The 560,755-nt window shown below is 47.6% G+C and overlaps 4 protein-coding genes across 7 annotated transcripts; 2 read left to right on the top strand and 2 right to left on the bottom strand.

The window, feature by feature from the left end:
• Window positions 1-76,881: 76,881 nt before the first annotated feature.
• On the bottom strand, window positions 76,882-328,551 carry cdc42se2 (CDC42 small effector 2). Of its 3 annotated transcripts, none has more exons than XM_038804717.1 (6): window positions 328,367-328,551; window positions 213,562-213,658; window positions 149,640-149,947; window positions 98,195-98,299; window positions 84,963-85,083; window positions 76,882-78,842 (listed from the first exon to the last, which is right to left on the bottom strand). In XM_038804717.1, the coding sequence occupies exons 3-5, from the start codon at window positions 149,691-149,693 to the stop codon at window positions 84,982-84,984; spliced, it is 261 nt and encodes an 86-aa protein (XP_038660645.1). In that variant the 5' UTR covers window positions 149,694-149,947; window positions 213,562-213,658; window positions 328,367-328,551; the 3' UTR covers window positions 76,882-78,842; window positions 84,963-84,981. The 3 variants fall into 3 exon arrangements, with proteins under 3 accessions (XP_038660645.1, XP_038660646.1, XP_038660647.1); XM_038804718.1 differs by lacking the exon at window positions 328,367-328,551 and adding an exon at window positions 220,380-220,518; XM_038804719.1 differs by lacking the exons at window positions 213,562-213,658; window positions 328,367-328,551 and adding an exon at window positions 150,140-150,472.
• Window positions 209,452-209,786, top strand: LOC119969898 (prothymosin alpha-A-like). Its single transcript, XM_038803876.1, is given in 3 exon segments — window positions 209,452-209,518; window positions 209,521-209,727; window positions 209,730-209,786. Coding segments are annotated over 3 exon segments (330 nt in total). The 3' UTR covers window position 209,786.
• Window positions 328,552-439,073: 110,522 nt separating the features above from the next.
• On the bottom strand, window positions 439,074-461,665 carry lyrm7 (LYR motif containing 7). 2 transcript variants are annotated; one of them, XM_038804716.1, is made up of 5 exons: window positions 461,552-461,665; window positions 460,709-460,781; window positions 447,719-447,789; window positions 444,137-444,218; window positions 439,074-440,863 (listed from the first exon to the last, which is right to left on the bottom strand). In XM_038804716.1, the coding sequence occupies exons 1-5, from the start codon at window positions 461,588-461,590 to the stop codon at window positions 440,790-440,792; spliced, it is 339 nt and encodes a 112-aa protein (XP_038660644.1). In that variant the 5' UTR covers window positions 461,591-461,665; the 3' UTR covers window positions 439,074-440,789. The 2 variants fall into 2 exon arrangements, with proteins under 2 accessions (XP_038660644.1, XP_038660643.1); XM_038804715.1 differs by lacking the exon at window positions 461,552-461,665 and adding an exon at window positions 461,270-461,404.
• A 16,227-nt stretch (window positions 461,666-477,892) lies between these two features.
• Window positions 477,893-483,490, top strand: hint1 (histidine triad nucleotide binding protein 1). The gene is made up of 3 exons (XM_038804714.1): window positions 477,893-478,076; window positions 479,154-479,258; window positions 483,154-483,490. Exons 1-3 carry the CDS (start codon window positions 477,966-477,968, stop codon window positions 483,316-483,318), a joined length of 381 nt encoding a protein of 126 aa, XP_038660642.1. The 5' UTR covers window positions 477,893-477,965; the 3' UTR covers window positions 483,319-483,490.
• The last annotated feature ends 77,265 nt before the right edge of the window (window positions 483,491-560,755 follow it).

Here is a 560,755-nt window from a genome sequence, read left to right as displayed (position 1 = left end):
AGAAACATTTAAAATTATGAAGGGAATAGATAGGATAGATGCTGGCAGGTTGTTTCCACTGGCGGGTGACAGCAGAGCTAGGGGGCATAGCCTCAAATAAGGGGAAGTAGATTTAGGACTGAGTTAGGAGGAACTTCTTTTCACCCAAAGGGTTGTGAATCTATGGATCCTTGCCCAGTGAAGCAGTTGAGGCTCCTTCATTACATGTTTTTAAGGTAAGATAGATAGTTTTTTTGAAGAATAAAGGGATTAAGGGTTATGGTGTTCGGGCCGGAAAGTGAGCTGAGTCCACAAAAGATCAGCCCATGATCTAATTGAATGGCGGAGCAGGCTCGAGGGGCCAGATGGCCTACTCCTGCTCCTAGTTCTTATGTTCTTATGTCTTATGTATAACCCACCCACCCCATGCCGCAACCCAACCCCCCCCCGATGCCGCAAACCCAACCCCCCCCATGCCGCAACCCACCCCCCGATGCCGGCAACCAACCCCCCCCCTGAAGCCGCAACCCAACCCCCCCCCGATGCGCAACCCAACCCCCCCATGCCGCAACCAACCCCCCCCGATGCCGCAACCCCAACCCCCCCCCGATTGCCGCCACCCACCCCCCCCGATGCCGCAACCCAACCCCCCCGATGCCGCAACCCAACCCCCCGATTGCCGCAACCCAACCCCCCCGATGCCGCAACCCACCCCCCCCGATGCCGCAACCCAACCCCCCCCCCGATGCCACAACCCAACCCCCCCCCCGATGCCGAAACCCAACCCCCCCGATGCCGCAACCCAACCCCCCCCCGATGCCGCAACCCAACCCCCCCCCCCCGATGCCGCAACCCAACCCACCCCCCGACACTGAACGGCGTCAACCATCATCAATGGTTGACGCCGTTTTAAAGCAACTTTGATTTGCGCCGACGTGACCCGTGGCCACGTCGGCGGGACTTCGGCCCATCCGGGCCGGAGATTTGAGGTAAGTGAAAAAAAATTGAAATCCCACCGGCGCCAGCTGTTTTCAGCGGCTGCCGGCGGGATTTGCACAACGCCGGTTTTTGGCCGGTGGGAGATTTCAAAACCCTGCGGGAGCGGAAATAACGCCGCTGCCCGCCGATTCTCCGACCCTGCGTGGGGTCGGAGAATCCCGCCCCCTGTCTGGTCCTCGTGTACAACCCCTGGCACACAGTCCTCTATCCTGGTGGCCAGGATTTTTTGCCAGCACCTTGGCATCCACATTGAGGAGAGATATGGGCCTGTATGAACCACACTGCTGGGGGTTCCTTGTCCCTCTTTAAGATTAACTAAATCAGCGCCCGCGACATCGTCGGGGGCAAAGTCCCCCCTTCCCACGCTTCATTAAGTGTCCGCACCAGCAAGGGGCCCACTAGGTCCACAAACTTCTTATAAAATTCCCCAGGGAACCCATCAGGCCCCGGCGCTTCCCTGACTGCCATCTGCCCGATCCCCTTAACTAGCTCCTCCAGCTCAATCGGCGCCCCCAACCCTTCCAGCTGCTCCTCCTGGACCTTCGGGAAATAAAGCCCGTCGAGGAACCTCTCCATTCCCCTCCTCTCCACCATTGGCTCCGACGGTACAGTTCCCCGTAAAGTCCTTGAAGACCTCATTCACCTCTACCCCCTTCCGCACCACATTCCCACTCTTGTCTCTCACTCCAGCAATTTCCTTAGCCGCATCCCGCTTGCGGAGCTGATGAGCCAGCATCCTACTCGCCTTTTCACCATGTTCGTACACTGCCCCTTGTGCCTTCCTCCACTGTGCCTCCGCCTTTCTAGTGGTCAGCAAATCAAATTTAGCCTGCAGGCGCACCTCTCCCCCCAACAGTCCCTCCTCTGGTGCCTCTGCGTCCCTCCTGTCTACCTCCAGCCATCTTTCCCACCAGTCTATCCTCTCACTCCTCTCGCTCCTCTCCCTGTGTGCCGGATGGATTATCGGCTCCCCAAGAATCACTGCCTGATGAACCATCAATCGAACGAGAGACGAGTTGCTGTACAAAGTTAGCTTTAATAAGCTAGAGGTTAGCCCTGCGGTCAACTACCAGTAAAATTGGCCGACCGCCGGGCGTTCGACTATTTATACCTCGGTATGGAGGCGTGGTTAACTCAGCCTCTCGACCAATCGGAGAGCCGTCACATGACTGGTCTCAACGAATCGGTCGAGAGGCACATGACTGACCAGGGCCAATGGTAAGCCGGTGTTCTGCACCATTGGCAGACAGCTATGCAAATCATATCACCACACTGCCTTCAGGGCTTCCCAGACCATCCCCACCTGGACCTCCCCCGTATCATTCACCTCGAGGTACCCCTCAATACTTGCCCGGACCCTCCTACACACCTTCTCCTCCGCCAACAACCCCACATCCAACTGCCACAACAGGCGCTGGTCCCGCACCTCCCCCATCCCCAACTCTATCCAATGCGGAGCGTGGTCGGAGATTGCAATGGCCGAGTATTCGGCCTCCTCCACTCTCGGAATCAGTCCCCTACTCACCACGAAGAAGTCCATCCGAGAATAGACCCTATGTACGCGGGAGAAGAAAGAGTACTCCCGTGCCCTCGGCCTCACAAACCTCCATGGATCCACCCCTCCCATCTGGTCCATAACACCCTCTCAGTACCTTGGCAGCCGCCGGCCTCCTACCCGTCCATAGAGCTGGACTGATCCAGTGAAGGATCCAACACCGTATTGAAGTCCCCCCCCCATAATCAGACCTCCCGCCTCTAGATCCGGGACCCGTCCCAGCATACGCCTCATAAAGCCCGCATCGTCCCAATGTGGGGCATACACACTAGCAAGTACCACCTTCTCTCCTTGTAGCCTGGCCCTAACCATAACATACCTACCCCCCTTATTCGCCACCACCTCAGATGTCTCAAACGACACATTTTTCCCCACCAGAATCGCCACTCCCCGGTTCTTCACATCCAACCCAGAGTGGAAAACCTGCCCCACCCACCCCTTCCTCAGACGGACCTGGTCCGCCATCTTCAGGTGGGCCTCCTGAAGCATTGCCACATCTGCCTTTAGCCCCTTCAGATGAGCAAGTACCCTCGACCGCTTCACCGGCCCATTCAATCCTCTCGCATTCCAGGTGACCAACCGGATCAGAGGGCGTCCCGCCCCCCTCCCCCGTCGACTAGCCATAGCCCGTCAACTGCCCAGCCCCAGGCCAGCACCCCCTGCCCGACCCAGTCCCCACAGCGACAAACACCTCACCACTGTCCCCCGGCCCCCACCAGCTCCTTCCTGACCCTGCCAGCAGCAACCCGGTATTCCCCTTTTCCCCCCCCCCCCCCCCCCCCCCCCCCCCCCCCCCCCACCCCCCCAGGCTAGGAACCCTCCTAGCCGCGAACCATCCTCCATTGTACTTCCGTGGGTCCAGCTAACTTCTGCTGACCCCGGAAACTCACGCCAAAACCCGACCCCCTCCCAAAGTGGGATCATCCCCCATCCTATCCCTCCTCCAGGCACCGCTCCAGCACGGGGAAGAACCAGTTATGGCCCTGCCCCCCGTCATCATCTCCACACCCCCAGCCCCACAACGCAGGAAACCAGAGGAAAGCCCGCACTTTCGCACTGCCCCACCACACCCTTCTGACACAGCTCCCAAATACCAGCCCCACTCCATACCCCCAACCCGATATAGAATACAACAAACCCCCCCCAACCCTCCCCGCAAGATACAAAACTCAAACAATACCCCACAACAAAAAACAAACAACACCCAATAAATAACCATATCAAAATTACAAAAGTACAGAAAAAGAGAACACAGCAACAGCAGAAACCAGCAATAAAGCATTACAACCGACCCCGCAACCCCCAACCCCTAGTTCGAGTCCAGTTTCTCCGTCCGCATGAAGGCCCACGCCTCCTCCGGGGAATCAAAATAATAATGCCGGTCAAATAAGTACCCACAGGCGCGCAGGCTGCAACATTCCAAACTTTATCTTCTTCTTGTCGAGCACCTCTTTCGTCTGATTAAACCCGGACCGCCGCTTAGCCACCTCCGCACTCCAATCCTGGTAGATCCGGACTACCCCATTCTCCCAGTTGCTGCTCTTCACCTTCTTGGCCCAGCGCAGCACACACTCCCGATCACGGAACCGGTGGAACCTCACCAGCACCGCACGCGGGGGTTCATTCTCCTTAGGCCTCCTGGCCAGTACCCTGTGGGCTCCCTCCAGCTCCAGGGGCAGATGGAAAGATCCGGTCCCCACTAGCGAGTTCAGCATCGTAGCCACGTAGGTTGTCAGATCCGACCCCTCCAGCCCCTCCACAAGGCCCAAGATCCGCAGATTTTTCCGCCTCATGCGGTGATCAAGCTCCTCGAAGCGGTCCTGCCACTTCTTGTGGAGTGACTCGTGCCCCTCCACCTTACTCACGAGGACCACGGCCTCCTCCTCTCATTCAGTGGCCTGCGTCTGCAATGCCTTGATGGCAGCACCCTGGGTCGTCTGAATCTCCGAGAGCCTTTTGTTCGTTTCCTGCAAAGAGCTCAGTACCTCAGCTTTGAAATCTGCAAAACAGCGCAGGAGAGTAGCTTGCTGCTCCTGGGCCCACTGCTTCCACTCCTCTGGTGCTCCACCGGCCGCCATCTTGGATTCCTTCCCCCATTGTTTCTGGGGAGCTGCTGCCGTTTTTTCCCCCTTTCCACTCCGAGTTCGAGTCATGAAATGCGGAGAAAGGCAATCAGCACACCTCCCACCGGGAGACGTCGAAAAAATTCCGTTTTGGGCTCTAAAAAGAGCCGAAAAGTCCGTTTGAAACGGGAGCTCCCAAATGTGCGGCTTCCTACGTCATCGCCGCCCGAGTCACTCAGAGACCACATTTTGATGCTCAGAGTCGGGGAATCAAGATTAGCAATAGGCTTCATTCAAATGACACTTCTGATTATATTCGTAAAAGTGGCTTCTCAGCCTGGAAGTGAAAAGGATTTAGCTTACCGTTTTAGGCTATAAACTCTGGGTGCTGAAGCTGGACTTCCAAAGGATATTGAGTGAAGTCTTCGGCTCTAGTAATACCCCCACGCTTAACTTCAAGATTCTTCCCTCTGTAGCCTTTCTGACAAATTTCCTGAGTGTCTGGAGCTTTAATTGGATGCTTCTTTCAGTTCAGAATATGTTGAAGATGTCCCTTTTTGTAATCTTCCGGTATTCCTGTCGGGATGAGAGTTTTTAATCTGGAGTTGTCACTATGTTGCGATGGTGTTGGCTGCAGCATGTCTATGAAAGTAGTCTTCGTAGTTTCTGTATGTTAACTCTTTATGAGCTGCTTGTACCTAAATACCTGAAACAAATACAGAGTAAAGGGGGCAAGAGCTATCACCACCTTAGGTCTTAATATGCCTCTGATCAACAAATGCACTCACCCTAGATCTCGGGTCATGTGCCTTCTTCCGTCACTGAGTGGTGGACTCAGTTCCACTTTAGCCCAGTATTTACCAGGCTCTTCTATTGCTCTTTGAGAAATCATATTTAATATGGTGAGGCAATGTCAATGTCACAGCTCACCAAACATTGGAAATTTCTGTGTGGGACCTGGTTACCATAACACTTGGAGAGCTAATGGTTGCCAGCAATACAGTACACCTCTTTCCCTCTCTTCCTTTACTTCTGCAACTATGGTGCATAGCATGTTAAAACCCCAAACATGTCCATGTTTCAAAGTTTCCAAAGGAATTTTGCAACTCTGGGGCTTTGTGGTTTCTCGGGATCTTTCATGGCGATAACCCCAAAAAGGTAGTTCCAGTACCCAATTATTCCAGCAGGGAACATTGATCATTGGGGAATTCTAAGCTATGTGCCCACATTCAATGAAATATGCCATTGTGAATGCTGCTCCTCTGATGTATCACATTTCTCAGGCACCCTCAAATGAAGTTCTTCATTGCAAATAAGACAGGCTGGAAACTTCCTTAAGTTACTTCCCATAACATTGTTGTGACAATAAATCCTTGGAGACTTTCTCTCATGACATGGGGTTGCGGGTGGGCTTAGAATTTCTGCATGTGTGTCTCCCACCACAATTTGCCGAAGATCAGAGGACATCCCAGCACAATGGTGTCAATGGCTGTTTACCTTTCTTTAACCAGACTTCAGCAAATCTTCCACTGAAGGTGTCGTGGGAGATTGGGATTATAACTGACGTTAGAGAGTTTTGCACCCAGAAATGATTTGATTGTTTACTACAAGTGTATCAGGGTTGCCAAAGCAACCAGAACAAACTTTCTGTAATCAAACCCTTATTGCTGCAATAAAGTCAACATGTAGCAATGTGCGTAATCATGTGATTGCATGAAATCTTGAAACAATTATTTTTTTAAATTAAAGTAAACTTACGTCTTTGTAGTACTTTCAGGGATGTGGGGAAATTTATCCGTGGAGAGGTAAAATAGAAACTGGACTGATTTTGTATTGTTTCCACTGTTGCAGGATTGAACTTTTATGGCAGTGCTCTTTTCATTAAACATACCAATAAAAATATTTATCATTCCTTAACACCAAATGCTTTTTGTGAAACGAAGAACAGAATATAGCCTTTGTATGAATTCCATAAGTACAAGCTAACAGAGTTCTTCATTCATCCCTCTGTTACACAGCAAGATAAATCAAACTGAACTTTATTTGGCACTTCAGCAAGAAATTTTATCTTGAAATGATTTCCCTTTTAGGCAGCCCATGCAGATGCCTCATTATAAGTGGGATATATTATTTTCCAAAACAGTCCAATTTGGTAACAAATTCCTCTCGGACCTTGCCTTGCACCACTACAGCAGTAACTACATTTCAAAAGTACTTGGTTGGCTATGGAATCCTTCGACACACCCTGAGGTTGACACTGTCTGTTTTATAGCAATTTCGATCGATCAGTACAAGGAGGTGACTTTGAGATACATGGGGGGAAATTCAACTTTGGCTAATCTGTTGGTAGGCATGGAAACGTTCCATGGAAAGGAAAACAGGTCTAAAATGGGCATCTGATTGCTACATGTCTTCTGCGTCCCACCAAAGTTAAATTTTATTCCTCATAACTTCCTAACAATTTTGTAATCAAAACACAATGCCCAAATCATAAAATCTACCTGCTTCGATATTGCTGGTTTCGGATGGCAGAATCTTGTATCGCAGGAGATTAGGGCACTCTGGGACGATTGACACCCCAAACCACACAAACACGCTGGTGTTCTGATGACAGGAGGCTCATATCTGACTTGCGTTCATAGGCATGTGCCTTTATCCACCCCACTTTGACATTTGTGAAAGGCCCGAAGCATTGCCTAGAAGCTTTCACCAGTTTTGCACAAGCCTATTTGTCGCTGTGTCATCAGATAATTGCCAATGTTCTATTACCCAGCAGATTAAATCATGGGAGGGGTTACTTTTTCATCACATGATGCTTCTCAGCCAATCTCACCCTTTCAGGAAAAATAAGCTGCTCAGTCTTTCGCCAAAACAGAATATCAGAAAATAGCAGGACAATGGTTGCTAAATTTGGCTTTTCACCCATCGGGCTATAGCTGAAGTCATCGATCAAAGATCATAGAATTTACAGTGCCGAAGGAGGTCATTCGACCCATCGAGTCTACGCCGGCCCTGAAAGAGCACCCTACCTAAGGCCACAACCCCACCTTATCCCCGTAACCCAGCAACCCCATCTAACTTTTGGACACTACAGGGCAATTTAGCATGACCAATCCACCTAACTTGCACATCTTTGGATTGTAGGAGGAAACCGGAGCACCCGGAGGAAACCCACGCAAACACGGAGAGAACATGCAGTCTCCACACAGACAGTGACCCAAGCCAGGAATCGAACCCGGGTCCCTGGCACTGCGAAGCAACAGTGCTAACCACTGTGCCAACATGCTGCCCCTTCTTGGGCTGCAGCAAAACAGAGAGATGGAGCAGAAGGGAGCAGAGAGAAGTTGTGCGTGGAGGGAGGAGGAGGAAAGTTCTCAATAGATAACCTTACCCATCTAGAATCTTCAAAAAGTGCTTCTCACACTTCCACTTCAGCCAGGAGCAGTGTCTGAGGTCATAAAATTCACCAAGGAGATGATCATTGATTTGCAGCCACAGATCGGGGCAAGGAGAGAGCTACCACTCAGGCTACCATTGTCACTAGTTTGTAGGTGGAGCCCGTGAAATCACCAACATTTTTCTGTTTGACGTTCATCGATGCATCAAGTAAGGCTCTGTGCGCAAGGTGAGGGGTGTTTATTGTTTTTGTCAAAGTGAAGAGAAGGAGGGAAAGCAGGACGTGGCTTTGCCAGGGAGACGGTCTTCCCAACGATGTAAGGAGACATCGGTTGCATACACATCATTGTAGGGATACCACATAGAATCATAGAATCCCTACAATGTAGCAGGAGGTAATTCGGCCCATCGAATCTGCATCTTAAAGAGCATCCTATCTAGGCCCCCCCCCCCCCCCCCCCCCCCCCCCCCCCCCCCCCCCCCCCCCCCCCCCCGGCCACAAGCACCTCACCTTCGGACACAAAAGGGCAATTTAGCATAGTCAATCCACCTAACCCGCATATTTCTGGACTGAGGGAGGAAACCGGAGCGCCTGGATGAAAACCACGCAGACACGGGAGAATGTGCAAGCTCCACACAGACAGTCACCCAAGGTTAGAATTGAACCTGGGAGGGACTTCCGGTGGCAGCATGTAGGAGGAAGTCACACGTTGGGTGGCTCCTGCTCAAGGCTTGATTTTTTAGAACTTAATGCCCGGTCCCAGGGGCAATTTTTAAACAAACAGGTGCAGGAAAACATAAGGAGGGAAGGGGATGTCTAAAACTCAGAAGAGGGCCACCGGGACAAGTGAAGCTTCGCCATTGACAAAAGGGTCAGCCCAGCAGCAGGAAAGATGGCGGAGGCTGGGTCTCCGGGTGGGGCCGCACCGTTCATGGCAGAGAAGACGACCAAGGGGATGGCCATGGAATTTGAAACACAGTTTACTTCACACATGGAGATGATGAGGAAGGAAATGATGGCGACAATGAATGTACTGTGGAAGAGGCGATTGCCCCAATGAAGGCAGCGGTGCGGGAGCAGGGAGAGAAGCTAAAGGTGGTGGAGGAGGCTGTGTCGCAGCATAGTGACCAGTTCACCTCGATGGGTGAGGAGCTGCGGACGGTGGTGGAGGCCAACAAACGTCTGAAAGCGAAGGTGGAGGATCTGGAAAATAGATCTAGGCAGCAGAACTTAAGAATTGTGGGTCTCCCCGAAAGGATGGAGGGCCCGAGGCCGACTGAATACTTTGCAAGATGTTGGCGGAGCTGCTGGGGGGAGGGGGACAAACCCTCTCGGCACGAACTGAATCGAGCTCATCGGTCATTGAGGCCTAAACCAAAGGCTGCCAAGGGCTGTAGTAATTTGTTTCCACAGGTACCATGTGAAGGAGAAGGTTCTGAATTGGGCGAAACAGAAGCGGGAGGTCCATTGGCAGGAGCAGTATATGTATATACCAGGACTAAACCGTGGAGCTGGTGAGGAGGCGGGTGGGCTTCGGACCATTGAAGGCAGCACTGTACAGTAATGGTGTGAGGTTCGGCGTGGGTTATCCAGCGAAGTTGAGGGTGACTTACAATTGAAAGGACATTTACTTTGAGACAGTGGAGGTGGCAGAGGCTTTCGTGAAGGCAGAAGGACTGGGGCAGAAATGAGAAATGGGACTGAGGTTTGGTCTTGGACCGAGGGTAGGGGTGGTGGCAGGTTGTATACAATTTTGGTTCTCCTTTTTTATTCATGGTTAAAAGGTGGGAAGGTGCCTGTTTGGGTAGGGTAGGAGTTGGGATTTTTTGCGATGGCGGTTTTCTGGGGTTGGTGTGTCTGCACTCACTTTGTTGTTTCTAGGGAATTTCTTTGTTTTTTGGTACTGGGCATGGGGAAGGGGATTGGGGGGAGTGGAGCCTGGTCAGTAGCCTCCACACTAGCAAGCATAAGTTGGCTAGTGAAAGGGAGTGTGGTAGGGGTGGGGCCGTGGTCATCGGAGCCTGGCCAAACAGGTTTCGATGTGCCTGGGAGGTGTGAAAAGTGGGGGGAGGGGATCAATACTGGGAGATGTAATTTTGAGAGGAAGTGGGTGGGGGGATTCTGGGAGGGGGGAGTGGTTTAATGGCAACAAAGGAAGGGGGCGGGCCAGTTCCAATGGGCAGGGCCTGGGGTTATGATGATGGTAGATAGGAGGGGCAGTTGGGGGGGTGGGGGGGTGGGGGGTGGTGAGAGACTCCCCGGTCAGAATAGTAACGTGGAATGTGAGGGTTTTGGGAGGGCCAGTGAAGAGATCAAAGGTGTTTGCGCACTTAAAAAGGCACTTAAAGACTGATGTTACCAGGTTACAAGAGACCCACCTGAAGGTGAAGTACCAGATGAGGTCAGGAGGGGCTGGGTGAGCCAGGTATTTCATGAAGGGTTTGACAGTAGGGGGTTGCAGTGTTGCGGGGTAGGAGGGTGAGATTTCAGATGGAGAAGTGGGTGGCGGACCAGAGGGGTAGATAGGTAATAGTAACAGGGGTGTTGGACGGGAGGTTGGTAACGCTGACGAGTGTATATGGCCCTAACTGGGATGATGCACGATTTGTGAGAAAGGTGCTAGGGGACATCCCGGACTTGGACTCACAGGAGCTAATAGTGGGAGGGGATTGGAATATGGGGCAAGAGCCGAGGATGGACAGGTCGCAGCTGCACTCGCTTGCCCAGACGGGGCTGGGCGGGGGTGGTGGGGTGGGGGGGGGGGGGGTGAAGGTGCTCTCCGGGCTCATGAGGGAGATGGGAGGGGTGGACCCATGGAGGTTCCTGCACCCGAGGGAGCGGGATGGAACATAGGATATCCTTGTACGCGGATGATATATTGTTGTATGTTTCAGAGCCGAATATGTCAATGGGGAACATAATGGCCTTCTCCAAAGAATTGGGTCATTTTCAGGATATAAATTAAATTTGGAGAAGAGTGAGTATTTTGTGGAATCCCAGCCAGAAGTGGGGATGGGAATGGGGTTGGGGGGGGGGGGGGGGGGGGGTCTGCCATTTTGCAGGGCAGCAAACCACTTCAGGTATCTGGGGTGCAGGTGGCGTGGAATTGTGGGGGGCTTTACTAGTTTGGTGGGAGGGTGAAGCAGACTTATCAAGGTGGGCAACCTCCCTCTGTCATTGGGCCCTTAAAATAAATGTGCTGCTTCGTTTTGTTTTATTTCAGTGCCTGCCGATCTTTTTACCGAAGGCATTCTTCAAGGAAGTGGATAAATTAATCACCTCGTTTATCTGGGGGCAGGGGGGGAAGGTAGCCAGGGCCAGGAAGGTGGTCCTGCAGAGAAGGCGACAGGTGGGGAGGCTGGGTCTCCCGAATTTACTATACTTTTAAGAATAATAATAATGATAATCTTTTATTGTCACAAGTAGGCTTACATTAATACTGCAATGAAGTCACTGTGAAAAGCCCCTAGTTTCCACATCCCGGTGTCTATTCGGGTACACAGAGAGAGAATTCAGAATGTCCAAATTACCTAACAGCACGTCTTTCGGGACTTGTTGGAGGAAACTGGAGCATCCGGAGGAAACCCACGCAGACACAGGGAGAATGTGCAGACTCCACACAGACACTGACCCAAGCCGGGAATTGAATCTGGGACCCTGGCGCTGTGAAGCAACAGTGCTAACCAGTGTGATACCCTGCTGTTCAATTATTGGGCTGCGAACGCGGAGAAGGCGAGGAGTCAGGTTTTGGGCGGGGGGGGGCGGTTGGGCCCTGTGGGTTAGGATGGAGGAAGGTTTGTGTAGAGGGTCGGGGTTGAGGGCGCTGGTTACAGTGCCGCTTCCGTTGGTCCAGGCAAGTACTGTGGGAGTCCGATGGGGATGGCAACACTGAAGAACTTTTAAGCTGGGGGCTGGGTCAAGGGAGATGCCGATCAGGGGGAATCACAGGTTGGAGCCAGGGAGGCTGGATGGGAGGTTTCGGAGATGGGAGGAGAGGGGGATCAATGTATTCAAAGATCTGTTCCTGAGGGAACGTTTTGCGAGGTTAGAAGAGTTGGTGGAGAAGTATGGACTGGGGAAAGGGGAAAGGTTTAGGTACCTGCAGCTCCGAGACTTTGCAAGGAAGAAGATTCCAAGCTTCCCGATAGTGCCGGCCACCTCGTTGTTCGAAGAGGTATTGACGGCAGGGGCATTGGAGAAGCGGGTGGTGTCGGTAATCTATGGGAAGATTCTGGAAGAGTTGGGGCTGATACAGCTGAAGGTTGTATATAGGGCGCACCTCACGAGTGCGAGGATAAGCCGACTCTTCGAGGGAGTGGTGGATTTCTGTGAGCGGTGTGGGAGGGGTCCCACAAACCATGTACATACGTTTTGATCCTCCCGAAGTTGGAGACGTATTGGACAGAGGTCTTTAGCATCATCTTAGGGGTACTACATGCGGATTTGGAACTGGGTCCTGGAGGCCATTTTTGTGATGTCGGACCTACCTGAGCTGCAGGCGCAGACATTTTAGCCTTTGCCTCACTGATGGCCCGGGGTGGGTCCTGCTGTTGGGGACCTACTTGAATTCTGACCATTGAAAAGGTGAAATTTGAGCTAAGGGAGGGGCAGGGGGTGGGGGGCGCAGTGGGGGAAGGTAGCCAGGGCCAAGAAGGTGGTCATTACTGCGTGGGTTTCCTCCTCCCACAAGTCCCAAAAGACATGCTGTGAGGTGATTTGGACATTGAGTTCTCCCTCAATGTACCCAAACAGGCACCGGAGTGTGGCGACCAGGAGATTTTCACAGTAACTTCATTGCAGTGTTAATGAAAGCCTACTTGTGACAATAAAGATTATTATTGTTAGGAAGGGAGGAGACATCTGACACATAATCACAGTGGATAGGTTGAAAATGTCCCAGATCACAGTTCCCCCTATACTATCCCAGCTTTCCAACCCTCTATTATTGACCATTACAATATCCTCTGTAATTTTCTCCCATAATTGGTTAAATTCAGATCACAACAAAATGTCTTTTTGGCTCAGCACACATCCAGTATAAGTTTAATAAATTCATAGAGGCAGAAGTTCCTTTAGCAGAATGCCTTTTATTTACAAAACCAACAACCAGGTCCATTCAGTTTGCTATCTGCACTGGGATTGCAGAAGATCTGACACTCCCTGTTATATACAGAGAAAGGGGCTCCCTGATTAGTGGCCACTCATCAGGGAACTCGCATTCTAATTGGCTAATCTCAAAGGCCTGGCCTAAATCATTACACCAAGTCAACCTGCAGTGTCATATGATCTCAAGACAATCAAAGGTAACACAGATAGACTGAATACCAGCCCAGGAAGCTAGTTTCCAATCAGGAAGAATCTCAAGTTTCCCCAAATATGGACCCCATGATGTCAAAGGGGATAGGTCCAAGGAAACTGATCTTCCTAACTAATAATAGCCAAAGGTAGGGGATGGTTTTGAGTTATATCACTCAGCAGCAATGATCTGTTCTATTGCTTTCTGAAGTAACATTGAAAACCTAAGCCCTCTTCAGACTCCTGAAAGTTGGCAAATAAGAATATATTCTGAAACTTAGTTTCAGTTACAGTCAGGAGTCTGATCCAAGGGTATAATAAACATTTTATGGTTGTGAAGTACAGTCCTTCAGGGTCAACAAAATAATGATGAGATTCTAATTGTTTCAAGCTGCATTTGGAAGCTTCTTGCTAGCTTTGCATCTTGTACCCATACAAAATTGGTTCTAGCTTATGGGAGAATTGAGATACTTTCAAAGGTGTAGCCGTACACGAGGCAGCCATTGGTAAACATGGCATACATAAAGCCTCACTAACAATTTATAGTGTGAACAAGAGGAAAGAAGATACATTATCCTTTGTTCAGATGAAATCACAATTAGTGTAAGGTAATAGTATTGTCAGCTGCGTAGGTGTGTAACTGGTCAGATCCAACAGTATTTTAATCGGTTACTAAATCCAATTACTGTTTAGTTGATGCTGTTGGATGAGCAATTACTGGCAATTCCCTAACCTTTGTAAATACTTTGTAAATTATTTGCTTTGAAGAGTCAATTTGAAAGACTTCCTGTAACCCAAAATTACAGTGATCAGAAATTCACCATTGATTATAGAACCAAGATTTGGTACATAGCTGTCTGATTAGGAACAAACTTTCAAGCAAAATCAGATCAATATTCGGATGTATGTATGTATTGGAGTAGCCATGATGTGGAGATGCCAGCGTTGGACTGGGGTGAGCACAGTAAGAAGTCTTACAACACCAGGTTAAAGTCCAACAGGTTTGTTTCAAACACTAGCTTCCGGAGCGCAGCTCCTTCCTCAGGTGAACTTCCTCGCGTGAGTGACGGACCCCGTTGACGGATGAATGGACATCGCGCGACAATCGGCAGGTAGGAGTGTTTCCTTCCAGTCGGGAAACACTTTAGCAGTCAAGGGATTTCAGCCTCTGATCTTTGGGAAAGCGTTCTCCAAGGCGGCCTTTAGGACGCGAGACAATGCAAAATCTACCGAGCAGAAACTTATAGCCCAGTGCCGCACACATGAGTATGGCCTCAATCGGGACCTTGGATTCATGTCGCATTACATTCATCCCCCACCATCTGGCCTGGGCTTGCGAAATCCTACCAACTGTCCTGGTTTGAGACAATTCACACCTCTTTAACCTGGGATTACCCCTCTCTCTGGATCTGCAAAGACTTTGAATGCTCGCATTCAAAGCATTGTCTTGCATCTTTGAATTTGTCTATATATATGTTTCTGGAACAGACCTCTTCATTCACCTGAGGAAGGAGCAGTGCTCCGAAAGCTAGTGAGTTGAAACAAACCTGTTGGACTTTAACCTGGTGTTGTAAGACTTCTTAATGTATTAGAGTAAGGGTTGAGATATGGATCTAAAATGAGAAACTAGGACAATAAAATTGGGTTTAAATCCTTAAATTTGTCATAAAGTCACATTTTATTTCTAATAATTTTAGTTATGATGCCAATGCAAATTTGCAGGGAAATTACAGAAGGATGCAAATATCTGTAATGAGGGGAGGAGGAGAAATGTTATCCTCCTATTCTAGACTGGGATCGTAACAGTATTAAGGACAGAGAGAAGGTAGAATTTCTGAACTGTGTTCAGCAGACTTTACTTGATCAGTTTGATTCCAGCCCAAACAAGAGGGAGGCATTGCTGGATCTGGATCTGGGGAATTAGCTGGGTCAAATTGACCAAGGGTCAATGAGGGAAAATTGAAGGACAATGACCTTAATAGCATAAGGTTTAGATGAGTTAGGGCGGCACGGTGGCACAGTGGTTAGCACTGAGGTCTCGGGTTTAATCCCGGCCCGGGGACACTGTCCGTGTGGTGTTTGCACATTCTCCCCGTGTCTGTGTGGGTCTCACCCCCACAGTCCAAAGATGTGCGGGGTTAGGTGGATTGGCCATGCTAAATTGCCCGTAGTGTCCTAAAAAGTAAGGTTAAGGGGGGGTTGTTGGGTTACAGGTATAGGGTGGATACGTGAGTTTGAGTAGGGTGATCATTGCTCGGCACAACATCGAGGGCTGAAGGGCCTGTTCTGTGCTGTACTGTTCTAAATCTAAACCCAAAGATGTGCAGGGTAGGTGGATTAGCCATACTAAATTGCCCCTTAATTGAAAAAGAAAGAATTGGGTACTCTAAATTTACAAAATAAAGGTTTAGACAAGCTATGGAAGAGGTCAAAGAGCAATATACAGTAAAAAGACATCTTAATTGAAGGAGGGCAAATTTTAATGGGTTGAGACTGGGTCAGTCCCAGGTGAATTGGATTGAAAAATTGTCAGGCAAAACTAGCATAGAACAATGATCTGCCTTTAAAACAGAGATAGTTCAGGTACTGTCAAGGTACATTCTGACAGGGGGAGAGGGAGGGCGTTAAGCCTCGAGCTCCCTCGATGATGAAAGAGACAGAGAGTGAGAGGAAGCAGAAAAGGGGACATATGACAGATGGCAAGTTGTTAATACAATTGAATAGCAAGCTACAGATAGAAAGTTCAGAGTGGAAAGTAAGAAGGAAATAAGAGCAACAGAGCGTATAAGAAGAGGCTGGCAACCAACATAAAAGGGAATCCCAAAGTCTTCTATCAGCATAGAACTAGTAAAGTGACAGTAAGAGAGGAATATATGTGATGAGGGAACAAAAAGGAGACATAAACTTTGATGTTGAGGACATAGCTGAGGTAATAAATGAGCACTTCGCTTTTCTCTTTACCATGGAAAGATGCTGCCAAAGTCATTGTGAAAGAGAACTACTTGAGATACTGGATGGGCTACAAACTGTATTATTGGGGTTGCAAGCCCACATGGCGGAGGTATGCACCTTTACCTTTTTATAGCTAATTCATTTTCACTTACATTGCTTTTGGTGATTACAACACTGACTAAGGTAGTCATCCTGTGAATGGTGTCGATATTTTTAGGCTTGTGAAATTCAGATGTAATTTTTACAAGTATCCATGGAATCTGAGAATGGTCACAGCACAGAAGGAGGCCATTCAGGCAAACCTGTTTGGCCCAGCTCTCTGTGCTTAGCTAGTCCCACTCCCCTGCCTTTTCCTTGTAACCACGGTTGAATTTGCCTCCACCACACTCTTCAAGTGTATTCCAGCCCCGAAGCACTTGCCGAATAAATAGTTCTACCAGATGTCGATGTTGCTTCTTTTGTCATTCACTTAAATCAGTGTCTTCTGGTTCACAAACCTTTCGCCAATGGAAACCATTTCTCTCTTTCCATTCTGTCCAGACTCCTGATGATTTTGAACACATCTATCGTATCTTATCTCAACCTTATCTTGTCGAAAGAGAACAGCCCCACTTTAGCCAAACTATCCACATAACTAGCCTCTAATCCCTGGAATAATTCTCATAAATCCTTTCTGCCCTATCGCCAATGCCTTCACATCTGTCTTAAAGTGTGCTGTCAGAAATGGACACAATACCCCAGCTGAGGTGTCCTCCCCTACCTAGGAGGGTGTTGCAGCTTTAGTGAGTGCCAGCACCCTACAAAAGAGGACAGGGCAGGAGTGCCAGAAAAAAATGAAATACCTTCTTCACACAGGCAGATTAAGTCTGCCACCTGCTGTTTCTGCCTGTACCCCCTCCCCTCGTCCACCCCTCGCATCTCCAAGGTGATCGCTCACCCAGCCAGCTCACAGATTGCCCACCTGTCATGAGACCCTCTACCCCCTCAATCCCCACAGTGCCTCCCCACTCTGAACTCAGCTCCTCACATTCCCAATCCCATTCCAGTCCCACGCATGCCATTCCTCATCCATCTGAACTAGCAGGAGTCCCGCCTACAATCTGCCCATTTGTCTATCCGCAGGTGAAAATAGAGCGCAACAGTGGTGAGAGGGCACAGTAACCCGGAGTTGGCAAGAGTTCCGACCTCTCACCCCATATGAGAAAATAACTTTTGAGATGGTCAGAGAAGAACAGGACTACACCCGTATGGATGGAGAAGTGGGGACAGCGAGCAAAAGTGAGAACCCGAAGGACAAATAGTCCTTCTCAAGCCTCATGTAAGTAAATATTTTGGTTCATTTACCCCCCTGATGCACTAATGCCCTTCGCTCTCCCCTTGCAGGGCAATCAGGAGAGGAATGCACCCTGGGTACCACTGATAGGGCAGCACGGTAGCACAGTGGTTAGCACTGTTGCTTCACTGCGTCAGGGTCCCAGGTTTGATACCCGGCTTGGGTCACTGTCTGTGCGGAGTCTGCACGTCCTCCCCGTGTCTGCGTGGGTTTCCTCCGGGTGCTCCAGTTTCCTCCCACAAGTCCTGAAAGACGTGCTATTAGGTGATTTGGACATTCTGAATTCTCCCTCTGTGAACAGGCACCGGAGTGTGGCAACCAGGGGCTTTTCACAGTAACTTCATTGCAGTGTTAATGTAAGCCTACTTGTGACACTGATAAAGGTTATTATAACCCTCTTGGAGGGGGAGCTCTCAGACATCACCGTAGAAGAAATATCACATCTGTCACCCGCGCTCTCCGCCAGCGCAGATACTCACACCTCGGGGGGTTTAACTTGTAGGCAGACGTCTGGGTCACTCACTAGCGAGCACCTCACACCTGATAAGCCACAGCAGATGGAGGCAGGGACAACCCAAGGTCCAAGCACACGGAGGGATGCTGGTTCCCAGGGACACTGCTGAGCCTGGGCTCAGTTTATTGCAGAGCTGCGGGAGCTGCAAAGGCCGAGTCCCGAGCATCACAAAGGGATGACAGCACCTCCCTCAGACTGCAAGGCCAACTGAAGAAATCCCATCGTGATCTGTCTGAGGAGATGGTGCCATCACTCCAATGCAACAAGGCCAACACTGCGAGGGTGGCGTCTGCAGTGGAGACATTGGAGCAGGATGTGCACTCCATGACGGGGCATGTCCAGTCCATGGCTCCATCATGACCTCCATGACTGAAGGCATGAGCTCCATGGTGCAGGGCTTTAACAGCACGGTGCAGGCACTGGTGGGAATCTCGCACCAGCTGCCCCTCCAACCCACGGAAGAGCACAGGAGCCCTCAGGCACCCAAAGGGAAGAGGATTGGCAGGAGCGCAGCCCGAGGCCCTTCACTCAGTGGACCCTGGGAATGCCTAGCCCATCTGACACACGCCCCCTTGTGAGCGATACACCTCCAACCCCACACACCAAGGAGAACAGCATTGCAACACCCATGTTTCCCGAATGTGGACCCAGATTCCCAAGGTCCAGGTCCCCCAGGGACACCCACCAAGGTCATCTCAGGCAACAGGACATGGAAGGTAGCAGACCCCCTCAACCTCAACTGTGGACCCTGGGGATACACCTATACATAGAGGGAAGGTGAGGAAGAGTAAGAAACAATAAGCACCTTGTGGGCACAGGTGAACATTGGTACTAGTTAAGACAGGTCACCCTCACACACAAACATTATGATAAGTTTGACTACTGTGTTGAAGAAGGCCTTGGGATGTAGATCGGGAAGGTTCTGAACAGGAAGAGGAACGTGGGCAGTACGTTCATTTGATTGTCTGCACTTTCCCTGCCAGCGAGAGTAGGGAATGCGTCCCCCCTCTGCAGGTACCTTTTGACTTCCTCCATCAGACTCGTCAGGTTCCATTTTTGGATCAGTATCCAGTTGTGGGCTATTTGGATCCCCAGGTAGCGGAATTTGGTTTCGGCTTGTTTGAATGGCAGTCCTTCCAGCTCTGTCCCTCCTCCCTGCAGGTTCACAGGAAAGATCTCACTTGTGCTCAGGTTGAGTTTGTAACCCAAGAAGACTCCGAACACCTTTAGAAGATTCATTATCCCTTCCATGCTGGCCCAGGGGTTTGAGATGTAGAGAAACAGATCATCTGCATAGCGAAACTCAATGCTCTCTATCCTCCTCTGGATACCTCTCCACCCTTTGCTGCTCTGAAGGCGATCGCCAGAGCAAAGAGATTTCCACACTAAACAGCAACGGGACAGCGGGCAACCCTGCCTCGTGCCTCTGTGCAGCTGGAAGTATTCAGAGCTGCTGGTGATAGTCCATACGCTCGTCATTGGAGCATTGTACAGTAGTTTCACCCAGGAGGTGAACCCTGGCCTGAACATAAACTGTTCCTCTATAAAGTACTTCCAATCGACTCTGTCAAAGGTGTTTTTTGCATCCAGGGAGATGATCACTTCTGGTGTTCGCTCCCTGGATGGGGTCATGATCATGTTCGGTAGGTGCCTGATGTTTGATGCTAGCTGCCTTCCCTTGACAAATCCCATCTGGTCCTCCACAACTACCTCTAGCACATAGCTCTCCAGCAGCTTTGCCAGGGCCTTTACCAGGATCTTTGCATTTACGTTGAGCAGTGAGATGGCTCTGTAGGACCCGCATTCCGTCGGATCTTTTTCCTTTTGGGTATCAGCAATATTGAGGTTTGTGACAGTGTTGGTGGCAGGGTGCCCCTAACTAGCGAGTCTGTGAACATCTCCTGCAGATACGGGGCAATGTTGGTGCAAAGTGTTTGCATCAATGCCATCTGGCCCCGGGGCCTTCCCCACCTGCATGAAGTTGATACGCTCTATGACTTCTCCCAGTTCTAATGGTGCTTCCACCTCCGGTCGGCCCACAATATAAAGGTGGTACAATCGATTTTCTTGGTCCTCGCCACCTCAACACCAACCTTGCCATCTCTGTCTCCACTGAGGTGATCTGCTCGCTCTGGTTGGTCGCAGCCTTCTTCAGCTCTCTGGTCATCACATCCTGCGTCTCTAGACGCCGCGCTGTCCTTTCCAGCACAGCTTGCAGCGTGACCAGCCCCTTCGCTACCATTACTTTCACCGTCACCACCATTTCAAGTTTGATGGCGTCCTTGACCTCCTGGAGTTCCTGTGTTAGGAATCCCTTCCATTCGTTCATGCGGAGGTAGCCAGGCATATGTTCTGGTGATCCATTCCATTCAAGTGTGGCTGGGACCTCATTGCCACGCGTGTTCGCCATCGCCTCAGTGTTTCTCTTCAGGCTTTTACTCCCTCTGCCGTCTCTTCGGCTCCTCGGGTTGTTGTTTCTTTCGTTGTGGTCAATTTTCCCCCCTGGCTTTGGTAGGCTATTTAGGGTTAAAAGTGCCTAAATTTGAGATTCCAGGAGGAGAGCCAGCTTTGCTGCGTCCGCTCAGCACATCCCCGTCACCGTAAACCCAACAGTACTGAACTTTAATGTCCTGGCTGCCTCCTTTAATTTTTTGTTTTAAATGTATTTTATTACAAACGTATATCAAAATAGGTTACAGCGAATAAACACCCTGGGAAACATACTTCCCAGCAATCAACTATATAGTCTGGGGGCAGCACGGTTGCACAGTGGTTAGCACAGCAGCCTCACAGCGCCGAGGTCCCAGGTTCAACCCCGGCTCTGGGTCATAGTCCATGTGGAGTTTGCACATTCTCCCTGTATTTTGCCCCCACAACCCAAAGATGTGCAGAGTAGGTGGATTGGCCACGCTAAATTGCCCCTTAATTGGAAAAAATGAATTGAGTACTCAAAATTTTTTAAAAACTGTACAGTCTGTACAGATTTTTCCCCTTTTTCATCTCTCCCCCCCCCCCCCCCCAACGATGATCAGCCCCTCGAACACGGTCACAAACATCCCCACCTTTCCTCAAACCTCCCTGAAAAACCCTTTAACTCATACTTTATCTTCTCTAATCGCAGGAGATCGTACAGTTCACCCAATCAAGCTGCTACCCCCGAGGCCAACCACCACTCCAGCAAAATTCGCCAGCGTGCAATCAGAGAGGCGAAGGCCAAGACATCGGCCTTCCTCTTCTCCATGAGCTCCGTCTTCTCTGAAATCCCAAATATCACCACCAAAGGGTCCGGGTCCACTCCCTTCTCCACTATCCTGGCTAAGACCGCGAACACGCGTGCCCAGAATCTTCCCAATTTTTCGCAACCCCAGTGATTCACTGGCCCCTGCCTACACCTCTCACACTCATCTGCTACTCCCTGAAAGAACCCACTCATTCTCGCCCGAGTCATATGCAGCCTGTGCACCACCTTAAACTGTATCAGGCTCATCCTTGCACAAGAGGAGATCCCATACCCTACGCAGTGCCTCACTCCATACTCCCCAATTGATCTCCCCTCCCAACTCCACTTCCCATTTCTCCTTGATTTTCGCCACCCTCTCGCCTACCTGCTCCCCCAGCCACTTGTATATATTCCCAATTCTTCCCTCCCCTTCCACGTCCGGAAGCAGCAGTCACTCCAGCAGGGTGTATCCCAGCAATCTAGGGAACCCCTTCCAGACCTTTCGTGCAAAGTCCCTAACCTGTAGATACCTGAACTCACTACCCCTCGGCAGCTCTACCCTCTCCCTTAGCTCCTCCAGACTGTTGAACCCTTCCTCCAAATACAGATCCCTCAGCTTGACCATCCCCACTTCCCTCCACCTCCTGTATACACTATCCATCCCCCCCCCCCCCCCCCCCCCCCCCCCCCGGCTCAACCCATGATTCTCGCACAGCGGCGTTAGCACCGACATCCCTTCCACCCTAAAATGCCTCCTCAGCTGATTCCATACCGTCACTGTGGACTGCACCACTGGACTCCCTGAATACCTACTTGGGGCCATTGGCAATGTTGCCGTCACCATAGCCCTCAAACTAGACCCCTTACAAGATTCCACCTCCATCCTAACCCACTCTACCCCTTTTCCTGCCCACCACCGCCGCACCTTGTCCGCATTCACCGCCCAATAATAATGAAGCAAGTTCGGCAACGCCCCCCCCTCCCCCCCCCCCCCCCCGCTGCCTCTGCCTCTGTAGCAGGGTCCTCCCCACCCTCGGCACCTTCCCCACCCATACAAAGTCTGAAATGACCGTGGCCACTTTCCGAAAAAAAGCCTTTGTATAAAGATCGGGATAAACAAGAACCTCGGCAGAATATTCATTTTCACCACTTGGACCCTCCCCGCCCGGGTTAAGTGCGGTGTATTTCACCTATTAAGATCCTCCCTGGCCTCCTTCACCAGCTTTGTTAAGTTTCACTAATGGAGCCCCGTCCATTCCTTCGCTACCTGATATCCCAAATACCTAAACCTATCCCTCGCTACCGCAAATGGCATCCCCCCTAAGTTTTTTTTTTTATAAATGTTTTTATTCAGTTTTCGTATTTTATATTGAACAAATTACAAATTGTTAGGAGAGAGAAACAAAAAAGAAAAACAGACAAAAACAAACACGCAAAAATTAACATACATATTTACAGGTAAGCATCTTCGTAGTAGTAACTGCGCCCCCCCCCCCCCCCCCTCCCCCCTCAACATGTTTATTTAGCTTGGTTTTGGGCCTTAGCTAGCCATCGAACCCCCGTAACGAACCTGTAGCCCCCCCCCCCCTCCCGCTACCTTCCCCCGACTATTCTTCCTCTTGTACATTGGCCACAAATAGGTCCCGGAACAGTTGCATGAATGGCTCCCACGTTCTGTGGAAGCCGTCGTCCGACCCTCGGATGGCAAATTTGATTTTCTCCATTTGGAGAGATTCCGAGAGGTCGGACAGCCAGTCCGCAGCTCTGGGCGGTGCTGCTGACCGCCAGCCAAACAGGATTCTACGGCGGGCGATCAGGGAGGCAAAGGCAAGGGCATCCGCCCTCCTCCCCAGGAATAGATCTGGCTGTTCTGAAACCCCGAAGACCGCCACTATCGGGCATGGCTCCACCCTCACTCCCACCACTTTGGACATTACCTCGAAGAAGGCTGTCCAGTACTCCACGAGTCTGGGGCAAGACCAGAACATGTGGGCGTGGTTGGCCGGGCCTCTTTGGCACCGTTCACATCTGTCTTCCACCTCCGGGAAGAACCTACTCATACGGGTTCTTGTTAAGTGGGCTCTATGTACCACTTTTAGTTGCGTCAGGCTGAGCCTTGCGCACGTGGAGGTGGAGTTGACCCTATGCAGTGCTTCGCTCCAGAGTCCCCACCCGATCTCCATCCCCAGGTCGTCCTCCCATTTCCTCCTTGTTGCGTCCAGTACGGTGTCGTCCCTATCTACCAGTCGGTCATACATGTCACTACAGTTCCCTTTCTCTAGGATACTTGCGTCCAGTAGGTCTTCCAGTAGTGTCTGTCGTGGCGGTTGTGGGTACGTCCTTGTCTCCTTTCGTAGGAAGTTTTTGAGCTGCAGGTACCGTAGCTCGTTCCCCCCAGCTAGCTGAAATTTCTCTGTCAGTTCGTCCAGTGTTGCGATCCTGTCGTCCGTGTATAGGTCCCTGACTGTCAGTGTCCCCCCGTCCTGCCTCCACCTTTTGAAGGTGGCGTCGGTCAGTGCTGGTTTGAACCTATGGTTGTTGCAGATGGGAGCCCTGTTCGACATTTTGGTCAGGCCAAGTTGCTGCCGCAGTTGGTTCCAGGATTGGAGGGTGGCTGTCACCACTGGGCTGCTGGAGTGTTTTTTGGGTGGGGATGGGAGTGCTGCCGTGGCGAGGGCCCGGAGGGAGGTTCCCATGCAGGAGGCCTCCTCCGCACGCACCCACTCAGCTTCTGGCTCCTGGATCCATCCCCTTACTCGCTCGGCTGTTGCTGCCCAGTGGTAGAATTGTAGATTCGGGAGGGCTAACCCTCCCCTGGTTTTTGTTTTTTGTAAGACCTTCTTTGGGATCCTAGCATTTTTACCCCCCCATACGAACGCCATGATGAGTTTGTCCAGCGCTTTGAAAAAGGCCTTGGGGATGTAGATCGGAATGGATCTAAACAGGAAGAGGAACCTGGGCAGTACGTTCATTTTGATCGTCTGAACTCTCCCCGCGAGGGAGAGCGGGAGTGTGTTCCGCATCCCCCCTAAGTTAGCCCGCTGTGCCAGCTCATTCACCGGGAATACCTCGCTTTTCCCTACATTTCCCTATGGCCAGCGCAAACAGCAGCGGCAGCAGTGGACACCCCTGCCTCTTACCCCTGTGTAAATCAATGATCAGTGAACTCATATCATTCGTCCACACCCTCGCCCTTGGTGCCACATACAGCAACCATGCCACAAATCTCAGCCCAACCCTTTCCAAAACCTCGAACAAATACCGCCACTCCACCCGATCAAATGCCTTCTCCGTGTCAATGGACACCACCAACTTCGGTACCAGAGCCCCCGACAGATTCATCACCACATTCAACAGCCATCTTATATTATTCACGAGCTGCCTGCCCTTCACAAAGTCTGTTTGATCTTCTGCAACCACCTCCGGGACACAGTCCTCCATCCTCCCGACCAACAACTTAGCCAATACTTTCACATCCGTGTTCAATAGTGATATGGGTCTATATGACCCACATTCCGCTGGGTCCTTCCCCTTTTTCAGGATTAGTGTGATTACTACCTGTGTCATCGTCTCCGGCAAATACCCCTTCTCCAGTGCTTCATTAAACGCCCCAACAGATGTGATGCCAGGTCCATCGCAAATTCCTTATAATATTCTGCCGGATACCCATCCAGCCCAGGGGCCTTCACCATCTTCATACCCCTTGTCTTGTTACCAGTGTGGTAGGTAACTCATACTACTCAATCCTTGGTTGATGGCGAGGTCTTCTGAAACTCAATGAAGAAGACTCAAACTCGTCCAGTAACATCAAAGGTTTATTGAATAACTATAACAACAAGTACATGAGTTCTTTACTTTAACTTTGATACTAGTGATGAGGTTAATAAGATCTAACTAGAATAACTATACGTAACTCCATTCGCCATCTGAACTATTCTGATATTGTCCTGGTCACAGTGCACCTGAGAGAGAGAGAGACTGAGGGAGACCAATGTGGTTACTTTTTATACCCGGTTGGTCCTGCCCTCTAGTGATCTTGTGGTGCTGCTGATTACACATTAACCCCTTGTGTGCATGCACATACAGAGATCGCTACATCCCCCCTTTTTCCTGTGTTACATATTTTCTGTATGTTGTAAAGAAAATTGAACAAACATAATGGATGCAGTTTGCTTGAGACAGGTAGACAAATAACGCTGTGTACAATTTGTGATGATATTGATGATTATACAAAGCCAATTAATATTTATGAGTCCAATCTTAATTTAAAAATTTGTGAGCCCAGACTTTATGAATTTGTTCGGTTGAGTTGCTTTCTTCTTCTGTTGTTGAAGTGGTAATGTTGATGTTGTTATTTCTTTGTGAACATCGTCAGTGTTCCTGTATTTAAGTAACCAAGAAATCATCAACGAGGTGTTTGAATGGTCGAATCACTTTGTTGTCTGACCTGGACTTTTTCCTGTGCTTGTGGTATTGATTCTGTATGTCATCTTTCTTGAAAGCTGGTTCGCTTGTTTGTTGTGGAGCAAATGTGAATTTGTGAGATTTGCTGCCATGCCATGGCATGTTTGCACACTTGTCATAGTTTTGGAGTGTAATCTTGCATTGTCCTTCATGTGCAGAATTGTACCATGTTGTACAGGTCGTTGTGTAATTGACGTTTCTGTCTTTGTTGTTTTTGTTGTCGTTCGTGCCGTTGTTTTTGTCGTGCTTGTTGTTTTTGTTGTTTTCGCCGTCATGCTTGTTGTCTTTGTTATGCTTCTTTTTATTTTTGTTGTTGTGCTTGTAGTTTTTGTTGTTGCTGTGCTTCTTGTTGCGCTCAATGAGTGTTCCGTGTGGATAATTTGAGTAATTGTCACAGTCATTGGTGTCAGTGTCCTTTGTGGTGTCTGTTACAGTGAGCGTTTCTTCTTGAGAATTGTGAGAATGATCTGATGTTGTATTGATGTTGGTGACATCAGTCATTTGTGGTGGATTTGATTGCTCTTCGTTGTTTCCTTGGTGCTCCTCTGCTGGAGACATTTCCGGTACATTTGAATCATCTGTGATCTCTTTATGCTCCTCTTCAGGAGTTATTTCTGGTTCATTTGAATCACCTTTGGTTTCTTGGTGCTCCTCTTCTGGAGTCAAAATCTTCAAGATTTCAATTGACATGGTCTCACTGGACCCAAGAATAGTCCTACTCTGTGCTTCTGTACAGACGAGCTGAGATCTGTCAGTCTCGCTGTGATCCTGCACACTCTGTATATCGAGTATGATCACTTTGTCACTGTTTTTACATACAGTAGGTAGACATTTAATGTCTTCTTGTTGTTTACATGAGCTGGGTGGACTTTTATAGTCTGCTGCTAGTTGCTCATATAAGGCGGATAGACCTTCGTAGACTTCCTCGTGCACGGTTGCTGCTCCGGAGTCTTTAATTGCGTCCATTCTGGAGTCTGTCAACAAGCTCGCTGTGGAGGCTTGTAATACTCTCTCTGTGGAGTCGATTTGTGCTCTCTGCATGGCGTTGCCTTCTTCTTGGGTATTGCTGTCATCCAATGTATCGACGATCTGCCATGGCATCATGGTATTGGATTCATCTACCATGACTAGAGTCGTGTTGAGCTTTTCAACCGTGTTGCTGATGCAATGATCATCAACTCCGAATAACTCATCCATGTCTGAGCAGTAGTCTTCAATGAACAAATCATCTCTGTTTGTTTCGGATTTGTCATTCTGCTCTCCATATCCAATGAAGAACTCAGCTTCTGAGTAGTAATCATCAATAAACAAATCTTTTGCTCTGGATTTGTCATTGTGCTCTCCGCTTTGGGGTGTTGCAAACTGCTTGTTCCAGGGTGCTGCGGGGGTAATCTTTAACTGTGGGTGGAAGCTCGGGCTTCATTCTGTCATTCGAGGAAAAAAATTGTGTTTTGTAGCTTTAAAATTCTTATTTGTAATTTTCAGGCATTTCCTTTTTAAGTGGCCATCCGGGTCTTCTAATGTCATAATGTCAAGCGTAGGAATTGAGTGCACATGCGCAATTTGACTTTCCTTTACTGTGCACCCTTTTTGCATCTGGGCATGTGTGAATTCTCGCGCATGCACGCAAGTGTATTTTACCGTTTTGTTTCTTTTTGAGAAGTACGCATGAGTGTGTGCCACTTCCAGGTTCGCGCGCGCGGGATTACCGGTGGAGGAACACCTTCTAGATTCCTGGGCACCATTTTGATGGATCCAACCTCGTGGTGGAGGCCTTGTTCCCGGTGAGTAAATTGTTCATACTGTGCATTTCATGAGCAGAGCATTTTTGAATGGCCATTTCAAGGATCAGGGTCCTGTGTTTCAGGAGAGACTTTCTGAGTCCCTCATCAGAGATGCCACTGACAATTTGGTCTCTGATGAGGGAGTCACGGAGGTTTTCATAATTGCAGGATTGGGCCATCAGCTTTAAGTCAGTGACAAAACTGCTGAACGGTTCTCCTGGTTTTGTAGCCGCCTGGTGAATTTAAAGCGTTCAAATGTCTCAGTAACCTCAGTTTTGCAGTGGTTGTCGAATTTTTTTATAGTTATGTCCAGTTTGTCCTTGTCCTCCCCTTCCGCTAAGTGAATGAATTATATATCAATGGCCTCTTTCCCTGCCGCATATAAGAGATAGGCAATTTTTTAAGAATCTGGCGCAGCGGTCATGTCCTTATTTCAATAAATAGATTAAATCGTTGAAGGAATATTTTCAATTATACTGGAAATTACCAGACGTTCTGAGTTGCTGCGGTGCTGGAAGTGAGTACATCTTACCGTTTTTTTCTTGCCCGAGAGGTCCGAGTGCTGCGAAGACTTCCGTCGTCGAATATCTAACCAACCTTTTCTTCTCTTGTTGTCTAAACTTATCTAACTAGTTATTTTAAAGCCAACATACCTGGTACCATGTTTTGTTACCTGTGTGGTAGGTAACTTGTGCTACTCAATCCTTGGTTGATGGTGAGGTCTTCTGAACTCGATGAAGGCTCAAACTCATCCAGTAACAACAAAGTTTTATTGAGTAACTATAACAAGTGCATGAGTTCTTTACTTTAACTTTGATACTAGTGATAATGTTAACAAGATCTAACTACAATAACTATACATAACTCCACTAGCCATCTGAACTACTCTGATATTGTCCTGGTCACAGTACACCCGAGAGAGAGAGAGAGAGAGAGAGAGTGACAGTGATCATGTGGTGCTGCAGATTACACATTAACCCCTTGTGTACATGTACATGCACATACAGAGATCACTACACCCCTGATACTATCCAGCACCTCCCTCAGCCCCAGGGGCTCCTTCAACACCTGCCTCTTTGCTTCCTCCACCTGAGGAAATTCCAGCTCATCCAGAAACCGCGCCATGTCCCCCACCTCTCCTCGGCTGCTTCCTTAAATGAGGAAAGGCTCTGAAATCTCCTGGTTCCCATGCGTCATTGATGAAATCAGAAAGAGCCATAAAATATGAGATGCAATTGCTGTTTTAATCCCTCATTTAATGCCCTACCTCATCAGTGTCAGACTTGATCCTCGTACCTCCACGATCCGACTCCTGCTAAGTACTGAGGCAATGTTACTACGCTGGAATCCCAGACAAACGATCTCCTGTGCATTTTACAGTCCCTACCTGCATCTGAACTTGTTCTTGGTGGGCTGTTAAAATTCTGACCAGTATTTGTGCTTTCAGATTCCCAAGAACTACCATATAGCCAACCACCTCAGGAAGAAGGGTAAGAGTTACACCAGACTTTTGATGAAGAAGCACCATCACATACTCATAGATATTAGTTTATGCACTGGCACAGCATATATCTTAGTGGGCAGCACTTAATCAGGACCTGCATGTGATAAGTCATAGGGCACAAGTTGGCGATAGCCAAGCCGGGGGAAAGACGGGAAAGATCGTTCATGTGCCAGCGGAACTTCCAGGTGGTGGGATTCCCAGGCATCTGCTGCTCTTGTCCTTCGAGATGGTAGTCGTCGTGGGTTTGGAAGGTGCTGTCTTAGGAACTTTGGTGAGTTACTGCAGTGCATCTTGTAGATGGTACACACGGCTGCCGCTGTTCGTCGATGGTGGAGGGTTTGAATGTTTGTGGAAGGGAAGCAATCAAGCAACTGCTTTGTCCTGGATGGTGTTGAGCTTCTGGAGTGTTGTTCGAGCTGCGCTCATCCAGGCAAGTGGTGAATATTCCATTACACACCTGACTTGTGCCTTGTAGATGGTAGACAGGCTTTGGGGTGTCAGGAGGTGAGTTACATGCCGTAGAATTCCTAGCCTTTGACCTGCACTGGTAGTCACAGTATTAATGTGGCTAGTGCAGTTCAGTTTCTGATCAATAGCAACCCCCAGGATGTTGATTGTGGTGGATTCAGCAATGATAATGCCATTGAATGTCAAGGGGCGATGATTAGATCCTCTCTGGTAGGAGATGGTCATTGCCTGGCACTTGTGTGGCGCTAATGTAACTTGCCATTGTCAGTCCAAACCCGGATATTGTCCAGGTCTTGTTGCATTTGGACATGGACTGCTTCATTATCTGAGGAGTCACGAATAGTGCTGAACATTGTGAAGTCATCTGCAGTTCAGCTCATGAGAGAACTCAGGTAAGGACTTTGATGGGCACTTACAGGAGAATGCTATTGAGCATGAAGACTTCAATGCTGAGTGCATTGGCAGGCCTACCAAACAGCTTGCAGTCAGTGCATTGAGGAGTCCATTGCCAATTTGTGTAGACACCTGGGGTGGCCACGTCCCGATTCCAAAATGGACACTCGCAAAGAGTGCAGGGAAAAATGGACAGCGCTAGAAAACAAGCAGGTGCAAGGTTTTCTGTGGATTAGGACTTGCAGAACCCAGACAGAACTGAAACCACTAGCCATTAGCATAGTAATGAGCTATCTCCGGGGACAAAAAGACACCTTGAAACAATCGGTACCACGACAGACTTCCCGGCTCCAGTGGAAGCTAAAACAAAGGCAGGCCAATGGTTACATAGAGCCCGCCCAATGATCAGGGAACAACCCCGGTATTGGAGAAAATCAATACGAACGATTGGGACATGGTCCAATTAATTGGGACCAAGTCCGGGGTCCGCCCAGGGGGGCGCAAAGCCCCTGGGGGCTAGAAAACAGAGTCCCCAAGGTCAGTTCACTCTCTTGGAAGATTTCTTGCTCCTCTTCGTCACCTTCACCTTGGCATTTGGCTCTCAGCGACGAGAGGCCCGCCAAGCACCAACCAAGTAAGTCTAAGGTCAACGCACGCTACGAGATAGGCGCTCCTAGCTACTATCCTATCCCAGTTCGAAGCCAGCAGTATCAGAACCGGACAACGGCCATTGTTCCTCTGACTGAGTGGGCCACTCGAAGCTAAGTAGAGGCTTTTAGTAGTGGTGGTAGTTTAGCCAATAGAGTTTATGCAAGAGTAATAATTGACTGTGTGTGTAAATAAATGTGTATTGATTTCAAACTTACTAACTGGTGTATTGAGTCATTGATCAATACTTGGCTTTGAACCCTGTGGTGGTATCAGAAAGATACCTGGCGACTCTTGAGCAAAGGTAATTAAAACAGAGCAAATTAAGGGAAAGCATAACGAGCAACATTTGGCACAGTGATGCAGTGTCTGGTGACCAGGTTTCCAGTTTCCATTGAAGCACAGATAGAAGCCATCCAATGTTTCAATGCTGCAATGACAGCTCAGACTGAGATCACAAGAGCACACCAAGATGACACAGGCTGTTGCCATTATGGTTGCGGACATCATTGCTAGAGTCGTGAACACAGCCCAGTCCATCATACAAAACCACCTCCCATCCATTGACTGTCTACACCTCCCGCTGCCTTGGGAAAGTGGGCAGCATAAACAAAACCCCTCCCACCTGGGTTATTCTCTCTTCCAACCTCTTCCATCGGGCAGGAGATACAAAAGTCTGAGAACACGCACTAACAGATTCAAAAACAGCTTCTTCCCCGCTGTTACCAGACTCCGGAATGACCCTCTTATGGATTGAACTGATCTATCCACATAACTTCTCTACTGAGAGACTTCCGGTTGCGGCTATGACTAGCTAAGCCGCACATTTGGAAGCTCCTGCAACAAAGGTGTTTTTGGGCCAATTGGAGGGCCCCAACGGCGCTGAAAAAACGAATCCCGGTGGGGGAAGGTCCCCTGAGGAGAACTAGACCGATTTTATGGTCGGTACCCGGAGTGGAGCGGCAAGAAAAACGGCAGCAGCTCCCCAAAAAAAGCGGGGGAAGAAAATCAAAATGGCGGCCGGCGGTGCATCGGAGGAGTGGAAGAAATGGGCGGAGGAGCAGCAGGCCGCTCTCCTCCGTTTTTTCACGGAGCTGAAAGTGGAGCTCCTAGAGTCCATGAACGCGACGGCCACCAGGTTGGTGGGAGCCCAGGCGATCCAAGAGGCGTCGATTAAAGATCTGCAGCAGGAGATGACCGCGAGGGAGGAGGAGGCCACAGTCATCGGGGCAAAGGTGGAGGTGCACGAGGCACTCCACATGAAGTGGCAGAGCCGCTTCGAGGAGCTGGACACTCGGATGAGGAGGAAAAATTTGAGGATCCTGGGCCTGGAAGAAGGCCTGGAGGGGTCGGATCTCCCGGGATATGTGGCGGAGATGTTGAGCTCCCTGATGGGGGAAGGGGCCGGTCCGGCGCCCCTGGAATTGGAAGAGGCATGCCGGGTCATGGCCAGGAGGCCTAGGGCAAACGAGCCCCCGAGGGCGGTGCTGGTGCGGTTCCAGCGGCTAAGTGATCGAGAGAAAGTCCTGAGGTGGGCAAAAAGGGAGAAAAGCAGCAAGTGGCAGAACTCGACGGTAAGGGTGTACCAGGACTGGAGTGCGGAGGTGGCAAAGCGGCGGGCCCGGTACAACCGGACAAAGGCGGTGCTACACGCGAAAAAGATCAAATTTGGAATGCTGCAACCGGCGCGCTTGTGGGTCACCTACAAGGACCAACATCATTATTTCGAGTCCCCAGAGGAGGCCTGGACCTTTGTACAAGAGGAAAAGTTGGACACGAACTAAAACCTGGGAGCACCGGCGGTCGTAGCCGCCGGGGGACTCTTGATTGAGCAAGTGGCCCTTTTCTTTTTCAGGCCAGGTCGGAACTGGGTAACAGTTTCGTGGATTGTTTGGGGTGTTTTTTCTCGAACGGTTGACTTTTCTGAATATTTTGAAGGTTTCGAGTTGTTGGGTGTTTCTGTATATTTGTACTGTTGAAATCTCTATTGTGGGTCGTTGGCTTCTTATGGGGTGTTTCTTCCCGTTTCCAATTTCCCTTAGTTATTTACCCCTCTTACCCTTTTTCTTTGGGTGCTTGGGGGGGTTTTTTTTGTTCTTTTTTTTTTTTTTTCTTTTCGGGTTATGGTTATCTGCGGTTATTTATACTGTTTGATGGAGGGTGATGGTTGGGCACACTGTTAGTTGATAGCTAGTTAATTATTTTGTTATTTAAGTATGTAGTTAAGTATTTATGTATTTAGTTGCCATTGGGTATTTATATCGTTAAGTTGGGGAGACGGGGCGGGGGGGAGCGGGTTGATTATGCGGGTCTTTCTCGGGGGTTTTAAGGGGATCTTTCACGGGCGCAGATGGGGTGAACCGGGAGGAGTCGGAATGTGGCAGGAGCAGCCGGGTCAGCGGAGACCAGCTGACTCTCGGGAGTACGATGTGGGGTACATCGCGGCTAGGAGGGGTCCTAGCCAGGGGGGGGGGGGGGGGGGGGGGGGGGGGGAGGGGGGGGCTGGGGGGGGACACCGGGTTGCTGCTGGAAAGACCAGGGACGAGAAGGGGAGAGCCGGGGGGGTGGGGGGGGGGGCCATCGCTATGGGAAGCGGGTCAGAAAAGAAGGGATGACCCGGGGCGAGCAAGGGACAAGACATGGCTAATCGACAGGGAGTAGGGACGGGTCGCTCTGCGACCCGATTGATCACGTGGAACGTAAGGGGGCTGAATGGGCCGGTCAAAAGATCAAGGGTCTTCTCACACCTGAAGGGACTGAAGGCTGATGTAGCAATGCTGCAGGAGACTCATTTGAGGGTAGCAGATCAGGTCCGCCTGATCAGGGGGTGGGTGGGACAGGTGTTCCACTCAGGCTTGGATATCAAGAACCGGGGGGTGGCGATTTTGGTGGGAAAGAGGGTGTCGTTTGTGGCGGCAGAGGTGGTGGCAGACAAGGAGGGCAGGTACGTGATGGTGAGGGGTAGGCTGCAGGGAGAGAGTGTGGTACTGGTAAATGTGTATGCCCCGAACTGGGACGACGCGGGTTTTATGAGGCGCCTGCTGGGCCTCATCCCGGGACTGGAGGCAGGGGGCCTGATCATGGGAGGGGACTTTAATACGGTGTTAGACCCTGGGCTGGATAGATCGAGTTCCAGGACGAATAGGAGGCCGGCAGCGGCAGAGGTGTTAAGGGGGTTCATGGAGCAGATGGGAGGGGTAGACCCATGGAGATTTGGTAGGCCTAGGGCGAGGGAGTATTCTTTTTTCTCCCACGTCCACAGAGTGTACTCTAGGATCGATTTTTTCGTATTGAACAGGGGGCTGATACCGAGAGTGCAGGACACGGAGTACTCGGCCATTGCGATATCGGACCATGCACCACATTGGGTGGACGTGGACATGGGGGAGGCGCGGGACCAACGCCCGTTGTGGCGCCTGGATGTAGGGCTGTTGGCGGACGAAGAGGTGTGCAGAAGGGTGAGAACGGGCATTGAGAACTATCTGGGTACGAATGACACAGGTGAGGTGCAGGTGGGGACGGTCTGGGAGGCCTTGAAAGCAGTGATTAGAGGAGAGCTGATCTCCATAAGGGCACACAGAGAGAGGAAGGAGAGGCAGGAAAGGGAGAGGCTGGTGGGGGAGCTCCTAGAAGTAGATAGGAAATATGCGGCGGCACCAGAGGAGGGGCTATTAAGGGAGCGGCGTAGCTTGCAGGCCAGGTTCGACCTACTGACCACTAGGAAGGCGGAAATGCAGTGGAGAAGGGCGCAGGGTGCGGCGTATGAGTACGGGGAAAAGGCGAGCAGGATGCTGGCACACCAGCTTCGTAAGCGAGATGCAGCCAGAGAGATTGGGGGAGTGAGAGAGAGGGGTGGGGACGTAGTGCAGAAGGGGCAAGAGGTGAATAGGGTCTTTAGGGACTTCTATAGGGAATTGTATAGGTCTGAACCGCCGAAGAGGAGAGGGGGAATGAAGAACTTTCTCGACAAATTGGGGTTCCCAAAGGTACAGGAGGAGCTGGTAGAAGGGTTGGGGGCGCCGATAGAGCTGCAGGAGCTAATTAAAGGGATAGGCCAGATGCAGGCGGGGAAGGCGCCGGGGCCGGATGGGTTCCCGGTGGAGTTTTACAGGAAATTTGTGGACTTGGTGGGTCCAGTGCTGGTGCAAGCCTTTAATGAGGCGCGCGAGGGGGGGGTTCTGCCCCCAACAATGTCGCAGGCCCTGATCTCCTTGATTTTGAAGCGGGACAAGGACCCGGTCCAGTGCGGGTCCTACAGGCCCATCTCCCTCCTGAATGTTGACGCCAAGCTGTTAGCAAAGGTCCTGGCAACCAGGATAGAGGACTGTGTGCCAGGGGTAGTCCATGAAGACCAGACGGGGTTCGTGAAGGGACGCCAACTTAACACAAATGTCCGGAGATTGTTAAATGTGATTATGATGCCAGCAGTGGAAGGGGAGGCGGAGATAGTGGTAGCGCTGGACGCGGAGAAGGCATTTGACAGGGTGGAGTGGGAATATTTGTGGGAGACGTTGGAAAGGTTTGGGTTTGGGGAGGGATTTATCAAGTGGGTAAAACTGCTCTATTCAGCTCCAATGGCAAGTGTGGTAACAAACGGGAGGAGGTCAGAATATTTTGGGCTCCATCGAGGTACTAGGCAGGGATGTCCCCTATCTCCCTTACTCTTTGCATTAGCGATTGAACCGTTAGCGATGGCACTGAGGGGTTCAGGGGGGTGGAGAGGACTGACAAGGGGAGGGGAGGAACATCGGGTCTCGCTCTATGCGGATGATTTGTTGTTGTATGTGGCAGACCCGGAGGGGGGAATGCCGGAGGTAATGGGGATACTAGCGGAGTTCGGGGACTTTTCGGGATATAAATTAAATCTGGGGAAAAGTGAGGTCTTTGTAATACACCCGGGAGACCAAGGGGAGGGAATTGGGAGGCTCCCCTTCAAAAGAGCAGTTAAAAGTTTTAGGTATTTGGGGGTGCAGGTGGCAAAGAACTGGGGGACCCTCCACAAGTTGAACTTTTCCAGACTGGTGGAACAGATGGAGGAGGAGTTTAAGAGGTGGGACATGGTGCCGCTGTCGCTGGCAGGGAGGGTGCAGTCAGTTAAAATGACGGTCCTCCCGAGGTTCTTGTTTTTGTTCCAGTGTCTGCCCATCTTCCTCCCCAGGGCCTTTTTCAAGAAGGTAACGAGTAGTATCATGGGGTACGTGTGGGCACATGGCACCCCGAGAGTTAGAAGGGTCTTTTTGGAGCGGAGTAGGGATAGTGGAGGGCTGGCGTTACCCAACCTTTCAGGATATTACTGGGCGGCAAATACATCGATGGTACGAAAGTGGATGATGGAAGGGGAGGGGGCAGCCTGGAAGCGCATGGAGAGGGCGTCCTGCGGCAACATAAGCTTAGGGGCACTGGTAACGGCACCATGGCCGCTCCCTCCCACGAGGTATACCACGAGCCCGGTGGTGGCGGCCACCCTCAAGATCTGGGGGCAGTGGAGGCGACACAGGGGGGAAGTGGGAGGTCTGATAGGGGCACCACTAAGAGGGAACCACAGATTTGCGCCGGGAAACACAGGAGGGGGATTCCAGAGCTGGCAGAGGGCGGGTATTAGACAACTGAGGGACTTGTTTATAGAGGGGAGGTTTGCGAGCCTGGGAGAGCTGGAGGAGAAATTTGGGCTCCCCCCGGGGAACACGTTCAGGTACCTCCAAGTGAAGGCATTTGCCAGACGACAGGTAGCGGGGTTCCCCGCGCTCCCCGACAGGGGGGTGAGTGATAGGGTGCTATCAGGGGTCTGGGTCGGGGAGGGGAAGATCTCGGACATCTATAAGATTATGCAGGAGGTGGAGGAGGTACCAGTAGAGGAGCTGAAAGATAAGTGGGAGTTAGAGCTGGGGGAACAGATAGAGGACGGGACATGGGCAGACGCCCTGGAGAGGGTCAACTCGTCGTCGTCATGTGCGAGACTAAGTCTCATTCAATTTAAGGTACTGCATAGAGCCCACATGACGGGGACAAGGATGAGTCGGTTTTTCGGGGGTGAAGACAGGTGTATTAGATGTTCGGGAAGCCCTGCGAATCATGCACATATGTTTTGGGCATGTCCGGCACTGGAGGAGTTCTGGAAGGGGGTGGCAGGGACGGTGTCGAGAGTGGTGGGGTCCAGGGTCAAGCCAGGATGGGGACTTGCGATCTTCGGGGTTGGGGTGGAACCGGGGGTACAGGAGGCGAGGGAGGCTGGAATATTAGCCTTTGCGTCCTTGGTGGCTCGGAGGAGGATCTTGATTCAGTGGAGGGACGCAAGGCCTCCAAGTGTTAACACCTGGTTAAACGACATGGCAAACTTCATCCAATTGGAAAGGATCAAATTCGCCCTGAGAGGGTCGGTGCAGGGGTTTTTCAGGCGATGGCAACCCTTCCTGGACCTCTTAGATCAGAGATAGAAACTGAGGCCGTGACAGCAGCAACCCGGGAGGGGAGGGGAGGGCGGGAGGGAGGGGGGCGGAGGGGGGGGGGGGGAGGGGGGGGGGGAGGGGGGACAAAGACGAAGGAAGTACGGGTAGCGGTGGTGGCACGGGCAAGGCCTGCCCGAGGACGCTGCTAGAAATGATAAGTTGGTCTGACTGTCGGTTCGCCGGCGGGGGGGGGGAGGGGGGGGGGGGGGACGCGCGAGTAGGGGGGGGGGGACTTTTTTCTTTTTCTTGTTAAGTAGGGGGGTTTGACTTTGTTTTGTTATAATTTAAATGTAAATGTAGGGGGGGTTAAAATGTTTGTATTTTGAAAAGTTTCTTCAATAAAAATTATTTAAAAAAAAAAAAAAAAAAAAAAAAAAAAAAACTTCTCTACTGAACAGTCCTAAACTCCATGGCCGGGATTCTCCACTCCTGCTGCCAAATTCTGACGCCGTCGTGAAAAGCAGCGTCAACCACTCTGGCGTCAACGGTCCCCAATAATGGGGAATGCTCCCCTTCCTAGGGGGATAAGTCAGCGCTGGAGTGGGCCCCGCAGCTCCAGCCGGTGCGGAACGGTCGGCGCGATTTCGCGCATGCGAGCTGTGGCCAGCGTGATTCTGCGCATGCGCGGAACGGTCGGCGTGATTCCGCACATGTGCGTGGGTTCCCATCTTCATGCCGGCCCCCCGGGCAATATGGCGGAGCCCTACAGGGTCCCGGCATGGAGGAACATAGGCCCCCACGGAACCAGACCGCCTGCCGATTGGTAGACCCCGATCGCGGGCCAGGCCACCGTGGGGCCCCCCCCCAGGATCGGATCCCCCCCCCTCCAGGACGGCTCCCGCAGACACACTTTCCAGGTCCCGCCGTGTGCGACCTGAGTTGGCGGGACTCAGCCGAACTCGGCGGCCACTCGGCCTGTCTGGGGCCTGGAGAATCGCCGGGGGGGGGGGGGGGGGGGGGGGGGTGCGCTTCCAACGGCCCCGACCGGCGCGGCGCCGGTCCCGCAGGCACCCGAGAATCGACAGCGGGGAATAGGTAACCCGGCGTTGGGGCACAATTCTCGCGTTCCCCCGGGGATTCTCCGACTCAGCGCGGGGAATCCCGGCTATATTCTTCACCCGATGCCTGTGTCCATGTATTTACATTGTGTATTTATGTAAGTCCTATGTTTTTTCATGTATGGAACGATCTGTCTGGACTCTACACAGAACAATACTTTTCACTATACCACAGTACAGGTGACAATAAATCAAATCAAATCAAGTCAAATCAAATGAAAGAGTCAGTTAACAGTCCAGAAATTAGCCCTCAGATTGTCAGGGTGGCTGAGGCACTACCCAGTTGGAGTGCCAGTCTGTCGTGCACAAACCTACTGCTCTGTCTCAGGATGACAGCATTCATGCTGCCAACACTGTCACACCATCAGTGAATCATTGAATCATAGAGTCCCGACAGTGCAGAAGGAGGCCATTCGGCAGATCAAATCTGCACCGACTCTCTGAAAGAGCACCGTAACCTACGCCCACTCCCCATCCTATCCCCATAACCCAGTAACCCCACCTCACCATTGAACACCCTAAGGGGCAATTTAGCATGGTCAACCCACCTAACCTGCACATCAGTGCCTTTGCTGTTGCATTTTAGCCTACCAGCCAACACAGCGGGTGCCCATCCTGACGTGCTATATTCGGAAGATGGGCCCCTAATGCCCAGAATTCTCAAGGGTATCCTGTAAGGCCATCAGCCATGGTAGCACTATGGTGGAGCACGGGACCAGGCCATCATGATAGCACTATGGTGGAGCTCTGGACCAGGCCATCACGGTAGCACTATGGTGGAGCTCTGGACCAGGACATCACGGTAGCACTATGGTGGAGCTCTGGACCAGGCCATAATGGTAGCACTATGGTGGAGCTCTGGACCAGGCCATCACGGTAGCACTATGGTGGAGCTCTGGACCAGGACATCACGGTAGCACTATGGTGGAGCTCTGGACCAGGCCATAATGGTAGCACTATGGTGGAGCTCTGGACCAGGCCATCACGGTAGCACTATGGTGGAGCTCTGGACCAGGCCATCATGGTAGCACTATGGTGGAGCTCTGGACCAGGCCATCATGGTAGCACTATGGTGGAGCACGGGACCAGGCCATCATGGTAGCACTGTGGTGGAGCACTGGACCAGGCCATCATGGTAGCACTATGGTGGAGCTCTGGACCAGGCCATCATGGTAGCACTGTGGTGGAGCACTGGACCAGGCCATCACGGTAGCACTATGGTGGAGCACTGGACCAGGCCATCACGGTAGCACTATGGTGGAGCACTGGACCAGGCCATCACGGTAGCACTATGGTGGAGCTCTGGACCAGGACATCACGGTAGCACTATGGTGGAGCACGGGACCAGGCCATCATGGTAGCACTATGGTGGAGCTCTGGACCAGGACATCACGGTAGCACTATGGTGGAGCACGGGACCAGGCCATCACGGTAGCACTATGGTGGAGCACTGGACCAGGCCATCACGGTAGCACTATGGTGGAGCACTGGACCAGGCCATCACGGTAGCACTATGGTGGAGCTCTGGACCAGGACATCACGGTAGCACTATGGTGGAGCACGGGACCAGGCCATCATGGTAGCACTATGGTGGAGCTCTGGACCAGGACATCACGGTAGCACTATGGTGGAGCACGGGACCAGGCCATCACGGTAGCACTATGGTGGAGCTCTGGACCAGGCCATCACGGTAGCACTATGGTGGAGCACTGGACCAGGCCATCACGGTAGCACTATGGTGGAGCTCTGGACCAGGACATCACGGTAGCACTATGGTGGAGCACTGGACCAGGCCATCACGGTAGCACTATGGTGGAGCTCTGGACCAGGACATCACGGTAGCACTATGGTGGAGCACGGGACCAGGCCATCATGGTAGCACTATGGTGGAGCTCTGGACCAGGACATCACGGTAGCACTATGGTGGAGCACGGGACCAGGCCATCACGGTAGCACTATGGTGGAGCTCTGGACCAGGCCATCACGGTAGCACTATGGTGGAGCACTGGACCAGGCCATCACGGTAGCACTATGGTGGAGCTCTGGACCAGGACATCACGGTAGCACTATGGTGGAGCTCTGGACCAGGCCATCATGGTAGCACTATGGTGGAGCACGGGACCAGGACATCACGGTAGCACTATGGTGGAGCTCTGGACCAGGCCATCATGGTAGCACTATGGTGGAGCACGGGACCAGGCCATCACGGTAGCACTATGGTGGAGCTCTGGACCAGGCCATCATGGTAGCACTATGGTGGAGCTCTGGACCAGGCCATCATGGTAGCACTGTGGTGGAGCACGGGACCAGGCCATCATGGTAGCACTGTGGTGGAGCACGGGACCAGGCCATCATGGTAGCACTGTGGTGGAGCACGGGACCAGGCCATCATGGTAGCACTATGGTGGAGCACGGGACCAGGCAAAGCTACCTGCAAATCACCTCAAGAGTTTACTGCCAAAATTCCACCAACACATCTCCTGTTCCACCAGGGACCCCAACATCCCTGACCACTGCTGCACAAACATCAAGGGTGCTGACTGATCCATCCCCTGACCACGCTTCGCAATATTGGGCCACAAGACGGTGCTCCTTCTCCCTGCAGACAAGCAGAAATTTAAGCAAGAGAATCCGGTTAAGAAGGTCATGCAATGCTGATCCGATCTACAGAAGAGCTCCTGCGCGACTGCTTGGAGTCAGTGGACTAGTCCACATTCAAGAACACAGCGGCCAATCTAAATGAGTATGCTGCCACCGTCACAGACTTCATCAGCAAGTGTGTCGAGGACTGTGTGCCTAAGAAGGTAGTCCATGTGTTCCCCAACCAAAAACCATGGTTTAACTGAGAGATTCACTCCCTACTGATGGCCAGGTTTAATGCGTTCAAGGCAGGCGACCTTGACCTATACAAGAAGTCTAGGTATGACCTCCGCAAAGTCATCAGGGATGACAAGAGATAATACCAGACTAAGCTGGAGTCACAGAAAAACAATACAGACTCTGGTCGGTTGTGGCCAGTCATAATATCACAATGGGCTACAAAGCAAAGCTGAGTAGAATCTCCGGCAACACCCCTCCCCGATGAACTCAATGCAGTCTATGCTCATCTCAAGCAGGTAACCAACAAACTGTTATCAACTGCCACAACAGCCTTGGACACACCCATACTTATCATCACAGCCTCCAAAGTCAGATTGGCCTTCTTGAGGGAGGGAGGCACTTAGGTAAATGCAGGTGTGGGATTTTGCAAGGTTTCCGGTGACACCACCCTCCTGGTTGTTGAAGGGAATGTTGTCGGTGATGGGGTTGGGGTGAGGCGGGTGGGGGCAGGCAATCTCGGTGATTTGTGGGAGGATTTTGGAAGAGGATACATTGTCTTTGGAGAGTATTAAGGCCAAATGGGAAGAGGAGCTGGGGTGGTACTCGAGGAGGGGCTGTGGTATGAGGTGTCGCGGAGGGTGAATGCCTTGACTGCATGTGCGAGACTGGGGTAAATACAGTTAAAGGTGGTACACAGGGCACACCTGACGAGGTCAAAGATGAGCCGTTTGGGGGTGGCATGTGGCGCAGTGGTTAGCACTGGGACTGCGGCGCTGAGGACCCGGGTTCGAATTCTGGCCCTGGGTCACTATCCCTGTGGAGTTTGCACATTCTCCCCGTGTTTGCGTGGGTTTCGCCCCCACAACCCAAAGATGTGAAGGGTAGGCGGATTGGCCACGCTAAATTGCCCCTTAATTGGAAAAAATGAATTATAGAACATAGAACAGTACAGCACAGAACAGGCCCTTCGGCCCTCGATGTTGTGCCGAGCAATGATCACCCTACTCAAACCCACGTATCCACCCTATACCCGTAAACCAACAACCCCCCCCCCCCCCTTAACCTTACTTTTTAGGACACTACGGGCAATTTAGCATGGCCAATCCACCTAACCCGCACATCTTTGGACTGTGGGAGGAAACCGGAGCACCCGGAGGAAACCCACGCACACACGGGGAGGACGTGCAGACTCGCACAGACAGTGACCCAGCCAAGAACCGAACCTGGGACCCTGGAGCTGTGAAGCATTTATGCTAACCACCATGCTACCGTGCTGCCCGCAATTGGGTACTCTAAATTTTTTTTTAAAGAAAAAAAAGTAAGGATAAACAACAACACCTCCTCCACAGTGGACCTTAACACCGGGGCACCACCAGGTTGCACACTTAGCCCCCTACTATACTCCGTATACACACACAACTGTGTGGCAAGATTTGACTCCAACTCCATCGAGTTTACTGATGACAAGACCATAGTAGGACCTCGAACAATGATGAGTCAGAGTACAGGAGGTAAACAGAACACCTAGTGGAGAGATAACAATCTCTCCCTCCAGGGGGAGAACCATAGGAGCGCGCAACCAGGGGGGGAGAGAGGGGAAAAGGCTGGAAAGACACAGAAGGGAACAATGTGGAAGGGAGGGACCATACGCTGAGCCAGAGGGAGGCAGAATGTAAAGAGGGTAAATTCAGGGAAGGACAAGACAAACCTTTCTGTATAATACACGGCCAACAATGTACATAATTGTTTATAAGTTTTGAAAATGCCAATAGAAAGATTTAAAAAAAACAATCTCTCCCTCAATGTCAGCAAAACTAAAGAACTGGTCATTGACTTCAGGAAGCAAAGTACTGTACACACCCCTGTCAGCATCAACGGGGCCGAGGTGGAGATGGTTAGCAGCTTCAAATTGTTAGGGGTGCACATCACCAACAGTCTGTCCTGGTCCACCTACGTCGACGCTACGACCAAGAAAGCACAACAGCGCCTATACTTCCTCAGGAAACTAAGGAAATTCATCATGTCCACATTGACTCTTACCAGTTTTTACCGATGCACCATAGAAAGCATCCTACTTGGCTGCATCACAGTTTGATATGGCAATTGCTAGGCCCAAGACCATAAGAAACTGCAGAGTTGTGAACACCGCTCAGTCCATCATGTGAACCCGCCTCCCATCTTTGACTCTGTCCACAACTCCCGCTGCCTTGGGAAAGCGGGCAGCATAATCAAAGACCCCTCCCACCCAGGTTGTTCTCTTATCCAACCTCTTCCATTGGGCAGGAGATACAAAAGTCTGAGAACACGCCGCACCAATAGATTCAAAAACTGCTTCTTCCCTGCTGTTACCAGAATCCTGAATGAACCTCTTATGGACTAACCTGATCTCTTCATGCATCTTCTCAACTGAGCAGCACTGCACTCTGTATGCTTCACCCGATATCTATGTATTTGCATTGTGTAATTATTGGATGTCCTAAGTTTTTCATGCATGGAACGATCTGTCTGGACTGTAGGCTGAACAATATTTTTCACTGGTACACGTGACAATAAATCTACATCCAAATCCAATAAAGGTACAGAGGTGATGCCATTAGATAAAGATTTATAATGTTATTTTCTTGATGTCTTTCATGTTAGGATTTTGGTGAAAAGAACACTACGATAGTATGTAACAGATGGATTGAAAAGTGGGGAACTGTGGATCAATGGGAATGATCAGATATCTTCTTAAGGGAACAAGGGTTTCAGGGGCCACTCACATACAGCTCGTTTGAAGAGAATGGGTTGCAGATGCCTCCTCATTGTTTTCTTTTACTACTCTTTCTCCTTCAGCCTTGGTCATTCATGAATTCCTGGTGGCAAGGGCTGAACCTTTATGATAGTGAAGATGTGGATGATGCAGCAGATGAACACAAATTTGGACACTGCCTCTGGTGAGCTGGCCAGGCAGCAGAACCATTGCTTTAGAATGATGATGATTTGCTCCATGATCTTTGTTGAAGCTTTGTTAAAGGTGCAGTGTCCTCATATGGTCAGGTCGCAGATGGGCATCTTGATCCAGGTTTACAGAGAGTATCCATTGTCATAAAACAGCCAGCATTCGGTTCATTATGATGGTCAAAGTCGGCAGGTATGGATTAGCACCTCTTATGATTCTCGCATGTATCTGCAAAAACATGTGGAGCTTTCAGAGTCACATGTTTGCAGTGAATGGTTCTCTGCACCATTCGGAATCCTGCCAGTCTAACAAAGTAACATGTCTGTTCTTCCTGCTTCTCTCTGGAAAGAGATTTGATAAGAAAGTATGCTCCTGGTCTACAGGGTCTCTGTCTAGTCCCTAATGCAGCAATGGACAGCAAGCTCTGAATGTTGGCCTCTGTCATCTGCTCCTGCCTGGAAGGATCCACTTGCATTGCCGTTGAAGGTGGCCGTGATGCACTTGTAGCAACACCTTCTCCCTGCTCTGTGGCTGGACGTTCTGTTGAAAGAGGCAAGACAATTCCATGAACACCTTTGGCTGAATTTTAAAACCTCAAGCATTGCTGCTGGCTGAGGTGGAGGTAGGGCACTGTGGCCAGAAGACCTTTGGTGGTCAGGGCATTCAGTTGAAAGCTCACCTCCTCCTTCCTCTACACAGTGTTGCCTCTCTTCTGCCAATGCTTCATGTCTCCAAGAAGAACTGAAAGCACCTTACCTGCAAGTTTTTTGTCTTTATAGCCAATAGAATAGAGTATAAAAGTAGGGAAGTGTTGCTACAATTATACAAGGCATTGGTGAGACTGCACCCGGAATGCTTTTGGTCCTCTTATTTGAGGAAAGATGTAGTGGCAACAGAGGCAGGTAGAGGAAGTTCACTAGATTGGTTGCACAGATGATGGGTTTGTCTTATGAAGAAAAATTGAACAGTTTAGGCTATACTCTCTAGAATTTAGAAGAATGAGAGGAGATCAAATTGAGGTTTACAAGATGATTAAAGGTATTGACAAAGTAGAGGTCCTAGTTTTAGGATAAGGGGGGCGCAGATTTAAAACTACCCCAGAGTATGGTGGATGTCGGGACCTTGAGTAAATTTAAGGAGCGGGACAAATTTTAAAGTAGTAATGGGTAGAAGGGTTACGGAGAATGAGCAAGAAAGTGGAGTTGAGGTCGGGACGAGATAAGCCATGATCATATTGAATGGTGCAGCGGGCTTGAGGGTCTGGATTGCCTATTCCTGCTCCTAGTTCTCAATTTCTTATGATCCTTTAAATAGTGTGAGCGTGGAGTCCCTCGTGCTGCCGAGATTTTTAACTGGGCCCACACAGTCCAAATTGGCAGGAGGTATGACTGGTCAGACTCAGAGACTATTGGACATTAAAGTCTGCTCCCTTTCCATGCTCCTGACACATGCATGGCACGCATGTACTGTCACCCTCACAAGCCCTCACAGAGGAGATGGGGGTGAAACCCACGCAGACACGGGGAGAATGTGTAAACTCCACATGGACAGTGACCCAGAGCCGGGATCAAACCTTTGTCCTCAATGCAGTAGGCAGTAGTGCTAACCACTGCGCCATCGTGCCACCCCAAGGAGGTTATTTGGCCCATGAGACCACTCTGGCTCTCTGCAATAAATATTCAGCTATTCACTCTCTTCCATCCTTTCCTCATAGCCCTGCTTATTTTTTGCCTTCAGGAACTTATACAATTTTCTTTGGAATACAATTGAACCTGCTTCTGCCACGCCTTCAGCGAGCATTCCAGATCCTAACCTTTCTTCATTTCGCCTTTGGCTCTTTTGCCAATCACCTAAAATCTGTGTGCTGTTGTTCTTGACAATCAGCCAGTGGAAATCGTTTCTCTGTACAAATTCTGTCGAGATCCCTTTATGGTTTTAAAAGTTTCTATGAAATCTCTTCTCAACAAGGATAGCATCTCCAACTTTTCCAATCGATCCATAGAACTGAAGTTCCTCATTCCAGGATCCATTCTTGTAAATCTTTTCTGCACCCTCTCTGAAGCCTTCACATCCTTCCTGAAGTGTGGTGCGCAGAATTGGGCCTAGTACTCCAGTTGAACCCACACCAATGTTTTAGAAAGGTTCATCATAGCTTCCTTACTTTTGTACTTTATGCCACTATTTATAAAGCCTGGGTCCCACAGGTTTCTTTAATCACTTTTTCAACACACCCTTCCACCGTCAACATGCACCCCAGGTCTCACTGTTCCTGCATCCCTTGGGATTGCACTGTTTATTTAATATTGTCTCCTGTCATTTTTCCTGCTAAAATGTATCATCGCACACTTCTCTGCATTAAATGTCATCAATCAGCTGTCATCCATTCCACCAGCCTATCTGTGCCCTCTTGAAGTCTATCACAATCATCCTCAAGGTTCGCAATACTTGCAAGTTTTGTGGCATTTGCACATTTTGAAATTGTGCCCTCTACACCCACGTCTAGGCCATTAAAAGCAGTGGTACCGATTCCTGGGAAAGACCACTATACACCTTCTTCTCGTTCGAAAAACATTCATTCACCACAACACTCCATTTCCTGTCACTCAGCCAACTTCATATTTATACTGGCACTGTCCCTTTTATCCCATGGGCTTTCAGGAGGATAGTGTAGAATTTCAAAACAACATGGACAGGTTGGTGGAATGGACGGGCTGGTGGCAGATAAAGTTCAATGCAGAGAAATGTGAAGTGATTCATTTGGTAGGACGTACACACAGAAACAATATAAAATAACGGGTAAAATTCTAAAAGGGGTGCGGAGCAGAGGGACCTGGGTGTAAACGTGCACAAGTATTCGAAGGTGGCAGGACAGGTTTGAAAGTGGTTAATAAAGCATGTTGACTCCATGGAAATGAGACCTGAGGCCCAACATCAGGGGTCCCCAATTGGGCCACACCAACGGCCTGCAGGCCTGCATCCATTTGCTCCACATGTGCCCAATAATGAACGTACCTGCATTGCTTGGCAAATATTTGAGTCCGTTCCTTTTTATCTCCAATTGTAACTGCAGCCATCCACAACAAATTGCATTTTTTATAGAACCTTTTAAAACAGAAATCATCCCAAGGTGGTTGTTATCCTCCTGCAACAGTGTGGCCCAGATTAAACACTCAGCAATGAGAGCTAGTTGAACCTGCTCTAACCTATAATGCACCACTCGCCAAACCCATTTTGCAACGTCTTAAAATGACGGATACCCTCTCAGATTTCCCAATGGCCTATAAAAAATGACAATGAACATCTAATTTTTCACTTGAATGGAGTTTATGTGCCAATCTATTTACAGCTGTGTTACTAAACTAGAACTATAAAGTTTCTTTCAATATTATGTCTTAAACAGAGTACAGATTTGTGATTGATGTCAGAAGAATGTTAAGATTGCTACATTTATTTTGTTACATCACTAATGCCTTCACTGCTGTTATTACAGACTCAATGCAGGAATTCACAAATGTCCTTTGGGGGTAATTTTAACCTAACTGTCCCAGCAGGAAGCTGCTGCCTACTTTATGCCCTGTCTGATTATATTGATATACATTTTTCATCGGGAAAGTGAGGTTAAAATTAACCCCAATGCGTCAGCTATTTTGATAAAAATACAGCTGTGATATTAAGGTCAAAGCTGTACAGTACATAGTGGTTGAGAGAGCATTTACAGAACATTGGCATCATTTTTGGGTGATATTCTGATGGAATAAATCTCTGGCATGTTGAAGAACATCACACTGTTCTTTGTACCCAGACAACTTCCTTTTGTAGAGCAATTTATGGAACATGCAGCAAATGCTAACAAATTGAGCTACTCTTTCTAGACTATACTGTATTACAGTATGTTTCCAGACATATGCAGACAGCAAAGCCTCTGTATCTGGTTGCTGATTGTTTGCTCCATCTGAGCTGAAGAGGTGTGGGCATTGCTCCTCTGCATCTCGGATTAGTTTTTAATAAGTGACAGCCCCTTGCCCCAAACCAGCCTGACACCAAAGAGAAAATGCTGGAAAATCTCAGCAGGTCTGACAGCATCTGTAGGGAGAGGAAAGAGCTAATGTTTCAAGTCCAGATGACCATTTGTCAAAGCTTAAAGACAGAGAAAGTGGGAAATGTTGGTACTGTGGAGTGAGAGAATGAAAGATGAGTGATAGCCACAGAAACCAAGGGAACAGAGTGCTAATAGCCACAGAAGCCAAGGGAAAGAGTGCTAATGGCAATCCCCAGAGAGAACAAAAGGTGTGAAAGGCCAAACAGCAGAGACACCTGCTGTCCTGGTCTTGAACAGGGAGGTGATTGAGGATTGGCACCATATAAATGTGGGTAACTCCCAGGAAACTATGCAGAGACCCCCATTATGTTCTTCGACCCTGCATTTCAATGGTGAATGAGTGGAACCCCTTGCAGTTGATGTGCTTCAACATATAGACATGTGGGTCAGTCAATTATGCTCTGCACCCAGGGTGTTCCATCATTTGTTGATGCAACAACAAATGCATCAATAAGATTAAATAGGTAAAGCGTGGCTGAAAGATTGGTGTGGGAGAATTGGGTTCAAAGTCTGCAAATTGTTGCTAATACCACATGTTGCAGCCTGGAATAACCCTGAGATTTGGGAACTCAGGGTCAGGTGAACCTTCAAAGCCACAAATAGGATTGCTAACTCTGAAGGAATTCTTGGATATTTTTTCCAAATGACCTCCTGTCTCCAAATGTCCCACACACCTACAGCTATGCCATTGATCACCCAACATGTTCATAATCATAGAATACCTCCGTCGCAAATCAATTGGAAAGTGAAAAGACTCTTTGATATCCAGTTATGATTCCTGACGATCAGTCAAACAACCTTTTAGCCTGTCTCCAATGAACAAAAATGTGGAAACAAAAAGAAAATAAGACAATTATTAACCTGCACTTCTACTTTCTCCTTTAACTTTTATTTTCTAATTTTCCAATGCAACAGAAACCCCGCCTCCCACCCGCTATTTAGTTTCAATCCCTATCTAAGTCCCTCGTTTTGCAATTCTCCAGGACTCGGGTCCTGGTCTGATTCAGGTGGAGCCCGTCCCATCAGAATAGCTTCCTCCTTTCCCAGTACTGGTGGCTAATGTTACATGACTTTGAACCCATTTTTCCCAACTTTTCAGCCACGCTTGACCTCTTTAATCTTATTGACCCTGTGCCAATTAGCTCACGGCTCAGGTAGTAATTCAGAGATTACCAACTTTTTTGGTTCTATTTTTTAGTTTAGCCCCTAGCTGCTCTTATCTCCTCAGCAGAACCTCATCCTTGTTGTACCTATTTCGTTGATACCTTTATGGACCACAACAACTGGATCTTTCCCCTCCCACTCCAATTTCCCCTGCAGCCCAGATGTGATATCCTAAACTCTGGAACCAGATAGGCAACATAGCCTTTAGGACAGAGAATAGTGTCTTTGCCTTTAACTATGCTTTCCTCGATTACAAATAAATTTTTCTTTATTCCCCCCCCACTTGATTTGCTCCCTTTACCACGGTGCTGTGGTCAGTTTGCTCATCCTCCCTACAGTCGCCGCTCTCATCCACACAGGAAGCAAGAATTTCAAACCTGTTAGACTGGGCCAAGAGCTGAGGCTCCTGCAACTCTACCTCCTGGATCCCTCTACCTGCCTCACTCATATTCACAACTCCCTGTCCCTCTCCACTGGCCAGAGTGTCTAACCTGATGTGATGCTGCAACAGGTGACATGTTGCATCACAGGTGAAGCAGAGATCACTATGGAGGCATAGTAATGTTGTGCATGAGGCCCTGGGCAAAAGTTAAGCTGCAACTCCCAGAAAATAGCTCTGTGCAATTTAGAAACTCTGCTGGAGCAACCAACACACATGCAAATTGACCTACAATTCCACAAGCAGCCTTAAACAATAAACCAGAGATTTAGCTGACTGCAGCTCAGGATCTTTTTAACTGTTACTGGCACAGCTCTCTTTCCACCTCTTGTCACCAGGAAATTCAAAGCAAGTTTTAAAATTAATAAAAACAGAACACCTCACGTTCAATTTGACACAAGGTTCTTATCAAGGCACAGTGTCCTATTGATAATATTAATATTTATTAAGCCGCTGTTGCTTTAAGGCTGGTTCTCTGGACAACAACAAATTATATTTATATTGCACCTATAATATAAAAAAATGTCCTTCAGACATTTTAAAGCAAAATTAAACATTGAGCTGCGTAAGATGATACTAGAGCAGTTGACCAAAGGTGTGGTCAAAGAAGAAGGATTTAAGGAGTTGTTTTTCAAACATTTTTGTCAGGGACCCATTTTTAACAACCGGCCGACCTTCATGACTCAGGTCACCCAAACTATGCGACCCAGCCACCCGATCTTCACGACCCACCATTTTCGCTTACCTTTAATGTGACAGGTGAGCCTGCTTGGACCTCATGAGAGTAATCCTTGGTTGAGGAAAAAGGAAGACATCTCAGAAGTTCCATTGTGGATGGCGGTTTTGCAGACTTTGTGCTATGACGGAGTGATTTATGACTGTGGGAATGGTCTGCTCTGGGGTGTTGGGCCTGAGTGTTAAAGATCACAGTTTGGTTTTGACCTTGTACATTTTGGTAAATGTGTCTGAGGCCATCCCGGGCTCCACAGGCAGTCAGACTGCAATAATGTGCAACTGCCCTGGACACATTGCGCTCCATCTCCTCCTCCTTTTTGGAAGATGTTGTGTGAACTGCAGCATCCTTCTTGAGCTCTAATCTTCTCTTCATGTTTGCATGGTACAGCACACTACCACCATTCTAGGTACCATTGCTGGTGCATACAGAAGGGACGTCCCAGATTTGTCAAGGCTCTGAATCTCAAGTCAATGGCTTGCTCAGCGATCTCCCTTGTGGCAATGTAACTCCTGTTGTACCGCTCCATGGCATTATTAACAGAACACCTGACATGTGTCATCAGCCAGTTCCTCAGGTGTTAGCCCTTCTCTCAAAGGCCACACCCTCAATCTGACCAGAGATATAAACAACAATAGATTTGACTAGCACAGGAGGCAGAAGTCGTGGCAATATTCAATAAATCTTGCACATACATGATGATAAACTCATGCAATTGAGCTGCACATTGAGGGAGTGGGATTGTTTCTGGTTAATGAATACTGCTCTGATGGCACATTGATTGACAGATGCATGCACTCAATGATCCCTATTAGGCAGCCTTGACAAACACAGCATCTGTGAATGAGGAGATGGTTTTGTGAACTGCAGATTCTGAGACACTCTAGATATCCCCAACTGGTATTTGAAAGGGGGCAAGGGCAATGAAATTCTGGCTTGTGGAACCTTGACAGCCATTGTCAATGCATGCTACCTGGCCCTCATGAAAGCAGATCTTATACGAAGAGGATGTAAATGTCAGCAACCAGCTGACATGAGAGCTGAGGCTCTGTTCCTCAGTCAAGGTAAGGAAGATAATGTCTGTACACCTTGTTTGGGGGAGGTCCCGGCCCCGGCCCCGGCCCCTCAAACTGGGGTCTCTGCCTTGCGGAGTGGCATATGGCAGTAGAGAATGTCAGCTACTATTGGCATTGTTGCTTCTGCTGCTGCTGTTCGTGCTGTAGGCTCTTCTGTTCCTCGTTGGAGCTCAATATAGTGGCTGCATAAGCTGCTCCCATTCTGCAGTCAAAATTGAGAGTAATTAAGGTAAGTAAAGTGTAATGTAAGTCAAATAATTTCCAAAAAATTGTTCTTGTCCTGTAAATCAGGGAAGTTACTCTCAATAAAGGAATACACACCTTTCCCATAGGCATGGCTGCAGTTATTCAGTTTCACTAATTAAATAATCAATTTAAAGTATCAATTTTAATGCTTTCTAGAATCATTTGTTGATTAATTATTTCCTGCTATGCTCTCGACTGGCAAAATGCACATGGCTTGGGAACTCTGTGTGCTGACGACAAAGGCCAGGGAGAATAGAAGCTTAAGTTGCCACTTAATTGGTAGTTAATGTATTGAACTATCTAACCCACTATCTTCTAGGGGGTTTTCCACCCACTTTCAAATGGGACCCTGTTAAATGCGGATGAGAGTATTAACATACCAGATTCCCCGCCACTTGTCGGGGTTTTACCTCCCACCCTGAGCCTGCTCACCCCCTCACTTTAGGGTATGCCTACAGGTCTTTGCAAAGTGCCTCAACTCTCAGTAATTGCTACTTAATGTGGATGATCCCTTCCACCCTGCCTCTTCAAAATTATATTGCAATGTCATCCAAATTTTATAAACTGACAATATATGTCGGCTTTTTACTTCACTGCAATTCTGCCTTTAAAATTTTTATGGACAAATACTTACATGCTGCATGAAGTACCTATCAGCTCAGGGAAATATGCAAACACTTCATACCTCATCCTAGGAGCTGGTCTGAAATACAGAATTGTTAACCTCACTTGCCTCCAGAGAGTTCTTTTTACCAACAAGTTCCAGAGATTTAATTTCAGAATGATTCAACAAATGTGAAATTTGAGTCATTTATTGGTAACATGTGATAAGAAAATGAACTCAGATTAGATCCCCGTAGAATATTTAAAGGAACAAGTTAATCCATGATTTCATTTTATAGCTTGAAGCTCAAGCATGCTTTCAAAGTCCTTTCAAAGACATTTCAAAGACTTTAAGAACACTTTCAGGGATACAATGAAATTAAAGCTTTGAAGCACTGCCAGTTTTTTTTGTAAAAGCAGCAGGAGGGCTTCATAGTTTAAGTAACCTTAAAATTCTACACTCTGATTTTGCAATTGTTAGAAATGTCCCCAAAATATATTATTTGATTAGGAACTTCACATCCCCTGAGGCATCTGACTTCAAAATCTTTGACCAGATAGTGAAATTGGTTAAAGAATATTCCAGGGCAGCACGGTGGCACAGTGGTTAGCACTGCTGCCTCACGGCACCGAGGTCCCAGGTTTGATCACGGCTCTAGGTCACTGTCCCCGTGTTTGCGTGGGTTTCGCCCTACAACCCAAAGATGTGCAGTGTAGGTGAATTGGCCACTCTAAATTGCCCCTTAATTGGAAAAAATGAATTGGGTAGTCTAAATTTATAAAACACAAAGAACATTCCAATCCAAGGCCCTTGATTACCCCCCAATGTTATATCTTTAACCCTGCAGTAAATGACCATGAAGAGCCTGTCTCCGCCTTCATAGCCAGGCTTCCCCAACATACCCAGCACTGAGAGTTTGGGACCGCGCTTAGCGACATGTTGCACAACCGGCTGGTTTGTGGTATGCATAACCTTAAAATATAGAAGAATCTTCTTGCGGAGACCACAGTTACGTTGGAAAATGCGATTGAGATAGCTCAGGTGATGGAGTGCACTGCAAAAGGCACCACTGAGGCTCCAAGCATGGCTGAAGGGGAGGTTAACCAAGTATGGGGTTGGTATGGCCGCAAAGTGGGATTAGCAGGTACAGCTCAGAGCCAGGCACAGTCCTTGGGACAGGACCTGAACCCAAAGAGCGGAATAGAATCGAGGCATCTAACTGAATCTGTGGACTTCTATCATTGAGGGCGGGATGGGGAGGGGCAGCATCCCCAGGAGACCTGTCAAGTGTAGGAGTTTGTGTTTCCATTGCAACCAAAGGGGGCATATTCAAGCACGTTGCCACATGAGGCAAAGTGAGCCAATGCAATAAAAACCAGCAACAGCAGCAATCCACAGCGCCACAGAACATAGTGGACAAGAGCTCTGGAGAAGAGAATGCATCTCTGGAGAAGAGAATGTAATGTATCTGTTGATTGCAATCCAATTGAATAAGATGGCTCTGTTCAAATTGTCTTAAGGGGAAATGGTCGACCCGTTAAAATGGAGGTTGACACCAGGGCTTCGGTGACTGTAATAGGTGAGTAGACCTTCCAATTCCTGAGTGCAGGAACACAGTCTTTAAGCTTGAAGTGTACTACAGCCAAGCGTTTGACATACACTGGGGAGATTTTGACGGTACTCAGGACAGCCAATACCCCAGTGGTCTACAGAGGGCAGGAAGCTGAACTACCCTTGGTTATCGTGAAAGGACATAGACCCAGTCTGATGGGAAGTGAGTGGGTACAGAAGATTAGGTCAATTCACTGGAAATTTTCAAAATATCTGACAGTGTCCTCCAAAATGTCTAAGGAGGTGATGTACTATCAATTCACTACAAGACGATGAGAGCGAGTGAACATAGGCTTTATTATCCAAGAACTTGCCTGCCTGTGACTGCTGCAACAAATGAGCGCCGCCTCCAGGCAGCCGGTCTATCTACCATCTGGGGGACGGAGCCAGAGGCGGAGCCCACCAGGGTTCCAGCACAATACATGGAAGGAGATCATATTACTATTCCTTGGCCATAGGCCACAGTACTGTACAGACAATTTATATTATGGTGAATACATTTACCACATTCACCCCATGTTAAAAATGAAGTCTAGCGGGGGTGAAGTGGGGTCATCATACGTTAAGTCTGTCTGGAGGCTGGATTGTTCTTTTGGACCTCCTCAGCTCTGGCAGTGCGGCGGGTCCGGGCGTTGTACAGTAGTCCCCCGTTATACCGCGCTCTGCAATACCACGGTTCGCTATATACGGCGGGGGGGCTTATGGACCCCAAATCTCACCTTCCCTCTCCGGATCAAAGTGAGCCGGCGCTGAAATTGACACTGCGGCTGATTGGAATGAGATTCAGTGAGAGAGGAGCAGCGTTCCTGGTAAGTTTCTGTGGGTTTCCTAATATGAACTAAGGGAACTAGGTGGTGGGTTATTCAGATTCTATTCATATCCAATATCCACTGCTGCATATTGGCTCTGCAACTTTTCTTTTGGACCGGAAGCATTGGATAAAACCTTCGATCAGAGTTCTGAGAAGAACTTACTTTAGTTGACTGCAGAATTATTACATTATGCTACCATAAGTTAAATATAAGTTAAAGTAAGAAAGTAGCACTTCTAAATTTATTTAAAAATCTATGCATGCGCTTCCCATTGTGAGTCTACTGGGGGCGGGGGGAGAGATCAGACCCCCGTAGACTCACAATGGGAAGCGCATGCATAGATTTTTAAATAAATTTAGAAGTGCTACTTTCTTACTTTAACTTACATTATGCTACCATAAGTTAAATATAAGTTAAAGTAAGCGTTTGAGGGCCTTGAGGCAGTGGGAAAGGGGAAGTTCTATGAGAGGGCGCATGCGGTCGGGGTCGGGCCCTAGAACCCCGTTTTCCATGACGTAGCCAAGGATGGCTAGCCGGATTGTGAGGAAAATGCACTTCTTGTTATATGTGAGATTGAGGGATTGGGCGGCCTGGAGGAACCTCTGGAGGTTGGCGTCATGGTCGCAGATGGTAACATTGTCCAAGTACGGGTATGTAGCCCGCAACCCATACTGGTTCACCGTCTGGTCCATCGTTCTCTGGAAAATCGAGACCCCATTAGTGACGTCGAAAGGGACCCTGAGGAAGTGGAAGAGTCGGCCGGCTGCTTCGAAGGCAGTGTAGTGGCGATCTTCCGGGCGGATCGGGAGCTGGTGGTAGGCCGACTTCAGATCTACCGTGGAGAACACCCGATACTGTGCGATCTGGTTGACCATCTCTGCTATGTGGGGAGGGGATACGCATCAAGTTGCGTGAACCAGTTGATGGTCTGGCTGTAGTCCACAACCATCCGATTCTTTTCCCTGGTCCTGACAACCACCACTTGGGCTCTCCAGGGGCTATTATTGGCCTCGATGATCCCCTCCCTCAAGAGTCGCTGGACCTCCGACTTCATAAAAGCCATGCCTTGTGCACTGTACCGCCTGCTCCTGGTGGCGACGGGCTTACAGTCGGGGGTGAGGTTCACAAAGAGCGAAAGGGGGGTGACCTTAAGGGTCGCGAGGCTACACACAGTGAGGGGGGGTAGGGCTCCGCTGAGCTTTAGGGTCAGGCTTCGGTGACTGCATTGGAAGCCGAGTCCAAGCAGTAGGGGGGTGCAAAGGTGAAGGAGGAAATGCAGTTTAAAATGGGCGTACTCAGCGCCCTGTGTCGCGAGGTTCAAGACACAGTACCCCCGGATCTGTACTGAATGGGATCCGGAGGAAAAGGAGATTGTCTGGGACGCGGGGTAGATGTGGAGGGAGCAGCGCCTTATCGTGTCGGGGTGGACAAAGCTCTCTGTGCTCCCAGAATAGAAAAGACAGGGGGTCTCGTGCCCATTGACCCGGACGGCCATCATCGAATTCTTCAGATGTTTTGGCCGCGACTGGTCGAGGGTGACTGCGCCGAGCTGCGGATAGTCAGCGTGGTTGGAGGTATCGGGGTCATAAGATGGCGGCCCCCACGGGTCACACATGTCGGGCTGAGTTGAAGATGGCGGCCAATATGGCCGCCCCCACGGGTCGCACGTGTCAGTCTGAGTTAAAGATGGCGTCCCCCACGAGCTGCACGAGGTGGATGACGTGCGGTACATTGTGGGGTCCGTGGGCCTGTGAGACCGTGGATCAGGCCTGGTACGCTTTTGACTTTGGGGCTTTGGACCGGGCCAGACAGACTCTGGCAAAGTGTCCATTTTTGCCACAGTCGCTGCATGTCGCGGTGCGGGCTGGGCAACATTGCCGAGGGTGTTGGCCAAGCCCGCAGAAGTAGCAAGACAGTCCCCGGGCTGCAAGGGCAGCTGCGCGGCACAGGCCTGAGACATAGTCGTGTCTGGTGAAGACTGTCTGTGGTGCCCATGAGGGGTTCGCTGGGTCTGCTGGGAACGCGCTGAGGCTCTGGTAGGCCACCTCCAACGAGGTGGCTAGTTTTACTGTGTCCTGTAGATCAGTGGCCCCGTTTACCAGCAGTCGCTGCCAGATGTAATTAGACTGGACCCCAGCCACGTAGGTGTCCCGGATCATCAGTTTCATGTGCTCATCGGTCTTCACATCCCTGCAGTTGCAGTTGTGGGTGAGCAGAGTCAGGTTCTCTCGATACTCGTCCTGCAATTTCCCCGGTGCGTTGATGGCGGGTAGTGAGGAGGTGACGCGCGAACACTTCGTCCACGGGCTTCACGAACTGTCTCTTTAGAATCGCAACCGCCGCTTCGTATGTGGCTGCGTCCTCAATCATACCCGAGATTCAGTGGATCACCCGGCCGTGGAGGAGGCGCAGCTTGAGAACGTTGGAGAGAGGCATTTCAAGGGAGTCAAGGTAGTCCTCAAAACCGCAGAGCCAGTGGGAGAAGATTTCCTTAGCTTCTGCTGCTCGTGCGTTGAGTTCCAGCTTCAGAGCGGCTTCCAAAGTGATGTCTTTGGATAATAAATTGATGTACCATCAATTCACTGCAAGACGATGAAAGCGAGTGAACATCGGCTTTATTATCCAAGAAATTGCCTACTTGTGACTGCTGTAACAAATGAGCGCCGCTCCCAGGCGGCCGGTCTATATTCTGTCCAGGGAGGCGGAGCCCACCAGGGTTCCAGTACAATACCTGGAAGGAGATCATATTACTATTCCTTGGCCATAAGCCACAGTACTATACAGACAACTTATATTATGGTGAATACATTCACCACAGGAGGTATGAAGACGTCTTCCAGAAAGAATTTGGCCGGATTAACGGCGTAAAAGCCAAGGGACTGGATTCTCCGATCGGCGACGCCGAAATCGCATTCGTCGATTGGCCAGAGAATCCCTGTTTATGGCAGAATCAGGGGGCAGCGCTGTTTTTGCGATGATCCGCCCTCTCAAAAATGGCGTACTCAGGGAGTATGCTGCACACCGTATGGACAGCCTCAGGATGTCACCTGAAGCCCTCCCCCGATGGTCTGCCCACAATGGGCCGAGTCCCCGACGGCGGCGCTCTAATATGCTCACATCGTTCAGGGACCTCGCATGGCGGCTGCGGACTGAGTCCAGCGCCGCCACAGTGGGGGGGGAAGGGGGGGGGGCTGTTCCACTGGCAGTGGGGTGGCTTGACAAGTCTGGGGGGACTGGTGGGGGGTGGCGAGACTGATTACGGGGGGTAGTGTTTGGCAGGCCGGGTCCTCGCGCGACCAGCACCATGTTGCGCAGCGCAGCCACCGCCATGCGTACGCGTAGCCACAAACCTCACCATTCTCCGGCCGTATCCGTAGGTAAAGCTGGCTTTACACCGCACGGCTGCTAGCCCCCCACCGGATGGAGGATCGGTGCGGGGGTGGAGCGGACATAGCCGCAGGATCGGAGAATCCAGCCCAAGACACATGTCAATCTGGATTCGACACCCAAGTTCTTCAGAGCCAGACCAGTGCCATCAGCTTTGCATCAGAAGGCTGAAGCAGAGCTAAAGAGATCGGAAGAGCTGGGTATCATCAAGCCGGTTCAGTTTTCAGAGTAGGCGGCGCCGATAGCCCCTGTCCTTAAACCTGATCAGTCACAGTGACAATTTATGGGGACAATAAGCAGACCTAAATAATAAATCAAGCTGACCGATTCCCCGAATTGAGGACCTCTGTGCCGAGCTGGCAGGGGGCCTCACCTGTTTAAAGTTGGACCTCAGTCCCGCCTCGAGTTGGATGTGGAGTCTCAGAGGTTTGCTCCAGTCAAAACCCACAAAGGCCTCATCCAGTGTATCAGACTGCCGTTCAGCATTGCTTCAGCCTTCGACATCTTCCAGCGCACGATGGAAAACCTCCTCCAGGGCATTCCTAAGGTGATGGTTTACCTTGATGATGTGCTAGTCACTGGCACTACATCAGAAGAACACATGGCCAGCCTTGGCCGATTCTGGAAAGTGTTAAAATAGATAAGTCCTCTGGGCCGGATGGGATTTATCCTAGGATTCTCTGGGAAGCTAGGGAGGAGATTGCTGAGCCTTTGGCTTTGATCTTTAAGTCATCTTTGTCTACAGGAATAGTGCCAGAAGACTGGAGGATAGCAAATGTTGTCCCCTTGTACAAGAAGGGGAGTAGAGATAACCCCGGTAACTATAGACCAGTGAGCCTTACTTCTGTTGTGGGAAAAGTCTTGGAAAGGTTTATAAGAGATAGGATGTATAATCATCTGGAAAGGAATAATTTGATTAGAGATAGTCAACATGGTTTTGTGAACGGTAGGTCGTGCCTCACAAACCTCATTGAGTTCTTCGAGAAGGTGACCAAACAGGTGGATGAGGGTAAAGCAGTTGATGTGGTGTATATGGATTTCAGTAAAGCGTTTGATAAGGTTCCCCACGGTAGGCTATTGCAGAAAATACAGAGGCATGGGATTCAGGGTGATTTAGCAGTTTGGACCAGAAATTGGCTAGCTGATAGAAGTCAAAGAGTGGTGGTTCATGGGAAATGCTCTGACTGGTGTCCAGTTACTAGTGGTGTGCCACAAGGATCTGTTTTGGGGCCGTTGCTGTTTGTCATTTTTATAAATGACCTGGAGGAGGGCGTAGAAGGATGGGTGAGTAAATTTGCAGATGACACTAAAGTCGGTGGAGTTGTGGACAGTGCAGAAGGATGTTACAAGATATAGGACAGATGTCAGAGGTAGGTTCTTTACTCGGAGAGTAGTAAGGGCATGGAATGGCCAATTACAATGGAAAGATCATTTTGAATCCACAACATTGGTGCCATTACATCAGCTATTAAGGAAGAATCAGCGGTGGCAATGTAGGAGCATCAAGATAAGCTGCAGAGCTGGGCTGGCAGGTGGCAAATGGAGTTTAATGCAGAAAAGTGTGAGGTGATTCATTTTGGAAGGAATAACAGGAAGGCAGAGTACTGGGCTAATGGTAAGATTCTTGGTAATGTGGACGGGCAGAGAGATCTCTGTGTCCATGTCCATAGATCCCTGAAAGTTGCCACCCAGGTTGAGAGGGTTGTTAAGAAGGCGTACAGTGTGTTAGCTTTTATTGGTAGAGGAATTGAGTTTCGGAGCCACGAGCCATGTTGCAGTTGTACAAAACTCTGGTTCGGCCGCATTTGGAGTATTGTGTGCAGTTCTGGTCGCCACATTATAGGAAGGATGTGGAAGCATTGGAAAGGGTACAGAGGAGATTTACAAGAATGTTGCCTGGTATGGAGGGAAGATCATATGAGGAAAGGCTGAAGGACTTGAGGCTGTTTTCGTTAGAGAGAAGAAGGTTAAGAGGGGACTTAATTGAGGCACACAAAATGATCAGAGGATTAGATAGGGTGGACATCGAGAGCCTTTTTCCTCGGATGGTGATGTCCAGCACGAGGGGACATAGCTTTAAATTGAGGGGAGATAGATATAGGACAGATGTCAGAGCTAGGTTCTTTACTCGGAGAGTAGTAAGGGCATGGAATGCCCTGCCTGCAACAGTAGTGGACTCGCCAACACTAAACGCATTCAAATGGTCATTGGATAGACATATGGACGATAAGGGAATAGTGTAGAGGGACTTTAGAAGGGTTTCACAGGACGGTGCAACATCGTGGGCCGAAGGGCCTGTACTGCGCTGTTATGTTCTATGTTGAGGGAGTATTAAGATTTTGTGATGCCTAAAACACAAAAAATGTACTTTTTAAGCCTCAGAGGTGACTTGCCCAGGATTTTGGGCTGATGCGATGGGGATGCACCCATTTGAAGAAAAGGTTCCATGGTTCTATCGATAATTTCTTTCTTTCTGTAGGTCAAGGTCATATGGATGTCCCTGCACCCAGAAATCTTAGTGAGCTTAAGTCCTTCTTTGGCATGGCCAATTACAATGGAAAGATCATTTTGAATCCACAACATTGGTGCCATTACATCAGCTATTAAGGAAGAATCAGCGGTGGCAATGTAGGAGCATCAAGAGGCAGCCTTCCAAGCCCTGAAGCAAGCATCACGGTCCTCAAACCTCTTGGTGCATTTTGATCCGGGGAAACCATTAGTGCTGACATATGATGCATCCCCTGAAGTATAGGTGCCATTCTTTCCCACAAAATGGTGGATAGTGCGGAATGCCCTATCGCCTTTGTCTCAAGGACCCATTCTGAAGCAGAATGAAACTACACCCAGATTGAGAAGGAGTTCTTAGCAATTATATTCGATATTAAGAAATTCCACCAATATGTGTAGGGTTGACTGTTTGGCATAGTGACTGAAAACAAGTAATTACTGGGCCTGTTAACGGAAGATAAGCCCATACCCTCGGTGAGGGTGCAGCGTTGGGCCCTGCTGTTGGCGGCTTTCATCTTTGCACATCCATGCTTTTCAGCACTAGCCTGGGGCGCAAATGACAAATGCAGATGCATTAAGTTGCCTGCCCCTACCCAAGAGCATTCTGCCACCACTGGCAGCCCAGGTCATTCTAGACACTCTGCCAGTGTCCGCGGAGCACACTGGCAGCTGGACTCAAAGAGATCCTAGTCTTTCAAACATGAAACAAATGGTGCAGTCTGCCTGCCGTTACCAAAAGTCTCAACTTAGGCTCTACTTCAGTCGTCAAGCTGAGTTGACATATTTAAACGATGTGGTTCTCTGGGGATCACAGGTGGTCGTCCTGCCTTAGGGTATTTCAAGAGTTGCACAGCACCCACTCAGGGCAGACAAAGATGGTGGGCATGATTCTCTGGAAAGATTTCTCAGTGTGGTAGCGAATGAGAAATGCCGCAAGCTTCCCCGTGCTCGCCCAACTTTAAATGGTCCACTAAACGAGGCCCCACGGGCTTCTCACCGCAAATGAAGGCTCGCCAGCCATTTCACTGGCACAACACTCGCCAGCCCCCTGCCAACAAGGTCGAGCAGCACTTAAACAGCTCTTGCTCAGCCAACCCCAGCAAGCTCACAATAATGGCGCCAAGGTGACCGGACACATCGGCGGGATTCTCCGACCCCCCCCACCGGGTCGGAGAATCCCTGGGAGGTGGCGTGAATCCGCCCCGCCACTCTGACGCCAGCTGCCGTATTCTCCGGCGCCGTTTTTCGGGTGGGGGCTGGGACCATGCCACGCCGGTCGGGGGCCATTGGCAGCGGCCCCCCCGGCAATTCTCCGGGCGCCAATGGGCTGAGCGGCCATCATTTCCTGGCCTGAAATGGACATGGTACCACACGGTGGGACCTGGCTTGGAGGCCGGCTAGGTGAGTCCCCCGGGGGGGCGTGTGTATGGTGGCCACCAGCTTCCCCAAGTGCCACCCCTCTGATGAGGCCACATCTCAAAGTCAGCACACAGGACATGGTGGCATGGCTGTACATGTGCCGTCAGAGTGCACAGGGCTCCTCTGGCCCCAGAACACTCAGAAGATGCCCGCCAGGGTCATCGAAGGCCATGGGACCTGCTAAGCAGCTGACTGCCTCCACCTCAGTGTGAACCCTGGGGACACACCTAGACGTGGCGGTAGAGCAAGGAAGGTTAAGCACGTTGAGCATTACTGAGGACATCGAGGGAGGGGGGAGTGGGGAGAGTGGCTCGGCACCATTGGGAGAGTGGGGCATTGTTGGACAACTGTGACACATTAAAAACCCTTGACCACAAGCAGTATGACGCCTCTGTCACTTTTATCCGCTATGCGGACTGACCTCTGAACCCTTAGTCCATCTCTCAAGGCACCCCCCTTCCCGGTAGCACTCACCCACCCTCCAGCCAGAGCTGTGTCCCATCCCCTGGGTGTTCGGATGTTGTGTGTGTGGTGTTGCCTCCCGTAGTTCAAGTACAGTGTCCAGGCATCAAGGTGTGATTGGGATGCTGGGCAATGACTCCCAGATGCTACATGGCCCACCCACCCACGGGAATCCACTTGGGATGTGTGAAATGCTCGCTTAACCATGATTGTCGATTCCCTATTAGCGATAGCCTTCAGTTGCACGGCCAGAGGCCTCGACAGTCGGTCGGGGGTTATGGGTGATCGATGGGGCAGACGGGCAGGGGCTAGGGTAGGGGTAGTCCCCAGAACGGGGGTACACATGATCCAGGGGTTGGCATGGTGGTGCCATGCGCAGTTATCCGCACCCCCCGCAAGCCTCCATTTCTCCCCCACCACCCCCATTGAGCACTGGGGCGGCAAGGACAACGCCCCCGGGCGCTTTGCCGACGAGCAAAGGTGGCTACTCACCTCCTTGGCTTCCCACAGAAGCCTTCCGCCCGGTTCATGTCTTTCAAAAGGTGTACTAATCAGCACAGTATGAGCACTTGCTGAAGAGGCCGATGAAAGACGGGAGGCCATTGGATATGGGGTGGCTCTTGTTAATTGTATGGAAATAGGGGTTAAGTGGTGATAATTCGTTTCTAACCACGCTACGGCGAGATCCCGATTTCGCCTATCAGAGCCGGCCGGTTGCATCACCAACTATTTGGTGCCTGGCACGGATTCATTTTTCTGGCCTCTCCCACTATTCACTGGCCTCGTTTCGCTCGAGCTCGAGCATAACAAGGCCGGAGACTCATGCCCAAAGATATTGGCACGCAGTTACATCTACAGCCAGGCATAGACAAAGGCATTGAAGAATCAGTATAACAGTGCCACCCTTGCCAATTGCAGCAATCTTTGCCACCTTTAGAAACCCTCACACTTGGGAATGGCTAGGTTGCCCGTGGACCAGGGTCCACAATTATTTGGGCCTATGTGTTTTTGGTGGATGCCCAGTTGAAGTGGCTATCAGTTCAAGAGACAGGGATCACTACCTCGACGGCTACTGTAGATGCCTTCTGCTGACTATTTTCCATTCACAGCCTTCCTGAGTTTATTATTTCGGACAATGGCACTCCTTCACCGGCGATAATTTCCGGAGTTTTGAGAGAGAAAATGACTCACGACACACAAGAACAGCCCCTTACCACCCAGCGTCAAACGGTCTGGCTGAGAAGGCCTTCAAACCTTCAAGAATACCAGGATAAAGCAGTCCTCTGCTTTATACAATTTTTTCATTCGGATTTATAACTGGACAGAAAGTAGGACCAGTTTTTGCAAATATACAAAACTGAATAAATGATGCCTAATGTTCCAACACACCTTTGACTGGCTGTGGATCAGGAATTTTGCTTTCACCCAATTTGCAAAGTGCTACAAGCTAAATTCCAAGGACAAGTTTTCCATGTCTAAGTAACTTATTCAAAGCAGGGGGTGAGAGAGAGAGAGAGAGAGACCCTTGCTGGAAAATGCAACATATGACCCTGTAATATCCTGACAGACGAGCAACCACCAAGTCGATTAATGGATTATTGTTTATTGAAGTAACTATATAGAACGTGAGATACAAGGCAACCATGTTCCAAGACTCCAAACACCCCACTAATTGGAAAACCAGTGCTCAGCCCCAGGTTTCATACGCTCAGGCATGATTGGTCACATGACCTTCTGAGACTCCTGGGAAAATTAGAAAGAGTTTTTCGCACCTAATATTCAGTTGTAAAGAGCTGGATTTAGTAATGTGGCAGGTGTGAAAATTATAGGAATTGTGAAACAGATACAATACACACTTAATCTGGATAACCAAGGGTCTTATCGATGATGTTCTTTGTCTGATATTTTTAGAAATGGTTGTTGTTGAACTGCATACAAACCAGTAGTCCAAATCTCAGAGGAAGGAACAGACTTCAAAGGAAGGGAACTATTAATGAAATGAAATGAAATGAAAATCGCTTATTGTCACGAGTAGGCTTCGATGAAGTTACTGTGAAAAGCCCCTAGTCGCCACATTCCGGCGCCTGTCCGGGGAGGCTGGTACGGGAATCGAACCGTGCTGCTGGCCTGCTTGGTCTGCTTTAAAAGCCAGCGATTTAGCCTTGTGAGCTAAACCAGCCCCTGTAAGTATTAATCTGTAAGTAGAACAGTTAGGTCGCTGAGCATTTAACACAAGCCGAAAGATTCTCCGTCAGCTGATGCCGGAATCGGGAAACACGATTGGGCGGAGAATCAGTTTTGACATCAAAATCATTTTGGGTGCAGGTTTCACGCCAAATCGTAATTCTCCGGTGCCTTGACAGCGACATCAATGAGTTTTACTCTGCACGTACAGTAAACACCATTGCCGTATCATTAGCGGGCCTGACCCTGTATTCTCCGGAGCCTCCACACTGCTCCCCCTCCACGGGGATGAATTCCCGATGGCAATGTTCACTTTGATTTAAAAATTGTGAAACAGGTGCCTTAGCTGCTGAGGGAAAGAGATGGGGTCTGGAAAGTGTCGATATCGCCATAGTTTGCTGACAGTTGTGCTGCTGGCCAGGAGGAGTGGCGGAGGGTGACCAGGAGGTGGGATGTGGGGTCGGGTGGACGGGCACGGAGCCTCATTGCTGTGGTCTGCAAGGCAGCTATGCAGCTGCGCATGCCGCAATGCATGGTCCCAGTGTCGCATTAGCTCTTTGAGTGCCTCAGCCTTTCATGTTCAGTGCTGGATGAGGCCACCAACTGTGATGCAGCTGGCATCCATTCCATGCACCTCTGTGCCCTCAGTGCCAACTGACCATTCAATGTGAAAAGAGCCTCACTCTTTCTGTGCATGTTGGCATGCTGCTCTTGCTTCCACTCAGAATAGTATTGCATATGGCTCACCATGAAACTCTCAATGAAGAAGGGTTTGGGTTAAATCCCTAAGATGTGGACTATAGATCATAGATATTCGCTTCTTAGATATCTGTACATATGTATAGATATGTGCTTTATAGACGCCTGCTATACCATGCCATGGTTCTGCAATACGTCGGGGATCTCCGACAATATGGATCTCATCTGCCTCTGATGCTCCTGAATGACCCTCCTTGATTGTGACACTGAAGGTCCAGCATCTTCACCCTGTGGATTATGACTATGTCTGTCTTCCACCTTCTGAAAGGGGCTCCCTCACCCTCCTCCTCCTGCTCACTTGCGATGTGCTGTCCTCCCATTTCTGTTGGCCAAATTGAGATGAGTGTATTTGTATTAGTGGATAGTATGGAGGTGGGATATGACATTATAGGCTGTGTGCAGTGCCCCTGACCCTTCTGAGGAAACCAGCAAAGTCTGTGCATTGTTCCACTTTGAGAGTCACTGACTGCAGGCCTGGAGGACAGCAACAGGAAAGGTGCTGATGAAAACTCAGCAGGTGATTTAGCACAACTAAATCCATAAATGTCAGCACACTTAGAAGTCTCCTCCATGCCACGGAGGCATGGTGGCACAGTGGTTAGCACTGCTGCCGCATGCCACCGAGGACCCATGGCCGATCCGGGCCCTGGGTCACTGTCCTTGTGGTGTTTGCACATTCTCCCCGTGTCTGCGTGGGTCTCACCCCCACAACCCAAAGATGTGTAGGGTTGGTGAATTGGCAACTCTAAATTGACCCTGAATTCGAAAGAAATAATGAGTACTCTAAATTTTAAGAAAAAAATAGAAGTCTCCTCCATGCCCTTTCTCTGAGGGCAGAGCTGGCAAATGAACTGCTCTTTTTGGCTTCCAGCTGGGTCATCCCTCATGGCCTACCATGATGGCACCACAGCAATGCCAATTGCCAACTCCTTCATGAGTTGACATAGATCTGGCCCTCCCCCCTCCTGTTCACGCCATCTCCTGGGTCTTTTGTGCTCTCTTCTGCTGAAAGATGAGGAGTAAATGATGCACGAGTTCACTATTCTTCCTCAATTCTCACATCATGAAATTAAGTTGTGCTGTTGCACACCTCAGTGATGCCCCCTTCTCATTTGAGCCCAAATATGAGGGTGGCTGGCATCTCCGTGATGTGAGGGCACTCACTCTGACAATGTTGGGGACCACTAGAAACACGCAGTCTGCTGAGATTGTGGACATGCTGCTGTATACAGTGTTAGAGGCCTGTCACCAATGTGGCGCCTGCCACTCACCTTCTCATTGAAGTGCTTGTGGCATTTGACCCTTGGGCAACTGGTTACACTGTCACTGTTAACCTTCTCCACCACCTCCAATCATGACCATTTGGCCTTCAGGGAGCGTTTTTCCAGCCAGAGGCAGCATTAAGATCTCCCGTCCCTTGACCACAGCCTCACTGTGATGAATCCACAAACCCTGGGACAGATCTATTTGCTCCTTCCAGCATCGGCCTGATCCTGATCGTCTCCCCATGTAGACATTTCCACAGGGAACAGCAGGCCCAGTCATGGCTTTTCAAAAAGCCTTGTTCATTCTATGTTGCTACTCCAGGCTGCTCCCAGCACTGTCAATGAGTGAATCTGGAGCAAGTCAAGGTCAGGACCAGGAACTGCACCACCAAGCAGGTTCCTGACCCACAATTGAAATTCCAGTCCCATGGGTCAAATGCCACAAGCACTTCAATGATCTCCTAAAGTATGAGGTGGTGAGTGGCGGGCCACACACTGGGCTAAATCACTGGCTTTGAAAGCAGACCAAGGCAAGCCAGCAGCACGGTTCGATTCCCGTAACAGCCTCCCCGAACAGGCGCCGGAATGTGGTGACTAGGGGCTTTTCACAGCAACTTCATTTGAAGCCTACTCGTGACAAGAAGCGATTTTCATTTCATTTCATTTCATTGGTGACAGGCCTCTTAACACTGTATACAACGGCATGTCCACAATCTGGGAAAATCCAGAGCCAAAATGATCACAGACGGGAAGAGAAATTCTAACACTGAACATTGCAACATATGCCAGCTGTAGGAGATTCAAAACACCCAGGCTGCTCGAAGTGTCAGGAACAGTGTCAACTAGAACATCAATATACCAGTGATGTTTCTCAGGACAGATGACGGATGTTGAAATCTAAAAATAGCACAAGTTCATGTTCTTATTGACACTTTCAAGAAATTGAAACATTGTAAAATCCATGCAGTTTACTTTGTTGCAGCCTAGTGATATCTGTTGAAAATATGGCAGAGTTGAGTAAACTTTCCTTGGAGATCTCTCATTCATTTCAGAAGTTCAGAAAGATAGAATGAGTCATGGGTATAATCAAAAGTGGTCCTCCGATATAAGTTATACTCAACAGCAATTAGTTGAAATGGCCTAATCCACTAGAGTGACAACATTGGAATAAATTCTCTATTGGATTTGGGGTGCTAATTGAAAAGGAAGCTTTGTTATCCGAGCAATAGGAAATGTCAAAACAACTAAACGTAAACAGGATGATTACCTTGTTCATATGGGGAGGGAAGGTGGCCAGAATTAGAAAGGTGCTTCCACAGAGAGGAAGGCAGGCAAGGGGTTTGGGTCTTCTGCACTTGATGTACTATTACTGGGCGGCAAATGTGGAAAAGGGGTTGACTCCCAATGGGTCAGAATGGAGGAGAGTTTGAAATGAAATGAAATGAAAATTGAAATGACCAGTGAAGAAGGCAAGAGTCTTTTTCGCATTTAAAGAGCCTGAGAGCCGATGTGGTGTTGTTGCAGGAGACTCGTTTGAAGGTGAAGAACTAGGTTCGGCTTATGAAAGATTGGGTGAGCCACCTATTGGAAATTCTCCACCTGGAGAAGATCAAATACACCATCCAAGGGTCAGACGACGGCTTCCACAAATCATTTGCCAGCCTATACCAAGACCTGTTTGAGGCCAATAGCAACTAGGAAGTGGGGGTGGGGGTGGAGGAAAAACAAAGGAGGACACACACAGTGGAAAAAAACAGAGGAAGGAGAGGGAAGAGAACCCAAGAGAATCACAGAACAAAACATGGCAAAAAAGGGAACGTGTAGTGGTGCTGGCGGATAAGAGAGTTAGGTTTCAGATGGAGAAGGTGGTGGCAGATCAGGGGGATAGCTACATAATATTAACGGGTGCTTTTGGAGGGAGAATGGTGGTGTTGGGTAGCGGGTATGCTCCGGTTTATTTGGGGGTGGGATTTAACACATGTTGCATCTGAAGATGGATCAATCTAAGCCGTGCTCATTGAATCCTTCGGAGGGGGGGGGGGGGGGGGATGGCTGGGCAAGGATGTCAAGCATTTATGAAGTAGATGGGGCGAACTGATCCGTGGTGGTTCTTGCATCCAAGGGGTAGACAGTACCCCTTTTTATTGCCGGTGCATAATGTATATTCGAGGATTGATTTCTTTATTATGGGAAGATTGTTGTTGTAGGTGGTGAGGAAGGCGGAATATTCTGTGATCGTTAGTTCAGATCATACTCTACACTTGATGGATGTGGCCTTGGAGAAGGGGCCTGTACAGAGGCTGGCGTGGAGGATGAATGTGGGGCTGCTTGCGCATCCGAGTTTTCACGTGAGGATGGCAAAAGTGATTGATGATTATGTGGGGTTCAATAAAAAGTGGGAGGTCTCGCCATCGGTGGTATGGGAGGCGCTGAAGGTGGTGGTGAGGGGCGAGATGATCTCGCTTCCCTATCCACATGTGCCTTAAACAAGAGGAACGGCAGCAGTTGGTAGATTAAATTTTGGAAGTGGATGGGAAATATGTGGAAGATCCCGCTCTGGAACCTCTGGCTAGTAGAAAGGAACGGCAGATGCAGTTTGACCTTTTGTCAACAGGGAGAGCGGTACGCCAGGCGAAGTAGGCGAAAAATGTGGTATATGAGTGCGGGAAGAAGGCCAGTCACTTGCTGGCTGGACAGCTCCGACGGCAGGTGGCCTCCCTGGAGATTGTTCAGGTTCAGGATGGGTTGAGGGAGCAGGTGGTTGCTCCGGAGCAGGTGAATAGGGCATTTGAGTTTTGTAAGAGGTTGTATAGGTCGGAATCCTCGGGGGATAAGTCGAATATAATGGAGTTTTTGGAGAGGCTGGAGTGTCCCGCGGTGGGAGAGGATAGGGCAGGGTTGGAGGAGCCAGTGGGGATTGAGGAGGTTCAGACGGTGATAGGGAAAATGCAAATGGGTAACGTACCGGAGCCGGATGGGTTTCCTGTGGAGTTTTGTAAGAAGTTTTTAGAGAGGTTGGTGCTGCCGTGGGTGGAGATGTTTGAGGATGCAATAGCTAGGGGGGCACTTCCGGAGCTGATGGGACAGACATCTATTTCGCTTTTGTTTTAAAAGGATAAGGACCCAATGGAGTGTGGGGCATATTGGCCAATATCTCTGTTGAATGTGGGTGCCAAGATTCTTGCCAAAGGTTGGAGGATGCCCTCCACAAATGGTTTTCCTCAAATTTGCGGAGTTTTAAAAAATGTGGTGTTCTCCCCATCAGAAGGCGGCGGGAAGGAGAATAGGAGATGGTGGTGATACAGGGTGCGGAGAATGCGCTTGATTGGGTAGAGTGGAATTATTTGTTTGTGTGTTGGAATGGTTTGGGATTGGGCCTAAATTTGTGGCGTGGGTGAAATTGCTGTCTAAGGAACCGAAGGCGATTGTGCGTACGAATGAGGTGAACTCGGGATATTTTCAGCTGCATAAGGGAACAAAGCAGGGGTGTCCCATGTTCCCCCTTTTATTTGCATTGACAATAGACCCCTTGGCCATTGTGTTGAGGAGCTCGGGTAAGTAGAGGGGCATAGTTTGCATGGGGGAGGGGGGAGTGCTAAATCATAGGGTGTCCTTGTATGCTGATGATCTTTTGTTGTATTTTTTCAACCTGGTCCTGCGATGGGGGATATAATGGGGTTGCTAAAGCGATTTGGGGCTTTTTGGGGATACAAATTGAATTTAAAGAGCAAGTGCTTTTTGGTCTTCCCGCCAGGGACTAGAGCTAGCTTGGGGAGGAAGATTGCCATTTTGTGCGGCGACTACTCACTTCAGATAGGTATGTGAGGATGCAGGTGACTCGGGATTGGGCCCGGCTCCGTAAATTGAATTTTACAAGCCTGATGGACAGGGCCAAGGTGGGTTTGTTGAGGTGGAATAGCCTCCCCTTATCATTGGCATGCTGTGTGTGGGCCGTAAAGATGAATGTTTTGTTGTCGTTTTTGTTTTTATTGCAATGTTTACTGGTCCTCTTGCTGAAAACTTTTTTTATGGGGGTGGCGTTATGGCAAGTAAGGCAGTGAGAATTTGGAAGACGGTGCTTCAGAGAGGGCCACAGCCAGGGGGTTTGGCTCTGCCGAATCTGCTTATAATTATTAGGTGGCGAACGCAGAGCAGAAGTGAGGCTGGGGTAGGGAACCGGAGGCAATGTGGGTGAGGATGGAGGAAGGCTCTTGCAGGGGGTTGGGCATGCGGGCGCTGGCAATTGCGCTGCTTCCGTTTGCCCCAGGAAAATATTCGGGTAGTCCAGTGGTAGTGGCCAATCTGAAGATATGGAGGCAATTTCAGCAACATTCTAAATTAGGACGGGGTCGAGGTTGATGCCAATCCGAGAGAATCATGTGTTTGAGCCGGCGGAATTGGATACTGCTAGGTTTTCGAGATGGGAGGAGCGGGCTGTGGTGAATATGAAGGGCTTGTTCTTGGAAGGGTGGTTTTCGAGTTTGGAGGAGTTAACAGAGAAGTTTGGGATTTCATGGGGGCAGGGGGCACTTAGGTAAATGCAGGTGTGGGATTTTGCAATGTTTCCGGTGACACCATCCTCCTGGTTGTTGAAGGGAATGTTGTCGGTGATGGGGTTGGGGTGAGGCGGGTGGGGGCAGGCAATCTCGGTGATTTGTGGGAGGATTTTGGAAGAGGATACATTGTCATTGGAGAGGGTTAAGGCAAAATGGGAAGAGGAGCTGGGGTGGTACTGGAGGAGGGGCTGTGGTATGAGGTGTCGTGGAGGATGAATGCCTTGACTGCATGTACGAGACTGGGGTTAATACAGTTAAAGGTCGTACTCAGGGCACACCTGACGAGGTCAAAGATGAGCCGTTTGGGGGCGGCACGTGGTTAGCACTGGGACTGCGGCGCTGAGGACCCGGGTTCGAATTCTGGCTCTGGGTCACTATCCCTGTGGAGTTTGCACATTCTCCCCGTGTTTGCGTGGGTTTCGCCCCCACAACCCAAAGATGTGCAGAGTAGGTGGATTGGCCAGGTTAAATTGCCCCTTAATTAGAAAAAATTAATTGGGTACTCTAAATGTATTAAAAAATATTTTTTAAAAACTATACAGTTTGTACAGGTTTTTCTCCTTTTTCACACACCCCTCCCCATCCCCCTGCGACAAACAACTCCTCAAACACGGTCACAAACATCCCCCACCTTTTCTCAAACTCCCCTAAGTCCCTCAACTCATACTTTATCTTCTCTAACCGCAGGAAGTTATACACGTCACCCAACCATGCTGCTACCCCCGGTGGTGATGCCGACCGCCACTTCAGCAAAATTTGTTGCCATGCAATCAGAGAGGCGAAGGGTATTTCATCGGCCTTCCTCCTCTCCATGAGCTCCGGCTTCCAAATATTGCCACCAAAGGGTCCGGGTCCACTCCCTCCTCCACTATCCTAGCTAAGACCGCAAACACTCCTGCCCACTTTTTGCAGCACCACGTCTGCGATCTTGCGCGAGGAGCCCAATCCCCTGGGCCTGGGGGCCATATTTGGGCAGCCGGACGTGCCAGAGCTGATGATTGCTCGCAGGCGGGTCCTGTTGGTGTAGAGGTCAGCTTCTCTGCCCTGTGGCCTAGTGTGGCTGGGGGACCTGCTGGAGTTTCTGTATCTTCAGAAAGTGAAGTTTACATTGAGTGGGCGATTGAGGGGTTCCATAAGATATGGGACCTACTTATTCTTCACTTTAAACAGTTGGTTATCATTAACTGCGAAAGGGGAGGAGTTCGGGAGGGGAGTTGGGCTGGGTAGGGTTATTTTTCGAGTTACATGGGGTTGGTGGGTGGGGGGATTTTTTTGGTTATTCTTTTCATTAGAGGTTGTTTTATGTAACCGAATAAAAAAAATTTCAAAAATAAAATCTTGCAGCATGGTTGCTATGCATTGCCAATAGCTGTCAAAGTCATTGTGGCTTTGAACCTCTTCGCTTCTAATTCCTTCAAAGGATCAGATGCAGATCTTATTGGCATCTCATAAACAGATGCACACCAGTTCATCTCAACGTTAACTGATGCCCTCTTTGCCAGAGCTGGACACACGTTCATGTAACAAATACAGCCTAGCAAACTAGGGCATTAGTTTCCACCTTTTTTGCTGGTTTCTGCCAGGTATAAGGCATCAGACTGCACTTATGTGACCATCAAATCACCCAGTAACTGGCCAGTAAAATCTAACAAAACAAAAGGCTTCCATTCCATCAATGTTCAGCTGGTCTGGGACCATGAAAATAATTTCCTTCATGCTTTCCTGGCAACTGCCATCACTTCTTCATCCTCCACCAGTCTGATATTTACTCCAATGCCTCATGCCAAGGAATGTCTCTTGAAGACATGGCACCTGACCACGCTAGCAGAACTCCTGACAGATGCGAGACAACCATTGCTACGTTCTCAATAGAATAACTATTTAACAAGTCAAGTGGCTTCTGGAAATGCAATTATGGTGCCTTGCTTGGTCAGGTGATGCCCTCCAATACCTTTTGCAAAGGTTGTGGTCATTGTGGCGGTCTGCTTCGCTCTCTGTCACATGACCCTCCAGAGAGGTCTGGACTTTTGAGGACAATGAGGTCCTGGCATGGGATAGCTCATTGGGGAGGGAGCAGGATCAGGAAGTAAGAGAGGCAGAGAAAGAGACAGCGGAGGGAGCTGATGCTAGACGGGGTCTATGGCCCACTGTAAGAAGAGAACCTCCCTCCTCTCCCTTATGACATCCAGCACTAGATCCACGTCAGCATTGGTGAAGCGAGATGCCGCTCTACCCCAGGTGCCAAGCCCCCGGCTCTCCTGTGATATCTTGTTTCTCTTCAGTGGAAGACTTTGGCACAAACCATAAGTCTCTCCTTCAGGACCTGTAAAACTCAGTGATGGCTGCTGTAGGAGTATAATTAAATCCCATATTTCAACTATCCTGCCCCCGACTCTGTTCCTTGCCCCCTTTGCCGAAGTGGACAAGAACTCCATCTTCATATCAATTCATGGTTCATTGTCCTGAAAAGTTGAACTTTAATATGTTTCTTCCGGAGGCAGGTTTCTAATCCAAAAACAGAACCAGCTCCTGTTTCCTCATCTCCTTGATGAAGGTGCAGCCCGATGTCCCTTTCACCATTACTGTGGCAACAGAAGGCATGTTGGGCGTTTAGGCACTGAAACTTAAATAATTCACAAGAAACTTTAAATTTACATTTAAAATTAACAATTTAACATTGGAAATCCCAACAGGTAGTTTTATCCTCATAAGCCCATACTTAACAAGAAACTTCCTTTATTCTGGAATTGGGACTTTTATTTGATCCTTGGGTGCAAAGGCTTTCCAGTTATTCTGGGTGAACTCAGCATGTTAGACACAAGTGTAATACAGTTGCCATTTTCACCCTGTTCTGCTCCCATGGAAGTATATTTTGCAGAGGGCAACTTTCCCACATGACAATCAATTGGAAAGCAGATCTGTCAACTGACCTGGAGATTTCCCTGTAAATAAATTCTGGAGAAATGCAGAAAAAGAGAAGGAAACGGAATGTGACATTGGGAATGATGGTTTACACTGTTCTATAACAACTGGTCAGAGAATTCACAAATGGCATTGAAGCAAGAGCAGCAGACAAAAATCTTTTTCAAACATGTTATGCAGCACGGTAGCATGGTGGTTAGCACAATTGCTTCACAGCTCCAGGGTCCCAGGTTCGATTCCAGGCTTGGTTCACTGTCTGTGCGGAGTCTGCACGTTCTCCCCGTGTGTGCATGGGTTTCCTCCCACAATCCAAAGATGTTCAGGTTAGGTGGATTGGCCATGCTAAATTGCCCTTAGTGTTCAAAATTGCCCTTGGTGTTGGGTCGGGTTACTGGGTTATGGGGATAGGGTGGAGGTGTGGGCTTGGGTAGGGTACTCTTTCAAGGAGCCGGTGCAGACCCGATGGGCCGAATGGCCTCCTTCTGTACTGTGACTCTAAAGCCACTCAATAAAAGCCCTGTGCTAAATGTTTGGGAAGATGTTTTATGGTTCAGTGGTTTGCATCGGGAATGAGCGAGTGTGTATTATTTTTTCATAATCTTTTGTCCCAAGTAGGCTTACATTAACACTGCAATGAAGTTACTGCGAAAAGTCCCGAGTCGAGAAAGAATTCAGAATGTCCAAATTACCTCACAACGCGTCTTCGAGACTTGTGGGAGGAAACCGGAGCACCCGGAGGAAATCCACGCAGGCACGGGGAGAACGTGCAGACTCTGCACAGACAGTGAACCAAGCCGGGAATCGAACCTGGGACCCAGGTGCGGCAACAATGCTAACCACTATGCTATGGTGCCGCCCATATGAGGTGCTTGGGGACAAAGCTTAGCCCCTGTAGCTTGGATTACAATAAATTTATCAGTAATTTATGAAACAAAAATTACCAATGAACAGACGTGCAAGAATTTAGCCAATAGATTTGAAATTCATCTTGAATACTATGCAATATGGATGAAAAGCAATGATTGTTCGAATATGGTTAGGTAAAGATAAAGTTGACATCGACCACAGGCTGCTTTCCCCTTTGACAGGGAGAGCTGACTGGTGGTGATTTAACTTGAGGATCAGCACACCTCAGGCAAGGGCAAGGTTGAGAAGATGGGCCCTTCATGAATAACCTCAGCCGGTGCAAGAATTGTACCCGTGCTGTTGGCCTTGCTCTGCATCACAACCCAGCTGTCCAACCAAGTGGGCTAAACCGACCCCCAATATGGTTGCTACTACCATTGTTGATCAATGAATGCTTTGAATACTTACAGGGCTCTGAGAAAACAGCAGGAGTGCGCTACAAATTGGACAGATCATCCAAACATCAGGCAGAGACACCGTCGGCTGAAAGATCTCAAATGATTTCACAACTTACTGACTTGAGCGGCAGTACATTCCAGCCAATCAGAAAATTTAAATACTAGCACCATACATGAAAATATACTGCATTACGCTTGTGGAAAGAATTAGACAATTAAACCTAGTAACAGGTCTTTTGTGTTTCTCACTGTTAAGCCAGGTGTAGCTTTACCCCATTAAGAATAGTTTAAATGCTTGGCTTATCCTTTGGTGTAATAAGCATATTTACTAAATAAATATATGCAATGTATATTTTCCTCCTCTCCTGAATCTCTCATCCTCAGTTAACCAAAGTACCTCCGAAGACCAGAACCAAACATTTCAAAAAATAATAAATAAAATTTAGAGTACCCAATTAATTTTTTTCCAATTAAGGGGCAATTTAGCGTGGCCAATCCACCTACCCTGCCTATCCACTAATCCACCTATCTTTGGGTTGTGGGGGAGAAACCCACACAGACATGGGGAGAATGTGCAAACTCCACACGGACAGTGAACCATGGCCGGGATCGAATCTGGGATCTGGGCGCCATGAGGCAGCAGTGCTACCCTCTGCGCCACCGTGCTGCCCTGACCAGAACCAAACATGTCATCGACCACCATGATCCATGCCTGGCCAATTAATTGGGACACCAATGTCTTAAGGCCTGTCTGTTGTGGATGTGGGAATATTGCAGGAAAATAATCACTTTCCCATATGGAGCTCAGCCTATCATCCATCCATTTATAGGTTTGTGAAATTTAGTTTAACAGCATACATTTGGAGCCTGTAAAGTGGTGCTGAAGTACATAGAACTCCTTTCATTTTAATATTTGAAATATTAGAAGTCTTCCAGAATTTTGTAATTGGCTTGAGAGATAGAACTATAATAGGCTTCAAAAAGCACATGTCAAAAAACAAACTTTCTGAGGATGCTCAGGTTCCTCGTGGAAATAAATCTGTTGCCTCCAGTAACATAACCTCCTCAATAATTTCTAAATCTACCAATACTGCAAATTAAACTTGTGTATTTCAAGGGGTTTCCCCCCCGCTGGAATTGAACAAAACATTGGAATATTGGCTTAAATTATGGCAAGCCCACATCCGACAGCACTTTCAGCCTAACTCCTCTTCTTCACAAGTCACAAGGCCGATATTTGGCTGACCAGCTGATCAACTATTGCTCATTTTTTTCATGTTGGCATTTATGCTTCTATAGTGTCCACGTTCGTGTGTTGTCCTTCTGAATGGGTTCACAAAGCTCATCAGTTTAATTCCTGAATACCGAGCTACAGTAGAGTTGGAGAATTATGTTACTGACTTGCATTCTGTCGTGCCAGTGAGTCTGTTACTCAATGTGGGTCCTAGACTGACATGCAGGCCAATGAGATCAATTAGTGGACAGTGTACAAGAGATCTGCAAGAGCAAATGACACCTTTATTTTAATCTGAAGTCACTTTGAAACTATAAGCCATTATGGACTAAACCAATTTCACTCAAGAATGAAGAACCTGTACAAAATTGTATGCATTATAAAAATATGCTAAATCAACTTTTCAGTTACGCAGCTGACAAAATTATTTGCCTGCATATGAATGATAAATTATATTTCAATTAATGGCTTGGCTATGGCAGCACTAAGTGATGACAATTTGCACACCCCTTTACATAACATTTACCACAGACAGCTTAGAGGACCAGTACTGGGATGCATTCAAGTCAGTCATAGCAACATATCCCAAAGGCAGGCAAGCCACAGTATCCAGCTAATTCATTCAAGTAATTATTATACTACTCATTCATATTTCAAAAATACTTTATATCTTGGTGTCAGACATTCTGTCACAATTTGTACTGCACTGCTCCATGAAATAAAAGTTTCCCTATTCTTTACACATACGCATCACAGTTTCCTGCAGTTCAGTACTTAGCAAATTATTCTGGGTTCTGATGATTTGGCACTAAAATACTAGCTCTAAAACTACTTAAAATATTACTTGAGTCACATTTCACAGAGTACGTTCTTGAGTCAAGCCAATGTTTTGCCTACTGAAAACAAAATTTTGATGCAGCTCTGCTTTTAAAATTACCAAACCATGCACAATTAACATTATTATGAAACAGTGCAATATTAGTACATCGTTATGAGTGGAATGGGAAAAAAATATGCCTTTATTAACCTGAGCAAGATATTTGCTTTCTTATGCTGGAGAACGAAAGCCACCCTGTTGGACAGAATTTTCTCTGGAGTTTGTTCAGACAGCTCACAACATTGCCTGTGGCAACTTGCACAATTCCATATTGTACCCTCCCCTCCCCCAACCCACCCCGGAAAAAGTTTATTTTTTGTAAAAAGTTTGATGTTCACCCAAAGAGCTGCAGAGAAAAGTCTACAAAACTGTACAGAAATTGATGTGGACTGCACTCTGGGGTGCTAGGTTTAGAAATTCAGAATCCAGGCATTTTTTTTAAAGAAACAGCTGTTGTAATACAACTAAAGGGTGCTATGCAGAACACTACCACATCACTGAATTGCCTGTGTAACTGGTCTGGTTACCTGCTCATGGTCAAATGCATTTTTAAAAATTCTATTCATATAAAATGCAGGAGTATGCTGAATTGCACATTTACCACAGGCCATCATACAAAAATGCCAGTTAATATTTTCAATTCTTTTTTAAAACAGAAATTAGATAAACTGAACAAATATAAAAGTATGCAGGCAGCTAGGCTGAGAGGAATGAGACTTGGCAGGGAAAGAAGCCGGGCATTTGGCAAAGCTGGCATGCTGGGGCTAGAAACTTGTCAGCAATAGTATCATCATTCCGCTGCAACAAATACTTTGGCATCAGTGAGCCACTGGACTGAGCTACATTTCATGCAGTCATCTACCATGCTGACCTTCTTAGAGGGAGCGCAATAATGTAATTGTGCTTTCAGGTTCCAGACCTTCAGACATCCTTAATAATAATCTAAAATTGCAAACCAATAAAAAAGCTGCAACAAAAAAGGAAAAAATGCTGCATGATTTGAAAAGGATGGACAAATTAAAAAATATACAGTAATGCTTTGCTCTGGCGCTTGTAGACCTTGAAGAGAAGACCATGCTAAAATTCCATTTGTATTCTTTTAAAAAAATATGAGAAGCTATGTCGATAACTTCGGCAAAGGCCAAATCCATGCAAGTCACTGAGGGGCGGGGCAGGGCCACCTCAATAATGACATCTTCAGAGCAGAACACGAGACTCCAACCGATGAACAGCCACAGAACAAGTGATGGGTTGTTGTTCGGCCTTTCTCATCATGAAGAACTCAGAGAAACAGTCACCAAAGTTAAAAGGAGGATGAGGAGGAGGAAATACATGAACTCAGAAGAATCTGTGGAAAATAAAACATACGTTCTGTTAGAATATGTATCACCTGATTCTGCTTTGACTCTTTAGGCAGACAAGATGGATTATTATAATGTTAGGGCATTAACAATGTACATTTATACAGTAGCACTGCTGCCTCACGACGCCGAGGACCCAGGTTCGATCCCAGCTCTGGGCCACTGTCCGTGTGGAGTTTGCACATTTTCCCCGTGTCTGTGTGGGTCTCATCCCCACAACTCAAAGATGTGCAGGGTAGGTGGATTGGCCACGCTAAATTGCCCCTTAATTGAAAAAAAAAGAATTGGGTATTCTTAAATTTTAAAAAAACATTTATATAGTAATAAAAGTAAATTACTTTAGATGCTGGAAATCTGAAATAAAAACAGAAAATGCTAAATAACTCAGCAGGTCTGGCAGTATCTATGGAGAGAAAAAAACAGAGTTGACATTTCGAGTCTTTATGACTTTTCAGAGCTGAACTGGGCTAGAAATGTGATGGATTACTTAGTTGGACAGGGAGGAGAAGGTGGAGTAGAATAGAAGGTCAGGGATAGGTGAGAGCTCGAGAGAGAGATTGACATGGGCACAAGACAAAGGGAATAGCAATGGCAGCAATAAAGACTAAAGGTGTTGATTGTGCCATAAGAGTAAAATAGCGGAATGTGTTAATAGGAGAACAAAGGTCAGTGTTCAGTGAAACCAAAACTACCAAACAAGTAACAGATGACTCTGTGGGAGGGGATGGTGTTTGGTTTGGAACAAAAAATACAAAAAGGGGTCAAGATGAAGAAGATAATTCACATTCTAAAGTTGCTGAACTCAATCCAGAAGGCTGTTAAGTGACTAATCGGATGATGAGGTGTTGTTCCTCTAGTGTGCTTAGGGCCAAAGACAGAAATGCGGGCGTGAGAACAAGATGGTGAGTTGTAATGGCCAGGGTCAGAAAGGTTGGGGTCATGCTTGCAGACTGAGTGAAGGTGTTCCACAAAGCAGTCACCTAGTTCGCGTTTTGGCTTCCCAGTTCAGAGGAGATCGTATTGGGAGCAGCGAATACAAAAGACCAAATTGAAGGAAGTTCAAGTGATATGTGGCTTCACCTGAAAGGAGTGTTTAGGGCCTTGGAGGTGGAAGAGGCTGGTGTTACACTTCTGTGATTTAATGGGAGGGTACTCTGGGAAGGGAATGACAGGTTGGGGATGATGAAGGAGTGGACCAGGGTGTAACGGTGAGACTGATCCCTGCAGAACGCTGATGGGGAGAGGGGGCGATGTGGGTGAGGAGAAGATGTGTTTCATGGTGGCATCATGCTGGAGTTGGCGTAAATGGTGAGGGATGATATTTTGAATGCGGAGGCTGGTGGTGTGAAAAGTGAGCACAGTGAGGGGGACCCAATCATAGTTCTGGGAGGGAGGGGAGAGGGTGAGGGCAGAGATGAAGGAGATGGATCAGACAGAGTTCAGCACTCTGTCAACCAGTGGGGTGGGGGGAAATCATGGTCGAGGAAAATGTGAAACATGCCAGAAGTGCTATTTTCACCGTTGGCATCATTAGAACAGATGCAATGGCAGCAGAGGAACTGGGAGAATGGAATGGAGTCCTTGCAGGAAGTGGGTGTGAGGAGCTGTATTCGAGGTAGCTGTGGGAGTTGATTGGTTTGTAATGACCATCGGTGGTCTTTCTATCGCTGGAAATGGGGACAGAGAGGTCAAGGAAGGGACGTGTTGGAGATGGATCATGTGAACGTGAGAGAGGGTGGAAATTGGAAGCAAAATCAATAAATATTTCCAGGTCAAGACGAGGGCATAAATTGACACCAATAAAGTCACAGACGTAACGGAAAACGAATCATGGGAGAGGGCCAGAGTTGGACCGGAACACAGATGTTCCACATACCCCACTAAGACGGGCATAACTGGGGTCCATGCGGACACCCATAGCTACACATTTTGTTTGCAGGAAGTGAGACAAGTTAAAGAAGAAATTGTTGAGTGAGAGAACTCTAGCCGAGAGCACGAAGAGCATTTATATAATGTCTTTAATGTAGAAACATTTCTCAAGGCACTGGGTGTGATCAGATAAAAGTGGAGTTTGAGTCGAAGAAGGATAAGTGACCAAATGCTTGATTCAAGGGGAGGGTCTTGAGAAGGGTGTTAAAGGAATTCAGGGAGGTGGAGGGTTCCATGGGAAATTCCAGATTGTGGGACTTAAATGCCTGAAGGCATGGCCAATAATGGCGAAGGTGTGGAGGCTGGAGGATGCACAAAGTGCCAGAATTGCAGTAATGTAGCTGGATGGAGTGGGTTGAGGGTAGTGTGACTAATGGACGTTATAGAGATAGGAATAGGTGAGAACATGAAGGAGTTTGAACATGTGGGTGAGGATTTCCACAAACACAAATGTGATGGGCAATTTCACTCATTGCAGGCTAAGACATGGCCAACAGAGTTTGAGATAAACTGAAGTTCTGGAGAGTTGAAATCTGGCATGAAGGTCCTAAAAGGCATGTCTGAGATTTTTAGCAGCACATAGACTGAAGTGCGGTAGAGGAGGGAGAAGTTATAGAACAGGGAGTAGTTATAGAGGGGAAAGTACAAGTATGGTTTGTTAAGGAAACAAAGGTAGTTTTAAGGAATTTATATCTATATGGGTAAACATTACAAATAAGGTCTAGTTTTAGGTGGGTTTTCTTTAATGTTTCTGTGCCTGAAAGAAACTCATAGTTAGATTCCATGCTGGATAAAGCTGTTTGTATGTGTGGTGGTTAGTTTCAGTTCCAGCTGGGACTAGATTACATTTAGAGAGCTGCTGCGTGAAAGGTAAACATAGTTGCTTAACAACTAGGAGCCCTTACTTTGTTCTTTAGTCTTAGCTGGAAGCTACAGCAGTTGGAGACAGGAACAGAGCGAAAAAGCAGTGCTCATAGCTCTGCTCAAGCAATAAAATGCAAGACTGCAATCTTCAGAGGAACTAAAGGACGGTTGGTTTTAAAAACCTGGAAATAGAACAGGATAATGTTCATGGGCAGCACAGACAAAGCTGAGAAGAAATTGACTGGTGGGGAGATAATTTTCTAAGGTTTCTAAAAAATCCTAAAGGTTTCATAAGTGATTCTGAGGGTTTCTAAAGTAATCCTAAAATTTGGAATGTCTTAGTACAATTTTAAAGTATTTGGGAAGACCGTATTGGCTGGATATCAGAGTTTGTGTCAACACTGGAAGTCAGTCAAGACTAAGAAATCCTGATAGGTTGGTGTAAAATCCTGGACTGGATTCACTGGAAAAGGGGTCTTACAACACCAGGTTAAAGTCCAACAGGTTTGTTTCAAACACGAGCTTTCGGAGCGCTGCTCCTTCCTCAGGTGAAGAGGAAGGTGCTGCGCTCCGAAAGCTTGTGTTTGAAACAAACCTGTTGGACTTTAACCTGGTGTTGTAAGACTTCTTACTGTGCTTACCCCAGTCCAACGCCGGCATCTCCACATCATGGTACAAGGGGAGCAGAAGCTCTGTTCACAAGAATGTTTGGAAAACATGGACTAGATTTCGGAACGAAAACCGCTAATGGAAAGCACGATTAAGAGAAAAGATTTTCATGTGTGTTTGGAAACTTTCCCGGGACAATCATCTGGGGGGATTCTGAGGAGAAATCCACAGATACTAACTTAGGTTCACATTGGAGTGTGCACCAGCCAATCTGTGTGCTTTAAAAAGGACTCTATGTTCAGGAGAACATTGCAGCTTCAAATATACTATGTCACTGCTATTAATTTTAAAATCTGCGTGTAATCGTTAACCTAAGGGGGTGTAAAGCAGTATTGGATTATATCACAATCTTTTCATGTCTAATAAAATGTTTTGTTTGTTGTTAAAACTATCAGCAGTCCTGTGACACTGTTCCTCCACGTTTGATTAGAAGTACAAGTTATGGTCTTTTGAGTCAGGGTTCCATTCTGGGATCTTCCCGTCCAGTTATAACATTAACTGGGATTGTAAACAGTTCAACACGAGATAGTGGCTAGGGAGGGGGGTGGAACTGGTGGTGAGAATACAGAGCAAAACAAATGATGACTTTAGTCTCCTCACTGTGGAACTGCAACTCATCTAAGGCTGTCAGACAAGGCAGAGCAGTGGATACATGGAAAGAGGGGGCGGGAAAGGTCAATTGGTGCTAGAATTCTTTAATGTTCCAAAAAGGCATGATTATGTCGGAATGCTGACTGTAAAATTAACCACCATCAAAAATGACACATATCTATGGGTAATCCCTGATTCCTTTTTTTCTTTGTCATTTGTTTATGTTAACAAGCGGGCTGATATCTGGGCATGGTGGGAGGATGGGATCGTTGTTACTGTTATGGGGTTTGAGATATTTGTTGTTGGTTATTGATTGTTGTTGGGTGTAAATTTGGGAGAAAAATTGTGAAAAAGTGGAATAAAAATATATATTTTTAAAAATGACATGTCAGTAGAACGCAAAACTAAATATTTTTCAGCAACACCATGTTCAGCATGATTTATGGTGACCAGTTCACTATGCATCTCCCTCAATACAATCACATTATTAAATTTTTTGTGCCCCTCCTCCTCTCTGTATTGTTGATTACCAACTAGCATCCTCATCCAAGGAAGAAGATTGGCAGCCTCAGGGATTCTTTTATGCCCAACATTAATATTACTCAGCTGTGGGCAGTAAGAGACAGGACTGAGTAGGGCAGGGCTAGATAGAGTTCCACTGCCTGAGACTTTCAGAGAAACCAGTGGAAAGGAGGAGAGAAAAATCTGTAATTGATGACTTAGTTGGGTATGAACTGTCCAATGTCATCCTCAGGCATATCGACCGGCAAGGTTGGGCCAGCACGGTAGCATGGTGGTTAGCATAAATGCTTCACAGCTCCAGGGTCCCAGGTTTGGGGGGGGGGGGGGGGGGGGGGGGGGGGGGGGTTGTTGGGTTACGGGTATAGGGTGGATACGTGGGTTTGAGTAGGGTGATCATTGCTCGGCACAACATCGAGGGCCGAAGGGCCTGTTCTGTGCTGTACTGTTCTATGTTACAGGTTAAATTCCTAATGTGTGCTAAACTAGTTGATCTCATCTGTTAAGAACAGTAGGAGCATTATAATTGGTCTTAGTGTTCCTCAGCCAGGGAGGAGAACATTCAGCCAGAGTTCCTCCTTCTGATCATCCTCCAATGATTTCTCCTGGAAGGTTCACAGGTTTTGGCATGGATCAAATATAGAATTCAACTTTGTGACAGTTCTCTCGTTTAAATAGTCCGTCCTGTATCACTATCAGGAATTTTACACCCCTCCTTAAGCGTACAGCATGTCCATAGGGTGGGGACACACAAAAATCAGGTGGGATGGTAGGGGACGCCATGCCTCTTAACAGCTGCTCCTCCTGTCACAATCACTGGTAAAATACCACAGCCTGGTGTTGCCCTTGCTACGTGGTAAGGTTGCCAATTAAATCCTAGTGGCTGGGCTATGGGCTTGAAAGTACTCCCCACTGCTCAGCACCCTGTGCCCAAAGGAGGGGCTCCCAGTCAAAAGGTCAGCCCTTATTTGAAGCTCCACCCTTGGCCTCCTGATCGCTGCCTCCTCACCCTCATTGGGGCGCCCCATTTACCTACACTGACTGCAGTCCCAGCAGTGGCCATTGCTCCCAGTGACACTGTTGGGTCTAGAGAACTGCCAGCCATCTGATCAGATGGAAGGTCGTGGAGGTGGGACATCGCCCCTCACTGGGGTGGAAGCCACAACATCAGAAATTAACTGCTTGATTACCACAAAATAGCGTTGTGGCTTCCTGGCCCAGCGGAGATGGACACATCCCTGACATTTAGTTGGTGGACGGGGCCACTGTCTTTATGTAGAAGACTATAAATAACAGCAGTTAGAAAATGTTCCTGGATCTGCAACCATGTGAGCGAGCGCAGCGGAGTTCAGTCCCAAGCAACCCCTTGTTAAATTGTCTTAGACGGTGCACTACAGCTTGTGTGTGACATGTTTATTTCAGTTGTCCTGCTGAACCATCAGGTTCATATTGTTTATGTGTCCTCACAAGCTGTGACATCCTGTATTAAATGAGGCATTTATGTTCATTTTGGGAGCCGAAGCCTTTGTACTTACCACAGGTTTTATTTAAATGTTATCCAGCCTTTGTGTCCACGAGCTGCATCTGAACATTAACTGCTCTGGGAGGACCTGCATAACCGCCCTTGGACTGCATTTGGTTTTGAATTGAGCTCACCTACAGATAGAAACAGAAGAGGTCAGATGCAAATCGGCTAGTTTTGACAGCACTCGACTACCACATCTGCCCCTTGCGTGCTGTGAGAAGATGCCCATCAGCGGGCTCACTGAAACTTTCACATACTTCTTACTGAGCAAGTGTTCCATTGTCAGATTGCAAGGGTGATGCTGACAATGACTGACTGCTTTTGTTCCCATCTCACATGGTTACAGCTGAAATCTATGGCACAAAGGCGAGAGATTTCATTAACCTCTGCTGAAGTCCTAGAACTTACAATTGGTCATTTTGAGACAGAAGATAAATTGAGTGCCTTGAAGCTGATGTATTCTGCTGAGTGCTGAGGGGATAATGTCTGCCTTTCAGATGATATCTCCACATTATTTGGGGCTTAATTTGCCCTTTGACGATCGAAGGACTTTTTGACTTCCTCACAAGTGAAAGAACAAAATGGAATGTGAAGTCACCTCGTGGAATAATCTGTTTACTTTAAAAGTTGTTATTGTTCATCTCTGAACATGTACCACAGGAGATAATTTGCATGGATTTAATTTGGCAATTAATTAACTGTGGAATCAGGGCGGCACAGTGGTTAGCACTGCTGCCTCTAGGCACTGAGGACCCCGGGTTCGATCCCAGCCCTGGGTCACTGTCCGTGTGGAGTTTGCACATTCTCCCCATGTCTGCGTGGATCTCACTCCCCCAAACCCAAAAAGACGTGCAGGGTAGGTGAATTGGCCGCGCTAAATTGCCCCTTAATTGGAAAAAAAGAATTGGGTCCTCTAAATTTATTTAAAACATTTAAAAAAAATTTAACTAAGGAGTATTTATAAGTGTATGATTTTGTTCTAAATAAGACATTGGCTTTGCTTCTAGTCAACAGAAGTTATTTTCATTTTCAGGGCACCCTTAGGCAAGAATACATTTTGCAGTTACATCAGGATTTTCTTCTTCTCACGGAGCTATTACATGCAAAAATTTGCATTCCAAATTTGAATCACCAAACATCTCATTGGACAAACCTGCTAATTAGTACTTTAACTACTTGAGAAGAGCATAAGAAGCAATATCTGTATTACAGGTGTGATGCGATTTCCCATTTTCCTGTTATTTCTGCTAACCAAGCTGTGTTTCACAAAACAGAAGAGCTGAGCCAGCTGTTAAAATCTGTACAAAAAGGATTATCAATCTCTTCTCTGCAAAAGATGAAATGTCTTTAAAAAAAATCATAAAACTTCCCTCTTTTTACCAGAGTTATCAGTAACTGTCGCAGTCCAGAAGGGGCATTTGATACCAAGTTCATCTGTTTGCTCATTAACCATGAGTATTACCAGCCTATCAGAACCATTCTGTAACCCTTCTTGCATCTAATAAAAAATAGCAGTGAGAAATCTGCCTTTTGCGAATTTGATGTTTTACAAAGGTTATTTTTCCCACTTTGGGGTCTCGACAGTGCCAAGCACTATCCCTAATCAAAAACCTCAGGCAGGATAGCTGCTCCCAGGCCTCAGTTTTGACATTCTGGAATAAGGTGTTAGGTGTTTGCAGAAGCAAGCCTTGGTCAATTTCCCATCAGACTTCCACTCTTGTTTCCCCAGATTGCTTGGCCCATTTCTCTTACACAAGCCCAGGTATGACAGGGAAATGCACATCCTAACACTGCACTGTAGTACAATGCACTGTATCTTCACTTTGCATAGTTGCATCGTTAGCCCCAGTGCGCCAAAGAATGTTGTTGAAAGACTGCTGCAGTTTGAAAGCTCAGGCAATAAAGTGGATCACAGCCATAGTAAAAGTGATGTTTCACTAAAATGCTGCAGCCTTCCCAAAGACTATCATTTCGAACCACATACTATTCGTAAACTGAAATTACATCTCAGAAGTAGTTTGGCTGTGCCTCCTGCTTCAAATTTACTGGTTGTTCTTCTAAGCTTAGGAAATGTTAAATGCAAACATGAAATCCTTGTTGAGACAGCGCACTGCTTTTTACAGGGCAAATCAAATCCAGAAAAACTATCTAAGACCAACGTCTTGCAAGTTTTATCCAAAAAGGGGAGAGGGAATGGAGTTACAAATCTAATAGCAGATGAATATAATTTTCACAAGTTATTTTTTTCCCACAGCCCTTAATAATAAAACCAACCAACGTCACCTCTTTACATGTGTGTCTTGTAAAGAACAGAGGGCACCATGTCCCATATTCTTGAGCCAGGAAAAACAAAGCAATATTTATTGAGTGCACAGGGAATGAGATTCTATAGCTCTGTGGGTGTTCGTACTGGACACTGGGGTCAAAGCTTTGGCTCGCTTTTCCGAGCATGACCAACACAAGCCCGATCAAAACTAAAAATCAACTTGCTGGCTTTTTATTATTAAATCCTCGCAAGTTAATAACTAGTTAGGGCTTCACAGAAATATGACAAAACACTTCAAAATATGCAAAAATGTTTTGCCTGTTTTTAAAAAAAAAGAAAAATCTCAGTTCTGCCCACTAGTCATTTGACAGGTCAGTCAATACATTCTGTAGGAAAAGGGAAGCACAGAGTTCTTTATTGACTTGAAATTATACTTTGAATCTTTGTAAACTTGAATATTTATACTGTGGCTGAATTTTAGGAGATGCCAAAGAAATGTCACTCGAAACAGAATCCTGACATTGTAGTAGTTTTAATGTTATATTTTATTTTTGCAAACTTGTGTTAACTGGACAGCTGATGTCTTGATGATGACTGAACACTTACTGTTGATCCCCAAGACTGCATATGACTATTTTAGCTGAAACATATTTTGTTTCTTATGGTTAAAAAGTTACTGCATCTCCTTGGGGATTGCTCAAAAGTGGCATAGCCTGAGGATTGGAGTGAACTGGAACGGATGCAGGCCAGACCTAACGAATGAGATAGTTACTGGCAAGGGAGGAGAGATAAACTGAAATCCTTGTACCCTTTCCCTTTTTGCCCATAATCAATGTGTTTTTTGGAGACGAAAATTTGTGCGGTTCTTCAATAATTGGACTAGCCAGCAGTAGATGGTTATGGGTTTAAATAAAGATGATTATTCACACATTCAACCTGAAAGTCTAAATGCTATGACAATCACTCCCCCACTTACACAAGAATGGTGCCTAAAGAAAGTAGAATACTTTACAAGTTGTAACCTAAAAGAATAGTTTATAATTCACGAATTGGGCTTTTGGTAAAAGAACAGTCGCTGAGGGCCCAAGAAAGCAAGGAGTATTTTTTCGCTCTTAAATTGTAGTTCAGATGAGTCCAAAGTGCTGAGGCTGGATAACAGAATTATTGCAGGATTTTGTCGAAAAGTGAATGTGCAGCAGCAGGTCACAACGTTGGGCACTTGTGGGTTTTCATATCAGGGAGTCCAATTTCTTTATAGATAAACTTGGTGTTTTAAAATAAGGCTGGGAGGCTTGTTTTAGATGTACATCTTCCATATTGTTAAAGGCAAAGATGACACAGCTTTTTGCTGCTGTCTCGCTCAGTGTTTTCTGCAGACTGAGCAGGGCCGGGATTCTCCCCTACCCGGCAGGATGGGGGGTCCCGGCGTATTGGAGTGGCGTCAACCACTCCGGCGTCGGGCCTCCCCAATAGGGGCCAAGCCCTCACATTGAGGGGCTAGGGCCGCGCTGGAGTGGTTGCCACTCCGCCGATCGGCGCGAACGGCCTTTGACGCCACGCCAGCTGGGGCCGAAAGGCCTTCGCCGGCCGACAGCAGTCCGCTCATGCACCGGTGCGTCAGTGGTGCGCAGGGGAGGGGGTCTCTTGTCATAGACATAGAATTTACAGTGCAGAAGGAGGCCATTCAGCCCATCGAGTCTGCACTGGCTCCTGGAAAGAATACCCTACGCAAGGTCAACAATTCCACCCTATCCCCATAACCCTGTTACCCCACCCAACACTAAGAGCAATTTTGGACACTAAGGGCAATTTATCATGGCCAATCCACCTAACCTGCACATCTTTTAACTGTGGGAGGAAACCGGAGCACCCGGAGAAAACCCACGCACACACGGGGAGGATGTGCAGACTCCACACAGACAGTGACCCAAGCCGGAATCGAACCTGGGACCCTGGAGCTGTGAAGTGATTGTGCTATCCACAATGCTACCGTGCTGCCCCTGCTCACCATGGCGGGGCGGAAGAAAAAGAGTGCCCCCACGGCGCAGGCCCGCCTGCCGATCGGTGGGGCCCGATCACGGGCCAGGCCACCGTGGGGGCACCCCCTGGAGTCAGATCGCCCCGCGCCCCCCTCCCACCAGGACCCCGGAGCCCGCCCGCGCCACCAATCCCGCCGGCACCAGAGGTGTTTTGATTCCCGCTGGCGGGATTGGCCTGTCAGCTGCGGGACTTCGGCCCATTGCGGGCTGGAGAATCGCCGCGTGGGGCCTGCTGACCGCCATGATTCCCGCCCCCGCCGATTCCCGGGTGGCGGAGAATTCGGGCCACGGCGGGAGTGACGCTGGCGTCGGGCGATTCTCCAACCCCCCGGGGGGTCGGAGAATTCCGCCCCAGGTCTTTGTAGGTTATTTCCAGTCAGTTTCAGCCACTTGACCAATATTGGTATTGTTCACTTGGCCTAGATGATAACCATTGCTACACAATGAGAGAATGGATGGGTTCTTCATACTTACTCAGGATGATTTAGTTTCTGCCCATCCTTCATTCTTAGGTTTCCAAGTCATAGCCATGGGCCGGGATTCTCTGAGCCTCTGCGCCACAATGGCACTCGGCACAAGGGCGTAGAATGGGGCGTCGGACCCATGATCGGGTCCGATGCCTTTCCGCGATTCTCCTCGGACTGGAGAATCGCCGCCAGTTGCGTGATCGACGTGGCGCTGAGCGGGGGCCATTGAATGAGGCCCCCGAGGCAATTCTCCGCCGGCAGCTAGCCGAGTTTCCACTGGCGTGGTTCTAACATGGTTCCACCCGGCCGGCACTCAAGAGTGGCGGCTGCCCTGGTTGGGGGGGGGGGGGGGGGGGGGTGGATCCGTCACCTGGGGTCCTCCAGGACAGCCAGGGTTCCGATCGGGGGCCACCGATCGGCGGACGCGCGCAATCTGGGGGGGGGGGGGGGGGCTATATTGTTGGGGCCGGCTTGCTGTTTGGGTCCACCCTCTTGCGCAGGGCCGCTGCGCGCATGCGCGGATGCCGGCCACAAGTGCAGGGCCCCATATCAGTAGCCGGAGCTGCGCGGAGCACTCCGGCGCCCTGCTGGCCCCCTTCAGGTAAGTGAATCGCTGGGCCAAGGGACCCGTTGACACCGGCGTGAAAAGCTCCGATGTTTACACTGGCGTCAACACTTAGCCGCCAGAGAATTCCGCCCATGGTGTTTGGACATGCGATTTGGGTAAATTTCCAAACAATAGCAAGTGTGAATTCCACAGATAGTATTTGTCTTGATAAGTCCATGTTCCCACCCAGGGTAACACAATTAGGAGCTTTCCAGTCACTTCAAATAGTCTATGTTGAACTGCACTGGTTATCTGACTCTGGATGGCCATTTTAACAGTTAATCACTCTCCGTTTTATTAACAAAAACAGTTGCAGAAACTTCTAAACGAACACAGAGTTGATATTTAAAGTTATGAACATGGCATACCTATACCTGTACTGGGCAATACAGAGATAAATATATTGTAAAGATATCATTATTTTGCCGATACACATAATGAAATAGCTTATCGAGCACAGCATGTATTGCCATTTATGATTCCCAAAGGCATTTCAATATACAAGCATACCGGTACTAAAAAACAGCCTGAAGAGAGCAAGTATAAGTATTGTCATGGCAAACAGGAATAAGCCAGCAGTTGTAACACCAAAAAAACACGGATTTGAGCTCTTTATTTAATAAAAGCCAAAAGATGAATATCATAGTCCTCAGCTAACTTGAAGCAAAAAAATCCTAAGTTCACCTATAGCATATTCTATTTCCAACACCACTCAAATTGGCAGAAAAACGTCTGACAGAAATCAGCTTGATACCAACTTTCAGGAGTAATCTGTTTTTTATTGGGAGGTAGTCCTTCACATCTGGCTTCTGTGAGAAACAATTTCATATTCCAGTGGTAAAATACAAGAAAAATCAGCATAATTGTAGCTTAGATCCGATGTAGTCACATCAGTTTGTTCTTAATCTAGTAGCGCAGGGCCATCTGAAGGAGCTATTCTCTGTCGTGCTCGGCTTTGTACTGGATGCAAAAATAGATCATTAATTGCCTATAAAGCTGAATTAAAATCATGAGGCAGTCACATGTACAGCATTGATTCTTAGGATACAACTTTTTTCAGAAAAGAGCTGGGCCGGGATTCTCCCCTACCCGGCGGGGCAGGGGGTCCTGGCGTAGCGGAGTGGCGTCAACCACTCTGGAGTCGGGCCTCCCCAAAGGTGCGGAATTCTCCAAAACCGACGCCAGCGGCCTTTGACGCCCGCCGCTCGGGCTGGCTCGGGCGGTTCGCGCATGCGCTGGTGCGTCACCTGCCGCTGACGTCACCACCGGCGCATGCACGTTGGGGGATTCTCTTCCGCCTCCGCCATGGCGGTGGCCGTGGCGGAAGAAAAAGAGTGCCCCCACGGCACTGGCCTGCCCGCCGATTGGTGGGCCCCAATCGCGGGCCTGGCCACCGTGGGGGGAACCCCCCGGGGTCCGATCGCCCCGCGCCCCCCCCCCCAGGACCCCGGGGGCCCGCTCGCGCCGCCAATCCCGCTGCTACCAGAGGTGGTTGAAACCACGGCGGCGGGATTGGCCTCTCAGCGGCGGGACTTCGGCTCATCGTGGGCCGGAGAATCGCCGCAGGGGGCTCGCCGATCGGCGGGGCATGATTCCCGCCCCGCCAATTCCCGGGTACCGGAGAATTTCTGCCACGATGGGGGCGGGATTTTCGCCGGCCCTGGGCGATTCTCCGACCCTGTGGGGGTCGGAGAATTTCGCCCCTGGTTGTTCAGAAAAGAGCTGTGGGGATCGTCAGTTCTTTTCCTACACTTTGTATTTATTTACATTTATATCCAGAGCTGTCTTTTATTAGAAGTCAACTCTGTGGTGTCCCTAATGTTCCAGAAATATCTCCAGTGCCAAACCAGCACATATAGTATGATAAACTTTATCAGTTTTGAAAAATAAGGATTTCTTTTTCTCCCCCCTGCCTTTTCTTCACATTTTAAATGGTGCCCTCCAGGACTGATGGCATTAATCCCTGTTTGTATCAGTTACAGCTGGGAGAATTGCTCACAGCCTTTATAAATTTGGGAATTAAATGAGCACTGCCAGATACAATGCTGATCTACATCCCTTTACAATTATCAACATAGATATTGGCAAATGCAGTCTTAACTCTGGCTATTGAGTCACATTTCAGTCTTTTTCATCGTAGCCGACGCCAAAATTGCGAAACGTGATTTGGTGGAGAATCAGTTCCAACGCCGGAATTGCGGCAGGCGCCGATTTGACACCAAATCGTAATTCTTCCTCACGGAGGGGGTACAGAAAGTGTCCAACGTCGCCATACTTTGCTGACAGTTGTGCTGCTCGCCGGGGGGCTCCTGCGAGGGCTGGAGGAAGTAGCAGGGGGCGGCCAGGAGGTGGGCTGTGGAGTCGGGGTGGACGGACACTAAACACCATTGCCGTAGCCGACAAAACAGCCATGCAGCTGCGCACCATGCTGACAGCCCACTGTGCCCTTAGGGCCACGGGTCGTATAAGTGTCCCCCCAGGTCACCCCCAGGTGCCCTCTGGCTCCAGCCGACCCTTCAGCTGTGTGGATATGCTCCAGCACAACCAGTGCCATCTTGTTGGCTGGGATGAGTGTGCGTGGGCATTGTAATGTTTTTGTGCGGCTGCAGCTTGTCAGCCTCCTGGGTGTCAATCACTGACCCGGCGAATCCCGCACTGGTTTTCATTGGAATAGATTGTGTTCCATGCTGGCCGGTGCTGGCCCCTTAACAGTAATGGAATCAGTTCAGGTGCGGCGCTGGTTTTACTGTCATGAAAGTCCACGAATTTTGTGTTGGCGTCAACACTTAGTCTTAGCAAAGGAGAATCCCACCCACAGGATGCGAGTCGGGGTGGACGGACACAAAACACCATTGCCGTAGCCGACAAAACAGCCATGCAGCTGCGCACGCTGCTGACAGCCCACTGTGCCCTTAGGGCCACGGGTTGTATAGGTGTCCCCCCAGGTCACCCTCATCGCCCGGGGCCGGCGAAAATCCCACACCCAGGAGCAGGAATTGCTGCAAGCTACCCGGCACTCGGCCCAATGAGGCCAGCAAGGCTATTCAACGTTAATTGGTCCACTTAACGAGGACTCATGGGCTTCTCGCCGCAAATGAAGACTCGCCGGCACCATGCTCGCCAGCCTCCCGTGACTGCAGTGGAGAGCCTGGTGCACAACGTCAACGCCATTAGTGAAGGTGTCCAAGGCATCATACAGTCGGTGATGGCCCTGGCCGAGGGTCTCGACAGAATGTCCGACTTGCTGGGGGATGTCACCCAGTACAGGCTGTCCTGGATGAGGTTCTGTGGGGCATGTCCCGTTCTCCGATGGGCATGGCCGAAGCGCTACGGAACTTGCCTAGTTGAGGTACAGTAGAGCATTTTCCAGTCACTGAGGAGCAGCGCCGAGGGCATCGACACGATGGTGCGGACCATGCGGAACTGCCAGGGCTGGCAGAGACAGACTCTGCAGGGACAGCCAGGGCTTGAACCAGCTACCCCTCTGTCCCAATGCAAACCCAATGGTCCTATAGACACCTTCGGGAGACTGCGGAATTGTAAAACACAAAAAACACCCTTGAGCACAACCAGTAGGATGCCTCTGTCACTCGCCTCCGCAATGCAGGCGGACCTCCGAACTCTTGCCCGTCCACCACATGCAGGTGATGGGTGTGAGCGAGCATTCAGCCGGGATCAGACTACGGCATAGATTGAGGAGCACTAGCACTCAGCTCTCTGCGGGTTATCATCACCCCCCTGCCCTTGATAGTGACCCACTCACATTGCCGACACAGTACCCTGGAGTGAGGTGTCACATACCCTGGGATGGTGGGTAATGGGAGAGGGGGTGACGGACAAGGCCATGTCCTACATGAATCAGGCGTGTACGAGGGCCTCCCTGGTGCTCCGGGCTTGCAGGACCCTCGGCGGTGTCGCCTATCCTGCAATTTCTGGCTGGTCCTCAGGTTCCTCCCCGGCCTCGTCCTCCAGGCCCCGGCCCACCTCATCATCCTCCTCCTTGGAGGTGGCCACATGTTCTTCATCACCAAACTCCAGCTCGTCGCCCTGCTGCTGTGCGAGGTTGTGGAGGGCACAGCAGACCACCAAAGCGGACGACCCTCTGGACTGTGTACTGCAGGGCACCACCGGAGCATTCAAAGCATCGGAACCGCATCTTGAGGAGTCCGATGCACTGCTCGATCACACCCCGGGCGGCCATATGGACTTCATTGTACCGGCTCTCCGCTTCGGTCACCGGCCCCCATACTGGTGTCATTAGCGAGGTCCTGCTCAGGTATTTGCTCAGGTATTTGTTTTGTTGCTTTGTTTTGCCCCTTGTTCCACACTGTAACCAATCACTGTTTGTCGATGTACTATTTGTCAATGTTCTCTGTTGATTATTCTCTTGAAAAATGAAATGAAATGAAAACCGCTTATTGTCACAAGTAGGCTTCAAATGAAGTTACTGTGAAAAGCCCCTAGTCGCCACATTCCAGCGCCTGTTCGGGGAGGCTGCTACGGGAATTGAACCGTGCTGCTGGCCTGCCTTGGTCGGCTTCAAAGCCAGCGATTTAGCCCTGTGCTAAATCAGTCTCTCTTTGTCTACTATGTACGTACCGTGTACGTTCCCTCGGCCGCAGAAATTTTTTTTCACTGTACTACGGTACATGTGACAATAAATCAAATCAAATCAAAGCGGGTACCCCTTATCCCCTAAGAGCCAGCCACCCATCCTGAGGTGCTCCTCAAAGAGGCCGGGGATGACCAACTGCCCCAGAGTGTAGCTGTCATGAAAACTCCCCGGGAACCATGCACACACATGCATTATCGTCATCTGGTGGTCGCACATGATCTGTATGTTCAGGGAGTGGAACCCCTTCGGTTAACGTAGGGCACCCCCAGGTGGCCCAGCGAGCGCAGGGCAACAGGCGTGGCATCTATTACCCCCTGGACCTGGGGCATCACGGCGATGTTGGAGAAACCTGCTGCCCGGGCATCTTGTTGGGCTTTGTCCTTCTCGATGATGTAGTTTTCCGCCTGGGCATACAGGGCATTCGTGACCTATCAGATACACCTGTGGGCTGCGAGATACCACACAGGTCCCCACTCAAACCCTGGAATGATCACGAGGTGTACACGTTCAGGGCTGCGGTGACCTTGACGACCACCGGGAGCGGGTGTCCTCACCCTCCATGTAGTGTAAAGTCCGCGAGGATATGCCACAGGTGTGTCACCGTCTCCTTGTTGAGGTGGAGCCTCCTGCCGTCATCTGTTCAAACGACCAGCGACGCCTGTACACCCTGGGCCGTCGGGGGCCTCCCCCTCTGGGTTCCTCCCTGGCCTGACGGGCAGCCCCTGGTTCTTTGCCTCCTCAGCTCCCCACAGAAGCCCTTCTGCCAGGTTGACGTTTTTCAAAAGCAGTACTAATCGGCGCCAACGTGACCACTTGCTGGGGAGGCGGATGAATGAAGGACGGCCGTTGGATAAGGGGTGGCACCCATTAATTGTTCTGCAAACAGGGCTTAAGTGGTGCTTAAGTGGTGATTATTAGTTTCTCGCCACGCTACGGCAAGATCCCAATTTCGCGTACAGGAGCGGGCCGCTGCATCGCAAACAGTTTGGATTTGGATTTGCTTATTCCCACGTGTACCGAGGTACAGTTCAGACACATCATTCCATACATGAAAAGAAAGTACATAGGGCAAACATAAATACACAATGTAAATATATAGACACAGGCATCGGGTGAAGCATACAGGAGCGTAGTACTACTCAGTAGAGAAGATGTGTGAAGAGGTCAGATCAGTCTATAAGGGGATCCTTTGGGATTCTGGTAACAGCAGGGAAGAAGCTGTTTTTGAATCTGTTAGTGCAAGTACTCAGACTTTTGGCACCCGGGCACGGTTCACTTGAACCGGCCTCTCCTGTTGTTCACTGGCCTTTTCTCACTTGAGCGAGAGCGAAACAAAGCCGGAGAATTGCGCCCCAATTGTCAGGTTGGGTGAGTTTGGCGGGATGTTTCCTGCCAGCTTTTTGGGTGAAATCTAGGTCTGGATTCACCCACACTTACTCATTTTTTGGGACTGAGAGAGTTTCTCCCCGGTGTAGCCCACACTTAGGGCTGGTTCTTCGGCCGCGCCTGCTGCAAGATCCCCACAGATGGGATGGGGTCCATGTAAACGTCCGTTGACCTCGGGGGGAGGGGGATTTCCGGTCATTGGGCGGGCGTGGTTAAAGTATCCCCCACCATAGAATTTTTTTAGGCAGTGAAGAGCGAGGCAGGCTCCTCAGAGATCAAGGTGCCACTTTGAAAGGGTGCCCTGATCGCTAGGCGAGCTTGGGGGTCTCCCATACCCCCCACCATGGACAATTCCACTCCCTGCAGACATGGCATTGCCCCCCTCCCCCCAGCTCCATGTGAGGGACATCCCCCTCCCCAACCTTTGTGATGCACCTTCATACTGCCTCCATCACCCCTATCCCACCCTTCATAACCCACATTAACACCCCTTTCATGGGCATGGCCCTTCAGGGCCGATCCTTGGCAGTGCCAACTTGGTTCCCTGGCACTGGTGTCCAGGAGGTTCCCCTGGCACTGCCAACCTGGATGGTTGGATTTCAAATATCAATGATTTTTCAAAATAATGAAAATTAATGTATTTCACCTCCTCCATCATGGCATGTGTAAGTCCCAATCTTTATTTTGAATTCTGTACCATAATTAAAATGTGAATTATATTCCCTGTTTTTTACTTCCTGTTTACGGGAATCTTTCAATCTGATTGGCCGATCAGCCAGCTTGGTTCCTGTACTGCTTTTGGGTGCTGCAAGTGGTGCCAAATTCAAAGTTACATTGGAAAGGAGGATGTCCAAACACGAGAGCTTACTACAATTTTGTATCAAGGACAGCAGTAAGTGCTTGGCCTTTGACACTGACTGTAAAATGTATTGATAAAGGCCGTGCTGCAGTCATATGAAATTCTCTGGTCCAACTATTTTTCAAAAAGCAATAACCCAATCAGAATAAACACATTAATACTTTCATTAAAACAGCATGGATGTTTATTGCTAGCATTACACAACAAAATTTCAACCCAATCAGTGGGGTAAAGCAGAGTTGGTAAATACACTGCCTTGAATGCAACTGAGCAATGTACACCCGAAAGGGAAAAGAAAAATACTGCGGATGTTGGAAGTCTTAAATAGAAAACAGAAAATGTTGGAGAAGCTCCGTTGGTCTGGCAGCATCTGTGGTGAGTCTATATGGCCCTTCTTCAGAGCTGAAGAGTCCTACCGATTCAAAACAGTAACTCTATTTCTCTCTCTCCACAGATGCTGCCAGATCAGCTGAGAATTTTCAAACCTGAAAGATCCTTTGTTTGACCCCCGGCCTGCAGTAACTTCACTGATCATACTCGGGGAAATGGTAGGATATTGGAATTTCTCCCAGTGATCCCAAGCAAGTGAAGAGAAAATCCACAAGGATTTTGATTGCTAATCACGGTGGAAAGTGATTAAGGGATACGGAGCAGAGGTAGGTGACTGGAGGTGTGGTTCAGGTCAGCTACGATAATTGAGTGGCCAACAGGCTTGAGGGGTTGAATGGCTTGATCCCTTTCCCATGGATGTTGGGTGAGAATAGGATAGAAATTGACCAGAAAGAGAAGATAGGTGAATTACTGTAGAGGAGACAATACTTATGGGGAGCACATGTCCTGAATATGTCTATATTTTCACGGAGGAGAAAATTAGAAATGTAGAAAAGAAAGGGACAAAACTAAAACACATGAAGATGGTTAGATAAAGGACTGTGCAGCCCAAAGCCAAAGGTATCCAACCAGTTTTTGTAACATTACTTCAAACGGAAATGTTTGTACTCACGGAGTTCATTCCACTATTGAAAACATCGCCTGATCCTACATGGGCCGTGTGAACAAAGTTTGTTGGCTCTCCTATCATGCTTCGGTCAATCCGCCGTCGCCTTTTCTAAAAGGGAAGAAATCAGAATTATTTCCTGATTACACAAATTAAAAAATCACAACAAAAAAAAACCGCGATCTTCCCAAAAGGGAACAAGTCCCTGAGCGGGCGTGTTTAGCTGCATGTTTCCCGGCAATCGGCATGCTGAGAAACACATGGCGATTCAACGCGACTCACTTTGAATAAGGGACCTGAACGGGGAACAGGTGGCCGAGCCCACACATCGCCCTGTTAGCGAGAGATCGGGATGCCATTTTAAAATGGCATCCCGATCTCAGAGACCCCGGAAAGAATCCCCGACCTACCCCTCAGCCTGAACGCAAGATGGGAGGGTCCCTGCCGCTACTCACCCCCCAACACACACAACAGGCAACCCAATCGTGCTCACACAAAAAATTCCAGCTTGGCACCTTGGCCGTGCCAACCTGGGACCCTATCAGTGCCCTTGCCAGCTGGTAGTTATAGCTGGGCACTTTGGCAGTGCCAGACTGGCACCCAGGTGGCACTGCCAGGGTGCAGGGCTGGCACAGTCAGGATACCCAGGTGGCACCAGTGCCAGGGTACCACCCTACCCAAAGGGCATGCAGCTGGGGGCTACCGACCGCCTTGGAGACCCCCACGAGTGCCCATTCTGTCTGATCCCCGTTTGTGGGGGCCAGTATCAAATGACGCTCGCCTGAGGTCCCCGAGGTGAAGGGATTGAATCCCAAAGCCTCAGGTACCTCGGGAATAAGTCCACCCCCCTCACTCTAATATGCAGATTTGCTAAAAGGTTATTCTGCTCATTGTGGGCGGGATTCCCCTTGCAACGTCTCAAGAGATTGCGTTGAATCTCGCGAGACGTTGCAAGCCGGGTAGATCCCAGCTGTCACCGGCCACACTGCGTCACGGAAAGCTGCTTTTCTGCGCAGCGTGGCCAGAGGACCGCGGCCATTCTTTCAGTTTCCATTATAAGTATAGTTGCTATCATCAGGCAGGGACATGAGATTGTTTCACCACCTTGATAAACAAACGCGTGCAAGTGTGTCTGATATTCAGTTTGAATTCTGCAACATCACAGAAATGTTGTGTTAAGTGTTGTAAAACCAAATGGTCTTTGACTTATTAATGGCGTTCATTCACATAGTGGCAAAAGTATATAAACCAGCACACTGGGCGGGATTCTCTGATCCTGAGACTATTTCTCAACGGCATCAACATGGCCTCACAAGCAGCAATTCTGACCCCTACAGGGGGCCCGCACGGCACTGGAGTGACCCACACCGATCCAGCTGCCGATCCCGGCGTCAGATGGGCGGCGCGAGTCTGAGTATGCACAGTGCGGCCGGCGCCAACGCGTGCATGCACAGTGGGACTGGCGCAAACACGTGCATGCACAGTGGGACTGGCGCAAACACGTGCATGCACAGTGGGACCGGTGCTAACGCGTGCATGCACAGTGGGACCGGTGCCAACGCGTGCATGCACAGTGGGACTGGTGCCAGCGCGTGCATGCACAGTGGGACCGGTGCCAACGCGTGCATGCACAGTGGGACCGGTGCCAGCGCGTGCATGCACAGTGCGGCTGGCGCCAATGCGTGCATGCACAGTGGGACCGGCGCGATTGCCGTGCAAGCACAGTGGGACACCCGGTGCCAACGCGTGCATGCAGAGTGCGGCTGGCGCCAATGCGTGCATGCACAGTGGGACCGGCGCGATTGCCGTGCAAGCACAGTGGGACACCCGGTGCCAACGCGTGCATGCACAGTGGGACCGGTGCCAACGCGTGCATGCACAGTGGGACCGGTGCCAACGCGTGCATGCACAGTGCGGCCGGCGCCAATGTGTGCATGCACAGTGGGACCGGCGCGATTGCCGTGCATGCGCGGTGGCTCCCTTCTCCGTGCTGGTGTAGGGCTAGAGGGGCCGGCGCGGAACAAAAGAGGCCCCCAGCCCGAGAGGCCAGCCCGCCAATCGGTAGGCCCCGATCGCGGGCCAGGCTGCAGTGGCAGCTCCACCCCCCCCCCCCCCCCCCCCAAACCAGGCTGTCCCAGGATCCACTAACGCCGAGGTCCAGCCGGGTAAGACCAGGTGTGAACGGCGCCGACGGGACGGCGTCGCGCAATTCGCGCCCGTCCCGTCGATTCTCTGGCCTGGCCTGGGCTGAAAGAATCCCGCGTACTATTTAGTGGTTTGTATTGATGCATATGTTGGTACAGTACAGGATGACTGAGACTGCAAGAGAGGAACCCAGATTTTAACTTGGAGCTTATTTTGGACAACTGAAAAAACTGGAAAAGCCCAATTAAGAAGTTAAGTGTGATGCTCGAACCAGCCTGGCGCAGTCCCGACCTCCATTTTAATAGTTCTGAACTGTCTCTCCTCCACCCTTCCCGCACCAAAGCCAACAGGAGGGACACAAAGCTGGAAGGAGGGAACATGAATTTACATTAAAGCCGGACTCCACTAGTAACCATTGAAATAATTCGCCTGCATAAAGTTAGTGCCATTGAGAAGAGGCTTCCTAACAACCGCTGCTGAGAATGGCCGGGGCCGAGAAGCCTGTGTGGTCAGCGTTCCTGCTCCTCACAGAATCCAGCAGAGAATACTTACATTTGTTACTTCTGGCCACACTGTTGCCCCACACACCACATTCTTAACATTCCACCGTCCCTGTTTACATCAGCAAGGTTGTTAAAATCAGGCCTCACAGGGCCTAATCACGCTAATGAAATTCTAAATCTACCATTAAACCTTTCAGTCAACTCTGACAAGCAGTTACACACTCTGGGCGGAATCTCCCAATAATTTTTTTTAATCAGAGTGTGTCAGTTTCAACGAGAAAACCGGCGTGTAGCTTGCCAGCTCCACAGCTGAGTTTTCTCTCCAGATTCTCTGTGCACAGCGATTCACGCGATTTCTACCCTCAATCTGGCGTAGGGGCCTGATAGAGTCGGCAACGCTCCACAGATATCGGGCTGCATCTTAATCTGCATTACAAATCTTCTCAACCCCCACCCCCTCCGGGGCTCCCCAGAGGGCCCACCCTTGGCAGGGCTAATCGGGGACAGTGCCAGAGCACAGCCCGGGCACATCCTGCGAGGGGTGGGGGGGGGGATAGGCAGGAAGCCCTTTAAATACATGTAATTTTATTTAAATATATTTAAAGGAGATTCTCACCCATGGAACATCACTGCGTCACCAACAAGGGGCAGGGAAAATCAGAGAGCGGGATCTTGCTGCCGAGATTCCTGCACCCGCTGTCCCGCAGTATTTTGCGCCAGTGTTGCCATTTTCGCCTGCAATGAACGGCGACTGACAATTCGCCCCCTCCCCATTATATTGCATTCTACCATCAGATCAGGCAACATTCCTTCGTGATTCCCAGTTAATTGTGGATCAGTTGGTAGTCTTCTCACCTTGCAGTCAGAATATTACAAGTTCAATTCTCATTCTAGGGGACAAATATTATGAAGGGAGGGGGTAGTCATAGGGTGCTCACGCCCTCCCTTCCCCCACAGAGAGAGAGAGATGGGGCGGAATTCTCCGACCCCCCGGGGCTTCAATCCCGCCCCCGCCGTGTCCCGAATTCTACACCCCCCCCCCCCCCCCCCCGAGATTTGGCAGGGGCAGGAATCGCGCCGCGCCGGTCGGCGGGCCCCTCGCGGTGATTCTCCGGCCCGCGATGGGCCGAAGTCCCGTCCCTGACAGGCCTCTCCCACCGGCGTGGATTAAACCACCTACCTGACCGGTGGGATTGGCAGCGCTCGCAGGCTCCGGGGTCCTGCGGGGAGTGGGCGCGGGGCGATCTGACCCCGGGGGATGTCCTCACGGTGGCCTGGCCCGCGATCAGGGCCCACCGATCAGTGGGCGGACCTGTGCCGTGGGGGCACTCTTTCTTCTGCCTCCGCCATGGCCTTCATCATGGCGGAGGCGGAAGAGACCCCCTCCCCTGCGCATGCGCCAGTATGACATCAGCAGCCGCTGACGCTCCGCGCACGCGCGGACTTACGTCGGCCGGCGAAGTCCTTTCGGCCCCGGCTGGCATGACGCCAAAGGCCGTTTGCGCCAGCTGGCGGAGTGGAAACTACTCCGGCGCGGGCCTATCCCCTCATTGTGAGGGCTTGGCCCCTAAAGGTGTGGAGAATTCCGCACCTTTGGGGCGGCCCGATGCCGGAGTCGTTCACGCCACTCCGATACGCTGGGATCCCCCCGCCCCACTGGGTAGGGGAGAATCATGGCCCTGGTCTTGAGCACGGAAACTTAAAAAATGTAATCTGGGAGCAGTTTTAACAAGGTGAATGTGGACTTGCATCCGTTGGGCACAGGAAATCCTGCCCTCGGGAGCTGCTAGCCAATCAGATTGGCTAGCAACTGAGTAGTCCCATCCAAGCCAGAATGCAGTCATGGTCACTGTTGGGACGACAAGGGAGTCCAGAGGACGATTTAGGGCAGCACTGTAGCATAGTGGTTAACACAATTGCTTCACAGCTCCAGGGTACCAGGTTCGATTCCCAGCTGGATCACTGTCCGTGTGGAGTCTGCACGTTCTCCCGGTGTCTGTGTGGGTTTCCTCCGGATGCTCCGGTTTCCTCCCACAGTTCAAAGATGCGCGGGTTAGGTGGATTGGCCATGCTAAATTGCCCTTAGTGTTCATAAAGGTTAAGTGGGATTACTGGGTTACGGGGATAGGGTAGATAAGTGGGCTTGAGTAGGGTGCTCTTTGTAACGGCCGATGCAGACCCGATGGGCCAAATGGCCTCCTTCTGCACTGTAAATTATGTGATCTATGATACCTACCAGACTTAAATAATGTTGACGAGTGGCAGCGTTCTGTTGGTACCTGTGAAATTCTGACCCAGTTTTCTGGGTTGTGGTTCATACTGAAAGGTGGATTCCCGCTGGCCAAGAGGGAGAATGTCACTGCCCAGCCATGACGTCTTTACAGCAACTTTACAGGGGGGCTATGAAGACAAATACTTCACAAATAATTCTAAATTGTTGGACTACTCTCCACTTTTATGGTCAATTGATTGTTCCATGTATGTAACATAAACACTTACAATACCTGACATGTAAATACACTGCTGGATCTAAAGGTTTGTTTGGCATAGTGTTGGCCCCAATAACCACATGGTTAAATTGACAGCCCAGTGGGGGTGCTGAAGCCATTTAAACCAGGAAGATTCAATTCTCAATCTGCACTTGGACAAAATTGCAGAGCTCGTGTAATATCTAGCCTCAGCAGGCCTGATCTAGTTAGTGCGACGACAAAGCAAAATTCCTGGTTGCAATTGCTATTTATTAAACTGCTGCTGGAAAGGCTCGAGTATCCAGACACTTGGTGGGGTGGGGATACTCAGGTTTGGAGTGCTTTCGTAGTTGTATATTACAGCACAGATCCATCTCTTCGGCAGAGGAAGGAAAAAGGACCTATGAGCAACAGACAAAAAGAAGCCCACATCGTTACTTTCCTGCTACAGCCACGGGATGACTACAGCAAAGCACATTTTCCTGAAGTGAGCACTCTGGAAACTGCTACAGTTTATATTCAACTATATCTTAACGGGTAGATCATAAAACTCTGTCAAATCTTGTACAAATGCAATACAGATGACAAGCTTGTGCATAGGTCTTTAATTAGGGAATAAAGAATTCCAGATGGATTTTTTTTTTTTAAAAACATAAACACTAGCCCAGAAAATTGAAGTGCAACTACTTACTGCAAGTGGAAATATGTATTTATTTGGATTCTGTTTAGCCTGTGGATTCCATTCACAAGTGATTTCATAACAGCTTTCCTTGCAACCGCAAAACTGTGAATTTTGTCCTAAACCTCTTGAATAGTAGAAAGACCTTTTTTCAGTTCTCTGTGATGGCTATATGCAAGAATGTTGGTGCCGCATCTGAATTTAAGTTTTTTTTAAAAACGTTTTGAGTGCCCGATTTTTTTTTCAATAAAGGGGTAATTTCGCATGACCAATTCACCTACCCTGCACATCTTTTGGGTTGTGTGGGTGAGACTGACACAGACTTGGGGAGAATGTACCAAACTCCACATGAACAGTGACCCGGGGCTGGGATCGAACCCAGGTTCTCAACGCTGTGAGGTAGCAGTGCTAACCACTGTGCTGCTCTTGAATTTAACGTATTTGAACAAAAATATTTTGCATCAGAATATTGAGATGAACTGCCAATTGAAATGGCAATAAAATAGTTGCACTGCCAAAAATGACTGACACCCAGCGAGTCCTTGACCTTTGAGGGTCAGAATATTGAGATGAGCTGCCAATTGAAATGCCAATAAAATAGTTGCACTGCCAAAAATGAAGTGAAATGAAATGAAATGACCGACAGCCAGCGAGTCCTTGGCCTTTGAGGGAGACTTGCCATTTCAAGCGATGCAAATCCAGAGCAAAACCAAAATGGAAGATTTACTTTGTTTACTATTTATACCAAAACCGAGGCTAGAATTTCTGCCAGATCATCAGCGCAATCTGAATGGAATTGGCTAAACCCGAGCAAAAAAATTAGGGAATTTTAAACCCAAGTTACAGCCCAAATTACTTATATCAGTGTTCTCCATGGCTTCCTACACCAGTTTGAAATTAAATTTACCTCGCTCAGGTCCCACCCACAAAATTGGCCACACCTCTGTTGAGATAGGACTTAAAGAATATGCAAATGACAGACGTGTCATGGAGGAACCAGGATGTTGAGCAGTATGTGACCTGCAGACTGCTGTGAGTATTGGTGGTGGCAGCTGTCGTCTCCAAAAGTACATGTGTTTGTTGCATTCCTGTGGAACCTGTATATATATATATATATATATATATATATAGACGCATGTCTGCATTGACTCTCACAAACTTGTGCGATAGAGAGCATCCTATCCGGCTGCATCACAGCATAGTATGGCAACTGCTCGGTCCAAGATCACGACAACCTGCAGAGTGTGGTGAACTGAGCCCAGCGCATCACACAAGCTTGCCACCCCCACATTGATTCTGTCTACACCTCCCGCTGCCTCAGGAACGCTGACAGAATTATCAGAGACCCCTCCCACCCAGGCATTGCCTTCTTCAAGACCCTTCCATCAGGCAGAAGGTACAGAAGTCTGAAGACCCGCACATCCAGACATAGGAACAGCTTCTTCCCCACAGCTACAAGACTCCTCAATGACTTCCCCTTGGACTTATCTGTTCCCCGTAAGAACACTATTCACGACACCCTATGCTGTTCTTGCTCATGTATTTGCTGTGTTTGCCCCTTTTGTTCCGCACTGTAACCAATCACTGTTTGTCGATGTATCATTTGTCAATGTTCTCTGTCGCTTATTCTTTTGTCTACTATGTACGTACTGTGTACGTTCCCTCAGCTGCAGAAAAATACTTTCACTGTACTTCGGTACATGTGACAATAAATCAAATTTTTCAAATAAATAGAACCTATTTATAGTTTACCAATGTGTGTGATTGGTGAGTTTGTGTGAAGAAGCCGAAACGCAATCACCACAAAGTGACATTACAAGATTCTGCCAATTGTGATATTTCAGGAAGGCTGTTCAAATGTTGGCCATTTGTTTTCATTTTTAGATATATAAAAATCAGTAGTTAATTTTGTAAAAAAAACATATTTACTAAAAAAACTAACCAGCGCATGCCAATGAGGGGATTAAATTATTCAGTATTTAAAATATATACGTTTTCAGTGATTTTAAATCAGGTTACCCCCAATTACATTCTTATTTTAAAAAAGCTAATTTGCTTTATCAACTAATCTTCAGCTGTATTAGTAAAACTATACCAGGTTACCTATCTTAAATACATTGAGGAATATATCTGAATGGGGGAAAAAAATAAATTATGTGATTTGTACTGATTCGTGGAAGATTTGCTGTGGGCTGAAGCAGGCTATTCACAACTTTGTTGTTGCCTGTGACCTCAGTATGAACTTCAAATCGCATGTCTGTTCCATCACTAAAACTACCTATTCCACCTCTATAATATTGCCTGACTTGGCCCTATCACAGCTCATCTTCTGTTGATACCCTCATCAATGTTTTTGTTACCTCTAGGCTTGACTATTTTATGATTTTATGACAGCCTCCATGGTTTACCTTCTGTAAACTTGAGGTTATCTAAAACTCTGCTGCCTGTGTCCTTATTGCAACAAGCCTATTCGCCCAACACCCTTGTGCTCACTAATTCAACTGGTTCCTAGTTAAGCAATGTCTTGATTTAAAAATTCTCATCCTTGTTTTCAAATTCCATCATGGTCTCGTCTTTCTCTATACCTATAATCTCATCCAGCCCTTCAACTTTCCGCAGTATTGGTGGTGCTCTTCTGATTTTGGCCTTGTGAGCAGACCTATGTTCATCGCTCCACCATTGGTGGCCTGCTTCTTGAGTTGCGGAATTCCCTCTCCACATCACTCCACTTCATTCTACTCTTTTAAGATACTCTTGAGAGCTAAATCGTTGACCAAACTGTTGATCATCTGCCCCAATATCTCCTGATGTGGTTGGGTGGCTTATTTTGTTCAATAATGTTCTTTCTGAAGAGTCTTGGGATATTGTGTTATATTAAAGGCAATAGGGAGGTTGGTTAGCTCAGTTGGCTGGGTGGCTGGGTTATGATGCAGAGTGAGGCCAACAAGGTGGCTTCAATTCTCTTACTGGCAGAGGTCAACTCTGCCCCTTGCCTGAGGTGTGGTAACCATCAGGTTAAAGCACCACCAATAAGCTCTCTCTCAAAAGGGGAGACCAGCCTATGTTCCTTGGAGACTATGACGACTTTCATTTCACATTAAAATTTTATTTAGTTGTTATTTTCTGTGATTATTAAAATTAATTTTAGTGGAAACTTGAACTGTAACTAAACCAATGCAATTTCAAGTGCATTTTGGGTGCAATTTCACAATTGTGTCTAAAGCAGAAACTCTACCCCTCATTTGTTATAAGCAGTTACAATTTCACTATAAATAGTGACACAGGAACTAAATATATCTGGGTGCGTGGGCTTTGCCCCACCCTCCTGTGACCAGATGGCAAATTGAGATTATGATTATTTTTGTTGACTAAAAAAAACACTTTTGCACCCATTGTATTCTTGCAATACTTGCAAGATGCATGAACAATTGAGCAGCGCCTAACCTTATCCTTTATTGTGCTTATCGTGAAATCTGCACCCTTCCTCGCTGGGGACATATTTATTTAATCAGGAGCATGATGAACCAATTGGATTGTTGTTAAGATTAAGCGACAAAGATTAGATTAGACCAGTTAATATAAACTACCAATACAAGATAAACACAACTCAATTCATCCAAGTTTGCATACATGTAATTGCAGAATAACCGTGGAACTATTTTGTTTTTAAAAAATGGTTGAAAAAAATACTTGAGTGGACAAGTAGATACTTGCGTTCCACTGCGACATGTGGTGCGGTGCTCGGACTAGGTTTTTGTGCAGATCATTGGTAATATATCTTTTGGTCCTTTGGATAATCAACCCATGGTATCACATGAGCAATGTTCAGTGGATTCCAACAGAGAACAATCTGTCGGAATCCACTGATTTTAAAATTCTCACCTTTGCTTTCAAATCCCTTCATGGTCTTGCCCCTCCCAGTCTCTGTAACCTCCTCCAGCTCTAGAACCCTCCAAGAGACCTGTATTCCACTAATTCTGGCCTCTTGCATATTTCTCCTTTAAATCACTTGACCATTGGCAGCCAAGCCTTAATCTGCCTCTGCTCCTGGCTCTGGAATTCTCTCCCTTAACCTTTCGACCTCTCTAACTTTCTGTCCTCTTTTGATAAGCTTCTTCAAGCCTACTTCTTTGACCAAACTTTTAGTCATCTGACCTGATATCTCCTTATGTTACTCTGTCAAGGGGCAGTAGGGTGGCACAGTGGTTAGCACTACTGCCTCACGGTGCCAAGGATCCTGGTTGGATCCCGGCCCCAGGTCAGTGTTCATGTGGAGTTTGCACATTCTCCCCGTGTCTGCGTGGGTCTCACCCCCACAACCCAAAGATGTGCGGCTTAGGTGGATTGGCCATGCTAAATTGCCCGTAGTGTAAGGTTAATGGGGGGATTGTTGGGTTACGGGTATACGGGTTACGTGGGTTTAAGTAGGGTGATCATTGCTCGGCACAACATCGAGGGCCGAAGGGCCTGTTCTGTGCTGTACTGTTCTATGTTCTATATCAGCCCAATTACAGAGTCTCAGTTCGACAATATGTTTCAGCACTGCATACCAATCTCATATCAGGCTTTTACCATTAGATTATTGGCATGAAGACACACACCTTACAGCAATATAAAATAAACAAAACACTCTACCGATAAACGGTTAACCATTGAAGCAAAATGCACTCACATTTCTTTCCTATGGCAATACCTTGAGTGGAATTCTTATGGAGACTGCAGTGTGACTGATTGCCCTCCTACACTTCTGCTTTTTCAGGGGTTTTGCATCATAAGCACTCCTCACTGCAGAAGAAACAGTCAAATCTCCTAATGGCAGAGCCAGCAATAATGCCAAAAGACAGCAGTATGTGAGTGACTGCACAATGTAGTCGTAAGCTGGATGTTTCAATATAGAAAATGTTATTTCTAACCTATAAGCAACACAGAAAAATTTATGAATGTTGAAAACATTCATGACGACCACTGAAAACAAATCTCAGCATTGGTATTGACTTTCAAAGCAAGGAAATTAGTCAGAATGCTCTCCCATCTCAACAGTCATGCAAGGTGATTATTGAGCAGAGTGGTCAAGTTTAATAAGTATGGCACCCCTGACGTCATCTCCGCCGTTGTTTTTAATATCGCTATAATTTTTCCAGAATGGCTTTTGGTGCAATTCTCTTAAAACCACACAGAAAGTGCAATCATTGTCAATTACTATGTACTATTAAACTCAGTTTGAACATACCTAGAATCAAACATCTTCTGAATATCGCAATTGAGGACTGCACAAAATTAATGATCAGTTCACAGCAACACAGAACAACCTTAGCGTCAATGAATGATAGTCCCAAGGCGTATCGGACTAATAACAAACATTAGGAACTAACTCAATTATCCAAAACATGCATGTCCAACCAGCAGAAAAGCTCAGAGCTGCAGAATAATTTATTGGAAGTGTAAAGATAAATGGGAGTTCTCTGCTCGCACAAAGACTTTACATCTTTCCCGTTTTTGACAGTAAATTTTATACACAACTTGTATTTACAGAATTTTGCACTGAAGCAGCAGGCAACACCTTATTTAAATATGCCTCGTGTGTGTACACAACACTGGAGGCACATTTCAAGCATTTGTGTAGGAGGGCACAGGGTGCTGAGCCTCTGAAATATTCTAGAATGCACCTCAACGGCTTCTTTTAAAGGTGGATTGAGAAAAATCTAAAAATGTTTCAATATGTTTGGAGGTGCAGGCCATTTCTGAGAGCCATAGGTGAACCCCATCATTCCATAGTCATTAAGCCAAGGTACCTCTTCAATGCTCCACCAAATTGGAATGAAGAGCAGGAATTTTTGGATGGCGAGGTTTCCCCACCATTAATTGGCTCAGGGCGAGACTTCCATCCCCATCTGGGAAGAAGTCCTGCCTTAAGGAGCTGCTAGTCAATCCCAATTGGCTGGCAGCTCTGTTGTCCCAGGTTTGAGCGGTGCCTTGCCAACTTCTGGGATCGCAGCCAGTCCCTGAAGAAATGGAGCGATTGGAGTCCAGACTGAAAGTAAGTCCAGGGTGTCGGCAGGGTCTGGCTTGTAGGTCCCAGCCGGGGAGTGAGGGGGTTAAAAGGGGATAGGATCTTGTAGGCAAGGGTGCCTCCAAAGCGCACAGGAGCCGCCCCAAAGGAGGTCATCCCCACCCCCATGTCTGTCACCCGCCCACACAGCTAAAACTGCCAGGCTACCTGCTTAGTATGGGCCTTGCCCTGCCGCAGGTAAAATAGTGGCAGAGGCCTGATGAAGCACGTAAGTGGCCATTAATTGGGCAAGTCGGCAGCAGGCAGGCCATGTGCTGTATTTTATAATCCACTAGCAGGGAATCGTAAAATTCCACCTGAGGAAACTACCCCAAACAAGGCCCTTCAAATATTAATAGGAAGACTCGGACCCAGTCCTCCCAGCACACTCTCACAGGAGAGAAAGTGCCAGAAAGGCCTATTTCATAGATCATTTTGATAATTTGATTGACAAATTTAAAAAATTTTAACGACCTGAACATTATTTCCTGGTATATTTGCTCCACTTAGAGATATCAAGATGGCTAGGGAAAAGACTTTCTTTAATGGATAGATTTGGCAGACTGCTTATCTTCGAGTTGTCCCATGATATGTGCTTATTAGTTTTTTTTGTTGGTTGGATGTTAAGAGATTAATTTACCCACTTTCCTTATGCATGGTTCATATATTTCCCTCCTCTTCAGTTGTATTATGAAAATGAAATTTGAGCCAATCAAGTCAGATGCAAACTTTGTCCATGGAGTGTGATGCTGAGCATTGAATGATCAATCGCATGGTCCTTAAAAGGGACAGCTGAAGGCTGCTTGCAAAACGTACAAACAAATGCAGTGATTATTGTTAGGGCTCAATGGACGTGCGTGTTCCTCCTGTCCCGACTGAAAAGATCGCAACTGCTGTCAATCCTTAAGTGCTGCACCTAACATCCAGTGCCCTGTCCTTTAAGGTCCGCGCCCAGCTCTGCTCTGCTGAGGAGCTGCTAGATCCCGCGTCGTCCTGATCAGCAGGATGTGTCTTACATTCCCTCAGTGCTGGTAGCTCACTGATAAAGTTCCAATGGCCTCCAATGAAAATTGGACCAGCCTTGTCCATGCAGTCGGGCTTGCAACCTCTGGCGGATGGAATCGGACATACAAAAGTTCAACACCTCCCCATCCCCCACTGGTGCATGTTACAGACGGAGAGCTGGAGACAGGCAAATGATGCAAGGATTTTGGAGAAAACACTTTGGTCACTCTCTGAATATATTAAGCATTATGGCACAGTTAAAATGACCAATACGCCAGCAAAGTATCTGCCCTTGTATATTTCCTGGAGTGTGGAAGGTGTGAATCTGTTACTGACACTGTGCAATGGACAATGAGTCAAGGACACTGTACCGAAAACAGGAAAGGCCTATAATCAGAAGGCCTCAACTCTGATATACATTGCCACATATTATTTAGCTGAGCATAGTATTTGCCTCTGCATGGAATGTCCCTAAATGTACTTTCCTCGTGCTGGTGAGGTCAATGTATGATGAAAACATTCATGCGGAGATTCTTCTTCCTGTTTAATTTCAAATGGTAAGTGGAACTTCTCAAAAGTACACACGTGGTTGTCTGCCTCACCGTGGTTTTTATGGGTTTGGCGCTGGGGGAAAAAAACAAAGGACCAAAAGAAAAAAGAACCCAAACAACTACAATTGCAAGCAACTCCCAAAATCAGCTTTCCAAACAGACTAGATCCCCAAATGTTTAGTGCGATCCGGCTATTGCAGATTCAAGACATTTGCTGAGAGAATAAAGCTGCAAGGATTCCAATATCTATCCTATATCTAATATTCCAGGTTAATGCGAGGTACATGTGAATTAACAGACTAACTGTGGTCAAACACACCACATTTCACAATCAATGCAACCATGAAAGATTCCACTGATTTCTCAATAGCCTACCCAGACGTCAATAAACACAAGAGTCAACCAATCTCGTTGAAACTCTTGTCTCTTTCATGAGGGATTTCGATCTTTGCCTTCGAAGAGCTCGCTTTAGAACTCTCTTCAAAAGTCGCTACAAATCGGACTATGTCAAAGACCGCCCACCATGCAGGATTTCGCTCTCATCTCCCAAGACTCCATTTCCCTGGATTCACCAATCTGCATTCCAACGCCAACTCTCAAGCACAACTTCAGTTCTTCAGCTGTGCCGAGCAGAACATTACTGCACCAAACATTACTCCATCTTAACGGCCCGCAGCAGGGTGTTACCAAACCTCCGACGTTTCCTTAGATCTTCAGGACCTTTCTCCAAACTCCAAAACTTTAAATGTGCCAATCACAGTCCTTGATCAGCTCGGAGCCCTTTTCTCTGTTCCTCTCTCAACTTAACCAGGACCTCTCCCTGTCCACTCTGCCTATACCCTGTCAGTGACTCTTCTTTTAGGACCTCTCCCTGTCCAATCTGCCTATTCTCTGACTGTTTTCGATATCGTGCTTCACTGTATGGTCATTATCTGGCATTCATGCAGTTTTCTTTTTCACAGGCGCATTGGGCCAGTCCTTGCTCCAAAGAACTACAAAATGCTGTATTGCACACGCACTGCCTGCTTCTGGTCCAAGCATGTGTAGAAACCCCCGAAGCCTGTCAGAACTTAGGTGTTCCAGGCCCCCGCTTGCTGATAAGTTAAGTTTTGATCTCGTAATAAGCTCTATTTGCTTCTCACTGAATAACCCAGCTTTGAGTAGACCGCACTGGACAATACTCCCAGTTTTATGTTCTGGGGATGCTGCTGGAGGCAAGAATCATTTTATTATCTTTTCAAGACATGCTTCTGATAGTTTTACAGTTTGCAGGCAGGATTCAGGCCCTTAATTAAATAATTCAATTCAATTGAATGTATGGCGTTAGCACTGATGAAATCTACGATGAGCTTTCTGTTGCTTTCAATAATTTACTTTTTAAAAATGAAATTAAATAGTCCTATGCTTTTCCTATTCCATCTTGACTCAGCATCTGGATTGGTCTCCTGTTTGTGATGACTGTAAGATCGTAGGAATATTGGATTCTATAGATTGGGCAATTAAAGGGTTAAACGTCTGTGGTTACAGTGTGTTTGACTGCAATGGTCATGTTTGTTTAAAAATAATCCTGTTTTGCAGGGCCTGGGTGCTTTTTAGGTGCACGTGACAAAGGAATATATTTTTCAGTCTGGACTAATGAATTGTGGTTTGACTGGGAAAGTCCCTGGGGCATTAATGTGCATTGTAGCCTGCAGAGACAATTTGTTCCTCAGCTTGGGGAGATGAGGTCATTGCTGAGCAGAATGATTGATTGCAGAGAGCCATTTTGAAAAACTTTAGAGAGGCAGTTTTTTGTGGAGAAATCTTGGGAGAGATGAGTTGAATTCAGATCTGCCTGATGCGGAGTCCACAATTCTCCCACAGTAAATCTTGTTGTTTTAGTGGGAAATTGAGCAGTAGTGTTTAAGGGGTAATTGTAAGCTGTTCTTTTTGGGTGTGAAGTTAAAAAGTAAAATATTGGAGTCATAATAAACTTTTGTTTAAAAAATACTGAAACCTTATTTCTTCATGCAATCACTCCGGGAGTGAATCATTCTTTCCGCATAATCTTACAAATAAAATATTGGGTTTGGTCCAGTATCCTAGCCACTGTTGGGTCTGGGATCGTAATATTTTTCTGTGGGAAAAGAGTGAGCCTCACATTGATAGCACTGAACCCCCTCAACTCCCCACCCTCCCCATCATGGATGCAAATTGATTTTCAATGGCTCCACAGCCTATTGGCTTAGCGTGTCAGCTCAATGCACCAAGCCTATTACACTCATTTCATAAAATAGTCTAGTTATTTGCCTGTTCAACTAGGCTGTGAGAAAACACAGTATTTGCTCCACATTCTGTGGACAATCTTTGCAGGCATTGAGAAACAGTGAAAAGTTTGCACCATGTAGTTTTACATGTTTAGGCAGAACCAGGTACATTTTATTATTGGGGTTTCCATGCCTTTCTGGGGAAAGAGGGGAAATTGTGTTTTCCAGCACTCCATATTCACTGCAAGTCTTACAGGTGAAATTGTGATTTAATGACTACAGGTAACGGAATCTCTCCATAGTTCCAAAGTAGGCTTCGAACACAAATGCTTGTGGCGGCAAGGTGGTGGAGTGGTTAGCAGGGTTGCCTCACCACGCCGAAGTCCTGGATTCAATCCCAACCCCGGGTCACTGTCCATGTGGAGTTTGCACATTCTCCCCCTGTCTGCATACCCCCACAACCCAAAGATGTACAGGGTAGGAGGATTGCCCACACTGAATTGCTCCTTAATTAGAAAAAATAATTGGGGACTCTAAATTTATTCCAAAAAAAACACAATGCTTTGCCGCAAGGAGTGGTTGAAGCAGGGACCACCGAGTCTTTTAATGGAAAATTAAAAGCAAATAACTGAGGTCAAAGGAAGATATGGGGTTATGGGAAGAGTGCAGAGCAGTGAGATTGTTTTAGATTGTACTATCAAAGAGCCGGCATTGACAAAGTGGGTTGAATCCTTTTCTTAAGGCATACGGGGCTGTTTAGCACAGGGCTAAATCGCTGGCTTTGAAAGCAGACCAAGCAGGCCAGCAGCACGGTTCGATCCCCGTACCAGCATCCCCGAACAGGCACTGGAATGTGGCGACTAGGGGCTTTTCACAGTAACTTCATTTGAAGCCTACTCGTGACAATAAGCGATTTTCTTTTCATAAACTTTGTTGCTTCAATGGCTGTCTTTCTATGTCTTTGCAAAAATTGGTATCCTTCCCAGATCTCAGCCAGGCAAACAGAAATGCCACAAAAACAAGAGAAGATAAGAGACTCAGAAAAGCAGCAAATAAGATGTCTCTTACCACTTTAAAACATGTTAATGTTTTTAACATGAGGCCATGTCCCTGGTACATGGTTTATGACTGAAAATCTCTCACTCAAGATCTGTCCAATGTTAACAGTTCAAATGAAACCAAGCTGGAGACACTGCTGGGTGCATCCTCAAGCAACTACAGCTCTGGTAACTTATAAACATCAGTGCATTGTGCTCGACATGCTTACACACAGTCACAGCACAAGCTTGAATTTTATACTGCCTAAGGGGATGGGAGTCCCACAGCATACAGTTATACAATTCTCAAACAGAAATATGGTTATTTCAGTGTAATTCAAGTCTGAGGCCACCATGCTGAAATGGTATAGTGTTCTGATCAGGCTGTGGTTTGAATATTGCATTCAGTTCTCATTATAAAGATGCAAGTAAGATTATCCAAGTTTAAGAATGGTGCAGAGAGGGGCCAAAGGACTTTGCTCCTCAGAACTAGGTCCTCTGGCACTAGTGCAGGCTAGAAAAAGTAGGATTTTTCAGTCTGGAAAGAAGACAAAGTCTAGACGATCTTGCAGATTTCTACCACATGAAATACAGAAAGGTTAACCATGAGCACAAGTTCAAGTTAAAGGTAAAAAGGTCCTTTACACTAAAGGTCAAGATGACATTGGAACTAACTGATAAAAGCCAAATTTAAAACTGAGGTTAGAAACATTTATTTGTGGAAAGTGTGATTCATACCAAGAAGAGTCCTCCAGGTAGGAGATAGGGAGCGAAGACAAAGATTCAGTTCATTTAAAAGGCAGAGTGATGTTATAGTGGGTGAAGTCACAAGTTTTTGTAGGAATCATAGAATCCCTACATTGCAGGAGGCGGTTATTCGGCCCATCAGGTCTGCACCAACCCTCTGAAAGAACACCCTACCTAGGGTCAGATCTGACCCTATCTTCGTAACCCAGTAACCCCACCTAACCTTTTGGACACTAAGGGCAATTTAGCATGGCCAATCCACCTAACCTGCACATCTTTGGACTGTGGGAGGAAACCGGGGCACCCGGAGAAAACCCACATAGACACGGGAAGCAAATGCAGAGACTGGAATTGAATCCTGGTCCCTGGCGCTCTGAGGCAGCGGTGCTAACCACTGTGCTGGGTTTGATGGGCCAAATGGACTTCATCTAAACTTAACTTTGTAAATGTTTGTCACAGTTATATGTTTCAAAGGGACCTAGAGCCATAATCCCTTTCCCATGTGTTTTAAATCATCGCCTTTTAGAGGAAACGGCAACAGATTCTCTTGGTAGGACAATAAGTTCCTAAGCCATGCAGAGCAGAAAGATTCCAGACTGTGCCAAGTTGGTCTCAGGCAGCCAGTTAAGAATGATGTCACTGGCATCAATGACCTAGGGTTCCTGGTCATCTTATCACAGCATGGAGCTAACACTTTTGAGGAGCTAGAGAAAGCTAAAAACTGGTGAGGAAGAAAGATTCTGTTCCCCCTGCCCACCCACATATTGTACAATTTATCCATTTCATAACATAACAATAAAATGGAGTTCCTTTCTATCACTACCCCCCACTGTGTGCATGTTGGTGCTGCTTCATAAAACTCACATAACTATTTGATTTTATATCTGGGAGACTCCTATGTTCCCACACTAGCTGCCAAGCCTGTAAGTGTGCTGTTCTGAAGCTTAACATATTGTTTTTCTGTGAAGAAATCTGATTTATATTGACCCTGGGAGATGTATGTGTGTCATTTAGATTTATATCAACTTTGTGAGGGGCCTGCATTTTCTTCCAGCTGCAGCAGGTATAAATATGCGGAGCCCTGGTTCATAACAGATGCTGGAAAACAATAAAATCACTCAGGTGCTTGACGAGATTCAGCTATTTTCAAAATGAAACAGTGGAAATAGTTGGGGGCCGGGGGGCAGGGGGGGGAGGTGGGAAATCCCTCCAGACACGGAATATGTTGAATTAATTATCTGCATACTTTATGTATGAGAAAGAAAAAAAAAGGTAATGGGAGCAAATTCTTGCCCCAATTTTTGAGGCTTAATATATGGTGTTAAAGCAGCTGACTGAAACCTTGTATAACAGACAGGTCACAGCTAACAGTTAAATTTAGCATGATAAATATGTTCACCAGGGCACTGGATAAATCAAAGCTGTGATTTTGGCTCCATGGGATAAAGTAAAGTTGCCATAGTCCCAGTTGACCATAGGCTGCTTTTCTGGCTGAGGATAAGCATAGCAATGGAAACAAAGCCGTCAAAAATCGCCTTGCCTCAATGGAGAGGGTAAGTTTTCCAGTGCCTCAGTATCAGGCAGAGTAGCCACTGCTTATATACATGGGGTGGGATTCTCCGCTGGTGGGATTCTCCGCTGTGCCGGCAGTGCACCCACACCCCCGGGTTTCCTGGCCGCGTGGGGTGGCAACAATGGGAAATCCCGGAATGGAGAATCCCGCTGCCGGCGAGGGCGCGTTGCCTAGGAAAACACAGCTGGCCGACTGGAGAATCCACCCATCGTTTCGGTGTATAATTCACACTAATTGGGAATAGGCTGACAGCAATTGTTAACCATTTCATACAGGAAACGTAGGGGGCTTGTGAAGAATGATTGAACAGCCTTTAACATAGCTCCATAAACAACTGCAGGAGTCTCATTTTGTAGTGGGATGGAACTCTGGGATTGTCCTTTCTTTTGAAATGGAAATATGTATTTGGCCATCAATCTATTTATGTATTTAGAAGGGCGGGGGTGGGGTGAGAACTGCTTGAACATTACTGCTCAGTTACTGGATATCTGCACTTACTTTTAGCATCAACTTGAAGCATGATTTTACGAGCAAAAGCATGAACAAATGATGGGTACAGGATGAGTTATTCATTTTGGATTTCACTCGTCGGTTTGTCATCAGAATCCCTACATATATCCAAAATCTTAATCAATATGTTGCTATGAATCGAACCTCATCTATGTATTACTTTTGTACCTGGCCTGGTCAGAGATGCATTGCGCCATATTAGTTAGTGATCATGTCTCACTGGCTATCAAAATAGTAACAGAATGTTTTACGAAGAAATAGGCTGAGTCAAAAAAGGTTTAGTGATATCCCGGACACAAAGAGGTTAGGTGTTACATCAGCAGAAACCAGACTAAATTCTTCCACCCCTAAAGGTTTCCTTGAAGTTGACCAGTTAGCGACACTGTTAACCAGGTTGGAGCAATTTCTTCTGCTAAGTATCTGTAACAAAGACTTTGGGCGGGATCTTCCGACCTCCCGCCGGGTCGGACAATATTCGGGGGGGGGGGGGGGGGGGGGGGGGGCATGAATCCCGCCCCGCCGCTCTGATGCCGGCTGCCTTCGGGCGGGGACGGGGATCGCGCCTCACAGGTCGGGGCAGTTGGCAGCACCCCCCCGCCAATTCTCCGGGGCCCCGATGGGCCAAGCGGCCACCCGTTTTCGGCCAGTCCCGCTGGCGTGAAATGGACATGGACCATCCCGGCTGGATCTGGATTGGAGGGCGGTTAGAGGGATCCTTGGGGGGGGCGTGGAGGGATCTGTCCCCGGGGGGGCCCCATGGTGGCCTGGCCTGCGATCGGGGCCCATCGATCTGCGGGGGGCCCCGTACCGTGGGGGCACTCTTTCCCTCCGCGCCGGCCTCTGTAAGGTTCCGCCATGGCCGGCGCGGAGAAGAAACCCCCTGCGCATGCACAGGAAACACGCTGGCGGTCCTGTGCATGCGCCAACTCACGCCGGCCGGCAGAGACCCTTCGCCGCCGGTTGGCGCGGTGCCAACCCCTCCAGCGCCGCCCTAGCCCCGGAAGTGCGGAGGTTTCCGCAACCTCCGGGCGGCCAGATGCCGGAGTGGTTCATGTCGCTCTTTGGCGTCGTTACGGGCCGCCTCGCTGATTCCGGGAGAATCCCGGCCTTTGTGTTTCAAATTAATTTATGACACAACTAAAAATAGACAATTGCAGCAAACATGCCACCAGGTTTAGGGTATTCTTAACAGTGTTCTCAACAGGAAACCTCCCAAATATCACCTTAGCAGCCCTTTTCTTGTTATCAAATGACCATGAGATAAAAGCAAAGCCAAGTCTCCGTTATTAACTTTTATGAAAGTATAGTATACTGATGAGATTTATGTTGCCATAAAACCCATAGAAACCTGTATTGCTTTCTAAAGAACTACAGTTGCTAAATGATCTTGGATGCACCAACGTTTTCTCACCTCACAATCTGAATGAAATAACTGAAATTTCAGATGAACTATTTCTTCTGTGATACATCCAGTAATCCTCAGTCATTGTTCATATTATTATGCAATATTTCCCATCAGAATAGAAATCAATTTACCATGATAGATATATTAGTACTGTGAGGACTCTATGGGCAGAATTTGGAACTCTTACTCCCAGTCTAACAAGGCTTAGAGGTAACGACAGACGTGTGATGCCTCGAACATAGATTGAGAGTTGTATAAAGTTTAATGACTGCATTAGGATCAAAAGGATCATCACCCACAGGAACATCTATCATTCTCTCACTTCCCTAGCATTCACCTGTACAGCATCCTTCTGACTAATACACCTTGTCGCTCAACATATCCTTTCTTTCTAACCTCCTCCTTGAATCTCCATCCCAACAGGCACCCCTCACACTCGCAAGAAACAAGGAATTGGTGATCGGAATGATGTACATATGAGCAGCAGTAATATCCAGAAGATGTCTACAGTATATCATTGGAGGGAGCCAGAGACAAAGAAATTCAGTGTTCCGATGACCCTGATGACCCCTGACAATGAATGCCAACCAATCCTCTGAGAGAAAGTCAAGTTTCAGGAGGCTGTGGATCAGTGTTTTTCAAGCTTTTTTTTCCGGCGACCCACTTTTACAAAATGACAGTCTCTTGTGACCCACGCCACGTTTGCAATAGATTCTCCATAGTTACTTTTTAAAATGTCACATTTATTGTTGTCATTTCTATATTATTAAATGTAAATAAAAATATATTGTCTATTTTTTTTGTCACTCGGAGATCTAAATAACTTGAACTAAAAATCTCCGAACAGATGGATTTTCCCCTGACTGGGGTGAATGGAATTCCCACACCCGTTTCCCCCAAAGCAGAGTTCGGATTGGGGCAAACATCCGTTTTATAACAATGGACGAGGTGAAAGGTGGGGAGTTCCCCACAGGAGACACAGGAATTATCTGCTAAATCTTGTAGATGAAAGACTTCTGGCTACGAGTTGCTAACTGGGGTGCTTGTGGAAACATAGTCCAGTGAGCAGTCATTTGGTTTTGAGTGGGAGATGCAGGCCTGGCCAAAAAGACGGCAAAGCATTACTGGAAACTAACTTTGTGCAGGCGTGTCTTCAGGAAAGAAATTTAAAGAGAATTGATTTTTGTTCTTTTAAACTCTTCAGTTTTGAAGGCAGCACGGGGGCGCAGTAGTTAATAATAATAACGAGTGACGTCTGGTGGTGGCTATGGAGGAGTAAGTTGCACATTTGGTGGCTCTCGATCCGGTCGGACCTTTAGACCTTTGCCCCGACTTTTTGTACTTTTGAGTGCTAGTTCGGAAGGCATAGGCACTGACTCCAGACACAGGTGTATGGAATTAAGAAGCAGAATGAATCGCAAACAGTTGAAGCAGTGGGCAAACAAGGGCAGTGTAGAAGCCTGCTGCTGAGGACAATATGGCCGATGTCCAGATGCCGGTGCAGACAGCCCAGCCAACAACGGAGGATCTTGTTGAAGGTCATCCAAGAGGGCTTTGAAGCGGGACAGTTTAGACCCAATTCAGAAGTCTATCGAGCGCCTTGAGCATAGGCTGGATGCCCAGGATCGTACGATCCAGAAGCTGGAAAAGGTGCTGGAGGAGCAGGAGGATCACCAAACGGTGGTGGAGGTGGAGAGGCTGAGGGACCAGCAAAAAAGGCTCCTGTAAAAGGTGGAGGACCTGGAAAATAGGTCTCGTCGGCAGAATTTGAGAATTGTTGGTCTCCCGGAGGGGGCTGAGGGAGAGGATGCCACAGCGTACGTGGCGGGCATGTTCCAGAAGCTGTTGGGAGATGATGTCTTCCCACACCCGGTGGAGGTGGACAGGGTGCTCGGAACCCACTGTCCATGTTCCCCAGGGCAAACCGGCGCCCTTGCCGCTCCCGCCGGCATGGTACTCCATCAACCCTATAGTGGTGGCGACTTTGCGAATCTTGGGCCAATGGAAAGGGCATGCGGGGGAAGTGAGAGCATCGGTTTGGTCGCCAATTTGCGACAATCACCGGTTTGCCCCGGGGAACATGGACAGTGGGTTCCGAGTATGACGGAGGGCTGGGATTGAGAGGATGGGAGATTTGTTCTTGGAAGGGAGATTCCCGAGCATGAGGGCACTGGAGGAGAAATTTGGGCTGGTGAGAGGGAATGAGTTCAGGTACCTGCAGGTGCGGGACTTTCTACGCAGACAGAATCCGTCCTTCCCACGCCTGCCACTCAGGGGGATCCAGGACAGGGTAGTGTCCAGTGGATGGGTGCAGGAGGGGAGGGTCTCGAATATATATAAAGAACTTATGGGAACGGAGGAGTCACAGACTGAGGAGCTGAAGCTCAAGTGGGAAGAGGACCTCGGAGGTGAGATAGAAGAGGGCTTATGGGCGGAGGCGTTGAGCAGGGTTAACGTGACTGCAACATGCGCTAGGCTCAGCCTGATTCAATTCAAGGTCGTCCACCGGGCCCACGTGACAATGGCCTGGATGAGTAAATTTTTTGGATTGGAGGACAGGTGCGCCAGATGTTCGGGAAGGCCGGCAAAGCATGTCCACATGTTTTGGCGTTGTCCAAAACTCAGGGGGTACTGGCAGGGGTTCGCGGACGTTATGTCCCGAGTCCTGAAAACAAGGGTGGTGATGAGTCCGGAGGTGGCTACTTTTGGGGTTTCGGAGGGCCCGGGAGTCCAGGGAGAGGGAGAGGCCGACATTCTGGCCTTGCTTCCCTGGTAGCCCGGCGACAAATTTTGCTGGCATGGAGGGACTCAAACCCTCCAAAATTGGAGACCTGGCTATCAGATATGGCGAGCTTTCTCGGTCTGGAGAAGATTAAGTTCGCTCTGAGAGGGTGACTGAATGGGTTCGCCCAGAGGTGGCAACCATTTATCGACTTCTTCGCGGCAAATTAATCGCAGCGGTGGGGCGTGATTGTTTTTTTGTACACTGTTTTGTATTATTGTTGTTTATTGTGCCAAAATGTCTTAATAAAATTGTTTATCAAAAAAAAATAATAATTACACTGCAGCCTCATGGCGCTGAGGACGGGGGTTCGATCTCGGCCCCGAGTTTGCACATTCTCCTGTGTTTGTGTGGGTCTCATCCCCACAACCCAAAGATGTGCAGGGTAGGTAGATTGGCCACCCTAAATTGGAAATAAAAAATTAGGTACTCTAATTTTTTTTTAAAAACTCATTCAGTTTTGGTTGCAGGTGCTGACTAACCTGGCTGATAACTGTAACAGTGACCCAGGGAGGCAAGAAAGTCTACGTTACCGGCTTCTACATCAACCTCATGTGATCGGATGCTGTACTACAGTGAGAATTTAGCCTGGGGAAAATCGAAAGAAAATGGTCAAGTAATCTTTGGGGATCAATTTTTGGCAACTTTTTGCTGACCCATTTTCCACCATCCTGCGACACATCCACGGGTCATGACCCCCACTTTGAAAAACACTGCTAAGATGTCTATCATGAGCAACCGTAATAGCCTAGGGCCCTCTGAGACATTGTTGCTCAGACATGATCAGGAAGCCGCCTGCACACTTTTGGCTGGAGGTTTCACCTCCTTCGTGCCGCAGTTCTGTCCATCCCCTCTGTCCTGTGGAAAGGACTGTGGAGAAGGCAGTTGATGCTGGTGTTGCCGCTGTTCCTGACGCTCCTGTTGTCCTTCTTGCAGCTGCTGTTGTGCCTGCCCCTCCTCAGAGGACCAGGCTGCTGCTGCTGCTTAGGTTGCTTCCATGCTGCAGGGAAGGCCGGCAGCAAGGAAGCTGAAATGCCGATAGTAAACACTGAGCCATTTGAAATAACTCCACAAAGAATTGTAAACGGCTCTGACAGAAATGACCCCGACAACACAAGCCTTTGTGGCTAGCAACAAGCTACAGATTTCAATCTTTATAGACTTCGCAGTGCGACAACTTCATTAAGCAATCACTTCCCACTGTGCCCTGGCCTCCTACACCCTGGTGAGATGCAGACAGATTGTTGAAGCCATGCACTGGCTGTTAAGAGTCAGAATGCGGGGTAAAGTTAGACTGAACAAAATAAACCCCTTGAATATTTTAATTAATTTCCTGACAAATGCTTGGGGGTTTACTCGCTCGTGTCTAAACCGGCCCAGATGAAACCCACAAGAGGGTAGGATGACTTTACGTTCCCAATCTGATGTCACTTTTTAGGGATTTCACTCTGCTGCCTCCACTTTGCCATTCAAAATTTTTGCTACGGATCAGCTGTAGGCAGTTTCAAAGCCGAAGAGCCAGTAGAAGAAACTATCCTGACAGTGTTAAAACTAGCATGTTCACCAGTGGTCCTCCTGTTACTACAAATAGTTCATCAAAATACTGAAACCTAGCCAACGAATGTGATTTTTAAAAAAATATGATTTTACATGATTTGTTTCCAACCATTTCCTTGAAAGATGATTGTGCATTCATGCTTGGCTCGTTTCATTCCTTGACTTAAGAATTCTTTGGACTAGATTTTCAGACTCCGTGTGTTTTCCAAAATGGCGGGTGGATCTGGGAGTCCTGCCCCATTTCCAATGGATCTTGTTTTTGCTGGTAGTGATCAGCAGGATCATTTGAACCCAATGTGGAGTTAAAACTGACCCATTTTCACTAGAGCAAGGGCCTTATTCTGCAGTGTGGGAGCTATGAGTCTTTAGAGAAGTCATAAATATGCTTGAAATTGGATAAGGTCCGTCAAACTGTGAAGTTATTTAAATGACCAGTCCATACAGAAATTGAAAGAAAAACTGTCTGCCTAGGTCTTTGATAGTTGAAAAAAAAGTTGGTTCTTGCAGTTTCAGTAAATGTTTGTTGACATAACCCTCAATGTTATAATTTAGCATTATTAATGCCTGACTGCTTTCCACAACCTATCATTACCACAGTGTGGGAGGGGGTGGTTGGAAGTTCAAAGTTTGATTGACAGCTCAAAGAGGTTAATAAGGGATTAGTTGCTTTCGATGGGGAGTCATTAATTCACATGTTTGTTTTTATAAAGAAATAAGTACTTCAGGCAATTTAAACGTATTGTATGGGCTTCCATGAATGGGGATGTATTTAGAGTGAAGTCTGTAATAGATACTTAGATTTTTATTTCATCTCAGCATGGTTTCCTATGGTGAATACGGAAGGAGTTGGCATGGAGGGTGTAAGCACAAAAAAGTGCTGGGTCACAAGTTAGCATGAGGGTGGGTGGGAGCAGGTGTTGACATGGAGTGGGTGAGGGGCGTGCCACGTCAGAGGGCCTAATGTTCAACTAAACAATAAACGTGGGCTATTTAAACAGCCAGTCTAGGTACTTGGCAGCCCATGGCTCCTTCCGATCTGCATCAGGGGGCGACAGTATCCATCCGTACCACACCGACTGTCCGGAACAAAGATACCCCCATTTCAGACACTCTTTTCCCCAAGAAGCAGGTGCAGCAAGCTGGGAGATTTCCTGACTCGAGTTAACTGACTCGGGAGTGAAGACCATTCGTCTGTCTTCTTGCCAGTCTTTTGTTTTCAGTCTCTTTCCTCTTTTTCTTTCTGTCATCTCTTTTCCCCTCAATTTTGTTCCCCTCTCCATTCCTCCAGGTGGTACGTAAATACAAGTTGTTATTGTACTCTTCTCAGTTAACTGAAAAGAGATACAAAATGCAAGCACAAATAGTATTCAGCTCAAGTTGCGACACAAGTTCTTCAATTCAGTGCCATTCTGCTTCTCTTCTATTGATTGTGGCGTTGCGGAGATGATGAGTTGCTAGGGATGGCTTGATTTCTTCATCTTGGCAAGTGAAGCAGATAAGCATTTGCAGCATGCAGCGCATAACTGAAAAACAAAAGTCTTTAAAATTCTTTTCCCATTTTTTCCACTGTGGGGGGAATTGACCTTTGGGCATTTATGGCCTTATAAAATTCATGGTAACTGGACTGATACATGTTGAGCAAAGCAGAGTGGCATTCTGTGCCAACAATGTTGGCATAGATCCTGACACATCAGGTGGGGTATTAAGCTCTTTACCTAATAGGTCAACAGTTGAGTAGCTCTCCAGTAACTCTAGCCAACTGGAACACATTTTTGTTTTGTTTATTTAAATATTTTTTATTCTCCTCCTGTTTCACAATTTCTCCCAAATTTACACCCACCAACAACAAACAATAGTCAGTAACAAATCCTCATATCAATAACAACGATCCCATCCTCCCACCAAACATTAGCCGCATGTTCACATAAACAAATGACAAAAAGGATTCAGGAATCACCCATAGTCGCCATTAACACAGACCGCCCCCTCCCCCCAAAACCTCCCACCCAGCGCCCCCCCAACTAATGTTTGATGTTATCCAGTTCTTGAAAGTGCATGATGAATAATGCCCATGAATTGTAGAATCCCTCCATCCTTCCCCTCAGTTCAAACTTCACCTTCTCAAAAGTCAAGAATTCCAACAAGTCCCCCCGCCACGCCAGTGTACAGGGTGGAGAGGTTGCCCTCCATCCCATCAGGATCCGCCTTCAGGCGATCAACGAGGCGAAGGCTACAACATCTGCCTCCGCACCCGTTCCCAACTCTGTCTGGTCCGACACCCCGAAGATGGCCACCCGGGGGCCCGGGTCCAGTTTCACGTGCACCACTTTAGAAATTACCCTAAAAACCTCCTTTCAAGGCCGCATCGTGCAAGGGCACCAGTCTGGCAGCCGTGGTTATGGTGCCCCTGCCGCTCCCACCAGCATGGTTCTCCACCAACCCTATCGTGGTGGCGACTTTGCGGATCTGGGGTCAATGGAGAAGGCACATGGGGGAAGTGAGAGCATCAGTTTGGTCCCCAATTTGCGACAATCACCGGTTTGCCTCTGGGAATATCGATGGTGGGTTCCGAACATGGCAGAGGATTGAGAGGATGGGGGATTTGTGGCAACGAAAGAGACTCACGGATGGTATATTACCTCCCGGGTGCCAGGGTCCGTGACATCTTGGACCATGTTTTCAGAATCCTGAAGGGGGAGGGGGAAAAGTCACAAGTCGTGGTACACATCGGTACCAACGACATAGGTAAGAGTAGGGACGGGGATTTAAAACAGAAATTTAGGGAGCTAGGGTGGAAGCTGAGAGCCAGGGCAAGCCATATTGTCATCTCTGGTTTGTTGCCAGTGCCACATGCTAGCGAGGTGAGGAACAGGGAGAGAGCGCAGATAAACACGGGGCTGCAGGGATGGTGTAGGAGGGAGGGTTTCAGTTACGTGGATAATTGGAGCACATTCTGGGGAAGGTGGGACCTGTACAAACAGGACGGTTTGCACCATCCGGAATAAGGTATGTGAACTTGGAGCGTGGATTGGTACTTGGGACTACGATGTTGCGGCCATAACAGAGACATAGTTAGAATAGGGACAGGAATGGTTGTTGGAGGTTCCGGGGTATAGATGTTTCAGTAAGAGTAGGGAAGGTGGTAAAAGAGGTGGAGGAGTAGCATTGTTAATCATTGTTTAACGGCTGCAGAAAGGCAGTTCGAGGGGGATCTGCCTGCTGAGGTAATATGGGCTGAAGTTAGAAATAGGAAAGGAGCAGCCACTTGTTAGAGTTTTCTATAGGCCCCCAAATAGTAATAGAGATGTGGAGGAAGAAATTGCAAGGCAGATTATGGATAGGTGTGGAGGTCTCAGGGTAGTTGTCATGGGTGACTTTAACTTCCCAAATATTGATTGGAATCTCTATAGGTCGAACAGTTCAGATGGTGCAGGTTTTGTACAATGTGTGCAGGAGGGTTTCCTGGCACAATAAGTGGAAAGGCCGACAAGAGGTGGGGCCACATTGGATTTGGTACTGGGTAATGAACCGGGCCAAGTGTTAGATTTGTTTGTGGGAGAGCACTTTGGAGATAGTGACCACAATTTGGTGTTTTTCACTATTGCAATGGAGAGGGATAGGGCCATACGGCATGGCATGGTTTATAATTGGGGGAGGGGTAATTATGATGGGATTAGGCAAGAATTAGGGAGCATAAGATGGGAACAGAAACTGTCAGGGAAAGTCACAAATGAAAAGTCAAGAATCAAATACTGCGTGTCCTTGTTAGGTATGTCCCTGTCAGGCAGGGAGGAAATGGCCGTGTGAGAGAACCATGGTTCACAAAAGAGGTTGGATGTCTTGTCAAGAGGAAAAAGGAAGCATATGTAAGGATGAGAAAACAAGATTCAGTTGGGTTGCTTGAGGGTTACAAGGTAGCAAGGAATGAGCTAAAAAAAAGGGCTTCAGAGAGCTAGGAGGGGGCATGAGAAGTCCTTGGCGGGTCGAATCAAGGAAAACCCCAAGGCTTTTTACTCTTATGTGAGAAATAAAAGAATGACCAGGGTGAGGTTAGGGCTGGTCAAGTGGGAACTTGTGCATGGAGTCAGAAGAGATAGGAGAGGCGTTAAATGAATACTTTTCTTCAGTGTTCACCAAGGAGAGGGGCTATGTTTTTGAGGATGAGAGTGTGATACAGACGGGTAGGATGGAGAAGGTAGATGTTATGAGGGCCGCTGTATTAGCAATTTTGAAAAACCTGATTGTCGACAAGTCCCCTGGGCCAGATGGGATATATCCTAGGATTCTTTAGGAGGCAAGGGATGAGATTGCAGAGTCTTTGGCTTTGATCTTTGGGTCCTCACTGTCCACGGAATAGTGCCAGAGGACTGGAGAGTGGCGAATGTTGTTCCTTTGTTCAAGAAAGGGAATAGGAATGACCCTGGTAATTATAGGCCGGTTAGTCTTACTTCAGTGGTCGGTAAGTTAATGGAAAAGGTCCTGAGGGGTAGGATTAATGACCATTTGGAGATGCAGCTTAATCCGGGATAGTCAACACGGATTCGTGAAGGGTAAGTCTTGCCTCACAAATTTGATTGAATTCTTTGAGGAGGTAACTAAGTGTGTGGATGAAGGTAGAGCAGTTGATGTTGTATACATGGATTTCAGTAAGGCGTTTGATAAGGTTCCCCATGGTCGGCTCATGAAGAAAGTAAGGAGATGTGGGATAGAGGGAAATTTGGCCAATTGGATAAGTAACTGGCTATCACATAAAAGAGGGTAGTGGTGGATGGAAAATTTTCAGACTGGAAACCAGTTACCAGCGGTGTACCACAGGGATCAGTGCTGGGTCCTCTGCTATTTGTGATTTTTATCAATGACTTGGAGGAGGGGGGCTGAAGGGTGGGTCAGTAAATTTGCTGATGACACCAAGATTGGTGGAGTAGTGGATGAGGTGGAGGGCTGTTGTAGGCTGCAAAGACATATTGATAGGATTCAGAGCTGGGCCGAAAAATGGCAGATGGAGTTTAACCCTGATAAGTGGGAGGTGATTCATTTTCGTAGGACAAATTTGAATGCGGATTACAGGGTCAACAGCAGGGTTATGAGGAATGTGGAGGAACAGAGAGATCTTCGGGTTCATGTCCACAGATCTCTGAAGGTTGCCACTCAAGTGGATAGAGCCGTGAAGAAGGCCTATAGTGTGATAGTGTTTATTAACAGGGGCCTTGAGTTTAAGAGCCGTGGGGCTATGCTGTAACAGTACAGGACCCTGGTGAGACCACATTTGGAGTATTGTGTGCAGTTCAGGTCACCTCACTATAGGACGGATGTGGAAGCATTGGAAAGGATGCAAAGGAGATTTACCAGGATGCCGCCTGGTTTGGAGGGTAGGTCTTATGAGGAAAGGTTGAGGGAGCTAGGGCTTTTCTCTTTGGAGTGGAGGAGGATGAGAGGCAACTTAATAGAGGTTTATAAGATGATGAGGGGATAGATAGAGTGGACGGTCAGAGACTATTTCCTCGGGTGGATGTAGCTGTCACAAGTGGGCATAACTACAAGGTTCGGGGTGGGAGATATAGGAGGGATATCCGAGGTAGGTTCTTTACTCAGAGAGTGGTTAGGGTGTGGAATGGACTGCCTGCTGTGATAGTGGAGTCGGACTTTCAAGTGGTTATTGGATAGGCACATGGAGCACACCAGAATGACAGGGAATGGGACAGCTTGATCTTGGTTTGGGACAAAGCTCGGCACAACATCGAGGGCCGAAGGGCCTGTTCTGTGCTGTACTGTTCTATGTTCTTAGAAGGGAGCTGCCTGAGCACGAGTGCGCCAGAGGAGAAATTTAGGCTGGCGAGAAGGAATGATTTCAGGTATTTGCAGGCGCGGGACTTTCTACGCAGACAGATTCCATCCTTCCCACGACAGATTCCATCCTTCCACGCCTGCCACTTAGGGGGATCCAGGACAGGGTAGTGTCCAGTAGATGGGTGGGGGAGGGGAGTTTCGGATATATATAAAGAACCTATGGGGGCAGAGGAGACGCAGACCGAGGAGCTGAACCTTAAGTGGGGAGGAGCTCGGAGGGGAGTAGAAGAGGGCTTATGGGCGGAGGCGTTGAGCAGGGTTAACGTGACCGCAACATGCGCTCGGCTCAGCCTGATTCAATTCAAGGTCGTCCACCGGGCCCACATGACAGTGGCCCGGATGAGTAAATTCTTTGGACTGGAGGACAGGTGTGCCAGATGTGCAGGTAGACCAGCAAACCATGTCCACATGTTCTGGGCATGTCCTAAACTCAGGGGGTACTGGCAGGGATTCGCGGACGTCATGTCCCGGGTACTGAAAAAAAGGGTGGTGATGAGTCCGGAGGTGGCAATCTTTGGGGTTTTGGAGGACCCGAGAGTCCAGGAGGAGAGAGAGGCTGACGTTTTAGCCTTTGCTTCCCTGGTAGCCCGGCGACGAATTCTGCTGGCATGGAGGGACTCAAAGCCCCTGAAGTCGGAGGCCTGGCTATCGGATATGGCGAGCTCTCTCGGTCTGGAAAAAATTAAGTTAGCTCTGAGAGGGTCACTGTCAGGGTTCACCCGGAGGTGGCAGCCATTTATCGACTTCTTCGCGGAATCGTCAGCGGGGGGGGGGGGGGGGGGGGGGGGGCTTAAGTGTGTCGGTGCAGACTCAATGGGCCAAATGGCCTCCTTCCACTGTATGTTCTCTCCGGAGCACCTCACACCAGGACTCCTCCTCCATATCCTCTCCCAACTCTTCTTCCCACTTTGCTTTGATCCCTTCCAGTGGTGCCTTCTCCTCTTCCAAAATAGCTCCGTAAACCTGAAGTGTTGGCGAAACTGCCTCCAAATTCTCAATGAAGCTACCGGACTCCCTGAGTATTTCCCCGGGGCTAACGGGAGCTGCGCTGTTGCTAGTGCTTTCAATCCCGACCCCCTGCACAAACTCTCCTCCATTCTGACCCACTGGGAATCAACCCCTCTGACCCAGCTCCGCACCTTCTCCACATTCGCCGCCCAGTAGTAATACATCAGGTTCGGAAAACCCAAACCCCCTGCCTGCCTTCCCCTCTGTAGCAGCACCTTTCTAACTCTGGCCACCTTCCCTCCCCATATGAATGAAGCAATCCGTCCCTCAATCTCTCTGAAAACAGCCTTTGGCAGGAAAATAACTGGAACACATTTAACTACATTTTTACACAGCGGGAAAGCTCATGTCGTTGAATAAAACGTAATAAAAATTTATATTATTTACCATTTTTGACAGTATCGTCATTTGCACAGATTGCAGAAATCAGTTTGAGGTGTTACATTTTCTGTTTCTCAGTTTTGTACAGAAATGTGACAGTCAGGAGATAAATCGCTGTTCAGAAATGAGCTCAGAATAAATAAAAATAGAATGATAATTCACAGACCATTTTGTACTGGAATCAACATTCAGATAAAATCAGTTTATATTAAATGTTGGTACAGGTTTTTGGACAATATTGACAATGGGGTTTTGATTCAATGTGTTAATGTCAATTACATAGAAGACTCATTTCTTGCTTGTGCAACAGACTGTTTAAAGGGACCTTATGAAGTTAGTCTCTTGCAAATTAAATTTCCTGTTAAATTAATCAATTAAGAGCTTGGAATAAGAGTGTTCCTGAAGCTACGGGTCTGATTTGTTGCTGGCAGGCACACGGAGCCAATGCATTGGGCAGCATTAATACTTATTGACCTGTTTTCACTCCCTGCCCCCGATGTCTGGGTTGTGACCATTTTGGTCAGGACCTTGAAGTGGGCTGATGAGTTGTGGTAGGGTGAAACATGCAGGGACATTGTTGGCCCTGTACATCAGTGGTCTGTAACGTAAATTGGAACATGATCTCATTTTGACACTTCAATAGGTGGAGTGCGATGTCTCCAGGAAAACAAATCTTGAAGCAGAGACCTCAAACTGGACATCTAATTGTTTACGCAAAGGAATATCATCTATTTCTGCCTTGGGTTAAGCTCGCATTTTTTGTTACCCGATGCAACAGGTTGTGCCCTTCTGTGCAAGGCCTGTCCACCATAACGTGACCCTAGCAGTCTAGGAAGCACCTGTTTGGTTAAAAACTTCTGGGCCATTGTGTCTCATGGTACATACAATGGACTAGTGGAGGGGCCAATGTGAGTTCTCTACTTTATCGACATGTTGAAATTCAACACAGGGATTCTTGTACTTTAAAAAAAATTGAGTAGGGAGAAGACTCACAAACATTCCAATTTGACCGCTTCTCTCAGAATTACTTTAAACTCAAACACAGGAAATGATGCAAATTTAAAATGACAGAAAATTTAAGCAGCACAACAGGATGTCGCCCAATGCACATGACCACAATTTTTCCTCTTACAGCAGAAAACCAGATGCAAAACAAGTCATGTTGAAAAAAAACTCCATCAGTTCATACACTGGTAGAGATGGACATGTCAATCTATAGTAGCTATGTAGCATAATTCTAAATGCCACTAAGAATTTTAGCACATATCTTGAGTAGCACAATGATTAGCACTGCTGGCTCACAGCGCCAGGGATACGGGTTCAATTCTGGCCTTGGGCGACTGTCTGTGTGGAGTTTGCACATTCTCCCCGTATCTGTATGGGTTTCGTCCCGGTGCTCCTGTTTCCTCCCATAGTCCAAATATGTGCAGGTTAGGTGGATTGACCGTCTAAATTGCCCCTTAGTGTCTAGAGGTGTGCAGGTTAGGTTACGGGTGATAGGGCTGGTTTGGCGGGGGCGTGGGCCTGGGTAGGGTGCTCTTTCAGAGGGTCAGTGTGGGCAAGATGGGCCAAATGGCCTCCTTCTGCACTGTAGGGATTTTATTCTATGATTCTATTTAACTGATTGTTTCTGCTTTGAATAATACTCCACCCAAATAACTTCTCTGGACTTAATAATGCAGTTATTCCAGGTTAAGTTACTTTTCTCTCTTCATGTCCCTCACTGATCTAGAGGTTGGTGATCAGTGATCACCCATGTATGGGTGGATTAGATCAGCCTTGATGTTTTACCCACCCCATCGATTAACCCTGTCCTTTATCTGCCTCTTGATCAATTATCTTCAACTTTTCTAGACAGTAGCAACCTTCACTGCAATGCCTGCATAAATAGCCCACGTTTTGCCACGTTTTTCTTGAACTGGTTTCAGAACCTTTTCATTAGTCATTCTTCTTATCCTACTAACTTTCATAATATTCATATTAATATTCATTCATGAAATTGCACTTCCTCAACCGTGCCCCTCACCTGAGATGTGGTGATCTTCAGGTTAAATCATCACCAGTCAGCTCTCTTCTTCAAAGCAGAAAGCAGCCTATGACCATCTGGGCCTATGCGACTTGACTTAGCTAACTTTCAACACAAATATGTAACATCATATAACTGAGAACCCTCTGGTCTTTTTCTTACTTTTCTGTTCCAGATACAATTTTTAATCAAATTATATATGTGTATTGTACTGTACGGAGGTTTATGGTGTAGACAGAGGATCAAGAGTGTCACTCTGCTGTGACAACACCAAAGTCAATGGAAATAAAGGTTGGAAAGTCTGTAACAAAGGCTGTCCACTCACAATCACCAGTTTTACACTATCATACAAGCCACAATCTAGCCCGATATTCCTCAATGTAGTTATAGTATGAGAAGCTGTTGCTCACAGCAAAATTAAGAAATATAATGACTGAATTCCCGTAGCCATTGCAATGGCCTACAATAACAGTTTGTAAAAAAAAAAGGCTAGGACCAGGATACCAACGGATTCCACAACTGAGAATTCCTGATGAACCTTGGAAGGGGACTGATCTCTGCCCACAGGTTACGGGAGAGAATGAGACATCCAATGTTGGGAGTTCCAACTTTTCTGGTGCTTATGCGGAGGATGATACTCTGGTATGCGGAGGATGGTACTCTGGTAAGCATATACAAGCATATGAATTAGGAGGAGTCGGCCATTTTACCTCTTGAGCCTGCTCAGCTATTTGATAGCCAGCTGATCAGATTATGGCCTCAATTCTTACTTTTCAGCCTACCCCCATTTCCTTTGACTCACTTGTAAATCAAGATTCTATCTAACACAGCTTTACATATATTCAATCACCCTGCCTTCACTGCTTTCTGGGGAAGAGAACTCCACAGACTGTGGTCTTTCCGAAAAATGTTTCTCCTTATATCCGTCTTAAACCTCTTATTTTTAAACTGTGCCCATTAGTTCTAGTCTCGCACACAAGGGCAAACATCCTTTCAGCATCATCCTTCCATATCCGCTCAGGAGCTTATATATTTCAATAAGGTCACCTCTCATTCTTCTAAATTCCAATGCATGCAAGCTCAACCTGCCCAACTGTTTTTCACAAGTTTTTCAGGAATCAGTTGAGTGAACCTTTTCTGAAATGCTTCTAAAGCAATTATATCCTTAAGTAAGGAGTCTCACTCCGGCCCTGTACAACTGTAGCAAAATGTCCTTACTTCGATATTCCATTCCCTTTATAATAAACAACACCAACATTAATGTGATTCATGTACCAGGGCACCCTGATCCTTACCACAGAGCTCTGAAATCTCTTCAAATAATATGCTGCTTTTCTATTCTTCTTACCAAAGTAGAAAAGTTTACATTTTCCCACAATATACTCTAATTGTAAAATTTCTGCTTCCTCAATAACGTATCTATATCCCTTTGCATGTCCTACTCAACATACTCTCCTACCTTTGTGTCATCAGCAAATATAGCAACCACACATTTGATCCCTTCAGATTTATATAAATTGTGAATAGTTGAGGCCCCAGCACTGATCCCGGTGCCTCTTTCCACTAGTTGCCGCTTGCCAACCTGCAAATTACTCATTCATCCCGACTCTTTCCTTTCAGTTAGCTAACCAACCCTCTATCCATGCTACCACTAAGCCATGAACTCTTATTTTGTGTTGTAACTTCTGATGTAGCACCATACCAAATATCCTTTGGAAATCCAGTACACCAGACCAACAGGTTCCCATTATCCATGTCGCTTGTACTTGTTCCAAGAACTCTGGGATATTAGTCAAATCTGTTTTCCCTTTCACAAGAGATTTCATAGCAGTGCCCTGCTACAACCTCGGGAATAATAGATTCCAGCAATTTCCCAACAACAGATGTTAAGCTAAGTAGTCTGTAATTTCCAGCTTTCTGTCGCCCTCCTTTCTTGAATAGAGGAGTTACGTTCACTATTTTCTAATTTGATGGGACCTTTCTAATCTAGGGAATTTTGGAAAATTGCAACTAATGCATTTACTATCTCAGTAGCCACTTTTTTTTAAAGAACCTGGGATAAGATCCATCAGATCCTGGGGACTTACCAGCCTTTAGTTCTAATAGTTTTCCAGTACCATTTTTCCCTGATGATAAATTCCTCCCTCTCTTTCACTTCCTGATTTACAAATATTTCTGGGATGTTATTGGTGCCCTCTGCAGTGAAGATAGACACAATGGATGGAATTTTCCAAAAATTCATCAGGGTGTCAGACTCTGACTGAAAACCACATGTATTTCTCCAGAAATATAATCGGATTTTCAGATCAGATTTTCTGGCATTTCGTGCACGGAGAATTTGGGAACGTGATTTACCCTAGCAGGGCGGGACCTGATAGAGCTGGCAAGGCTGGGATTGGGACGCCATCTTTAAAGGACGCCTCAATTTGTGTTTAAAATGTTAGTTTTCCCAATGGACACTCCCCCATCACAGAAATATCGGGTGCACTCTTTCCACCTCCCTGCCCCCCCTTACATCACGACTCAAGTATCAAGGGTCACTCACCCCCTCCACCACACAATTGTCGGGAGGCACACCCCTCTCCCCTCCCCCCCCCCCCCCCCCCCCACCACCCTGGCAGTAACACGGGCACCCTACCCCTTCAGAGCAATTGCTCCACACCCCCTTCATAGGCATCACCCCCCCCCCCCCCCCCCCCACACACACACACACACACATAATGGGACTCCCCAGCGGGCCCACCCCAGTACCACCTCATGGCAAAGGCTGGCACTGCCAGGTTGGCACTACCAACTGTGCTGGGGCAGTATCAACCTGTGTCAGGGCAGTGCGGGGGCATGTCTCTCTCCCTTCTGTAGTCATATTTACCTTGGTATCCCTGGCAGGTTAGACTCGACTGATTCCCATTTTAATATAGCTGTTGTAAACCTCAATCATGGGGGATCAAGTGGCTGGGTTGGAATTTTATTTAATGTATGGAAATTAGGTTCTCTTTCTGGCAGGAACCTTGTTATGTCACTGGCGAGGGTTGGGGAAAATCGGGAAACAAGATGTCACCACAAGGACCTCGTTTCCCGACTCTCGCAGGATTTTGCGCCAAAATACCCACTCCAACATATCTGCTAAATCCTTCCACCATTTCCTTATTTTCCATTATAAATTCCCCAGACTCGATCTCTAGAGGACCAATATTCACTTTAGTTACTCTTTTCCTTTTTAAATGCGTGTGGAGACTCTTCCTATCTGTTTATTATATATTTATAGCTCGCTTTCTCTCACACTCTAATTTATCTTTCCTTATTTTAGTCTTTCTTTGCTGGCTTTTAAATTCTGTCCAATATTCTGACCCGCCACTAATTTTTGCAGAATTATCCGCTTTTTGCTTGAAGTTGATACAATCTTTAACTTCCTTATTTAGCCACAGACGGTGGATTCTTCTCCTCAAGTCTCTCTTGCACTGGAATGAATCTTTTTTAAAATTTAGAGTATCGAATTAAGGGGCAATTGAGCGTGGTCAATTCACCTACCCTGCACATCTTTTTGGGTTATGGGGGTGAGAGCCATGTGGACACGGGGGGAATATGCAAACTCCACACACAGTGACCTGGGGCTGGGATCAAACCTGGGTCCTCAGCGCCGTGAGGCAGCAATGCTAACCACTGGAATGAATCTTTGCTGGCTGTTACAAAATAACTCCTTAAAACGTCTACCACTGCATCTCTACTGACCTACCCGTTAATTTGCTAGTTCACGTTAGCTAGATCTGTCTTCATACCTTCAATTTCCTTTATTTAAGTTTAAAGCTCAAGCCTTAGACCTACCTAGAGGCACCATTACTTGGAGATCATTAGTTAATCCTGCCTCATTTGTACACTAACAGGTCTAGAATAGCCTGAACTTTGTCTTTAGAATAAGCTGGTCTCGGAAATTGTCCTGAGAATGCACCGTACCCCAGATAAACAAAAGTGGGTCACATCTAGAGCTGGAGGATGTAGGAAAGAGAAAGGGTCTGGATCTCTGAAAATAGTGAGTTGCGTCAATTCTTTGTATGGGTTAACCCCTTTATACAGAGAGCTGCGAGATGTAATGCATGGGTTCTCGAGGAGTAGTGAAGAGTAAGGGGCACCTCCACCTGATTGTGACCTAGTGCCAGGGTTTACAAATGCATAGGCAGGCACGTTCCTGAGATGCACTTGTCATGACATGGGCATCAATGGGCCCCATACAAATCTATTAATCGCATCAGGTGGAGGATACGAATTGGGGACTCAACTGTGCTACAAATTTGACTTCAGTGTTCTCTCATTGCCTGGCTGCCCAGATTTTCACCATCCTCCCAAATTGCGGCAGGGGCCAGTGCAGGAGGACACCTTCAATCCCATATTACTTATAGGCCTGTCACATTTAAATTCCTCTCCAATCCAAAAGATGTATAGGTTAGGTGGATTGGCCAAGATCATATGAGTGGGGCTAGGGAATAGGGCGGGGGAGTGGGCTGAGGTAGAGTGCACTTTTGAAGGTTCGAAATAGACTTGATGGGCCGAATGGCCTGCTTCTGCACTGTAGGGATTCTATGGAAAGATTACTGACTGGGTTATAAGAAATTATTTGAACACATTTGTACACAATTTTAAAACATGAGTTTTTTTCTTTAAAATTACTTAAGTAATGACAATCCTGTGAAAAACATGCATTTTAAAATATATTTAAGCAGAGAAGTTCATGTTAACAAAAATTAAGCATCATATAGTACATACAGGCTTTAAACCTAAAGCAGTTCGGAGTTGGCTGGGAATCCTCAATACCTTCCAGGGTTGAACTGTTCTGGATTTCTCAATACTTCTTTACTGGAAGTTCTGGGACAATCTGACTTATATATTCGCACTGTTCTGTGAGGTTTCATGCCACATTGTGAAGATAAGACAACGCTGAGCGAATGATTCAGTAAAATAGAACAAATCACATCAGTGGGTCCTGTATCTAAGGAAGGATATGCTGGCCTTGGAAATGGACCAGAGGAGGTTCACAAGAATGATCCTTAAAAAGGCTATTTTAATGTAAATATCAAGACCCAGTTTTAATACCCATTTTAAAATGAGGATTTCAGCATTCATAACCTCAGGCCATGACAAAACACACAGCTTCAACAGAGACACAAAAAGCCTGACACATACAGAAACTAATTGGAGATAAAAACAACATTTTCACTAAGCAAGATGAAAACGCTATTGTTCTAATAAACATATTTTCAAAGACAGTTTGACATTAAGAAATGAGCAGCACCAGTAATCAGATCAAGGCCAAGTAAGCACCATAGCAATATGAAGGCAACATTGTCCAGTATGTGGATAAAAGCAAAGTCAGCAGAAAACCAGTAGAAACCAGTCTTGATAATAGCACAGAATCGCATTCCATAGCATACACAAATATTCAAACATGAAACATTCGGAACTTATGTTGCACATCAAGGATTGACAGTTAACCATCGAGATTCTAACCCAAACCAATTAGGACGACATAGAGGTGTAGATAGATGGCTCAAGACTGATAAGATTTCCCTTAAACATGATGGTCTGTATGGCCATCTTTATTCCGGGATCATCCTATACTTTGCTCTAACTATTCGCTATCTCTATTTTTCATATTTTCACTTTTCCACTCTAACTCTTAAAGTAAATGCAAGCTGTTTTGCATAAGCAAGAAACCATTTCTGTATTATTTTGAAAGTTAAGTTGTTTATAAGTTACTTCTCTTTAAGTCCTCTTGCTAGCCAGACTTTATTGAGAATAGATTTAAATTTCTCCTAATTGTAATCAAATAGAGGCAATAAAGATTCTTGTTTGCATCCGAGAAGTTTAACTCAAATTTCTACTGAGTTTTAGTGTCGCAAGACTTCACTAATTCCCCATGGTAGATCTCACCTGACTCCTAGAATGAAGATCTTGTCATATGAGGAGCTGTTGAGGACTCTGCATCTGTACTTGATGCAGTTTAGAAGGATGAGAGGGGGATCTTATTGTAACTCACAGGATATTGAGAGGCCTAGATAGAGTGGACATGAAGAGGATGCTTCCACTAGTAGGAAAAACTAGAACCCGAGGGCACAGCCTCAGACTGAAGGGATGATCCTTTAAAACTGAAATAAGGAGGAATTTCTTCAGTCAGAGGGTGGTGAATCTGTAGAACTCTTTGCCGCAGAAGGCTTTGAGGCCAAATCACTGCGTGTCTTTAAGGCAGGGAAGATAGGTTCTTGATTAATAGGGGATCAGGGGTTATGGGGATGAGAAACATATCAGCCATGATTGAATGGCAGAGCTGACACGATGGGCCGAATAGCCTAATTCTGCTCCTATGTCTTAAGGCCTTATTATTTATTTAAGATTCTCACCCAGTTTAATCATTGCTATCAATCTAAATCAGATTGACGCATAGTTGGGGGATTTCATATTACAGGTTCCAGTGAATGATGTTGTATTTATGCACTGTAGCAAATACAACCTCAGATGAAGCACGCAGGGTAACATGCTGTTTATTCGGCATTGCTGTAAAAATATACTTACGCAAATATACATCTGTGGCATGCCCAGGTAGTGCTACATTTATTCTCCCTCCTCCCCGCCACACATTTCAAGGCATTTAGCAGATGAAGCTCATGTTGCATTACTCAGAAAGTATGGAAACCACAACAACTAGCTGCACGAAATTTAGATGATACACCCACCATAACCATAACCACCATCCTACTTGACAGAAAGCACTCTGCAAATGGTTGAATAAGCAGCACTTGTAGCAAAATTAAATTTATACCCAAGATAAACATGAACAAAATATATATACACAACTGTCACATACATACAGGGCCTCAATATGCAGAACTACACATCCTAGTCTAAAAACGGATGCATTCTCTCTCTGAAAAACATCCATTAGAATTTCTGATGTACCAGAATTAACAGAAACCTTCTGCCCTGATCTCACCTATTTTTTAAAAACTCAATAGTTTACCAATTAATTCCTACTCGATACCACCCATTTTACACCATCACAAGACAACATTACCTCTCATTCATTTTTAAAATAAAGTGAACCTAGACTGCATAATGTCTGTGCATCCATTGGTGGGCACTTGCACAAAAACAAAACCAACTGGGTCTTCATTCCTGGCTGTATCGTTGATGAATGTTCATACATAGGAATGATGCATTTTTTTCTCCAAAAAAAAATCAATAGAAATGAAAATTGGCAGAGATATGAGACATGTAGTTGACTCACCATCATCCATTTTACAATATTACACCACCAGAATTACAGGTGTAAATCTACTGAAAAGCCAAATCTATTATTATGTTTGTGCACAATAAGTAGTAACGTTAAATCCAAGCAGCTGGATCTTCTAAAATAATCCAAGCAATTTGAGTTATTAAACAAATTAAGAAGTCCAATTAATTCCCACTGGCCTACACTATTTTCTCCCTGTCTCTCCTACAGAGTGTTGGCAGCACTCTCGTACCCGGTGACCAACTGAGTATTTGTGTGCAAATCTAAACGAGTGGCTATTCCACTATTTCACCAGGTGCAGGAATCAGGTGTTGATATCAGCCGTGGAGCTGTTTTATCCTGTCTGAGATTAACTTAAATATGGGATATCTGATCCGCATGTAACACTAGGTGGAGGAAACTGCTGAATCATATTTTTAGGGCCACAGCCAAATGGTAAGAAGCATGTTCTTATGCATTTTATCAAATAATACAAGCTGCAAAGCTCTCCCCGTTGCAAATGTTCTCTCATGCTTTTAAAGTAACCACAAATATCTTCCAATTAGGCGCTCAAGTAAACCAGGACTGAAAGCAGAATGCATAAAATTTCCATTTACCACCCCCTCATTTCCTCTAGCTTATTTTAAGCTGTATTTATGTAGATTTTTGCTTCTGTATCACCTCAGGTAGTTCTAAACACTAAGACGACAGGTTAGATTTCCCGTGGTACATCCCTCCCCAGATTAGTGCTCCAGTTTGCTTTCTATCTCATGATAGACACTCTAGTGCAGGCATGTTGCAGCAACACTGGCATGTTTTATAGTTAAAATGCTGCAAGTGGAAATGTTCCTTACATATCCAGAGGGATTTAATGGCCTAGATTATTAACCATTCATCCTGCATGTCAGGACTTTTATGCAACAGAAATGTTGCTATTTTGATACAGCAGTTCACCAATTCAGCCCAATTCTCTCCATTTAAAATCCAATGACACTTCCCCTTTCAGGGGAATTTTATAATACACAGCAAAATTCTTCTTAATGCAGATAATCTTAATGAAGAATTTGTTTGCAATGGAATTAATAACAAAATGATTCTACCTATAGGGTGCGATTCTCCGCTGCCCACGACGGGTCGGAGAATAGCGGGAGGGCGTCCCCGACATTTTTCACGCCCTCCCGCTATTCTCCCCCCCCCCATGCCCGCCCCACGACACGAATCACTGCTCGCCGTTTTTTACGGCGAACAGCGATTCTCCCCAGGCCAATGGGCCGAGTGCCCAGGCCTTTGCGACCGTTTTTACGGCAGCAAACACACCTGCTTGCTGCCATTGTAAAAACAGCCGCAACATGCCTGTTCTGGGCATCCAGGGCCCCGATTGGCACGGCCGCACTCTTTCTCCCTCCGCTGCCCTGCAGGATCAGTCCGCGGGGCGGTTGAGGGAGATGACGGCCCCACGCATGCGCGGCTGACGTCATCGTGCGCGTCAGCCGGCGTGACGCTTGGCGCGCGGACTTAGTGACGGTCGCTAAGTCCGCGATGCCGTGCTTTACGGGGCCCCGCTCCTTGCCCCGCCCGGGGGGGGGGTGTGTGTGTCGTGAAACACGGCCCGTTTCACGGCAGTCTTTACGATTCGCCGCATTTGCGGAGAATCGCGCCCATAGTCTCGCAGGCTAAGCTAATATGATGCATCATGATTATATTTTTTTTAAATTTAGAGTACCCAATTCATTTTTTCCAATTAAGGGGCAATTTAGAATGGCCAATCCACCTACTGTGCACATCTTTGAGTTGTGGGGGTGAAACCCACGCAAACACGGGGAGAATGTGCAAACTCCAGAGCCGGGATCAAACCTGGGACCTCGGCACCGTGAAGCTGCAAAGCAGATTTACCAGGATGTTGCCTTGAATGGACAGTAGGTCTTACGAGGAAAGGTTGAGAGTGCTAGGCCTTTTCTCATTAGAACGGAGAAGGTTGAGGGGCGACTTGATAGAGGTTTATAAGATGATCAGGGGAATAGATAGAGTAGACAGTCAGAGACTTTTTCCCCGGGTGGAACAAACCATTACAAGGGGGCATAAATTTAAGGTAAATGGTGGAAGATATAGGGGGATGTCAGAGGTAGTTCTTTACCCAGAGAGTAACCCATGGAATGCACTGCCTGTGGAAGTAGTTGAGTAGGAAACGTTAGGGACCTTCAAGCGGCTATTGGATAGGTACATGGATTAGGGTAGAATAATGGAGTGTAGATTAATTTCTTCTTAAGGGCAGCACGGCAGCATTGTGGATATCCTCTCCGTGTGTGCGTGGGTTTCCTCCGGGTACTACGGTTTCCTCCCACAGTCCAAAGATGTGCAGGTTGGGTGGATTGGTCATGATAAATTGCCCTTAGTGTCCAAAATTCTATGATTAACCTAGGACAAAAGTTCGGCACTACATCGTGGGCCGAAGGGCCTGTTCCTCCCTGGGGGCAGCACGGTAGCATGGTGGTTAGCATAAATGCTTCACAGCTCCAGGGTCCCAGGTTCGATTCCGGCTGGGTCACTGCCTGTGCGGAGTCTGCACGTCCTCCCCGTGTGTGCGTGGGTATCCTCCGGGTGCTCCGGTTTCCTCCCACAGTCCAAAGATGTGCGGGTTAGGTGGATTGGCCATGCTAAATTGCCCATAGTGTCCTAAAAAGTAAGGTTAAGGGGGGGGGGGGTTATTGGGTTACGGGTATAGGGTGGATACGTGGGTTTGAGTAGGGTGATCATGGCTCGGCACAACATCGAGGGCCGAAGGGCCTGTTCTGTGCTGTACTGTTCTATGTTCTATGTATATGTCTATCTTAAACACTCCACTCTATATCCTCAGACTATGACACCTGGTCTTTGACAACCCAACCATCGAGAACATTCTTCTTACATCTATTCTGTCTAGTCCTGTTAGAATTTTATAGGTTTCTAGGAGATCCCTCTTCATTCTTCTGAACTCCAGCAAATACAATCCTAGCCGACTCAATCTTCCCTCATACTGCTATCCCAGGAATCAGTCTGGTAAACATTCTCTGCACTTCGTCTATAGGAAGAACATCCTTCCTCAGATAAGGAGACCAAAACTGCACACAATATTCCATGTGTGGCCTCACCAAGGCCCTGTGTAACTACAGTAACACCTCCCTGCTCCTGCACTCAAATCCTCTCGCTATGAAGGCCAACATACCATTTGCCTTCTTCACTGCCTGCTGCACCTGAATGCTTACTTCAGCGACAGGTGTGTATGGACACCCAGCTCTCACTGCACATTCTCCTATCCTAATTTAGGCCATTAAAGTAATAATCTGCCTTCCTGTTTTTGCTACCAAAGTGGATAACCTCACATTTTATCCACATTATACTGCAGCTACCATTCATTTGCCTACTCACTCAACTTGTCCAAATCACACTGAAGGGCCTCTGCATCCTCCTCACAGCTCACCCTCCCACCCGGCTTTGTGTCATCTGCAAATTTGGAGATATTAAATTTTGTTCCCTCATCCAAATCATTAAATGTATTGTGAATAGCTGGGGTACTGCACCAATTCCCGCAGTATCCCACTAGTCAATGTCTGTCATTTCAGAAAAGACCTGTTTATTCCTACTCTTTGTTTCCTGTCTGCCAACCAGTTTTCTATCCATCTCAATACACTACCCATAATCCCATGCGCTTTAATTTTACACGCGAACCCTATCAACACATTCTTCTGTTCCTTCTTCCAATCTGTACTTAATCTAGCTTCTCCTTCAAGGTACCTGTGCTACTCACCTCAACTATTCCATGTGTTTGCACATTCTCATTGCTGTCTGGATAAAGTACTTTCTCCTGAATCTCTAATGGGTTTATCAGTAACTATTTTGTAATTATAACTTCTACTTTTGGACTCATTTACAAGTGCAATAATCCCTATGGGTCTACCATAACAAACCTGTTAATAATTGTAAAGACCTCTCTATTAGGTCACCTCCCAGCCTTCTCCTTTCTAGATCCCCGCCTGTATAATCTTTCCTGATAGTTATTACCACTCTGATAACAATCCTGCAAATTTGGGAACGAGAATTGTGCACAGTATGACAATATCACAGAACCTGTGGAAATATATCCCAGGGAACGTGGGGGGGGGGGGGGGGGGGGGGGGGGGGGGATAACAGATATGTTAGGTGAATTTTCCAGTCATGATTTATTTCAAGCCTCAGATAATGGGCACCCGAACCTCGATATATGATTCAGCCGTGCATTTTTTGGCACTTATTTAGTCTGAATGGCAGTTGCCCATTTACTCACTCCCAAGATGGGCCCTGTAGAATAAGGGAGCTGGTCTTCATAATGTAAATATAAATAGCTGATGCACCATGATGCTACCGATGATCTGTTTCACATAATGTTCTCTATAAAATAAAACTGATAACAGATTGCACGAAAACTGATAAGAGTCATAGAGCAATACAGCACGGTAAACACCCTTCGGCCAATCGAGTCTGTGCTGGTCAAAAACAACCACCTAAATATTCTAATCCCATTTCCCAGCTCTTGGCCCATAGCCTTGTATGCCCCCAGAGCGCAAGTGCACATCTAAATACACAACCATTTCAGGCAGCGAATTTCACACTCCACATCCTTCCCCCCCCCCCCCCCACACACACAGTCTCCTCTGCTCCAAGGAAAATAATCCAGGTCTATCCAATCTCTCCTCATATGATGGCAGGCATAATTTTCAGAACACTTCTGGCCTCCTCACTATTCAATGCACATCAAAATTCGAAGCCATACAGAAATCTATCTGCTTCATCACAATTCATAAAAAGAAACAAATGATTACAACGCTAAGACAAATATGCATTGACATAAAAAATTCACTATCTAATTCACATGAACACCAAGACATCCAATCTTAGGTGTTCAATTCAACATTAATCACTTGAGTTTTCTTCTCATTGTCAAGCACATTATCTGCACTCTTTCATGATTACTGGCTTGTAAGTCATTTACCTTTCGGAATCTGCCCATCAATGGTTATTTGAGATGCAATAGTATGAGCATTATTCAGAAGAACAACAATTTAGCATCAAAGTATTTTCTAATAATACACTACCAACCAGGGGCAAATACAACAAATAACTTCCAAAATGCCATATTTTTTTATTCCTCACTTTTAAATAAAGTACACGCGAGTTTCAGTTTAAACAAAGTAAAATTGATGACTGTAAAAACTTGGAATATCAAGATGCTACATCCCAGAATGCCAGTATATGTTTACTTGCTTGTGATTTCCTAAAATCCTGGTTTACTAGCTAGGATTAGTTGTTAAATGATAGGGACTATAATCTGATTCAGCGATAATAATCTGATCCAGTGTTGTAACAGCATGTGGAACTTTTAACTGAAAATATTTAATGTAAAATTTCAAAAAGGTAAGAGGTCTTGATTTGCATTAAGGATCTCAAATTTTGAGGAAACAAAATAAAGCCACAAATACTGCTCATTAAATAACTTTCTGATGCACTGTATTTTTTAATACATGAATTTCAAAAATAATGAATTGTGTATCTTTTCTACTTATTTTAACCCATCACATGTTATGGCAGCAAAGTTTTGGATGTATTTAAAAAGTTGCCAGTTTTCCCCGTGTCTGCCGAGTCTTGCCCCCACAACCCAAAGATGTGCCAGGTGGGTGTACTGGCTATGCTAAGTCATTCTCCCCAAAGCAGGCACCAGCTGCCTACCCAATGAGGTAGAAATTAATTGTCCACCTAAAGGTGTCAATAAGCCTGAGGGGTTGGAACTGCCTGATGTATTTAGCACACCGCTGCGTGCACTGCATCCTCCCCCTCCCTCCCACGAGGACAGTTTGAGGGTTGGGCAGGGAGGAGGCAGGCAAGCCACAGCTGCTTTAGATGGCGCCACACCACCACCCTCCACCTTTGAATACGGTAGGGTAGTAAAACTCATCCCTAGATTTTCAAATCTAAAAAGTTGAGGAAAGTTTATCACAGATAATGATTGTTGCAAGCTAGATGTTGCAAATATTTAAGGCTCTCCCAAGCACAATTTGATATATTAATGATGAAAGGGATCAAGCATGATTTACAAAAGTAGGCCACATTTGTTCTTTTGCCTGATGTCTATAGTCGAGGCAAAGAAGTGCTCAGTGACCAGGGAATTCCCAGAAGCAACACCCTCCTCCAATTTTCCCTCCAGCCTCTGCACAGTGTCTCCCAGATAAATAGCTGGGAGCTACATGCAAGAAAACTGGAACTGGGATTGTCAAACGGTACAGGACAAGACATGAAATCTAAATAAAAATGGACCCATCAGTCTTGAATCAATGTAGTAAAACTAAACCCACACCACTCTTCCTGTTTCAACATGAGACAGCAATGAATGTTGAGCAGGAAGTCCCTGAGAAGTCTAACATCAAAGCGATGACAAATATATGTTCAGAAAACCTCTATATATTTGGCTCACAGCACAACAATTTAAAAGCAACGCAGGGAATTATTTTTATTTGGAATGGGTCTAAAGTTACATTTTGCAGAACTTTAAAATGGAACGTTTTGCTTCTCTTTGATGCTTTCTTTGATAAAAGAGGTGGCACAAGGAGTTATCTTCACCACAGTGACAAGATGGAAGGCGTGCCGGGGAAGCGCAGTTCACAAGAGGTCACATCGGATGCAATGCGTGACAGTCATCTGACTAATTTTATTCATCCATATTGGCCTTAATTAGAAAAGGAGTGTCTAATTAAGGAATGCATTTGTTAAAAGCTTACTTTTAAAAAATAGACTCAGTGCAGTCTTGAGAAACCAGTTTCTGAGAAGATATTTTAGTAAAGATCTGTGCTGTGTCATGCATATTGCCATAGCACTAATTTATGCCTTGTATTAACAAGTATCAGTGCAAATTCCAGGATATTATATCCTCCAGTTAGCAAGCGCTTCATGGTATGAAATGATAATTTCAGATGGTCTGCTGCTATGATTTACATATTACAGTAATTGCTTTACTCTTTTCCCACAATTATCATTTGCTTTTGGCCATTGATAGACACATGGAAGTGAACAAATCAGACATTAGAAGTAAAATTCTGCAGGTGGCAAAAGTTAAAACAGAAAATTCTGGAAATATGTAGCAGATCAGGCAGCACCAGTGAACAGAGAAGTTAATGGGTGGAATTTAATCCAGACGATGGAGTTGCCAGCTGCAGAGTGCCCTGTGTAACCTCAGCTGGGGAAGGTCTGCAATATTATGCACCCATCAGCCACTTAACTAGTCAGCAACAGGCCTTCTCAAGAATTTAGGACCCTGGAGCACAAATCATTGAATCCCTAAAGTGCAGAGGGGGACCTTTCAGCCCATTGAGTCTGCATTGACCCTCCAAAAGAGCACCTCATCTAAGCCCAATCCTCCACCCTATCCCCGTAGTCCCACCTAACCTTTTGACACGAAGGGACAATTTAGCACAGCCAACCTACCTAACCTGCACATCTTTGGACACACACACCCCACTCCAAGAGGTACAAGACAATCAGAGATTGACCGCTCCCCAATGCCATCAGTGACACTGGGAGCAATGGCAGCTGACAGCAATGTACCCAACAGAGACCGTGGATTGCATGGGGACTCAGATATCGTTGACTGCAGGGACCAGCAGGGGAGTTGGAGGAAAAGGCAGCAGAGAGCCTCACAGCGAGACCACTGCCTCTTCCCAATGCCAGCTCCCTTGATCAGGCACCAAGTACCTTTGAATAAGAGGCCCCTCTCGCCCACCCCCAGGAGCCTGCCAGGGTTTACTTTTGGGTGTTCCACATGGCCAAACCCTTGCCCGCCATTGGTTGAATACCAGTGGTGCTGGGATGAGCATTAATTGCCCACTTATGGGCCTCAATTAGTGTCCAGGCAGGAAGGCCATCCATGTGCGGGGTCGGGATGTTGGCAGAGTACCTATCCTGCACCTTCCGGCCTGATTATATGTCTCCAACAATGCCTGCTGAGGAGGGGTTAAACGAGTACAGAAATAGGGCGAGGGTGAGTGGGATGTAGAAAAGGGAAGGTCTGTGTTGGTGGAAGGCAGCAAAGATGAAATGACAAAAGTAAAGATGGTACAAAGTAAAATGGAATGGTAATGGGATAAGGGAAAAAAGATAGGTCCAGAGGAGGTGTAAATGGAAGCAGCAGAATCATCAACGACTGCCATCTAAAAGAATGGGGGCAGAGGTTATAACTGCTTCGTGGTTAAGGAATTACCATCATTCTTTTTGTCTGTTAGCATCCTCTTGCCTTCCAACTTACCATAGACCTTCCATTTTGTTCTTTCTCTGGGCTCCTAACCCATTTCTGTATTTACCTTTCTAGTTCTGACAAGAGATTGTAGAGCTGAAATCTTAACTCCGTGGTTCTCTCCCCACAAATGCTGTTGAAAATTTCCATGGTGGCATAGTGGCTATCACTGCTGCCTCACAGCACCAGGGATCCGGGTTTAATTTCCACCTTGGGTCAGTGTGTGGAGTTTGCACTTTCTCCCAGTGTCTGTGTGGGTTTCTTCCGGGTGCTCCGACTTCCTCCCACAGTCCAAGGACGTGCAGGTTAGGTGGAGTTACGGGGATAGGGCAGAGGAGTGGGCCTAGCCAGGGTGCTCCTTCAGAGGCTCGGTGCCGACTCAATGGGCTGAACGGTCTCCTTCTAAGCTGTAGCGATTCTATGAATTTTCCGTATTGAGTCTGATGTCAAGTCTATTGTTTCCTCCATAGTCGTTAATTATGACATTTCTTGTTCAATATACCTAGAGCAGCCCATGTATTCACCTGTGAATGAATGACTGAAGTATAGGGAGCTAGTAGACAGACCCTCACTTTATTAATGGAAGCAAGAAATAACAATAACAGTTTGTCACACTGCAGTTCTGAATTAGAGCATGTTCAGTTGAAGAAGATTTTCCCTCACTGAATGTCCAAATGTCACAGCAAAACAAATTGAATGTAGTTATTGAGGATAGTGATGTTGGTTCTGACAGGCTGGGCAGAATGTCACTCCAGTGATACCAGGTCAATGTGACCTTAATGCAGATAATGATGATAGGGGAGGGCAGTGGCAACACTGGACAAGGGTGAGGTGAAGAAGCATCTCTCTGGGAAATGACAATTAGGGAAGCAAAGACAGTGTTTCAGACAGTGATTTCAGGCAAGTGCAAGAGGAAATGTTCCACAGACAAGTGATGCCAGATGGCGGAGGGGAACTTCACAAACGCAACAGGATGCACATCAAGTGAAAGTGTAATTCAGTACAAAGGTCTCCTAAAATGGAGCTTGCTGAATGACAGAGAGCCTTATGGAGATTGTTCTGACCCACCAAAAGGCAACATACTGACACATATTCTAATGCATGCTCTACCAAGTGACAGCTAACGATTTTCTCAAACAGGAGTGCAAAGGAATAGTTTCAAATGATGACACTCTAAGGGAAGAAAGTTCCACAGCACTTAAACTAGAAAATCAGAAGGATGCTATGTTCCTCCCCACCAAATAAGACTTGTATTATAATATAAAATGACAAACCTAACGTATGTTGACGATTTCTCAGAAACATTTGTGGCTCCATCAATTGGTTGGGGAGTTTATTATCAAAATGAAACCTTTCATTATCAGAAATAGGTCACACTTACCGGTTGAGGTTGTTCTGCAATACAGCAATTGAAACACAACCAGAATTCACTCATGATTTACAGTCCAACGCCAAAATGTCACTTCAGTGGTACAGAATCCAGATTCTATATCCCAGTGTAGGAATATCCACCTGTCCTTCACCGGGCAGGTTAGCGTGTGCAATACTGAGAAAGCGAAGTTCTTCCTGGAGTAGGCAAGCAGCTAAAGTTGCAATGGTATGGCTGTGGCAACAGGCCAGCCGGTCCGTACTGGAAACCTCACAAAAGGTGGCTTTTTTCACCTAACCTCCAGGGCTCAGAACGGTGATCTGCAATAAATTAAAACAAGAGTGAGGATGAACAAAAGAAGCGATTAAGTATTGAGTATTACCGGTATGGGTCATCATGAGCTGTCAGCAGTAGCTGCCTGTTACAGACGCTGTGGCAAAAAAGACAGATTTTAAAAAACCACCACTGGGCCAGCTTGTCTAAATTGGTATTTTTGTTGAAAGCACAATTACCTAATCTTCTTGGCTGCTCCACGCGTAATCTGCTCCTGGTTTCAAAACATCAAGGCAGAGCGAAGGAAGAGAGAGGCAAGTTGATGCAAGTGAGAAAATGGCTAAAGTCTGGCACTGAACATTCTTTTACCACAACCCTGAGACACCTTTTTCCTCACTCGGTTTGCCTCAGGAAATGGTCCAGGTAGGGAGCTTCCCTCTAATTACTGACGGCAGCCAGCCTCCTGTGAAGCTGGCGAACCGGGGAGGCTGATGATCAGTGCGATGTGGGTCTCCCAGCCAGTGTGTTGAAGGGAGGAGGAAGGATGGTGACTGCACTGCAGCTTGCGCGCCAAGAGAGAGAGAGAGGCACACGGCAGGTGGGCGGGGAAGCGCAGGCATTGTGCAACTCCACATACCACAAAAGAGAAATTAGCTCAAAAGAGGCTGCAAAGAGAGAAATCTCACTTTGAATTTGAAGGCAGACTGCTGCAGTGGGTAAATTTGAAGCGGTCACTCTCAGTGAGCCACACACGCTACTGTCATGAGCCTGTTTAACTGCATGATCCCTCCCCCACGAATCTGCTTCCTTTTTCAATACGGCATCTCTAAAAATAAAAGTACCCTGTGCCACTGATGAAAACATTTAAAGATTTTTAAATGATTTTTATTCCATCTTCAACGTCGGAAATGTGAAATTATTTACAGAAACATTTTATATTTTGACACTTAATACTGGAGAAAAGGGGCTTGGGCTTTGCAAGCTACCAGCTGTTGACTGCCGCGCTGTTGAACAGCGGAAATGTTCTTATCAGGGAACAAGCAGAAGATCCCTACAATCATCGTTAACCACACAACTGTTTTTGTTATTGTTTTTGTGAATCTATAAAAGATTGTTGTTCTAAGATGTGTTCTATTGTAAATCCTTTCCAATTTCTACTCCAAGCGACAACATTGTAGCGTTATAATATAATTATAGCAACTCGGGTTACAAAAATAAGTATTTCCATGTTTAAATCTTATTCTAGCTTTGAATTACTGAAACCCAGATGACTTATTCTATTTCTTCCGTTGATTATATAAATTATAGATTTTTGACACACCTTTCATGCTTTTCAGAGTACACACAATTTGCTCCACCAATCCAACTCTCTTTGCTTTGTCTCCCTTATTAATTTATCTGTTAATTTGGCAGCATCAAAACCTCCTGCTCATAAGCCTTCTACTTCTAGTAGTGTTCCCAGATTGTTCTGTAGCCTGGTTCTATTGCACAACCAAGTCCAGTTCTGGCCTCCACTTGCCCCCTTGCGTATTTTTGGATGACTGCTACAGGATCTTTCCTTCCCATGATGAGAGGTACTCTTGCCAGTACATGATTGATTTATTCCTGGAGTGTATACGAGATTCTGGACCAGTACGCTGAGGAACCAACTATAGAACAGGCCACCCTAGACTGCATATTGTGCAATGAGAAAGGAATAATTGGCAATCTAGTTGTGCGTAGCCCCTTGGGGATGAGCAACCATATAATATGGAATTCTTCTTCAAGCTGGAGAGTGACATAGTTGATTCTGAGACAAGGGTCCTGAATCGAAATAGAGGATGGTATGAGGCGCGAGCTGGCTATGACGGATTGTGGAACATTACTTAAAGAGATGATGGTGGATAGGCAATGGCAAACATTCAAAGGGCGCATCAGAGCACTGCAACAATTGTTTATTCCTATCTGGCACAAAACGAAAATGGGGAAGAAGGACAAACCATAGGCTCAGAAGGGAAATTAGAGCTAGTATGAGATCAGGAAAAAGCATATAAATTGGCCAGAAAAAACAGCAGACCTGAGAACTGGGAGCAGTTTAGAGTTCAGCAAAGGAGGACAAAAGGATTGATTAAGACGGGGAAAATAGACCACAAGAGTAAGCTTGCGGGGAAGGTAAAAACTGACTGTATTAGTTTCTATAAGTGCCTGAAGACAAAAAGATTGGTGAAGACAAATGTATGTCCCTTACAGTTAAGAACAGGAGAATTTAATAATAATAATCTTTATTAGTACTAGATTTATAATAGGGATCAAAGAATTGGTTGATCATCTAAATACATACTTTGCTTGTCTTCATAAAGGAGGACACAAATAAAGTACCAGAAATATTGGGGGATGCACAGTTTAGAGAGAGGGAGGAACTGAAGTATTAGTAGGGAAATGGACTTGGGGAAATTGATGGGATTGAAGTCTGATAAATTGCCAGGGCCCGATAACCTTCATCCCAAAGCACTTAAGGAAGTGACCCTAGAAATAGTGGATGCATTCGTGGTCATCTTCCAAAATTCTATTGACTCTGGAACAGTTCCTACAGATTGGAGGGTAGCTAATGTAACCCCACTATTTAAAAAGGGAGGTAGAGAGAAAACAGAATTATAGACCAGCAAGCCTGACGACAGTATTGAGGAAAATCCTAGAGTCCATCATGAAAGATTTAATAGCAGAACACTTGAAAAACAGTGTCAGGATTGGGCAGAGTAGGCATGGATTTACAAAGGGAAATCATGCTTGAAAAATCTACTGGAATTCTTCGAGGATGTAATTAATAGAGTTGATTAGGGGGTTCCAGTGGATGTGGTTTATCTGAACTTTCAGAAGGCTTTGACAATGTCCCACATAAGAGATGAGTGTGTAAAATTAAAGTGCATGGGACTGGGGGTAATGTATTGAATTGGAGAGAAAACTGGTTGGCAGTCAGGAAATAAAGACGAGGAATAAATGGGTCTTTTTCCAAATGACAGGCACTGACTGGGGGATACCGCAAGGGTCGGTGCTCGGAACCCAACTAATCACAATATATATTAAACATTCAGATGAGGGACCTAAATGTAATATCCAAATTTCAAGATGACACAAAGATGGGTGGGAAGGTGAGCTGTGAGGAGGATGCAGAGATGCGTCAGTGTGATTTGGACAAGTTGAATGAGTGGGCATATGAACAGCAGATGCAGTATAATGCGGATAAATGGGAGGTTATCCATTTTGGTTGCAAAAACAGGAAGGCAGATTATTATCTGAATGGCTATAGATTGAGAGAGGGGAATGTGCAATGAGACCAGGATGTCCTTGTACACCAGTCACGGGAAGTGAGCATGTAGGTGCAGCAGGCGGGAAAGGCAAATTGTATGTTGGCCTTCATACGAAGAGGATTCAAGTACAGGAGCAGGGAGGTCTTGTTGCAATTATACAGGGCCTTGGGGAGACCACACTAATATTGGGTGCAGTGCTGGTCTCCTTATCGACGGAAAGATGTTCTTGCTATAGAGGGAGTGCAGTGAAGGTTTACCAGATTGATTCCTGGGATGGCGGGACTGATGTATGAGGAGAGATTGAGTCGATTAGGATTATGTTCGCTGGAGTTTAAAAGGAGGGGGGATCTCGTAGAAACCAATAAAAGTCTAACTGGACTGGACAGGGTAGATGCAGGAAGGATGTCCCCAATGGTGGGGGGAGTCCAGAACCAGGGATCACAGTCTAAGGATATGACCATTTAGGACTGAGATGAGGAGAAATTTCTTCACCCATATAGTGGAGAGCCTGTGAAATTCTCTACCACGAAAGCAGTTGAGGACAAAACGTTGCATGTTTTCAAGAAGGGGTTAGATATAGCTCGTGGGCCTAAAGACATGAAAGGATATGGGGGTAAAAAGAGTTGGATGATCAGCCATGATCATAATGAATGGTGGATTAGGTTTGAAGGGCTGATTGGCCTACTCCTGCTCCTATTGTCTATGTTTAAGTGCAACAGTCACTCCCAGATCCACCATGTGTTCTTGCAATGTGTTTTCTTGCTTTCTGCTGTGCTGTAAATATCTAGTTCGTTGTTCAAGTGAATATTTTAGAGGTAATGTTTAATTCTGGGAAGACTATTGTTGTAAAGGTAAGGTAATTAAAATGCTGGGCTTTAGTGATTGTTAGAACACCAGAAGATTGGCAGCATAGTGGCACAGTGGTTAGCACTGCTGCCTCATGGCACTGAAGTCCCAGGTTCGATCCCGGCTCTGGGTCACAGTCCGTGTGGAGTTTGCACATTCTCCCCGTGTTTGAATGGGTTTCTCCCCCGCAACCCAAAGATGTGCAGGGTAGGTGGATTGGCTATGTTAAATTGCCCCTTAATTGGAAAAAATAATTGGGTAACTCTAAATTAAAAAAAAAAAAACACCAGATGGTTACCAATATTTATTTAATTGAGTCAGAATAGAAGAGAAGGAGCCATAAAACAGCAAGTGGGCTTTCGTACCTGGAGAAATTGTAAATGACAGATAATTAGCTTAAAGGTCAATTTGAAGTTCGCCTAGAGCAGGCTACGTTGTCATGGAGATGAGTGGAGCTTAGGAATGCTCTCTGGTTTTAATTTATGTGAATATTTACTGAGAGAGGTTTTTAGTTGCAGCTTGGACCTCATGTGGTTTTCAGCTCACTGGAACAAAATTAGCTAAAGTTTACAGATAGACTGGAAGACGGGTGAGGCTTAGTCTCAGTTTGAATCTGGTGAGAAATGAAGCTGGAAGATTGCCTAGCTTGAAGCTCGCAGGGAATCTACAGTAGGCCTCAGAGTCTCCTATTGCAAAATAAAGTAACAAGGAGATAAGTTTGAAAGGAGCAGAAAAGTAACCAGAACAAGGGATAAGGCTTCCACAGTCATGCAAGGGCAAATGAAAGATTCTCTTCAGAATAGCTGGAACTGAGGAAAATTCTCCAGAGGACTGTTGCATACCTATGGGTGGTCCCAACAGGAAGAAATAACTTTAAGATTGTTGTGTCTTACAAGGGAATTCTTGGGGGATGTAGGAAATAAATCTGAGTGTACAACATGCACAGTTGTAAACCATACTGCTAAGTAAATAGCGCGTGTTTAAGTCATTTATATACAAAACAGTGAAATCTTGTGTAGCTCTATTGGTTAAAACAAGGCATTCAGATTTTAAGAAAATGATAACGGTCTCTGACCTCATTTTGCCAATCCACCTCTTGTCTATCATCTTGCACATTTAGCCAATGTTTGATCTTGTCAGTAGCTTTCCTTGCTCTCCCTACAGTAGTTGCATTCCTCTATTCACTGAATCCTTCTGGTGTGTACATCACCCAATTACTGACTCTGGGCAGTTTCCTTTGGATATGATGGCCCTGTTCTGTATGTTGGTATCACTCAAGTCTGCCGCCATCCAGATTCTTAACTACAGTATTCTGTTGCCCATAACTGTTAACCAATGAGTGTATGAAGTCCAGGGTACCTCATCATTTCCTACTCATTGCTCAGATTCTGAAAGTTGGTAATCAATCCCAATTAACTGAGACAAATGGGCCTTAATAGTTTAACTACCATGCTGGAAAACTACCATCTTCCCATCCGACGCTATCATCTTACCCAGATCTTTCCACTCTTCTTGACCTTCACCTTTAGAGTTCATCTCGGATGACTTCATGCTCTCAACTCCCTGAATTCTGCCTTGAGCAGGCTTCCTGCACGCAAAGCATTCAAGTGTGCAAAAAAAAATTGATCTAATTGTAGTCCCTGCCAGGGCTTGGGGGATAATCACACAGCACAGAAGATATTTTGGTTATTGATGGCTATGGCCTCAACCATTTGAAGCAAATTCTTTGCATGGACTGTCCAAGCCAGGGCAGTTGTTAGCTTGTAGTTTGGCTGGTTGACTAAGAACGTATGAGCATCGCGTTGATCATAGTGCGACTTTTCATGTGATTTTTCCCAGAGTATATTGCAAAAAGGACCTTCAAGTTGGTGTTCATGACTACAATATTTGTATTTTCATACATGTCCCTGAACTCATCATTGGCAAATTCCCTCCCATTGTCAGTCAGGAATTTAGCCGGTGCTCCTAGTCCAGTCCCTATCCCTTTTTTCATGATTTTATCTACAATCATTCTTTTATCTATATATGTATTACTGCAGAAAGACTGAATTTGTTTGCCATGCTAATAAAATGTAAAATAAAAATGTTTCTATCCTTATCCCACCTCTTTAATGAAGTAGTAGCCAGGTATTTTAAAGTCTGGTGCTAATGGCAGGATCAAACCTGGGACCTCGGCGCCGTGAGGCAGCAGTGCTATGCACTGCGCCACCATCTGCCCCCAGAAAGATTTTAACCAATCTGTTCCACACTGCTGAGGTGCAACCACTATCTACACTGGTACAATTCAATGTATTCATGAGTGGTCCACTCATTACCAAATTAAAACGTCTCGTGACTGATACAATTCCTTCTGATTGATCATCGTCCTCAATGTCCAAATTCTCTGTGTGTCACACATTGCTCAAAAATACTGCTATTCTACTTTGGGCAGTTAATTGCATGTGTCACATCTGAAGCACCCGTTAACAGTTCCTGGCACATTCCTAGGGTCTATTATTACTCCTCCAATCTTGCTGTCAAAATCTATGATATATTTCTCTATGGAATGATCAAATCTTTCAAAATCCATCAAAGTTTGACCGTAGGCACTTAATAAATCATCTTATTTTTAAATAAATTTCCTCCATGAAGCTTAGATACCAAACCTACATTGGTATCCAACTAATGGGCACGGAGCTCACAAAATATTTTGCTTCTGATATAACTTTTGTTTGGAACTGACAATGCCAAGTTACTTTGGTACGGGCATAATCTGTGTCCACATATACACTGGACATAAGGTTCAGGTTCAGAGAACATCGGTGGTAATCATTGCTTGGCAATTTACACTCGCTTTCACCCATTTGTTAATAATCTTTATTGTCACAAGTAGGATTAAATTAACACTGCAATGAAGTTACTGTGAAAAGCCCCTGGTCGCCATGTTCCGGTGCCTGTTCAGGTAGGGAGAATCCAGAATGTCAAATTTACCTAACAAGCACGTCTTTCGGGACTTGTGGGAAGAAGCCGGAGCACCCGGAGGAAACCCACACAGACACGGGGAGAGCGTGGAGACTCCGCACAGACAGTGACCTGTGGTGATATGATTTGCATAGCTGTCTGCCATTGGGGCAGAACACCGGCTTGCCATTGACCCTGGTCGGTCATGTGCCTCTCGACCGATTGGTTGAGACCAGTCATGTGACAGCTCTCCGATTGGTCGAGAGAATTAACCACGCCTCCTTGCCGAGGTATAAATAGTCAAACGCCCGGCGGTCGTCCATTTTATTATAGACAACCGCAGGGCTAAGTTCTAGTTTATTAAAGCCTAACTTTTGTAAAGCAACTCGTCTCTCGTGCAATTGATGGCTCATCATGACCCAAACTGGGAAATGATTTACAAAGGTTATTTGGATTACAATGTCGGTCTTAATTTTTTTTTCTTAGTTTCCAACCTTCACCTTTTAGGCAACCATTCTCCGATTAATTCGGAAACCAGATGATGAAGTAGGAAACAATGCACTAATCGTATTACTTAATACTAGATTTATTCACAGTAAAATATTACGGGGCTATTCTCCGAGCCCCGCACCGGGCCGGAGAATCGCCGCAGCCGAGCCACGATGCCCTGACGTCGGCGTGCGATTCTCCGAGGTGCGGAGAATCGGTGCCATTTGCGCCGGGGCGGTTGGTGCGGTGGCGGCTGCTGGAATTGGCGCAGACGCTGATACTTCGGCCCGGATGGACCGAGCGGATACGACAGAATCCTGCCGGCGCCGTTCACCCTTGATCGCTGCCGGCGGGAACTCTGCGTGAACGGTTGGGGGGCGGCCTGTGGGGGGTGGAGGGGGCTCCGTCCCCGGGGGGGGCTCCGATGGGGTCTGGACTGCGATCGAGGCTCACCAATCGGCGGGCCAGCCTCTCCCCCCCGGGCAACCCAACTGCACATGCGCGGGTTGGCGCAGCGCCGATTTGGTGCCAGGAAGGCAGGCTGGAGCGGCGTGACCCAGCAATGTGCTGGCCCTTTGTGGGGGCCAGAAACGGTTGTCCCCATGCTCGCTTTGCGTTGTTGTGAAACGCGGCGGCGTTCACGACAGCGCGAACACTTGGGCTCCATTTGGGAGAATCGCCCCCTACATGTGAGTAATTTAACTAAAAAATAGACTCTGTTCTGGGCGTGAATAGCGGGTCCGTACAGGCGACGGAATGAACCCTTATCTAATGGCACTTTAGGTTTTTTCGTTTCGCCCCACGGGATGCGCCCCACCGAGGCCGTACTCAATCGCATTTCCAGTGCAGGAAGAGATCGGGGCACCATTGTAAAATGGCACTCAATCACCCAGCCCCCGATGCAACCCCCAGATCCCCCAACACCAGAACTCAACAATGACAATTCTGTAGAGTTCTTTGAGGAAGTTACAAGGAGGTTAGACAAAGGAGAACCAGTGGACGTAATTTATTTAGATTTCTAGAAGGCCTTTGACTAGGTGCTGCATTGAAGACTGTTAAATAAGTTAAAAGCCTATGGTGTTAAGGGTAAGATCCTCGCATGGATCGAGGATTGGCTGACTGGCATAAGGCAGAGAGTGGGGATAAAGGTGTCTTTTTCAGGATGGCAGCCGGTGACCAGTGTGCTGGGACCACAACTTTTCACAATATACATTAATGATCTGGCGAGTGGAACAGAAGGCACTGTTGCTAAGTTTGCAGTTTATACAAAGATCTGTAGAGGGGCAAGTAGTATTGAGGAAGCAGGCGTGCTGCAGAAGGACTTGGACAGGCTAGGAGAGTGGGCAAAGAAGTGGCAGATAGAATACAATGTTGAAATGTGTGAGGTTGTACACTTTGGAAGGAGAAATGGAGGCATAGACTATTTTCTAAATGGGAAGGTGCTTAGGAAATCAGAAGCACAAAGGGACTTGGGAGTCCTTGTTCACGATTTTCCTAAGGTTAACGTGCAGTTCAGTCGGCAGTGGGAAGGCAAATGCAATGTTTTTTTTTATAAATTTAGATTACCCAATTATCTTTTCCAATTAAGGGGCAATTTAGTGTGGCCAATCCACCTACTCTGCACATTTTTGGTTGTGGGGGTGAAACCCACGCAGACACGGGGAGAATGTGCAAACTCCACACGGACAGTGACCCAGAGCCGGGATCGAACATGGGACCTCAGCGCCGTGAGGCAGCTGTGCTAACCACTAAGCCACCGTGCTGCCCTGCAAATGCAATGTTAGCCTTCATGTCGAGAGGGCTAGAATACAAGACCAGGGATACATTTATGGGGCTAAAAAAGGCTCCAGACCCCATTTGGAGTATTGTGAGCAGTTTTGGGCCCTGTGTCTAAGGAAGGATGTGCTGGCCTTGGAAAGGGTCCAGAGGAGGTTCACAAGAATGATCCCTGGTATGAAGAGCTTGTCGTATGAGGAATGGTTGAGAACTCGGAGTCTGTACTCACTGTCGTTTAGAATTATGAGGGGGGATCTTATTGAAACTTACAGGATACTGCGTGGCCTGGATTGGGTGGACATGGAGAGGATGTTTCCATTTGTAGTAAAAACTAGAAGCAGAGGACACAATCTCAGACTAAAGGGACGATCCTTTAGATGAGGAGGAATTTCTTCAGCCAGAGGGTGGTGAATCTGTGGAACTCTGCTGCAGAAGGCTATGGAGGCCAAATCACTCGAGTGTCTTTAAAACAGAAATAGATAGGTTTTTGATCAATAAGGGGATCAGGGGTTACGAGGAGAAGACAGGACAATTGGGATGAGAAAAATATTAGCCATGATTGAATGGCACAGCAGACTCGATGAGCCGAGTGGCCTAATTCTGCTTCTATTCCATATGATCTTGTCGTCCTACAATAAGGGGGTCCTGAAGCCCCTCTGCACCCCACCTCATACAGGCACGGCACACTCAGGCACAATCCCAGGTACTGTTAAAATGCCAGCTTCGCACCCTGTCAGTGCCAGGTTTATATCCGGGTAGTACTGACAGGGTGCCCTGCAGCCTGGTAGTGCCACGTTGCCCATGTGGTACCAGCATTGCCAGAGTGCCAACCTGCCCGGGTCCACCCGGGGCAGCCTCTGATCGCCTGGCAGATTCCTCCACCCCCCCCCCCCCCCCCCCCCCCCCCCCGCAAAGTACTGTGGCGCCTGGTCCCCGTTTGTGGGGTCCAGTGTAAAATGGTGCCCGGGTTGGGTCTACGTAGAGAGGCCGATAGATGCCCTGGGTGGAGTTCATCGGCGAGGCTGATGAGTGCCAGGTAGCCATTCGATCCAATGTCAGCACGGTTCCGTGAGTTTTTAAACTCACTTAATTATGTAAGACTGGGTCCCGTCCATTGAGGACTCTCCCGGGATCTACTGTCCACATCCTGTCCCGATTCGGTGAGCTGTGGCCTGTAAATCGTGCCCCATATGTCTGCCTCTTCCCTAACCAATATCCAATATCACAGAAGTCTTTCATTATACTCTTTTAAGAAAAACAATAATGAATAAATTAAACAAAAATGACAGGGGTGACAACCTCTGTAACTAATATAATACGTCAAAAGGAAACTTAAGAAATTTAATGAAAATATTATTCCCAGGATGATGATGCACCACAGTCTCCACGCAGCCCACTAGTTGTGAAAGGCCTGAAGCGTGCCAGTGGACCCCACCTGCTCCCTCTCCAAGGCTACCTGCAATGAACATAGCCGCGGTAGAGGGACAAGTCTACTTTCAAGATATTTGATCAATCAATGCCCTTCACCTGTGTATCCTTAACCTTGACAGCACAACATTCCATTAATGTTGAACTTGAAATCTAGAATCGCTCCACTGCCTAATCACATGACCTTCAACAGGAAAGGTTTATTGAATTGGTCACACAAACACTTTCTTTTAAAAACTTTAAGCTGCTCAATGTACACAATGTCGAGAAACTGACGTCAGACACCATACATGGGTAATTCATGTGTCAACTTTTTTTTAATAAACATTTTATTGAGGTTTTTTTGGTATTATAACAACACAATAAACAATGTACATGAAACTATAAACATAGTGCAAAAGCCGTCTCCCTCCCTTACAGGTCCCACCTTTATTAACCCCCTACTCTAAGCTAAACTAACCCCCCCCCCGTCTGCTGATTTATTTTCCGTGAAGAAGTCGACGAACAGTTGCCACCTCCGGGCGAACCCTAACAGTGACCCTCTCAAGGCAAACTTGATTTTCTCAAGACAGAGAAAGCTAGCCATTTCCGATAGCCAAGTCTCCGACTTTGGAGGCTTTGAGTCCCTCCAAGCTAATAATATCCATCTCCGGGCTACCAGGGAAGCAAAAACCAGAACGTCTGCCTCTTTCTCTTCCTGGATTCCCGGATCTTCCGACACCCCAAAAATAGCCACCTCTGGATTCAGCGCCACCCTTGTTTTTAACACCGTGGACATGACATCTGCAAACCCCTGCCAAAATCCCCGAAGCTTCAGATATGCCCAGAACATGTGGACATGGTTCGCTGGTCCTCCCGCACATTTTGCACACCTGTCTTCCACCCCAAAGAATCTGCTCATCCGGTCCACTGTCATGTGAGCCCGGTGAAAGACCTTAAATTGTATCAGGCTGAGCCTAGAACATGTTGCGGATGCATTGACCCGACTCAAGGCGTCCGCCCATAGACCATCCTCTATCTCTCCTCCCAGCTCCTCCTCCCACTTGTGCTTCAGCTCCTCGGTCTGCGCCTCCTCTGACCCCTTAAGTTCATTGTTAATGTCCGAGACGCTCCCATCTCCTACCCACCGTCTGGAAACTGACCCTGTCCTAAATCCCCCTTAGCAGTAGGAGCGGGAAGGTTGACACCTGTTTACGTAGGAAGTCCCGCACCTGCAGATACCTGAATTTGTTTCCCCTCGCCAACCCAAACTTCTCCTCCAGCACCCTCATACTTGGAAAGCTCCCCTCTATAAACATATCCCCAATCCCTGCTCTCCGCCATATCCGGAATCCCTTCATCCGTACTTCCCGGGGCAAACCGGTGATTATTTCAGATTGGGGACCAGACCGATGTGCTCCCTCTTCTCCCACATGTCTCCTCCATTGCCCCCCAGACTCTCAGGGCCGCTACCACCACGGGGCTGGTGGAGTACTGTGCCGTTAGGAACGGCAGAGGCGCAGTTACCAACGCCCCCAAACTGGTGACCTTGCATGAAGCAGCCTACATACGCTCCCATGCCAACCCATCCCCCACCACCCACTTCCAGATCATGGCCATATTCGCCGCCCAGTAATAGGTACTAAAATTTGGCAGCGCCAGCCCGCCCTCTCCCCGACTCCACTCAAGCATTACCTTCCTTACCAGCGGGGTCTTGCCCGCCCAAACAAAGCCAGAGATCACTTTGTTGACCCGTTTAAAAAGGGACCACGGAATAAAGATGGGGAGACACTGAAACGCGAACAGGAATCTCGGGAGGACCATCATCTTCACCGTCTGCACCCTCCCAGCTAATGACAACGGGAGCACGTCCCATCTCTGAAAACCGTCTTTCATTTGGTCCACTAGCCGGGCCAGATTTAATTTATGCAGCCGGTCCCATTCCCGCGCCAGTTGAATGATTAGGTACCTAAAGCTTCCCCCTACCACTCTAAATGGCAGCTCCCCCAATCGCCTCTCCTGTCCCCTCGCCTGGACCGCAAACATCTCACTTTTCCCCAAATTTAGCTTATACCCTGAAAACAAGCCAAATTCCCCCAGAATCCTCATGATTTCTTCCCTCCCTATAATGGGTCCAATACATACAGAAGTAGGTCGTCTGCATAGAGCGAGACTCTGTGCTCCACCCCCACCCCCCACCCCCCCTCCACCTCCCCACACCAGCCCCTTTAGGCTCTCAGAGCAATTGCCAACAGCTCTATAGCTTGCGCGAACAACAGTTGGGAGATGGGGCGTCCCTATCTCGTCCCCCGGTGCAGTTTAAAATAGTCTGATGTTGTCCAATTTGTCCGAACACTTGCCACAGGAGCCTGATACAGCAACCTGACCCAGTCAATAAAGCCCCACCCAAATCCGAACCGTCCCAGTACCTCCCACAGATAATCCCATTCTACCCGATCAAAAGCCTTTTCTGCATTCATTGTGATCACTACATCGACTTCCCTACCTTCTGGGGGCATCATGATCACATTTAACAACCTTCATACATTGGCCACCAACTGCCTACCCTTAACAAACCCCGTCTGGTCCTCCCTAAAAACGTCCGGAACACAATCCTCAATCCTGGAGGACGAAATTTTGGCCAGCAGTTTGGCATCCACATTCAACAGGGATATCAGCCTGTAGGACCCACACAGCTCCGGGTTCTTGTCCTGCTTCAGAATCAGCGAAACCGTGGCCTGTGACCTCATCGAGGGCAGCACCCCTCTTTTCCTTGCCTCATTGAACATCCACATCAACACCGGCCCCAATATCCCAGAGAATGTTCTATAAAACTCCACTGGGTACCCGTCCGGCCCCGAGGCTTTACCCGCCTGCATGGCCTTCAGACCCTCCACTATCTCTTCCAACCCGGTCGGGGCCCCCGAGTCCTTCTACCAGCTCCCCATCTATCTTTGGGAAATTCAGCCCCCCAAGAAGTGCCTCTTCCCCTCCGGCCCCGTAGGGGGTTCCAACCTATACAGCCTACTGTAGAAATCCCTAAACGCCTATTCACCCCTGCTGAATCTCCAACCAGGTTCCCATCTCCGAATTTTACTTTCCCTATCTCCCTGACTGCCTCCCCCTTTCTAAACTGCTGTGCAAGCATTCCGCTGGCCTTCTCTCCATACTCATAGATCGCCCCCCTCGCCTTTCTCAGCTGCTCCACTGCCCTCCTTGTGGTTAACAAGCCGAACTCCACCTGCAGTCTCCGCCGTTCCTTTAAAAGCCCTGCCTCTGGGGTCTCCGCATACTTCCTATCGCTCTGTAGTATCTCCTTTATCAGTCGGTCCCTCCCTTCTCCCTATGGGCCCGTATCGAGATCAGCTCCCCTCTGACAACCGCCTTCAGTGCTTCCCAGACCATCGTTGTTGAAAGTTCTCCCATGTCATTGACCTGCAGGCAGTTCTGAATACATTTCCTCAGCCGCTCACACACCCCTTCGTCAGCCAAAAGTCCCACATCTAACGTCCAGTGCGGGCGCTAATTACTGTCTTTACTAACCTGCAGGTCAACCCAGTGCAAAGCATGATCCGAGATTGTGATTGCCAAGTACCCCATGTCCACCACCCCTGCAAGTAAGGCCCTGCTCAAAATGAAGAAATCGATCCGGGAGTACACTTTACGTACGTGTGAGTAGAAGGAGAACTCCTTCACCCTCGGCTTCCCAAATCTCCATGGACCCCCCCCCCCCCCCCCCCCCCCCCCCCCCCCGCTCCATGAACCCTTTTAGTACCTTTGCCATTGCTGGCACCCTGCCCATTTTCGAGCTGGACCGGTCCAAGCCAGGGTCAATAGCTGTGTTGAAGTCCCTTCCCATGACCAACCTGTGCAAGTCCAGGTCAGGTATCTTCCCCAGCATCCTCTTTATAACTCCACATCATCCGAATTTGGCGCATACACAGTTACTAATACCACCTGCACCCCCTCCAGTTTCCCACTGATCATAATGTACCGACCTCCCACATCCGAAACTATTCTTCCTGCCTCAAACACCACCCGCTTATTGATCAGGATCGCGACCCCTCTAGTTTTTGAATCCAGTCCCGAGTGAAAGACCTGACTGACCCAGCCTTTCCTCAATCTGATCTGGTCAGTTATTCTAAGGTGTGTCTCCTGCAACATTACCATGTCCGCCTTCAGTCCCCTAAAATGCGCGAACACACGTGCCCCCTTGACCAGCCCATTTAACCCTCGAACATTCCAGGTGATCAGCCTAGTTGGCTGACAGCCTCATTGCCCCCCTTCCAGCCCATGCTCCGTGCAACCACCGGCCCACCCCCAGGCAGCCTCCACCCCAATCTCCTCTCTGTCCCTTGGCCCAAGTCCCTCCCTCGTCAGCAGAACATTTTCCCTCTTTCCGCTCCCTAGTAACAACACTCAGTAACCCAACCCCTTTGATGAACCGAACATATGCACCCCCCCCACTGTGCTTCCGTGAGCTAGTCCGCCCAGCTAGCTTGGTGGCCCCCATCCCTGGCGCCGGATAGTCCCCCACCTATTGTTCCCTCCCCACCCTCTGCCCGCTCATAGAAACATACTCCAACATCAAACAACCCCCACACAATTGCCCGACAGAAACATCGAAATCTAAACAAGCACACCTCCATCCCCCAACAGTGCAAATGAAAACCTTAATTCACTCAGCTGTGCCACTGGTCCCAAATCAATACAGAAGGCAGTACAAACTGCTTCCACAAATGAAAAATTAGAAACTTTTTTTTAAAGAACAGAGAAACAAAAAGAAAAGAAAAATTAACGTTGCAGCAAAGTTCAAAAGTTCTCAGTCCTCCACCAGTCCTTTCCTTTTCACAAAGTCCAGCTCGTGCTCAGGCGACTCGAAATAAATGTGCTGTTCCTCGTATGTCACCCAGAGACGGGCCAGATACAACAGTCCAAACTTCACCTTTTTCTTAAAAAGGATCGACCTAATCTGGTTGAAGCCTGCTCTTCTCCTGGCCACCTCCACGCTCAGGTCTTGGTAGACCCGTAGGATACTATTGTCCCACTTACAGCTCCATATCTGCTTGGCCCACTGTAAAATGTGCTCCTTATCCAAGTACCTGTGGAATCTCACCACCATTGCCCTCGGGCTGGTCTCCCGTTTGCGGCTTCCTCGTGAGTGCTCTGTGAGCCCTGTCCACCTCCAAGGGTTGGGAGAATGCCCCATCCTCCTGCAGCTTCTCAAACATATCTGCGATGTATGCCCTAGCGTCCGCTCCTTCGGACCCCTCCGGGAGCCCAACGATTCTCAAGTTCTGCCGGCGGGACTTATTCTCTAGGTCCTCCACCTTCTCCAGGAGCTTCTTCTGCTGGTCTCTCAGCATCCCCACCTCCAACTCCACCGCAGTTTGATGTTCCTCCTGCTCAGCCAGCGCCTTCTCCACCTTCTGGATCGCCCGATCTTCGGCATTCAATCTAAGCTCCAGCCGTTCAATCGACTCTTTTATCGGGTCCAAGCAGTCACATTTCTGCTTAGCAGAAACTGCTTAGTTCCTGAATAACTTGTATCAGCTGCTCCATTGACCACTGGGTCGACAAACCAGAGGTCGGGTCCTCCGCCATGCTTCCTCCCGCTGCAGCTTCAGCCCAAGCCTTCTCTGTCTTTCTGTTTCTGCCTTTACGAGCACTTCTAATCCTTCTCTCCATGCACCGATGTGGGAATTCAGTGCACAATTGCCTCTGTCTTCAGTTTTACAGTTCAAGTCCGGTAGAAAATCGGGGGGAAAAGGTCCAAAAGTCCGACCCGAGCGGGAGCCATCAAATGTGCGACTTACTCCTTCATAGCCGCCACCGGAATTTCCAAATGTGCGACTTACTCCTTTCATGTGTAAACTTTGCAAGTACTATACTTCCAGTCTTCTGAGTACAGTAATGAGACTGAAAGGGACATGGTCATTTTTTGGACATAACATGGAACAAGGTTTGATTTTGTGAGGAAAATTATTTCTCGGCACTGAATAGTAAATACGAAAACACTTTGTTTTGGGCTACTTCAGAAAAGTTTGAGAGATTTCAAATTTGTGATGACACATATGAGGCACATAAATATCTTAAGATGTCACTATTGGTGATGTCACTACAGTGTCATTACTCCGAGAGAAAGGTTACTCAGTTTTGTCCGAATAATAATTCCCTTTAAAATATGTCATGTGCCATCCCGATTGTTCCACATCAGCATCGCAGATTGTATAAAATAGAGCAAATAGATTTGGAATGCTGGAAAAAGTGCTGTCCAGTCATACTAAGGAAATCAATTTGCGTTGGAACATCTTAATCTCCTGAACTCTGCTTCCACATTTTAATCAGTTCTTGAAATCAAAGATTAGCCCTTTAAGCTGGTCTTTCTGAGATTATCCAGAGAGATATCATTCCCAAAAAACCTGGACACAATTGATCCCAGGAACTGCACAGGGATGTGCATCCGTCAGGACTCTTCAATGTTGATTCTACCTATGCAAGGTCATTGGGAGATTTAATTAAATTATTATCAGGCTTTGGAGAGGCTGGAATTCGGGAAACACACGTTCCAAATATGTCCCTTCTAAAAAGAGAGAATGTTTTATTTATTTATTTTTTTTTTTTTTACAAATTTAGAATACCCAATTCATTTTTTTCAATTAAGGGGCAATTTAGCGTGGCCAATCGACCTACCTTGCACATCTTTTGGGTTGTGGGGGTGAAACCCACGCAAACAAGGGGAGAATGTACCAACTCCACACAGACAGTGGCCCAGAGCCGGGATCAAACCTGGGACCTCGGCACCGTGAGGCAACATGGCTAATCCACTGTGCCACCGTGCTGCCTAGAGAGAAAGTTTTACACTCAAATGGCGCCTTTCACAACCACCAGATATCCCAAAGTACTTTACAACCAATGAAGTACTTTCAAAGTAGAGTCACTGTTAGACTGTAGGAAATACAGCTGCCAATTTGAACCACCAAACTCACACAAACAGCAGTGAGATATTGACCAAATATTTGTTTCTGCAATTCTGATTTAAGGATAAATACTGGCCAGGACACCATGGATAACTCATCTGCTCATCAAAATAGCACCAATGGATTCTTTATGCTCATTTGCAAAGGCAAAGAGGTCCCTGGTTTAAAGTCTCATCCAAAACACTGCACCTCTGACAGTGCAGCACTCCCTCAGCACTAGCTTAGAGTTGTGCTCAAGTCCTTCTGACTCAGAGCAATAGTTGAAAGTACCCGAATGACTGTGTAAGGAGATGGAGGTTCTGCTCCTTCCAAAGCTCCACAGAGAGTGGCACATGCAGACGTGTTTTTTTCTCCATTCCGCCAGGCTGTGGTAGGACAGCGCCTGGACTTCTGCTCCAATCCAGTAATTCAAAGTTCAATGGAACTACACATAGAAATTACAACACAGAAATTACTTGCTCAGTCCTAGCTGTTTCTTCTCCACATGTGAATTAGTCTTAATCCCATGCTCCCTCCAACCACCTTTCCTTCTAAATCAGTAATATGAAAATCTGAAGGCCCACTTGCCACCATTGCCTGAAGCGGATTTTGAACAGGATTCAATTTGGACAGCCAGTGTTCCCATCGAGAATAATCAAATATTTGTTGAAACATTTAAATAAAGGTGTTCATGTGCATGCAGGACTCCAATACCATTTTATCTTTCATTAGGTTGCAGCATGCTGTGTAATAGAGTGGAGTTTAAAGTCTACTCAATGAGACAACTGGAAGTTGCTCTGAAATATTAAGGGCGGAATTCCCCCCCCCCCCATGCCAGGTGGGAGTCCCGCCACGCCACCCCGGCACCCGCCCACGATTCTCTCACCCCCACAAACCGGTGCGGCGAGATTCACGGTTGGCCGCTGGAAGAATCGCCGGTCGCCATTTGTAATGGGCGAGCAGGGATTCTCCGGCCCGGATGGGCCGAGCGGCCTGCCCAATACGACGGGTTCCCGCCGGCGCCGTCCACACCTGGTCGCTGCTGGCGGGAACAGCGCGGGAACGCTGGGGGGGGGGGGGGGGGGGCGGCTGTGGGGGAGTGGATCCAGCACCGGGGGGGGGCGGCTGTGGGGGAGGGGGGGTGGATCCAGCACCGGGGGGGGGGGGGGGGGCCTCAAAAGGGGTCTGGCCCGCGATCGGTGCCCACTGATCGGCGGGCCGGCCTCTCTGAAGGAGGCCCTCCTTTCCTCCGCCGCCCCGCAAGATCCATCCGACATTTCTTGCGGGGCGGCCACGGGAAGGACCGCAACCACGTCATTTGCACGGCGGCGCCAAGGCCCGGCGCACGTAAATGACACGCCGCCACTCCTAGCCCCCCGGGGGTGTGAGAATAAGGGGCAGGGAGCGGCCTCTGACGCCGGAGTGAAACACTACGGTTTTCACTCCGGCGTCGGGACTTAGTCTCCCGATGGGAGAATTGCGCCCTACATCTCGAGCCCCACAGAAATCATGTCACCTGATGGCCATCCCTTCACCCTATAACTATATACCCCCCCCCCAACCAAATGGGAGGTCAGCTGGTTAGAAATTATTTAGTACCGACAACTTTCCGAAATGAACCTAGACCATAAATGTGGATTGGGCCTCCCACCAGTGACATTGGGTAGTTCAATCACTCCACACAGGAGGCCCATCCAATGTTCACACAAGAGAAAAATCAGCACTTACCAACCCCTTACCTCACCTCATTTCTCCCCTTCACCTTGAGAAACAAATGAAAAGTAAACTGATGTTCCTTAGTTAGAAATTGTTTAAAGTCAGTAATAATCAACAGATTAAAGCCCAGGTCATTCTGAGCTGTAACTTCGTTATTACGGACCAGACCCCAACGTTTGATAGGATATCGGACAGGGACCTCAATCACTTTATTTGTTAATTTGTAAAACTGTGAGGAAAGGATACTTTGATCCAGGAGTGATTCCACACACAATTAAGGATGTGGTATATTAAAACAAACTTTATTATCAACACAGTATTAAATTACCTTTAACAACACAGAAATATAGTTTACAAGTCCATGCCTCCACCCTATCCCAATAATCTGACCTAACCTTTTGGATACTAAGGGGCAATTTAGCACAGCCAATCCACCTAACCTGCACATCTTTGGACTGTGGGAGGAAACCGGAGCACCCGGAGGAAACCCACGCAGACACGGGGAGAATGTGAAGACGCCATACAGACAGGCAACCGAGGCCAGAATTGAACCCGGGACCCTGGAGCTGTGAGGCAACAGTGCTAACCACTGTGCCACCGTGCTGACCTAATTGAAACATGTAAAAATTCTTCAGGGTTTGACAGGATAGATGCTGAGAAAATGTTTCCCTTCCTGAGGAACTTGCGTACAGGATCACAGTCTCAGAATAAGGGACCAGTCAATTACTAAGCAAAGCTACAGTTCCCTCTTCCTCAGTCTCACCTTCTGACTAAAAGCAGCACCCACCTATCCTGCCCTTCCCATATTCTTTTCCGTTGTTTTGCTTCCATCTCATCCGTCACATTTTTTTCAAGCTTTCCAGCAGACCAAGCACTTGTTCACAAGAACCCTTCCCTACTCAGCCCCTGACCACTCAATTGGCTTTCTTGGCTACTGCATTTGCCAACATCGTGAACGCTCCACTCCAACTACTTCTGCATTTAAAACATTTTTTTCCAATTAAGAGGCAATTTAGCGTGGCCAATCCACCTACCCTCCACATCCTTGGGTTGTGGGGGTGAGACCCATGCAGACACGGGAAGCACGTTCAAACTCCACATGGACAGTGATCCGGGGCCTGGATCAAACTCCAGTCCTTGGCGCTGTGAGGCAGCAGTGCTAACCACTGCGCCACTGTGCTGCCCAACGTCTGCATTTCTAACCTATGGTTTCTTCTAAGGTCTTGAGATATACAGTCAATGCCAGATCCAGGTCATATCTCCCAATATCCCCTCTCCAAATTCCTTCTATCTGATTCCCTTCAACCTCACAGCTCCCAGAGTATCCTGGTCAAATGACACCCTCAGTGATTTATTCATTCTTCTTGGGTGTCTTAACATGTCCATTGCATTTTGTGCTCATCAACCACATAATCTTTTTCAAGCACCTCGCCTCTATTGTCCAGTTACATGCAACTCTCCTTACATAGTTCCCCAACCCTAACCTGTCTGAAACAAAGCCACCAAAGGCTCTCTGTCCATTTCTCATGGTCACCTCCAAGTATTGTGAAGATATATCCATGACCATTCTCTGCTTCCTCCCTTACATGCCACACCTTACCCACAGAAAAGGGTCAGCTTCCATATATTGTTAGGCCTGGTCCCCAGTCGAGGGTCCTCAAATGTGTTATCGGGGATGAGATCCCTCAATTTGTTAAGTTCCTGATGGGATACACCCAAACTGTTCTGTCCCGGATGAAGAGGGATGAACTGGCTCCCTTTCTTTATTTAACCCGCTTGGTTGATCACTCAAGGTTAATTTCAAAATAATCCCTTCTCTTGTGGATATCTTTACACAGCCAAATATATTTCTGTTTTAAAAGGAGCAAATTTAACCAGCCTTTTTTGAGTTAAAGAAAGAACGAGTGTCCAGGGAAGTGGGATAGAAATTTTCGGAGATGGGAGGAGAAAGGAATTAGGACACTAAAAGATTTGTTTCTTGGGCGTTGGTTTGCAGGATTGAAGCCGCTGGGAGCGAAGTATGGGCTGGAGCAGGGGGAAATATTTAGATACAGGCAGGTTCGAGACTTTGCCAGAAAGGAGATTCAGAGCTTCCCAGTAGAGCCGGCTTCCACATTGCTGTAGGAGGTGCTGATAACAGGGGAACTGGAGAAGAGGGTAGTGTCGGAGGTTTACGGGGCTATTTTGGAAGAGGAGAAGGCACCGCTGGAAGGGATCAAGGCAGTGAGAGGAAGAGTTGGGAGAGGATATGGAGGAGGGGTTCTGGCGTGAGATGCTGCGAAGGGTGAACGCCTCGACCTCATGTGTGAGGTTGGGGCTGATACAGCTGAAGGTGGTATATACAGCACACCTTACAGGGGCAAGGATGAGCCGGCTCTTTGAGGGGGTAGAAGATGTATGTGAATTTTGACGGGGATTGGGGGGGGGGGGGGGGGGGGGGGGGGGGGGGGGGTCACAAACCACATTCATATGTTTTGGCCCTGTCCAAAACTGGATGTTTACTGGAAGGAAGTTTTTAGGGTAATCTCTAAAGTGGTGCACATGAAACTGGACCCACTCTCGGGAGGCTATATTTGGGGTGTCGAACCAGCCAGGCTTGGAAACAGGTGCAGAGGCAAATGTTGCAGCCTTCGCCTTGTTGATCGCCCGAAGGCGGATCCTGTTAGGGTGGAGATCAACCTCTCCACTCTGTGCCCTGGCGTGGCAGGGGGACCTGCTGGAATTCTTGACTCTTGAAAAGGTCAAATTTGAACTGAGGGGAAGGATGGAGGGGTTTTACAATTCATGGGCGTTATTCATTATGCACTTTCGAGAATTGGATTACATCTAACATTGGGGGAGGGATGCTGGGAGGGTTGGGGACTGTATGTGTTGTTTTTTTTTTTTGCGGGGGGGGAAGAGAGTGGGGCGGGGGGGGGGAAGAGAGTGGGGCGGGGGGGGAAGAGAGTGGGGCGGGGGGGGAAGAGAGTGGGGCAGGGGGGGAAGAGAGTGGGGCGGGGGGGGAAGAGAGTGGGGTGGGGGGGGAAGAGAGTGGGGTGGGGGGGGAAAGAGAGTGGGGTGGGGGGGAAGAGAGTGGGGTGGGGGGGGAAGAGAGTGGGGGGGGGGGGGGAAGAGAGTGGGGTGGGGGGGGGGGAAGAGAGTGGGTTGGGGGGGGAAGAGAGTGGGTTGGGGGGGGGAAGAGAGTGGTGGGGGGAAGAGAGTGGGTTGGGGGGGGAGGAGAGAGTGGGTGGGGGGGAAGAGAGTGGGTGGGGGGGAAGAGAGTGGGTGGGGGGGAAGAGAGGTGGGTGGGGGGGGAAGAGAGTGGGTGGGGGGGGAAGAGAGTGGGTGGGGGGGGAAGAGAGTGGGTGGGGGGGAAGAGAGTGGGTGGGGGGGAAGAGAGTGGGTGGGGGGGAAGAGAGTGGGGGGGGAGAGTGGGGGGGGAGAGTGGGGGGGGAGAGTGGGGGGGGAGAGTGGGGGGGGGGAGAGTGGGGGGGGGGGAGAGTGGGGGGGGGGGAGAGTGGGGGGGGGAGAGTGGGGGGGGGAGAGTGGGGGGGGAGAGTGGGGGGGGAGTGGGGGGGGAGAGTGGGGGGGGGAGAGTGGTGGGGGGGAGAGTGTGTGGGGGGGGTGGGGGGAGAGTGGGGGGGGGGAGTGGGGGGGAGAGTGGAGTGGGGGGTGAGAGAGTGGGGTGGGGGGGAAGAGAGTGGGGTGGGGGGGGAAGAGAGTGGGTGGTGGGGGGGAAGAGAGTGGTGTGGGGTGGGGAAGAGAGTGGGGTGGGGGGGGGAAGAGAGTGGGGTGGGGGGGAAGAGAGTGGGGTGGGGGGGAAGAGAGTGGGTGGTGGGGGGAAAGAGAGTGGGGGTGGGGGGGAAGAGAGTGGGTGTGGGGGGGAAGAGAGTGGTGGTGGGGGGGGGAGGAAGAGAGTGGGGGTGGGGGGGGGAAGAGAGTGGGGTGGTGGGGGGGAAGAGAGTGGGGTGGTGGGGGGAAGAGAGTGGGGTGGTGGGGGGGGAAGAGAGTGGGGTGGTGGGGGGGGAAGAGAGTGGGTTGGTGGGGGGGGGAAGAGAGGGGTGGTGGGGGGGAAGAGAGTGGGGTGGTGGGGGGGAAGAGAGTGGGGTGTGGGGGGGGAAGAGAGTGGGGTGGTGGGGGGGAAGAGAGTGGGGTGGTGGGGGGGAAGAGAGTGGGGTGGTGGGGGGGGGGAAGAGAGTGGGGTGGTGGGGGGGGGAAGAGAGTGGGGTGGTGAGGGGGGAAGAGAGTGGGGTGGGAGGGGGGAAGAGAGTGGGGTGGGGGGAAGAGAGTGGGGTGGGGGGGAAGAGAGTGGGGTGGGGGGGGAACGAGAGTGGGGTGGGGGGGAAGAGAGAGTGGGAGGGGGGGGACGAGAGTGGGGTGGGGGGGACAGAGAGTGGGGTGGGGGGGGAAAGGAGTGGGGTGGGGGGAAGAGAGTGGGGTGGGGGGGGGAAGAGAGTGGGGTGGGGGGGGGGAAGAGAGTGGGGTGGGGGGGGGAAGAGAGTGGGTTGGGGGGGGAAGAGAGTGGGTTGGGGGGGGAAGAGAGTGGGTTGGGGGGGGAAGAGAGTGGGTTGGGGGGGGAAGAGAGTGGGTTGGGGGGGGAAGAGAGTGGGTTGGGGGGGGAAGAGAGTGGGTTGGGGGGGAAGAGAGTGGGTTGGGGGGGGAAGAGAGTGGGTGGGGGGGGGGAAGAGAGTGGGTGGTGGGGGGGGGGAGAGAGTGGGGTGGTGGGGGGGGGGAGAGAGTGGGGTGGTGGGGGGGGAATGGAGAGTGGGGTGGTGGGGGGGGGGTGGAAAGAGAGTGGGGTGGTGGGGGGGGGGAAGATGAGTGGGGTGGTGAGGGGGGAAGAGAGTGGGGTGGGAGGGGGGAAGAGAGTGGGGGTGGGGGGGGAAGAGAGTGGGGTGGGGGGGAAGAGAGTGGGGTGGGGGGGAAAGAGAGTGGGGTGGGGTGGGGGGGGGGGAAAGAGAGTGGGGTGGGGGGGGGACGAGAGTGGGTTGGGGGGGGGAAGAGAGTGGGTTGGGGGGGGAAAGAGAGTGGGTTGGGGGGGGAAGGAGAGTGGGTTGGGGGGGGAAGAGAGTGGGGTGGGGGGGAAGAGAGTGGGTGGGGGGGGAAGAGAGTGGGTGGGGGGGGAAGAGAGTGGGTGGGGGGGGAAAGAGAGTGGGTGGGGGGGAAGAGAGTGGGTGGGGGGGGGAAGAGTGGGTGGGGGGGGAAGAGTGGGTGGGGGGGGGAAGAGTGGGTGGGGGGGGAAGAGTGGGTGGGGGGGGGAAGAGTGGGTGGGGGGGAAGAGTGGGTGGGGGGGGAAGAGAGTGGGTGGGGGGGAAGAGAGTGGGTGGGGGGGGGAAGAGAGTGGGGGGGGGGGGGGAGAGTGGGGGGGAGAGTGGGGGGGGGAGAGTGGGGGGGAGAGTGGGGGGGGAGAGTGGGGGGGAGAGTGGGGGGGGAGAGTGGGGGGGGAGAGTGGGGGGGGGAGAGTGGGGGGGGGAGAGTGGGGGGGGGGGGAGAGTGGGGGGGGAGAGTGGGGGGGAGAGTGGGGGGGGAGAGTGGGGGGGAGAGTGGGGGGGGAGAGTGGGGGGGAGAGTGGGGGGGGAGTGGGGGGGGGAGTGGGGGGGGAGTGGGGGGGGAGAGTGGGGGGGGAGTGGTGGGGGAGAGTGGGGGGGGAGTGGGGGGGGAGAGTGGGGGGGGAGAGTGGGGGGGGAGTGTGGGGGGGGAGAGTGGGGGGGGAGAGTGGGGGGGGAAGAGAGTGGGGTGGGGGGGGGAAGAGAGTGGGGTGGGGGGGGGGAAGAGAGTGGGGTGGGGGGGGAAGAGAGTGGGGTGGGGGGGGAAGAGAGTGGGGTGGGGGGGAGAGAGTGGGGTGGGGGGGGAAGAGAGGGGGGTGGGGGGGGAAGAGAGTGGGTGGGGGGGGAAGAGAGTGGGGTGGGGGAAGAGAGTGGGGTGGGGGGAAGAGAGTGGGGTGGGGGGGGAAGAGAGTGGGGTGGGGGGGGAAGAGAGTGGGGTGGGGGGGGGAAGAGAGTGGGGTGGGGGGGGGAAGAGAGTGGGGTGGTGGGGGGGGAAGAGAGTGGGGTGGTGGGGGGGGAAAGAGAGTGGGGTGGTGGGGGGGGAAGAGAGTGGGGTGGTGGGGGGGGAAGAGAGTGGGGTGGTGGGGGGGAAGAGAGTGGGGTGGTGGAGGGGGAAGAGAGTGGGGTGGTGGGGGGGGAAGAGAGTGGGGTGGTGGGGGGGGGAAGAGAGTGGGGTGGTGGGGGGGGGGGAAGAGAGTGGGGTGGTGGGGGGGAAGAGAGTGGGGTGGTGGGGGGGGAAGAGAGTGGGGTGGTGGGGGGGGGAAGAGAGTGGGGTGGTGGGGGGGGAAGAGAGTGGGGTGGTGGGGGGGGAAGAGAGTGGGGTGGTGGGGGGGGGAAGAGAGTGGGGTGGGAGGGGGGAAGAGAGTGGGGTGGGGGGGGAAGAGAGTGGGTGGTGGGGGGGGGAGAGAGTGGGGTGGTGGGGGGGAGAGAGTGGGGTGGTGGGGGGGAGAGAGGGGGGTGGTGGGGGGGAAGAGAGTGGGGTGGTGGGGGGGGAAGAGAGTGGGGTGGTGGGGGGGAAGAGAGTGGGGTGGTGGGGGGGGAAGAGAGTGGGGTGGTGGATGGAAGAGAGTGGGGTGGTGGGGGGGGAAGAGAGTGGGGTGGTGGGGGGGGAAGAGAGTGGGGTGGTGGGGGGGGGGGAAGAGAGTGGGGTGGTGGGGGGGGGAAGAGAGTGGGGTGGTGGGGGGGGGGGAGAGAGTGGGGTGGTGGGGGGGAAGAGAGTGGGGTGGTGGGGGGGGGGGAAGAGAGTGGGGTGGTGGTGGGGGGGAAGAGAGTGGGGTGGTGGGGGGGGGGAAAGCGAGTGGGGTGGTGGGGGGGGAAAGCGAGTGGGGTGGTGGGGGGGAAAGAGAGTGGGGTGGTGGTGGGGGGGGGAGAGTGGGGTGGTGGGGGGGGAAGAGAGTGGGGGTGGTGGGGGGGGAAGAGAGTGGGGTGGGGGGGGAAAGAGAGTGGGGTGGGGGGGGGGAAAGAGAGTGGGGTGGGGGGGGAAAGAGAGTGGGGTGGGGGGGGACGAGAGTGGGTTGGGGGGGGGGAAAGAGAGTGGGTTGGGGGGGGAAGAGAGTGGGTTGGGGGGGGAAAGCGAGTGGGGTGGTGGGGGGGGAAAGCGAGTGGGGTGGTGGGGGGGGAAAGCGAGTGGGGTGGTGGGGGGGGGGAAGAGAGTGGGGTGGTGGGGGGGGGAAAGAGAGTGGGGTGGTGGGGGGGGGAAGAGAGTGGGGTGGTGGGGGGGGAAGAGAGTGGGGTGGGAGGGGGGAAGAGAGTGGGGTGGGGGGGGGAAGAGAGTGGGGTGGTGGGGGGGGGAGAGAGTGGGGTGGTGGGGGGGAAGAGAGTGGGGTGGTGGGGGGGAAGAGAGTGGGGTGGTGGGGGGGGAAGAGAGTGGGGTGGGGGGGGGGAAGAGAGTGGGGTGGTGGGGGGGGAAGAGAGTGGGGTGGTGGGGGGAAGAGAGTGGGGTGGTGGGGGGGAAGAGAGTGGGGTGGTGGGGGGGGGAGAGAGTGGGGTGGTGGGGGGGAAGAGAGTGGGGTGGTGGGGGGGGGAAGAGAGTGGGGTGGTGGGGGGGGGGGAAGAGAGTGGGGTGGTGGGGGGGAAGAGAGTGGGGTGGTGGGGGGGGGAAGAGAGTGGGGTGGTGGTGGGGGGAAGAGAGTGGGGTGGTGGGGGGGGAAAGCGAGTGGGGTGGTGGGGGGGGAAAGCGAGTGGGGTGGTGGGGGGGGGAAAGAGAGTGGGGTGGTGGGGGGGGGAAAGAGAGTGGGGGGGGGGGGGGGGGGGGGGGAGAGGGGGGGGTGGTGGGACTGTATGTGTTAATGGTGACTATGGCTGATTCCTGATTCCTTTTTGTTATTCGTTCATGTTAACATGCGGGCTAATGTTTGGGGATTTGGTGGGAGGATGGGATCGTTGTTATTGATATGGAGATTGACATTGCATTCGTTACTGATTATTGTTTATTGCTGGGTGTAAATTTGGGAGAAAATGTGAAAAAGGAGAATAAAAATATATTTTTTTAAAAAAGGAAAGAATGAGTGTATAATTACTAAATTAAAGAAAAATCATAAAGCACATACATACACATTTTGACAGTATAATTGAAAATGAACGGTGCCTGGGAGGCCCGGCCAACCAGGCCCACATGTTCTTGACATGCCCCAGACTTGTTAGGTTCTGAACAGCCTTCTTCAAGGCAATGTCCAAGGTTGTGGGGGTGAGGGTGGAGCCGTGCCCAAGAGTTGCAGTATGCGGGGTACTGGACCAGCCAGAACTACATCTGAGGAACAGGGCTAATGCCCTTACCTTTGCTTCCCTAATCACCCGCTAGAAAATCCTGCTCAGCTGGCGATCAACAGCACCACCTACAGCTGCAGACTGGCCGGCAGATCTGTCGGAATTTCTCCACCTGGAGAAGATCAAGTTCACCATCCGAGTGTCTGAAGATGGCTTCCACAAAGTGTGGGTTTCACGACTTCCGGTGGCGGCGATGTCCGAGTGAGCCGCACATTCGGCGGGCTCTCACTCCGGCGGGTGTTTAGGGGCTGATTCCCCGCGATAGCGGGACCACGGAGCTGAAGGAAGGCGGCAGTGAAAGTGCGGAGGAGCGGGCTGCGGCACATGGAACAGCGGGAGTCCAGGAGGCAGAAGAAGAGAGAGAAAAGGGACAGAGACAAGGAGCTGAAGAAACTTACCTGGAACCTAAGATGGCGGACACACGGACCCTGGACTCAGCAATCCAGCAGGCACTGGATAACATGCTCCAGGTAATGAAATCCAGTTTTGAAGCGCTGAAGCGGGACAGCTTGGACCCAATCCAGAAGGCAGTGGATCAGCTGAACCAGAGGCTGGATGCGCAAGATGTTAAAGTTAAGGAGCTGGGAGAGGCGGTGGAGGAGCAGGCGGATGCGCAGACGGTTGCGGCGCTAGAAGTTGACGGGTTGAAGGAGCGGCAGAGTGGAGGAGCTGGAGAATAGAGCCTGCAGGAACAACCCGAGGATGGTCGGCTTCCCGGAGGGGGCTGAGGGAGCTGATGCCGCAGCGTTTTTTAGCAGACCTATTGATGCAGCTGATGGGGGCCGAAGCCTTTCCGTGACCACCGGAGCTGGAGGGGGCATACAGAGTACAGGCGAGTCAGGGGCGGCTGGGAGTACAGGCGAGGCAGGGGCAGCCGGGCGGACCGCCCCCCCCCCCCCCCCCCCAACCCCGGCCCGATGGTGATTAGGTTCCAAAGGTTCATGGACAAGGAGCAGATGCTGCGGTGTCCTCCGCATTTACCAGGACCTAAGCCAGGAGGCGGCTCGGCGGCGAGCAGCCTTTAAGAATGTCAAGGAGGTGCTGTTCAAGAAGCACGTGAAGTTTGGTCTGCTGTTCCCGGCTCGTTTATGGGACACGCACCAGGGTCAACACCACTACTTGTCCGAGCCCGAGGAAGCGATGGACTTTGCGAGGGATCAGGGGCTGGTCCTGAAAAGAGGCCCCACGGGCACGAATTAGGGCCCGAGGATTACAGTGGGAAGGTACGCCGAATGGTCCTGGACTGCTGTTCAACGGTTTGCTGGGTCAAAGGTGCCAAGCGGAACATTTGGGACTCTTTCCTTTGTTCATGGACATTGGTTTGGGGGTTTTTTTTGGGTTTTTTTCTCTTATGTTTTTGTTTTTTCCTCTTTTTTCTGTTTTTTCCATTTCGGGCGGATTTTTACTTTTTGTGCGGCTCGCGGAGGACACTGGAGCCGGCACGGTAACGAAGGGGGGCCGATCAGCAAGGGGGGGCCAAGGGCGTGGGTTGGGGGGTTTTTGTTTTGTTGATGTCCATGCCTTCCTGTGCCAGTGAGTTTGGTCCAGTGGGTTGGAGAGGGGGATGGGGCGCCGGGGAGTGGGGAGGACGGGGAAACAATGGGAATGAGACTGGAGGGCACCGGAGTGATGAGTCACCGGGCTAGCAGATTGGCTAGTCAAGGGAGTCAGGTGGGGGGGAGATCACAGGCAGTGGATGGCAGGGGTGGGGGATTTTGTTAGGGGGGGGGGGTTGTTCTGCTGACATGGGAGGGACTTGAAATAGGCACTGGAAAGGAGGTCGAGGGTGGAGGCAGGCAACGGGCGAACCAGGAATGGAGCGACGCACGGGCCGGGGGCCGGCCCGAGAAAGGCTATGGCTGGCCAGCGTGGTGGTGGGGTTGTGCCCCCCGACCAGGCTGATCACTTGGAACGTCAGGGGACTGAATGGGCCGGTTAAGAGGGCGCGGGTGTTCGCGCACTTGCGGGCTCTGAGGGCGGACGTAATTATGTTGCAGGAGACACATCTGAAAGTGTCTGACCAGACCAGGCTAAGGAATGGCTGGATTAGCCAGGTCTTCCACTCGGACTTGAAGTCCAGGGGGGTGGCAATCATGATTAACAAGCGGGTGCAATTTGAGGCGGAGGGCATAGCCGCAGACATGGGGGGCAGATACCTGATGGTACGGGGCAAACTGGAGGGGAGAAGAGTGGTGCTGGTGAATATATATGCCCCGAACTGGGATGACGTGGGCTTCATTAAAAGAGTGCTGGGGAAGATCCCGGACCTGGACTCACGCAGGCTAATAATTGGGGGGGACTTTAACATGGTCCTTGACCCGGCTTTGGATCGGTCGTGTCCCAGAACGGGTAGACTCCCAGCAATGGCATGGGAGCTGAAAGGGTTTATGGAGCAAATGGGGGCAGTGGACCCCTGGAGAGCCAGACAGCCGACAGGAAGGGGCTACTCGTTTTACTCGCACGTCCATAAAGTATATTCTAGGATAGATTTCTTTGTACTAAGTAGGGATTGTATAGGGGAGGTAAAGAACACGGAATATTCGGCAATTACTATCTCAGACCATGCCCCGCACTGGGTAGACCTGCAGATCTGGGGGGTGTACGAGCATGGGGAAAAGGCTAGCAGACTGTTAGCGCAGCAATTCAGGAAGAGGGAGGCGGCCAGGGAAATAGGTAGAGTGAGGGATGGGAAGGGACGCAAAGTGGAGGACCCGGCAGGATTGAATAAGGTATTCCGGGACTTCTATTGCAAGCTGTATACTTCGGAGCCGCCGGAAGAACCGGAGGAGATTAAAAGGTTTCTGGACGGGTTAACATTCCCAACAGTAGGTGGGGGGCGAGTGGATGAGCTGGGGGCTCCGATTAGAGTGGAGGAGGTATTGGGGGGCCTAAAGGCCATGCAGTCGGGGAAAGCCCCGGGGCCGGATGGATACCCAGTAGAGTTCTATAGGAAGTTCTCTGAGCTGGTGGGCCCGGTCTTGGTGAGGGTTTTCAATGAGGCAAGGGACAGAGGGACCCTGCCGCCGACAATGTCGCAAGCCACTATATCACTGATATTGAAGCGGGGTAAAGACCCGGAGGCGTGCGGGTCCTACAGGCCAATCTCCCTGATTAATGTTGACGCCAAGCTCCTGGCAAAGGTACTGCCGGTTAGAATGGAGGACTGCGTACCGGAGGTGATTGGGGAGGACCAAACCGGGTTCGTGAAAGGTAGACAGCTGGCGGCAAACCTGAGACGATTACTTAATGTGATAATGATGCCCCCGGCGGGCAGGGAGGTGGAGGTAGTGGTGGCGATGGACGCCGAGAAGGCCTTTGACCGGGTGGAGTGGGACTATCTATGGGAGGTGCTCAGACGGTTTGGGTTCGGGGAGGGACTGGTGAATTGGATCAAATTATTATATCAGACCCCAAAGGCCAGCGTCAGGACTAACAGAGAAGTGTCGGAGTACTTTAGACTGTACCGAGGGACCAGACCAGGGCTGCCCGCTCTCCCCGCTGCTGTTTGCGCTGGCCATAGAGCCGCTGGCGATTTCGCTGAGAGCCGCAGAGGGATGGAAGGGGATGGTGAGGGGCGGAGTAGAACGTAGGGTCTCTCTTTATGCAGACGACCTGCTCCTGTACGTGTCGGACCCAGTGGCCGGGATGGGAAGTATACTGGGAATGCTGAGGAAGTTCGGCCAGTTCTCAGGATACAAATTAAATACGGCCAAGAGTGAAATGTTTGTGGTGCAGGCAAGGGGCCAGGAGAACAGATTGAGAGGGCTACCGTTTAGGCTGGTTGAGGAAAATTTCCGGTATTTGGGAATCCAGGTGGCGCGAGACTGGGGCAGGCTGCACGGGTTAAATTTGGCCAGGGTGGTGGAGCAAATGAAGGTAGGCTTTCGGAGATGGGATGCACTCCCGCTGTCGCTGGCAGGGAGGGTGCAGACTGTAAAGATGACAATCCTCCCTCGATTTCTGTTTGTTTTTCAGTGCCTCCCGATCTTTGTTCCACAGTCCTTCTTCAAAAGAGTTAATAGGATGATCATAAGCTTTGTTTGGGCGGGAAAGTCTCCGCGGGTGAAGGCGGCGATGCTGGAGAGGAACCGCAGCGAGGGAGGGCTGGCTTTGCCGAGTCTGATTAATTATTACTGGGCGGCCAACATTGCTATGATAAGGAAGTGGATGGTGGGTACGGGGTCTATTTGGGAGCGGGTGGAGGCGGCTTTATGCTGGTGCTCCAGCCTGGCAGCCCTGGTCACGGCTCCTCTACCGCTGCCGCCGGCCAGGTACTCCACCAGCCCGGTAGTGGTGGCGACCCTGCGGATATGGGGCCAGTGGAGGAGGCATGTAGGGGAGATGGGGGCGTCGGTTTGGGTGCCAATCTGCGACAACCATCGGTTTTCCCCCGGGAGTATGGCTGGGGGGTTTCGAGCATGGCGGCAGGCGGGGGTGGGAAGGGTGGGCGATATGTTCCTGGAAGGGAGCTTTGCGAGTTTAAGGAGCTTGGAGGAGAAATTTGGTCTGGTAAGGGGAAATGATTTTAGGTACCTACAGTTGCGGGACTTTGTCCGTAGACAGGTCCCATCTTTCCCATGCCTCCCGCCAATGGGGATTCAAAACAGAATAGTCTCTAGGGGGGAAGAAGGGGAGGGTAGAGTCTCTGATATTTATACGGTGCTCATGAGGGAGGAAGGGTCCCAGACGGAAGAACTGAAACTTAAATGGGAGGAGGAGCTAGGCGGGGAAATGGAGGACGGGCTGTGGGCAGAGGCCCTGAGTAGGGTAATTCGACCGCAACATGTGCCAAGCTCGGGCTGATTCAATTTAAGGTCGTTCACTGGGCCACATGACGGTGGCTCGGATGAGCAAATTCTTTGGGATAGAGGACAAATGCGCTAGGTGCGCGGGAGGACCAGCGAACCACGTTCACATGTTTTGGGCATGCCCTAAGCTTAGGGGGTACTGGGAGGGATTTGCGGGCGTCATGTCCCGAGTGCTAAAAGCAAGGGTGGCGATGGGTCCAGGGGTGGCAATTTTTGGGGTTTTGGAAGACCCGGGAGTCCAGGGGGAGAAAGAGGCCGATATTTTGGCCTTTGCTTCCCTGATAGCCCGCGACGAATACTATTGGCGTGGAGGGACTCAAAGCCCCCGAAGACTGAGTTGTGGCTTGCGGACATGTCGAGTTTCCTGGGGATGGAAAAAATTAAGTTCGCCTTGAGGGGATCTGTACAGGGGTTCGCCCGGAGGTGGCAACCATTTATTGACTTCTTTGCGGAAGAGTGAGCGTCAGCAGGGGGTGGGGGGTAGAGTAGAGTAGAGTAGGAGGGATAAAATGGCGGGTAGTACCGGTGGGAGAGGAGCGGGCTTGTGCAGTATGTTACGATTGAAGTATTGAATGTACGTGGATGTTTGCACATTTTTGCCTATTTTGCTTTCTTTCTGTTGATGTCTGTAACTGTTTACAAAACCAAAAAGTACCTCAATAAAATTGTTTATTTAAAAAAAAGTGTGGGTTTCACCAACCTGCTCCAAGGCCTGTTCGAAGCCAATAACTGATAGAGTGGGGAAGTGGGAGGACAGGATCACAGAAAGCAGACAGAAGCAAGAACATAGAACATAGAACAGTACAGCACAGAACAGGCCCTTCGGCCCTCGATGTTGTGCCGAGCAATGATCACCCTACTCAAACCCACGTATCCACCCTATACCCGAAACCCAACAACCCCCCTCCCTTAACCTTACTTTTTAGGACACTACGGGCAATTTAGCATGGCCAATCCACCTAACCCGCACATCTTTGGACTGTGAGAGGAAACCGGAGCACCCGGAGGAAACCCACGCACACACGGGGAGGACGTGCAGACTCCGCACAGACAGTGACCCAGCCGGGAATCGAACCTGGGACCCTGGAGCTGTGAAGCATTTATGCTAACCACCATGCTACCGTGCTGCCGAAGGTGGGGAAACATTGTAAAAATGTAAAACATTAATAAAAATATATTTTTAAAATGAGAATCGAGTCCAAAAGTTTAAAAAAATACAAATCAGTCTTTGACTTGTCTGTGAAGACTTGATGATGAAATGTGTCAGTCGTTGCGATTTGTGACTCTCGTAGCGCCGACTTCAGCAGGTCAATAGTCGGTTTCAAAATTCCAGCGGAGAAGTTGCCCTGCTTCCTTGACTTGTTTCAGAGCAACAGAAAGTTACCTGCAAACATTTTCAGGATTCTGCTGCTATCTTTCCTCCTGTTTCACAAGCTGACTAACTTTTACAGATAGCTTTTATCCCAGTCTTTGTGTATGCCTGGAAGGTGAAAATCCAAAATCCGGTCTGCGACTTTGCTCACAGGACATTACTTCTGCGGAGATGATGATAATCATCTCCCATTAACTCCACAGGAGATGGCAGTTAATTTCTGTATAATGTGTCCTTGCCTGGAAACAAGATATGGCTCCATTGTCTCTCTCTTAGTATCACCCACCAGCTCATGACTGAATTTACATCCTCAGCTTTCTTTGGTTTGTATGTTCATTTTTAAAACCACAGGTTTTATTTAGAAGTTCAATATGTCCGCACGTAATTCGGGGTTTTCCTCCACCATCATGACAATATATATATTGACATTCAGCTGTAAATACAGCACTTTCCTCAACCTCATAATAATCTTTATTATTGTCACAGGTAGGCTGACATTAATACTGCAATGAAGTTACTGTGAAAATCCCCAAGTCGTCACACTCCGGCGCCTGTTTGGGTACACTGAGGGAGAATTCAGAATGTCCAATTCACCTAACAAGTACGTCATGACCTCCTCCATATTGATACATTGTCTGAAATTAATCTACAAATGATTCAAAGTTTGATCTAACTTATCAGGGTGAATCAACCCATAATTTTCTACACATCCCAAAGTCCTATTCCTTTGTCATCAAATCCAATCGCCTTCTTGTTGAGCTGCTGAGGCTGTGTCAGGTTGTCAACCTTGACATTCTGCTGGATCCATAACTGAGTTTCAAACCTCATATTCTACCAATCAACAAGAATATTTATTTCTGACTTCAGCCGATCTCAACCCCAACAGGTTACCGTCACCTCCAGAAATCCTTGTATAGGGATTTGGACACCTAAGGGGACTTCACGACTGCTGGCAGTCCAGGAGACATTCCTGCCTCTGCTGACCAGGGCACAGAAGTTTCCAACTGAAGGCCAGTTTAACACAAGGCTGGGATCCCGTAGAATCTGCTGACTCCTGCTAAAAATTCTGTGGGAGTAGATTAAAATGGCTACAGATTTTGGGCCTGAATTGTTTACCACTTTCTAACTGAACTATCAGCAGTGGAGTTGGAGCTCATTGCCTTTATATCAGTCATGTTAAAATATAGCTACAATGAACTAATAGTGAATGTCCTCTTTGTCTGACTCTTGCTCATGTTTCACAATCCTACCTATTACAAGTTGGAAGGGTTTACTGTCAAAATCAAGGAAGTTTGCCTTCAATTCAGGAGTTTGCATTAAGAGGAGCTCAGAGGAATTAAATCCAAATGCAGTCCACACCCCGGATATGGTGAGTAACTAGACACTGGACTTCAGGCCTGTGCAGGGTAGACAGACTATGCAACTTGCGAGAGATTAAATAATGCATCAATCGCACTCACTCACAGTCAATCACAGGTTTTTCTCTTAACATATGGATTGTTTCTGAAGAATGTAGTTGCCTGGAGGGATGTAAATGAATGGGCCGCCTGCTGTACCTCAGGAAAACGTTTGCCTGCATTTACTGCAAAATTTGAAGTGTGTTTAATGATGGTTAGAAATTTACCAAAGGATTAGCTCAGACGCATTGGATGTCCCTGTGGTTGCTAATATTCTGACAACTGATATGTCTTCCTATTCAATACCTGCTGTACAGCTAACCTTCATTTTGAAAGTAGAGGTGGCGATTAGCAGGAAAATGATCAAGTCGTGTTTTCCTCTGGTGCCTGGTGCTAATCCGAGCAGTCTTGAAAGGGAACAATAGCCCTGTTCACAATGGTTCGAGAAGGGTAGGTCAGATCATAAATGAAGTGCTCTGCACCATGGTCACAAATAGAGGTTTGCATGTTGAGATGAATATATCACAATGCAAATGACTACTTCTATGCAGCATTCAGTATCAAACTCAAGAGTGGTGAAAGGCCATCATTACCTTGGATAATTAGGTATACCCAATATCAATAAAAGCAAAATGCTGTGGATGCTGGAAGTTTGAAAAATAAACAGAAAATGTTGGAAAAACTCAACAGGTCTGGCTGCATCTGTGGAGAGAAACAGTGCTAATATTTTGAGTCCAATATGACTCTTCTTCGGAATGCTGGAATACCTCATACAAGTGGTGTAGGTCAGCAAATGCGTATCCGTAAACTACTGACCTCTTTCACTTTATAATGTGCCACCCCACTTTACTCACTTACCAGCAATTTCAACCAAACATGACACAGACATCACATTCGTAGGCTCATCACACCCTCACACACTTCGCACTGCTGCAAGTCTCATACACATCTCTCAACTTGCACACATCATCAATCATTCAACCATGACAGGCATATGGCCCAAACGCATTGCACCACATTCACTGATACCCTCCCTCTTGCAGAACAAGGTGGTGTCCAACTGCAAGCAGCAGCTAACCGTCTGCATGTTGTCTCTGATGGATGAGACGGTGCAGCCACGACTAAGTCCATGACTAAAGCTGAAAGCACAGAAGATGACAACATGCTTATACCCAATTCTCCTTCTCACATCCCATTTTGCCCTCATCACACAGTTTCTCATGATATACAGGTGCAGATGGTGTTCGCCATCTGCCCATCTTATCACTGCTCCCCATAACTCTGTCTTTCTCCTTTCAGATAACCAAGAGCTGTTGTGGTTGAAAAGTAAGAGGCAAAAGAGGAAGAAGTGACTGATGATGAAGAGGTAGGCACTCACCAGCTCAGATAATCACACTGTGCATACTTTATGGGGGATGGCTAAGATGGGGGAACTGCACATGTTGAGAAACCTGGCAGAGAGGGCTGTAGTCAGGACAGGAGGAAAAGGTCACACAGGTGCCAGCTTGTTGGAGGGCGAGGCCACACACAAATTCTGCTGCAGTGGACTCGGGTGAGGGCTTTGATGGAGCATTGTACAGAACAATGAAAAGAAAAACCAAACTTGCATTTACATCAAACACTTTTCCTGACTACCAGAGGTCTCAGAGTGCTTTACAGCCAGTGTGGCCGCTGTTGTAATGTAGCAAGTGCCATCACCAGTTTTCACACACCAAACTCCCACAATCAACCTGACCATGATTCTTTTTGTCATGTCGATTCAGGGTTAAATATTGCTCAGAACACCAGGGATAGTAGCCCTGTTCTTCTTTGAAATAAGGCTATACGTTCCTTTCCATCCGAGAGGAACATAGGGCCTCAATTTATAGTGTCATCTGAAAAATAACATCTCCAACAGTGCAGCACTCATTCAGTACAGCATTAGAGTGTCAGCTTTGATTTTTGTGCTCAATTCCTGGAGTGGAACTTGAACCTGGAACCTTGTAACGCAAAGGGCAGGAATGCTACCAGCTGAGCTACAGCTGGCACTGGCAAGGAACATGATGCAAAGAGGTACAGGCCACTTTTACAACTATTGGCAATGCTACGCTCACAGCCTCGGAGGCTGCAGGTGTGCTTGCCACAGGTACAAATTTCAGTAACACCGCCTTTGCAAGGTGATGATGGCACGTACAATGTTCCTCATTGAGGTTCAGGTAGGACAACTGCTCGCTGAAGGTCTTTTGCGGCGGGGGCTATATATGGTCACCTGCGAAGTGCCCTTTGTCGCATTCTCCTCCGGCTTCCTTTTGGGGAATGTCTCTCTTTTCTCAATCATCTCTCCTTGTTCTCCCTGGCATACTGCATGTAAGCTAAGGGTGATTCAAACTACAACACACCATGACTGGCAGAAAGTGTTGGAGCAGAAATCTTGAAATGAGTCCAAGACCTTCACCATGTGCCACACCACTCCCTGAAGATTTCATCACCTTGAAGTAGCAGCACAAACCACTAATTACTTCTACTAACTCAGCAACTGCCAGGAGAAATCATTCAGCAACTAACCAGGGAGTAGTTGATGATCCCTTTAAATCAGGGGTTTGGTGGATGTTCTTCTTGCTGCCGAATGCAAATTCAGCTGCGTGAGATTAAGAGTTAGCGGGAGCGTTCAGGTCGAAAGTGTCTCTATTAACAATTAAATTACCATTTCATACTGACTGTCATCATGAGATGCCACTGCACATTTTGTGCACAAGGTTCCAGCACCTGTGTTAATGACCTTCCCAAAATGGCTTCCGACAATGCCATCACCACGCACACGCATCTCGGATGCCACGTTCGACTCAAAGCGGTACCTGAACGGAGATAATGCAATCCAATTTTACTGCCCGAGTTGCTTCTAGAGATGACAAGCTATAGTGCATTTAAAGTTTTCCAGTTAGAATCAGATCGCAACTCACTAGCTAGATGTGGAAGGTTTTGTGCGTGCAACCAACTTTAGGTAACATACCTCTCTGGATAGGTTTCATACTTAGAGTAATTTGAAGCTGGAAATACAGTCTCAACACTCTGATGTCATAGTTCACTAACTCACACCTGAAGCTTCCAGAAGTCACAGTTACTGCTGGTTTACTTTTTCATCCCCTGCTGTGCCTCTCCTATTTAATCAGAATCTGAACAGGTTATTTTACTCTATATATGGTAGTTAAAAATACAATACTCAACCCCAACTTCTGATATTGCTTGTTTTTATGGTTATGAAACGCCTGCATTTAAAAACACATAAAAAATACAGGAATGTACTGTGTGATGATGAACGGTGTCTAGACATGGGGGACAAATTTGCACAGATGCCTTTTTCATTCAGGTCAGCCAAATGCAAAGCTATAATTAACAATCAAATATACACAGGGACCAGTGTCTTTCCTGTCGGTCTTTTGATTTTAACTGTTGTTTAAGTAAACTAACTACAAAAATATTTTAATGGCAAGCTTTTAAAATCTGACACATTTGGCAAGTTCTGTGATTATTCAATTCTCAGCTGCTCGAAGTTGCATCGTGACGAACAACACTAAAGCTCTTGTTCCCTGTCTCGTGCGCTATGATTGCGCATGCCAGTAGTTGGAGGAATCTCATTAGTTCTAGGCGAAGGCCATGGGGCACAGAATGGCATTCCAGTTTCATCAGGGAAAGCAAAACGGCTGAAAGGGTGCAAAAACACATTCCGAATTATTCTTTGTGAAGGTGTATAACCAGGTTAATAGCAAATTGCTTCAGAACCTTTCTAGTTTTTCTTTCACGGGTTGTGAGTCTCACAGGCTAGGCCAGTATTTGCTGCCCATCCCCAACTTCCCTTAAGCAAGTGGTATGGATTTGCCTTCCTTAACTGCTGCAGCCCATGTGGAGTAGGCACACCCACGGTGCTGATAGGGAGAGTGTTCCAGGATTTCGAATCAGAGACACCGATGGAACGTTGATAGGAGGGCGCGATCTACCCAATTGGGGACAGAGTCCTATAGCGTGTGATAAGCCAGGTGTTTTTCAGAGCGCCAAGAAACACCCCGCTATCTAATGCCCACCTGGGTAGATTGGGGGCCTCAGCATGGAATGCACGCCCCCTGTGATTCTCCGGCCCACAATGGGCCGAAGTCTAGCCGTTGTCAAGCTGGCGGGACTGGCAGCGTGGGCGGGCTCCGGGGTCCTGTGGGGGGCACGGGGTAATCTGGACCCAGGGGGTGCCCCCGCGGTGGCCTGGCCCCGCGATTGGGGCCCACCGATCGCGGGCGGGCCTGTGCCGTGGGGGCACTCTTTTCCTTCTGCCATCGCCATGGTCTTCACCATGGCGGAGACGGAAGTGACCCATTCCCCTGCGCATGTGCGGGGATGACGTCAGCAGCAGCTGACGCTTTGGCACATGCGCGGACTTACGCCGGCCGGCGAAGTCCTTTCGGCCCCGGCTGGCGTGGCGCCAAAGGCCGTTCACGCCAGCTGGCGGAGCGCCAACCACTCCGGTGCGGGCCTAGCCCCTCAATTTGAGGGCTTGGCCCCTAAAGGTGCGGAGACTTTGGGGCGGCTCGACGCCGGAGTGGTTCATGCCACTCCATCACGCTGGGACCCCCTACCCCGCCGGGTAGGGGAGAATCCCGGCCCACATTAGATCTCATCTGGCGTAGTGAGCCGGGTAGATCCCAGAAGTAGGATCTCTTGGCCTCTACCGGCTGTACCACGCTGCTCTTTGAGCACAACACGGCTGGTAGATCTCGCGGCATTGTTCTAAGTCAGGATGCTGTGTGGTTTATAGGGGAATGTGCAAGTGGTGACGTTCCCATGTATCTGCTGGAGAATAATCTTGTTGGAGCAATCATCAACTCGCGTTCCACTCTACTCAGTTCCTGATTCAAATGTGCGGTACATAAAAATGACAAGTGGCGATTATAATATTTTTAAAATCTGGAAAAGAGAGTTAAATCTCAATAGTCCTTGGCAACGCCGTCCAGTGCATGAAAGAGGCATTGCTGGCACTGAAGAAAAAGCATCAAAAAAATGTACCTGAAGATGAAAGTTTTACAAATGTTCAACCTTTCAGCTCAGTCCATTCTACAGATTATAAACAGTTAGGCCCAGTTCCAGAGCTGAAACATTTCTGTGAAGTCAGTCACATTGGGTGTTCTCTTGTGGGCTGAGTAATGCAGACCATGCAGTGACATTGTTGCAAGTTACATTAATCAGGACTATTCACATAATTGTACTTATCGCCGGACTGCAGCTCATAGTTACATTAACTGCTGACTGCTTAGACTTAGGTGCATATTGCAAAGGTGCGCTGACAGTAAAACCAAAATCAATATGTTCACAATCAATAGTAACAATTTAGTCTTTGAAGTCAAATGCACCATTTCTAAATATGTGGATGACACCAAATTGGGCAGGATAATCACTACTGAGGACAAGTGTAACAAATTGCAAGAATAAACTTCCAGATAACTGGAAAATGAATTTCAACATGGATGACTGTGAGGAATTACATTTTAGTAAGAAAAATAAGGAGGTCACATTACTTGGAAAATAAGAATCTAAATAGGGCAGAGGAACAAATGGATCTAGGAGTACAACTGCACAAGTCAGTAAGTACAAGTCAGTAAGGCCATAACCAAAGCAAACCAAACACTAGAATAGAATTGTAAAGTATTGTAGATATGTTAAATTTGCATCCAAGTTTGTTTAGGCTACACTTATAAAGTACCCAGCACAGTCTGGTCATCAAATTGTAACAATAGAGGATTTAATAGGATGATCTCCGAACTTTAGGATTTTATTCATCAGGAATGGATGAATAAGCCGAGTCTCCCTTCTTGAGTTGTGAGAATTGACCGAAGAATAAAAGTATTTAAAACGATGAAAACTTTTTGTCAGAGTCCACATAGATAAGAATGTTCCCACTTATAACAATGGTATTCACTACATAGGCCGCTTGCAGTCCTCACGTCTCTCCTGTGGCTTGTTCTACGCCTCTCTCTCACTTGCAAAACCTCCCACTCATTGTCTCCCTCTGGCTTGCGGCCTCTCTCCAGATTGCTGCCTCCCGCCCATTTGCAACCTCCATTCCAAATTCTCTGAACTCACAGCGAGGGTTTGGGAGAGGGCAGCGGAAAGCGAGAGAGGGAGGAGGAAAGCGAGAGAGGGACGGGAAATTGAGAGAGGGGAGCTCGGTCCCTCGATCAGGCACTGAGTGCCTTTGCATAAGGGACTCTCACTGGGAGCCCACAAGCAACCCTGCATGGATTTGTTTGTCATATTCCCCACATGGTGAGTCCCTCACCTGCCGCTGGGTTAATACCAGTGGCAGTGGGATGAGGCTCTTAGCTGGGCAATAATTGTCCATAAAGGCCTCAATTGGCAGCGGGGCAGGACGTCTGTCCACAGGCCTTCCCTCCATGGGCTTAATCAGGATGATGTGGAGATGCCGGCGTTGGACTGGGGTGAGCACAATAAGAAGTCTTACAACACCAGGTTAAAGTCCAACAGGTTTGTTTCAAACACAAGCTTTCGGAACGCAGCTCCTTCCTCAGGTGAATTAATCTTTTATCATTCACCTGAGGAAGGAGCAGTGCTCCGAAAGCTAGTGTTTGAAACAAACATGTTGGATTTTAACCTGGTGTTGTAAGACTTCTTAATCAGGATGGGAATCCTCCACCAAACTTGTCACAATAGCGGGCACAAGATTTCACCCTTAGTGAGTGGGAGAGGCGAAAAGCTGGACAGAAGCAGCAAAGAGGAATGGGGTAAAGTGGAAAGAAAGAGTTAGCAGATTATTAAACACATTAATAACCGTACTCTTGGCTTATATCTTCAGTTACTAATGTATTTATCTTTTATATCTTTTATGGAAGAAGTCCGTCACAATAAATCAGTAAGTAATTTTTAATTCTGGTTGCAGCACAATTTTACATTTTCCAATGTTCTAATTGGCCCCACACTAATTACCTAATGAATACTATTGACTTATAGAGAAGTGCAAAACTATTAATACAAAAGAATCACCGAGAAATCAAATAGGAAATTCAGAAAAACTCCTTGAGCCAGGGGGTTGGGAGAATGCAGAATCTGCAACTGCCTGTAGTGTGGTTCAGGTGAATAGCTTGGATGTCTTTAAGGAGAGGTTACATAGACATATGAAAGAGAAGTCAACAGAGGATTACCCTGTTCGGATCCCGGCCCTGGGTCACTGTCCGTGTGGCGTTTGCACATTCTCCCCGTGTCTGCGTGGGTTTCACCCCCCACAACCCAAAGATGTGCAAGGTAGGTAGATTGGCCACTCTAAATTGCCCCTTAATTGGAAAACATAATTGGGTACTATAAATTTAAAAAAATTAAAATTAAAAAAAACAGAGGATTACCCTGATGAGAATTAGATCAGCAAAAATAGGAAGAGAATCAAGTGGAGTATAAATGTCACCATGGAGAGGTTGGGCCAAATAGCCAGTTCTGTGCTGGGATACAATTCAAACGGCAGTTATTTTGAATTTATTCCTGTGTTAATTCATTATTCTATTCCTTTGCAACATAAAAACTTGTTTGAACAATGTCATTCCCATTCACTGGGTTATGGCCCCAGATTCCTTGGAGAGCGTAAATTCTACAAGATGACAAGATCCCCACTTGTTAGGCGTGTAAAGCAATTTGTCCAGATGGTCGGCGAGTAGTTGTCTGAGGTGGTAAGTTAGGGAGGGACTCTTTTCCATAATCATTCACTTGTAAAAGGCCTCCCGATAAACATGCTGCTCAAAACCAAAGGTAAATATTTAATGAGAAACTTCCTGAATCTAGCAGGAAACTGTTGTGTACTTAAAGCGCATTTAGGAGCCCCTCAATGAAACTGTATAAATACATAAACCAAATGGATGTTGTTGGCTTTTGTTGGCTGGGTGTACGAGATTTTTCACCCAAATTTATTCCAGTCAACAAAGTAATAATAACAATCTTTTTCAAGTGTAACTCTTACTGCTAATTTCAAAAATTCATGATCTAGAATGAATCTGTGTAATGTACTAAAATCACTTATGTGAAATGATACATCTGAGTTCCTCCAGCCATGGCCATATCTGTGTTTACCTTTTATTCATAAACAGTCCAAATAGTGTTGTTTTTTTATTATTCTGATGAAGACTGACATTTCATATCGCCACATTTTCCAGCCTTCTTTGTGACATAAATTATGAACTATACCCATTTGTCTTCAGGCACAGTCACTTGCCTTCTGGAGAGTTGTCATTTCCAACTAGCTGATCATTTACTTATTTTTACTGAACACAGGGTGTACTGGTGCAAGGAATGCAAAAGGTTAGCATGCAGGTGTAGCAAGCAAATAGAAAGGCAAATGTTGGCCTTCATTACAAGATAGTTAGAGTATGAAGATAAAGAAGTCTTGCCACATTTGTAAAGGATTTTTGTGAGACCTCATCTGAAATAGTGTGTGCAGTTTTGGTCTCCACATTTAAGAACGGATATTAAGCACTGGAGGTGGTTCAGTGAAGGTTCATTAAATTGGTCCCTGTGATGAGGGTGTTGGTCCTATGGTGAGAGGCTGATAAATTAGGTCTATTTTCTTTGGAGTTTCGAAAAATGAGGCGATCTCATTGAAATCTACAAAATTCTGAAAGGGCAATTGTTAGGGTGGATGCTGAGAGATTTCTTCCGTTAGTGAGGAGTCTAAGGATAACGGGCCAATCATTTAGGACTGAGATGACGAGAAATTTCTTCACTCAAAAGTTGTGAACCTTTGGAATTCTCTACCCCAGAGGGTTGCGGATAATCCATCGTTGAACATAGTAGGCCAATTTCTGGTCCCTCAGAGAAGTAACGATAATGGGGAATGAATGGGAAAATGGAGTTGAAACCCAAAATTAGCCTTGATCATACCGAGTGGTGGAGCAGGCTAGAGGGGCTCTGTGGTTTACACCTGCTCCTATTTCTTATGTTCTGGATGGAAAGGGAGGTGTGCCTGCAGGGCTAGTGCCCTTTCCTAGTTTCAAAATGTTCTGCAATCTGTTCTCTGTTTTAGTGGTATTTCTGGAGTGTGCAGCTCTAGAGAGGCTTGCTGATCTGAACAAAAAGCCAGCTATCCCAAAATTAAAACAAGCAACCTTTGAACAGTTACAGTTGGCCATTGTAGCATGTATCACATCAATGGTCAAGGTCACCATCCCTGGGTATGCCCTGTCTCACCGGCAGGATAGATCTAGTTCAAGTGGCGGCACAATGGTATACAGTCAGGAGGGAGTTGCCCCGAGAGACCTCAACATTGACTCCTGTGACGACTGGAAGACTTTAGGAACATTGGATTCTACGTATTGGGAAATTTAAGGGTTAAAAGCCTGAGGTTACAATGTGTTTGACTGCAGTGGTCATGTTTTTTAAAAAAAGAATTCTCTTTTGCAGGGCCTGGGTGCTTTTAGCAGCCAGAAGGAGAAATTGAGAATTAATGTGTTTTTCAGTCTGGGTTAATTGACTGTAGTTTGACTGGGAAAGTCACTGGGGAATTAATGTGCTTTGCAGGCTGCAGAAATAATTTGTTTTTTAGCTTGGCGAGATGAGGTCATTGCTGGGTGGAGCCAAGGAATGCAGAGACATTTTGAAAAGCTCTGGAGAGACATTTTGTGGAAAAATGTTCGGAGAGAGTTGAATTCTGATCAGCCTGACACTGTATCCACAATACGCCCACAGTAAGATAGATTGGGAGCTGTATGTCTTTTTCTTGTTGTTTAATGGGAAAGTGAGTAGTAGTGTTTGAGATGTAATTGTCAGGCAGGTGTTCTTTTAGGGTGCAAAGTTGAAAGGTTTACTATTGTATTCACAATAAAGTTGTTTTAAAAATAACAAAGCCCTATTTCTTCCTGCAATCACTCCTGGAGCGAATCATATATTGGGGGCGGAATTCTCCAGTCCCCACGTGGCGTGGGAGAATCGTGGAAGGGCCTCCCGACATTTTTACGCCCCCCCCCCCCCCCCCACCGCTCAGAAAAATCGCCGCTCACCGTTTTTCACGGCCGGGAAAGACGGAGGCCCGCTCCTAGCCCCCCGGGTGGGGGTGAATTAGGTGCGGGGAGCGGGCCCCGAGGTCGTCGTGAACCTCGGCCGATTTCACGACGACCATCCCGATTTTTATCGGGAGCGGAGAATACCGCCCTGGGGTTTTGGTCCAGTATCCTAGCCACTGTACTTTTGGGGTCTAGTCTTGAATCTCAATACTCCGGACTCCATGAAATGGGGAAAATTACCCAGGTATATCCGGAACACAAAAAGCAGGACAAATACAACCCGGCCATTTACCCCCTATCCATCTACTCTCAATCATCAGTAAAGTGATGGAAGGGTTCATCAACAGTGCTATCAAGTGGCATTTACTCAGCAATAACCTGGTCGCTGTCACTCAGTTTGGCTTCCACCAGGGTCAGCTCCAGACTGTATTCCAGCCTTGGTTTAAACATGGACAAAACAGCTGAACTCCAGAAATGAGGCGAGAGTGACTTTCCTGGACATCAAGGCAGCAATTGATCGAGCCTTAGCAAAACTGAAATCAATGGGAAACAGGGGAAAACTGCACCGGTTGTGGTTGTGGTTGTTGGAGGTCTGTCATCTCAATCTCGAGACATCAATGCAGGAGTTTCTCAGGGTACTGTCCTTGGCCCAACTATCTTTAGCTGCTTCATCAATGACTTTCCTTCCAGGTTAGATCTAAGGTTAGATGTGGGGATGTTCGCTGATGATTGCACAATGTTCATCACTATTCGCGACTCCTCAGACATTTAAGCAGTTCATAAGTAAATGCAGCAAGATCTGGACAATATCCAGGGTTGGGCTGACAAGTGGCAAGTGACATTCACACCACACAAGTGCCCAAGCAATGACCGTCCCCAATAAGCGAGAATCAAACCATCACCCTTTGACATTCAACGGCATTACCATCACTTAATCCCCCACTATCACCATCCTGAGGTGATCAGAAACTGACTGGACCAGTGCATAAATACTGTGGCTTCAAAAGCAGGTCAGAGGCTGGGAATCCTGCGGTGGGTAGCTCACCTCTGTCCGCCATCTATAGGGCACAAGTCAGGAGTATGATGGAATACTCTCCACTTGCCTGGATGAGTGCAGCTCCAACAACACTCGAGAAGCTTGTCACCATCCAGAACAAAGCAGCTGCTTGACTGGATCTCCTTTCATAAATACCACCACTGTGCATCCACCACCAATGCACAGTAGCAGCAGTGTGTACCATCTACAAGATGCACTGCTGGAACTCACCAAGGCTTCTTAGACAGCACCTTCCAAACCCACGACTACTACCATCTAGAAGGACAAGGGCAGCAGATACCTGGAACACCACCACCTGGAGGTTCTCCTCCAAGTCACTCACCACACTGACTTGAGCAATATAGTGCAGTTTCTTCACTGTCGCTGGGTCAAAATCCTGAAACTCCTTACCTACACTGCATGGACAAGAAGACAGCTACCACCACCTTATCGTGGGCAATTAGGGATCGGCAACAAATGCTGGTCTAGCCAGCGAAGCCCACATCCAGTAAAAATAAATGATCATAAATGTAGCAACTATAGTTAGAGAGGACAGAAAATGGGCAGCATGGCGGCGCAGTGGTTAGCATTGCTGCCTCACGGCACAGAGGTCCCAGTTTCGATCCTGGCTCTGGGTCACTGTCCGTGTGGAGTTTGCACATTCTCCCCTTGTTTGCGTGGGTTTCGCCCCCACAACCCAAAGATGTGTAGGGTAGGTGGATCGGCCACACTAAATTGCCCCTTAATTGGAACAAAATGAATTGGGCACTCTAAATTTTAAAAAAAAGAGACGACAAAAAGACCTGTAGTACTTTGATCACAACCTGGCCATTGGCATTCCATTCAGTCGACTTTCTGGAACCAGGGGCAAATTCCCCCCTAACCCTGTTTCTGGTGAGTTCCTGCATTTGTAGAATTACATCCCCCTAACTTCCCATTCTGGGGAGGTGAGAAAGTCTGCTGAAGACTGGAGGACACCAAAAGCTCGGAGATGCCACTCTGGCCCTCTTTGTGGGGGTTGACAGAACAATTCAGAAGACTAGGCTGCGCTCAAGGCCAGATCCCTCAAAGTGCACCACACATTCACTAGTTATCATTGACTGCTAGTACTCCTTTGGCCTGACAGCCAGGGCCCTTCCAACATGGGTGATCAAACCCATGGCTTGGAGTCCTTGTGCATTAATGGTTTGTTTGGGCAGCAGGAGGTACTATCTCTACAAAGTCAGACAGAAATTCTAGTGCAGATCAAATGCCATATTTACATTTTATGCAAGCTCAACAACAAAAGATGACAATGAAAAAGGGCATCACTGATTTGCTCCTATTCTAATTTTCCTGTAATTCACACTAAAAATACATTGTGTTCATTTGTGATGGAGACAGGGATGGGACGAGCTGTGATGTGCCATGGTTGAACATTGAATAACACTCAATGTCTGATTACATCAAGAAGGGACACGTGGGCAAAGTGTTGCTGGCACGCAAGGAACCATATGCCAGCATAAATTAGCACCTTCAGCAAAGGAAGGAAGAAAATGTTTGGCCTGCATACCAATTTACACATTATTTCAACAGTAATTCATTGTGTGAAGCTCTTTGACACATTTTGACATGTAAATCTTTCTGAGCCCCTATGCTAGCTGACATTACAAGTAATTCTACCTCCTCAGGTACTCTGCCTTTCAAAACTGCCATCATCATCTCTTCCTCAAAAAATATTTTTAATCTGCCTCTTCTTGAAATCTATTTTTCCTTCACCAACTTCACTTTCCTCCCAAAAGTCACCGAATGTATTGCTGCCTTTGAGATCTGCACCCATCTCAACACTGCTCTCCTTTTGATTGTCTCTCATTAGGTTCCTACCCACTTTCTCAATCAAGATCAGAAACAAACTTCTCCATGAATACGACAATGCTGCATTAGTTTTCCTTGTACTCCTCAACCTCTGACTTGGTCCTGTCCCAGTCATCTGTTTCTAATGACTCTCTTCCATTGTCTGACATTTTAAAAATTCTTTCAATTAGGGATATGGGCACCATGGCTAGGCCAGCATTTATTGCCCATCCTTAATTGCCCTTGAGAGGGTGGTGGTGAGCTGCCTTCCTGAACTACTGCATCCACGTGGTGTAGGTACACACACCGTGCTCTTAGCGAGGCAGTTGCAGGGTTTTGATCTATTCGGTTTGTTCTCCTTTTCCCATCCATCTGTCAGAAGAGCATCCCAATCAATGACTTCTCTTCCTGACCCGTTCTGTTACACTCGGAGCCCGCTTCTTCAGTTAAAACTGAAGTCATCATATTTAGCCTCTGCCATAAAATGATTTCCCTTCATCAGTTTTATTATGGAGATAAATGGTCAATGTTCAGTACATTGACCTGGAAATCAGTTAAAAAAAGACATGCAAATAGATTTTAGATGCTAATTTAGTTATTTAGACAAGACATTTAACAGGTATGTGGATACCCTTGACTAGGCAATCAACTGTTCATCACAATCTTGGGTGAAATTCTCCCCTACCCGGCGGGGCGGGGGGGGTCCCGGCGTAGCGGAGTGGAACCAACCACTCCGGCGTCAGGCCTCCCCGAAAGGCCTTCGCCGGTCGGCGTGAGTCCACGCATGCGCCGGAGTGTCAGCAGGCGCTGACGTCACCACCAGTGCATGAGCGGTGGAGGGGGCCTCTTCCGCCTCCGCCATGGTGGAGGCCGTGGCGGCAGCGGAAGAAAAAGAGTGCCCACACAGCACAGGCCCGCCCGCCAAACGGTGGGCCCCGATCGCGGGCCAGGCCACCGTGGGGGAACCCCTCGGGGTCCGATTGCCCCCCCCCCCCCCCCCCCAGGACCCCAGGCCCGCTCGCGCCGCCGGCACAGAGGTGGTTTAAACCACGTCGACGGGAGAGGCCTGACAGCGGCGGGACTTTAGCCCATCGCGGGCCGGAGAATCGGCGCGGGGGGCACGCCGATCGGCAGGGCGCAATTCCCGCTCCCGCCGATTCCCGGGTGGCGGGGAATTCCGGCCACAGCGGGGGCGGGATTTACGCCGGCCCCGGGCGATTCCCCGACCCTGCAGGGGGTCGGAGAATTCTGCCCGTTGAAAGTCTATCAGGGACCTACTAGACCTACATCAATTCACAAAAGGATATTTTAAACTCCGGAAGGATAGAAAATAGTCATAATGCATATAACAATGATTCAGTCTCATTTGGCTCTGCATATCAATTGATCTGTAAGTAAATCAAATCATGGTGTGTACACAGCAGTCCGTCACTGTGCTATGGTGGTCTTTCAAAGGAATCATCATGCCATATATTGCAATTATTAGGTAATTAGTCATACTGGGGAAGCTACTTCACACGTAACATGTACAGGTTGCAAGTTTTGAAGACACCTTTTTGTAGCGAAGGGTTGGGGAAAAGCCAGAACTGAAACAACTGGGGGCAGGTAAACATGTTTCCTTTATCTAACCTCTTCAGCAAAATCTCCCAACGTACCTTACAAGATTTGTATCAATCAAAATTTGACAACAAACCACAGAAGGATATACCCACAGAAGGATATACCACGGCAGATGATTCAAAGCTTGGTCAAAGAGGTAGACATTAAGAAGGGATGGTTAGGCCACAACTGGAGTATTGTGTGTTTTTCTGGTCACCACATCATAGGAAGGCCGCAATTGCACTGGAGAGTGTGCAAAGGAGATTTATCAAGATGCTGCCTGGGCTGGAAGGTCTGAGCTGTGAGCAAAGATTAGACAGACTGGAGATGTTTTCCTTGGAGCAGCAACGGTTGAGAGGGGATTGAGTGGGGAAGAGAGAGAAAGAGAGAGAGAGATGGTGTCAAGGTCCACTTCAAACAGGGACATTCATGAAAGGAATGCATTAAAGATGCAAAATGCTGGACTTCGATCAGATACTGATTAGACATTCAAAATCCCTTGTGGAAGACAAAATAACCCCATCTCCTGTTGATTTATATCTCAAAATTTGTCAAGAAGATTTGGAGATGAAACATTTTAAAACTAATTCCGGAAATAAGTAGAAATGAGTCTAAAACTGGCTCTTACAAACAGAGAAAGACAAGCAGAAAGAAAAGAAGCATGATAGCCATCTGACAATGCTGCAGGAAAGATCTCTCGCGCTCTCTCTCCATAAGCAAAACGTGTGTCTTCATCAGAGTGCAGACCTGAACCAAGCCAAAGGAGCTACAACAAAGTGCAAACCTGAACAATGCTACCTCTAGTATTCTACTGGAAACCATCTGAACTTCAGCGACTGCAACATTCCACAATCTATATCTCACGGTAAAGCAAAAGATCTGTTTGTATATTCTTTCAACTTTTATTTTAGACTCTTAACTTTCTTACTTCTGGTATCTGTGTGTGCATGTGTTGCCATGTCTTTTATTACCTTTCTTGTGTTTTAGTAACTATTAAACTATTCTTTCTTTGATTGACTTCTTGGTGAGAAGTAAATATATTTACTGGAAAAGATATCTACAGGGAAAATAATTTTGGCAAACTTTGAGACACAGAAAAGCAATAAAATAAAGTTGTACATGTCTACTGCAGACTTTATTTTAAAAACTTTAATTCATAAAAACGTTAACTACAATTTTATTGCTTCAACTACATAATTTATGAGGTTAAATATTTAATTCACATGCATTGTCCCTAACAAAAAAATGCATTGGAATTCATTATTCCACTTCAGAGTCTATGACCACTTATAGCTGTGACCCAAACGGTGAAATGGCAGGCACCCTACTGTGATAACAGAAGTTTGTGAAAGCAATCATGCAGCACAATCCAGTAACGGTAGCCCTCAAACTTCAAAAGCATTTTTTAAAAAACACTTCAGACATGCAAGTATTAAAGGGTTGCTGCTATAAATTCCTTGAAAGTCTGATAATTAACTTTGACAGTTTATTTGGACACATCAGTTGCCTTTCACAATTCATTTTGATATTGAGTTTTGTGACACTTTTCAGTTCCAATGAGCTTGACAGATAATGACTATGTATTTTTATGCACAATCACGATTACATTTAACAATCCCAAGTTGCACCTGACTTCCCCAAAGGGCTTCTGACCTCCTCCAAATGGTCCTGGGATCATATCAAAAAGGCTAACGTACCTCTCCAAAAGGATAAGCCATCTCATCAAAGGGCTCCATACCTGCTCCTACCAGGTTACATGGTTCACCAAAACTAGACATGCATGGAAGTAGCTGCTGTTTTATATGGGCAGCTGTCACCACGAAATGCGCATTCGCAAATCCTGACCCAGGCCCATTGCGGCCCATGCAAAAATGGTCAGTGGAGGGTTCGGAGACAGGATGTCTTTGGTCCGTTCTGCCACTTACACTGATAGAGTCACGGTTGCAAAAATTCAGGTCATTGTGTCCCTGAAAATTAAGTGAATATTTAAGGGAGAATATCCATCTGGGAACTGGGGAACAGGAAGTTGTGGTAAAAAGAGAATGGAATCCCAGAAGAGGGAATGACTGTTGAGGTAATTTTTGGAGAAGTAATAGAACTGCATTCTACTTACAGTTTTTTTAATCATTAAAAATCTATGAATTGTGAAGTAATTAAACCAGCTGTGGGGAGAAGTAATATTTGAAATGATGTACGATTTAAAATGTCCCATCTCACAAGAACCTTTGCATTATTATTTGAGCTAGGAATCCAAACTTTTCACAAACTTAATGTATCGAATGTCTTTGGGATTAATTTTTCTTTAATAATTCTACACATCCAGCAGAATGACGAGATCACTGATATTCACTGGCTCAAAAATCCTTCTACTAATCTTAATGGCTTAACATCACTTCATATCTTGCTGATTCTTAAATTATTAACTCCTCCAACTTGCCTCCAGCATGCAGCTTACCACCTCCAGCTCACTGCCTCTACCAACTCACCACTTCCCTCCCTGATCCTCTCACTTGCCGCCATTCCATCTCACTGCCTCTCATGTACACACCTCCCTCCCCTGAAACCTTGCTGTGAGGGTGGACCTGGGACAGCAGCAGTGAAAGAAAGGAAGCAAGTCAAAAAAGTTGCATGTGGGAGTGTTGGAGAGGGAAGCGACAAGCTGGAGAGTCAGGGAAGGAAGTGGTGAGCAGGAGAGAAGCAGTGAATGCTGATATGGTTTTGGGTTCTAGGAACTGACATGGAGTGAATTTTAGCTGTTAATTCCAAATGAATAGTCAGGTCAGGCTTGGCTCCAATGTGGAGAAGTTTACCAGTTTTTTCTGATGCGCTACAGCAGCAGTAAATTCGGGTGTGATTCTCTGCCCGCGTTGCGATCAAGCGAGAGCACAACACAGCCAGAGAATCCAGGGAGAGCCCTCCAGCAGGCATTGTGGCAGCCTCTGCACCTCACAGGATTTTCCCAAGTCCTGCGAGGCGTCAGATTCAGAACTCCACCCAAAAGAGAAGGGACCAAATTACGCTCGCGGAAGTAGGTCTTAAACCTACATAAGTCCTCCTGACCCAATATACACTGGTCTCCCTCGATTCACTGGCCTATCCAGGGAGGCTGCAGGGTTATCCTGGCCCGTTCCCTGGAATGTGGGTGCCTTGGCACTGCCCAGCTGGAACCTTGGCACTGCCACCCTGGCACTGTCAAAGTGTCTGGGTGGTACTGCCAAGCTGGCTGAGTACTGCCTGGGTGCCAGTGCAAGGGTGCCCAGGTGCCAAGGTGGGCCATGCCCATGAAAGGAAGGTGGAGGGGGGGGGGGGGGTTGAAGGATGGGGGTGTGCAGGGTAGATAAGTAGAGGCCTCGGGGAGGTTGGGGATGTGACGGGTGGGGGTCCTGGAAGGAAGGGGGTGCTGTAAAGGGGCTTGGGGGGGCATGAAGAGGGGGGAGGCAAGGATCCCATAGAATGGTGTCCTCACTTGGGAGGTGTGGGGTAGTGCCCATATTTGTGGGGGGTGACATTGCTCATGGGTGAGGGATGTTGGGGACCCACAAGCCCACTTTGAGTTTGGGACACCCTTTCAAAATGGCGGTCAAATCTCGGAGTTCAGATCCCCAGTGCTAAAAAAATTCGAAGTGTGGGCTAAACTGGTGAGAAACTCCCCGCGGTCCAAAACAGCGACTAAATGTCATTGAATAGCGGTGGGGAACTCGTGGCTCCTGAAAAACCCGCCACAAATGGACTTAGAAATTATTTGGCAGAACCACGCCCTTCATCTAACCATCAGGACATGTGCAGCTCTAATAATCAAGTGTGTGGCACTTGATGAACAGTTCATGACCACGCAGCTTAGAGACGACACTGGTCTGGAGGTAAAAAAGATTTTAGATGAGGGTTTCAGCAGATGTGCAGAGGGATGGTCAGAGTCAGGTGATGATACAGAAGGGGAAGCAGGCAGACTTGATGTTGGAGGGGATATGTGGTCAGAAGCTTATTTGAAGGTCCAGCACAAAAACAAGTTCTGCTTCAGCTTCAGATAGTTGCCAGGGAGAAGGATGAAGATGGTGGTCAGGAAATATAGTTCATGGCAAGAGGGTTCAGATATCAACAACTTGAATTTTCTTTTTAAATTTTAGGGCATTGTGACAATTATTCCAAAAAATTAATGAGAAGCAAATTAAAAGCAAAAAAAAATAACCCTAAAGGCCTTGCATGTATGGCCGCTTGTCCTTCTTAGCATCCAAAAGGTTTAAATCTTGGCTGAATTTAATCTTTCCTTTTGATCTAAACACTACCATGGAAACGGTGCAATTATTCAGTCTGCATCAAAACACACAGGCAGGTGGCTGAGCTTGTTACAAGTAGCCTCAATGCAAAGATAAATTACATTAGAATACATACTCCAAAAGGGAAGTGCACAACTGTCTACATTACCTGAACCTGAACTGTGTAAACCTAACTTGCAAGGAAGCTGCTATCCTTTACATAAATCATGAAAATCAAGGGAGAATTACTTTGGAATGACAACGCAGTTACAGTCTGTTTGATCTACGCAATCCATGCTGATGTTTATCCTCAATATAAGCTACATTCTTTATTTAATCTGTCTGGCATGTTCTCGTGTCCCTTTATTCCTGATATCATTAACCAACTATTTAACCAATTCTTAAAATACTGACATCGCCTCTGCTTCAATCATAACTCTGGTAGTATATTGCATAGCCTCATAATGCTGTTTAAATAGGTTTTGCCATCTCAAATGTCTTGTATTTAATTTTACATCAACATCCCCTTGATCTATCCCTCACAAGCAGTCAGTTCCTGTTCAGTGACCCATCCCTTCATAACTATAAACAAAAGTTATCAATTTTTTTCTTAACCCCCTGTTCTGTTTTTTTATACAAATTTAGAGTACCCAATTATTTTTCTTTTCCAATTAAGGGGCAATTTAACCAGCACATCTTTGGATTGTGGGGCTGAAACCCACGTGGACATGGGGAGAATGTGCAAACCCCACACGGACAGTAACCAGGGCCAGGATTCGAACCCGAGTCCTGAGCGCCGTAGTCCCAGTGCTAACCATTGTGCCACGTGCCGTCCCTTCATCCCGTTCTAAAGAAAATACCGTTTCAAATCTTCCTCTGAATTTGTAGTTCCTCATACCAAGCAGCATTGTGATGAGTCTGTGCTGTTGCCTCTCAACATCCTTTCCATCACTAGCAGCCCAAACGTTAATGCAGGAAACAGCTATGATATTTAAAGTTTTATATAGATTCAACATTACACATCAACTTTTATAATCTATAGTTCCTGCCACAAAACTCAACATTCCATTAATTAGTTTTGACCTTACCCAGTGACAGATCAGCATTTTACCTCTTGGATACCAGAAATCTCAAATCCCTCTTCTGACTTCTATGTCATTGAGCTTTATTCATATTGGTTTACTTAAAAAAAGTCAAATGGACTGCATCACATTTAAGTGGCATTGACTTTCCCCCATTGCTCCCGCCCACCATGCTTTCCATCATCTTGTTAATATCCCATTGCAGTTTCCCTTTGTCCTCATGGGCTTCATATTTGAGTATAGTCTGTAAATCTGGTCACCAGCCTCTCATGCCTATATACAAATTATCAATATGCAGAGTGAACAGAAAAGTTCTCAGAACTGACACAGTGGGACACTGCTACGTGCTTAGAACTATTGAGAATCTGCTCTCAACTCCAACTCTGAAAACTGTTAGGGGAAGAAGTAATGTAACTTGTTACCCTCTCATTATTTCTTTACCTCTTAACTTTCTCCAAGTCTCCCATTAACTATTTGCCTGCCCAGTTAAATAACTGATGGTTATGGTGAATCTTTTGCTTTATTAAATTTGATTTTTACTATGTACCCTTCAGCCATGTTTTTATTGTACCTGATGCTTCCATATAGAATGGATTAGAACCAACTTGAACCTTGGAAACCTGACGCTGACCCTTGAGAATGCTTATACGCTGATACATTCCAAGGTTTACTGGTGTCAGTTACTCCTGTAAACGGTTTGAACCTATTTGTCTTATACGTGCTGATAATAATAATCTTTATTGGTGTTACAAGTAGGCTTACATTAACACTACAATGAAGTTGCTGTGAAAATCCCCGAGTCACCACACTATGAAACCTGTTCAGGTACGCGGAGGGAGAATTCAGACTATCCAATTCTCCTAATGAGCATGTCTTTCGGGATTTGTGGGAGGAAAGCGGAGCACCCGGAGGAAACCCATGCAGACAAGGGGGGAACGTGCAGAGTCCGCACAGACAGTGAGCCAAGCCTGGAATCGAATCAGAGACCCTGGCGCTGTGAAGCAATGGTGCTAATTATTGTGCTACTGTACCATGCCACCCATTTCCATGGTCCTACATTAATCTGTATAATAGAACAGTAAGAAGTCTTACAACACCAGGTTAAAGTCCAACAGGTTTGATTCAAACACGAGCTTTCGGAGCGCAGCTCCTTCCTCAGGTGAATGGCGAGGTATGTTCCAGAAACATACCCACATGGAGGATTCATATTGGTTTACTTCTCCACATCTCCACATCATGGCTACCATCGACACCGCAAACTGCCGGCTCAAAGTGGAGAGGATCTCCAGGAGTATCTCCACATCATGTATAATAGAAAGCCTGGGGATACCTGAACCGGATGTCTGTGACTTTTGCGCAAGCATTTCTCCAATGGGGCCTTGGGTTTGTGTTGGGGGGAGGGGGGAAACACAACACAAATTGGCATGGGGAGAGGGTGGGGATGATGACGTGTGAAGGGTAAGGCTAGAGGGCCTAATATTTAACAAAAGAACCGGGACAAAGTCCCGGTTATTCACTAACATCGAACTGCCTTGTTGCAGCATTGTTATTTAACAAGTTAGCAAGTGTTCAGACTTTTAACTTAAAATCTGCTTTGTAATTCAATTTTTGCAGGAGGATCCATTTCAGCTTGTCAGTCGTCATGCGTGACCTGACCTGAGTGGAGTTGTATGGGTGTATCTTAAACTGGCTCATTTCACCTGCTTAATTCCATGAACAAATTTATATGGCCAAGATAATGCGAGACATGTATTTCTAGGCTGAAAAATTGAAGCTAACATCTAGTGCAACTCTATTCCTAAATATGCATTTATTATCTTGAAAACAGGCTGAGTATAGACCTAAACATGTATTTTGGTGTTGAAGAAATACGGGTGTCTTTTATACCAGAACAATGTATATGCCACGATCCATGGTATTTCCCTTTTAAAAGCTTTAATAGATTTGGCTTTCACTGTTGTTTATGGTAGGATATTCCAATCCTAACAACCTCTGCATTAAGAAGAATATTTTCTTTGCCTCTCCATTTGTTCTTTTAGTGATGATTTGTAAGTTACGTTCCAACGACCAGCTCACCGGCCAGTGAAAGTAGCTTCCCTCCCACTTCACAAAAAACTCTTTAAAATGTTGAACTCCGGGCGGCACGGTGGCGCAGTGGTTAGCACTGCTGCTTCATGGCAGCGAGGACCCGGGTTCGATCCAGGCCCCGGGTCACTGGCTGTGTGGAGTTTACACATTTTCCCCATGTCAGTGTAGGTCTCACCCTAACAACCCAAAGATGTGCAGGGTAGGTGGATTGGGCACGCTAAATTGCCTCTTAATTGGAATTTTAAAAAAAACTTTGAACTTTTTTAGAGTTTTCCCTGCTGCAATAAAATAGCCTGTCTTTCCTTGTAACAAAAGTCTCTCTTCCGTCCCATTGTAAAGAAAGTCATGTCATTACATAGTGTCTTTAGCAACCTCAGTATGTCCCAAAGTATTTCAATGTCAATTGATTAATTTTTAATGCAGTCATTGTGTTTTTATATCCTGCGGAAATTCAATGAAGCCAGGTATGGTGCCCGTGGTCAGCCATTGTGCTGACTGACCCATAAAGAAAATGCTCCTGGTCTTCACGGAACAGATCCTCAATAATTGTCTGTACCATCAGGAGTGAATGGGAGAAAAATGGGAAATAATAGGAGAATAATGCAGTGGGACTGAAGAATCATCTCCCCCAAAAAAATCTGCTTCATGCTCCATTCTGTTTCAGAATGGGGCCTCTCAATGTTGAATGGACGTTGCCCATGGTAAGCATCGGAATTATGCAATCCTAAAAGAGCAGCAGCAGAAATCCTTCAAATTTTCCTCAGCAATCCATCACAACCAATTTCAGCCAAATAATCCCTTACAGTACAAAGACACCTCCAGTTCTACATTCGTACAACTCTCTTATTTGGGATTAGCAATCAGCTTCAACTCGTCTTATGACTCAAGTTATTGGCCCATGCCAGCAACTTGTATAAGGCTCAATCATTTCACAAAGGGCCACTGAAGGCAGCAGACAGCAATCTTTAACCCCATCATGTGAATTGGAGACAAATACAAGACTTGGAGATAAGAGCACATTCGGCTCATTTACTTCAAAACTTAGCTTAGTTTAATAAATAATTTTAATAATGTCTTGTGTCTTCACATAAGTGAAGCAGAGAATTTTCAAAATGAGCAATACTGTATAGCCTGATTAAGAGAATTTGTACTGTCTATGTAATGTCTGTCCACACCCATATGCTTCTGGACAGTCAGTCGTGCATCAAAATGGTATGTCAAAGGATGTGGGATCTGACAATGTCCCCAATGTTTGTTGAAATGAAAAAGGGACTAATTCTTTGAATGAAAAGATGGAGTCTGCCCCTTTATCATTCTGTATTATGTAGACTGAACTGTCACATTATAAAAGGCATCTTTCTTTCACAATTTATTACCTACAATTCAGTTATATTACACAGATTATTTTGTTCTACTAAATGATCATTTAAGATCTAACTAAATTTGTACTTAGAGGACAGGAACTGCACTCAACTCTACAGTTTAAAAGATGCACCGATCACACAATGACCTACTGTACAGAAACAGCACAGTTAAGTAACTTGCTTTATGCTATTCATTTGGGAAGTAATGGGCAGCTAAGAGTCTGAAAGGAAAAAAAGGCAACGGCAAAGTACTTCATTATTTAAGTATTTAAGCAGTAAATCTAAATGGAGATAGAGGCCATTTAAAGCACATGTCTAGTTTCGCCCCATCTCTGCAGAAGGCAGGGATTCAGAGGCCCACATTCTCCAATATTATCTCATAGGAACATAGGAATTTGGAGCAGAAGTAGGCAATTCCACCCCTGGAGCCTGCTCTGCCATTCTATCAGATCATGGCTGAAATCAGAAATATATCTATCTCCTTCTTGAAACCATTTAATGACTCAGACTTCACCGCATTACGGAGCAACATGTTCCACAAATTCACCACCCTCTTACGAGAAGTTGTTCCTCCTCTTCTCAGTTCTAATGTCCCTTATGTGTAATTCTAAACAATGAACCTCAATCTATTTTACAGTTGATCTTAACGCACGGCACAGTTGTTAGCACTGTTACCTCACAGCACCAGGGTCCCAGGTTCAATTGCGACCTCAGGCGACTGTCTGTGTGGAGTTCTCACTTTCTCTTCGTGTCTGCGTGGGGTTCCTCCAGGTGCTCCGGTTTCCTCCCACAGTCCAAAGATGTGCATGTTAGGTGGATTGGACATGCTAAATTGCCCTTTAATGTCCAGGGTCTTTCAGGTTAACAAGGGTTACGGGATTGTTGGTTATGGCCATATTTACATTGTTCCCAGCGCCGGCTCCACCAGCAGCAGAAGCAGCAGCTCTGCTCTCCCTCCCTTTCTCCAACACCAACCATCCACACCAACAGCTATGTCAGGCAGCAAGTCAGGCTGCAAAGTAGAAATAAGTGTCGAGCGAACCCTGAAGGACTTGAAAAAAACTCAAGGGTAGAGCCGGAAAACGGCAAAGGTGACGAACCAGCCAATGGAAATGCTGACAATGAAGACAATGGAGAAGACGTTGAAGAGAATGCAGACAAAGTAGAAGATGAAGAAAGCAAAGATGTTGGTGAAGATGATGAGGAGGAAGAGGGTGAAGAAAATGAAGAGGGTGATGATGAGGAATGTGAGGGCACTGCAGAAAAACGGTCGCTGAAGATGAAGAGGATGATGTTGCAAAGAAGCAGAAAACAGATAAAGAATAAGCTGTATATTGATCACATTTTCCCGATTTTTTTTTCTGTTGGAACAACTTGGTCGTCATCATTAAGTAGTGTACACCAGTGCAAGACAACTGCAGAATTTTAAAAATAAAATTACCAACACTTCATGGCCCTACTTCTTTCTTAAAATCCTAAAGGAGAATTTGTTTGTATTTTTATTTACATTTTCTATTTGTGTACATATGTTTAGAGGTCAGCCAATTTAAACAGCGATCTTTAGGGACCAAACAGGGCTTTGAAGTTCTTCTGGAAAATTGACTGTGGTTTGACCATGTCTTGGCCACATTATCTTAAAAGGTAATCTGTAAAAATAAAATTAATTTTCAGCATTCCAATAACTGTTTGTACTTTAGCTGTACTGGAAGTAGCTGGTTTGTAAGAGGTGGAAAGGCCAAAGATCAAGGATTTTTTTTGTCTGAAATACTGTCCATTATGGCCTGTTGTATGTGTGAAAAGTTTGTTGTCCATAAAAAAGCGGAATTTTTTTTTGCTGAGTTTTTCTGATGAAAATAAAATTTGGGTTACAGGGATAGGGCAGGGTGGTGGCCTAACCAGGGTTCTCGTTCAGAGGGGCGGTGCAGACTCAATGGGGCGAATGGCCTCCTTCTGCACTGTAGGGATTATATGATTCTAAACTCTGTTGATGTCCACTGTTCATATACATGAGGCAGAATTTTCTCAAAATTGCAGAGTGCTGGATCAAGCGAGAAAAGCTGTGTGAAACTTGCCGGCTTCAGTAATGCCTTTTCTCACCTGATTAAACAGCACTCTGTGCAAATTCAGAGTGCTGGCAAAGATGGCAGGGCTAAGTACACTGCTAACTCCAGGATTCTGAGATTGGACCGCCAATTTTAAAGGACGCCTCGATCTCAAAATTGAATTGAATACCCCCCCACACAAACATAAGGGAACCCTCCCCCCTCCAATGGGGCTCCCCAGTGTGCCTGCCACTGGGACTGCAACCCTTGGCAGGTTGGCACTGCCGGAACAGTGCCCTGCCATGTCTTAAACAACCCAGGAGCTGTGTGCCCCAGGCATGGTAACCATGACTGATTTTTGATTTTGAAAACCAGTAATGATTTGCACCGGTGTGGCGTTTAGGCGTGAACCTGATTACATCATTGGCAGGGGAGGTAGGAGGGCCAGGAACTTTGGCTAAATTTTCTCACAGCACAGAAGTCAATTCTAGAGCTCCTGCTATTCTATCAACTGCGACCAATTAATTCAATATCGAGCAGACAGCAATTATGGGATCTTCCAGGTTTCGAAGGTTCAGTTCCACATGCAACAATAGCAAATCCATCAGATCAATCCTTCAGGTGCTCCTTTTCTTTAAAAAACGGTAAATTTTAGCCATTTCCCCAACTTGCCTGAAGACTTGACTTTTTACTAGCAGACTATTCATCTGCATAATCATCTCAGTTAAGCTGGATCTTATTAGGGCAGCATGGTGGCGCAAGTGGTTAGCACGGTTGCCTCACGGTGCCGAGGTCCCAGGTTCGATCCTGGCTCGGGGTCACTGTCCATGTGGAGTTTGCACATTCTCCCGTGTCTGTGTGGGTTTCACCCCCCACAACCCGAAAGATGTGCAGGGTAGGTGGATTGGCCATGCTAGATTGCCCCTTAATTGGAAAAAATGAATTGGATGCTCTAAATTTATTTTTTAAAAGTTGGATCTTATTCTCATGTAACATTTCCATGGACAAAATTTGGTGTTGAGGCTACTGCACTGAAGCCATATGAAGAAACCTTACTATTGTTCTCGCTGAGATTAGTTAATTTATGTAGAGTATCCTTGTATCCCAATGATGTTGCAATAATTGCACCTTTACTGCAGAAAAACATCCCAAAATGCTTCAGAGGTGTAAACAACTAAAGGACGGCAGACACAAGGAGTGAGGCTTGAAGGATTGGACAACAGCTTAGTCAAAAATAGGATTTGGAGGAAGCTGGACAGGTTTACAGAAGGGACTCTAGAATCTAAAGGCATCGCTACCAGTGAGAATGGAAGGATATAAAAGATACCAGAGTCAGAGAAGACAGCTTTTGGTGGAATAATTAAAAGCAATTTATAAGAATAATCTTTATTTGTGCCACAAGTACTCTTAGCACTGCAATGCAGTGCAATTTTGCTGTGCAAATCCCCTAGTGCCACACTCTGGCACCTGTTCGGGTACACTGAGGGAGAATTCACCAAACAAGCACATCTTGTGGGGGGAAAATGGAGCACCCGGAGGAAACCCACATAGACACGGGGAGAATGTGCGGACTCCGCACAGGCAGTGGCCCTAGCCGGGAATTGAACTTAGGACCCTGGCGCTGTGAAGCAACAGCACTGTGCTACCGTGCCACCCATATTTAAACACACAGATGAGAATTTTAAGTATGGGGAATTGGGAAACTAAGAGCCAATGTCGATCAGCAGGGTCAGTGCTGATGATTTAAGGGGACCTGGTGCGGGATAGGATACAGGCAGCAGGGCTTTTGATAAGGTGAGGGAATGGAAACCAGGGGTCACAGCCGGGGCTCGTTTAGCACACTGGGCTAAATCGCTGGCTTTTAAAGCAGACCCAGGCAGGCCAGCAGCACAGTTCAATTCCCGTACCAGCCTCCCCGATCAGGCGCCGGAATGTGGCGACTAGGGGCTTTTCACAATAACTTAATTTGAAGCCTACTTGTGACAATAAGCGATTTTCATTTTCATTTCACATTAGAATAGGTAAATCTGTAGGTGACCCGCAACAGATAAGTTGAGGTAGTTGGAGGTGGGTAATGCCACGGAGATTGAAGCAGGCACTCTTTGTAATGGGAAAGATATGAGTTGAAAATTAAAATCGCTTATTGTCACAAGTAGGCTTCAAATGAAATTGCTGTGAAAAGCCCCTAGTTCGCCTGTTCGGGGAAGCTGGTACGGGAATTGATTGGAGCCTTTACCTGAGTCGAATAGGACATCAAGGCAATAAACCGTCTTAGTAGAAGTGTTGTATTATTCTTAGCACAGCCGACAAATGGGCAAGTAGCTTTGATTTCTTATTTTGGTTTGATAAAAAGCAAACAGGCCATGGATTGTTTTGCAACCTCCAATGTCAATAGCGTACACAGAGGGTGGATGCCATGCATTCATCAGATGAGGTTGCGTTAGTATTTTTACCACATTCAAGGGAACCTCAAAGATTATCCCACTGAGTGAGCAAACTCACCACCTACAAGCCCAGATGATGCTACATACAACTGCGCAAGAATAACTGTGTTTAATTCCAAGATTACTATGCAGCGTAATTCCTGCTACTAGTAGTGTAATGCAACCCACCTCGTGACTTAATGCCCAAATTAATTTTGTGATCCAGTTGCCACCATATTTGCATCTCAATTCTGAGCAACTCCAACAAACCTCATTCTCCTCAGATCCCATCTCCGCAGTGTTTACTTAGTTCTGCATATTCCAGATTGCACACTCAACTTTATAGGCCAAGATCCTTTATGAGTAACAAGGATGCAACTAAATAATAAGCTGATTTAACCACCATAGTCTCTCAGTTCCAAATGAAACACTGGAGACTACGGTTTCTCACCTCATCCCCTGAAACTGAACAGATTTCTGTCTACTCAAGGTTGTAAATGGGATGGTGTTGACCATTAAGTTTGTTAATAAGTAACGTATTTAGCGTCTGTAATAAATGTAGGCATGTTCGCAATTAGTTTCTGTCAGATATAAATAATTAACTTACAGACGTATATGTTCTGATGTGAAAACTTACCGATTCACAGGTTTCAATACGCTGATTGGACTGTTTTTACACGGCAGTAATTCTTCAGGAAAGGGTCAAAATCCTGGACTCGAATTGCTTCGGCTAGCTGAGGAAAGAGAAGTAAAAAGGTAAGTTAAATGAAAGCAAGCAGAATACAAAAATAATTCTTTGCAAGTGTCATGAACACAATTATGTTGATTGCTTAAGAAATACTGATTGGGGCACAATGAGGATGTGATGCAGCAAATGCTTCAAACAACAGGAATTGTGCATTCTCCTGAAAAGTAATGCTCACAGAAAGAGATTTCTCCCAAAGAATCACTTGCAATCAATCAGCCGAGCTAGGCAGTCAATATTGCAATGTAAATTAGCAAAGATGGCAAACATTTGAAATGTCAGCAAAATTGAGCATCTGAAAATGAAAAGCTTCTGTTTATTTCTGTATTGTTCTTATAATCTCAATGGAAAGGGGCAAGTTCACAGCCGCAGTGGTTCTACCGATCTAACCAGACAGATATAAAACATTTAAAAACAAAACTGGATATATTCTTGAGAAGGGCGATAGGGAAAGAGGAGGGAAGTTCACAGCTCTTTTAAAGAACTGGTACATGCACGATAGACTAAATGGCCTCCTTCTGTACCATATGATACTAGGTTTATTGAAGAGGCTTCCACCTCGGAATGCTCCCAGCGCACCTTGTGTAATGACGATCCCCAACAAAGATAATCCAATCCTTGCTTTGTCCAGGGAGTAACATGTGCAAAAATTACCAAATTTAATCTAACGTTTATGAACTTATTTCATTTTAGGCTTCTCTATTTCCTCAACAAGCTTCATCCTCCCCACTCCAAAGGCAGGATAGACTAATCTAAAGATTGATCTTGAAATAGGCCACTGGAACAGGCAGACTGCTTCACAAGAAAGTAACAGATGAGAGATCTTGCACTGATCGTGACAAAGTGGTCAAGCCACAACAGGAATAGAAGATTACTTCATGTTTTCCAGCCAATATCAGCACCAGGCTGTCCAAGATCACAGATTAAAAGCTAGGTAAAGTCCTATTACACTGCATCAATAATTCACTGTAACATTTCCATATCAGCCATTTTATGAGCTGTCATAATCAATTTTTAAGAATTGCTGCTACTTTTGTCCATATAACACCAGCCACTGCATTTCAAAGTAATTAGTTACATGTCAAGTGCTTTGAGATTTTTGGAGAGATGCAAGAGGAGCAATATATAAATGCAAGTCTTTTATATGTACAAAAAGCATTCAGAATGCAAAACAAACCAAGGCAAAAGTGGAAGAACCTCAGTTGTCCCAAACTTTTATGGTCTTTGAAGAAAGGTGCCTCGCTGGTAGTGTGGCTGTAGTACAAGTACTGCCTGCCATTTTAAAAAATAAATTTAACATATCTAATACTTTTTATTCTAATTAAGGGGCTATTTAGCGTGGCCAATTCAACAACCCTGCACATCTTTGGGTTGTGGGGGTGAGACCCACTCAGACACGGTAAGAATGTGCAAACTCCACACGGACAGTGACCTGGGGCTGGGATCGAACCTGGGCCCTCAGCGCCGAGAGGCAGCAGTGCTACTCACTGCGCCACCGTGCCACCCGTAATGTCTGTCATTTTAACATTTCTTCAGCCCAGTGAGCAACGCTCATTACCAAACAGAAATCTTAGCAAATGCTCAGAGGTTTAAACTACAACTTCCTGTTTTTATGATAGATTTTTTAACTATCATTGGCAGATTTTCCAAGATATTGCTCACAGAGAACTGGGAGAATTGGCAGTGTTAGAATAGTAAGGACTAGATTTCACCCCCAGTGGAAAATCGGCAAGGAGGCCTATCATCGCAATCCCACCGGAGCTACGTTTTCCTATCATTGACCCAACAAAGAACTCAAGCGGGTGGATGCCCCTTAACCACCCAGTCACTTATAAATGCAAGAGGGCAGGGCCTGGAAGCACAGCTTTCTGTGACTGCTGCAGCTAACTCCATGGGAGAGTGGGTATCGACAGTGGCAGCAGAACAATTCGGTTATCACTTCCTCCTTCACAAAGACACCAAACACTGATCACTTGAGTCCAAGGCTAAAATTGAGAGATTTTCTCAAGTAGTTAGGATATTTCTGCCATTTTAAATTCCTTGTTAAGACACTGCAGTGGGTGTCCAGCTAGAAGTCAAGGAAACATGTTGAGGGTTGGGCAGCAGACAAAGCCATGTCCTGGTGTCCCTCCAGCAAGAGGAGGAAACTCCGGCATGGCCGAGTAAGTGTGGCATTTACAGGGGTTGCATAATAAACACAAGACTTTATTAGATTAAAGGCACATAGAAAATATTGAACATAATTTGTTGTGTCGACTTTGTATAGAAATGATCTATAATAAACAGAAATTGAGAATTGTCAATTCATGTGGGTGTCAATTAGAATGAAACTGCGGGATTGGAAGGATGATGGTCAGCAGGAGACAGAGAAAGTTTGACTGAGGTGGCAAGAGATGTGAAACATTAAAAGAGCCAATAGTGATAGTGTAGAGAGGGTGATGGTGGTGGCAATAATGGAGGGGGTGGGGGCACTGTAAAGGGTAGAGTGGAGCTGCTAGAGCTGGTAAGAATTGACAGGAAATGATGAAAAATTACAGAGGAAAAGGGGGAGGAAAATTAGAAGATTTAGAAAATTTGATCGTGGCCAGTGGTGAACGCAGAATTTGTTAGTGGGAGGGGATGAGGTTTGAATGGAAAAGTAGGAGTTGCGATATGGCAGAGAAACAAGTCTTTTGGGACTTGTGGGAGGAAACCGGAGCACCCGGGGGAAGCCGATGCAGACAAGGGATGAACGTACAGACTCCGCACAGTGACCCAAGCCGGGAATCAAACCTGGGACCCTGGCGCTGTGAAACAACAGCACTAACCACTGTGCTACCGTGCTGCCCAATTTAATTGCCTGACCTTTTTTTTAAATTTTAGAGTACCCAATTCATTTTTTCCAATTAAGGGGCAATTTAGCGTGGCCAATCCACCTACCCTGCACATCTTTGGGTTGTGGGGGTGAAACCCACGCAAACACGGGGAGTGTGTGCAAACTCCACACGGACAGTGACCCAGAGCCGGGATCGAACCTGGGACCTCGGCGTCGTGAGGCAGCAGGGCTAACCCACTGCGCTACCGTGCTGCCCTCTTAATTGCCTGACTTGAGAATTCTTCTGGTTTGAAGTACATTGTTCACTGGTGCATTTATAGTTTCATTTAACCATCGTTATGCAGACCCAATATGTATATGAACACAGGGAGAAAGTGTCTTGCAGTTTGGGAATGACATGCTGTGGTGACTTGAGAAACACACAAGTGCGAGCCCAGCATGGCTGAAGTGAGGTTTTAAGTGCTGTTAAATGTTGCGGCGGGAAACTTGTGAATCGGCCAACTGTTGGACAAGTAAAAATTGCAACTATTGCTTGCGATTGATGATCAGGATACTGCAGTGAGGGCCGCTGACAAGATTCTAGCATTTCACTTACAGTTGTCGTTGTAGTCCAAGGAGGAGTATCACTTTAGGGATGGAGCAAGTTACAGGGATGGTGATGGATGAGACTTTGGATTTAAATACAAGAATCAGAGCTTTAAATTGGAGGCAATGGGAGACCAGGAACCAATGTAGGCAAATTTTGGATACGGTAAGGACAGTTTGGACTAGCTGACGTTTATAGAAGACAGGAAATGGGAGGTTAGCAAGGCTTGAGAGAGTGGCTCAGGATCAAAATGTATTTTTATGATTAAAACCTGAACTTTATGGTCGGGCTATGGGTGAAGATGGAAGACATCGATTCAGATCCACAACAGCATCACCTATTACTGAGGGGCCTGCACTGAATGATAAATATACGAGTGTCTAGGCATTTTCGGCAGGACTTACCACAGGCATAAGAAAATTGCAATGCAGGAAGTAAGCTGTCATAAACAGGAACTGCATGCAATGTCACTCTTACATAGCAGGCAATATCGTATTGCTTACGATTTCAGCAGATGGTGTGTTTTACTGGGGTAGCTGACTCCTCCCCCCCCCCCCCCCCAAACAACCCCAGCCACAACAAATTTGCATCTGTCAAGCAAAGGCAGGACCAGTACAATAAAAAACAATGCGTGCATGCTCTAGTGCAGAAAAGAAAAACTTGCAAGCATTTCTCAGTAGGGTTGAAAAAGGTTTGGGCAAACTTGTAACATTGCAAATGATTCATCACCCTGCAAATGTGGGGCGACTACCTGAAGGTAACCAGTTTGTATCCATGCATTCCAGTAGTCAACTGGCCAACACTACCAAACATTTAAATAAGAATAATAATCTTTATTGTCACATGTAGGCTTACATTAACACTGCAATGACGTTAATGTGAAAAATTACCTCATGAGAGTAGATTACATACTTCACAATTGCTATTCCTATCACTTCCTCAGTGTTCTAGGACCGCTCCAGCCTAAGGCAGTTCTGACATCTTCCAAACCCATGAGCTTTACCACCTGGAAGAGGCAGCTGGTCCAAGGGTATACCACCAACTGAAAGCTCCTTGACAAGTCACATGCCACCCTGATTTGTAACTTTATCGCCATCCATTTACTGTCATTGAGTGAAAATTCTGGGACTCCTACCTGAACAGCACCGCACCCATACCTACAGTCCGATACTGTAAGGACTACAGAGGTTCAAGAAAGTTGAAAAGTTCACACCTTCCCACGGTCAATTAGAAATAGCAATAAATACTTGCCTTGGTAGCGAGGACCACACCCCATAAGCAAATGAAAAAAGTGTTAATTCTGAACTGTTGTTTATCTTTTCTTCGACCAATCATCTTTATTCAAACACTTATCACCACAGTACACCAAAGAAGGAACTTTATTTAAGGAAAATGTAAGAATGTAAATTACTGTCCCTAAAGATTGGCACAGAAAGGTGTTGATTTAATTAGGAGGGTATTTTGAGGTGAGTGTGGGTGTGAGACAGTGCCCCCCCCCCCCCCCCCCCCCCTCCTCCTCTCCCAAACTGAGAGTTTGGCCTGAGTCCTGGGTAATTTTGACTCCTGGAGCTCATTTGAATATAAAACAGGAACATCCCTCATCTGAAACCAACAGAGATGATGTCAGGACATGTGAGCAAAAATTGTGCCAGAAATTCAGAAGTTGCCAGGGACCCAAGGGAATGGCCCCTGGGTAAGGTTGGAGCCTGATGTTCGGGAAACCCAAATGGCATCTGATGAGAACTTCACACTCAAAACACTAGTCTCGGCTGCCAATGTATACTGTATTCCAGGTTCCCGTTTACCTCAGACTTTCCTTCGCTCACCTGCTCTGATGTTATGCCCACTGATTTTGGACAAGAGAATGTCCATGCTTTATTCAAAAGAGGCCCAGGAGTTCAAATAGCTATGCTTTATCCATATAGCACCCCCTCTCACCCACCTTATCACACCCCCAGTCCAAATCAACCCCACTGAGTCCGGAATTCGAGATATTCCAGAAGAGAAAGCATGTGGACAAACTCACAACCAACTGATGATAATTATGTTTGAGGCAGTCACAACTGTCCCTCTGATATTGATCCATTATTGCACAATGTATTAAAAAAAACTAGCCATGACACTAAACCTATTGTACTTGTAGTGCTTCCTGTATATACTCTTGACAGGAATCAAGAAGGTTCATCTGACAACTAACAGAGGCATATGCTACAGCAAGTTTACAGAATCATTAACATCTCCATTAAAACATACAAAATCCATACTCCAAAATACTGCCCAGGGATTGAGAGCGGAGGTTTATTAAGTTGCACTTTTCTTTCCCAATTTTCAACAATACAGCAAGTAGATCTGTGTGTTGAAACGTTTTCTGGCCACATGCATACTACACGTTTCCTGCTTTATGCCGCTGACACTTCATTTTTAAAGATTAAATGTCACTGACGTTGGTGTTCAGAAATTAGACACCGAAGTACAAACTCATAACCAATGTAAGGGCTCATCACTTCATATTTTATGACATTAAGGCTACTCTTTGTGAAGGAAATGTAAATCTACATTTAAAAAAAAATGAAAAGAGAAAATTATTTCAAAAATAACACTGGGGGATAAATTAAGTCATCTGTTCAGTTGCCACCATTTCCTTTCTTTGCTTTTTTTGATTTTTTTTGATGACTGAAAGCTGTTTCACTCTACTAGCTTTCTTCGAGGTGGCCAATCACGTTATCTCTCCTTTAACTGGAAAATCATTCTCAGTGGTTTAACTCTGTGCCATTTTAAAGGAAGTCACTTCAACTGCTGTGTGCATCTCCTTCTGTGCACCTAAAGCAACATAAAATTTGAATAATGACACAGCAGTTCCTTTCATTCGGTGCTCCTGCAGTCAGCTGTCTACCCAGACCAAACCTTGGCAGGGAAACAGCACGCTGCATTAGGCCTCATGAATAGACACTGGCCCGTCCGGCCTTCCCCAGAGTACCAATCAGCTATCTCATAAACAATATAAATCGGACAAATAGTTATTTCTGCATTATGTATCCCAGTGGTCTTGCACAAACTACGAGTTTGAACAGAAACAAATTAGGTGAAAAGTGTCATGGAATCTGAAGCAGTAAATACTCAGAATAAATCCACACTCAGAGCCTTCGGATTCAAGGCAATCTGGAGTAAATGGCAATTTCTGTAAGAGTTTTTTTACAAGAAAGAAAAGATTAGCAAGAATAACTCAGCGTAATTTCCTTTTGGTAAAATGTAAACACACACACACACCACACACGTGTCAAAATTATGAAGGGATAAAGATAGTTCTACCTCAGCTTTTCTTCTGTACACCCCTGATAACACCACTTTTTACATTCAGTTTCATTTACTTGGCTGTAAATGGGACAATCACCAGCCTTGTTTGAAGAGCTGCACCAATTCTTCACTCCTCGGCCCCAGTTGCCAGGGTTGCAGCTGCCGAGCTGATCCTTGTCAAAATGCAGCCGTCAGGACAAAGGCCTTTATTATCTTCCTTCAGTCCACACAAACAGCGAGGACAGTGCACACCCGTGACAAAATGTTCAAACATGCTCAGCAACTCCATCAGAGTATATTTGCATATCAATTGCCCAGAGCAGGGTTGTGTGAACATTACCCAGACGTAGACATTAGAAGGGTACATATGCATCATCAGTCACTGTCCCAATTGCTTTTCAGGTTTTAGTTTTAATAGGGGTAGAATAGGGAACGGGCATGTTGCCAGTAACATGCTATTAGTCAATTTGAGAACAATTTTACAAAGTATTATTAAAGATGGGCTTCACCACTACAAAGAATTGAAAAGAGTGAAATATGTTGACTTTAGTTACAGATCTCGTATCCAGTATGTGTTATATTCATTATAATCTAGGACAATTCATAAAAATATACAAAAGTCAAAAACTTCTAAATATGCACAGATGGCCATTTCTCATGCAAAGGAGAAGAATTATTGCTTTTAATGTAAACCTTCACTGATTCTCCTATCTAACATGCTGACTCACTTTTCTTCCTCAGGTGCTGTCTGACCTATCATGCATTTCCAGCATTTGTGGGATTAACTTCTTTTTACCTGCAAAATATCTAAACTGGGGCACAGAAGTGAGCAAATCCGTGAAAATAAACCATCTGGGAATAAGCCAGTTGGCATTTCCAAAAATGTACAGTGGACATTAATTAGCACGGCCAGTTGAAAGAAAATGATAGATGCCACAAAGTGGTGATTGTCGCACAGCAGTGGATTTTAACAACACATCCACACAAATGACACCCTGAATAATGGTTATCAAATCTCATTTGTAGAAAATTAACATCTAATGACAAGTTACTGACAAATGTATAGATTTGAAACACCAAGCTACATTTATATCAGTAGGAACAAGACTTCAGAACAAGCCAAGCATCTCCATTACTGTATAAACAATTTGGACAGTGGTGTACGTGTTAGAAAAAAACTAATGGGACCTGACTGGAATCTGTTTTTTTTAAGTCATATTGTACCTTAACATGTCAGGCTTTCATTTGCTCATTGCAGGAGATGAATGAAAATATTGGCTTTAACCATGTGATACTTAAAACAGGCTTGTAAAAATTACCAAGCTGAACCCAGATGGCCTTTCAAGCCAACAAATTTAATTCCTATTTATATTATTTTTTATTTTTCAAGCTTGTCTTGGTTTCATTACTGTAAAGGTGTGAAAACACCCAAGCTGAACATTGTTGTCACAAATAGTGTCAGCTATGGAAGCAATCTCGCCTCGGAGTCAGAAGATTGCAGTTTTAAGCCCTATGCCAAGGACTTGAGGACATAATCCAGTTTACACTCCAGTGCATATCTGAGGGACTGCTGCACTGTCAGAGATCTTAAATCCAGACTCTGTCTATTCTCCAGGTGTAAGCAAACGTTCCCACGATCGAGGGTGTTATCCCCTGGTGTCTTGGCCAATATTTATTCCTCAACCAACATTACCTAAATTAGACCTACTGGTCATTATCATATTGCTGTCAGATGAGGCATTAAAGGAAGTCCTGCCTTCCTCTCTGGTGGATTTAAAATATCTTGTGATGCTATTTTGAAGAGGAGGGGAGTTGTTCCCAATGCATGGCCAATATTTATCCCTCAACCAAATCTTTAAAAAGCTGATTGCTGGCCATTATCAAATTGCTGTTTGAGAGACTTTGTTGTCTGCTATATAAATTCAAATCTCTCTTTCAGTCATTAATCAGAACAAGGACAACACTGCTTTAACAATGTAAGTTTGGAACAATCAATGGATTACATTATATGGGCGAGATCTTCCAGCTGTTCATGCCGGTGAGATCTTCTGGTCCCGTCGACAGCGCACCCCCGCCAAGGGTTTCCTTGTAGCGCCGGTAGATTAAATGGGAAATCCCATTGACAGCGGCAGGACTAGAAGGTCCCGTCACTGACCAACAAACGAGTTGCCTCCCACCACAGAGAAACACGTCGCGGAGAGGCCAGAGAATCTCACCCGATATATATTCTTAAGGCTCCAAGGCAAGAATCTGTATGACCCACAATGACAAGAACCTTACGTGTCCTGATTATGCTAACAACAGTTGTTACGCTTCTGTTAAAATTGTTGCATGGCATCGGGCTGTGACTTTTAAAAGTAAATTAGGCTTCCACAAGCTTGCAGCGGGAGTCTCAGCTAACTTGATAATCAGGGCAGGTGCAGTGATTTTAATCTCGGGAAAGCACTGTTTCCAACAGTTTGGTGTTCAAAATCAACCTCCAGGTCTCACTTGCCTATCATCACTGGTATATAATTAGCATCTGGTCCCCAGCCCTTCAAATGTAAAATCATCATCTCTTTATGGATTTGCCCTGCCTTTCCAAGTAGCCACCACCAGTGCAACAAGCAATCTTCCAAGCTCGCTGATGAAACGTCATTGATTTGAAAAGTTAATTCTGTTTCTTTCTTCACGGGTGCTTCCAGGCTTGCTGTCTATTTCCACCATTTTCTGTTTATGTCCCAAACTCTTTAATCTCCTCACTCTGGCCTGTTGTACATTCTCCTCGTCCCTCCCACCATTGGCAGTCATGCTTTCAGTAACATAGGAATTGTGATCAGGTATTCTATCTCAAAACTCTGTATTGGTCTCTCCTCCTTCAAAACCCTCCAAAGGAAATCCACTTTCAACTCAGAACATTGGTGCTTCATGATATCTCCTTCTTTGACCGAATTCAAATTTTGTTTTATTCACTTCTGTAAAGCATTTTTAGATTATTTTTCTACACTAAAGGCACAATATAATTGCAAGTTGTTGTTGGTGGCGATCATTGTTACAGTGCAGAAGACAGCCATTCGGCCCATCTTGTCTTTACTGGTGATACAGCTGTCTGACACACAGATTATGAATAATGACTGAAAGAAAAACCTGTACCCCTTCGCCTGTTTAAAATATTGATCAGTTGCTGTAATATCTGCTTCATGGGATAAACCGAACTGCTCATGTAACGTGCAGACTGTACACAGCAATTTAGGATGGATGAATGAAATAAGTTTTCAAGTGAATCTCTGGACTTCCACCCACTATTAAAGCAGAGCAATTTAAACAGGTGAGACAATCAAGATACCATAGTCTAAATATTAAGAACTTTATTAACCCGTTCATTTTCAAATGATTATTTTTACATAAAGGAATTCAAATGCATTGTTCACTCACACAATAATGGTGATTGTAAGCCCATACAGGGAGTTGAAATGATCCAGGTTATATATAAGAACTAGGAGCAGGAGTAGGCCATCTGGCCCCTCGAGCCTGCTCCGCCATTTAATGAGATCATGGCTGATCTTTTGTGGACTCAGCTCCACTTTCCGGCCACAAAGCATCTGGAACTTACCATCCCAAAGGTTAACTTACTTCAAAGAGTAGACAACAACTGCAGCTGCCCATAGCCAACATATACGTCACTGAGGGGCCAAATGCCATTTATCAGCTGGTCACAGTGAGGAAGTCACTGTACTGGGAGCACCTGTGTATTGTGAAAAGGGGGAGATGGCACCCAGAAGAGGCCTAAAAAGGTAAGTTCACAAGACTGGAGGACTCCCTTTCAACCTTCGTAACTCCATCTCCTCCTTTTCCATGCTCCAGTCCCTCCTTTCCCCCTTTCCCATCCCCGACCCTCTCCATCTTCATCTCTTCTCATCTCCCTTCTTTCTCTTTGCTCCTTCCACTGTCCTCCCTCAATTCACCTCCTGGCCTTCTCTTCTTACCCCCAACCCCCGTCACCCTCCATCTTTCTCGCTCTCTCCTCTCCCTGCATCTGATCCTGCTTGATGTGGAAAGTGCCATTAATCATGACTCACTCTTGAGCAATTCCAATGTGAGGTCAGCTAGTTTAGAAACACTAATTTTATATTTCTAAAAATAATTTCAACGTATGGTTCAAAGTTCCTGCTTCCAGTTTTAATATACGTTGAGCAAGACTTTGCAGTTAACAGGCGCGATCTAATGGTCGTATCGCGCCCGACCCGGGACGCAACGCGGCTGGTAAATCTCACGATCGTCGCAACCTAAATTCTGCCCACAATGGGGGAGACTTAAATTTGCATATTTACGTGTGCAGTTAGGCATACATTTACATGCAGTCGCCAGATCTAACCAGTGCCCGGGTTCAAATCCCTTTGCCAATGAGACCCCAGCCTGGCGCCGTTTAGCACTGGTCTCCACAAACAGGGACCAGACGGAACGACACTTGGGGAAGTCTCCCAATAAAGTGAAGGTAAATGTGGCCTCGGTGGGGCCTTCCCCACCAATGCCAGAAAAAATGAGTCCCGTTTGATAGCGGGGTCTTTCCTGGCGCTAAACCAGCCCACAATGGGATTATTTTATTGTTAAATCGTGCTCAACATCAGATGTTTGCTACATGTGTACATAAAGTTTTTCCAGGGTTTAAATTGGATAGCTCCTGAAAGCAGCTGTGTGATTACCTGGCTCCGGTTCAAAGTGACGCAAGCAGCACACAGACTGTGCGCTGCCAGCTAATTATAATGATTGTGGTGTGCAGTCATGCACAGAACATGCTGAGTGGCTGCATGACTCAGCAGTGGGACCAAATTTATGCAAGGTTGGCACCACTTAAAGTTCATCTGCATGTCTTAAAGGATGGTGTCGGCTAGCTCGGTTGGGTGGGGGAGTGTGATGGCGGATGGCGCCAATGGCATGGTTTGAATTCCTACACTTGCTGGCTTTCATGGAGGCCTACTTCCTCACTTTGCCTCATGCTTGAAGAGTGCTGCCCCATAAGCTATATATAACCAACATGTATAATCTCTTTAAATGTAGAGAGATGACGCTGGTCCTTTGTGGATGAAGGTTAATAACCTTACCTCTTAAAAACCAGGTCCATTCTGACTTGAAGGGTTGAAACTGTTTGAACAAGAGTGGAAGACCCACAAGAAGGAGCAGAAATGGTACACTAGGTCAAACAGCATGCCTCAAAGTTTTTGAATGCCACATTGATGGCCTTGGTGCAGGTGGTGGACAGATGGAGAGAGGTCCACTTCCCTCAGAGTGCCCAGGAACCCCCTAGTAAAGGGCTGGGAAGGCAGTGGGAGCAGGAAGCCGTAGCAGTCAATACCAGCAATGTAGACCCGAGACCTGGATGCGGTCCAAAGATGTGCAGGTTAGGTGGATTGACCATGTTAAATTGCCCCTTACTGTCCAACAGTTAGGTGGTATTAGGGATAAGATGGTGCCCTGGTTGGTAAGGTGCTCCTTTGGAGCATCGGTGCAGACTTGATGGGCTGAATGGCCTCTTTCTGCACTATAGGGATTCCATGATTCAGTGCTGAAAGACATTTAGTGATCTCTCAAGATCCTTCAAGGTCTGTGAATGTATCTTCACATCTCGTATCAAACCAACTGCACCACCAGTCTCACACTCTGTTACATTCACCATAGCCTAGTCAATTGTCTACCAACAATGTCTATCAACCACAAATCATAGCTCACAGTTTATGCCTTACCTCACCCTCACAAACTTACTGCTGCCTCAGCGCCAGGGGGGAATGGGACAGTTCAGTGCCGACGTTTCAGCGCCGACGTTTCAGCGCCGCCGTTTCAGCGCCAGGACGTTTCAGCGCCAAATATTTCAGCGCCAGGACGTTTCAGCGCTCATTCATTCAGAAATCATTCTTGAGTATGGTCACAGGTATGACACAGGTATACCAGCTTTTACACTTAGTTATTTGGTTGTCTTTAGATTTTGTTGGAGTTTTATTATGATTACTGTTTAGATAAAGTTAGAGTTTAGTTAACAAGTTTTTATACTTACTTAGTTATTTGGTAAATTTCTTTTGGTAAATTTGGTAAGTTCCATATCTTTAAACCCATGGCTGAATCAGTGAAAAGCAAGCGAGGCAGAGAGAAGTTCTGTCATGAAGGTTTTATATATCGTTTTGACAAAGAAAGCAAGAAACAAAAGCAAGTTAAGTTTTGGCGATGCCATGAGGATGGTAGGTGCAAGGCCCGCATTCACACGTTAGAAAGAGAGGTGATCGAAAAGATCAACGAACATACTCATCCCCCATCTGCAGTTGCTATCGAAGTGGAAAAGGTCATAACTGATGCGAGAGACCGGGCTGAAAAGACTTGTGAGCCTCCAAGTACGATTATCAACAAGTGCATTGAAAAAATGTCCGTGGCAGGTATGGCACAGTTACCAAACAGGCAGGCAATGCGAAAAATTATTCGTAGAAAACGAGACGAAGTTAATCAGGTCCCCGATAATCCAAGATCGATCCAATTATATCGGCCATCCTAATTGCCGAGGAGCAGGCAGACAAAGTCCTTTATTTCCTACCGAGATGTGGAATATGTATCAAAGAACATTAGATGGGGATGACAGAACAAATAACTATGCTGAGGCGGCCAACAGGAGATTGAAAAGTGAACTGTTAATGTCACACCCAACTATTTGGAAGTTCATTGATGTCCTTAAGCGTGTTCAAAAGGGAAGAGACGAGCACTTCGAGAAACTTTTAGCTGGCAATGGACCTCAATTAAAATTACTTAAATATAGAAAAGCTGATGAGAGGATATTGAAAATTGTTTCCGAATATGGCAGCAGGAATGAAATTGACTACCTTCGTTCAATAGGGCACAATTTAACAAACTAAATGCGTTTTTTCCAATGAATATCCAATGAATTTTCCTTTTAATGATTGATTTTATGAACTTACAGATTTGTAAATTGTTTTAATGTACTGTTTTTGGATCTTTATAAGTGGATCTTTTACAATAAAAACATTTAGTTAACACTTGAGTTTTATTTCATTTTATGAACTTACAGATTTGTAAATTGCTTAGTGCCAAACAAAATTCTGTCATAACTATATGACAACATTGGAGAATTTTTTTTTCTGGCGTTGAAATGTCCTGGCGCTGAAAAGTCCTGGCGCTGAAACGGCGGTGCTGAAACGGCAGCGCTGAAGCGGCGGCGCTGAAACGTACCGCACCCGCGCCAGGGACCGGGGTTCAATTCTGGCCTTGGGTGACTGTGTAGGGTTTGCAGTTTCTCCGCATGTCTGTGTGGGTTTTCTCCAGGTGCTCCCGTTTCCTCCCACAGTCCAAAGATGTGCAGGTTAGGTGATTGGCCAAATTGACCCTTAAGTGTGCAGGTTAGATGAGGTAATGGGGACAGTGGAGTGGGTCTGGGTAGGGTAATCTTTCAGAGGGTCAGTGCAGACTCGATGAGCCAAGTGGCCTTGTTTTGCACTGTAGGAATTCTATGTTTCTAACCACTGCTGGAAGTCACAGACTCACATGGTGTACTACTTTGGCAGTCATTCAGACTTACCACACTGCTAAAAATTAATTTACACCCGAATACACCAGCACTAACCTTCTGTGGTGTATTTCATGCGTAATTAGTAAATAAATACAGCTTTATGTCTTTTGTGCATTTGAAAATTAAATCACTCTGCAAGGCTATGATGGAGCAGGTCAACTTGGACTGCAGCTTCTGGTTTCCAAGTTTAACTGTGCGTGTGCAGACTCTAGAAGTTGCTGTCCAATTTACTCAATAACATGAATGCGGCCCCCAGTAAAGTTCAACGTTCTGCTCTGCAGGAAGATGTAGTCACAGCACAACTTTGCAAAGTAATGAAAGCTAAGATTCCGTATCAACAAACATCTATTGTAACGAAACATCAAGGTGACAAAAATAATCTAGACAGTGCCATAACCTATACTTGGCTGCTGGCAGGCATGCAAATATAGCTAAAGATGCTCGTGACTGGCATTTCCTTCTCCTGCTCGGCTCTGCATCTATTCGGGGTTGCTTAAACGCTGAGAAGAGTGAAGTGATACATTTGGTTGGAAGAACGAGGAGAGGCAATTTAAAATAAAGGATACAATTCTTGAATGGAGTGCAGGAGCAGAGAGACCTGGGGTTACTTGTCCACAAATCTGTGGAAGGCAGGTTGAGAAAGTAATTAATAACACATGTGGGATTCTGGGCTTCATAAACAGAGGCAGGGTATAAACGCAAGAGAATTATGGTGAACCTTTATAGAACACTGGATAGGCCTCAACAGGCGCACTATTCTGGATACCGCACTGGGAAGTGTGCAAAGGCATTAGAGAGGGTGCAGAAAACAATTATGAGAATGGTTCCAGAGATGAGAGACTACACAGAGTCATGGAGTCACTGCGGTTGTTTTCCTTGGAGAAAAGAAGGACGAGAGGAGATTTGATAGAGGTATTCAAAATCATGAGAGGTCTAAACAGAGAGAATAAGAGAGAAATTGTTACCATTGGAGGAGACCAAACTAAGGATAATGGCAAAAGAATAAAATGTGACAGGAGGAAATATATCTTTACGCAGCGAATGGTTAGGATTTGGAATGCACTGAGACAAGTATGGTGGAAGCAGATTCAACTGTGGCATTGATCAGAGACCTAGATAATTAGCCAGAGAGAAAAATCTGCAAGGTTTTGGGGAAAAAGATGAGGGAGTGGGACTAATGGAGCTTTTCCTGCAGCGATCCAGCACAGACAAGATGGGCTGAATGGCCTCCTTCTGTGCTTCTTTAACCATTCCATTATCCTATGATGAACTAGAGCTAGAAATAGGAAAGAAATGCAGCATTGTTCGGAATTCACTTCTTCTGTAAAATTAGGAATGATTGATGATCCCTCAGGGAATTGATTCACAGGAAGGCATAATCACAGTGATATTTTTGTGATTTTGGCACTTTTCTTTTCTCTATTATTGAGAGTTTAGGAGGAACATGACTCATGCTAATTTATCGTTCCTAAAGGATTCATCTGTGTACATTTTCCATCTCTTAAATGAACAAAGAAAAAAATTTAGCATAACATTGCTTTTTCCACCTCCCCCCACCAGTTCTGACTGTCCCAGAGTTGAATGTCACAGCTTATTGACCCTATGTAAACAGTCTGAATATGTCATTAAGGATACCCCATGAGCAGTTTTCATTTACAAGGTCAAGGCAAAGTACACCTGTCATGTTGGAAATGACTACCCAGAATTTCCCTTCAGACCAGAGCCACACATTGTAATCCTGAACTGGCAGATAACTCCACTTCCCTGCCTAATCACAATAAAAGGAAGTTACAGCACCTCCACTACCTAATTGCCAAAATGTTCTGAACTTAAAACAAAACACAATTTTCTTTCACTCTTTCTTCCTCTGAATGCTCAAAATGTCACTGGAAGGCGAATGAAAACAAAGCCTATGTAAGAGTTTGTACTTTCCCTATAAATCGTTTGGCATACTCAATACGGTATTTTGTATGCATTTTCCCCCCCATTGTTTTTCCTGGGTTATTTTAAACTTTTGCTTCTGACATTGTTTTGAGTGAGGAATCAGGGTTTAAGTAATATTTTCCTGTTTCACCTAATGAGAATGTTTACTGACATACGCTCTGAGCAAAGGAACTCGGATGATGTAACCACAACAATTTGCATTGACATTTTGCCTTTTAAATGTACAAAAACACCTTGGGCGCGATTCTCCGCAAATGCAGCGAGCCGTAAAGGCTGCCGTGAAACTGGCCGTGTTTCACAGCAGCCTCCGCGCCCCCTCCCGGGACCCAATTCTCCCCCCCCGGGCGGGGCTAGCAGCGGGGCCTCGTGAAGCACGGCATCGCGGGCTTAGCGACCGTTGCTAAGCACGCGCGCCAAGCGTCACGGCGGCTAACGCGCACGATGACGTCAGCCGCGCATGTGCAGGTTGGACGGCTCCAACCCGTGCATGCGCGGATGACGTCATCACGCATATGCGTCAAACCCGCGCATGCACGGTCCGTCATGCCCCTCAGCCGCCCCGCGGACTGATCCTGCGGGGCGGCGGAGGAACAAAGAGTGCGCGGGTATCGGACCTGCTGCCCGCGATCGGTGCCCACCGATCGCAGGCCCATGCCACCCATGCAAAAGTTTAAAATAACCCAGGAAAAACAATGGGGGGGAAAATGCATACAAAATACCGTATTGAGTATGCCAAACGATTTATAGGGAAAGTACAAACTCTTACATAGGCTTTGTTTTCATTAGGACAACCGGTGCCATGGGTGTCCGGGACGGCATTTTGTGGCCGTTTTCACGAACGGTGAGAGCAGGTGTGTTTGCGTTCGTGAAAACGGCCATAAAGGCCTGGGAGCTCGGCCCATCGGCCTGGGGAGACTCACTGATCGCCGTAAAAAACGCCGAGCAGCGATTCGTGCCGTGGGGCGGCCGTGGGGGGGGGAGAATAGCGTGTGGTCGGGAAAAATGTCGGGAAGGACCTCCCGCTATTCTCCGACCTGTCGTGGGCAGCGGAGAATCCCCACGCCGGGTGGGAGAATCGCGGGAGGACCGCTCTGGCACCCCCCGTGATTCTCCCACCCCCACCCAAAATGGTGGGGTTTCATGACGGCGTCGGGCCTTGCGGAGAAATCCGCCCCTCACGTTGTTTCTCGGAGAACTGTGCAAAAGAAGGATACCGAGGCAACGCTGGTGATGTTATGAAGGGTGATGAAAAGTAGGGTCAAAGTCGTTGACTTTAAAGAGGGTGCTAACTGAAAGGAGGGAGTGGAAAAGTGCAGAAAATTAGGGAAGGATTTTCAGAGAATGGGCCTAGACAGCAGATGGATGGTTCTTTTTTATTAATTAGTTCATGGGACATGGGCGTCGCTGGCTATGCCAGCATTGATTACCCATCCCTAATTGCCTTTGAATGGGCAGTTAACGGTCAACCACATTGCTGTGAGTCTGGAGTCACATGTAGGCCAGTCTAGGTAAGGATGGCAGATTTCCTTCCCTAAAGACATTAGTGAATCAGTGGTTTCATGGTCATCATTGGGCGTTTTAATTCCAGATTTTTATTGAATTCAAATTCCACCATCTGCCATGGCGGGATTCGAACCCGGGTCCACAAGAGCATTACCCTGGGTTACTCGTTTACTAATCCATAGAAGTCACAGAATTTACAGTGCAGAAGGAGGCCATTCGGCCCATCGAGTCTTCACCGGCCCCTGAAAGAGCACCCTACCTCAGCACATACCTCCAACCCTATCCCCGCAACCCCACCTAACTTTTGGACACAAAGGGGCAATTTAGGTGACCATTCGGCCTAATAAGCACATCTTTGGACTGTGGGAGGAAACTGGAGCACCTGGGAGGAAACTCACGCAGACACGGGGAGAACGTGCAGACTCCACATAGATAGTGGCCTAAGCCGGGAAATAAACCCGGGTCCCTGGCACTGCAAAGCAATAGTGCTAACCACTGTGCTACTGTGCCGTCCAGTGACAATACCACTACACCACCACCTTCCCAATGATTAGATGAAATAAAGGAACAATGCACAAAAACCAGAGACACAGGAACAGTGGTTGTGAAAACAGGGCGAGGAAAGAACAAAGAACAAAGAAAATTACAGCACAGGAACAGGCCCTTCGGCCCTCCCAGCCTGCGCCGATCCAGATCCTTTATCTAAACCTGTCTCCTATTTTCCAAGGATCTACATCCCTTTGTTCCCCGCCCATTCATATATCTGTCTAGCTGCATCTTAAATGATGCTATCGTGCCCACCTCTACCACCTCCGCTAGCAAAGCATTCCAGGCACCTACCACCCTCTGCGTAAAAAACTTCCCACGCACATCTCCCTTAAACTTTCCCCCTCTCACCTTGAAATCGTGACCCCCTTGTAATTGACACCCCCATTCCTGGAAAAAGTTTGTTGCTATCCACCCTGTCCATACCTCTCATAGTTTTGTAGAACTCAGTCAGGTCCCCCCTCAACCTCCATCTTTCCAATGAAAACAATCCTAATCTACTCAACCTTTCTTAATAGCTAGCACCCTCCATACCAGCCAACATCCTGGTGTACCTCCTCTGCACCCTCTCTAAAGCATCCACATCCTTCTGGTAATGTGGCGACCAGAACTGCACGCAGTATTCTAAATGTGGCCTAACCAAAGTCCTATACAACTGTAACATGACCTGCCAACTCTTGTACTCAATACCCCGTCCGATGTAGGCAAGCATGCTGTATGCCTTCTTGACCACTCTATCGACCTGCGTTGCCACCTTCAGGGTACAATGGACCTGAACTCCCAGATCTCTCTGTACATCAATTTTCCCCAGGACTCTTCCATTGACCGTATAGTCCGCTCTTGAATTGGATCTTCCAAAATGCATCACCTCGCATTTGACTGGATTGAACTCCATCTGCCATTTCACTTCCCAACTCTCCAATCTATCTATATTTTGCTGTATTCTCTTACAGTCCTCCTCGCTATCTGCAACTCCACCAATCTTAGTATCATCTGCAAAGTTGCTCATCAGACCACCTATACCGTCGTCCAGATCATTTATGTATATCGCAAACAGTGGTCCGAACACGGATCCCTGTGGAACACCACTAGTCACCTTTCTCCATTTTGAGACACTCCCTTCCACCACTACTCTCTGTCACCTGTTGCTCAGCCAGTTCTTTATCCATCTAGCTAGTATACCCTGAACCCCATGCGACTTCACTTTTTCCATCAACTTGCCATGGGAAACTTCATCAAACGCCTTACAGAAGTCCATGTATATGACATCTAGAGCCCTTCCCTCACCAATTAACTTTGTCACTTCCTCAAAGAATTCTATTAGATTTGTAAGACATGACCTTCCCTGCACAAAACCATGCTGCCTTTCACTGATAAGTCTATTTTCTTCCAACAATTTGCCTACCACTAACGTCAAACTCACAGGTCTATAATTCCCAGGATTATCCCTGCTACCCTTCTTAAACAAAGGGACAACATTAGCAATTCTCCAGTCCTCTGGGACCTCACCTGTGCTCAAGAATGCTACAAAGATATCTGTTAAGGCCCCAGTTATTTCGTCCCTCGCTTCCCTCAGTAAACTTGGATAGATCCCATCCGGTCCTGGGGACGTGTCCACCTTAATGCTTTTTAGAATACCCGAAATTTCCCCCTTCCTTATGCCGACGTGACCTAGAGTATTTAAACATCCATTCCTAACCTCAACATCCGTCATGTCCCTCTCCTTGGTGAATACCGATGCAAAGTACTCATTAAGAATCCGCTGACTCCACGCATAAATTCCCTTTTTTGTCTTTGAGTGGGCCAATCCTTTCTCTAGTTACCCTCTTGCTCCTTATATACGAATAAAAGGTTTTGGGATATTTCAAATTTCGAATTTCATAAATGCCATTTAAATGCTCATTGAGTACAATGTCAAACATAGCTTATCTGTATAGTTTTCCCAATTGTTTCAAGGAGGTCTTTCTTTATCACCACCATTCAAAATAAATCTGTTGTTCCGTTGCTATTTAGATCATTATTAGTGGGTTGTACACAAATATGCATGGTCAATGCTGCAACAACCTCTGATTGGCGCTTGCGAAAATTATAACATAAAGCTGTGTTACCCGAGGGCTCCCAATTAATATGCATTATGCAAATCTTTATCTACATGCACCTGCAGCAAATTACATCTTTATACAAATAAGGACTGGAGACACATATGAAAACGTGCCTGCAATCATGCATGATAGCTTCAACCAATCAACTCTCATCAATTCAGGTTTGTCCACCATTTTCTCATTATTGACAACTATGTCATAGAATTAGGCCCGGAATTTAACCCGCCCGACCATGTTTGAAAGGAGCAGGAATGGTTTTAAAAATGGTCGACGGGATCTGATTCTGGGATTCCCATTTCCGGTCTTGCCAGCTTCAATGCAGACACCCTCCCCTGATATATTCATGGAGTCGGGTCAGCTTTTACAGGAGGCGTGGTTCACGGCTCCTCAGAGGAGTAGTGTACCATGGGGGAACCCTAGCCTGGAGTGAGACATTCAACATTTCCGGTGAAAAACATTGTCCTCTTATCTCCTCATGAGGCATCAGGCAACTGTATGAAGAAGCCAGAAAAACAGGTGGACATTATATCTGTTACCAGATGGTCACATTATGTTTTTCAAAGGAATTTCTGAGTGGCTCTTTTAAAAAGTTTGTGAGCATTTCAAAGACTTGTCAGTGTTAATATATGGCTCAATGATGGTGTATAAAATGCTGGGTGTGTTTGACTTGCCACCCGCCTGCCTCTGTTGTCATCTTGGGTCTGCCTTCAGAGGCACCGGACCAGACTCCAGCCCATGCCTGCCTTCCGACATAAGAATTGGGTGGGTAGACTCCCCCCATTATGGAGACAAAAATTACTGTTCTCAGTTATCCCCTCAGAAACCATCACAAGCTGTTTCTTTAGCTCTTTTTCAATGGCAAGGTGAAGATTGTTTTAAAGTGTGATTTCCCCATCCTCTCTAAATTATACTCAAAAGACAGTAAAAGACAGTAAAAATTTATATTCTCCTAGAAAACATGAGGGTCGACCGTCTACCCAAATTCAGATAATTCAACATTCACCACCTTATCTGGCTTAGCTCATTCTAGCTGCTCTGTGCAGATCTGTTTTTGATACAGACTGCTCCTCCTTACTATGCAGCCAGAGAGAAATTCCTCTTGTTCTGCTCTGTCACTTGGTGCGGTGTAAGCACGAGTTCAGATTGATAAATCCACAAAAAGGGAAGCAACATTTAGGATTGTGTAAATAGGGCCACAGAATACAACCATAAAGAATTTCCGTTGAATTTACACAAAATAATGCATTGGGCACAGTTACAGTAATTTGTGCGACTTCGAGCGACACATTGTCCACCACTCTCGAGTGTCGTTAAAAATCCATCTGGTTCACTAACATTCTTTCAGGTTGGAAATCTGCCATCCTTACATCGCCTGGCCTGGAAAATATGTGACTCCAGACACACAATGCAGTTGACTTTTAAATGCCCTCTGAAATGGCCTAGCAAACCAGTAAGTTGTATCCAATCACAATGAAGTGTAAGGATCCTTTCTGTTAATTCCCTTATTTCCCCTTTCTTTATTTTTGCTGTTATCATTTTAAATCCTTGGATGCTTAATGGATATGTATCTATAAATCAAGCAGCAGAATTAATAAGGAATTCAAGAACCCTTAACATAATATTTGGTGCTAGTGTTAGAACAGGAGAACTCAGACTTTGTGGCACCCAGGAGATGGGAAGGGGTTTGGTTTGATTGGTTGACTGGTGGAGAATGAATTGGCCAAAAGCCATATTCTGCACAGTAACAGGTGGTGATTGTGTCCTACTCGAGTGAAATTATTTTCAGAGATCCAAGTAGCTCAGTTTGGGTCCTGAACACTGAGAGACAAAACCCTCCTGCTTCTTCTCTCTCTCTCCTCTCTCTCTCGAAAGGCTGCGAGTTGCTGTATTTCCGATTCAGCAAAGACCTGAATGAAGCTACAGTGAAGACCATTACAGACCGGAAAGCAGAAATCTCAATCTGAAAGCTTACTTTGAAGGAAGGTGTGTTTAAAGACAATCATCTGAAACAAAGACTCTTTTTTTCCTTTTACTTATTATTATTCATCCCTCTGTTTGTTTATCTCATGTGTATATATATGTATTTTTCTTATTATTTGTCAATTCAATTGTGTTGCGGCTCCAGGTCAAGGGCGGCCGGAATTGACTGTGTACTAGCCCAGGGTGTCGTAACACAAGTCTAACAGGAATGGAACTGCACAGACCCGGCATTGAGCGAGGCACCAGAAACAATAATGGCACACCCAATCCTGTTGACGTTGAAAAGTCCTCTTTACTCATGCCAAAATTGGGAGAGCTGTCCCACAGACTTGTCAAGCAACGGCCTAACAGTGTCTGTACGGTATGATTTGGTGAGTATGACTATGCCCCAGCCACCAACATCACCATCCCTGGGTGTGCCCTGTCCCACTGACAGGAAAACCCAGCAGTGGAAGGCAGACAGTGATATACAGTCAGGAGGGAATTGCCCTGGGTGCCCTCAACAACAGCCCTTGACCCCATTAAATCAAACATGGGCAAGGAAATCTCTTGTTGATTGTCACCTACCAACCACCCTCACCCCACCCTTTAGCTGATGAATCAGTTTCTCCTGCATTCTGGACACCACTTAGAAGAAGCACTGAGGGTGGTAAGGACACAGAATGTACTCTGCGTGGGGACTTCAACACCATCACCAGGAGTAGTTCAGTAGCACCACTACTGACTTAGCTGGCTGAGTTCCAAAGGATATAGCTGCTAGACTGGGTCAGTGGCAGGTGGTGAGGGAACCAACAAGATGGTGGCAGAGTAGTTAGCACTGTTGCCGGGTAGGTGGATTGGCCACTCTAAATTGCCCCTTAATTGGAAAAAATTAATTGGGTACTCTAAATTATTTTTTTAAAAATTATAACGGTTGCGAGTGACGTTCGTTGAAACTCGGACATGTGAAGTCGAGGACTAGCTGTATAGTCTGAGATAGTAATAGTGTAAATGAGAGGGGTGAGGAAGAGTTTCTGAAGTTTTTTTTTCATGAGAACCCTCTAGATCAGTATGTTTCGGGTCCAAAAAGGAAAAAGGCATTGCTGGATCTGGTTCTGGGGAATGATGTGGGTCAAGTGGCACAAACAGCATTTGGGGAAAAGTTTGGGAACAGTGAGCATAGCATCATAACTTTAGGTTAGCCATGACAAAATGCAAGGAACAATGCAGAATAATAGTCATTGGGGAGGGCCAATTTCGGTAGGGTGAGGATAAATTGGCCCAGGTAAATTTGGATCAACGACTGGCAGGCGAACTGTAACAGAGCTTTGGGCTATCTTTAAAGAGGATATGGATACAGTCTGGTTACATTTCCACCAGAGGGAAAGGTAAGACAAACAAAGCCAGAGTTCCCTGGATAATGAAAGAGTTCAGGTGTAAGATGAAGCAAAAAAGAGGGGACATATGACAAATGTCAAAAATACAAATGAGAACCAGGCTGAATACAGAAAGTTCAGAGGGCAAATTAGAAGTAAAGAGTGAGACGGGACAGGCAGCTTACATAAAAGAAAATCTGAAAGTTTTCTATCGGCACTTAAATATTAAATGGTAGTAAACAGGGGGGTCAGGAAAATTGGGGACCAACATTTACAAATGGAGGTAGAGGACATAGCTGAAGTACAAAATGAGTACTTTGATCCTGTCTTAACCAAAGAAAAAGATACTGCCCAGGACATAGTGAAAGAGGAAATACTTGCGGCTAGATAAGTTAAAACTGATAAAGAGCAGGTATTAGAAAATCTGACTGTTGTGTTATGTACTCTGGGATAACACAGGCTGCAACTCGATGCAGCTTTGACCAAAAGATACTCCAGACTTTGAAGTGAGTTCAATGTGATTTATTGAACCATTAGCACAGTTCTCTATGAATTCGACTCTCCTGCTAATCTTGCTAGAGTAACTCAGTCGAACTAACCAGCCTGCTCTAAGCCACGTGGTGGGTGTGATGCTTCTGATCTGCCCCGGTCCTACTCTCTAAGTGTCGCCTGTGGAAAGAGACAGAGCATCTGTGCCCCGTCCTTATATATGGCTGTGTAATGCCCCCTTGTGGTAGTGTCACCTCTGGGTGTCTTGACTGCCCATTGGTCGTGTCCTATTCTATGTGTTCATTAGCTGTATGTCTGCATGTCATGACGTCCCTGGTGCTCCCTCTAGTGTTTACTTAGTCGTAGTGTATTTACATTAACACCTTGTGTATTTACAGTGATGCATATCACCACACTGACTATACTCAAAGAGTTGATAAGTCATCAGGACTGGATGAGATACATACTGAGGATACTTAAGTAATAATGGAAATCGCATTAGCACTGTCAATAATCTTCCAATCCTCTTTAGATACAGGTTGGTGCCAGGGGACTGGAGTTGGAAAACGTTCCAACCTTTGTTTAAAAAGTATGTAGGAATAATCCCAGCAACTACAGGCTAGTTTAACTTTGGCACTGCAAAGCTTCCAAAAACGATAATCTGGGACAAAATTAACAGTCACTTGGCCAAATGTGGATAAATTAAGAAAAGCCAACATAGATTTGTTAAAGACAAATTGTGTTTAATTAACTTGCTTGAGTTTTTTGACGGGGTAACAGAGTTGATGAGAGTATTGCGTTGATATGATGTATATGTACTTCCAAAAGGTTTTGATAAATTGTTCTTTGATAAATAACAAGCTTATCAGCAAAGTTTGGCCACTGGTAAAAAAAGGCCATGTATCAAAGTTGGCCGAGTGACTGGGAATACTGAATGGCATTGAAGACTGGAGGAAGGTACACTTTGGGGTTTCCCACAGATTGATACTCAGACCACTGGTTTTCTTGAGCGATGTTAATGACCTGGACTTGCGTTTGCAGGACAATTTCAAAATTTGCTGATGTCACCAATCTTAGAAGTATTGTGAACGGTGAAGGAAATAGTGATAGACTTCAAGAGGGCAGAGGCAGGCTTGAGACATGAGTGGACACATGGGCCGGGATATTCTGGTCCTACCCGCTGCCGGGATCTTCTGGTCCCACTGAAGGTGACCCCCCCAGCGGGTTCCCAGGTGGCACGATCGGCAACCAATATAAATAGACATTTACTTAGGCGGGACACGTGGCCAATGGCGACCCACCTCTGCCACTGGGAAACCCACCACCAGGGGGGGGGGGGGGATCCTGTTTATGGATGAAATATAATATAGAGAAGTGTGAAGTGATTTATTTTGGTTGGAAGAACAGACAATATAAAAAGGAAGGATATAATTCTAAAGGGGGTGCAGGAGCAAAGAGTCTTGGTGCACATAAATCATTGAAAGTCGCAAAACAGATTGAGAAACTGATTGAAAAGGTTGATGGGATTCTGAATTTTATAAACAAAGACACAGAGTACAAAAACAAGAAAACTATGGTGAACATTTTTAAAACACTGGCTCAGCCTCAACTGGAGTAGTGTGTCCAATTCTGGGCACCAGATTTTAGAAAGGCATTGGAGAGGACGCGGAAGAGATTTACAAGAATGGTTTCAGGGGAGCGGGACTTCGATTATGTGCAGAGATTGGAGAAGCTGGAGTTGTTTTTCTTGTAGATCATATTTCATAGAGGTGTTCTAAGCCATGAGGGGTCTGAACAGACTAGATAGACGCAAAGTGTTCCTGTTGCAGAAAGGATCGAGAACCAGAGGACACTGATTTAAACTGAATGGCAAAAAATGCCAAAGGCAACAAGAGAGAAATGTTTTCAAGCAGTGAGTGGTTAGGATCTGGAGAGTATGGTGGAGACAGATTCAATTGTGGATTTCGAAAGAGAATTGGATAATTAGCTCATGAGAAACATTTTACAAAGCTATGATGAAAAAGCAGAGGAGTGGGGCTTAATGAGTTGTTCTTGCAGGGAGCTGAAAAGGATATGAATTGGCCTCCTGTGCTGCAATTGTTCTAGGATTCTGTTCTCCTCATGCTCGCCTTTGTTTTCTTTTGATATTGTCTGCCCTTTCAGCGTTTGTAAAGGCTGCAAATAGGTTGAGATGCCTTTTGAATTTCTTTTTATTTATTTTTATTCATTAATTCATGTGAGGTGGGCGTCGCTGGCATTTATTGCGCATCCCTAATTGCTGTCGAGAAGGAGGTGGTGAGCTGTCTTCTTGAACTGCTGCAGTCCTTGTGGTGTAGGTACGCCCACAGTGCAGCAAAGGAGATAGTTCCAAGATTTTGACCCAGTAACAAGTGAATGAACGGTGATATCATTCCATGTCTGGATGGTGTGGATTGGAAGAGAACTTCCAGGTGGTGATATTTCCAGGTATCTATTGTCCTTTGGCCTTCTAGATGGTTGCAGTTGTGGATTTGGAAGGAGCTGTCAAGGAACCATGGCGAGCTCCAGCATCACATCTTGTAGATGTTACGTACTGCTACCACTGTGCATTGGTGGTGGAGCGATTGAATGTTTGCAGATGGGGTGCCAATCAAGCAGGCTGCTTTGTCCTGGATAGTGTCAAGCCTCTTGAGTGCTTTTGGGACTGCATTCATCCAGGAAGGTAGAGAGTATTCTAATAGACACGAGACTTGTGCCTTGCAGATGGTGAACAGGCTTTGGGGAGTGAGGAGGTGAGTTGCTCACTGCAGGATTCTTCGCCTCTGACCTGCTCTTGTGGCCACAATATTTATATGGCTAGTCTAGTTCAGGTCCTGATCAATGGTAACCCCCGGGGCGGCACAATGGCACAGTGGTTAGCAAGGCTGCTTCACAGCTCCAGGGACCCAGGTTCAATTTCGGCCTCAGGTGACTGAGTGGAGTTTGCACTTTCTCCCCTGTCTGTGTGGATTTCCTCCAGGTGCTCCGGTTTCCTCCCACAGTCCAAAGATGTTCAGGTTAGGTGGACTGGCGAGCTACATTGCCCCTTAGTGTCCAAAAGGTTGGGTGGGGTTACTGGGATGGGGTGCTCTTACCAAGGACCTTCAGACTCCTTCTGCACTGTAAATTCTATGATTCTATGTTGATAGTGGGGGATTCAGCAATGGTTAAGTCATTGAATATCAAGAGGTGATGGTTAGACTCTCACTTATTGGAGATGGTCATTGCCTGGTACTTGTGTGGCGTGAGTGAATATTTAAGGTAGTTGTTGGGGTCCTGATCCTGACACGAATATTACTCATCACCTGTCAGTCCAAATCTGGATTTTGTCGAGGTCCTGCTGCATTTGGACATGGACTGCTTCAGTATCTGAGGAGTTGTGAATGGTGCTGAACATTGTTTAATCATCAGCGAATATACCTACCTCTGACCTTATGGTGGGAGGAAGGTCATTGATGAAGCAGCTGAAGATGGTTGAACTGAGGACACTACCCTGAGCAGTACCTGCAGTGATGTCTTGGAATAGAGATGATTGACCTCCAACAACTACAACCATCTTCATTTGTGCCAGGTATGGCTTCAACTAGCAGAGAGCCATTCCAAAGGCTTCAAAGAATTTTGATCTTGTCATGACAATTATCTTTAATTGCCCCCATCATTTAAATTCAACTTATTCTTATTTGTTCATCGCTACTGTGAGTGTATTCCCGAGATCTGTCAAAAATATTATGCTATTAGGTTAATCTACGGCAACTGGGAGTAAAACAATTTCAATCCATCTGAAACCTACCAAAAATGACTGGCATAAACTATGCCAAAAGGGGAAAATCTGGGCCGGGGTTCTCTAAAAACACGGCTATGTGTTTCACGCCGGTGTCAACCCAGCGATTCTGTAGCCCAGTACGGCGCCGGAGTGCGCGGTAGCCGCTTGCACGCCAGCACCACACCACATGGTGGAGCCACACAGCGGGCCAGCGTGAGAAAAGGTAGGCCCCCTCAGATCGCACGCACCCACCAATTGGTGGCCCCCGATTGCAGGCCTGGCCGTCGGAGGCACCCCCAGAGACTGATCCCCCCCACCAGGACGGCCAACGCAGCCGTGACGCCGAGCTCCTGCCGGGTGGAACCAGACGTGTCGACAGCGCGTGTCTGCGACTGGCGCTGATTCTCCGGTCGCTGGAGAATCCCTTCCCGGCGTTGGACCCGATCGTGGGTCTGAGGCCCCATTCTCCACCCCTGCGCCGAGCGTCATTTCAGTGCGGAAGCTCAGAGAATCCTGGCCCTGGACAAATTAATTTATAGCTAGGATATGGTTTTACAATTTCTGTTGAGCCATGGCACCCTAAACGTTCATAATTTATGTGATACTGTTCAGCGGGTGTCAATAGTTTATTCAACCAAAATGGAGGAGGCATCAAAGCCAAACTCCATCTTGTCGGTATTCTTCATGCGCAACATACGCTTCCAGCAGAGAACAAATTCCATCCAAATGTTTTTTTTGCCCGCATTAGGTACAATTTTATATTGTCTTTTTAATTACATGAATAATAAGCTTCACTGCAGTCCTGTCACGCAAGGGACCTTTGTAACATCTAGAATTCCAGTACGAAATTGCGGAATAAACTGATTTATGAAACACCATCGCCATTCCTTCACAGCATCAAAACTCCCAAGCAATTCTAAAAATACAGCATTTCTGGATAATTCTCATGTCAGACGTAGCACAGCCTGGAAGCAAAACAACATAATCTAAACATAGAATCAGGTCAAGTTAACAGCTTGAATAACGAACAGTAATGCACTGAAGCACCTTGGCTCAACTCGATCACAAGAAAGTATAACATGTGCAAAAAAAATCTTTTATGCCATTCCTGTGGGGAAAACCTTCAATATTACTTGGTAAATGTTGTACTGTAAACAACAAAGTGTAAAATGTCATCTCAATAAGTCTAACTGAATTTTTCTTTCTTAAAATAAGGTCAGAGCTGTGAAAAAAAAATGTGTATTTACATGGTGTAAATATCTACTGCTATGCTTAATACTGTCTGCAATCCACCCAGCTTTTATCAAGTTCAAGAATGCATTTTCAGATTAATTGATTAGAATTTATGAACTTCGGTAACAATCTATTGAGATTACAGCCAACGTACTACGTACTTCATTCTACATGCATATACTGCTTATAAGTATAGAATGTAACTATCTGGAGGATCCCATTAACAACAAATTGTAAAGGCTTAAAATTATTATAGATTACAGGATTGAAATGAACAGATTTTCGACCCATGCTACATAAATATCTTTCGCTAGATTCATTGATATTTTTTCATCATGAATGTTGTAAAACGTCAATTGGGAATCATGAAAAGCAGGACCCTGCAAAAGTATTTGATATTCCAGAGGTTTATTGTCTTTATCATGACAACCGAATGCCTACGAACTCTCTGCTTTGAACACTCAGAGGAGCTTTGTTAGTTACAGACGTCAGCCTGGCCTGGGTTAGATTTAAATATAGGGTTTTGGAAGACTTTTGGCTTTGGAAACAGACTGGAAAGTTCATTCTCAAGGACAAGAAGCCCCAAGGGAGGAGAAGAGGCTTCTTACTCAGTATTTAGATCTCACAAACATCTCTTCATCACTGAATTAGCTCCATAATACAATAAATATACTGAAATCAAAGTAAAACTGTATTTCAATTTTGGTCCAAATTTTTATTATTATGAATTTAGAGTACCCAATTAATTTTTTCCAATTAAGGGGCAATTTAGAGTGGCCAGTCCACCTAATCTGCACATCTTTGGGTTGTGGGGGCGAAACCCACGCAAACACGGGGAGAATGTGCAAACTCCACACGGACAGTGGCCCAGAGCTAGGAAATTTTGGTACAATTTTAGGTCCTCGGAAACTCAATGAGTTACATCTATACTATAAATGCTCATCCAGATCATAACATAAATGCTGAGAAGGGGATTCAGCTCGTTTTAGCTAATCGGTCAAGAAAACATCTGTGCATCCATTGCATAGTCTCCTAAATTATTCTAAACCTTTTGCTTCCACCACTCTTAATTATTCTAAGTGTTGAACTTAGAATGAAGGACCAACAATCTCATCAGTTTCATGCTTATGGCTGAAGGGGTCAAGTTTCACCAGCCTTTCCTCTAAGTCACTGTACTGACATGTGGGATCAGTGTCATGGTGATCTGTCGCATAACACACAACAATCCAATGATGGGTGATGGAAAAATGCTTTCCATCTGATGTTCTGTCAGGCTCGCTCGGCTCAAGTATTACAGGCAGATTGTAATTCTTTCACTGCACCCCAGAATCATTGTACTCCTGCAAAAGGCCGCATTCAAAACGTTCATTCTTTCCACAATCAATATGAAAGGAAGGATGTTCTCCTCTCTGAATTGTAACTGCCATTTTTACCAAAAGCAACAGCATTATAGCCTGTTGTATGTGAAAAATTTATAATCACTGGCCAAAATAACTGCATAAAAATTAACAATTATCACCATTTCTGTCCACCAATCTCAATTTGGCATTTTATTTTGTAATTGTGCCTCTTCAGTGTCTCACCCATCTAGGTTTTGAATACATGTTACGCCATTTGCTTCCTTCTTGTCCTTAAGGCAATGATTCTCTGGTATCTCAGCAAAGTTAGGATTATTTTTAAAAAAAATTAGAGTACCCAATTCATTTTTCCCAATTAAGGAGCAATTTAGCGTGGCCAATCCACCTATCCAAACTTTGGGTTGTGGGGGTGAAACCCATGCAAACACGGGGAGAATGCGGAACCTCAGCGCCGTGAGGCAGCAGGGCTAACCCACTGCGCCACCGTGCTGCCCTAAAGTTATGATTATTAATGTACCATCCTGGATAGGTGCTGACTAGTCGGATAGTCAACTGTGGGAACAAATGCATTGAGCCCAATCCTATTCTTATTCAGCAACCATACATATAAGTTTTCTTTTTAGTGGGGACCATAAGATAATAATTATATAAACCCTGGCTTACCGCCCTGAGCAGAGGCCTAAAATGTTAACTGAACATTCCCATTCTTTATCGCTCAATAAGACACCACAGTGCGTCTATCCATAAAGCAACAGGGCCTTAATAATAATAATAATAATTGTTATTATTGTTACAAGTAGGCTTACGTTAACACTGCAATGAAGTTACTGTGAAAAGCTCCTAGTCGCCACACTACGGCATCTGTTCGGGTACACTGAGGGAGAATTCAGAATGTCCAATTCTCCGAACAAGCACATTTTTCGGGACTTGTGGGAGGAAACCGGAGCATCCGGAGGAAACGGGGAGAACGTGAAGACACTGCACAGACAGTGACCCAAGCCAGGAATCTAACCAGGGTCTCTGGCGCTGTGAAGCAACAGTGCTAACCACTGTGCTACCATGCCGCCTTTGCTATAATTCCTTGCTGTATAGTTTTTCGAACCAACATGCACTTCATTTCAGAAATGTCAATGCTTATTAAGGCAAACATATGACAAATAAGGAATTATTCATAATCCAGTTAGATTTCTCACACATCTATTCTTCTCATGCAATTCCTTAGTCTGCTGAGATAGCACAACGGAATATTCACTGCAGTATATACTAAGCTGGAGGTCTTGTGCACAAGGACCACTGGGGCAGAAGCTCCAAGTTTAAGTTCCATTTTAAGACTTGATGGCTATGAACGGTGTGTTCATAATGTGCCCAAGCAGATTGATTATCAGCCAGTGAATCCTTCCAACACTCTGATGGCAGACAGTAACAATGGGAGAGTTTCTGGGCAGCTATACTGCTGAAGGCAATGGCAAATTACTGCAATATTTTGCCAAGCATAACCACGGACCAATCCAATGGAAGTTCATGATCGCCAAAGCTCTCTTGGGGCATCGTACTTGGAGGAGAAAACGCACAAAGTCAACTCAGGAAGACATTTATTTGGGACCGTGACAAACTTAGTGCAATATCAAAAGAGCTTATACTTTTTTTTGCCTAAAAATGATGGATGCGATATGACTAAAAAAAACTAGAGTTTGTTCTGTGTGGCATTAGTGGGGTCATTCCCAGCGCTATCGCGCTATCTAATGGCACTCTGATTTTTTTTTGTGGCCCGGCGGGGAATCCTCCACCCCCCCCCCTTTCCAAAGAGGCCGCACGTAGTATAATTTCCTGCACTGAGGATCTCCGCCGAGCGGAATTCCTCAGTGGAGGAAAAGATCGGGACCCCCCACCCTCACCCGCCCGCGACACATAAGGGGATCCTCGGAGCCCTCTCTGCTCCCCACCTCACATGGGCATGGTACCCTCCCGGGCCTGATCACTGGCAATGCCCCAGCCAGTCTAGCAGTACCACCTGATCACCCTGGCAGTGCCAAGGTGGTGCCCAGGTGGCACTGCCAGTGTGCCAGGCTGGAAATGCCAAGGTGCCCAGGTGGCAACAGGAATGCTAGAGTACCGCTTTGCCCAGAGGCCAGCCCCCGGGGACCACCGATTCCCTGGGAGACCCTCCCCCCTCCCAAGTGCCATTTCACCTGATTCCCATTTGTGGGGACCAGTACTGAACGGTTGCCGGGTGGGTCTCCTCAGCGAGGCCAGTAGATGCCGCGTGGCCCTTCGATCCGGCAGCAGCACGGCTAATTGGATTATTAATGGGGGGACCCAGATCGCGTCATCTCGCAACATCTAGTTAGTTCTCACGAGGTGTAATGCCATTGGGAAACCGGGGTACACCTCTCCCAGGATCTACCGACTGGAGGCAGCTAGTAGATCGCACCTGATATATTTCGGCCTCCAACTTACCTGACAACTATCACCAACCCGTGTTCGTTCCTGGCCCCAGGTCACTATTCATGTGGAGTTTGTACTTTCTCCTCATGACTGTGTGGATCTTGCCCCTACAACCCAAAGATGTGCAGGGTAGGTGGACTGGCCATGCTAAATTTCCCCTTTAATTTAATTTAATAGGCCTCACGGTAGCATGGTGGTTAGCATCAATGCTTCACAGCTCCAGGGTCCCAGGTTCGATTCCCGGCTGGGTCACTGTCTGTGTGGAGTCTGCACGTCCTCCCCGTGTGTGCGTGGGTTTCCTCCGGGTGCTCCGGTTTCCTCCCACAGTCCAAAGATGTGCGGGTTAGGTGGATTGGCCATGCTAAATTGCCCGTAGTGTAAGGTTAATGGGGGGATTGTTGGGTTACGGGTATACGGGTTACGTGGGTTTAAGTAGGGTGATCATTGCTCAGCACAACATCGAGGGCCGAAGGGCCTGTTCTGTGCTGTACTGTTCTATGTCTATTAAGAATTGGGTGCTTCAAATTTATTTTAAAAACTATCAATCAGTCATTTGTCACATTGCTGTTTGTGTGATCATTTAACAAAAAGGTCAATTGTGTTTGCCGACTCTGCAATAGTCATTTCTCAGTTATTCATTGTACGTAAAGTGCCCCGAGGTGTTTGATAAGACTTCCTTTGGCTACACAGCTAACCTCTGAAAGAAGTTCAAACATGAACATGAGTCAAGATATCAGTAGCAGCTATCATAGTCCATGGTACAGAACTGTCATCCATTAGTTTCCTTGTGAAAGAGGTGCAATGCAAGTGTATCATTAAATTATTGAATATTGATGGGTGGCATGTGTTAAAGGCATTCACATATAAATAATCTTGGACCATTTTTAACTTAAAATAATAAACTTGAGTGTAGATTTGTCTTGCCAATTTTGATTTAAAGCTATCAGTAAAATTAACCTCACACAGTGACTGTTTGATTGCTGTTGAAATCTACGGGGCGGGATTCTCCGAGCCCCGCGCGGGCCGGAGAAACGCCGCAACTGCGCCACGCCGCCCCGACGCTGGTACGCGATTATCAGAGGAGCGGAGAATCGGCGCAATTTGCGCCAGCGCATTTGGCGTGGCGCCAGTCGCGGGACGCTGTCCGCGGCCGGGCCACCGATTCTCCGGCCTTGATGGGCCGAGTGGCTGCCACTGGCGCCGTCCACACCTGCTCGCAGCCGGCGGGAACTCTGCGCGCAGGGTTGGGGGGTGTGGCCTGTTGGGAGGGGGGGAGGGGGTGGGGTGCTCCTTCACCGGGGGGGGGGGGGGGGGGGGGGGGGGCCTCCGATGGGGTCTGGCCCGCAATCGCGGCCCACTGATCGGCGGGCCGGCCTCTCCAGACCCGGCCCTAATTTGTTACACGGCCGGCCCCTGAACCCCCTCACCATGTTGCATTGGGCTGGCACGTTGAGGAAGACCCCCGCGCATGCGCGGGTTGGCGCAACACCACTGCGCATGCGCGGGTTGGCGCGGCACCCAGTTGGCACCCCGGGAAGGGAGGCTGGAGCGGTGTGAACCGCTCTAGCACCGTGCTGGCCCCCAGTCGGGGCCAGAATCGGTAGTGCCCGTGCCCGTTTCGCGTAGTCATGAAATGCGACGGCGTTCACGATGGCGTGAACACTCTACCTCCATTTCGGAGAATCCCGCCCATGATCTCTTAAATAAGTAGCTGGAATTGTTTGAAAGATTGAAATCATCCTTCGAACGTCAATACACTTAATAAAGTTTGAAGCCTTGCATCCCAAATCGCAACTGATGTCAAGCACAGAATCTAACCAATGCACTTTATTTAGTCTTACAATGCAAGTGTTACAATGCAAGTCTTACAATACATACTGTAAAACTGATTTGAGAAATCCAATCTTTTTCCAAAGGATGTTAAACTTTACATGCACACTTTAATTAATTCCAGATCTCCGATATATTTGGATTTTCTGTTTGCTGAACACAGTCACAGGTACCACGAGAGCTCATGAATTATTCCAAGTAATTCATTTTCTTTGTTGGGTTGAGCATTGTATTTGAAGGACTCATTGTTTAATCAGTACATTTAAAAAGGCATCCAAACAAAATTACTGCTGGACCCTCCAACAGTCTCATTCATCAGCTATGCTTGTCAGTGAGCAATAATTGCCTTAATGTATAGAATAGACTGCACTTCCAACAAATTAATAATCCTACAAAATATTTCCATGCTTCATCAATTATATGATTGAAATTCTCATCAAGATGTTATCATTTCCTTCTACAACTCAGAATTCGAATAACAATATTTACGGAGAAACTTTCCTCAGAATTGACTATAAACGCACTATTCAAAAATGTTTCTAATGCACATAAGGCCAATCAACATTCCTCAAAGCGTGCAAGTTATCTTTCAATAAAACAATGCAATAGTCTTTAGTCGCCACAACTGGTTTAACAAGGCAAGATCCAGAATAAAACATTATTCAAGTTTGAAACCTATAGGTAAAAAAATTACAGGGAGCACGGTGGCACAGTGGTTAGCACTGCTGCCTCACAGCGCCAGGGTAACTGTGTGGGTTTTCTCCGGGTGCTCCAGTTTACTCCCATTGGACAAAGATATGCTGGTTAGGTGGATTGCCATGCTAAATTACCCCTCAGTGTCCAAAAGGTTAGGTGGGATGACTGGATTACGGGAATAGGGTGGGGGGGACTAACCATAGGTAGGGTGCTCTTTCAGAGGGTCGGTGCAGACTCGATGAGCTGAATGTCCTCTTTCTGCACTGCAGGGATTCTATGATATTAATACTACATGGCAGAGTGAGATCAGTGAACTAATTTCAGCTGCAGTTTGTACTGTCCAATTATTACACAGCATCCTCTATTGTTTTTTTTAATACTTTATTTTTTTTTAATGCTTTTTGGTTCACTATCAGGATTTTTGTTAAGTGGATGATTAAATTCAGATGTCAAACCCCACTGCTAAATAGCCAAGTGCCCGTAACACATTCGGCAGTTTTCACTTTAAACGATTATACTAGAATTCTTTGGGCAGCTTTCTCCATACTGGGGAATGTAAAGAAAGCAGATGCCAGGGCCCAGTACTAATGCTCAGCTAGTGGAAACAACTGCCCAAGGCGGCACGGCGGCACAGCAGTTAGCACTGCTGCCTCACAGCTCCAGTGACCCGGGTTCAATTTCAGTCTCGGGTGACTGTTTGCGTGGAGTTTGTACTTTCTCCTCGTGTCTGCGTGGGTTTCCTCCCACAGTCCAAAGATGTGCAGGTTAGATGAATTAGCCATGCCAGATTGCTCCTTAGTGTTCAAAAGGTTAGGTGGGGTTACTGGTCTACAGGGATAAGGTGGAGGCACGAGCTTAAGTTGGGTGCTCTTCCGCAAGGCCGGTGCAGACCCGATGGGCCGAATGGCCTTCTTCTGCACTGTAAATTCATTCTATGGTTCTATGGTGTGGACTGGGTTCCAATAGCCTCTCCCATTGAGAGAAGCAGTGAATGCTTGTAGAATTTCAGTGAAGAAAAAGAGGGATCATAGATCATAGATTTTACAGTGTAGAAGGAGGCCATTTGGCCCATCGAGTCTGCACCGGTCCTTGGAAAGAGCACCCTACTCAAGCCCACACCTCCACTCTATCCCTGTAACTCAGTAACCCCACTTAACCTTTTTGGACACTAAGGGCAATTTAGCATGGCCAATCCATCTAATCCGCACATTTTTGGACTGTGGTAACAAACCGGAGCACCCAGAGGAAACCCATGCAGACACAGGGAGGATTTGAAGACTCAGCACAAACAGTGACCCAAGCTGGGAAACGAACCTGGGACCATGGAACTGTGAAGCAACTGTGCTAACCACTTTGCTACCGTGCTGCCCGTGATTCTTGCACGACAGTGAGTAAATATTTATTTGTTTACAGGATGGGGCCCTTATTTATCGCCCATCCTTAATTACCCTTAAGTAGGTAGTCCTGAGCCTCCTTCTTGAACCATTGTAGTCCATATGGCTGCACCCAGGTAGTCCCAGGATTTTGATTCAATGACAGTGAAGGAACAGCAAAATAGTTCCAAACTAGTGTGGTGTGTTGTTTGGAGGGGAACTTGAAGGTGGTTGTGTTCCCATGCATCTGCTGCCCTTGACCTTTTAGGTGCTAGAAGTCACAGGTTTGGAAGCTGCCCCTGAAGGAGCCTTGGTAACTTGTTGCAGTGCTTTTTGCAGATTGTACAGACTGCTGCCACTGTGCGTCAATGGTGGAGCCAGTGAATATTTAAGGTGGTGGATGAAGTACCAAAAGGACTGTTTTATTCTGAATGGTGTTGAGCTTGAATATTGTTGGAGCTGGTATGTCGAGAGTATTCCATCACGCTCTTGACTTGTGACTTGTTGATGGTAGACAGGCTTTGGGGAGGTAGGAGGCGGGTTACTTGCCACAGAATTCTCAACTTCTGACCTGTTCTTGTCGCCACGGTATTTATATGGACGGTCCAGTTCAGTTTCTGGTCAACGGTAACCCCCAATATATAAATATTGGGGGATTCAGTGATGGTAATGCCATTGAACACCAAGAGGAGAGGGTTAGCTTCTCTCTTGTTGGAGACAGTCATTGTCCAGTACTTGCATGGCATGTTACTTGCCACTTATCTGCCAAGCCAAATATTTTTTTGATCTTGTTGCATATGGACATGATAGTTAATAGCCCCAATTCTGACCTAATGGAGGGAAGGTCATAGATGAAGAAGCTAAAGATTGTTGGGCCTCGTACACTAGTACTCTGAGGAACTCTTGCAGTGATGCTGAGTTGATTGACCTCCAACAACCACAACCTTTGTGCCAGGTATCAGTCCAAGAGTGCAAGTTTCCCACCTCGTTCCATTCAACTCCAGTTTTGCTCGAGGGCTCCTTGGCGCCAGACTCGGCCAAATGCTGCCTCAACGTCAAGGGCAGTCACTCTCACCTGACGTCTGGAGTTCAGCTCTTTTGTCCATGTTTGAACCAAGGCTACAATGAGGTCAGGAGCTGAATGGCCCTGGTGGAACCCAAACTGAGCATGAACAAGCAATTACTCAGTAAGTGTCACTTGATAATACTGTCAACAACATCTTCCATCACTTTGCTGATGATTGAGGGTAAAGTCATGGGGGTCATGCTTTTTGTGAATAGGACACAACTGGTCAATTTTCTACATTGTCGGGCAGATACCAGTTTTGTAGCAATACTGGAACAGTTTGGCTAGGTGCATGCAGCACAAATCTTCAGTACTTTTGCCAGAATGTTGTCAGAGCCCCTGGGCTGTATTCTCCCACCCCACATGCGCGGGATGGCGCAGTCCAACTGCATATGCGCAGGAATTAACTACCCCAACTGTGCATGCGAGGGTTGGCGAAGCGCCCATTTGGTGGCGCGTAAGGAGGCTGGAGTGGCGTGAACCGCTCCAGCGCCGTGATGGCCCCCTGTGAGGGCCAGAATAGGTTGTGCCCTGGCCCTGTTCGTGCCGTCGTGAAACGCGACGGCATTCACGACGGCGCGAAAACTTGGCCTCAATTTCGGAGAATCTCACCCCATAGCTTTTGTAGTGTCCAGTGCCTTCAGCCTTTTCTTGATAACACTTGGAATGAAGCACATTGGCCGAACACTGGCATCTGTGATGCTGGGTACCCAAGGAGACGGCCAAGATGGAACATCACTCAGCATTTCTGACCTTGGGCGGGATTCTCCGACGACCCCCCCCCCCCCCCGGGTTGGAGAATTGCAAGGGGACGGCCATGAATCCCGCCCCCACCGGCTGCGGAATTCTCCGGCGCCGGGGATTTGGCGGGGGCGGGAATCGCGCCGCGCCGGTCGGCGGCTGCTGGAAGCGCCCACCCCCCCGGCGTTTGTTCGCCAGTCCCACCGGCGTAAATTAGAGTAGGTCCTTACCGGCAGGTCCTGGCGGCGCGGGCGGCCTCCGGGGTCCTCGGGGGGGCATCTGGCGCCGGGAGGTGCCCCCACGGTGGCCTGGCCCACGATCGGGGCCTACCGATGGGCGGGCCTGTGCCGTAGGGGCATTCTATTGTTCCGCGTCGGCCGCTGTGGTCCTCAGTGACGGCCAACGCGGAGATGAAACTGCCCTGCGCATGCGCTGGGATGATGCCAGCAACGCATGCACCACCTCGCGACAGCCGGCGGAGGCCCTTCAGCGCCAGTTGGCATGGTGCTAAACCCCTTCCCCGTTGGCATGCACGGTGCAAACCACTCCAGGGCCGGCCTAGCCCCCGAAAGTGTAGAGGATTCCGCACTTTTGGGGTGGCCGACGCTGGAGTGGTTCACATCATGTCTCGGCATCGGGACACCCCCGCCGGGTAGGGGAGAATTCCGCCCAGTCCAAGTGCCTCTGCCGGAGTAAAAACCGGAGTGGTTTACTCCGGCGTTGGCGCCCGTTCCCAGACCCCTATTCTCCCCCTTCTGTGCGGCTAGCTGGGGCGTCGCGTGATTTACGGGGGCAGGGTCTCAGTGGGCATCAGAGATTCGGCACCACGTAAAAGCTGCGGCGCCTTGGGTCCGGCGCATGCGCAGTTTGGGCATGATCCTCCCCCATGCCGCCCCGCACAAAAATGGCCCATCGATACAGGTTTGCCCATGGAAGAAAGGAGGCCCGCTGACAGAGAGGCCAGTCTGCCGATCGGTGGGTCCCAATGGCAGGCCAGGCCACTCCGGAGGACCTCCCCGGGGGTTGGAACCCCCCTCCACCAGGCCGCTCCCAGCCCTTGAAGCCCCAGGTCCCGCTGACCCGAGAGCAGGTTAGAACAGCGGCGGCGGGACTGTCACTTTTTTCGCCGGCCGCTCAGCCCATCCGGGCCGGAGAATCGGCGCTCACCGTATGCCGCAATTCTCGGAGCAGGCCGCGCGATTCGTGCGCCGCTGGTTTTGGGGTGGAGGTGGGAGAATCACGTGCAGGGGTTGGGGCAGTGTGGCGTAATTTGCACGCCGCCCCGATGATTCTCCCACCCGGCGGGGGGAGGGGGGAATACCGCCCATAATCTTTTGCACTGATGTTCTGGGCTCCCTCATCATTGAAAATGAGGATATTTGTGGAGCCTCTTTTGCCTATATCTCGAGATGTTTCATCGTGTTCGCTAACTTTAAGCATCACTTTTAACATTTTATTCCTGAATGACATCATCCCTGCACTCTCATCTAACAGATATATCAGCTTAACGTCAATTTACAACAAAAAGGCATTAAAAATTTATAGTTGGCCTACAGAACTCTGCAATACTTTGCAGATTTCAGCATAAACCAACCATCCTCTTGGACCATTTTATCCCTTTCTGAACAGACTTTAGCAGGAGAGCCATTCTGTGCACCAGTCTATTTGTGTCTGTACTCATTTTTGTATGTTTTTCAATGTTGGAGCAGAAAAACTAAAGGTTGCTTTGCCACATTTTTGGTTAGGGCAAGGATATTAAAGTTTACAGATCTAAAGCAGGTAGATTGATTCAAGAAATAAAGCAAATTACTGTGGATGTTGAAATCTGAAACTACAGAGAAAATGATGGAAATTCTCAACCCGTCTGGCAGCATCCGTGAGGGGACAAAAGAGCTAACGGTTCGAGTCCAGGTGACCCGTTGTCAAAGCTTTGACAAAGAGTCATCTGGACTCGAAACGTTAGCTCCTTTCTCTCCCCTCAGATACTCCTAGATTGATTGAAGATGCAGGTTTGTTATGATCTCACTGAATGTTAAAGTGGCCCCTTCTGCGTTGTGTGATTATTTGAATCAGCTCAGGTCACTGTGCACACCTTATGGGTCTCAGGTTACAGAGTAGCACTGGCAGCAGGTTGGCATTTTACCATCCTGTTTGAGGGTTAGCGAGTACCTCAAAGAGGGTACTTTAAAAGAGGAGCAAATGACAGCTTTCAAATAGTTGGAAAAAGCAAATCCACCCTATTTAAATCCCCATGCTACATGCATCTCAGCCACCAGCACAGAACGAGAGAGGGGGTGGAATTTTATGTTGGTGACAGGGGTCTTGCCCTCCAACTGGGGAACCCAGCCACCTCCATTGAGGGAGGTTCTCGTCAGTGTCAGGCCTTCCCCAGGATTTAGGACTGCCAGTGGCAGAAATCCTGGCCTCCTGCCCAGAGCTGCCAGCCAATCAGAGGATGCTAACTCTTCATTGCCAGTCAGCGCCACCAGAAACAGTGGCTGCTGCCGGTAATGCATCCAACAGAGGTCAAGGGGCAATGAGGGACACAGGAGAGTGAGGGCAGGATGAGGTCATGGGGAGGGAGTCACGGGCAGGGAGGGGAGGTAATGGGAAGAAGGGAGGGCTCTCAGCGGGCAACCCTCTACCCGATGTTGGAACCCTCTATTAGACACCAAGTGCCTTTGTATGAAAAACCCTCCCGTAATCCTTTAGGCAAACCCTGTAGGTTTTCAGGCTGTGCACATGACAACTTCCTTCCTACTGGGACTGACTGGGTTACGGGGACAGGGTAGAGACATGGGCTTGAGTAAGGTGCTCTTTAAAAGGGCCGGTGCAGACTAGATGGGCCGAATTGCCTCCTTCTGCACTGTAAATTCTATGATTCTATGATATTTGTCATAGAGGAGTGCAGACGAGGTTCACTAGACTGATTCCTGGGATGACAGATTGTCGTACAAAGAGAGATTTGATTGACTGGACCTGTATTTACTGGAATTTAGAAGAATTAGAGAGGATCTCATCAAAACATATAAAATTCTGACAGGTCTTGACAGACTGTATGCAGGAATGTTGTTTCCTCTGGTTGGGGAAGGAGGTCTGGAACAAGGGCCCGCAGTCTCAGGATACGGGGTAGGCCATTTTGGACTGAGGCGAGGAGAAGCCTCTTCACTCAGAGGGTGATGAACCTGTGGAATTGTTTACCACGCCTTTACCAGAAGGCCATGGAGGCCAAGTCACTGAGTATATTTAAGAAGGAAATAGATAAGATTTCTGGACTCTTAAGGTGTCAAGGGATATGGGGAGAATGTGGGGGTATGGTATTGAGATAGAGGATCAGCCATGATTATACTGAATGGTGGAGTAGGCTCAAAAGACCAAATGGCCTCCTCCTGCTCCTATTTTCTATGTTTCTATGTATTGCCCCCTGCCTCCAAACTTGTCCCTGGGGAGCACTGAATTCCTCCCACAGAGAGAGAGAAAATGTGACAGGTGGAATCTAATGCAAATCAATAAACTTTAAAATGGAACTGCACCTCTTCTGTAAACAACACTCTCACAGTTTGCTTCCTTGTGCAAATGAGGAAGTGAAGTGAAGTGGAACCATCTTGTTTGCTCTGATTCAGCTTATCAGAGATTGCTTCAATTGTTCTCTTTAAACCCGGCTGAGTAAAAGAAAAATCATTATCAACAGTACTTAAAGAAAATGTTGAAAGAGCTTGATTAAGATCTTCTTCGTGAGTCAATACCCATATTCCAACAAGGGAGTGGAAAAAAGTCAGCATTTTTTAAAAAATCCTCAACCTTCAGGAGACAGAAATTTTACACTTTTGCTCGGCCAAAAATAGCTCCTGAGGATATGAATAACTAAATGCTTCTGAACTGAAATCTGGGTCCCACAATCTCCAGCAAAGGATAATCAACCATTGCACCACCAAAACAATATTACGCTGCAATACTAAAGGTACTTTCAGCTGGTTTTCTGATCTTTACCGAATCCTGTTCACCCTTGTGCTTGCTGACCGCCATTGGCCAAAACTCCCAACGCCTCAAATTTAAAATTCTCCACCATGCTAATTGTTCAAATCATAGAATACCCCCATGGCCAAACCTCTCCCCATGTCTGTAACCTGCTCCAGCCCTACAATTCTCCTGAGGTCTCTGCATCCGTGATCATAGAATCATAGAATTTACAGTGCAGAAGTAGGCCATTCGGCCCATTGAGTCTGCACCGACCCTGGAAAAAACACCCTACCCAAGCCCACACCCCCAGCCACCCCACCCAACCTTTTTGGACTCGAAGGGCAATTTAGCTTGGCCAATCTACCTAACCTGCACACCTTTGGACTGTGGGAGGAAACCGGAGCACCCGGAGGAAACCCACGCAGACACGGGGAGAATGTGCAGACTCCGCACAGACAGAGACCCAAGCCGGGAATTGAACCTGGGACACTGGAGTTGTGAAGCAACTGTGCTAACCACTGTGATACCATGCCCCCCCCCCCCCCCCCGATGTCCTTTGTTCCACTCGACTCCATTTTAGCCCATCTAGTTCCTAATCTATGGTTTTCCCTTCCTAGGCCTCTCTTCTACTCTCTCCTCAAGACACTCCATAAAATCTAGCCCTTTGACCAAGCTTTTGGTCATCTGACCTAACATCTGCTTTACGCAGCTCAGTGTCAAACGCTGGCTGATAATACATGCGGCGGGTTGTGCGGCAAATCCCACCCATAAACTGCTGTACTTATTTTAGGGAAAAGATGGAAAACGCCAAATTCTCATCGATTTGGTTTCACTGCTGGTGTCATTCGGCATCCAGGTCATTCATACTCCCTGGGGTGGACAGTGGAAGAACTTTTCTTTTGCGGTCAGGGTGCTCTTGTGACGTAAAGGTATCTTTCTATTAGTCAGTGCAATTGTTGGTATGTACTTGAGAGTTTCTAAAATGTGTAACTCCTATGTTCAGATGACCTGACATTCCAGCCCGGTTTAAAGACATTTGTTTTAGTCAACACCGGGAGCCAGAGCATGCATTGTTCTCTGACTGTCTCTCTGTGTCTCCCACACAAAAAACAGAACTGAGGTTCACAAACAACATGGACGGGATTCTCCGTCGGCCGATGCTGGAAATCGGGAAACACGAGTAGGCGGAGAATCAGTTTTGATGCCGAAATCGTGGTTGGCACCGGTTTCATGCCAAATTGCAAGTCTCCAGTGCCTCAACAGCGGTGTCAATGTGTTCCAGAATGCACGTACAGTAAATGCCATTGGCACATCACTAGTGGGCCTGACTTGGTATTCTCCATTGGGGCCAATTCCCGACGGCGAGGTTCACTTCTGCTTTTAAAAATCGTGAACCATGGCCGCTGAGGGAGAGAGAGAGGGTACAGAAATTGTCCAACATCACCATAGTTTGCTGACAGTCGTGCCGCTGGCCGGTGGACGGGTATGGAGCACCATTACCACCACCTGCGAGGCAGCCATGCAGCTGCACACATTGCTGACTGTCCACTGTGAATTTAGGACCACGGGTCGTATGGGTGCCCTCCAGGGCACCCCCTGGGTGTCCTCGGGCCCCATCCGACCCATCAGCCAGATGGGTGCTCCAAGCGCAACCAGCGCCATCTTGTTGGCTGGGATGGTGTGTGTGGGGATTGTAATGTGTATAGGCAGCTGCAGCTTGTCAGCCTCCAGAGTGTCAATCACGGACCCAGCAAATCTCGCACCGTTTTTCATTGGAATCGATTGTGTTCCACACGGCACGGGTGCTAGCCCCTCTACAGTCACTGAATTGGGCCAGGTGCAGCGCCGGTTTTGCTGTTATGGACGTCCACGAATCTTGCCCCGGCGTCAACACTTAGTCTCAGGAATGAAAATCCCAGGGGCAGCACGGTGGCGCAGTGGTTAGACCTGCTACCTCACGGCGCCGAGGACCCAGGATCGATCCCGACTCTGGGTCACTGTCCGTGTGGTGTTTGCACATTCTCTCCGTGTTTGCGTGGGTTTCGCCCCCACAACCCAGAGATGTGCAGGCTAGGTGGATTTGACACACTAAATTGCCCTTTAATTGGAAAAAATGAATTGGGTATTCTAAATTTATTTTTAAAAAGGAACAAAAATCCCGCCGCATCTTTTTAAGCAGGGGGCAAGAGAAACCTGGATGTGTAATCAGACAGCTGTAATGTAAAGCTGATAAGAATCCAAGATTATTCCTCCTGCAAAAATTGCTGGCAAGACCCAGCGGGTCATCATCAAAGAAAGGAACAACCAAGTCAACATCTTGGGCAAGTTCCCTTGGTTAGCCCACAACTAAAAGCTAAACTCGACTATTTTCTGTGCAGATGTCACCCAACACACTGGGTGTCTCCAGTTATCATCTCCCATTTTCAGCATCTGCAGCTTTTTTTGTTTATGATCACTGTCCCTCCCGAACACATGGATACTGCAAAGTAGGGGGTGAAATTGATCCTGAAAAATAAGGTTCCTTTCCCTACTATCCTAGGGCAAAATTCACCGTTCAGGAAACCTAGAGCGAGATCTATCGGCCGCGTAGAGCTCGAATGGGAGTCCAAGGGGGCCGGTAGATGCCAGGTGAAGCTGACCGTGGGCATCCTTGCAGCTAGAGCGCCTCACGCGTTCTACCCAGATCTCACGAGGCATCGAGATCAGGGGCGGCATTCTCCCCTACCCGGCGTGACGGAGGGTCCCGGAGTAGGGGAGTGGCGCCAACCACTCAGGGGTCGCGACTCCCCAAAGGTGGGGAATTCTCCCCACCTTTGGGGGCCAGCCCCGCGCCGGAGCGGTTGCCACCAGAAGACCGGCGCAAAACACCGCCGCCCCTGGCAGCGGGGCTGGCCGAAAGGCTTTCGCCAATCCGCGCATGCGCCGGCAGTGACGTCAACGGCAGCTGGCCGCTGACATCACTGCCGGCGCATGCGCGATGTGGGGTTCTCTTCCGCTTCCGCCATGGCGGAGGCTGTGGCGGACGCGGAGGAATATAGTGCAGCCAGGGCACTGGCCCGGAGTCTGAGCGGGGGGCCCCGATCGCGGGCCAGGCCACCATGGGGGCACCCTCAGGGGTTCAATTGCCCCCCCCCCCAGGAACCCGGGGGCCTGCTCGCGCCGCTGAGCCCGCCATTCCAGAGGTGGTTTAAACCTCGGCGGCGGGAGAGGCCTCCCAGCGGCGGGACTTCGGCCCATCCGGGCTGGAGAAACACCGCAGGGGCCTCTCCGATTGGAGTGGCGAGATTCCTGCCCCCGCCACTTCACGGGTGGCGGAGAATCTCTGCCACGACGGGAGCGGGATTTTAGGCGCCCCCAGGCCCCAGGAACCCACCCACATTGGACAGTACCAAGAAGCGCTCGCGTAAGTAGCCCTTAAACCTACTAAGGCCTACTCACCCTGATCTACCCCTGACCCCTGACATTTTTCAGTGTTTTATTAGCCTCCCGCTCCCCCTCCACAGCCATGGTGCCCAGTCCACGTTTGTCAATACTTGTAGTAATTCACACCCAAGACTTCCGCCTGTTCCCCGAACAGGCGCCGGAATGTGGCGACTAGGGGCTTTTCACAGTAACTTCATTTGAAGCCTACTTGTGACAATAAGCGATTTTCATTTTCATTTTCAAGGACGGAGTATACTCTGCCTAACTGAAGGAAACTAACTATCCCTCTAATTACATTTAAATGCATGCAAATGACGGTTTTGGATATTGCCACTAGCGTGGGTCACAAACCTGTTATCGCCACCAGCAAGGGTTTCGCGTGGCTCCCAAATCCGCGCCAGGACCTCGGTTTTGGCCAGACACCAAGGCCGGGATTCTCCCATACCCGGCGGGGCGGGAGGTCCTGGCATGTCGGAGTGGCGTGAATGACTCCGGCGTCGGGCCGCCCCAAAGGTGCGGAATACTCCACACCTTTAGGGGCCAAGCTCTCACATTGAGGGGCTAGGCCTGCGCCAGAGTGGTTCCCACTCCGCCGGCTGGCATGAACGGCCTTTAGACTTTGCCGGCCGACGCAAGTCCACGCATGCGGCGGTGCATCAGCGGCTGCTGACATCATACCGGCGCATGCGCAGGGGAGGGGGTCTCTTCCGCCTCCGCCATGGTGAAGGCCATGGCGGGGGTGGAAGAAAAAAAAGAGTGCCCCCACGGCACAGGCCCGCCCACCGATCGTTGGGCCGCGATTGCGGGCCAGGCCACCGTGGGGGCACTCCCCGGGGTCAGATCGCCCCGCAACCCCCCCCCCCCCCCCCCAAGGACCCCGGAGCCCACCCGCTCCGCCAATCCTGCCGGTCAGGTAGGTGGTTTAAACCACGCCGGCGGGAGAGGCCTGTCAGCGGCAGGACTTTGGAGCCACGCGGGCCGGAGAACGCCGCGGGGGGCCCGCCGACTGGCGCGGCGCGATTCCCGCCCCCGCCGAATCTTGGCGGGGGGTGGGGGGGTGGGGGGGTGGAGAATTAGGGACACGGCGGGAGCGGGATTGACGCCGGCCCTGGGCGATTCTCCGACCCCCCATTCCGCCCCAGATTCTCCGTCCGATCGGAGTTCGCGTTTGCGGCGTCGCGAGGCGGGTGAATTTGGGCCGTGTTTACCTTCAAGCAGATCAACCAAAGAGGCAGCACTGGCAAAATTCATGAAGCTGAGAAGTTGCAAATTCCTTTTAACTGAGAAGAACTGCAGCGGGGCAGAGAGCAGAAACATACATGTATTGTCCACTACCCATAATTTCTGAAGCCTATCCAAGTCACTCAAAGAATACAATACAGAGCATTTTAAGAAGTATCAAATGCATATCTCTATACCTCAATGAACGTCTGTGGTGTGAAGTAGTAACAAAATGGAGTAAGTAGCCTTGCTTCGAGGAGCTTAGAGTAATCTCTCACTACAGATTCAACTCGGTTCACTAAAAGTTGCCACAAGTGTGTTCTGGGCAACAACTTTGCAATACATTCTCAGAGAAGCACGTTTCCTGCCAATTACCACAACACCACAAGACCTCCTTGGACACTATAACTTGTCTGCTCACTCTGCTGTGTGGGAGAATCTAGTTCTCACTAGCCTCAGGAGAAAGGTGACAGGAAAAGAAAACTGTTTGCATTTATAAACCCCTTTTACACGAGATTGCATTTCTAAACCCTTTCACATGAGATAATGACCAGCTGATTTAGATTTTGTTGGGGGGAGGGGGGGGGGGGGTGGTATAAATAATGATCAGGATATTGGGGGAACATCCCATCTCTTCTTCTCATGGTACTGTGGGGCCATTGACAGTCACCCAAGAGGGCAGAAAGGGTCTCAGTTTCAGGTCTCATCCAAAGGGTGGTACCTCCAACAAGGCCGCATTCCCTCAGTACTGTATACTGAAGTATCAACCTAGAGGACGTGCTCAAATCTCTGCAATGAGGATTAAACCTTTGATTCTGGCACTTCGAGTAGATCAAATTCCATTCCTGCAGTATGTCTAATTTCACTGTTTGATCTCATTGGATAGAGTGGGGTTGGCCCCATTTGAGCCCCACAGCAGCATTGTATCTTTGTTGGCATGCCATCCACATCTGAATGCCGAAATAACTCTGGTATATGCGTAACTAGGGCTTTGGAATCTACACACAATTAGGACATAATGAGCGGCATACCAGCCTGAAGCCTGAATCGGACAACTCAAGTATGAGGACCCTTCCCCCATTCAAAAGTCTCATCAGCCTGCCACAGAATAAAACACAAGAGGACAGAAGAGAAGCATCAGTCAAGATGTTCCACACTGGCCCCTACAATCGCTGCTTTAATAGACAGACTTCTTATACACTGAAAAGGGGAGGGGGTTAAAATTCCACTGCTTGATTATTTTACCAGAAAAGCTGGCATTTCCTCTTGTATTCTCACAAAGTTTTCAGTGATATCAGAAATTTAAATAATCACAAGGCTGGTTCTGAAGCCTAACAAAAACCATATTTGGCCTCCGCAGAGCAAGTGTTAAATTGACTTCATTATATATTTAGACAAATTTAGCAGTGGGCACCAGAGCTTGCACAGATTGAGCATGGGTTGTCCCATTCCAAAATCTATTGGGCGGGATTCTCCCATCCTGCGGCAGGGTGTGCACGCCGTTGCGTTTTACGACGGCGTGAACGGGCCGCTGCCAGGAGTAATTCTGGCCCCTACAGGGGTCGGCACGGCACTGGAGCGGTTTGCGGCGCTCCAGCTGCCGATCCCGGCGCTAACTGTGCGCCGCGGGATCCGCGCATGTGCAGTGGCATCGGCGCCAACACGCGCATGCGCAGTGGCCTCCTTCAACGCGCCGGCCTCAACGCAACATGGAGCAGGGCTACAGGGGGCGGCGCATAGGAAAGGAGGCCCCCAGCTAGAGAGGCCAGCTCGCCGATCGGTGGGCCCCGATCGCAGGCCAGGCCACATTGGAGGCCCCCCCTCCCCCACCCCCCGGGGGGTCGGACACCCCCTCCCTCCCCACAGGCTGCCACCCGACCCTTCAACGCTGAGGTCCTGCCGGCTCAGAGCAGGTTAGAACGGCGTCGGCGGGACTCGGTTTTTTTCTTTTGCCGCTCGGCCCATTCAGGCCAAAGAATCCCGGGGGAGCCCCGTAGTGCGGCCCGTGACCGGCGTTGCGGCAACTACACTGGCGCCAATGGCGCGAGTGCCGGCGTCGGGGAGGCGTGGCCCGGTCGTGGGGATTCTCCGGCCCAGGGCTGGAAGAATCCTGCCCATTATGTTTTACATCTGGAAACCTAGCAAAGCACATACCAATAATTACCCCGGCTTGCATTGATGAGATCATATATTGCAGCTAAATTGTAGTGACCCTGATGGAGTACCCTTATTTGGCTACATCCCAGCAGGCACAGGCCCTTTAGATCCAAAATCTGGCCTCCCTCCCTGATATGTCAGATCATCTCCAACTGGTTTTAAGTGTGGGCGATTGAGTTAGTGATATTTCCCACATATGGGCCAAATGGTCTCCTTCTGCACCGTAGGGATTCTATGTTTGCCCACTATGATATAAACTATTTACATCAAGTTAAATCTTCACAAAAAGGAGGAAAGGAGAGCTAGAAATTCTTTGCAACCTTTGACGGTTCCTGTGTTATGTCATCTACAAGTCTTCAAGATAGCAATAATATGATATGCAGGAACTCACAGTCATTTCCTTTAATCTATACCAGTAAAGGGCGGCTCATTCACTCAGCCAATATACAAACAGTGATAGCTGATCAAGAAAGCACTTATTGCAAACACACGTTAAGTTGAGTGTATTCACAATCTGGCTCGGTTCCAGCCCCCGCCCAAGTACAATAAGCTGATCGCTCATATGTCTGATGAATAAGTAGGAAATGCTTTGTAAACAAGATCTAAATCACGCTAAATGAGGTTTTATTTGAAAGCAATCTCTTTCACTGCTTTAGTTAAAATATACAGTGCATAGGATCTCATGCAAAACAAATAAACATACATATTTCAAAGGAGGAAATTGCATCGTTGTCTTTGCAAAATAAATAAATTTTAGTTTAGACGGGCAGCATGGTCAGCACAGGCTTGAGATTTTATATCTGGACTTGAACCAGGCAGGACTATCCGTTTTAACGGCTCAGTTGGTGACCTGGACAGTTAAAATTGGGTTGCAGTACGTTCACGATCCCATCCAACAGTGAATTCAAATTTAAATTCTTAAACTTAAATTCTTAAGTCCCCACCCCATATGGTGTGTGTAAGTGTGGTGGGAGGGAGCAATTAAAACGGAACATGGGATTGACCCATTTCTTTCCCATCCTGATATGGCCAACTACAATATCAAACAGCAAGGACACCTGCCCTAACAGGCAGGGTTTTCCTTTAAGTATGCGGATCAAGTTTCAATTATATCATCAGGGCCTAACCTGCCATTTAAAACCTAGACCCAAGTGTAGGAGCAGTGCTAACCTGCACACCAGACAAAACCAGAGGGAACAGCCAGCGCCAAAGCAGTTCCAGCAAAGCACAGTTTCAGAAAATAGATATTGGTTTCCATGTGGACTGCAGACAGTAACACAATTCAGACTGAAGCTAATTGAGAAATTCTGCTGACAATCATGCGCTAGTCTAAGTGACTAAGATTAAATTTACACACACAAATTTTTATCTGACTATGCTCTGTTTACCATATTTTGCTGGTGAATCCATCATGGTTTTAACTGGACAAGTTGCAGCAGTTTTGGTCACGAGTTTTACTTACTGCAGACTGCAAATAAACTGTTTAATTAAAATTCATTGTTTAGTGCAAGTCCCACCCACCCCTACGCATTGACTGACACAATGCCAACACACAGTCCATAAGCCAAGAAGAGCAGGTATGCTAGGAGTGGCATGGTAGCACAGTGGTTAACACTGTTGCTTCACAGCTCCAGGGTCCCAGGTTTGATTCCCGGCTTGGGTCACTGTCTGTGCAGAGTCTGCACATTCTCCCCGTGTCTGCGTGGGTTTCCTACGGGTGCTCCGGTTTCCTCCCACAGTCCAAAGGTGTGCAGGTTAGGTGGATTGGCCATGCTAAATTGCCCTTCGTGTCCAAAAAGGTTGGGTGAGGTTACAGGGATAGGGTGGAGGTGTGGGCTTGGATAGGATGCTCTTTCCAAGAGCCGGTGCAAACCTGATGGGCCGAATGGCCTCCTTCTGCACTGTAAATTCTACGATTCTATGTTCTTTTGAGTCACAATAAAAAACCTTGGGCCTTTCCTGCTCTATGCTTCCTACTACAATGAGGGGGAAATTGAAAAGTGAGTGGGGCACAGGGAGTGATGTTCCAATAACGTTCTCTGCAGAATATAACTATTTTGAACAGTCGCACACTATTCAAATCTCCCAATAATTGATCAGATGAGTTATAGGAAATAGACAGCATCTGTAGGTCAAACCACACAAAGGCTTCCTATAAGAACAAACAGACACAACACTTCAATCATTCCACATTAGTGCAAGGCTGGGGCCACAAATTATTTTTTGTGATTTTGCTCTGCTTTCACCGTTTACATACTTGACAAGATTCAGAAAATGGACTCACTAATCAAAAGATTCAAAAGTTAATAACCAGACTTCAACTGAATCACACCGGAGTTAAATAAACCACAACAATTAATTTTTTACAGACAGACCTCAAGAGAAAAGGCTCAGTTGTTTAAATCAACGAACAAGTGAGTTACTCAGGTGCAAAAGGTGCTAAGTTTGGTTCTCAGTCTGTCAACTGGCCTCAATAGCTTCCCTGTACTTACAGAAAAGATTAACCCCCTCCGTGCTCCTGACTGCTAATGACCCCAGCTGACCCTGTACGTATACAGACTTTGGAGGGGGTGAATTTCTGCACAGCTCCGCCACTGTAATGTTACTACCCCAAGTTTTGGGAGGACATTCGAGAGAACCCTGAGGAAATGGATCCCCAAGTGACGACAGGACTGGATTGATGCAATACCCTTCAAGGGAATTTAAGATATTGACAATCAAATCCTGATTTTAACTCAGTTCAGTTTAAGAGCCCGGGCTATTGTAATTACAGGTCCTCATTACCATCATCTATGTCAATCTCCCAACAGGAATGCCATGCTGGCTTCCATGCTGGGAGGAGGGAATGGGGCAGCTGAGAAGTCCATGGCCATGGTCCCAAAAACTCATGCGAGTCTGTTTGAGGAGCTACTGGGATAACTCAAGGCTTCATTGTGAGGTTGAAGATTCTATTGCCATCATGGGCACAATGAAAAGTTACATTGACTGATGTTCTTTATCCTTATCTAACAAAATGGATGTCGGGGGGGGGGGCTTTCCAGGGAATTGGAATATTCATGGTCTTTCTGTTCTAACAGAATATTTGAGGATTCTGCTGAGGTAAGGGAAATGCTAACTTTATTCAGAAGCATCCTTAAATGGCTTCATTTTGTCATGATGGCAACAAAACTGAGCAAGATCATGAGGCATTGCATAACTTCCTGTGATTATGTCTCATCAGTATCTCACACAGTCTACGCCAACAGGGCACCAAACACATCATAAAATTGCTTTGGAGCTCAAATTAAATCATCAGACCTTGCTGTTTGCCCTTTAATGAGGCCTTTGGTTGCCTGTGGCAAAATGGTACATAGCACGGCATATGCATCATGAATGAGGTCAGTAGCACACTGCGGTTATTTTAACACAAAACCCCCAAACCTAAAGGGTGGATGGGAAGGGTTTAAAACTGGGTCTTTGCTAAATATAAAATAGTAACCAAGTACCAATGGAAACAGGAATCTTGCTCCACCCAGCCCACGTGTGCCTTCAAGGCACGAGGGGAGGTAAGAAGGAAAAAGTTGAAGAGGAAGAGTAAAGTCGAGAATTACTGTCGTGAACGTAACCCATTAGAGAGCCAGTTCTTGGATAAAGTGAATGCGATACAAGATTTCTAACTTATGACAGTCTCTCACAAAGGAATTTTTAGATGACATTCGAGATTGAACAGTCTCCTTTGAAAGCAGTACAAACATGAGACATATATGATACAAACTACAAATAAAACGAAACCGATGACATGTGTCAAACAGCTGTTTAGGTCTGAGTAACAAATCAACCTGTGAGCACCCTAAGGACACTGAAATGTTAACAAAACGGTCAGAACGAGCTGAATGTCTGACCTGACCCTGGCAAGGGTTTGCAGCTTCTGAGGTTTGCTCCAGACTAAAGACCCTCTTTAAAAAAAAAAATGTCTGGCTTCTATTTTCTAAACTCCAGAGGGATGGGGAAGAGGGAGTCAAAAGTGACTCCCTGCGCAAGCTGAGCAAGGTTCAACCCGAAGCAGAGTAAATGTGAAACAGATGTGGATCTACACAGACTTTAATTTTTTTTTTAATTATTCAATTGAATTTGAACTTCAAAAAGTGAATGCACTAGCACTTTTACACTGAAGGAGATCATGCTGCCGGTATGGTTAGCCCACTTCAACCACACTCACTAAGACAAAAAAGGGGACCTCTCAAGGCACAATTTCAAAATATACCAAGATTTTCACATGCTGAAGTCAAGACTTCACTTCCTAAAGCCATGGAAACACAATCCTTCCCACTCAACCATCAATGATGGATGCCTGGCCTCTACAGGCCTCAAATTGCAGCAGCAGGGAATAGACTAAATAAGGGAAATCAACACACAGGAGCTACAAGCTTCCAGTTTAGCGATGATCTCCCAGTAGGAGCCCATTTTAAGTGCATGGGGATCTCGCCGCAGTTTAGTAGCTAGTCATGGGCTCTCAATTTAAACAAATTAGCTGGTCAAGGGGTTAACTCCCAAGAATGGAGGATACTAAGATCCAGCCGGTTACAATCTGAAATGCTCACAATGGGAGGGTAATTAAAGTGTTTTCAAGGTAAACAAAACACTCGCAGCTTTCTCTTCATTGAAGAACATTGTCAGCATGCAACATTCTTGCAAATGTTTAGGCCACAGCTCCACGGGCAATGCCTGGAGAATTACCCGTGGCAAAGACTACTGCTATAGCACTGTAGCAGCACACACATCCTGTTCCCTCAGGAGCTAACATACTGTGTACCTTATTGTGTGGACATGAAACTTTTTCACCTGTGTTAGACAAACCGATTCTACCTGTGTAAAGCAGCCTCGGTAAGTGATGAAGATTTACAGATGTTATTAGATTGGGAAATATCATTAATTAGACCTGTTTGAAAAGCCTAACTTTTGTCAAAACGCAGCATATCACAAAATCATTATGCTGTTGTGTGATTTGTTAACAATGTCATTTTTAAAATGAATTAAGAGTACCCAATTCTTTTTTTCCAATTAAGGTCAATTTAGCATGGCCAATTCACTGACCCTGCATGTCTTTTTGGTTTGTGGGGCGAGACCCACGCAGGCACAGGGAAAATGTGGAAACTCCATACAGCGCCGTGAGGCAGCAGTGCTAACTACTGGGCCACTGTGCTGCCCTATATCAACAAAGTCTTAAATCAAAAATTGAATCAAAACACAAATTAGCACAACTGTCTCAAACGGTTAATAGAATTCCCCAAAATGAACACAAATCCCCTTTTATTGAAAGAAACCTTCTGATTAAGTTGAAATAGGGTTAATTCAATTGTCTTCCTCATAGTCAGCATGGATGAAGAAAAAGCCTGCGGGCACATTCCTTGCCAGCTCCAGGAGCAAATGTTTGGAATGTCCCAGTGTCAGCTCCCCCTTGTAAAAACAACAACGAGAAAAGCAGGAATTGTGTGTGGCAATCACTGTTGCCATGGACTCATAGTTTCACTTAAACAATGCAAGGCACCAGAGGAGGAGGGGGGGGGGGGGGGGGGGGGAGGGGGGGGGGGGGGGGGGGAAATAATCCCAGATAATTCTGACTGCTAATAGGCCCTTAAAATCTATCCAGTCTCAAACTGTTTAAAATCCTGTAGGATTGAAGTGAGGAGGCTCTATGATCGAAGAGGATACAATGGAGTCACTGTATATTGAAAATGTAACATCTTCGAGCAAAGAACAGTTAGAGGCAAAACAAAAGCAGATTTGAGCAGCAAAAGTAACTTTTTGGACTGCAGTTTCAAGTTTTCTTAACTCAAACCTAATTAATATAAATGCTATTGACACTCAGCACTTATCAGCCCACTCGTATCCCTCCAATCTTCTCTTGCTCACTGACTCTGGACTACAGCTTCAGAAGCCTGTAGTCACTCAGTTTGTTGAAAAGATAAGTGACTATTCTTCAAAGTGTGAAACAGAAAACTGCCCTGCCATAGTACTATCAGAGAATGGGACAGTGTGTCATGTATGCTGACCATCCTTTGATGCAGTACTCTGACCTGAGCATATTCTTCACCAGATTTCTGTGCATCGCAGATTTCATTTAGTTGCTGGTAGAGCTGTGGTTGTTGTTGATGCGAAGGAGGTATTTGCAACACGAGATAAAGTACTATAAACAGAGAGCACATCTCAGTGCAGTTGCCATAATTACTGCTTCATAAATGTGACCCGGCAGTTATTTCATTTCTATCCATCTGGTGTAGTAGTCTACCACGATCAAGCACATCACACCTTTGTGTTCAAGGAGGCCCCATCCAAGATATCGCTGTGGTCATGATGGGAAGGAAGATGACATGAATGGCTCTCTTATCTCCTGGTGAGGAATAGCACACGGAATGCAGCTGATATAGGAAAGAATTCTCCGCCCGTTGGGACTCTCCCTTTTCTCACCGGCAGCGCACCCCCAGCAATGGGATTCCTGGTGGCATGGGGTGGCTTCAATGAGAAATCCCATTGAAAAATGGCGGGAAGAGAGAATCCTGCCACCAGCGAATGGCACGCCACCGAGAAACATGTGATTGGGGGACTGGAGAATCGTGCCCATAATCTCATCCTGCAACTTTTAGGGACCTGGCCCCAAACTGATTATCTTGCTTTGGTTTGACATTTTGTGATGTCTGAACATCCTTGGTGCATTTGTTGTCCAGTCTCAGAACTCTCAAAATGACCACTCTCCTGTATTGATGAGTAAACCATCAACTACGCTGAGGTGACCGGAGGTGTTTATAGTATTGTCTGAGAATGGGATGACTTGTATGATGCCCATTCTTTGATGTCGTACCCTCGGACTTGAGCACATTCTCCATCATATTTCTGTGCATCCCTTATTTAATTTAGTCACCGAGTTGTTACTCGTAGAGTTTTGATTGGTGTCATTGCAAAGTAGATATTTGCAACACATGGAATACAGTACTACGAATAAACAATAGACCACAGTTTTGTCAATGAGTGCACTGGTTGCCATACAGAAACTAGCCTCCTACCCAGTGGAAGCAGTCGTCTACCCAATCTAACCGAGCAGAGGTGCTGCATTCATTAACCAATCCAGATGACAACCTGTTTAGTGAACCCAAGTCATCTACCAATTCCCCTCCTGCCCAGCACAGCATGAGGTATCACACACAGAACTCAAACCTCAATTCCCTCCGAAGGAGAAGACGAGCCATTCTGGTAGACTCGTGAAATCGTCATACTGGTTGTCCATATGAGAAGAATGGAAGAAAAGAAGAGCACTTAAGAGAAGGAAACAAGGCTATAACACACCAGTTTAAAGTTGTGGTTTGTTTGATGTTATAACCCAAACGGAGACCAAGAGGTCTGCAACATCAGAGTTCCTGTTGCCTCACCTGAATATGAACCCCCCCCCCCCCCATCTGAGAGGGTGGAGCTACACCTTTAAGCCAAGGGCCCCATGGGACATAAATACCCCGGCCCAAGTGTGGGAGATCCTTCGGGGAGTAGGAGTTGTGTTACAGTAGGTAAAATAAATATTGAGTTTTCTTACAGTCATCACTTCCATGTGGTTGCTCGACTGGAACTTTACATTTGCTATTCATAATATAGAAATGGGAATTAGAGATTTAGGGGGAGGAGGGTGATGTGTTATATTGAATATAATATATAATTTGTTATATTGGATTGTTAATGGGTTAATTCTAATCATTTAATATGCTAATCATATACTGTGTATATCACAGGTAGAAATGCAGCATCACATGTTTGGTCTCTCACACCGCCTGATGGTAAATGTAAGCCAGAGTAGTCAGACGTGTTCCAACAAACCTCCCATTTAACATATATCTGCAGACTTATTAAGTATTTTAAGTTGGTCTAACAATAGCAACAATATTATAGCCCCCACAATTCAATTGGAAAGAAAGTGATCTTGCCATTATCGGGAGTGGAAAGGGAAGGGTGAAGGAGAGGTGAGACAACAGCCCAGCACAAAGGAGGTCCAAGGCTTCCTTGTAATGCTTAGAACAGTACTGTTGGCCCACAAGATAACTTCTTGTGGGCTAGGAGGAGGGGAACTCTGCACAGCATGTCAAGGAAGCCTTCTATCAATTGCTGACTTCTCTATAGCCCTACCCCTACAGCCTGCCTCACAATTATAATTTCAGGGAGACTGTCTCCTCGCCTTCAAGGCTGCAGCCTCCTGTCACTGGTTTGACCTCCCCACCAGCGTGCCACATATTAGCAACAGAGCAGGAGCTCACCAAGAGAGTAATGTGTAACATGGAAGCCAAAGATATACAGAAATGGAAACTCAAAAATGGTGAAACCCAGTGCTGGAGACTCTCCAATTGGCTTCAGCCTCCTGAGTTGAGAGGCAGAAACAAGTTATGGTTCTCCCTCCTAAACCCTTTCCTCACCTTTTTAGAGAAGCTGTACTAAATGGGGTTGCACTGAGGAATGTATTTTATGATCGAAAGGCGGTGCTTGACGAAAACTGCTGAAGCAAGCCTTTTTTGCAGCATAGCCAAATCGACTCATACTCCACTAGACCCTTTAGAGGCTGCTTCAAGCTGGAATAATAAAAGATAAACTTGATTCTTCTGCAATGCTGGCATTCTGGTTTATAAATCTATCTGTCTTGCACCATTGTAGGTGGTTGTTTTTGCCCACTTCCCTAGGTATAGTTGGATGGGCCGTCTACGTGGGTCTCTACCATGTCCATAGTGAGTCTTTGAAATGATCAGCCAATTGGATTCAATGTAAACCAATTATTGGAAAGTCTATGGTATGATGGGTGAAGATAAAATAATCAAACCTATTATAATATAAAGTTAGCGGAATTGAAGGTTGGCGGCCCTCTTACTGAGCTAGCAACAGTAATGTGAGGCGAGGTCATTGGCATCGTCGTGTGTTTATCTGTGCGCATAATCTTCCATACATCTGAACACTGGATAAGAAGTGAAGCTGTCTCGTGACTCGCAAGAGCTCACTTCATGCTGGCATATCCTGGAAACAGTTAAAGTCAAGATTTGCATTAATAATAAATACTTGAGCAAGCTATGAAAGGATAGCCGAGGCGTGTGGAACCGTACATCAAGAAGGGAGTCAGTAGCTTCAGAAGAATAGGAAGGGAGAAATTGGCAGGAAATGCTGTCATCATATTTACCAATGTGCGGATTTAACTGTGACGTCATATTTAATCAAAATTTAGAATGTTGTTGAGTGTCACGGGTATAAATTTTAAAACCAACGCTTCAGAGTATAAAATTGTATCCAAGGAAAACCATCCGCAATTGCAATGACTTACTGCAAAGAAAAATGAAACTACAGACTTTTGTGCAGTACCAGTGTCAAAGGACATTGTGCGTCACTCACAATGCAAACAATCGCTAAGACTGTTTGCTTTTGCTGGATGAATTAATTGAGCTCACAAATGCAAGCTGCCAAACAAACAGATAGCCTTTTTGTTTCCTTGTTTGTTTCCTTTTGATTCACCATTGTATGCAGCTGAATTTGCTCGAACAAATCATGGAAGAGCAATGATGCAGTGTGCCTGACAAATTTGTAATAACTGAACTTCATGCAGATTCATAGGGATTCCATGTCGTTGTCTGGTGACTGTACAGAATGCTAATAATCCAAGAAAACAATGCAATACATAATTGGCACAGCACAACTAGATTGATTAAACGGTTTAAAGACAGCCAGTATATTTCCATGGTGTTTTGCCTCCTGCAAACGGAAGCACACTTATTAAAAACTTTGCATTAATTGCTTTAGGTTTCTATATAAACAAGATCAATGGCATCAGCATGAGGAGCACTCACTTTTCTCATTTTCATCTATCTAATGAAGTGCTGACCTCTGCAAGTAGGGCATGTAATTCATACTCAGTGCTATCGGAAGGCTGCATCAGCTTTCTTTTCCAACGAAGGAAACCATGAGGAAATGGGAGCTGATAACTCCTCATTGTGCCCCAATTAACAAAATCCAATAACCTAGATAAAAAAACAGTCAGCTGTCCAAAGCCATTCATTTTCATCAAGCGAAAGTTGATGGTTTTTACAGATTGCAAAATCTTTATTTAATACAATATATTGGTTTGGATTTTAGGTCAGCAATCTCCAACAATAATTAAAATCTAAATTCATGTACAGAATTAAACATTCAGTGCCAGAGAGGCTATTTGTCAGTAATTAAAACTGTTTATGTAATTTAAATTAACTGGGCGGGATCCTCTGTTCGCCGACTTCAAAATCGGGAAAGGCAATTAGGTGGAGAATTGGTTAGGACGCCAAAATCGGGGCAGGCGCCGATTTTGTGTTGTTCCTCGTGTCTTAATAAAGCTCGTAGTCTCAAATGTGGAGAAGATGCTTGATTGTGAATTCGTTCTCTCTCTTCAGAGCTTAACCTACGGCTACCTCAAGTGCTACTAGCTGGTGTGTCTGTGTCCTGCTACGAGTTCTGCCTTCTGTGAAGTGTGTCGTCACTTCCTGTCCCGGTCTATTTATATGGCTCTCCCGTGCTCCCTCTAGTGTTTGCTCAGTTGTATTGCATCTAGTTAACTTGTGATCACCACAGATTTGACGCCAAATCGCAATGTTCCAGGACCTCAACAGCAGCATCGACGCGTTCAGGAACGCACGTACAGTAGACTCCATTTGCATATCATTAGCGGGCCCGAACCAGTATTCTCCGGGCCGTCCGTGATTCTCCGCCTCCAATGGGCCGTGTTCCCGAAGGCGCGGTTCACTTGTGTTCTTAAAAATCGGGAAACCTACGTGGCAGCTGCTGGGGGAGAGGAGGTATGGAAAGTGTCTGACATCGCCATAGTTTGCTGACAGTTGTGCCGCTGGCCAGGGTTGGGGGGAGTAGTGGGGGTGGCCAGGCGGTGGGCTGTGAGGTCAGGGTGGGCGGACACAGAACAGCATTGCCGCAGCCATGAAGCTGCGCACACCACTGACAGTCCACTTTGAATTTAGTGGCGTGGGTCGTATAGGTGTCCCCCCAGGGTACGCCCCTGGGTGCCCTCTGGCCCCAGCCACCCGTCAGCTGTATGGGTGTGCTTTACCACAAGCAGTGCCATCTTGTTGGCTGGGATAAGTGTGGAGAATGTAATGTGTACGTGCGGCTGCAGCTTGTCAGCATCCCGAATGTCAATCACGGACCCGGCAAATCCCACACCACTTTTCATTGGAATCGATTGTGTTCCACGTGGCACCGGTGCTAGCCACTCAACGGTAGCGGAATCGGTCCAGGTGTGGCGCCAGCTTTTCTGCCGTAAAAGTCCATGAATTCTGCGTTGGCATCAACACAGTCTCAGAAACGGATAATCCTGCCCGCTATTTCTTGGCATACTTTAAGGTCGTCATCAATCAGAGGCAGGAAGGCAAATGGTGAAGCAACCACCACCGACTTGAGTTTTCTTAAAAATGTTAATTAAATATTTTCAAATTAACTTTTAACCCCCCAAAAATAAACTAAACCCCTTAACAGCCGATGGTGACTAGCTCCTTAAAAAAGGAAATATATGGCTGCCATCTTAGGTAGAACGTTTCCACCTACCCTCGAATGGTTACTTAACCTTATCCAAGTGTAGAAAAGACATGAGGTCACCCAACCAAGCCGAGGCAACCGGCAGAGTAGGAGACCTCCACCCAAGTAGAACTCGTGTCCGGGCTATCAAAGAACCCAAGGCGAGGACATTCACCTTCAGCCCCTTCGGCAGCACTGGCGAGTCTGACATCCTAAATATGGCCACCAGCAGACATGGATCCAAATCAACATTGAGTATCTCCGACATGGTGTTAAAGAAAGAGCTCCAGAAGCTTGCCGACTTGGGACAAGACCAGGACAAAGGAGTGCGGTTAGCCGACCCCCTGGGAGCAGCGCTCACACCAGTCCTCCATCCCAGAGAAGAATCCGTCCATCTTCGCTTTAGTCAGATGCGCCCTGTGCACCACCTTGAATTGGATCAGAGTTAACTGAGCACATGAAGATGACCCTGTGAAGTGCCTCATTCCATACCTCATCATCCACAATGGACCCAACTCACCCTCCCATTTCATTCCTCATCTCACTCAATGGAGCTGACACCGCTGAGAGGATATGGCCATATATGTCCATAATAGTCCCTTCATCTGATCCGGCCAAAGAGAAAAATCCTCTTCAACAGGGAAAAGTGTCTTGCCAAGGGACAGGAGGGCAAAGATCATGCAAAAAAATCGTGAATCTGTAAATACCTGAAAAGACTCCTTAAAACTGACAAACCTCCCCTCCACACACAAAACAGGTCTCCAAACCTCTCCAGTCCCATGACTTAAACATAGAGTCCAAGCCTGCTGGCAGAAAATGGTGGTTATTGCAGATGAGGGTTAGCGAAGACAGGGAAAAGTTGCCTGAACTGCTTCCAAATTCACAGGGTGGAGACCACCATTGGATTCAGGGAAAATCTCACTAGAGAGAAAGGCAACGATGCAGTAACTATTGCGTGAAGACGAGAAACAGTACAGGAGCTTGCTTCCATTTGTCCCCATCTGGAAGCAGGATCACTGAAAACAACAAAATCTTCTGAATATTGGCTGCCCAATTGTAAAACAATAAACTGGATACAGCCAGTCCCACGATTGTCTGTCTCTTTGGAGAAAAGTCCCACGGACCCTTGGAGTTTTACACGGCCAAATAAAGGAGGACATTAATTTGTTGATTTTAATAAAAAAGATCTTAAAAATAAATAGAAATCTCAGGAGCACATTCAGTTTAATAGTCTTACCCCGGCTGCCAAGGATAGTGGGAGGCTATCCCACCTCTCCAAGGTGGGAGGGGGGGGGGGGGGGGGGGGGGGGGTTGACTAGGAAATATTCACTCTTGTCCAAGTTCAACTTGTAACCAGAGAAGGAGCCAAAAATACTAAGCAGCTTCATGATCTCGTTCGTTGAGGATACTGGGTCCGTAATATAGAGAAGTAGATCATCCGCGTAAAGGGACACTCAATTTATCCATCTATCCCAGAATTATCCCAGCCCACTCCAAAGGGGGTATGGATGAAACTTTAGACTTATCTTATCTCACTGAATAACAACTTTGGGCAATATAGCCAGAGCCTCTGCAATTTCCATACGTATTTCCCTCAGCAACCTAGAGTGGAGCCCATTGAGACCAGGGCCGGGATTCTCCCCTACCCAGCGGGTGGGGGGTCCCGGCGTAGCGGAGTGGCGCCAACCACTCCGGCGTCGGGCCTCCCCAAAAGTGCGGAATTCTCTGCACCTTTAGGGGCTAGGCCCGCGCCGGAGTGGTTTCCGCCACGCTGACTGGCGCCAAAACCGGCGCCAACGGCCTTTGACGCCCGCCGCCCGGCATCGGGGCTGGCCGAAAGGCCTTCGCCGGTTCGTGCATGTGCCGGTGCGTCAGCGGCCGCTGACGTCACCACCGGCGCATGCGTGGTAGGGAGGGAGTCTCTTCCGCCTCAGCCATGGTGGAGGCCGTGGCGGAAGAAAAAGCGTGCCCCCACGGCACGGGCCCGCCCGCCGATTGGTGGGCCCCGATCGCGGGCCATGCCACCGTGGGGGCACCCCCCGGGGTCCGATCGCCCCGCGCGCCCCCCCCCCCCCCAGGACCCCGGGGGCCAGCTCGCGCCGCCAATCCCGCTGGCACCAGCGGTGCTCCAATTCCCACCGGCGGGAGAGGCCTGTCAGCGGCGGGACTTCGGCCCATCGCGGGCCGGAGAATCGCTGCGGGGGGCACGCCGATCGGCGTGGCGTGATTCCCGCTCCCACCGATTCCCGGGTGGCGGAGAATTCCAGCCATGGCGGGGGCGGGATTTACGCCGGCCCCGGGCAATTCCCCGACCCTGCGGGGGGTCGGAGAATTCCTCCCCAGGAGATTTTTCTACTTTGAGTACTTACCAACCGTTTAATTATACATTTATAAGTATTTTAATTAAGATTTTTATCCAGTCCAATTTCTTTACTATCTCTTCCTTTATTGTGATATTGGCAGCATCTTTAGTAAAGACAGACACAAAATATCTTACTAATACCTCAGCCTTGTCCTGTAACTTCACAAGATCTTTTCGCTCCATAAATTGGTTTCACGATTTTTTTCACTAACCTTTTACCATTTATATGTTTATAAAAGAGTTTTGGTTTCACTTTTACATTTGTCACAAATCTATTCTCAGACACCCTTTTGTGTTTCTGCTGTATTATCAACCTGACATTTTTTAATCAGCTTCCTATGGTTCATTTCCTCGCAAGACAGTAGAAACATCATAAATAACAAGATACTGTAAGGGCCCTTTCTTTTGATTCACTTAATTCCCATTTATTTTATGTTATGATTTTTTACCCATGGATGTTTAATGGATTTTTTTTAGTATTTACAGTGCAGAAGGAGGTCATTCGGCCCAGAGTCTGCATCTGCCCTTGGAAAGAGCACCCCACCTATACCTTAAAGTTGAGCAGAGGGAGTGAGGAGCTCAAATGTTACAAAATAGTACACTGCGCTAGATTTTGAACAGCAGAACTCAGACGTTTTGGCACCCGAGAGATCGGAGGGATTTGGTTTGATTGGTTGGCCCGTGGCACAATCAATTAGCAATAGGTCGTATTCTGCCCAGTGACAGGCGGTGATTGAGTCCTGCGTAAGTAGGATGGTTTTCAGAGAACTGAGGAAAGGACAATCAGATCCTGGACACTCAAGGGACGATGCTGTGAGTGTCTGTCTCTTTCTCCAGAAAACTGCATAGCTATTGTAATTCTGAACCTGCAGAGAACCTGGATGGATCTCCAATGAAAACCAAACTGAAAGCAGAAACATTGAACTGAAAGCCTAGACTGAAGGAAGGTGTACTGGAAGACAACCATCTGAAACAAAGACTCGTATCCTTTTGCTTTCATCATTAGTTTAACCCCCCCACTTTTCCTCTCTGTGTTTGTTTGTCTGTCTTAGAGGTGTGTGTATAGAAGAGGGGGTGAGTTAAAGAGGGGGGGCTTTGGAAGTAGATAATAATTAACCAGTTGTTTGTATTTGCTGCATATTTAATGGTGGTTATTATTAATAATAAATTAATTGTGTTTAAATTTGCAAACCTGGTGACTGCAGCTATTGGACAGCCATAGACCAAAGACTTCAGGTATTTTTCTAAGAATTATTTGCTAATTTCAATTGCGTTGCAACTCCGGGTCAAGTGGGGCTGGAATTGACCATGCACTAGCCCACCAGATTGTAACAAATACTTCAATGACGTATTAGCTCAATACAAATTAACAGATAGCAACATGTCTCCCACTATATCCCGTCTACCATTCTTACATTCTCCATTACACACAGTTGCAAGTCTTGCAAATCAACAGTGAGTGTATCTGAACAACTGGAGAGAATTAGCCTGCGTGCCGGCTTCATGTACAACAGTTCATATGCCATAACTTAAATTGTACCATATCACATATAGAACATAGAACAGTACAGCACAGAACAGGCCCTTCGGCCCTCAATGTTGTGCCGAGCCATGATCACCCTACTCAAACCCACGTATCCACCCTATACCCGTAACCCAACAACCCCCCCCCCCCTTAACCTTACTTTTAATAGGACACTACGGGCAATTTTAGCATGGCCAATCCACCTAACCCGCACGTCTTTGGACTGTGGGAGGAAACCGGAGCACCCGGAGGAAACCCACGCACACAGGGGGAGGACGTGCAGACTCCACACAGACAGTGACCCAGCCGGGAATCGAACCTGGGACCCTGGAGCTGTGAAGCATTTATGCTAACCACCATGCTACCCTGCTGCCCCACCTTAATTAATTAATAATCTTTAATGTCACAAGTAGGCTTCCATTAACACTGCAATGAAATTACTGTGAAAAGCCTCTAGTCACCACATTTCAGCACCTGTTCGGGTACGCAGAGGGGGAATTCAGAATGTTCAATTCACTTAACGTCTTTCGGGACTTGTGGGAGGAAACCGGAGCACCCGGAGGAAACCCTCGCAGACACAGGGAGAACGTGCAGACTCCCAAAGACCCAAGCGGGAATGGAACCTGGGACCCTGGTGCTGTGAAGCCACAGTGCTAACCATTGTGTTACCGTGTTGCCCTTATTCATATTGAGGCATTAAACATTTTTTGCACCAGTTTATTTCTGACTCAGGTTGGGGTTTTGTTTCTAGGTTCTAGGCAATTCATTGTACTGGGTTCCTTCATGTATAATCATAGGTAGAAAATGGTACGCTGTTCTACGTGAGACCATCAAAGTTAGTCCAATCCTGCTGTCAGTCAACCTAACCATTCACTTCCTCCAACACTGATGCACGGTTGCAGCAGTGTGCACTATATCCAAGGTTCACTGTGGCAATTTACTATGTCTCCTTCGATAGCACTTTCCAAACACAACCTTTACCACCTAGAAGGACAAAGGCAGCAGATACATGGGAACACAACCACCTGCAAGTTCCCCTCCAAGCAACACATAATCCTGACTTGGATCTGCATTACCTTTCCTTCACTGTTGCTGGGTCAAAATCATAGAACTCCCCAACAACAGTGTGTGTACCTGCACCAAATGGACTGCAGCGGTTGAAGAAGGCAGCTCACCACCACCTGCTCAATGGAAATGAGGGCTGGGCAACATATGCTGGCCTAGCCCGCAATGCCCATATGCATAAATTTTTTAAAGAACAATCGGTTTGGGTCACCGGATACTCATATGGAATACGATTCCTGGTCGTCTGTTGCCCAAAAAGACCAATTGAAGAACCCTTATGATGCTTATTACAGGGTAGGGATCAAACATAAACCTCTTGCCTCTGAGTCAAAAGATTGCAGTTCATGTCCTTGAACAGAAAAAGCAAAATTGAAACTCCAGTACAGCACTGAGGGAATACTGCACCGTTCAAGATGTCATCATTCAGATGAAAGTGTAAACCACGAGGACAATCTGCTGTCTTGGGAGGGGGTAAAAATTCCCATGGAAGTATCGCAACGAAGGTCAAGGGAATTTCCCAGTGTGCTGACCAGTATTTATCCCTCAATCAACAGCACAGATATAAATTATTTTATCCTTGTCGTATTGCTGTTTGTGGGAACTAGCTGTGCACAAATTGGTTGCCATGTTGCCTGTAATACCCTCCTTCTGTGCCTCAGATCTTTCTACTGGCAGCAAAGCACTTTGGGACGTACAGTGATCGTAAAAGTTGCTATATAAATGCAGTGCAGAAGGAGGCCTTTCGGCCCATTAAGTCTGCACCGATCCTTCAAAAGACCACCCAACCTAGGCCCAATTCGTGCAACCCCATCCTAAGGAGCAATTTAGCATGGCCAATATACCTAACTTACTCATCTTTGGACTGTGGGAGGAAACCGGTGCACCCGGGGGGAACCCACGCAGATATGGGGAGAATGTGCAAACTCCACACAGTCACCTGAGGTTGGAACTGAACCCGCGTCCATGGAGCTGTGAGGTAGCAGTTCTAAGATCCTCATCCTTGTTTTCAAATCCCTCGATAGTTTTGACTCTCCCTATCACCTCCTCCTGCCCTAACATCTCATATTGTTCATTGTCAAATTTTGTTTTAAAAATGCTCCTGTGAAGCACCTTGGGAAATTATACTTTGTTAAAAGTGTAAGAAAAGACAAGTTGCTGATTTGTGGGGATGAATATGTATGATACACACTGCCCAAAGTGCTAGTCAATCAATGAAATGCTCTTTGTTTGAAGTTTAGGTACTGTTGAAATGTAAGGAACACGGAAGCCAATTTGTACACAGCAAGCTCCCATAAACAGCAATCTGAGGATGACAAGATATTCTGTTTTGGTGGTGTTGATGGTTGGGGCACTAGGGTGAACTCCCCTGCCCTTTGAACTTTGTGAACAGATCTTTTACCTCCACTTGAGACAGCACCTTACCTAAAGTCAGGTGTGAAATATATTCCATGAATGCAAGACAACAACTCATTCTCCTTCACGTAATGTATCAGCAGTTAGAAAATAAATCACAGAGCTATAATGTTCATTCCCGGCCTGAAGGTATCACAAGGTCCTCAAAACATTTTGAAATATTAAAACTACAAACATAAAATTCGCAATAAACCATACAACAGACCCATCACTTGCTTTGCAACAATCTTCGAAATATATTAAAACCAAATTCTGTTGAAGTTAAATCAGCACAACACCCGAGTGTGCCGAGCACGAAAACATTTTGGCCAAATCTGGACAACAGATCACATGCCGCCATTTTAAAACAGAATTCACACCATGCACGCTTAACATTCAATTTGAGTTATACCACAAAAATTAACGGATGTACAGTGAAACTAGAACATCGTATAGGAGTGTGGAGCATGAACACTATAGCATTGATCTTTCGGGCTGAGTGGCCTGTTTCTGTCATGCAATTACTAAGTAATAAATGTGCATTTATGTGGATTGTGCAACAAAGCGGTTCCGTCTTGAGCATTAAGGGCAGCACGGTAGCACAGTGGGTAGCACTTGCTTCACAGCTCCAGGGTCCCAGGTTCGATTCCCGGCTTGGGTCATTGTCTGTGTGGAGTCTGCACGTTCTCCCCATGTCTGCGTGGGTTTCCTCCCACAAGTCCCGAAAGACTTGCTGTTAGGTAATTTGGACATTCTGAATTCTTTCTGTGTACCCGAACAGGCGCCAGAATGTGGCGACGAGGGGATTTTCACAGTAACTTCATGGCAGTGTTAATGCAAGCCTACTTGTGACAATAAAGATGATTATTATTAATCATAAGTTCCCAAGGAGCAACCTTTCTTTACTGGATATAAAATTAGCAGGGTGCATATTCATTAATATCTAGATTTAATTGAATTATTCTAATGACTGGAATATTGCCCTTTTAGTTTCTTCCCAGAAACTATCTGGCAGCAATGTATCCATCCGTTTAATTTATAAACTATTTAACTGGTTCACTCACTGAGTATTCATTTAGAGTAGATGTACGAGGCAAGTTTTTTTACACAGAGGGTAGTGGGTGCCTGGAACTCGCTGCCGGAGGAGGTGGTGGAAGCAGGGACGATAGTGACGTTTAAGTGGCATCTTGACAAATACATGAATAGGATGGGAATAGAGGGATATGGACCTAGGAAGTGTAGAAGATTGTAGTTTAGTTGGGCAGCATGGACGGCACGGGCTTGGAGGGCTGAAGGGTCTGTTCCTGTGCTGTACTTTTCTTTGTTCTTTGTATTTGGAGTATTCTGGGAAGTCCGGAATGGTTTTGCTTCCTGAAGACAGTAGCTTAATCTTACAGTGCTACAACTGCGATAGTTTTCACTCAGTGTATATGTGTGTGCTAGATAGGGTATAGACAGGAGTGGCCAAAATCATACCAGTTAGCAACTGGCTTGAATGAACACTAGCTAGTAAAATCCTTTTTTACTCAGATTACAAGAAGAAAAAAATTGCCACTTGATCTGCGGATATTTATCAAGGTATTTCAAAGGTGCATTAACCTTTCTAGGGCTGAATCACATTATTACAGTAAAATAGGATAAGGAAATGCCTCATGTTTGAAAGCATGGAAAGGCAACTCATACTGAAAATAGAATAAGCTGGCACTGCTCATCAACCTAAATGTTCCCACTTAGTGCAGGTCAAGTATGTTCCACATTGCCAGTAACATCAACTATCTGATGGGTTCAATTCCTTCAAAGGCTTGATGACATGAAGCCAAAAAGAGATGGGGGATTGGGGGGGGGGGGGGGGGGGGGGGGGGGGAGATGGTCAGGTCAACTTGGCTCAATTAGGTAGGAAAAACCCTTCACCTCAAATATATCAAAACAAAATAATAATATTTAGTCAGGAGTATTCCTGTCATTTAAATCAAGGATAATAAACAATACATTTTTGTGTGTGCGTTCCTGCCATTTGGATCAAGGATAATGGATATACTATTCAAAGAGCTAATTAAGCGGAGTCCAGAACTGGCAGCTTTGAAGAGCGAGAAATTGCATGGGTGAAAATTTACAGGATATCGCTTGCTTGCAACATAACGGTATTTTGGTCATCTGTCTGTTTCCATTTAGTTTTACATACATCATAGCTTTTTGTCAAAGTCTCAGCTCGGATCAGTGTTGGTATTCCTGTTAGTATTCAAAGGAAATGGTTTCAATAGTGCAGGATGTGAGCACTTATTGCAGGTAATTCTGGATGAATTTGTATCCAAGATCCAGCCAGACTATTCATATAAACATAAATGATCCCATGGTACTATTCAAGGAAGGGCAGGGGAGTTATCCTGGTGGCCTTATCAACAATGTTCCTTCAACCAGCAGTACCAAAACAGGCTCACTGATCATTTATCTCATTAGTTTGTGAGACCCTAATGTGCACAAATTGGCTGCCATGTGAGGCACATAAAAAATAATTAATTGCCTGCGATATGCTTTGGGATGTCCCATGTGAAAAATGCTATATTGATGCAAGTATTTCCCCTGAAAAATATTTGCGTATATATACAACGGACTGGACTTGTAAATTGTTTCTCGCGCACATTTCTGACATAGACTTAATATTTTCTCAGGCACCCTCCAGCTCACTGAGGTACTGAAATTCACATTTGGCTGAAAGTAAATGAAATATGAGATGAAGATAAAATAAATGTTTTCCTCACCATGATGGCGGCAGAAGCTTGAGATGGTGTCAAACCAACAATGTTGTCCATGAGATCCCAGTACTCTGAAATATACTGAAATTAACGAGATTCGAGACTCCTAATAGAGCATTAGGAATGAAATTGCACTGAGAGATTTTTTTGAAAGTTTAATAAAGAGTACTCAATTATTTTTTCCCGAATAAGGGGCAACTTAGCGTGGCCAGTCCACCTCGCATGCGTATTTTTGGGTTGTGCGGGTGAAATCCACGCAGACACGGGGAGAATGTGCAAACTCCACACGGACAGTGACCCGTGACCGGGATTGAACCTGGGACCTCAGCGCCACCGTGCTTCCCTGACAGAGCCTGCAATTAGGTCACCACCCTGGAAATGGCAGAAAGAGTTGCAAATTGCAAGAGAGTTATTTTCCTGAGCCGGCAAGGGAAGTCCACTGGATTTCAGTGGGATCCAGGCAGCATTCCCAAGTCACATCCCTTATCCAAAAGTGGTGTGAAACTGACCAGTTATTCCAATAACATTATCCAGTATTAGGTGGCATTAGCGTTACAATGGAACACAATGATGCATTTTATTACTTGTCATTGGTAGTAGTGGTAGGAGGGACATAGGGCGGGATTCTCCCTCAACTGGCCAGATGGTCTGCGCCGTCGCCAAGAGTAGTGTGAACCACGCCGGCACCCGGCCGACCGGAAGGTGCGGAATCCTCTGCACTTCCGGGGGCTAAGCCGGCGCCGGTGGGGTTGGCGCCACACCAACCGGCGGCGAAGGGCCGGCGCAAGTTGGCGCATGCGCAGAACTGCCGGCGTGAATCCGCGTATGCGCAGACCGACTCGATTGATCTGCGGGTGGGCCTGTGCCGAGGGGACTCCCCCCCTCCCCAGGGCCGGATCCCCCCCACGACCCCACCCCCCCCCCCCCCCCCCCCCCCCCCCCCCCCCCCCCCGCTCGCCCCCCTCCCCACCCGAGGACTCACCTAGCCGGCCTACAAGCCAGGTCCCACCATGATGGACCATGTCCATTTCACGCCGGCGGGACTGGCCAGGAAACGATGGCCGCTCGGCCCATCGGGGCCCAGAGAATTGCTGGGGGGAGCCGCTGCCAACGGCCCCTGACTGGTGCGGCGTAAACCTCACCCCCGCCCAAAAACCAGCACCAGAGAATACGGCAGCCGGCGTCGGAGCAGCAGGGCGGGATTTGTGGCCCCCCGGGGACTCTCCGACCCGGCAGGGTGTCGGAGAATCCCGCGCATAGTCTCTCTGATAGGAGGAATTGGCTTCAGAAAATACAAGTAAACTTTACCGTGCTATTTACAGTAGGGAATCAGTAAGAATACGTCCGTCGTTGCATAAGTGCTAAAAGAGTAGAAAGTGGTCTTTTTTTTATAAATTTAGTATACCCAATTCTTTTTTTCCCCCCAAATTAGGGGCAATTTATCGTGGCCAATCGCCCTAGCCTGCACATGTTTGGGTTGTTGGGCCAAGACCCACACAGACACAGGCAGAATGTGCAAACTCCACATGGACTATGACCCTGGGCCGGGATCGAACCCACGTCCTCGGCGCCGTGAGGCAGCAGTGTTGAAAGTGGTCTTTGAGCAAGAAGAACCAAGTGGGAAAATTAGCCATCACAAGTCTGAAGTCAAGAGAAAAGACAATGTACAGCCAATATTTAGCAAGGCTTGACCAGTGCCTTGTACACAGTTAGATGAAGTAAAGAGCTAAATAGATTGGAACAGGGGCAATTAGGAAGGTGAAGGTGAGCAGTGAATGGGTCCCACCCAGTACGTCGTTCAAAAAGCAGACAGGTCCATGCCTTACCCCTTTTACCATGACATTCAAGTGTCCTACAAACAACAGCTGTAACCTACAACAAACCATATCAACAGTCAACCCTAAAGTTGTCAAGGATATTTCAGGTGGTAGTTTGTTGCATGAAAAGAGATTACTAAGTGGACAAATAATGTCTCTCTTTTTAAACTGGGATGACTGATATTTTAACTATTACGATATATAATCTTAATATTAAGCACAAGATTATTATTTGGCCTATACGGACAACAAGCAGTTTAAACATGAAAATCAATATTTGGCATTTGGAGAGATTCTCACATCAGAACATTACTACAACAGCAAAGTGAATCTGAATAATCCAAGAGAAGTCCCGAAATGTATTAGTGTTAATTCTGGGCATGAAAGCACTTTACAAATTAATGGGCAAGTCATTCAATGGCAACGGTAAAAGTAAATACCCTATGGGATGGCTCCAGCCTCTTCCATTTCAATTGCATTGACAGATATGGGGGCAAGTCCATTTCCGTAAACCACCTTTGAGATGGAATAAACTACCATTGGGGAGGGGTGGGTAAAATAGTCCGGCCCATCATTTGATGCTCTATGGTAGGTGTGGATAATGTGTTCAGGGTGATTTCCCTATTCAGTTTGGTTTCAACCCCTCAATGGATTGTAAACAATGTCCGTCAGGTCAACAGCAGAAAGTTTGCTAATTGGCTGAATGAGAAGAGAATGCAAGGTCTCAATTGATATCCAGGGGAGTGGGGAGAGACGTCATGCCCAGTAAAGATTCATATTCCTAACATTCAAGATGCGGACTTTACTCGATATGGACCTTTTGAAATTTAATTTTAAAAGAGGACAATGTGCTGAAAAGATGCCCCCCTCCCCCCCAACCCTGAGGGTCAGGTGACCTTTTGTTATTTCTGCACTTAACTCAGATGTCTTAAAAGTTCTTACCACACTCAGAAGACATTTCACCTCAACTCCACTTTAAATGGGCAACCCGTTATTTTTAAACAGTGACCCCCACCCCTATTGAGGGGAGGAATTCGAAATCTGAAACAACCATTCGAAAAGTATGTGGAGGCATTGGAGGGAGTGCAGAAAAGATTCATGAGAATGGTCTGGTCCCAGGGATGAGAAACCTCAGTTAGGAAGGTAGATTGGCAAAGTTGGGAGAATAGAAGGCTGAGAGGAGATCTGACAGAGGTATTGAAAATCTGCAGGGTCTAGACAGAGTAAATAGGGATATATTGTTCCCACTCGCGAAGGATCAAGAACAAAAAGGTCACCAATTTGTAGTAATTGACAAAAGAAGCAAAAAAGTGACACGAGGAAACATACAGCGAGGGTTAACGTCTTGAATGAACTGCTCGAGAGTCTGGTGAAGGCAGATTCAATCGAGACATTCGAAAACTGGGCAGTTATCTGGAAGGGAAGAATTTGTAGGATTACCGGGAGAAGGTGGGGGAATGGCATAGATAGGTTGTTCATTCGGAGAGCTGGCGTAGACATGATGGGCCAAATGTCTTCCTGCCATTGCCATAACAATTCTGTGATTAAGCAGGCATTAACCATGAATGTTGCTGATGAGGGACAGTAGGAGTGTGGGGGAGGGTAGACTGCATGACAATAAATGCGAATGAGAGGATAGAATGAGTTTTAATAAACTGCCCTTGGTCTCCGCATAGTTCATGACTAGGCAGTATGTCCAATCAAAAAAGCTGCTCAGTCAGTGGAAAATGCGGAAGCAATAATAGGAAAATTCTACATGGTCAAATGGGTGCATCCGCTGTGGGGCAAGGTCAGGTGGTCATGCATAAGGGACCAAAATTCTCAGAAAAACTTGCAAATTCAAAACTTCACTTCCCTATAAATCGCCATGGTTGCAGGTCAAGAAAACTCAGTTCCACAAATGCATTCAATGACCACCGTAAGCAAATCCATCCAGATTCAACCAAGGTTTTAATCCTGCCTCTTAATACACTCGCTGATGTTTTAGCAGCTAACGTTATTTGACACGTAACAATGGCAAAATTCAATCAGAGCACTATCTGCAGGTGTAACAAATACTGCAGGTAAACATTGACACCTTGATAATGCATTTTTCCAGTGAGCCAAGGTGGCACATGTATTTCCAAATGCAATGTTTTGATCCACCAAGCAAACATACCGTACAATGGATAACAAGTCAGACAATATTAAAGCTATTTTAATGGAGATAAAAGGTACAAACCTCTGCCAGTCTTCCAGTATATGTTACAGGTACACAGTGAACAGACGTCAACAAGAATGATATCTAAAGCTCATATTGGAATCTTTCAACAGTACAGGAGTGGGTAAGTTTGGTTATTGTAGCCACAGACAACCTCAACAAAACTGTGAATTTAACCAGGATATAACAGGAACCAAACAAACAAAAAGGAAAAAGGACAATTAGGTCAGACTGTGTCTTGCCTGAAAGTTAATCACCCAATTCATTTTAAAATGTTCAAAATGCTTTGGAGAAATTTTTATAACACCTCACTTTGGGGTTTGATGTCAGAAAGTTCAGGTGTACATTATTTAGTTTTATAAAGTGTCTCTTTGAAACCAAAAACTAAAGGATAATAATAAAGAATTTGGCTGAAGAAAATCATGTATTGGCTTAACGACGAGACCTGACAATCCTGACAATCCACTGTCTAAACACTAGTGATGATGTCTAAGATGCACTATGGCTCCAGTCCTCAGTTTTTCTAACAGGCTTGTCGATGCTTTCAAAATACAGAATCTCGAGCTATTAGCAGGTACCAGTACCTTCCCCCAGTAAAACCCCTAAATCTAAACTACCTGTTCTGAGAATTAGCAAACTAAAAAATAATTCCCGGATTAAGACAGATTCTCCAACCAAGAATACAACAGTGATTAATAAGACTGCTTCCTGATGGTTATTGCAAACAGGAAACAGGCTCAGTAATTCCATTTAGTTGGCGTGTAATGGATACTATGAGTGCCCCTGTTTCTGGGTCATGAACAATGTGACTAACGTCTGATGTGACAGCAAGTGTGAATCAGTATTCATTTTCAAACAAGCATTCTTGATATGAACTAAAGATTTAAAAAATAATGTACTTCATATTGAAGGTGGCAATGAAAAAGGTTTTGTGTTGGGGTCCTGCACAAAACACAAAAAAAATCTGCAACATGCAATGTAACAATTGTTAAATAGCTTCACTTCAAGCTGACTGCATTGACTGGATTCTAAACTATATTTGTCTCCATTCACCTGCGTTGACACCATGATTTACTACCCTCTTTCGTGAAGGATTTACGAGAGGATGAGGGAAAATTAATTTAGGGACAAGTTTGGTCCATGGTTACAACGGGTGAACCAACATCTCAACAAATCACTTAAATCTGGTGTTATGGCCACTTAACAGGAAAACTGGGGCGGGATTCTACAATCCCGCGGCAGTGTCCACACCGTCGTAAACGCCGTCGCGTTTTACGACGGCGTGAACTGGCCACTCCCACGACTAATTTCTGCCCCTTCAGGGGGCCAGCACAGCGCTGGAGCGGTTCGCGTCGCTCCAGCTGCAGATCCCGGCGTGAACTGTGCGCCGCGGGATCCGCGCATGCGCAATTGCGCAGGCGTCAACGAGGACATGCACAGTGGCACCGGTGCCAATGCGTGCATGCACAATGGCCTCCTTCAATGCGCCGGCCCTGACGCAACATGGCGCAGGACTACAGGGGCCAGCGCGTAGGAAATGAGGCCCCCAGCCACAGAGGCCGGCCCGCCTCTGATCACGGGCCAGGCCACATCAGAGGCCTCCCCGCAGGTCGGACAACCCCTCCCCCCCAAAAGGTTGCCACCCGACCCTTACACGCCGAGGTCCTGCCAGCCCAGAGCAGGTTAGAACGGCGCCGGCAGGACTCGGCTCTTTTCTTACGGCCGCTTGGCCCATCCAGGCCGGAGGATCAGTGGGTCGGCCGCATAGAGCGGTCCGTGACCGGCGCTGCGCCAACCACGCCGGCGCCAACGGCATCGGGGCGGCGTGACGCAATACACACGGCCCGCCGGTGATTCTCTGACCCGGCGTGGGGTCGGAGAATCCCCCCCCCGGTGTCTACTGGTGAACTCAAAAAGAAGCCTTTGCATGCTTGATTATCAATAACTGGAATAGTTGCAATGTTTAAATTGTCGAAGATTCTATCCGTTCTACATTGCCACAGGGTTAGAAATGCCCGTTATTTTAGAGAGTAAAGGAAATGTCTTTCATAATGCATCACAGAAGGTACAAGGCACTTTTCACCTTAGCCCCTTGCTGTTGCACTCGTTCAAGCTGTGATGGCCAAGAGTTGCTGAATTCCGAGGCAGTTACATGCAGTGCACTCCATAGTCCACTGGGGTCAAATCTGACATCGTTATGTGTCAATGCTTTAGGATAGCATTCAGCAACTTAAAACCCTAGATCTCATTGTCATTTCCTGGAATGAATTTAAGATGTTTTAACAAGGTAAAATGAAAATGAAAATGAAATGAAAATCGCTTATTGTCACAAGTGGGCTTCAAATGAAGTTACTGTGAAAAGCCCTTTGTCGCCACATTCTGATGCCTGTTCGGGGAGGCTGGTACGGGAATTGATCTGTGCTGCTGGCCTGCCTTGGTCTGCTTTAAAAGCCAGGCTCTTTAGCCCTGTGCTAAACCAGCCCCTGCACAGAGCACAGAGACCCAAATCAACCCGAGACCACAAGCAAACCAAGAACTTGTATTGGATATGTACACTGCCATGTACAGACATTTCCGGTATCTACTATATATTTTATGAATCTACTGTCATAGCACAAACATTATATTATAATAATAATAATCGCTTATTGTCACGAGTAGGCTTCATTGAAGTTACTGTTAAAAGCCCCTCGTCGCCCTACTGCAGATATTAGAGCTTATCAGAAAATTGCTAAATATTTTAAAAGGAAATGCACGCCATATATATTACAATGATATGACAGACCAAAAATTGACTGAAGACATTTCTGTTGATGAAACTTTTATAAACTATAGCTAATGTTTCTCACTCATTTTACGTTAGCAAAACATGGGGCCGGATTCTCCGGTCGGCGATGCCAAAATCGCGTTTGGCAATCGGCCGGAAAATACCCGTTTCTGATTAAATCAGGGGTGACACCACTTTCGCAATGTTCCGCGTCCTCCAAAGCATCGTACATGCCGTATCAACTGCCTCAGGACATTGCCTGAGGCTGACCCCCCGATGCTTCGCCCCCGACCGGCTGAGTTCCCGACAGCGTTGGTCGTTCACGGTCGTACCTGTAGGGAACTCGGCGCGGCGGCTGTGGACTCAGCCCAGTGCCGCCACAGTCGGGGGAGCGCCGATCCACGGGTAAGGACTTTGTCAGGGGCTTGGGAGTGGTCCGCCACAGGGGTGGGCATTATTTTGCAGGCCAGGTCCGCACACGGCCGGTACCATGTTGCACGGCGCGGCTGCTGCAGGCTGCCACCGTGCGCATGCGCGGCCACAGACCCCCCAATTTTCCAGGCCGAATCAGCAGCTAGAGCCGGGTGCTCTACGCTGCTCGGCTGCTAGACCCCAGCCAAACGGAGGAAAGGTGGCCTTTGTGTGCCGAAATTTCGGTCATAAAATGCCACCGTTCCCATGCCAGCATCAGGACACAGCCTCAAAATCGGAGAATCCAGCCCCTGATATCTGTTCATTTTTCTCACTGCCTTCTGTGGGAGTTAGGCTCGTGTGTAATATTGTTCTTCACCTTCAATTGTTCCTAAATCTAAAATCATTAACAGGAATTAATCAAACAAGGGCTGCTTTAGCACAGTGGGCTAATCAGCTGGCTTGTAATGCATAACAATGCCAGCTGCGCGGGTTCAATTCCAGTACCGGCCTCCTCGAACCGGCACAGGAATATGATGACTAGGGGATTTTCACAGTAACTTAATTGAAGACTACTTGTGACAATAAGCGATTATTATTATTAATTGTGCAGCACAACTGATAAAACTGATAACTGTGTTAATGATGTGGCTTTAGTCCCCAACTGACATAGTACAAAAACCTGTACCCCCTACCCATCATCCTTGACAACCCCCTCCCACCCCCTCCCTCATTAATTTTCACACAAATCGCAGCTATTGTGTTCAACTCTGTTTGAATCTGGATTCTTAGTGAGAATGTATGAGTAAGTGTAATCGATTACACATGTTAAGTCAGATGTGTGTGTACAAATGTAAATATTGGGCCATTTAGTGCCTGTTCCCTCCACAGGCCATTGTAGAATATACCCCACCGTGGAAGCTATCCAGCCCTTCTTAAGCAGCCATTGTTTGAGAACTAGTACAGTATATGCCTATGCAAGTGCAACACTTTTGTCACCTGTGAGATATTTTGGTGATCTTCACAGCAAACAGAAGCACTGAACAAGATTGTTACCAAAAATTGTTTCGGAAAAATAAAAACAGAAACAAAAATCACAATTCGGAATCCCTCCTAAAAGCTGGTGCATTATAATAAGAATAATCTTTATTATTGTCACAAGTAGGCTTACATGAACACTGCAATGAAGTTACTGTGAAAATCCCCCAGTCGCCACACTCCGGCGCCTGTTCGGGTATAGAGGGAGTTCTTATACCAGCTGCTGTCTTGTTTAGCCTGGTCACAAAATTACTGCTTAAAAATTCACAAAGTTATGATTATTGATCTCATTTTCATGTTAATTGAATTGCACATACATCCTTTAACTTCATAATAAAAAACGTTTGCAAAGATTGGACGGTGATCTGCCAAGGAGCGGTTTCATCTTGCTGCAGTATGCCCACTCCTCGTCTTATCACCCTAATGCAAATTCAACAGCTCACAAGTATACGAGGAAAATAAAGTTCTTGATCCTCTAATTGGCAACCCACTAATCAAAAATTAATTCAAATATCACACATATATATATATATATATATATATATATATGTTTTCCAAATTGGAGAACAAAATAAATTGTTCGATGCTAAATGTGTACTGTAGAGTTTCTCTCTACACAGAGCAGTTTAAAAAAAAAGATGCACATATTCACTAACATGGAGTGTTTAGTGTAAATAATTCTTTACAGAATCCAAGCTTTTACTGTCTCAGAATGGTTATATTAGCCAATCTGGTTATGTTCCACCTTGCTAATCAACTCTATCATTCACCCTGTCCTTCTCCATCACTTTCTGTGCTACTGTGCTATGGACATGCAAACACACATTACCAATATTCCTGAATTCTCGATATGTCAAACTAAAATGTAAAACACACTCTGGGGATGCATTCAAATTCACAAATGGCGCTTACATACAGTAAAAGTCCATCTTCAATTAAACCCTGGCATATTCAGAAAAATATACTTGAACAGTTACATGGCAATTAAAAATGATAAATTACCAAATATAACAATTTGCATTTTTACAAACTGATATCTCTCAAAGCCCTCCACAGGAAGCTATTCAGACAAAAATTGCGGCAGGTTGAAGGTAAATGATACTGGGCTGTATTTTCATCCAAGAGGCAGGTAGCAGGAGTCTGAAGGTTTGCCAAGCACCAGCTTTGGTAGAAATTGCCAGAAATGTTGGGTCTTCTGTTTGGGGGCAGTACTAACTGCAGTCAAGTCCGCCATCCTCCTGCTGAGACGAGCTGCTGAAAAGACCCACCTCAAATAGGTCTTCGGTCCAGTCACTTTGTTTCATATTCAGCCTTCTAGCCCTCACCCCACACCACCTTCATCCACACACTCCCTATGCGCCATGAAAGTAATTCCTAACATTACTTTCTAAAAGGAAACTTCTTTTACTACAGCCCGATAAAAAAAGTGTCACTTGTTCAGACCTTTAAAGTATTAATAGCAGAAACTATAGGCACTTGACACCTCTTCGTCTTGTATAAATAAACATTGTGCTTGGCCGAGAGCTCAGACCATCCATTAGTCTTTTAAAACAGTTGCACACAAGAGAAAACAATACTCAATTGGCAGCTCTTTCTCTTAGATTTATTTTGTCAAAATCAGATCTATTTTGTCAAAATCACAACGAATGAATGATTTTTAAAAAAAAAGCTTTTCCACATATGCCTTTGTTACTATAATGTTCATTGGTCCCATACAGAGTGTATACCAGGTGATTGGTACTAACAGTTGGCAAGGAGGGCATGAGGGGCCAGTGGGGATGGGTAAAGCGGAACATTTTGCCAAGGGAGTGTGGGTAAAACCATTTGAACTTATCTTTCAAACTATGTTCTGCGATACCTCTGAGGAGCCTTGAACCACCAGTCCTCAACATGTTGAGGAGACATGAAAATTGCGGAGGTGCCTATCCGTTGAATGGAGCCGGACAGATGAGGAATGCAGGGTACGGGCTCGCAAACCGCATCAGCACGGACTCAGGAATGAGGATGGGAATCTTGGAATCAGGTCCCATTTTAAAAGTTCAGAGTCTCCCTGACTCCGTGAAAATCCAGCCCATTAGGAAGGAGATTTATAACTTGATCAAGAGATCGGATTTGAGGAAAGCTTTAAGGAAGTAGGAGAGGCAGTGAGGTTTAGGAGGAAGTTCCATGGCTAGACAGCTGATGGTATCAATAGTGGGGTGAAGACAGTGGTAGATGTGTTTGAGGCTAGAGTTGGAACACAGTGCACATGGGATTGTGGGCTGTCGGAGATTACAGAGAAAGGTCAATTAATTACAGCTTGTGGGAGCAAGTGCTTTTTATTTTTGCATTGGTTTCCCACAAAGTACGAGAGTCACATCCTTCTTCCAGTTCTACAAAGGGATTGTCTTTTTAAATCTATACATCTGTACTATTTTGGGGCTTACAGACCTAGTGTGTGGTGACTGCCCAGAAAATGCACAAAAAGATCTTTCTGCTCATATCATTAAAAAATGGATCAGAGTCCTGAGGGGAAACTCCTAAATATTTGCCACAAATAATAACCCTTTTTCACGCAAGGCTAGAAGATATTTCGCTCCCCCAAAATGCTATGGATGATAGAACAACCAGAGCCCACAAGATGGTGTGGGATTTTTTGTAAGCAAACTGAAGCAATGGCAGGAAGAAAATGAATGATGGAATCGAGATGCTGAATGATCTAACTGGATGACAGAGCAGGCTCCACAGACTGAATCACCTACAACTGTTCCTAATGTTCTTCTGTTCCTAGGATTCAATAGGTCGCCAAAAGTAATTGTCAAATGTGCAGCATTACTGCCAACTTTTCTGGCACTGATAGGAAACACGTTCCAAATGTTACATTGTACTGGCACAGCATCAACTGGAACTAGCAACTCAATTTTCATTCACATTCACATGGTGGTTAGCATCTGGGGCAAGGGCTGTATGATGCTAACCAGGTTGTACGGAATCCAAGACTGTTACACTAATCTCATTTTACCAAACATCCAAAATCACATAACCAAAAGTCCTGAACAGTGATATAATCTACACATGAAATGTTGTTTAATATTGTGGTTCATGTGTGAAATATCCCATATGCGCAAAATATAAGATGATGATCACTACATAGAACATACAATGCAGAAAGAGGCCATTCAGCCCATCTAGTCTGCACCGACCCACTTAAGCCCTCACTTCCACCTTATCCCCGTAACCCAATAATCCCTCCTAACCTTTTTGGACACTAAGGGCAATTTAGCATCACCAATCCACCTAACCTGCACATCTTTGGTCTGTGGGAGGAAACCGGAGCACCCGGAGGAAACCCACGCAGACACGGGGAGAACGTGCAGACTCCGTGCAGACAGTGACCCGGCGGGGAATCGAACCTGGGGCCCTGGCGCTGTGAAGCCCCAGTGCTAACCAAGGTGCTACCGTGCTGCCCTACATGAAGCTTTCTGAGACAGAGCCAGAGCCTTGACCTCCTTGTGGTTTTATTACAGGAAACGTGCTGGCCAAATCAGAAAGCAACTCATTCCACCTGTTTTGCTTGCTCCAGCCTTGGCTACATTACAAATAACACATAAAGCGCCATAACATTTGAGCTCCAGGGCAGTGTATCAGGGGGTGCCACAAGAATCACTGGGGAGTACCCCCGCAGGATTCCAGGAAAGGATTGCACAGCAATTGCCCTGGAAGTCCAATCCTTTTACGAAATTGCCCTGCACTGGGAACCATCTGCAAATGTGTTTCAAATCACAAACTGTGGATGGTGCTGACTGTCTCACAGCAATAGTTAGAATAATTAAAACCACTTCTAGATTCTGGGTAACTTAGCACTGACCTATCCTAACCACCCACAGCACCAACCCCGCCCCCAAGGAACTCCCTTCAACCTCCGCTCCTCCCACTAGAAGTCCCTAGCAACCACCTCACAGAACTCCCCTCACTCCCCCACTAGCACCCGACCAAGAACAACAGCACCCCAGCCCTCACAGGTCACCCGCACTCCCAACCCCCACCTCCCAGGTGCATCCCGACCAGATGACACTCCTGCCCGATCTCCACCCCCGGCTCATCCCAACCTCAACTTCCCCTCAACCTCCCAGGCCTGACCGGACAGCAGCACCAGCCACCCCCCACTGTCTCCCTCACTACCTCTCCAGGCCTGAACTGGCCCAACCCGAGTCGGCTGTGTCTCCCCCCCCCCCCCCCCCCCCCCCAGCCCCCCCCCACTGCGCCCCAAAGCTCTCATCGACCTGAGCTGACTATCCCTGCCAGGCCTGACCCAATCCAACTCTCCCCTCACAGCCCCCCCCCCCCCTCACCTCACCTGACACCCCTCCTTTAAAAAAAGGGAATGACTTACCAGTTGCTCACAACTGTAGGCCTTGGGAACCCTCAGCGTTACACAAATCTCGCCAGGCCCGAGTCGGAAAGTAAGGCAAAATAGGAACAGCTGGATTTCAAGATAAGTATTTGCGAGCGTATTAGCAGTCAACTCAATTGGCATTCCACCGGACGTTACAAGCCAATGTAATCCAGTAGTTGCATGATGAATTTTAGAGGTGTTCTTCCTCAAAACTGCCCCTAATAGGGGTAATAGCCATTGAGTTAACGTGCTGAGGTTGCCCATCCTTTACTGCATCGACCACTTTATTTGTATTTCTACAGCCCCACTGGCTCCTGCAATTAGCAAGCGAGTCATTAGAAAATCTTTGCTCATCATTCCTCAGTAGGCAGCGTAGTGGTTAGCCCTGTTGCCTCATGACACCGATGTCCCAGGTTTGATCCTGGCTCTGGGTCATTGTCCATGTGGAGTTTACACATTCTCCCGTGTTTGCGTGGGTTTCGCCCCCACAACCCAAAGATGTGCAAGGTAGGTGGATTGGCTATGCTAAATTGCCCCTTAATTGGAAAAAATGAATTGAGTATTCTAAATTTATCAAAAAAAGAAAAAAAAAATCATTCCTCAGTGGACAGAAACACAAAGGCCTCCCTTTAAGAACATACTGTTTAGCCCTTTCAAATTTGCTGCTATAAGATTGCAATGTGCTTTTGCCTCCCATAACATTACAAATATAATTTTTAGCAGTTCAATGTCAAATAAAAAGGGACCTTTGCAGGGACAATACATGATGGAGCACCTGCACTGAGTAGCTCATAAGTTTGACAACTTTGACGAGATTTTGAGATCAGGTACTCCATGTGCAAAGGCGAAAACTTAAAGCACGCTGGCACAGTATGTTCGAGAACACCTCCATCAGTCAAACATCACTCTGGCAGAAGCACGGGAGCAGCTGCTCACCTGCCATCTTACCTGAAGTCGGCCCCCAAATTCAGTGCACCAAGCGCAAGGGGATGAAAAAAATTGTTTTGAGGGGTACATATCTGCACAAACAAAATTCTTGCAGTATTTAAACTCAATGATAGGATCAAGCCATCTGAAAGGTTAATTAAAGTTAGGTGACAGGGTGCAGAAGGTTCACAGTTTGAGCCTGGAAATTATTTTAATTGTATGCAGAAGAACTCATGTTACATTTGTAGTCATATGAAGAAGGCAGAACTGTAAATTTCAGGAAAGCACAGTGCAAAAATTCTAATCATTGGTTTTTAAAATATAGTACCATTCACAAATTAATCGGCACAATTCTGAATTCTAGCATACTTTAACCATCACATTAAGTTTGGTTCCCTGTGTTAATCTGTAACTAACTCCAACGTCAGAGCCCTGTTTCCTGTTAAAAAATGAAAACAATGATTTACTGTCTGTGCCTCTGGAAATGAACTGTTAATGAATTTTCTATTTCATTGTGCAGCAATATTTTGTAGACTCAGGTATTCTTCTTTTCTGTGCTGCCTTCCAAGTGCAGCTAGCTTGGTTTGAGGTTTTGTGTGTTGTTGCATTTCTTTGCCAAGTAATTTCATTGCACACAGTGGGCAGTGACAAAGATGAGGCAAGTACACCGATCTGGATCTTACAAATGGACAGATGAATTGCCTGAAAAATGCTGAGAGCGCAAATATGCCATCTCTATATCACAGATATAAAGTTAAAATATTGTATAGTATTGCAGTGTAAACCAGAAACAAGGGGAGAGTTGAACCTACTGCTGTTTAAATGGACCTGAGAGTTGTCTAACACACAAGATCAATGATGTTTCAAAGACGGATGTCTGTAAAATCTGTAAAGGAGAACCGTGGACCTCAACTCTTTGCTGCATCTTGTCTTTTTTATTAAATTTCACAATTTGAAGACTCTAATGGAGATACCAACTTTGCAACATTATCCTTCAGAAATGTAAATTAGGGATGCTTGTCTGCTAACTCTGTAGCTCAGACTAAGACAGTTTGATACAGTTCAATTGAGAGGGGACTGTGATGTTTCCTGTAGTCAAACAAATCCGCTGCTGACATGCGCTGTCCCAGACCACACATGAGGAACGACCAATGGGACAATGTGCCAGACAGCTGCAGACATTCATGAAACCTAGTCATATTGAAGAGAAAATTTGGGGGGAAAATAGCTCTTATTTCCCTCCATCTCACTAATTTGTGAATTGGGAACCTTCAACAACCAGCCATCTACTGACCACTAAATGTCGTGGCAAAATCTCCTGAGGTCAGATTTATTACATATGTTAAAATGTGCTTTCTGCCTGGATTGGGCCTTCCTGTAGGAGTTTGCAGCTTTAAGGCAGATTTAAATTGCAAGCATCTGTAAATCTTAAAGGCTGCAGCTAGTATTTAAAATGGCAAATATTTGTTGCGGGACAGAAAAAAAGAGGAATGGATGAAGCAGCTAGGTTCTATTCTCGCATATGTTCAGGTGGGTCCTCTTAAACAAAGTACAAAGAAAGCTAGATTAGCTTCCTGAACATGTCAAGGCATCCACCTCCTATGGTTGTCAGGGAATATTGTTTTCAACACTCCGAGGACCTGAGGCAGATAAAGGGATTTTTAAAAAAATAAACTTGAGTACCCAATTTTCTTTCCAATTAAGGGGCAATTTAGCATGGTTAATTCACCTACCCTGTACATCTTTTTGGGTTGTGGGGGTGAGACCCATGCAGACACGGGGAGAATGTGCAAAACTCCACACGAGCAGTGACCCGGAGCTGGGATCGAACCCGAGTCCTTGGTGCCATGAGGCAGCAGTGCTAACCACTGTGCCGCCAAGCTGCCCCGCAGATAAGGACAGTTAACATTCAATTTTGTCTCGCACTGTTACGAATTGGTTGGGTAATCCAAACCAAAACGCTTTTATCCAAGCTTCACATACTGCAGAGCACTCTCACTTAAAATCTGAACCTTCATATTGCGCTGGTAGATATTTCAAATTTTGAAAGAGTATCCTAGCACAGCTAACAATATTATAACTAATCTGCATATTCATTTACTCACCCAAAAACGCAATGACAAAAGTCATTTGGCTGTCGCTCTTAAGTGATGTACTGTTCAAAGTTTCCAACATCACAGCACAACTGCACTATTTGTGGAAGCAAATGTCACACAAGTACGAAGCAAGACACAAACTGCAGGAGGAATTCCCCAATCAATAGGAACAGACTATTTTGGATATGGCGAGACCTGAAAACTTGCATGGAGTATGCTCTGGCAAAGGTGAAGCAATCCTCAAAAACTCCAGATCAGCACAATGGTTGGCACTGCTGCTTCACAGCATCAAGGACCCGGGTTCAATCCCGGCCCCGGTTCACTGTCCTTGTGGAGTTTGCATTCTCCACGTGTCTGCGTGGGTCTCACCCCCCACAACCCAAAGATGTGCAGGGTAGGTGGATTGACTAGGCTACATAGCCCCTTAATTGGGAAAAAAAAAAGAATTGGGTACTCTAAATTTAAAAAAGAGAACTTCGGCTCTGTACTGCACTGTCTCATTGTTTGTCATCCCATTACTCATTCACTTGCATATACTGCTGCAGACCAATGTTGCACACACAATTAAATATCCAACTGCTTTTTCAGTGGTGCTTTTTGGCACCATTCAACGATTTTAATTAATTATATATTAACTCTGTTTAAGTGCATGCAGGTGGTGGGCATTAATATCACTTGTGCTGCTGTAAATAGAAAGTGTGAAACTGGAGAGCAGTATGGTGGCGCAGTGGTTAGCACTGCTGCCTCATGACACCAAGGTCCCAGGTTTGATCCCGGCTCTGGGTCACTGTCCGTGTGGAGTTTGCACATTTTCCCCGTGTTTGCGTGGGTTTCGCCCCCACAACCCAAAGATGTGCAGGTTAGGTGGATTGGCTACACTAAATTGCCCCTTAATTGAAAAAAGAATGAATTGGGGACTCTAAATTTATTTTTAAAAAGAAAGTGTGAAACTGTGATGGTTTGCTTTAAAGGTCTAAGTTTGTAATGTCTATCTCTGAAAATAAGTTTATTGAAGTGTGTAAAGATTGGCTCTAGTTCTATTCTTCACAACCTAGTTTTCTGGAGTAAAACACTCTGCCTCTTTCTAATAGGAGCTTCAAATGACACCCCTTGAATTAGCACATCAATACACACATTCCAGCTTTAGCCAGCATCATCACAAGTGTATTCACTTCATCAGGCTGGGGACAAAAGGTACAGCCAAACGTGCAGTTACGTTACAATTACACTTTACAACTGCTGAATATTGCAACAACTATGAGCATACACTGAAATTTTATGACAGTGACAGAAGTTTTGGCCATTGGCCAGACTGTTATGTCGCCTCCCTTCAAGAAGGCTGTCACATCACGGAGGCACTTAACAGGCCAGTGGCGGGCCTTCCCCCAGGATCAAGAACATGGAGGGCAGAAGCCCCACCCATTGAGAGCTGTCGGTCTGCCGGCCCTTCGGCACTCAACAGCACTACTGGGAAGGTAGTGTCTGCTGCTGGTACTCCACCCACTCCAGGCATACGTAAGTGATGGCAAGAGGGTGTGGTCAGCAGCAAGTGTTGGGGGTGGTCCCCATCTCTCAATCAGGCACTGACTGCCATCTAAGGCCAGACCTTGTCTGGGAGCCCATAAGCAAACACGGCAATCTGGCTTGGTTTCAATAAGCAAAGAGTGGGTGATGTAGCTCAACACATTACGTGCAATCCCTTACAGATCCCCTGCATGTATGAAGATCTGATCAGTGAGAATCTGCCAAACAACCCTTTGAGTTTGTAAAGGTGATTCAGCAGGAATATCTTCTGGCTCTTTGCTTACATCTTGTTTGGCTCTTATCGGCTCGGTTTTTCATGGGTGCACCCTCCTCCAACTACCTCTTATTGGTACCTCTTTGGGTGCTGTAGGGGATGCAGTGAACTACAAAGGTCTTGGAAGTTCTCAGTGAACCACATTGTAAGATGCCCAAAGCCTTGGCCAGACCTGTGAAACACTACTTTAAGATGACTGTGATGTGCTTGATATTGAACCTAATGGCTGTATGAGCAGATTACATTTGCACTTAACAGGAATGTTTAAAATAACACTCTTAGGACAAGGACATGACTAGCAAGACCAGCATTTACTGTCCATCTCGAGTTGCCCTGGCAAACAAGTTGATGGCCTGCCTTCTTGAATGGCTGCAGTTCGTAAAGTGGTGGGCTGTTAGCCAGGGAGTTCCATGTTTAGGGCGAGTTATGAAACCTTACAAAGCCAATCTATGTTATTAATGTTGATGGTGAAATGAAAATGTTAGCTGGAAGTATGCACACATGCAAGGTTTTTAGTGTTTGACATGTTTGAATTCAAGATTTCTCTTCAGCACCTCCCTCTAAACTTGCACTACAGTGCAGTTCCTCCACTACAGTGCAGTTCCTCCAAGTATCTCCAGTTTACATTGACGTGTTGGTGTTGCTCATTGTTTTGATGTGTCAGATGAACAAAAATGAACGAGATACAGCTGGTAAACACTTTAGTTTTTAAACTTTTAATTAACCTTAAAATGTTTACACTCTATTTTCTTGTTTGTTACAGGGATATCATGAAGATAGGATTCTCAGGAGGCTTGACAGGTGTTGAGAGGTTGTTTTCCCTTTCGGGAGAGTCTAGGAGCAGAGGAGATAATCTCAGAGTTAGGGGTCGCCCATTTAAGACAGACATAAGGAGGAATTTCTTCTGAGAGAGGAGTGAATCTGTGGAATTCTCTACCGCAGAGGGCAGTAGAGGCGGGGTTGTTAAATACAGGCAGATTTTCAATCAGTAAGGGATTCCAGGATTAGGGGGATAAGGTGGGAAAGCGGGGTTGAAGATGATCACATCTGATCAATCATGGTCACACTGAAAGATGGAGCAGCCTCGATGGGCTGAGTGGCCTACTTTCTGCTCCTATGTCTTATGGAATATAGTAGCCTATTTCTTTAAGGAAAGTTTTTTGAGAAAAGATTTATGCGTTTATGTTTTACCCCTTCTTATCCTGCCATTTCATTCAAAAAATAATTCCAGTTACTTTCGCTATTCCTAAAATTGGTTTTCCTGGGATTTTATGACTACATTAAATGTTTCAGTTAGAAGCTGGGGGGGGGGGGGGGGGGGGGGAGGGAGCGTGGTGTTGCTGCGACATTCACAGTGGACATGCTCTGTAAATAGACAGTCTAGCCAACCATAGCAACCCCCACCAAGCGCCAAAATGTGTCTGCATTCATGAATCTGGGGAAGAAGACTGCTTTAATATAAACTGTGAATTCTCTCTCCAGACTGCCAACAAATAGTCATTGAAGGGTATGATTTGAACTGGAGTATGCCTTCATGGGACTTTGAACAGACTGCAACCTGGGCTTAAGTTTCATTATATTTTGTCAATGTAACTATGGTGTTATCCCATAATCTCTTTCAAAATGGCAGTGGGAAAGATTTTCAAAAAATGCCATGATTTCATTGGTTTGCACACTTAAAAAAAAAAAACTTGATTTTGCCAAATGGTTTGGTTGTTTTCGCATGCCCTTTATGATTTTCATTACATATTGCTCTTGATCTTTCTCCCCATTACATTTCAGCAAAATAAGACCTGACATACAACTGCCATGACGATGCCACTGCACAATACATTCAAATTTATCACTAACACAGAAACAATCACGGGCGGTATTCGGGATGGCCGTCGTGAAATCGGCCGAGCTTCACGACAGCCTCGGGGCCCGCTCCCCGCACCTAATTCACCCCCACCCGGGGGGCTAGGAGCAGGCCCCCGTCGTTCCCGTCCGCGACGGAAATGACGCGGAAACTGCGCTTTTCTGATGTCATCTGCGCATGCGTGGGTTGCCGGGTCCATGCGCGTATGACATCAGCGCGCAGACAGCACGAACCCACGCATGCGCGATGCCGTCTTTCTCCACCGCCGCCCGGCAAGAGGTGGCGGCTTGATCTTGCCGGGCGGCGGATGGGGAAAGAGTGTGTCCGTTTTGGACAGTGGCCCCTCCCGAGCACAGTCGCGGTGCTCCCGTCCCAATCGGGCCCCTAGATGCCCCAAACGGGCATCTGGTGCCCGTTTCACAAAAGCAGCAACCAGGTGTGGTTGCTGCCGTGGTGAAACGGGCTTCAAGGGCCGGCCGCTCGGCCCATCGGGCTCGGAGAATCACCGTTCGCCATGAAAAACGGCAAGCAGTGATTTTTCCAAGTGGGGAGTGGGGGGGGGAGAATTGCCGGGGGGCGTAAAAAATGTCGGGAGGCCCTCCCACAACACGTGGGGAGCGGAGAATTCCGCCCCACACCTTTACCCATGAGATTTTAGTTGCAATAACTGTGTCCTCCAATTTCACAGTAAGCATAATACAACACCTGCTGGACCTAGTGAACGGTCCACCCCCATATTCACAATTTCCCACCCTGCCTGGACCACGCAAAAAAAATCAGCTACCTTCCATTACAAACAGGCTAGCTGTATCGTAACCATGTTAGAACTCAAGGGAACTACCATACCTACTAAATACATTGTGCTAGCTGTGGCTAACTTGGTTACACTTTCACCCTTTGAGTCAGAGGTTGAGGGTTCAAATCCCACTGAGGAGAACAGATAACAAGGCTAGCACTCCGATGTAGCACTGTTAGATGCGTGTTTTCTCAGATGAGATTTCAAACTGAGGCCTCATCTGCCCTCTCAAAGAGCAGGGGAGTTATCTCTGGCGTCCTGGTTAAGATTTGTTTCTCAATCCACATTCCATAAATAGATTAGATGGACACAATCACATTGCTGTTTCTGGGAGCTTGTGTACAAAGTAGCTGCTGCCTTCTCTAAACTGCTACAGTGACGACAAGTCAAAAATATTTTGTTGGCTGTAAAGTGCTTTGGGATATTTCATCATGAAAGATAAGCACCAGAATAGACCATTCAGCCTGTCATGCCCATGCCATCTCTCTGAAGGAACAAGTAAGCTAGTTCCAGCCCCCTACCCTTTCCATATATCCCAGAAAAATCTTCTCTCATTAGATGTTTATCCAATTACCTTTCGAAAGCCAGCATCGAAACTCCCCTCTCCACACTTTCAAGTAGTGTATTCCAGATCCTAACCACGTATGTTGCCAATTCCTTAAATTGGTGTTCTCTGGTTCTTGACCCTTCCGGTGATGAGAACAGTTTCTCTCTGTCCAGACCTGCATTATTTTAAATACTTGTATCAAATCTCCCGTCAACCTTTCCTAACAGCTTCAGCTTCTCCAACTGATTCACGTAACTGAAGTTCCTCATCTCTGAAATTATTCTCGCAAAGATTCCCTGCACCTCCTCTCAAGCCTTCGCATCCTTCCTAAAATGTGATGCCCAGAATTGGACCCAATATTCCAACTGATGCCAAACCAGTGTTTTATGAAGGTTAACTATAACATCCTCAGGGCGGCACGTGGCACAGTGGTTAGCACTGGGTCTAAGGCGCTGGGGACCCAGTTTGAATCCCGGCTCTGGGTCACTGTCTCTGTGGAGTTTGCACATTCTCCCCATGTCTGCGAGGGTTTCACCCCCACAACCCAAAGATGTGCAGGTTAGGTGGATTGGTCACGCTAAATTGCCCCTTAATTGGAAAAAAATAATTGGGTACTCTAGAATTAAAAAAAAACTATAACATCCTTGTTTGTCAACTCTATACCTTTATTTATAAAGCCCATGATCCGGAATGCCTCTTTGACCACTTCCTCAACCTGCCCGGTCACCTTCAATAACTTGTCCACAGATCTCTCAATTGTATCCCTTTTAGAATTGTGCCCTTTTTTTGTATTGCCTGTCCTCATTCTTTCTGCCAAAATGCATTTTTCTGCAACATTTTTGAACAAGGAAGTTAAATTTGCAATTCTCCAGTCCTCTGGCACCAACCCTGTATCGAAAGAAGATTGGGAGATGACAACCAGTGCCTCTGCAATTCCCACCCTAACTTCCCGAAGCATCCTTGGAAGCATCCCTTCCAGCCTTGGTGACTAATTACTTTAAATACAGCCTCTCTAATCTTTATCAGTTTTAAATCTTCCATTATCTTAACCTGCTCTATTTTTTTAAACCATGACTTTGACATCTTCTCCCTTGGTAACATAGATGCAAAGTATTAATTCAGTACCTCAGCCATGTCCTCGTCTCTATTCATACAGACCAGCCGTCCCCGAATAGCCTACCCCTTCCACTTATCACCCTTTTACTGTTGAGATGCCTATAGAAGACCTTTACATTTCCTGCCGGCCTCTTCTCCTACTCTCTCTTCTTAGTTTCTTCACTCCTCCGAGTCTTTTATATTTAGCTGAATTATTAACCGAACATCTACACTATTTTTCTGCTTCATCTTCTCTATCAATTTCATCATCCAGGAAACTCTGGCTTTGTTTGTCTTGCCTTTCGCTGCCTGGGATGTAGTTCTCTGTACTTGAATTATCTCCCCTTAAAAGATATCTCATTGTTCTGTTACAGTTTTGCCTGCCAACCTTGGATTCCAATTTATTTGGGACAGGTCTGTCCTTAGCCCACTGAAATTGGTGGTCCTCCTGTCTCGTACTTTCAATTTAGATTGCTCCTTGTGCTTTTCCATGGCTAGCCTTAAATCTTATAATACTATGATCACTGTTCCCTAAAATTTCCCACATTATCACTTGCTCCATATCACCCAGAACAAAATCCAGCAATCCTTCCTTTCTTGATGTGCCAGAAACATACTGATGTAGAAAATTTGCCTGAATCACTCTTCCTCCTCTCTGCCCTTTAAACTATTCCTATCCCAGTCTACATTAGGTTATCACAGCCCATCATTCTTGCTACTCTATCGTTTTCACACCTTTCTGTAATTTTCCTGCAAATATGCTACTCCAAATATTTCCCTGATTGGTGGCCTATAAAATACACCCATACATATAATGGTTCCTCAATTGTCTCTTTGCTCTAATTAAATAGATTCAGTTCTTTGAATCCTCCAGGGCATTCCCTCTCTACAACACTTAACTTTAATTTATCGGAACGTGGCACAGTGGCAATGATATTGGACTAGTAATCCAAACATCCAGGCTAATGCTCTGGAGACACAGGTTCAAATGGCTCAAAGCAGCTGGTGGGATTTAAATTCAATCCATAAATCTGGAATTAAAAACTAGCTAGTAATGGTTGCCGTGAGCCTATTGGATCATCACAAAAACCCATCCGGTTCACTAATGCCCACCAGGGAAGGAAACCCATCCTCTTATGGTTTGGCTTACTTGTGACTCTAGGCCCACACATTGATGTTGACTCTTAATTGCCCTCTGAAATAGCCTAGTGAGCCCCTCAGTCATACCAAACTACAACCAATAAGTCAAAACGGAATAAAACCGGACGGGCCACCCAACACCACTTTGGCACCGGTAAAAAAATAACGGTACACCTGACTAGTTGACCTTACAAGTCCTCCTTAAATTGGGGGAGCTGACCCAAAGACTTTTTCCTTTAAATTGAGAGTACCCAATTCATTTTTTTTATAATTAAGGGGCATTTAGTGTGGCCAATCAACCTACCCTGCACATCTTTGGGTTGTGGGAGTGAGACCCATGTAGACAAGGAGAGAATGTGCAAACTTCGCACTGGCAATGACCCAGGGCCAAGATCAAACCTGGGTCCTCGGCGCCGTGAGGCAGCTGTGCCACCCCACCAAATCATACCTTACAGACAATGTCTCAGATATCTCCATCACCAACCCTGGGTATGTCTTGTCCCAACCATAGGGCAGACACAATAGATGTGGCAGCACAGTGACATACTGTCAGGGGAAGTCCTCTATATTTATTCCTTTTCTTATTTTTTTAAAATTTAGGGTACCAAATTCATTTTTTTCCAATTAAGGGGCAATTTAGAGTGGCGAATCGGCCTGCCCTGCACATCTTTGGGTTGTGGGGGTGAAACCCATGCCGACACGGGGAGAATGTGCAAACTCCACACAAACAGTGACCCAGAGCCGGGATCGAACCTGGGACCTCGGCGCCGTGAGGCAGCAGGGCTAACCCACTGTGCCACCGTGCTGCCCTTTCTATATTTATTCCTAACAGCATGAAGGTTATGGAATCAGATCAAACACGGATAAGGAAACCTTCTGCTGATTACCATGTACTGATCTCCCTTAGTTAATCAATCAGTGCTCCTCCATGTTGAACACCACTTGGAAGAAACGCTGAGGATAGCAAGCCAAAGAATGTATTCTGACGGGGGGACTTCAATGCCCACCAGTAGCACCATTACAGACCAAGCTGACAGAGTACTGAGGGAGGCATATCAGCCAGATTGAACAAGCAGCAGGTGGTGAGGGAACCAGCGCACGAGGAAAACCTACTTGGCACCACCCTCATCAATCTATCGGTCACAAATTGTCTATGGCAGTATTGGCACGAGAGATCACTACCCCATCATTGTAGAGACAAAGTCCTGTCATCACAATGAGGATACTGACCATCGTGTCACTACTACAGTGGTTCAATGAATAGTGCAGCATATCGGAGAAGTACCAGGCATACCTAAAGATGAGGGGCTAACTTGATGAAGCTACAACAAAGGGCTACTTGCATGCCAAAGGTGGAAGCAGCAAGTGATAGAGTTAAGCAATCCAACAAACAATGGATCAGATCTAAGCATTATAGTTCTGCCGCATCCAATAATCATGGATAGTGATGGACAATTAAACTCGCTGGAGGAGGAGGCTCCATAAATATCCCTATCCTCAATGATGGGGGAATCCCAGCACATCAGTGCGAAAGACAAGGCTGAAGCATTTGTAATCATGTTCAGCTTGAAGTGAATAGTGGATGATCCATCTTGACCTCTTCCGGAGGTCCCCAACATCATAAATGGCAATCCTAAGCCAATTCGATTCACACCACATGATATTGTGAAACAGCTGAATACTGCAAAGGTTGGGAGCCAACAACTCGATAGTACTAATGAAGGCTTGTGCTGCAGAACCAGCCTCTCTCCTAGCCAAGCTGTTCCACTACAGCTACAACCACAAAATCTGGAATATTGCCCAAATACATCTTGTTCACAAAAAGCAGAACAAATCCAATGCAGGTTTGGGCCGCTGGGTGGCAAGTAACATATGCGTATCTCCAACAAGAGAGAATTTAACCATCTCCGAGTTAATGGCATTACCATTGCTGAATCCCTCACCATAAACATCCTGGGGGGTAACCATTGACCAGAAACTGAACTGGACCAACCATATAACTACTGTGGCTAGAAGAGGTCAGAGGCTGGGAATTCTGCAGTGAGAAACTTCTTCCTACTCACCAAAGCATGTCCACCTTCTACAAAGTACAAATCAGGAGTGTGATGGAATCCTCTCCATTTGCCTGAATGAGTGCAGCTCCAAAAGCACTCAAAAGTCAACACAATCTAAAATAAAACAGCCCACTTGATCAACACCTCATTCACCCTCCACCCCCAAATATTCGCTCCTTCAATCATTGATGCACAGTGACACCATCTACAAGATGCACCTCGTCAAATTACCACGGTTCCTTTGACAGCCCCTTCCAAACTGCAACCTCTACCACCTAGAAAGACAAGGGCAGCAGATGAATAACACCGTTAACTGCAAATTCTGCTCCAAGCCACACATCATCAAGACTCAGAACTACATTTTCATTCCTTCAATGTTCCTGGGTCAAAATCCTGGAATCCCTTGCCTGGAGATGTACATCGTATGGACTGCAGCGATTGAGGAATGTGGCTCGCCGCCACCTTCTCAAGTGTAATTAGAGATCAGCAACAAATACTTTCCAGCAATGTTCACATCTGATGAAAGAACAAAAAAAATACAGCCACCCCTCTTCCTTTCTTTCCTTCCCTGTCTTTTCTAAAGCCAGGAATATTTAATACCCAGTATGGTCCTCTTTGAACCACGTCTCCGTTATCTCCATGTCACCATTGCTGCACATGGCTCTTTGCAGCTGAAGCTTACCAATGTTATTTATTATGCTTTTTTGTAGCCTTACATACATCCACTATAGACCTAATTTAGACCTTATTACTCTGACACCACCTAACATCTTGGGCACGATTCTCCGACCACATTGCGCTCAAGCGAGAGCACAACGCGGCTGGAGAATACCCGGAGAGGCCTGCAGCGAGCTCCCGACAGACATCACGCCTCACGAGATTCTCTAAAGTCCTACGAGACGGAGTCAGAATGCCGCCCCAAATGGCTCATGGAAGTAGGTCTTAAACCTACTTACGTCCTACCTGCCCGGGATCCACCGGCCTTTTTCGATTCTCTGGCCACCTCAGGGAGGTAGCAGCCAGGCGCCAATCAGTGCTGGTCCCCACAAATGTGGACCAGAGGGAATTCCTAAAGCCCCCTCCCTCCCTGCCAGCAACAGGAATACATACAAACAGTGGCCATCGCAGTTATCAACTTTAAAATCTCAACCGAAAAAGCGATCTGGATAGGAACCAGGACAAAATGGCGACACGTGTACAGCAAAACAGCCCATAACATGGGGGAAATGTAAAACGTTTGAGAAAGTGGTAGAGAGAGAGACAAAGTGGTCGAAAGGGAGAAAAAAAAGTGTTGAGTTAGAGAGAGAACAAATTCTGGTCACAGCATGCTGAATCAGCAGCAGGGAGAGGCAAGAGTCCAATAGTCAGATGCCTATTAGCAAAACGACGAGGGAATAATTAGTACAGGATACAACATGCTGAACTGTTGCTGGTGGTTGTCTCATCTCGTTACTCGAAGCAAAGAAAAAAACTGCAGATGCTGAAATCAAAAACAGAAAATTCTGAAAACACTTAAGCAGACCAGCCAGCATCTGTGGAGAGAACAGGCTGGTTAATGTTTCAGGTGTGGAACCTTTATAAGAACTGGAAGATATTACAGTTGGGTAATGTTTTAAAAAGAGCAAAGGAGCAGTGAAACACAAAATAGTGCACAAAGAAAACCAAATGGAATGTTTGACTGGAAAACAGGAGTTTGTTAAATGGCAGAATGAATCACTACAAATTAAATAAATATACTGAATGCATACCAGATCTGGAAAGGTTGAATATGAGGCATTGGCGAAACATTAATTTTAAGTTGGTCCAGTCTTTGAAATTTGAACTTTAGTTAAGAAAAAATAAAATCCGATAAAAAGTGAACTTTGTACCGCTGAGCTCTGACAATCAGTACATTAATTTTCCTATTAGTGTTGGGGGCTAGAAAGTAGCAGTGAACAATAGATAAACAATATTACACCTAAATAGGTATTTAGTTGAAAGGATTAAAAATCATCATGCGATAAAGGCAGAGAACAGGAAACTTTTATTTTGTGTACTTTGTCGGGCAATTCCACTTGGAAATGAAAACCATCACAAAGCATCTGGCTGTGAGGTAAGAGACAAAATTAAAATTGAGCAGTTCTGATATCAGCACTCAGTAAAATGCCTGTACGCCAGCCAGACGTTATGCTAAACGTTTATTAAGCTATGGTTTGGTCACAACCAGAGTATTGCTTCCAGTTCCTGTCATAACACCTTAGAAAGGATGCAGGGTTCCTTGAGGCAATGCAGGGAAGATTTCAGATTGGGTTCCAAAAATGAGAGAGTTTTTTGTTATTGTCACAAGTAGTTAGCACTGCAATGAAGTTACTGTGTGTTGGAACCAACAATTCTACGGACACGTGCTTATAGGATTAGAATAGCGGTTTTAATATACTTACAACAGAGCCAGCCTGTTAGCCGTTGAACTTTCGGTGAACTGGCCGGCTGCGGCTGACCCTGTGGCACTGATCTTTATACAGCAGCTCCTAGGCGAGGAGTCCTGGACGGAGCCAAGGGAGGAGCCCCGTACAACTCTCAAGCATTCCCAGAGCTACTCCCCCTGGAGGTCAGATAGTGCAACTGCACTTACAATATAGACACATGTATATACAGGTTATAATCCGGTGTGAATCACATTCACCACACTTTGAAAAGCCCCTAAGTTAATTTGGAGAAGCTGGGGCTGCTCTACTTCGAGCAAAGGAGATTGATGGGAGATTTGATAGAGGTGAACAAGACAATGACAGGTCTGGATCAGACAGACAAAGAAAAACAGCTCCCATTATCTTTTTTTTAAATTTAGAGTACCCAATTCATTTTTTCCAATTAAGGGGCAATTTAGCGTGGCCAATCCACCTAGCCTGCACATTTTTGGGTTGTGGGGGTGAAACCCACGCAGACAGGGGAGAATGTGCAAATTCCACAGGGACAGTGACCCAGAGCAGGGATTGAACCTGGGACCTCGGTGCCGTGAGGCAACAGGGCTAACCCACTGCGCGACCGTGCTGCCCCAGCTCATATTATCTGATGGTACAAGGACTAGCAGACACAGATGTTAAGATTTTGAGCAAGGTGGATGAAAGGAAGAACCTTTTTACCCAACAAGTGCTAATGACTGGAACTCACCCCTACAAAGGTGTCGGAAGCAGAGGCAATCGATGATTTCAACAGGAAATTGGATGGGCACTTGAAGGAAATAAACTTTCGGGTCTACAGGGATAGAGCAGGAGAAATGGGACTGACTGGATTGCTCTACAGAGAGCCAACGTGGGTTTGATGGGCCAAGTGGTCTCATACTGACCCTAGGAACCGGTTATTTGTTACTGAGACAGGTAGCTTAAGCTGGGGAAACTGCCTCCACATCAACAGGAGCCATAGATTTGCAAAGGACAAACAAACTGGTTAAAAACTCCCCTCAAAAATTCAAAATGATTGCAAGATTTATTGACTTAAACACTTCCTCACAGGGTGTACAAAAGCTTCAGCCTGAAAGAGTTAAGCTAGGCTAGCCCAACAACAACGACAATGTTATTTTTTTTAAACGATCCTTTAACTGTTGCTGGGTTAACATGCCCTCTGTAACAGCACTGTAGGCGTAACCACACCACATGGACTGCATGGCTTTTTAAAAAGCAGGTCACCACTACATGCGCAAGGGAAATTTGGGATGGGCAACCAATGCCAGCCTTGCCAGCAATACCCGCATTCATGAATGAAAAACGCATTGAGTAATTTTAATCTTTATTGCAGATGAGGAGCTAAAAACTGTGGACTGTGTACCCATTATAGATTCCAGCTAAGTTTCCTTTCCATTGGAGTCAAAGGGTAGGATGGGTGGAGAATTGGCAGGCCAATCCAGTTTGTTCGTGCTTCACCCCCCCCCCCCCCCCCCACCCTCACCCCCCTGAAAGTGACTTCTATTGACATCAGACAAATAGTTACACCAAAAACCTTAACCAGGCTTTCCCCTCCCCCAACCACCCCTACGTCTTTGCAGCATTTCTGCTTTCATTTCACATTTCAAACATTTTCAATTTTTCTTTTCATCATTACTATCCCAGCTCAACCGTACGAGTTCCCCAGCTTTGCTTAATTATTGTGCCACTGAAATGGCAAATAATGACTGGGCTTGTTTTGCTGTGGCCATGCATCCATCGGGATTCTTAAATTGATTTTGTTTAAGAAGCTTTCCAGCTGTCAAAATCGATGCCAGTTAATATCGCATCTGTGCCCTTCCCAGAAACAACAGGCTGTGTGTGAAGTAACCTCACCACCTAATCCACAAACAGATGGATCTCCAAAAATAAAACAATATCAAATTCTCCATCCTGTGGTCATCATTCTAGGAACACTTTTCCATGAACTTTAATACAGTTTGCAAATGAGCCCTTGAGTTCTTAAACTATTGAATCCATGGATTTGAAAATCATTTCAAAGTTCCTCGCCATTCAGCCTGAGACTTGCTTGGTTGCAGCATTTCCGAAACACATTTTCAATAGCACTGTAACAGAAATGTCAGAGCATGTCGGGCAGCACGGTGGCACAGTGGTTAGCATTGCTGCCTACCACGCTGAGGACCCGGGTTCGAATCCCGGCCCTGGGTCACTGTCCGTGTGGAGTTTGCACATTCTCCCCGTGTTTGCGTGGGTTTCACCCCCACAACCCAAAGATGTGCAGGGTAGGCAGATTGGCCATGCTAAACTGCCCCTTAATTGGAAAAAATAATTGGGTACTCTAAATTTATAAAAAGAAAAATGTCAGAGCATGTCCCGTCTTCACAACGAATGAGTCAGGTTTTGAGACGAGTGAGATACTTTCTCCAGTTACAGCCTTCCTGTGAACAGTGAAGGTGTGACAAGCTCTGATGCTATCATCAGAACAATGTAACATGTAGTTTATAACTTCCTGATCGACACAAACCGCTCTCTAATAGCTTTTCTCCAATATGCACTTCTTTATAAAACACTTCACACATGACTGCGAAAACGTAACTTTGGTAACTGATATTCTGTGGGCAGTAATTCTGTCTGTAAACAGTGGATTTCCCCCATCTCATGTTGAGTACGTTAGGTTTCTGGAAACTTCTTGCTTGAACCATTTCCTTATCCCTGCTGAATAATGAGACAGGTTTAATCTTGGCTATCAGTCACACAAACAGCCATTTCCGGCTTTAATCAGGATCTACCTCTTCACATATGCACACATGGGCATGATCAGCATGGTAGGTGCCTTGCATTTTTGTTATAGAAGAGACTGGGATACTCTAACTGCTTGTTCCTCACAGTTCTTCCCTTTCACTTGGGAAAATAAATAAAGCAGATGGCAAACTGGGAAACCATCTTTTAAGCACTGATGGCCAAATGGTAAAAGTAGACATCTCTGAAAATGCTTAAGAACAAGGGCCGCAGTGTGAAAGGACAAACAACAACACTGTCCTCAAATGTGAAGAGCCTTGCTTACACGTCATTTTTATTTGCAAATTTAACATGAGACAAGATTCTCAATGAAAGATGTTGCCCTTCGACAACAGAATAGGGACCGTCATGACAATCTTTGTTTACTTTCTTTAACATATCTTTAACAAATCCTTCACAGATCTGTCACGTTTTTCTCATCTGGAGCAGTCACGGTTGCATTTCATTAAAGTAATGAAACAGGTTTGATAGGTAAGTGTAGACACACAGAAGATGATTTCATTTGTGAATGAGACCAAGAGGTCATATTTTCTATTCCATGCCCACATGGCATGTGGGCATCACTGGCAGGATCAGCATTTGTGCCCATCTCAATTGGCCTTGAACTAAAAGACTTACGCGGCCATTCCAGAGGGCAGTTAAAAATCAACCACATTGCTGTGTGTCTGGAGTCACAGGAGGCCAGACCAGTTAGGAATTGGCAGATTTCCTTCCCTAAAGGAGAAGTGGACCAGATAGGGTTTTACAATAATGACAATCAGTCACATTACTGAAACTAGCTTGACATTCCAGCTTTATTAACTGAATTTAAATTGCACCAGCTGTCCCCATGAGATTTGAACCCTTGTCCCCAAAGTGTTAATCTGGGTCTCTGGATTACAATTCAGCAACATTACCTCTATGTCACTATCTTCTCCATAATTGTAACATAGTCACCAATATATCCAATAAAGGAATTCAGAAGAAACCGCTTTACACAGAGAGTGTTCAGAATGTGAAGCTTGCTGTGGTAATACCACTGTATATATATGTGTGTGCCTCTATTAGGGGATGTAAATAGTACCTGCTATTACAGGTTTGTCGGTAAGCCCCTGCATAGTTTGTCGGTAAGCCCTTGCCGGCTAGCTCCGCCCACAGGAGCAGTATAAATATCCATGAGGTCTCCTGAGCTGCCATTTTACAGCTCCACTTGAGGGAATAACATCTCACGGTAATAAAGCCTCTTTTGTACCATTTCGTGTTTCTGTGTGCAATTGTTAGCGCATCACTTGCTAACACAAGCGGTGGTAGGGGGAAGAGAAAGAGATTTTGGGATTCTGTTAGCTGTCAGGATAAATGGCGATGTAGGCCCTAAATCATGAGACAGTAGAAGAAACGAGATTCTCACCTGTGAGATTTTCCACACTGTGGGCCAAAGGGCTGTACTGTGCTGTACAGTTCTATGTTCCTCACCCATGATGTAACAAGGTTCTCACCCTTTATATCATTATGTAGCTTCCCCGCAATATGTTCACTTCCCCCCTCACTGAATATTCATAGCCCACCAACGTGACGTCAGCGAGGTTTACAATAGGTTTTTTAAAACTTGAAGCTGTCGAGGGGAACCTATCGAGGGCGCCAAGGTAAGTATAGCCCCTGAATGGAGAGGGGAATATGTCTGAGCAGTGCCCAGGGCCTGCCGGGGAGCCACATTCAGAGGGTTCCCCTTTTCTGTTGTGGGGAGGGAAAGTTGTGCCCCGATGCTTATGGAAGGGAGAGGTCCTGATGCCCCAATTTCAGTGGGGCTATAGCTCTATCAAGCGCCGCCGTGCCAGGCTGACAGCGCAAACCACACCCCCGGTTTTATTTTTGTTGCACAGAGTGCACTAAAATCTGGAGGGAAAGCACGGCTCTGCGACTGAAGAGCTGTTTGCTGGTTTTCTCACCTCAGCCAGCACGTTGTGCACTGAAGGGAAAATTACACCCATGGAGTGAACATAGGTGCATTTAAGGGGTGGATAGGCACATGAGGGAGAAAGGAACAGAGGATATGGTGATAAAGATTAAGAGGGGTGCATGGAGGTACGTATGGGGCATAACAGGTGGGGGCTTCAGCACAACCCGCCAGACAGTGACAGAGATGGCCTGCCATTGGCCGGCAGTGAGATCTTCTGGTCCCCCCCCCCCCATTGTCAACGGGGTTTCCCATTGAATACACTCCTCGCTGCCGGGAAACCCACAGCGGGGTAGTGCCAAAGGCAGGACTGAAAGATTCCACTGGAGTGTACTGCCAGATAATTCCAGCCACTTTTGGATTTTTCGTTAATATGGCAACAACATTGTCTTTCTTAATTTATACGTACAATACCTCCCAGAAACATTGTAATAGAGGCTCAACTGTATATGATAGCTTAAAACTGGTTTAGCGCCTCAATGGTTCAGCAATTTTTACTGCACTACTACTTTGGTATGCAATCATACAGACCAGAAAGATTCCAGGCTTCACTTTGCTCTATACTGGCTTCATTCAGCCAAGGCAACAGCTCAGGTGCTGCAATTGATATCAGTATGCCAGGGTGGGGAGGGAATGAAACAGGATTTCACGTCTTGGTCACGATCCACTTATCTGTTTTAGAAAATGCTTAAATGCAGAAATGAAGAGACAACAGGGCGATCAGGGGTTATGGGGAGAAGGCAGGAGAATGGGGATGAGAAAAATATCAGCCATGATTGAATGGCGGAGCACACCCGATGGGCCGAATGGCCTACTTCTGCTCCTATGTCTTATGGACAGGACTGGTCTTGGCTGTGAAGCCTTCTGTGAATAAAGAGCCCACTAACACTCTCTGCCCAGGTTCACATATGAAGGATAGTCACACAGGTGAGGTTGCAGATTGCAGATGGCATCCTTGGACCTGTGTGCAGAATTTAATGTGGCCCTCAGGAACGAGTTGCAAGGCCGGGAGGGCTAATGTAGAATCTGGCGGGGGGAGGGGGAGTGAGGGGCATGCGTGCCCATCACCTACCTGACACCGTGGAATTATCTCAGCAGCGGGGAAGGTCAAGTGCAGCCTTCCCACCCAGAAGCCCATTGAAGCCTATATGTGGCCATTTAAGGGGCTTTTCCTATTGCTACTGCCATTCTACAGACGGCAGGGTACCCTGTTCCAACATGGGAAGACAGCCCAGTTAAACCGAGGTACCTATGTCCAGACATGCAGGTGGGAAGAATCTTTCTGATCAAAAAATAACAACATGACACAAAGAAAAAGGTAAAAAGGGAACATTTACAGGGCTAACAATGAAAGAGCAGTGGGCTTGGTTCAGGAAGTAGCTCAGCCAACACAGACACAATGGGCAGAAAACCCCGGTATATTAGCTATTTAATTCAACAGGAAGAGGAATGATAATCAAGGAATGGATAAAGGTGGGTTTTAGAAATTTCCTATGTGACTGTCAAAAGCTGCACAATCTGTTTAGCACTCACCTTTAACCTCCACTATTTCGGAACACTTTGCTTCATCTGCTGATTTTTAATTGATTACTATTCCTTTTTGGCACAACAGCCACAATTTTCACTATTGTCAATACCTGCCCCCCCCCCCCCCCCCCCCCCCCCCCGACATCCTGCACAAGGATGAATCGGGTTAAAATAAAAAGAAGTGATTTTCTTGATTTCGAAGAATTACTATAAATCCCCAGTTTGTTTTGAGGAAGGTGTCAGTTTACTGTATACCCAACTTGCTTCTATTTCCATTTTGCAGAATTCTCCTATCCAATGTCATGACCTGACACAAGAATGAAACGTTTGATGTGTTCACCACGTTACTAATTAACTGGCTGCAATTAAGATAGCCTCAGTCCGTCTACACTTTCCAATCAGTCTAAATTCATCCACAAGTGAAAGCAATAGCATGTTAACAGTTCATTTAAGACTGCCGGGAGTTTTATCAGCGTGTGGAACATGCAGATCTCACTAATATTTATGCAAGAAATGTTTCACAGATGACAGAGGATAATCTGCAGCCCTAATGTAATGCTTCAGCTGTGAATGTGAATCAGTATGGAACTTACAGCTGTTTGGGATCGTAATGTACTATCTGAAAGGTGTGAATTTATTCTTGGATGTTAGTTCTGACAAACATACTCCAGCTCTTAGTCTGAATTTAAATCCAGTGCATTCCTATTTAGACTACACAACTGAATTTGGTACTGAGTATAAGCCAGCAACACGAGGATTGGCCAGGTTCAATTTATTTGTTAAATTATATTAAAATACCAGCACAAGTTAGAGCACCATAGTCATTCAGCTGTATCAAGTGGAGAGAATTGAGGTCATAAGACCATAAGACATAGGAACAGAATTAGGCCACTCGGCCCATCAAGTTGCTCCGCCATTCAAACATGGCTGCTATTTTTCTCATCCCCATTCTCCTGCCTTCTCCCCATAACCCCTGATCCCCTTATTAATCAAGAACCTATCTATCTCTGTCTTAAAGACACTTAGTGATTTGGCCTCCACAGAGTTCCACAGATTCACCACCCTCTGGCTGAAGAAATTCCTCCTCATCTCCTTTTTAAAGGATCGTCCCTTTAGTCTGAGATTGTGTCCTCTGCTTCTAGCTTTTCCTACAAGTGGAAATATCTTCTCCACGTCCACTCCATCCAGGCCTCGCAGTATCCTGTAAGTTTCAATAAGATCCCCCCTCATCCTTCTAAACTCCCAACGAGTACAGACCCAGAGTCCTCAACCGTTCCTCATACGACAAGCTCTTAATTCCAGGGATCATTTTTGTGAACCTCCTCTGGACCCTTTCCAAGGCCAGGCCATTCCTGTGACTCTCCAATAGGGCTGCCAACTATGATTACACGTATTCCTGGAGGTTTCATCCTGGATGTTTCATCACCACGCTCCAGCCATTAGTCGGCCAACACATCCAGTCTTGTCACGTACTGCCTCCCTACACCAGCTGGCAAGCAAAAGGACTCATTTCCCAATTTGACGATGCCTGACTTCAGCCAAACAGCCTCTTTTTTTTCTCTCATTTTAAATGTTTTTCTATCTGGTAAAGAGAAATGTTCAAAAGTGATCTATTTTATTGTCCCAGTTATTTTTTTTCTCCAAGGGTGCACAGAACAGTGTCCGAAAGATTGACTTTCAATTCCTTCAAACACCAGGCCAGTCATAAAGAGTTGGCAACCCTACTCTCCCAATGGAGAGTTACCCAATTTCAACCATGTTGCAATGGGGCATGGGTGAAGACCTAGCCTGTTCAGGGAGGAGGGAAACTTGGGACAAAGTCTGCCTGACCCAGTCGCAACGAGGTAGGAGCAATTTTGAGGTCTGGGTTTCATTTAAATGGGAATAGTAAACTTTGGGCTCAAAACTGCTGTCCTGGTGCAAATCACTGGAGGGAGGAATATGTTAGACTGGCAACGGAATAACATTGAAAAACTTTATATATGCTGCGTTATATATACAGACAGTGCATTCACCCAGGGAAAGGCACTTTTTTAAAACAGCAGCAAACTAATTGTCAGCATTAATGGGTGATAAGCCTACTGACCCCATTTTGAGGTAAGCACACCTGGGATAATTTCCCTGTTGCTCTTGAAAGTTTAACATCCAACTGCGCAGGATGATGGGACCTCAGTTTAACGTCCCATCCGAAAGCAACACTCCGTTGATACAGAGCGTCAGCATTGATTTTTTTCACTCAAGCCCTGGACTGGAAATTGAATCTAGAAGCTTGTGACTCAGAGATGGCAGTGCTACCCAGGGTGCCACAGGTTATAGAGCATTCTAACACTTATTGGATTTAATATTCTATTTTTCAAGATGATTCAGTAAAACTTTGAAACCCATTAGACTGCATTTCTGGATCTGGTATTTTGTTAAAATCTTAATAAAATGACACTTCAGTACCAAATTTATGAAGTGCCAACGAGTAATTGGCCTCAGAAAAATTTAAAGATATGTAATTTGTAATTCTAGCCAGCTCCATGCCACTAACAATCGGTACTTAATATTTGCGTCATGGCACATTTGCACCCGAATGGATGAACAGAATCAACTATACTGTAGCGAATGACAATGTTGTGAAGCAAGTTGTGAGGAGGATACAAAGGGTCTGCAAAGGGATATAGACAGGTTAAGTGAGTGGGCAAAAAATTGGTAAATAGAATATATTGTGGAAAAATGTGAGGTTGTCCATTTCAGCAGGAAGAAAGAGAGAGAGAGTGCAGGATACTGCCTTACAGAGGGATCTGAGTGCCTTTGTACATGAATCACAAAAAGGTCAGCATGCAAGTGCAGCAAGTAATTAGGAAGGTAAATTCAATTTTGGTGTTTATGGCAAGAGAGGTAGAGTATAAAAGTGGGGGATTCTTGTTACAACTGTGCAGGGAATTGGTGAGGCACTTGGAGTACTCTGTATGATTTTGGTCACCTTACTTAAGTTAAGGAGGAAGATACTTGCACTGGAAGCAGTTCAGAGAAGGTTCGCTAGGGTAATAGCTATAAAGGGGTTGTCTTATGAGGAAAGGTTGAGCAGATTGGGCCTATACATAAAGGAGTTTAGAAGAATGAGCGGTGAATTTATTGAAACACAAGATTCTGAGGGGGCTTGACAGGGTAGATGCTGGAGAGTGTTTCCTCTCATGGGGGAATCTAGATCCAGAGGGCACAGTTTAAAGGGGCCTCCTTTAAAAAAGGGCAAAGGTGAGGAAGAACATTTTCTCTCTTGAGGTTTTTAGTTCCCTGAACTCTCTACCCAAGAGAGTAGTGGAGACTGGGCCATTGAATATATTCACGGCTGAGCTGGACAGATTTTTGATTGACAAGGTGGTCTTGGGGTATGGGGGGCAGGTAGAGTGATAAGGCATAATATCAGCCATGATCTTACTGAATGGCAGAGCTTGATGGACAGAATGGCCTATTCCTGGTCCACTTCCTTATGAACTTATCTTATGTTTTAATGGTAAATAAATTCATCTTCAGGAGGCATTTTGGTTTGTTGCTGTACCGTCTAATGATCATTAAGTCAGGCATTAAAACAGGGTCACACCAGGAAAAAGGTATGGAAGAAAGCGCTGATCCAATCTAATTTAAAGCGCTGACCAAAGAGATAACGGCATTCCTGAATAAACAGCAAAGTTTGAGAAAACACCTTGGCCTTGTATACATAATTGTGGAAAGGCAACAAACACAGATGTGCAGATGTTTGTGAATATGGTCAATAAAGTAGGTTCAACTGTGCCAACTTCGCGGACACAGTCACTGTCAGGAACTTGTATTGGGTCAGCAAAATGCTACGTTTATGTTGAATAACCAGAGGTTAACACCATGGAAAAACAGATCATTCCCAAAAACAATTTGCATCTACGGGCAGCGTCTAGCAGTTATAAACATTCAGGTGCTTCACAAGAGCATAAATCAGACAAAATTTGACACTGAGCCAAAGAAGAAACCTAACATTTGCATAGGCCAAAAGCTTGTTCAGTGAGTCAGATGTTAACAAGTGTATTAAACTGTGCCCTCTACTTTGAGATTCTCCCACTAGAGGAAATACTCTCTCAGCATCTACCCTGTCAGCATCACACTTCTAATTCTTCTAAACTCCATTGTATACAGGCCTAACTTGCTCAATCTGTCCCCATAAGGTAACACCTTAATTTCAATTATGAACTGAAGTCGCGAAGCTATGAGACTTAGGGAGAGAATTACAGACCCTAGATGGGCAGTAAATCTGGCCATCAATGGTTGAGGAAGTGAAGTGAGGAATGCGCACACGTCCTAAGTTGGAGAAACGCAAAGTTCTTGAAATGTTGCTGGGTTGGAGCAGGTTAGAGCGATAAGGAGGGGTAAACCACTGGAGGGACTTAAATAGGAGGATGACATTTTTAAAAGTGACGGATCAGTGGCCTGGGAACCATAGAGCAGTGGACGCAGCAGTGATGAGTGAAGAGGACTTGGTGCGAGTTATAATAGGGGTGAGCTTATGTTGCTGGAGGGTGCAAGATGGGAACCTGGCCAGGAGAGAAGGGTGCAGACCAGAGGTAATAAAAGCATGGGTGAGGATTTCAGCAGCAAGCAGGGTAGAAACAGTGAACATGATTCTCTGATTCTGAGGCTAAGTGTTGACAATGTCGTAAATGCCGTTGCGTTTCTCGACGGCGTCAACAAGGCCTCAGGAGCAGCGATTCTGACCCTTACAGGAGGCCAGCACGGCACTGGAGTGACCCACGCTGCTCCAGCTACTGATCTCTGGTGTCAGATGGGCACCGCGGGTCTGAGCATGCGCAGTGGGAATGGTGCCAGTGCGCACATACGCAGTGGGAATGGCGCCAATGCGCGCATGCGCAGTGGCTCCCTTCTCCGCGCCGGCCCCGACGCAACATGGCTTGGGCTACAGGGGCCAGCGCGGAACAAAAGAGGCCCTCAGCCCGAGAGGCCAGCCTGCCGATTGGTAGGCCGCGATCGCGGGCCGGGCCACAGCGGAGCCCCCCCCCCAGTCGGACCCACCCCCCCTCCCCCCACCCCGGGATGCATCCACGTTGAGGTCCTGCCGGGTAAGAGCAGGTGTGAATGGTGCGGCGGGCCTCAGCTTTTTCTTGCGTGCCCGCTCGGCCCATCCCGGGCAAGAATTGCCGGGGGGGGCCCCATTGAGCGGCCCCCGACTGGCACCGCGCCGGCCATACCGCCGCCAATTTTCCGCTCTCTGGAGAATCAGCGGACCGGCCCCGGGGCGGCGTGGTGCGATTCATGCCCGGCCCGGCGATCTCCGGCCCGGCCCCGGGGTGAGAGAATCCCGCCCAATGTTCTGGATGTGGAAATAGGCTGTGCCTGTGATGGATAGGATGTTGGGTCAGATGCTCAGCTGAGGGTCAAATAGGGCATTGTGATTGTGAACTATCTGGTCCAGCCTCAGACAATGGTCACGGATGAGAATGGATTCGGTTGGCAGGGAATAGAGTCCATGGTGGACGGCCAAAGATTATATTTATTTGGAAGAAATGTTCAGCTCATCCAAAACTGATTATCAGACAAGCAGCCCAAGAGTCTGACAACTCAGACATTGGAGGAGTCAAGAAAGATGGCGGTTAGATAGAGTCAGAAGCCAACCCCAGTAATAAATCAATAAGAACAAGAGTGTGGGTGCAAAATAATGAAAACTAATTTGTGCATGGATCATTTTTAATTGCTTAAACCCCATTTAATTTTCAAACAATTCAACCATGCAGGAGAACACCAGTGAATTATGGCTATAATTGAAGTTCACCACACTGCCCTCTGAAGCCATTAACGAAGATGCAACTAAACATTGGAAAAGCTTGATTTAAAAATGAGATGTGCTGGAATTTGTTGTAACCAACTATGTGCCTCTACTCGCGGTTAAGATCCATCTATTTCTGACTGAATGCACAATTTGAATGAAATGTAATCACACTAGACATGGCATTTTACAAGGAAGTTGCCTGCAATGGAGAACTTCAGCTATGGGGAAAGATTGGATAGGCAGGGGTGCTTTCCTTGGAACAGCAGAAACTAAGGAGAGATTTAATTGAGTTGTATAAAATTGTGATGGATTTAGATACAGTGGATATGCTGGTTTACTTAGCAGAGGGGTCAATAATCAGAGGGTTATAATTAAAAATAGTAGAGAGGTCAATAACCAGGGGGCATATATTGAAAATAACTGATGGAAGGATTAGAGGGGGGATTTAGGAGAATATTTGCACCCAGAGGGTGACGCTGGTCTGGAACTCACTGCCTGAATGGGTGGTTGAGACAAAAAAACCCTAACCACATTTGAAACATCTTGGAAGCTGTTGTTGTTGAAGGGCTGCTATCAACAAGGTAACAAGCCAAAAATGGGTAAGATTAGGCTTACTTTTTAGGCGGGTAGACACAACGGCCAAAGGACTTCCTCCTGCACTGTCAATGTCCTCGTTTCCATACCCCAAATAGAGACTATTGAGTACGACCAGATTCTTTAAGAGACCAAATTCCTCCAGAATTGGACCTTTAGTTTCTTCAAATATAATCAGCAGCACATCAATGAAGAGCACCCCAAGCTAAATCAGTTCCAAAGAAGTCATACAGGACTTGAAACGTTAACGCTTTCTCCACAGATGCTGCCAGGCTTGTTGGGCTTTTCCAAGACCTTCTGTTTTTATTTCAGTATTCCTGTATCCATTTTGTTTATATTTTAGTGTTTAATTCATTACACCTCTCTTCCAGAGTGGCTACTTTGAAGAAGTTCTGCTCTTCTCTTTGACGGGATTTTTATATGTCTCTTTCACCTTGTTCACCCTTATTGCTGTGCATTTCCCCCCTGGTATTTGATACAGTGTCTATCGACTCGCTTTCACAGCCACATTTCCTTCTTCAGTGACTGCCTCTGATTCCAACTAAGCTCCATCCTTCATGTTTCAAATCAATACAGGAATCTCCAAGACATACAACATTCCTCACCACATCCGGAGATCCACACTTAGTGCTATGTGCTGCCATATGTGCACACGCGAGCGAGCTCTCAGCACCAACTCATCTTACCTCAAAGCTGTCTTTGTCCACAGTCTCATTTAATTATTCATCTCATCCAATGCCTTAACAATTAACTTTTTGCTCTTCCTTACAGGTATTAAGGAACGCAAGATACAACAACTTATTGGCACTGGTGCTACCTGCCCGCCCCCACCATCCTTTCCCCCTGCCTTCCCTCTGGCTCCATCACTTCTTCTAATCCTAGCTCTTGCCATGTAGTCACTATACCCGCTGACCTAGCCCTCTCTGACACTGAACAATCTGTGTTCAGCAAAGACTCAGAATTATCTATCTCAATGAAGTTTGGGCTTGGCACAATATTGAACTCTTCTTCTGCTGTCTTCATCTCCACACTCACTTCTTTGGGCAGAAGTCCTCCTCCACACTGTGCAAAGGACCCTTTCAGCTGCCTCCACCACCTGCCTCTACCTGGACCCCTCCGGCCTCTTACCCGCTCTTGATCTTTTCATTGCGAACTGTAAGTGTGGTATCAGCCACTCTAACCCATCTTCTTCAGAACTTGCTGCACTCCATTCACTCAGGTCCTGACTTTATTATGAAACCTATTGCAGAAAATAAGGAAGTATGGAATTGAAGGTGATTTAGCGGTTTGGATCAGTAATTGGCTAGCTGAAAGAAGACAGAGGGTGGTGGTTGATGGCAAATGTTCATCCTGGAGTTCAGTTACTAGTGGTGTACCGCAAGGATCTGTTTTGGGGCCACTGCTGTTTGTCATTTTTATAAATGACCTGGAAGAGGGTGTAGAAGGATGGGTTAGTAAATTTGCAGATGACACAAAGGTCGGTGGAGTTGTGGATAGTGCTGAAGGATGTTATAGGATACAGAGGGACATAGATAAGCTGCAGAGCTGGGCTGAGAAGTGGCAGATGGAGTTTAATGCGGAAAAGTGTGAGGTGGTTCACTTTGGAAGGAGTAACAGGAATGCAGAGTACTGGGCTAATGGCAAGATTCTTGGTAGTGTAGATGAACAGAGAGATCTCGGCATCCAGGTACATAAATCCCTGAAAGTTGCCACCCAGGTTAATAGGGCTGTTAAGAAGGCATATGGTGTGCTAGCCTTTGTAAGCAGGGGGATTGAGTTTCGGAACCACAAGGTCATGCTGCAGCTGTACATAACTCTGGTGCGGTGGCACCTGGAGTACTGCGTGCAGTTCTGGTCACCACATTATAGGAAGGATGTGGAAGCTTTGGAAAGGGTTCAGAGGAGATTTACTAGGATGTTGCCTGGTATGGAGGGAAGGTCTTACGAGGAAAGGCTCAGGGAATTGAGGTTGTTTTCGTTAGAGAGGAGAAGGCTGAGAGGTGACATAATAGAGACATATAAGATAGTCAGAGGGTTAGATAGGGTGGACAGTGAGAGTCTTTTTCCTCGGATGGTGATGACCAACACGAGGGGACATAGCTTTAAATTGAGGGGTGATAGATATAGGACAGATGTCAGAGGTAGTTTCTTTACTCAGAGAGTAGTCGGGGTGTGGAACGCCCTGCCTGCAACAGTAGTAGACTCGCCAACTTTAAGGGCATTTAAGTGGTCACTGGATAGACATATGGATGAAAATGGAATAGTGTAGGTCAGATAGGCTTCAGATGGTTTCACAGGTCGGCGCAACATCGAGGGCCGAAGGGCTCGTACTGCGCTGTAGTGTTCTATGTTCTAAGTGTGGTGATGTTGCTGTCTGGCATACCAGCCTCTACCTTGTAGAGGCGGAGTGCCAATTGTTGGACACTTCTTCCTTGCTCATTGAACACCGCACCTCCTCCCCCCTCTCCAGATCATGACCGGGTCCATTGTTTCCAGGACTGCTACTGACCTCATGTCCTCTGGAGATCTTCCCTCCACAGTCTCCAACCTCCTAGTCTCCAACCCTGTGCAACCCGCTTCCACCCCCTTCCTGAGAGGCTCAATTCCAATGAAGAATTATCTTGGACTTGAAACGCTAATTCTGTTTCTCTCTCCACAGGTGCTGCCACACTGGCAGAATTTTTCCATCACTTAATTTTCATTCCAAGCTCGGTCACACCTGACAAATATTCTCTGGAAACATCTGGACTGAGAATCTGTAGAGCTTTGACACCAGGAAGCTTCATGTGCTACTGACTGCAAAGTGTTGCCAATCTCTTTTTGTATTCCCCATTGATCGTCCAGCGAAGGTTGGGAAAATTTGCTGGCAAGAAGATGGGGAGGGGGGAGAGAAGTAATTCTATTTTCTCCCTGTAAACACATTGGCCCAGAATTGCAGCAAGTCTCCATTATAATATTTACATTGGCTTTTTCAGCACTTTTTTCCTCTGGCCTGAACCTTTATGCTTGCATGCATGCATTTTTGATATATGGTTTTGCTTTCACTCCATCTTTGTTCCATTGTTGTTATTGAATCTTTAGTACCAATTACAGTGGCATTTATACATATTTCTAAATTCTTATACAAAAACAAATATTGCATAAAATATGTGACAGCTCATATTCCAAGTCAATCAGCAAACAATATTTGAGAGCACAAGAGCATTAAACAGCGGTGAAGAGCCATTCAACTATATTCTGACTAGTTAAGAGAAAGTGGACTTCACAGAAGCTTGGTAAATGGGGGGGGGTAATAGATATATGTATGATCTGGAAACATGCATTAAGACCCACTTTTAACAATGAGATAGTGGAGGTTTCAATGCTCCCCAATGTAAACAGGGAATTACTCTCTGTGTAAAGTGTTGCTTAACTGGGATTGATACATACAGGAGTAAAAGAAGCTGAGAAGGATGGGAGAGAATACATGGTAGGGATAATAAAGCAGGTGTAACGATAATGAGAAGCAGTGACTGGAAAATCAGAGCTTATCTCTGTCACCAGCAGAGTGCTCTGAGTTACTGTGGAATTAAGGAAGGGGGTCACCTGTCAACTACTGTACAATAAATTACTGGAGAGAAAGGGGTTCCGGATTCCTACTTGCAATAATCAGTAGCTAAATCATCAAATCCACATCGGCTTTAAGATTTCCAACAAACCATTCTGAACAATTGGGCTGAGTGAAAACAATTGAATTGACACACTGAGTAAATAGCCTGGTGTCCAATCGAGACAAAACGAAAACCATGTTCTGTCAAAGACTGCGTTAAATGTGACCTGAAATGAATAACTGAGGGTGATTTTTTTCAACGCTAGTGGTCTTTTCAATAAGGAGAAGTCACAGTCTCCTATCCCAGGACTGTGGGATGCAGTGGGACTGCTGCAAATCCCTCAGCCTCCAAGCTCTCGGTGCTGTGAAAGCTGAGCTGATCCCACGCCCTCTCACACCGCTGCAGACAGATGCCAGCCACACACCCTCCTCGCATATCTCTGCAACCCCACAGCCCTCCAATGCATCAGCTTCAAATACCAGCAAACCACAAAGACTTCACCCAGCTCAGAAAGCAGCGAATCCCATTACCTCCCTCAGCTCCAGAACTCGCACACTCACACAAAAAAATACATGAATAAATAAATCAATCTGGTGAAAGGAGAAGACACGTAAATCGGAAGAAATGCCGGCACTGGCGAATCGTGCACACGGTCTTGCAGGAGGAATGTAAGTTAAAGCGTTAATTCTTGGTAATGTCACCGCGATGGATTGGGGAAATCACATCGCCCATTCATTCCGATATTAAAATGAAGCTGCTCATGTCAAGCTGCCTTTCTGCAGAAGTGAGTGAGACTCCCCCACATCGTTCATCCGGCCAGCGCGAAGAGAGAGAGGATATTATATATAATGTTAAACAAAAATCCGCTGGAAATGAGAGGTGGGGAGATAAAGCGAGGTTCACACACCTCGCTCCTGCCTGCTCCGGTGTGTGTGTGGATGGTGCGGGCGGGCAGACAGCCCCCTGTGTCCCCAGTCAGTGCCAGCACACAGCCACTGCCTCCCCCAGCCAGCCAGCCTGGCCCACACTCACTCACCCCACTGCCGCTCTCTCCCACACTGCTTCAGCCTTCCAGCATTGCTCCAAACAGGAAGATGGCGACTCTGCCTTTCCTCTGAGTGCAGGGAAGACTGGAAAAGCCCCGCCGCCCGGACAGAAAGAAAGAAAACCCAAACGGCGAATAATGAGGAGTGAGGAGGAGCCCGAAAAGTCCCCTCCTTCCCTCAGAGACTGTCAGAGGGCCGGCAGCGCCTTTGCTGGTCTCACTTGGGACAGCACCACCAAGGGGCATTATTGTCTTCAACCTTCCTTCTCTGCTTTCTCTCTCCCCCCCCCCCCCCCCCCCCCCCCCCATCACTTCCTCTCTCTGCTCCCCCCGCCCCCCCCCCCCCCATCACGTTCTCTCTCTCCCCATCACATTCTCTCTCCCCCATCACTTTCTCTCTCCCCACTCCCATCCTCTCTCTCCACCCCATCACTTTCTCTCTCCCCCCCCCCATCACTTCCTCTCTCTCCTCCCCCCCCATCACTTTCTCTCTCTAACCTATCACATTCTCTCTCCCCCATCACTTTCTCTCTCTCCACCCCCATCACTTTCTCTCTCCCCCCATCACTTCCTCTCTCTCCCTCCCATCACTTTCTCTCTCCCCCATCACTTTCTCTCTCCCCACCCCCATCACTTCCTCTCTCCCCACCCCCATCACTTTCTCTCTCCCCCCCCCCATCACTTCCTCTCTCCCCCCCCCATCACTTCCTCCCTCTCCCTCCCATCACTTTCTCTCTCCCCCCATCACTTTCTCTCCCCCCACCCCCATCACTTTCTCTCTCCCCAACATCACTTTCTCTCCCTCCCACCCCCATCACTTTTACCGTGCCAAAGTCAAAGGGCATGATTCTCCAGCCTTGTTGCGCTCTCGCTCGAGTGAAACGAGGCCACCGAATAGCGGGAGAGGCCGTAAACAGTTTGCGATGCAAACGTGCGGCTCCTGTAGGTGAAATTGGAATCTCGCCGTAGTGCGGCAGGAAACCAATTATCAGGCGCCGGAATGTGGCGACTAGGGGCTTTTCACAGTAACTTCATTTGAAGCCTACTTATGACAAGCGATTTTCATTGAGCCCCATTTCCATGCAATTAATGGGAGCCACCCCATATCCAAAGGCCTCCCGTCATCCATCATCCTCCCAGCAAGTGGTCATGCTGGCGCCAATTCGTACTCCTTTCTAAAAATGTGAACCTGCCAGAATGGCTTCTGTGGGGAGCCGAGGAGGAAGATAGTAATCTTTGCTCACAGGCAAAGAGCCTGGGGGTGCTGGGCTTGCCACCCATGTGCTTGTCTAAGGGTGGGGGCGGAACCAGCCCCAGCTGGGGTGGGCCGCCATGAGGAGGGGGAGGCACTGAGGGGGGGCAACTGCTCGCGGCACAACCCCTCGATCGTGTTTACCCGTTCCGGGGGCAAACTTTGTCCCTGCCCGTCTGGCCCACTGACCTCCCATAACCCCCACCAACTGCCGAGGCCTCTGGCAGTGCGGCTGAAGGCTAATAGGGAATTGGCAATCGTAGTTAAGCGAGCACTTCACACATCCCAAGTGGATTCCCATGTGTAGGCAGGTCATGTAGCATGTGGGAGTCATTTCCTAACATCCCGATCAAACCGTGATGCCTGGACACTGATTGAACACTGCGGGAGGCAACACCACACACGCAGCGAACATCCGAACACCCAGGGATGGGACACAGCTCTGGGGACATGTCCACGTCCGGAGGGTGGGTGAGCGCCACAGCGAGGGGGCCAGTGTGAGGTCCAGGTGACCTTGTGAATGGGTGTACAGGGTCTGGGCTCTGGTGACGGGGGACCTGCTGTGGCCGGGTGTGCGAGGGCAGGGTGTTCCAGGTGCGGGTGAGGGGGTGTTCAATGGGGGAATAGGGGATCCCAAGATGGGAGCCACTATTGTTAGTCAGTCCCAATGCCTTACAGATGTTGAACACTTTGGCAGGGAGTTTGCCCTCGTGGTGCTGCTGGTTGTCCGGTGGCCAGACGCTGGTATTGGCGGCAGCAGCAGCCTCTGCAGATCTTCGAAGTAGCGGCCCATGGACCGGACCTCACCCAACACCCTGTGGACCCGACTGCCCATCAGGCCAGGGAGAGACCCAGAGGGGGTGTCCCGCGACGTCCCAGGGTTTACAGGCATCGCTGGTCATTCAAACAGATGATGAACGCTTGCCTCAACAAGGAGACGTGCGGCACCTGTGCCATATCCTCGCGGACTTGGCACCATGTGGAAAAGTGGGACACCCCCTCCCGGTGGCCATCAAGGTCACTGCAGCTCTGAACCTTTATGCTTCGGGATCCTTCCAGGGCTCGAGCGAAGACCTGTATGGTATCTTGTAAACCACAGCCTACAGGCGTATCCAACAGGTCACGGATGCCCTGTATGCCCGGGTGGAGAATTCCATGATTTTTGACATGGATCAAGCTCAACATGATGCCCAGGCAGCAGGTTTCTCTGTCACCGCTGGGATGCCCAAGGTCCAGGGGACTAGATGCCACGTATGGAGCCCTGCGCTCACCAGGCCATCTGGGGGCCTTAACCAAAACGAGTTCCACTCCCTGAACATACACCAGATAAAGATAATGCATGAATGTGACTGCTTCCCGGGGAGTGTGGACGACATCTGCATCCTGGGGCAGTTGGTCATCCCCGGCCTCTTCAAGGAGCACACCAGGATGAGTCACTGGCTCTAGGGGGGATAAGGCAGTACCAGTACAGAGGCCGGTGACCGAAGTGGAGACCCAATACAACGAGGCCCATGTGGCCACCCGGACTGTGATTGAGCGGTGCTTTGAATGTCTCAAGATGCCGTTACGATGCCTTGACTGCTCTGGTGGTGAATTCCAGTACACCGCACGAGGGTTGCCCACTTTGTGGTGGTCTGCTGTGCCCTGCACAACCTCGCACAGCAGCGGGGTGACGTGCTGGAGGTTGGTGATGAGGAACATGTGGCCACCTCCGACGAGGGCAAGGATGAGGACAAAGATGTTGTGGGGGCGCAGGACCAGCAGGGGTTGGAGGACGAGGCCGGGGAGGAAACTGAGGACAGGCAGCAGCGGCGAGAGTCCAGCAAACTCAGAGAGCCAGGGAGGCCCTTGTATGCGCCCGATTCACGCGTCCTTCACCCCCACTCCCATTTCCCACCCTCCAAGGGTAGGTGTCACATCACTCCAGGGTGCTGGGATTGTGTCGCCACTGGCTGCGGGTCACTGTCGAGGGCAGGGGGGGGGGGGGGGGGGTGATGATAACAAAGTGCTGAGTGTCAATGCTCATCAATCAATGCCATAGTCTGACCCCCGCCTACCTGATAAGTGCTCGTTCACACCCATCACCTGCACACACTGAGTGCTCGTTCACACCCATAACCTGCACACACTGAGTGCTCGTTCACACCCATCAACTGCACACACTGAGTACTCGCTCACACCCATCACCTGCACACACTGAGTACTGGTTCACAGCCATCACCTGCACACACTGAGTACTCACTCACACCCATCACCTGCACACACTGAGTACTCACTCACACCCATCACCTGCACACGCTGAGTACTCACTCACACCCATCACCTGCACACACTGAGTACTCACACACACCCATCCCCTGCACACACTGAGTACTCACTCACACCCATCACCTGCACACACTGAGTACTCACTCACACCCATCACCTGCACACACTGAGTGCTCGTTCACACCCATCACCTGCACACACTGAGTGCTCGTTCACACCCATAACCTGCACACACTGAGTGCTCGTTCACACCCATCAACTGCACACACTGAGTACTGGTTCACAGCCATCACCTGCACACACTGAGTACTCACTCACACCCATCACCTGCACACACTGAGTACTCACTCACACCCATCACCTGCACACACTGAGTACTCACACACACCCATCCCCTGCACACACTGAGTACTCACTCACACCCATCACCTGCACACGCTGAGTACTCACACACACCCATCCCCTGCACACACTGAGTACTCACTCACACCCATCACCTGCACACACTGAGTACTCACACACACCCATCACCTGCACACGCTGAGCGCTCGTTCACACCCATCACCTGCACACGCTGAGTGCTCGTTCACACCCATCACCTGCACACACTGAGTACTCACTCACACCCATCACCTGCACACACTGAGTACTCACACACACCCATCCCCTGCACACGCTGAGTGCTCGCTCACACCCATCACCTGCACACACTGAGTACTCACACACACCCATCACCTGCACACACTGAGTACTCACTCACACCCATCACCTGCACACACTGAGTACTCACACACACCCATCACCTGCACACACTGAGTACTCACACACACCCATCACCTGCACACGCTGAGTACTCACTCACACCCATCACCTGCACACACTGAGTACTCACACACACCCATCACCTGCACACACTGAGTACTCACTCACACCCATCACCTGCACACACTGAGTACTCACACACACCCATCACCTGCACACACTGAGTACTCACTCACACCCATCACCTGCACACACTGAGTACTCACTCACACCCATCACCTGCACACACTGAGTACTCACTCACACCCATCACCTGCACACACTGAGTACTCACACACACCCATCACCTGCACACACTGAGTACTCACACACACCCATCCCCTGCACACACTGAGTACTCACTCACACCCATCACCTGCACACGCTGAGTACTCACTCACACCCATCACCTGCACACACTGAGTACTCACACACACCCATCACCTGCACACACTGAGTGCTCACTCACACCCATCACCTGCACACACTGAGTACTCACACACACCCATCCCCTGCACACACTGAGTACTCACTCACACCCATCACCTGCACACGCTGAGTACTCACTCACACCCATCACCTGCACACACTGAGTACTCACTCACACCCATCACCTGCACACACTGAGTACTCACTCACACCCATCACCTGCACACACTGAGTACTCACACACACCCATCCCCTGCACACACTGAGTACTCACACACACCCATCCCCTGCACACGCTGAGTACTCACTCACACCCATCACCTGCACACGCTGAGTACTCACTCACACCCATCACCTGCACACGCTGAGTGCTCACACACACCCATCCCCTGCACACGCTGAGTACTCACTCACACCCATCACCTGCACACGCTGAGTACTCACTCACACCCATCACCTGCACACGCTGAGTGCTCACACACACCCATCACCTGCACACACTGAGTACTCACTCACACCCATCACCTGCACACACTGAGTACTCACACACACCCATCCCCTGCACACACTGAGTACTCACACACACCCATCCCCTGCACACGCTGAGTACTCACTCACACCCATCACCTGCACACGCTGAGTACTCACTCACACCCATCACCTGCACACGCTGAGTACTCACTCACACCCATCACCTGCACACGCTGAGCGCTCGCTCACACCCATCACCTGCACACGCTGAGTGCTCGCTCATAGCCATCACCTGCACACGCTGAGTGCTGGCTCACACCCATCACCTGCACACACTGAGTGCTCGTTCACACCCATCACCTGCACACACTGAGTGCTCGTTCACACCCATCACCTGCACACGCTGAGTGCTCGTTCACACCCATCACCTGCACACGCTGAGTGCTCACTCACACCCATCACCTGCACACACTGAGTACTCACTCACACCCATCACCTGCACACACTGAGTGCTCGTTCACACCCATCACCTGCACACGCTGAGTGCTCGTTCACACCCATCACCTGCACACGCTGAGTGCTCGTTCACACCCATCACCTGCACACGCTGAGTGCTCACTCACACCCATCACCTGCACACGCTGAGTGCTCACTCACACCTATCACCTGCACACGCTGAGTGCTCGTTCACACCTATCACCTGCACACGCTGAGTGCTGGCTCACACCCATCACCTGCACACGCTGAGTGCTGGCTCACACCCATCACCTGCACACGCTGAGTGCTCGTTCACACCCATCACCTGCACACGCTGAGTGCTCGTTCACACCCATCACCTGCACACGCTGAGTGCTCGCTCACACCCATCACCTGCACACGCTGAGTGCTCGTTCACACCCATCACCTGCACACGCTGAGTGCTCATTCACACCCATCCCCTGCACACGCTGAGTGCTCGCTCACACCCATCACCTGCACACACTGAGTACTCACTCACACCCATCACCTGCACACGCTGAGTGCTCCCTCACACCTATCACCTGCAAACGCTGAGTGCTCGTTCACACCTATCACCTGCACACGCTGAGTGCTCGTTCACACCTATCACCTGCACACGCTGAGTGCTGGCTCACACCCATCACCTGCACACGCTGAGTGCTGGCTCACACCCATCACCTGCACACGCTGAGTGCTCCCTCACACCCATCACCTGCACACGCTGAGTGCTCGCTCACACCCATCACCCGCACACGCTGAGTGCTCGCTCACACCTAGCACCTGCACACGCTGAGTGCTCGTTCACACCTATCACCTGCACACGCTGAGTGCTGGCTCACACCCATCACCTGCACACGCTGAGTGCTGGCTCACACCCATCACCTGCACACGCTGAGTGCTCCCTCACACCCATCACCTGCGCACACTGAGTGCTCGCTCACACCCATCACCCGCACACGCTGAGTGCTCGCTCACACCCATCACCTGCACACGCTGAGTGCTCGCTCACACCCATCACCCGCACACGCTGAGTGCTCGCTCACACCTAGCACCTGCACATGCTGAGTGCTGGCTCACACCCATCACCCGCACACGCTGGGCACCTGCTCATAAACATCTCCTGCACACACTGGGCGCTCGCTCACACCCATCACCTGCACACGTTGAGTGCTCTCTCACACCCATCACCTGCACACGCTGAGTGCTGGCTCACAACCATCACTTGCACACGCTGAGTGCTCGTTCACAACCATCACTTGCACACGCTGAGTGCTCGCTCACACCCATCACCTGCACACGCTGAGCGCTCGCTCACACCCATCACCTGCACACATTCTGAATTCTCCCTCTTTGTACCCGAACAGGCGCCGGATTGTGGCGACTAGGGGATTTTCACAATAACTTCATTGCAGTGTAAATGTAAGCTTATGTGTGACACTAATAAAGATTATTATTATTATTATTAATGCCCTGGAGCTGAGATTTTGTTTTTATAAATTTAGAGTACCCAATCAATTCTTTCCAATTAAGGGGCAATTTAGCATGGCCAATCCTACCTAGTGTGCACATCTTTGGGTTGTGGGGGTGAAACCCACACAAACACAGGGAAATTGTGCAAACTCCACATGGACAGTGACCCAGAGCCGGGATCGAACCTGGGACCTCGGCGCCATGAGGCAACAGGGCTAACCCACTGCGCCACCGTGCTGCCCTTTCCTGGAGCTGAGATGATTGATCTCCAAACACCACAACCATCTTCCTTTGCGCCAGGTATGACTCCATCCAGCAAAGAGCTTTCCCCTTTATTCCCATTGACTCCAGGGCTATAGGGCTCTTTGATGCCATACTTGGTCAAAAGCTGCTTTGATATCAAGGGCAGTCGCCCTCACCTTACCTCTGGCATTCAGCTCTTTTGTCCATGTTTGAACCAAGACTGTAATGAGGTCAGGAGCTGAGTGACCCTGGCAGAACCAAACTGAGCTTTCGTCAGCTGGTTATTGCTGAGAAAGTGTTGTCTGATGGTGCTGTTGATGACCCCTTCCATCACTTACTGATGATCGAGAGTAGATGGATGGAGCAGTAATTGGCTGGGTTGGATTTGCCCTGATTTTTGTGTATAGGATATACCTGGACTATTTTTCACATTGCCAAATAAATGCCAGTGTTGTAGCTGTACTGGAACAGCTTGGCTAGGGATACGGCAAGTTCTGGAGCACATGTCCACAGGAATATTGTCAGGGCCCATAGACTTTGCAGCATCCAGTGCCTTCAGCCGTTTATTGATATCACATGGAGTGAATTGAATTGGCTGAAGACTGGCATCTGTGATACTGGGGACCTCTGGAGGACCTCCAGATGGATCATCCACTCAGAACGTTTGGCTGCAAATGTTTCAGCCTTATCTTGCGCGCTGATGTGCTGGGCTCCTCCATCATTGAGGATGAGGGTATTTGTGGTGCCTCCTCCTCAGGGAGTTGTTTAATTGTACACCACCATTCATTCAAAAAACGTTTTTTATAGTACCCAATTCTTTTTTTTCAATTAAAGGGCAATTTAGCGTTGCAATTCCCCTACCCTGCACATGTTTTTGGGGTGGGGGTGAGACCCAGGCAGACATGGGGAGAATGTGCAAACTCCACAAAGACAGTGACCCGGGGCCAGGATTGAACCCGGATCCTAGCCAACGCGAGGCAGTAGTGCTAACCACTGTGCCACCATGACGACCTGTCCACCAACATTGATAGCTGGATGTAACAGGACTGCAGAGTTTAGATCTGGGCTGGAGTACTCTTGTTGGTCATTCTGGGTGAGTGTGCTTAACACTCAATTTGGCTCTGTTTCTTTACTTAGCTCTGGAGTCGCCAGGTATCGTTAAGATACCGCCACAAGTTCAAGGTGAAGTTCAAAGCAATAAAACCATACACCAGTTAGTAAGTTCAAACAACTGAGTTTATTATAATACAATTATAATAACTACCCATGCACACGCAAAAAGGATTAAACTATTCCTACCGCTAAATAAACTAATACTTATCTCGAAGGAACTGCCGGGTCAGGGAACAAGGCCACTTGCTCTGCTCTGGTCTGCAGACTTCAGGTTGGTATAAGTTAAAAGGGGTCAGGAGTGCCTATCTCTGGTAGCGATCGTTGTGAGACACTTACTTGCTGGCCGCTGCTGTCCGAACCTCTCTCTCTCTCCTTCAGGGTCTTCTTGGCAAAGGCTGGTCGAGGTGCTGGTCCACGGAGGAGTGCTGGTCAAGGAGAGAGGAGGGCTGGACGAGAAGACTGAACCATATGTGGAACCTGTCTTTTATAGGTCCCAGGGATCCGCGCCCCTTTGGGCGGACTCCCTTACCTGCTTGGAATCGATTGGGTCTCTTCCCAATCGATATGTTTGAATCCCCCCAGGGCAGCACGGTGGCCTAGTGGTTAGCACAACCGCCTCACGGCGCTGAGGTCCCAGGTTCGATCCCGGCTCTGGGTCACTGTCCGTGTGGAGTTTGCACATTCTCCCCATGTCTGCGTGGGTTTCGCCCCCACAACCCAAAAATGTGCAGAGTAGGTGGATTGGCCATGCTAAATTGCCCCTTAATTGGAAAAAATAATTGGGTACTCTAAATTTATAATTTAAAAAAAAAATGTTTGAATCCCCCCAATACTGAGGCTGTTCCTTAGCTACTGGGCGGGCTCTCAGGCTCTTTGTTTTCGAAGCCTGTTGGTGTCTGAGTGTCTGGTATCCTTTACAATATTGCAGTTGCTTCCCCATTTATGTCCATTGTATCTGGAATCGTTCCATTAACATGCTAATTATCCCGGTGATTGCCTTATTAGTATGCGGAATGTTCGTTTCGGTGCTGTCTGCTTTCTTAGCAGACAGAATCCACACCTGCTTGGGGCAGCCGGCTGGGGCTGCAAACAGTGTCCATTTTATCCTGTATGCTTTGCGTTCCTCCATTGTGTATTTAGGGAAATGGCCAACTTCGGTGGCTACACTCCGAAATCCCAGCCAAGTGTTGACGCCAGCGTAAACACCGGAGTGGTGCACGCTGGTATCAACGGGCCTCCTGGCTCAGCGATTCAGCGGCCCTCATGGGGCCAGCACGGCACCAGAGTTCTGCGCACTGCTCCGGTGCCGATACGCAGCTCTGCACTGCCGGCGCGACCCGCGCATGTGCATGATGGCCGTGTCCGTGCCGGCGCATACGCGTGGTGGCTGTTTCCAAGCCGGCGCCGAGCAACGTGGCAGAGCCCTACAGCAGGCCCACACAGGAGGTAGGACACCTCCAGATCACGGGTGCCCTCTGGTTGGGAGCCCCCGATCGCGGGCCTGGATGCCATGGAGGCCCCCCCCCCCGGAGTCTGATCCCCCCCCCCCGGAGTCTGATCCCCCCTCCCGCCACCCCGACCAGGACGGCCACCATGGTCGCGGATCCGAGCTCCCGCCGGGTGGTACCAGGTTGGAACTACGGCGGCAGGACTCAGCGGGAATTAGGCCGGTTGGCCACAGAGAATCACCGCGGGGGCCACTTTCAGCGGCTCCCCGACCAGCGTCGCGTCGACTGCGGGGACGCGATTGCCGCCGAATCTCTGGTCGCCCGAGAATCGCGTCCCAGCGTCGGAGCAGCGTGGCGTGAATTTCCCATGTCACCAGCCATTCTCCGACCAGGCGCAGGCTCTGAGAATCCCAGCCCTGATCTGTTGGTTGTGGGATCGCTTAGGTTTATGGTGTATGGGGCTCGTTTAGCTCAGTGGGCTAGACAGCTGGTTTGTAATGCAGAACAAGTCCAGCAGCGCGGGTTCAATTTCCATACCAGCTGAGAATTCTGAATTCTCCCTCTGTGTACCCGAACAAGCGCCGGAATGTGGCGACTAGGCACTTTTCACAGTAACATCATTGCAGTGTTAAAATTAGCCTATTTGTGTGGGCAACACGGTAGCCCGGTGGTTAGCATAGTTGCTTCACAGCTCCAGGGTTCCAGGTTTGATTCCCGGCTTGGGTCCCGGTTGGAGTCTGGACATTCTCCCCATGTCTGCGTGGGTTTCCTCCGGGTGCTCCGGTTTCCTCCCACAGTCCAAAGATGTGCAGATTAGGTGGATTGGTCACGCTAAATTGCCCTTAGTTTGGGTGGGGATGCTGGTTTACGGGGATAGGGTGCAGCTTAAGTGGGCTTAAGTGGGGTGCTCTTTCCAAAAGTCGGTGCAGACTCCATGGGCCGAATGGCCTCCTTCTGCACTTATGATTCTATGGTCTATTACTTGCTGCTTATGTTGTTTGACATGTAAGTAATCCTGTGTTGTAGCTTCACCAGGTTGACACCTCATTTTTAAGTATGCCTGATTTTGCTCCTGGCACTCCTGCACTCTTCATTGAACCAGTGTTGACCCCTGGGAGTGGTAGGGTCGCTGATGTGCTGGCCATGAGGTTACAGAGTGTGGCTGAGTATAATTTTGCTGCAGCTGATGGCCCACAGTGCCTCATGGATGACTACTTTTCAGCTGCTAGATCTGTTCAAAGTCTATCCCATTTGGTGCGATGGTAGTGCCACACAACATGTGTGCACGTGTATGGTTATTTCTTCTCTGAAGGCAAAGAATACGCGGAGTTCGTGAGGAAGCTCCCTGAAGGATTCTGGCCAATCTTTCATTATTATGTCATGCAGTAGTGTGTATATGATGTCCACTTGTAGAACCTGCTTAAACTCCATGTCCGCCTTGCGAGCAACCTGGTCTGTCGTGTATAGCAAGGCTATTGAAAGGTCATCAGCCAGATAAAGCTCATTTTCACCTTTGTATACAATGCTGATATTCTAACATTGTAACTTTAGCATTGTGCATCGCAGCCATGCAGACACAGTGTGCAGAGGCATCTTTAGGATGGTTATGAATGGTTGATAGTCTGTCTGAACGGTACCAGGATGATAATGTCTGAAATAGTAAAATTTCTGGCTTGCAAACGCTAAGGCAATTAGTTCCTTGTCAATTTGTGCAAACCGAGCTGGAGCTGACTGTCTTCAGCCAGGCCAGATAAACAGCAATGTATTAATGTTTGTGGTCTGCAGATTTGAGGATGCTGAGGTCAGGGTAGTGGTACCATATGGAATTTGAATAGATCAGTGCCATGAAATTGAGAAGACAGAAAAGGAAGAATTTTATATTTAAAGATTTTACGTAAATAGAAATGTATTCCTTTATCAGCTATATAATGTTAGACCCTACTTCCAATACACGCTTACTTTACTAAAAGCGTCAACAATTCAACCCAGCTAAATTTATTGACTCTATATTGATTTCTTGTAAGCTTTTATTGAAACCTGTAAGCTGCATTCCCAGGGGTGCTTGGTAGAATTGCAGCAACAGAATTGTTAGGTGAATAGGACGTGGAAACTTTCAAGAGAGATTTCTTCAGCTTTACGAATAGTCTTATATGATGTGTTTCAGCGATCAAAATATAAATCATCCACCAGAATTTTAACTGCGTTTTGGAGGTGGGGTGGGGTGGGCGGACTGGATAGAACGCAATGGAAGGCATGGAGAGCGAAGTCTCTTCATCGCAGCATATTGTGAAAGGCAGGAACAGCAGCAGCTTGTAGTCAACGACTGCACAAGGGACTTTCAACAAATGGAGATTTATTAACGAAACATGCAAACTCTCATTAACACACTCACTCTGCCCGAGGGTAATTCTACTAAGCTTCACTCCTATGACGCTCCATGTGACTCCAGGGCAACAAGCTCTTTTTCGATTTGCACACACTGAGTTTCTGTGTCAATGAATGCTGGTGGGTCCATGCAGTGACGCATCTGCTGATATTAAGACAGGAGCATGAACACTGGAATGTTGGAAAACTGGTGGAGATGCCAATGATCATCTGAGTCTGTTGAAGGACACTGTGTGGTGTTCTTGTCAATACCATTCAACAGACTGACGTAGGAGTTGACAAAGTGATCCAGTGATTTCACTATAGCAAGGAATGAATTTTGAGAGGTAGTTTGACATACCCAAGAAATGCTGTAAAGTGCGCCTATCGACCGGAATGTCTTCTCTGGATCAGGTTTTACACCATCTGTCATTCCAGCAGGACATAACCGGGAATGGTGATGGTGTTGTCTGGTACATCATCTGTCAGGTATGATTTTGTGAGTATGACTATGTTAGGATGTTGCATGATTAGTCTGTGAGACAGTTCTCCCCAATTTAGGCAGTTCACATGTTTGTCAAGGCTGAACTTGCCATTATCATTTCTGGTGCCTAGGTAAATGCCCAGTGGTCTGTTTGGTTTCATTCCTTTTAGACATCATTGTGGTTTCCTACAACTCTGTGCCTTGCACGACCATCTGATCTGGAGTCACTTGGAGACCAGACCAAATAAAGATGGTAGATTCCCCTCCCCTAAAGGATATTAGTGAACCAGATGGGTTTTTACAACAATCAACAATGGTTTCATTATTAGACTTTTAATTCAACATTTTTATTGAATTCAGATTTCCCCCATCTGCTGTGGTGGGATTTGAACTCAGGTCCCCAGAGGATTACCCTGAATCTCTGGATTGCTAGTCCAATGACAATACTACCACCCCACTGCCTTCCCAAGTTTGCGCTGTTTAATGTATTTGGTCGTCATAGATATAAATCTCCAAATCATAATCCACAATTGCAGTTGAATAGGCTGTGCAATAATGTAAAATGTAGTCACTATGCTATTGGGAATACAGGCACTTATCAACATTAGAACAAGGAAGGAAATATGTAGCACAATTTTCTCAATCTGTACATCAACATCAGAAATCAAAGGAATACATTTGCTCAAAGAAACCTCCAGTGGATTCAAACCAAGCACAAAAGAAAATGGTTTTGATTGTGTAGGCCAGTCGGTCCAGGACATTAGTGCAGGAGTTTCACGGGTGCTGTCTTAGGCCCAACCATCTTCATTTGCTTCATCAATGACCATCCCTCCAACAAGGCTAGGAACAGAAATGCTCTCTGATGATTACTTAGTACAATTTCTGACTTTTCTGATATTGAGGCAGTCAATACCTGCACGCAGCAAGAGTTGGACAACATTCATGCTGGAGATGACATGTGGGATGAAATATTTCCCCCACGCACATGGCAAGCAGTGGCCATTTCCAACAAAGAATCTCACCACCTTCCCAACTCTATTTTGATCATTGATTCCCCACCCATCAGCATCTTGGAGGTTACCGCTAACTAGAAAGTTATCTGGATCAGCGACATGAATACTGTGGCCATGCAAGCAGAATTCTGTGGCAAGTAACTCATTTCCTGACTCTCCAAATTCCTTCCACCATCCACAAGACACAAGTCAGGAGTGTGATGGAATACTCACCACTTGCCTGGATAACTACAGCTCCAAAACATTCAAGAAACCCAACAACATGCAGGACAAAGCAGCCCACTTGATTCCTCCTCCTTCCACAAACATTCAAACCATCCACCACCGACGAACAGTGGCAGCCGTGTGCACCATGTACAAGATTTGCTGCAGTAACTCGCCAAGGTTCCTTACACAACACTTCCAAACCCACAACCACTACTATCTAGAAGGACAAGAGCAGCAGATACCTGGGAACCCCAGCACCCGTAGGAACCCCTCCAAGTCACTCCCCACCCTGACTTGGAAATATATTGCCATTCCTTCACTGTCACTGAGGCAACTAGGGATAGGCAATAAATGGTTAGCGCTCGAAGGCCAGAGCAGCGTGGGCGGAGCTAAAAGGAGGCTGAGGCGGCAGGCCCGAGGCCAGGGCACGATGCAGGTGGGATGTCCCACATCGGATGACTCCCACCTAGGATGAAATAAGGAGGCTGAAGTCCGGTCCCAGGGGAATGCTGGGGGAATGTAAAAGAGAAGAGAAAGAAGTTTTAAAGAAATTTGGCGAATTTTTTTTTTCTCCCCTTTTATCTGTGTGAAGGAAGAAAAATTGTTTTTATTTCTAAAAAAAAAACAGATTGATGAAGGACAGGGGGGGTGAAGGGGGAAAAATGAAAGGAAAAACAATAAGCCGTGGAAGGATGCGAAGAGCAGCGTCAAAGGAGGAAACGCAGGCTCGCCGCTGAATGAGAGGACGAGCGAAAGTGCCGACAAGATGGCGGAAGCCAAACTGTATGGTGGGGCCGCACTACTTACGGTGGAGAAGATGACCGAGGTGATGGCGGTGGAGCTGGAAAAACAGTTTGCGAGGCACATGGAGGCCTTGAGGAAGGAGATGGCGGTGACATTGAAGTAATTGGTGGAGGAGGCAATCGCCCCGGTGAGGGTAGCTGTGGCAAAGACATCGGCCGAGGTGAGAGAGCAGGGCGAGAACATAGAACATAGAACAGTACAGCACAGAACAGGCCCTTCGGCCCTCGATGTTGTGCCGAGCAATGATCACCCTACTTAAACCCACATACCCGTAACCCAACAATCCCCCCATTAACCTTACACTACGGGCAATTTAGCATGGCCAATCCACCTAACCCCGCACATCTTTGGACTGTGGGAGGAAACCGGAGCACCCGGAGGAAACCCACGCACACACGGGGAGGACGTGCAGACTCCACACAGACAGTGACCCAGCCGGGAATCGAACCTGGGACCCTGGAGCTGTGAAGCATTGATGCTAACCACCATGCTACCGTGAGGCCCCTAAGAAGAAAGTGGAGGAGGCCGTGTCACAGCACAGCGACCATATCACCTCGAGGGGGAAGAGCTGCGGAGTGTGGTGGAGGTCAACAGAGGACTCCGAGAAAAGCTCAATGACTTGGAGAACCGCTCGAGGCGGCACAATCTGAGAACTGTGGGCTTGCCAGAAGGGACAGAGGGACCAAGGCCAACAGAGTACTTCGCTAAGAAGTTGGCAGAGCTGATGGGGGAGGGCGAGAACCCCTCCTAGTACGAGCTAGACCGAGCTCATCGGTCATTAAGGCCGAAGCCCAAAGTGAACGAGCCGCCAAGACCAGGAATTATCTGCTTCAATAAGTTCTGCATGAAGGAGAAGATGTTGAGCTGGGTGAAGCAGAAGCGCGAGGTGCAGTGGGATGGTACTGCAGTTCAGGTCTACCAGGACTTGACGGTGGAGTTGGCAAAAAGACGAGCGGAGTTCAGGCGAGTGAAGGCAGCATTGTACAAAAAGGGAGTGCAATTTGGTATGGTGTACCCGGCGAAGCTGAGGGTAACGTATAACGGCAAAGGATTTTATTTCGAGACAGCGGAGGCGGCTGAGGCATTCGTGAGGGCAGAAGGCTTGGGACAGACGTGAGGAGCGGAGCTGGAAGAGAGACTGTGGACTGTGATTGGAGAGCTGGAAAATGTATAAATGCTATAACTTTCTTTTTACTGATGTGTATTGTAATTTACTTCTCTTTGCATTGTTACAGAGTTCAAGTTAATGGTTGGGTTGATTGGTATTCTGTGTTGCGACGGTTAAATCTTATTTTAGTGAATTGTATGGGTTGGATTGCTGTTTTTGTTTTTTGTTTTTCTGGGACTGGGTGGAAGGGGATAATATATCTTGGCAGGGGGAGCCACCCGCGCTAGCTAACTAAAGTCAGCTAGTGAATGGAGGTGAGGTAAGAGGAGGGCTGCGGACGTTGGAGCCTGGACAGCAGGCTGCAATGGGCCTACGAAGTGAGCGAGGCGGGGGGGGAGGGATTGATGCTGGCAGAGATGTTTTTTCAAGGGGTTTCTTGGGAGGGGGGGAAGGGGTTTGATGTTACTAATGGATAGGGGCGGGTCAGGCTTATGGGGCAGGGCCCGGTCATATGATGATGGTGGATAAGAAGGATGGGGGGGGGGTAGGGGGTGAGAGACGCCCAGTTAGGATAGTCACATGGAACGTGAGAGGGCTAGGAGGTCCGGTCAAGAGGTCAAGGGTGCTTGCGCATCTTAAAAGTTTGAAAGCCGATGTGGCAATGCTGCAGGAGACTCACTTGAGGGTGAAGGAGCAGGTGAGACTTAAAAAGGGCTGGGTGAGTCAGGTGTTTCACTCTGGATTTGACGGAAGGGCTCGAGGTGTAGTGGTGCTGTTCAGCAAAAGGGTACGCTTCCAGATGGAGAAGGTGTTGGCAGATCAGGGGGCTAGATATGTGATTGTGACAGGGGCGCTGGAGGGGAGGTTAGTGGCGCTGTTAAGTGTATACGGCCCCAATTGGGACGATGTGGGATTCGCAAAGAAGGTGTTTGGGGTCATCACCGACTTGGACAGACACAAACTAATTGTGTGAGGGGGGGGGACTGGAACTTGGTGCAGGAGCCAAGGTTGGACAGATCACGGCCGCGCTCGCTCGTCCCATCAGGGGAGCGAAGTCGCTGGCTGGGCTAATGGTGGAAATGGGAGGGGTGGACCCTTGGAGGTTTCAGCACCCAAGGGAGCGGGAGTACTCGTTTTTCTCTGCAGTCCATAAGCTATATTCACGGATTAACTTCTTTGTGGTGGGGAAGGCTTTGCTGGCTGGAGTCAAGGGGTCGGAATACTCGGCAATTGCAGCGTCAGATCATGCTCCGCATTGGGTGGATATGGTACTGGAGAAGGGGGTAGCGCAGAGGCCGGGGTGGAAACTGGATGTGGGGCTTTTGGGGAACCAAGTGTTCTGTGAGAAAATTGAACAGGTAATTAAGGAATATGTAGGTTTAAACTGTATGGGTGAGGTGTCAAAGACAGTTGTCTGGGATGCTCTAAAGGCGGTAGTGAGGGGTGAGGTAATTTTGTTTAAGGCCAGGGTGGACAAAGAGGAGAGGTTGGAGCGGCAGAGGGTAATAGATGAGATGTTGAAAGTAGATAGGAGTTATGCAGAAGATGGGGACCCAGCGAAGCTGGAAAAGAGGAAGGAACTACAGGCGAGCTTCGAGCGACTGTCTACCAGGGAGGCGGTGCGCCAACTGAGATGAGCAAGGAGTGCAGTTCATGAACCTATGGAGATAAGGCGGGGCATATGTTAGCAGGTCAGCTCTGGAGGGAAGCAGTGGCAAGGGAAATTGTGCAGGTGAGGGATAGGGCAGGGAAGTTGGTGGTGGCTCCGGAACTGATTAACAAGGTTTTTGAGACGTTTTATGAGAGGTTGTACAGGTCAGAGCCACCTGGGGAAGACCGTGTGATGCAGGATTTTCTAGATGGGTTGGAGTACCCGAGGCTAGGGGAGGGGGACAGGGCTGCATTAGAAGGAGCAATAGTGGAGCAGGAGATAAAGGATGTGATTGGGAAGATGCAGTCGGGGAAGGTGGCAGGACCAGATGGGTTTCCGGTGGAATATTATAAAAAATTCAAGGATAAGCTGGCAGCCCTGATGGTGGGGATGTTTGAAGAGGCGATAGGGAAGGGGGTGTTGCCACAAACCTTGGGGCAGGCATCAATTTCTCTTTTGCTAAAAAAAGACAAGGATCCGATGGACTGTGGATCGTATAGGTCCATATCACTTCTGAATGTGGACACAAAAGTATTGGCGAAGATACTGGCGGGTAGGCTGGAGGACTGCCTCCCAAAGGTGATAGGTGAGGATCAGACGGGGTTCGTGAGAGGGAGGCAGCTTTTTTCAAACGTTAGGCGAGTATTGAACGTCGTTATGGCACCGGCGGAGGGGAAGGAAACAGGTGGTTATGGCATTGGATGCCGAGAAGGCGTTTGACCGGGTAGAATGAGGGTACTTGATGGCAGTTCTGGAGCGGTTTAGGATTGGACCAAGATTTGTGAACTGGGTAAAGCTACTATATAAAGAGCCGAGGGCGAGTGTTCGCACAAACAACATCAGCTCGAGATACTTTTCTCTCCACCGTGGGATGAGGCAGGGATGTCCTATGTCCCCCCTGTTGTTTGCACTCACGATTGAGCCGCTGGCCATCGCATTAAGAAGTGAGCATGGAAAGGATTAGTGCCAGGGGGTATAGGGTATCCTTATGAAAATGAAATGAAATGAAAATCGCTTATTGTCACGAGTAAGCTTCAATGAAGTTACTGTGAAAAGCCCCTAGTCGCCACATTCCGGCGCCTGTCCGGGGAGGCTGGTACGGGAATCGAACCGTGCTGCTGGCCTGCTTGGTCTGCTTTTTAAAAGCCAGCGATTTAGCCTGGTGAGCTAAACCAGCCCCTTATATGCCGATGACTTGCTGTTATGCATGTCGGAAACGAGTGTGTCGATAGGAGGAATATTGGAGTTGCTGCAGGTATTTGGGTCTTTCTCGGGTACAAGCTGAACCTGGACAAGAGTGAGTATTTTGTGGTGTCTCGGCCGGGTGTGGGGGCAGGGGTGGGGGGGCTGCCATTCCGTAGGGCAGGGACTCACTTTAGGTACCTGGGGATGCAGGTTGCCCGGGAGTGGGGGGAGGCTTTGCAGGTACAACATCTCTAGTTTGGTGGGGAGAGTGAAAGCTGATCTGGCAAGGTGGGATGGTCTCCCGCTGTCACTGGCGGGTCGGGTACAGGGCAGCACGGTAGCATTGTGGATAGCACAATCGCTTCATAGCTCCAGGGTCCCTGGTTCGATTCCAGCTTGGGTCACTGTCTGTGCGGAGTCTGCACATCCTGCCCCTGTGTGCGTGGGTTTCCTCCGGGTGCTCCGGTTTCCTCCCACAGTCCAAAGATGTGCAGGTTAGGTGGATTGGCCATGATAAATTGCCCTTAGTGTCCAAAATTGCCCTTAGTGTTGGGTGGGGTTACTGGGTTATGGGGATAGGGTGGAGGTGTTGACCTTGGGTAGGGTGCTCTTTCCAAGAGCCGGTGCAGACTCGATGGGCTGAATGGCCTCCTTCTGCACTGTAAATTCTATGTATGTCTATGTAAAATGAATGTGCTGCCGCAATTTCTGTTTATTTTTCAATGCCTACCAATTTTCCTGCCAAAGACTTTTTTCAGGGAGATTGAGGGAAGGATTACCTCATTCATATGGGGAGGGAAGGTGGCCAGAGTTAGAAAGGTGCTGCTAGGGCAGCACGGTGGCCTAGTGGTTAGCACAACCGCCTCACGGCGCTGAGGTCCCAGGTTCGATCCCGGCTCTGGGTCACTGTCCGTGTGGAGTTTGCACATTCTCCCCGTGTCTGCGTGGGTTTCGCCCCCACAACCCAAAAATGTGCAGAGTAGGTGGATTGGCCACGCTAAATTGCCCCTTAATTGGAAAAAATAATTGGGTAATCTAAATTTAAAAAAAAAGAAAAAAAAAAAAAAGAAAGGTGCTGCTACAGAGGGGAAGGCAGGCAGGGGGTTTGGGTCTCGCGAACCTGATGTGCTACTACTGGGCGGCGAATGTGGAGAAGGTGCGGAGCTGGGTCAGAGGGTTGATACCCAGTGGGTCAGAATGGAGGCGGGTTTGTGCAGGGGGTCAGGATTGAAAGCACTAGCAACAGCGCCGCTCCCAATAGCTCCGGGGAAATACTCAGGGAGTCCGGTAATAATAGCTTCATTGAGAATTTGGAGGCAGTTTCGCCGACACTTCGGGTTGTGGGCAGGGTCAAGGGAAATGCCGATTCGAGGGAACCACAGATTTGAGCCAGGGAGGTGGGATGGAAATTTTCGGAAATGGGAAGAGAAGGGGATTAAGACGCTAAAAGATTTGTTTCATAGGGGTCGGTTTGCAGGATTGAAGGAGCTGGAAACGAAGTAAGGGCTGGAGCAGGGAGAAATGTTTAAATAAATGCAGGTTCGAGATTTTGCCAGAAAAGAGATACAGAGCTTCCCGGAGGAACCGGTTTCCACATTGCTGGAGGAGGTGCTGACGACAAGGAGCCTGGAGAAGGGGGCAGTGTCAGCAGTGTAGGGAGCTATTTTAGAAGAGGATAAGGCACCACTGGAAGGGATCGAAGCAAAGTGGGAGGAAGAGTTGGGAGAGGTTATAGAGGAGGGTTCTGGTGTGAGGTGCTCCGGAGAGTAAATGCCTCCACCTCATGTGCGAGGTTGGGGCTGATACAGCTGAAGGTGGTATACAGAGCACACCTCACGAGGGCGAGGATGAACCGATTCTTTGAAGGAGTAGAAGATGTGTGTGAGCATTGCAAGGGGGGGGGCTAATCACGTTCATATGTTTTGGTCCTGTCCAAAGCTAGAGGATTATTGGAAGGAGGTTTTTAGGGTAATTTTCAAGGTGGTGCACGTGAAACTGGACCCGGGTCCCGGGAGGCCATATTCGGGGTGTCGGACCAGCCAGGGTTGGAAACAGGGGCAGAGGCAGATATCGTAGCCTTCGCCTGGTTGATCGCCCGAAGGCGGATCCTGTTGGAATGGAGAGCAGCCTCTCCACCCTGTGCCCTGGCATGGCGGGGGGACCTGTTGGAATACTTGACCCATGAGAAGGTTACGTATGTACTGAGGGGAAGGACGGAGGGATTCTACAATCAATGGGCATTATTCATGATGCACTTTCAAGAACTGGATAACATCGAACATTAGTTGGGGGGAATGGGTGGGAGGGTTGGGGGGGGGGGGGGAGGGGGCTGTGTATATTAAGGGTGACTATTGGTAATCCCTGATTCCTTTTTGTCATTTGTTTATGTAAACATGCGGGCTGATGTTTGGGGTTTGGTGGGAGGATGGGATCGTTGTTATTGTTATGGGGATTGACATATTTGTTGCTGATTATTGTTTATTGTTGGTGGGTGTAAATTCGGGAGAAAATGTGAAAAAGGAGTTGAATAAAAGTATTTTTTTAAAACACACCCAACACGGGTTTCATTTCCGTTAAATTGCGCCCATTATTGCAAGACAAGGAAGTAACAAATCATCTGCTAAAGATGAAGAAGTACTGAAATCATTTGATGTTTATTTTGAACTAAAAAGTAACAAATTCCTGGAAAGGGGTAAATTTATTAAGCAGGTCTAGCAGGCAGGGCAACCTGTCAATTCATTCACTAATGACCTGTAGAGGATGGCTGAAGGCTGCGGCTAAAATCTAAATTGATCAGGGAGCGAATAATTATAGGAGTAGCAGACGACACACTCTCAGACATGCTGCAAGCAAAGGAAGATCTAACCCTTGAGAAACCTTCCAGATTGTCAGACAGTCTGAACTCCGTGTGCAGCAGAAGTCAATTTTCTGAGAACTAAACAGTGGTAAAAAGGAAACGCTATAATCTCGTTAGATAAAGAGCACAGGGACACTCCAGGCCAACTGAAGCAATAACCTATCCAACCAGTAGAGTGACAATGTCAGCTCTGTCGAGCAAAGCACCCCCACAGGCAAGATCAATGTCCTGCAATTTTAGCCCAATGCTTTCAATGTAACAGACCTGGACATTTTGGCAAACTGCAAGGCCTAAATGCACGGAAGACCCAAATGAGGACATGAAGTTGAGACTGCGCACCTAGAGAACACACAGCCATGCTTCTTGGGGAGGTCAAAGATCTTTGGATTTTTATTTAGGAATGCAGGCATTTTGGTTAATGGCCATCTCACAAACATTAAATTGTACACAGGAGCTTTGTCCTACCAGACAGAGAACCGTGATTAGGTGACCCGTGGCTTCAAACAACATACACACCACTATATGGACCCAGAGGAATCCGACTTCCAGTCAAAGGCATGATTCTGGAACAACTAGTGTCAAACAAATCTTTGAGCTGATATATGCCGTCCATAATGAGTCTTTTGATCCCTTGAGCTGGGAGCCTGTGTCGTCGTGAATCTCCTCACAATAAAAGGTGTCAAGACAATTGCTGCCGTAAATTATACAGAACTACAAGTTCCTCAGAGCTCAAACAAAAGAGAATATCTTGACTGGGACTTCAGCTCTGAACTGTCTTCTCTTTGCAGGCCAGGTTTGTTAATTTTCATTGCAGGTTTCATTGGGGGCAGCATGGTAGCATTGTGGATAGCACAATTGCTTCACAGCTCCAGGGTTCCAGGTTCGATTCATGTCTGTGCGGAGTCTGCACATCCTCCCCGTGTGTGCGTGGGTTTCCTCCGGGTGCTCCGGTTTCCTCCCACAGTCCAAAGGTGTGCAGGTTAGGTGGATTGGCCATGATAAATTGCCCTTAGTGTCCAAAATTGCCCTTAGTGTTGGGTGGGGTTACTGGGTTATGGGGATAGGGTGGAGGTGTTGACCTTGGGTAGGGCGCTCTTTCCAGGAGCCGGTGCAGACTCGATGGGCTGAATGGCCTCCTTGTGCACTGTAAATTCTATGTAGACGATCTATGTAGGTGCCAGAAATCCCCAATTGGTCAGACCAGCCACTGACTCAGATGATTACCACGCTGCCTCCAGTAGGCAACCAACTACCAGAAGAGCCTCAATCTCTGGCTCCAATGACTGTTGATGAGCTCAGCACTACAAGCACAGAGCGAATACTGTAACTGATGTGTTATGTACTCTGGGATAACACAGGCTGCAACTGGATGCAGCTTTAAACAAAAAAAACTCCAGACCTTGAAGTTAGTTCAATCTGATTTATTGAAACAGTAGCACAGTTAGCACAGTTCTCTATGAGTTTGACTCTCTGCTAACCTAAGTGTGGTTACTCTCTCTGACTGAACCAGACTAGCTCTTTGCCATGCACTGGAGGTGTGATGTTGTACATACACCCTGACTCACTCTGTAGATGTTCATCAGTGGAAAGAGGCGGAGTGTGAGTGCCTCGTCCCTTTTATAGTGAGATACCACCCTACCACCCCTGAGTGTCCTGCCTGCTCATTGGTCAGGTCCTGAACTCTGTGTTCATTAGCTGCCTGTCTGCATATAATTATCTGCATGTCTGCATATCATGACATCTCCCCTTTTATTTTATGTTTTGTTGGCACATGGGAACGTATTTACATGTGGTGGCATATATTAACATATTTACAAGCGGTGTCATATGTGAAGGATTTACATGTGAAGACAGCTGTCTAATGTGAGTAAACAGAACATAGCAAACAAAACAAATGTCCATAAGTCCAGTCTCTGGGGCTTGCGTCTGATCCTTGTTGATCGCTGGAGAGGTGGTGGTGGGGATGGCGGCGCCTTGACAGGCTGGATGGAAGCCCTGACTGGTGGCCTCGTAGTTCGAGGTATCAGGAGGTGGCAAAACAACGGACGGAAACGGAGAAGAAAGCGGTTGCGGGCAGGCAACTTTGCGCAGTGCCAGTCTGTTTTGTCGCACAACAGAACCATCAGCCATACGTACAACATATGAGCGGGGCACAGCCTGTCGCACAACTTCAGCTGAGAGCAGACCAGCCACCATCCGGTATTTTGATCCTGACAGTGTCTCCGGGGGATAGCAAGGGCAAATCGGTGGCATGAGCATCATAGCCCTGCTTTTGCTGGTTTTGGAGCTGCTGCACCTTCAGCAACACCGGGAGGTGATCCAGGTTGGGCAAGTGTATGGCCGGAAGTGTCGTCCGCAGGTCTTTGTTCATCAGTAGTTGAGCCGGCAACATGCCAGTGGACAGTGGGGTCACCCTGTATGCAAGCAATGCGAGGTAGATGTCAGAAACAGAATCTGCAGCCTTGCAGATGAGCTGTTTCACAATGTGCACCCCTTTTTCAACTTTCCCATTGGACTGCGGATAGTGTGGGCTGGAAGTGACATGTTTGAAATGGTATGATTTGGCAAACATAGACCACTCTCGGCTGTTGAAGCACGGGCCATTGTCACTCATGACAGTGAGTGGGATACCATACCTGGAGAATGTCTCCTTACAGGCCATGATGACGGTCCGAGATGTGAGGTCTGAGAACTTCACGACTTCAGAATAATTGGAGAAATAGTCAATAATCAACTCGTACCATTCATACGAAAGAGGTCGTGCCAACCTTGGACCACGGGGAGGTCTCGATTTCATGCTGCTGGAGCGTCTCCTTGCTCTGCGCTGGCTGGAAGCGTTGACAGGTCGCATAGTTGTGGACCATGTTTGAGAATCCTGGCTAATACCGGGCCAGTAGACAGCCTGCCTGGCTCTACGTCTACCCTTCTCGACGCCCCGGTGTCCCTCATGGATTTGGCGGAGCACCAAACTCTGGAGACTGAGTGGAATGACAAGCCAGTCCAGCTTGAGGAGGATACCATCAATCACCGTCAGGTGGTCCTTTACATTGTAAAATTGAGGGCACTGCCCTTTCTGCCAGCCATTGGCGAGGTGATGCATGACATGCGGCAAGAGGGGGTCTTTGCCTGTCTCCTTGCGGATACGAACCACCTTCGCATCAGATGCCGGGAGGGTGCGAGCACACAGCTGTACCTGTGATTCAATCTGCCGGATGATTTCCAGCGGTTCACTAGGTAATGTGATGGAGCGGGACAATGCATCAGCGATGATGAGCTCCTTGCCAGGCGTTTACACTAAGTCAAAGTCGTACCTTCTGAGTTTGAGGAGGATGCGCTGCAACTGAGGTGTCATGACGTTCAGGTCCTTGTGTACAATGTGGACCAGAGGCCTATGATCCGTCTCGACAGTGAATGTCGGGCAGGCCGTAGACATAGTCATGAAACTTGAGAATGCCAGTGAGAAGACCCAGGCATTCCTTCTCTATTTGGGCATACCTTGTTTCGGTGGGCGTCATGGCCCTCGATGCGCAGGCTACCGGTGCCCAGGATGAAGTGTCATCGCGTTGACGCAGTACCGCACCAATGCCATCCTGGCTCACATCTGTCGAGATCTTCGTCTCTCTGTCTGGGTCAAAAAATGCCAAGACGGGTGCAGTGGTGAGCTTGGCTTTCAGCTCCAACCACTCTGCCTGATGTGCTGCCTTCCACTCAAAGGCAGTGGACTTTTTCACTAGGTTTTGTAGGGCCGTGGTGTGTGAGACCAGGTTTGGGATGAACTTGCCCAGAAAATTGACCATGCCCAGGAAGCGCCACACCGGCTTCGTGTCTTCAGGGACCTTCATGGCTTTGATGGCCTTGACCTTGTCTGTGTCCAGGCGCACGCCGTGCTGAGAGATATGGTCACCGAGGAACTTGAGTGTCGACATGCCAAAGCAACATTTGGACCTGTTCAGCTTCAGGCCATTGGCATGGACACAGCGGAATACCTGCTGGAGACGGGAAACATGCTCTTCAGGGGTCGTGGACCATATGATGATGTCGTCCACGTACACACAAACCCCTTCAATGCCCTTCATCACCTGCTCCATGAAAGATCTCCGATGCCGAGACAATGCCAAACGGCATGCGATTATAGCAGTATCTGCCAAACGGTGTGTTGAAGGTGCAGAGCCTTCAGCTGGACTCATCCAGCTGGATTTGCCAACATCCATGTCACCCATCCAACTTGGTGAAAAAACGTACGTGTGCCATCTCACTGGTGAGTTCCTCCCACTTCGGGATGGGGTAGTGTTCACACATTATATTCTTATTGAGATCCTTGGGATCAATGCAGATGCGCAGATCTCCCGAAGACTTTCTAACACATACCATCGAGCTGACCCAGTCAGTCGATTTGGTTACCTTGGAAATGATGCCCTGTTGCTGAAGATCCTTGAGTTGCGCCTTCAGGCGCTCCCTCAGCAGAGTCGGGACCTGGCGAGGTGCGTGGACCACTGGCTTGGTATCAGGTCGTAGCAGAATCTTGTATCGATATGGCAGTGTGCCCATCCCGTCGAACACATCCGAATACTGAGGGAGGATGTCGTCAATGCCGGCCTGAAAAGCCACATTGGAGGATACTGTTGTGTAAACCTGCTGCATGAGGTTCTGCTGCTTGCAGGCATGCGGGCCAAGTAGGGATGCCCTGTCTGGCTTGACAATTTCAAAACGTAACCGTGCATGGGTGCTCCGGTTGGAGATGAGTAGATGGCAGGATCCCAGTGCCGTGATGGCATTTCCGTTGTAGTCCAGGAGCCTGCAGGCTGCTGGAAGAACCTTGGGGAGGCTTCTTGATGCGTTTGAAATCTGCCTGTGAGAGGAGGTTGGCAGAAGCACCTGTGTCCAGCTGAAACTGGATGGAGCAGTGGTTGACCTGCATCACCGCACGCCATTCGTCTGCAGAATCCACAGCGAGGATGGATTGAATTTGTGATGAGTTGGATGTGGCATATTCACATTTGGTAATGATGCCCACACAGTAGGCGGAGTCCAGGCATTCTTCCTCTGGATCCGCTGTGCTGCCAGGATCAGAATCCTGTAATCGTTGTTGCACACTCTGAACGTGCCATCGTCGGAATTGGGAGCGCTGGCCCCTGACTGGTGGTGTAGACCTGCACAAGGCTGCATAGTGTCCAGGCGTCCCGCAGTTTAAACATAGCGTGCCTCTCACAGGGCGGTGTTTCTTTAAGTGGCTGTTGCCGCAGTTCGAGCACATCATGACGTCGGCGTTGTGACCCTCCGCGCGTTGTCGCACATACGCAGTGTGGGTGTCGGCTGCTTCGTTATCCCGTTCGCATCGCGCATTCGTAGGACCCCGGGAAAAGCACGTAAAATGGTTGCTTTCATCAATGCTGAGGCACTGCATCCGGGAGATGGCCTGCACACTCTCTGCCTCGTGGGAGGCAAGTTTCTCATTTTCAGCTGATTTGTATTAGGCATAACGATTTTCTGCGTGCTCATGCACTGTGCATATTTCAATCGTGACTGGCAGGGTCATATGCTTGATTTTCAGTAGCTGCTCTCTCAGAGGATCAGAGTGAACTCCAAAACCGATTTGGTCTCTGATCATGGAGTCAGCAATATCACCAAAGTTGCAGGACAGCGCTAGCAGGTGGAGGTTAGTTAAGGATGAGTTGAAAGATTCATCTTTACTTTGTAGATGCTGTTTGAATATGTAGCACTCGAAGATTTCATTGGTGCCCACTTCACAGTGACTGTCAAACTTTTCCAGGATAGTCTGAAACTTTGTCCTGTCCTGGCCTTCGGTGAAGTGAAAAGAGTTGAAGAGTTCAATGGCTTGATCACTCGCCATTGAGAGAAGCGCGATCTTCCTTGCATCAGACGCACCCATGAGGTCTGAAGCTTCAATGTACAGCAGAAACTTTTGCTTGAGTGCCCGCCAGTTGGCACTGAGATTGCCGGAGGTCCTGAGTTGGTGAGGAGCCTGAATCTTCTCCATGGTGCCGGGATACATTCGCTGGTCGGCACGGAACGGACTGAGGTAAACCACTTAGATTAAGCAGTCTCCTGATAGCATGATGTGTTATGTACTCTGGAATAACACAGGCTGCAACTGGATGCAGCTTTAACCAAAAGATACTCCAGACCTTGAAGTTACTTCAATCTGATTTATTGAACCAGTAGCACAGTTCTCTATGAGTTCGACTCTCTGCTAACTTAAGTGTGGTTACTCTGACTGAACCAGACTAGCTCTTAGCCACATGCTGGAGGTGTGATACTGTACATACACCCTGACTCACTCTGTAGATGTTCATCAGTGGAAAGAGGCGGAGTGTGAGTACCTCGTGCCTTTATAGTGAGATACCACCCCTGAGTGTCCTGCCTGCTCATTGGTCATGTACTGTTCTCTGTGTTCATTAGCTGGCCTGTCTGTATTTCATTATCTGCATGTCTGCATATCATGACAGTAACTTCCAGCCAGTATGACAGTGCCACAGACAATGCTGGAACCAAGTAGCAGCCGTCCATTGCTGACAGCACACCAAACAGTCAAATGATCTTACTAAAAAAACACATCCTCATAACAGGAATGGCCATCTTCCATCACAGAGGATATCACAATGAACCACGCAACAAAAGAAGTGGAGAAAACAGCATGGGGATGAGCATAACTTCATCCACCCCATTAGAAACAGATGAACAACAACTGCCTCTCACCACAACTTCCAAATTGATAAAGAGCAGTACAATACCAAGGAATGGGAAAAGAGGATGAAAGGATACCCAAGTTGAAATATATTGGATAAAGACTTGTGGGAGGTATACTATAACGGTGTGGCACATACAGGCTTATTGTGCAACTGAGTACAGTACTGCCATATATTGACACAAGAGAGCACACAACCCACACCTAGGGGTCAGTCTAGTGTTGGACAGGGCCATGTGCACAAGCAAACATGGAGTCAGTTCCTAGCTTGAACCTTATATATATGTAATTCTTGTAGTTAATAAATCTATTAGCTAACAACTTAAGAATTGGGAAAAATTAAGATTTAAATAAAACTGGGATAAAATAAAATAAAAAGGGGAATTGATAGAGGCAGCTGTCTGTAGGGGGTTTTGATATACAAATTGGCATACCAGTGAGAAAAGCAAGTGTTTACCTATGTGGCTGGGGAAAACAGTGGGATATAGAAGAGGTAACTTCAAAGTGGAGAGATAAAGGAATTGGCATTTATATGCTAAAAGCTGGGTCCACAGGGTGGGTAACATCAAAGGGAAAGAATAATATATCCACAGCACAATAACTGGAGAGAGGATCACAGTAGCAGCAGCTATAATCACAACCACACCCAGCTGCAGAAAGCAATCTCTCCTGAAAACAAGTTATTGCTAAAAGGACAGCCGCTTAAAATCCAAAACTCGAGCCGAGAAGATTATGCCTTCGCTAAACCTAAAGATTTCCCAAAAGTGGACAAATAACCTGTTCATGTTAATTATCTGCTGCATTTTGCTCATAGAGTTCTGTAATGTTGGATATTGGATGTTGTTTGGGAACAAGGGGCATCTCAGAGTTCAGGAAACGTGGGTAGTTGGGAACAAAAGGGTAACGTCATGAAATACTGTGTGTGTAAAGCTGTCGTGGAAACAACAGCCATCAGTTGGGTTAAGTGTATTGTTGTAGTGTATTATAGTCCTTCTTGTCATGTGTTTTTCTTTTAAGTTATTAAATATTCTTTATCAATTGATTGGGATATTCCTCCCTGGTTTGCATATCTTCTCTCACATTGTACCAAATTGAAAATATATACCACTAAGAACTGGTGTTCCAAGTTACCCTTTTGTTTAGGTACCCTCCCTTTTAACATCAGCGGGGGTTCTGAACACGATGAAGATTTCATCTTCAAAATGGTAGCCAACACCCAACAACGTGGTCATCATCTTACACTCTCTCTGCCTCTCATTCTTCTCCTTAGATTGCTATTTGAAAACTACCTGTTTGACCAAGCTTTGATCACCTTTCCTAATATCTCTTTGGTGGTTCAATGTCAAATGTTTGATGACACTCTACTAAAATGCTTTAGGATCTTTTATAATCTTAAAGGCACTATATAAATGCAAGTTATTGTTGATTGTGAAGTTCAGGTACAAATGGATGGAGCTTACACTGACTGTGACTTGTTGCACCAGATGCAAAGCAGCCCAAACAGCAGTCTTTACAAAGAGCTCTGGAGGCCACGCAAAAGTCAGCCAAATTAATATTTCACTTTTATTTTTTGTGTGCTGGGGAAAGGCAGGAGGAAATGGAAGTGTCAGTTTTGCAAACTTCCCAGTGCCAAAGGTCAGCTGTGGATTGAAACTTGGCTTCACCTCCAAGTAGTCTTACTGACTCAAGGGCCCATAACCTTTAAATGAAAGCTAGACAGTTTAAGTTTGATGCAGGAAGCACAGTACACAGAGGATAGTGGAAATCTGGATCTCTCTCTCCTCCAAACAGCTGTTGAGGCAGGCGAACTGAAAATTTCAAAACTGAGATTCTTATATTTTTGCGAGGAATGTTACCGACTAAGACAGCTCTCTGGAGTTAGGTACTAACAGCCATGATCTAATTGAGTGGTAGAGTAGGCTCCGGATGCTGAATGGCCAAGTGTCCCTATGGATGGCGCTGTGAAGTGGTGCAGGGAGCAGCCCTTCTCACAAGAATCTTGTGCAACACCGTCTAAATTTCAATGCTCACACAACTGCTACCTACTGTAGCTACACCATTTCGCCCGCTATTTATTCATTTCTTCCCTCTTTAGCCTTGATGGGCTGAGATGCCTTGTAAGGTTAGCTAAAAGATTGCTGATTTTTTGTCTCTCTTACCATTATGATTCGGTTATCATTCTTGTAGGTCTTGGATGTGGTAGCCTTGGATCTGGATTTAAGGCTAAGGCTGGAGGCTAGACTGTTGATAAATTTGAGCTTTCATTGAACATCAAGCTAAACTATGTATAGTATAACCTCAGCACAAGGCTCTACATAGAATGAGTGATCTCTCTCTGTGCTCTGTTGTCATGTGATCTTACATCACTGAAGATATATACCATGGCCAAATTCCCCGGCCGTTGGGATTTTCTTGACCCGCACCCCCGCCCCCCAGGTTTCCCGGTCGCTTTTGGTGGCTTCAATACGAAACCCCATTGACAAGTGGCAGGCGAATTCTGCAGCCAAGGAATGGCGTGTCACTGAGTAACATGTCACTGGGGGACTGGAAAATCCCACCTCATATTTACATAATTAACATAAACCCTTTTTGCTGCAGTGATACTCCATTGTAAATGTCCTCATCCCTTTAAATTCTACTTACATACAATTTTCCTGTACCATACACACAAATGTCTTCCCTAGCCCTGTCTTAGTGGTCAGCTGGGATTGCAAATAATTATTCAAATTAGCACTGACTGGAGAATTGAATGCTATTCACTCTCACACCAACTCTAAACAATTTAAAACAACTTAGACCGAAAGACAAATAATCAGCCTAAAATACTTCATTTGGTGAATGCGCAGGAGACAACAGAGGCAGATGGAGAAAAAAGATCAAGGGAGAATTAGGGAGCTAATTGAGGGAATGTGCAATTCAAAACTGTCCTTGAGACCAGCCTAATGGGCAGCAGAGTCACTCTGTAGATCAGTGCTTCCCTATGTTCCAATTAATGAACCTAGGGCTAGGAAGGCAACACTCTGATATTCACACCGGGAAAGTTCTGGAGTCAATAGTTAATTTAGTAAATGTTTGTGAGTGCTGTGTAGTTTGGGAACATAAAGAACAATTTGTACCGGCACAAGGCAATTGATAATGCGTATCAATCTGAAAGACTCCTTATGGGCGCATATAATCAAAACAAGTGATTGGTTAGGTCAATTTGGTCAGTGCTCTGTACAAAGTAGAATCTGAGTAGAAATATGCAGGTAGACATAAGGCAGAATTTCATTTACAGGAGCAAATTTTCTGTGCCCCCCCCCCCCCCCCCCCCCCCCCCCCCCCCTCCATGACATGTTTTGCCGCGGTGGAGGTGGCCCGCCATTGGCAGGTGGCGGGTTCTTCTAGAACCACCGCTGCCAATGGGGTTTCCTGTTGTTTGCACCCCTGTCACCTGGGAACATGTGGTGGGGGTTTGCCGTCAGCGGGACTGGGAGATCCTGCCGGCAGAAACAGCTGGAAAATTATGGCCATAGGAACAGAAGTTGACCTTTCGGCCTTTGGACATGTTCCACCAATCAATTAACTCGTGGCCGATCTGCTGCACCTTAACTTTCATTTCCCCGTCTTTGGTCCAGGTAGAGATGGCCTCAGCTAACAAAAATCTATCAATCTCAGTTTTAACACTTTCCATTGACTCAGCATCCAGAGCCTTTTGGGGTGAGAGTTCTAGATTTACATTTTTCCACAACCCTTTGTATGAAAGAGTGTTTCCTGATTGCACTGCTGAAAGGCCGCACTCTGATTTTAAGATTGTGCTCCCTTGTTCTAGATTCCCTCACCAGAGAAAATAGTTCCAACCTATCTAACCTATTAAATCGCTGTGCAACTTTAAACTTTCTTCATAACTTATGTTTATGGTTTATTCCTTATCAATTTAAACAACTCAATTAGCACTCTTGACCAAGGATAGTATTGGAGCAAGAGTTAGGCATGACCTTCGTTCAAGAGATCAGAGTGTAGAATCGATTTGGGTAGAGATGAAGAAGAGTATAGGAATGAAGGGCGGGATTCTCCGACCCCCCGCCGGGTCCCGGGGGGGGGCGTGAATTCTGCCCGCCGCTCTGATGCCGGCTGCCGTATTCTCCGGCGGCGGTTTTCGGGCAGGGGTTGGCTTTACCCACGCCGGTCGGGGGCCGTTGGCAGCAGCCCTCCACGGCAATTCTCCGGCCCCGATGGGCCGAGCAGCTGTCAGTTCCTGGCCAGACCCGCCGGTGTGAAATGGACATAGTCCCACACAGCAGGACTTGGCTGGTAGGCAATCTAGTGGAGTCCTCGGGGGGAGTGCGGGGGGGATTGGACCGCGGGGGGGGGGGGGGGGGGGAGGCCACGTGGCCTGGCCCACGATCGGGGCCCACCGATCTGCAGGCAGGCCTGTGCCGTGGTGGCACTCCTTCCTTCCGCGACAGCCTCTGTAGGGCTCCGCCATGGCTGGCGCAGAGAAGAAACCCCCTGCGCACACGCAAGAACACGGTGGCGGTTCTGCGCATGCACCAGAACATGCTGCCGGTTTTGCGCATGCGTGGGACCATGCCAGCCCTTAGCGCCGTTTCGCACAGCGTCAACCCCTCCGGTGGCGGTCTAGCCCCCGGAAGTGCGGAGGATTCCGCAACTTCCAGGTGGCCCGATGCCAGAGTGGTTTGCGCCATTCTTGGCGCCGGCGTCGGGACATCCCACCAATTGTGGGAGAATCCCGCCTGAAGTCTTTAGTGGGAGCAGAGGCGGACGTACACTTTATGGGGCCCCGCACTCACCTTCATTTCTGCCCCCCAATTCCTCAAAATGGCATCACGCCCCTCCCGACCCTGCCCATCCTTAGCCCCACAGAACACAAAGGTGCAAGCCACAAAAAATACACAAATTGATCACTGCTTGGGTGCTTTTTAACTTCTAACAACACGTTTTATGAATAATTGCTGATTTGAAATCCAGGCTTACCTCTTGTCAGAATGACGCTTCAGATTGCTAAAAAAACTGATCTTGATTTTAATGAATTTTATGAAGGCTTTGTCTAGTCAATCCCACGTCATTTCAAGTTTTGCAAAAATTGAATTTATCTTTTAATAATGAGACTGTGACTCCGGATGTCAAACAACACTCACACTACACTTCGCCTGTCCATTTTCCCATTTTACCTCCGTCCAAAATGCAACCCGTCCTCACGTCCTCTCCCTCCCTGCAGGTCTGCAACTCTGGCTAACCCACCCTCACACACCGTCCTCCCCTACCTCCCCACACCTTCACACCCTTCCCCCACACCCCACACCCCCTCAGTCTCCCACCAGCCCTCACACTATCCTATTCTCACAATCTCATTAACATTGCTCACCCTGGGCAGCACGGTGGTGCAGTGGTTAGCATTGCTGCCTCACGGTACCGAGGTCCCAGCTTCGATCCCGGCTCTGGGTCACTGTCTGTGTGGAGTTTGTGCATTCTCCCCATGTTTGCATCGGTTTCACCCCCACAACCCAAAGATGTGCCAGGTCGGTGGATTGGCCACGCTAAACTGCCCCATAATTGAAAAAAAATGAATTGGTACTCTAAATTAAAAAAAAACATTGCTCATCTGAAGTCTTCAAGGCACCCTCCTATCTCACTCATCACCTCCTCGTGCTGGCCTCGCTGTTGCTGGCTAGCCTGCCCGCCCTCAACCCTAGCTGGGTCAGGTCGGCCTTCACCTGCTCCCCTCGCTACTCAATGGCTGCTGACCAGCTGGCTTACTTTGGCTCATGGCTTTTTCACAGCACCTCGCCTTGCTGTTGCTGGCTGGCCTACCCTCAGTCCTGGAGTGAGAAACCTGCTGGCTGTGCCTTTTTTCTTAAAAGTTGAAGACAGGATCATCTGCCTCTCTCCCTCTTTCACCTCTGGTTCCTCATGCACACTCCTCAACATTTAGTCCTGTCTGTTTTCCTGCTCTGAGGAGATGCGACCAATGTTGCTTTGCATTGCCTGCTGATAGGCTCATTTGCATTTGTTGATCCCTCCCCCATTGGTCAGGGCCTTGTGCTTGTTCATTGTAAAGCACCTCTGAGTGGGAGTGGCCAACAGTAACCTCTCAGTAACCACAAGGGAGAACAAAGTATACAAGAAGAAATATTGGGTGCCCTGATAAAGTGACAACAGTAATCATGGGTGGTTTTAATCCATATATAAACTGGAACAATCAAATTGCCAGTAGTAGCCTTGATGGGTGATGCGACCATCAATTCACACAAAACAAGGAGTAGAAGTAAACTGTGGCTTTAATCGACTAGAACAGTGCCTGCCTGCGACTGCTCTGCTACGGAGAGCCGCCTACAGGGCTACTGCTCTTTATACCTCACCTCAAGGGGTGGAACCAGGGGCGGAGCCCACAAAGGCACCAACATGATACATCACAGGTAATACCTTACAATGGTCCATAGGTAGAGCCCTCATGGGCAACAGCGTGATACAGTTACATACATGGTGAATGGTTAATGCAATACATTCACCACAATGGGGAGTTCTTGGAATGTTTTTGGGATAGTTTCTTAGAGCACCACAACCAGAGAGTAGGCTTTATTAGACTTGGTACTGTGTAATGTAACAGGATTAATTAATGAACTCAGAATAAAGGTACCCATAGATAGTTAGCGACCACAATATCATTGAATTTTACATCCAGTTTGAAAGGGAGAAGAGTGGGTTTAAGATTAGTATTTTAAACATATTTCATGCAACTATGTAGCATGAAAGTTGAGCTAGCTGAAGTGAACTGGGACAATATGCTAGGGGATACATCAACAGAGAATCATGCAGACATTTAAGGGGATATTTAAGAATACCCAGAATAAGTATATTCCTGCTATAAAGAAGAATTCTAAGGTGAGGACCCACATCTGTAAGTAACTAAAGGAAGGAAAGCATCAAAATTAAGGAAAAAATCATATAACTGTACAACAATGAGTGACAGGTCAGATGATTGGTCAGAATATAAAGAACATCAGAGAATGATTAAAAGGTTAATCAGAAGAAATAAATTAGAGCACGAGAGGAAGCTAGCTAGAATTGTGAAAATGGATAGCAAGAGTATCTACAGGTAATTAAAAAAGAGGAAAGTAAGTAAAGTGAGTGTTGGTCCTTCAGAGAGTGACAATGGTGTGTTCATCGTCGATAATAAGGAAATGGTGGATTAAATGAATAAATATTTTGCTTCTGTCTACATTATAGAAGATTAAATAAAGAATTCCAGTAATAGTTGTAAATCAAGAGGTGGAACATAAAGGGGACCTTAGTGAAATTACAATCAGCAGGGAAGCTGCACCGAGAATTTTCTGCAGGCTGACAAGTCTCTGAGTCCCGAAGGACTTCATGCTTTTGTCCTATAAAAGATGGCTGCAGTAGGTACTTTGGTGTTAACTTTCCAAAATTCACTAGATTCTGATTTGACTCCATTTCACTGGAAAGTAACAAATCTAACTCGTCCCTTCAGGAAAGGAGGGAGGCAGAAAACAGGGAACTATAGGTCAGTTAGCTTGAAGTCTGTCATTTGTTTTTTTTAAATTTAGAGTGCCCAATTCATTTTTTCCAATTAAGGGGCAATTTAGCGTGGCCAATCCACCTACCTTGCACATCTTTGGGTTGTGGGGATGAAACCCATGCAAACACGGGGAGAATGTAAAAACTCCACACGGACAGTGACCCAGAGCCGGGATCGAACCTGGGACCTCGGCGCCGTGAGACAGCAGGGCTAACCCTCTGCGCCACCATGCCGCCCAGCTTGAAGTCTGTCATGGGGAGGTGTTAAGATCCATCATTAAGGAGATTATAGCTAGACACTTTGAGAAAAATCAAGATAATCGGGAAGAATCAGTATGGTTTTGTGAAAGGGAAATCATGTTTTTATTGGAGTTCTTTGAAGAAATAACATGCACTGTGGATAAAGGGGAGTTTGAGATATGCTGTACTTGGATTTCCAGGTGGCATTTGACACAACAAATGTTAGTGCGGAAAATAAGAGCTCATGGTGTAGAGCAGTGTTTTTCAAACACTGGGGGTTGCGACCCGCAGGTGGGTCATGGGGTGGTGTAAAATGGGTCGCCAAAAGAGAAAGGTCTCCGAAGATCACCTGGCTATTTTTTCTGTTTTCTCACTGGGTAAATACTCACTGCAGTCCAGTGTATGGCCATATGATGCTGACGTAGAAGCCAGTGCTGTGGACTTACTTGCCTCCCTTGGTCACTGTTACAGTCACCGCCACCAAAACAGCCTCCTGCAGCGACTCCCTTTTCTGCAGCAGCTGATCGGCCAGGTTAGTCAGCACCTGAGACGATAAAAAAAATTAATTATCTTTCCTGAAGATACTCCTGCACAGAGTTAGTTTCCAGCAGTGCTTCATGCTCTGTTTGCCAGGCCTGCAGTGGCATAGTGGGATTGTCACTGGACTGCTGATCCTGAGACTCAGGCTAATATTCTGGGGACCAGGGTTCAAATCCTGCCATGGCTCATGGTGGAAATTGAATCCAATAAGTATCTGGGGCAGGATTCTCTCAGGCCACGTGGGGCCGGAGAATCGCCGGTCCGGGCGCGAATCGTGCGACGCTGCCCTGATGGCGATCTGCTGATTCTCTGGTGAGCGGAGAATCAGCGCCATTAGCGCCGGCGCGGCACCAGTCTTAGCCACTCTACGCGCCCCCCCCCCCCCCCCCCCCCCCCACGATTCTCTGCCTGGGATGGGCCGAGTGGCTGCAAAAAAATCCGAGTCCCGCCGGTGCCGTCCACGTGTGGTCTTACCCAGCGGGACCTTGGTGTGCATCCTTTTGGGGATGGCCTGGTGGGGGGAGGGGAATGTGGGGTACGATCCCGGGGGCGGGGCCCGCTGTGGCCTGGCCCGCGATGGGAGCCTACCGATTGGCGGGCCGGCCTCTTGAGCTGGGGGCCTCTTTTGCTCCGCGCCGGTCCCTGTCACCCTACGCCATGTTGTGTCGGAACCGGCACGGAGAAGGAAGCCACCGCGTATGGGCGCAATCGCGCCCATCGCAGTGCGCATTCGCGCGGTCGCAGCGCGCATGCGCAGGCCTGCGGCGCACATTTGTGGCCGGTATCAGCAGCTGGAGCGACGTGGGTTGCTTCAGTGCTGTGCTGGCCTCCTGTAGGGCTCAGAATCGCTGCTCCTGGGGGCCTGTTGACGCCGTCGTGAAAAGCGACAGCATTTATGACGGCGTCAACACTTAGCCTCAGGATCAGAGAATCTCGCTCCTGGAATTAAAAGTTTAATGATGACCATGAAAGCACTGTTAATTGTCAGTTAAAAAATCCCAGATGGCTCACTATTATCCTTTTGGGAAGGAAGGGCGACACAATGGCACAATGGTTAGCTCATTCATAGTGTTCGATTCTGACCTTGGTGCCTGTCTGTATACAGTTTTCACGTTCTCCCCGTGTTTGCCTGGGTTTCCTCCGAGTGCTCCGGTTTCCTCTCACATTCCAAAGATGTGCAGATTAGGTTAGGTGGATTGGCCATGCCAAATTGTCCCTTAGTGTTCAAAGATTAGGTAGGGTTGCGAGTATGGGATCTGGGTAGAGTGCTCTTTTGGAGGTTGGTGCAGACTCAATGGGTCAAATGGCCTCCTTCTGCACAGTAGAGTTTCCATAAAATCTGCAGTTTTCACCTTGTCTGGTCGATATGTGTCTCCAGCCCTCTGAAATGGCCGAACAAGCCCTCTGGAATGGCCTAACAAGCTACTCAGTTGTATCATACTGCGAAAAAGTTAACAAGAAGGAAAAAAAATGGATGGACCACTCAGCAACCTAGGCATCAGAAATTACAATGGCAAACCCAGCCCTGTCAACCCTGCAAAGTCCTCCTGACTAACATCTGGAGGTGGTGCCAAAATTGGCAGAGCCGTCTCACAGGCTAGTCAAGCAACAACCTGAGATAGTCATATTTACAGAATCATACCGTACAGATAACATCCCAGATACCACCATTGCCATCCCTGAGTATGTCCTGTCCACTGGTGGATCAGACCTTGCAGAGGTGGTAACACAGTAGCATACAGTCGGGAGGAAGTTGCCGTGGGAGGTCTCAAAATCAACTCCGGATCCCATGAAGTCTCATGACTTCAAGTCAAACATGGGCAAGGAAACCGCCTGCTGATTACCACGTACCGTCCATTGTCAGCTGATGAATCAGATGTTGAACTCTACTTGGGGGAAGCACTGAGGGTAACAAGGGCACAGAATGTACTCTGGATGGGGGACTTCAATGTGCATTACCAAGAGTGGCTTGGTAGTACCATTACTCACCGAGCTGGCCGAGTCCTAAAGGACATAGATGCTAAACTGGGACAGGGGCAGGGGGTGAGGGAAACAAGAGGGAAAAACATACTTGACCTCATCTTCTTCCACCTGCTTGCTGCAGATGTATCTGTCCAAAGCAGTGTCAGTAGGAGTGATCACCACAAAGTCCTTGCGAAGAAAAAAATCCCATCTTCACAACATGTCTCCATGGTGTTGTGAGGCACCACCATCGTGCTAAATTGGATAGATTCAGAACAGGTCGAGCAACTCAAGACTAGGCATCTATGAGGTGCTGTGGGCCATCAGTAGCAACAGTACTCAGCCACAATATGTAACCTCATGGCCAGGCATATCCTCCACTCTCCCATTACCACCAAGCCAGGAGATCAACCCTGGTTCAATGAAGAGTGCAGGAGAGTATGCCAGGGGCAACATCAGGCATACTGAAATATAAGGTGTCAACCTGGTGAAGCTACAACACAATACTACTTGTGTGCCAAACAACACAAGCAGCAAGCGATAGACAGAACTGAAAGATTCCAGAGCCAACGGATCAGATTGAAACTCTGCAATCCTGTTACATCCAGTCGTGAATGGTGGTGGACAATTAAACAACTCACTGGAGGAGGAGGTTCCACAAATATCTCCATCCTCAATGATGGAAGAGCCCAACACATCAGTGCAAAAGATAAGGCTGAAGCGTTCATAAGAAGCTTCAGCCAGAAGTGCCGAGTGGATTATTTATCGTGGTCTCCTGCGGAGGACTGGTTACTGCAAAGGCCATGAGCCCTAACAATTTTCCGGCAATAGTACTGAAGACTTGTGCTCCTGAACTTTCTGCACTCCTAGCCAAGCTGTTCCAGTACAGCTACAACACTGGCATCTACCTAGCAATGTGGAAAATTGCCCAGATGTGTCCTGTACACAGAAAGCAGGACAAATCCAACCCGGCCAATTACTGCCCTATTAGTCTACTCTCCATCATCAATAAAATGATGGCAGGGGGCATCAACAATGCTATCAAGTGGCACATACTTAGCAATAACCTGCTCATGGACACTCAGTTTGGGTTCCACCAGGGTCACTCAGCTCCTGACCTCATTATAGCCTTGGTTCGAACATGAACAAAAGAGATGAACTCCAGAGGTGAGGTGAGAGGAAGCGCCCTTGACATAAAGACAGCATTTGATTGACTATGGCATCAAGGAGCCCTAGCAAACTGGAGTCAATCGGGGGAAACTCTCCACTGATTGGTGTCATATCTGGCACGAAGGAAGATGGTTGTGGTTGTTGGAAGTCAGTCATCTCAGTCCCGCGACATCATTGCAGGAGTTCCTCAGGGTACTGTCCTTGCCTCACCACCTTCAGCTGCTTCATCAATGACCTTCTTCCCAACATAAGGTGAGATGTGGGATGTTCGCTGATCATTGCACAATGTTCAGCACCATTGATGACTCCTCAGACTCTGAAGCAGTCCACATGAAAATGCAGCAAGACCTGGACAAATCCAGGCTTGAGATGATAAGTGGCTACACAAGCGCCACACAGGTGCCAGACAATGACCATCTCCAACAAGAGAGAATTTAATCATCACCCCATGATGTTCAATGACATTACCATCACTGAATCCCCCACTGACCAGAAACTGAACTGGACTAGCCATATAAATACTGTGGCTACAAGAGCAGGTCAGAAGCTAGGAATCCTGCAGCGAGTAACTCACCCCCTGACTCCCCAAAGCCTGTCCTGCACCGACAAGGCAGAAGTCAAGAATGTAATGGAATACTCTCCACTTGTCTGGATGAGTGCAGCTCCAATAATACCCAAGAAGCTCAACATCATCCAGGACACAGCAGCCCGCTCGATTAGCACCCCTTCCGCAGTCATTCACTCCCTCCACCACCAATGAACAATAGCAACAGTGTGTACCACCTACAAGATGCGCCACAGGAACTCACCAAGGCTCCTTGTGATAGTGGTAGGCCAAAAGAGTGGGTTAGATTCAGAATGCATCAAGGATAGGCTGAAAAAAAAATCAGGAAGGAAAATTGAAAGTATATGGACAAGCTAACAAATAACATTAAAACAGACAATATGAGCTTTTCAAAGTACATTCAAATGAAGAAAGAAGTGAAAGAAAGCATTGGCTTCTTCGAGTGAAACTGGGGGAATAATTATGGGGAAAAAGGAAATGACAGAGTTAAATAAACATTTTACATCAGTCTTTACTGCAGAGGATACAACCCAGAAATAGTAAAAAAATAAAGGGGAGGAATAAGACCATAAGACACAGGAGCAGAATTAGGCCATTCGGCCCATCGAGTCTGCTCCACCATTCAATCATGGCTGATATTTTCTCATCCCCATTCTCCTGCCTTCTCCTCATAACCCCTGATCCCCTTATTAATCAAGAACCTATCTACCTCTCTCTTTAAGACACTCAGTGATTTGGCCTCCACAGCCTTCTGCGGCAAAGAGTTCCATAGATTCACCACCCTCTGGCTGAAGAAATTCCTCCTCATCTCTGTTTTAAAGGATCATCTCTTCAGGCTGATGCTGTACCCTCAGTTCTAGTTTTTCCTACAAGTGCAAACATCCTCTCCACATTCACTCTATCCAAGCCACTCAGTATTCTGTAAATTTCAATAAGATCCCCCCTCACCTTTCTAAACGCCATCAAGAACTGACCCAGATTCCTCAACCGTTCCTCATACGACAAGTTCCTCATTCCCGTGATCATTCTTGTGAACCTCCTCTGGAGCTTTTCCAAGTCCAGCACATCCTTCCTTAGATACGGAGCCCAAAACTATTCACAATACTCCAAATGGGGTCTGACCAGAGCCTTATACAGACATAGAAGTACATCCCTGATCTTGTATTCTACCCCTCTTTACATGTCGCAGAATAAGGGACATTGGCACGCAGGCTACCTTTTCCCCCTGCCCTAACTGCAGCACTTTCATGTCCAGTGACTCAACACATTACCCTCTAAATTTCACATGGTGTCAGGCATGGCTTCATCCACTGAGGTGATGGTGCTCCGGATCATGGGGATAGCTGCAACAGAGCCCATAGCACTCGGCATTGTGGAGACCATTCATTATGATGCTGTCTTACCACTCCTTCTCAACTCCCACTTCACTCTCATTCAGCTATTTGACATGATGTGCAAATGCAGAAATTGTGGCTTTCGAAACCCACTCTCCTCCATGGGGGATACGCCATCAGATACTCAAGAACCGCAACCTGTTCAGCCATGGCTCATTCAGGAGAAAAAGAACAAACAACTCCAGTGATGAGGGTGCACCATTACTTGATGTAACACTTGCAACCACCAGCTCAAATACTGGAACTGTGCATGTATTAGAGGATAGTATGAGTCAGGTACGGTAGGCAAGACTGGGCTTCAGCCAGGACTGGGGGAGAGTAGTTAATGTGCCAGCTCACTGGAGGGTGAGATTGCACATGTGGTTTGCTGCAGGGCACTCCGATGAAGACTTCAATGGAGCAGCATACAGGGGAATGCTGATGAGCACACCGAGATGCTTGGTGCAATCTCAGGCCGGCTGGTGGGAGGATCTTGCCTGCTGTTGTACACATGTTCAAATGTGCAAGGTTAGCTGAAATGTTGTGGTTGAACCAGTCTGCATATTTCAACTGCCTGCGCTCACAGTCCCATTAATATATTGCCCAAATTAGAAGTTGGTGCAGCCTGCACCAGACGTGTACACATGTGGAATGCCATTTTAGATCCCAAACAGCACCCACAGCACCAGAAATACGGGGACTATACAATCAAATGTGCGGGCCTCAGTCTCTGCTGCTAATGGAGCTCCATCCACTTCACTCCTGAGTAGTGGTATGACAAATAGAAAATTAAAGAGAAGGTCTCTGAGAAGTTTTTTTTCTTCTTTAAAGTTCAAGCAAACTAATGGTAGTATTACTCACCAGCTTTATTGCATCAGACATCAATCCAACAATGGTACATTGCCCTGTGGGACTAGTCCCAATTTCGAATGGACCTCCATTTGCTTAACAACTATGGTACAAAAGCTGTTATGATTCCAGCAGTTAATGTAAAGCTGGGCCTCAGCCTTATCCTCCCCCAACATTATTGGCTTACCAATTGCAAACCATATATTCAGGCTGCTTCCTGATTGTGGGATTGCTGATAGTTTTTCAATCATATGAGTGAGTCTGTTGTGAGATCTACATCTCAAAAGATAAAACTCCCTTTTCTCTTATGTTAGTTTTACATTCATAGTGTGGGCGCGATTCTCCAGTAAGATATCTAAGTGTTGTAGTCAGCGGGAATTGCCACGAGCTTCCCGGTGCTCGGCCCAGCGAGGTCAGCAACGCTATTCAATGTTAATTGATCCACTTAACGAGGCCTCATGGACTTCTCACAGCAAATGAAGCTCGCCAGCTGATTCCCCGGTACCACGTTCGCCAGCCCCCCGCTAACAAGGTCGAGCAGCACTTAAGCAGCACTTGCCCAGCTAACCCAGCCAACTCATGACAATGGCGCCCAGCAGACCTGCCCCAAGATTTGGGGATGCAGACTAGGGGAGGCTGCTAGACCCTGTGGAGGCCAGGAGGGATATTCTGTTCCCCTGAGGGTCCAGGAGGATCAGCCATGGGGCAGCCACTGCTGCCTGGGATGAGGTGGCGGCAGCTGTGAGCGCCGGGAGTGTGACCAGGAGGACTGGCCTCCAGTGCAGGAAGAAGGTCAATGACCTACACCAGGCAGCATGAGTAGAAACCAACGCTACCCCACTAAGACCTTTCCACCCCCATAGGAACATCCACCTTTCAACTCTCCATGTGACCCTCCCTCCTCCCCTTCAACCCGGCCATCCCTTCCTTCACATCCCCCCCACCAATGTGAACTACGCGTGTGGCCACCACTGTGTCTCCACAGTCGCCGGGTGAGGGCCCAGACTGGTGGTGGTGTGCCGGACATCGGAAACCTCACCTCCTTCGAGGATCGTGCCCTGAAGGTGACGGGTGTGGTCGAGGACAGGGCGGTCACCAACGCGGTGACTGGCAATGAGGAACCACCCGGAGGACCTGTCAAACGTGAGTTGTTATTGCCATTCTGACTTACCCATCCCTCCCACTGACCACATGTCCATTCTCCCATAGGTCCTCCAGTTGACGGTCCCCTTTTCACTCCCAGGAGATCACCTCGGAGAGCTTCGAGGATGCCACCGTAATAATCCTGTCACAGCTGTCATACCCACCCTCCACCCGTGCAGATCCGCGCACCTAGGTGGGAAATGTTAGTGGTCAAGCTTCTGGGCACAATCTGATGAGCACCACACAGCTGCTGATTCACATCAGGTGGAGACAGGAACCCCCAGGCGAGAACGCAGCCGGAGGTCTGCTGGATCCCAGGACCTGGCTGGGTCCCGGCCTGATGCTCAGGAAGAGGTCATCCTGGATCTGATGGAGCCATTAGGGTGAAGCTGGGACATTCAGAGTGAGATATCAGCGTCACTCCAGCAGATCCATAGCCGCTTGGAGGCGTCCCAGAGACCACGGCGTTGGGGCTGTCGCTGGCAATGCATGGCACCATGGCCTACACTGGTAGGGAACATGTCAGCACCATTAGTGAAGGTGTCCAAGGTGTTGCGCAGCCTGTTACGGCCATGACAGAATGTTCCCCTTGCCGGGGGATGTTACCCAGTACCAGACTGACTTTGATGAGGTTCTGCGGGACATTTCCCGCTCTCAGATGGGCATCGTTGAGGCCTGTGGAACTTCTCCCAGTCGCAGGTGGGCATTGCCGAGGCGCTGCAGAGCATGTCCTAGTCATTGAGGAACATTGGCGAGGGCGTCGAGACAATGGTGCAGACCATGGGGAACCGCCAGGGCTGGCAGAGCCAGATGACGGAGGGGCAGCCGGGCTCTTACCAGCTGCCCCTCTATCCCAAGGTGAACCCCAGGGCCCTGTTGTGTTCTGTGATACAACCGTTGTAATGATGAACACAGAACATAAAGTTGTTTAATTATACAAATGATTTATTAACAAACATGTGGAAAAGATAACTAAGGAACTACAATACAGACGATGGCTATGAAATGAATTCAGTGAATTCTCCTGGAGTTACTCTAACTGTGACCATCTTCTTGTACGTCTTACTATGTCTTATCACCGCCAGCTGATTGGAGGTCGCATTGCTAACTATATACAGAACACAGGCATATCAACACATCCCCCTGTAATGATATGTATACAGTCAGGTTAGTGAAGGGTTAATTATTACATCTCTGTGTAAATCAATCACGAGAGAGCGCTACTACTTCTCTGTATTTAAGTCAGAGCTGGAGGGAATTCTGGGAATAGCAAAAAGAGAAAGCATGGTGACAGCATTGGAAGATTAGAGTAGTCAGTGTTAACACGAGGTTAGATCATAGTGACTATTTAGATTATTGAGTACTGCCGGACAGATTCAACATTACTTAATTATTATCTGTAGCTCAGTAAAGTGTTCGAACTTCATTTAATTAATAGTATTATAATAAATTAGTTTTGTTTCAATCTTTTGATTGGTGGATTCTTTGTCAACAACACATCAGATCATTCTGGAAGAAAAGACAAAGAAAACAACATATTACCACGAATGGTAATATAACACCCCTTTCCTCTGGAACTGTTAACATTTGTATTCAAATATAACTGTGTCTTGCAAAACATGATCCACATTGTCATTTTACACATGTCATATATACAGATGCACCTGTGCTTCACACATGATATGCCTGATGAATGTGCCCCTGGTGCAGAGCTTATTGAACATTCACTTTAATTTTTTAAAATATAAATTTAGAGTGCCCAATTATTTTTTTCCAATTAAGGGGCAATTTAGCGTGGCTAATCCACCTACCCTGCACATCATTGGGTTGTGGGGACAACCACACAGACACAGGGAGAATGCGCACACTCCACATGGACAGTGACCCGGGGCCGGGATCGATCCCGGGTCCTCAGCGGCGTGAGACAGCAGTGCTAACCACTGCGCTACCGTGCCGCCTTTTATTGAACATTCATGATGACATTGCCCCGTTAATCTTATGAACTTTTAACAGCTGGTTGATGTCACTTTAACTTCCAGAAGACCGGTTTTCTGGCAGGTCTTTTGTATATTATCAGCTTATTTAGCCTTTTCATGATGGATGCGGAAGACCGGTTTTCTTGCTGGTCTCTTTTTACTGCGATGCTTCTTGCTGCGTCGTTGTATGCTTCCTGGCCTGTCGGCCGCATTGCCGATGCCTTCCTCTTTAGGACTGCAGGTGCGACCCACAGTAGCCTCCACTTTCCTTCCCTTCCTCTTCATGGGAGGGATCCTCTGACTGCGCTTCTTTTTCGTTTTTGCTTTGGTGGCGCCCATCATGCCGCTGGACTGCACCATGAGACTATTTGCTTGTGGATCGGCTGCTGTACAGGCTGACCCTGGCTCCTCCTCCCCATAGCCGCTTTCGGAGTCTAAGCTGGACCAATGAGTTTTGGTTGATCCATGGTTGTGTCCACACGCTGAGTTGTACGTACATCATCGGGTGAAACGTCCAGTGTCGGCATACTTTTGGATGACTGTGCGGTCGCAGTCAAGTCTGCAACTTCAGGAGCGGTGTGCAAAGCCTCACACTCTGGCGTCTGGGTTAGATCCAAGTCCCCAACGTTGGGTGCTGCTCCTTCATTTTGTCTTTGAGGCCGAATTGGTGGCTCATCCTCACTTGATATGATGATGTATTGGGTCGTCTTTTGCTGAAGAGCCGATTAGTGGCCCATCCTCATCTGATAGGATGATATATGTTTTGTCTGTCGTTGCAGAACTGCATGTGGATGTATCTGCTGTTCTGGCACGTCTCTTGGTGGAGTGGCCTCGTATTGGGGAGTCCGCTGTAGGAACCATTTTGTGTGCAGGAGATGATTCATCGTATGTCTCTGGAGCCAGTTTCTCCTGAATGGGGATTATTTCTTCAGTTATCAGTCTGATCGCAGTTGAGTTGCTGTCATCTGATGTGTCTCCTACTGCAATCTCACTTTCAGCCTCTGCATTGTCATCTTAGAGCTTTCAGATTGCTAACTTTATATAGAACTGTGCACAGGCATATCACCACAGGCCCTAAGGGCACTGAGTGGGAGGAGTATCAACCCAGTCCCATCCCTTGGAGTGACAACGGTGGCCACCAGCTCCCAGAGTTCCACCCCACTGATGAGGCTGCGTTTCACTGCCAGCATACCGGGCAGATTGGCAGGGCTGTGCATGTGTCGCCGACAAGTGAGCCAGTCCCTCCGGCCTCAGAGCCCCCAGAGGATGCCCGCCAGGGGCATCAAAGGTCATGGGACATGGTACGCAGCTGGCTGCTTCCAACTCAGATGTGCATCCTGGGTACACACTTAGACCCTGGGGGTAGAGCTCGGAGGGCAAATCACATTGACGATCACTGAGGGCACCGGGGGAAGGGGTGGGGGAGGAGGCTGCACCATCGGAGGGTGGGGAATTGTAAAACACCATAAACAACTTTTTGCACTAGTATGATGTCTCTGTCACTTTCTTCCGCAATGCGGCCCGACTTCTGAACCCTTGGACCATATCTCCAGGCATCTCCCCCTCCCCATGGCACTCATCCACTCTCTGGCAGTTGACTTTTTTTTTAAATTTAGATTACTCAATAATTTTTTCCAATTAAGGGGCAATTTAGCGTGGCCAATCCACCTACTCTGCACATCTTTGGGTTGTGGGGGCGAAACCCACGCAGGCACGGGGAGAATGTGCAAACTCCACACAGACTGTGACCCAAGCCGGGAATCGAACCTGGGACCCTGGAGCTGTGAAGCATTTGTGCTAACCACTATGCTACCGTGCTGCCCTGTCTGGCAGTTGACTTGTCCCCGGAGCTGTGTCCCACCCCCTGGGTGCTCAGATGTTGGTTGTTGGCTGTGTGGTGTTGCCTGCCACAGGTGTTTTCAAGCACAGTGTCCATGCATCAAGGTGTGATTGAGATGTTAGGCAATGACTCCTACATGCTACATGGCTCACCCAATCGGAATCCACTTGGGTTATGTGAAGTGCTCACTTAACCATGTTTGCCAATTCCCTATTAGCAATAGCCTTCAACCGCACAGCAGAGGCCTCGGCAGTCGGGCAGACTGGCAGGGACAGGAGTTGGTCCCGGAACGGGTACACACAATTTAGGGCTTGGCATGGTGGTGCCGCATGCGGGGGTTGCCTCCCTGAGCGCCTCTCCCCCACCCTCCCATGGTGGTCCACCCCTGTGGAGGGTCCCCCACCCCCAGTAGAGGGTCCCCCAACCCCACCGAGCACTGGGTTGGGAAGCCCAGCACCTCCGGGATATTTGCCTGTGTGCAAAATGGCTACTCACCTCCTCGGCTTCCCACAGAAGCCCTTCCGCCAGGTTCACCTTTTTCAAAAAGAATACTAATCGGAGCCACCGTGACTACTTTCTGGGGAGGCCGCTGAATGACAGTAGGCCGTTGGATATGAGGTGGCTCTCGTTAATTGTGTGTAAATAGGGCTTAAGTGGTGGCAATTGGTTTCTCGCTACACTGTGGCGAGATCCCGATTTTGCCTATGGGAGCGGGCCGGTTGCATCAAAAACTTTTTGGCACCAGACGCAGATCTCGTTTACTGCCTCTCCCGTTGTACACCGGCTTCATTTTGCTTGAGCGAAAGTGCATTTAAGGAACAAAATCTCTTCAAAAATAGGGAAAGCAGCACATTCGCCAAATTTGATGGGAGGAATTAGGGGGTTGATATCCAAAGGCAGCAGAAAGTTTGTCATTATCATCTTGATGGTAAACCAGACAATTGCTGTTGCTGGAAGGTTTCAGATCCAACAAAAGGGAAATTGAGGTGTAAATGTTTTAATTCAGGCATTGTCAAACTCGGGGGCATGACTCGCAGGTGGGTCGCGGGCGGGTGTCGGGAGGGTCGCAGAGCCGTCCGTCGCGGTGCTCCCGATCGCGTAAATCTGCACGCGACAGCCGCAGTAGCCGGCTGTTAATAACGCCCGCTGCAAGCGGCCTTCAAAATGGCCGTGAACATGTAAAAAAAATGCGGCCACACTGCGCATGCGTGCCAGACCATCGCGCGTACGCGCATGCGCCGATGATCGGGCACGCATGTGCAGTGCGGCCGCTTTTTAAAAAAACGAACGCAGCTTTTTGTTTTACAAGTTCGGGGGGGGATAAAATTTTACAGGAAAAAAATGCAGAACTTTGAACAGATGGAGACTCCATACTTTCCGACACCGGAAGGCTTCACCTTCATCCAACAGTTCCATTGGAGGGGCGTGTACGAGGGCCAAAGGGTACCAAAACCATTTCCTCAATTTTGTCAGCAGCAAACAAGGTCAGAGAAAATGGTGGGCCACGCAGGTCAGCTGGTATATGCCGCAAAGGTCGGCCGCCGTGGGTTGTGAAGGTCGACCGGGTTGCGTCCCGAAGGTTGGCCGGTTGGTAAAAATGGGTCCCCGGAAAAAGTTTGAAAAACACTGTTTTAATTAGTTACACTCAAAAACTGAGTAAAGAAAAGGACCACTGGACAGAGGAGTAACAACTTCCTCCAATTCAATAAACAAAAACAGTGAGGTTCACAACTAGGCATGCATAATATATTATGTCTCACTGTTACATTCTGCACCCATCTGTGCAGCATTATGCAATGTCTCTATGGAGGAAACAACTGGGGGAATTGTTTGCACTTAAGTGGGATTTTCAGGTAATTGCAATGCAGAATAAAATCACAGAGCATGTGGGTCGCATACAGATTAATGATATGTTCAGACTGAAGTGCGAGGAATGTACAACAATACAATATAGATTTTGATAATACCATAGGAGAGGAAAGTTTTCAGAATCTGTAACTTTGCCTGGGATTATGTTACTGACTTTAGTTCTCCTGCCTGATATTTTGACTAGTATTCCAAATTGCTTCACATTCTTATGAAGTCACGGTGAGTGTATGTTAGAATTCTTGCTAGTGGGATCAAATGCATGATGTAATGTTCATTTAAAAAGCACAAGACCACAAGAGACAATCACCATGGTTTTATAAATAATTTGTTATGCTTGAAAACTGGAAATCTTTGAATTAAGTTACTGGATTCACGGGATATGATTACTTAAACCTGCAACCTGCATTTAATTAACCCGCACGGGTCCTATGGGGTGGGAATGATTAACTACTCATGGACCTTGCAGAATACAAGCTCCCCCGATAAGGGGGCAGAGGACCTCTAACAAAGTCTGGCTCCGTCTAAATAGACTCGGCCAGCAAGGCACCAACTAGGGAAGACCCAGTAGGGAGCTACTTAAGCTGTATATAATAGTTGTTGGAAAATAAAGTAAGTTTTCGTTTCTACAAACTCGGTGTAGACTCTTCGTGGCCTTATGAAATTAAGCTTCATGTGCAACTTAAAAAAGTTAGGGAATTAACAGCAACTTAACTCTTTAGATTGAAAACTAGCACGGTGACATTGATAAATAGAACATGCTTTTTGCAGCTGTGGTGGGGACGCTTACTGATCGATGGCATGTTCTTGGGTGGTCTGCTTCAGGTCACCTGCTAGTCATCATTATCATGAAGCAGAGGATACAGAATTATCATCAATATTACAAACTTTGCTTATCACATAACATGACCAGGTGATGAATATAGAATCATAGATTCCCGACAGAGCAGCAGGAGGCCATTTGGCCGAGCGAGTCTGCACCAACCACAATATAATGGAGAATTACAGCACTTAAAGGATCTGAATCTTAAAAAAAGCTGAATAAATACAGGAATCTACAGGAGTTAGATAAAGTAGGCTCATGTACAGCACAAACACCAACTTAGACCAGTTGGGTTGAATGGCCTATTTCTCTGTAGTACATTCCACATAATTCTATATAGATATGGCACACTTACTGTCATTGATCCGCTCAGACTGTCCCAAAGGAGTCCATTCTATCAACTGGAGGAAGTAAGTTATCTGTACAAGAGATTTTTTAAAACTTTAAAAAGGAATACAGCTGCAGTTCCTCAAAGGAAGCCAATTGGGGCTGTGCTCACCTCTGTTTGACAGTGGACAGACTGGGCTCACAGGATTTTGCAAAACATTCTAATATCCGTTGTACACGGAAAACAAGTTGAAAGAGTTTGGTCTGTGGATTGGGGGGAATCATAAAAGCCAGCAAGCACTCACTGTGGAATGGATGCTGAATGCCATTAAAAGGAAGGAGACTGTTATCTGAGGATCAAGTTCCAGGCAATGACTATCTCCAACAAGAGAGAACTTAATCATCGGCCCTTGACTTTCAATGGCATTACCATCGCTGAATCCCCCATTAACAACATCCTGGGGGTTACCATTGACCAGAAGCTTAACTGGACTAGCCATATTAATACTGTGCCTACAAGACCAGGTCAGACGCTAGGATTCCTGCAGCGAGTAACTCACCTCCAAATTCCCCAAAGCCTGTCCATCATCTGCAAGGCACAAGTCAGGGGTGTGATGGAAAACTCTCCACTTGCCTGGATGAGTGCAGCTCCAACAACACTCAAGAAGCTTGACATTGTCCAGGAAAAAAAAACAGTTTGATTGGCATCCCAACCACAAACATTCACTCTCTCCACCACCAATGAACAGTGGCAGCAATGTGTACTTTCTACAAGGAACTCTAGGTAGCACCTTCCAAACCCACGACCGCTACCATCTAGAAGGACAAAAGCAGCAAATACATGGGACCCCACCACCTGGGGGTTTCCCTCCAAGCCACTCACCATCCTGACTTAGAAATATATCACCGTTCCTTCACTGTCACTGGGTCAAAATCCTGGAACTACCCCCCCCCCCCCCTCCTCCCCCATCTACACTGTGGGTGTACCCACATCACATGGATTGCAATGGTTCAAGAGACAGCTTGGCACCACGGACAATTAGGGATGGAAAATAAATGCTGGTCTAGCCAGCGACGCCCATGAATGAATAAAAAGGTGTTGTAAAATTTTGTCTCAAAAGTGTATGCAATGAGGCAGTGCAGAAAGCTTAGAAGCCACTGGAGTATCTCCTTTAGGACATCCGCAAAGGAGGTTTGCCCCCTGTGAATTAGAAAACTACCTCCTGTGAGAACATGGATGCAAACTACATGGTAGAGGTAATGCAACAAGTTAATGTCGTCACCCAGGTTAGTTACTGATATTATCAAGAAAATGGATCCACCTTTGTATATATCGCTGCTATTGAGGCACAGAAAGAATAGTATAAACATTGATGCTCATCCCCATGGAGATAGCATGTATTTATTATTAGTTTCCTATCCTCAATCTCTTTCTGAGTTATCAACACAAAGCAACATTTTGTGGAGCAGGAACAAGATGAACAATATGTCTTCTTTTCTTCACATTCGTTTGCACAAAAGTTGTAAAGCTCATTAATGCCTTGCACAGGAATTTCCAGAGATGTGCTGTGGATGAACACTACAACTTCAGTCAGCATACGTTACTATTTGAATCCAAGCTGAGTTGTGTAACTTCCCAAACTCTGCTTACTAGACTGTCAGCCTCTGCCCATACCTCAGCCTATCAGCTATAGAGTACAATCCATAATGCTAGGTCTTCATTCCATTTGCACTTAATGCACTTGTTCTGTGGGATCTTTGTTATGGATAGGAAGTACACACCTGACTCAGATGGGAGGCTTCCACCTCACAGATGTGTGAGTGGCTTCATAGTGAGCACCCTTGGAAATAAAATAAAACATTACATATTGCAGGGCAGTCCCTTCAGCTCAACAAAATTGGAAAGAGGAAGCAATTGTCATTGTGTTGTCCTTCATCGGTACACATTGAAGATGAATACCACTTGCCTTCTGTTTCTGGCAGCATCGAGTAGGCTCAAAGCAGTGTCCGAAATATGGTCAGCTTTAGCAAGGGAGAAATATCAAAGTTGTGAGAGACATTATTGGGGCAAATGGGGAAAGGAAATTGGAGCTTAAAAATCTTGCAGATGGCAGGTATATCCTGTCATTCTCAAGGTTTTGATTATTTGACCAAGTAGACATTTGGTTTAATATATAGAGATGTTGTCATTAAATTTGTTTCAACTTTTAATGGATCCACAATGTACAGCTCCTGAGGCAGTTGATTATAATTTATATGATGGTGCTCCACAAATACCACATCACTGGGAGATAAGGGAGGATTGTTAAGACAGTCCAGTAAACATTCACAAATAATACACTGTAAGCTGCTCAGTGGGAGTTGGTGGACAGGACCCCAGGCCCAGGAATATCATGGCTGGTTCAAAATGCAGCCAATTCCCAGGCACAAATGAGCTGAGGAAGTGTTAGAGGCCAAAGCTTTGACTTCCTGCCCAAGTAAGAAAGGACACCAGCTGCAAAGACCTTGAAATAAAATCAAATAAAAATTAAATTGCATGCCAGCTCATTTCAAACTAAAGTTCTAATCTGAAAAGTGTATTTAGCTATAACAGGGGCAGCGTGTTACATTATTTTCTGAGACGAGTTATGAAGAATTAAAATTCACCATGAAAATTGTTCCCTTTGCTCATGTATTGTATGTAAAGTAAGTAAGCTTCTTTCTTCATAATTACTCTTATGTTATTAGAGTATTCATCGGTCCACCTTCAGGAAGATGTAAGAAATGCATGTGGGGTTACATGTTAGATTCTCGCATCCAATTTATGTCATGAGGTTTGATTGTTGCAACCCCTGGATCAGGTTATTGTGTGATTAAATGTTGTGGAGTGTAGGTAAACTCTGGTACACTGAAGACATAGTTTCACTTCTTGAAACCTACAATATTCTGAACTGGCTTGATAGGTCATAATTCCCCACAGGGAAACCATTATCATTCTCCCTATGGGGCTCATGGAGTACAGGTTTCCGAGGTAGGGGTCGGAGGCCACCCAGCTTGGGCTTGTTAGAACTGAACATAAAAGTCGGCCCAAGCAGGGCCCGGGCAGTTGGTTTTCCCAACGGTGAATGTGATTGTAGATAATTACTGCCGTGAGCAGAGTATTGTAAATAGTAAATCTTTGTTTCCTACCGTTGGCTTCCTTGGTCATTAATCTGGCGATGAGGAGAAAGGAAACTCACTTGTGGAAATGCCCAGCTACCCTAGACAATTACCGTACAGGAACGCAAAGATAGTCTCCATTGGCTGATGCCGAAATTGTGACTCGCGATTGGGTGGAGAATAGGTTCCGATGCCAAAATCGCGGTGGACACCGATTTGACACGTAATTCTCCGTCAACTCGACAGCAGCGTCAATGCGGTCTGGAACATACATACACTAAATACCCTTTGCACACCATTAGCGAGCCTGACCTGGTATTCTCCAGGGCCTCCACGATTCTTCGCCTTCCATGGGTCGAGTTCCCGATGGTGCAGTTCAGTTGCACTTTTAAAAATCGTGAAACTGTCATCGTGGCTGCTGAGAGAGAGAGAGGGGGTACGCAAAGTCCCCAACATCGCCATAGTTTGCTGATGGCTGTGCGCTGTCTGGGGGGCTTCTACCAAGGCTCAGGGGAGTAGCGGAGCGTGGCCAAGAGGTGGCTGTTGGGTTGGTTGGACGGACATGGAACACCATTACCACAGCCAGAAAGGCATCCATGCAGCTGCGTATGCCGCTGACAGCCCACTGTGAACTTAGGGACACGGATTGTATAGGTGTCCCTCCAGGCCACACCCTCTGGCCCCAGCTGACCTGTCAACTGTATGGACACGCTCCAGCACAACCAGGGCCATCTTGTTGGCTGGGATGAGTGTGTGGGGATTGTAAAGTGTATATGCGGCTGCCAAGTGTCAATCACGGAGCCGGCGAATCCCACTCTCTTTTTCATTGGAATAGACTGTGTTCCACCGGTGCATTACAATGGAATGTGTGGCACCGGTGCTAACCCCTCCACAGTCACTGAATTGGTCCAGGTTTGGCGCCAGTTTGGCTGTCGTGTAAGTCCATACATTTTGCGGCGGTGGTAACACTTAGTCTCAGAAACAAGAATCCAACCCAGAAAGTTTGAATATGTCGCTGTTCGGTAAGCTGGAAGCCTTTGCCGCAGGCCCTGGAAGATTGGAGCCAATATGCTGAACGTATGAGGAACTTCTTCCAGGCCAATGGTATTTTTGGGGAAGGCTGTCAGAAAGTGATCCTCCTGGCTGTCTGTGGGGCCCCAACTGTTGGATTTTTAAAAAAAGTTAAAAGTGCCCAATTCCTTTATTTCCAATTTAAGGGGCAATTTAGCGTGGCCAATCCACCTAACCTGCACATCTTTGGGTTATGGGGGTGAGACCCACGCAGACATGGGGAGAATGTGCAAACTCCACACAGAGAGTGACCCGGGGCCGAGATCAAACTTAGGACCTTAGCGGCTTGAGGCAGCAGTGCGCCACCGTGCCTCGCCCTTTTGGAATTATAAAGAGTCTCATTTGCCCTTTTCACTAGACGGCAAATCATTTTATGAGCTGGTTGCACTAGCGGCTGAACATTATGATACTAAACCTTCCATTGTAATGGTGTATCATAGAATCCCTACAGTGCAGAAGGAGGCCATTCAACCCATCAAGTCTGCATCGACCCTCAGAAAGAGCACCCTACCGAGGCCCACTCCCCACCCTATCCCCGTAACCCCACCCAGCCTTTAGACACTAAGGGGCAATTTACCATGGCCAATCCGCCTAACATACAATTGTTAGCACTGTTGCTTCACAGCGCCAGGCTCCCGGGTTTGATTCGCGCTTGGGTCACTGTCTGTACAGAGTCTGCACATTCTTCCTGTGTCTCCATGGGTTTCCTCCAGGTATTCCGGTTTCCTCTCACAAATCCCAAAAGACGTGCTTGTTAGATGAATTGGACGTTCTGAATTCTCCCTCAGTGTACCCGAACAGGCGCCGGTGTGTGGCAACTAGGGGCTTTTCACAGTAACTTCACTGCAGTGTTAATGTGAGCCTCCTTGTGACAATAATAATGATTTGTATTATTATTAATGCCCTGGAGCTGAGATGATTGATCTCCAAACACCACAACCATCTTACTTTGTGCCAGGTATGACTCCATCCAGTGGAGAGTTCCCCCTTTATTCCTATTGACTCCAGGGCTATAGGGCTCTTTGATGCCATACTTGGTCAAATGCTGCCTTAATATCAAGGGCAGTCGCCCTCACCTTACCTCTGGCATTCAGCTCTTTTGTCCATGTTTGAACGAATGTCAGGGGCTGAGTGACCCTGGTGGAACCCCAACTGAGCTTTCGTCAGCAGGTTATTGCTGAGTAAGTGCCGCTTGATGGTACTGTTGATGACCCCTTCCATCACTTACTGATGATCGAGATTATATTATAACCTGCATATATTTGCATGTGGGAGGAAAGCGGAGCACCTGGAGGAAGCCCATGCAGACACAGGGAGAAAGTGCAAATTCAACACAGAGGCCGGAATTGAACCTGGGTCCCTGGCATTGTGAGGCAGTAGCGCTAACCACTGTGCCATCTTGCCGCCCGGTATAGGTTCAAATGTGCAGAGTCCGGGTGAGTCAGTCAATGAATTTTTGACCCGCAGTAGACGACTGGCAAAGTATTTCGAGTTTGGGCCATTCCTCTCGGAAATGTTGAGAATAGGCTGGTTTGAGGAATAAACAACACAGCTACTCAAAGGAAGCTGTTGGTGGAGCCCATGATAGACTTGAAGCGGGCCATCAAACTGTCATTATCCCTGAAAAATGCAAAGAAAGAGGTGCAGGGGTTCATGGACTATGGCATACATAGTTTGGCCTGCCATCCATTTTGGACTCCCGCTGCATCATGGGGTAATGCTGGATAGGCCAGACCACCTCCCAAGAGGCAACCCAAGGCGCAATCCCATAGCCGGGCCCAATACGCGGGAGCCACTGCATACCTGCGGGATACCTCCATTGAAGATGAAGGGAAGAGATTTATATGCCGTTTTGGGCAAATACCTTGAAGTGTTTCAGAAGGATCTGGGTGAGACCTGTTCCCTACGCATTGCAGGCAAAAATTGACAAGTCTGTCCGACTCTGCGGGGATTACAGGCTCACAGTAAACAGGGATTCCGCCTCAACCGTTACCCGATGATCAGAGTGGAAGATTTGTACGCAAATCTGGCTGGAGGGTGTTCCTCCACGAAGCTTGAAGTGAACCTTGCCTATTTACAGGTGGAGCTGGACCTTGCATCCAGGAAATCAGCACCTATACACAATCTTTGGGGGTTATTTGAATACACATGCCTCCCGTTTGGGATCTAATCTGCCCTGCAATTTTCCAACAAGTGATGAGATTATTCTTCAGGGTCTGCTGAAGGTGACCATTTACTTAGATGCCGTGCTCATCATGGGTGCCGCTGATAAGGAGCACATGGACAACCTGCAGGATGTGTTCAAGCGGTTCTCCCAAGTGAGTGCCCAGTTGAAGCGGAGCAACTGCGTGTTCGGAGCGAAAGCGCTGATTTACTGGAGTATAGGGTGGACAGGGATGGCCCACAGCCTGTGGAGAACAAAAGTTTGGGTGGGCCATAAGGGGGCGCCCAACCCTGAGCAAAGCCATTGAACTCTGGCCATTTTTAGGCTTGGTGACTTATTATGGGAAATTCAACCTCCAACCTGGCCAGCCTTTTGGCACTCCTCCAAATACTGCTTATGGCCTTATGGACGAAGCGTTCGTCAGGGTGAAAAAGTACAAGTATAATCGTACAAGCAACTCCTCACTCATTATGACCCAGTCTAGCCGCTAATCCTAATGTGACATTGGGCCAGTGCTGGGCCACAGATGGGACGATGGCACAGAGCCTTAAGGACCCTGTCAGATGCAGAAAGCCATCATGCCCAAATAGAGAAGGAAGGCTTGGTGGTGATATTTGGAGTCAAGAAATTTTACCAATGTGTCTACGGCTGCACCTCTCCACTGTGACTGTTCACAAGCCTTTGCTGGACCTCTTTTGGGAAGATAAGAGGATTCTCCCCCCCCCCCCCCATCAGCCAGGAATCAGCATTGGGCGCTTTTGCTTGACGGGTATGAGTATGTTTTCCAACACGGCCAGGGTACACAGATTTTCCACGCTGATGCCCTAAGTCATCTACCTTTGCCAGCAAGTTCCCTGTCCCTGCCGGTGGCAGATAAAATGGTAGCAACCCTCAATTTTATAGATGCTTTGCCAGTGGTGGCTGCTCAGGTTCGAACATGGATTCAGCGGGATTCTAAACTGACAAAACTCCACCGCATACTTTTAAATGGTGTATTGCAGGGACTCGCCCCAATAGCCCTATAGCCCTTATGCCCATAAACACCCAGAGTGAAGCGTAGAGGACGCTGTCATACTGTGGGGAGCTCGCATCAGGGTCAGGAGTCCCCCTGAGGGATCTACATAGTGGTGCCCCTAGCGCCATAATGATGAGGATCCTGGTTCGGAGATCTGACAAGTGGCCTGGTGTTAATGGAGACTTAGAGGGGTCATCTGGCGTGTCAGGAACATCAAAAGCCCCTGCCACCAGCCTCTCTTCACCCTTCGGAATGGGCAAGACATCCATGGGTGAGACTGCATGCAGACTTTGCGGGTCTTTCATGGGATCCACGTTCCTCATTATTGTGGATGTCCACTCAAAGTGGCTTGACGTATACAAAATGGTCTCAATGACGTCAAGAGCCACTGCCAAAAAGCTGAAGTGTTCATGGGATCCCAGAAATTTTGGTGACAGACAACGGGACACCTTTTATGAGTGAATAGTTTGCACATTCACAAAACAGAACAGCATCTGGCACATCAGTACCGTCCTGTACCATCTCTTGTCTAACGGTTCAGCAGAAAGGGCGATCCAGACGTTCAAGATAGGCATAAAGAAGCAGACCACAGGCTCCGTAGATACACGACTGGCACGGTTCCTTTTTACCTGCTGAACAATGCCGCACGTGACAACAGGAGTAGGACCAGCAGAACTGCTGATAGGCCGGAGGCTTAGGACCCAGTTGAGCCAGACTATCCCGAACCTAGCCAGAGGGTGGAGGTGCAGCAGGAAGCACAGACACGGCATCATGACTGCAGGATGCCAGGGCGCATAGACACATCCAGCACATCCTTCCTTAGATACGAGGCCCAAAACTGCTAACAATACTCCAAATGGGGTCTGACCAGAGCCTTATACAGCCTCAGAAGGTCTTGTATTCCAGCCCTCTTGACATGAATGATAACATTGCATTTGCCTTCCTAACTGCCGACTGAATCTGCACATTAACCTTAAGGGAATCGTGAACAAGGACTCCCAAGTCCCTTTGTGCTTCTGATTTCTTAAGCATTACCCCATTTAGAAAATAGTCTATGCCTAAATTTCTCCTTCCAAAGTGCATAACCTCACACTTTTCCACATTGTATTTCATTTGCCACTTCATTGCCCACTCTCCTAGCTTGTCCAAATTCTTCTGCAGTCCCCTTGCTGCCTCAATACCTGTCGCTCTACAGATCTTTGTATAATCTGCAAACTTAGCAACAGTGCCTTCAGTACCTTCTTCCAGATCATTTATGTATATTGTGATCCCAGCACAGACCCCTGAGGCACACCACTAGTCACTGGCTGCCATCCTGAAAAATACCCCTTTCTCCCCACTCTCTGCCTTCTGCCAGTCAGCCAATCCTCTATCCATGCAAGGATCTTACCCTTAACACCATGGGCTCTTAACTTATTTAACAGTCTCCTATGCCGTACCTTGTTCAAAGGCCTTCTGGAAATCTAAATTAATCATGTCCACTGGATCTCCTTTGTCTAACTTCCTTGTTACCTCCTCAAAGAACTCTAACAGATTTGTCAGACATGACCTTCCTTTGACGAAGCCATGCTGACCCAGTCCTATTTTACCATGCACTTCCAAATACTCCGCGATCTCATTTTTAATAACAATATCTTTAAAATCTTACCAGCCGATAATTTCCTGTCTTCTGCCTCCCTCCCTTCTTAAACAGTGGTGTTACATTAGCCACTTTCCAGTCCTCTGGGACCCTTCCTGCCTCCAGTGACTCCTGAAAGATCATCACCAATGCCTCCACAATTTCCTCACCTATCTCTTTGAGGACCCTGGGGTGTAGTCCATCCGGCCCAGGTGACTTATCCACCTTCAGACCTTTCAGTTTCCCCAGAACTTTCTCATTAGTAATGGTCACTGCACTCACCTCTGCCCCCTGATTCTCCTGGAGCTCTGGCATTCCACTGGTCTATGGTCTACCACAGCCATATGGTCTACCACTGCTCCCATTTATGTGTTCTTGTGGGAGAGATTGGTGCTGCTGAATCCATGCAGCACCAAATTTATAAGTCACACCACATTTTAGCACAGCCTGTGATCCACCATGGATGAAAGTTGCCAAAGTCCAGAGAACCTTAGGCTGTTCTGCCCCTTTTTGAGAGAGAGCTGACTGGTGGTGATTTAACCTGAAGGTCACCACTTTTCAGATGAAGGACGAGGTTGAGAAAACAGTGCTTTCATGGATAACCTCAGCTGGTACAAGAATTGAACCCACCCTGTTGGCATTGCTCCGCAATTCAAAGCAGCTGTCCAGCCAACTGAGCTAACCGACCCTCTATCCACCATGGGGTACCCCCACATGGCAGGTGGTAGTGTAGGGTACTAACACTAGACTAGTAATCCAAAGATCCAGGGTAATACTCTGGGAATCGGGGTTCAAATCCCACCACTGCAGATGGTGAATTTGAATTCAATAAATATCTGGAATATCAGGAAACCATTGTCGATTGTCGTGAAAACCCATCTGGTTCACGAATGTCCTTGAGGGGAGAAATTCCCTTGGGCCCGAAAAAATGACTAAGTGTTATTGAACAGCAGTGGGGACTTGCCGGCAGAGCTGGCGGGAAACTCCCTGAAAAACCCGCCACAAATGAACTTATAAATTTTTCCGGAGAATTGCTCCCACGCTTCATTATGCTTTTGTAGCTTGGAAAGTTTGACAGCTTTTCCTTTCAATGACGCCTCTTTTCCCTTCAACTACTTCTTCAGCTCTTCAGTCTGGTTCTTGTAACTTTGGCTTCTTCCCGGAATATTGAACATTGATGAGTCATCAACGACTCATCAATTTGTTCAGGGTGACGAGAATCTTGTTTTGCTTGTCTTAGTAATTTTCAGGGGAATAAATTTTGACCAAGCAGCTCTTGAAGCACGTGAGAGCCTTTCAACAGGTTTTCCTTTTCTTGTGAAGCTGGGTTGCTTCATCTTGAGTTTTCCTGTAATTCAGTAGAGTACCTTGAGTGTCTTCTGTTGTGCTTCCATTCTGCTATTTAAGAGAGTCTTCATTTCATCATGTTGCTGAATGGTCACACATTCGTTTTGCATTTGACCTGGAAGGACAATCAACTGTTCTTTCAACTGTTAACTCTCTTGTTGCCTCCCTCTGGTGTATCTCATTTTCCCTCGGCTCAGTTGCTCTCTCTGGGGTCTCTAATAGTCCTTGGCAGAGTTGCCCACTCTCTGGAATCTCCAGTTGCCCTCAGCAGAGTTGCCCTCTGTCTGGGATCTCTTGTTGCCCTTGATGATTTTCCATCTCTCTGGGGTCTCTTTTAATTTTCTGTTCATTGCCATTTTTTCTTGTAATCACCAAGAACAAAGAAAATTACAGCACAGGAACAGGCCCTTCGGCCCTCCCAGCCTGAGCTTTTTCCATCAACCTGCCATGGGAAACTTTATCAAATGCTTTACTGAAGTCCATGTATATGACATCTACAGCCCTTCCCTCATCAATTAACTTTGTCACTTCCTCAAAGAATTCTATTAGGTTTGTAAGACATGACCTTCCCTGCACATAACCATGCTGCCTATCACTGATAAGTCTATGTGAATAGATCCTATCCCTCAGTATCTTCTCCAACAGTTTGCCTACCACTGACGTCAAGCTCACAGGTCTATAATTCCGTGGATTATCCTTGCTACCCTTCTTAAACAAAGGGACAACATTAGCAATTCTCCAGTCCTCCGGGACCTCACCCGTGCTCAAGGATGCTGCAAAGATATCTGTTAAGGCCCCAGCTATTTCGTCCCTCGCTTTCCTCAGTAACCTGGGATAGATCCCATCCGGTCCTGGGGACTTGTTCACCTTAATTCCTTTTAGAATACCCAAAACCTCCCCCTTCCTTATGCCGACATGACCTAGGGTATTTAAACATGCATCCCTAGCCTCAACATCCATCATGTCCCTCTCCTTGGTGAATATCGATGCAAAGTACTCATTAAGAAGCTCACTCATTTGCTCTGACTCCATCCATAAATTCCCTCTTTTGTCTTTGAGTGGGCCAATCCTTTCTCCAGTTACCCTCTTGCTCCTTATATACGAAAAGAAGGCTTTGGGATTTTCCTTAACCCTGTTAGCCAAAGATATTTCATGACCCCTTTTAGCACTCTTTATTGCGCGTTTGAGATTTGTCCTACTTTCCCGATATTCCTCCAAAGCTTCATCAGTTTTGAGTCGCCTCGATCTTATGTATGCTTATGTACCACTTTAAAGTTTGTTGCCCCTTTATGACTGAGTGCAGTTATATTTTTACCTGGCTGCAGTTGCTAGCATACAGTTGGCTACCATCTGTCTTTTTTCTGAGGTCTTGTTGCTAGGCAGATCTTAGAAAAAGCTTTACAGGTGTATTCTGCAACAAATGTCTCAGTGTAGGTACAGACTGTCCCAGCTTTTGTACTGTCCTGCACTGCAGTTGGCTTGAAAACTGGCTATGTTTATTTTAAGAAAAAAGTGTTGGAATAAATTTGCCTTTCTTTGAAGCAGCTGCCAGCACCCATGCTGAAAAGGGTTTCTCTTTCTTTTAAACTCTGAAGATTTCTGCATTTAACTTTGTCAGCCTTTTTCTCCTGCAGATATTCCTCTTCTCTACCTCCCTTTTCTTTCCAGTCTTTCTTTTTACTGAAGCTGTCTTGCAGCTTATGAAAACTACTGAGCCTGTGGGCCTGCTGCCTGTCCTACATTGTAAGTACAGCTTTAGTTCATAAGTTCATTATAGGAGCAGAATTAGGCCATTCAGCCCATCGAGTTTGCTCCACCGTTCAATCATGGATGATATGTTCCTCATCTGCTATCCACAATGTTGCAAGCCAAGAGCTGGGTTGCAAAATCAGCCAGAGAAACTCCTCCCTAGAACACATGACCTAGTGTTTATCTTTTTTCTCTCACCGTCTCATGAACTGTGTCATTCTGGTTTTTGCGATTTTCTGTGGTGAAGCTTCAACCTTTTCTTCAAGTTTTCTTTTTAGGTGCATATAGTAATCCACGGGAGGCAGGAGTTCCGTCACCACACCAATATTTATTTACAATAACGATATTACAGGAGCAGCTACAAACAGTGCTGCTAGCAGTCCAGTCAACTTAAGACTGACTCACAAAGCCTACACAGGTGATTATATGGGCCCCCTCAATAAGCTATCATTGAGGGAGCTCATACTCCAATTGGCCAACCAATAAAGCCAATTGGAGTTCATTACAGTGCATATCTCTCTAGTCCATTTCATATCTTGGGGTGCTGTTCTGGGTTCATGCATTTAGCTGCCATCTTTCTTTTTGCCATAGGTCACCATGTTGAATTATTTTTGTTTTAACAGACAATTTTATTGAGGTATTTTTTGGCATTGTAAACAGTAACAATATACATTAGTGTGCAAATACTAATTACAAAAACATAGTGCAAATAACAGTTCCTCTCTCGCAAATAGACCCGCCTATTCTTCCCCCCTACTCTACACTATTCTACCCCCCCCCCCCCCGCTGACGAAAGTATGGAGTCTCCATATGTCCAAAGTTCTGCATTTCTTCCACAAAATGTTATTAAATAAACCCCCCTCCGAACTTGTAAATAAAAATTAAATTAATAAAATAAATGAATAAAAAATGGTTACAGGGGAACAGTACACAGATGAGCATGGAAATACCATTGTGAAAAAGTAATGCAAGAATGAGTATGACTAATCATGATTTGCATTCCTTTTATTCTAATATAGATGGAGACAGGAACATTACACACATAAACTACTTACTTCATTGCACCTTTTAAAATTACTCCAGGTAATCAAGGAACAATGAAGTGAAATGATAAATTGTGCATGCACAAGTGAGCGATTAAGCTGAGACCGTTTTAAAAAAAATAGCGGCCGCACTGCGCATGCGCGCCCGATCATGGACGTATATGCGCATAGATGATCGTGCGCGCATGCGCAATGCGGCTGAATTTTTTTTTACATGTTCGCGGCCATTCTAAAGGTTGTTTGCAGCCGGCGTTATGAAAAGCCAGCTGCTGCGCGGGGATTTGCGCGATCGTGAGCGCCGCGGACAATGGCTCCGTGACCCTCCCGACACCCGCCCGCGACCCCCGACTTTGAAGAACACTGCTCTAAGCTGCACGGTGGAGGGCGACACAGCAGTGTGGAGTGTTCCTTACAGTGTGACAAATAAGTCACACACAACCCACATTGCACAGTAATCTTAATGGGACCGCAGTGCAAAAAACAGGCTACGGGGAGAGGCTGGGAGCATGTGTTGGTATGAAGGGCATGAGAGGCCATCAAGAGGGTGGGAGTGGGGTAGGGTGGGGTGAGAGCCAGAGGGCCTAACAACTTTTACTACAATTAGGAGAAATGTCCCAGAGAACTGAGGCAGGACTTCTATCCATGCCCCACACCATTGGCTGCACGGAATTGGCTTCCGAGGCCATTGGCTCTGACTCTGTCTCCCCTCCCCCCCCCCCCCCCCCCCCCAGTGAAAATTATGTGATTTGCTGCCCTTTAAACTGAGACGGGCCTGCGATTTTCCAATTTCCACCTTGCTAGTGAAAGTCCGCCCCTTCTGAAGATGCCAATGCACATTTGTCTGCTGCGTTACTGGGAGTTGTGAAGGGAGGGGGGGGTGGTGGTGGATGGAAGTGAAGCAGCATTTCCGGCTTCTTCAGTATTGTGGAAGTCCAAGCTGTGCTTTTGGTCAGACATTCAGCGACACGGTATTTGGATGAGGTGACTAACTCAGCCTTAGACATTTTGGCAGTGCCAGTAATAGGAGGTCAAAGACTGGCTTCTCCTAACAGTTGAAGGTAGAGGCCATGGCTAACAGGACAAGGAATGAAGAAGTATTAAAGTTCCCAGTATAACGTCACACATTTTATCTTGATGATCACATTTTTCTATTCTATATCCGACACTTGTAATGGAGAATGTGTAAATATGTCAGGGTGTAATTCTATCTTCCTGGTGCTGCAGGATTATCTTTGTGTTGTGACAGGCGGAGAGGATGGAATTAAAACATAGGGGTCGATTCTCCGACCACACCCGGCAAGGCCCAAATCGCATTATGGCCTAAGATTCATGTGCGAGGGGCCATTAAACGATTCACACTGAGGAGAATCTCTTTTGGGATTCTCCCCGCTCCCCCATCCTGCGGAGACGGAATCTGGTTCACGGCCAGCGATGATATAAACCATATTTGCATATCTGAATAGCAATTTAAATATGCATTTCCGGGTTTTAGCCAGATACACCAGGGTCCCAGTATTCAGTCCCGCTGCTGGCACAACGTGAAGCCTGTGGGATTCACTGATAACTATGCTCGGAGACCATTGGAGCCCCCGGTTGGTCAGGACATGGCTGGGAAGTGCCCTGGCACTGCTCTCTGGCAGTCTGGCATTGTGTCTGCCTGTTGGGCTTTTTCTTATTCATTGGAATGTATTTATTTTTGCATTTTGAAATATCCCCTTAAATGTTTGCCACTGCATCTCTGTTGACCTATCCCAAAATCTAATTTGTTTTTAGAAAATATTTTATTAAGGCATTTATAATTTTAACACTTTTAAACAGAAAAATCCAACGAAGACAAAAAAAACCCACAATGACATAGCCACCCTCCCCCAAACACAGACCCCAACCAACATGGTCCTTATAAACACTCCTACTCATGGCCCTCCCTTCATTGGTTCTCCTACCTTTATTCGTCACTCAGAATCTAATTTTTAGTCAGCTCTGCTTTCGTGCCCTCATAATTGCCTTTATTTAAGTTTAAAAACATAGGGTGGGATTTTCTGCCCCCCCCGCCCCGTGGCGTGTTTTGCGCAGTCAGAGTTGGCCAGTGGAGGGATCTTCTGGTCCTGCCACTGTCAGTGGGGTTTCCTGTTGTTTGCAGCTTCCACCAGCAGGGAACAGGCGGTGGAAATGGCCATTGGACGGACTGGAATATCCCGTCCATATTTCAGACCCACTCCTCTCTCTCGCTAACTGAATGTTAAATTCAATCATATTATGCTCCCTGCTACCTCGGGGCACCTTCACTATAAGATCGTCAATTAATCCCATCTTGTGGCACAATACCAGGTTGGCTCCAGAGCATGCTGTTCTACGAAACAATCCCAGAAACATTCGATGAACTCCTCATCCAGCCTATCTTTGCCCATCTGACTTTTTCAATCTACCTGTAGATTAAAGTCACTCTTGATTCACAGCAATTCCTTTCTGAAAAGCTCCCATTATTTCTTCCTTCATGCTCCACCCTACCATGTGTGGTTGATGCATGATCAATTGTACAAAGACTAAGGTTGGATACAACTGAGGGTTTATTGCAGTACGATGTGTGGCGTCCCACAGCAGCTGGCATAATGGCTGCCGCATGGAGGACACGCAAATTTATACTCCTTCTACTGGGCGGAACCAGCAGGCAGGGCTACCGGCGAACCTGTAGTACAGGTCCTACCTTACGTCACCTAATACAGGTGTAATAGTGGTTTACCACAGTGGTTATTATTAGGGAGCCAGTACGTGATTCCCACAAGTGACTTCTTGCCTTTACCATTTCTCACCTCTGCCCAAACCATTCCCGCACACTGTTTCACTGAACTTAGGTCATTCCTCTCCACGTCCTAACACCATCATTAATTAAGAGAGCCTCCCCTCCACCTTTTCCTCACTTCCTGTCATTCCTAAATGCCTGTACCGTTTACTATTCAGGTCCCAATGCATGTCCTCCTGCAGTCATGTCTCTATATTATCAAATCATACTTATTTACTTCTATGAGCGCGATCCACCGGCCGCGTTGCCTTCTTGCTCGAGCGCGGTGCGGCCGATGAATCCTGGGAGAAGCCCTCCCATGGGATTCCTGGCAGCCTTCGCGCCTTGCAGGATCCACCCAAGTCCCGCGAGGCATCGGAGTCAGAAGCACACTCAAAAAGATTTTAAACCGACTTTGGCGAACTTAACTCGGGATCTACCCCTCCCGAGTGAGGCTGCAGCCAAATGCCAGTTAGCGCTGGTCCACAAAAATGTGGACCAAGTGGAATGGCACTCGGGGGATCTTCTGGGCTAGTAGGGTAGTCAGGGTCAGTGTAGGGTGGCTCTATGCCTCTTCCCATGGAATGAAGGCACCCTGGCACATTGGCACTGCCACTCTGGCACTGCTGAGGTGCCCAGGTGGCACTGCCAAGCTGGCAGGAGCACTGTCCTGGTGCCAGGGTGGTACTGACAAGGTTCAGGGGCCAACGGGGACCATGCCCATGAAAGGCGGGTTGAGGGTGGGTTTGAAGGGTGTGGGGGCATGGCAGCTAAATAGGGGCCTCTGGGAGGTTGGGGGGTAATGGATGGAAGTCCTGGAAGGGAGGGATCTGTAATGGTGCATGGGGAGCACTGAAGAAGAGTTCCCCAGGGACCACATAAATGGGTATCCTCACTTGCAGGGGTGTGGGGCAATGCCCATGTGTGTGGAGGTGTAACATTGCCCACGGGGAGTGTGTGGGCCCACAGGCTCACTTAGAGATTGGAGCACCTTTTCAAAATTGTGGACCGGTCTCTGAGTTCTGCTCCCCAGTGAACAAAATTCTAAGGGTGCGATTCTCCGGAAAGATTACTTAGCATGGTTGTGAGCGGAAATTGTTACGAGCTTCCCGGCGCTCAGACAAGTGAGGCCGGCAATGCTATTCAACGTGAATTGGTCCTCTTAACAAAGCCCCACAGGTTTCTCGCCGCAAATGAAGGCTCGCCAGCTGATTCACCGGCATTACGCTCGCCAGCTCTCCGCTAACAAGGTCGAGCAGCACTTGAGCAGCTCTTAAGCAGCTCTAGCTCAGCCAACCCCAGCAAACTTGAATCAATGGTGCCCAGGAAGTCGATTACAAGATTCAGTAACATCATTGTAGCGTTAATGTGAGCCGACTTGTGACACTAATAAAGATTATTATTAACAACTGTGCCACTGTGCTGCCCATCCTGGCATTTAAAAGAAAAGCATCCATAGAGTTTTTGACTTTGGATTATCATCATCTGGCTTACTTTAAAGTGTTTGGGAATCCACGCCTGGAAGCTAAAGAGAAGTCCAGACAGAAATAATGAAAAAAATCACTGCTTTAAAACTCGGTTGCCCCTTACTGCTGCTGTTTTCCAGGGGTGGATCTCTGGTGAGGGTCTCTCGTGGGGTACCCTGATATGGGTGTCTCTGGTGGGGGTGTCTGACGAGGCTGAACGGTGTGGGGGTGGAGTCTGGAATGCAGAGGGTGGGCAGGATTTGTATTGTGGGAGGGAGGGGAGCCCACTGGTGGTCTTTGGGGGCACCTACTTTAAAGACTTACCTCCTTGGCCCACTGCGAGGTCCACTACGCCAAGGCCACGCTGACAAATACCTGCACCAGTCCACGTGAATCCCGGTCCAGAGGATCACGGAAGCATGCAGAATCTGGTTAATAGGTTGCAAATGGGTCAATTTGACCCATTTGCACCCTCGTGCTGGCGTGGGGCACAAACCTCGATTCTGCCACCAGCGGGGGACAGGAGCATTGGAAAGGGCATTTATCCTGTTGTTTTGCGTATCTCTCTAATGGCGTTGGGCAGCAGTGAATCCTTCCCCTTATTTTACTCTCTGCTATTGCCCCATTTTTGAATACAAAAAGGGTGGCAAAGAGACTAGAATCAACCCCACCCACTGTGTCTCTGGCACTGACTATCCTAATTACAAAGCCAAGCAAAGAGACATCTAATAAAAATAATCTGAGATCTCTGCATAGTAAATCATCACAATGGTAATGAAGAGATCAGGGAAAAGAAAATGGGGTCAAAGAGTAGAGCAGATTAGGACAAAGCATTGAATCAAATGCCTTTGACCTCATTTTATTTTGTCAGTATATCAAACATCTAGTGAGTGCCCTTGGAAGAGAAAATAGAGAATATTGAGCATTAGTATTGCCATGAATTAAGTTCAACATGTCTGAATACAATAATGTTCCAAAATTTGTAAAAACATAAAGTCTAAGACATAGATACAAGGGAGAAAGGCAAAACAAAACAGCCATTTGTAATTTGACTGCTCATAAATTTTGAGTAAACCTTTCTTCTCGGAAGCAATGGCCACGTTATTTTGCTGCTTTGTAGCAAAATTAGTTAACATAACACACCTTTGGCAGAATAGCTGCAGTGAACTGGAACAAATGCTTGCACTAAGCCACTGCGGTATAGAACATATCTGATCCCAAACAGACAATGTTTAAGGCAGCTGCTATTTCTTTCCTATTTCTTATTCCAGCGGCCTAACACAAAACTGGATAGTTTTATAAAGCATTGGGTGGTGAATGTGAGTGGACTCGGATTTCAAATCTGAAGTTCGAGTATAACTGTAATGTTCTTGTCGGATGGTCAGATTTATATTACAAGAACACTTGTAGCTAAAGCTATAAATGATTTATTAACAATAACTGCGGGTCAAATATATACAAATCAACAGATGAATAACAGCATGAACATGCAGAAGCAACCTTTCTCCCAGCTCCCTTGTCAGTCTGAGGTCACCTGACTCTAACATTCACTTACATACTAATGAGACTCCTAGTGGTCAGTTGGTGAATTGCAACACAACCATGATATCACTACAGCCTCTTTCCTTTGAAGGAATACATTTATATATTATCATCAGTATATTTACATGTGATATCATTAGCCTGTGTGTCTAACAGCATTAATTTTTTTCTTTAAAATTTTAAAAACCGGTTTTGCAAATATATAAATATAGATATATACACAAGAACAGCAAGCATAATATGTACAAATAGTCCAAATCTCCAAAGTGAGTCGATCAGATTTTCTTCTGACTCTGGTTGATCTACACAAAGTTTGACCTTGCTGCTCAGAACTTGTAGATTCAATGTTCTCCCTGACATTCTCATGCTCAGGAACTGCTGAACTCTCTGACACTGCAGCTGACGTTGATTCTGACATAGATTCTTCATCCATCACATTGTTGTGAAAGTATTCTCTGGCTTTCAAGAGCATGCAACAAATTTCTTCTTAAAACCAACCCTTCCTCTGTCTGTACATTGTAAGAACGAGATGCTACTTCTTCAAGTACAATGGCTTTTCTCGACCAATTACCTGAATCATCTATTCTCACAATGTGATCACTACTCAGTGGTGAAATATGTTGTCTTGTACAGGAGATCACGTAGATCTGTTATTTTCGCTGACAGGTTTGGAAAGAATCTCCCTTTAAAATTGATCATACCCATCACTCTTAAGATGGCTTTCTTGCCGTGTGGTTTTGGCACGTTGAGAATTGCTTGGATTTTGTCCTTGTCAGGTTCAATGTCATGCGATGAAAACTTGTCACCTAGGAATGTGACTTCAGTTACTCCAAATTGGCACTTTTGCTTTTTGAAATTCAGCCCATTTCTCCTGATGCTCGTTAAAACTTGAAGCAACCTCATATTGTGCTCTTCTATGGTTGAGCCCCACATGATGATATCATCCACGTGCACATGTACACCTTAGATGCCTTTGATTATGTGCTCCATGGCATGGTGAAAGATTTCTGATGCTGAAATGATACCAAATGGCATTTTCAGAAAGCAGTACCATCCAAATGGCATATTGAAAGTGCAGTACTTCGTACCAATAGCTTTAGCTGCCAGAAACCTTGAGATGTGTCAAGTTTTATAAAGAATTGTGCACCTGCCATCACAGATGTGGGGCTGCATTCTCCGGTCGCCAACGCCGAAATCGCGAATCCAAATTCCCAACAGAATCAGGGGCGGCGCCACTTCTGCGATGCTCCGCCCCCGCCTAAGCGGCATACTCTGCTTATACGGCACGCCATGTATCTATGGCCTCAGGCCATTGCTTGTGGACACCGGCCCCCCACCGATGCTCTGCCCCAGACCGGCCGAGTTCCCAATGGCATGGGACAAGTATGGTCGGGAGAGGGCTAACCTGTGGGTCGGGGGGACATTATTTGGGGCTGGAGGCACTGTGGTGGGGCGGTCCGGGATGCGCGAGACGGCTGAAGAGGGGGACTATTTCGCATGCGTGGCCAACGGGGAATTGGTGGCCGTTTTGCACCAGTTTTCCCACCGTTCCCACGCCGGCATGGAGACAGTCTCCAAATCGGAGAATCCAGCCCGTGATTTCCTCACGCTTCGGTATTTGGTAGTGTTCTCTTTTAATATGCTCGTTCAGATCTTTGAGAATCATACATATGCAAGTATCGCCATTCCTTTTCTTTACACATACCATGGCATTTACCCCATCGGTAATTTTTTCTATCTTTCTGATTACTTTTAATTTTGTCATTCTGTCCAGCTCCTTTTTGAGGCGATCCCAGACAGGTACATGTACTCTCCTTGGTGCATGTATCACAGGATTTACATCCTCTTTGAGTTGTATCTTGTAGGTAAATGGAAGTGCCCCAAAACCTATGAACACATCACTGAATGTGCTGATAATGTTCTCAGAATCATTGGAGTATTGATCCAATCCTTTGTGATGGATGGTATATAGCAACTGAAATACACCTAATTCTTCACAGAACTAATCACCTAATAACAAATCAAAGTCCCCGGATAGAATACAGAATGGGATGGATTAAATTGTGTCCTTCACCACCACATTCAAGTCACAAATACCATAACATTTAATGCTTGAACCATTATAATCGCTTAGAGATATTTTGTGATTTCTGCTAATCAGCTGAATTTTTTGATTTTTAAATCAGTCATGCTGTTTAAATTGGCTTTGGCACCAGTGACTAACTTCAATTGGACCACTGTACCATTCACCTCAAGTGGTAGCAGCCATTTGTCCTCATCAACCGCATTTATCTTAAATAGAACATCAGTTTGCATTTTTTTAAGTGCTGGAGAATTGTTTGAAGTCTCCAAAAAATTCTTCTTCTCTATTATTACTCCAACAAACAATAATGTCTCATCACTGGAGACTGTGTCTTCCACTGCGCTGACTGATCTGGGGTTGAGCTTAGAGTAACAATTCTGAGGAAAGTGATTTTTTCTTTTGCATCTGGAACAAAACTTGCCAAACGCTGGACACTGCCTTAATTTGTGCCTTTGACCACATCTTTTACACAGAAATACTTTGTCCTGATCTTTAGCCTGTTTGTTGGTGTGCGAGGAGCTGCAGGAACTTTCCCGCCTTTTTGGAAAAAGGGCAGCAACTGGAGTGCTTTCCTCTAAGAAGACACCGCCATGACTGAGGAACATTTCAGAATGTTGTGCTGCTAGCTCGTGAGCCTGTCAAATCTTAACTGTTTGTTCCAAGGACAGTTCCAATTCCCTCAGCAACGGCCCCCTCAGCTTATTTTCATTCACACCAAACACAATTTGATCCAGAATCATGAAAGATACCACCGCATAAAAATTACAGGTTTTAGCTTTTAACTTTAAATCAATGATGAAATGATCAATGGGCTCTTCTGTCATCTGTAAACGTGATCTAAACACAGAGCATTCATAAATTCTATTCTTTTTGGGGGTGCAATATTCATCAAAGCTTTGAATTACTTTGTTCAAATTTTTACTATCGTCATTGTTAGAAAATTTAAGCGTATTAAACACAGCAATTGCTTTGGGCCCTGCCGCTGTTAGGAGCATCGCTACCGTACACAAATTTGATTGAGCTCCTAAATTTAATGCAGTAAGAAACAGATTAAATTGGTGTTTAAACACATGCCAGTTGCTGTCCAAATTACCATGGAATCTGAGACTCATTGGTGGCTTCAATGACTCCATTCTTGCAGTCTGCAAAATCTTCAACTCTCTCGGGACCTCATGTTCAATACCATCCAACCCTGGTACCATGCAATGTTGTTGTTGGATGGCCTGATTTAGCTTACAAGAGCAATTGTAGCTAAAGCTGTAAACAATTTATTAACATTAACTGTGGGTCAAGTATATACAAAACAAGAGATGAATAACAGTATGACCACGCACAAGCAACCTCTCTCCCAGCTCCCTAGTCAGTCTGAGGTCACCTGATTCTAACATTCACTTATATACTAATGAGACTCCTAGTGGTCAGTTGATGAATTATAGCACAACTATGATATCATTTTAATAACTTCCTCAGATAAAGAGAAAATCAGCCTAGATGTTTCTGTTTCTTAGAAGTATTTGTTCAAGAGCTGCAATGGAAGAAGAATGGCAGCAGGTCAGTTTGTGTTTGGGAATGATGTACAATGCTGGTTGAAACCTAAAATTGGATGAATTAAAGTTCAATTGTGTTATTTTTTCAAATGACGGAATTTGGTGAATATTTGATTTTGCACGGAGCAGGATTTAGATATCTGTTGCAAAGTTAAATTTTAGAATGTGGTTATTTTACTCCTACAATAAGATTCCACCTTAATTTGATTTACTCAGAAAACAATGTTTTAAATCAATTTGCAGCACAATTTGAAAAAATGCTAAAAGATGCATCATTTCCATCAATGCCACTGCATGTCTCATTGCCCAATTGCAATATTGAAAGGCTTTTGATTATTTGTGCTACTTCTTGTGAATTAAATGCACTCAGTTAATACAACTCTTGCACAGTTTAATCTGTGCTATCAATCAGAAACAAGTACATACTTTCACATCTGCTTGCCTGAATACTTGGTGACTGGCCAATATATCTTCACTTTGGTGCCGTTGTGTTTAGCAGCTTTGCAGCCACGTTTCAAGCCACTACTTGCAACATTGCTACATATAAGATCCCGAGGAGAATTGACAGGGTGGATGCTGAAAGGATGTTACCCCTTGTGGGAAAGACTAGAACTAGTGGGCACAGTTTAAAAATAAGTGGTCTCTCATTTAAGACTGAGATGAGAAGAAATTCCTCTCTGAGGGTTGTGATTCTGTGGAATTCTATTTCCCAGAAAGCGGCGGAGATAGGATCATTGAATATTTTTAAGGCTGAGTGAAATAGATTTTTGGTTTACAAGGGAGTCAAAGGCTATAGGAGATAGGTAGAAATGTGGAGTTGAAGCCACAATCAAGTCAGCCATGATCTTATTGAATGGCGAAGCTTTCTCAAGGGACCAAGTGACCTGCTCCTGCTCCTAATTTGTATGTCTGTATGTAGAACCACAGCTATGTGTCAAGAATAGCATCACAAAGATATCCCTGCAGAGGGTTTTCCCATAGTCTGTGTGGAGTCTGCACATCCTCCCCGTGTGTGCGTGGGTTTCCTCCGGGTGCTTCAGTTTCCTCCCACAGTCCAAAGATGTGCAGGTTAGGTGAATTGGCCATGATAAATTGCCCTTAGTGTCCAAAATTGCCCTTAGTGTTGGGTGGGGTTACTGGGTTATTGGGATGGGGGGAGGTGTTGACCTTGGCTAGGGTGCTCTTTCCAAGAGCCGGTTCAGACTCGATGGGCCGAATGGCCTCCTTCTGCACTGTAAATTCTATGATAGTGGAGTCATTTCAGGTTCAAGGGAGCTGAAGTAACATTGTCAATTAAAATGAAAAATGTTGAAAATGCACAGGAGGTCTGTCAGCATAGGAAATTGATAAGGTTTTAGATTTCATCTGGTTGAAATAGTATCAATATGAGGGAAAGAAATACAGCAAAATTAATGTGACCTTCATCCACCATTGTTATATCTCTTCCATGAGATAGTGGACTCAGTTCAAAGATAAATTTCAAATGATTTCGTGACATATTCTGCTCTGTGCAAATACAACCTCTTCGTAGAAACAAAGCCTTATGACAGAATTGAGGAATTTTGTGACACCCAACTGTCAAACTTTTATCTTTTATTGCCTCTGCTACATCTCAGATCTGTACATTGATGATTTAGAGTGTACAGAAAAGTTAACAGCATGTTTTGATTGTACAGTTGAATCTACTTTCTTCTCTGACATGCCTGGTAATGATTACAGATACGTCACCCATAGAAATTAAAAAATTAGTTTGGAAAGTTTAAGCCTACTTATGAACCGAAAGCTATTCTCCCTCTGAGAGCCATCGACACAGTAAATAAATACTCACAAATTAACGGTACCGAGCAAAATCAAAAGTGACCTTGTCTTTTTTTGTCCAAACTTGTTTGAAATATCACTGAACAATGTTATGAATTACACTGCAACTCAAGCTCAGCAATTCTATTGAAAGCACATTTTTCTTAATGTTTAAATCTGTTCATGAACCAAAGGATATTCAACAATAAAGTTATATTTACATAATGTCTTTAACGTCATAAAACATCCCAAGGCGCTTCATGGGAATATTATAAAGCCAAATTTGACATTGAACCACATAAACCAGGGCAGACACTCACGAACCTCTATGACTTGTTCTAATAAGTTGATTTCAAGTAATGTCTTAAAAGATGAAAGTAAGATAGAGAGGTTAAAAGGTTTAGGTGGTAATTCCATAGCTTGGGGCCGACACAGCTGAAGACATGGCCACCAATGGCAGAGCAATTAAAATTGTGGACTTTCAATACCATGGAGAGAGTTGAAAATAAATATCAGAATTTTAAAATTGAAGTTCTGCGATGATTGGGATTTGGTGCATGTTATGACCCCTTTAGGGGCTAAGGACTGTGCTCCATTCGATTTCCCCCTTCCACAGCTGAGTATGAACTCCCTTGGATATTGGGGGTGGGGTTTCCCCTTAACAAGGGGAACTACCCTGTACAAAAACCCTGACCTGGGTCCAGGTCAGGGAGAGTGGCCCTTCGCGGAGAGAAGTAATTTTGTGATTTTGTGTATACTATAATAAACCAGTCGTTCATTGCGACTCTACTGTATGTTCCTGTTGTCTCCCCCATTCTGGCTCGAGAGTGCAATTAATGACACACGCTGCCTAGTTTTAGATGGCTTCAGGTATACCAAGGAGTAGATTGGAATAGTCAAGCCTGGAGGTAACAAAGGTGCGAATGAGAGTTTCAGCAGCAGAAGAGTTGAGGCAAGGGTGGAGGTGGGCAAGGTTACGGAGTTGGAGAGAAGCAGTCTTAGTGATGGTGTGGATTTTTGGTTGGAAGTTCATATCGTGGTCATGTATGACACCAAGGTTGTAAACAATTGGGTTCAGCCTCAGATTGTTGCCAAAAAGAGGGGTAGAATAGGTAACTAGGAAAGGAAGTTTGGATCAGTCATCAAAGACTTCCGAATATTTAATTGGGGAAAATTTATGCTCATCCAGTATTGAACAGCAATCTGACAAATTAGCCACAATAAAGGAGTTGAGAGAGATGCTGGTGAGGCTGAATTGGGTATTGGCAGTGCACATATGAAAATTAATGCGCTCCTGGATGCTGTCACTGAGGCGCAACATGTTGATGATAAACAGGAAGAAGCCAAGAACAAATCTTCAAGAACACGAGAAGAAACAGTAAGCGAGTATGAAAAGAAGCCATTGCCAGTGACACTCTGGCTATGGTTAGATAGATAAGAATGGAGCAAGGAGGGTTCAGTCCCACCCTGCTGGACAACAGTGGAGAGGTGTTTGAGGAAATTGGTGGTCAACTGAGTCAAAGGCTGTAGACAGGTTGAAAAGTGAGGAGGAGTAGTTTACCATTGTCATTATCATATAAAATGCCACTTGTAAAGAGTACTGAGGCAGGAGTAGAATTCTCTTTGGAGGGAGTCAAACATGGAATTCCAGGAATTCAAGTCTGCTCCGCCATTCAATAAGATAATGGCTAATTCGACTGTGGCCTTAATGCCATTCTGCTGCTTGCCCCTGCAATGCCTTTTTGACTCCCTTGTTGGTCAAGAATCTATCTACTTCTGCCTTAGAAGTTTCAATAACACTGCTTTTACTGCTCCCTGGGTAAGAGAGTTCAACAGCTTTACGACTCTCTTAAGAGAAAGAAAAATCTCCTCATATCCATGTTAAATGGGAGACCCCTTATTTTTAAACTGTGTCCCTTAGTTCCAGTCTCTCCCACAAGGGGAAACATTGGACGCAATCGTCCCAAAAGGGAACAAAGTCCCCTAGCGAGCGCGTGTTTCCCGGCACTCACAATGCTGAGAAACACACGGCTATTCAATGCGACTCGCGTTGAATAAGGGGCCTGAACGGGGAACGGGGGCCGAGGCCGCACATAGCCCCATGTTTTACAGTGGGAGCTCCACTCACCGGATTTCCGAGGCCCCTGAAACTTGGCACCTTGGCAGTGCCACCTGGGTACCTTTGCAGTGCCAGGCTGGCACCCAGGTGGCACTGCTAAGATGCCAAGCTGGCACTGTCAGGGTATCAGGTGGCACCAGCAGTGTCAGGGCACCACCCTGTCCAAAGGGCATGCAGCTGGGGGCCTCATCCCCTTGGAGACCCCCATGAGTGCCGTTCCATCTGGCCCCATTTGTGGGGACCAGTACCAAACGGCGCTCGCCCAAGTTCTCTGAGGTGAAGGGGTTGAATCTCAAAGCCTCAGGTACCTTGGGAATCTGCACATTACAGTGAAGCTTATTGCACTGCTCCAATGTGCAGATTTGCTAAAAAGTGATCCCGCCCATTGTGGACGGGTTTCACATCACAACATCTCGCGAGATTGCGCTGAATTTCACGAGACGTTGCGAGCCAGGTAGATCCTGGGTGCAGTTCTCCCGGCTTTCAACGGCCATGCTGCGCTGTGGCAAGCTGCTTTTCCGGCGCAGCGTGGCCATAGGATTGACCATCCTTTCAGCATCCAACATGTCAGATCTCCTCAGGATTTTCTATATTTCAATAAGATTTGGGAGGCAACAACTTGTTCAGGGACTTTGGAGTGGAGAGGGAGGTTTGAGATGGGGATGAAAATGTGCACGTATGGTGGGGTTACGGGTTGGTATTTTTGAGGGGAGAGGTGATGATGGCAGGTTTGAAAGAGAAGATGATGCACCAACAGAGAGATATCCAATAACAATATCACCACGTGGGGATTATAAAGGGAAGCTGGCTGGTCAGCAGTTCAGTGGGAATAGAGTTGAGGGAACAGGAGCTGGGCCTCATGGACAAGATGTGCATGTAGAGGGCATGAGTGAAGATAGGAAAGAAGTTAGAGAATGATACAAGTTCAGGGTTATGGCAGAAGGAACTTATGGTTCACTCTATTTTGTCAGAAGTAACAATGGATGAGTGGATTGCTCATAAATGAGAGATGGTGTTTAATTGGTGTATTTCCAAAACAAGTTTACATTTGCCACTGGATGTTGATGCTTCTGGTATCATTGATGAAAATGACCTCCTTAGTGAGTATCAGCGCCTCTGAAAGACAGCAGAACCATCTTTGCAAAGCATTACAGAGCATTACTGTTTATTTGACCTTGTCTCAAAAAGCTGCGGTAACTTTCAACTTGAACTAGAATAAAGTTCAACACATTTTTCAGCAATATTTCAACACATTTGGCAAAAACACCAACTCAATCCATTCTTTTTCCTTCTGTTACCATACAGAACTGTGAAACAAGAAATTGGTTCTGTTTAATCCTAGATTACCAGAGCAGTACATTTGTCTCTGTCCAGACTTTCGATTGGATTCACAGCACTGGGGCAACCGACAAACATGTCTGTTGGCCGACCATCATCCCTTACAACAATTTTTAGGCTACATAAGGGAAATCGCTGCTAGTCGATTACAAGATTGGGCGTTCAGCACCCAATTATATCATTGGATATCGTAGGTCTGAACAGCATGCGAACACGGATCCTTTGCCTCGACTGCCGCTGCAAGATCATCAAGGCCAAAAAAATCAGCACGAATCTGATGAACACGTCAATGGCATATTCTATCTGTCTCATGTGGAAAATGTTTCAGTAACGTCTTCTCAGATGTGAAAATGTACCTGTCCAGATTTGGTGATGGGTAAGGTGTTGGACATGATTCAAAAAGATAGTCCAACACAAGAGTACAGAAAGAATCCAGACCGTGCCTATCTTACCAGGCAACTTGAGTTGACAGTACACAATGGAATATTGTTGTGGGGTATTAAGAGTAATCATCCTGCCATGTCTACAAACAGCTGCAGCCATCCCAGTTTAGTTAGAATGAAGGAGTTGGCCAGAAGCTACTTCTGGTGGCCTGGGTTGCATACCCAAATCGAGCAGAATGTGAGTTTGAGAAATGTACCTGCACTACAACCTTTGAATCCATGTGAATAGCCTACCAGGCCATGGCAAAGAATCCATGTTGATAATGTGGGACCAGTCGAAGAGCAGATGTTTTTGGTCATTCAAAGCGGCTTGAGGTTGCCATTGTGAAATCGACAACTACAGAACAGACCATAGATTTCATATATTAATATGAAAATGGATTATTTAATATAATTTAATATATTGAGATTTTAAATGTATGTACAGATTCTGGGCAAATTAGGGTTGTGGGGTTTGTTGAATTATTTTAGTTTTTTGTGGTAATTTCTGACCATAGAAAGTATTTGTAAGACTTGAACTGAACAACTTGCGAGTGATAACAGTACCCAGTTCACATCTGTTGAATTTGACGACCACCTGAAGGGATCTGGCATCTGCCATATCAAATCTGCCCCTACCATCCAGTTACCAATGGCTTCACTGAACGTTTGTACAATCGTTCAAGCATGCAGTGAAGGTTTCAAGGGATAAAGGTTCTCTCCCTAAATGAGTCAATACTTTTTAATGACACACGCAAAAACTGCACATTCAACAGCTCACCAGCTTTACTGATGTTCAAAAGGAAACTATGCACACAGTTTGACCTTTTGATTCCCCCTTGAACTTCAGAAATAGTCAGGCAACAACATCAGATGCAAGTGGTTAGAAGGGAACCACATTACAAAAGCAGAATCTTTGACCGTGTGGAATGTGTTCTCACGAGGAATTACACCTCAGGCAAAAAATGGACTCCAGCAATTGTACTAGGCAAAACAGGTCTGATTTCATAGACTGTACAGTGGAATGTGTTCTCACGCGGTAATGAATGAATTTGGTGTCGGCACACTGACTAATTATTGTCTGCATGTAGTGAGAGTACAGATTCTGTACCAGATGTTTTCACCAGTGGATGTATGGACAGTGACGTGCCCAACTTGAGGATTACAACCGCTGAAATTAGGGAACCTGTTACGGCAGAACCATCCAGACAACCTGAGATGGTTCCTGAGTTGGTTTCATCAGATGTCCACCAACCAGTGTACAGGAAGACACTCCAAGTACCGTGAAGAGCCAAGTTCCTGAACATCGGGTTCTGCCAAAACAATACAGATATCACACAAGATACTGTCTTACTATGAAATATGTATCTGTAACATAACAATGTTAGTTATGGCATAATCTATTGGATCTGTGTTAAAGTGTTTGACTGAGTAAAAATGTTGGGGACACTAAAGGAGTAAAGAGGATGGGGTGTTCTGTCTCAGAGTAACACATTGGCTAGTGAAATGACACATGTTTCATGACATCATTGGTGTGTTTTGCGGCTTTTGTGGGGTTCACCATTGTATCCTCTTTCAGAAGCATATTGTCAATAACCCCCTTGCACTGTGTTATATGAACTCGATGTGCGCCACCTCTGATTCTTTCTCTTTGTGGCAACAACAAAGAACATATCACTCCTTCAATGCCTCTTCTCCATCATCTATCTTAGTGGGACTGCTCCCGTCTGGTTCCATTTTTATACATCTAATTGTCGCCAGAGAACCATGGCTTATCTTCCAAAACCCACACCATTATCTCTGGTGGAAACCAAGGATTTATCCTTGACCCCTCTTATTTCTCATCTATGTGCTATCTCTCGGCAACATCATCTGAAATGGTCTGTTTCCATAGTTATCCTGCCAACACACAGCTTCATCTCAGCACTAACCCTCTCGACCACTCGAATGTCTCCAAATTGTCAAATGTCTTGTCCAACATCCAATTCCCCAATTTAGTATTGGAAGGATTCAAGCCATTGATTTCAGTCCTTGCCACTATTTCTTTCAGTGGCAGGGCTATGAGTTAAGGAAGTCATTCTAATGAGAAACTAAAGTTCTCCCTCATTTGGATAAGACAAACTTATTGTGAACACTTTAACAGCTTCTTCAGTGTCTGGTTACCTGATAATCACCAATTTAGGGAAATCGCCTCACAACATCTTAAATAAATGAGATTATACCAGATGGATTGCAGTGCTGGTCAAGGGCAATATCAATACTAATACTGCAAGGGTCTATCAATTATCAGGCAGAATGCTCTTCAGAGGATCAGCTGGAAATAGAAAGTACAATTTAGGATGTGCTGGGGAGCACTCAATGCAGACACAGATAAACGTACGTGGGGTAATTAGGGCTTGGTCAAATCAGCCTTTAATTATGGAACATTTTCTGGTAGGTTTTTAAAAATATTTTCTGAATTGATGAAGGTGCACATATCATGAGATGAAATCTAAAACTTTGCAGCTCTGCCTGTTACAATCTAAAAGGAACACTTTGGATAAGTTGTTGGTAACTCATTGTAAAGAATTCCACTTTCTGAGTTTAAAAAGAATATTCATTCATGGGATGTAGGCGTCACTGGCTAGGCCAGCGTATATTTGCCATCCCTAATTGCCTTTGAACTGACACCATTGCGTTGAGTCTAGAGCAGGGTTTTCCAAAGACAGGGTCGCGACCCACGGGTGGGCTGTGGGCGAGTGTCGAAAGGGTCATGGAGAGATTGGTCCCACTGTTCCAGGCGTGGTCCTGATCACTTGAGAAGCGCCGAACAGCAGCTACCTTACCGACTTTTACATGGGGACGCTGGGCCTTTCAAATGGAGATACATTAGGCTCTGTGGAGACTTCTAGCCAACAACGGCAGCAGAGAGCAGGTCACGCACCCTGCACGTAGAATTGACGTGAAGTACCTTTTGGTGCCAAAGCAGGGAGCAGAGTTGCTTTGATTTTGCAGTTGTTGCAAGCAAGTCAAGTGAACTGTGAAGATCAATTTTTTTTAAAAGTAAGTTATGGCCAAGGGCGGCACGTGGTGCAATGAATAGCACTGGGACTGCGGCGCTGAGGGCCCTGGTTTGAATCCCGGCCCTGGGTCACCGTCTGTGTGGAGTTTGCACATTCTCCCCATGTCTGTGTGGGTATTACCCCCACAACCCAAAGATGTGCAGGTTAGGTGGATTGGCCATGCTAAATTGCCCCTTACTTGAAAAAAAAATAATTGGGTATTGTAAATTTTTAAAAAATGTTAGAGCTCCAGGGTCTCTGGTTGATGGCCATGAAAAAATTAACTTAACTCGGAACAAAGAAGCAGAAAGACTATTTCTTGAGGTACGGTTTTGTCAATTGTGCCAATGCAAATAAGGAAGCAAAGCCCTTGTGTGTTATATGCAGGGAAGAACTAGCAAATGAGAGAAGTTTCAGTTTTGTAAGAGAAGTGGTGTGTGAAAAATTCCTTTTGAGGTTGAGTCAATTGTTAATTTAGAGCTGACTCCAAATTAAAAGACTACACTACAGTAGCTGACCTGTGAAACAACATTAAAAATATGTCAAAAGCCCATCAGCCCATCACAAAAGGTTGTCAGCATTCTGGTGTGGCATCTCCCAGGAGTATCCAGTGCTGAGTAAAACAAGCATTTTGTTGCTTTTGCCCTTCACAACAACCTACATGTACAAGGTTGGATTTTCTGTATTCATAAAGATGAAGACGGCACAAAGGAACTGGCTGAACTCTGCACCTGATATGCACATTGCCCTCTCCTCCTTTGAACTGGATTAGAGTGACATCGTGAGGACAAAGCTGGCTCCCCTTTCACATTAAAATGTAAGCAAACATAGCATGCACCGCGAAGGTTGGACGGCGTGGCCCCAAAGCTTGGCCTGTTGCCAAAAGGGATCCTGGAAGACCAGTTGGGGATGACAGATTTCTTCCCCTGAAAGACATTAGTGAACCAGATGGATTTTTACAACAATCGACAATGGTTTCATGGTTATCATTAGACTTTTAATTCAAATTGCACCAACTGGGCAGCATGGTAGCATTGTGGATAGCACAAACGCTTCACAGCTCCAGGGTCCCAGGTTCGATTCTGGCTTGGGTCACTGTCTGTGCGGAGTCTGCACATCCTCCCCGTGTGTGCGTGGGTTTCCTCCGGGTGTTCCGGTTTCCTCCCACAGTCCAAAGATGTGCAGGTTAGGTGGATTGGCCATGATAAATTGCCGTTAGTGTTCAAAATTGCCCTTAGTGTTGGGTGGGGTTACTGGGTTATGGTGGTAGGGTGGAGGTGCTGACCTTGGGTAGGATGCTCTTTCCAAGAGCCAGTGCAGACTCGATAGGCCGAATGGCCTCCTTCTGCACTGTAAATTCTATGATCTATGAACTGCCATGGTGGAATTTGAACTGGGGTCCCCAGAGTGTTATTCTGGGTCTTTGGATTACAAGTCCAGTGACAATACCACTACGCCACCGTCTTCCCTTTGGCTGTAACTTCACAAAAGCATACACAGTATCCATGCCGTTCAGTAGTTTTCAGTGTTTTCCCTGTGTGCTGTGATAATAGCCCAGATCTCCCAGTCTCCGGATAATCGGAGGCCAGACATACCCTCCAACACCTCAGACGTTCCAATGGAATGACTCAGTAGGAATTTTCCAAGAAGTTTAAACTTACAGGGAGCAATTCCCTTGCTCTATGTGACCCCCGAAAAGCCTCCAACTCTGTGTTAGATTCGGAAATTCAGATAGTTCAGACGTACTTATCTGGATAGTTACCCAGGAAATGTTAGACAGAAGAATTCTGGTGTAACCCCTGGGTAACTATACAACTGCACCCCCTAATCACTCATACTGACAATCCCAACACCCCAACTCCTCACCCTGACCCTTGACTCCTCTCCGACACCCCCCTGACCTGACCTTACCACACACCCCTGGCCTGATCGTACCATACAGCCGCTGACCTGACCGTAACACCCCACCTGACCTGACCACACCCCCTTGACTTGACCACACCCCCTTGACCTGATCTGACCTTACCACAGTCCTCTGACCTGATCTGACCTTACCACATCCCCCTGACTTGACTGTACCACACCCCCTGACCTGACCACCCATCGAGCTGCCATTCTACCCTCTCACCCACCCTACCCCTTTACCCATTTATCTTACCTACCCTATCTCCTTCCACACTTCATTTTTCTGTGGCATTTCAAAGAAGCTTTGGGATATTTAAACTCTTGGCTTTCCAGAATACAGTAGCCAGAGCTGATGCTCCAGCGCTATGAAGAAACAGTGCCATCTAAGGTATGCTCCACATTTCTGGAGAAGTTGGGATCAGATATTCCAGCCAGAAATGCTGAGCTCTGACATGGTGCAGAAAGGTTGGAGCAGAATGTTAATCCTATGGCAATTGCCACTCCTTCGAAGATTGTTCTTCATCACTGATTCCATTAAAAGATATATGTGTGACAAGAAATTGGTAGTGAAAAGATTAAGAGAGCTCAATGCTGAATCCCCACTTGGTCAGCTATGCATGCCAGCAATCAGGGCATGAAGGTGCTGGGATTGATTTCTAGTCTGTGTTGAATTAGTCAGCTTTAGGTAGGGACATTTCAAATGCTACAAATGGCATCCCTATTTCCAGCTCCAAGAATGGAGTGGTCACTCCTGTCTGCATCCAGAGTTCCCCCTTGGAAGTGTTATGTCAGTGAATACTAGGGGGAGGACAGCATCAGACTTGGCTATAAGGGAACCAGCGTTGAAAATTGCCAACATTTACTGTTTACCTCGTACATTCAGAATGACCACTGAATGTTCTGGAGGCCAATTGCCAATGCCTGAATTTTATCCAAGTGTAAGTCATGGAATTATAAAATTTACAGCACAGAAGGAGGCCATTCGGCCCACTGAGTCTCCACCGGCTCTTGGAAAGAGAACCCTATTTAAGCCCACACCTCCACTCTATCCCCGTAACCCAGCAACCCCACCTAACCACTTTTTCTTTGGACAACTAAGGACAACTCCGGGTGCTCCGGTTTCCTCTCACAAGTCCCGTAAGACGTGCTGTTAGGTCATTTGTACATTCTGAACTCTCCCCTGTGTACCCGAACAGGCGCCGAATGTGGCGACTGGGGGCTTTTCACAGTAACTTAATTGCAGTGTTAATGTAAGCCAACTTGTGACAATTAAGCTTGTTATTATTTAGCATGGCCAATCCACCTAATGTGCACATCTTTGGACTGTGGGAGGAAACCAGAGCATCCGGAGGAAACCCACGCAGACACGGGGAGAACGTGCAGACTCCGCACAGACAGTGACCCAAGCCAGGAATCGAACCTGGGACCCTGGAGCTGTGAAGCAACAGTGCTCCACTACGATAGCGAGGAGGGACAGAAGATTGAAAATCAAAGCTCAGTGTTGCCTGCATCAGCTGGCAATAGAAATGCTACTAGATGTGAACGAATAGTCAATAGGGGAGAACTCAATCAGATTTTCCTTGTGTTTCAAAAATACAGTTTTTGTGCTGAACAAACAATCTGCTTATAGATGCCTTTAGGTTTAGTCATGAAGAATTACTTCTTTTTTCTCCCCAGTCCCAGACCTTTTTGTGGTTGGAAAAGGAGAACCAATGGAGACTGCTTCAATGTTTTATTGACTGAATTAACTTCTCATGACTTGCAAGTACAGTCTTTACAGAAAGATGAAAGGTTGATCAAGAACAGATCAATGATCCCCTGAATGTGGTATTGCGGATTTGTCCTCTTGACATTTCAACAAACGGAAAAAATACCTCGCAGTTGATAATGCACTGTCTGCCACATACATCTCAAACACTTTTCATTTCATGCATAGAATGTTCTTCTGCAGATGGTGAGGGCAAATAGTTTCAGTGCTCCTACCAATTAGACAATTAGCACCAGATGTCACAATATTGCTCTTCTCATGCTAAAGTGATTATAACATGCAGCAACAAATCAAATTATTTGAAGTGGAATTTATTTTGAGTGTATCTTAAACATTAAAATATTCTGCAGAGTCGTGATTGGGCAACATTATGGTATACTATCAGATTCTAATCGGGTAGAAACAATATTGTAACAAGAAGAGAGACAGAGAGTGAAATTTGTATTAAGGTGTATCAAAAGTTCCCCACTGAAAGAGAGATGGAAAATGTGTTCCTCATTTCCTGCAGTGCTCCCTACCACGAGGACCACGCTTTTCTTTTCTGAACACATTGATAATACATTGTTAATAATAAAATCACTTCCACATGGACACATTGCAGTGAATTAACATGTTTTCTCACAACATCTTTTAAAGTCTTTCATGAGGCTTTGTGCGCATTGGGCATGCAGAGCAGAAGAAAATTATTAATGGAATCAGCTTCGAGAGGTAACAAAACAAAACAGGAAAACAAAACCAAATGGAAAACTCAACATATTTGTTCATACTTAGCAATTAAGTATTGGTGCCTTGCTTCTCAGTATCAGATCCATTACTCTTCTCTTTCTGATAACATGTCATGAAATAAGATTTTTAAGGTGGGTGGTTGGAATGCCTTTTCTTTCTATTTTGAAACGTCTCCCTCTCAGTATTAATCATGCTTGTCAGTGTCAATCCTCAACTTAAACTGAAGCAATGTTTATGGGTGACCAAGTGACAGAATCCATTGGCAGCTGTACCGATGCCAGCCATTCCCTTTGACTAAATGGGTTTGGAGGCAGATGTGAGAAATTTGAGACTTGTCTCTTATACAAACAAGTTTTTAAAAATTCATTCATGAAATGTTGGCATGAGTGGCAAGTCCAGCATTTCGTACCCAGCTCACAATTTTCCCTTAAGAATGTGCTGGTGAGTCTTCTCGAATTGCTGCAGGCCATGTGGTGAAGGCGCTCTCATTATCATTATCTCATTATCGCTCAGCAAGGATGCCCAGAATTTTAACGCAGCAATGATGAAGATATGATGATACAAATCCAAGTCCATATGGTGTTTGATTTAAGATGGGGGCGTTTCTTTGCACCTGCAGACCTTGACTTAAGTGGTGGAGCTGCTAGATTTGGGGGATACCACCGACAATTATACGAATCACAGACATGGTGGAGGAGATTTAGGTTCGTGGATGGAATACTGAACAAATGGACTGATCTGGATTACATTGAGCATGTCTGCAGCTGCACCCATCCAGGCAAGTGTGACCTTTTTCATCACACTCTGAACTTGTGCCTCAATGGTGGAGAGGTTCTGGGGAGTCAGGTGGTGAGCCACTTTCCACAGATAACCCAGTTTCTGACTTCCAGTAACATTTAGGCAACTGGACCATGAGAGGCACAAACTGCTTTCAGTACCTGAGACATTGTAAATGGTACTGAACACTGTAAAATCATCAGCGAACATACCTATTTAAACCCATGATGGAGGAAAGATCACTGATGAAGCAGCTGGAAATAGTTGGGCCGAGGACCCCTCAGGAACACCTACAGTGATGTCCTAGGGGTAAGGTCATTTTTCTTCAACGATCATTGTTTTGAAGAATATCTCAATTTTAAAACACTTATCCTTGTTTTAAAGTTCCTCCATGGCCTCACTCATCCTTTTCTCTGTAACCTTCTCCAGCCCTAATATTCTGAGATCCTCCAATTCTGGCCTCTTGTGCATCCCTGATTTTCAACACTCCATTTTTTGAAGCCGTACCTTCAGCAGCGTTAATGCTTTCTGATGGTGTCTCTGGCTATTTTGCCATTCACCTCAAATTTGTGCCCGCTGGTAACCAGTCCTTCTGCCACTGCAAAAGTGGGCCTAATTTTAACACTGTGTCGGTGAATGGATTCTGAATTGGTTAAATTTGGGCCCAGTTTCTTCTAATTTACTGCATCAAAACCATTCATTTTGAACACCTATTAAAACTCCTCTTAACCTTTTCTAAGGAAAATAACCCAAGTTTCTCCAGTCTCCATAAAACTGAAATTCCTTCCCACTGATATTATTCCCATAAATATCTTTGGCACCTTCTTCAAGACCTTGACATCCCTCTTGTCAATGTGATACCTAGAATTGAACATAATACTCCAGCTGAGGTCAAACCAGTCTTTTATATATGTGTAACAGAAAATCCCTTGCTTTTATACTGTATTCCTCTATTAATACAACCAAGGATTCATAGGTTTGTCAACTTGTCCTTCCACCTTTAAAGATTTCAGTTCATATCCTCCGAGATTTCTGTATTCCGGGTCTCCTTTAAAATTGAAGTATTTCGGAACATAAGAACCAGGGGCAGGATTAAGCCATTTGGTCCCTCAAGGTCATGCTGATTGGATTGTGATCTTAAATTTGTTATTCTGCCTGGCCCCCAAACCCTTGGCTCCCTTGTGGATCTGTGCAACTCAGCCGTGAATATGTTCAATAACCCAGTCTTCACTGGTCTCTGTGAGTAATGAGCCTTTGAGAGAAGAAATGTATCCACATCTTCTAAACTGTATCCAATTTTTCTACATCCCCCCCCCTCCCCCCGTGAGGAGAAGCATCCTCTCAGCATTTACCCTATCAAGCCCCCTCAGAAAATAATGTTTCAATAACATCACCATGCTATTTTCTCAAGTCCAGTGACGATAGGTCCAACCTGCCTAACTCATCCTCATCAGACAATCTTTTCATCCCAGGAATCAGCCTAGTGACCCTTCTCTGCATCACTTTGAATGCAAGTACATCCCTCCTTAAGAAAGCTTCACACAATATATTTTTGGTTGTGGTCTCACCATGACCTATCAGGTTGTAGCCAGAATTCCCTAATTCTATATTCCACCCTTGCAATGAAGGCCAACGCTCCATTTGCCATCCTAATTACCTGCTGTACCTGTATGCTAACGTTTTGCAATTCACGTATCAGGGCATCCAGATCCCTATCGTGCTTTTCTGTTCTTACTGCCAAAGTGGACAACCTCACATTTTTCCACATTATACTCCATCTGCCAAATTTTTACCCTCACTTTACCCATCTACAAACCCTTTGCAAACTCCATGGGCGTGATTCTTTGGCCTTGTTTTGCTCGAGTGAGAGCGCAATGAGGCTGGTAATAGCGGGAGAGGCCAAAAAAGAGAACCGTGCCGGACGGCAAACAGTTTGCGATGCAACTGGCCCGCTCCGATAGGCGAAATTGGGAGCCTGCCGAAGCTTGGCGAGAAACCAATTATCGCCACTTAAGTCCTATTTCCATACAATTAATGGGAGCCACTCCACATCCAACGGCCTCCTGTCATTCAGTGGCCTCCCCAGAAAGTGGTCACTCTGGTGCCGATTTGGACTCCTTTTTAAAACCGTGAACCTGGCGGAAGGGCTTCTGTGGGGAGCTGAGGAGGTGAGTAGCCATCTTTGGTCACAGGCTAAAAGGCCGGGGGCACTGGCCCGGCTGCCCCAGTGCCCGGCAGGGTGTGGGGGGGCACCCTGGGCTGGAATGGCCCGCTATGGGAGGGGGTGGTTCGCTGGGGGAGCAACCGCGCGCGGCTCCACCATGCCAACCTCTGGATCATGTGTACCACTTCCGGGGAACCCTTGTCCCTGCCCATCTGCCCCACTGAACACCTGTAACCCCCACCAACCGCCGAGGCATCCGGCCATGCTGCTGAAGGCTATTGCTGATAGAGAATTGGCAATCAATCAAAGTAAAGTGAGCACTTCACACATCTCAAATGGATTCCCATGGGTGGGTGGGCTGTGTTGCACGTGGGAATCATTGCCTAAAATTCCAATTACACCACGATGCCTGGACACTGGGAGGCAACATCACACACGCAGCAGCCAACATCCGAACACCCAGGAGTTGTGCCCCAGGTGGAGGGTGGCTGAGTGCAGCGGGGAGGGTACCAGCGCCAGTAGTGTTATGTGCGGGTGTCAGGGGTACACGGTCTGAGATCCATTGAGGGGGTCCCGCTCGGACCGGGGGTGTGTGGAGGGGTGGGGGGGGGGGGAGAGGATCAATGGGGGAATAGAGGGTCCCGGGGTGGGAGGCACCGGTGTTAGTCAATCAAACACTCTCTCCTAATTCCTTGCAGATATTGAACGGGTTTGATGATATTTTGGACCACAGAACAGGCCCTAGTGGTGCTGCTGGTATGTGGGGTGGCCAGACGTCGGATATGGCAGCCGCAACAGGCTCTACGGAGGCTCGAAGCGGACCCCGCCCCACACCCTGAGGACCCAGCTGCCCATCAGGCCAGGATGAGCCTCAGAGGGGGAGGCCCGCGGCAACCCAGGGTGCACAGGCGTCGCTGGTCTTTCGAACAGATGACGGACAGCACGTGACATAGGAGGCTCCGCCACTCAAGGAGATGGTGTGGCAGTGTGCCATGTCCTTACGGACTTGGCACCATGTGGTGGAGGAAAACACCTGTTCTCTGTGGTCATCAAGGTCACTGCAGTCCTGAACCTTTATACCTTGGGATCCTTCCAGGGCTCGAGCAGGGGCCTGTGTAGCATCTCGCTGGCTACAGCCCACAACTGCATCCGGCAGGTCATAGATGCCCTGTTTGCCCGTGCGGAAAACTATATCAACTTTGACATGGAGCAGTCCAACAAAATGCCTAGGCAGCAGGATTCTCTGCCATTGCCCGGATACCCCAGGTTCAAGTGCTGATAGATTGCACGCATATTGCCTTGTGCATACCAGGCCAGCTGAGAGTGCTCTACGTCAACAAGAAAGGGTTCTACGCCCTGAACATACAGCTCGTATGTGACCTGTGTGTGCACCCTTCACAGGGAGTGTGCACGACAGCTACATCCTGGGGCAGTCAGACATCCCTGACCTCTTCAAGGACCACCCCAGGATGGCTGGCTGGCTCTTGGTGGATAAGGAGTACCACTGAGGAACTGGCTAATGACTTCAGTGCAGAGGTCGGAGACTGATGTGGAGACCCGATACAATGAGGCCCATGTGGCCACCCGAGCTGCCATTGAGCAGCACATAGAACTACTGAAAATGTGGTTCCGATGCCTTGACTGCTCCGGTGGTGCCCTGCAGTACACAACCCGGAGGGTCGCCTGCTTCACAGCGGTCTGCTATGTCCTCCACTACCTGGCACAGCAGTGAGGTGACGGGCTGGCCACCTCTGAGGAGGAGGATGAGGACAAGGGGGATGAGGAGGCCCTGGACCAGCAGGGGCTGTAGTACGATCCAGGGGAGGAATCAGAGTCTGCAGGACAGGCGGCAGCGGCGAGGGTCTGGCAAGCCCGAAGGGCCTGGGATCCCTCGTACCCACCTGCTTCTCATAGAACATGGCATGGCCCATCATCGCTACACCACCCTACCCCCTCCACACCCCACTCTCCCAGGGTCTGCTGGAACTGTGTCGGCACTGTCAGCGGGTCACTGTCGAGGGCAGGGTAGGTGTGGTGATAAACCGCAGAGAGCTCAGGGCTGGTGCTTCTCAATCTAGGCCAGTCTACCCATCTGCTGGGTGCTCGCTCGTACCATCACCTGCACACTGTATGCCTAGGGGTGATGCCTGGAGAGATGAGCCAAGGTTCCGGAGGTCAGCCCGCATTGCGGAAGAGGGTGACAGAGGTGTCATACTGGTTGTGCTGAAGGGTTTTTAATGTTTCACAGATGTCCAACATTGCTCCCCCCCCCCTTCCCGGGATGCCCTCAGTGATCCTCGATGTGCTTTTCCTTCCTTGCTCTGCCGCTATGTCTTGGCCTGTTCCCAGGATGCACATCAGAGGTGGAGGCAGCCAGCTGTTTACCATGTCCCTTGGCTTTGGATGCCCCTGGCGGGAGTCCTCTGGGAGCTCTGGGACCAGAGGGACCCGGCGCACCAGTCGCTGGCACACGCACAGCCGTGCCGCCCTGTCCCGTGTGCTAACTGCGAGACGCGGCCTCATCAGGGGGGTGGAATCGGAGGAGCTGGTGGCCACCATCCCACTCCATGGGATGGGCCTGGTTTGGCACCCACCGCCCCCTCCTCCTGGTGGTGCCCATTGGGCCCGGGGTTCACCAGGGAAACTGGTTCGAGTCCTGGCTGCCCCTGCGTCACTGGCTTTGCCAGCCCTGGCGGCTTCCCGATGTCTGTACCATCGTGTCGACGCCCTCGGCGATGCTCCTCAGTGACTGGGACAAGCTCCGCAGCCGCTCAGCCATTCCCATCTCATCAAGGTCAGCCTGATACTGAGTCACGTTGCTCTGTGAGTCAGACATTCTAGAGGCCCTCAGCCATGGCTGTCAGTGACTGCACGATGCCTGGCAACTAATGCTGCTGAGGTCGTACACCAGGCTCTCCACTGCAGTCGCCACCCTAGTAGTGTTTTTTTTTATAAATTTAGTGTACCCAATTATTTTTTCTTTTTTTTTTCAATTACGGGGCAATTTAGAGTGTTCAATCCACCTACCCTGCACATCTTTGGGTTGTGGGGGTGAAACCCACGCAAACACGGGGAGAATGTGCAAACTCCACACAGACAGTGACCCAGAGCCAGGATCGAACCTGGGACCTCAGCGCCGTGAGGCAACAGGGCTAACCCACTGCGCCACCCACCCTAGTAGTGTTGGCCTCGGTGCCATGCACTGCCGGCGACATCTCCTGTACCCATAGCCTGTGGGACTTCTCCAATCGGCTATGGACCCATAGTGTCACTGACATCTCCCTCTGAGTGTCCCGGCCGCACCTTAATGTCTCCATCAGCTCCGGGATAGCCTGTTTCAGAGGCTCAGCATCTGTCTGGGACCCAACTGGGTCCTGGGATCCAGCAGACCTCCAATTGCTGTCTTGCCTGGACATTACTGCCTCCACCTAATGTGCATCAGCAGCTGTGTGGTGCTCACCAGATTGTGCCTCAGAAGCCTGTCCACTAATGTTGCCCACTGAGGTGTGTGTCTCTGCACTGGTGGAGGGTGGGGATGACAGCTGTGGCGCCTCGATTGTGACATCCTCAGCTCCACTCTGAGGTGGTCTAATGGGAGGCAGGAAATTAGGCCACTCTGGATGGGCCAGCGACATTGGCTGGAGGACCTGCAGGAGGATGGACATGTAGTCAGTGGGAGGGATGGATTAGTCTGGAAGGCAATCACTACTCACGTTTGACAGGTCCTCCGGGTGGGGACCTGTGGCATGTGGCAACCACTGCATTGGTGACCGCTCTGTCCTCGGCCACCGCTGTCACCACCAGGGTCTGTTCTTTGAAGATCGTTAGGATTCTTATGTCCGCACCCCTTCACCCAGAGGGCCCAGACCGGTGGATGTGGGAGAGCTTCTCCTACGAAGACTCAGAGGGGGCATCGTTAGCCACACAGGTGGTTCAAAGTGGTGGTGGGGAGAGGAAGCTGGTGAAGGACGACTTGGGGGGGGGGGGGGGGGGAAGGGAGAAGGTGTGTGAAGGGAGGGGCTGTGAAGGGAGGGTTGGGGGCACATGGAGGGTTCGTGGAAAGGTGGATGTTCGCGTGTGGGTGGAAAGGTCGCGGCAGGGGGACAGTGGTGTCAACCCATGCGTGTGGCCTGGTGTGGCTTCTTGCGGAACTGGAGGCCAGTCCTCCTGGTCAGGCTTCCTGAGTTGATGTCTGCTGCCACTTCGTCCCAGGCAGCACTGACTGCCTTGTGGCTCACCTTCTGGGACACTTAGGGAACAGGACATCCCTCCTGGCCTCAACCGCATCTAGGAGTCTCCCCTGGTCCCTGTCTCCAAATTTCAGTGCCAGATGTCTCGGTGCCATTGTTATGAGCTGAGTGGGGTTGGCTGTGCAAGTGCTGTTTAAGTGCTGCTCGACCTTGTTAGCGGGGGGCTGGCAAGCATGGTCTTGGCGAATCGGCTGAGAGTCTTCATTTGCGGCATGAAGCCCGTGGGGCCTTGTTAAGTGGACCAATTGTATTGCCTCGCCAGGCCGAGCGCCGGGAAGCTCGCGGCAGTTCCCACATGCTACCACACTTTCATCAGCAAATTTGGCTACAATGCAGTCTCTCCCTTCAACCATGTCATTAATATAGATTGAGGATCCAGCACTGACCTCTGAGCCACTCCACTGCTTGACAACCTGAAAATAACTAATTTTCCTGAGTCTCGGCTTCCCCTTTATTAACCAATCCTCAATTCATGCTAATACATCACCCCGAATATCATATGCTCTTATCTTGTGTAATGACCTTTTATGTGACACGTAACTGAGTCCTTTTTAGAAATCCAAATACACTTCATCTATTCTTAAACTGCTTGTTACTTCCTCAAAAAACTCTTAAGAGCACATGGTATTCGTGGTCATCTATTGACAGGGATAGAGTTATTGCATTTGCTGTTTTCCAATCTGCTGGGACCTTTCAATAATGCAGGAAACTTCAGATGATTACCAATGTATTCACTAGCTCTGCAGACATTTCTTTCAAGATGTTAGAATGCAGGCCATCAGGTCCCAGGGACAGATCAGCCTTTAGTCCCACTAGTTTTCCCAGTACTTTTTCTCTATTTAGTTCAGTTATATTGCCTATTCTCATTCCTCTGACCAATATATTTCACTTCACACTTCTCTGACTGAAATGTTATCTGTCCGTTTCACCAGTCTGTCTCTGGCCCCCTGAAGCCTGTTACTCCCATTCTGATTATTTGCTACATTTCCAAGTTGTATATTATTGGCAAACATCCAGACCACTGACTCATGGGAAATTGTAAATCTCTCGTCTGAAAAACTGTTCACCACTACTCATTGCTTTTAACTCTTTGATTGTATCCATGCTCCCATTTGTCCCTTTTATCCTGTGGGCTTTAGTTTTGTTAACATGTTTACTATGTGGAACTTTGTCAAACGCCTTTGAAAAGTCCTGACACACAGTATAAGCCGTACTATCCTCATCAAAGAACTCAATCCACGCTGCCTTTTATTTATCAGCCGACAGTTTTGAAATGCCATTTGGTGATCCTGTATGGGCTTAGTAGATATGTCTTCACAGGATATCTCTTGCTGTCTAGGGTCTATCCTCAGGGGTCTCTGTTTACAAAAAAGGAGTTGACATTAAAATGAGGATGAGGTGAAATGTTTTCACTCAGAGGACTGTGAGTATTTGGAACTCTCCTCCTGAAAAGATGGCGGAAGCAGAGGTGGATAGATTCTTAGTAAGTATTCTTGGGGGTGATAGGTTATCAGGAGTAGGTAGGGTTGTCAGGAGTAGGTGGGGTTCACAAGAGTAGGTGGTGTTGTCAGGAGGAGGTGGGATGCAGATTTTACGCTGCTATCAGATCAGCCATGGTCTTATTAAATGGCACAGCAGGCTCCAGGGGCTAAGTGGCCACTTTCTGCTTCTTGTCAATGTGCACACATTTTGAGGACTGGAGTGAAGATCTGAGGCGGCTTGGACTGCTGGAGGATGAAGGATTCATGACAGCTTCCCCTAAAGTGAGGGCACATATGGAGGAAACTTCTGTTGTGGTCACAGATCATTTGAAAGTTGGGGGAATCCAGTGAAGGCAGCAATGCCCCCTGTCCCTGTGAGACCTGGTCTGTTGTGCACTGAATGTGCTCTTCAGGTCTGGCAAAGAAGGCACCAGTCATTTGTGAGACACAGAAGTGTGCAGCTGTTTCTGAGATGCCATGCAATAACGCAGTTAATCCTTGGAAGGAACCAGAAGCAAAGAGTTCAAGGTCACAGTGACTTTGATGGCTACCAGCAGGGTGTGGTGACCAATACTGTGACGTGTTGAATAATCACTAGTTTTCCGTCATCTTGAGGTAACTTTATCTGTGGCGGTAAATCCTATGTTGATGCTTGGGCCTCCCGTTTCTGCCTCTCTTGTCTCACATGTGTTTTTACGCTGTTGGAGGTTCCACCTTTCCTGAGGAGGGTATTGCCCTTCAAGATGCAAAATCTGACCACCGTGCTCCCATTGTCAGCTACAGCATTCCTTTAGGACAGGTGGTTTCCCAATTGTCTTTGAAAGCCTTACCCCCTGGCAGCATGAGGACAGAATAGCAGGCCAGAGATCTCTGTTAAATACCTAAGCACTTTCAGCCCATTCTCCCAAACCCCTGCATTGCCAAGGGCAGCCTCTTACCAAATGCTGAGGCCGCCATAGCCCCACTGACCTCTTATGGGACCTCAATGAGGAGATTAGGATTGCAGTCTTACTCTCTTCCCCACCATGATTAACATTGTGCTATCAGCAATTTTGAGCCACCGACCTCAGTTCCTGACCACAGAGTAGGGTTGAATTCAGTCCACAGTGCTTACCAGTGGCACTTCAACAGGCTTACAACTCCTGATTTTACTATGAACCAAATCTCCCCGTGTACTGTGAAGTGCCAATAAAAATAAACAACCTAATTTCATCTGAAGCCTACTTGTGACAATAAGCGATTTTCATTTCACTCATAATATGAAGGCGCTTTGATAAGTGGTCTGCTGAGCATTGCATGATCAGTTAACTATTTCAATTAAAATGCAAACCACCACATTAAAACAATGTAAAATGTTACAACCAAATATTACAACCCATCTCCCCACCCCCATTGGAAACTAGACGTGCTTTGTGGTGTAAATTAACTGTGAAAAACACTTAACAGTATTTATTTCAATATTCCCAGATAATTCGTACAGAATGTCCTACATTTGAACAAATATATTCAAAAGAATGTGCATTGTTTTGAAAAATAGTATCTGCTGGGAAATGGGGACTTTCTTTGAGGTGGGTGGGGGGGGGGGGGTGTTTGGAGGTGAAGATGTTGCAGAAGGGGTTGGGGTGCCTCCCTCTTTCTTTGATATTTGCTGGCCCTGCCTTTTGCAGTCTGTATGGCTCAGTTTTACATTATCGGGGAAACTGGGGACTAATGGTTGAACTGAATTATACCACTCGCACATTTTATGACTTGTTCTGAGTAAAGAGTTGAGCCTTGTCCTGAAGATAAGTTAATGCGGTCACATCATTTTCAAGTTTGATTTGTAGGGCAAAAGCGAATCCAAATCTATTATAAGATATGCTGGAATGATTTGCAATATGCAGTCCTGGGAAAATAAAGTACTTTACTTCCCTCGCAGGGGCACGCCTACCATCAGAACTCCTCACTGTGAAAGAACTCGCAGATAACATGAGCTGTAAATGCTCTTGTGCAGTATTAGTACTTTTGAAAATTGGCGCCCGAGTGGTTACTGTACAATGAAAGACAGCTGCTTAATAATCTCATTCGCTCAAGGAAATCTCTGTGGCTTCAAAAACTTGAATGCATTTCAAAATATGTTGGGCAAGCCATCGCTTAAACTACTTGTATTACTAGAAACATTTTCCAAAAAAAAAGAAGATAATTTTACATTTAGTAGTGAAACTTGTCCCAGACTGAAGCTGCAATGAAATCTCAGAGGATGTGGTCTGACAAAGAATTCTTCTCCCATGACAAGCTGCTGGAATTTAGTCAAAGATTATTGCTGTTGAGATGGGCATAAAACATCTAATCAAATAATGGAAATATTAATTAATATACAATTGCTTAATCTAAATATGTTAAGAAGCTATTAAAAATGTCTCAGCTTTTCATTATATCCGCCCCACACTAAATTGTGTTCCCTAATTTAGACTGACTTCTTTCGTTCATTCCAGAAGCAGACAAAATGGCGGCAGGGCAAAGGAGATTTATTCTGATGTTCTCTTTGATGCGGATCACAGTAACCAGAGTAATTAATCCTTCCACATCTTAAAAACAGGAGTTTTGTTTTGAAAACAGACATTTAGATGTCAGGTTTCTATTTTGGAAATTTCAGCCCACCCTTTTCAATTTTAGTTTCAAATAAACATAGTTTTTGATTGGTAAATAAATATTGAGCAACATTGTACATGTGTGCGCGTGGTAAGAGAAGTTGAAGGTCACACAGATAGATTAGATAGAGATATGCAATCACAACTTTGCAAGTTGGGCAGGGTTGACTTTCAACAATCATTTTAAATATTGTTCCGCATCTCCATAAAGTATAAAAATATGGTTTTGATATGCAAATGCAACCAGGTAACAGCAATCTTTTCCAAGTTCTGAAAATATAAATAACATGAAAATATAAATAGCTTTTGAGGTAGATCATTCAAGGGGGCCCAAAGTCACCTGCTGTCAAATGAATAATTTCCAGGTAAAAATAATACCATGTCTCAAAGGTGAGGCAAAGTGACCCTGTGCACTGTGTTTCTTGGAATGCAGCAGTGCCATCTGCTGCTGAAAATTAAACAGCGACCAAAGCTGGACTTACAGCCTAAGCAATGTAATACAATGGGACATTTTACTCGCTTGATTTTGAGTATTGGCACTCCAGCGATATCACGACATTTCCACTTACTGCCATAAGAAATTAGCTGTTTGTCCACTTTGGAAAGTGACCCACTAATCAATGCTTTAACCTTACACCCAAAACAATGTTAATGGTAAAGCTTTTCATCCCGTTGCGTAGTAAATAGGTTGTTTTGGTTTAAATTTTAAAAATTGGCCAGGAAATTATTGCACACCAATTACAGGTACCAATCCAGCAAATTCAATTCCCTCCATGCGAAATGAGTGCCAATACAATCATAGCTATAGTGCTTGCACTCCAGAATTAGCTGCACCAATAGCTAAGCTGTTGCAGTACAGCTACAACATGAAAGGTTGCTTGGGTATGATCTATCGGGCAGCGCGGTGACGCAGTGGTTAGCACTGCTGCCTCACATCGCTGAGGACCCGCTCGATCCCAGCCCTGGGTCACTGTCCGTGTGGAGTTTGCACATTCTCCCCGTGTTTGCGTGGGTTTCACCCCTACAACCCAAGAATTCCGATCCTGGATGTTGTACATGCAGGCTTGGACTGTTTCAATAATGGGAATCCTTATATCTGGCCTTATGATGGAAAGAAGGTAATTGAAGCATCTGAAGATGGTTGTCCCCCAGGACTCATTTTTGCCAACCAGCCGAGTGCGCAACCCATGCCACATTCGCTTATCTTTAATGCGAAAGGGCAGCCTGCTTGGTCCTTATGATCTCACTCCTGTTAGGTTCACAGGAGAGGGCAATGCACACATGCAGACTTCAGCCAGTTCCTTTGTGCAGTCTTCATCTTTCTGAGAACAAAAAATCCAACCTCTCACATGTAGGTCATAGTGCAGGGCGATAGCAATAAAATGCTTGTTTTATTCAGCACTTGATACTCCTGGGAGATGCTACTCCAGAATGCTGACAGATTCCATGGGCTTTTGGTATGTTTTTAATGTGCTATCAGGTCAGGTACAGCAGCATAGTCTTTTCATTTGGAGTCAGCTGTAAGTTAATAACTGACTCTGGGGAAAAGGAATCTTTCAACCACCTCTTTTCATTCAAAATCTGAAACTTACATAGACCATAGAGTGCAGAAGGAAGTCATTCGGCCTATCGAGTCTGCACCGACCCACCTAAGCCCTCACTTCCACCTTTTCCCCATAACCCAGTAACCCCATCTAACCTTTTTGGTCACTAAGGGCAATTTAGCATGGCTAAACCACCTAACCCACACGTCTTTGGACTGTGGGACAAAACCCGAGCACCCAGAGGAAACCCATGCAGACACTGGGAGAACGGGCAATCTCCGCACACACAGTGACCCAGCGGGTTAGGTGGATTGGCCATGATAAATTGCTCTTAGTGACCAAAAAGTTTAGGAGGTGTTATTGGGTTACGGGTGGAAGTGAGGGCTTAAGTGGATCAGTGCAGATTCAATGGGCCAAATGGCCTCCTTCTGCACTATATGTTCTATGTTTCAGAGTGCTTTATGTGCAGGGTACGTGACCTGCTCTCTGCTGCTGCTTCTGGCCCGAAGATAAGATGACAGGACAAAAATATTAGACACGGAGATCCTCATCAGAGCTGGATTGCCAAGTATCCACACACCATGGTGAGATAACTTACCAAAGTGAACCCTCTATGGAAAGCTGAAGTCTGGGATGCTCTCCAAGGGAGCTTTACAAGGACACTAATCAGAAATTCAGGAGAAAATTCTTTCGCTAAATAGTGGGATGAATGTAGAACTTAGAATCCCCACAGTGCAGAAGGAGGCCATTCTGCCCATTGATTCTGCACTAACCCACGAAAGCACACCCTACCCAAGCCCACTTCCAAGCCATATCCCTGTAACCCCACCTAACCTGCACATCAGTAACTCAATAGCAGAGGGAAGTGGTTGAACCCAATGGTGTAGATACATTTAAGGAGTAGCTTTGAGGGAGAAGGGACTAGATGTTTATGATGAAGAATTTAGATGAGGAAGGATGGGAGGAGGCTAGAGTGGCACATAACTGCCGGCATATACTGGTTGAGCGAAATGGCTTGTTTCTCTGTTAAATATATTACATAAACTTCTGTAAAACAAAGATTACCAGTTAAGGTGGTCACAGACAACACATGAAATAGGAGTTAGCCACTTGGCCCCTCAAGCCTACTCTGCTATTCAATAAGATCATGCCTGATCTTTTGTGTTTTGAATTCCCCATCTATCCATGATAACCTTTGATTCCCTTTGCCGAGCTCTGCCTTAAAAATATTCAGTGATCCAAAGTTGCAGAACCCTCAGAAAAAAATTCTCACCTCTTTCCTAAAAGGGTGCCCCTTTACTTAGAACGGAGAGCGGTAAATGAGAAGCAAAAAAAATAGAAATCTTGGAAAACTGAAATAAGAATAGCTAAAAGGGGGTGTGAGGGGGATAGAGAAAGAGTTAAATGGTGAAAGAAATAGAGGAAAAAAGAAACTGCCAGGGCTGAAATGAGCTAGGGCCACGCCACACAGAATATCAATGGAGGCAGCCATTGACATTTTCTGGGTCGGAGAGCAATAAAGGCCTTTTCTGAAAAAAGGGCAACACTGAATTAATCTGGGGAATGCCACAAAGACTATTTTCCACATGGAGCCCAATGGTATTATTTTAAAAGATTTCCAATCCGCAGAGTAGACTGCAGGGAAAATCTTTTTTTTATAAGTCATCTGAACAAAAGACACTTTTGATACAAGAAAGACTGACTAAGTTGTAATTTAGGAAGTTTTGTCCCATACACTAGCGACAAATTAGAGCATGGCTTTCAATGTCATCATTGGTGGAGAAATTGTGATGGGAGATGGGTGTTCCACAGCACCACCTGCAGTGAGAATGCTGCAAACGCATAGAATAATCTGTTGATATATCACCAATCTACAATGGGAAAGGGTGAACGGGAAATGTATACCGTATACCAACAGGAGGAGGAATTGTGGACAGCCATGTGCTCTTTTAAAAAAAAGTACAGATATGCACATAGAGTGAAAACAGTAAAAGTGACTTGGCTGCTTATGCTGCTGTAGAAATGTTTTGAAAATCAAATTTGACAGTGTTTACATATTTAAGACTTGTCCAGTCCATTCTTTATGTGTAGATTTTTATGGGTTATAGCACGAATCAGCTCCAGTCTTCCCACGAGCTGCCAATTAGTAAAATCCAGGTCAGCACAATCTGGAAATTCCTCCTTAAAAGTAACATGTGCCAGTTCAAAATTATTCCCCAAAACACCGTGACAATGTATTTGAGGTTTCCTGAAATAAATCATGTTATATATGTGATCTTTTTTTAAAAAATAATTGTTATTGAAATTTTTTACAGAAAATATATCAAACAAACAATAAAGCACCATAATAACTGTACCACCCCCAAGTCCGTATCAACACATGTATCTCACCCCCCCACCCCTCTAAACCCAGTGAACAACAAGAGAACTTAAAAATAAATTTAAATGAAATAAGTAAACATAGTCAATGCCCCCCCCCCCCCCCCCCCCCCCCCCCGGGTTGCTGCTGCTACTGTCCCAGTACCCTATCGCTGAGCCAGAAAGTCGAGGAAAGGTTGCCACCGCCTAAAGAACCCTTGTACCGATCCTCTCAGGGCAAATTTGACCTTCTCTAGCTTAATAAAACCCGCCATGTCATTGATCCAGGTCTCCACGCTTGGGGGTCTCGCATCCTTCCACTGCAGCAAGATCCTCCGCCGGGCTACTAGGGACGCAAAGGCCAGCACACCGGCCTCTTTCGCCTCCTGCACTCCCGGCTCCACCCCAACCCCAAAAATCGCGAGTCCCCAGCCTGGCTTGACCCTGGATCCCACCACCCTCGACACCGTCCTCGCCACCCCCTTCCAGAACTCCTCCAGTGCCGGGCATGCCCAGAACATATGGGCATGGTTCGCTGGACTCCCCGAACACCTGACACACCTGTCTTTGCCCCCAAAGAACCTACTCATCCTAGTCCCGGACATATGGGCCCGGTGCAGCACCTTGAATTGGAGGAGGCTAAGCCGCGCGCATGAGGAGGAAGAATTAACCCTCTCCAGGGCATCAGCCCATGTTATATATATGTGATCTTTGATGGCGCATCCAGAATTACACGGCATCTTATTTAAATGATCCTTCACACGGATGTGAATTTGCAAATTAGCCCGAGGTATCTCGGCCCTTGAAATTAATTAGCAGCAGGGCGTGATTCTGTGGCCTCGTTACGCTCTAGCTCAAGCGAAACGAGGGCGGTGAATAACGGGAGAGGCTGAAAACAAGAACCGGGACAGGTGCCAAACGGTATGTGATACAACCGGCCCGCTCCCATAGGCGAAATCAATTATCACCACTTAAGCCCGTTTTCCATATAATCAGCGAGAGCTACCCCAGATCCAATGGCTTCCCCAACAAGCGGTCACACCGGCGCCAATTAATACTCATTATGAAAAACATGAACCTGGCGGAAGGAGCCGAGGAGTTGAATAGCCATCTTTGCTCACAGGTATAGAGCCCATGGGCGCTGGGCTTGCCACTCTAGTGGTTGGTAGGGGGTGGGCCGCCATGGAGGGTGGAGGGGGCGCTGTGGGGGAAACTGCACATGTGTACCCATTCCTGGGGTAACCCTCACTGATTGCTGAGGCCTCAGGCTGTATGGCTGAAGGCAATCGTTAATTGGGAATTGGCAATCGTGGTTAAGTGAGCACTTCACACAACCCAAGTGGATCCCAGTGGATGGGCAGGCCATGTAGCATGTGGGAGTCATTGCCTAGCATCCATGATGCATGGATATTGTGCCTGAACACTGCGGGAGGTAACACCACACTCGCAGCAACCAATGTCTGAACACCAAGGGGATGGGACACAGCTCCAGAGGGTGGGCGAATGCCATGGGGAGGGGGAGATGCCTGGGCCAAGTGTTCGGAGGTCGGCCTGCATTGCGGAAGAAGGTGACAGAGGCATCATACTAGATGTGCACAAAGAGTTTATTGTGGTTTACAATTCCCCACCCAATGGTGCTTGCCCCCTCCCCCACTCCCAGCCCCCACTCAGCCCCCTCACCCCCTACCTACCACCCCCTCAATGTGCTTTGCCCTCCTAGCTCTACCATTATGTCGAGGTGTGTCCTCTAGATGCACATCTGAGGTGGAGGCAGCCAGCTACTTATCTTGTCCCGCGGCCTCCCTGGTGGGCACCCTTTGATGGCAAGAGGCCGGAGGGCCTTGGCTCCCTTGTCAGCAGCTCATGCACAGCCGTCCTGTGAAGTGTGCTGGTTGAGAGACGCAGCCTCATCTGAGGGGTGGAACTCAGCAGAGCTGGTGGCCACCTTGGGACGAGTCCGGGTTGGCACCCAGTGTCCCCTCCTTCCACTTGGAGCGCAAAGGGCCCTGGGGTTCACCTTGGGATGGAGGGGCAGCTGATTTGAGCCCCGGTTGCCACTGCATCATCTGGCTCAGCTAGCCCGGTGGTTCCCCATGGTCCACACTATCTCAACGCCCTCGCCGATGTTCCTCAGTGACTTGGCCATGCTCTGCAGCGCGTCGGTAATGCCCACCTGGGACAAGCTCTGCCGCGCCTCGGCCACACCCATCTGAGAGCAGACATGTCCTGCAGAACCTCATCAAGTCAGCCTGGTGCTGGGTGACATCCCTCAGCGAGGCGATCATTCTGCCTGGGCCCTGAGCCATGGCCAACACGACTGCGCGACTCCTTGGACACCTCACTAATGATGCCGACATCGTGCACCAGGCTCTCCACTGCGGTCGCCAGCTTAGCAGTGTTGGCCTCAGTGCCATACATTGCCAGCGACTTCTCCTGTGTCCATAGCCTCTGGGACGCCTCCAAGCAGCAATGAACCTGCTGGAGTGTTGCTGACATCTCCCTCTGAATGTCCCAGCCGCACCCTAATGTTTCCATCAGCTCCGTGATGACTTCTTCTAGAGGCTTAGCATCAGGCTGGACCCAGCTGGGTCCTGGAATCCAGCAGTCCTTCGACTGCTGTCTCCACCTGATGTACATCAGCTGCTGTGTGGTGCTCACCAGATTGTTCCCCAGAAGCCTGACCACTAACATTTCCCACCGAGGTGTGTGTAAGTGCTGCGCTGGTGAAGAATGGGGGAATCAAACTAAGCTAGAGTCACAGACAGACTCTCGGCGGTTGTGGCAAGGACTAAGCAACATAACGGGCTACAAAGCGAAGCCGAGCAGTATCTCTGGCAGCAGTGCACCCCTCCCCGATGAACTTAACGCATTCTATGCTCGGTTTGAGCAGGTAACCAACAACCCGCTATCGAGTGCCCCAGCAGCCCATAATTCACCCATACCCACCATCACAGTTTCCGAAGTCAGATCGGCCTTCCTGAAAGTGAACCCACGGAAGGCGATGGGCCCGGACGGGATCCCTGGTCGTGCACTCAGAACCTGCGCGGACCAGCTGGCAGAGGTTTTCACAGACATCTTTAACCTATCCCTACTCCACTCCGAGGTCCCCACCTGCTTCAAGAAGACCACCATCATACCGGTACCAAAGAAGAACCAGGCAACGTGCCTCAATGACTACCGCCCGGTGGCCCTGACGTCAGTTGTAATGAAGTGCTTTGAGAGGCTGATCATGAAGCGCATCACCTCCATACTCCCGGAATGCCTTGACCCACTTCAATTCGCATACCGTCGCAACCGGTCCACATCAGATGCCATTTCCCTGGCCTTACACTCATCCCTAGAGCATCTCGAAAACAAGGACTCCTACATCAGACTGCTATTTATTGACTACAGCTCCGCCTTCAACACCATAATCCCAGCCAAGCTCATATCAAAGCTCCAAAACTTAGGACTTGGCTCTCCACTCTGCAACTGGATCCTTGACTTTCTGACCAACAGACCACAGTCAGTAAGAATGAACACCAACACCTCCTCCACAATAGTCCTCAACACCGGTGCCCCGCAAGGCTGCGTACTTAGCCCCCTACTCTACTCCCTGTACACACACGACTGCATGGCAAAACTTGGTTCCAACTCCATCTACAAGTTTGCTGACGATACGACCATAGTGGGCCGGATCTCGAACAACGACGAGTTTGAATACAGGAGGGAGATAGAGAACCTAGTGGAGTGGTGCAATGACAACAATCTCTCCCTTAATGCCAGCAAAACTAAAGAGCTGGTCATCGACTTCAGGAAGCATAGTACTGTACACACCCCTGTCAGCATCAACGGAGCTGAGGTAGAGATGGTGAGCAGCTTCAAATTCCTAGGGGTGCACATCACCAAAAATCTATCCTGGTCCACTCATGTCGACGCTATCACCAAGAAAGCACAACAGCGCCTTTACTTCCTCAGGAAACTAAGGAAATTTGGCATGTCCACATTAACCCTTACCAACTTTTACAGATGCACTATAGAGAGCATCCTCTCGGGCTGCATCACAGCCTGGTATGGCAACTGCTCGGCCCAGGACCGCAAGGAACTTCAGAGAGTCGTGAATACCGCCCAGTCCATCACACGAACCTGCCTCCCATCCATTGATTCCATCTACACCTCCCGCTGCCGGGGGAAAGCAGGCAGCATAATCAAGGATCCCTCCCACCCGGCTTACTCACTTTTCCAACTTCTTCCATCGGGCAGGAGATTCAGAAGTCTGAGAACACGGACGAACAGACTCAAAAACAGCTTCTTCCCCACTGTCACCAGACTCCTAAACGACCCTTTTATGGACTGTCCTCATTAATACTACACCCTGTCTGCTTCATCCGATGCCAATGCTTATGTAGTTACATTGTATATATTGTGTAGCCCTATTATGTATTCTCATGTACTTTCTTGAATTCTGTTCAATTCCCTTTCTTCCAATGTACTGAATGATCTGTTGAGCTGCTTGCAGAAAAATACTTTTCACTGTACCTCGGTACACGTGACAATAAACAAATCCAATCCAATCCAATCCAATTGTGCACGGCGAGTACGGTGGCATTCTCGGAGCTCTCCTCCGAGGTGTTCACCTCTGAGTCAGGAGATGGGGCCACCTGGAATGGGCCTGCAGAAGAATGGACTTGTGGTCAGTGGGAGGGATGGGTCAGTCAGTAAGACAACAACAACTCACGTTTGACAGGTCCTCCGGGTGGAGCCCGGTGATTCCTCACCTCTGACCACCCCGTCCTAGGCCATCTCCTGGGCATGCTCCTCGAAGGTGGTGAGGATCCTGATGTCTGGCACCCCTCTGCACGTCTGGGCTCTCACCCAGCAATTGTGAGCTTTTCCTGAGAATACACAGAGGGGGCATCGTTAGCTACACGCGTGGTTCACAGTGGTGGGAGGGGTGTGTTTGTGAAGGAAGGGGTTTCACGGGGTTTGAAATGGGGATGGGGCGGAGGAAAGGTTGGAGGGTTGAAGATAAAGGGGGGGGGACGCTCACACGGGGTGGAACGGTCTCGGGGGCGGGTTAGTGTCTACTCATTCATGCTGCCTGATATCATTGACCTTCTTCCTGCACTGGAAGCCAGTCCTCCTGGTTACACTCCGAGCTCACAGCCACCACCACCTCTTCCCAGACGGCACTGGCTGCCCTATGGCTGACCTTCCTGGACCCACTGGGCAACAAGCCTCCACAGCATCCGGCAGACTCCCCAAGTCTGCGCCCCCGAATCTTGGGGCTGGTCTCCTCGGCTCCATTATTGTGAGCTGTCTGGGGTTAGCCGAGCAAGTGCTGCTTAAGTGCTACTTGACCTCGTTAGCAGGGGGCTGGTGTGCACGGTCCCGGCGAATCAGCTGGCGAGCCTTCATTTGCGTCGAGAAGCCTGTGAGGCCTCATCAAGTGGACCAATTAAAGTTGAATAGCGTTGCCGGTCTCACTGGGCCGAATGCCGGGAAGCTCAGGCAATTCCTGCTCGCTACAGAAATCTTTCTGGAGAATCGCGCTGGATATATTTTTCCCTCAATTTGACTTGCACTGCAATACCGTGCAACATACCGGCTGGCAAAGGACTAGCCTTGCACTGTCAATCTTTATCTCTTGTGTATTGGATTCTTATAGAAACCTGCACCAGTTCTCCTTCCAGTTTTCCCGGTGATCATCTTGCCAAAAATGCACAGTGCTTGAACAGATTTACATTATGAGCAGTTGGCCACTCAGCCCTTTGAGCTTGCCCCGCCATTCAGGAAAATCGGATCTTTTTGTACTCTCAACTCCACATTCCTATCTACCCCTGACAACCTTCCACCTTCTTGCTTATCAAGAACCTATCTACCCCGTCTGAAAAATATGCAAAGGCTCTGCATCCACTGCCATTTGAGAGAGTTCCTAGGAGTCAGTGCCCTCGGAGAGAAAATATTTTGCTTCATCTCTTGTTTTAAACGGGCAATCCCTTCTTTTTAAGCAGTCACCCCAGTTCTAAACTCTCCCACAAGAAGAAACATCCTCTCCCCATCCACCCCGTCAAGACCCCTCAGGATCTTCTATGTTTCAATCAAGTTACCTCCTACTCTTCTAATTCCCAGCAGATACAAGCCTAACATATCCTCATAAGTCAGAAGGCAAATCGCCCATTCCAGGTATTAGTTTAGTAAACCTTCTGTTAACTACTTCCAACCCATTTACATCCTTAATAAAATAAGGGGACAAATACACTGTATTCCAGATGTGGTCTCGCCAATGCCCCAAGAGTAACCTGCCTACTTTTGTATTCAATTTCCCTTGCTGTAAATGGTAATATTCTTTCAGCTTCCCTGTTTGTTGTATCTGCTGTTCGTGATCCATGCACTTGGACACCCAAATTGTTCTGCATCACACAGCTCTGCAATCACTCTCCATTTAGATAATATGCTTATTTTTATTCTTCCTACTAGCATAGTGGTTAGCACTATGGCTTCATAGCGCCAGAGTCCCGGGTTCGATTCCCGGCTTGGGTCACGGTCTGTGCGGAGTCTGCACGTTCACCCCATGTCTGTGTGGTTCCCTCCCACAAATCCCGAAAGATGTGCTGTTAAATAATTTGGACGTTCTGAATTCTCCCTCTGTGTACCCGAACAGGCGCCAGAATGTGGCAACTAGAGGCTTTTCACAGTGACTTCCATTGCAGAGTTAATGTAAGCCTACCTGTGACAATAAAGATTATAAAAATGGACAATTTCACATATTCGCATTATACTGCATTTGCCAGATCTTTGCCCACATTACAGCGTGGACAGCATATTATCAGGGTTGACTGGCTTGTTTACAAGCTCAATTGATCCTTGATGATTTATTTAAATATAACTGCTTATTTCAGTCTTCCCCCTTCCCTATTATGATGGCTGTAATAACCTCCACAGGACATAGTGTGGGGATGATGATTTTCCCTGTGCTCCTTGTGGAGTACAAGCTCCTCCGCTAGGGGCGGGGTAGCTTACCCGTACTTGTATAAAAGGTCAGCCAGTCTGGAACCGACCGATGAGACAGAGTACCTGGGTGAGGTCCTACCAGTGTTCATGTATATAAATGTTGTTTACTTTTTGCTTATTTGAAAAAAATGAAAATGAAAATCGCTTATTGTCACGAGTAGGCTTCAATGAAGTTACTGTGAAAAGCCCCTAGTCACCACATTCCGGCGCCTGTTCGGGGAGGCTGGTACGGGAATTGAACCGTGCTGCTGGCCTGCTTGAAAAGCCAGCGATTTAGCCCAGTGTGCTAAACCAGCCCCTTTGGACTCCCTTATTAAAATGGCTTGCTCAGGGGTGGGTGGGGTTGGTACCCAATCTATGCTCTACCCACTGAATACATGCTCGGCAAGGGGCATGTAAATGCTGCTCCTGGTATCACAGATCCTGTGCTCCAAAGGGTAATCAAATGATAAAACTTTGCACAGGAGATTGGCATCAGTCAATCATGTCACACGCAACCAGCTGCCCTAAGCGATTATACAGCATTACTGTTAAGCATTGCTTCCAAAATCATTAAGAAAATGTATTGTGCCTTTTAAAAACCCAAATAAATGTCTACTAGATTACCTCATCCTCTCAATTCAATACCTACTCAAATATTTCCAAAGGTTTGTGAGGCCTAATCCATTGCTTCTAAAATCATACTATGATACCCATGTTGTTCATCAACAGAATCTCATTAAAAGCTTCAGTCACCATGGAGTGTATTCTAACTGATCGGCCATTTGCAACTTACTCTTTTGCTGGAACCATCTTTGAGATCCTCAGTTTTCATTTGGTCTTGAGACCCTTGCTATGTCAAATGTTCATTAATGACTTGGTTGAATGTCTCAAACAAAATTCCATGTTTGCACGCGATGTCAAAATTGGAGGTAGAGCAAATATTTGGCAACAATGCAGATTAACGAGGAAACAGGTAATTTAATCAACAAGGCCAAATAAGTGGCAGTTAAGAGAGGATAATTAATGAGGGCGGCATGTGGCGCAGTGGTTAGCACTGGGACTGCAGCGCTGAGGACCCGGGTTCGAATCCCGGCCTCTGGTCGCTGAATCCCTGGGTCACTGTCCGTGTGGAGTTTACACATTCTCCCCATGTCTGTGTGGGTTTCACCCCCACGACCCAAAGATGTGCAGGTTAGGTGGATTGGCCACGCAAAATTGACCCTTAATTATGGAAAAAAAATAATTGGGCACTCTAAATTTAAAAAAAAGAGAGGATGATTAATGAGGATAAATATAAAATAAATTGTCCCTTAGCAGGGAATTAAAAGGCTTAAAAGCATGTATTAAACAGAACAGTGCTCTATTTTGCTGATCACAGAAGAGGTTTAAGGAATATTAGACAAACCTATAGTTAGCACTGTTTAGTTAGTTGCATTTGCACAACAGTGTTTAAGTAGGTGAACTGTTGCTGTATAAAAACAATGAACAGATCCCATCTTATGTAGTGTACAATTCTTGGTGCCTGATAAAAAGGATTGGGTGGCATAGTGGTTAGCACTGCTGCCTCACACCATCAGGGACCCGGGTTGAATTCCAACCTTGGGTGACTGTGGAGTTTGCACGTTCTCCCAGTGCCCAGTGTCGGTGTGGGTTTCCTGTGGTGCTCTGGTTTCCTCCCATAGTCCAAAGATGTGCAGGTTAGGTAGATTGGCCATGCTAAATGCCCCTCAGGGTGTGGGGCTGCAGGAATAGGGCGGGGGATTGTGTCTAGGGAGGATGCTCTTTCGAACGATCGGTGCAGACTCAATGGCCGAATGGCCTCCTGCACTGTAGAGCCTCTATGATACTATTCAAGAAGGGAAGAAATTAAGACAATTCTAGAAAGCAAGAATTCAAGTTACAGTATTTGGAAAGATTGAAGCGGTTGGGTGCATGGCTGGATGAGTTAAGGTATTGAACGAATAGCCCTTTCTCCTATTCAAAAACATGTGGCTAAAAGGAAAATCTGGATAACATTTCACCACAAGCAGAGTTGAAAGGTAAATTAAGAATTTTTGTCAATGATAACCGGTCCCTTTTGTATTGCAAGTTAACATAAATTAGAACATGTAATACTTATATAAGGCAGTTTGAAGACATAATCAAGAAAGTTGGTTGTAAAATAACAGTAAAGATTCATGCACCAGCCATCTCTCAAAGAATAGGAATACTTTAAATAAAATAACAGGAATATACATACCACAGAAAACAGCAATGTATGGTTCAAAATTGTATTTGTACGAACATGGATGGAAAAACAACACATTTCCAAAAAACATATTCTGAAAATTCTAACCGCCACAAAACAAAAATCGCAAACTTGTTTTCTATATAAAAAGTGCTTTAGACTTGATTGACAATGCTTTAGCTGTTACAGTTTATATGAACATATTCCTTAATGCTGACCCAGTAATGATTTAATTTGGTTAACATTATCCAATTGTAAATCGACAGACAAGTAGGGTTAGGTTAGCAAGTCATTTTATGCACTTGCTTGGGTAAAACCAATTGCAACAGCACAGTTGTTGAGCCACTGAGGAGGATGTCTTCTTCTTCCAGCTGAAATCAGTCCAAGAGAAAATATAATTGCGAAGCGCTGATTTTGAAAAGAAAAAAGTGCACCGACCCTAGAGGTCATGATCACACTGCCCTCAAGGCTTTTTTTTTTTACAGAGAAAGAACGAGTTATAGATTTAGAAGAATAATCCGATCAAACAAGTCTTTGTTCGGAACCATAAACAGGAGATAAGATGCTCTGTTGTCCATAACACTCTTCAATGGCCCACACAAGTGTGCAGATAATAGGCAACTCCTCTGATTAATAAAAAGATAATAGTTGCATGTCTTCAAACAGATATGGAGCCGGCTCAATTTGCCATGCATGTTCCTGTCATGATGTAATTTTACATTGACACAAGCATGCCAACTGGGTCCACATGTTTTACAGTATAACACAGGGAAAGTAACAGAAGGAAACACAAAAAAAAGGATTGTCATATGTCATGCAGAATTCGGTGATTTTATATTTGCCAGTGCCATCGAAAATAGACAAGACCTGTGCATCATGAATCACTGGCAGTGGGATTTAAAAATTAACTATAAAAACTGGATGAAATTAAAAATGAAATGAAAATCACTTATTGTCACAAGTAGGCTTCAAATGAAGTTACTGTGAAAAGCCCCTAGTCGCCACATTCCAGCGCCTGCTCGGGGAGGCTGGTATGGGAATTGAACCGTGCTGCTGCCCTGTGCTGAAGAGAAAATATTTACATCATGTCTGGGTCTGTTGCCGCCTAATTGAGAGAGATTGGTTGCTATGACAAATCCATTATTGCTGTATCATGCAATACCAGGATGGTAAAAGGCGAACTAGATGAACTGCGCTTTGTTTTTCATCTAGGATTTCCAATTTTCTGTTATTTATTCCACAACTTTGTTCCTGGACTGCAAGTTCAAACAATGCTTCTTTTCGCTCAAATAAAGAGAGATTCCTTTAAAAGGTCAGGAAAAAGGAAATTCCCAAATCCATACAACATAAAATATTGTATTGCACTGTACAGTATAGCTACTAGATTACTGTACACAATTGTAGTTAGAAATACAAAACAGTAATTTCATTTTTCAAGTCTTATGCAACGTTTGGTATTACAAATAGGTCTGATGAAAGGTAATTAACCTGAAATGCTAACCCTTTCTCTCTGCCTAACTGTCGAGTGCTTCCAGCATATTCGGTTTTTATTTTCATTGCTAACCACATGGTTCACCAGACAAAAACAAATGAGATGCTGTGTCACCACATCCTAGCTTTCTTCATCATAAGTTTTATATACAATTAGCCCTTTAGCATCTTCAAAAAAGACAAACCTTATCTGTTCCAATAAAACGCTGGAGACACTGTAATAAATTGAATCCAGCAGTGAAATATTTCCTATACTAGGTATCTTTCCTTGTAGGATTCTCATTGAAAGGCAGGTTATCCAGAAGAATTTCTTTCCTGGGCGCTACAGCTGTGGGGGAAAAAAGACTGGTTACTTGGATCAGTATGGTTATGAGAAGGGAAACTGAGGGCTATAGTGATATTCAAGGCACTTTTGGAGACTTGTTACAAGGAAGGGGAAAGAGAAGCTTTAAAGAGATCATCAAATGTGGATGAAAGTCAAGTCCATGAAAAAAACATTATTCATCAACTCTGAATGGAGCATTTTTTGCACTTCTTTCTCTTGTGTTATATTTATCTGTACAAATGATAATACTTTCAAAAACAATCAAGAGATAATCATAGAATGTACAGTGCAGAAGGAGGCCATTTGGCCTATCGAGTCTGCACCGGCCCTTGGAAAGAGCACGCACCTCTACCTTATCCCTGTAACCCGAGCTAACCTTTTGGACACCAAGGACAATTTAGCGCAGCCAAAGAGGGAGATAACTGGAGCACTCTGACCAAACCCATGCAGACATGGGGAGAAAGTGCAAACTCCACACAGACAGTTACCCGAGGCCGGAATTGAGCCTGGGACCCAGCAGCTGTGAGGCAGCAGTGCTAACCACTTTGCCACCGTGCACATTGATTCTAATGCTGTCGGCCTAATAAAACACTATTGCAAATTATGCTCTAGCTTTTCTGATTGTAATACTGACCAAGTATTGTTACAATTGGGAAACCTAGGCCTCATTGCCTTATTATTAGCCTGCAGGTTATTTTTAAAAATGAAAAACCAGGGGAAAAAAAAGACATTTAAAAATCGACAAAAAGGATTTATTTATCCGGTGAACCTGTGATGGGAATTACTTATTATTTTAATCTAATATTCAATAAAAAATAAATTTTATACAGGAAGGTGCTTGCAGTTGTTGGGAGTTCAATCATCTCAGTCCCAGGACATCGCTGCAGGGGTGTGTCCTCAGCCCACCCATCTTCAGCTGCCTCATAAATGACCTTCCCTCCATCATGATGTCAGAAGTGGGATGTTCGCTGATGATTGCACCACAATGTTCAGCACTAGTCGTGACTCCTCAAAATGTGAAGCAGTGTGTCCACATGCAGTAAGATCTGATGGGATTTAGGCTTAGGCTTACATATGGCATGTCACGGATGCCTGGTGAGCTCTCAGCAGTGGCTAAGATTCTGGACCAGATCCATAACTTTTTTAAGTTTTAAGACATTACGGAAAGATCGATTCGTTCCAGGAGTGATAATATAAGAAATAGGGCTTTGTTATTTTATAAACTAATTTTATTAAAACAAAAGAAAATAAATAAACTTTAAAACGTCAACCCTAACAATGACAGATTACATGCAGTTTCTTAACCGTAACACATTAATTCCCATTAAACAACACTGCAACAGAACATGCAACTCACGTGCCACTTTCACAGGTAAAGGCAATACTTGCATTTACAAAGCAATTTTTCTTCTGTTAGGGAAATTCATTCTGAAACATTTTCAAAGCCTGCCTTGGTGGCAACCTCTCTCGGTTTCCAAATTCGTTAGTGGGAATACACAGGATGCCCCAGATCTATTATTCTTTAGGACACTCCTGTCTGACCAGTATTAGCCCATTACAGAGTCTGATGGCCTCTTTTGTCAATGGGAAGTTAGTTGCATATCATATCATTGATTTCCAAAGCATTATCCCCTGCAGCTTTCATGGCCTCTCTTGGTTGACTTCCTGTAGCATTCTTTCCCTATCTCTCTCTAAGCTCTGCCCAGCCCCTCAAACAACAAGGTTCTCTGCTAGGGTCTCCAGACTTGAACCCATCAGCGTTATCTTGGCTGTTTGATTGCCCACTCCCATTTATACAAAAGAACAGAGCCATGCTATGATATGCAACTAACGTCCCATTGACAAAGAGGCCATCAGACTCTAATGGGCTAATCGCTGGTCAGACAGGAGTGTCCTGAAGAACAATGAATCTGGGGCATCCTGTGTATTCCCACAAACAAATTTAATTCTTACTGTAACTCGGTCAGGTGTGGGCATATTCCTCTGACTCTGTGCTAGCCGTTTCCCCCCCCCCCCCCCCCCCCCCCCCTCCCCTCCCCCCCCGACCCCAAGTCTGTTTAATAACAGATGTAAATGTTACTTGCCACTTAAGTGCCAGGCAATGGCCATATCCAACAAAATGTGAATCTAACCATCTCCCCTTGATATTCCATGTCCATCGCTGCATTTCCACATCTTGGGGGTTACCACTGACCAGAAAGAGCAGGTCAGAGGCTGGGTATTCTGCAGAGATTTAACTCATTTCCTAGCTCTCCATAGCCGGTCTACCATCGACAAGGCTCAGTCCCGAGCATGTCGGTTTTAAGACACTGTACCTGGACACATGTCAGGAAGTATCGATAGGCTGGGTCTCTTTTCTCTTGAAAAAGCTTTCAAATTCTAAAAGGTTTGCCAGACTGAATATACAGAGAATGTTTCCTCTTATTGCAACAAACATAACTAAAGGTATTAAATCAGATGAAACTTCATCACTCAAATGAATTTGCTACCTAGGAAGTGATTGATGCGATCGGTATAGTTACATTTAATGGGAAGCTGGACAAACAAGGAGGTGGGAATAGAGTGTTACAATACAAAAAGATGGGAGGAGGCTTGACAGAAGTATAAACACCAGCATGGACTGAATGGGCAGAATGGCCTGTTTTAATGCTGCATATTCTGTAAAAGAACAACTCCAAGGCTTTAGTTATGAGAATAAGAATGAGGAACTGGATACATTTTTATTCAAACAGAAGGAGGTTAAGGGATGATCAGACAGGCATTCAGAAATGACAATTTATACTGCAAGTCACTTGTTCAACGAAGAGCATGAGTTTATGATTGAAGGAAAGAATGAAAGGTCGGATTAAGAGAACTCTTTTTAAAAACCCAGATATTTGTTTGAACAAAGAGTGCCCACCCAATTGGTGGTGGACGTATCACTTAAATTAACTGAAAAGAAAATGAAATAGGAACAGGAACGAGACAGAGTGAGTAGATCTTTCAATGATTTGCCATCGTCACTGCTGCCCAAATGGTTGTTGCCTTGTGTCCTGCACTCTATGGTCTTATTTTCTTATTCTAGGACTATTAGGCAGTGCACCGTTGACAGTGGCAGAACCAGAAGATACCACCGCTGGGCAACAGCTGGCCACCACCACGTAACACGCTGCAGCGACGCACGGAAAATTCTGCCCAATGTGATCATAAACAAAAAGAAAACAATGCGATTGCTGTTTTAGCATACAATGTATTCTTTTGGTTAGATTTACGTGCTTCAAAAGGGACCTTACTTACAAATTGTATTGCGGTTGGTGAGAACTCCCTGGATTACTGTTTTTCGGAGAATAATTTCAACATCTGAACCAAATTTAAGTAACTGTGAAGAGAAAACCATTAATTCAGAAACAATTACTAAACAAATTCTAGATGCATTTAACCAAGTCAATAACACTGTCAATGTAACGTAACAGACCTCTGAGTGATTGTAATAAATGTAGAACTTGGCATATTAGACATGCTGTCACCTTCATCTTTTCAGCTTGTGTTCACCCAAGGTAAAGTCCCTTTCTTCACTGATCTACGTAGACTCCCGGTAAACATCGCCTCAATTCTAAAATTCTCATCCTTTTTTCATATTTCTCTGCAGCCTCACCACTTGCTATCTCTGTAATTTCCTCCAACCCATATCCATCCAAGATCTCTGCAGTCCTCCAAATTCTGGCGTTTTGAATATCCCCAGTTTTAATTGCTCCACCATTAGCAGCTACGCCTTCAGCCAGAAGCATCGAATCCCCTCCCTAAACCCCTTTACCTATCTTTTCTTCTTTCGGACTTTCCCCAAAATCAACCTCTGACCAAACTTTTTGTCATCTGCCTTAACATCTCCTTTGAGGCTTGGTATCAAATTGGACTTGCTAATGCTCCAGGTTTTCCTACAATAAAGCTAGCCAGCGGTTTTTAAATAACCCATTTCAAACACTTTTTTAAAATAAATTTAAAGTACCCAATAATTTTTTTCCAATTAGGGAGCAATGTAGCGTGGTCAATCCACCTGCACATCTTTCGGCTGTGGGGGTGAGACCCACGCAGACATGGGGAGAATGTGCAAACTCCACACCCACAGTGACACGGGGGCTGGGATCGAACCTGGGTGTTTGGTGCTGTGAGTCAGTGGTGCTAACAACCCATTTCACATACTTAATCCTTTATCAGAAGCATGCTTCAAATGTATGCCATTGTGCAGATGCAAAAATGGGGAAAAGCACTTTGCTACAATGCAGTTTAACACTTCTGTTCAATGAATTAGACTATTTACAATTGGTTAGATTAGTGTAAGCGGATGAATGAGAAACATACCAATTTAAATAACAAATACAGAAGTATAGACTACAAAACTGCACAAAAGACATGGAAGCATTAGGAAGGCAGAAAGACCTAGCAGGAATGGGAGAGGGGCCACACAGGTAGGGTGGGACAGCAGGGCAAAGAAAGGGGACAGAGCACTGGTATGGTATACTCACTGGCATGGGTATACTCAAAGTGCCAAGGTAGTGACTAGGCTTGGTGTGGCAACACTGGGGTGGCAGCAACAAGGCATTGGAGAACTGACAAGGTTAAATTGGATTTTTGGGGCAGGAGGGTCAGTGGTGGGAGGCATGGCTGCTTCATGCAGGTAAAAAGAAATAACAGAAGGGAAACAAGGAATTCATTAAAATTATTTCCTCAGGTGGTAATGAAGAAAAATGATTGATCGAATCACATTTGATAATTCTCCACAATTGGAGAAAATAATTCTCTATTATGACTCCCATCAGTTATCAAAAGGTATTATCTGCTTAGAATCATGCTACACAGCAGGAAGATATTCGGCCCATTATGCCTGTGCTAGCTTCTGTAAGCACTATCCAACTAGTCCTATTCTTTTGCTTTCTCCAAAAGTCCTGCAAGCTTTTCTTTTCAAGTATATCCAATTACTATTAAACCAGTTCCCATCATCCTTACAGGCAGTGCGGTCCAGATCATAATTCACTGCGCAAGAAATGTTTTCCTCATCTCCCCTCTGGCTTTTTTTTGCCCATTGTATCTCTAGACATCTTTTATTCTTTGATGTGGCAAACCAGCATTTGTTGCACACCCCGAGTCACCCTTGAACTCATTGGTGTGCGAGGCAAATTAAGAGTCAACCACATTGTTGTGGATCTGGAATCGTATATACGCCAGGTCAGGTAAGGATAGCAGATTTCTGTCCCTTAAAAGGACATTAGTGAACCTTTCAATTCCAGGTTTTATTAATCAAATTTCAATTCCACCAGCTGCCATGATGGGATTTGAATCTATGTCCACAGGGCATTAACCTGGACCTATGGATTACTAGCCCAGTGTCATTACAACTATGCCAACCTCTCCCCCCACTGCCCCCCCCCCCAAAAGAGTCCTCTAGTTATTCTTTTGCCTATAGAAAGTTTCACCCGAGCTACTCAATCAAATCCCCTTAAGATTTTGAGGACCTGTTGTAGCTGGAACCTTTTCTCCCATCCTCCAAGGACATTGCCAGCCTTCTCCAGTCTCTAAATAAGTGAAGTCCTTCGTCCATGCTACTACAAGTCTCTTCTGCACCTTCTCGAAAGTCTTGAAATTCTTCATCCTATTCCTTTTAAGACCGAATGAGACATTTACAATTTCTATATATCGGCAAAAACAAAAGTGAGTACTTGTAACCTCCCCACCAGTCTGTAACTGTGATAAACGTAGAAATTCTAGCGCCTGATTTACTGACCAGTGGAAATAGATTTTCTGATTCACTCTCATGCTGGCTATGTCTAATTTTCACATTTCTAAGAGTACTAATTTTACCTTGCATTTTGGCTTTCACAAGCTGACCCACTAAAATCTGACCACGGTCAGGGAAATCCTTTAAATAATTGCCACCACCCCAATAGGCGGCATGGTGGCACAGTGGTTAGCACTGCTGCTTCACAGCTCCAGAGACCCGGGTTCAATTCCAGCCTTGGGTGACTGTCTGTGTGAAGTTTGCACGGTCTTCCCTGCCGGCATGGATTTCCTCTGTTTCCTCCCACAGTCCAAAGATGTGCAGGTTAGGTGGATTGGCCATGCTAAATTGTCCCTTAGTGTCCAAAAGGTTAGGTCGGGTTATGGGGATAGGTTGGAGGTGTGGGCTTAAGTAGGGTGCTCTTCGGGCAGCATGGTGGCACAGTGGTTAGCACTGCTGCCTCACGGCACCGCGGACCCAGATTCGATCCCGGCTCTGGGTCACTATCTGTGTGGAGTTTGCACATTTTCCCCATGTTTGCGTGGGTTTCGCCCCCACAACCCAAAGATGTGCAGGGTAGGTGGATTCGCCACGCGAAATTGCCCCTTAATTGGAAAAAATTAATTGGGTACTCTAAATTTATTTAAAAAAAGAAAGTAATGGTGCAGACTAAATGGGCCGAATGGCTTCCTTTTGCACCTTAAATTCTATGATTCTATAATTTTATGAAACAATATTTATTATTCCCAAGGCGCTCTTCAAGAATTTCACTGCTCTTATAATCAACTTGGCAGCTGCAGGGAGACACCACAAGAGGAAATGGTACAAATACACAGATACTATTAAATTGAACAGAATTTATGATTTTTCATTAAAGTAAATAATTACAACTGACATTAATACAGCTGCTCATACCAATAACAGAATTGACCACGATTAACCTCGATCTTTTAAAACCAAAATTACACACACACCCACAGAATATATTTAAATGTAACCATGACACATCCTTGTTCAATTAGTCACTGAGCTCATGGTGAATAGCTGTCAGCCAGTAGAATATTTGGTAGGAGAAGACAGTGTAGGGATTGCCACGATAAACTGACCTCGGTTATTTTCTCTGGAGACAACTCAGTAATGTTGCGCCGGAATTCAGAGTTAATCTTCTGTCTTGCAGCTAAACAGCAGGTCACAAAATTATTTTCGCTACACGATCAATTTCTAAACATAAATATCCATAAATTCAGGTCTCAGGTGTTAAAAATAATAATCCAGGCCTGAGAAATTCTTTCAGAGTCCCAAGAAACATCACACACGTTTTCTACCTTTTAAATGCCCTCTAAAGACGTGACAGTGAATAATGAAAAGAACACGAGTCAGGGAATTGCAATTTAACAAATATGATTAACAAAATACAACACAGCAAGGGAATTTTTTCAAATATCCTCTAAAGACAACAAGCTCTGTACATGATTCTGCCATATAATGGAAATTGGTATAGAACTCAGAGTCCTTCAAATCTGAGCTTATGAACACAACTAAAGTTCGACAAGAGGATGAAGGCATGCATAGTACAAGTCTTTCTTGGGTCGACAGATTGATTTGAGTTAAATCTCGAGAAGGTTGGTATTGGTAGATGGTGCAATTAGGCTCTTTCCTGTGCAAAGTTTCATCCTGTGAAAATTCAGGCAGATGACCAAGATGTCAGATGACAGGAGCACATTTTAGAGGTCAGAGTTGCTTATATTGAGGTACAGTGGATCCATAGTTCAAAGACATCTTAAACATGAGGAGGACTATTATTAGTATAATGCAAAAAGAGGAAAAGGACACGAGATGGAGGGCAGCTTTATTTTATTTTCATCAGTGCTCTGGACACGTCTGTCTCCAAAATTAAAATATATTGAATTTAGATTTTTGAACCGTGCAAGTCGTTATCAGAGTAAACTGTTTCTTATAGCCTGCTAAACTCCAGTATGCAGAATGAATTGGATTCATATGGATTCCTGAATCTGTTACTGACACAAATCTGAAGTGAAATATGTAAAATTAAAATGATAATCAAAAGAGGATGTACAAAGAATTTTTGCTATGACGCTTTTGACATATGTCTATTTTTGATCCGAACTGAAATTTTATTCTGTTCCTCAGCGATTGCTTAAGTAACAGAATAAATAATTCCAGATGAGGCAATTTTGTGACCTCTACTTCCACCTGTACACTGGCAGGCACGAAAATTACAGACATACAAGAAGCATGACTGAATTTAAGGGTCATTGATCTGAAGTTGAGCATCGCTCTCCTGGGAACCCAACTTAAACAAAAGCGTCTAGCTGCACATATGTAAGCGACGTGCAAACTATCAAAAACTCAAAACATAGACTTTAAGCTTGGCCAGGCCTTCAAAGAACGGTAAACTCTTTGTTAATTTAAGCTTGGAGTAACTAGAGTTCGGTCACTGAAAATTGGGCAGGATTCTCCCATCGGGCGAAGTCACGACGCAAAAACGGGAGTGTTTTACTCCGGCGCGAAGCCCCTTCTGAGTCCCAATTCTCTGGGCCACAGTGGGGTAGTGCGGCGCTGGAATGGCCTACGCCGCTCCAGCTGCTAATCCCAGCGTGAACCCAGCGCCGAGGGTTCCGCGCAAGCGCAGTTGGCCTGGCACCAACTAGCGCATGCGCAGTGGCCTTCTTCCCCGCGCCGGTCCCAATGCCAAATGGCGCAGTGTTACAGGAGCCGGCGCGGAAGAAAGGAGGCCCCCCGACCAGTGGGCCCCGCTACGGAGGCCCACCCGGGGTCGGACGAAACCCCCCCCCCCCCCCCCCCCACCGGACCCTTCAATGCCGAGGTCCCGCCGGCTCAGAGAACGGCGCCGGCGAGACTTGGCTTTTTGTTGACGGCCGCTCGGCCCATTCGGGCTGGAGAATCGGTGCGCCGGCCCGTGCTGGATACCCCGACCAGCGGCGCGCAGACCACGCCGGCCCCAGTGGCGCGATTCTCCGCAGTCCCGGCATCGGGGCGGCGTGGCGCGATTCGTGCAGCCCGCCGGCCATTCTCCGACACGGCCGAGGGAGGGCGGGTCAGAGAATTTCACCTCAAATGTTTGTTTTCTAGGTTAGTGAACCATTGTGTATTTTCTTTAAAAGATCATCCAAATCAGGTTTTTCAGAAGTCAAAGTTTGACAGAGAAAATAACTGGATTGGTTCGCACTAATTCACAACTCAAACCCAGAAAACAAAGAAAGGAAATGTTGACAATACAGTTACTATGTGAATTCAAAACAATTGTAGCATTAAATGTAATGTACTGTCACAAAAACCTGGGCCAGTGCGCAGTCAATTCCAGCCCCACTTGACCCAAGTGGCAACTCAAGTGAAATGAGATGTTATTTTAAAATAGCAGAGGATCTTGACTGAGCCCAATAAACTGCAGTCACAAAATGTGTAAAATTTAAACACCAGTTAACCAATATTATGTACAACAAAGATAAACTGGCAACAATGTAACTGACTACTTAATATCCTTCCTCACGCACACAGACACACACGTGCACACGCTTCTGTCAAACTCTCAAAAAGTATCACGCAGGAACCAATCACTGACCGTTGTCAGGCAGAACAGTGCCCTTGGCCTACCCACCAGTTGGCAGCCAACCAATCCAACCGACCTCCTCCACAGCTGGCTCCTAAGATCCACTTGGCGCCAAAGCGGCTGGTTCTCTTCTCCAAAATACAAAACCTGGAATGTAATGCCCTGACAAGCAGACTGATTCAGGTTGGGATTTCTGCTTAAAGGCACATTATATGGGTCCATGGTCCAAAAATAATCAAAGAAACAGAAAATGGGAACAAAGGAAAATGAGCAAGAAGGACTCTTACACTACTTAAGAAAGTTTTCACCGAGCAAAACAAAACTTCTGATTTCGGTTTTAAAATATTTACTTGCACCCTAGGCCGCTCCCTTTCATTTACATTTCCCCATCTTTTTTCCCCTCTCAATCTCTCTCACATTTGCCATTATCTCTTTACCCCATTCCATTCCTCCCTGATTGATGAATGCATTCTTCCACTCCTTTCCTTTCAGATTGGGTATCGCTTCCCCATACCCAATCATTCCTTCTCGCCTTCCTTCCCTTTCTTACTGCCATCAGCTCAAAATCTAAACATGACCTACAAAGTAATGGAATGCAGCTTTTCTCCTCCTGTGGATATCGCTAACGCTGAGGATTTACACTTACGGGAATAACTGTGCTTTTGCGGGGCTAGAATGCTAGCAACTAAGAACGACTGACACTACAACTGGCAAGAACATTTAGTTCAACTCTGCTTTGTATTCCATTAAAATCCAAGTAATAAAACACCACATGTTAATGACTGATGCAAAAATTCTAGATACCCAACTCCATTTACCAATGCATAGAATCCTAGAATCTACGGTGCAGAAGGCCATTTGGGCCATCGAGTCTGCACTGGTCCTTGGAAAGAGCACCCTCCTTAAGCCCACACCTCCTCCCTATCCCTGTAACCCAGTAACCTCACCTAACCTTTTTTGGACACTTAAGGGTCAATTTAGCATGGCCAATCCACCTAATCTGCACATCTTTGGACTGTGGGAGGAAACCGAAGCACTCGGAGGAAACCCACGCACACACGGGGAGAATGTGCAAACTCCGCACAGACAGTGACCCAAGCCGAAATCAAACCTGGGACCCTGGAACTGTGAAGCAACAGTGTTAACCACTGTGCTACCGTGCTGCCCCAAAGCACTGGAAAGCACTTTCCAGTTCACAGTCAATCCGATCAACTGTCACAAAACTGCCATTGCTTGAAAAGTCCCATTTTTCTGCAAATGTCTTCATTAGAAGTAGACGAATTGCCAGGCCTGGATGAGATATATCCAGGTTAAGAGAAGCAAGGGAGGAAATAGTGAAGGCACTAACCGATATTTTCCAATCCACTCTGGCTCCAGCTGTGGTGCCGGAGAAATGGCACCAATTAATGCTGTACTGCTGCTGAAAAAGGCTTGGGAAGAGATAGCCCGAGGAATGACGACAGGCCTGTGGGCCTAACATTGGCGGTTGGTAAATCTGAGGGACAATATTCATTGTCATTTATAAAAGGCACAGGTTAACGTAGGACAATTAGCATAGATTTGTCAAGGAAGATAGTGCCTGATTAACTTTATTGGCTTTTGTGAGGAGGTAGGAAGGAGGGAAGCTGATGTCATCAACATGGCTTTTAGTTTTGTGACAGGCTTTAGCAAGGCTTTTTTCACAAGGCTTTTGACAAGGTTCCATTTGGCAGACTGGTCCAAAAAGTAACGGTTCATGAGATCAAAGGCGGTCCAAATCAATTCAGTGACAGGAAGCATATGGTAATGTGTCCACAATGTCTTTTGTGACTGGAAGCTAGATTTCCAGTGGGCCACAGCACTCAGTACTAGGTTTTATGTTTTTTCTGAAATATATCGATGATTTTGATTTAAATGTAGCAGGCATGACTAAGAAATTTGCAGGTAGGGCGGCACGGTGGCGCAGTGAATAGCACTGCCACCTCATGGCGCTGACGACCCGGGTTTGATCCTGGCCCCAGTTCACTGTCCGTGTGGAGTTTGCACATTTCCGCGTGTCTTCGTGGGCCTCAGCCCACAACCCAAAGGTGTGCAGGGGGCCATGCGAAATTGCCCCTTAATTTTGAAAAAAAAAATTGGGTACTCTAAAAAAAATTTTTTAAGCACAAAATGTAGCCATGTGATTGATAGGAAGAAAGCTGCAGATCGCAAGAAGATAGCAATGGACTGCTCAAGTGGGCAGAAAAGTGGCAAATGGAACTCTATCTGGAGAAGAGAGAGGTAATGGGTGCGATTCTGTGGAAAGATTTCTAAGTTTGGTAGCAAGGAAGAACTGCCGTGAACATCCCGGCACTCGGCCCGGTGAGGCTGGGAATCCTACTCAACGTTAATTGATCCACTTAACGAGGCCCCACAACCTGAGGGTCCCCCACCCCCCGCTGAGCACATGGACGGCAAGCCCAGCACCCCTGGGTTCATTGCCTGGGAGCAAAAATGGTTACTCACCTCCTGGGTTCCCCAAAGAAGCTCTCCCACCAGGTTCACGTTTATAAACAGGAGTACTAATCGGCGTCCGTGTGACCACTTGCTGGGGAGACCGATGAATGACGGGAGGCTGTTGGATATGGGGTGGCTCTCGTTAACTGTATGGAAATAGGACTTAAGTGGTGATAACTGGTTTCTTGCCAAGCTTCAGCAGCATCGCAAACTGTTTGGCGCCTGGCGTGGTTCTTGTGTTCAGTCCCTCCCGCTATTCACCAGCAGCGTATCGCTCGAGTGAGAGCACAACGAGGCCGGAGAATCACGCCCAATGCATGTGGAGAAGCCAAACAAACGTGAATAAACAATAAATGGTCAGATACTAAAACGCTTAGGGGAACAGGGGGCCTTAGAATACATGTCTTCAGATTCCTGAAGGTAGCAGGACAAAGAATTATGATTAGTACATTCATACTGCTAACCCAGTGGTGGTCGCTACAATGCAAATGCGGAGAAACTTTCGGCAGCACTTTAAATTAGGAGCGGTGTTGAAGATGGCGCCAATTTGTGCTAACCGTATGTTCGAGCTGGCAAGATTGGATGCCAGGTTTAGGGGTTGGGAGGAAAAGGGGGTGGAAGGAATGAGGGATTTGTTTCTGGAGGGGCGCTTCGCGAGTTTAGAGGAGCTGTCAGAGAAGTTTGGTTTTTCGCAGTTAGAAACCTTTAGGTATCTGCAGTTTCGGGCTTCGTGGGGAAGGTTTTCCCATGATTCCCTGCAGTGATGTCATCATCGCTGTTGGAACAGGTTTTGTTTCTCGCAAGGACGGAGGAGTGGAGTACTCCTGGAATGTACGGGAGATCTTGGCCGAGGATACTGCATCCCTGGAGGGGATATGAAGCCCTGCGAAGGGTGACCGCCACTTCGTCCTACGTGAGACTTGGGCTTATACAGTTAAAGGTGGTACACCGGGCGTATTTAACAAGGTGCAGGATCGGGTCGGCTGTTTGAGTAAGTGGAAGACAAGTGTGAGCACTGTGGGAGGAGCCTGGCAAACCATATGCCTATGTTCTAGGCATGTCCTGAGCCAGTGAGATTTTGGGTTGACTCCTTTAGCACCATGTTGGCGATTCTGCCAATGGGATTGGAGTCCAGTCCCTTAGAGGCCCTATTTGGGGTGGCAGACCTGCCGAAGCTGCAGCCTGATGTTTTGGCCTCTCTGATTGCTCGCAGGCGGGTTCTGTTGAAGTGGAGATCAGCTTCTCCACCCAAGGCCTCAGCATGGCTGGGAGACCTTATGCAGTTTCTACACCTTGAGAAAATTAAGTATACCATAAAGGATGCAATGGAGGGGTTCTGTACTTCAAAGAGCTAGTCACAGTCAGCTGTTGGGGGGGGGGTGTTGTTGTTTTTTGGGGTTTGTCTTTCTTGCTTTATACTGATTTAAAAATGCTTAATAGAAATATTTTTTGAAAAACAATGCATACATACAGGCCAAATTCCTTTACTAAGTGAGACATTGAATATAAGGGCAGGGATGTTATGCTAAACTGTACAAAAACACTAGTTAGGCCCTAGCTACCGCACTGTGTAGAGCTCTAGTCACGACACTGCAGGAAGGATGTGATTGCACTAGAGGAGAGATTGAGGAGTGTGTTGTCAGGACTGGAGAACGAGGAAAGATTACATTACCTGGTGTCACAACCATGTAAAAGGTGTTTCTTCAACGTGGTTAACGAAGTAAGAATGTGTGTGGTGTGAACTGGTGAGTGTTTCAATTTAAAAATACCCAGCAGCAAAGCTTTAGACTTAAATGAGATAAAGGTTTGCTTATTACAAAACTACCTGCTCTACGTTACTTCAATAGAAATAATAGTTAGTAACTAAATACATACGAAGGTTAAATGCAGATAGGGATAAAAGATGCATGCAAAGATGAGATTCAGTTTAGTCCTTGAAGGTATTGCAGGCCCTTAGCTTGGCATGCTAGTTGCCTGGAGCAAAGGATTGAAGTTAAAAGGTTGTGCCCAACAGCTGTGATGGCTTCCATGGTTGAATAGTCAGCATTTTCCTTTGCAGATAGAGCAGCATAGGGGAGTGAAGGTCCCTTTTATTTATTGGTTTTGCTGCCATGGCACTTAACAACCAGAATACCTTTTTCAGCAAAGCAGAATAATTTCTGGACAACGTCCCTAAGACTACTGGTGGCAGGAAGAAATCCAGCCCTCACATGTTGGCCACACTTAGCCCAACCAAGAGCTGTGGGCTGGGCCTGTCTTCCAGAGGTCTTCTGGGTTCTCTGCCAGCCACTCTATATAGAGTTCAAAACGCAATGGCTGCTATCCCACACTATCAAATTATGCTTCCATATTGTGTGTTGGGTTAGCCCAAGTTTGGGGGCACAGTCCTGTACATTGTTCTCTCGCTGAGATAATTAACCTTTCAAATGCCTCAGCTTTAATTTGAATGGTTCTTGTTCTTCCAGGTTTGGCGAGTTGGAAAGAGCTAGTCGCACCTCATAGAAAGGCATCATCAATGAGTTCCCGTTTACCCTTATGGGAAAGCGCATTGAATTTCAAATGTCTTCACGTGTCAGGTTACATTCCAACTTGGAGCCTTCTAGAAGCTTGGCAAACATTGCAGTCATAAAAAGTCAAGTGCATTTCGGCAGCCTTTTTCTCAACTACTTTGTCCATTTAAAACAAAAATAAGCTTTTTTTTACAAATCCATAATATCACATCTACGCATTTGTTAAACTGGGTTATTTTACTTGGAACAGAGGAAGGAAGATTTAATTGAGGTGTATAAAATTATGAGGGGGTGTGGATAGAGTGGATGGGAGGGCTCCATTTCTCTTAGCAGAGGGGCCAAAAACCAAGGTCATAAATTTAAAGTAATGGGTGGAAGAACTGGTTGGGGGATGGTACATGTGATATGTTTAAAAGATAGGCTTGCAGACCACGAAGGTAAAAACATGAGGAGGTTTACTCAACAGGCTGTCAAGATATTTTTACTTGCAAATGGCTGATGATGTCTTCAATACGTCATGTGTTTGGACTTTGAAGCTTTTAAAAAAGTGTTCCCCAACACTTTAGGAGAAATCTTTTCACCCAGAGGGTGAAGGTCTGGAGTTCAGCCTGAAAGTGTAGGAGAGGAAAAATCATCATGTTTAAAAAACACTTGGAAGTACGGTGGCTCAGTGGTTAGCACCGCAGACTCACAGGTTCAATTCTGGGTCACTGTCCGTGTGGAGTTTGCACATTCTCCCCGTGTTTGCGTGGGTTTCGCACCCACAACCCAAAGATGTGCAGTGTAGGTAGATTGAACACACTAAATTGCCCCTTAATTGGAAAAAATTAATTGGGTACTCTAAATTTATTTTTAAAAATGGAAACAAAACACTTGGAAGTGCCACTGCCTGCAAGGCGAGACAAGAGACTGGTATTAGGTCAACAGGTATATTTTTTATCTGGGGCACAGGCACAATGAACTGAATGGTTTTCTTCTGTGCTGTGAATTCCTATGATTCTGTCTCCCAAAATAGAGGCCCAATGCACTACATGTAATTTGTGAAGTTACAATTCCATGCCCTTTTCTATCAAAAGGTCACACGAGATAGTTGAAGAAACTTCTTCGCCTCAATGTGAAGAACAGAAATCTGCTTCCATCACAAAAGATTCCACGTTTACAATGTTTCATTGACCTGTTCTTATCTCAGTGTCAGCTGAAATCAGTTGGGAGCACTCATGCCCAAGTCAAAGTTGCAAGCTGAATCTTCAAATTTGAATTATAGACATAATCTAGCTTGAACATTCTGGATTGTTATCCTGTGCCACAAAGTGCATAAGATCCCTATCAGGCTTGCTGACACTGCGTGGGCAAGACACACACAAACCAAGAATGGTCACATGGCTGAAGTATCAAGTGACTGCATTTCCCTGTGAAGACCTAACAGGCACCCTCAAGAATGGGGTGAGGAGAGAAATGTATGTTTTTTTTAATAAAATACTTTTGCGAAGGTCAGGTTTTTCGATCTTCAGCAGATTGGATCTTTTCAAATTAACTTACTATGGGTATCTGCTGTCCATGTGTGTATACTTACAGTAATATAGAGCTCAAGATTGCATTGCAAGATCGAAGAGAATAAATGCAAGTTTGGCAGGCATACTAAAATGAGGAGGCTCCACAAATATGCTCATCCTCAATGCCGGGGGAGATCAGCACACCAGTGCAAAAGACAAGGCTGAAGCAATTACAACAATCTTCAGTCAGAGGCGCCAGGTGGGATGATCCAGCTTGGCCTCCTCCAGTGGTCCCCAAAATCAGAGATCCCAACCATCAGCCAATTCAATTCATTTCATGTGATATCAAGAAATGGCTGAAGGCACTGGATTACTGCAAAAGCTATATGACAACATTCCAGCAACAATGCGGAATGCTTGCGCTGCAGAATTAGCTGTTCTCAGTCATGATAGACCAAAACGACGAATTACGTTTGAACATATTGAACTTTTAAATATGACGTGTTTTTAAAATTAGACATACAAGCCAAAGACAGCTGAGGGTGTAAATCCTGCAAATGTAAATTTAGTGACTGCCTAAGAATTTCCTGTCTGGATAATGCTAAGTCATGAGAGATAGTGGAATATCACATCCTTTTGTTCCAGACAGCGAACCATCAAAGGCATGAAGCAACTAACAGGGCAGCATGGTAGCAGAGTGGTTAGCACAGTTGCTTCACAGCTCCAGGGTCCCAGGTTCGATTCACGGCTTGGGTCGCTGTCTGTGCGGAGTCTGCACGTCCTCTCTGTGTGGGTTTCCTACGGGTGCTCTGGTTTCCTCTCACAGTCCAAAGGTGTGCAGGTGAGGTGGATTGGCCATGCTAAATTGCCCATAGTGTTCAGAAAGGTTAGGTGGGGTTACTGAGTTGTGGGGATGGGGTGGTGGTGTGAGCTTAGGTGGGTTGGTCTTTCCAGTGTGGACTCAATGGGCCCAGTGGCCTCCTTCTGCACTGTAAATTCTACGATTCTATCCTGTGGAGATAACAGGAGCCGATCATCTCAGCAAGAATCACATCTCGCAAGTTATGTCCCAGGGTAAAAGCAAATTACTGCAGATTCTGGAATCTGAAACCAAAAGAGAAAACGCTGGAAAATCTCAGCAGGTCTGGCAACATCTGTAAGGAAAGAAGAGCTAATGTTTCGAATTCAGATGACCTTTTGTCAAAGTTATGTCCCAGACCAGTTGTGGGTTCTCCCCTTTGCCAGGGACACACAGGAGACTGCGCTAAAAAAAAAGCTGTAAACTTATTCACAAGTTCCCTTCCTTTGTGGATCCCTTTTCCCCGTTCAAATGTTTCTGTTTTCACAGGAGCCATTTTAACTAGGCTTTGAGTTAAGGAAAGAGTGAGTTTATTAGCTACTAAACAGGAGGAATTGGTTTCAAAATGTATGCGCATACATTCACACAGATTAGAAATGAGAAATGGCTCCAAAATTAAGTATTAACAAACAAAATGAATCAGTCTTTGACTTGTCCGTGAGGAGTAGATGGCGAAATATTGCAGCCGTTGGAAGTTCGTAATTGCAGCAATGCAGACTTCTGCAGAGTATATGGAGGTTGGATAGATATCATAACTAAAATGAGGACACTCTACGTATATCCCATCCTCAATGTTGGGGGAACCAGCACATCAGTGCAACAGATAAGGCTGAAGCTTTCGCGATCTTGTTGCAACCAACTGAGGGGGTTGAATAAAAAGAGAGAGACACAGTTCATCCCTCCTCACCCAGCACTATCCCATCTGGGGTTCAATAAATTGGGGCTCATGCCAAAATAATTTCCACAGAGGGGATGGTCGATAACAAATTTAAGGACTTCACTGGGAACCAGTCGTAACAGCCCCTAGCCAAGTTGTTCCAGTACAACATTGGCATCTACCCAAAAATGTGGAAAATTGTCCAGGTATGTCACAAAATGCAGGACAAATCTAACCCCGCCAATAATTGTCCTCACGATCATCAGCAAAGTGATTGAAGAGAGTCATCGACAGTGCTATCAAGCAGCACTTACTCAGCAATAACCTGCTCACTGATGCTCAGATTGAGTTCCGACAGGCCTACTGAGCTCCTAACTTCATTACAGCCTTAGTTAAAACAGGGACAAAAGAGCTGAACAGGGGCAGGAGGTTAAGTGAGAATAACAACTCTTGACATCAAGACTGCATTTGACGAGTGTGACATACAGGAGCTCAAGCAAAACTAGATTTAAAGGGAATCGGGGGAGTCATATCTATCACAAAGGAAGATGATTATGATTGTTGGAGGTCAATCATCTCAGTCCCAGCACATCACTGCAGGAGTGGCTTAGGGTAGTTTTCTAAGCCCAACCAGCTTCAGCTGTTTCATCAATGACCTTCCTTCCATCATAAGGTCACAAGTAGGGATGTTTACTTATGATTGCACAATGCTCAGCACCATTTGTGTCTGCTTAGATACTGAAGTAGTCTGTGCCCATATGTGGCAAGACTGGACAACTTTCAAGCTTGGGCTGATAATTGGCAAGTAACATTTGCACCACGCAAGTGTCAAGCAATGACCATAAGAGAATATCTAACCATCTCCCCATGGCATTCATTCAATAGCATTCCCATTGCTGAATCCCCCACTATAAACCTTCCTGGGAGGTTACCGTGGACCAGAAAATGAACTGAACTAGCCATATAAATGCTGTAGCTTCAAGGGCAGGTCAAATGCTGGGAATTCTACAGAGAGTAACTCACTTGCTGACTCCCCCAAATCCTATCCACCATCTACAGGGCACAAGTCAGGAGTGTAATGAAATACTCTCCAATTGCCTGGATGAGTGCAGCTCCAACAGCACTTTCAACACTATCCAGGACAAAGCAGCCTGCTTTATTGGCACCCCATCCACCACCTTCAACTCCCTCTACCACAAACACATAGTTGCAACCTTTTGTACCACCTGCATTACAACAACTCACCAAGGCTCCTTCGCAAGCATCTTCCAAACTCGCAGCCTCTACCTCAACGGGCAGCGTGGTAGCACAGTGGTTAGTACAGTTGATTCACAGCTCCAGGGTCCCAGGTTCGAATCCCAGCTTGGGCCACTCTCTGTGTGGAGTCTGCACGTTCTCCCTGTGTCTGCGTGGGTTTCCTCCCACAATCCAAAGATGCGCAGGTTAGGTGGATTGGCCACGCTAAATTGCCCTTGGGTGTCCAAAAAGGTTGGGTGGGGGTTACTGGAAAGCGTGGGCTTAAATGGGGTGCTCTTTCCAAGGGCCGGTGCAGACTCAATGGACCAAATGTTCTCCTTCTGCACTGTAAATTCTATGATTCTATATAGCATTACAATGGTAGCAGATGCATGGGAACACCACAACCTGCACGTTCCCCTCCAAGCCGGTCACCATCCTGACTTGGAAATATATCATTATCGCTGGGCCAAAATCCTGGAACTCCGACCTAACAGTACCGTGTGCATGCCTAGGCCTCATGGATTGCAATGATTCAAGTCAGTGGCTCACCAGCACTGCCAAAGGGTAATTAGGGATAAGCAATAAAACTGCTGGCCGAGCCAGCGATGCCCATATCCCATAAAATACATATATTTAAATTCCACAATACCTTTCCTTTTTACTTCCATCGGTGAATTGTTCTGTTCAAGATGGCACATGCTCAGATAAGATAATAAATCTAGTACTGCTGTACTCTGTAACATACTTATTATTAAACACTACATCCACACCAGTTCTATCAACAGTGTTCCTTTTAAAAATAAATTCAAAGTACCCAATTCTTTTTTTCCCCCCAATTTAGCATGGCCAATCCACCTACCCTGAACATCTTTTGAGTTGTGGGGGTGAGACCCATGCAGACACGGGGAGAACGTGCAAACTCCACATGGACAGTGACCCGGGGCTAGGATCGAACGCCCGGTCCTTAGTGCTGTAGGCAGCAGTGCTAACCATTACTCCAGTGTCATCCCTCCATATCAGCAGTACTATAATCATATTTAATTCAGCTTACCTTCTAGAGCTCGATTGTCACCGTTAAATACTTGTTTCCTTGTTCTATGTAAAGCCTTGAAAAGCTGCAATACCTTCCAAAGCAAAAAGACAAAGAAACAGATATATTCAAACAAATTATCAATATATAACCTGCAATTTATCACCATCAATTTAGGAGAAATCTATGAACAGGTCTGTCATTATAACTCTGCAGTAAAGCCAACCACACTGAATATTACAAAGAGGTGCACGACCACTTCATCGTTGCAGCTGGTACAAAGCAAGCCTCAAAGCATAACAGCAAAATACTGCAGATGCTGAAATCTGATATTAAAACAGAAAATGCTGGATAAATCGGAGTAGCACTGGCAGCACGTGTTAAAAGAAACATAATTAATGTTTCGAGTCCAAATGATCCTTCTGTTGAACTTCAAAGTGGTCTGCTAAACAACCTGAGAACTTGTAAATTGCTCAACACCAGTAAAAAGCCAATGTATTAACGTAAAATTCAAGAAGTGTGGCTTGTGTATGTTGACTGAACAGCAGTGTTCAGCTGGTAAAATAATTCAGGTTTCCTTACTCTGCATGGCCTGGAGAAGTGAACAAGATCCATCAGCGAAAGAAACAAATATTGAAAGTGGCAGTGCCAGCATGAAGCACAATACATTTGCACCGTCCCTATCTCAGTAGTTGCAGCAATCACCCCGTCAGGTCAAATCACCTCGGGTTCAATGTCAATGGAACGCGGGAGCGATCTCTCATTGCCTCGTGTGCACACGAACAGGCGAGCTGGACCCTCTTCAAGCACTGCCCAGGTTAACCCGGGTTCACACCAGTCCCCTGGGATAAAGGCAACACTCACCTTGCTGCGAGTATCCATCCCACATGTCCCCAGCTTCATTCACGCCCACTGCCGCCCCAATGTATCAATCTTCTTCCGTACTGGCGCTGCCCAAGGACACACAGCCTTGTCGAAATCGCAATTCTGCAACTTTATTAGAGGCAGACCAGCACCAAGACGAAGCAATCAGTTGAGCGTAAAGAGGGCATTTTGTAAGAGTGTAAAGTAATTGTATTACATGGAAGATGCAAATTTCCATCAAATGAACGTCTAGGTTTGTTTACACCTTTTTTAGAAATAGAAATTTGATATAATCCTTTAAACATAAGGAGTAGTTTATTCAAGTCCTCAATATCATTTAACATGGCTGATTTGTTCCATCCATCCACAGTGGCTCCATAAATCTTTTCCTTCTCACTTAACTGCTGGTTTAGCACAGTGGGCTAAACAGCTGGATTGTAATGCAGAACAAGGCCAGCAGCGTGGGTTCAATTCCCATACCAGCCTCCCCGAACAGTTGCCGGAATGTGGCGACTAGGGGCTTTTCACAGTAACTTCATTGAAGCCTACTTGTGACAATAAGCGATTAGTATTAATCAAAATCTATAAATCTCTCTATGTTCCCCGTGAAATCCTTTAACAATTTTAGAAACCTCAACAAAATTACCCTTAATCTGCTATATTCACCGAATATAAACTTAGCGTGCGATTCTCCGCCCTCCACGCCGGGTGGGAGAATAGCGGGAGGGCTTCCTGACATTTTTCACGCCCTCCCGCTATTCTCCCACGCCCGACCCAAGCCACGAATCGCCGCTCGCCGTTAAAAACGGCAAGCGCCGATTCTCCAAGGCCGATGGGCTGAGCGGCGGGGTCTTCACGCCCGTTTCAACATGGCAGCAAACATACCTGCTCGCTGCCATCGTGAAGCGGGTGCCAGATGCCCGTTTGAGGCATCTGGGGACCCGATTGGCATGGCAGTACCATGGCCGGGCCAAGGGGGGCATAGGCCCGCAATCGGTGCTCACCGATCACGGGCCGTGCGTCCATAACGGACGCACTCTTTTCCCTCCGGCGCCCCGCAAGATCAAGCCGCCACGTCTTGCGGGGCGGCTGAGGGAAAAGACGGCAACTGCGCATGCGTAATTTGGCGTTGTCCAACCTGCACATGCGCGGCGGCCGCATCAGCCGGCGTGCCGCTTGACGTGCGGCCTTGACGAACGTCGTCAAGGCCGCGCCGCCGTGACGCACGGGGCCGCGCTCCTAGCCCCGCCCGGGGGAGAATCGGCCCCGGAAGTGGGCGTGAAGGCTGCCGTGGGTCACGGCCTGTCCCACGGCAGCCTTTACGATTCTCCGCACTTAGTCTATTAAATCAATCCTTATAAATAATTGACAAAATGTCACCCAGACTCGAAACAGTACCTCCGTTCTCTCTCCACAAATGCTGTCAGACCTGCTGAGATTGTCAAGCATTTTCTGTTTTTGTTCTGAATTCGAGCATTCATAGTAATTTGCTTTTATTTTATAATTTATCCTCTTTAATCACAACATCATTCTGCTGGTTCTGTACTTGACCTGCTCTAAGGAGTCATGCCCAAGACTGAAAACAGAATGAGGTCTCAGAGCTTTGCATAACTGCCACATAATATTTACCCCAGTGTCCCAGAGCCATTGAGATCAATTCTATTTGCTAATTAAAGCTAATTCAATTAGCTTTTTAAATAATTTTTGAACCTGTCCACCAGCTTTTAGTGATTTCCGTACATTGCACCCTAAATCTCTCTGCATCTGCACAGTTCCTAGTTTCTGGCCATTTAGAAATATTAGTTGAAAGAATGGCACAGCAAGATTTCACACTTTAAAACTTTTACTATAACAAATGACTAAAAGTACCAATGAATAAACACTACATACTTTTTGTAGGTAACTTATATTTCAAACTACAGAGAGGAACGTTTATACTTATCACATATTATATTCTCATGGAATTACAGTCCTTACAGTATGCAGTTTGTAATGACCTCCAATTAGCATTTTTGGTCGGCCAATTGGAGTATGAGGTCCCTCAATGATAGCTCATTGAGGAGGCCCATATAAGCACTTGTGTAGGCTTTGTGATCCAGTCTTAAATTGACTGGAATGCTAGCAGCACGTTGGAGCTGCTCTTGTATATAGTTATTGGCAATAAATATTGGAGTGGTGACGGGACTCCTGCCTCCTGTGGATTATTACACAGTCCATAATTACCCCAAGCTTGTAATGGGTTCCTATATGCCCCCTTTGCTGAGTTGGAGCCTTGAGTGGCTGTCTACAGGGACCTTTCTCAGTTTTCTGAGAATCCCTTCAAACCGCCACCAGCAATAAGGCATGTTTCAATGATTCTTCTCCTGAGCATGCCAGAACAAACCTTGCAGCATCGTTAGAAAACTGCTGATTGCATCTCCTTGACTAGAGACCATCTGCCCCTTGCATCTCGCTGCCATAGCTCACAAACCCAAGCAGCCTCTTCTCTCTCTGCTGACTGTACAGAACTTCTGTCAGTCTGTGATATCCATTGATTTGAAGGGAAGCTTGTAACCTGATCTCAAAAATGGTTTCCACCGTCCCTTGCCAACGTGAAACAGATTAACCTTGCATCCAGGTAATTAGCTACTTGAGAGCTCAAATACCCTTCCATCTTTGAAGCAAATTGTCTTTTTACAGCACTATTTAAAATTTAGTGCCTTTCATGGATTTTGTAAGACTCAAAGTCTACTCATTGTAAACTTAGCGACTGTTGTCATTGTCTCCAAGTGTAAATGTCTTGCACTTTCTTCTCAGTAAAATAATCTAAATCTAAAGAAAGCCTTCCTTTGATCTCTAAGAATCAAACCACCCAGTTTTACTGTTAGGTAGACTTCAGAGCAGGACATGTAAACCCCATAATTTATCTTAAATTTAAAGCTACAGGGCGTGATTCTCCGACTCCCATGCTGGGTGGGAGAATCGCGGGAGTGCTGGGCGATTCCCGCCACGCCGCCCTGACACCCCCACTCGATTCTCCCAACCCCCCCAAAACGGCGTGCTGAGTTTTACGACAGGCCACTCGGAGAATCGCCGCTCGCCGTTTCTAACGGTCGAGCGGCGATTCTCCAGCCCGGATGGGCCGAGCGGCCTGCCCAATCCGACCGGTTCACACCGGTGCCAACCACACCTGGTCACTGTCGGCGTGAACAGCGCGCGAACGCTGCGTGTGCGGCCTGTGGGGGGGGAGGGAGGATCGAGCACCAGGGGCGTGCTCAGTGGGGGTCTGGCCCGCGATCGGTGCCCACCGATCGGCGGACCAGCGTCTCTAAAAGACGCACTCTTATTCCTCCGCCGCCCCGCAAGATCACTCCGACATGTCTTGCGGGGCGCCCGCGGAGAGGACGGCAACCGCGCATGCGCGGGTGATGTCATTTAAGCGCTGCCGGCCGCATCATTTACGCGGCGCCGCTTTGACGCGGCGGCAAGGCCCGACGCGTGAAATTGACGCGGTGCCGCTCCTAGCCCCCTGGGGGTGGGAGAATAGGGGGTGAGGAGCGGCCTCCGACGCCGGAGTGAAACATTCCGGTTTTCACTCTGGCGTCGGCACTTTGTCTCCCGTTGGGAGAATTTTGCCCATAGTCTCAAAATATAATAATCTTCTTCTTTAGCTTCTTCCCAAAGACAGGTCTGACACATTTGGGCACAACATCCACCACGGGTAGGACAAGGGAGCATAACCCGAGAACAGGCCAGAACCATGTTGGTACCAATCTGATCCATACCAAGTGAGCTACAGGCCCCCCAAGGAGTCCGAGTTGCTATGGCAACATGCACTTTTACATATATGCTGTGGCCCAGAGGTATGGATGATGCTGGTAGGGGTTTCAACTTCCTTTTTATCATATAGCTGATCAGGAATTTCTCCCTCTTACCACCTGCCATGTTGAAAGGATTTGCAAGTTGATACTCAACATATTTGGCAAGTTATGAATGCACCTTCCTTGGCCATCTAATCCTGGAGTAGGACTTAAATCTGGAGATTCTGACTCAGGAAGGCAGTGCACCAGAAGACATCCAGGCACAATAGTCATATAAACCTCACAATTATAACAAGATGTCAAGGATACACCTGAGACATCAAAGATGGAAACTGTTCAGCTTTTTCCCATGTGTAATGTATGTTGTCCAGGTCCCAGCACTGTAGAGGAATGTGCTGTGGACACAGACTTGGTAGTACTCGCAGCTTGTTTTTCACAGTCAGGCCACTGTTGTTCTGCTTGGTCCTATCTTACTCAGCTCAGACATAACAGCTGCAGTTTTTGCGGTGCGTGTGTCGATTTAAGCATCAAGTGACAGATCGCTGGTGCTTGTGGAGCTGAGCTATGTAAAGCTAACCGCAACCTCCAGCATTGCATTGACAATGCTGATAGATGGCAGTATGACAACATCCTGAGCAATGACATTTGTCTTCCCGATGCTCATGGTCAAACAAAACTCTTTCCAGGTGTGAGCGAGCTGTTTACCACTGAATGTGTCCCTCTGTGTGGAATGCTAATGAGGCATCATCAGAATAGGGCAACACTTTGGTGGGGATTTGGCACATCTTTGTCTTGGGTCGCAAGTGCGCAAGGATGAACAGTTTTACATCAGTACTGGTATGTAAGTAGACACCCTCTGTGGATGACTGAAGGCATATGACAACACCAAGGAGAAGAATATTCCAAAAAGTGTTGATGCTGAAACACAGCCCTGATTGAGCCCACTGTGGATCTCAATGTGTTCTGATGCCACCCTGTCATATCTGATCCTGCCCATCATCTTGTCTTGGGAAGAGGTGGAAACATTCAGCAGCTGGAGTGGGCCAATTTTCTCCTGCAGCTTAACTAGACTACTCTGCTCACTTGGTGAGAGTTATGTAGGCAATATATAGTGTCCTCCTTTGTTCACGCCATTACTCCTGCAGCTGCTGGACTGAGAAGATTACGTCAACTGTATATCTTCCAGTTCTGAAACACACTGGAATTTTGGATAGGGACGTCCAGCAAGGATCTTTAGTCTGGCGAGGAAACATGGGTAAATGCTTTTCCCACAATGCTCAGGCAGGGAGATGCCTCAATAGTTTTGCAATCAATGAGGTTAGCCTTGTTCTTATACAGGGTCACAATCTTTGCCTCGTGCATGTGCCTCTTTCCTCTAGCAGGGCTGGAGAAGTTTGGGCTGATGCTACAGAAGTGATTCCCATGCTGGATAAGTTCTGGAGATATAGCATCTGCACCTGGAGCTTTGCCCTTGACAAGCAAGTGAGTAGCTTTTGCTGAATAGCAATTCTTGAATTGAGAGTGATCAATGACCAAAGCATCTAACATTACGGGGGCGATTCTCCGCACTCACGACGGTGCGGAGAATAGCGGGGGTCGTAAATTTTTACGGCCACGCTGGTCTGACGCCCTCCCGCTATTCTCCCCCCCCCCCCCCCCACGCCTGCCTTCCGACACGAATCGCTGCCCGCCGTTTTTTTACGGCGAGCAGCAATTCTCAGCTGGCCGATGGGCCGAATTCCAAGCCCTTTACGACCGTTTTTAGGAACGTCAAACACACCTGGTCTGACCGTTCGTAAAAACGGCCGTAAAGTCGCGATCTGGGGAACCATGGCACCGATTGGCACGGCAGTACCACGGCCGTGCCAAGGGTGCCATGGGCCCGCGATCGGTGGGCACCGATCGCGGGCAGCGGGTACTTACCCCGCGCACTCTTTATCCTTCCGCCGCCCCGCTGTATCCATTCGCGGGGTGGCTGAGGGGCATACCGGCCCGCGCATGCGCGGGTTTCGCGCAAATGCGTGATGACGTCATCCGCGCATGCGCGGGTTGGAGTCTTCCAATCTGCGCATGCGCGGCTGACGTCATGTGACGGGTCAGCCGTCGCAAACTCTGGCAAGCGGGCTTAACAAAATTCGTTAAGCCCGCGATGCCGGAGTTCACGGCCGCGGCATGCTAGCCACGACCGCCGACCAGAATCGGTTCCCGGTCGGGGGGGCGGAGGCTGGCGTCAAACCCGCCCGTTTTTGACGCCAGCCTCACGATTTCTCCCGGGTTCGGAGAATCACGCCCTACATACTTACTTCTTTTAATATTGTGGTAACATGACCCCTTTAAGGGGGTGGGTTACACAGAACACCTGACTGGCTTGGGGCCAATCGCATAGGAGACTGCCATCCCCGGCCAATGGGGAGTTTGCGTGGGACCTGGGAGCAGGCCTGGACAGTGTGGACTAGGGAGCTGAAGTGTTATCACCTGCTGTATAGTATTTTGTGCTTGTTACTTAACTGCCTTTACCTTTCATCAATAAGTAAGTAAGCAAAGTTGCCATAGTCCCAGATGACCATAAGCTGCTTTCCCCTTCTGAGGGAGAGAACTGACTGGTGGTGATTTAACCTGAGGATCACCACACCTCAGGTGAGGGGCAAGGTTGAGAAAGTGAGCCTTCATGAATAGCCTCAGCCAGTACAGGAATTGAACCCACACTGTTGGCTGTACTCTGCATTACAATCCAACTGGCCAGCTAATTAAGCTAAACTGGCCCCAAAAACCCCTTTGTTAACTACTGGAAGCCTCCAGTGTATGTCTCAAACCACCACTTTGGCAATGAGGTAAAGATTTTCAGTCACAGTCGTCGTGGATCGAGGAGGGAAGGGAGGAACAGTTTAGGAAGTAGAGAAGCTCCATCAAGAGTCAGAATTATTTAAACCGCGAGTAGAAATGCCTATCATTAGGAAACTAGACCCATTTGACCAAGGGGTCAAGACTTGAGGTCAGTACATCGAACGGCTCCATTTTTTTTCTTTACTGCAAACGAGATGACAGATGAGGACAAGTGGAAGGTGATACTTCTGACAGCTTGCTGGCCCCAAATGTATAATTTAATTAGGAACCTCACATCACCGGAGGCAGCCGACGCAAAGATCTTTGACCAGATAGTGAAATTGGTAAAGAACATTTCAACCCAAAGCCCTTGATTATCCTCCAATGTTATAAGTTTAACTTTGCCGTGAGGGACCATAAAGAGTCAGTCACAGCCTTCATAGCCAGGCTTCACCAGCTTGCTGAGTACTGTGAGTTTGGGATCATGCTTAGTGACATGTTGTGAAACCCACTAGTTTGTGGGATCCATAATCTTAATATTCAGGAGAAGCTTCTGGCACAGACCACAGTTTCACTCGAAAACGGGATTGAGATAACTCAGGTCATGGAGTGTGCTGAAAAAGGTGCCACTGAGCTTCAAAGTGTGGCTGAAGGGTAGGTTAACCAATTATGGGGTTGTGTGGCCGAGAGGTCGGCAGTAGGAACAACAGGCACAGTGCAGACCCAGGCAGGCTTCACAGGGTCCCTGATGGTCTAAACTGTGTATGACCCATTGTAGCATTTAATGGGCTGGACAGTTAGCTCTTCTTGCAGAAACTACAGAGAGTCGTGAACACAGCCCAGTCCATCATGCAAGCTCGCCTCCCATCGATTGACTGTCTACACCTCCCACTGTCTTGGGAAAGCAGGCAGCATAATCAAAGGCCCCTCGCACTCGGCTTATTCTCTCTTCCAATCTTTTTCATTGGACAAAAGATACAAACTTTTGAGAACACACACTAATAGATTCAAAAACAGCTTGAACCCGCTGTTACCAGACTCCTGAATGGCCCACTAATGGACTGAACCGATCTTTCTCCGCATCTTCTCTACAGTTGTAGCTCTATTTTCCATATACTGCACCTGATGTCTACGTTTATGTACTTACATTGTGTATTTATAGCATCACAGAATCACAGCAGCACGGTGGTGCAGTGGTTAGCACTGCTGCCTCACAGTGCCAGGGATCTGTGTGCAATCCTGGCTTTGGGTGACGGTGTGGAGTTTTCACTTTCTCCCCGTGTCTGAGTGTGTTTTCTCCGTGTGCACTGGTTTCCTCCCACAGCTCAAAGATGTGCAGGTTAGGTGGATTGGCCACGCTAATTTGCCCCTTAGTGTCCAAAAGGTTAGGTAGGGTTAGTGGGTTACGGGATAGGGCCGGGGCATGGGCCTAGGTAGGATACACTTTCCAAGGATCGGTGTAGATTCAATGGGCCAAATGGCCTCCTTCTGCACTGTAGAGATTCTATGAATAACACCTGACCTGCCTGCCTAATTCCATTTGCCAGCACTTGACCCATAGCCTTAGAAACATAAAAAATACAAGCAGGAGTAGGCCATTCAGCCCTTTGAGCCTGCTCCACCATTCAATATGATCAAGTCTGATCAGAAAGTTCAATATCCTGATCCTGCCTTCCTCCATATCCCTTGATCCCTTTATCCCCAAGAGTGATATCTAATTCCTTCTTGAAATTACACAATGTTTTGGCCTCAACTACTTTCTGTGGTTGCAAATTCCACAGATTCACCACTGTCTGGGTGAAGAAATTTCTCCTCACCTCAGTCCTAAAAGGTTTACCTCTTAAACTCAAAGTATGACCTCTAGTTCTGGATACCACTACCATTGGGAATATTCTTTCTGAATCTACCCTGTCTAATCCTGTTAGAATTTTGTACGTTTCTATGAGATCCCCTCTCACTCTTCTAAACTCCAATGAATATAATCCTAACCAATTTAGTCTCTCCTCATATGACAGTGCCGCATCCCAGGAATCAGTCTGGGAAACCTTCATTGCACTCCTTCCATAGCAAGAACATCCTTCCTCAGATAAGGACACCAAAACTGCACACAATACTCCAGGTGTGGCCTCACCAATACCTTATAAAATTGCAGCAAAACATGTCTATTCCTATACTCAAATCCTCTCGCTATGAAGGCCAACTACATTTGCTTTCTTTACTATCTGCTGTATCTGCATGCTTATTTTCAGCGACTGATGCACGAGGACACCAAGGTCTCGCTGAGTATCCACCTCTCTCAATTTATACCCATTCAAATAATAATCTGCCGTCCTATTTTTGCTACCGAAATGGATAACCTCATATTTATCCGCTTTATACTGCATCTACCATGCATGTGCCCACTCAGCCTGTCCAAATCCCGCTGAAGCATCTCTAAATCCTCCTCACAGCTCACCCTCTCACCCAACTTTGTATCATCTGCAAATTTGGAGATAATACATTTAGTTCCCTCGTCCAAATCATTAATATAATGTGAACAGTTGGGGTCCTAGCACAGATTCCTGAGTTACCTCACTGCTCACTGCTAGCCATTCAGAAAAATACCCAGTTATTCTAACTTTTTGCTTCCTGTCTGCTAACCGGCTTTCTATCCATTACAAGACACTACCCGTAATCCCATGCTCTTTAACTTTACATAGTAATCTACTGCATGAGACCTTGTCGAAAGCCTTCTTAAAGTCTAAATAACAACATCCATCGGTTCTCTCTGGTCAACTCTACTAGTTACATCAAAGAATTCTACTAAATTTGTCAAGTATGATTTTCCTTTTGTAAATCCATGCTGACTTTGTCTGATTGCACCACTGCTTTCCAAATGTTGTGCGATGAAATCCTTGATAATGGACTCCGGCTACTACCTTACTGTGGTAGTATGACTAGGGGTATTACGGTACCTGGGAGTGTGAACTGCCATTGATGCAGAGGGCTCGCTGCCCATTGGCCCAAGTGTTGTGTCCTCTGTATTCTCATTGGTCAAGAGGAAGGTAGCTCCGCCTATGAAGCGGGGTATAAGCACCCGTGTTCCCCAGCAGCCAGGTAATTTTTGTACTCCTGCTACTGGGCACACTTCTTGCTGATTAAAGCCTTTCGTTTCGGACTACACCTACGTTTCATGTCCATTGATTGTGCATCAATTTAATCAGCAAGATTTTAAAGGATGGAGCTCCGCATCAAGCCGGAGTGTCTTCGACTCAGCCCCCACGCAGCGAATGCAACAGCCGCATTTAAGCACTGGCTGGCTTGTTTCAACAGCTACATTAGTACGGCGAAAGCATCCCGACGAAGGAGCAGAAACTGCACATCCTCCACTCGTGCGTCGGCACCGCCACATACACGCTCATCGAGGACACGACAGACTATGACGTGGCTATGGAACTACTGAAAGGACACTTCATACGGCCAGTTAATCAAGTCTACTCTCGGCATTTACTAGCCACAAGACAACAGATCCCCAGTGAGTCACTGGACAAATTTTACCGTGCCCTCCTTGTGCTGGGGAGGAACTGCGGCTGCCCACAGGTATCTGCTGCTGAGCCTACTGAACTCCTAATCCGAGACGCCTTTGTTGCAGGCACGCAGTCCCCGCAGATCCACCAGAGACTGTTAGAAAGGGAAACCTTAAGCCTCATGGAGGCATGGGCCCTCGCTACCTCCCTAGATGTCGCAAACCGAAACGCACGCTCGTACGCCCCTGACCGTGCGGCGGCCTCCTGGGCAGCGAGGAATCCAGCGTCTCTCTCCCCCACGAACTCAGACTCTCCCCAGGCCTGCGCCGCAGGCCGCCCCGAAAAACCCGCGGGGCCCCGCTGCTATTTTTGCCGCCAGGCTAAGCACCCCCGACAACGTTGCCCAGCCCGTTCTGCAACCTGCAAGGGCTGCGGGAAGAAAGGCCACTTTGTGGTCTCAGGCAGAGACCGCGGGTCTCCCCCTTTGCTCTCTTCAGGGGCCCCGTGCGGCCCGCAGACCTCGCTACCCCCATCCCCCGATGCCACGTGCGACCCCCGGGTGCCGCCATTTTGGACCCCGACTCCACGTGCGGGGAACGGGTGCCGCCATTTTGTCCACCCCCCACCATGTGCGGCCGATGGCCGCCGCCATCTTGGATCAGCACCGAGGACCCCGCGGGTGACTACTCCCTGCCTGATGAAGACTCCCACTATCTGCCATGACTCGCTTCAGTCACTCTGGACCATTCTCGACCCCGCACCCTCTATACGGCAACAACAAAGATTTTGCTCAACGGCCACAAGACGAACTGCCTGCTGGACTCCGGGAGCACGGAGAGTTTCGTCCACCCAACCACGGTAAGACGCTGCACTCTCCCTGTCTATCCTGTCAAGCAAAAAATCACCCTGGCCTCTGGCTCTCATTCAGTACAGATCACGGGGTGTTGCATTGCGGACCTCACAGTCCAGGGGAGGGAGTTTTAAAATTCTAGGCTAAACGTCCTCCCCCACCTCTGCGCGGCCGCACTCCTGGGTTAGACTTCCAGTGTAACCTCCAGAGCCTAACATTTAAATTTGGTGGCCCCATGCCCCCCCTCACTGTCTGCAGCCTCGCGACCCTCAAGGTCGATCCCCCGTCCTTGTTTGCAAACCTCACCCCGGATTGCAAGCCTGTCGCCACCAGGAGCAGACGGTACAGTGCCCAGGACCGGACCTTCATCAGGTCCGAAGTCCAAAGGCTTCTGAAGGAAGGGGTCATCGAGGCTAGCAACAGCCCCTGGCGAGCACAAGTTCTGGTGGTAAAGACCGGAGAGAAGAATACGTTGGTCACAGACTACAGTCAGACCATCAACAGGTTTACGCAGCTGGACGCGTACCCTCTCCCCCGTATATCCGACCTGGTCAACAGGATCGCACAGTACAAGGTCTTCTCCACGGTGGACCTCAAGTCCGCCTACCACCAGCTCCCCATCTGCACAAGCGATCGCAAGTACACTGCGTTCGAAGCGGACGGGCGGCTCTACCACTTTTTAAGGGTTCCCTTCGGTGTCACAAACGGGGTCTCGGTCTTCCAATGAGAGATGGACCGAATGGTCGACCAACACGGTTTACGGGCAACCTTCTCGTATCTCGATAACGTCACCATCTGGGGCCATGATCAGCAGGACCACGACACCAACCTCCGCAAATTCCTCCAAACCGCAAAGGTCCTGAACCTGACCTACAACAAGGACAAATTCGTGTTTAGCACCGACCGTCTAGCCATCCTCGGCTACGTAGTGCATAATGGAGTGATAGGCCCCGACCCAGAACGCATGCGCCCCCTGATGGAGCTTCCCCTCCTCCACTGCCCCAAAGCCCTCAAGCGCTGCCTTGGTTTTTTCTCATAATACGCCCAGTGGGTCCCCAATTACGCCGACAAAGCCCGTCCCCTCATCCAATCAGCCATGTTCCCTCTGTTGATGGAAGCCCGCCAGGCCTTCAGCCGCATCAAAGCGGATATCGCAAAGGCCACAATGCGAGCTATCGACGAGTCCCTCCCCTTCCAGGTCGAGAGCGACGCGTCCGATGTAGCTCTGGCAGCCACCCTCAACCAAGCGGGCAGACCCGTGGCCTTCTTCTCCCGTACCTTCCATGCTTCCAAAATCCGCCACTCCTCGGTCGAGAAGGAAACTCAGGCTATAGTAGAAGCTGTGCGACACTGGAGGCACTATCTGGCCAGCAGGAGGTTCACCCTCCTCACAGACCAACGGTCAGTGGCCTTCATGTTTGACAATGCACAGAGGGGCAAGATAAAGAACGACACGATCTTGCGGTGGAGGATCGAAATTGTCCACCTACAACTACGACATATTGTATCGTCCTGGGAAGCTGAACGAGCCTCCCGACGGCCTGTCCCGCAGCACCTGTGCCAACGCACAAGTGGACCGCCTCCGATCCCTCCACGCGAACCTCTGCCACCCGGGGGTCACCCGCTTCTTTCACTTTGTAAAGACCCGCAACCTGCCCTACTCCATCGAGGAGGTCAGGACAGTCACTAGGGTCTGCTACATCTGCGCGGAGTGCAAGCCGCACTTCTACCGCCCCCAAAAAGCGCATCTGATAAAGGCTTCCCGCCCCTTTGAACGCCTCAGCATGGACTTCAAAGGTCCCCTCCCCTCTACCAACCGCAACACGTACTTCCTCAACGTGATTGACGAGTACTCGCGCTTCCCGTTCGCCATCCCCTGCCCTGACATGACCACACCCACCATCATTAAAGCCCTACACACCATCTTCTCCACGTTCGGATTCCCCGCTTACATTCACAGTGATAGGGGTCCTCCTTTATGAGTGACGAATTGCGTAAATTCCTGCTCAGCAAGGGCATTGCCTCAAGCAGGACGACCAGTTATAACCCCCGGGGTAACGGACAGGTCGAGAGGGAGAACGGTACGGTCTGGAAGACCGTCCTGATGGACCGACGGTCCAGAAATCTCCCAGTCTCCCGCTGGCAAGTGTCCTCCCAGACGCCCTCCAGTCAATCGGTCACTACTTTGCACATCCACTAATCAAACGCTCCACGAACGCCTTCTTGTTTTCCCCAAGTCGGACCCGTTAGTCGAGAGGGTCCAGCTGCTCCACGCGAACCCTCAGTACGCGTATGTGGAGTATCCCGACGGCTGACAGGACACGGTCTCCCTGCGGGACCTGGCACCCGCCGAATCCCCGCCATCGTCCCCGGCACCAGCCCCCCCAACCCCCCTCCAGCAGCAACTGCTTCCGGCAGGCGCTCCCCCCCCGGCCCGCCAACACCCTTACGCGCCACCTAGAGGACCGGACACCCCTTCCCCGGCCCGGCCCTCGCCAGCTCCGCCTAGGGGTACGGCGCAGCCACAAGGACCGGATCGTCGCTCCCGGAGTCACGGACGCCCGCTACTCCAACGTCTCCAGCGAAGCTGCGCAGGTCGCAGAGGACGTCCAAGGCCCCCAATCGGCTGATCGTGTCTATGTGAACTATTAATGGACCTTGTAGCTTGTTCTCTCGGTTTTGTTCTCTCCTTCAAACCTGTATATAGTTACCATGTTCTGACACCCTGTACATAGTTTTGGGCGTTGGAGAGGTTTGATCCAGCATCACTAGTCATACTACCAGTCTCTTACCCACTCGCACGGGACACCCCTCCCCCCCCCCCCCCTCAACGTCCTCATTCCCCAACATGCTCCCCCCCCCCGGTTCCTTTCTCAACAAGGGGTGAATGTGGTAGTATGACTAGGGGTATTACGGTACCTGGGAGTGTGAGCTGCCATTGGTGCAGAGGGCTCGCTGCCCATTGGCCCAAGTATCGTGTCCTCTGTATTCTCATTGGTCGAGAGGAAGGTAGCTCCGCCTACGAGGCGGGGTATAAGAACCGTGTTCCCCAGCAGCCAGGCCATTTCTGTACTCCTGCTGCTGGGCACACCTCTTGCTGATTAAAGCCTTTTGTTTCGGACTACACCTACGTTTCGTGACCATTGATTCTGCATCACTTACTACTGATGTTGGGCTCACTGGTCTACAGTTCCCTGTTTTCTCTCTACCTCCCTTTTTAAATAGCAGGGTTACATTCGCTACCCTCCAACCTGTACAAAGCATTCCAGAGTCCAAAGAATTGTGGAAAATGACCACCAATGTTTTTATGTGCCAAGTGTCTTGAATGTTATGACGTGCTAAGTGCTCATCCAGGTACTTATTAAAGGATGTGAGGTATCCGCCTCTACCACCCTCCCAGATAGTGCATTACAGACCGTCACAACACTCTGGGTAAAAAAAGGTTTTCCTGAAATCCCCCTAAGCTTCCTTCCCCTGACCTTAAACCTGTGTCCCCTCTTAACTGAACCTTCAACGAAGGGGAACAACTGCTCCCTAACCACCCTGTCCATGCCCCTTATAATCTTGTACACCTCGATCAGGTAGCCCCTCAATCGTCTCTGTTCCAGCAAAAACAACCCAAGCCTATCCAACCTCTCTTCATAGCTTAAATGTTCCATCCCAGGCAACATCTTGGTGAATTGCCTCTGCACCTCCTCCAGTGCAATCACATCCTTCCTATAATGTGGCGACCAGAATTGCACATAGTACTCCAGCTGTGGCCGTACCAAAGTTCTATAAAACTCCCAACATGACCTCCCTGCCTTTGTAATCTATGCCTCAATTGATAAAAGCAAGTGTCCCATGTACCCTATTAACCTGCCCTTCTATCTTCAGAGATCTATGGAGAAACCAAGCCAAGTCTCTTTGGTTGCTTCACAGCTCCAGGGTCCCAGGTTCGATTCCGGCTTGGGTCACTGTCTGTGCGGAGTCTGCACGTTCTCCCCGTGTGTGCGTGGGTTTCCTCCGGGTGCTCCGGTTTCCTCCCACAGTCCAAAGATGTGCAGGTTAGGTGGATTGGCCATGATAAATTGCCCTTAATGTCCAAAATTGCCCTTAGTATTAGGTGGGGTTACTGGGTTATGGGGATAGGGTGGAGGTGTTGACCTTGGGTAGGGTGCTCTTTCCAAGAGCTGTTGCACTTGATGGGCTAAATGGCCTCCTTCTGCACTGTAAATTTTATGATCTATGATCTGTTCCTCGGAACTTCCCAGTGTCATGCCATTCATTGAATATTCCCTGCCACTTTACTCCTTCCAAAGTGTAACATCTCACACTTTTCAGGGTTAAATTCCATTAGCCACCTTTCTGCCCATTTGACCATCCCATAATAACTTCCTGTAATCCAAGACATTCACCATCACTGTTAACCAGCCAGCCAATCTTTGAGTCATCTGCAAACTTACTGATCCTACCCCTCTCATAGTCATCTAAATAAATGACAATTTGTCATTTTAAATAAATGACAAACAATAGGACACCCAGCACAGTGTGGTATCACACTGGTCACTGATTTCCAATCACTAAAGTAGCTGTCTGTCATCACCCTTTGTCCCCTATAGCTAAGCCAATTTTGAATCCACCCTACCAAGTTACCCTGTATCCATGTGCATTTGCCTTCTTTATATGTCTCCCATGTGGGACCTTGTCAAAGGCTTTGCTGAAATCCATGTAAACTGCACCAACTACATGTTCTATGTATTCATGTACCGAGCGATCTGCCTTGACTGAACACAGAACAATACCTTTCATTGTAATTCTGTACACGTGACAATAAATCTCAATCTAAGTTTTCTGCAGTTGTCAACAGTCCGATGTTTGATTTTAATAGACAGAACATCTGAGAATTTCAATCCAGAAACCAAGTTTAAACCAACCCCTCCCCCATGTGCTTTTATAATCCCATAATTGATTATAGAAGGTGTTAACAAATGTCTCCCTGTCACTCTGCTGGGCTCTGTGCATTGCGGTGTGGGACATGTTCAGACAACTGCAACGATAGGAATCCCTTAAATCCGGCTATTAAGACCAGTTTAAATGCAATCTTGGCAATCTGAGTTGCTGAATGAACACAGAACTATTGCAAGCGCAAATCTTATTAAGTGTACTCGGGGAAACTCAGAATTATAAAAGTATCGTTGTGCAACAATATTGCAGAATCAGGGACTCGGGGCTTTCTGAACAGAAGACGACTTACACCTGTTGCAATCCTAGATAAATGAAATGTGTGTCGGGTGGAAGAGAGCTTCCTGCTGAAGGCAAGTGGCCCAGGACAGCTATAAGTCAAACAGGAGCCCCGCCCCGTCCAATCAGGGAGCGGGGCGGTCCGGTGATTGACAGCGGGGCGGGGCGGGGATCCGGGCCTGTTCCGGTGTTGGGCGGTGCGAGGTTGGAGCATGGCGGAGGGGACCGCCAAGGGGCAAAATGGTCGAGCTGGGGGCGACACCATTTTTGGGAAAATCATTCGAAAAGAAATCCCGTGCGACCTCCTGCATGAAGACGATAAGGTAGAAGCCAGGCGGTGTGTGTGTGTGTGTGAGAGAGAGAGAGAGAGAGAGAGAGAAAGAAAGAAAGAGAGAAAGCGTCTCCTTGACCCTCTCACTGAGGGGATCGAGTGAACTTCCTCAATCCCTTTCCTGTCACTCTGTTTCTAAATAAATATTTATTTGTTTAAGTCTCTCCGCCGTTATCAAGCTTCATGCCAAGCCCCTGTTTGTTCTGTGAACCCATGTCCCTTGCCGGCATTGTGCTGACTGGAGGCCCTTCCCTCCCTCTGGGCTCACTGTGGATTGTGGTGATCAAAGCCATCAGCCGTCTTGAGGGTGGATTTGCTGAATCTTCCCAATAACTGCCTGGAATATGGCCTTAAATTTCGTATCTTGGGAATAATGCTGACTGGTGTCAAACGGGCTCTTCGTTATCGAACCAGACCGACACCAGCATTGCTGCACTGCACCTCTGGAGATGGGTCAGCCGTGTATGTCATATCTTTTTATTAAAACAGTAAAAAATATATACAAGGCCAAACGGTACAAACACGAATTTTGTGTGGGAGAAACAGGGTACCCTCCCCTCAGTACGGGGAGAGGGGTAGGATATTCTGATTATTAAAACAGTTCACAACACAGTTGTACAAAAAACAAACGGTACAAACACAACTTTGCGCTGGGGAGACCAGATACCTTCCCCTCTGTACCAACAGAAGTGAAAGGAAGAGGGTGTTGGGGGAGGGAGGGGGGGTGTTGGGGGAGGGAGGGGGGGTGTTGGGGGAGGGAGGGGGGGGTGTTGGGGGAGGGAGGGGGGGTGTTGGGGGAGGGAGTCGGGGTGTTGGGGGAGAGAGTCGGGGTGTTGGGGGAGAGGGGAGGGAGGGAGTCAGGGTGTTGGTGGAGAGGGGGGTGGTGGGGAGGGAGGGAGCGGGGCGTTAGGGGGGAGGGAGGATGTCAACTATTGGTTATTCAGTTTTGTCAGCCAAGTTGCACTGAAGGGGATAAAGACTGGAAAATGCTGGGCATGTTCAACAGCACCTGGGGAATGAGAAGCTGAGTTAACATTTCCTCAGAAATCATTGGATTTTCTTTTTGCAGTGTATCGCTTTTCATGATATTGAACCACAAGCTCCAACACACTTCCTGGTGGTCCCCAAGAAGCCTATTCCCCAACTGTCTAAAGCCGAAGACTCTGATGCAGAGGTGAATGAATTTTTCATACTGTGATCAAAAAAAATCAATATAATATTTGCAGCTTTGCAATTTAATTCCATCAATCAAGATTTTACCAGTATACACTTGGAATTATCACTTTGTTGGGAGATCATTTTATTAGGTGACACTGGGATTCTGTCAACTAGCAAGATATGCTGAAACTCTGGGAGAGGCTATGTTATATGGCTGTGGATGACATCATGATCTCAGGAGCTACCATCTCTGGACTTTCTTATTAATTGTCCAGGGTTTGGCCTGAATTTTTAACTGTTAAAACTAGAATGTTTCTTTTTTTTGTTGCTTCAGATTACTTGGTTCAACTTTTGTAACACCAACTCCTTTTTGTATAAAAACAGTTAACCGAAACTGGTGGGGCCTAGGAAAGGTAGATGAAAAGTTTAAAGTCAGAATGGACAGTTTGATGGCTGAAAAAGGGATGGGGCTGGAGCCGGGTGTGAAAATGTGCTGGGTGGCACCATGAATTAATATTTTATTAAAATTAGTATGGATTTTAAATTGAAAGAATTGGGGTACCAGGAGCTAATGAAGGACATTGAGAGCTGAGGCAATAGATGAGGAAGTATGCAACAGAGTTTTACACAAGTTTGCGTTTATGGGTCGGAAACAAGAGGGAGGGTGTTGGAACAGGTAGGTCTGGAGTTTACAAAGTAATGTATAAAGGTGTCAAAATCGGAACAGGGCCGATTTGAGGAGGTGAATGTAGATGGTCTGTGCGAGGGATGGGGAGGTGAATGTAGGTCATCACAGCGAGGGAGAGGAGGTGGATGTAGGTGGTCTTTGCAGTGGAGATGATGAGGTTAATGGGGTTGGTCTTTACGATGGAGAGGATGAGGCGGTAGATGTTGGTGGTCTTTGCGATGGAGGGGATGAGGAGATGGATGTAGGTGGTCTTTGCGATGGAGGGGATGAGGAGATGGATGTTGGTGGTCTTTGCAATGGAGTGGATGAAGAGATGGATGTAGGTGGTCTTTGCAATAGAGGGGATGAGGAGATGGATGTAGGTGGTCTTTGCGATGGAGGGGATGAGGAGATGAATGTAGGCGGTCTTCGCAATGGAGGGGATGAGGACATGGATGTAGGTGGTCTTTGCAATGGAGGGGATGAGGAGATGAATGTAGGTGGTTTTCGCAATGGAGGGGATGAGGAGATGGATGTAGGTGGTCTTTGCGATGGAGGGCTTGAGATGGATGTAGGTGGTCTTTGCAATGGAGGGGATAAGGAGGTGGATGTAGGTGGCCTTTGCAATGGAGGGGATGAAGTTTGAAGTGCAGTTGAAATTAAACAGGGTGCTGGGGTTACAAAGAGCTTGAGAGAATGGCTGAGGGGGGAGCAGAATTCATTAATGGAGTGGAGGATTTTCTGGGGATATTGAGAATTATATGAAGACTGGATTCTAAACTGGCGGTCTGACAGTACAGCGGAGTTTGCAGATTATGTCAATGAGGGGCTGCATATGGATGAGTAAGAGGAGTGCTCCAAGGGAAGATTTCTGGGTGCATGGATGTCGGCTATGGAGATTGTTTGGCTACATTATGGTTAGTGGAGTGAAGTCGTAAGCACACTGAAAGAGAAGCATTAGATCCTGTCAACCCTAAAGGATAAGGATGTGGGAAAATATAACACCAATTGTAGTTTGATCTGTTGGGGTTTGAACAGGGACATTGCTATGTATTAGTAGGCAAAAACACGTTGAATGCTCTAAAGAGAGAACGGAGGTTGCAGGAGAGGGGGTGAGGATGGACGACTCGAGCTTGCTAATTTTTAAACAGGGGAGCTGCGCTGACAATTTTGAAAAGAGATATTTGAGGAGAGGGAGCAATTGACAATACCAAGTAAAATAAGACCGGCAAGTGAAGCTGAGAAGAATACTTGAGATAAGCTTGAAAGGAGAAGCTGCGGAGTTTTGGCAGTTTAGAACTGAGCCACTTTTGGCTGTTTGTGTCTTTGAAGCTGCTTGGGATATTTTCTATCTTCAGAGTGCTATGTAAATATAGGCAGTTGTAAATTGGGAAGGAATTAGAATTTGGGGGCAAACAGTAAGGAAGGATATAGCAAGCGGAGGCAGCTACAGTCAGTCTTGATTTTCATGATAACGAGACCCACGACTTTCTCCCATTTTATGTATGGCAAAAGATGGGTTTAGGGAAGTGGTTGGTTATAAAAGGAGCCTGAGAACTTGTATAGCTTATAGAACATAGAACAGTACAGCACAGAACAGGCCCTTCGGCCCTCGATCTGAATGTTAAATTTCCTAAACTTCAGGAAATATAAACCAAGTTAAGAAACCTATTTCTGCTTTTTCTCTCATTCTCGGGCCTTGATTGACATGATCTCATTGAAAAGATTTAAGGTTTTGGGTGAGATTTAACACAATTCAAATCCATTTGCTTGAAGAGTTAAAATCAGGTCCATTGTTTCAGTAATTTGGTAGGGTAACTCTGCAGTAGAGTACTAGGATAAAATACATTTCTATATTTCCTAATATTTCCATTGTCTCCTGAAGACGTTAACTCATTGAATTTACAAATCTATGGGCCCAGCAACCTTGCTCATTGTTCCTGTTTGATGCTGTACTACTGTGGCAGCATTGCAGTTGGATTGGATTTGTTTATTGTCACGTATACTGAGGTACAGTGAAAAGTATTGTTCTGCAACAGTTCAGACAGATCATTCCGTACATGAAAAGAAAATAAATAGGGCAAACATAAAATGCATAATATAAATACATTGATACAGGCATCGGGTGAAGTATACAGGAGGGTAGTGCTACTCTGTAGAGGAGATGTGTGAAGAGATTAGATCAGTCCATAAAGTCGTTTAGGAGTCTGGTAACAGCAGGAAAGAAGCTTTTTTTGAATCTGTTAGTGCGTGATCTCAGACTTTTGTATCTCCTACCCGATGGGAGAAGTTGGAAGAGTGAATAAGCTGGTTGGGAGGGGTCTTTAATTATGCTGCCCGCTTTCCCAAAGTAACAGGAGGTCTCGATAGAGTCAATGGAGATGGTTTTGTGTGATCGACTGGGTGGTATTCACGACTTGGACCGAGCAGTTGCCATACCAGGCTGTGATGCAGCCAGATAGGATGTTTTCTATGGTGCATCTGTAAAACCTGGTAAGAGTCAATGTGGATGTGCCGAAATTCCTTAGTTTCCTGAAAGCACTGTTGTGCTTTCTTGGTCGTAGCATTGATGTGGGTGGACCAGGATAGATTGTTGGTGATGTGCACACCTAGGAATTTGAAGGTATGAACCATCTCCCCCTCACCCTGTTGATGCAGACAGAGGTGTGTGCAATACTTTGCTTCCTGAAGTCAATGACCAGATCTTTAGTTTTGCTGACATTGAGGGAGAGATTGTTGTCGTTACACCACTTCACTAGGTTCTCTCCCTCCTGTATTCTGATTCATTGTTGTTCGCGATCCGACCCAGTACAACTGTGTCATGAGCAAACTTGTAGATGGAGTTGGAGCCAAATTTTGCCACGCAGTTGTGTATATAGGGAGTGTAGTAGTTTTGAATTACAGCTGCCCACCTCTGATACCTCTGCCCACCTGTGCCTTTTTGTCAAAAGAGTTTAGGCCAGTCAGTAACTGGAATCCTATTTCTTCCCATTATCTCTTGCGCATTGAGAACAATTGTAGCATCCTGATGTGTTACGTGCAATCAGAAGGGGGGAATCAAACCTGCCACCTTTGTGGCTGAGTACTAGGCCCTGTTTGCATTGAAGTGTTATTGAATACCATCTAGTATATTAGATGCTAATAAATGTATACCCATTGTATTTTACCTAGTAAATCTATTTTGGTCATTCTGTAGTGAAATGTACTGATCCAATTGTGCATTTTTTTCCCAAACATCTTCCAGCTCCTAGGACACCTGATGATCGTTGGTAAAAAATGTGCGTTGAAGTTGGGCTTAACAAATGGCTACAGGCTGGTTCTGAACGAAGGCCAGGATGGTGGACAATCTGTCTATCACATTCACCTCCACGTATTTGGTGGGCGTCAAATGCTTTGGCCACCAGGATAATTGCTCTGTGAATGTTACTCGAGCTCTGTAATGAATAATGCAGCCTCCAAAGATGGTCCATGCAGAATATGGTGTGCCATTCTCAAAACGCTGTTGCTGTCTTCTTTTCATGTTTCAATTGCTGTAAAGCTTACAAAGATAAATTAAATTCACATGAAATTTGCTGTGCAAATACAGTTTACTGAAATGATATTGCTGTGCATGGAAATGTTGTGGCTCCCCACCCCAACCAAAATTCCCCTTGCAGCATTTACTTATGCTGGGGATCATTCCTGCAGCTGTCTGGCAATGTGCAACCATCTGGCCAATGTAACAGTTGGGCAGCTGCTTCCTGATGACTTTCCCATCTGGGAAAGGAAATCGATGCCTGTGAATATGTAGCTGACTGAGGTGTAGTTTGAATCCTTGTATGGTTTATGACTAAGTCATCATACATATAACATGGGTGTGCTACTGAGGCATTTTGCAATGACGGAGGACAAAAAAGTAAACTGTTAACTAACGCTTTCAGAAGCTTGTAGCTTTTTCTGAGGGCCAAAATAAAACATCTTTCTTTAGCTGCAAGTCAGTTCTGATTAACGGGTTCTAGTGTTCTATTTGGAACGAAAGGGACAATGCTGGAAAATCTCAGCAAGTCTGGCAGCATCTGTAGGGAGAGAAAAGAGCTAACGTTTCGAGTCCGATGACTCTTTGTCAAAGTGTTCTATTTGACCTGTCACTGACCAGTTCACAACTGGACATTATTCTTCCATGCGGATGCTTAGTATTCAAGACACTGGTGTCTTGGTGTTGAGTCTCAGGAACAATGTATTGTGAAACTCTGGTCAGCTTTTGGGTGGGGAGGGGGAGGGCCAACCTCAGAAATTCTGATACACTCCGATCACCAGTATGATCCAGATTAAGCATGGAGCAAGGGAGAAGACGAGCAGTATGTGAACATTGTGCTCTCACTTTCCATGAAGAGGACAAACGTGACTTCTACCCTCACAAGAAATTGTTTGTCTTTTACAGCCATTTTTTATGTTCCCTGCATATACTCTAATTTCCCCTTCTTAATTCCTTTGTCCTCCTTTGCTGAATTCTAATTTCCCCTGCCACCTTTCCTGTTTTACTTTTGTACCAGACAGGAATAAAGAATTGTTGCAGTTCCCCCATGTGCTCCTTGATTGTTTGCCATTGCCTATCCTTTTATGTAATGTTTCCCAATTCAAGCCTCATATCTTTGTAGTTTCCTTTATTAAGGTTCAGGACCACAGTCTCAGAATCAATGACATCACTCTCCATCTTGATAATACTATCATATTGTGGTCACTCATCCCCAAAGTGTGTCTCACACCTAGATTGCCAATTATTCTGATCTCATTACATAGTACCAGTCTAGGATGGGCTATTCTCTAGTTGGTTCCTCAACATATTGGTCCTGAAAACCATCCCATATATACTCCAGGAGTTCCTCCTTTAAGGAATATGATGAATTTGATCTGCCCAATCTATATCCAGATTAAAATTGCCCATAATTACAGGTGTTCCTTTATCATGTGTCTCTAATTTCCTGTTTAATGCCATTCCCAACATCACCACTACAGTTTGGGGGTGTATATACAACGCCTACTAATGTTTTTTACCCCTTGGTATTTCTCAGTTCGACCCATAAATTCCACATTGTTGGAGCTAATTTCCTCATTATTGCACTCATTTACTCTAACCAGCAATGCAACTCCACCACCTTTTCTTTTTGCCTATCTTTCTTAAATACTGAAGATCCCTGGATGTTCAATTCCCATCCCTGGTCACTGCAGCCATGTCTTTATAATCCTGATTATATCATTCCTGTTTACATATATTTGCGCAATTAGATAATCCGCTTTATTGCGAATGCTCCGCACGTGAAAGCAGAATGCCTTTAAGCTGGATTTTTAAAATGTTTTTATTGAAGTTTTACATTTTTTTATTTTTAAAATATTTTTATTAAAGTTTGCATTTGTCAGTGTGGAGAGTTTGCATATTCTCCCCATGTCTGTGTGGGTTTCACTTCCCCCAATCCAAAGATGTGCAGATTAGGTAGATTGGCCACTCTTGAGGTCCACCAACAAAACAGAAGAAAGGAAAACAAACTGAAGGACAAAGCAAAAAAGGGCCGCTCCTGTTAGGGGCATTGCCCGAACATGACGAAGATCAATGAAAACTTTAAAAAACATCAAATAAGAGTGCAGTTAAAGGGGTCAATAATGCACCCCAACCTCTGTGGTGCCCACCACCCGTGAACACCGCATGCTCCCTTTCCAGGGACACCCGGCCGCGAATGTAGCTGCAGAAGAGGGGCAGACAGTGGCCGGACGACCCCCTCATTTGCCTGCTGCCTGGACCTATAAATGGCGCACTTCGCCAGGGGCAGGTTCACAAGGAGGTTCTCCACACCGGGTGCCCGTAGGTTAGGAGCATGGGGCTGAAGTGCAAACAAAACTCCAGCAAAAGATTGGTTAGAAAACTAAAAAGGGAATGCAGCCTACAACATGTAACAGACATGGTCCACGGACTCCACAAGGCTGCAAAAATGGCAGGCGTCGGGAGTCCGTGAACCGGTGCAATCGGTGATTGTGCGGCACTGCTGCATGCAACACCCTCCACCTCAGGTCCCCAAGATTGAGGGAGAAGACTCTTCCATAGAGGGACCTCCAGTGGGGACCTCTGCTGCCAGACGGCAAAAAGGTACACCAGGGCGTGTCTGGACGACGGGCGAGGGTAAGTAGGTGAAGGGTATGCAGCAGCAACCCGTATAGAAAACCCCTCTGTGCAGTGCGAAAAGTTATGGAGGGTATTTCCTCGAAGCAGCTAGGATTGTGGACCACCAGCCCCTGAGGGAGGTTTCGGGGCCTGGGACCAATGTGGAATTCCGTCCAGGCAGGGATTCGCCTAGACGGGATACCACCACACCCCTGTGCGTCCTCCAAACCACGAGTGCCATCGGGTCCGAGCACGACCCTTTTGAAGTCTCGGATGGCATTGGCTGCGAGCCAGACGTCTACCGTTGCACGTTGTGCTAACTCATAGGGTGTCATCCAGCCCACTCCTCCGCCACCCAGCACGTCCCAGATCCTGGTCACCTTGGCAGCCACAGCTCGCTCCTCTGCCAGCCACTCAAAATGGTATTGGTGGAGGTGTGGATTCCTGAGCAGCGGCTCCCTGACAACAGCCACCACTCCTGACGGGGGGAGCTGCGGTGCGAGACGACCATGTTCCAGACTTTGAGCAGGTCCTGGTAAAAGACGGGCAGCACCTGCAGAGGGTAACAAAGACCCTGCAAATTTCTGAACAGGAGCTGCACGTCAATTCAAGCCGTGCACCTGGCGGAAGAATGCGTCGCCAGGGCACACCATCGTGGAGGGTGCTCAACGTAAAGGTATATTTGCAGGGTCTGAAGGTGGAAGGTCGCCACCTGGGTGCGAAGGCACACCAGCGCCTGGTCTCCCTCCCTAAGCGTGAGACTCAGAACCTCAGCAGCCACCCAGTGCAGTCTCCTGTCCCAGAAGAACTCTATAGAGGCATTCTCTGGAGCTTATTGACAGGGGGAGGGGTCAAAGTGACCAGCCAGAACCACAACATAGAGGCTATCAGCTGGTTTATGACGAGAACTCGACAGCCTGTAAGACAGCACTCGGAGCAGTCCTGCCCAGCGTCTCAAGCGAGCGGCGACCTTGGTCTCCAGCTCCTGCCAGTTAGCCAGCCAGGATTCCTCAGCCGGGCAAAGATGGACTCCCGAGTTGGGGAGGCTGGTCCTGCTCCAGGTGACAGGCCTGAGTTCCTCTGGGATGGGGTCCGTCTGCCACGGACTGACCAGGACTGAACACTTGGCCCAGTTGATCCTGGCAGAGGACGTGTCGGAGTACACAGCCTGGCACTCGCATCCTCCGCAGGTCAGCAGGGTCAGTGAACATGAGGAGCACATCATCAGCGTAAGCTGAAAGGACTACCCCAATGCCTGGCCCGCGCAGAAGTAATCCTGCCAACCTCCTGCGCAAGAAAGGCTCCACAGAATAAAGTTGGCCAGACAAAGGGCAGCCCTAACGCACTCCTCTCTCAAAGCGAAAGGGTGCCGTCAGACACCCGTTAACCTTAACGAGACACTCTGCGGCAGTGTACAGAAGTTGGATCCGGGTGACAAATTGCGTCCCGAACCCGAATGCTTGCAGAGTCCCGAATAAATATTATTGATCCACCCTGTCAAACGCCTTCTCCTGATCAAGGGACAAGAAGACGCTTGATATACCAGCCGTCTGGGAATGATGGACCAGGTCCCGAACCAGATGAATGTTGTCATGGATTGTGTGGCCCGGGACCGTGTCGGGCTGGTCAGAGTGGATCATGTGGTCCAGCACGGTGCCAAAGCACAAACTCATTGCCTTGGCGAAAATCTTGTAATCCATGCTGAGGAGGGAGAGCGGACGCCAGTTTTTAAGGTGGCGGAGATCCCCCCACTTTGGCAGCAAGGTAATGGTGGCTCTGCATCATGAGAGGGGCATCTCTCTGGTCACGATACTTTACCCCAGGACTCCTGCATAGTCGCTCCCCAGGATGTCCCAGAGCGCCCTGAAGAACTCCACGGTCAGACGTCCATCCCTGGGGTTTTGTCCTTGGGCAAGCTGTTGTGAGCTCCGGCCAGCTCCCCCAGGCTTATAGGGGTATCAAGCCGACCGGCGCCCTCCAGACCAACCTGCGGCAGGTCCTCTCATAAACTCTGCAAGCATCCTCGCTGGACGGATCTGGAGAGAAGAGAGCGCTGTAGAAACTTCGGATTTGGACCCGAACCTCTTCCGGATCCGAGACAAGGGACCCGTCGTCAGCCAGCAGAGTAAGGAGCTGCTGACGGACCCCGCGCCTTTTTTCCAGCAAGTAGAAAAAGGGGGAGCCGCTGTCCATGACCAGAAGGATCTGGATCTGCAACCTCATTAGCGCCCTGGGACCCGACAAGTTGCAGGTCCCGCAGCGTGCGCCCTTCTTCTCTCTGTACACCAGCCGCAGGGCCGGGTCTTTATTGGGCTGACTGAGATGTGACTCCAGGTCGAGCACCTCATTTTCCAACTCCTCGACCCCTGGATTTCCGCCTCATTGTCGACCCCCTCGCATACTCCTGACAAGGTACACACGGGAGTCTTGCCCATGTCCCAACATAGCCTCAAGGAGGGGAAGCCTCCCTGCTTCCTTCTCCAGCCGGTCCAGAAGTGACGAAACAAGCCCAGGAACCACTCGTCCTCCAGCAGCAGGTTGTTAAAATGCCAATAGGCAGACCGCGACTGAGCGTGAGACAGGGCGAGCCCCACCCATATGAGATGGTGGTCCAATCACGGCACCTGCTGCACAGAGGGCGCAGGTACGCCCTTGAAATGTAGAGACGGTCGGTTCTGGACGCTCCAACCCCAGGCCTCACAAAAGTGAAGACACGGGAGTCAGGATGGCGAGTCCGGCAGACGTCCACCAAGTCAAAGAACCCAACCAGGTTCCTTAACTTCACCACCGCACGAGAGCTGCACTGGGTACCAAGGCGGTCCTTTGTCCTGAGGGTGCAATTGAAATCCCCCCCTCAGGACGATGCATTCGCCCGCGGCGATGGTGCCAAGATGAGTGGACACTTTCTCCAAGAAAGTCGCCTGCTGCTGGCCAGCCTGGGGAGCGTAGACATTCACAAAGTGAAGTACCTCGACCCCCTCGCAGACCATCGAGTGCAGCAACCGGGCTGGCACTGGCTCCTTTACCCCCAAGATCTCCGGCTGAAAATGTGGGACTAACAAGGTAGCCACCCCGCCTAAACGTGTGATTAGGTGACTGATGTAGACACCCCCCTCGTCACTCCAGGAGCCATGTGGCTTTGTCTCCCGGAGCGGTGTGGGTTTCTTGAAGGAAGCACGGAGGACCGAGAAGTTCTGGAACCTGCGAAGCGCGTCCCTGCTCTGGGGTGCAAAATGGCAGCGGGCCCTCGGGGGTCTCGCTTGCACCCGGCGCCGAGGCGGCCTGTTCGGGGGGCTGCGACAGCTCAGGGGTCGACAGATGATGGACTTTGTCTAACCTCTTCTGGGGATGTGGTGTAATGTCGAGGGGCAGGGGTCGGGGTGCCACCCACTCCGTTCCGGGGGAGTGTCATGATGTTTCTCTTCCTCCCCCGCCTCCAAGGAGTGGCGCCGCTGGCGGAGGGTGCCCTGCGCCAAAGAAATTTCCATTCTCGCAACGCCCCCCCTTCCCTCAACACTTTGCCCCCGGGTTCAAGATGTTGCTGTCTTCTGCGCTGGCCTGGGAGCACGCGCATCACCACTCCACCTCTTGCTGACCCGCGCCAAAACGACGACGGGCCCAGTACCCGACGCTGAGGCGTCAATGGGCCCGGGATGAGCTTGAGTGTCCGCGGTGGCCCCCAGGCCTGAGTTCCGTGACGCAGGGGTCTCTAAGCTGATGGGGTTGGGGTATTTGCAGCCGATCCCTGCCTTGCCTTCTTTCGGGCCTTGCGGCCGAGTGGATGCCCTCCCTCCTCCACTCTGGCAGCCAACCAGCCAGTCTGCGTCAGCACGGTGGCACCTTGTAGGGCCGGGTGGTATCCCCCCCTCTCGTCCCCCTCCCCCTCCCCCTCCCACCCCCTCCCCCTCCCCTCTCCTCCCCCTCCCCTCTCCTCCCTCTCTCCCCTTCTCCTCTCCTCTCCCTCCCCATCTTCTACCCCTCCTCCTCTCCCCATCCTCCACCCTACTCCCCCTCCTCCCTCTCCCCCTCACCTCTTCTCTCCTCCCCGTCCCCCCTCCTCTCCTCCTCCCCTCCCCCCACCTCTACCCCTCCCCTTCTCCTCCCCCTTGCCCAACTCTCCTCCTCCGCGCTCCCCTCCTCTCCTATCCTTCCCTTCCCCCTCTCCTCCCCCTCTCCCCTCTCCTCCCCGCCCCCCTCTCTTTCCCCTCTCCTCCCCTCCCCTTCTCTTCCCCTCCCCCACTCCATCTCCTCCCTCTCTCCTCTCCTCCCCCTCTCCTCCCCTCCACCCTTCTCTTCCCCCTCTCCTCCCCCTCCCCCTTCTCCTCCCCTCCCCCTCCCCCACTCCATCTCCTCCCTCTCTCCTCTCCTCCTCCCCCTCCCTATCTCCTTCCGCTCTCCTCTCCTCCCCCTCCCCCCTCTCTTCCTCTGACCCCTCTCCTCTCTCCCCCCCCCCCCCCCCGAAGGGGTCTTAGCACAGGTTGATGAATGGCCTCCATGTTTTTTTGGAAGCCGTCATCTGACCCTCTGATTGTGAACTTGATCTTCTTCAGGTGGAGAAACGTTGACAGATCTGCCAGCTGGCCTGCAGCTATGGGTGGTTCTGCTGATCGCCAGCCGAGTAGTATTCTCCAGCGGGCGCTGAGGGAAGAAAAGGCAAGAGTGTCCGCCCTCTTTCCCATAAATAGTTCTGCCTGGTCCGGTACCCTGAAGACTGCCACTCTTGGGCATGGCTCCACCCTCATCCCCCCTCAACCTTGGACATTGCCTAAAAGAAGGCTGTTAAAAAACCCACACATCTGGAGCAGGCCCAGAACATGTGGCCGGGCCTCCCTGGTACCATTCACATTTATCCTCCACCTCCAGGAAGAAACTGCTCATTCAGGCTCTTGTCAGATGTGTTCTGTGCACCACTTTAAGTTGCATGAGGCTTAGCCTTGCGGATCAGGAGGTGGAGTTGGCTCTGCTCAGTGCTTCGCTCCAGAGTCCCCGCCCTACTTCCGTGCCTAGCTCTTTGTCCCGTGTCTCTTCCAGTAGAGAGTGCGTCCTTTCTGAAAGTCATCCGTACAGGTCCCCACAGTGTCCCTTGCCCATACTGTCCATGTCCAGTAACTCCTCTAGCATTGTGCCTCTCGGGGTTCGTGGATAAGCTACCTTGTCCTTGCAGAGAAAGTTTTTGATCTGTAGATGTTGGAGTTTGTTTCCGTTTGGTAGTTCCAGCCTCTCCGTCAGTTCCTCTAAGGTCGCTAGTCTGTCCTCAGAGCAAAAGTCACTAACTGTTAGTGTCCCCCCCACTTCTGTCTCCACCTCTTAAAGGTGGCATTTAGCATGGCTGGTGTGAACCTATGGTTGCTGCAGATGGGGTCTATGGTAGACATTCCCGTCAGACAGAAGTGTTGCCTTATCTGGTTCCAAGTTCTCTGGGTAGCTACCACTACTGGGCTTGTTGAGTGTTTTGCTGGCGGGGATGGGAGCGCTGCCCTAGTGAGGGCCCGGAGGATGGTTCCTGTGTAGGAGGTCTCCTCCATCCTCACCCATTCCTTGTCTGGCTCCTTCACCCATCGCCTCACTCTTTCCAACATGGCTGCCCAGTGGTAGTATTGTAGTTTCGGGAGGGCCAGGCCTCCCATCCTTCTTCTCCAATGGATTGGATTTGTTTATCGTCACGTGTACCGAAGTACAGTGAAAAGTATTGTTCTGCATACAGTTCAGACAGATCATGCCAGACATGAGAAAAATACATAGGCAAGCATAAATACACAACGTAAATACAGACACAGGCATCGTGTGAAACATACAGGAGTGTAGTACTACTCCATAAAGAAGATGTGTGAAGAGATCAGATCAGTCCATAAGAGGGTCATTCAGGAGTCTGGTAACAGCGGGGAAGAAGCTGTTTTTGAATCTTAGTGCATGTTCTCTGACTTTTTTATCTCTTAACCGACGGAAGAAGTTGGAAGAGTGAGTAAGCCGCGTGGGAGGAGCCTTAATTAAGCTGCCCGCTTTCCCCAGGCAGCGGGTGGTGTAGGTGGAGTCAATGGATGGGAGGCAGGTTCGTGTGATAGACTGGATTCACGACTCTGTTGTTTCTTCCGGTCTTGGCTGATCAGTTACCATAACCAGGCTGTGATACAGCCAGGATGCGTTCTATGCTGCATCTGTAAAAGTTGGTAAGAGTCAATGTGGACATGCCGAGTTTCCTTAGTTTCCTAAGGAAGTATAGGCGCTGTTCTGCTTTATTGGTCGTAGTGTTGACATGGGTGGACCAGGACTGATTGTTGGTGATGTGCACACCTGGGAATTTGAAGCTGTCAACCATCTCCACCTTGGTCCCTGTTGATTGAGACAGAGGTGTATACGATGCGATGCTCCCTGAAGTCAATGACCAGCTCTTTAGTTTTGCTGACATTGAGGGAGCGATTGTTGTCATTACACCACTCCACTAGGTTCTCTATCTCCCTCCTGTATTCTGACTCATTGTTCGAGATCCGACCCAATACGGTTGTGTCATCAGAAAACCTGTAGGTGAAATGAAAAAATGAAAATCGCTTATTGTCACAAGTAGGTTTCAATGAAGTTACAGTGAAAAGCCCCTAGTCGCCACATTCCGGCACCTGTTCGGGGAGGCTGGTATGGGAGGCTGGAGTTGGAGCCAAATTATGCCATGCAGTCGTGTGTGTATAGGGGATATGGTAGGGGGCAGTGCTGGTATTGGGGACAATAGTGGAGGAACTGTTGTTGTTTATTCTTATTGATTGTGGCCCATGGGTCAGAAAGGCGAGGATCCAGTTGCGGAGTGAGGAGCCAAGTTCTAGGTTTTGCAGCTTTGATATGAGCTTGGCTGGGATTATGGTGTTGAAGGCAGAGCTGTAGTGAATAAATAGCAGTCTGATGTAGGAATCCTTGTTGAGATGCTCCAGGGATGAGTGTAGGGCCAGGGAGATAGGGTCTGCTGTGGACCGGTTGTGGCGGTATGTGAATTGCAGTGGATCGAGGCATTCTGGGAGTATGGGGTTGATGTGCCTCATGACCAGCCTCTCAAAGTATTTCATTATGATCAACGTTAAGGCCACCGGACGATAGTCGTTGAGGCACGTTGCCTGGTTCTTCTTTGGCCCCGGTATGAAGCAGGTGGGGACCTCGGAATGGAGTTGGAGAGGTTGAAGACGCCCACGAACACATATGCCAGCTGGTCCATGCAGGATCTGAGTACACGACCTGGGACCTCATCAAGTACGTCGTCTTCCGAGGGTTCACTTTCAAGAAGGCCGATCTGGCTTCGGAAGCTGTGACAGTGGGTATGGGTGTGTCCAGGGCTGCTGGGGAAGTTGACAACGGTTTGATGGTTTCCTGCTCGAACTGAGCATAGAATGCATTGAGTTCATCGGGGAGGGGTGTGCTGCTGCCGGAGATTGGCTTCGCTTTGTAGTCCGTTTTGTTTATTTAAGCCCTGCCACAACCGCCGAGGGTCCGTGACCTTAGTCTGTGACTCTAGCTTGGTCTAATATTGTCTCTTGCCATCCCTGATGACTTTGCGGAGGTCGTGCCTGGATTTCTTGTATAGATCAGGGTTGCCTGACTTAAACACATCAGACCTGGCCTTCTGTAGGGAATTAATCTCTCGATTAAGCCATGTTTTCTGGTTGGGGAACATACGTACCGCTTTCTTTGGCACACAATCATCCACACATTTACTGATGAAGTCTATGATGGTGGTGGCATACTCATTTAGGTTGGTCGCTGAGTTCTTAAATTTAGACCAGTCCACTGTCTCCAAGCAATCACGTCGGAGCTCTTCTGTTGCCTCGGACCAGCACTGCACTACCTTCTTAACCCGATTCTCCCACTTGAGTTCCTGCTGGTGTGCCTGGAGAAGGAGCATCGTCTTCTGGTCCGATCTTCTGAAGTGTGGTCGGGGAATGGATCAGTAAGCGCCCATGATTTTTGTGAAGCAATGATTGAGTGTTGGCGTCCCTGGTGGGACAGGAGATATGTTTTTTGCGGTGTTGTTTAGGGATTCGTGGATTTATACCCCCCCCCCCCACCCCTTCCACACACACACACACACACACACACACACAAACGGCATAATCATTTTGTCTATTGTTTGGAAAAAGGCCTTGGGGATGAAGATCGGTATGGATTTGAACAGGACGAGGAACCTGGGCAATACGTTCATCTGGAACACCTGCACACTCCCTGCCAGGGTAAGCGGGAGGGCATTCCATCTCTGTAGATCCTTTTTTACGTCCTCCATCAGATTGGCCAGATTCCACTTGTGAATCCGCATGTGTCCAGTCGTGGGCAATTTAAATCTCAAAGTAGCATAATTTGTTTTGGGCTAGTTTAAACGGCTGTCCCTCCAGCTGTGCTTCCCCCCTTCTCGGGTTCGCCGGGAATACTTCGCTTTTCCCAGGTTGAGTTTGCAGCCTGAGAAGGCTCCGAACTATCTCAGGAGCTTCTTGATTCCTTTCATGATGTAGAGGAGCAGGCCACCTGCATAGAGTGAGACCCGGTGCTCTCTGCCTCCTCTTCGGATTCTCTTCCAGCACCTTGTTGCTCTCAGGGTGATTGCCAATGGCTTGATAGCCAGTCCGAATAGGAGCGGGGACAGCGGGCATCCCTGCCTGGTGCCTCTGTGCAGCTGGAAGTATTCAGAGCTGGTGGTGTTGGTCCATACGCTCGCCTTGGGGGCATTGCAGAGGCGTTTCACCCATGAGGTGAATACCTCAGTACCTCTGAGGTATTTCCACTCCACTCTGTCAAAGGCCTTTTCTGCGTCCAAGGAGACGACCACCTCTGGTGTTTTCTCCCTGGATGGGGTCATTGTTCAGCAGTTGCTTGATGTTCACAGTTAGCTGTCTACCCTTAACAAAGCCCGTCTGGTCGTCTGTGACCACCTCTGGGAGGTTCTCCAGCCAGGATTTTTGTGAATATTTTTGTGTCTACATTGAGCAGTGAAATGGGTCTGTATGATCTGCATTCCGTTGGGTCTTTGTCTTTTTTGGGTGTCAACGATATGGTGACCTGTGTTAGCATTGGAGGTATAGTGCCCCTTGTTAGTACGGCAGGCCTAAAATAGCATTCGGAAAAGGATGCTGGTAAAAGTAGCCAAGTTCACGGACAGACAGGCTGCAGCTCGCAAATAAGCAAAAAACTGCAGCCCAGACATTTGCTCACAGCCCAGAGAAAAGGCCATTAAGAGACCATTCTGGGACCATGGGCTTAAATGGAAATCAACATAAAGTAGTCGAATTGGTAACGTCTGTTTTCCTTATTTGGGAGGGCCTACGTGCCTCGGACATCAACGGACATGGCCGGTAGGGACACGCCCCACCATCAAGGTGGCGGATCTTAATTGCACATGATCGATCAGGATGATCAAGCCCTGATCGATTGATTGGGCATTCACCTGGGACCGCCCAAAACCGCGTGAGAACTCCTGGGGATCCCACCTCTCGTTCTTCCCATAGCAAACAACAACGGTGAACCTTCACCGGGCCGAAGAGGAAGACCATCCACGCCATCAACCGAAGGACCAGAGCCAAGGACAACGACGACCAGCAACAGACTTTCAACACTGCCAGACTGCGGACTCCAGATCAGGCCATATCTGCTCGCTACTTGTCAGTCACTTGGACGTTAAGTTAAGCTCTTGTGTGTATTAGCTTACAGTTCGACTTGCATGTGTGTGATTGATTAACAGTAACAACTGTGTGATAGTAAATAAAGTATATTATTGTACGAAACAACTTGTCATTTGTCCAACGTATACGGGTTAAAGACACACTGTGGTTTAGGCACAACGCTAGTGAGTCTGCGAACATCTCTCACATGTGCGGGCCAGTGCCATCGCAAATGTTTTGTAGAAGTCCTCCGGGGACCCGTCAGGTCCCGCCACCTTCCCTGCCACATGGAGTTGATGCTCTACATGACCTCTCCCAGTCCAAGTGGTGCTTCCAACTCCCCCTGTCTGCCGTCCTGACGACTGGCATATCCAGTCCACCAAGGAACTGTTTAATCCCCGAGTCCCTGTCTGGTGTCCAGTCCCCGGTAGAAGGCCTCGAGTGCTTTGTTGACCCTTTTTGGTTCAGCAATCAGTCTGCCTCTGCTATCCTTCACCTGGGCTATTTCCCTTGTGGCTGCTTGCTTTCTCATATGGTGAGCCAGCAGGCGACTAGTGTTGTCTCCATGCTTGTAAAAGCTCCCCCATGTCTGGCGAAGTTGGTACACTGCTTTCCTGGTGGGGAGCAGGTAAAGTTCAGTTGTTGCGTTTTCCTCTCCGCCAGGAGCTCTACGGTAAGGGCCTTGGAGGACCGTCTGTCAACCTGCAGAATGGAGTCAATCAGTTGTTGCCTAGCTGCCTTTGCTTTCCTGTCTCTGCGAGCCTTAAAGGCGATATTTTCTCACCTAAGCACAGCCTTCAGTGCCTCCCAGAACGTGGAAGGTGAGACTTCCCCATTCCGGTTGTTAGAAACATCAGGCCTACGGCTTGTGATGCTTTCTGGCAGAAGGCTTTGTCAGCCAAGAGGGTCGTATCCAACCTCCATGTGTGGCATTGGGCATGGCCTGTCTCCAACCTCACATCCATGTAATGTGGAGCGTGGTTGGTGACTACAATTGCAGAGTATTCCGCTCTCAATATCTCTGGAAGCACCAACCTCCCACTCAAAGAAATCGATGCGGGTATTGACCCTGTGTACTGCCGAGAAAAAAGAGAGTTCCTTCTAACCTGGGTGCATAAACCGCCATGGGTCCACAGCCTCCATCTGCTCCATAAAGTTCCCAGTTCCCTAGCCATGCTTGTCTTTTTCCCCAGTTTGGCATTTGACCTGCCCAGTCAGTGGGTCCTGTACACAGTTAAAGTCTCTCCTATGATCAGTTGGTGTGTATCTATTTTTTTAAATTTCTTTAAAAAAAAAAAAATTTAGAGTACCCAATTATTTTTTTCAAATTAAGGGGCAATATAGCATGGCCAATCCACCTACCCTGCACATCTTTGGGTTGTGGGGGGTGAGACCCACACAGATATGGGGAGAATGTGAAAACTCTACACGGACAGTGACTCGGGGCCGTGAGACAGCAGTACTAACCACTGTGCTGCCCTTGTCGGTGTGTATCTATGTCGGAGATTTCAGCCATGGTCTTCTTTACAAATTCCGTGTCATTCCAGTTGGGAGTGTACACGTTGGCAACAACTACCGGTGCCCTGTCTAGGACACTGGTGACCATGATGTACCGTACCCCTTGGTCCGTAACCGCCTTCGTTGCTGTAAACACCATCCTCTTATTTAGCAGTATGGCTACCCCTCTGGCTCTGGTCCTGTAGCAGGAATGGTAGGTCTGTCCCACCCAGCCCTTCCTTACCCGCATCAGTCCTTCTCCCTCAGGTGCGTCTCTTGGCAAAAGACTATGTCAGCTTTCATGTTTTTCAGGTGAACGAAGACTCTGGATCGTTTCACTGAGCCGTTAGGTCTACTGACATTCCAGATGGCTATCGTGAAGGGGGCTTTTGTCCTCCCACTCATGTGGGACCAACCATACTTCCCTTATGGATGCGCCCCTATACTCTGCAGTTTCCCTTTATTTGGGGGCCATCCAAAATGACCACGGTCATCGTTCTCCCCATCAGGCCGGGTCCCTAGGCTCCGGGGTTTCAAAATGGCTGCCAACTGTATGTACGCCATGTGGGTTTCCCTTTGTCAAGGACCCTCTAAAGTGGCAGCTTACAGTGCCATCTTGTTCCACATTTCTTCGAGTGACCTGCTGAAGGTCTAGAGCCCTTTCTCCCTTGTCATTTTGTTCCCCCTGTTGTGTTTGGTCCTTTGTACCATTTGATGCACTATCAATTATGACGAGATGAGAGTAGAGAGTAATCGAGGCTTTATTAAGCAGAGATGTGTAGCCTCCCGCAGCTGCTGTCAAAATGGCTGCAGCTCAGTGAGCACACACATTTATACTCCGCCTACTGGGTGGAGCCAGCAGGCAGGGATTTACCCCCGTACCTGTAGTACAGGAGCCTTACCGTATTACCTCTCATATGTGATATATACAACAGTGGTGACTACCACATTCACCCCCTGTGAAAAAGAGTCCAGCGGGGATGGTGGAAAACTATTTACATGCATTTTAAAGTAAACATTTGGAAAAAGTTCACAAATTCAGCCGATCGGGTGCCTTGATCCTCCGTTGTGAGCGCCGCAGTCCCGGTGGCGATGCAGGTGCCGGCGTGGTCGCCGGTGACTCCGGGAGCGTGTCGACCTCATCTTCATCCCCGGGTGGGACCAAGGGGAGGATGGATCGTCCTGGAGCGGGGGCCGTGGTGAGGTGCGCTGGGGGGGAGGAAGGGTGGCGCCGGGGCGGCGGGGGGGGGGGACCCACCTGGTGCCAGGTCCCTGAGGAAGACTGTGTCTTGGCGGCCGTCGGGGTATGCCACCTGCGGGTTTGCATGGAGTAGCTGTACCCTCTCGACCAACGGTCCGCTTTGTGGAGCCGCACATGCTTGCGGAGGAGAACGGGTCCTGGAGCTGGCAGCCACGTTGGGAGCGAAACCCCGGAGGTGGACTTCCTGGGGAAGGCAAGGAGACGTTCATGGGGGGTTGTATTAGTCGCAGTGCAAAGTAGCAACCGGATGGAGTGGAGGGCGTCGGGGAGGACCTCCTGCCAGCGGGAGACCGGGAGATTTCTAAACCGAAGGGCCAGCTGGACGGCCTTCCAGACCATCCCGTTCTCCCTCTCCACCTGCCCGTTTCCCCGGGGGTTGTAGCTGGTCGTCCTGTTCAAGGCGATGCCCTTGCTGAGCAGGTACTGACGCAGCTCATCGCTAATAAATGAGGATCCCCGGTCGCTGTGGATGTAGGTGGGGAAACCGAACAGGTCGAAGATGGTGTTGAGGGCTTTGATGATGGTGGCAGACGTCATATCAGGGCATGGGACGGCGAAGGGGAATCTGGAGTATTCATCGACCACATTCAGGAAGTATGTGTTTCGGTCAGTGGAGGGGAGGGGCCCTTTGAATCAACGCTGAGACGTTCAAAGGGGCGGGTGGCCTTCACTAGATGTGCGCGGTCTGGCCGGTAGATGTGCGGTTTTCACTCCGCGCAGACCTGGCAGTCTCTGGTGATAGACCTGACCTCCTCGATGGAGTAGGGCAGATTGCGGGCCTTTATGAAGTGAAAGAACCGGGTGACCCCTGGGTGACAGAGAGCGTCGTGTAGGGTCCGGAGTCGGTCCCCTTGTGCGCTGGCACATGTATCTCGGGATAGGGCGTCAGGGGGCTCGTTGAGCTTCCCGGGGCGATACAAAATCTTGTAATTGTAGGTGGAGAGCTCGATCCTCCACCTCAAGATTTTATCATTTTTGATCTTGCCCCGCTGTGTGTTATTGAACATGAAGGCAACCGACCATTGGTCAGTGAGGAGAGTGAATCTCCTGCCGGCCAGGTAATGCCTCCAATGCCGCACAGCTTCAACGATGGCTTGGGCCTCCTTCTCGACAGAGGAGTACCGAATTTCAGAGGCATGGAGGGTGCGGGAAAAGAATGCCATGGGCCTGCCTGCCTGGTTGAGGGTAGCGGCCAGAGCGACGTCTGATGCATCGCTCTTGACTTGGAAGGGGAGCGTCTCGCCGACCGCATGCATCGTGGCCTTGGCGATGTCGGCCTTGATACAGTTGAAGGCCTGGTGAGCTTGGCCGTCGGGGGAAAGCGGTGGAATGAATGAGTGGGCGGGCCTTTTCCGCATAGTTAGAGACCCACTGGGTGTAGTATGAGAATAACCCCAGGCATCGTTTCAGGGCCTTGGGGTAGTGGGGGAGGGGGACTTCCATGAGGGGGTGCATCGATCGGGGTCGGGCCCTAGAACTCCATTTTGCACCACGTAGCCGAGGTTATGCATCGAGCTGCGTGTACCGATTGTTGGTCTGACTGTAGTCAACGACCATCCTGTTTTTCTCCCCAGTTTTCTCAACTACCACTTGGGCTCTCCAGGGGCTGTTGCTGGTCTCAATGATGCCTTCCCGCAGCAGCCGCTGGACCTCAGACCTGATGAAGGCCCTGTCCTGGGCACTGTACTGTCTGCTCCTGGTGGCAACGGGTTTGCATTCCGGGGTGAGGTTTGCAAACAAAGAAGGCGGGTCGACCTTAAGGGTTGTGAGACTGTGTACAGTAAGGGGTGATAGTGGCCCGCTGAATTTCAGGGTTAGGCTCTGGAGGTTGCACTGGAAATCCAGGCCGAGTAGCAGGGCAGCACAGAGGTTGGGGAGGACGTAGAGCCTGAAGTTGCTGAACTCGACGCCCTGGATGGTGAGGGTGGCGGTGCAGTACCCCCGGATCGCCACGGAGTGGGATCCGGAGGCCAGGGAGACTCGTTGTGTGATGAGGTGTACCGCGAGGGAGCAACGCCTTACCGTATCGGGGTGAATGAAGCTCTCTGTGTTCCCGGAGTCAAGAAGGCAGGATGTCTTGTGCCCATCGACCTTTACCGTCATCAACGCGGGTGCAAGGTTGTGCGGCCAGGACTGGTCGATCGTGATGGAGGCGAGTTGTAGCTGGTGTTGGAAGATGGTTGCAGGCGATGAGCGGCCCGATGAGGTGCCCGTCGAGCAGGCGTCCTGAGGCTGGGAAGATGGCGCTTCCCACGGGGCGGGCGGCGTTAAAGCTGGCAGCGCCCACGGGCTGCATGAGGCCTGATGAGGGGAAGATGGCAGCATCCACAGGCAGCACGTGTCCTGAGGCAAGCAAGATGACGGCGCCCATGGGTCGCACGTGAGGGATGCAGGAACAATGGGCCTGGTAACACAGCGGCGATCGAGCGGGCCTGGCACACAGCAGTGAAATGCCCTTTCTTCCCACAGGCCTTGCAGAGTGCGCTCCGCACCGGGCAGCGCTGCCGGGGGTGCTTTGTCTGTCCGCAAAAGTAGCAGTTGGGCCCCCTGGGGTTGGCTGGCTGCCGCGCGGCTCAGTCTTGGGGTTGTCTGGGGGCAGTCGCTGGTGGGGTCCATGATGGGGCGGTCACTGGTGGGGTCAATGATGGGGTGTTCGCTGGTGGGGTCCACAATGTCCAGGAGGGGGGCGCCGTGCGGTCGGGGGCGTACGCTTGTACATTACGGGAGGCGATTGTCAGTGAGATTGCGAGTTTCTTGGTCGCCGCGAGGTCAAGGGTAGCCCCTTCTAAGAGGCGCTGGCGGATGTACGCCGACCCTATGCCCGTAACAAAAGCATCCCTAATTAGGAGGTCGGAATGTTCAACGGCTGAAACGGCCTGGCAATCGCAGTCCCTCGCCAGGGCGTGCAGGGCAAGCCAGAAATCTTCCACAGACTCGCCGGGGAGTTGATGCTGCGTGGACAGGAGGTGCCTAGCGTAGAATTTGTTGGTCTGCTGGGTGTAGATCTCTTTCAGAAGCGCCATGGCCTCAGCGTAGTTAGGCGCGTCCCGGATAAGGGGAAAGATATCGGTGCTCAGCCGAGTACACAGGATCTGGAGCTTCTGTACTTTTGAGGGTGGTTCTGTCGCAGATCCGATGTAGGCTTCAAAGCAAGTTAGCCAATGGGCGAAGGCCGACTTGGCGTTGTCTGCTTGAGGGTGCAACTGTAAGCAATCCGGCTTGATGCGGAGGTCCATCGTTGTAAAATCTCTGTTTAATAAATTGATGCACTATCAATTATGACAAGACAAGAGTAGAGAGTAGTCGAAGCTTTATTACGCAGAGATGTGTAGCCTCCTGCAGCTGCTGCTGAAATGGCTGCAGCTCGGTGAGCACACACATTTATACTCCGCCTACTGGGCGGAGCCAGCAGGCAGGGATCTACCCCCGTACCTGTAGTACAGGAGCCTTACCGTATTACCTCTCATATGTAATATATACAACAGTGGTGACTACCACACTTACGAAGGAATCCACCAAACACTTCGACTTGTCCAAGCCAGAATCTTTTTTACTGAGTCTCATGTGGTAAGATAGCAATCTGATACAGAGCACGTTATCATGGAGTCTGCTTATTACTCCACTGGAATATGCAGCTAGCACTGACCATTCACTTGCATGTCTTTTTATCCACTCAATCTTCTTCTCAAGATGGCCGGATATGTCTCGCCTTATATGGGAGACACTGGTCATATGGTCTTGGTCTAGAGACCGCATGGCGTGTCAGCACTGCCACCTGCTGGTTGGAGGTCGGACACCATCCATCTATGATATAACCCATAGGCAGATCACCAGACCCCTATGGTTTTGACTTTGATTCCCCCCTCTACCCCTCTTGCTGACCCCGCCACCTATATCCCCCTCTTTTGTCTACCCCCACCTCCCTCCCACCCACCCCCCCGCTACTCACCACACCCCTGCCACACATCTTCCCCCTCAGTTGGAGATGTGTCGCTGCCCCCCTATCACTCATACCTCCTGGAGATAGCATTCCCTCTAGTGTGGTGCTCCCGCCATCTAGCGTTAATCTAACACCCTCTTTTGCTGTCCCTTATATCTACTCTTCACCCTCTCCTGTGCTCTGCTGCCCTCGCCCCCATCTTCCTATGAGCTGATTACCCTGCTCATAGCGAGGCGATGCAGTCCAGCACAGAATTGTTCATTGTTTTCCTTCGCTTCCTCTGTTCCTTCCTCACCGCTGCCTCCCTTGCTGTATGTCCAAACCGTTCTTATGGACAAACACTTCGACGCTGCAGGGACAGTATAATAATGTTCTTTGCCCTGACATGTTACCCAGAGTCTGGCTAGGAATAACATCCCAAACCTGACTTTGTCCCATAGGGCTGACTTTGCATGGTTATATCCCGCCCTGTGTTTTGCCTGCTCCGTCCCAATTAGTCCCGATTAGGCTCTGACTTTATGTCCCTCCCAGTTGCAAGCCTTCGGCTGCAAGGTCCAGCGAAGAATCCTCTCCCGATCCTGGTATCTGTGCAGCTTGGCTATTATCGCTCTCATCTGCTCGCTGGCCTTGGGCTTTGGTCGGACCGACCTGTGAACCCTGTTGATCTCCGGCGGCTTGGGAAAGCTGTTGTTCCCAACCAAGTTGCCCAACATTTGGGCCGCATAGCTAGTTGGGTCCCTGCTTTCGATTCCCTACGGCAGGCCCACTATTTGGATGTTCTGCTGCCTCGACCGGTTCTCCTGGTCCTCGTCCTTCCCTTTCAAGCACCCCTGGGTCACCACCAACCTCTTGATCTCGCGTCCAGGACAACGATTAAGTCGCTCTGGTCTGTCAATGCTTTTTCCAGCTCCCGTATCATGCTCTCCTGGGCTTCCAGTCTCGAGAGCCGTCTGCATGGTGGCTACCGCCTCCATCACCTCCACCTTGACTGCAGCCTTTATCTCGGCCTTGATGTCATCCTTCATCATTCGTTCCCTGGTTAGGATTACCTTCCATGGCGGGGGGTGGGGGGGGGAACTTGCTTTCCACATCGCCCATCTGCCTTTCTTGGGGGTGGCTGGGGACCCCTCACCTCATGGGTCCACATGGCATGAAGGACACAATAATCTTTCACATTGTAGACATGGATGTGAATTCAGTGCTTGGGATAAAACATGGGAATGCCTGAATCCAGTCGAGCGGCTTTGAATCCTAGAAGATGACTGGTCACCTGAGCATTGTGGATACCTGCAAGACAGTACAATGTGCACGGTTTATGAGGATTCAGAAGAAATTCTAGTGGAGGACGACAGATCGGGCAAGGGGATGGAACTGCCAGTGAGCATTCCGCAATTCTGGTTAACAGTCCTGTAGAACGTGCGTAGGTTCAATGGCAGAATACGAGAACATGATGAACCCATATTAAAGAATCTGCGAGATGTGTGTGAAATGGAAAGAGCATGGGAAGCTGTGGAACTTGACTCTGGAGTTTACATTCGGGCCTAATGAGTATTTAACGAATGAGGTGATCACTAAAGTGTATCAGTTGGACTCACGGCCGCTGAAATCGTTCTTTGTTGAACCACAAATCATCGGCTGTACAGGCTGCACAATCTCCTGTTGCTGCTCCTGCCCCTTGCCGCAATTCCTGCTGTCCCTGTGACCTCGCGACCTGCTGCTTCCTGGCATTTTTGTCGTCTAAGTTACCGTCGAGGTTGAGGGAATGTTTTTGTCCGATTTTGCAGGTTAAGTTCGGTCAAAAGTGCCTATTTTGTTTCGTATGGAGGAGAACCACCTGATGCGTGACCACATCCCCGTCACCGGATGTCCCCTAAGCTTGTCTTTTTAACATTACATGTCCCGCTCCCAATATTTTTCACTGTCGCTTTATTTGCATCTGACCCTTGTTTTCTCTGCCTATCAATTTTTTAATAATAATAACCTTTATTGTCACAAGTAGGCTTACATAAACACTGCAATGAAGTTACTGTGAAAAGCCCCCCCCCCCCATTCCTTGACAGTTGGAGGAGTGCCACCAGTGTGTTTTCGGTAAGCTTTGGGAAGGTGGTCTTCTTTCTTTGGAGAGCCATTCCGCTGTTTCCCACCACTCGTTCTTGGGCTACAGAAAATGAATGAGCGTGTGGTTTTAAAATGTTGCCCGCAAAGATAAGCCAATGAGGGAATGATGGGAGGGATGAATCCCAGCCAGTCCTGCCACGTGATGCAACACGCTTCACATTCATGCATATATAATGAGATGAAAAGCAGATGATCGGGTACTGAAACCCACCACACCAGTTGGCACCACCTTTCCCGCCCATCACTGCACTCAGGATGTGATTTTCTGGCCTCGTTACGCTCTCGCTAAAGCATAAGGAGGCCGGTGAATAGTGAGAGAGGCCAAAAAATGAGATCTGTGCCAGGTGGCAGTTTACGATGCAACCGGCCCACTCCTGTGGCCGAAATAAGGTTGGCGCCGTAGCATGGCAAGAAACCACTTAAACCTCATTTCCATATGATCAACAAGAGTGACCCTATATCTAACGGCCTCCCATTGTTCAGTGGCCTCCCCAGCAAGTGGTTACGCTGGCGCCGATTAGGACTCCTTTTGAAAAACGTGAACCTGGCGGAAGGGTTTCTATGGGGAGCTGAGGAGGTGAGTAGCCATCTTTGGTCACAGGCAAAGAGCCTGGGGGTGCCGGGGTTGTCACCCCAGTGCTCTGCAGGTGGTGGGGGACCCTCTGCAGGAGTTGGCCACCATGGGGGGCGTTGCCGAGAGAGATGGGCAAAGGGTCCGGGGGTCAGCCTGCATTGCAGAAAGAGGTTACAGAGGCATCATAATGGTTTTGCGAAAAGATGTTTAATGTGCTGTATAAATCCCACTTCCAATGGTACCGCAACCCCCCTCCCCCACACCCTACCTACCCCCACCTCCCTCTCCCGGTGCCCTCAGTGGTCCTCAACATGGTTGGCCCTCCTAGCTCTACCACCATGTATTGGTGTTTCCCCAGGATGCAAATCAAAGGTGGAGGTAGCCAGTTGCTTCCCTCGTCCCGTGGCTTTGGATGCCCCTGGCAGGAGTCCTCTGGGGCCAGAGCCTAGCGGTTTCCTATGATCTACACCATCGTGTTGACGCCCTCCGCGATGCTCCTCAGTGACTGGGACATGCTCTGGAGCGCCTCAACCATGCCCAGCTGCGACTGGGACAAGCTCCACAGCGCCTCAGACATGCTCACCTGAGAGCGGGACATGTCCCGCAGAAGCTCATCAACTTCGGCCTGGTGCTGGGTGACACCCCCCTGTGAGGCAGTCATTCAGCCATGGCTGTCACTGACTGCGCGACACCTTGGACACCTTCACTCATGGTGCCGACGTCGTGCACCAGGCTCTCCACTGCGGCCACCACCCTAGCACTGTTGGCCTTGGTACCACGCATTGCGGGTGACATCTCCTGTGCCCGCAGCCTCAGGAACTCCTTCAAGCCTCTATGCATCTGCTGGAGTGACGCTGACATCTCCCTCTGAAATGTCCAGGTTGGTCGCTATCATCTCCATCAGCTGCGGGTAACCGACTTCAAGAGGTTCAGCATCAGGATGGGACTCAGTTGGGTCCTGGGATCCAGTTGCCCTCCAACTGCTGTCTCTGCCTTCATCTGATGTTCATCCTCAGCGATGGGGTGCCCACCTGATTGAGCCCCTGAAGCCTGTTCATTAACATGTCCCATTGAGGTGAGTGTCCCTACGCTGGTGGGGGTGAGGATGACAGCTGTGCCATGACCAGAGTTGCATCCTCAGAGCTCTCCTCCGAGGTGTTCTCCTCAGGAGAGGGGGACCACCTGGGATGGGCCAGCTCCATTGGCTGGAGGACCTGTGGGAGAATGGACATGTGGTCAGTGGCAGGGATGTGTCAGTCAGCAAGGCAATCATTACTCACGTTTGACAGGTCCCCCGAGTGGGGCCCGGTGGTTCCTCACCTCTGCGGCGTCCACCAATCTCAGCGTGGCTGACCAATCTGTCCTTGGACACACTGGTCACCTCCAGGGCACGATACTCGAATGTCTTATGTCTGTCAGCTCTCCGCCAGTCTGGAGTCTCTCCCGGCGATTATGGGAGAGCTTTTCTTGAGGAGACACAGAGAGGGCATCCTGAGCCACACATGTGGTTCACAGTGTTGGGAGAAGAGGTATGAAGGCAGAGTTGTGAGGAGTTGAGGGGGGAGGGGGAGGGAAGGCTGGGGATGCATGGGGAGTTGCGGGGGGCGGTTGGTGCTCCCTTGGGTGGGGGGGGGCATTGGTGTTTCATCACTCATGCTGCCCGTTTTAGGTTGTTGACATTCTTCCTGCACTGCTAACCAGTTCTCCTGGTCACACTGCCCAAGCTGACAGCTACCTACCTCATCCTAGGCAGCACTGGCTGCCTTGTGGCTCACCCTCTGGGACCTCAGGGAACAGAACATCTCTCCTGGCCTCCACTGTGCCAAGGAGCCTCCTTAGGTCAGTGCCCCGAAACCTGGGACTGGTCTCCTCGGCGGCATTGCTGCGAGCTGGCTGGGGTTGGCTGAGCAAGTGCAGCTTAAGTGCTGCTCGACCTTGTTAGCGGGGGGTTGGCGAGCGCGGTCTCGGCGAATCAGCTGGCGAGTCTTCATTTGCGGCAAGAAGCCCATGAGGCCTCGTTAAGTGGACCAATTAATGTTGAATAACCTTGCTGGCCTCGCTGGGCCGGAACGCCGGGAAGCTCGCGGCAATTCCCGCTCGCTACCACACTTGGAAATCTTTCCGGAGAATTGCATCCTTAGTCTCCAGAATGGAAAATTGCACCTATTGTTTAAGTAGTTTTAAATGGGGAATAAAATAAGTACAGATGTAAATAAATCTGCCAATTTTTCATGGCTTGGAACTTGCATTCCCAATAGCGGTGAGTGATCAGAAGTTTACAAGAATTGAGGTCTGCAACATAACCTCAAGCGAGCCAACTTAAACTGGAACCTGGAAGTGTGGTTTGTCAGAAATGGCAGTAAGAGATCCCACATGAGATGCTGCTGGGACCACGTAGACTTGGACTGATTGCCCTGTACTTCCAGTGTTATTTGTGCTGATTTATTTAGTGCTGCTCCTAGCTAACTTGGAACCTGCTCAGGGCTGGATCAAAGCACTCTGGCACCAGCTCCATTCCCTCCAGCTCTGTTCACAACCTCCCTCCTCCCACCCCGCACCCCCCCTCTCCTCAGTTCCACTGATGCTGCAAAACATGGAATGAGGGCGGGTGGCAAGGGGTGTCTGTGCGGTCAGGTGTGGCGGGACGGGAGCGGAAGCAGAGCTGAGGGCGATGGAGAAAGTGAGAATTTTAGAATTAAAGGTTTAATAAAGAAAATATTTAAAATGATTAGAAACAAATGTGGGGAAGTGTGAGGCTAGTCAATTTGGGAATAAAAATAGAAAAGCAGAATATTTTTTAAAAGGTGTGAACTTGACAGTGTTGATGTTCAGAGAGACTTGGATGTGCTCGTTAAAAGAATTCAAAGTTAACATGCAGGCATAGCCAGCAATTAGCAAGACAAATGGCATGCTGGTCTTTATGCAAGAGGTTTGGACAACAGGAATGAGGAAGACTTGCTACAATTGTGCAGGTCTTTGGTGAGACCACGGCCGGGATTCTCCCCTACCCGGTGGGGCGGGAGGTCCGGCAGGATGGAGTGGCGTGAACCACTCCGGCGTCGGGTCGCCCCAAAGGTGCGGAAGTCTCCGCACCTTTAGGGGCCAAGCCCTAACATTGAGGGGCTAGGCCCGTGCCAGAGTGGTTGGCGCCCTGCCGGCTGGCAGGTACGGGCTTTGGCGGCACGACAGCCGGGACCGAAGGGACTTCGCTGGCCGGCGGAAGTCCGCGCATGCTCCGGAGCGTCAGCGGCTGCTGACGTCATCCTCGCGCATGCACAGGGGAGGGGGTCGCTTCCGCCTCCGCCATGGTGAAGATTATGGCGAAGGCAAAAGGAAAAGAGTGCCCCAACAGCACAGGCCCGCCCGCCGATCGGTGGGCCCCGATCGCGGGCCTGGCCACCGAGGGGGCACCCCCCGGGGCCAGATCGCTCAGCGCCCCCCCAGGACCCCGGAGCCCGCCCGCGCCGCCTGGTCCCACCAGTAAGGTAGGTGGTTTGATCCACGCCGGAGGGAGAGGCATGACAGCGGCGGGACTTCGGCCCATCGCGGGCCGGAGAATCGCCGGGGGGGCACGCCGACCGGCGCGCAGCGATTCCCGCCCCCGCCGAATCTCTGGTGCTGGAGACTTCGGGACACAGCAGGGGCGGGATTGGTGCCGACCCCCGGCGATTCTCTGACCCGGCGGGGGGTCGGAGAACCCCGCCCCATATCTGTGGAGTTTTGGTCTCCATATTTAAATATTTGATTTGGAGGCCATGCAGTGGAGGTTCACTAAATTGGTTCTGAGGTTAAGAAGGTTGTCCAAAGATGAGAGGCTGAGTAAATTGAGTCTGTACTCTCTGGAGTTTCAAAGAATGAGAGGCAATCTCATTGAAGCAAACATTCTCAAGGGGCTTGACTAGGTGGATACTTAGAGGTTATTTCTGCAGGCTGAGGTACCTAGATGGCAGTGGCACAGTATTATGAATATTTGATTCCATGAAACATGTGTTTTAGAAGTATAAATTTGATGGGTGGCACGTTGGTACAGTGGTTAGCACTGCTATCTCACAGCAACAGGGACCCGGGTTCAATTCGGCCTCAGGTAACTGTCTGTGTGGGGTTTGCACTTTCTCCCTGTGTCTGTGTGGGTTTCCTCCGGATGCTCCGGTTGCCTCCCACATTCCAATAATGTGCAGGTTAGATGAATTGGCCATGCTAAATAGCCCATTAGTGTCCAAAAAGGTTAGCTAGGGTTACTGGGTTACGGGGATAGGGTCAGGACATGGGCCTAGGTAGGGCACTCTTTCCAAGGGTCGGTGCAGACTCGATGGGCCGAATGGCCTCCTTCTGCATTGTAAATTCTATCTGTGACCTGTGTGCCCCATTAATCTCTGGCGGCCTGGGGAAACTGTCTCTCCCAACTAAGTTGCCCAGCATTTGGGCCATGTAGTTGGTCAGATCCCTGCCCTCAACGCCCTCTGGCACTATTCTGATGTTCTGCTGCTTCGAGAATTTTCTTGGTCCTCCACCTTTCCTTTCAGGCTCCCCTGGGTCACCACCAACTTCTTAATTTCGGCCTCCAGGGCTACGAATTGGTCATTCTGGTCCATCGAGGCTTTCTCCAGCTCCTCTAACATGCTCTTTTGGGCCTCCTATCTCTTTCCCATGCTGTCAAGGGAAACCTGCATGGTGGCCAGCACTTCCACCACTGACACCTTGACTGTCGCCTTTATTTCAGCCTGAATATCATCCTCCACTTCCTTCAGTTCCCTGGTGAGGATTATCTTCCATCTATCGACTGGCAGGAGGGTAGGGAGCTCTGTTTTCGGGTCGCCGGTTTCCCTCTCTCGGAGGTGACCGGGGTCCCTTCGCCTTGTGGGTCTGCTGATCCGCTTACTCGCAGCACTTGTCCCTTGCCACAGTTTTTGGTGCCCCTGTAGCCTCTTGAGCTGTTGCTTCCTGGCATCATTTCTATATTTCTTGTCGTTGAGGGTGAGGGGGTGTTTTAGTTCAGTTTTGTGGGCTAAATCCGGCTAAAAGTGCCTATTATTTTGAATGCGGAGGAGAACCATCTGATGTGTGATGACTCAGCACAGCCCCATCACTGGAAGTTCAGCCTTGATTTCTATGACTTTCTGATCTAGAGGCGAGAATACTATCAAAGGAGCCTCAGTTAATCCAGATGTAGATAAGGAACGTTCACTTCAGCAACCCATTATGAGATGCAGCCATGCACACCTTCTCACACTACTCTCTATAGTTATGAAATTGACCAAAACATTCAACCGCCTGATATCAGGGAGCTGTATATGACGTTTGTAATATCAGTCAGGTTGCAGTATGAACATGCAGTCACCAATTCACTGGCATCACTTTTCAATAGAGTTGGACAATTCATCATCATTAGTATCACAGCAAGCCAGCAGTGAGATTTGGCCCGCTCATTTATGGCATTGCCACCATCTCTAAGACCCAGTGTGATAATTGGACCCAATGCCTGCAATAAATCAGGGAGGGAACAGGAGCGTTAGGGAGAAGAATGAGGGAGGGTGAATTTGGCAGGTTGGAGCAGAGGTAGATGTTCTAAGAGATGGATAAAGTAGGCGAGAAAAGGATTGAGGGTGGGGAGGCATAGTGAGAGGAATCAAGTCAGTAAATCAGCAGGAAAGTCTGAGAGTTGTACAGCAGGAAGATTGAATGGGAAGGTCCAGCCCACAAACATTCTATCAGCAGTTATGGTTGTGGGGATAAACTGTTCACTGCCAATGGGAGTCTTGGAGTGGAGGTGGGGGGTGCATGGGGAGGTGGAGGGTAGGAGGATGAACTCAAATCTAAAGCACAAGGGGGGAATCTTACATTGCAACAGATGCCAAGCATTATATCATCATTCTTGATATAACCTAACCTAAAAGGAACATAGTATGTATTTGAAAAGGAGGAATAGAGAAGGATAGAAAGAAAGAGGCTGGATTCTCTGCTGTCTGCCGCTGGTAGTGGAGTTTCAGATGTGGCGGAGAATCCAGCGCCATGAAGAAAACGGGATTGGCCATAGAGCCATTGGCGATGCTCTCAGGGGGTCGGCAGAGTGGCAGGGGATAATGAGGGGACAGAGGGAGCATCGGGTGTCGCTCTATGCTGATGATGTCTTGCTGTATGTTTCAGATCCGTTGGACAGTATGGGAAGGATTATGGGCCTATTGGGAGGTTTGGAGGGTTCTCGGGGTACAAGCTGAATGTAGCGAAAAGCGAGGCATTCCTGGTGAATAAGTTGGCACAGCGGGCTAATTGAGAGGGGTACCATTTACGGGAGCGAGGGATAGGTTTAGGTACTTGGGGATTCAGGTAGCGAGGGAATAGTCGGGACTCCACAAGTGGAACTTAACGAAGCTGGTGGAGGAAGCTAGGGAGGATTTTAAGAGGTGAGATACACTGCACTTAACGTTGGCGAGGAGGGTCCAAGTGGTGAAAATGAATATTCTGCCGAGGTTCTTGTTTATCTTTCAGGCTCTCCCGATCTTCATCCCAAAGGCCTTTTTTCGGAAAGTTGGCACGGTCATCTCGGACTTCATATGGGCGGGGAAGGTGCCGAGGGTGGGGAGGACCCTGCTACAGAGGCAGAGGCAGCAGGGGGGGTTGGCGTTGCCAAACTTGCTTCATTATTATTGGGCGGCGAATGTGGACAAGGTGCGGCAGTGGTGGGAAGGAGAAGGGGTAGAGTGGGTGAGGATGGAGGAGGAATCTTGTAAGGAGTCTAGTTTGAGGGCTATGGTGACGGCAGCATTGCCAATGGCTCCGAGTAGGTATTCAGGGAGCCCAGTGGTGCAGTCCACGGTGAAGATATGGAATAAGCTGAGGAGGCATTTTAGGGTGGAAGGGATGTCGGTGCTAACGCCGCTGTGCGAGAATCATGGGTTTGAGCCGGGGGGGATGGATAGTGTATGAAGGAGGTGGAGGGAAGTGAGGCTGGTCAAGGTGAGGGATTTGTATTTGGAGGAAGGGTTCGTCAGTCTGGAGGAGCTCAGGGAGAGGCTAGAGCTGCCGAGGGGTAGTGAATTCAGGTATCTGCAGGTTAGGGACTTTGCACGAAAGGTCTGGAGGGGGTTCCCCAGGTTTCCGGGATACACTCTGCTGGAGCGACTGCTGCTTCCAGATGTGGAAGGGGAGGGAAGAATTGGGGATATATATAAGTGGCTGAGGGAACAGGGAGGTGAGCGGATGGTGAAGATCAAGGAGAAATGGGAAGCGGAGTTGGGAGGGGAGATCAATTGGGGAGTATGGAGTGAGGCACTGCGAAGGGTAAACGGGATCTCCTCTTGTGCAAGGATGAGCCTGATACAGTTTAAGGTGGTGCACAGGGTGCATATGACTCGGGCGAGAATGAGTGGGTTCTTTCAGGGGGTAGCAGATGAGTGTGACAGGTGTGGGCGGGGGCCAGTGAATCATGTGCACATGTTTTGGGGTTGTGAAAAATTGGGAAGATTCTGGGCGGGAGTGTTTGTGGCCTTAACCAGGATTGTGGAGGGGGAGGTGGACCCGGACTCTTTGGTGGCGATATTTGGGGTTTCAAAGAAGCCGGAGCTCATGGAGAGGAGGAAGGCCGATGTCTGGGCCTGTGCCTCTCTGATTGCATTGCAATGAATTTTGCTGGAGTGGCAGTCGGCATCGCCACCGGGGGTAGCAGCATGGTTGGGTGACCTGTACGACATCCAGCGGTTAGGGAAGATAAAGCATGAGTTAAGGGGCTCAGTGGGGGAGTTTGAGAAATGGTGGCGAATGTTTGTGACTGTGTTTGAGGAGCTGATGGTCACAGGGGGGTGGGTGGGTGGGTCATGGGGAGAGGGGGGCTGAAAAAGGAGAAAAATCTGTACAGACTGTATAGTTTTTTTTTAAAAATTTAGATTACCCAATTATTTTTTCCAATTAAGGGGCAATTTAGCGTGGCCAATCCACCTACTCTGCACATTTTTGGGTTGTGGGGGCGAAACCCACGCAGACACGGGGAGAATGTACAAACTCCACACAGACAGTGACCCAGAGCCGGGATTGAACCTGGGACCTCAGCGCCGTGAGGCGGTTGTGCTAACCACTAGGCCACCGTGCTGCCCTCAGACTGTATAGTTAATTGTTGGGAAGTATGTTTCCCGGGGTGTTTATTTGCTGTAACCTGCTTTGATACAACTTTGTAATAAAATGCGTTTTAAAAAAAAAGAAGAAAACGGGATTAATGCCGACCTCTTTCCGATGCTCTGGCCCCCCCGCTGGTAGCAGGAACGAGGCCCACCCCCCGCCCCAGCGGGAGGATACAAATGGGTCTTAATGACCCATTTGCATCCACAGAGTAGGCCGGGCACCATATTCTCTGGGCCCACAGTATTCGCTGGTCCTCTGAGTTGGGAATCATTAGAGAGGGATTTATTACACCGTGACCCTGACGTGGTGGACCTCGTGGTAGACAAGTGAATAACTCCTAAAGATCCCATAAATAAAGAGACTTCCCAGAGACCCATAAATAAAGAGAACCCTCCTCCCACAAACCCCATGGAAAAGTGAAACCTGTCAGGAAGCCCACCAGAAAAAAGAAACCTTTCAGAAAGCCCCCAGAAAAGTGATCCTTGTCTAAAAGCAAGAGAACAATCCAGACATAGGCAGTGAAAAAGAATCCTGTTTTAACACTCACCTGGGCAATATACCTGCTGGGTCAGACACAGGAAGCATCACATGCCAATTCCTGGAACGAGAAACCAGTGACCTGTGTTTAAACCCCTCAGATCCTCCAGCTGCAAGCCAGGCATTTATTTCCCTTGCTGGGTTGTGATTTACAGCTTCCATACACACACAGCTGTTAGCCTTGCTTAATTAATCTTCTTTCATGGTTGAGTGACTCTGAAGTGCCCTAACCACAATGTTTACAAACATCAACCACTTCAAAGCGAGTTGAGTACATTTCAATCACCCCCTTCAGGCTTGGGTGATATTGAAGTGCTCAGCTGGAAATTGAAAGCACTCACCTTTGGGCACCCGCTAAAATTGGGGCCCGATAGCGGGATGTGAATGCCTCGCAATCCTCGCCATGCAGATGTGGCAGAAGCACAGTTGAAATTTCAGTAATTTATTGTAACATTTACATTACTTTCTTGCATCGTTGTTTGAGAATACTTTAGCCCAACTGAAAAGGCAGTTACAAAATGGTGTCCTGTACAAAATGGGTGCAAATCCAATGATGCCGGCTTTTACCTGACTTCACGGCCTGATCCACGCTGGTGCCACCGGCTGAGCAGAATAGATTTCAGCCAGTTAAAAGGTGGAAAAAATCCAATCTCCAGCCTTGACAATTCTGACCTTGGTGAAAAAGCATTCACTCCAAATAAAAAAGTACAGAAACTTATTTTTATCAAAAAGATACATGCATCATATTCGTTTAGTTAGCATTAAAATATAATATGACCCATATTAAATATTTAGTACCATTCCAAAATATAATGGGAGCATCGTTTTAGTTCCAAGAAATGTCTCTTTTCACTGTTCATTGTTAGTTGTATTTCCCGAAAATTCTTTCTTTATCAATTGAACCAAATGTCAATGGACAATATGCTACTTCAAGTCAAATTGACTTGCACATAATGGCTCTTTACCAAGTTATTTTTCCTTTTGATTGATGGCAACCTTTGAGACAGAATATAACTACTTTCTGTGGGTTGAATGGAAGCAGAAGACAGCCAGCAATCATTGGAATAGATTGCAGAGCAGCTCCCCCCCTCCTCTGGCTTCTTTCTGCATTTTGGACACTAGGTGCCATTGCAGTTTCAAAATTGGCAGAATGTACCTTGAGCATTAAAACAAAATGTTGCTGGTATTTGAAACTTGTTTTATTAATGCCATTCATATGTTGATTCTAAATGTTATGAACAGTAATGGCAATTCTACACGATCCCCCCCCCCCCCCAATTCTCTCATTGATTTGAAGGCTTTGGCTCAGGCTACCAAATTTTAACTAACCTCAGTAAAGTGTGTTTAAAGTGGTGCAATCTAGTTGGTAACAATTAGATTTATTGATGACATTCTTTGTACAGATACTCAGATTGCTGGACAAGAGTGTGCATTCATATGCCACAACTGAATATGACAAGCTGGGATCCCTTGGGCATTTTCCTTAATTGTCAATGGGCCTGACTGAATCTTTGGCCTTTACTGTGTTAATACTCATCAAAAAAAAAATACAAGAGGTATTAAACGAACCAAAGCAGACTCATAATTATGATAGATGCAATCCAGAAACCCCCAAGGTCTGAAGCCCAACCAGATATGACTGTATTGTGTAGGAAGTGGGAAACGAACTGGAGTAGAATTGTGAAAGAAACTAATATTTTTTTATTCGTTCATGGGATGTGGACATCACTGGCAGGGCCAGCATTTATTACCCATCCCTAATTGTCCTGAAGTGAGTGGTTTGCTAGGCCATTTCAGAGGGCATTACTATGGATTTGGAGTTACCTGTAGGCCAGATCGGGTAGGGACGGCAGATTTCATTCCCTAAAGGACAGATGAGTTTTTACGACAATCAACAATGGTTTCATGGTCATCATTGGACTTTTAATCAAGATTTCATTCAAATGTCAACATCCGCCATGGTGGGATTTGAACATGGGTCTCTGGATTATTAACCCAGTGACAAAACCATCATGCCACCACCTCCCTATGAATAAAGGAAAGATTGAAGTTCTGACCAGAAGGTCACAAGCTTTAAATTCATCCTTGAATATTATTAAAAACGTTTATCTCATTTATCAAGATTTATGAGTTTGTATTTTGACTGTTAGATGCACTGATGTAGGGTAATAGAGTGAATAAAATGGCAGGAATATTCGTTAAAGTAAGGAGGACATTTTTTGAGAAAAACATACCAAATAAGTGAAGGGAAGTCCCAGTCACTGACCCCCTGCCGGGTTGGAGAATCATCGGGGGGGCAACGTGAATCCTGCCCCCGCCGGCTGCCGTATTCTAAAGGGTTTTGGCAGGGCGGGAATCGTGGTGTGCCGGTCGGCGGCTGCTGGCAGCGGCCTCCCCTGCGATTCTCCGACCCGCGATGGGCCGAGTGGCCGCCCGTGTTCGGTGGGTCCCGCCGGCGTAAATCACAACAGGTCCTTACCGGCGGGACCTGGCTCCACAGGCGGCCTGCAGAGTCCTCGGGGGTGGGGAGATCTGGCCCAGGGGGTGCCCCCATGGTGGCCTGGCCCGTGATCGGGGCCCACCGATCCGCGGGCGGGCCTGTGCCATGGGGGCACTCTTTCCCTCCGCACCGGCCGCTGTCAACCTCCGCCATGGCTGGCGCAGAGAAGAACCCCCTGCACATGCGCTGGGATGACGCCAGCACACTCTGGCGCACCCGTGCATGCGCAAGCTCACACCGGCCGGCGGAGGCCCTTCGGCGCTGGTTGGCGTGGCGCCAAGCCGTACCGCGCCGGCTGGCACGGCGCCAAACACTCCGGCGCCAGCCTAGCCCCTGAAGGTGCAGAGGATTCCGCACCTTCGGGGTGGCCCGACGCCGGAGTGGTTCACGCCACTCCTCAGCCCCGGAGTGGCCCACCCCGCCGGTTTGGTAAGTGCGTCACCAATGTGACACTGATTAACTCAGGCCAACAAGTTCCGAGGGACAGTTTGTGTTACAAATCTATTTTGATCTCATTGTTCATGAAAGTGAGCACAGGTTTTATTTTAAGGCTAATACAGTTCAGGGTTATGGTCCACAACTCATTTCCACCTGAACTAAAAATATGTTGTGCCGGATTCTCCGGTTCCCCAGCCGCATGGCACGCCATTCGCTGGCAGCGGGATTCTCTACTCCAGTCACTTTTCCAATTTCCCATTGAAGCATCCCCAAGCCGCCGGGAAACCTGCGGGTGGGGGTGCATTGCTGGCAGGGAAACAGAATCCCAACGGCTGGAGAACTCTGGCCTTTATAACTGGTAGTAGAGGCTGCAGCAGGTAAATCTGCTCAGAGGAGGCTGTTTTGTGCACTGCACTGAAATGCAGAATTTCTGCACAACATTCTTTAACGTAGTTTGGAAGTTGAGCCTTTTGCTGCTGCACAAACTGCTACTTAGAATTCTAGATATGGGCCTGAATTGTTAGGATGGCGGGGGCTCGGCCATCGGAAGAGTTGATGGGGAACACATTCCCACCGACTTCAACTGCCCCGCTGTTATTTTAAGCTCTAATGAACATTGATTGGCATTAGGAGGGACTTCTGCCCCTCACTTTGAATGAAGTCCCAAATTCAAGAGCTGCCGGTCAATCTGATGAGCCGTCAGTTCTCTAGTCCTTCCAGCAATAGCACTGCAGTGGCTGGAAGAGGAACTGCATGGAGACTAAGTTCTGGGATCCGGAGACCCAGGTAAATGTAAGTCTGAGTGGTCACAGGGTGGGGAGGGTAGTAAAGGCCTGGAGGGGTTGCGAGAGGCCTATTGAGGTCTCAGTGGATAGTCCAGGGGTGTTAAGGAGGACCAGAGGTTACTGGGCCTTAAGGGGTGGGCGTCAGTCGGGGGTCTTCTGATGGAGGCAGCCTGCCCCTTCCCGACCAAGGTCAAACTTTATTTCCATGTTTCATCCATGGTGCTTCAAACCTCCCACCAGCCTAAACGTTGAGGCGGGGCGAGAAATAGTCCTTAAGTGACCACTCAAGGGTAGCTCCAGACATTGTTCAGATGAATCCCGACATCTGCACGGCACATTGTTCCAAACGTGTTTCACAACACGCTGGTGCTGCGGAGAATCAGCCATGTGTGGTTAGGCCGATCTGCATCCCATTAACCAGATTCAAATAGGTTTCACACCACCAGCTGGTGGGTTTCCCGATTTGCCATGGCGGCCACCAGCGGAAGATTGTGCTGTAAATTCACATTGCCGTAAAACCGATTTTTGGGCCTCCTGCAAATTAAGCCCCCCGCCCTCCTGCCATTGAACCTACCAGTGGGAGATTGGGAGAGTTCCACCCTTATATTTTATAGGTTTATTCATACTCAAACAGCAAAGGAAAAAGCATTCTGGAAAGTGCAGTTGTGAGATGAGGGCTTGAGCAATGAACAATGGAGGTGATTAGGTATTGAGTAACAGGGTGAAGTGAGTGATATTAGATCACTCCAGGATATCATAGCACAGTGGTTAGCACTGTTGCTTCACAGCAGCCGCTCCCAGATTCGATTCCTGGCTTGGGTCACTGTCTGTGTGGAGTCTGCACGTTCTCCCCGTGTCTGCGTGGGTTTCCTCCGGGTGTTCCTGTTTCCTCCCACAAGTCCCGAAAGACATGCTGTTAGGTGAATTGGACATTCTGAATTCTCCCTCCGTGTCCCCAAACAGGCTCCAGAGAGTGGCGACTCAGGACTTTTCACAGTAACTTCATTGCAGTGTTAATGTAAGCCTATTTGTACAGATTATTATTATTAATACTGTGATATTAATGGCCTTAACTTCAACATTACTGTCAATGTGTTATTTTGTATGGACATATGAGCGTCCATGTGGATATATTCCCAATACAAAAGAAGGCTGGCATAAACAAGCTGGACCTTTTATGTTGGTGGACAATGATAAATTTAAGCTTACATTAGAAATCTTTCAAGATTGTAATTATTGTCTTGCATCCCCGGAAAACATTTGTGGGGATTCTTGTGTGAGCATTATCTTTCTCAAAAAGCATTACCTATTAACAAAGCTGCTGGAGGAAAGCTATGTTTCTCCGAGAAGGTCACTACTGTCCTCAGGATGGCTTTCAGCACCTGTTGGAAGCATTGCAAGAGTCTTAGGAATGGAGTTTTGTTTGGACATGTTTTCAGATGCTGGTCGCAACTCCAATAGTGGGAGGTAAGGAATTGGACTGGATATGGGGAGTGTCATAATATCCACTCATGTATATCATGAGAGGTAGACTGGCAGTGATTGACACACAGGATAACCAATGAACACACACGACACAGAACAACCAATCACCAGACAGGACACCACCACTATAAAGCCCACAGGGCATTAAGGCTCTCCCTCTCTCACAGGACACAGGTACTGAGATAGTTAGAGAGCACAAGCCAGTGAACATCATTACCATGTGGTAGAGAGCTGGTCTGGTCAAGCCAGGAGGAGGTTATCAGTTAGGTTAATAGAGTGTCAACCCACAGCAGATTATGTACAGCAATCAGCAAGTTCAATAAAACAGTGTTGGATCATCTCCTGTGTCAGAAGCCTGTTTCTCGTTTCACTGCATCCAGTTGCAGTTGATGTTAGACCAACTCAGATAACACATCAGGGAGGGGCATTTGTTGGGAGTGGGAAATAGGAGCGAGATGTTGGACTGGGTGTGGGAGTGTGGTTGAACTGTGTTATGAAGAGTAGGGGTAGGCGAGTGGGGTTGGAGTGGACTCTCTAGGTTTGGACTGCAGGGGCATATTAAAGTGGGCTATTGAGGGTTGAGCTGTGGCAGGATTTGAAGAGGGCTATAGCTGGGAAGAGTTGGAATGGACTCTGGCTGGGAGGGCTTGTGGGAAAATAGGCAAAATTCTTCAATGACTGCTGCCTACAACGAGTCAGTGTCACTTGACCATTATCATGTACTTGTCTGAAACCCATTTAATGCACTGCAACTTCTGGACTTTGCTTAAGTGGTGTCGTTGCATTCCTAAATGTGGCAAACCTCTCCGTGTTCATATCAATTGAGAAATGAAAATCTGACCGATGAGTAGAATGATCCAAAAATTAAGTTAATGACAGATGCATCAAGAAAGCAAGTGTGCTATTGAAAAGAAGTGCGAGCCCTGGACCAATGCGAAGGTAAGATATAAAACATTGTTCCTTCCCACTGATATTGCTCCTGCTGTTCAAAGCAAGCTCAATACAAGCTTCCTGAGCAATCTTATGTTTCTCCTGAACACCTTTCATTGTTTGCTCTAACTATTTTAACCACATTTTCTAGCCTGCTTGAATCTCACATCCAATCCTCAGGTTATCTAGTAATAATAATAAGAATTAATAATAGTAAGATGCTGCTTGCTATTTTATATTGACCCGAAGAGATAATTGCGCAAAGGGGAACATTTGTCCAATGAATCAGGACAGGATCTGAATGCAGCAGTTGGAGTATCTTCTATTGCATATTCCAAACTTCTTTAACATCCTTGAAAAGTTTTGGAGCGGAATTCTCCAGCCCTCTACCGCATGTTTCTGGGCGGCATGGCATTTGCTGCCGACGGATTCTCTCTTCCCACCGTTTGTCAATTGGATTTCCATTGAAGATGGCTCAAGCTGCTGGAAAACCCGCAGGCGGGGTTGCGCTGCCAGTGGGAAAAGAGAATCCCAGTGAGTGGAGAATTCCGGCCTCCCCACCCCGCCACATTGCTGTTTCATCCCGCCGGTGGGTTGCTCTGTTACGCCGGCTGGTCAATGGAGTTTCCCATTGTGGGGCAGCAACGGGAAACCCTTGGGCTGCCGGCAAAATGAAGCATCCCGATGGCGGAGAATCCAGCCCATGGAGCAGAATTCTCCCATGCCCCCGTTGACGGGTTCAATGGCAGGCAGGGGGGAAGGAATTCAGCGGAAGTGATTGGTTTCACGCTGGTGTGAATTTCCCACAGGATCTTCCATTGGTGCCTGCCATGGTGGATTGGGAATCCTGCTGGAGGCCAGCGTAAAACCGATTTGCAGAGGTGAATGAAGGCATGACTGGAATCTTTTCCCCCCCCCACTCCTGGTTCTCTGTTATATCAGCTGGAAACCATGCCAGTCCAGAACACAATGGGATCAATGTGGCGTGCAAAAATCAGGACCTACCTTTAGAACCTTGCCCACATCACGGACATCTGATGAGAAGTTCCCTCGAGTTACTATGCCCTGGAAAGATGCATAATTTGGAATGGTGGTTGGATCTTCATGTTCATGTCTCCTCTAGGAAGATGGATGGTCTCCATACAGCAACTTGGACTTCACTGATGCCTGACTTGCTCCGGAAATTCAGTGTCTTTGCCAAGCCCTGGTAGGGATGCAAGGAAGTTGGGAGGGAAGGTGGGGTGGATAGGGGGTGATGGGAGGAAGGTTAGGTGCGGGTGGGAGAGGAATGTCTTGGGGGGATGAAGTTGGGGGGGATGAAGGTGTCGGGGGGGAGGTTGAAACTTGGAGGTGGTGGATTGATCTTGGAGGAGTGAAGCTGTCCAGGGGGAAGAAGGGATAACGGTGAGAAGGATGAATCTGTGGAGGTAGGTGCTATGGGGGAAGGGGTTGGGGCGAGAGTTCAGAGGAGTGAAGGTGTTTGGGGGCAGGAAGGAGTAAGGAAAGAAGTATGGAGCGCTGCAGGAGTAGGGGGACAGGAAGGAGTAAGGGAGGTTGAAGGTGTGGTGAGACAAAGGAGGTTGGGGGGAGGAGGAATGTCCAGTTGGACATATAAGGGAGGGGCTTGTGGAGTCAATGCCTGTCCCCTGGGGGGGGGGGGGGGGGGGGGGGGGGTGAATGGAGGGTTGTGGTGGAAGGAACAAATGGTGAGTGTGAGTGGGGTTAGGAGTGTAGCCACCTGGGGTGGCCACGTCCTGATTACAAAATGGACACTTTGCAAAGAATGAAGGGGAAAATGGAAAATGCTGAGAAAGCAAGCAGGTGCAAGGTTTGTCTGTTGATTGGAGCTGTAGCTCCCAGACAAGACCGATACTGCAAAACCATTAGCATACTAATGAGCCATCTCCGGGAACAAAAGAGAAACATTTAGGTAAACGATACTAAAGCAGACACCCTGGCACCAGAGGAGACTAGAACAAAGCAGGCCAATGGACACCTGGGGCCCGCCCAGCAATCAGGGCAGCCACACCTTTATTGGAGGAAATCGATACCAATGGTCAGGATATGGTCCAATTAATTGGGACCAAGTTCAAGGACCACCCAAAAGCGCGCGAAGCTCCCTTTGGGTATAAGAAGAAACCCCCAAGAGAGAATCGTTCTTCTTGGCCTTGGCTCTCAGCGATGAGAGGCCTGCCTAGCAGCTGCTCCAGAACAAGTAAGTCCAAAGTCAACGCACACTACGAGACAGACGCTCCTAGCTACTATTCCACACCAGCTCGACCCCAGCAGCCTCAGAACCGGACAACGACCATTGTTCCTCTGACTGAGTGGGCACCCGAAGCTTATACGCTTTAATAGTAGTGATAGTTTAGTTGGTAGAGTTTGTGCATGAGTATATTTGACTGTGTGTGTAAATAAATGAGCATTGATTTCGAACTTACTAACTGGTGTATCGAGTCTTTGATCAGTATTCGGTTTTGAACCTTGTGGCGGTATCGAAAGATACCTGGTGACTCTTGAGCAAACATAATTAGAATTAAGGAAAGCGACCATATTAACCGCCATAAACAGAACCAATTAAGGAGAGAACTCAACGAGCAACAGGGGAATCCAGTGGAGTGGGAGCGCAAGGGTGCATCAGTAGAGGGGAAGGCGAGGGTGGTTTGTGGGGACTTGGAAGAGATACACGCCCTGGGGTATGAAGGAGGAGGTGGGGGAGGTCAATATGGGTTGGGTGTTCAGGAAGCTAGGGAACATATACGTTCACCTGGATATTGTTGAAGGGGAGGCAGTGACGTTATGCTATTATCGCTGGACTAGAAATCCACAGACCCAGAGTCATGCTTTGGGGACCCAGATTCAAATCCCGCCAGAGCAGATGGTAAGATTTGAATTCAACAAAAATCTGGAATTAAAAGTATAAGGGTGACCATGAAATCATTGTTGATTGTTACAAAAATCCATCTGGTTCACTAATGTCCTTCAGGGAAGGAAATCTGTCATCCTTACCTGGTCTATGACTGCGTGGCAAAATTTGCTTCCAACTCCATCTACAAGTTTGCTGACGATACGACCATAGTGGGCCAGAGCCCGAATAACAATGGGTCAGAATACAGCAGGGAGATAGAGAACCTAGTGGAGTGGTGTAGCGACAACAATCTCTCCCTCAATGCCAGCAAAACTAAAGAGCTGGTCATTGACTTCAGGAAGCAAAGTACTGTACACACCCCTGTCAGCATCAACGGGGCCGAGGTGGAGATGGTTAGCAGTTTCAAATTCCTGGAGGTACACATCTCCAAAGATTTGTCCTGGTGCACCCACGTCGACGCTACCACCAGGAAAGCACAACAGCGCCTAAACCTCCTCAGGAAACTAAGGAAATTTGGCATGTCCACATTCACTCTTACCAACTTTTACAGATGCACCATAGAAAGCATCCTATCTGGCTGCATCACAACCTGGTATGGCAACTGCCCGGCCCAAGACCGCAAGAAACTTCAGAGAGTCATGAACACAGCCTCTTCCATCACACAAACCTGCCTCCCATCCATTGACTCCATCTACACCTCCCACTGCCTGGGGAAAGCGGGCAACATAATCAAAAACACCTTCCACGCGACTTACTCACTCTTCCAACTTCTTCCATCGGGCAGGAGATACAAAAGTCTGAGAACATGCACGAACAGACTCAAAAACAGCTTCTTCCCTGCTGTTACCAGACTCCTAAATGACCCCCTTATGGACTGTCCTCATTAACAGTACACCCTGTATGCTTTACCCGATGCAGGTGTAATGTAGTTACATTGTGTACTTTGTGTTGCCCTATTATGTATTTTTAAAAATTTCCTTTTCTTTCCATGTACTTAATGATCTGATAAGCTGGTCGCAGAAAAATTCTTTTCATTGTACCTCGGTACATATGACAATAAACAAAATCCAAATCCAAATGTGGCCTCCAGATCCATTGTAATGTGGTTGATTCTTAAATGGCCTCCAGGATGGGCAATAAATGCTGGCATGTTCAGCTATGCCCACATCAAATGAACGAAGGAGAAGGGGTCAGGCTGAAGGGTAAAGGTGTTGAAGGTGTGTCAGTTGGGAGGGGGGGGGGGGGGTTTGTTAATGATGATGGGTGGGAAGGACATGGGGAAAGGCGAGAAGGAGGGAAAATAAAAATCTAATGATTGCCATCTTTCCAATCATGATGTAATCGCAGTTATGTTTTAGGCGGGCACAGGTGCCACATGGGAGTGGTTGGGTGCTGGTCAGCTCTGATGGACAACTGAAAGAGAACCCCAGCCGGCAGCATTGGAATGCTCAGGACAGTCAGGTGAGTGTGATGGTTGGAGGATGCGCGAGTGTGGGGCAGTGCTTGCATGAGGCTATGGAAGGCCTTGCCACAGACACTTCTCCAGAATCAGTGTGGCTGCATGCAGCTGAACTGCAAGTGTTTGGAAGTGGGGCATGAATGGGAGTGGGGAGATCTCATAAAGCTGAATGATGCTGAAAGATAACGCTAGACATTATTTATGCAAGTGTGAATATATTTACATATAATACAGTGGCGGTGGTCACCCGTGCAGCCACTTGTACTCACAACCTTTTTTGGCTTATTAATAATAATAATCGCTTATTTTCACAAGTAGGCTTCAATGAAGTTACTGTGAAAAGCCCCTAGTTGCCACATTCCGGTGCCTGTTAGGGAATATAAGTGCTGCTGGGACATCAGCAGCAGGGGTGCAGGCAGCTGTGGAGTTTTGGACTTTGGTGGACGTCTTCTGGAGAGCTCAGGCCTGGAGGGCCCCAGCTCACTTTGGATTCCCACCAACGAGTGTGCCGCTCCCTCTGCAGTAACAGAGGGCGAGGCTGAAGGGATCAGAGGCTGGAGGGATTCAGAGGGACCGGACAAACTCTGAGAGTCCAGAGTGGATGATCCATGAGTGTTCAGGTGCTTTTTGTTAACCCTTTGAGTGCCTGAGGGCTCTGGCCTGACTCTTAGAGGGGAAAGGGCATCTGGTGGGACATCGACGTGCCCCGTTTCCCTCTCACGTTGCCACTGCATGAACTCACCCATGGCAACGGCGATGGAGTGCTGGACAAAGGTCTCAATGGTTTCCACCATCTTTCCCATGGAGGCCTTGATACGCACACATGTGTGAACCACTTCAGGGAGCAAGTGGATGGTTTCCTCCGACCCGCATTCCACTTTGTTGTTGGTATCCAACAGCTTATCCTGATGTTCCCTGGCCTCTTGCTGATGCTTTACTATCAGTCGGAAGGCCGGTTCTAGAAGCTCATCATCGGACTGGGACCTCAGAGATGCCTTTACCTCAGTTGTCCTCCGAGAACTCAGCTGAACTTGCCTACTCCTGCTGCGGGCACGTGCCCAGGTAGTGACCACCAGATTGTGAGACCCTTCCTGAGTTAGCACTAAAACTCATCAAGGTGTATGTACTTGGGCTTCTAGAGGGTGCAAGTGAGCGCTGTGACATCTTGAACACTGGGGCTGTCCAATTCCACTCCCTCCTGGCTGCTCTCTGGGCTGTGGCTGGGGCTGGTGCTGATTCCTCCTCCTCTGGCCTTGGTCTCTTCCTGGAAACATGCCGTTGCCACTGGACCCTGTTGGACCCTGACGTTTTGGAGTCTTTCAGTTTGTGGAGAGTTTCAATTTGTTTCTGTTAATTTGTCAGCACAGTCATAATAGACCAAACCAGTACAAAGGATTAGGGGATATTAAACATAAAGTTATGTCTGAAATTACATGTGCTCCCTGTGATCTCTTATATTGGTTGATGATTTAATTTGCGAATTAGGCCAAACATTCTTTTATGGAATGTTGGCAAGATCAGAATTTGTTGCACTTTGCTAATTGCTGCAAATGAATGACTTGCTCAGTCATTTCAGAGTACAGTTACAAATTAACCATGTTTACTGTGAGTCCGGAGGCACATGTCAGTCAGAGCAGGTAATGACAGAAGATTTCCTCCCCTGAAGGACAGCAATGAACCACATGATGCAACAATCAATGACTGTCTGTGTGGAGTTTGCACTTTCTTCCCGTGTCTGCGTGGGTTTCCTCCGTGTGCTCCAGGTTCCTCACTCAGTCCAAAGATGTGCAGGTTAGGTAGATTGGCCATGATAAATTGGGTTAGTGTCCAAAAGTTTAGATATAGTTTAAGTAGGTTGCTCTTTGGTTGCTCTTTCCAAGAGCCGGTGCAGACTCAATGGGCCGAATGGCCTCCTTCTGCACTATAGTGATTCAATGATTCTAGAATTTTATGGTCATTATTATTTAAAAAAAATAAATTTAGAGTACCCAATTATTTTTTTCCAATTAAGGGGCAATTTAGCATGGCCAGTTCGTCTACCTGCATATCTTTGGGTTGTGGGGTTGAGACCCACGCAGACATGGGGAGAATGTGCAAACTCCACAAGGACAGTGACCTGGGGCTGGGACGAACCCAGGTCCTTGGCACTGTGAGGCAGCAGTGCTAACCACTGTGCCACCGTGCTGCCCCTTTATGGTCATTATTACTGAGACTAGCTTTCAAATTTGTATTAATTAATTGAACTTACATTTCATCAACTGCTCTGATGGGTCTTGAGCCCATGTCTCCAGAGCAAAAACCTGGAGTATTAATCTAGTGACATTACCAATCGCCAAATCACCCCTGGCATGTTGAGATTCCACCAATTGCATTAGATTGGGAAGGTCCTTCAAGTTACATTCATATTCTCAGGCACCCGTAGATATTTTTAATAAGTTTTTTGACATCAGAAATATTTAATTTACTAAGAAACTGACTAGTGTACACCAATTAAACTTGCGAATGGTTCAGTATATTTTAAAAGTAATTTTCAGTGTTTTAAAATCAGATTGCTCACAGGTGAAGGACTTGACACCCTTATTAAAAATATTTATTTTTGATGATAAATCCATTTTCAGCTGTATTAATACAACTGCTCAAGTTAACTACTGTTAAATCCATTAAGGACTACATTTTAATGAAAAAATAGATTTTTCGGAAGAAGTATAAATCACCAGATTGCTATGGTTCGTGGAATATTCTACATTTTTGATTTTCAAAAGACTTGTAGCCTAACTTAATGAGGATAATTTACCAACTGTATCCAAATTGGAATTTTCACTATGATTCTTTCTCATTTTGGCTGCAACATAATTCTGGATCATCTGCAATGAAAGAAAGTGAACAGTTCTGCAAGTCTCATTATCTGAGTACTTTGAAATGAACTTTTCTAGATTATTACTTGAAAGACAATTTAGAAGAGCTTCATTAACAATTCAGACATCACACACTCAAGCAAGGATCTGCTCCACAAAATTGGAGCCACAATGTCTCTGGGTACTGACCTTTTGATAAAGACAAGGTAATTACATTCCTCTTGACTGGAGAAATGATGCCTATGATGCCTTGTACCTTTAAAGGAATACAGAGCACCAAATATACAGACAATGTGCTAATTTAGGCTTAAGTGAGCAGCACCATATAGATGCAGAGTTACACAGTAGGGTGGTTCAGATTTGAAATAATCTTAACAAAAAGATACAAACCGATTGATGAATGTTCTGATGGGGAATGAAGATAGATGAGGGATTTATTATTAGCTGCCAAGCTACATTGAAAGAATTGTTAAGAATGTTGAGCCCTGCAAATAACTCTGTTCTCCACATCCAGAATTCAGTGGCTTAGAACTTAGCAGAGCTGAGCGCCATCCGAATAGAGTTTATCCCTCACCCGTCACCCCTAATAACCTTTTGAGCTGAAGGTGCAAGCTGATAACACAGTGAGGTAATGGGAAGTATCTTTGGGTGCAAGATGAGACCAACAATATATCTCCTTGACCAATTATATTTAAGGATCCTGGAAGGGCCACTCAACTCTAGACCTCAATACAACCTTTGTCCAAACAAGGACAAAAGAGTTGCATTCCAGATGTGAGTGACTGCCCTTGACAATAATTTGGCTGAGCATAGTATCAAAGAGTGAAAGTAAAATTAAATTCAATAGGAATCAGGGGAAAACTCTCCACTCTCCTAGCACAAAGGAAGACAGCCATGATTGTTGGCAGCCAGTCATTTCAACCTCAGGGTATCACTGCAAGAGTTCTTCAGAGGAGGCACCAAGGCCCAACCATCTTCAACCGCTTCACTAATGATCATCCACCAATCATTATGGCAGAAATGGTGATATTTGCTGATGATTGCTCTGTGTTCAGTGTTACCCACCACTCCTCAGATACTGGAGCAGTCCGCGTCCACATGCAGAAAGCACTAGACAAATTGAGGCTTGGGCCCATAATTGGCAAGTAATATTCACGCTCTACAAGTATCAGACAATGGTCATCTCCAACAAGAGACAATCTAACCACCTCCTCATGAGGTTCAACACCGTTACTGTTGCTGAATGCCCCTCTATCAATATCCTAGGGGGTTATCACTGACCAGACACCTGCCTGGATTTCCCATATAAAATTGCGGCTACAAGAGCAGGTCAGAGGGTCAGAGGCTGAGTGTGTTTTGGTGAATAACTCACCTCCTTCCTTCCCAAAGCCTGCCCAAAATCTACAAGGCATAAATCAGGAGTGTGATGGGATACTCTCCACTTGCCTGGATTAGTGCAAGTCCAACAGCATTTAAGATGCTCAACAGCATTCAGCACAAAGCACAAAGCAGCCCACTTGATTGACACCACTATCCAGCACTTTAAATGTTCACTACTTCCACCACTGGCACACAGTGACAGCAGTGTGTACCATCTGCAAGATGCAGATCAGCACATTCTTTAGTCTTTAACACTACCATTAATACTCCCTTTGTCTTGGGTCCATAACATCTTTGTCAAATCTCTCCTCATTCCAAGTATCCCTGACCTTCCACTTTGCTCCACCTGCTCCATCCCCTCTTAAACAATATAAAATCCATCACATTTCTCCCACTCACACGGACTCGGAATGGTAACTCTGTTTCCCTTTCCACAAATGCTTCCAGACCCGCTGTGTTATCCAGTATTTTCTGTTTTTATTGCCCAATATGAGATCCTGGTCCTTCCCACCCTACATAAATACTTCCACTTACATATCCATGGCGACACTGATATTCACACTCTGTAGTTCCAGTATGGCTCAGTTGACAACATTCCAGATACAGAAGATCAGTCTGAACCTGACAGATATTATGGACCAGGTTGGGGAGCCCTGTTTGACCCTGGTAGGCTACTGAGCACTGGATGGATATTGGTATATTTTGGGTTTTTTAGCACATATTATTTTTGAGATGTTTAGAAATTAATTTTGCATTAGTGAATTAAGACTAGCTAAAGTTCAGAAGGAGTGTAACTGGCTATGTCCTGTGGAAATGTTAAGGCATTATTATTTTTTTATTCATCGGTTGTGGACAGCACTGACTAGTTCTGATTTATTACACTTCCCGATTTATCCTTGGGAAGGTGGTGCTGAAACATCTTCTACACGACCTAATGTACTTGCCAGGCCATCTTGGAGGACAGATAAATTCATACTGCCGTGAGTCTGACGTTGAATTCTTGTCAGACTTTGGAGGCGTGATTCAGTGGAAGATTTCTGATTTCCTTAGTGTTCCTGACTACATACCAATGTGCTTGGGCCCTTTTTGCAGGTTGGGAAATGCCTAGTGTGCTAACGTACACCTGCCTTTTCTGAGGCTATGTTCCCCATATTAAATGGGGGAACAAGAATTGGATTTCTGCCCACATACAATGTTCCTCTGGTGGTGTTGGAAGCCCTAAAAGCATGCCAGCTTTCAGAGTTCATGAAAATGGAAAGCCAGTTGAGGGGTCTGGAACATTCGTAAATGCAAGTGAAAAATGTTTTCACACCTTCAAATGTCACCATTTGGTGTTGCTTTGTAATGTAGATGTAATTTTATTGCAGTTATTCATCATAGGGATCAATCCTTTAAAGGTAGGTTGACCCCTTTTTTAAAAACGCATTTTATTCAAACTTGTATTAAAGTAGGTTACAGCAAACAAACACCCTGGAAAACATTCTTCCCAACACTGCGATGAACAGTTCCTCAAACACGGTCACAAACATCCCCCACCTTTTCTCAAACTCCCCTGCTGAGCCCCTTAACTCATACTTTATCTTCTCTAACTGCAGGAAGTCATACAGGTCCCCCAACCATGCTGCTACCCCCGGTGGTGATGCCGACCGCCACTCCAGCAAAATTCGCTGCCGTGCAATCAGAGAGGCGAAGGCCAAGACATCGGCCTTCCTCCTCTCCATGAGCTCCAGCTTCCCTGAAACCCCAAATATCGTCACCAAAGGGTCCGGGTCTACCTCCTCCTCCACAATCCTGGCTAAGACCGCGAACACTCCCGTCCAGAATCTTTCCAATTTTTCGCAACCTCAAAACATATGCGCATGATTCGCTGGCCCTGCCCACACCTCTCACACTCATCTGCTACCCCCTGAAAGAACCCACCCATTCTCGCCCGAGTCATATGCACCCTGTGCACCAACTTAAACTGTATCAGGCTCATCCTTGCACAAGAGGAGGTCCCGTTTACCCTTCGCAGTGCCTCACTCCATACTCCCCAATTGATCTCCATTCCCAACTCCGTTTCCCATTTCTCCTTGATCTTCACCACCCGCACGCCTTCCTTCTCCCCCAGCCACTTATATATATCCCCAATTCTTCCCTCCCCTTCCACATCCAGAGGCAGCAGTCGCTCCAGCAGGGTGTATCCCGGCAATCTGGGGAAACCCCTCCAGACCTTTTGTGCAAAGTCCCTAACCTGTAGATACCTGAACTCACTACCCCTCGGCAGCTCTACCCTCTCCCTTAGCTTCTCCTTCCTTCAAATACAGGTCCCTCACCTTGACCAGCCCCACTTCCCTCCACCTCCTGTATACACTATCCACCCCCCCCCCGGCTCAAACCCATGATTCTCGCACCGACAAATGCCTCCTCAGCTGATTCCATATCTTCACCGTGGACTGCACCACTGGGCTTCCTGAATGCCTACTCGGAGCCATTGGCAATGCTGCTTTCACCATAGCCCTCAAACTAGACCCCTTACAAGATTCCTCCTCCATCTTAACCCACTCTACCCCTTCTCCTTCCCCCCACCGCCGCACCTTGTCCACATTCGCCGCCCAATAATAATGAAGCAAGTTGTGCAACGCTTGATATGGGTCCATAGGACCCACATTCCACCGGATCCTTCCCGTAATTATTGCCTGCTTCATCGTCTCCGGCAACTCCCCCTTCTCCAGTGCTTCATTAAACCCCCCAACAGATGTGGTGCCAGGTCCGCCGCAAATTCCTTATAAAATTCTGACGGGTACCCATCTGGCCAGGGGCCTTCCCCAACTTCGTACCCCTGATACTTTCCAGCACCTCCCTCAGCTCCCGGGGCTCCTCCAACGCCTGCCTCTTTGCTTCCTCCACTTGGGGAAATTCCAGCTCGTCCAGAAACCACCCCATGTCCCCCTCCTCCTCCTGGGTCTGCCTCATAAAGTCCCTGGTAATACTCTCTAAATGCCTCATTTATCTTCTCTGGCTCTGACACCAAATCCCCAGCCCCAGTCCAGATCTCCAATATTTCCCTGGATGCAGCCTGCCTCCACAGCTGGTGCGTCAGCATGTGCTCGCCTTCTCCCCATACTTGTATTGCACCGCTCTTGCCCTATGCAGTTGCCCTCCCCGTTGTCAACCTGCCAAATTGCCCCTGCGACTTTTTCCTCCTCGCCAATCCCTCCGCGGTGGGCACTCTCGAATATTCCCTGTCCACCTCCACTATCTCGCTCACCAGATGGTCATGTTCCGCCCTCCTTTCCTTATTTGCACGAACCGTAAATTAGATAATTTCTCCCCGGACCACTACCTTCAGTGCTTCCCAAGAAATGCCCGCCTACACCTCCCCATTCTGATTGAACTCCACATCATCCCTAATCGCTGCCAGCACTTTATCACAAAAACCTCCATCCGCCACCAACCCCGAGTCAAACCTCCATCCCGGCCTCTGCTCTCGTCTCATCCTGAAATGAAATGAAAAATGAAATGAAAATCGCTTATTATCACAAGTAGGCTTCAAATGAAGTTACTGCGAAAAGCCCCTAGTTGCCAAATTCCGGCGCCTGTTTGGGGAGGCCAGTATGGGCATATCCAGTAAATATCCAGCCAGTGGAGTGCATGGTCCGAGGTAACTATCCTCGTATACTCTGCCCCCTCCACCTCCCAAATCTCCCAACTCACTACAAAGTAATCAATCCTCGAATACACCTTATAGACGTGTGAAAATAAGGAATACTCCCTTCCCCCTGGGTTCTGAAAGCACCATGGATCCACCATACCCATCCTCTCCATAAACCCCCCCAGCTCCCTTGCCATTCGTACCCTGCCCATCGACCTGGGGCTCGATCTATCCACCCGCGGCTCCAGGACACAGTTAAAATCTCCTCCCATGATCAACTGGTACGTGGCCATATCCGGGATTGCTGCCAGCAACCCCTCATAAATCCCACTTCATCCCAATTTGGGGATACACATTTCCCAACACCACCGGTGCCCCTTCCAATACCCCACTCACAATCACATATCTCCCACCGGATCCCGCACCTCCTCCGCCCTCACAGATCCCATTTTTTTGCTCATTAATATCACCACACCCCTCGATTTCAAATCCAACCCCGAGTGAAAAACCTGCCCGACCCACCCCTTCCTTAACCTAACCTGGTCCTTCACACGGAGGTGTGTCTCCTGCAAAAAGACAACCCCCGCTTTCAAGGTCCTGAGGTGTGCGAACACCCGCGACCTTTTAACCGGCCCATTCCGTCCCCGGACGTTCCACGTTACCAACCTTACCGGAGGCTTGCGCCTCCAATCCCCTCCACCGTCCATCATCTTCCCCATTTAACTGCTGCCCCTTTAATTCCACTCTGTATCTAGCCCATCCCAGATGGCCCCTTTCTTCACCCTTGACCATGTCATCTCTCACCCCCTACCGCGTTGCAGAAACCCCCCTTCCGCTTTCCCCTTCCCTTCTTCCCTCCCCGACTTCCCCTTTCCCCCTCCCCCTGGCCACTCCTCTTGGCCTTCTCCCCCACCAACTCACTTCCGTTCACCAGCATAACTTGCTAGCGCGGCTGCCCCCTGCCCAAAGGCACATCCTAATGACCTCCCCCTCCCACTCCCCCCCCCCCCCCCCCCCCCCCCTCCCCCCCCAACTCCTCAGCTCAAAGAAGGCCTCCTGCTGGCCTTACCCTCCCCCACCCAAACAAGGAATTCTCCTGAACACCAGGTAGCCTTCTCCAAAAGCAAACAAACAGATGTTAAACACAAACAGTCCCATAAAACAGGAGGGGGGATGGAAATATCCATCCGCACATAAACTTTTCAACTTTTCACCCCTTACAATCTCAACATTGAACAGAAACAACCCCCCAACCAACAAACAAATGCGAAACTCCCCCAATTCCTACACCCACTTCAAACATGCTCCCGACCATTACATAGTGCCAGCACCCCGGTTCTCCTGCTCCTCAACCTTTGCCCTCAGCGTTTTACAAAGGTCTCCTAGAAGCCCCACCTCCGCCTCCAGAGCCACCACATGATCGTTGTGGTCCGAGATCACTCCTTCAATCTCCCGAATCTGTGACCCCTGCAACTCCAAACACCCCTCCATCCGCTCCAAAGTACTCTTCAGGGGTGCCACAGCTTCTGCAATGGCCGTTGCATGATCCTCATGCATTTCTTTCCTCTGTTTATGGAATTCCTCCTTGATAAAAGTTCCTGTATCTGGGGCCTTACAGCTTGCCCCTCCGCTGCCTGCATGCTGGAACAGACTGTCTGTGAAGCACAAGACTGTTTCAACTTTCCAGCCAAGCCTCTCGCTGTTTTCTGCCGTGTCCGGTGATCAGAAGACATACCATTCCAGCGGTAAACTACTCTAACATTCACCTACGCCTTTTCATTAAAATTCCACCCGGATCTGGATAAAAGAGCCCGTTTCTGTGACTTGGAACAGAAACAGCCCTTTATGTGACCAATCACTCCATGGTCAGAAACGGAAGTCCGAGGTTAACCCTTTCATTGACCTGTCTTATGTTTTTGTTGACATGCATTGCAGTGCTTTTCCCATGGAAAAAGGACCATAATGCAGTGGAAAATATATCAAAATGTCCTGTCAGTCTGTGCTGACGTCTTTTCAACTGTGATTTAAATGGCCATGGCTCATTTTTTTAAAAATTCCTGGTTTTGATATCAGAAAAAAACCTAACCATCTGCTTCCATACACTGATTGACAGGCACTGCTTTGAAGTTGAAATGAACATCTGTCCTTTCCTTCCCAGAGGTTGTATACTGTTTGGACAGCTGTGACCATTATCAATGAGTTTTGATTGCTAATGGGTTTCAGCAAAATAAATGTTCAATTCATCTGAGAATGAAGGACAGTTTCAGAAAGTTATAATAACCGATTGTGCCTTTGATGTGGCTTCTGCTTTTTCACAGAAGTATTACAAGGTATTTCTCACACCTGTCAGAATGTATTTTTCCCCTCATTATCAGTGATATGGAAGGTTTATTAGGTGGTGCCCAAGGAAATTTTATTTTTCCCATTGATAGTGTATGGAATCTGAGGATTGTACAAGGTGCATATTGGATGAACGGCTATGGATGATACATGGTGGACGTATGTGTGGCATGGGTGAATCTGAGGATGTACAAAGGATATATGAGGACCTAAGAGTTGTATGGATGATCTGAGGGGGGGGGGGGGGGTGGAGCTGGTATAAGTGAATTTGGGAGGTATGTATGAAACATGGGTCCATGAAGGTGACATGGGTGATCTGAAGGGTCCCTGGATGATACATTTGGGTGGACAGGTGGCATGGGTGATCAGAGGGGGCATGAAGATACAATGGAATATAGGGATGGCATGGGTTGGGATGGGGGCGATCAGAGCACCCCATACACGTTGGCCCTAGCACACACAGTGCATGGCTTCCTGTGCCTGCCTGGACCCCATGTTCTGTCCATTCTCGCCCTTCCTTGCACCCTCCTCGTCGGAGGAGGCCTGCCATTCATCCTCCTCCTATAGCTGGTCTCCCTTCTGCTGAGCGATGTTGTGGAGGACTCCGCAGGCCCCTCCAGAGCGGTCCATGCACCTGAAGCGCATCTGCAAGATGTCGAAGCACCGTTCAATCACGCTCCTAGTCGCTGCATGGGTGTCATTGTAGCAGGTCTCTGCGCCGGTATGTAGTCTCTGGACACGCGTCGTCAGTCAGGACCGTAGTGGCTAACCTCTGTCGCCCAGGAACCAACACCCCAGCCGGTGGGGGGCACCTCGAAGAGGCTGGGAATCATTGAGTGTGCCAGGATGAAGGCATGATGCACAGTGCACGGGTTTCGGCCACATACGTGTATGATGGACATCTGATGGTCACATACCAGCTGCACGTTCATCGCGTGGAACCCTTGTTGGTTCATGTAGAGTGACCTGTCATCTGCAGGTGCTCGTAGGGTGACGTGCGTTCTGTTGATCACCCCCTGGACCCGGGCATATAGACAGCGGTGGTGAATCCCATTGCCCAGGCATCCTACTGGGCTCGGTCCACATTGAAATGGATGTATTGTGCCGACTGAGCACATGGGGTCTCCGTGACAACGCACTGAGCTCTGTGAGATCCCGCGCAGGTCCCCATTCAAAGCCTGGAAGGACTCCATGGCGAAGAAGTTCAGGGCGACCGTCACTTTGGCAGCCAACAGGAGTCGGTGTCCTTCTCCATTCCCACGAGGTGCCAAGTGTGCCACGATCTGAAGATATGTCACACGAGCCCCCTGCTCAGACAGAATCATCGACAGCATGCCTAGTCCGGCATGTCCTTGAATGACAAGAGCTGCCGATACACATGAGGCCTCATGCAGCGCCTCCTTTGCACCTCCTCTTCCATGGCCTGTTGGGCAGCTGGCTTTCCATCCTCAGCAGCTGCCGACCGTTCCTCTAGTGCCCACCCTGCTGCTGCAGCTTCCTCCTCCTCGAGCAGCTCCAGCTTGTACAGCCACAGGATATCCCCCAGGGCTGTAGCAACTAGAAGGAAGACCATCATTGCTGGTTATAGTCCAATATCCATTGTCTGCAGGGGCTGCAACGCCGACATGTTAGAATGGTGCGTATCCCCGTGCCCAACCAGGTCCACCAGGCTACACGGTGGCCCCGGTTGGCACTGCCGACCCTGCTCCTGTATATCCCCTCTCAGCCCCACAGCTTAGTCCCGTCGGTGCCCGGCACCATCGGGGCCTCTGGCCCTGGCACCCATCCCTGCTGCCAGGGGTAATGTTGGCCGGTGCTGCCCGTGCCAGTGGTACACCCTGCCAACCCCTCTGGCGCTCCCCTGTAGAGGCTACTGTGGGTGATGCCCTTGGGCGGGCCACGTGATGCCCCGTCGGCAGGTGGGGGCCGTTTGGGGGTGTGGGGTGGAATGACTGGGGTGCAGAGGTGGTGGGGTGAGAAAGTGGGGTTGGAGTGCGGATGTGGGAGTACCCATGTGGCCGGTGTTACTTTGCAGAACCAGGGGCCAAGGTAGGAGGTCAGTGGGGTGTGTAGCAAGATGGCTGCCCTGCAGGCAGCGGCAACGGCGGTCTGTGCCTGGACACCGGCAAGTCCTGTGGGGTGTCACCCCGGCCTCATGGCCCGTTCCCTGTTCACCATCCCTCCCTCCCCAGCACTAACAGTCTGCTCCCCCTCCGCCCCCCTAAGCACAGCAGCCCACGGTCGCTCCTCTGCATGTCCTACCTCCTCTCTCTCCTTCAACAGCCACGGAACCTGCTTCTCGATTTTTAAAAGCACAAATTAAATTCACCATCGGGAACTCTCCCCAGTGGGGGCAGAGAATTGCCGAGGCAACGGAGAATGCCGTCTCAGGCCTGCGAATGATATGTGAACGGCGTTTACTGTACGTGCGGAGTGGAATGTATTGACGCTGATGTCGAGGCACTGGAGAATTGAGATTTGGCGTGACGCCATGATTTCAGCGTCAAAACTGATTCTCCACCAAATCGTGTTTTCCGATTCTGCCGTTTGCCGATGGAGAATCCGACCCTTGTTATTTTTAATTCCTTGTTAATGCCTGAGTAGATCTTGTGATGCAGTGAGTAGTATCCCTACCTCTGAACCACATATTTAAGTTCCACCCCAGGACTTACTGACTGTGGCAGGTACGTTTATGGTGCAGCCAAGCAGGTTGACTGTCAATCTGTAAATCCTTCCAATACACTTATGTCAGCCAGTGAGAGTGGTATCCAGAACCTGCAGAAGGCAACAGCAAATCACTGCTGTACTTTTCGAAGCATAACAATGGACCAACACATGCAAGTCCATGGTGTCCAATGTCTTTGGGCATGGTAACTGAAGTGTGAGATAAGTCCGGGAGCTCTCTTGCCCTTTAAGTGCAAGTATTATTTTTAATATTCTTCTTCATATCTTTTCTGAAAATAAATTTACAGTACCCAATTAATTTTTTCCAATTAAGGGGCAATTTAGCGTGGCCAATCCACCTACCCTGCACATCTTTGGGTTGTGGGGCGAAACCCACACAAACACGGGGAGAATGTGCAAACTCCACACGGATAGTGACCCAGAGCCGGGAACGAACCTGGGACCTCGGCGCCGTTAGGCACCTTTTCTAACCACTGCGCCACCCTGCTGCCCTTTCTTCATATCCTACTATGTTGTTCAGATGCCAGCATGGTAACATGTACTATTACGGTGCGCAGTTCTAACTAATGTCGTATTGGAAACTAGTTGAAAATATTTTGATATGAACGGACTAGAACTGGAACTCCCTCCCACCCAGTGGGTGTACCTTCATCACAGTGGTTCAAGATGGCAGCTGACCACCTTCTCCGGTACAAATGGGGCTGGTCAATAAATGCTAGAGATACCCACATTTCATGAACAAATTATAAAAATTAGTTGAGATTTGTGATGTTGTTGTGGAAGCAAATGACGTCCGACAATTCAGAATGGGATTGATGAAATACGACCTATGTTGATCCATGTTCTCCTTGTTTCCCTTTATTATACTTTTTTTTAATAAGAAAGCAATTTGATGTAAGATACATTTGCATATTTATTAAAAAAGATAATTCAGAATGTTCTACTATTAATTTATTCATATTGAACATAGATTTATTTTGCAATTTAAAAACCTTTGTGACCTTTTATGCCTTTCATAGTTATTAGCACCTGAGAAACCTACAATTATGTCTGTGCATTCTTGTCACTATAGCAGCTAATAAGTTACCAAGTATCATCTCCATCTATGATTTACTTTGACAAAATGTTATTAGTTTTTCCGCATTTCTGTTTGGCAATATTCTGCAGGCAAAATTTGAACTATGCAACTTCAAAGTTCTCCGAGAGGTGCAATCCCACAAGAGAGAATTGACCTTTCAATTGACCTACAGTTAGTCCACTATCTGATGATGACTATTGTCACTTATTTAATATCACTGACAGGATTTCAGAATCTAGACTGCTATTCTATGGATTGTTCATTCAGATCCTGTTATCAAGCAAGTAAAGAAAGCAAACAAAACACACAAGAGTTGTACCCGTACATTTTGTAATTGTCACCACTCAGGGGGTTTCTTCTGTCAACTTGAAGCATTCCTTACTTAGGTATCTCATTAATTACAGCCTTGATTACCTGAGAAAACTCAACAAAGCTTCAGCTGATTTGCATCCTAGTTTCAAAGATGGATTTACTCCAAGGCTCCCGCTGGATGTAATTGTGCGGACCATGAAATCACAAAGCTTGCACTCATATTCTACAATGTTCTTTTGGCCCAACAATATTTCTTGGGTGGGATTCTCCGTCCAGCGATGCCGGAATCGCGAAAGGATATTTGCCGGAGAACCACGCGTGAGCCGGAAATCATGGCCAGCGCCAGGCGTCCGACAGAATTCCGTGCTCCAGTGCCTCGACAGTGGCGTGAATGTACTCTACTTCCCAAGTACGTTAAACATCATTGGCATATTATTAATGGGCCTGACCCTGTGTTTTCCGGGGCTCCCGCGATGCTCCGCCCCACCAGGCGTGCCGATGGCGAGGTTCGCTTGTGGTTTTAAAAATCAGGAAACAGGCGCCGTGGCGGCTGAGGGAGAGAAAGGAGGTAGGTCATGTTCCCAGAGGCGCCATCATGGGCTGCCGGTCCAACCGCTGGCAGGGCTGGCTTGGGTGGTGAGGGGGTGGAGGTTACCTGGCATTGCAGGCCGCCACCTTGCTGTGCACTCCATTGACCGCCCACCGTGGCCCGTAGTTGCGCAGCGTGACACCTGCCATATGGGTGCCCCCATCCCACCACCTCAGCAGTCACCCCCCCCACCTCATCAACCCCCCGCCATAACTGGGCATCACCTGCCAGCGGGCATTACATGGCCCACTCAAGGGCAACGTCCACACTAGTCTCTACAGAAGGGTGCCGGACAGGGGCCAGAGCATACGTCTGGCATGGGTAGGACCAGCCACCTGTATCTCTGCCAGCAGGGATGCATTCTGGGGCTAGAGGCCACCATGGTGCTGGGCACCGACGGGGCCAGGGGTACGGTAAAGAGGGCAGAATGCAGGGAGAATGACGGGATGGGTTTGGTGTGGGAGAGGAGGGAGGGAGGGATATATGTGGGGGCAGGGGCTGAAGTGCAGCTGGGGCCAGCATGTAGCCCATTCTACCTGGTTGGGCACGGGGTTATGCACCATGCTGGCATATCTGCCTTTCACCCCCTGCAGAAAACAGACATCGGAATCCAACCAGGAATGGTGGTCTTCATCCTGGTTGCTCCAACCCTGGAGGATGTTTGAGCTGGAGCTACTCGAGGAGGACCATGCAGCAACGGAGCTTTCCCAGAGGAACAGGAGCCAGCATATGAGAATGGAGAGCCGGCCGCCTAACAGATCGAGGAGGAGGTGGAAAGGAGGCATCACATCAGGCAACCCCTGTCATTCAAGCACCTGCCGGGCAAGCCGTCGATGAATCTGGCTGAGCAGGAGGACCGTATGGCATACCTGCCGGATCATGGCGCACCCGGCACGTGGGTATGTGGTGGAGGGCACCCAAAAAGAGCGCACCCATGATGGGCCGTTCTTCACAAATCGAAAGGGGTTCCACTCGATGAATGTGCAGTTGGTGCATGACCATGAGCTGCACAATATGCAGGTCCGTACCCAATACCTGGGCAATGTGCACAACGCCTTCATCGTGGCATACTCAACGATTCCTGATACCTTGGAGGCGAACCCCGGGGGAAGGGTTGGCTCTTGGCCGACAGGGGTTATCCGCTGCGGTTGTGGCTGATCCGGAGGCCACAGACGACGCGGAGACCCGCTACAACAAAGCCCAAACAGTGAGCAGGAGCATGATCGAGAGATGCATTGGCATCCTGAACAGGTGATTCAGGTGCCTGGAACGCTGTGTAGGGACCCTCCAGTATAGTGCTCGGAGAGTCTCCCACATCATAGTCACCTGCTGCGTCCTCCACAACATTGTGCAGCAGAGGGGCGAAGTTTCGAGGAGGGGGTTGAATGGCAGGCCTCGTCTAATGAGGAGGATGTGGAGGAGGGCCAGGATGGGCAGGACATGGGGCTCGGGCAGGCACAAGGGGCAGCACGACTTGTGCAGCAGGGCCGGTGTGTGTAATCGCTGAAATCGCCTGCAGGTTCACCGACTAGGGGGCCTGGCCAATGGCACGAACATCCCACCCCACCTCCACAACCCCCCTTGGCCAATTACCCCCTGCCATAAACACCATCCTTGCCCCCCCCCCCCCCCCCCCTTGCAACTCCCTCTGTGATTCCTACCAGCGCCACTCTGGGGTGCAGGCCCTGGGTTGGCAGTAACAGCATGTATGGTCCACGAGATGGAGGATGATGACGACCCGCTCTGCTCTGGTCAGTGTCGTTTAACGACGTCTGACTCATGCTAACGATAGTGCTGTCCAACGCCCACCGAGGTGATCCCTGCATGTGAGCTGGCCATTCCATCACACGGTGTGACTGAGGTGTGGGTGGGATGAGGAGGGGGTGGTGTGGCGGAGGTGGGGAAGGGACGAGGAGGGGGTTTTGGGGTTGAGAGGGTGGGGAGGGGCGGGGTACCAGGACGATGTGCAGTCTCCATCCTCAGGGCTCTGGCCCCTGTCCATCTGTAATGTCCGCCCATGTCCTGTTATGGGCCAGGGTTTAGAGAACCCCAAAATGTATCATGGAGTTCACCTGACCCACAATTTTTCATAGATTGTGGTTATGGGGAGCACACGGGCCTACCTTACAGGTATAATGAAACAGAGATCTACAGTACTTTTAAATTAAAATAATGTTTATTTATGAAACACTTTATAAACCCACAGTAAACATCTTAACAATTATCAATATCAATAAATCCCCCAAAGAATACAGTACCCTATAAGTAACTCTTAATCTTTCCTTGCAACATCCATAAGACAAAAAATAAACCCTTTTTACAGAAAGACATCAGGTTTAACTTCTCCACAGAAACAGGTACTAGTTTTAAATCACCAAAGGATCTGTCAACAGACTTTAGATTGCAGAGAGAGAGACTGATACACCTTCTTGCTGTGACGGCAGCTCCACGTCTAAAACGAAACTAAACAGACCCTGTAGCAGACAGCCTAAAGCGAAAGTAAAAGCAGACAGACAGCCCAGCTCCTCCCACACTCTGACATCACTGATAAACACACATTTCGTAAAGGTACATCCACCACAGCTATTTTATAAACACCCATTTCTTAAAAGTACTCTCACATGACAGTCCCCTCTCCCTCCACCATTCCCACGTCCCCTCAGCAGCCAGCCCAGCCCAGCCTAAGCCAGCCCGTCCCTCACACCCTTCTGAAATAGCACCGAGGCAGTTTGGAACATTTGTTTATAGGTGTTTATTTTGAACATAACAAGTGCACATCTCTATAATGGTTTGTGCCCTAGCCCCAAATGTTATTCTCTGCCAACTTAACTGGTGTCTACCTTTCTGGCTTTATGGGCCTTATTGCAATGTCTAGGTGGATCCCCAGGCGGTACAGTAGTGGTGGAGGCGACCTGCTGCAATTTCCACCTTGAGACCTGGGTCCCTTTTAGCGGATGTCCTCTGGAGTGACCGGTCTGGTTGGGCCCGGCAGTTGCTTGCGTGTCCCAAGTGGCATGGGTGCCACCCTGTTCTGCCTGCTGGCCACCGGATGTACCAGGGACAGGAGGGGGGAGTCCGAGGTGCTGTGGTGTTCCAGCATATCCCCTGCGGGAGTCACCGGCATCTGGGCGACCCTCTCAGCATCATACTGGAGGGCGTCTCCCGAGCGGTCCAGGTACCTGAACTGCATCTTCAGAATGCTGAAGCACCGCTCGATCACATTCCTGATCCGTATATGGACGTTGGTGTAGCGGGTCTCCACGTCAGTCTGTGGCCTCTAGATAGGTGTCATCAGCCATGACCACAGTGGATAACTCCGGTCACCCAGGAGCCAACCCCCCCAGCTGGGCGTCGCAAGCTGCCCGGGTATCGGGTGCAGTGGTAACTGATGCACAGCTGATGGTCACATATCAGCTGCACGTTCGGTTTGTGTAGAGCGGCCTGTCATCTGCAAGTGTAGAGGGACATGCATCCCGTTTATCACCCCCTGAACCTGGGGCATATCGCCAATGGTAGCGGACCCCGCCGCCCGAGCTGCCAGGTGGGCTCGGTCCACATTGAAGTGGATGTATTGAGCCACCTGGGCATGTAGGGCCTGCGTGACAGCACGGGCGCCGTATGCACCGAGGCCTGTGAGATTCTGGATAGGTCCCCACTCGGCGCCTGGAAGGACCCCGTGGTATAAATGTTTAGGGTGACCATCACCTTGATGGCCAACGGGACTGGGTGTCCTCCTCCATGCCCCCCATGGTGCCAGGTGTGCCATAATTGGCAGATGTGGTACTGTCTCTCTGTTCAGCTGGAGTCTTCAACGGCATGCTCGGTCCAGCAGGTCCTCGAATGACAGGCGGTGCCGGTGCACACGAGGCCTCATGTGGCACTTCCTTGGCACCTCCTTCACCTCGGCCTGTTGGCAGCTCACTCTCCATCCTGGGCAGCTGCCACCTGTTCCTCTGTGGGAGGCTCCTCTGCTGCTGCACGCTTTGCTGCAGCTTCCTCCTCCGTGAGGAGTTCTAGCTCGTACAGCCCCTAGAGCTGCGGCGACGAGCAGGAAAGCCACCATTGCTGGTTGAATTCCAATATCCATTGTCTGCAGGGGGTGCAGGTGCCAATATGTTAGCATGGTGCATACCCCTGTGCCCAACCAGGTCCACTGAGTCACATGGTGACCCCGGTTGGCACTGCGGACTCTGCCCCCGCATGTTTCCCCCCCACCCCTGCATCCCTGGCCCTGTCGGTGGCTGGCACCATGAGGGCCTCTTGCCCTGGTGCCCATCCCTGATGCCAGCGGTGCCATTGTCTGGTACTGCCTTCGCCAGGGGTATGCACCACGACCCCCGTAGCGGCTACAGTGGGTGTTGCCCTGGGTGGACCATCGGTGGGTGGGGGCCTGGTGGGGGTTGGTTGTGGCGGAGGGTGGGGTGAGGGGATGGGGGCACCTATATGGCCAGTGTCACTCTGCAGAACCAGGGGTCACAGTGGATGGTCAGTGGGATGCGGAATAAGATAGTGACCTAACAGGCCTCGGTAATGGCAGATCGTGCCTGGTCACCACCCTAGTCCCGTGGGGGTCACCCTGGACACTCAGCGTGTTTCCCCATCACCCCACCTCCCTTAGCCCTGGTAGGGCCCCCTCCACACTGGCCAACATCCGGACCGGCAGAACACAACTGCCCCTCTCTGTGTCCTACCTCCTCTCTCTCCCTCATCTGCCATGACATGGTTTCATGATTTTTAAAAGCACAAGAGGAGAACCGCGGAGGCCCCAGAGAATACCGGGTCAGGTCCGCTAATGATATGCAAATGGTATCTGCTGTACGTGCATTGACGCCGTTGTCGAGGTGACAGAGAATCGCAATTTGGTGTCAAATCGGCACCTGGCCTGATTTTGCCGTCGGAACCTATTCTCTATCCAATCACGTTTCGGGATTTTGGCATCAGACAACGGAGAACCCCACCCTTAGGGCGCGATTCTCCACTCCCCACGCCGGTTGGGAGAATCGCGGGAGGGCCGGGCAACTCATGACACCCCCTCCCTGGCGCTCCCCGCGATTCCCCCCCCCCCCCCCCCAAAGAATCGCTGCTCGCCGTTTTTTACGGCGACTGGCGATTCTCCGGCCCGGATGGGCTGAGCGGTTTGCCGTTCCCGACCGGTTCACGATGGCGGCAACCACACCTGGTCGCTGCCGTCATGAACATGGTGCCAAATGCTGGTTTGCAGCTTGTGGGGGGTGGAGAGGGGAGTGAGCACCACGGTCGTGTTCGGGAGGGGACTGGCCCGCGATCGGTGCCCACCGATCGTCGGGCCGGCATCTCCAAGAGACGCAGTTTTTCCCCTCCGCCGCCCCGCAAGATCAAGCCGCCACGTCTTGCGGGGCAGCGGAGGGGAAGACGGCAACCGCGCATGCGCGGGTTGGAGCCGGCCAACCTGCGCATGCGCGGCTGACGCCACTTAGGCGCTGCCATCGCGTCATTCTCGGCACGCCGCCTTGACGCAAGTGTCAAGGTCCGGCGGCCGAGAGTTTCGGAGTGCCACTCCTAGCCCCCCAGGTGGGGGTGAATAAGGTGAGAGGAGCGGCCTCAGAGGCCGTCGTGAAACTCGGCCGAGTTCATGATGGCCTGCCTGATTTAACGCGGGAGTGGAGAATTCCGCCCTTAGTTTCTGAAATAGAGAATGCCGCTCCTCGTCTCCGTTATTAAACTGCAATTCTTCTTGTTTTGTGTACATCACACTCCACTCCATAGTCAACTTCCCAAATGAAAAATATACATTGTAATGGCCAAAACTGAATATTTTGTGGAATATGGTGTGTTGTCCTCAGTTGTATGAATACCTGGTGGAATAAATCTGTCAAGGAGTATTGACTGAGATATTGCCAAACACTTCTACCCCGCAAAGGTACAAATGTTCTGTATCTTGAGTATAAATTGTATAGGTGGGACAAAATCCCCACTATTTAATAATGAAGTATGTTACATTTTTGTGGTTGGACTTAAATTAAATCATTTTTTTGTTGAGATGAATCATGTTTCTTATGGACAACTTTCCAATTGGGATTGTGGGAAATCGAATGGGAAACTGATACCTTAAATCATCCTAAAGCACCTTTAAATGGGAGGTACTTTGGACTGTAGTGGATTGTGGGAGCCAGATTGTGTAGTAAGAAAGGAGACTTTGCCTGGAACCTTTATGTACTCATATATAGTGGTGGACATGTTGATTACATAGATACATAGATACATAGAAGATAGGAGCTGGAGGAGGCCTTTTGGCCCTTCGAGCCTGCTCCGCCATTCATCATGATCATGGCTGATCATCCAACTCAATAGCCTAATCCTGCTTTCTTCCCATAGCCTTTGATCCCATTCTCCCCAAGTGCTATATCTAGCTGCCTCTTGAATACATTGGCTAAATGAGCTACAGGAAGGAGGTATTTTTCCACTTACATAGGTGATGAGCACCAATATAACTTAGTCAACAAGCATGCAGAGAAGTGGCAGAATAATATGCAGCATGCTCTGATCTCAGGACCTGGCTGCAGTGCAGGACAAAAGTAATGCTGCCCAAGATAAAACTGCTCTTGACATTTCTCATATTCTTTCATAGCCTCTCATGATCCCAGTTTAGCTGCAATACTATTAATCTTTCCTCCTCCTGCTTCCTGTATAACTCCACTCATATCATCAGGAGACATGTCACTACGTCCGTCCTGCTTGTGCTCAGGCCCTTACAACCCTGAACCCAGCGAAGCCTCACTTGCTGTTTCTTCATGTTATTATGCACATTCATAACTATTGAAAATCTTTAAACAAAGCACATATTTCTCCAAACACTGAAGCAAATACTGCAAATGCTTGAAATCCTAAATAAAGACAAAAAATGGAAATACTCAGCAGGTCAGGCAGTAACTGTAGAGACAGAAAAAAAGTTAACATTTCTTCAATGACCCTTTGTCAGAGATGCACCAGGCTACTCTGCAGCAAGTACAGAGGCAGGGAAAGTAGGGGAGATGGTGATAAGAACAAAAAGAGTAGCGTGAAAGACAGGAGAAATTAAATGATGAAGGGATGATGGTGCAAGGCACAATGCAAGGCATTACTGCCTCCTTTTGAAGTGTAAATTAGACAATAGCAACGTGGAAAATCATAGAATTTACAGTGCAGAAGGAGGCCATTTGGCCCATCGAGTCTGCACCAGCCTTTGGAAAGAGCACCCCATTTAAGCCCACATCTCTAAATCATCCCCGTAACCTAGTAACCCCACCAAACCTTTTTGGACACTAAGGGCAATTTTAGCATGGCCAATCCACCTAACCCGCACATCTTTGGACTGTGGGAGGAAACCGGAGCACCCGGAGGAAACCCACACAGACATGGGGAAAATGTGCAGACTCCACGCAGACAGTGACCCCAGCCGGGAATCGAACCTGGGACCCTGGAGCTGTGAAGCAACTGTGCTAATTACTGTGCTGCCTGGTTGCCTATAGTTCAAAACTATTCAGATCAATAGACCAATGCCTTCACATGGCATTCAGGAACAACATTTATTTATTTAGCAAATGCAAATCCCTGAAGTCAACTGATAGTTTCCTCATTTGCTGAGATTAAGGTGATTAATCCACCAATCTTATGAACAACATTAGAAACCTTGGCCGGGCTTGTACCCTACCCGGCGGGGCAGGGGGTCCCGGCGTAGCACCACTCCGGCGTCGGGCGTCCCCAAAGGTGCGGAATTCTCTGCACCTTTAGGGGCTAGGCCCGCACCGGAGTGGTTTCCGCTACGCTGACTGGTGCCAAAACCAGCGCCAATGGCCTTTGGCGCTACGCCACCCGGCGTCGGGACTTACCGAAATGCCTTCGCCGGTCCGCGCATGCGCCAGAGCGTCAGCGGCCTCTGACGTCACCACCAGCACATGCGCGTTAGGGGGAGTCTCTTCCGCCTCCGCCATGGTGGAAGAAAAAGAGTGCCCACACAGCACTGGCCCGCCCGCTGATCGGTGGGCCCCGAACGCGGGCCAGGCCACCGTGGGGGCACCCCCCAGGGTCCAGGTCCCTGGGGGCCCGCTCGTGCCGCCAATCCCGCCGGTACCAGAGGTGGTTTAAACCACGTCGGCAGGATTGGCCTGTCAGTGGCGGGACTCCGGCCCATCGCGGGCCGGAGAATCGCCACGGGGGGCACGCCAACCGGCGGGGTATGATTCTCGCTCCCGCCGATTCCCGGGTGGCAGAGAATTACGGCAACGGCGGGGGCGGGATTTAAGCCGGCCGCGGGTGATTCCCCGACCCTGCGTGGGTCGGACAATTCCGCCCCTTATTCAAAAGAAAACCCCTCAGGGAATAATCTATTATGATTATCTAGTTCTACGCAGGAAAATATCCACAATAACAAAGCATGATTGTGTCGAAGGATGTTAATTTTCTCCCAAAAATTCATAATGCTAAATTCTTACTGTCATCAAAACAAAAACGTCCATTCTTCTCACACATTACACAATCTTATGAATTTCTGAAGCAGTGAAAATGTATTTATTGATGAAATGTAGGGAAATGTGACAATCAATGTGAACGGAGCAAGATCCCACAATCAGCAATGAAGTAAATGACCATATGATGGCCTGTAAAGTCCTGCATGATTTGCAACTTAAATCACTGGTATGCTGCACATGGGTAGCGTGCCGACCTGAAGTGTGGGCGTTCCGGCATGTGTGCTGGAAGCACATGGCGTTTAAACTCTGCCCGTTTTCATTTGACTTTCTGATCCTTCCTTGTGCTGGGTGAAGAAGATTTGCTTTGGCAGTTGGGACTCTGACATCCTAAGCATATGGGCAGCCCAGCGGATTTGATTTTGGATGATTGCTACTGGTGCTATTGACTCCTTCAAGGACACGGTAGCATTGTGGATAGCATAATTGCTTCACAGCTCCAGGGTCCCAGGTTCGATTCCGGCTTGGGTCACTGTCTGTGCGGAGTCTGCACATCTTCCCCGTGTGTGCGTGGGTTTCCTCCGGGTGCTCCGGTTTCTTCCCACAGTCCAAAGATGTGCAAGTTAGGTGGATTGGACATGATAAATTGCCCCTAGTGTCTAAAATTGCCCTTAGTGTTGGGTGGGGTTACTGGGTTATGGGGATAGGGTGGAGGTGTTAACCTTGGGTAGGGTGCTCTTTCTAGGAGCCGGTGCAGACTCGATAGGCCGAATGGCCTCCTTCTACACTGTAAATTCTATGAAATCTATGACACTAATGTTAGCACGCTTGACCTCCCATTCATAGCTAAAGTGCATTTGGATTTTGCAATGCATTGTAAGATGAGTTCCTTATGAGTATCCCTGATATAATGTTCATCCTTAGAAGCCTCAGTGATTACTTCAAATGGTTTAATAAAGTTTAATGTCTTAGTTTAGATACACAAGCCTCCTGTAAGCTCATGTGAACTAACAGTCTGATAGGTATTGCAGCAAATCAATCACCCACCCTAAGAGCGTACTGCCAAAGGATATCCCAAAATTATGTCAGAGGAGATGCATACCAGGACACTGCATTTCAGCAGCTGCTGCTTTCGGATGTTGAACTTGTCAGTTAACAGTTGTCAAAAACTCCCCTTGCCCCCAACTTCCCTCCCTTCCCTTTACAAATAGACGGAAACATTTTTTGAAAGTGAGAAAATATATTTTATTGCAAGAAATTGGTCAAAGTTGAGGTAGTTTTATGTCATAGTTCAGCTGACTAAGGTAAACATTAAGTTAAATATGAACTAGTTTCAAAGTTTTGTATTTATAAAATTATTTTTGTTAATAAATAATTTACATTAAATTTTATCAGCTTCTACAAATGTCTTACTGAAACATCAGAACACAACATTTAATTATGAGATAATTATAAATGAATAAGACAATTGAAGTAAACCAAAGCAGAAAAACATATTTAGTACGGGTAACATGGTGGCATACTGGTTAGCACTGCTGCATCACAACACCAGGGACCTGTGTTCAATTCGGACCTTGGTTTACCTTTACTGCAAAGGATGTGCTATTCACTCACAGGTCTTAGAACAATTAAGCAGTTCTTCCTCTCAGCAAGTGAAAGAGAGAACGCCTGTTCCTTCTGCTTCCAAGGTCTAAACACTTCTGCCCAGTTATCTCAGAAAGCATCATGCAGGAACCAATCACCGACTGTTGTCAGGCAGAACACTATCCTGGCCATCCCACTGGTTATCAGTTAGCCAAACGAATCAACTTCCTCCAAAACCAGATGCTAAGATTCACTTTGTGCCGAAGAGTCTGGGGGGGGAATTCTCCGAAGCCCCGCAGGGTCGGGGAATCGCCCGGGGCCTTCGTAAATCCCGCCCCCGCCGTGGCCGGAATTCTCCGCCAACCGGGAATCAGCGGGGGCGGGAATCGCGCCCCGCCGGTTGGCGGGCCGCCCGCGGCGATTCTCCGGCCCGCGATGGGCCGAAGCCCCACCGCTGTCAGGCCTCCCCTGCCGATGTGGTTTAAACTACCTCTGGTGCCGGCGGGAGCAGGCGGCGCGAGCGGGCCTTGGGGTCCTGGGGGGGGGGGGGGGCGCTGGGCGATCGGACCCCGGGGGGTCTCCCCACGGTGGCCTTGCCCGCGATCGGGGCCCACCGATTGGCGGGCGGGCCTGAGCCATAGGGGCAGTCCGCCATAGTGGAGGCCGTGGCGGCGGCGGAAGAGATCCGGCGCATGCGCGGACTGACGCCTACCTTGGCCAGCCCCAACGCCGGTCGGCGTGGTGCCAAAGGCCGTTGGCGCCAGTTGGCGGAGCGGGAGCCACTCTGGTGCGGGCCTAGCCCCTAAAGGTGTGGAGAATTTCGCACCTTTGGGGAGGCCCGACGCTGGAGTGGTTGGCGCCACTCCGCTACTCCGGGACCCCCGCCCCACCGGTAGGGGAGAATACCGCCCCAGGTCTCTCCACTCCAAACATAAAACCTGGGAATAAGCAGACTGCTTCAGCTTGAGACATTTGCTTTAATGCACGTTCTGAACATGGGTGCACAGACCAAAAATAATAAAAGAAAAGAAATGGGAACAAAGGAAATCAGCAGGAAAGACTCTTACACTAAGTAAGTGAAGTTTCTCATGCCGATAATTGCAATTTTTACATTTTCTTCCATTATTTTATTTTCTTTTCCAAAAAACTTTAATTTGACCTTTTCCAGTGGCACAGGTGCTGCAGGATGTTACAATACTACATTTCTAAGTGCTGCGGATAGCATTGAATATTTTTAATTCCAAGAGGCTAACCTTAGAACTACTCAATGAATGCTGAAGTGTATCATTGAGAGACCTTTGAATCCAGCATTCTCATTTGAAAGGCTTGCTACATCTCTCAAAGTAAAGTGCTCCCTTTGAAGGATGTACTTTGCAATTTTTATTTTTGGTTTTTGAATGATTGATGCATCATTTAATCCTCATCTATCTCAGTGGACTTCTGAATCCTTAAGCACATGTGGACCAGTTTTTCCAAAGTATGGATTTAAAAATACACTGTACTATGCTTTGCCATGGGATTGTTTTCAGGATATTTTGATACAACATCTTTCTGTAAGTACATAAAAGGTACATTGTGAGGTTTCAGGGTGCATCCTAGCTGCATTAGAGAAATGGTAATATTTTGTGGCTAAAACTCATCCATGATTGTTTAGACAGATCTGCTCTGAGGATAAGTGCTACAGCATAGTGAAAGATTTTTTATAAAATGGTGGTGCCATTAGAAATTCAAAAATATGACACCTGCTCAAAATGTAATCTTTTATATGAGATTGGCTGTAGAATTTGTGGGCGCGATCGAACGGAAGTGTCATTTGTTTTAAAAAAAATGTTTTTATTGGCATTCCATTATTTAGATTAGTGTAAATGGAAAAATAACGGGAAAAACATAGTAATAAAGTAACAGAGAAAAAAAGAACAAAGAAAAACACCAAAATGACAAATAACAGAAAATGGAAAACACTTGAAATGAGCTAGCAAGCTCAAACATAAATAAGGGGCCTCACGGTAGCATGGTGGTTAGCATCAATGCTTCACAGCTCCAGGGTCCCAGGTTCGATTCCCGGCTGGGTCACTGTCTGTGTGGAGTCTGCACGTCCTCCCTGTGTGTGCGTGGGTTTCCTCCGGGTGCTCCGGTTTCCTCCCACAGTCCAAAGATGTGCAGGTTAGGTGGATTGGCCATTCTAAATTGCCCGTAGTGTAAGGTTAATGGGGGTATTGTTGGGATACGGGTTACGTGGGTTTAAGTAGGGTGATCATTGCTTGGCACAACATCGAGGGCCGAATGTACTGTTCTATGTTCTATAAATACCGATGTAAATATTACAGCAAAAAGTACGCGGCAGTCTATTTATACTACATTAATTGGCTTTATTGCAAATGTAAAGTGGGCTTTATTCTCTGAGCCCACTTTAATTTATTTGTGTTTCTTGGGTCTACCCACAATTTATATGTTGTCCAGGTGTTCCATGTATGGGCACTTGCGCCCCCCGGTACGTAGACCTATATCACCCATTCCTCTCTGTGAAGTGGGTGATCCCTCCTCCCCCTTCCTTCTATGGTTGTTCCACCCTTCCATTCACCCCCCTGCTCCCCTCCGCCCCCCGCCCCCTGCTCTCCCACCGCTCCCCTGCTCCACACCCCCATGCCCTACCCCGCCCTAGTGGCTGGTCATGAACAGGCCTTCAAAGAGCCTGGTGAATTTTTTACGGGTATGGTGGAATTCTTCATCTGATCCCCCAATTGCAAATTTTAGTTTTTCTAATTTTAGGAACACTTCTGGTCGGAGACCAGTCTGAGTCTCTGGGTGGTGCAACTGCCCTCCTTCTGAGCAGAGGTCTCCGTCGGGCGATCAGGGAGGCGAAGGCCAGGGCATCAACTCCTTTCCCCGTAAAGAGTTCTGGATATTCCGATACACACGCTGGCTGACCTTCGCGTCGCACCATTTTCACTTACCTGTAATGCGACAGGCGAGTCCGCTTGGCCCTCACGATCACACGTACTTTGTCATTCAGTATTACATTTCTGCGAAGGAAGCTGATGATTTACGTTCTCGCTGCATCCTTTGAAAAAAAATCAAGAGGTTTGTCCTTGAACTCGCTGTGCTTAGTCTTCAAATGTGTTTGAAGTTCTGAGGGTTTAAAAAAAAATCTTTTTTGAATTTTTACATCTGTACACTCAGTGAGCAAGACGGTTCGTACGTGCAATTTACATGTTCCCCTTTCATCGGCCTTCCCTCCCCTTGCCCCTCCCCCCCCCCTTTTTGTTGTTCGGGCCTCATCTTGGGCCCTTCTTCCAAGTAGATGTGGAAGACTCTCTTTCATTTTGTACTTGTTACTGTTGCTTCTGTGGCTTTGTTGGGGGGGGGGGGGGGGAGTGGGGGTGGCCTCAGGCCCACTCCTCGGTCTTTTACTGCGTCCCACCCTTATCCTTTGGTTCCTTCCTTGCTGCCCACTCCCCCTCTTTGTTCCTTTCTGCTCTGGGAGTGGGGGTGGCCTCAGGCCCACTCCTCGGTCTTTTACTGCGTCCCACCCTTATCCTTTGGTTCCTTCCTTGCTGCCCACTCCCCCTCTTTGTTCCTTTCTGCTCTGTGTGGTCCTGTCTGCCCTCATTGGTCCTTCCCTTTCTATCCGTTATTGGCTTCCAACAGGTCCTGGAACAGGCTGATGAATAGCCCGCACACTTTGTGGAAGCCATCGCCCGACCATCAGATGCCAGGTGGAGAAATTCCGCTAGGTCTGCCAGCCAGTCTGCAGCTGTGGGTGGTGCTGCTAATCGCCAGCCGAGCAGGATTCTCCGGCGGGCGATTAAGGAAGCAAAAGCAAGGGCATTGGCGCTCTTCCGCATATGAAGTTCTGGCTGCTCCGAAACCACAAAGACTGCCACTCTTAGGCACGGCTCCACCCTCACCCCCATGACCTTGGACCACGCCTCAAAGAAGATCGTCCAGAACCCGACAAGTGTGGGGAAGCCCAGAACATGTGGGAGTGGTTGGCCGGGCCTCCCTGGCACCGTTCACACCTGTCCTTCACCTCCGGAAGACCCTGTTCACTTGGGTTCTGGTTAGATATGCTATGTGCACCACTTTGAACTGCATGTGGATGAACCTTGCGCAGGAGGAGGTGGAGTTGGTCCTGTAGATAGTTTTTTTTTTATTTTTATTTTTTTATAAATTTAGAGTACCCAATCATTTTTCCAATTAAGGGGCAATTTAGTGTGGCCAATCCACCTAGCTTGCACGTTTTTGGGTTGTGGGGGCGAAACCCACGCAGACACGGGGAGAATGTGCAAACTCCACACGGACAGTGACCCAGAGCCGGGATCGAACCTGGGACCTCAGGGGCGTGAGGCGGTTGTGCTAACCACTAGGCCACCGTGCTGCCCCGTCCTGTAGATAGTTGACTTCTTTTCCCAAAGCAAGAGGAATCTAGAACTAGAGGACATAGGTTTAAGGTGAGAGGAGAGATACAAAAGAGACCAGAGGGGAAATTGCTTCACACAGAGGGGGTGAGCATCCGGAGCGGGTACAAATGTGTCCTTTAAAAAGCAGTAACACAGTTACATGGGCAGGGTTGGTATAGAAGGATATGGACCAAATGCGGGCAAGTGGGACTAGCTTAGTGATAGAAACTGGGCAGTATGGACAAACTGAGCTGGAGGGTCTATTTCCATGCTGTAAACATCTGTGACTCTATGACATAGGGCTTGGAGCAGATGTAGTCCATTCAGCCCTTGGTAAGATCATGGCTGATCTGATTTTGGCCTCAATTTAACATTTTGGTCTGCTCCCAATAACATTTGACTCCCTTGTCCATCAAAAATCTATCTAACTTGAGGCACAGGAAACTCCTGTGGTGGAGCTTAAGGGCAAGTGGGAGGACGAGCTAGGAGGAGAGGTAGAAGTGGGTCTATGGGCGGATGCCCTAAGTAGGGTTAATACCTCCTCATCATGCGCCAGGCTTAGCCTGATACAATTTAAGGTAGTCCAACGGGCACACATGACAGCGTCTAGGATGAGTAAGTTCTTCCGGGTTGAGGATAGGTGTGCGAGGTGCGCGGGAAGCCCAGCAAATCAAGTTCACATGTTTTGGGCATGCCCGAAGATTAGCGGGTTTTGGCAGGATTATGGTAAGGCAATGTCCACGGTGCTAAAAACACGGGTGCTGTCGAGTCCGGAGGTAGTGATCTTTGGAGTGTTGGAAGATCCGGGAGTTCAGGGGGTGAAAGAGGCTGACGTCCTGGCCTTTGCCTCCCTGGTAGCCTGGAGGCGGTTCTTATTAATGTGGAGGGACTCGAAGCCCCCCCCCCCCCCCGAGTGTAGAGACTTGGGTTAGTGACATGGCTGGGTTTCTCAGTCTCGAGAAAATAAAGTTTTCCTTAAGAGGGTCAATGTTAGGATTCTCCCGGAGGTGGCAGCCATTCATCGACTTTCTTGGGGAAAATTAAAAATGTCAGCAGATACAGTATTCCAAGGGGGGGGGATTGTTGTTGTATGGTTGAGGTGTGTGAAGATTGGGCTGAGGGGGGGAAATGTTTATTTAACCATGTTGATTTCATTTTTTATGTTACTGTTATAAAAATTTTCAAATACCTCAATAAAATATTATTTTAAAAAAATCTATCTAACTTGGCCTCAAATACATTGAATGACACATTCTCCACTGCTCTCTGGGAAACAAACTTGACAGTCCAATGGTTCTCGGCGGGAAGAAGTTTCCCCTCATGTCTATTTTAAAAGGGTGACCTCTTATTTTTAAACTGTACCCCCTAGTTCCATAGAACATACAGTGCAGAAGGAGGCCATTCGGCCCATCGAGTCTGCACCGACACACTTTAAGCCCTCACTTCCACCCTATCCCCATAACCCAATAACCCCTCCTAACCTTTTTAGTCACTAAGGGCAATTTAGCAATGGCCAATCCACTTAACCTGCACATCTTTGGACTGTGGGAGGAAACCGGAGCACCCGGAAGAAACCCACGCAGACACGGGGAGAACGTGCAGACTCCACACAGACAGTGACCCAGCAGGGAATCGAACCTGGGACCCTGGCACTGTGAAGCCACAGTACTATCCACTTGTGCTACCCCCCACCAGGGTAAATATCCTCTTGGTATACCCTGCCAAGTCCCCTATGTTTCAATAAGATCACACCTCATTGTCTGAACTCTAAAGGGTATAGGCTCAAACTGTTAAACCTTGTTTTATAAGATTAAACCCTTCATCCCATGATTGAGACAAGTGAGCCTTCTCTGAACTGCTTCCAACACAGTCTTATTATGTTTCAAATAAGGAAGACCAAAACTGTACACAGTACTCCAGAAGTGGTCTCACAAAGGCCCTGTACAGCTGCCTGTACAGGCAATACTTCTCTACATTTATATCCCATTCCCCTGGCAATAAACACCAATATTTCATTTGCCTTCTTATTCACTGGCTGCCTCTGAAGACTAACCTTTTGTGATCCATGCCCCAGGAGAGGCTGATCCCTCTGTACCACTGGGTTCTGCAATCTCTCTCCATCTCTCTCCATTTAGTAAGAAGTCTTACAACACCAGGTTAAAGTCCAACAAGTTTGTTTCAAACACGAGCTTTCGGAGCACTGCTCCTTCACCTGAGGAAGGAGTAGTGCTGCGAAAGCTAGTGATTTAAACAAACCTGTTGGAATTCTTACTGAGCTCACTCCAGTCCAACGCTGGCATCTCCACATCATCTCTCCATTTAAACAGTATACTACTTTTCTATTCTCCCTGCCAAAGTGGACAAGTTCACATTTTGCCACATTATACTCCATCTCCTAATATGTTTCTCACTCACTTAACCTAACCTATAAAAAGCTCTTTGATTCATCGCAGGCAAATTACTTTCACATCTAGGTTTCATTGACAAATTTAGCTGCATTGACACATTTTTAAAAATCTGTTTATGGGATGTGGGCGTCGCTGGCTGGGCCAGCATTTGCTGCCCATCTAAGATGCAACCAGGTGCTGCTTCTTCATCCAAGTCATTGAGATAGATTGTAAATAGTTGAGGTCTCCGCACTGATTCCTGTGGCACTCCAATAGTTACAGCTTGCTCACCCGAAAATCTGCATTTGTCTCTACTTTCTATCTCCTGTTAGCTAACCAACCCTTTCTCTACTCTAACATGTTACCCTCTACACCACAAGCTCACATTTTGAGCAGCAAGCTTTGGAGTGTCACCTTATTAAATGTCTTTTGAAAATCCAAGTACACCACATCTACAGGTTCCCCTTTATCCACCTTGCTTGTTACTTCCTCAAAGAGCTTGAATGAATTAGTTAAAAATAATTTCCCTTTCACAAAACCATTTTACTCTGCTTGATCACGATATAACCTCCTTAATAATGTATTTTAGCAATTTCCCCATGATAAATATTTGACTAACTGGCTTACAGTTTCCTGCTTTTAGTCTCCCTCCTTTCTTGAGTATAAGTGTTACATTTGCTGTTTTCCAATCCACTGGAATCCACTACCAACTTAAGGACTTATGGAAGATTATAATCAATATATTTTCTATTTCTTGTACCATTTCTTTTAAGATCTAGGATGCAGGCCATTAGGTCCTGGGGACTTGTCAACCTTCAGGTCAAATAGTTTTCCCAACACCTTTACCCTAGTGATGGTGATTGTTTCAATTTGCTCCCTCTCTTTCACCTCTTGATTTCCAAGTATTTTTGGGAAGTATTCCAGGTCTTCTACAGTGAAGGTAGACACAAAGTATCTGCTCAATGCCTTCACCATTTCTTGGTTTAACATTATTTCACCAGGCTCACTCTCTTACAGGACCAATACTCACTTTAGTTGCTCCTTTCCTTTGTAAATACTTTTAGAAACTTTTATTATCTTTTTTTATTTCCAGCTCGCTTTCTCTCATATCCTAATTCCTCCCTCTTTGTTTCTTCGTCATTATTTGTTGGTTCTTAAAAATTGGCCCAATATTCTGATCCATAGAATCCCGACATTGCAGAAGGAGGCCATTCAGCCCATCGGTTCTGCAGCAACCCTCCGCAAGAGCACATGACCTAGGCCCACTCCGCCCATTGTATCCCGGTAACTCTGCACATTGATCTAGGCCCTTCCACCTAACCTGCATATCTTTGGAGGAAACCGGAGCACCCAAAGGAAACCCATGCAGACACGGGGAGAACGTGAAAACTCCACACAGTCATTCTAGGTCGGAATCGAACCCAGGTCCCTGGCGCTGTGAGGCAGCAGTGCTAACCAGTGGGCCAGATCTACTGATATACCAAAAGGGATGACAAAAGGAGTATCTCTTGTATGCAAATACCTTCACACCCGGGAGAGGATTTTCCCTTGTCGGATTAGGTGTGCCATTGACTGCCGAGGGGTCTTCTTCCCACCAAAGTCTATGGGCTTTCGCATGTCTTCCCACCCCCACTGGGGAACCCATCGGGAGGGGTCGTTTTGGGTGGGACTGGAAGATCCCAACAGCAGGAGGGGCTGGAAAATTTATAAATTTTACAAACATTTATTTACAGAGCCACACATTACAAACATTCACCTCCGGACCCATCAATCACAATTTTAGTCTATATATAGGAGCACAAGTGAATCCCTCATTAATGTCCAGCACCTGAACATAATTAAACACTCAATTAATATACAATCAACAACCATGACAGAGTTAGCCATGAAGTAGCAGGCAATACAGATCAAGAAATGCATTTTGGAATAACTTGCTCTCTAATTTCTCATCCTTTTATGAGGAATTACTTGGCCTTTATCCATTAAATAAAAGCATTATTTTCACCGAGGTGCCAAAGGACATCCAAACCTATTTTAAATATAATGTAGGAATACTCGATAACTCAGTGGTTAAAAAAGTCCTATTTTTTATAATTTAGCAATCTGAAGGACATTATTAAACTAAATGGGTTTTTACAACAATCTGATAGTTTTGTGAGCATTATGAATAAGACTAGCATTTTATTCCATTTTTGTTAATTAATTGAATTTAAATTCCTCCAGTTGCTATGGTGGGATTTGAACTCATTTCTCTGGAATATTAGCCCAAGGGTGGGATTCTCCATTTCAGATACTAAGTGCTGACGCCGGGACAGAATTGGTGGACTTCTTCGACAGCAAAATTGGCGCTGCTCCTGGAGCAATTCGTCAACCGATAATAGGCTAGCACCGACACCACGTGGAACATGAGCGATTCCGATGAAAAACAGTGTCGGATTCGCCGGGGTCAGGATTGACACTTGAGAGGCTGACAAGCTGCAGCCGCATATTAGCACTCCACCAACCCCCCCCCCCCCCCCCCCCGCCCCGCCCAACACACACACACACTCACTAATTCCAGCAAACAAGGTGGCAGCACGGAGAGCGGCACTCTGATTTGCGATGCGGAGCTGGACACCTTGATAGACTTCATGGAGGAGAGGCGGGCCGCAATGCACCCTGGGGTGGGAAGGAGGCAACCACCTGCCGCCGTACACCTTACTTGGGTACAGGTGGAAGATGCTGTGAGCGCCATGGGCCCCACCACTCTGAATGGCCAGCAGTGCGGGAAGAAGCTGCACGATCTCCTCACGGAAGTCACGGTGACCAGGCAGCACTGTAGCCCTGGCAACAACTCCTATCCCACACAACCATAAACCCCCCCCCCCCCGCTACTGGGAGGGCAACCGTACCCCACCCTCCGGCAGTGCGCGCGCACCTCACCCTGCACCACATGCCAGCACTCATACCGGCCACCATGACCGGGTGCCCTGGCCATGAAGGCCACCAGTTACCCACCCCTGTGCTGCATAAATCCGACTGCTTAACACTGTGAGCTTTCTGTCTCTCCCTTGCAGGAGTAGATGGTGCACAACTGCTGCGAGAGAGAAAAGACCAGATGGAGACCGTCAAATCTGTGCCACCTCACTGCAGCGGAGCAGCAGGCACTGGATCTAGAGGGTGGGCCCGGACAGAGGGCAGTCAACATGGTGGGGGTCGGCATCGGGAGACCCCAATGATTGCGCTTTCCCATGGCAGTTGTGACACTGACTTCCCGACACAGCTGTATCCAATACCCCCACCATCCCAGTGACACTCACCTTGGTTGGGCACTTTAGCGAAGAGGCTTCTGGGGCACTATCTGTCAGTACATCAGGTGGAGGTAGGAACCCCAAGGGGGCGGACGGACGGAGGGTAGCCTGACCCCAACGATTAGCTGCTGTCTGGAAGAGTTTTGGACTTCTGGAAAGGGCGGTCCCATCAATGCTGGCGATGCAGACATGGAGCCAAAGAGTACATGAGGAAGTGTTAGTGCCTGCAGGTGCAGTTCGAGGAGTCCAACTGCCTGCAGGAGCAGGAGGTGATGGTGACCAGGCATGTCACCCAGGCCAACACCGCATGGGTAGCGTCAGTGGTGGAGGCCTTAAAGGGCGAAGATATCGGCCATGGGTCAGGATGTCCAATGCCTGGGGCATTCTGTGCGGGCAGTGGCCGAGGCACAGGACAGGTCTGCCCTGTCACAGGCAGCCATGTACCAGGACCACCTGGACATTACAGTGATGCTGCGGAGCTTGGCCCAGTCACAATGGGTTATGGCTGAGGGCGTTGGTGGCATTGCTCAGGTGCTGGCTGACCTCAGCCAATCCCGGAGGGAGGTGGCACAGTCACTAGGTGATGTGGCACAGTCCCAGAGGGAGGTGGTCCACCTCCTGTGCTCCGTGGCCGAGAGCATTGGGACCCTGGTTGAGACGGGAGCGGGGCCTCCAGGGATGGCAGCACCTGGTGGCAGGGGAGCCACGGGGTTAGTTCCAGTCGCAACCCCATCCCAAGGAACAGCTCGAGGGCCATCGGGCACCCCGAGGGAGGAGGAGGTGATGGGATCCATGCCGGAATACCACAGCACCGTGGACGCCCCCCTTCACCCCCCCTCCCCCCTCCCCCCCCCCCTCCCCCCCCCCCCCCCCCCCCAACAGAGCATCTAATGGGCAACAGGCAGAACAAGTTGGCACTATGCCACCTGAGCAGCAGCTGGGCCCATCCAGGCCCGCTCATCCTAGAAGATGGCTGCCAAAGGGGATCTAGGTCACTGGGCGGGAACCGCAACAGGCCACCTCCACCCCTCATGTACCACTTGGTGATCCACCTAGGCATAGAAGTAGGGCCCGTAAGGCCAGAAAGGTAGACACCAGGTTAAAGTCCAACAAGTTTGTTTTGAATCACTAGCTTTCAGAGCACAGCTCCTTCATCAGGTGAGTGAAGAGGTGGGTTCCACAAACACATATATAGACAAAGTCAATGATGCAAGATGATGTTTTGAATGCGAATCTTTGCAGGTAATTAAGTCTTTACAGGTCCAGTCTGTGTGACTGGAGTGAGGGAAAATTACAGATTAAAGAGGTGCGGATTGTCTCAAACTAGAACTGTTGGTAGGATTTCACAAGCCCAGGACAGATGGTGGGGGGTGAATGTAATGAGACATGAATCCAAGGTCCCGTTGAGGCTGTACTCATGCGGTGCACATGAGGCCTGATTCATTGCATCTTTCCTACCCGCTTCTCAGCCTGTTGGGCGGCTGGCTATCCGTCTCACTGACTGGTTTCTCTGGGGCAGATACCGTCACTGCAGGGTCCTGTTCAAGCAGCTGCAACTCATACAGCTTCAATGTATCCCTCAGGGCTGCAGCAATCAGGCTGAGGCCACCATTCCTGGTTGGATTCCA

Source organism: Scyliorhinus canicula, chromosome 8, assembly GCF_902713615.1.
Source record: "Scyliorhinus canicula chromosome 8, sScyCan1.1, whole genome shotgun sequence".
Lineage (NCBI taxonomy): Eukaryota > Metazoa > Chordata > Chondrichthyes > Carcharhiniformes > Scyliorhinidae > Scyliorhinus > Scyliorhinus canicula.
This window is presented reverse-complemented; position numbering and strand designations above follow the sequence as displayed.

Bases quoted from the DNA above. Each gene is read 5' to 3' on its own strand.
- cdc42se2 (XM_038804717.1), bottom strand. From the start codon at position 149,693: ATGAGTGAATTCTGGTTGTGTTTCAATTGCTGTATTGCAGAACAACCT. The intron at 98,300-149,639 runs GTAAGTGTGACC...CTTCCCTTTTAG, and splicing joins TTGCAGAACAACCTCAACCG to AAAAGGCGACGGCGGATTGA. The intron at 85,084-98,194 runs GTGAGTACAAAC...TTCTATCTGTAG, and splicing joins TCAATAGTGGAATGAACTCC to GTGAGCTCAATTCAAAACCA.
- lyrm7 (XM_038804715.1), bottom strand. From the start codon at position 461,356: ATGTATTGTGCTTCATGCTGGCACTGCCACTTTCAATATTTGTTTCTT. The intron at 460,782-461,269 runs GTAAGGAAACCT...TTGCTTTGGAAG, and splicing joins ACTTCTCCAGGCCATGCAGA to GTATTGCAGCTTTTCAAGGC. The intron at 444,219-447,718 runs GTCAGTTTATCG...TTCTCTTCACAG, and splicing joins CTCCAGAGAAAATAACCGAG to TTACTTAAATTTGGTTCAGA.
- hint1 (XM_038804714.1), top strand. From the start codon at position 477,966: ATGGCGGAGGGGACCGCCAAGGGGCAAAATGGTCGAGCTGGGGGCGAC. The intron at 478,077-479,153 runs GTAGAAGCCAGG...TTCTTTTTGCAG, and splicing joins TCCTGCATGAAGACGATAAG to TGTATCGCTTTTCATGATAT. The intron at 479,259-483,153 runs GTGAATGAATTT...AACATCTTCCAG, and splicing joins CCGAAGACTCTGATGCAGAG to CTCCTAGGACACCTGATGAT.